This window comes from Spodoptera frugiperda, chromosome 19, assembly GCF_023101765.2.
Source record: "Spodoptera frugiperda isolate SF20-4 chromosome 19, AGI-APGP_CSIRO_Sfru_2.0, whole genome shotgun sequence".
Lineage (NCBI taxonomy): Eukaryota > Metazoa > Arthropoda > Insecta > Lepidoptera > Noctuidae > Spodoptera > Spodoptera frugiperda.
In genome coordinates this window covers 4,501,567-5,014,033 of record NC_064230.1, presented here as the reverse complement: position 1 = coordinate 5,014,033, position 512,467 = coordinate 4,501,567, and the positions used below count along the sequence as shown (strand labels likewise).

Below are 512,467 nucleotides of genomic sequence, written 5' to 3'. Positions count from 1 at the left end.
TTAAGAAACTCTTTAAATAATCTACATTGTAGGGTTACTTGTATTTTCCCTCATTTCATGATTGAAATATTGTAAAAGAGTTGTATCGAAGACAACTATCAAGAAACTTCATTGTATTGTTATAGGTTAAAGGTAATTCAATAGCTCCATTGTGTGACCATCGTAATGTTTACGTAAACACACGTTATAATGAGGTTGAATAGAAATGATATGAATGAACATACAAACTAACAATGTATTGCTACTTCAGTATAGTATATTGTAAGTTCAATATATTTGTTAATATTCCAAGTCTCAGCAACATTTTTGAACTCCCTCCTTGTTATCGAGACGGAATGTTGAATATTCCATGTGCCACCAGGCCGCGCCTGTTGTAGTGTGCGATGACAGTTAAAACTATTTCCTAACAATCGTCCGCGCATGTTGTAATTGTGTGCGTCGATATTTGTGTTGTGGATTATATTGTTTTGTTCCATGTTCTATGCATGTAGAAAGTTTTGGTTCTGTTGTAACAGACATCTCGTCGTGGTTCAAATGTTTTAAAGGTTTTCTTAAATACCTGCGACATAATGATCAAACTAATTGAGTGGTTTAAAGTATTTTAATAATATGAAACTTCACAAGTTGTATCGAATACAACCGTCAAGAAACGTTTTGTATTGCCATTATATACGTGCAGCAACATTTTTCCAAGATTATGTAAATATTTTCAGATAATGAAATATACAAGTTCCACGGATGTTTCAGACTGACATAACCTAGTCAGTACCTGCAATAATTTGCAGTCTCAGTTTCCTACGTATTAAAATAATACGAAACTTTACAAGTTGTATCAAAGACAACCGTCAAGAAACTAGTTCTCGTCAACTGGAGTACCTAAATATCCTAAATTTTGTTGGCTGCTGGGGTCATGAATTATATTATGATTTATTAAATGATTCTTCTCTATGTGCTCTTTATTCATACAAAAGAGATGGAACACTAATATTTATGATCATTTCCAAAATTTGTGCAGTTCATGTAATGAAACTGTTATGCTCAGTGAGTCTGTAAGTTTGTATCGAAGACAACCGTCAAGAAACTCGTTCATTCTACTAAAGTGTGTCTCTATAATTGTATTGGTATCCCCCCAGCATTTAAACGTCTACGGTCTACACTGTTCAGGGTATCGTCTGATGGATACCCTGAACTAATATTTATTAGTAACGGTATTAGAAAAGTAAGAACGATGGTATTAATTATTAAAATAAATCTAATCATAATTTAAGGATACATGCCCATTAAAGTCTTTCTAAGAACGCCTTGACGTCATATGAACAAGAATTTCCCCACTTACAACTATTTGTAGTTCTATGTGACATATATATATATTACATTATTGTATTGTTCAAACAACTTCCCTTTAATATTTCCCACTTATGTTTAAAACATAAGAATTGTATCGAAGACAACCATTAAGAAACTCTTTAAATAATCTACATTGTAGGGTTACTTGTATTTTCCCTCATTTTATGATTGATATATTGTAAAAGAGTTGTATCGAAGACAACTACCAAGAAACTTCATTGTATTGTTATGTAAATCATCGCTAGAGACTGAAGGTAATGCTACATCTCTATTAAAAAAAGACAACAATAATATAAATTTTTCTATCCTTGTCATTTCGGGTTTGACGTCATTGACATGTCAATTGTTTTTTATTTGTATTGGAATGAAGAACTGTGTAATGTTGATGTATCTTTTAAATAAAATATATTTCATACCGACAAAATGCCTTGTAATGGCGAATACATAAATGTATTCTAGAATTATTATTTACAAGATACAACAACTGAATGTTGTTTTATTTATATTTGTAGTAGTGGTAGTGTTAAGCCTTTGGGTGTGGGATCATACACGCCCATTAACTCGGCCCTGGGGGGAGTAGAGTCACCTTCTCTACTCTTCACTTGGGCAATTCCTGTCTGGCGCGTCCATGTCGCGGGGGTGGGCATCTTACACTTCAGTAGGCCGGAGTGTGTAGATGGCGAAGTTCAGCAGGGACCCAGTCCTGCGGGGTATAACGCGGAACCCGTGCCCAGGGTTACGGGCGAAGACTTCAACAAGTGGAGGCACATCGCGAGAGCTACGATATCCAGGGAAATGCATCATTGTCAACCACGAGCATTCTGTCAAAAATGAACGACTGAGGAGGAGGATGCTGCTCTACGGTCGATCTACACAAGATGTCCTTTTCAGTATTTCATGTGAATATGTATTAAGATAAAATATATGTTATATCGAAGAACAACCGCCAAGAAACTCGTTGCATATCAGATATGAAGTAAAATTAAAATGTCTATTTTATTGTACTTGTAAAGAAACTTATAATATTTGAAATTGTTCAAAATGTACTACGCCATGGTTACTCTCCATTAGAACCTGTGCATTGTTCCATGTCTCAGAGACAATATTACTGACTGCTACTATGGCAAATGTTCACTATATACGGACTTGTGTGTGCGTCGATATATGTCGTAAGAATTATATTGTCTATATTGTTTCATGATCGATGTTCATATCTTGGGTTCCAAAGCCCGTCCTGATATATTATAACGTTCGACATACGAGATACATCGGTCATCATTTCTAGGAACGTCTTGATGCGATATAGGTACAACGACAATTTCCCCACTTAGAACGATACTAAAGTGGTCGTTATACACATAATATCTGTGTTCCAACTCTCAATATTTCATGTGTGTAATATGAAAAAGGGGTCTATCTTTATTAGTAGAATTTTTTTGGTCATAATTTTATTTTGCATATCAACGCATGGCAGAAACTTTATTTCGCAGAAAATCATTTGGTATACCATCATTTGCAATACATTAAAAACGCATAATTTTGTAAGTCAGAATCATCTTTAGGCATAAATTGATACGCATAATAATTGTATGGTAGAACCATCATATTGCAGAATGTTTACTGTCAGAATCGTCTTTTGGCATAAATTTCATAACCATAATAATTAAAAAGAACCATCACATCTCAGAATGTTCACAGCGTGCAATCAAACATGCAGCGTGCAAGCAAGCAACATGCAAGCATGCAGCATGCAAGCAAGCATGCAAACAAGCAAGCAAGCAGCATGCAAGCAAGCAAGCAGCATGCAAGCAAGCATGCAGCATGCAAGCAAGCATGCAGCATGCAAGCAAGCATGCAGCATGCAAGCAAGCATGCAGCAAGCAATCAGCATGCAAGCAAGCACGGTTTCTGTCACGGCTCCGGCGCTGCGGGGCTCCGGCGGTCCCACGCGCGCTAATCGTCGCAGACGGCTTTCGCTCACCACCTTCGGCTTGTTGGCCGGCTTCGCCGGCCAGCCTCAGCTGCGGCGGTTCGCTCATAGCCGCCTGCTCATCAGCCCGCGGGCCGCCTCGCCCCTCCGCGCCTACGCGATTTTAAATTGCACTCTAGGGGTAGGGCAGACAAGACTACGTGCAGTCGGTTTTGCAGCGATTCGGTTCTGACACTTCACTAACTTTTATTCTACCATCTTCTTAATATGCCAAGTAAAATTATGCCAAACAATCGTCGCTCTAAATAAACGTTATGTGAAACAAAATTATGCAAAATTAAGCTTTGCCAAAAGTAATAATGCCAAATAAAATTCTACCATCTTAAAAGTATGCCTTTGTAAAGTCGGACATATAAACATTCGACAAAACAATAATTATATTAAATGATTTTTATGCCATATGTATATTCGTTTAAAGAAGATTCTGCCGAGTGTGTTATGCCAAACAAATTTCGGAGCATTAAAATTCTGCCAGATAGAGGGAACCCATGAAAAAGGTCTCTGTCAAAGACAACCGTCAAGAAACGTTTTGTATTGCCATTATATACGTACAGCAACATTATTTCGAACAGGATTATAGTTATGAAGCATTCTCCGCATTATCTTTGTCGTTATTACGTGCGACATAAATATATTGTATTTATTAAAGTTGTAGCGAAGACAACCAGTAAGAAACGTTGAGTAGTGTAGCGACAGACTAGTTTGTTCTAGTTGTGTGCGTCGATGTTTGTCGCGTGAATTATATTGTTTTATCTATGTAATCATCTTGTTATCTTGTTTGGTTATCTTGTTTTATAAATCGGCCCAGTTCGTCATATTGATATTCATATTCAATCAATAAATGCCAATATTAATATATTGTGAACAAGCAACTGTTTCCCCAAACGTTGGAACTCCAATGAATTTGTTCAACGAGGCCCATATCACATATGGTGCCCGATGAGGTTGACTCAATCAGTATTTTCAAGTAATATTCTCCCCTTGTTTCGTAATTGATATATTATTCAAACGTTGTATCGAAGACAACCGTCAAGAAACTACAAATACATTCGCGACATCTTTATATAATTATATATAACATCTTTATATAATTATATATAAAGATGTCACGAATATTCAGACTACAAGAATATTTGTAACTTCCCACTTATTCAAAGTTATTTAACAATGTACCGTCCGCCGTGCTTGTTCTAACTGTGTGCGTCGATATTTGTCTAATGAGCTATATTGTCTTCATCTATGTTATCAGAAGTAATGGCTGAATGTTGAATGATCGCTACATATTTCATGGTCAAAGTATTGTGTTAGAATTGTATCGAAGACAACTATCAAGAAACTTATAATATATGCTCATCGTTATACAGTTTGGCGATTTTTGATGTAAAAGTTAATACACGTATAATATTCTAGTAAACAAATTATACAAAAAAAAAAACTCAATTGTATTTAATACATTTGTTCAAACTAAAGTGTCAGCCAAGTTGACAAGCGCAGTGAATTAAAACTAAAACATTATAGTATTAGTACCTATGTTGTATTGGACAAGGGTATATTGAGGTAAATGTCTTCTATTGTGAATTCTGTGAACACTTTAACGTCGTATAAAACCACAATCTTTTAACCAATATTTCAACAATAAATTTTGCAACCAATATTTTATGTGATAGATCCATGTAATAATTGAATATTGTGAGTTCCGCGGCATTATTAAATGTACTATGTACAACTTTCAATGTCGCATTCTGGTGCAATCGAACTTAATGCATAAAGTATGTATCTAAGTTATTTCGAAGACAACCGTCAAGAAACTCATTCGATAGTTTATGTCATCAAAAAGTTTAGCTCATTACTAGAGCGGTTTCTCAACATTTCATGTCTCAGAAGGCGGCACTAAATGACGGGATATTTAAAACCAGTTTCCGCGATGTAATTATTTCTTGTTCTATGTGGTAAGTTCATATTTAATTACTCAGTATTTCCAAGTAGTAGTCTCACAAACAACTACTCTTTAATATTTTCCACTTATGTTTAAAACATAAGAATTATGTCGAAGACAACCATTAAGAAACTCTTTAAATAATCTACATTGTAAAATAATTGTATCAAAGAACATAAGACCTATTTAGAAAGAGACAACAATGATATAAATGTTTCTGCCCTTGTCATTTCGGGTCTGTCGTCATTGACACGTCAATTGTTTTTTATTTGTATTATAATGAAAAAAGTTCAGTAAATGGATTTAGAAAGAGAATGCAATGTTTCTGTCCTTGTCATATTGCGCATGACGTCACTGACATGTCATTTGTTTTTTTGTTAAACGTACATAATGGAAATTAGTCTTGTCTCTGTGTGACATGCGTCAAAATGTATGGGAAAGTAAGTTTTCTTCATAAAAATATTTATCATGATTTATTAATAAAGTGTTTGTGTCGATCTTTTTGCAAAACGTAAAGTACTAATGTACTCTAGTAGTTTTAAGACAAACTTACTTTGTACTATGTAAAATATGTCCGAGTGAGGAGAGAACTGTGCAATGTTGATGTATTTTTCAAATAAAATATATTTCATACAAACAAAATGCCCTGTAATGGCGAGTACATAAATGTATTCTAGAATTAGTATTTACAAGATACAACAACTGAATGTTGTTTTATTTATATTTGTAGTAGTGGTAGTGTTAAGCCTTTGGGTGTGGGATCATACACGCCCATTAACTCGGCCCTGGGGGAGTAGAGTCACCTTCTCTACTCTTCACTTGGGCAATTCCTGTCTGGCGCGTCCATGTCGCGGGGGTGGGCATCTTACACTTCAGTAGGCCGGAGTGTGTAGATGGCGAAGTTCAGCAGGGACCCAGTCCTGCGGGGTATAACGCGGAACCCGTGCCCAGGGTTACGGGTGAAGACTTCAACAAGTGGAGGCGCATCGCGATGGCTACGATATCCAGGGAAATGCGTCATTGTCAACCACGAGCATTCTGTCAATAATGTACGACTGAGGAGGAGGATGCTGTTCTACGGTCGTTCTACACAAGATATCCTTTTCAGAATTTCATGTGATATGAAATATGTATTAAAGAACATCAAAAAACAATCGTCAAGAAACTCATTTATGCATAAACTTTAAATTTTCTGACTATGTATTATTTTATTATATTTTGAATTGATCATAACTAAAATTAGATTTGAAGTTTCACAATTTCAAGAATCAACAATTAACGAATCAAAAATAACTAAGTGGGAACACTTAGTACCATTTGTCGTGCCACGTGATTATTCTTATCAATATTTAAACTGATAATGAAACATACATTACATTTTGAAAGTTTCACGTCAGACTGACCCTAATAATAGTTTGTCTCAAATGTATTTAAATAATACGAAATTTTTCAAGTTGTGTCGAAGACAACCGTCAAGAAACTAGTTCTCGTCAAGTGGAGTACCTTAATATTAATATTTTCATGGTTGAGCCATGTCCTTTGAAAGTTCCACGTCAGACTGACCCTAATAATAGTTTGCAGTCTCAAATGTATTTAAATAATACGAAACTTTACAAGTTGTATCGAAGACAACCGTCAAGAAACTAGTTCCGTCGTCGACATGTTTACATAATCAGCCTGTAATTGTCCCAGTGCTGAGAAAAGGCCTCTTCTCATACAGAGAAGGAATGAGAAATAATCCTACGCTTGTTCGAGGCGGATTAGTGATTCCAAACTGGTAATTTATAAATTATGTTTCACTGGAACTTACTTCTCGTAATTATTATTTGGAAAATGTTGTCCTCCGTCAGTTATACGAGTATTAACATCAAATGAGCTGTATGCTTGTTCTAGTTGTGTGCGTCGATATTTGACGCTTGAAATTATATTTAAAATATCAAAAATTTGGATGCTGCGATACCGTCGATGTCCGCTGTCTCGTTTGTAGACAAATTATATTATTAGGTACTTGAATTTGTTCCTCTTTGAAAATGACGTGATAATTAAAAATCTATTTCCCCACAATGGAACTATTTGTCGTTCTATGTGGTAATTCCATATTATATAACTCAGTATTTCCAAGTAGTTTGTAGTCTCACAAACAACTACTTTTTAATACTTCCCACTTATGTTTAAAACATAAGAATTGTGTTGAAGACAACCATTAAGAAACTCTTTAAATAATCTATATTGTAAAAGAATTGTATCGTCGAACAGAGAATTGTGTAATGTTGATGTATCTTTTAAATAAAATATATTTCATACCGACAACATGCCCTGTAATGGCGAGTACATAAATGTATTCTAGAATTAGTATTTACAAGATACAACAACTGAATGTTGTTTAATTTATATTTGTAGTAGTCGTAGTGTTAAGCCTTTGGGTGCGGGATCATACACGCCCATTAACTCGGCCCTGGGGGGAGTAGAGTCACCTTCTCTACTCTTCACTTGGGCAATTCCTGTCTGGCGCGTCCATGTCGCGGGGGTGGGCATCTTACACTTCAGTAGGCCGGAGTGTGTAGATGGCGAAGTTCAGCAGGGACCCAGTCCTGCGGGGTATAACGCGGAACCCGTGCCCAGGGTTACGGGCGAAGACTTCAACAAGTGGTGGCACATCGCGAGAGCTACGATGTCCAGGGAAAATGCATCATTGTCAACCACGAGCATTCTGTCAAGAATGTACGACTGAGGAGGAGGATGCTGCTCTACGGTCGTTCTACACAAGATATCCTTTTCAGTATTTCATGTGATGTGAAATATATATTACATCAAAGAACAACCATCAAGAAACTCATTGAATAATGTATAATCTTACTTTTGTAATTTCCAAAATATTGAGTTTATAACATGAGAAGGTGTTTGAAATGACTGTCACCTCTCGATTATATTCGATCAACTTTGTATCGAAGTACGACTGTCAAAAAACTCGTTAATTGACGCCTCATACAACTACAATTTCAAAATGTGTTATGTACTTTGTAATTAATGTTATGCAGTATCCGTCATAGCAACAGCAATATTAATATCGATCTTGTTTCGAAGACAACCGTCAAGAAACGTTTTGTATTGCCGTTATATACGTACAGCAACATTATTCCAAATAGGAGTATAGTTATGAAGCATTCTCCGTTTTGTCTTTGTCTGTGTTGTAAGTGGACAGTAAATTTTGGAAATTCAATGAATTTTCCCGATAAGGTACTCAATCAGTACCTACTTCCAAGTGTGTTTTCCTCTCATTTGAAATATTGTAAGAGAGTTGTATCGTATTGAACACAACCGTCAAGAAACTTATGTATCTGCGTATGTTCATGTAAGAACTAAATAGTCTATATCGATATTACAATCATTTCCAAAAATGTTTTCTATTACTGTATGTGTCTATATCTAGAAAAATATTTTGCGCGTGCTTTCGCATGATCAGCTGTTAGCGGCTAAAGTTCCAAAATACTGCAGTCGGTAGTATTTCTCCATAAAGGAGTATAAATACAAACACAATGTATGGATGTGTGAAATATTTCTTGTCTCAGAAGTCGTGCCCGCATTCGGGCGCATTGAGACTTACCTAGTCAGTATGTGCAAGTGGTTACGTAAATATACAAAGTTGTGTCGAAGACAGTCAAGCAATGTGCTAGTGACAACCGCGCTTGTTCTAATGTGTGCGTCGATATATGTCGCGTGAATTATATATAGTCTTTATATATGTCTTAGTCGTCATATTATGTAAGTGGGTTATCCATGTGTAATATCTCAACATTTCATGTTATACAGTAATATGTATAGAAAGACAACTATCAAGAAACTTATTGAGTGATTGTGAGTGTACTTAAGTTTCCCCTCTTGTTTTGTTACCATCCGACTACACACAGATCATTTATTTCTATATAATAAAAAAATGTCGTTTCGCGAGGTCATTCCTATCAATATTTAAACTGATAATGAAATATACAAGTTCCACGGATGTTTCAGACTGACATGACCTAGTCAGTACCTGCAATTAGTTTGCAGTCTCAAATGTTTCCTACGTATTTAAATAATACGAAACTTTACAAGTTGTATCGAAGACAACCATCAAGAAACTAGTTACTCCAGAAGGATTCTCAATTATAATATCTTCTGTCGTGAATTTTTCTACGAATATTTAAATACTATTTCTCCACTTGGCACGCCATTAAAGTACTACTTCCAGGTGTCTAGTATAACCAAGTATTGTGTAATCTGTAAACATTTAATGTAATACAGAACATATTTCTGTACTATTTGTATTCCATGTCTCACGGTCCGCTACAAATAAATATTTCCTACACATTTCATGACTGAAATGTCGTAAAAGAGTTCTGTGAAGGACAACCGTCAAGAAACTTCTTCGTACTCTATCAAATGTAAGCAGAGTTAAAATATTTTCCTGTATTTCAACTGCGATTCCTCTACTTGTATCCAAATCCACGTCTCATGAAGAGGTTGTTCTATGTGGACAATATTTGAGGGACACGCGAAAGTGTCCGCTTTTGTCAATTTTAATATTGATATAAAACTATATATTATGAAATTCATATTCCAATTTAAAGAATAATAATTGTTATATTCCATGTCGTCAATACATTCAAGCATACAATTGTATCGAAGACAACTGTCAATCGAATGAGCTTCACGCTTGTTCTAATTGTGTGCGTCGATATATGAATGTACATTGTCTGCTGAACGTTGTAATATTTTTAAGTATTCCATGACGGGTCCGCAGTCTTAATTGAAATATTTGTCATCTGTGTGTGATATAGTTGCACAATGCACCGACAGATGTTCATTATGCTTGTCTCCTGCAGTTGTGCGTCAACATTACGTATTGTATGTCCGTATTGTGCGAGTGCTGGTTAGGTTTAGTGCACGGGCTGTGTGCTCGTTTCATATTATCCAAAGAACGAATAATTCGTGTCGTCCAAACTTCACAAAGCTGAATGTTGTCTTCTGTCTGTGTCTTGTGTCTTATAGCCATCGAATGAGCTTCACGCTTGTTCTAATTGTGTGCGTCGATATATGACTCAATAATTTTTTATCTAATTATAGCTTTTTCAATCACAATTGATTGCACGTCCATTTGTATTTCGATACAATTCTCTATAAGTCAGCTAATGTCACTTATGGAGTGGACAGTCCACGATATCATGTCACTGTTTGCGATTCTGATTATAATTCTACAGATTTGGGAAATTGTATCCCATGTGTTATATTAACAGGTTTAATGTGGCATGTTGATAATTATGTTCCTATATCCGAATAGTTGGTAGTCTAATAAAGGACTACTAACAAATGTTTCCTTCGTATTTACATAATGTGAATAATTTCTAATGTTGTATAGAAGACAACCGTCAAGAAACTCGTTGAGCAGTCTATGAATTTAAAAATCATGTTGGGGTTTTTCGTTTTGAGGATAAAATTTGCGTCAAAAGGATTAAACACAAAAAAGATATAGATATAAAACGAATAGAAGTATAATGTTGTATATAACAATACGCCTGGATGCGTACATCTCAGGAACTCCCTCCTTGTTATCGAGACGGAATGTTGAATATTCCATGTCCGATCATCTGTGTTTGTTTTAATTGTGTGCGTCGATATTTGTCGCGTGAATTATATTATTGTGGTTTATTCAATAACTCATTTCGGTTGTATTTTTGGTAATATACCGGAATAGTATTTAGAATAATTGTATGTGGGGATATAGGATGACAGTCAAAATGGTCATTGTACCTGGAGCATTCATATTGAAATGTTTAATATTTAATGGAATGTATAAATATATGTTCCTATGTGTAAACGGTCTTGTAAACGGCTACTGACTAACGTGTCCGTCGCATTAATTAACATTATGTCGAGCAACTTGTGCAGTTCATGTAATGAAACTGTTACGCTCAGTGAGTCTGTAAGTTTGTATCGAAGACAACCGTCAAGAAACTCGTTCATTCTACTAAAAAGTGCCTCAATAATTTATTGCTTTACTTGCTTTCCAGCATGGGAACATCTCCAGTCTACACTGTTCAGGGTATCGTCTGGTGGATACCCTGAACTAATATTTATTAGTAACGGTATTAGAAATGTTACAACGATGGTATTAATTATTAAAATAATACTAATCATAATTTAGGGATACATGCCCATTAAAGTCTTTCTAAGAACGCCTTGACGAAATATGAACAAGATTTTCCCCACTTACAACTATTTGTAGTTCTGTGTGACATTTATATATTACATTATTGTATTGATCATATTTAATACTAGCTGATGCCATGGAAGTGGTTTTTATACGTGGTTTTTATTTATCTCTCGAGGCACATTCGGGCGTCCGCTGAGACTTACTCAGTATTTCCAAATAGCTGGTAGTGTCATGTACAGCTACGTAAATAATATTTCCTATAATATTATTACGTTCTATCGAAGAACAACCGTCAAGAAACTCGTGTCTGGAAACTTCTTATGCAATTTTTTAATTCAATTGTTCTTCTACATGACTTTTCTATTTTGTATTATAAAAAGGACCATGCCCATATTAGTATGGAGCTAAAAGTCAGCACTGTCATGCGATGCCCAAATTGCAGCCCTATGTCATATGATAGCCTTTTAATAGTATTTTTATAATATCTAGATTTTATGTCATTTAAAGCTCCGATTCACAAGTAATTCTATATTAAACATGATAACTTACTACTGATATTTTATATGCATTGTATCGTTTACGGACAGCAATGCTATTAGTTTTTTATTAGGAACTTCATGATCATCACTTATATTTAAGTATAAAAGGACACTGATCTGGCCTACGTCTACCTACTAGTCTTGTTTCCATAGTATAGTGTCAATATAAATGTGAAAACGATTAGGTTCGATGCAAAACTTGTACTCGAGTAAACAGAACTCAATATGGAAAGAGACTAATGACTCACAACAAATGGGTATTTTTGATGAGATTATAAAAGCATATTGTGATAAAATAGAACGGGTTGTATTAAACTATATTTTTATATTTGACATCAATTAACTGCTTGACTTAAAGGCAAATAAAAATACCAACATTTGTATTAGGTAGGTAATGTCTGATCTGTAAGCATTTACAATAATTATTTTATTAACAGATCTAATACTTAGGTTGTTTCAATTAAATGGGGTAAAATAATGTTCTCTGACTGATAAAATACTGATCTATTGCTGCATTCAAGGTTTGTGGCGATTGAGTACAAGTTTCGAATAAAATAAAAAAGCAGTATACGTGTTAAATGTTTTATTCTTCAATTACAAGTAATATATTGTCTAAGAATTATGCTGGCGGCGATATATTATCTTAGTGTCTAGCCCAACCCAAATACCATATTATGGCCATAACGTGGCAACAGCATCCCACTGTTCTGTTACCCACGAGACAGTTGCAACAGTAACCTAATATTGCATCTAAGCAATTACTACTCGAGGGCTGAGTGTCAATTAAAATATACGTAAAATATTTACGCCGACCAACATGGCGCGACTGGATTCGACCCCTTAATAAATAAGGTCTATTTCCTCCAACGGCCGCAACCATTTCTTCAGAGTGTTCCAGCTCAGGACATATTTCAATTTCATACAAGCCATTTTGTCGAACATGTTCGCCATAATATGATCGTGCTTGTTTTACCTGATATGGGCCCAATGCGAAAATAATCAATTCTGAGTAACTAAATACGGGAAATATATTTAATTGAGGAAACCTGCCGTCTATGCGTCTAAACATAACCGATCGCCTGTTTAAATTATAATTTGTTACAAATTCTGCTAAGTAATTAGGAGTATGTTGATACCTCAAGGCTCTTTCTATAATAAGAGAAGCATCTGGTCGATCTTGAAGCGTGGGGTGAAATCTGTTAATTAATGAAGCTGCAATTTTAAAATCACTCATTAAATGTGCATGAGCTCTATTAAAAAATCCTGGCGAAATAATTTAAAGTCCCTTTTAAATCGTCCGTTGACTACTTCCACTACCCATCGACATAATGTCACTAATCGACTTTTGTTTGCCTGAATAGTTGTTAGTTGTCGTTCTCCCTCATTTAATGACTCAGGCTTCTGCACATTATAATTACAGGCCTCCAACAGTGGGATCGCATCTCTGAATCCTCGGTCGAGTATAAATACATCTCCCTCTCTGTAAAATGATCGCATGGGTCCAGATTCATCAGTAAATAAATCTTTCATTATTTCTGCATCGGTTTGAGTGGCAGCATAAGGGCCGATCACATCAATAATGTGCCCGTCTGTACACACACAAAGAAATGGTTTAACGAGGTTCACATATTTGTGTAAACTATAAGTTTCCTTTTGATAGAAATAATTGGAACTCTTTTCAATATATATGTAAGTGCCATCACATATTGTGATTGCAGGTCTGGTTTGATCAGAGCCATTTGGATTGCCAAACAAAGCATTTGGAATACTCAGATTTCTTCTTATGACATCTTCTCTATTAAGATGCTGCAATCCAATATGTAATGGTACAAAATGTTCCATAAAACATAAGCGTACAATGTTCATGTGCCTCTCCATAGTTGATCGAGGTATATTAAATAATGAAGACAATCTCTTGTTACTGTCCCCTGTCCTCATTTTAATTAAAAAGATAGCCAAAGCAGATTTTGGTAATGGTACCTGATTAGCTAAAGGTAACTCATTAAATAAAATAATGAATTCAGACACTTCCAGTCCAGTCCAATAATGGCATATGTGGTTGGGCATTTCTTCAACACATTCAAAATTAAATGTGACAGTTTTTTGTTTTGCCATATTAACTAAATCTTCTATTTGATTTATACTAAAACTTGATATTGAAGATAATTCATGCCAAGTATTAGAATACAAATGGTGATGGCAAACACGTGAATACCGGGGCACATAATAGTTATAATCTACAATTAACATATTTTTAATAAATGTTGGTATTAAATGCATAGGTACATAACCGCAGTCGGAATAAATGCAGTGTCTTGATGTACTAGCAGCTCTCTTGTAATGAGGTAAATTGACCATTCCAACTGATCTCTGGCCCAGCTGAGAGGCAGAAGCAGGTGCAGGTGCCGGGACAGGGGCAGGTGCCGGAGCAGGGGCAGGTGCTGGAGCAGGAGCAGGTACAGGTGGCAATTGTGGTATAGCCATTTCTCGTTGAGAATCTTGTTCAAATTGTCGGCTAGCTCGCCGCCAACAATTATGACAAACAGCATAGCTATCTCTTCCATTCTGAAAATATTTATGATTGTTAAAAATAAAGCAGTGTTAAAAAATATAAAATACACAATCTCTTGATTTACTAAGTTGAATAAACAATATAATGCAAATTAAGAGAGCTCTGACATTTATCATACTTGAATATATTAAAAAAATGCATAAAATGATTGTCATTGTAAAAACTATTACCACTGATATAGTTAAAAGGATTATTTTCCAAATTGTTATAATTATGTGTCATTACCATTAATCATATTCAATGTAAGTAGTACTTAATAGGTGTTTAAGGATTTAGATAAATACCTGTACTGATCTAATCCATGGAAAAAAATCATATAATGGTCCATTTTCTTCGAGAGAATGAAGTCTAGCTTCATTCAAAGAACAGCCACAGCCAGCACAGATATTAGTATGACCTAATATTCTAGGTGTGTTTACATCAGCATTTTGTAAGAATACATAACATGCATGACATATTACATCTTCCATAGGGAGCTGAAAACAAAACAGTCGGTGTTAGTAGGTCTCACATACCATAAGAAATGATTAACTAAGAAAACAAAAAAAATATTTTACACGTCCACGATAAGAGTTGAAGTTCGACTGTATTAAGTAATATATTTTTCTCGCAGTCACGTTTCAAGTTATCGTGCATGCATACCCTATACAAGGTATAGTTTTGAAGTTGCACGATATTTCAGAAGGTAATTATGTTAGTTATTCTGAAAATCAGTTAAAATTAGAAAAATAAAATAACAAGTATTATAAAGTATTATTGATTTTTGACGAAGTATCGTATTTTTACATAATTATTTATGAGTTTTATTACAATCTTCTGATATATTGTAGTTTCAAAACTACACCGTGTATAACCGTCCTGCAGATTCTGAATGTATATAATAATGATACTTACATATTCAATTCTCAGCCAAATAGACAAGATAATTAGCAACTCTTGAGGCAAAGTTGTAACAACATGCCTCTGTATGCGTTGAACGCGTAACCCACAGTTCAAGCAACGCAACATTTTGTGTCACAAACGAAAAGTCCAAATCACAAAACACAACGAAGTCCGTATAAGAAAAGCCGAAGTCACTGAATAAAACGACACTATCAATATTCATAAAACGTAGCCGAAGTAGATTTTAAATTGAACGGAAAAGCACAATCGGAGTAAACGTAAACACAGCAGCAGACGCAGAGTGAATGAATGAATCAGTGTTGCCAGTCTTAAAAGATGTTAAAAAAAATAACGTTTCATATTTTTTACTAGTAAGATAATTTACATGCGGTTACTTATTATGAAGTTAATCTTACCGATAGTATCATTAATATACAAATAAAACAGCAACACTATAATACTAGTTTATCATTATTCAAAATAATTTGTAAAAACACAACGAGTGAATAAACCGGCCAAAAGACATGATTCCAGACCGTGATAAATGCAAAAACCATGAATGAAACATTATTCTGTCAAAAGCCCCGATCGGTGGTCAACAAAAAGTCGTATTTTTTTTATTTTTTATCCAGTGCTTCTTAGGACTTAAAATTAACAATTTAATTCAAATTTTTATTTATTACCTCAATCTTATAATTTACTTTATCTGGGCGTTTCTGGGGCAAAAATGGGCATGGTTCTTTGAACATAGAAAGAAACTCTTTACATAGTCTATACAACAGACTGTCCAAAGAATGAATAGTTCGGCTCAATCAGACTCCATGAACTATGTCCTCTGTCTGTGTCTTGTGTCTTATAGCCATCGAATGAGCTTCACGCTTGTTCTAATTGTGTGCGTCGATATTTCTCGTATCAATTACAATATTGTATTTTATGTATGCTGAATATCCCGCTGGTATACGTAAGTATTATAACAAACTTCGTATTCGTAAGTTAAATAATAAAGAGGTTATATCAGTCACATAATGTTAAAGCATCTTAAATCTTGTATCGAAGACAACCGTCAAGAAACTCATTAGTTCGTGAAGCTAGCAGACAAGTTTACTTCTTCATTAGTAAAGCAATATATTTGACTTTAATCGGGATTAATCCCGACAAATTACACAACAAAATGTTACTTTCGTGTTCATATAATAGGAATATTGTCTAAAGTTGTATCGAATACAACCATCAAGAAACACAATTGTCCTTAATGTTTTGATGAAGGTGATATCTAAATCTCGATATTAAAATATCTGCTAAAGATGTAACAAACGTTGATCTCGTTTAAAATATTTATATCTCCCTCTGTCAATCTGTGTTAACATACTGTCTCAGTAATTTAAAGTAATTTGACAATTAACTGTCTACCGCTAGTTCTAGCTGACGTCGATTTTAATTTTGTCGATGTCTTCGACTAAGATACAAGTATAGTCAGCTTGTAAGGATTTATCACTCGATTGTGATATCAACATCATATTTTATAAACATGTGAATTAATGTTGAAAACGTAACAATATTTAATTACTCAGTATTTCCAAGTAGTTTCTAGTCTCACAAACAACTACTCTTTAATATTTCCCACTTACGTTTAAAACATAAGAATTGTGTTGAAGACAACCATTAAGAAACTCTTTAAATAATCTACATTGTAGGGTTGCTTGTATTTTCCCTCATTTCATGACAAGATAAAAGTAAAAAAGACTGTTGTGTGGCTTGTGTTGAGTACAACCGTCAAGAAACTCGTTGTGCAGTCTATGAATTATATAAAAATAGTTTTGGTTTGTTTATGTTAAATGTCCCGATGTTTGGCCGCTATCTCGCCTTCATCAAGAGGATCCTAAAAATATAAAAGTATAAAACGAATAGAAGTATAATGTTGTATATAACAATACGCCTGGATGCGTACATCTCAGGAACTCCCTCCTTGTTATCGAGACGGAATGTTGAATATTCTATGTGCCACCAGGCCGCGCCTGTTGTAGTGTGCGATGAGAGTTCAAACTATTTCCTAAATATTAAAGTCGTCGGTATTTGCAGCACGAATTATTGTCTTTATCTATGTCGTCTCACTCATGTCCATGTTTTGTGTCCGACAGCTCATTAATCTTTGTATTCCTATAATCAAATGTTTCATGCGAAATATTTGTTCACAAGTAAAGTGGAACATTGCAGTTCCCACAATGAAGTCCTCACACTCTTGTAAGAGTTACATCAAAGACAACCGTCAAGAAACTCGTTGTTCTAGAAGCCGGCAATCTTATTCTGGTACAAATTTTTCGTATTAAAAATATTTCCCCACTTAGAAAGTCATTGAAGTGGTCGCTCCGTGTGTACTGCGGAATGTACATGATTTAACTTCTTCATACTTAATGTCATTGAGAGACAATGTATTGTATTAAACATTGAAAGTTCCATGGATTTGTCCATTTGTCTCGACATACATTTGTCAATAAATATTTCCTACACATGTCGCGACTGAAATGTCGTAAAACAGTTCTGTGAAGGACAACCGTCAAGAAACTTCTCGTCTGTCGTCGTATTTATATTTAGGTAACTGTTTATTGCAAATGTGATGTATGACAAGTCTCCATAACTATCTCTCATGTACAACAGGGGTTTATAAAACTACAATTTACCCTAATTGTAACCATTGATTGTAAACGTGGTATTTATTTACCTAATTCATTATCTGCTCATGTAGAAAGCTGTACTATATTAAAAATCTAATGGATTTTGTATTTTCAAAACGTTCCATGTCACATGTTCATATATATCCTATACAAAGTAGACAGTAGTAGTGATAGTATGACCAAAGTATTGTATAATGTTGTGTCGAAGGACAATCTGTTAAAAAACATACAAATGTTGTTTTAGTATTCTTTCGTAATTGAAATGGTCAAAGATTTCAAAGACAACCGTCAAGAAACTGTTTGTAAATTATACTTCGCGTCACGAAGACTAAAATATTTCGACACCAGCAATTTATACTACGCTAACTCGAAATTTGGAAAAAACTTTTTTTATGCCAAGTTGCTTAAAATGTGTGTTTACATACGTCATAAAAAAATTGAGAAGAAATATGCAAAAATAAGAAAGTTACAAATCTTATAAAACGCTAAGTAAAGGTACTTTTTGAAATCACTCGATTTATATTACGCCAACTATTATTAGCGGAGTGTGCGCGGGGATCACTTTGGTCAAAGTCCGTGCAACACTGCACTAACTCATAGTTAGCGTAGTTTAGTGCGTTCGTGTGTAAACTTGTTCGTTTGTAAAATGAACGACTTAGCGACTTTTACATAGTAAATACTTATGTGTTAACGTATAAATTAGTTTATTAATGGTACGTTGACTATTATTTTTGTGAGTAAGTACATGTTCTTTATAAAATATTGAAATATGCATCAGATGATTGATCATGCACTACGACGTCCCGTACTACACTACGCTAACATAAGTTAGACGTGTATAAGATGTAAAATTTTTTTGATGAATTACGTTTATATACGGCTAACTTGCGTTAAATCAAAAAATAGAAATAATTAAGAAAATATAAATATGAGATATTACAATGAATAAATTAAATATTAAGCATACCAAATTTCAAAAAAGTATCTTAATTAATGTAAAAGTTATCACGTTTTTCCCTTTAAACGCCTCTACTGTAAAGTACGCTTTTTGAGTTAGCGTAGTATAAATTGCTGGTGTCGATTTGTCATAATTTTTATTAAAGTGTTTGTGTTGATCTTTTCGCAAAATGTACAGTACTAATGTACTCTAGTAGTTTTAACACAAACTTACTTTGTACTATGTAAAATATGTCCGAGTGAGGAGAGAACTGTGTAATGTTGATGTATCTTTTAAATAAAATATTTTTCATACCGACAAAATGCCCTGTAATGGCGAGTACATAAATGTATTCTAGAATTAGTATTTACAAGATACTACAACTGAATGTTGTTTTATTTATATTTGTAGTAGTGGTAGTGTTAGGCCTTTGGGTGTGGGATCATACACGCCCATTAACTCGGCCCTGGGGGGAGTAGAGTCACCTTCTCTACTCTTCAATTGGGCAATTCCTGTCTGGCGCGTCCATGTCGCGGGGGTGGGCATCTTACACTTCAGTAGGCCGGAGTGTGTAGATGGCGAAGTTCAGCAGGGACCCAGTCCTGCGGGGTATAACGCGGAACCCGTGCCCAGGGTTACGGGTGAAGACTTCAACAAGTGGAGGCACATCGCGATGGCTACGATATCCAGGGAAAATGCATCATTGTCAACCACGAGCATTCTGTCAAGAATGTACGACTGAGGAGGAAGATGCTGCTCTATGGTCGTTCTACACAAAATATACTTTTCAGTATTTCATGTGATATGAAATATATATTTAGATAACATATATGTTACATCAAAGAACAACCCCCAAGAAACTCATTGAATAATGTATAATCTTACTTTTGTAATTTCCAAAATATGAGTTTATAACATCAGAAGGTGTTTGAATTAACTGTCACCTCTCCATTATATTCGATCAACGTTGTATCGAAGACAACCGTCAAGAAACTAGTTAGTTCTCGTCTTGTCTTCTGGTTTACATTTCCATAGCTTTGAGTAGTTCTGCATTTCTTAAATGTATTAAATGATGTTGTCTGTCAGAGACAGCATCGCCCGGTGCCGTTATAATCATAATAACGTATAACAAACTAAACTAAACAGCGACTAATGGTCTAAACAGTATAGTCTACGAACTTATGGTCTACACATCAATTTGTATAACATTTTGCCCTATCGTAAATTGGGAAAGCAAGAATGCTGTTTACAATTTCTACTGAAACAAAACCTATCTATGGGTTTATAATAAATATTGTTTCACTATCACAAAGTGATACTTACCAAGTCATTAATTCCAAGTTGTTTGTAGATTTATGAACAGCTGCTTTTAAATATTTCTCACATCATGTTTAAAACATAACAATTGTATTGAAGACAACCGTCAAGAAACTCCGTGCAAACAATATTATTCAATATTTAATGAAGAAGTCCCTGGATATGGATATTTTCCTATCGTATAGTTGTCGACAAAGTCTCACACAAAATGTGGTGTTTATAAATCAGTATGTCCAAGTAGCTTGTAATCTCATAAACAGCTACTTACAGGGTTTTGTGTTTGTTCTGATTGTGTGCGTCGATATTTGTTACGTGAATGTTGTGACTTCAGTCTGACTTTTTTGCACATGTAGTTAAAATCTATAACAATTACATAATGTGTCAGTATTTCTAAACAGTTGGTAGTTAACTGCCACTTACAAAATAATATGTTACTTTCGTGTTCATAGTGTTCATATAATACGAATATTGTCTAAAGTTGTATCGAATACAACCATCAAGAAACTGTATTGAGCCTAATGTTGTCTACGAATGTAGTTTTCGTGTGTACTAATCTTTAGGTAACTAATTGACACAATTTTTCAATATGTTTTATTCGAAACCGAGTTAAGACTCTCTCTCTCTCTCTGCGAACATCGCAGCTCGATATAAATCAACTACTGCCGACGAAGTCGCGGGCAACAGCTAGTATACGCTAAAGTAATGTCCTCACGTAGCTATACATGTGTGCGCTACATAATATTTCGGGAATAAATACTTCGTCTAATGTCCTTTGTGGAGTCTAATGTGATATAAAACAATAATATCTACACTTAGAACTGTGTCGCTCTAAGTGGTACGTTCGTGTTTAATGTGGTGACTGGAAGGAATGTCCCACAGACATCATGTTCCTCAGTTAACCGTCAAGAAACTTTCTTGTCTTTTCAAAATGTAATAATTATAACTATCTTTTCTTTTAGTACTGGTCTTGTGGAAAACTAATATTTCTCTCTGTGATCATCGCAGCACGATATGAATCAACTATTTCCCCACTTAGTGGTACTTTCATTGAAGTGATCTTTCCCCACTTATTACGTGTGGTCGCTGTAAGTGGGTAGTTCACATTATAATGTTGAATGTTTATTATAATACAACAATCTGCTACTTACTAATATTTCCTGTAAGATATTTCATGATCAAAGTATTGTATTAGAGTTGTATCGAAGACAGCCGTCAAGAAACTCAATTGTAGGATTTGATTCATTGTTTAAACTATTGTGTCAGCCAAGTTAACATATTTCCCGGCTATAATAACTATTATTCCCACACTGCGAGACTGTTTGTGTAATTCCATATTTAATTACTCAGTATTTCCAAATAGTTTGTAGTCTCACAAACTACTACTCTTTAATATTTCCTACTTATGTTTAAAACATAAGAATTGTGTCGAAGACAACCATTAAGAAACTCTTTAAATAATCTACATTGTAGGGTTACTTGTATTTTCCCTCATTTCATGATTGAAATATTGTAAAAGAGTTGTATCGAAGACAACTATCAAGAAACTTCATTGTATTGTTATGTAAATCATCGCTAGAGACTAAAGGTAATTCTACGTGTTCATTAAAAAGAGACAACAATAACATATTTTTTTCTGTCCTTGTCATTTCAGCTCTGACGTCATTGACATGTCAATTGTTTTATATTTGTATTGGAATGATGAACTGTGTAATGTTGATGTATCTTTTAAATAAAATATATTTCATACCGACAAAATGCCCTGTAATGGCGAGTACATAAATGTATACTAGAAGTAGTATTAAATATTCCCTAGTAAAGTAAAGAAGTGAAGTTCTCTAATGAACCTTCTTTCTCAGTGATGTCTTTTCCGGAATATCCATGTGTAATATCTCAACATTTCATGTAATACAGTAATATGTATCGAAAGACAACTATCAAGAAACTTATTGAGTGATTATGAGTGTACTAAGTTTCCCCTCTTGTTACCATCCGACTACACACAGTTCATTTCTATATACTAGTGGTCGCCTAGTGGTCGATATTCGACCATATACGATTTAATTTACAATACCACTTAACATACGTTCAAGGATAATTTTTATTTAACTCAAACTCAAACAAACTCTTTTATAAAACTCTTTTCATATGAGACGTGAGAATATCATCGCAATGTCTATCGATTTTGACGTTTTGTCAAGTACGATCAGATACTATGCATGTGTGTGTAATGTTTTATTTATTGATTTAATGTACTTTATAAGCATTATTTTTGAAAAATATTAGCCTTCTGTACTTCTCCTACACATAAACTATAAGTGTACCAAATTTTATACTCCTACGTCCGCGCAATTTTCGTAAAAAGCTGTCTAAAGTTTTTGCATCACGTATTAATATATAGATTACACAATCAGTATATAAAGGATCTGCCGAAGAGTAACCGAATATTAAGTCTTTGTCACTTGTGTCATCCAGACTTCAAATACCTACATGTTGTAGTGTTTCCTAGTCAGTATTTCCAAGTAGTCGGTGGCTCCAGCTACTTACTACTCTTTCCTACATGTTGCATGATTACAACATGAGTGTTGTATCGAAGACAACCGTCAAGAAACTACAAATACATTCGTGTGACTTTTATATAATCATTCTTCGGAATTATTTTTTTGTGCTGGGTGTCGATATTTGTCTAATGAGCTATATTGTCTTCATCTATGTTATCAGAAGTAATGGCTGAATGTTGAACGGTCAATGAACTCTTTAAATATTGTCCTCAGAGACATTCAAGCTCCTGATGAAGTTTCTCTAATCAGTATGTCCACTACTTACATGATATAATACAATTTCCCCACTTACAACTATTCGCCGTGCTAAGTGGTAATTTTATATTTCAACGGGTAGCGGGTTCGATTCCCGCACGGAGCAACTCTTTGTATGATCCACAAATTGTTGTTTCGGGTCTAGGTGTCATGTGTATGTGAACTTGTATGTTTGTAAACGCACCCACGACACAAGAGAAAATCCTAATGTGGGGTAATGTTTAAAAAAAATGCAGACATTTCTAACACATTTAAAGAATAAAGTATTGTATAAAGTTCTATCAAAGAACAACCGTCAAGAAACTTGACAACTAATGAAAAGCAAAAACGCTTATGGGTAGTTCTTCGAAATTTGATTCTTCGACTGATTCATATGGCCAAAATTTAATTCCACTTTAAGATCTGTAACACGTGTTCATATGAAAATAGTTAAACCAAATAACGTATATTCGAATGAGGGACTCGTTTTAAAAAAATAGTTTTCGAGATATCGACGTTTGAATATTTTCTGCCCAGATGAATCAGAAATTGTTACAGATGAATCTGTTGAACAATTTAAAATTGTATGTAAATGAGCTCTGTATTTATTTTAATTGTTAGCATACCATTTTCGAGTACTTTCACACAGAGAAGTCACGAGCATTCATCATCACGCTTGCTCAGGGCAGATTAGCAATTTCAGACTCATATTAATACATTCCTCAAAAAAAAGTTTTAAATTGTAGCTATAACATTTATAGCTAAGTTAATTTGAAAATAAAAAAATGGACAACGCAACAAGAGCATTATTTTATGATTCATATGCGGTTTTGACCATACAAATCAGGCACAGATGAATCAGGATTTTGCTTACAATCATGCATAACTCATCGTATATACAGACTTCAATCTTATAATTTTTCTACACGAATGTATAACCAAAAAACTTCACACGAAATATAGATTGAAGTTTTAAAACTGTAAAGTAAATTTTATAAAATAGGCATTGTAATCAGGATGCCATGTAAACCAAACACAGATGAATCAGATATTTACCTTAGTAACACCTGGATCTAAGCCAACCAGCCGCACGTCCGCCTCCTAGCTTGTCCGTTGCACGCCTGGTTTCCCTCCGCACAGGAAGCCAGACTCTCATTATTAATACCCGACCAAGTATGGTCATCCGTAGCTTACGCCATATTAATCAGTATTTTACGCCGGACACTTCTTATTTATTTATTTATAATCATACTAACATAGTTATAACGAATGCATAATTTTTTTTGAAGAGGACAACTCATCTCCTATCGATGTAATTATAATTTATATTGAAGTATCAAAGGGAAAATGCGAAATTGACTACTTTGTTCCGGAAAATGGCAAACGGACACACCATATGAATCAGAAGAACAAGCTTTAAAAAAAATATTTTGTACCTAGACTGCAATTATTTAAAAAATATTATTTGTCCTAGTAACTGATATAGCTAAACTATACTAAAAAAAATATTACATGCCGTTTTGTTAGTTGGTTTCAAAGATATTCCCAAAGACATCGAAAATTTTGTCTCTGAAGAACTACCCTTATCCCAATCATCTCTACTGTCCAGATCCAGGTTTAAACACATTTTAATGATTTAAAGTGATCATTCACATTGAATATTTCTCAGATGTTTACAAGGCGAGGGGCCATTCTTCATTTTGTCGTCTTGTTGTTTGCTACGTCTTATACCCGATAAATGAGGTTCCTACGTTTGTTCTAATTGTGTGTGTCATTCTCATTTAGCTGTAAGGTAGACTCTTCCTGTTCTCAAGTACCTTTTATCTACTTGTATACTATATACAGCTACATATAGATGCTAGTGTATTGTATGGACATACGTATGGTGTAATGTTCTTACGTAGAACAACGAACAAGAAACTTTATTACCTTTGTAATACAGTGTTATTTCGAAGGTTTGTGATGGTACCATAAAGCTACACAATGTGTTGTGTCTGACGTCACTATGTGCGCTACCACTGCAGTCGGTAGTATTTCTCAAACAAGAGACAATTATTTCAGGGCGGAATTCACTTATTCTTCGAATATTAAAGTATTCTATATTTAATAGCTCAGTATTTCCAAGTAGTTTGTAGTCTCACAAACAACTACTCTTTAATATTTCCCACTTATGTTTAAAACATAAGAATTATGTCGAAGACAACCATTAAGAAACTCTTTGTAGGGTTACTTGTATTTTCCCTCATTTCATGATTGAAATATTGTAAAAGAGTTGTATCGAAGACAACTATCAAGAAACTTCATTGTATTGTTATGTAAATCATCAAGATAAGAGAAAAGGTAGTATCTACAACTCCATTAAAAAGAGACAAGAATAAAATAAATGCGTCCGTCTTTGTCATTTCTTGTGTGACGTTATTGACATGTCATTTGTTTTTTGTTAAACGTACATATAATAATGGAAATTAGTCTTGTCTCTGTGTAAGAAAGAAAGTAAGTTTTCGTGACAAAAATATTTGTCATTTCGCAAAATGTAAAGTACTAATGTACTCTAGTAGTTTGAACACAAAATTACTTTGTACTATGTAAAATATATGTCCGAGTGAGGAGAGAACTGTGTAATGTTGATATATCTTTTAAATAAAATATACTTCATACCGACAAAATGCCCTGTAATAACGAGTACATAAATGTATTCTAGAATTAGTATTTACAAGATACAACAACTGAATGTTGTTTTATTTATATTTGTAGTAGTGGTAGTGTTAAGCCTTTGGGTGTGGGAACATACACGCCCATTAACCCGGCCCTGGGGGGAGTAGAGTCACCTTCTCTACTCTTCACTTGGGCAATTCCTGTCTGGCGCGTCCATGTCGCGGGGGTGGGCATCTTACACTTCAGTAGGCCGGAGTGTGTAGATGGCGAAGTTCAGCAGGGACCCAGTTCTGCGGGGTATAACGCGGAACCCGTGCCCAGGGTTACGGGTGAAGACTTCAACAAGTAGAGGCGCATCGCGAGAGCTACGATATCCGGGGAAATGCATCATTGTCAACCACGAGCATTCTGTCAAGAATGTACGACTGAGGAGGAGGATGCTGCTCTACGGTCGTTCTATACAAGATATCCTTTTCAGTATTTCATGTGAAATGAAATGTGTATTAAATAGAATATATTATGTCACATCGAAGAACAACCGTCAAGAAACTCATTGAATAATATATAGTCTTACTTTTGCAATTTACAAAATATTGAGTTTATAACATGAGAAAGTGTTTGAAATATTCTACGTCTCACTTTGAATATATTATTTAATACAAAATATTTGTCAAAGTTGTATCGAAGACAACCGTCAAGAAACTTAATATAATCTTTGAAATATTCAAAGTGTACGAAGTGAGGGAATCACAGCAATCCTGTTGTATTTTTTGTGTATTGTTATGGTCTGATGTTCCAAGACCATGAGCTTAGGAACATTTGTTTAGTACATAATTGTACTGATACAATTTCAAAATATTGAGTTTATAACATGAGACGGTGTTTGAAATGTTCTACGTTTCACTTTGAATGAGACAACCGACAACAAACTTAACATAATCTTTGAAATGTAAAAACTGAATTACTCTGTGGTTACTCTCCATTAGAACCTGTGCATTGTTCCATGTCTCAGAGACAATATTACTGACTGCTACTGTGGCAAATGTTCACTATATACGGACTTGTGTGTGCGTCGATATATGTCGTATGAATTATATTGTCTGTATTGTTGTAATTGTTGCCATTGTTGCTATAGTTGGTATTGTATTGTAATAATTACTAACGTGTTATGTAATACATATACAAATATACATTTAAATATTGATAGTATCATCGATGTATGGTTTACATACTCTTTCAGAGTCTCAACAGATATGAGACCTCCTCATTAATGTTTCTAGTAGTTTGTATAGTGGTTTGTGCTCCGGTTCACTATACACTCGAAAACAAACTCTAATATTTCCGCACTAAGGACGACATTAAAGTGCTCGCTCGTGGAGTGTCCGTATCTAACATGTGCCACGCTTGTATCAAAGACAAACATCAAGAAACTCGTAACGTACTCATTGTAAATGTAATTTTCTTTTGCAGCTACTCGATGCGACATCGAACACCGTTTTAATGTTCTTTACTCAGTATCTCCAGGTAATGCTGATGTATCTATTTAGTATGTACAAATACTTTGCAGTTACATAAACTGCTGATTACAATTAGTATATGCCCTGTGTAATTACGTGCGACATAAATATATTGTATTTATTAAAGTTGTAGCGAAGACAACCAGTAAGAAACGTTGAGTAGTGTAGCGACAGACTAGTTTGTTCTAGTTGTGTGCGTCGATGTTTGTCGCGTGAATTATATTGTCTTATCTATGTAATTATCCATCTTTTTAATATTTTGTCCAGTTCGTCACATTGATATTCATATTCGATGAATAAATGCCAATATTAATATATTGTGAACAAACAACTGTTTCCCAAAACGTTGGAACTCCAATGAATTTGTTCAACGAGGCCCATATCACATATGGTGCCCGATGAGGTTGACTCAATCAGTATTTTCAAGTAATATTCTCCCCTTGTTTTGTAATTGGTATATTAAACAAGAGTTGTATCGAAGACAACCGTCAAGAAACTAATTCTCGTCAACTGGAGTACCTACATATATTATTGTCTCACATGTTTCCGTTTTCTTCTACGACAGCCTCAACTATACTTGTCTATTTATTATGGTTGTAATGACTCGTTTGTAGTTTTATATTCAGCAGCTAATCTCTAACAAGTTGCTTTTAAAATGTCAACATTATCCTATAATACTTTCATAACACTATATTTTGTACATTTATACCTAAAATGAATAAAGACCAATGTTCTAATTGTGTGCGTCGATATTTGTCTTACCAGTATTGTATATGAGTTCTGTCGAGGAACAACCGTCAAGAAACTTGTGTCTGGAAACTTCTATTGCAATGTTTGTCGACTGCTATTTGTTTGATGATTGATAAGGCATTTATAAAACAACATTTTCCCTATTTAGAACTAACTGTTCTACGTGCAGAAGTTGTTCTACATGACATTTCTACTTTATATTATAAACATGTAAATTAATAAAAAGTCAATAATTATACAAAGTTGTGTCGAAGACAGTCAAGCAATCTGCTAGCGACACCGCGCTTGTTCTAATGTGTGCGTCGATATTTGTCGCGTGAATTATATTGTCTTATCGATGTAATTAACTTTGTTTCTGTGTTATGTCCAGTTCGTCATATTGATATTCATATTCAATTAACAAATGGAAATATTAATATATTATACAAGCGTTGTATCGAAGACAACCGTCAAGAAACTAGTTCTCGTCTCGTCTTCTGGTTTACATTTCCGAAAGAATTAGTCGTTCTGCATTTCATAAATGTATTAAAGGATGTTGTCTGTCAGACACAGCATCGCCCGGTGCCGTTATAATCATAATAACGTATAACAAACTAAACTAAATAGCGACTAATGGTCTAAACAGTATAGTCTACGAACTTATGGTCTACACATCAATTTGTATAACATTTTGCCCTATTACAAATTGGGAAAGCAAGAATGCTGTTCACAATTCCTACTGAAACAAAACCTATCTATGGGTTGATAATTAATATTTATAATAATTGATAATTAATATTGTTTCACTATCACAAAGTGATACTTACCAAGTAATTAATTCCAAGTTGTTTGTAGATTTATGAACAGCTGCCTTTAAATATTTCTCACATCATGTTTAAAACATAAAGTCAAAGTCAAAGCATTTATTTCAATTAATCCTAAATTAGGCACTTTTGAAACGTCAAATTAAATTGTCCGTCAGTCTGTCTGTCAGTGAAGCTAGGCGCTCGTTCCAAAGTGTTGTTTCGAATGGAGAAGAACGAGCAAGAAACTCCATCGTTACTCTTTTCAAAAAATGTTTTTTACAATATCTCTGATACATTATTTGATCATTTACCTATTGTATATATATGTAGGAACAATGTAACTACAATACGACGTCAAAACTATGGGACAATCAAACCAATTTGTAAAGAATATAAATTAAAAAAGCGGGTTGTTTCAAACATAGTGCCCACATATGTACACTTACAATTTTGAAATAATGCTTCTATACAAATAAAAAATAATCTTTAATTTAATTTTTCAAATAAAAAAAAAATGAATAACTGCTTGATGCCACAGGATCCCTAGACTACATTGGAATAAATTAGTACTTTAATTTAACGTGTAACTAGTGATCGTATTAGAGCATTGTCTAGTGTGAGCGAGTGTCCAGTGGAGCCGGACCAACATGCTGCCACACATTTTTATCTTCAATATAATCTGACAGTTTATAATATGCCTGTTTACACAGTTCACGCTTTATACAAGATTTAAATTTTTTCTCGTTCAGATTCAGTATGGTGGTTGGTAGTTTATTGTAACACTTAACACAAAATCCCATGAAGGATTTCTGCACTTTGGACAATCGGAATTGCGGTATAGCTAACTTATTTTTACCTCTCGTATTAAAATTGTGTCTGTCGCTTCTTTTTTCAAACAATTGTTGATTTTTTCTCACGTACATAATATTTTCGTAAATGAATTGAGAAGGCACTGTAAGAATGTTTATAGTTTTAAATAGTTCTCTCAAAGATTCGCGACGGGGCAAGTTATATATTGCTCGAATAGCTCGCTTTTGCAAAATAAAAATTGATTCTACATCCGCAGCTCGCCCCCACAGCAAAATGCCGTAAGACATTATGCTGTGAAAATAACTAAAATAAACAAGCCTTGCCGTACTTACGTCCGTTAGCTGTCTAATCTGTCTAACTGCATAAGCAGCTGAGCTTAGTCTCCCCGAAAGTGCTTTTATATGGGGCCCCCATTGTAATCTGTCATCTAATGTGATACCCAAAAATACAGTCTCCTTAACAAATTCCAACTTTTGTCCGTTCAAAGCAACATAACATTCGTTATTTTGTACGTTTGGCAAGCAAAATTTAATACATTTGGTTTTTTTCTCATTAAGCGCCAAGTTATTAATAGTAAACCACTCATAGACTCGAAGAATGGAGCTGTCCACGTCGTCAAAATTATTCGTACGTCGACCTATTTTAAAAATCAGTGATGTATCATCTGCAAACAGAACCATTTTTGGTTCATTTTCGAATATGAGTGGCAAATCGTTTATGTACACTAAAAAGAGGAAAGGACCCAATATTGAACCTTGAGGAACGCCCATTTTTATCTCAGACCCTTGTGAATTAACACCGTTAATATGAACTTTTAGCTGCCTATCTCCTAGATATGATTTCAATAGACGGAGCGCAGTGTTTCTAATCCCGTAATGATTTAATTTCAGCAAAAGTGTCTCGTGGTCAACGCAATCAAATGCTTTTGAGAGGTCACAAAAAACACCTATGGCATCCTGTGCTTCCTCCCAGGCACCAAATATTTCTTTCATTAAAGTAACACCGGCGTCAGTTGTACAACGACCTTTAGTGAAACCATACTGCTGATGGTGGAAGATGGAGTTTTTATTAAAATGATGAAGCATCTGAGACAGTATCAACTTTTCAAACACTTTGCTAAGGACCGGCAAAATAGATACAGGCCTATAATTATTAGGTTCTGTGGTTTCGCCGCTTTTAAATAGTGGGATAACCTTGCTATATTTCATAAGGTCAGGAAAAACACCGTCATCTATACTTTTATTAAAAATCATAGCCAGATAGGGCGCTATAGTTTGAATAATTGTTTTGCAGACTTTCACTGATAGTCCCCAAAGATCTTCAGTTGATTTTATTTTAATTTCTTTAAAGACCTTTACGATCTCTAGAGGATTCGTATATTGAAAAATAAAGTCATGTTGACATGATTTTACATTTTTTTTAAGCAAACTAGCTGAGAGTGTAGCTGAAGAATTTAAATCTCTAGTTATTTTAATAGGAATATTAGTAAAAAAATTTTCAAACTCCTGTGCTACATCACATTTTGAAGAAATTTGTCCAATTTCAGATCTTAATTTAATTTCTGAATTATGTATTTTTTTCCTACCAGTCTCATTTTGTATAATTTTCCAAGTTGTCTTTATTTTGTCATCAGCTGATTTTATTTTATTGCTGATATAAAGACGTTTTGCGGCTTTGCACACTAATCTAAAAGTCTTTGAGTACGATGTTACATATTGTTGAAAATGGGGGTCGTTATTATATGGTTTCATGCCATAAAGATCAAAAAGTTTATTTCTACTCTTTCGAATACCTACAGTAGCCCAATCGCTAAATACAAATTTGGTATGAATATCTTTATTTTTGAGTGGCAAAATATTGTTAAATTCCTTGTTTAATAATTCAAAGAAATCGTTGTACAACTTATTCACATTACTAATATCAAATGTCTTTATACTTAATTTACTAGCTAAAGAATTGTTTAATTTCTCCAAATTTCTAAATGTAGTTTGTCTAAATCTTATTTGAGTTTTCAGCAAAGGTAAATAAGAGCTATACGCAACCATCAGTCCACAGTGGTCGGATGGCAAGCTATTTATAATATGTTTTTCTTTGTAATCACAATTACAAAAAACATTATCAATGCAGGTGGCGGTCGAGGATGTTATTCTAGTTGGTTCTAAAAAAACATTTTTTAAATTAAATGATCCAAACAAATTTAACAATTCCATACTGCTTGTACTATTTTCTAATAAATTAATATTGAAATCGCCACAAACAATTATTGACTTGTGACTAGTAGAAACCTTTCTTAAAACATCCTCCATGACAGAATCAAATAAAGGAAGATTCTGATAATTAGGTGGTCTGTAAACACAAACTACAACATGTCTATCCAGCTCAACACAGGACAACTCAATGGTGTGTTCAACTGACAGTGCTACAATGTCTTTCCTTTCTTTAGATTTAATACTATTTTTAACTAATATTAGGGACCCACCATTACATGGTTATTTGTTTTCTACTGAAATTACTAATTACATTGTAGTTTTCTAGATTTAAAGATGTTAGTTGGTCCTCCTTTAACCAATGCTCTGATAGACAAATTAAATCAAACTTAGTTTTTTCTAAAAACAGCTCTAATTCTAAGATTTTTGAGGAACAGCCTTGAATGTTAATATAAAATAATTTAAGGTTGTGCTGCTCCTGTGTATAATTATTTTGAAATAGTTTTATACTGCCAGAATTTACCTTATCATTCATATGATTTATAAAGGTACCTTCTGTTGTCTTATAATCTAGTTTAAACCTAGTGTCTCTGTGCTGTTAGACACTCTAGACAGCACAGATTTGTCACTACAACTACTATCTGTTATATTAGTTATAACAGTGTTAATATTATTTGCTATAAGTATAGCAATTTTCTGTCTACATTTTTTTGAAAGGTGTATACCTTTCTTGTTAAATATAAGATTACTAATAAATTTATTAGTATCAAAAAATAAAAGTCTGTCATTTTGACATGTCATTTTGTGTAGTATGTTATTGAGTACACCTATGTACTTATTCTTTGAAGAAGAAAGTGTATTTGAATATGGGAAAGCACACACAATTATTTTCCCACTATTTGATTTTAATAAGGTGTCCACACCATTCACAACATCCCCCCTTGTTAAACCTAAACAATTGTATTGAAGACAACCGTCAAGAAACTCCGTGCAAACAATATTATTCAATATTTAATGAAGAAGTCCCTGGATATGGATATTTTCCTATCGTATAGTTGTCGACAAAGTCTCACACAAAATGTGGTGTTTATAAATCAGTATGTCCAAGTAGCTTGTAATCTCATAAACAGCTACTTACAGGGCTTTGTGTTTGTTCTGATTGTGTGCGTCGATATTTGTTACGTGAATGTTGTGACTTCAGTCTGACTGAGTCTGACTCATTTTCTTGTACATTTTCACGGTTTGATGTTCCAAGGCCATCTTTGGAATATATTTTGGTACATAATTGTACGTATACACTATTCTCAAAATACTGAAGTTAAGAAGGTGTTTGAAATAACTGTCACCTCTTAGTACCATTAAGTTCGATTAACCTTGTATCGAAGACAACCGTCAAGAAACTCATTAGTTCGTGAAGCTAGCAGACAAGTTTACTTCTTTATTAGTAAAGCAATAATCGGGATTTATCCTGACAAATATTAAAATAATAATCAGAATTAATAGCAGTATTAACTGTAATTGCAATGAATATTCTAAATAATGTTTCATGTCTCAGAAGAAAGCACTACATTCAGGCACCAGAGGTGTTAGTTAAGAATAAATGATATAAAATGAATTTACTACTATTTCTACACATATTAATGAAATCTATAACAATAACATAATGTGTCAGTATTTCTAAACAGTTGGTAGTTAACTGCCACTTACAAAATAATATGTTACTTTCGTGTTCATATAATACGAATATTGTCTAAAGTTGTATCGAATACAACCATTAAGAAACAATTGCCCTTAATGTTGTGATGAAGGCAGTCATTGATAGCAAAGAATTCCATATGGTTTTCTACGTGTTTACGTAGTACGAAAAGTATTACAAAACTGTATCAAAGACAACCGTCAAGAAACGACTAGTGATGAACTGTGTTTGTTGTAAGCGATCGACGTGTAGTGTACTCGACACCGGCTGCACTAATTATTGTCTTTATCTATGTCGTCTCACTCATGTCCATGTCTTGTGACCGACAGCTCATTAATCTTTGTATTCCTATAATCAACTGTTTCATGCCAAATATTTGTTCACAAGTAAAGTGGAACATTGCAGTTCCCACAATGAAGTCCTCACACTCTTGTAAGAGTTACATCAAAGACAACCGTCAAGAAACTCGTTGTTCTAGAAGCCGGCAATCTTACATGGATCTCATTTTTCGTCGGAAATATTTCCCCACTTAGAAAGTCATTGAAGTGGTCGCTCCGTGTGTACTGTAGATTTAACTTCTTCATACTTAATGCCATTGAGAGACAATGTATTGTATTAAACATTGAAAGTTCCATGGATTTGTCCATTTGTCTCGACATACATTTGTCAATAAACATTTCCTACACATGTCGTGACTGAAATGTCGTAAAAGAGTTCTGTGAAGGACAACCGTCAAGAAACTTCTCGTCCGTCGTCGTATTTATATTTAGGTAGTTGTAACTGTTTATGGCAAATGTGATGTATGACAAGTCTCCATAACTATCTCTCATGAGCAACAGGGGTTTATAAAACTACAATTTACCCTAATTGTAACCATTCATAGTAAACGTGGTATTTATTTACCTAATTCATTATCTGATAAAGAAATCTATACTGAATATTGTGAAAGAATTGAATATACAAATTAATAAAGTATTATGTTAAATACAATAGTTCGGGTTTTCTGTGTCAACTTGGATTATATGGAACTATTTGTCGTTCTACTAGTACGTGGTCATTCCTATCAATATTTAAACTGATAATGAAATATACAAGTTCCACGGATGTTTCAGACTGACATGACCTAGTCAGTACCTGCAATTAGTTTGCAGTCTCAAATGTTTCCTACGTATTTAAATAATACGAAACTTTACTAGTTTCGAAGACAACCGTCAAGAAACTTGTTCTCGTCAAATGGAGTACCCAAATATGAATTTTCGTTCGCTTGACGGCTGACGCATGCTGATACTGACTACATCTACGTCATTTCAATGTTCATGCCGTGTGTTACAAAGCTCATTCAGCTACAATTGTCAATAATGAGATATTGGTCCTACACAGTTTATAAAATAACTGTTTCCCCACTTAGTGGTATTTTCATTGAAGTGATATTTCCCCACTTATTGCGTGTGGTCGCTGTAAGTGGGTAGTTCACATTATAATGTTGAATGTTTATTATAATACAATAATCTGCTACTTACTAATATTTCCTTTAAGATATTTCTGATGAGATGTACCTTGTCAGCGTATATACAAACGTATATAAAAGGTTGCTAGGTATTTGCGTACTAAATAATATACAAAGTTGTATTGAAGACAACCGTCAAGAAACGACAAGGGATGAACAGTTTGCGTCGATATTTGTCTCAAGAATTAATGTTACTTTGCCTAACCAAGTTCATGGTCTTGTGTCCCAAAGCTCATTCAGCTACAATTGTCCACGAAGCAGCTAATGTACTAACGTGGTTTACAAAACAATCGTTTCCCCACTGAGGACGACATTACAGTGTTAGTTCTACGTGGAGTATCCATTACAGTTTCATTACTTGTTGCTGTTGTACCACTGTGCAACAAGTCAGTTTAGTACACGGGGAGTCTGCTAGTTCTAGCTGTGTGTGTCGATGTTTATACATGCTGAATAAGTGGTTACGTCATATTTACATTAATAGTTTTTTTGAGATTTGGGAGTCGGTCTGCGAAATGAATACTTGCCAGACTGACAGTATTTCCAATATGGACGATTGGTAATTAGTACTTAAACGTAGAATCGATCTATTAAGTCTCAAAAATGTCTTCATTCGTATTAACACGGAAGTATATCAGAGTTGTTTTGAAGACAACCGTCAAAAACTCTTTGTATAGTCTATACAACAGACTGGCCAAGGAATGAACAGTTCGTGTCTTCCAGACTTCAAATACCTACATGTTGTCCTCTGTCTGTGTCTCATAACCACCAATGTTCTAATTGTATGCGTCGTCCGTATATTTGATCAGTTCGTTTTTTACTAAGCGGCAAACGCCATGAGACTTACCTAGTCAGTATTCTACAGTTGTGTGTAGTCACATACACAGCTAGGTACTATATGTTCTGTCAACGTTGTATCGAAGACAACCGCCAAGAAACTCATTAGTCCGTGAAGCTAGCAGACAAGTTTACTTCTTCATTAGTAAAACAATATATTTCACTTTAATCGGGCATAATCCCGACAAACATTCAGTTGAATGTGATGCAATGATTGCAGTATTAACTGAAAAACCCAAGAATTTTCTAAAATTAAATAATGTTTCATGTCTTAGAAGGAAGCACTACATTCGGGCACCAGAGGTGTTAGTTAAGAATAAATGAAATAAAATGAAATGAAATCTATAACAATTACATAATGTGTCAGTATTTCTAAACAGTTGGTAGTTAACTGCCACTTACAAATATTTTCTATTTTCATGTTTGATATAATGATATTGTAAAAGCGTTGTATCGCGCTAATAATTCTGATGGTAAAGCCTGTTTTAAGTCATGTGTTATATTAACAGGTTTAATGTGGCATGTTGGTAATTATGTTCCTATATCCGAATAGTTGGTAGTCTAATAAAGGACTACTAACAAATGTTTCCTTCGTATTCATGTAATACGAACATTTTCTAATGTTGTATCGAATACAGCCAGCAAGAAACTCCACTAATCAAAATATACTCAAAATGACTCTTAGAACATTATGGTGCATTCACTGCACTGTCTTTCTAATCTGTGCTCAATGTTTTAATGAGTGTGTTAACACATTCACATTATTTACTTAAAATATATGAATTTGCTAAATAATGTTTCACGTATTTAACTAATACGTGACTTAAAGTTGTATCGAAGACAACCGTCAAGAAACACTTTGCAGAATGAATTTGAATAATAGTTATTATGGTCTGCAAATTTATTGCCATAGTTCCTATTTAAATTATGTAAAATATCTACAGAGTATTGCAAATATTGTAAAGTTGTATTAAAGACGGGCGTCAAGTTAGAATCGCCTTCATTGTGATGCCACGTTGTAGCGCTCATTGCATTATATTGCTAGTTCTCTAATTGTTATTTGACGCTTGAAATTATATTAAAAATAACTCAAACTCTTCGGATGAATTCGAGTCGATGTCCACTGTGTCGTGTGTTGACAAATTATTAGGTACTTGACTGTATATTTCGTCTTTGTAAATTACGTGGTATTTAAAAACAATTTGTCGTTCTATGTGGTAATTCCATATTATATAACTAAGTATTTCCAAGTAGTTTGTAGTCTCACAAACAACTACTCTTTAATATTTCCCACTTATGTTTAAAACATAAGAATTGTGTCGAAGACAACCATTAAGAAACTCTTTAAATAATCTACATTGTAGGGTTACTTGTATTTTTCGTTTTTTCGTGATTGAAATATTGTAAAAGAGTTGTATCGAAGACAACTATCAAGAAACTTCATTGTATTGTTATGTAAATCATCATTAAAAGAAAAAAAGTTGTATCTTTATCTCCATTAAAAAGAGACAAGAATAAAATGAATGCGTCTGTCTTTGTCATTTCGGGTCTGATGTCATTGACATGTCAATTGTTTTTTATTTGTATTAGAATGAAGAAATGGATTTAGAAAGAGAAGACGATGTTTCTGTCCTTGTCATTTTGTGCATGACGTCACTGACATGTCAATTGTTTTTTGTCTCACTTACTCAATGGAAATTACACCCGTATTCACAAACGATACTTTCCTCAGTGAAGTAGCAACGCTCTGCGAAGAAAGGCATTTCTCACTGCGTAACATCTGGCAAGCCTTTCAATTCATAAACGATACTTAAGCGACCCTTGTCTAAGAAAACCCGTAGCGTTGAATAGAGCTCTGTGATTGGTTCTCGTATGTTGCGTATTTCACGTCGCTGCTTGACGTTCATATCAGTTGTCATACAAAACGTCAAAACATAAACAGTTACCGGTAACCAAGAACAATTTTGAGTTGTCATACAACAACGTCAAAATATAAATAGTTACCGGTATCCAAGAACAATTTTGAGTTGTCATACAACAACGTCAAAACATAAACAGTTACCGGTATCCAAGAACAATTTTGTTAATATTTGTGTTGGTTTTATATTCACAAATATGGATACAATAACAAAATCGGGATCCCTAAACACAACTGTCTGTCTATCGGAAAAATACTTATATTTCTCTAACAAGAAATAAACCTTGTGACATCTATTGCCATTGACAATGGCTATGCGTTGCTTAAAACAGCTGGCAGGCTACTTTAGCTGTGTGTTCATAAATATATTGTATTTATTAAAGTTGTAGCGAAGGCAACCAGTAAGAAACGTTGAGTAGTGTAGCGACAGACTAGTTTGTTCTAGTTGTGTGCGTCGATGTTTGTCGCGTGAACTATATTGTCTTATCTATGTATTTGTATGTATGTATTTGTATCTTTACATTTAGCCCAGTTCGTCACATTGATATTCATATTCAATTAATAAATGCCAATATTAATATATTGTGAACAAACAACTGTTTCCACAAAACGTTGGAACTCCAATGAATTTGTTCAACGAGGCCCATATCACATATGGTGCCCGATGAGGTTGACTCAATCAGTATTTCCAAGTATGTAGTTTGTCACCTCATAGACTGCTACTTACTAATACTTTCTACTTCTTACAAGATTGTAATATTGTAAGTGTTGTATCGAAGGACAGCCGTCAAGAAACTAACTTGTCTTGGAATGAAATGAAATCGTTAATCGTCCTTACAATGGTAAGAATTCTTCCAAAATGATCACTTGTTATTAGTTGACCGAGGAGACAACCTTAGTCAATATTAAAAAACTGAAACTTATTGTCGATATTTGTCGTGTGTCTATGTCATGTGTTAAGGGTTTGCCCCTCTCCTGTTTTGCAGAATGAGTATTTCCAAGTAGCTTGTAATCTGATAAATGGCTACTTATAAAATGTTTCCTATACAATAACTTTTTTCTATGAATTCCTTCAAAAGAAGGTAAGAAACTCGTATCTAGACGTAAATTTAATACATTCGTTCGAATATGTTCGATCAACATTGTATCGAAGGCAACCGTCAAGAAAGATTTTTTGAAGGGCAAAACTAGTAAGAGACGATGTCTAGAAACTTATTAGTTTGTCCAAAGACATGTGTGTGTCGTATGTGTAGTGCTAATGTTAGTACAACGTGTTGTAGCAATGTTCTACCAGACGAGGTCAGTGCGCGGCGTGTGCCATGGTTGCTCGAAGATAACCGTTAAGAAACTTCTACGTACATTCGAGAAAGCTTTAAATGTTTCATCGCTTTGGCGTATAGGACAGGTTGAAGGTTACTCATTCAAAGTTATTCACCAATATACCGTCCACCGCGCTTGTTCTAATTGTGTGCGTCGATATTTGTCGCGTGGATTACTACACTGTAGTGGCATAAACTGCTACTTTCAATGTTTCCTTCATTTTATGATTGAAATGTTGTCAAAGAGTTGTATCTAAGACAATTATCAAGAAACTTCGTAATTCTTTCTTCTCGTATTGTTATGCAAATCATAATCAAGGGTAAAAGGTAATATTATCTACATCTACATTAAATAGAGACAGCGATAATATAAATGTTTCTGTCCTTGTCATTTCGGGTCCGATGTCATTGATATGTCAATTGTTTTTTATTTGTATCGAAATGAAGAAAGTTCAGTAAATGGATTTAGAAAGAGAATACGTTGGCCGAGTGGTTGCAAGTGCGACTGCCGGGCAAGGGGTCTCGGGTTCGATTCCCGGGTCGGGCGAAGTATTACTGAGCTTTTTTAGGGTTTTAGAAAAATTGTCAGTGGTAGCACGGAGTTTGGAAATGTGCCCGGTATATGGCAATAGGCTCACCACCTATTACGTGGGACTTACAACATTTAAATAGTGAAAAGTGGGTATACATTGTATAGCAGCATTACGTGACATAATGTGCACCACTGCCTACCCTTTCGGGGATTAAAGGCGTGACGAGATGTATGAATGTGTAAAGAGAATACGATATTTCTGTCCTTGTCATTTTGTGCATGACGTCACTGACATGTCATTTGTTTTTTGTTGAACGTACATAATGGAAATTAGTCTTGTCTCTGTGTCTGTGAGATGCGTCAAAATGTATGGGAAAGTATGTTTTCTTCATAAAAATATTTGTCATGATTTTTTAATAAAGTGTTTGTGTCGATCTTTTCGCAAAGTGTAAAGTACTAATGTACTCTAGTATTTTTAAGACAAACTTACTTTGCACTATGTAAAATATGTCCGAGTGAGGAGAGAACTGTGTAATGTGGATGTATCTTTTAAATAAAATATATTTCATACTGACAAAATGCCCTGTAATGGCTAGTACATAAATGTATTTTAGAATTAGTGTTTACAAGATACAACAACTGAATGTTGTTTTATTTATATGTGTAGTAGTGGTAGTGTTAAGCCTTTGGGTGTGGGATCATACACGCCCATTAACTCGGCCCTGGGGGGAGTAGAGTCACCTTCTCTACTCTTCACTTGGGCAATTCCTGTCTGGCGCGTCCATGTCGCGGGGGTGGGCATCTTACACTTCAGTAGGCCGGAGTGTGTAGATGGCGAAGTTCAGCAGGGACCCAGTCCTGCGGGGTATAACGCGGAACCCGTGCCCAGGGTTACGGGTGAAGACTTCAACAAGTGGAGGCACATCGCGAGAACTGCGATATCCAGGGGAAATACATCATTGTCAACCACGAGCATTCTGTCAAGAATGTGTACGACTGAGGAGGAGGATGCTGCTCTACGGTCGTTCTACACAAGATATCCTTTTCAGTATTTCATGTGATATGAAATATGTATAAAGATAAAATATATGTAATATCAAAGAACAACCGTCAAGAAACTCATTGAATAATGTTTAATCTTACTTTTGTAATTTCCAAAATATTGAGTTTATAACATGAGAAGGTGTTTGAAATGTCTCACTTTGAATGTGACAACCGTCAAGAAACTTATAATCTTTGAAATGTACAAAATGGATTACTCCGTGGTTCCTTTCCATTCGAGCCAGTGCATTGTTCCATGTCTCAGAGACAATATTACTGACTGCTACTGTGGCAAATGTTCACTATATACGTACTTGTGTGTGCGTCGATATATGTCGTATGAATTATATTGTCTGTATTGTTTCATCATCGATGTTCATATCTTGGGTTCCAAAGCCCGTCCTGATAAAACGTTTGACATACGAGATACATCGGTCATCATTTCTAGGAACGTCTTGATGCGATATAGGTACAACGACAATTTCCCCACTTAGAACGATACTAAAGTGGTCGTTATACACAGAATATCTATATTCCAACTATCAATATTTCATGTGTGTATTATGAAAAAGGTCTCTGTCAAAGACAACCGTCAAGAAACGTTTTGTATTGCCATTATATACGTACAGCAACATTATTCCAAATAGGAGTATAGTTATGAAGCATTCTCCGTTTTGTCTTTGTCTGTGTTGTAAATGGACAGTTAATTTTGAAAATTTAATGAATTTTCCCGATAAGGTACTCAATCAGTACCTACTTCCAACTGTGTAGTCTGTCACCTTGTAGACTTACAAATATTTTCCTCTCATTTTAAATATTGTAAGAGAGTTGTATCGTATTGAACACAACCGTCAAGAAACTTATGTATCTGCGTATGTCCATGTAACAAGTATAGTCTATATCGATATTACAATCATTTACAAAAATGATTTCTATTACTGTATGTGTCTATATCTAGAAAAATATTTTGCGCGTGCTTTCGCATGATCAGCTGTTAGCAGCTAAAGTTCCAAAATACTGCAGTCGGTAGTATTTCTCCATAAAGGAGTATAAATACAAACACAATGTATGGATGTGTGAAATGTTTCTTGTCTCAGAAGTCGTGCCCGCATTCGGGCGCATTGAGACTTACCTAGTCGGTATGTGCAAGTGGTTACGTAAATATACAAAGTTGTGTCGAAGACAGTCAAGCAATGTGCTAGTGACAACCGCGCTTGTTCTAATGTGTGCGTCGATATATGTCGCGTGAATTATATTGTCTTTATATATTTCTTAGTCATGGAACATGTTACTGTGAAAATAAACATCACTGTCTCTGGTTATGACGTCATTAAACGTTCCACGTCTCACTTCCAATGCCACATGCAGGTGTGATGAGACTTATTGTACGAGTGGAGTCACTCGTGTGCTCTGTTTACTACGACAAGTGCTAACGTTAGTACAACGTCTAGTACAATGTTCTACCAGCAAGTTCAGTGCACGGGGTGTGTGCTTGTTCTAGCTGTGTGTGTCTACTTGTATTTAGTTTTAGTCCAGATGCGTGACATGACGTCACCTCTGTACAGCTGATTGTTCGGAATCTTACACAATTGCATTATGAGATAAATATGTAGTATTTTGTACGTGGTCGTCCTTTATGGAACATAATAATATTAACTTTTTCTACATATTTTGATATTCTTAAAGTTAAACGATAATGTTTCAACAGATGTTGCCTACATTTGTGTAGACATGAGACTTACCTAGTCAGTATTCCACAGTGGTGTGTAGCCACATACACAGCTAGGTACTATATGTTCTGTCAACGTTGTATCGAAGACAACCGTCAAGAAACGTACTGGGTGGACTGTGACGTCATAAAGTATAATATTTTGGGTGTGTTGTGTCCCTGCTAGTATAAACTTAGTACATACATATATCTCTCTTGTCTCTTGAACTACATTCTTGTTTGTATGTGTCGTGTTGAAGTGGTGTTTCTACGTGAAATATGTAAATATTTTCCTACGTATGTATGTACATTGTGCAGCTACTGACTGATATATCTCACGTAATGTATTCTATGATTAAAGTATTGTATAATACGTAATACGTAATTTATTATACGTTAAAGTATTGTATAAGAGTTCTATCGAAGAACAAACATCAAGAAACTAACTTGTCTTGGAATGGAATGATGTCGTTATTCTTCTACTAATTTCAGTGGATACATTGTAATTAGATGACCGAGGAGACATCCTTAGTCAATATAAAAAAACTGAAACTTATTGTCGATATTTGTCGTGTGTCTATGTCATGTGTTAAGGGTTTGCCCCTCTCCTGTTTTGCAGAATGAGTATTTCCAAGTAGCTTGTAATCTGATAAACGGCTACTTATAAAATGTTTCCTATACAATAACTTTTTTATAAGAATTCCTTCAAAAGAAGGTAAGAAACTCGTATCTAGACGTAAATTTAATACGTTTGGAAGATATAGGTAGACCATCAAATAATTATGTTCGATCCACCTTGTATCGAAGACAACCGACAAGAAACTCATTAGTTCGTGAAGCTAGCACTAGCAGATATGTTAAACTCTTCAGTCATCATCATGCTACCGGTATTAACTGTAAAGCAAATGGTAATGGCAACGAAGTCTGGAATTGTGCCCACTATATGGCAATAGGCTCACCCCCTATTATATGGGACTTATAACACAAATGGTGAAGAGTGGGTGTATTTTGTATAAGGGCATTACATGACGTAATGTGCATATCTGCTTACTCTGATTGAAGCCGTGATGTTGCGTATTATTACGTTCAATCAAAGAACAACCGTCAAGAAACTCGTGTCTGGAAACTTCTATTGCAATTTTTATTCCGCAAGTTTTGTTGCTTAGAACTAACTGTTCTACATGTAGAAGTGTTTCTCAGTGACTTCTATTTTATATTATAAACATGTGAATTAATGTTGAAAACGTAACAATATTTAATTACTCAGTATTTCCAAGTAGTTTGTAGTCTCACAAACAACTACTCTTTAATATTTCCCACTTATGTTTAAAACATAAGAATTCTGTCGAAGACAACCATTAAGAAACTCTTTAAAATAATCTACATTGTAGGGTTACTTGTATTTTCCGTCATTTCATGATTGAAATATTGTAAAAGAGTTGTATCGAAGACAACCGTCAAGAAACTTCATTGTATTGTTATGTAAATCATCGCTAGAGACTAAAGGTAATTCTACACCTCCATTAAAAAGAGACAACAATAACATAAATGTTTCTGTCCTTGTCATTTCGGGTCTGACGTCTTTAACATGTCAATTGTTTTTGTTAAGTATATTCATGATTTTTAATTAAAGTGTTTGTGTCTTTTCGCAAAATGTAAAGTACAATGTACAGTACTCTAGTAGTTTTAAGACAAACTTACTTTGTACTATGTAAAATATGTCCGAGTGAGGAGAGAACTGTGTAATGTTGATGTATCTTTTAAATAAAATATATTTCATACACACAAAATGCCCTGTAATGGCGAGTACATAAATGTATTCTAGAATTAGTATTTACAAGATACAACAACTGAATGTTGTTTTATTTATATTTGTAGTAGTGGTAGTGTTAAGCCTTTGGGTGTGGGATCATACACGCCCATTAACTCGGCCCTGGGGGAGTAGAGTCACCTTCTCTACTCTTCACTTGGGCAATTCCTGTCTGGCGCGTCCACGTCGCGGGGGTGGGCATCTTACACTTCAGTAGGCCGGAGTGTGTAGATGGCGAAGTTCAGCAGGGACCCAGTCCTGCGGGGTATAACGCGGAACCCGTGCCCAGGGTTACGGGTGAAGACTTCAACAAGTAGAGGCACATCGCGAGAGCTACGATATCCAGGGAAATGCATCATTGTCAACCACGAGCATTCTGTCAAGAATGTACGACTGAGGAGGAGGATGCTGCTCTACGGTCGTTCTACACAAGATATCCTTTTCAGTATTTCATGTGATATGAAATATGTAATAAGATAAAATATATGTTACATCAAAGAACAATCGTCAAGAAACTCATCAAATATCACATATGAAGTAAAATTAAATCGTCTATCGTATTGGTGTATCCATATTTGACTCAACAATTCAATGATACGTCTGCAGAATGAAATCCCAACAGCAATATGTAGTACCTTGTATTTTCTTGTGTATTGCCATGGTCTGATGTTCCATGGCCATGAGCTTTGCAACATATGTTTAGTACATAATTGTACTGGTACAATTTCCAAAATATTGAGTTTAAAACATGAGAAGGTGTTTGAAATGTTCTACGTCTTACTTTGAATGTGACAACCGACAACAAACTTAACATAATCATTGAAATGTAAAAACTGAATTACTCCGTAGTTACTCTCCATTAGAACCTGTGCATTGTTCCATGTCTCAGAGACAATATTACTGACTGCTACTGTGGCAAATGTTCACTATATACGGACTTGTGTGTGTGTCGATATATGTCGTATGAATTATATTGTCTGTATTGTTGCCATTGTTGCAATTGTTGGTATTGTAATTACTAATGTGTTATGTAATACATATACAAATATACATTTAAATATTGATAGTATCATCGATGTATGGTTTACATACTCTTTCAGAGTCTCAACAGATATGAGACCTCCTCATTAATGTTTCTAGTAGTTTGTATAGTGGTTTGTGCTCCGGTTCACTTTACACTCGAAAACAAACTCTAATATTTCCCCACTAAGGACGACATTAAAGTGCTCGCTCGTGGAGTGTCCGTATCTAACATGTGCCACGCTTGTATCAAAGACAAACATCAAGAAACATTGGTTCTTAAAAGAGTGTTTTACTCAGTGTTGCTAAATTACGAACACTCTTGGCCCTATAATGCTGATGATGTATGCCCAAGCTGACGTATCTATTTACTATTTACAAATACTTTGCAGTTACATAAACTGCTGATTACAATTAGTATATGCCCTGTGTAATTACGTGCGACATAAATATATTGCATTTATTAAAGTTGTAGCGAAGACAACCAGTAAGAAACGTTGAGTAGTGTAGCGACAGACTAGTTTGTTCTAGTTGTGTGCGTCGATATTTGATGATGATATACAATAGTTTGGGTTTTCTGTGTCAACTTAAACGTGATATCAACCAACAAGTTCTACACTTAGAACTTAGATAGAAGACAACCGTCAAGAAACTCCTCGATGAAATACGAGTTACTGAAATGATTAAAACAGTAATGTCCCGCTAAAGTCAGCCTCCACTTCCAGTCGCTAGATGTGATGTAATGATTTCTTCATATTTGCGTAGGACGAATAATCCCAAAGTTGTATCGAAGATAGGAGACGAAGAACGGACAACTGTGTTTGTTCTAATTGTGTGCGTCGATATTTGTCGCGTGAATTATATTGCGGTTTAATCAATAGTTTTACTAGATATTTATTATGGATATAGGATGACAGTCAAAGTGGTCATTGTAACTGGAGCATTCATATTGAAATGTTTAATATTTAATGGAATGTATAAATATACGTTCCTATGTGTAAACGGTCTTGTAAACGGCTACTGACTAACGTGTCCGTCGCATTAATTAACATTATGTCGAGCAACTTGTGCAGTTCATGTAATGAAACTGTTACGCTCAGTGAGTCTGTAAGTTTGTATCGAAGACAACCGTCAAGAAACTCTTTGGTCAGTCTACTAAAGTGTTTCTATAATTGTATTGGTATCCCCCCAGCATTGAAACGTCTACGGTCTACACTGTTCAGGGTATCGTCTGATGGATACCCTGAACTAATATTTATTAGTAACGGTATTAGAAATGTTAGAACGATGGTATTAATTATTAAAATAATACTAATCATAATTTAGGGATACATGCCCATTAAAGTCTTTCTAAGAACGCCTTGACGTAATATGAACAAGAATTTCCCCACTTACAACTATTTGTAGTTCTATGTGACATTTATATATTACATTATTGTATTGTTCATATTTAATACTAGCTGATGCCATGGAAGTGGTTTGTCTACGTGGAATTTGTATAAGTTTATCTATCTCTCGAGGCACATTCGGGCGTCCGCTGAGACTTACTCAGTATTTCCAAATAGCTGGTAGTGTCATGTACAGCTACGTAAATAATATTTCCTATAATATTATTACGTTCTATCGAAGAACAACCGTCAAGAAACTCGTGTCTGGAAACTTCTATTGCAATTTTTTCGCGTGTAATGTGTTTTGTTGGTAGACGTTGTTCTACGTGACTTTTCTATTTTATATTATAAACATGTGAATTAATATTGAAAACGTAACAATATTTAATTACTCAGTATTTCCAAGTAGTTTGTAGTCTCACAAACAACTTCTCTTTAATATTTCCCACTTATGTTTAAAACATAAGATTTGTGTCGAAGACAACCATTAAGAAACTCTTTAAATAATCTACATTGTAGGGTTACTTGTATTTTCCCTCATTTCATGATTGAAATATTGTAAAAGAGTTGTATCGAAGACAACTATCAAGAAACTTCATTGTATTGTTATGTAAATCATCGCTAGAGACTAAAGGTAATGCTACATCTTCATTAAAAAGAGACAACAATAACATAAATGTTTCTGTCCTTGTCATTTCGGGTTTGACGTCATTGACGTGTCAATTGTTTTTTGTTAAACGTACATAATGGAAATTAGTCTTGTCTCTGTGTGACATGCGTCAAAATGTATGGGAAACTAACTTTTCTTCATGAAAATATATGCCATGATTTTTTAATAAAGTGTTTGTGTCGATCTTTTCGCAAAATGTAAAGTACTAATGTACTCTAGTAGTTTAAAGACAAACTTACTTTGTACTATGTAAAATATGCCCGAGTGAAGAGAGAACTGTGTAATGTTGATGTATCTTTTAAATAAAATATATTTCATACCGACAAAATGGTACCCTGTAATGGCGAGTACATAAATGTATTCTAGAATTAGTATTTACAAGATACAACAACTGAATGTTGTTTTATTTATATTTGTAGTAGTGGTAGTGTTAAGCCTTTGGGTGTGGGATCATACACGCCCATTAACTCGGCCCTGGGGGAGTAGAGTCACCTTCTCTACTCTTCACTTGGGCAATTCCTGTCTGGCGCGTCCATGTCGCGGGGGTGGGCATCTTACACTTCAGTAGGCCGGAGTGTGTAGATGGCGAAGTTCAGCAGGGACCCAGTCCTGCGGGGTATAACGCGGAACCCGTGCCCAGGGTTACGGGTGAAGACTTCAACAAGTGGAGGCACATCGCGAGAGCTACGATATCCAGGGAAAATGCATCATTGTCAACCACGAGCATTCTGTCAAGAATGTACGACTGAGGAGGAGGATGCTGCTCTACGGTCGTTCTACACAAGATATCCTTTTCAATATTTAAATATACATAGAGATCTGTACTAAATAATGAAAGTTTTATGTATTTGAAAGGTTTAGCATCGTGTCTATATTGAGTTCTATCGAGGAAAAACTGTCAAGAAACTTATTAGTTCGTGAAGCTAGCAGACAAGTTTGTATGTTGTACGCAATTATCCCCCTGAATATTAAAAATGATTGCAGTATTAACTGTAAATTCAATGATTTTTCTAAATAATGTTTCATGTCTTAGAAGGAAGCACTACATTCAGGCACCAGAGGTGTTAGTTAAGAATAAATGATATAAAATGAAATGAAATCTATAACAATTACATAATGTGTCAGTATTTCTAAACAGTTGGTAGTTAACTGCCACTTACAAAATAATATGTTACTTTCGTGTTCATATAATACGAATATTGTCTAAAGTTGTATCGAATACAACCATCAAGAAACACAATTGTCCTTAATGTAATATAGTGTATGTTTCACTTTCACTGTCCACGGCTGGACATGGACATACATTTTGTCCTCACATTGAATCGTTTGTATTCCAATATGAATGTATTAACATTTGACTCCACACAGGAGGCGATGTGTACTGTCACCGCACTTTAAATGTTATTAAAGTGTCGTCCTATGTGGAACTACAATCTGATTATCTATTGGATAAAGAATTTAGGATTAAATATTGAAACATTCCTTGTCTATGGAGGGATCTGTATCTGTACATTTAGGCGCTCGATAATATTCACATCGATTGTTCTAAATCAATATTGAAATTGTAAATGTCTCCAAATGCCTTAAGGTAAGGCACACATGCATTCTGTGTTTACATAATAAGAAGTATTTATCAGTCTTGTATCGAAGACAACCTTCAAGAAACTCATTGTTGAAACCAGTTTCCAAGTTAGATCTAGATGCTCTTTAAACGCGTTGTGTTAATCGCAATATTTATTTATTTAGTACTATTACTGAAGTATTGTATAAAGTTTTATCGAAACTTTAATGTGGACATCTCTACATGTTATTGGGGGCTATACTTGTTCTAATTGTGTGCGTCGATATTTGTCGTGTGAATTATATTGTCTTCATCTATCTCCGTTGATTTCATCTGGTGCGTACCAAAGTAAAACAGTTAACTTATGTAATGATCGCTACATATTTCATGATTAAAATGTTTATATTATATGTTTATCGGAGAACAACCGCCAAGAAACTAGTTGAGAAAGCATTTTTCTAAGTCTAAATATATATGTATGTTGTGTGTATTCACAATTTCAAGAATCAACAATTAACGAATCAAAAATAACTAAGTGGGAACACTTAGTACCATTTGTCGTTCCACGTGATTATTCTTATCAATATTTAAACTGATAATGAAACATACATTACATTTTGAAAGTTCCACGTCAGACTGACCCTAATAATAGTTTGCAGTCTCAAATGTTTCCTACGTATTTAAATAATACGAAACTTTACAAGTTGTATCGAAGACAACCGTCAAGAAACTAGTTCTCGTCTCGTCTACTGGGTAGAACAGTTTAGATTACTGTAATTGGTGGTTGTAAATGACTTCATTTACCTCGTAATTTGGCAACACACGAGTGCAACAAAGTTGTTGCACTATCTAAATGACGTGGTATTAAAAAAACTATTTCCCCACTATGGAACTATGTATCGTTCTATGTGGTAACTCCATATTATATAACCCAGTATTTCCAAGTAGTTTGTAGTCTCACAAACAACTACTCTTTATTATTTCCCACTTATGTTTAAAACATAAGAATTGTGTTGAAGACAACCATTAAGAAACTCTTTAAATAATCTACATTGGAGGGTTACTTGTATTTTCTCTCATTTCATGATTGAAATATTATAAAAGAGTTGTATCGAAGACAACTATCAAGAAACTTCATTGTATTGTTATGTAAATCATCGCTAGAGACTAAAGGTAATTTTACATCTCCATTAAAAAGAGACAACAATAACATAAATGTGTCTGTCCTTGTCATTTTGTGCATGACGTCACTGACATGTCATTTGTTTTTTGTTAAATATACATAATGGAAATCTGGGGGCACGGTAGTGCCCCCGCCAAGACGAGCCAAGCGAAGCGCAAGCGCAAGGGCACTACCTACCTTTTCTCGAAGCGCTTCGTCGTATTTTTGAACCTTCATAACTTGAGTTTGGGTTATACCAGATAAACAAAATTTTCAGGATATAATGTCAGTGGTAGACTTAATAAACCTCTGAAGTTTCAATTGCATAGCTCTTATACTTTAGATTTTAATGATATCTAAAATACCCCTATTTCGTCACTCACTCACTCACTCACTCACTCACTGATGATCAACAAAATTCTTAAGGTACTTCCTGAAGTCCTAGAAAACTGAAATTTGGTATGTAAGCTAGTATTAGTACCCAAACAACAAAAAAATCCTAAAACTTGGAACTTTTACCCCCCAACCCCTTAAACTAGGGGGTGAAAGTTTGTTCGAGACTTCCGCAACTTTTGACGCTAGAGGTCTGAATGCGGCCGCGGAGGGGTAAAAATCTGAAATAGGGAAACTTAATTCCCTATTTCCTGCTTGAGATCTGAAAATTATACACAAGTACATAGAACACAAACTTTTCATCAAATCAAAACATTATCCTACCCATAAGTACTTAGATATGAATAATATTACTACACTTCACTTCGGTAAGTGTTTATTAATCAACCTATACTTTTGAACATAAGCATCGTAAGTATAGTATGCGCCAACGCCCGCCGCCTGCCCCCTCGTCCCCGCGCAGTAGCTAAAAATAATCGGCCCGTCAGCGAGCGCGGCACCCGAACGCGGGCAGACGCGCGAGGGCAGACGTCGTTGACGGTTGTCTCGTTGAATGAAAAGTTTTCGGAATATTTCGGTGATTTAAAAGTTTGCTATCGCGGAGAAAAAAACCATTTGCCTAATATTTAATTGTTAGTAGTTTAGTAGGTAAAGGTTTAGATACTAGTGTTTTAATTTTCATTGATAAAAAGTATTAGGATTACGTTTGCAATTTTCTTATAAATTTAGTAGTTTAGTAGGTGAATTTGTCGCTCATTTTATCTTTCTATCATAAGCAACCTACAAAAAGAAATGAAATCCCACAAAAACATTTCATGTTAAATGTTGCCAAGACGAGACCATATAGCTCGCACTGTCAAAAAGTAATCAGATCCCGTGTAGAGCCAAGTTTCTAACCCTATACTTTTGAACTGGCGAGTTGGCCGCACGGAAAGAGTTTAGAAGATTGAATAGATTTTTAAGCTCAAGCCCATATGACGAATAGCAAAAAGTCCGTGCGGCCGACTCGCCAGTTCAAAAGTATAGGGTTAGAAACTTGGCTCTACACGGGATCTGATTACTTTTTGACAGTGCGAGCTATATGGTCTCGTCTTGGCAACATTTAACATGAAATGTTTTTGTGGGATTAGTCTTGTCTCTGTGTGACATGCGTCAAAATGTATGGGAAAGTAAGTTTTTTTGAGAAAACTGTTTGTTTAGATTTTTTCGCAAAATGTAAAGTACTAATGTACTCTAGTAGTTTTAAGACAAACTTACTTTGTACTATGTAAAATATGTCCGAGTGAGGAGAGAACTGTGTAATGTTGATGTATCTTTTAAATAAAATATATTTCATACCGACAAAATGCCCTGTAATGGCGAGTACATAAATGTATTCTAGAATTAGTGTTTACAAGATACAACAAATGAATGTTGTTTTATTTATATTTGTAGTAGTGGTAGTGTTAAGCCTTTGGGTGTGGGATCATACACGCCCATTAACTCGGCCCTGGGGGGAGTAGAGTCACCTTCTCTACACTTCACTTGGGCAATTCCTGTCTGGCGCGTCCATGTCGCGGGGGTGGGCATCTTACACTTCAGTAGGCCGGAGTGTGTAGATGGCGAAGTTCAGCAGGGACCCAGTCCTGCGGGGTATAACGCGGAACCCGTGCCCAGGGTTACGGGTGAAGACTTCAACAAATGGAGGCACATCGCGAGAGCTACGATATCCAGGGAAATGCATCATTGTCAACCACGAGCATTCTGTCAAGAATGTACGACTGAGGAGGAGGATGCTGCTCTACGGTCGTTCTACACAAGATATCCTTTTCAGTATTTCATGTGATATGAAACATGTATTAAGATAAAATATATGAAGATAAATATAAATTATATCAAAAAACAACCGTTAAGAAACTCATTAAATAATATATAAACTTAAATTTTATGATGATTTCTTATTTCGGTAAATGAACGAAGTCTTTAAATGTCATTGTACATTGACGTTACATTACAAGGAATCAAAGTTGTATGTTTTATAACAACTATAAGTGTAGCCATCACCTACCCTTGTAACATGTCGAAATGATGTAAACTGATATTTCCCCACTTAGTGCGACATACAGTGCTCGTACTACGTGCTTCTACTAAATCAACATGTAAGTGTGTAACATCAACATGCAACTAGTTGTGTGCTACTTAGATATACCTACTTTGTCTCGGCCGGGTCTACAGCGGTACAAATACATTCCATGTCGTAAAGACATTCAAGCATACATTTGTATTGAAGACAACCGTCAAGAAACACATTAGTTCGTGAAGCTAGTAGACAAGTTTACTTCTTCATTAGTAAAACAATATATTTGACTTTAATCGGGATTAATCCCGACAAATATTCTATTGAATATGAGCTTGTTGACAAACAGCTGTTTCTCTGTTAAGAACATTCCAAAGTTGTATCGAAGACAACCGTCAAGCAATGTGCTAGTGACAGTTATGTTTGTTCTAATTGTGTGCGTCGATATATGTCGTATGAATTATAATGTCTTTATCTATGAATAAGCGTCGAAGTCGTATCGAGGTCCACATAACACAATTGAAAGTGTTCCAGAATATATACGTTAATCTTTGATTGAGTCTACGGTACAATATTACTGACACTACTATGTACAATGTTCCCTCGCGAGGACTTTGTCAAACTCAATCCTTGTCCTCTGTCTGTGTCAAACGAGTGCAGAACAAAGACAGCCGTCAACAAACTCGTTACCATAGCAACCGAGTCAATTATTACTATCAACTGGTCATCTTGTATCGAAAACAACCGTTAAGAAACTTAAAATTTCGAAAAACAAAACAAAAGCTTGGGACAAAATCCTCCTCGGGCCATCCCTACATTAAAAAACATTTCAAATGTTCTATAGTGATGGTACACTTCGATGATTGTATAATTCCTCTAGTTATATAGTTTCTATTGAACAACTGCTATCTACAAAGTCTCACTCAAGTGGAGTTTATTACTCAGTATGTCCAAGTACTTAGCTCGAAATCTCAGAAAAAGCTACTTACACATGTTTCCTACGTATTTACATGATACAACATATTTACCAAACTTGTATTGAACACAACCGTCAAGAAACTTATGTATCTGCGTATGTCCATGTAACAAATATAATCTATGTCAATGTTGCAAACATTTACAAAAATGTTTTCTTATTAAAATTTACGATAGCTCGTTGTAAGTGGACAGTAAACTTTATAAATACAATGAATTTTCCCGATAATTTACTCAATCAGTACCTACTTGCTGCTACTATGGCAAATGTTCACTATATACGGACTTGTGTGTGTGTCGATATATGTCGTATGAATTATATTGTCTGTATTGTTTCGTCGTCTATGTTCATATCTTGGGTTCCAAAGCCCGTCCTGATAAAACGTTTGACATACGAGATCCGTCGGTCATCATTTCTAGGAACGTCTTGATGCGATATAGGTACAACGACAATTTCCCCACTTAGAACGATACTAAAGTGGTCGTTATACACAGAATATCTATGTTCCAACTCTCAATATTTCATGTGTGTAATATGAAAAAGGTCTCTGTCAAAGACAACCGTCAAGAAACGTTTTGTATTGCCATTATATACGTACAGCAACATTATCCCAAACAGGATTATAGTTATGAAGCATTCCCCGTCTTGTCTTGGTCGTTATTACGTGCGACATAAATATATTGTATTTATTAAAGTTGTAGCGAAGACAACCAGTAAGAAACGTTGAGTAGTGTAGCGACAGACTAGTTTGTTCTAGTTGTGTGCGTCGATGTTTGTCGCGTGAATTATATTGTCTTATCTAAGTAATTATCCATCTTTTTAGTATTTTGTCCAGTTCGTCACATTGATATTCATATTCGATGAATAAATGCCAATATGAATATATTGTGAACAATCAACTGTTTCCCCAAACGTTGGAACTTCAATGATTTTTTTCAACGAGGCCCATTGATCAACTCTAACAATGCTTCACTGTTATTCGCGTGGATGCGTCTTTGCAAATGATGTGGTATTTGAAAAACAGTTTCCCCACTGTGGAACTATTTGTCTTTCTATGTGGTAATTTCATATTTAATTACTCAGTATTTCCAAGTAGTTTGTAGTCTCACAAACAACTACTCTTTAATATTTCCCACTTATGTTTAAAACATAAGAATTGTGTCGAAGACAACCATTAAGAAACTCTTTAAATAATCTACAGTGTAGTGTTAGTTAATAGATAATAGTGCAGTTTTTTTTTTGTGGGGGCAAAACAATCCAATGACTTCTCCCGCCGGAGATCGTCGTGCGATCCCCGACGCCCGGAGTGTCTCTCGCGACGGCTGGGGCGTGAGGAGGGGCGTTCGTTCCCTCACGCGCCCCGCCTCCTCCTTAGCTAGCATAATAGTGTAGATGGGGCGGAGTTTACGCACACATTTTGAAATATATTTAAATACAATAGTCCCCTCTATTGGACACTGTGCCCGCTTCGGGCGCACTTCCCCTACGGTTGTTAATGTTCTATGAGTGTTGCATGTTAGCTTGTGTCGAAGACAACCGTCAAGAAACTTATTGGATAGACTATGAGATACATTAAGTGTATACTTCATTTGTATGGTGTTTTCTGCTAGTATTAACTTAGTACATACATATTTCATAGTCAAAGTATTGTATTAGAAAATTAATTTAGAAATTAGAATATTTTCCAAATGTTTAACAACTATCGAAGACAGCCGTCAAGAAACTCATTGGTCAGTCTCAAAGTTAAATCAATTCTATTATTTAGCACCGTCGCTTTAATTGCAACGGTTGGCAATGGTAGAACCATCATCCCCCCATTTAGAATTATATATTTGTAATTCTATGCCGTATAAATAAGTACTTACTTACTTTTTTACAAGAATTCCTTCAAAAGAAGGTAAGAAACTTGTATCTAGACGTATATTTAATACGTTTGGAAGATATAGATAGACAATGAAATAATTATTTTAGATCAACCTTGTATCGAAGCACAACCGTCAAGAAACTGCTGATTATGCCTAAATATCTGCCAAAGCTGGAATTTTACTGGCGCTTGATCATGTCACGCTTGCATTAGTGATACAGCGGGTACCTACGTGCCGACATATAGAGTAATATTTCTTCATATAATTATTATTCCACAATATCTACATTTTACGACTACTTGTAGTTCCAATGTTCAGTTTTCATTATACCTTTTAGTTTATAGTCTTATAAATAGTACTTACTAGTATTGGAACGAAATGTAAGGATTGTATCGAACACAACCGTCAAGAAACTCATTGTTGAAACCAATTTTTAACTTTTGTAGCTACATAGTATTGAGGCTTTAAACAAACGTTCCCCACTTAGGACGCCAGTGGCGAAAGCTAAAGTGCTAAATATAGATAAACCATCAACCGTACTTGTTCTAATTGTGTGCGTCGATATTTGTCGCGTGAATTATATTGTGGTTAATTCAATAGTTCATTCAAAATTATGTTTGGGTAATATACCAGTATAGTGTTTAACATCATTGAATGTGTGGATATAGGCTTTAGGCGATCAAATAATTATGTTCGATCAACCTTGTATCGAAGACAACCGTCAAGAAACTCATTAGTTCGTGAAGCCAGCAGACAAGTTTACTTCTTCATTAGTAAAACAATATACTTGACAAATATTCCATTGAATGTGAATACTTATAATGATTGCAGTATTAACTGTAAAACCAATGAATTTTCTAAACAATGTTTCATGTATTAGAAGGAAGTACTACATTCAGGCACCAGAGGTGTTAGTTAAGAATAAATGATATAAAATGAAATGAAATCTATAAAAATTACATAATGTGTCAGTATTTCTAAACAGTTGGGAGTTAACTGCCACTTACAAAATAATATGTTACTTTCGTGTTCATATAATACGAATATTGTCTAAAGTTGTATCGAATACAACCATCAAGAAACACAATTGTCCTTAATGTTTTGATGAAGGTGGTATATTTTGAACAAATGGTATCCATTAAAGATGTATCAAACGTTGATCTCGTTTAAAATATTTATATCTCCCTCTGTCAATCTGTGTTAACATACTGTCTCAGTAATTTAAAGTAATTTGACAATTAACTGTCTACCGCTAGTTCTGGCTGACGTCGATTTTAATTTTGTCGATGTCTTCGACTAAGATACAAGTATAGTCAGCTTGTAAGGATTTATCACTCGATTGTGATATCAACATCATGTTTTATAAACATGTGAATTAATGTTGAAAACGTAACAATATTAAATTACTCAGTATTTCCAAGTAGTTTGTAGTCTCACAAACAACTACTCTTTAATATTTCCCACTTATGTTTAAAACACAAGAATTGTGTCGAAGACAACCATTAAAAAACTCTTTAAATAATCTACATTGTAGGGTTACTTGAATATTTTCCCTCATTTCATGATTGAAATATTGTAAAACAGTTGTATCGAAGACAACTATCAAGAAACTTTATTGTATTGTTATGTAAATCATCGCTAGAGACTAAAGGTAATTCTACATCTCCATTAAAAAGAGACAACAATAATAATATAAATGTTTCTGTCCTTGTCATTTTGTGCATGACGTCTTTAACATGTCATTTGTTTTTTGTTAAATGTACGTAATGAAAATAAATTAGTCTTATCTCTGTGTGACATGCGTCAAAATGTAAGTAAGTTTTCTCCATAAAAATATTTGTCATGATTTTTTAATAAAGTGTTTGTGTCGATCTTTTCACAATATGTAAAGTACTAATGTACTCTAGTAGTTTTAAGACAAACATACTTTGTACTATATAAAATATGTCCGAGTGAGGAGAGAACTGTGTAATGTTGATGTATCTTTTAAATAAAATATATTTCATACCGACAAAATGTCCTGTAATGGTGAATACATAAATGTATTCTAGAATTAGTATTTACAAGATACAACAACTGAATGTTGTTTTTTTTATATTTGTAGTAGTGGTAGTGTTAAGCCTTTGGGTGTGGGATCATATACGCCCATTAACTCGGCCCTGGGGGGAGTAGAGTCACCTTCTCTACTCTTCACTTGGGCAATTCCTGTCTGGCGCGTCCATGTCGCGGGGGTGGGCATCTTACACTTCAGTAGGCCGGAGTGTGTAGATGGCGAAGTTCAGCAGGGACCCAGTCCTGCGGGGTATAACGCGGAACCCGTGCCCAGGGTTACGGGTGAAGACGTCAAGTGGGGTTGCATTGCGAGAGCTACAATATCCAGGGAAAATGCATCATTGTCAACCACGAGCATTCTGTCAAGAATGTACGACTGAGGAGGAGGATGCTGCTCTACGGTCGTTCTACACAAGATATCCTTTTCAGTATTTCATGTGATATGAAATATATATTAAGATAAAATATATGTTACCTGGAAGAACAACCGTCAAGAAAACCGTCATTAAATATCACATATGAAGTAAAATTAAGTCGACCGTCTTATACGCATCGGTATTTGACTCAACAATTCAATGATACGTCTGCAGAATGAATTCCCAACAGGAATATGTAGTACCTTGTGTATTGCCATGGTCTGATGTTCCAAGGCTCTGGAAAATCCTATTACAATTTCCAAAATATTGAGATTAAAATTTGAAATAACTGATAACTGTGACCTCTTAGTACCGTTATAAATGATAAATGATATTTATTTCTGTAAATAGGTCATAAAATAACACTTTTACACGTCAATATTTCAAATAGCTAGATGAGGCCGGCATTTCCTATCCGACTACTCTGAGAAGAAATGCCGAAACAAACTCAGAAGTCATAGTCTCTTTTAAAGTCCAGACAATGAAATAGAGGATAATGTGAGAGAACCGTGCAAATTGGTTCTGTAGTATAATTAGAACTTATGACGGGATATTTACCATGTTTATTGAATTTGGTTCAGCGCTATGATCAGCGCCGTGATCATGGCGCTTGCAACAGTGCCGAAATATCGGAAACTCACCAAATTCAATAAACATGGTAAATATCCCGTCATAAGTTCTAATTATAGTGTTAGTGACCATGTCAGTTTAAAAACTTATGGTTCTGTAGTGGTCTTTAGAGGAAAGAACCACATCAGTATGAGCGGACCTGTTCAGATGGTTATGTTCGATCAACCTTGTATCGAAGATAACCGTCAAGAAACTCGTGTCTGGAAACTTCTATTGCAATTTTTGTCACAATTATTGAAATGGTATTTATAAAACAACATTTTCCCTATTTAGAACTAACTGTTTTACGTGCAGAAGCTTTTGTATGTGACTTTTCTATTTTATATTATAAACATGTAATGTTTCATAAATGTTTCCTACGTATTTACATAATACGTAATTGTTCCAAGTTGTGTTAAAGACAACCGTCAAGTAACGTTACATCAGTGTTTGTTCTAATTGTGTGCATCGATATTTAAGACTTTGCTTAAAAAAATGTTGCCTTACGTTCATATTTAGTCCGGCTTCGTGGGTGCGTTTACAGACATACAATTTCACATACACATGACACCCAGATCCGAAACAACAACTTGGGGATCACACAAAGTTGCTTTATGTTGCTGCGTGCGGAAATCGAATTCGCTACACGTTGCGTGGCAGCCAGTTGCCCAGCCACCGCGCCAACTGTGCATTCAAATTAAACTGAAAGGCATTAAAGTGATAATTCTACGTGGAATATACAAATAATTATATTATGGAAGTTGTCGAACACAACCATCAAGAAACTAAAATAAGGAAATGTTGTAAAGCAAAAATTCCTTGTTATCAAATAGAGACAGATTGAAGAAAGATTTGGACATATAGGTATAAATGTTCTGGAATGATTGTAGTACTACACGTAGTATGGAACTCTTGTGCAATACTTTGATAACAAAATATTAAACAATACGTTGTTTCTCGACGTTTATCAAAGTTGTGTCGAAGACAACCAGCAAGAAACTATGTGATGTAAGAATAGGAACAGATGAGAGATATGTCCTGTTACTGAAGTTATCAAAAGTTATCAAATGTAATGGTTTATTAAACGTTACCTTAAAGGTGTCAGATGAGATGTACGTAATCAGTATTTCCATGTATAGAGCTTGTATTGCTATAGACAGCTACTTACATGTTTCCTTCGTATTTACATAATGTGAATATTTTCAAAAGTTGTATAGAAGACAACCGTCAAGAAACTGTTTGGAAAAGACACGCAATTTGTATTTCGTAAATGCCATTTACGTCAATATTGTTGCATTATGTGCGCAAATAATATGTTTCTCAAGAATATCAATACTTAACTACAAACTGTCAGTAGTGTCTCGTGTAGGTGAGGTATTGTAAGTCCCACAAGACGACTGACCTAGTCGGTATCTTCAAGTATATTGAATATACAAATTAATAAGGTATTATGGTAAATACAATAGTTCGGGTTTTCTGTGTCAACTTGGACGTGATATCAATCAACAAGTTCTACACTTAGAACTTAGATAGAAGACAACCGTCAAGAAACTCCTCGATGAAATACGTGTTAGTGAAATGATTAATGATTCTATCGAAGGACAACCGTCAAGAAACACATTAGATCGTTCATGAAGTTACTTCAATAATAGATGTTACTGGAAGTGTAGATACTCCAATCTTTATAAAAGTAATCGTAATGTTTTTGAAACTGGTTTGTGACAGTTTTGTAAAATAAATGTAAAGTTGTATATAAAGACAACCGCCAAGAAACTAATCGAGCAGTGAACTGATATAAACTGTTTATGTATAGAGTTACATCGTTTGTGTTGTGGAGCATTCACATTAACAGGTTTAACTGATCCTCTCACATTAATGTGACGTACCGATGTTTATATTTCCAAATAGTTGGTAGTCCAATAAACGGCTGCTAGCAAAATAAATATTTCCTTCATATTTATACAATATGAACATTTTCCAAATGTTTACCGACTATCGAATACAACCATCAAGAAACTTTACAAATTCATATGTACAGGAAGTTAAGTAATCTGAAAGCTTCGTGTGCTAAACAATACTTCTTTTTGTATTGAAATGAATATGTCGGAGATAGGAGATCTCTCACTTTCGATATGTCGGTGAAAGGAAAATCTCACTACTCATGTCAGGAATACTTGTGGGCGTTATGACGAAGGTAGCAGTAAAATAATAAAGTCTTCGATATGGAACTATTGTTTAATTCTGTACATTGCACTGTTACTTTACTTAAGCTACTGATGGGGCCGGCATTTCCTACCGACTACTCTGAGAAGAAATGCCGAAACAAACTCAGAGGTCTCAGTCACTCTCAAAGTGCAAACATGGTTACAAAGTACATGAAAGATAATTAACTGTTACAATATCAAACTAACAGGTTACAGACTAGGTATACAGTTGAAACACACGACGGTTCAATATTCGACCGCACTGGTCGGCTGCTGCACGAGAAGTGATCGACACGCCGCTCAGCCGATGAATCCTTGACTCCGTCGAGCGCCGAGGGTGGACGCCTGTGTTTCAATTCTACCCTCGATCCCGACACGGCCATCCTGCTTGCACACGTCCTCGTGTGACAGCTCATCTGTGACAGAAAATTACACGCAAAGTATCATATAGCTCGGTCATTCCTGACCACATTCCACACACAATTACAAAAGCATCAAACTGTTAGGTTCACGCATCACAGCCTATTTCCTATAAAAATTACAAACTACTCAGTACAACTCTAGAAACTCCCGAGTAAGACATCTAGTGCGCCCCGGCTCTCTAGCCGACCAGCAATCACATTGCTGACTTCCATCACATGGCCCCTAGCATGCCCTTACTCGAGTCCACGAGCAAGTCACCTAGTGCCCCGGCTCTCAAGCCGACCAGCAATCACATTGCTGACATCCATCACATGGATCTCCCGTGCGTCACCACCTGGTAACCACGCAACTACCAACAATGGCCCCTGGCATGCCCCTACTCGAGTCCACGAGCAATGCACCCAGTGCCCCGGCTCCGGCCCCGGCCGGCGAACACAAAACGAACACATACAACCGCCGACCCCCGTCAGAGCCAAACTCGTATCGCGCACCGAACGGACTCTCGAGGCGACACTCGGAGATTCCGTTTGCGACCGGGTTGCGAGTACGTGACCGCTACTGAGGTGATCGAACACAAACATACCGAACACAGACAGCCGCCGACCCCCGTCAGAGCCAAACTCGTACCGCGCACCGAACGGACTCTCGAGGCGACACTCGGAGATTCCGTTTGTGACCGGGTTGCGAATACGCGACCGCTACTGAGGTGATCGGACACAAACATACAACAAACGAATAGAGACAGCACAAACACATAATGGCTTCTAGAGTCCCCTTACCCGAGTTTCTACCGAGCTTCATTAACTTCATCAAAACCAATCTCGGCTGATGCGTGACCTTCTAAAACTTGAACCATCATCCTCATAAAAATGTTACTTAACTCGTTACTATGTATCGAAACAAATCAATATCAAAACCAGTGAAACTGACATTTCACAAACATAGTTACTCGCAAAATAATGATTCTACCAAGTAACTCAAAGCATTCAAGCTTTACAAGTGATCACGGCTACGCACAGTTCTCGTACCATACAGTTATTCTGTCTCACGTGAACCCCACATAGGAACACCGAGTCTCTGCTAGACTCCTTGGTTTGCACTGAAACCCTCATTAACAAACATCTTTTAAACTATGATCACCTTGCAAACTCAAACACAGGTTCTACTACCTTCAACTACTCTAATAATCTACCCTCTAAGGTATCTGCTATTTGAACTACTTTATCTGAATTATGACAGTTTAACTTTAATTCGTCGGCATATTTTTCTAAGTACCTACGTGTATGTGAGTGTGTGTACATGATGTAAGTGTGAGTATGTGCTTGTGAGTAAAGACCCAACAGCCATGTTTTTCACGGGTGCGGTCTCAATGCGAGTTTGTGCAGACCCATCACCACATGGTCCTCATGTGTGCGGTCCGAATGTGAGTGCGTGCATAGACCCATCACCACATTGTTCTTATGCGGTGCGGTCCACAGTGTCGAGTGTTTAAGGCATGAGTGTGAATGATGAGTGTTGAGTACAAATGTATTGTCACGATGTGTACACGAAATTCTACCACTTACGTTTCACAAAATTCTCGAGGAACCTAGTGATCAGATATCCTCCTCATCCTTATTCGTCAGAATATCGTATACCTACTGTATCTCAATTTAGATTTCTCGACATTTTACCTAACTTAAACTATTCAATTTAGATGCACTATCAAAATAAAATGCCGAACTACCGCTTAACAACTACAATACTCATAATGATAAAAAGTTGAAATGTAAGTGTCACCTTTTAGTGAATTATTAAAATAATTCTCATTGTACCTACATCTTGCATAATCATGTTCTTACTATGAAATAAATTCTTAAAACATGAAATGTCTAATATCATTGTACCGTCACTATAAAATATAGACGTACTATGAAATTGAAATACTGAGTCGTCTCGTAACTCCGTGGTTTTCTTTACAAGGCAAAACCCGACCTGATCGACTACATCTTGAATAACCATCCAACATTCAATCGACGCATTAAAATGTACAGAAACATGTCTCATGTCTAGGTACCTTCAATCAAAATTAAATTAAATGAATAGCCAACATCGAATGTTTCGAGGTTACCACATGATAGTCACTCGCAAGGACTCCCAAGCCACTACAAGTCAGCTACGACTTGTGTTATGGACTCGAGCCCCCGTCGCAGTAACGACTGTGATAAACCCTCACGGTACAGTACAATAAATCAGAATGTTTCGATCTCTAGAATTACTACATTAGGCTCTAAGTACACCGGTCCTGATGATTAGATAACTGTCATGAATTTTGTTTAGAACTATCTATTCTTGCTTAACACATTACAAATCTCAACCTAACAATATACAACACAGAATAACATTACCCAACAGACGTCATTCTAATGACTCTTCAACTGATCTCGGTTCTAAAACATCACGACTAAGTTTTTATTATGACTACCCGACAAAAGTAAAATAATACTTCTGATCGCAAAATCAACAATCCTAAACTGGAAACGCTGACTCATTTTCATCCTATAAAGTATTTGGTATCAGAATCATAATAAAAGGAACAAGGTCACCTGAATATTCCCGATGATGCAGTGTCCAACTGCAGACATCAATACGCTTCTCACCATACGCCGCGCTTATGCTGCGTCACCTGGCCCGCTGTCGCTGCCGCCGCGCGCCCTGGTCCGCTGCCGCTGTCGCCGCGTCCCCAGGTCTGCTGCCGCTGTCGCGTCCCCTGGTCCGCTGCCGTCGCCGCGTTCCCTGGTCCGCTGCCGTCGCCGCGTCCCCTGGTGCGCTGCCGTTGCTCGTGTACCAGATGACGATGTGCTGTGCTGGGGTTGGATTTGAATGCACCCCAAGCTGAGCCTTGCATCGCAGTCTTCTTTGTTGGGGTCGAATGCAAGTAGTTCTCGATGAATCAGCTCCGATGATTTCAACATCTTCAATCGTCCGGGTCCATCTCACTTCTGATGTCGGAGATAGGAGATCTCTCACTTTCGATATGTCGGTGAAAGGAGAATCTCACTACTCATGTCAGGAATACTTGTGGGCGTTATGACGAAGGTAGCAGTAAAATAATAAAGTCTTCGATATGGAACTATTGTTTAATTCTGTACATTGCACTGTTACTTTACTTAAGCTACTGATGGGGCCGGCATTTCCTACCGACTACTCTGAGAAGAAATGCCGAAACAAACTCAGAGGTCTCAGTCACTCTCAAAGTGCAAACATGGTTACAAAGTACATGAAAGATAATTAACTGTTACAATATCAAACTAACAGGTTACAGACTAGGTATACAGTTGAAACACACGACGGTTCAATATTCGACCGCACTGGTCGGCTGCTGCACGAGAAGTGATCAACACGCCGCTCAGCCGATGAATCCTTGACTCCGTCGAGCGCCGAGGGTGGACGCCTGTGTTTCAATTCTACCCTCGATCCCGACATATTTATTAAAGTTGTAGCGAAGACAACCAGTAAGAAACGTTGAGTAGTGTAGCGACAGACTAGTTTGTTCTAGTTGTGTGCGTCGATGTTTGTCGCGTGAATTATATTGTTTTATCTATGTAATAGTTTACATTTCACATCCAGTTCGTCATATTGATATTTATATTCAATTAATAAATGCCAATATTAATATATTGTGAACAAACAACTGTTTCCCCAAACGTTGGAACTCCAATGAATTTGTTCAACGAGGCCCATATCACATATGGTGCCCGATGAGGTTGACTCAATCAGTATTTCCAAGTATGTAGTTTGTCACCTCATACACTGCTACTTACTAATACTTTCTACTTATTTTAAGTTTTTAATATTGTAAGAGTTCTATCGAAGAACAAACATCAAGAAACTAACTTGTCTTGGAATGGAATGATTTCGTTATTCTTCCACTAATTTCAGTGGATACATTGTTATTAGATGACCGAGGAGACATCCTTAGTCAATATAAAAAAACTGAAACTTATTGTCGATATTTGTCGTGTGTCTATGTCATGTCTTAAGGGTTTGCCCCTCTCCTGTTTTGCAGAATGAGTATTTCCAAGTAGCTTGTAATGTGATAAATGGCTACTTATAAAATGTTTCCTATACAATAACTTTTTTTATAGGAATTCCTTCAAAAGAAGGTAAGAAACTCGTATCTAGACGTAAATTTAACACGTTTGGAAGATATAGGTAGACGATCAAATAATTATGTTCGATCAACCTTGTATCGAAGACAACCGTCAAGAAACTCATTAGTTCGTGAAGCTAGCAGACAAGTTTACTTCTTCATTAGTAAAGCAATATATTTGACTTTAATCGGGATTAATCCCGACATATATTCAGGTGAATGTGAATAATTATAATGATTGCAGTATTAGCTGCAAAACCGAAGAATTTTATAAAATTAAATAATGTTTTACGTCTTAGAAGGAAGCACTACATTCAGGCACCAGAGGTGTTAGTTAAGAATAAATGATATAAAATGAAATGAAATCTATAACAATTACATAATGTGTCAGTATTTCTAAACAGTTGGTAGTTAACTGCCACTTACAAAATAATATGTTACTTTCGTGTTCATATAATACGAATATTGTCTAAAATTGTATCGAGTACAACCATCTAGAAACACAATTGTCCCTTATGTTGTATTATAGGTAGTGGGTATCTCCTCATCTTCAAAACTTGCCTGTTCTCGTCCACTGCTGGACGTGGGCCTCTCCAATGGTACGCCACTGAGCTCGATCTTCAGCTCTACGCATCCAACGTCTACCAGCCATCGGTGCGGATATCGTCACTCCACCTAGCTGGAGGGCGCCCTACACTACGCTTGCCTACACGCGGTCTCCACTCTAGAACACGTTTACCCCAACGGTCATCGGTTCCTCGACAAATGTGACCGGCCCACTGCCACTCCGGCTTGCTAAATGTAACTCCGGGTGTGGTTATGTTACTTTATGTCGCTGTGTGAGCGTCTTACACTCCATGTTGCCAAGAGGTCATTAACCTTACAATTGTCAATATAAAATGTTGTCTAGAAATGTGTAAACTCGATGGATTGTTTATATTCCTTGTGTCCAGACACATTCCGTAAAAAAAAATTCCTTATGTTTAAAACAACCATTAAGAAACTCTTTAAATAGTGTATGGCGTGAACAATTCATGTTAACGTGACGATTCTATTCGAATTATATTGTCTTATCTATGTAATTATCTTAATTTTTACGTTTTGTCCAGTTTGTCATATTGATCTTCATATTCAATTAATAAATGGCAATATTAATATATTGTGAACAAACAACTGTTTCCCCAAACGTTGGAACTCCAATGAATTTGTTCAACGAGGCCCATATCACATATGGTGCCCGATGAGGTTGACTCAATCAGTATTTCCAAGTAATATTCTCCCCTTTTTCGTAGACAACCGTCAAGAAACCGTTGTATCGAAGACAACCGTCAAGAAACTATTAGTATTGCCTCAATACACCAGTGCCAATTGCTCACTGCAGCTGCGGCAAAAGATGTCTCCCACTTATTCTGGTTGAAAGAACCACAATAGAACTATACTTATCTATTTATTATGGTTGTAATTACCGACTCGTCGGTATTGACTTAATGTTCAGCAGTTCTTACAATGTAGTGTTCCCGTTTACTGACAGCTCCGATATAGCTGATGGCGATTGCTTCTGCCTCGAGTGTATAGAGTACAGTTTCATTACTTGTTGCTGTTGTACCACTGTGCAACAAGTCAGTTTAGTACACGGGGAGTCTGCTAGTTCTAGCTGTGTGTGTCGATGTTTATACATGCTCAATAAGTGGTTACGTCATATTTACGTTGATATTTTTTTTTGAGATTCGGGAGTCGGTTTGCTAAATGAATACTTGCCAGACTGACAGTATTTCCAATATGGACGATTGGTAATTAGTACTTAAACGTAGAATCGATACATTAAGGAGTTATATGTAGTAACTCCGGGTGTGGTGATGTTACTTTATGTCGTTGTGTGAGCGTCTTACAGTCAGTATGTACACAGTTTATAAAATAACTGTTTCCTCACTTATGACGTCACTATAGTGGTCGTTCTACGTGGAGTATCCATGTTACAATCATTACAATAATTGTTTTATATTCTGCCTTCAAAAGGCAATAATGCTCTTACTTGTGTAGACATGAGACCTACCTAGTCAGTATTCCACAGTGGTGTGTAGCCACATACACAGCTAGGTACTATATATTCTGTCAACGTTGTATCGAAGACAACCGTCAAGAAACTCGTTACCATAGCAACCGAGTCAATTATTACTATCAACTGGTCATCTTGTGGAAGACCATTTTTCCCATTCAGAATTATGTATTTGTAATTCTATGTGGTAAATCATATTACAATAAATATATTATTATAATGCCTCCACTTCCAGTCGCTAGATGTGATGTAATGATTTCTTCATATTTGCGTAGGACGAATACTTCCAAAGTTGTATCGAAGACAACCGACAAGCAATGTGCTAGTGACAGTTGTGTTTGTTCTTATTGTGTGCGTCGATATATGTCGTATGAATTATTATGTCTTTTTCAATGTTTCGTGCGGATGAAATCTGTACAGCTATCGTTTACTATTCTTTATCTATTATCAAATTACATTATTGAATGTTGTCAATGAATTTACTAAAAGATGGATGAGGTGTACGCCATCAGTATTTCCAAGTGTGTAGTTTGTTACCTCACTGCAACTACATAATATGTTTCTACTTAATTCATGATTGAAATATTGTAAAAGCGTTGTATCGAAGACAACCGTCAAGAAACTCATTAAGTTCATGAAGCTAGCAGACAAGTTTACTTCTTCATTAGTAAAGCAATATATTTGACTTTAATCGGGATTAATCCCGACAAATATTCAGTTGAATATTAATAATGATTGCAGTACCTATTAACTGTAAATCTATGAATACTAAATAACATTTCATGTCTCAGAAGGCGGCACTACATTCAGGCGCTCGATGTGACGCTGTGCGCGTCGATATTTGGTACAACAATATTACTGACTGCTACTATATCTAATGTTCTATGAGTGTTGCATGTTAGCTTGTGTCGAAGACAACCGTCAAGAAACTTTACATACATCCTTGTTTTATACATATGTTTAACATGTGTTTCACATTCCTCAGGCGAAGACGACAACCCCTTATCTTCATAAAATATCCATTCGTATTGAATTTAAATGTTTGTCATACAGGAGCTAACATAACTATTTCCCCACTTATGACGTCACTAAAGTGGTTCTCATTCATCATCATTAAATGTATTGTCTAGTAATTTGCATTGTACGAAATGTTTGGTAAAGTTGTATCGAAGACAACCGTCAAGCAATGTGCTAGTGACAGTTGTGTTTGTTCTAATTGTTTGCGTCGATATATGTCGTATGATTAATTTATAATTAAGCATCAAAGTCGTAGCGTGGTCTTCCCGTTTCAATTTAACACATTTAAAAGTGTTCTTAATGCATTTTGTGTGAATATATGAACACGATATAATTCAAGTATTTCCCATCGTAAGATGCCAGTAGAGCAGTAGTTACAGTGTAGAGGTAACAGCAACTCGTCATCTTTTCTAAACTTGTCGCGATATAAAACAACAGTTTCCCCACTTACAACTATTTGTCGTTCTACGTGGTAAAGTCGTATTATCTACATTTTAAATGTTGAATATGGAACATATACAAGAGTATACTGAATGTTCTTCAATTGTTGTATGTTAAGTTGTATCGAAGACAACCAAGAAACTTATTAGTTCGTTTCATTCATATTTCTGTACTGTTTCTACAAATCCAAGGAACAGTATTGTATAAAGTTCTATCGAAGGACAACCGTCAAGAAACTCATTGAGCAGCGTGTGTATGGAGTTTCATTGTTTAAAGGTAACTTGTACGTCACGGGAATCATAATAATTACTTCTTCTTGGGTGTCCTCCATCCATGTTCTGATGTGTGCGTCGATATATGTCGCGTGAATTATATTGTCTTATCGATGTATGCAACTTTATTTCCGGAGTATGTCCAGTTCGTCATATTGATATTCATATTAAATGAATATATGGCAACTATTATATGTATAATATACCCCAGTAATAGTTTGCAGTCTCAAATGTATTTAAATAATACGAAACTTTATAAGTTGTATCGAAGACAACCGTCAAGAAACTAGTTCTCGTCCACTGGAGTACCTAAATATTATCATTTTTTGTTTTCTTTGACACTATTTAAAACAGCCTCAACTATACTTGTCTATGTGCGACGCATGCACTATACTGATACTGACTACATCTACGTCATTTCAATGTTCATGCCGCGTGTTACAAAGCTCATTCAGCTACAATTGTCAAAAATGAGATATTGCTCCTACACAGTTTATAAAATAACTGTTTCCCCACTTATGACGTCATTATAGTGGTCGTTCTACGTGGAGTATCCATGTTACAATTATTACAATAATTGTTTTATATTCTGCCTTTCAAAAGGCAATAATACTCTTACTTGTGTAGACATGAGACTTACCTAGTCAGTATTCCACAGTGGTGTGTAGCCACATACACAGCTAGGTACTATATGTTCTGTCAACGTTGTATCGAAGACAACCGTCAAGAAACGTACTGGGTGGACTGTAACGTCATAAAGGATAGTATTTGGGGTGTGTTGTATCCCTGCTTGTATAAACTTAGTACATACATATATCTCTCTTGTCTCTTGAACTACATTCTTGTTTGTATGTGTCGTGTTGAAGTGGTGTTTTTACGTGGAATATGTAAATATTTTCCTACGTATGTATGTACATTGTGCAGCTACTGACTGATGTATCTCACGTAATGTATTCTATGATTAAAGTATTGTATAATACGTGAAACGTAATTTATTATACGTTAAAGTATTGTATAAGAGTTCTATCGAAGAACAAACATCAAGAAACTAGTTCTCGTCAACTGGAGTACCTAATTATTGTCATTTTCTTGGGTGCTGGTCGCATGAATTATATTCTGATTTATTAAATGATTCTTCTCTATGGGCTCTTTATTAAAAAAAAGAGATGGAACATTAATATTTATGATATAAAATTTGTGCAGTTCATGTAATGAAACTGTTATGCTCAGTGAGTCTGTAAGTTTGTATCGAAGACAACCATTAAGAAACTCTTTAAATAATCTACATTGTAGGGTTAATTGTATTTTCCCTCATTTCATGATTGAAATACATATTGTAAAAGAGTTGTATCAAAGACAACTATCAAGAAACTTAATTAACATTAATGTTTCTGGATTTGTCATTTTGTGCATGACGTCACTGAGATGACATTTGGTTTTTCTTTTCTTCATAAAAATATTTGTCATGATTTTTTAATAAAGTATTTGTGTCGATCGTTTCGCAAAATAAATAACTAATGTACTCTTGTAGTTTTAAAACAAACTTACTTTGTACTATGTAAAATATGTCCGAGTGAGGAGAGAACTGTGTAATGTTGATGTATCTTTTAAATAAAATATATTTCATACACACAAAATGCCCTGTAATGGCGAGTACATAAATGTATTCTAGAATCAGTATTTACAAGATACAACAACTGAATGTTGTTTTATTTATATTTGTAGTAGTGGTAGTGTTAAGCCTTTGGGTGTGGGATCATACACGCCCATTCACTCGGCCCTGGGGGGAGTAGAGTCACCTTCTCTACTCTTCACTTGGGCAATTCCTGTCTGGCGCGTCCATGTCGCGGGGGTGGGCATCTTACACTTCAGTAGGGCGGAGTGTGTAGATGGCGAAGTTCAGCAGGGACCCAGTCCTGCGGGGTATAACGCGGAACCCGTGCCCAGGGTTACGGGTGAAGACCGCAACAAGTGGAGGCGCATCGCGAGAGCTCCGATATACAGGGAAAATGCATCATTGTCAACCACGAGCATTCTGTCAAGAATGTACGACTGAGGAGGAGGATGCTGCTCTACGGTCGTTTTACACAAGATATCATTTTCAGTATTTCATGTGATATGAAATATGTATTAAGATAAAATATATGTTATATCGAAGAACAACCGTCAAGAAACTTTTTTGTGTTAACTGATTATATACAGCATAATACTTCATTGCACTGTTATCAGATATATATAAAGTTTATATTTTAGCAAATATATAAAGTTAATATATTTGGGAATCGTGGTCGAGCTATATGTATGTGTCATTGTCTTGTAGCTTTTGTCAATGTGCGGAATCCCGCGCCTTCAAATATATGGCGCTAACAGAGTCGTGTGTATGGAGAGTAGCACGAGCAGGTCTCCTTGTCTCGGCCGTGTCTACAGCGGCACATGTGTACACTTTAGTTGGAGCCGTCTCCACTGCGCCAGTCGGTTCTGTGTGATCATAATATGTACTGTAAAACATATCTCAACAAGTCTCAAGTGAGATATTCATGTTTCTATAATATACAATAATATGGGATAATTGTCGAATTTGTCTGAATTTGTCAATGTGTGCCAAAATATTGCATGATTTAAAACTGCAATTCGGTACAACATGAATGTTATATCGAAGACAACCGTCAAGAAACTACAAATACGTTCGTGACATCTTTATATAAAAATGTTACGTAACTATACATGTAAGCAGCGAATGTATACAAAATAATACGAATATTCAGACTACAAGAATATTTGTAACTTCCCACTTATTCAAAGTTATTTAACAATGTACCGTCCGCCGTGCTTGTTCTAACTGTGTGCGTCGATATTTGTCTTACCAGTATTGTATATGAGTTCTGTCGAGGAACAACCGTCAAGAAACTCGTGTCTGGAAACTTCTATTGCAATATTTAACAAATAACATAACTAGTGGCATGTATAAAACAACATTTTCCCTATTAAGAACTGTTCTACGTGCAGAAGTTGTTCTACGTGACTTTTCTATTTTATATTATAAACATGTGAACATAGAAAGAAACTCTTTACATAGTCTATACAACAGACTGTCCAAAGAATGAATAGTTCGGCTCAATCAGACTCCATGAACTATGTCCTCTGTCTGTGTCTTGTATCTTATAGCCATCGAATGAGCTTCACGCTTGTTCTAATTGTGTGCGTCGATATTTAAATGTACATTGTCTGCTGAACGTTGTAATGTTTTTAAATACTCCATGATTGGCCCAAAGTCCTAATTGAAATATTTGTCATCTGTGTGTGATATTGTTCCACAATGCACCGTCAGATGTTCATTATGCTTGTCTCCTGCAATTGTGTGCGTCAACATTACGTATTGTATGTCCGTATTGTGCGAGTGTTGGTTGGGTTTAGTGCACGGGCTGTGTGCTCGTTTAATATTATCCAAAGAACGAATAATTCGTGTCGTCCAAACTTCACAAAGCTAAATGTTGTCCACTGTCTGTATCTTGTGTCTTATAGCCATCGAATGAGCTTCACGCTTGTTCTAATTGTGTGCGTCGTTATATGTCTCAATAATTCTTTATCTAATTATTACTTTTTCAATCGCAGTTGATTGTACGTCCATTTGTATTTCGATACAATTCTCTATAAGTCAGCTAATGTCACTTATGGAGTGGACAGTCCACGATATCATGTCACTGTTTGCGATTCTGATTATAATTCTACAGATTTGGGAAATTGTATCCCATGTGTTATATTAACAGGTTTAATGTGGCATGTTGATAATTATGTTCCTATATCCGAATAGTTGGTAGTCTAATAAAGGACTACTAACAAATGTTTCCTTCGTATTTACATAATGTGAATAATTTCTAATGTTGTATAGAAGACAACCGTCAAGAAACTCGTTGAGCAGTCTATGAATTTAAAAATCATGTTGGGGTTTTTCGTTTTGAGGATAAAATTTGCGTCAAAAGGATTAAACACAAAAAAGATATAGATATAAAACGAATAGAAGTATAATGTTGTATATAACAATACGCCTGGATGCGTACATCTCAGGAACTCCCTCCTTGTTATCGAGACGGAATGTTGAATATTCCATGTCCGATCATCTGTGTTTGTTCTAATTGTATGCGTCGATATTTGTCGCGTGAATTACATTGTGGTTTAATCAATAACTCATTTCGGTTGTATTTTTGGTAATATACCGGAATAGTATTTAGAATAATTGTATGTGGGGATATAGGATGACAGTCAAAATGGTCATTGTACCTGGAGCATTCATATTGAAATGTTTAATATTTAATGGAATATATAAATATACGTTCCTATGTGTAAACGGTCTTGTAAACGGCTACTGACTAACGTGTCCGTCGCATTAATTAACATTATGTCGAGCAACTTGTGCAGTTCATGTAATGAAACTGTTACGCTCAGTGAGTCTGTAAGTTTGTATCGAAGACAACCGTCAAGAAACTCGTTCATTCTACTAAAGTGTGTCTCTATAATTTATTGCTTTACTTTCCTTCCAACATGGAAACATCTCCAGTCTACACTGTTCAGGGTGTCTGATGGATACCCTGAACTAATATTTATTAGTAACGGTATTAGAAATGTTAGAACGATGGTATTAATTATTAAAATAATACTCATCATAATTTAGGGATACATGCCCATTAAAATCTTTCTAAGAACGCCGTGACGAAAAATGAACAAGAATTTTTTAGACATTTATATATTACATTATTGTATTGTTCATATTTAATACTAGCTGATGCCATGGAAGTGGTTTTTCTACGTGGAATTTGTATAACTTTATTTATCTCTCGAGGCACATTCGGGCGTCCGCTGAGACTTACTCAGTATTTCCAAATAGCTGGTAGTGTCATGTACAGCTACGTAAATAATATTTCCTATAATATTATTACGTTCTATCGAAGAACAACCGTCAAGAAACTCGTGTCTGGAAACTTCTATTGCAATTTTCGTGTAATGCGTTTTGTTTATGGTCGTTAATATTGAAAACGTAACAATATTTAATTACTCAGTATTTCCAAACAGTTTGTAGTCTCACAAATAACTATTCTTTAATATTTCCCACTTATGTTTAAAACATAAGAATTGTGTTGAAGACAACCATTAAGAAACTCTTTAAATAATCTACATTGTAGGGTTACTTGTATTTTCCCTCATTTCATGATTGAAATATTGTAAAAGAGTTGTTTCGAAGACAACTATCAAGAAACTTCATTGTATTGTTATGTAAATCATCGCTAGAGACTAAAGGTAATGCTACATCTCCATTAAAAAAAGACAACAATAATATAATTTTTTCTATCCTTGTCATTTTGTGCATGACGTCACTGACATGTCAAATGTTTTTTGTTAAACGTACTAATGGAAATTAGTCTTGTCTCTGTGTGACATTTTTTTTTTCGCAAAATGGAAAGAATTTATGTACTCTAGTAGTTTTAACACAAACTTACTTTGTACTATGTAAAATATGTCCAAGTGAAGAGAGAACTGTGTAATGTTGATGTATCTTTTAAATAAAATATATTTCATACCGACAAAATACCCTGTAATGGCGAGTACATAAATGTATTCTAGAATTAGTATTTACAAGATACAACAACTGAATGTTGTTTTATTTATATTTGTAGTAGTGGTAGTGTTAAGCCTTTGGGTGTGGGATCATACACGCCCATTAACTCGGCCCTGGGGGAGTAGAGTCACCTTCTCTACTCTTCACTTGGGCAATTCCTGTCTGGCGGGTCCATGTCGCGGGGGTGGGCATCTTACACTTCAGTAGGCCGGAGTGTGTAGATGGCGAAGTTCAGCAGGGACCCAGTCCTGCGGGGTATAACGCGGAACCCGTGCCCAGGGTTACGGGTGAAGACTTCAACAAGTGGAGACGTATCGCGAGAGCTACGATATCCAGGGAAAATGCATCATTGTCAACCACGAGCATTCTGTCAAGAATGTACGACTGAGGAGGAGGATAATATATAATCTTACTTTTGTAATTCCCAAAATATTGAGTTTATAACATGAGGTGTTTGAAATACTGTCACCTCTTAGTACTATTATGTTCGATCAACCTTGTATCGAATACAACCGTCAAGAAACTCTTTAATCTAATATATCCGCAGCATTCCGAGGACGCAGCAATTTGGTCACCTCAATATATGGTTTATATTTCTAGATTGGAAGGTCCCAATAAAAGATTAATAAAATGTTTAAACTTCAAAGGAAACAAGCGCCATGCTTCGTATGTCACAGATTGTAGTCACTGTCACTTGCTTCCACTCGTTGGTAGAAGAGATGGTGGATATGCTTCTGCTGTTTGATATTCTACGTGGTAAGATTGACAGCGGTGAACTTTTGTCGTGCATAGAATGTTGCATACAAACACAATGTATGGATGTGTGAAATGTTTCTTGTCTCAGAAGTCGTGCCCGCATTCGGGCGGACAACATTGTACTGAATGTTAGTGTTCTTCAATTGTTGTATGTCAACTTGTATCGAAGACAACCGACAAGAAACTCTTTGGTCAGTCTATAAGTTCAATCAGATTGTTGCGTTTTTTCTCCACGTAACGTATTATTTTTTTCTACATTTGATATTCTTAAAGTTAAACAATAATGTTTCAACAGATGTTGCCTACATTTGTGTAGACATGAGACTTACCTAGTCAGTATTCCACAGTGGTGTGTAGCCACATACACAGCTAGGTACTATATGTTCTGTCAACGTTGTATCGAAGACAACCGTCAAGAAACTTGAAGTATACAATATTATTGACTGCTACTGTATCCAATATTTATCGCGCCTACGGGAGTTTTACATACGTCGATATATGTCGTATGAATTATATTGTCTGTATTGTTTCGTCGTCTATGTCATATCTTGGGTTCCAAAGCCCGTCCTGATAAAACGTTTGACATACGAGATACATCGGTCATCATTTCTAGAAACGTCTTGATGCGATATAGGTACAACGACAATTTCCCCACTTAGAACGATACTAAAGTGGTCGTTATACACAGAATATCTATGTTCCAACTCTCAATATTTCATGCGTGTAATATGAAACAGGTCTCTGTCAAAGACAACCGTCAAGAAACGTTTTGTATTGCCATTATATACGTACAGCAACATTATTCCTAACAGGATTATAGTTACATTGCATTCCCCGCTTTGTCTTTGTCGTTATTACGTGCGACATAAATATATTGTATTTATTAAAGTTGTAGCGAAGACAACCAGTAAGAAACGTTGAGTAGTGTAGCGACAGACTAGTTTGTTCTAGTTGTGTGCGTCGATGTTTGTCGCGTGAATTATATTGCCTTATCTATGTAATTATTTTGATTTTTACATTTTGTCCAGTTCGTCCAATTTATATTCATATTCAATCAATAAATGCCAATATGAATATATTGTGAACAATCAACTGTTTCCCCAAACGTTGGAACTCCAATGAATTTGTTCAACGAGGCCCATATCACATATGGTGCCCGATGAGGTTGACTCAATCAGTATTTTCAAGTAATATTCTCCCCTTGTTTCGTAATTGATATATTATACAAGCGTTGTATCGAAGACAACCGTCAAGAAACTAGTTCTCGTCAACTGGAGTACCTACATATTGTCTCCAATATTTCCGTTTTCTTCTACGACAGCCTCAATGATGCTTGTCTATTTATTATGGTTGTAATTAATAACTTGTTTGTAGTTTAATATTCAACAACTAATCTTTAATTTGTTGCTTTTGAAATGTCAACATGATCCTATAATGCTTTCGTAACACTATATTTTGTACATTTATACCTAAAATGAATAACCGCCAATGTTCTAATTGTGTGCGTCGATATTTTGTTTCGATGTATCGCGCATTATAGCGGGATCCCATAGCTTTGTTAATGTGCGGAATCCCGCGCCTTCAAATATATGGCGCTAACAGAGTCGTGTGTATGGAGAGTAGCACGAGCAGGTCTCCTTGTCTCGGCCGTGTCTACAGCGGTGCAGATGGTTAAAACAATTGTGTTGAAGACAACCATTAAGAAACTCTTTAAATGATCTACATTGTAGGGTTACTTGTATTTACCCGTGCGTACGGCGCGTCGCGTTCCGCGCGCGCCTCAAAGAGCCAGACCACCACAGATGGGGCCCAGTAGGTCTGATGCCTGATCCGGAGCTGCGGACAACGTAAAAGGTTCCGGCTCAAAGCAGGAGAAGGAACGGGGTGGTTTTTAGTCAGTAAGAGTCTGACACTCCCTCCCGCCTCACCCAAGGCGGGAGAAGTCATTGGATGATTTTCCCCCCTCAAAAAAAAAAAAAAAAAAAGGGTTACTTGTATTTTCCCTAATTTTATGATTGAAATATTGTAAAAGAGCTGTATCGAAGACAACTATCAAGAAACTCCATTTAATTATATATAGGTAAACTTTAATTTTCTGCACTATTTTCAGTACTTTCGAATAATCGTAATTTGTAGCAAGAATATATTATCATAGATTCTAATTTCTCAAATTGTCTTAAAAGACAATCCCATATTCATTCTCAGTGAGACTTGTTATACAAAATATTGTTCAAGTTGTATCGAAGGACAACCGTCAAGAAACTTCATTATATTGTTATGTAAATCATCACTGTGGAAAAAAGTAATATCTACACCTGCATTAAAAAGAGACAGCAATAACATAAATATTTCTGTCCTTGTCATTTTGTGCATGACGTCACTGACATGTCATTTGTTTTTTGTTAAACGTACATAATGGAAATTAGTCTTGTCTCTGTGTGACATGCGTCAAAATGTATGGGAAAGTAAGTTTTCTTCATAAAAATATTTGTCATGATTTTTTAATAAAGTATTTGTGTCGATCTTTTCGCAAAATGTAAAGTACTAATGTACTCTAGTAGTTTTAACACAAACTTACTTTGTACTATGTAAAATATGTTCGAGTGAGGAGAGAACTGTGTAATGTTGATGTATCTTTTAAATAAAATATATTTCATACAGACAAAATGCAAAAAGCAAAATGTAATGGCGAGTACATAAATGTATTCTAGAACTAGCTTTTGCCCGCGACTTCGTTCGCGTGGAATAGTGACTTCCGGCAAATTTTTGGTTTTAACCACATAGTTCCCATAGCTATAGGCTGATGATGATGATGATGATGAGTTCCCGATCTCGCGGGATCTTTTCAAAAATGAGATGTGGAAGATATTCCAGGGAACTCTTCAAAAATCAACATAATGAGCTCTGCGTTTGATTTTAATAGATGTATACTCACTTAGGGCATTGAAAAAATAGTTTAAAAACGGACTTTAACTAAAGAAATATTATAATCTTTCCGAACTTAAGATGAAAACTAACTTAAAACTAAAGAAAGCTACGAATTACGAATTTATAACAATTAAAAAAGAAATTATATTAGAACCTATCCTTTATGCTATAATAACCAAGCTTAAACTAAATAATTTAAAAGAAACGACTTAAATCTAATCTAATTAATTTATAAATTAGACTTACAATTTTATTAAAAAAACTAACTACAGTAACTACTAATAATCGATATCAAACTAAACCTACGTTAAAAAGTTTAACCAGAAAACCAGGAAAACCCAACAAATAAACTTATTAATTGACAAATACAACGAAACCAATTTAGAATATACGAAACAGCAGGACCACTACAGACAAATAATCATACGACTGATAATACACATTTTCTACAATAGTACCGAAGCGCTTGGCCGATACCCAACCAAATAATTGTAACAAAACCATAGCGCAATCTATTTCGATCCCAACGCCATCTATCGAGGATAAAGACAACTTGGATTATTTATTTATACTCCGTTCGGGCATTTTCTTTGTACTAAAAGTTTAATTATATTGATATAATTTTTTTCATACCTTTTTACTATTTGTTAACTTTTTTTCGATGAACAATAACATGAACCGAAGTCGTGTAACGATCGACATAGAATTATCTATACTCCGTTAGAGCGTTTTCTTTGTACTAAAAGTTGTATTATGTTATATTTTTCATTGCTTTTTACTATTTTGTAAAAACAAATTTCCAATGAATTAAAACAATAACATGAACTGAACAATTGTAATTACACCATTGCGCGATCAACGCCATCTATCTACGGAGTATAGGAACAGCCCGACATTGTTCAATTCCGTACTATAAATACGAAATTGAACAATAGATGGCGCTGTATGTCCGGAATAAATTTATTTTTTATTTTATTTTTATTTTTATTTTATTTTTATTTTATTTTTATTTTATTTTTATTTTATTTTTATTTTATTTTTATTTTATTTTATTTTTATTTTATTTTTATTTTATTTTTATTTTACTTTTATTTTATTTTTATTTTATTTTTATTTTATTTTATTTTTATTTTATTTTTATTTTATTTTTATTTTTATTTTATTTTTATTTTATTTTTATTTTATTTTTATTTTTATTTTTATTTTTATTTTTATTTTATTTTTATTTTATTTTTATTTTTATTTTATTTTTATTTTATTTTTATTTTATTTTTATTTTATTTTTATTTTTATTTTACTTTTATTTTATTTTTATTTTATTTTTATTTTACTTTTATTTTATTTTTATTTTATTTTATTTTTATTTTATTTTTATTTTATTTTTATTTTATTTTTATTTTATTTTTATTTTTATTTTATTTTTATTTTATTTTTATTTTATTTTTATTTTATTTTTATTTTTATTTTTATTTTTATTTTTATTTTTATTTTTATTTTTATTTTTATTTTTATTTTTATTTTTATTTTTATTTTTATTTTATTTTTATTTTATTTTTATTTTTATTTTTATTTTATTTTTATGTTATTTTTATTATTTTTTATTTTTATTTTTATTTTTATTTTTATTTTTATTTTTATTTTTATTTTTATTTTTATTTTATTTTTATTTTATTTTTTGATTTTTGAAATAAAAATATATCTATGTCCTTTCTAAGGTTCTAAACTATATCTGTACCAAATTTAAACCAAATCCGTCAAATAGTTGCGGAGATTAATGGTATAAGCATAGAATGTTCGACGTGATTCTTTAATTTGACATAACTTTTTTATTTATGAACCGATTGACATGAAACAAACACTAAATGTAAATTTAAGCATCCCACAATATATTCGTGAAAACCGCATCCAACTCGGATCAGCCGTTTCTGAGATTAGCGCGCACAGACGAACAGACAAACAGACAAACAGACAAACAGACAAACAGACAAACAGACAAAAAAAAAGTTAATTACATTTTTGGGTTCGACATCGACATAACAATAACCCCTGCTATTTTTTTTATTTTTATTTTCAATGTACAGACAGCACTTTTCTACGATTTTATTATATGTATAGATTAGTATTTACAAGATACAACAACTGAATGTTGTTTTATTTATATTTGTAGTAGTGGTAGTGTTAAGCCTTTGGGTGTGGGATCATACACGCCCATTAACTCGGCCCTGGGGGGAGTAGAGTCACCTTCTCTACTCTTCACTTGGGCAATTCCTGTCTGGCGCGTCCATGTCGCGGGGGTGGGCATCTTACACTTCAGTAGGCCGGAGTGTGTAGATGGCGAAGTTCAGCAGGGACCCAGTCCTGCGGGGTATAACGCGGAACCCGTGCCCAGGGTTACGGGTGAAGACCGCAACAAGTGGAGGCACATCGCGAGAGCTACGATATCCAGGGAAAATGCACCATTGTCAACCACGAGCATTCTGTCAAGAATGTAAGGCTGTTCTACACAAGATATCCTTTTCAGTATATTATCACGTATTAGAATATATATATCTGAAAATGATAGGCGTGTTGCTTTCAAGCACACTATCGAATATATTTTTATGTTTCGTCAACGTTGTATCGAAGACAACCGCCAAGAAACTTATTATAACCTTTGAAATGTACAAAATGTACTACGCCATGGTTTCTCTCCATCAGAACCTGTGCATTGTTCCATGTCTCAGAGACAATATTACTGACTGCTACTATGGCAAATGTTCACTATATACGGACTTGTGTGTGTGTGTCGATATATGTCGTATGAATTATATTGTCTGTATTGTTTTTGTCTATATGTTGTTACTATACGAGATACATCGGTCATCATTTCTAGGAACGTCTTGATGCGATATAGGTACAACGACAATTTCCCCACTTAGAACGATACTAAAGTGGTCGTTATACACAGAATATCTATGTTCCAACTCTCAATATTTCATGTGTGTAATATGAAAATTAGGTCTCTGTCAAAGACAACCGTCAAGAAACGTTTTGTATTGCCATTATATACGTACAGCAAAATTATTCCGAAAAGGATTATAGTTACGAAGCATTCCTCGCTTTGTCTTTGTCGTTATTACGTGCGACATAAATATATTGTATTTATTAAAGTTGTAGCGAAGACAACCAGTAAGAAACGTTGAGTAGTGTAGCGACAGACTAGTTTGTTCTAGTTGTGTGCGTCGATATATGTCGCGTGAATGTTGTGACTTCAGTCTAACTCTGTATCAGAACTTGATGGTCGGTACTAACGTATGTAAGTAAAGTATGACTTAGTATATTGTGTGGGAATATATTTTGGTACATAATTGTATATACAATATTGTAAAAGCGTTGTATTGAAGACAACAGTTTTCAATGTCTTGTGACGGATGGTTTAAGCTACGCCATTAAAGTCCTCATTCCGGAATATCCATGTGTAATATCTCAACATTTCATGTAATACAGTAATATGTATCGAAAGACAACTATCAAGAAACTTATTAAGTGATTATGAGTGTACTTAAGTTTCCCCTCTTGTTTTGTTACCATTCGACTACACACAGATCATTTATTTCTATACAATAAAAAAATGTCGTTTCACGTGGTCATTCCTATCAATATTTAAACTGACAATGAAATATACAAGTTCCACGGATGTTTCAGACTGACATGACCTAGTCAGTACCTGCAATTAGTTTGCAGTCTCAAATGTTTCCTACGTATTTAAATAATACGAAACTTTACAAGTTGTATCGAAGACAACCGTCAAGAAACTAGTTCTCGTCAACTGGAGTACCTAAATATTATATCCCACTAACATTGGTTGAAGTAACCTCAAGTGTACTTGTCTATTTGCTATACATTAAGACAACCGCCAAGGAACTCGTTAGTCGCCATTAATAATTCGTGGATCGTTGTAGTTGTTATTGTTTGTGTCAATATTACTCCATACTCGTCACATTCTCCACGTCTCCAGTCACTATTGTCTAGTGATTAGCGTTGTACTAAACTCTAGTTGGAGTTGTATCGAAGACAACCGTCAAGAAACTTGTTGCAATAATGTCATCCAATAGGTAATCCTCCAGTATGTTATCGTGTAATTGGTCATCTATTGATTACATTATATTTGTAGAGCATTCATGTACAAACTGCAGTATCATGTTGTATTCTACAAATGTGTGAGCACTGTGGGATAACTATGTATTTCCACATTCAGAACGTTACTAAAGTATTCATGTTTCAATTGCCATTGTAAAGTGTCACAAGATACACACAAGGTGTCCGATGAGGTTTACTCAATCAGTATTTCCAAGTATGTAGTTTGTCACCTCATACACTGCTATTATACATACAAATATTTTCTACTTCTTTCATGTTTGATATAAAAATAATGTAAAAGCGTTGTATCAAAGACAACCGTCAAGAAACTCATTAGTTCGTGAAGCTAGCAGACAAGTTTACTTCTTCATTAGTAAGGCAATATATTTGACTTTAATCGGGATGATTCCCAATAAATATTCAGTTGAATATTAATAATGATTGCAGAATTAACTGCAAAACCAATGAATTTTCTAAAGAATGCTTCATTCGATCGTCGTCGATATTTGCAGCACGAATTATTGTCTTTATCTCGATGTTTGATGTTTATTTTAGTCGATGTCTTCGACTAAGATACAAGTATAGTCAGTTTGTAAGGATTTATCACTTGATTGTGATATCAACATTATATATTTTTAGAATTAAAACAACTATTGTTCCACTTAGAACGTGGAGGTTACAATGTACAATACTGTTTATTGAAAATTCTCTTCAAACGTTTTCTACGTGTTTACGTAGTACGAAAAGTACAATACAAAACTGTACCAAAGACAACCGTCAAGAAACTTATTAAATAGTCTATGAAGTTAAATGATGAATAATAACTCTTGGTTAAGTCTTTATATAGAAATGTTAATTGATGAAAATGTATTTAATGTAGAAATTATGTCATTGAGCCCCAGGATCTATGTATATAGATTATATTTTAAAAGATTATATTTTGAACACATAGTGTGTGCTAGTTCTAGCTATATGTGTCAGTGTTTCGATGTATCCCGCATTATCGCGGGATCCTATAGCTTTGTCAATGTGCGGAATCCCGCGCCTTCAAATATATGGCGCTAACAGAGTCGTGTGTATGGAGAGTAGCACGAGCAGGTCTCCTTGTCTCGGCCGTGTCTACAGCGGTGCAGATGGTTATTTGTTATATTCCACGTCGTAAACACATTCAAGCATACATTTGTATCGAAGACAACCGTCAAGAAACTCCATTGTGGTATACTGATTGTCAGTACCTCGTAAGAGATACTTCCTTGTTTTTTTCCGCGCTTAGAACTATTTCTCGTTCTACGAGCTAATTCTATATTTCATTGTCAATGTATAGGCAATGCGATGTTACTGAAAATGTTTTAATATTGAAATGTGTGGCTACAGTACACCGTCAGCCACACGGTGGTACCTATGTATGTCCAAGTATACAGTTTGTAGTGTATATAGTTACCGATACTTCCTACGTATAATTATAGCGTGAGGATAGCATCGAAGACAACCGTCAAGAAACTTCTTCGTACTTCTATTTTCTTTAAGATTCGTCGCCATATTTCTTGTAATCCCACTCAGATGGGAGTAACAAAAGTTTTGAGAGAAATAATAATAAATAATCTTTATTGTACACCTTTACAATTGAAAACATAGATAGATACATATAAAATTGAGGAATGGTAGGGTACAAAGGCGGCCTTATCGCTTACAGCGATCTCTTCCAGGCAACCTTTGTGTAACGAACAGTTTGTGTCATGCAGATTTAAAACCTAATTATCCTCTCACATTGTCATCATCCAACGTGGATAGTCCATGTGACAATTTAACATAATATTTGCATCAATACAGAAACATGTATTAATGTTGAATTCACTAAATGATCCATGTCTCACAATGTGTCTGATGAGGTTAACCGTTAAGAAACTCCCTTGTCCTCTATTATTTAACTATTCATTGAAAAATGTTTCTGGATTTTAAAGTAATCATTGCGTGTGATATATCCATGTTTGATTTCTCAATACTTCATGGATTTGTTAAACGTTCCATGTATCACAAGACACCTTACCTAGTCGGTATTTCCAAGTATGTAGTTTGTGTCTTTATAAATGTCCATACTATATGTCAAAATATGATGTTTCTATTGAAGAACTGCCGTCAACAAAGTCTCACACAAAATGTGGTGTTTATAAATCAGTATGTCCAAGTAGCTTGTAATCTCATAAACAGCTACTTACAGGGCTTTGTGTTTGTTCTGATTGTGTGCGTCGATATTTGTTACGTGAATGTTGTGACTTCAGTCTAACTCTGTATCAGAACTTGATGGTCGGTACTAACGTATGTAAGTAAAGTATGACTCAGTATATTGTGTGGGAATATATTTTGGTACATAATTGTACGTATACACAATTCTCAAAATACTGAAGTTAAGAAGGTGTTTGAAATAACTGTCACCTCTTAGTACCATTATGTTTGATCAACTTTGTATCGAAGACAACCGTCAAGAAACTCATGAGTAAAACAATATATATATTAAACTTCCCATCTAGCTGTATCTTGTAATTGCGCCGTCGATCTGTACGGCAGCACTTCCATCCCCACCATATAGATGGTTAGCAGACCACAACTGTGCGCTTCTTACGAAACTTTCTGCCTCGCACAGCACAACTGTGAAATGAGCTGTCAATAATCATGTGTTATATTCCATTTCGTAAGGACATTCAAGCATATATTTGTATTGAAGACAACCGACAAGAAAGTTGTTGTCCAGTCTAGCAGTTAAATCAGTTTGAAAACATCGTCTTGCTAAGATATTTGCATCAAGCGCATTTCGAACTTTATACATCAGTCAAACGTGACAATATTGTGTTCATTGATGTGATATAAACAGTGTTCCATAACAATACTGGTATCGTCTTACTCTGGGACCTCAAGAGGAGATGTAAAACAATAATTTCTCCACTTACAACTGTTTCGCGTTCTACGTGGTCATTTTATATTTCTCACGAATTAAACATAATTTCCAATATAGGTAATGTAAATAACTTACCAATACAATATACCAATGTTCTACCAGCAAGTTCAGTGCACGGGGTGTGTGCTTGTTCTAGCTGTGTGTGTCGATGTTTAGTGCAATGATTTAGAACAATACATAACATTGCTTTTAAGTATAATATTCGAATACTACATAACTCCTTGCATACATTGCGTACACACACATACACACAATGTTGATGTTTCCTAATTGTTAATTCATGATTACTACTTGGGGAGTGTGTGCTTGTTCTAGCTGTGTGTGTCGATGTTTTGATACAAACATTAATGTGTTCGACAATATCTCAACGAGTGATATTTAAGCCTGAGAACCCTTCCTAGATCAATGATTAATTAAAGTATCTTTGATTCCCATAATAAAGAAGTAAATGTCTTCTATCGTGATTTCTGTGAACGTTTTAACGCGATATAAAACAACAATGTCCCCACTTACAAGTATTTGTAGTTATACGTGGTGTTCCAACATTACGTATCCAGTATTTTATGCGATAGACACATGTAATAATTGAATATTGAGAGTTCCGCGGCATTATTAAATGTAGTATGTACAACTTTCAATGTTACATTCTGGTGCAATGGAACTTAATGCATAAGGTATGTATCTAAGTTATTTCGAAGACAACCGTCAAGAAACTCATTCGATAGTTTATGTCATCGAAATTTTAGCTCATTACCAGTGCGGTTTCTTAACATTTCATGTCTCAGAAGGCGGCACTACATTCAGGCGCTCGATGTGACGCTGTGCGCGTCGATATTTGGTACAACAATATTACTGACTGCAACTATATCTAATGTTCTATGAGTGTTGCATGTTAGCTTGTGTCGAAGACAACCGTCAAGAAACTTTACATACATCCTTGTTTTATCAGGTCGTATGCTCGTTTGCCTATTCCAAAAAAAAAAAAAAATACATATGTTTAATATTCCTCAACGGAAAGCGACAACGCCTTATCTTCATAAAATATTCATTCGTATTGAATTTAAATGTTTGAATTCCAACATTAATGTTTTACAAACACTCCTCCATACAGGAGCTAACATAACTATTTCCCCACTTATGACGTCACTAAAGTGGTTCTCAATTCTCAATATTAAATGTATTGTCTAGTAATTTGCATTGTACGAAATGTTCGGTAAAGTTGTGTCGAAGACAACCGTCAAGAAACTCATTAGTTCGTGCAGCTAGCAGACAAGTTTACTTCTTCATTAGTAAAACAATATATTTTACTGCAATCGGGATTATTCCCGACAAATTACAAAACAAGATGTTACTTTCGTGTTCATATAATACGAATATTGTCTAAAGTTGTATCGAATACAACCATCAAGAAACACAATTGTCCCTAATGTTGTGATGAAGGCGGTGGAGTTCAATATTAAAATATCTACTAAAGATGTAACAGATGTTGATCGCGTTTAAAATATTTATATCTCCCTCTGTCAATCTGTGTTAACATACTGTCTCAGTAATTTAAAGTAATTTGACAATTAACTGTCTACCGCTAGTTCTAGCTGACGTCGATTTTAATTTTGTCGATGTCTTCGACTAAGATACAAGTATAGTCAGCTTGTAAGGATTTATCACTCGATTGTGATATCAACATCATATTTTACAATTAAAACAACTATTGTTCCACTTAGAACGTGGAAGTTACAATGTACAATACTGTTTATTGAAAATTCTCTTAAAAAGTTTTCTACGTGTTTACGTAGTACGAAAAGTATTACAAAACTGTATCAAAGACAACCGTCAAGAAACATATTGAGTAGTCTATGAAGTTAAATGATTAATTATAAATGTGGGTTAAGTCTTCATATAGAAATGTTAATTGATGAAAATGTATTTAATGTAGAAATTATGTCATTGAGCCCCAGGATCTATGTGGGGTCATAAAGATTATATTTTGAACACATAGTGTGTGCTAGTTCTAGCTATATGTGTCAGTGTTTCGATGTATCCCGCATTATCGCGGGATCCTATAGCTTTGTCAATGTGCGGAATCACAACTTTAAATATTCTCAAACTCTTCAGATGCGTCCGAGTCGATGTCCACTGTCTCGTGTGTTGACATATTATTAGGTACTTGACTGTATATTTCGTATTGGAAATGACGGGATATTTACAAAAGACTATGTCCTCACTATGGAACTATTTGTCGTTCTATGTGGTAATTCCATATTTAATTACTCAGTGTACAAGTAGTTTGTATTCTCACAAACAACTACTCTTTAATATTTCCCACTTATGTTTAAAACATAAGAATTGTGTCGAAGACAACCATTAAGAAACTCTTTAAATAATATACATTGTAAAAGAATTGTATCGACGAACATGATGAACAGAGAACTGTAATGTTGATGTATCTTTTAAATAAAATAAATTTCATACACACAAAATGTACTGTAATGGCGAGTACATAAATGTATTCTAGAATTAGTATTTACAAGATACAACAACTGAATGTTGTTTTATTTATATTTGTAGTAGTGGTAGTGTTAAGCCTTTGGGTGTGGGATCATACACGCCCATTAACTCGGCCCTGGGGGAGTAGAGTCACCTTCTCTACTCTTCACTTGGGCAATTCCTGTCTGGCGCGTCCATGTCGCGGGGGTGGGCATCTTACACTTCAGTAGGCCGGAGTGTGTAGATGGCGAAGTTCAGCAGGGACCCAGTCCTGCGGGGTATAACGCGGAACCCGTGCCCAGGGTTACGGGTGAAGACTTCAACAAGTGGAGGCGCATCGCGAGAGTTACGATATCCAGGGAAAATGCATCATTGTCAACCACGAGCATTCTGTCAAGAATGTACGACTGAGGAGGAGGATGCTGCTCTACGGTCGTTCTACACAAGATATCCTTTTCAGTATTTCATGTGATATGAAATATGTATTAAGATAAAATATAATAATATGTTACATCAAGAAGAATAACCGTCAAGAAACTCATCAAATAATATCTAATCTTACTTTAATTAGTAGGGGGCAATGAGCACCGTTTTTCCTGCGGGTCGCGGGACGCGATGCTCATTTTCACCGGGTCAAACCCGAGAAGGAGAGACCTAATCTTACTTTTGCAATTTTCAAAATATTGAATTTATAACATGAGAAGGTGTTTGAAGTAACTGTCAGCTCTCCATTATGTTCGATCAACCTTGTATCGAAGACAACCGTCAAGAAACTCTTTAATTCATGATCAACTCTTGCAATGCTTAACAGAAGTTGAGTATTTGTTGCTCTCACCAAATAAACATGAAGCCTAATTTGCGATTGAATTTCGACATTTGAATAAGTATTCTGTCATTGTGTCTGTATCGAAGACAGCCGCCAAGAGAGGGGCTGGTGACGATATACCGTCGTCCGCGCATGTTGTAATTGTGTGCGTCGATATTTGTGTTGTGGATTATATTGTTTTGTTCCATGTTCTATACATGTAGAAAGTTTTGGTTCTGTTGTAACAGACATCTCGTCGTGGTTCAAATGTTTTAAAGGTTTTCTTAAATACCTGCGACATAATGATCAAACTAATTGAGTGGTTTGAAGTATTTTAATAATATGAAACTTCACAAGTTGTATCGAAGACAACCGTCAAGAAACGTTTTGTATTGCCATTATATACGTGCAGCAACATTATTTCAAAAATATAAATAATATATTATCATATACGTTTCGGTACTATTGCAAGCGCCATGATCACAGTTTATCCGTGACGTACTAGTAAAAAAGTCTAATTCAAGAAAATGTTTTTCAGATTTGCAAACAGTGTCTTCATGGAATTCTTTGGTCGAACATGATTGTGTTGTCAACTTGGTGATACAAACAGTATTTAATAAGACAACCGTCAAGAAACTATTTCAATATAAAGCCTTTTAATGTAATCGGTTCGCTACGCCATTAAAGTCCTCATTCCGGAATATCCATGAGTAATATCTCAACATTTCATGTAATACAGTAATATGTATCGAAAGACAACTATCAAGAAACTTATTGAGTGATTATGAGTGTACTTAAGTTTCCCCTCTTGTTTTGTTACCATTCGACTACACACAGATCATTTATTTCTATATAATAAAAAATGTCGTTTCACGTGGTCATTCCTATCAATATTTAAACTGATAATGAAATATACAAGTTCCACGGATGTTTCAGACTGACATGACCTAGTCAGTACCTGCAATTAGTTTGCAGTCTCAAATGTTTCCTTCGTATTTAAATAATACGAAACTTTACAAGTTGTATCGAAGACAACCGTCAAGAAACTAATTCTCGTCGACTGGAGTACCTAAATTATTGTCTCCCACTTCCTTTGGTTAAAAGAACCACAATAGAACTACACTTGTCTATTTATTATGGCTGTAATTACTGACTCGTCGGTATTGACTGTTCAGCAATTCTTACAATGTAGTGTTCCCGTTTACTGACAGCTCCGATATAGCTGATGGCGATTGCTTCTGCCTCGAGTGTATAGAGTACAGTTTCATTACTTGTTGCTGTTGTACCACTGTGCAACAAGTCAGTTTAGTACACGGGGAGTCTGCTAGTTCTAGCTGTGTGTGTCGATGTTTATACATGTTCAATAAGTGGTTACTTCATATTTACCTTTTGGTCTTACATTCGGGAGTCGGTCTGCTAAATGAATACTTGCCAGACTGACAGTATTTCCAATATGGACGATTGGTAATTAGTACTTAAACGTTGCATCGATACATTAAGTCTCAAAAATGTCTTCATTCGTATTAACACGAAAGTATATCAGTGTTGCATTGAAGAGAATCGTCAAAAAACTCTTTGTATAGTCTATACAACAGACTGGTCAAGGAATGAACAGTCCGTGTCACCCTACATGACACCTACTACATATACATACTTGTTACATATACATACATATACATACTATACATGTTGTCCTCTGTCTGTGTCTCAAAACCACCAATGTTCTAATTGTGTGCGTCGATATATGAAGCATAATATATATCATTCAATTTGATCATATCGCTTTGAGGTACGAAACTAAAACTCCTAGAACAATTTTGTCTCACGTATTGTCAGCGTAAACTTGATGTATACATCAACGAACGTATACATCAAAGATGGTCAAATATGGATTTAATTACTCAGTATTTCCAAGTAGTTTGTAGTCTCACAAACAACTACTCTTTAATATTTCCCACTTATGTTTAAAACATAAGAATTGTGTTGAAGACAACCATTAAGAAACTCTTTAAATAATCTACATTGTAAAATAATTGTATCGACGAACATGATGAACAGAGAACTGTAATGTTGATGTATCTTTTAAATAAAATATATTTCAAATAGACAAAATGCCCTGTAATGGCGAGTACATAAATGTATTTTAGAATTAGTATTTACAAGATACAACAACTGAATGTTGTTTTATATATATTTGTAGTAGTGGTAGTGTTAAGCCTTTGGGTGTGGGATCATACACGCCCATTAACTCGGCCCTGGGGGGAGTAGAGTCACCTTCTCTACTCTTCACTTGGGCAATTCCTGTCTGGCGCGTCCATGTCGCGGGGGTGGGCATCTTACACTTCAGTAGGCCGGAGTGTGTAGATGGCGAAGTTCAGCAGGGACCCAGTCCTGCGGGGTATAACGCGGAACCCGTGCCCAGGGTTACGGGTGAAGACCTCAACAAGTGGAGGCACATCGCGAGAGCTACGATATCCAGGGAAAATGCATCATTGTCAACCACGAGCATTCTGTCAAAAATGTACGACTGAGGAGGAGGATGCTGCTCTACGGTCATTCTACACAAGATATCCTTTTCAGTATTTCATGTGATATGAAATATGTATTAAGATAAAATATATGTTACATCGAAGAACAACCGTCAAGAAACTCATTAATTCATGATCAACTCTTGCAATGCTATGATACACCTGAATAAAAGTTGTCCACAACGTCTGAGGCGAGAAACGGGCATGACTCCGCGTAAGGCCACGGGTCCGCTTTACCCAGTCTTCTTTGTCTCTTTTAACACGTTTTAAACACAGTGTCTCTCGAGAATATTTCTCAATACTTAATGTCATATAGAATTGTGAACATGCGTAATACACATTTCATCAAACTTAGGTTGTTCATGCTTCCTGGAGTTGTTCCATTGTATCAAAGTCCCACCGAGGGTGCTCCGTCTCGCGTTGGACTGTACCTGGTGACACCTAGTCAGTATATCTGCGTGGGTTGTAGTCTAACTAATGTTTCCTACGTATTTACATAATACGTAATTGTTCCAAGTTGTGTTAAAGACAACCGTCAAGTAACGTGACATCAGAGTTTGTTCTAATTGTGTGCGTCGATATTTAGAACTTTGCTTAAAAACTACTTTACCTCACATTAGAATTTTTTTAAGTGTCGTAGGTGCCTTTTTAAACATACAACGTCACATGCACATGACACCCAGACCCAGAAGAAAAATTGGTGGATCACACTAAAAGTTGCTCCGTGCGGAAATCGAATCCGCTACACATTGCACGGCTGCCAGTTGTCCAGCCACCGCGCCAACCGTAGCATTAGACTTCAGTCTACTTATATTAAAGCATATAGATCATATGCTAGGTAATGGAAGGTCCCAAGTATTTGAAACTGACACGTGTGTGCTTTAACTACAAACTGTCAGTAGTGTCTCGTGTAGGTGAGATATTGTAAGTCCCACAAGACGAATGACCTAGTCGGTATTTTCAAGTATATTGAATATACAAATTAATAAAGTATTGTGGTAAATACAATAGTTCGGGTTTTCTGTGTCAACTTGGACGTGATATCAATCAACAAGTTCTACACTTAGAACTTAGACAGAAGACAACCGTCAAGAAACTCCTCGATGAAATACGTGTTACTGAAATGATTAAAACAGTATTTCTAAACAGTTGGTAGTTAACTGCCACTTACAAATATTTTCTACTTCTTTCATGTTTGATATAATAATATTGTAAAAGCGTTGTATCGAAGACAACCGTCAAGAAACTATACATACATCCTCTTTTTATACAAGTAGTCCTTTTTTCTTTGACGTGTGTAATACCTTATCTTGGTAAAACACATTCGTAATAAATTTAAATTGATTTTAAAAATGAATGATATTAAAAAAATGAATGATATTTAAAAATTAATGATAATTAAAAATGAATTTATATAATCGTCAAGAAACTATAAATTACACTTTTTACACATTTTTGTACGTAGCTATGTACAATGTTCCTTCACGAGGTTGGACTGAATCCTTGTCCTCTGTCTGTGACACAGGTTACATAACATGTTATAAGTCAGAACACAGCGTGTAGCTGTCTGTGTCTCACAACCACCAATGTTGTAATTGTGTGCGTCGATATTTGAAACATTCATTCATTACTCTGAATACAATTCTATAGGCCAGTTTTGACTCTTCGGTCACTCTTCATAAAAGTATGATTGAACTCAGATTTGACCAATTTTTTTAAAATGTCTTTCATTTAATGTAATTTGACAATTAACTGTCTACCGCTAGTTCTAGCAAACGTCGATTTTAATTTTGTCGATGTCTTCGACTAAGATACAAGTATAGTCAGCTTGTAAGGATTTATCACTCGATTGTGATATCAACATCATATTTTAGAATTAAAACAACTATTGTTCTACTTAGAACGTGGAGGTTACAATGTACAATACTGTTTATTGAAAATTCTCTTCAAACGTTTTCTACGTGTTTACGTAGTACGAAAAGTTGTACAAAACTGTATCAAAGACAACCGTCAAGAAACTTATTGAGTAATCTATAAAGCTAAAAATTCATTTTTTTGATCTTTTCTTGGTTTTGCGGACAAAACTTGCGTCAAATGGAGTAAACACAAAACAGATATAGATATAAAACTAACAGAAGTATAATGTTGTATATAACAATACGCCTGGATGCGTACATCTCAGGAACTCCCTCCTTGTTATCGAGACGGAATTTTGAATATTCCATGTGCCACCAGGCCGCGCCTGTTGTAGTGTGCGATGAGAGTTAAAACTATTTCCTAACAATCGTCCGCGCATGTTGTAATTGTGTGCGTCGATATTTGTGTTGTGGATTATATTGTTTTGTTCCATGTTCTATACATGTAGAAAGTTTTGGTTCTGTTGTAACAGACATCTCGTCGTGGTTCAAATGTTTTAAAGGTTTTCTTAAATACCTGCGACATAATGATCAAACTAATTAAGTGGTGTAAAGTATTTAAATAATATGAAACTTCACAAGTTGTATCGAAGACAACCGTCAAGAAACGTTTTGTATTGCCATTATATACGTGCAGCAACATTATTCCCCAATAAAGGTATATTTATGAAGCATCCTCGCTTTGTCTTTGTCGTTATTACGTGCGACATAAATATATTGTATTTATTAAAGTTGTAGCGAAGACAACCAGTAAGAAACGTTGAGTAGTGTAGCGACAGACTAGTTTGTTCTAGTTGTGTGCGTCGATGTTTGTCGCGTGAATTATATTGTCTTATCTATGTAATAGTTTGCATTTTACGTCCAGTTTGTCAAATTGATATTCATATTGAATTAATAAATGCCAATATTAATATATTGTGAACAACTGTTTCCCCAAACGTTGGAACTCCAATAAATTTGTTCAACGAAGCCCATATCACATATGGTGCCCGATGAGGTTGACTCAATCAGTATTTCCAAGTATGTAGTTTGTCACCTCATACACTGCTACTTACTAATACTTTCTACTTATTTCAAGTTTTTAATATTGTAAGTGTTGTATCGAAGGACAACCGTCAAGAAACTAACTTGTCTTGGAATGGAATGATTTCGTTATTCTTCCTTACAGTGATAATGTAGGCTTCCATAATGATTCCTTGTTAATAGATGACCGAGGAGACTACCGTAGTCAATATTAAAAAACTGAAACTTATTGTCGATATTATTTTGTCGTGTGTCAATTACGTGTGGTCGCTGTAAGTGGGTAGTTCACATTATAATGTTGAATGTTTATTATAATACAACAATCTGCTACTTACTAACATTTCCTGTAAGATATTTCATGGTCAAAGTATTTTATTAGAGTTGTATCAAAGACAACCGTCAAGAAACACAATTGTCCTTAATGTTGTCAATAAAAATATCCTCCCCATTAATGTATATAGTAGGTAGTTACTTTCATGACAGACAATGAAAGTTCATTGAACTTGGTTTTGATAAAAGTACTGTGTCGTTTGTTGTATGGTCTATTGAATTTTACTCGAACTTGACATCCGTGTATACTTGGTACTTACTAAGTACTAGGGAATGTTCCTTGCAACGTTTAAGTACAAGTAAACATTGAACATCAAAAACATTCTGTAAACAAGACCAAGCCTCGCACCTCAGTTTTGTATCGAAGACAACCAGCAAGAAACTATGTGATGTAAGAATAAGAATAGATGAGAGACATGTCCTGTTACTGAAGTTATCAAAAGTTATCAAATGTAATGGTTTATTAAACGTTACCTTAAAGGTGTCAGATGAGATGTACGTAATCAGTATTTCCATGTATAGTGCTTGTATTGCTATAGACAGCTACTTACATGTTTCCTTCGTATTTACATAATGTGGATATTTTCTAAAGTTGTATAAAAGACAACCGTCAAGAAACTGTTCACTACAAAAAAGGCACGCAATCTGTATTTCATAAAATGACATTGACGTGTTGTCAGTATTGTTGCGTTGTGTGCGCAAATAATATGTTTATCAAGAACATTTCTCAATACTTAACTACAAACTGTCAGTAGTGTCTCGTGTAGGTGAGATATTATAAGTCCCACAAGACGACTGACCTAGTCGGTATCTTCAAGTATATTGAATATACAAATTAATAAAGTATTATGGTAAATACAATAGTTCGGGTTTTCTGTGTCAACTTGGATGTGATATCAATCAGCAAGTTCTACACTTAGAACTTAGATAGAAGACAACCGTCAAGAAACTCCTCGATGAAATACGTGTTACTGAAATGATTAAAACAGTAATGTCCCGCTAAAGTCAGCCTCCACTTCCAGTCGCTAGATGTGATGTAATGATTTCTTCATATTTGCGCAGGACGAATACTTCCAAAGTTGTATCGAAGACAATCGTCAAGCAATGAGCTAAGTTGTGTTTGTTCTAATTGTGTACGTCGATATATGTCGTATGAATTATATTGTCTTTTTCTATGATTCCGCAACGAAGAGCTGTTGTCTATGTTTCAATTTAACAAAAGTGTTCTTAATGCATTTTTGTGTGAATATATGAACACGATTCATATTAGCACGCCATTAAAGTACTACTTCCAGGTGTCCAGTATAACCATGTATTGTGTAATTTGTAAACATTTAATGTAATACAGAACTTATTTCTATACTATTTGTATTCCATGTCTCACGGTCCGCTACAAATAAATATTTCAACATTTAAAATTATATAAACTAAGATTTCCTCACTTAAGGCGACAGTTGTCGTTCTATGTGGTATTTCAATATTTCAAGTGTATATTTATTATAATTGGATGTTGCTAGTTTATCAAAACCTAAATATTCCATGTCTTACAAGGCGGGGCACCTTTCTTAATTTTGGCGTCCGCTGAGACTTTCAGTATTTCCAAGTAGTTGTACAAGTTTTATCGAAGACAACCGTCAAGAAACTAGTTCTCGTCAACTGGAGTACCTACATATTGTCTCCAATATTTCCGTTTTCTTCTACGACAGCCTCAATGACACTTGTCTATTTATTATGGTTGTAATTACTGACTCGTTTGTAGTTTAATATTCAGCAGTTAATCTTTAATTAGGTGCTTTTCAAATGTCAAAACGGAATTGTCAGTCAGTCTGTCTGTCAGTGAAGCTAGGTGCTCGTTCCTAAGTGCAGTTTCGAATGGAACACGAACACATGAACATATGTATAATGAAGTTGTATCGAAGACAACCATTAAGAAACTCTCTGTGTCATTTCTAATTATTGTACCAACCGTGCAGCTACAATGGTCGTTATACACAGAATATCTATGTTCCAACTCTCAATATTTCATGTGTGTAAAATGAAAAAGGTCTCTGTCAAAGACAACCGTCAAGAAACGTTTTGTATTGCCATTATATATTATTATAATGCCTCCACTTCCAGTCGCTAGATGTGATGTAATGATTTCTTCATATTTACGCAGGACGAATATTACCAAAGTTGTATCGAAGACAACCGTCAAGTAATGAGCTAAGTTGTGTTTGGATGGAGCTTCCAAGAAGTATCTGGTGTATAATAAGTTTTCGTCTACACTCACCGTCCGGTGAGACGCTGTGCGCGTCGATATTTGGTACAACATTCGTAAAGACATAAGATTTGTGTTGAAGACAACCATTAAGAAACTCTTTAAATAATCTACATTGTAGGGTTACTTGTATTTAGGCGGGGCGCGTGAGAAGGCGGGGCGCGTGAGGAGGCGGGGCGCGTGAGAGAACGAACCTCCTCACGCCCCAGCCGTCGCGAGAGACACTCCGGGCGTCGGGGATCGCGCGACGATCTCCGGCCACCGTAAGTGCGGGCCTGCGGACGGCGAGCAAGGGTAGCTCGCCGCCCGACCAGAACCGGACCCGTGCGTGCGGCGCGTCGCGTTCCGCGCGCGCCTCAAAGAGCCATCAGACCACCACAGATGGGGCCCAGTAGGGCTGATGCCTAATCCGGAGCTGCGGACAACCTAGCGGGTTTACCGGGGCTCCGGCTCGAAAGGCAGGAGAAGGAACGGGGTGGTGTTTAGTCAGTAAGAGTCTGACACTCCCTCTCGCCTTGCCCAAGGCGAGAAAAGTCATTGGATGATTTTCCCCCCTCAAAAAAAAAAAAAAAAAAAGGGTTACTTGTATTTTCCCTCATTTCATGATTGAAATATTGTAAAAGAGTTGTATCGAAGACAACTATCAAGAAACTTCATTGAATTATGTATAAACTTAAATTTTCTGCTGCATTACTTTGGTTACTATGGAATGATCGTCATTTGTAGCGCGTGGATATAGGACAAAAGAATATATTGTTTTAAAGATTCTAATTTCTCAAATTGTGTTAGAAGACAATCCCATATTCATTCCCAGTGAGATTTGTTATACAAAATATTGTTCAAGTTGTATCGAAGACAACTATCAAGAAACTTCATTGTATTGTTATGTTAATCACCGCTAGAAACTAAAGATAATTCTACATCTCCATTAAAAAGAGACAACAACAATATAAATGTTACTATCCTTGTCATTTCGGGTCTGACGTCATTGATATGTCAATTGTTTTTTATTTGTATTGGACCTAAGAAAGTTCAGTAAATGGATTTAGAAAGAGAATGCGATGTTTCTGTCCTTGTCATTTTGTGCATGACGTCAATGACATGTCATTTGTTTTTTGTCTCACTTACTCAATGGAAATTAGTCTTGTCTCTGTGTGACATGCGTCAAAATGTATGGGAAAGTAAGTTTTCTTCATAAAAATATTTGTCATGATTTCTGCAAAAAGTATTTGTGTCGATCTTTTCGCAAAATGTATGTAAAGTACTAATTTACTCTAGTAGTTTTAACACAAACTTACTTTGTACTATGTAAAATATGTCCGAGTGAGGAGAGAACTGTGTAATGTTGATGTATCTTTTAAATAAAACATATTTCATACAAACAAAATGCCCTGTAATGGCGAGTACATAAATGTATTCTAGAATTAGTATTTACAAGATACAACAACTGAATGTTGTTTTATTTATATTTGTAGTAGTGGTAGTGTTAAGCCTTTGGGTGTGGGATCATACACGCCCATTAACTCGGCCCTGGGGGGAGTAGAGTCACCTTCTCTACTCTTCACTTGGGCAATTCCTGTCTGGCGCGTCCATGTCGCGGGGGTGGGCATCTTACACTTCAGTAGGCCGGAGTGTGTAGATGGCGAAGTTCAGCAGGGACCCAGTCCTGCGGGGTATAACGCGGAACCCGTGCCCAGGGTTACGGGTGAAGACTTCAACAAGTGGAGGCACATCGCGAGAGCTACGATATCCAGGGAAAATGCATCATTGTCAACCACGAGCATTCTGTCAAGAATGTACGACTGAGGAGGAGGATGCTGCTCTACTGTCGTTCTAAGCATGATATCCTTTTCAGTATTTCATGTGATATGAAATATGTATTAAGATAAAATATACGAGTATGTTACATCAAAGAGCAACCGTCAAAAATTGAATAATGTTTAATCTTACTTTTGCAATTTCCAAAATATTGAGTTTATAACATGAGAAGGTGTTTGAATTAACTGTCACCTCTCCATTATATTCGATCAACCTTGTATCGAAGACAACCGTCAAGAAACTCATTAGTTCATGATCAACTCTTGCAATGCTCGCACTTAAAAAAAGTTGTGTGTATGTGTGTTGATTATGTATCAATATTTAATGCTTCGACATAATATGACTGTGACACAATATTAGTAAATACATATTGTGGAGTTCAAAACATTTCAAATATTATCTTACTGACGCTTGTTTGCGTGTGATATATCCATGTTTGATTTCTCAATACTCCATGGATTTGTTAAACGTTCCATGTATCACAAGACACCTTACCTAGTCGGTATTTCCAAGTATGTAGTTTGTGTCTTTATAAATGTCCATACTATATGTCAAAATATGATGTTTCTATTGAAGAACTGCCGTCAACAAAGTCTCACACAAAATGTGGTGTTTATAAATCAGTATGTCCAAGTAGCTTGTAATCTCATAAACAGCTACTTACAGGGCTTTGTGTTTGTTCTGATTGTGTGCGTTGATATTTGTTACGTGAATGTTGTGACTTCAGTCTGACTCTGTATCAGAACTTCAGCGTTAGTACTAACATACATAAGTAAAGTATGACTCAGTATATTGTGTGGGAATATATTTTGGTACATAATTGTATGTAAACACAATTCTCAAAATATTAAAGTTAAGAAGGTGTTTGAAATAACTGTCGCCTCTTAGTACCATTATGTTCGATCAACCTTGTATCGAAGACAACCGTCAAGAAACTCATTAGTAAAACAATATATGTATTAAACTTCCCGTGTAGCTGAATCTTGTAATTTCGCCGTCGATCTGTACGGCAGTACTTCCATCCCCATCATATAGATGGTTGGCAGGCCACCACTGTGCGCTTCTTACGAAACTTTCTGCCTCGCACTCCGCAAAACTGTGGAATGAGCTGTCAATAATCATGTGTTATATTCCATGTCATAGAGACATTCAAGCATATATTTGTATTGAAGACAACCGACAAGAAACTTGTTGTCCAGTCTAGCAGTTAAATCAGTTTCAAAACATCATCCTGTGAAGATATTTGCATCAAGCGTATTTGTAACTTTATACATCAGTCAAACGTGACAATATTGTGTTCATGAATGTGATACAAACAGTGTTCCACAAGAATACTGGTATCGTCTTACTCTAGGACCTCAAGAGGAGATGTAAAACAATAATTTCTCCACTTACAACTGTTTCTCGTTCTACGTGGTCATTGTATATTTCTCACGAATTAAACATAATTTCCAATATAGTTAGTGTAAATAATTTACCGATACAATATACCAATGTTCTACCAGCAAGTTTAGTGCACTCGGTGTGTGCTTGTTCTAGCTGTGTGTGTCTATTTAGTTTTCGCCCATAAACGTGACATGACGTCACCTCTGTACAACTCAATGTACGGAATCTTACACAATTGCATTAATTATGTAATCTTATACATATATAAAATAAATATGGAGTATTTTGTACGTGGTCGTCCTTTATGGAACATAATAATACTTATGAACTTTTTCTACATTTGATATTCTTAAAGTTAAACAATAATGTTTCTACAAATGTTGCCTATGTTTGTGTAGACATGAGACTTACCTAGTCAGTATTCCACAGTGGTGTGTAGCCACATATACAGCTAGGTACTATATGTTCTGTCAACGTTGTATCGAAGACAACCGTCAAGAAACTTAATATAATATTTGAAATGTACAAAATGGATTACTCCGTGGTTCCTTTCCATTAGAACCTGTGCATTGTTCCATGTCTCAGAGACAATATTACTGACTGCTACTGTGGCAAATGTTCACTATATACGGACTTGTGTGTGCGTCGATATATTTTAACGTGATATACAAAATAGGATATTGAAAGTTCCATGTAATCATTAAATGTTCCACGTCTCACTTTCAATGCCACATTCAGGCGCAATGAGACTTATTCTACAAAATATCTGTCAAACTTGTATCGAAGACAACCGTCAAGAAATTCGTCAGATAGTGTATGGAAGTTAAATAATAATTTTCTTTGATTGGCCGTGGTGTTCAATGTGTCCACTAGCAGTACGTGTCGGTACTTGGTGCATGAGTACGTAGTTATGGACACAGGAGGCGTGTTCAAACAATGTCATCTACTCGTAACGATGTAATAATAAAGGAGTTTGGATGAGACCCACCTAGTCAGTATTTCCAAGTAGTCGGTGGCTCCAGCTACTTACTACTCTTTCCTACATGTTGCATGATTACAACATGAGTGTTGTATCGAAGACAACCGACAAGAAACTCTTTGTATAGACTGTGGAGAAAGTGTTTTCCAATAATTTTCTCTGGACGTTCCTCACTTAGGACACCAATGGCGAAAGTTAAAGTACTAAATATAGATAAACCATCAACCGTACTTGTTCTAATTGTGTGCGTCGATATTTGTCGCGTGAATTATATTGTCTTCATCTATCGTCATTTATCTCTTCTGGTGCGAACTAAAGTAAAACAGTTAAACATTCAGTTTCTCGTATTCTACGTGGACAGTCCATGTTTCAATTGTCAACATTTAAAATTATATAAACTACGATTTCCTCACTTAAGGCGACAGTTGTCGTTCTATGTGGATAATGTTTAATTACGTGTTAAACATTAAATTATTATGTAGGAATGTATAAACCTATGTCAAGAAACTAGTTACTCCAGAAGGATTCTCAATTATTAAAATATCTTCGTATTCTTTCTTCACTTGGATGGGACGCCATTAAAGTACTACTTCCAGGTGTCCAGTATAACCATGTATTGTGTAATTTGTAAACATTTAATGTAATACAGAACATATTTCTGTACTATTTGTATTCCATGTCTCACGGTCCGCTACAAATAATATTTCCTACACGTTTCATGACTGAAATGTCGTAAAAGAGTTCTGTGAAGGACAACCGTCAAGAAACTTCTTCGCACTTTTAGCAAATGTATACCCAGATAACACTGAGTGTAGCCCACTAAACGTCAAAACGTAAACATAAACGTAAAACAGTTAAACATTCAGTTTCTCGTATTCTACGTGGACAGTCCATGTTTCAATAGTCAACATTTAAAATTATATAAACTACGATTTCCTCACTTAAGGCGACAGTTGTCGTTCTATGTGGTATTTCAATATTTCAAGTGTATATTTATTATAATTGGATGTTGCTAGTTTATCCAACCTAAATATTCCATGTCTCACAAGGCGGGGCGCCTTTCTTCATTTTGTCGTCCGCTGAGACTTACTCAGTATTTCCAAGTAGTTTGTAGTGTCATGTACAGCTACTTATGTAATGATCGCTACATATTTTATGATTAAAATGTTTATATTACATGTTTATCGAAGAACAACTGCCAAGAAACTAGTGGAGAGAGCATTTTTTCCAAGTCTGATATATATTTCTCTTTTGAAATGTCATTCTTTAATTCTGAGTGTATAGCAGAATATGAGAAGAACAACGATTTCCCCACTTATGAAGGTACTCGTCTGAAGTGGAGTATACATAATGTTGCTATTTGTTACATTTAATGTTACAGATGGCAATCGTCTTTTCTGTGTTAACTTTAACGCGATATATGTAAATCAACAATTTCCCCACTTAGTACCATTTGTCGTTCCACGTGATTATTCTTATCAATATTTAAACTGATAATGAAACATACATTACATTTTGAAAGTTCCACGTCAGACTAACCTTAATAATAGTTTGCAGTCTCAAACGTATTTAAATAATACGAAACTTTACAAGTTGTATCGAAGACAACCGTCAAGAAACTAGTTCTCGTCAACTGGAGTACCTAAATATGCCAAACTTTGTTGGCTGCTATTGTCATGAATTATATTCTGATTTATTAAATGATTCTTCTCTATGGGCTCTTTATTAAAAAAAAGAGATGGAACACTAATATTTATGATATAAAATTTGTGCAGTTCATATAATGAAACTGTTATGCTCAGTGAGTCTGTAAGTTTGTATCGAAGACAACCATTAAGAAACTCTTTAAATAATCTACATTGTAGGGTTAATTGTATTTTCCCTCATTTCATGATTGAAATATTGTAAAAGAGTTGTATCGAAGACAACTATCAAGAAACTTCATTGTATTGTTATGTAAATCATCATTAAAAGAAAAAAAGTTGTATCTTTATTTCCATTCAAAACAGACAAATATGAAATGAATGCGTCTGTCTTTGTCATTTCGGGTCTGACGTCACTGACATGTCAATTGTTTTTTGTACATAATGGAAATTAGTCTTGTCTCTGTGTGACATGCGCCAAAATGTATGGGAAAGTAAGTTTTCTTCATAAAAATATTTATCATGTTTTTTTAGTAAAGTGGTTCTGTCGATTTTTTCACAAAATATAAAGTACTAATGTACACAACGTTACTTTGTACTATGTAAAATATGTCCGAGTGAGTAGAGAACTGTGTAATGTTGATGTATCTTTTAAATATAATATATTTCATACAAACAAAATGCCCTGTAATGGCGAGTACATAAATTTATTCTAGAACTAGTATTTACAAGATACAAAAACTGAATGTTGGTTTATTTATATTTGTAGTAGGGGTAGTGTTAAGCCTTTGGGTGTGGGATCATACACGCCCATTAACTCGGCCCTGGGGGGAGTAGAGTCACCTTCTCTACTCATCACTTGGGCGATTCCTGTCTGGCGCGTCCATGTCGCGGGGGTGGGCATCTTACACTTCAGTAGGCCGGAGTGTGTAGATGGCGAAGTTCAGCAGGGACCCAGTCCTGCGGGGTATAACGCGGAACCCGTGCCCAGGGTTACGGGTGAAGACCGCAACAAGTGGAGGTGCATCGCGAGAGCTACGATATCCAGGGAAAATGCATCATTGTCAACCACGAGCATTCTGTCAAGAATGTACGACTGAGGAGGAGGATGCTGCTCTACGGTCGTTCTACACAAGATATCCTTTTCAGTATTTCATGTGATATGAAATATGTATTAAGATAAAATATGTGTTACATCGAAGAACAACCGTCAAGAAACTCATTGAATAATATATAATCTTACTTTTGTAATTTCCAAAATATTGAGTTTATAACATGAGAAGGTGTTTAAATTAACTGTCACCTCTCCATTATGTTCGATCAACCTTGTATCGAAGACAACCGTCAAGAAACTCATTAGTCTAATATGTCCGCAGCATTCTGATGATACCGCAATTTGGTCACCTCAATATATGGTTTATATTTCTAGATGTTAAGGTCTCCAAAAAAGATTTATAAAATGTTTAAACTTCAAATGAAACAAGTGTCATGCTTCGTATGTCACAGATTGTAGTCACCATCACTTGCTTCCACTCGTTGGTAGAAGAGATGGTGGATATGCTTCTGCTGTTTGATATTCTACGTGGTAAGATTGACAGCGGTGAACTTTTGTCGTGCATAGAATTTTGCATACAAACACAATGTATGGATGTGTGAAATGTTTTTTGTCTCAGAAGTCGTGCCCGCATTCGGGCGAACAACATTGTACTGAATGTTAGTGTTCTTCAATTGTTGTATGTCAACTTGTATCGAAGACAACCGTCAAGAAACTCTTTGGTCAGTCTATAAGTTCAATCAGATTGTTGCGTTTTTTCTCCACGTAGCGTATTACTTTTCTACATTTGATATTCTTAAAGTTAAACGATAATGTTTCAACAGATGTTGCCTACATTTGTGTAGACATGAGACGTACCTAGTCAGTATTCCACAGTGGTGTGTAGCCACATACACAGCTAGGTACTATATGTTCTGTCAACGTTGTATCGAAGACAACCGTCAAGAAACTTGAAGTATACAATATTATTGACTGCTACTGTATCCAATATTTATCGCGCCTACGGGAGTTTTACATACGTCGATATATGTCGTATGAATTATATTGTCTGTATTGTTTCGTCGTCTTTGTCATATCTTGGGTTCCAAAGCCTGAGCCGTCCTGATAAAACGTTTGACATACAAGATACATCGGTCATCATTTCTAGGAACGTCTTGATGCGATATAGGTACAATGACAATTTCCCCACTTAGAACGATACTAAAATGGTCCTTATACACAGAATATCTATGTTCCAACTCTCAATATTTCATGTGTGTAATATGAAAAAGGTATCTGTCAAAGACAACCGTCAAGAAACGTTTTGTATTGCCATTATATACGTACAGCAACATTATTCCGAACAGGATTATAGTTATGAAGCATTCCCCGCTTTGTCTTTGTCGTTATTACGTGCGACATAAATATATTGTATTTACTAAAGTTGTAGCGAAGACAACCAGTAAGAAACGTTGAGTAGTGTAGCGACAGACTAGTTTGTTCTAGTTGTGTGCCTCGATGTTTGGCGCGTGAATTATATTGTCTTATCTATGTAATAGTTTGCATTTTACATCCAGTTCGTCAAATTGATATTTATATTCAATTAATAAATGCCAATATTAATATATTGTGAACAATCAACTGTTTCCCCAAACGTTGGAACTCCAATGAATTTGTTCAACGAGGCCCATATCACATATGGTGCCCGATGAGGTTGACTCAATCAGTATTTCCAAGTATGTAGTTTGTCACCTCATACACTGCTATTTACTAATACTTTCTACTTATTTCAAGTTTTTAATATTGTAAGTGTTGTATCGAAGGACAACCGTCAAGAAACTAACTTGTCTTGGAATGAAATGATTTCGTTATTCTTCCTTACAGTGATAATGTAGGCTTCCATAATGATTCCTTGTTAATAGATGACCGAGGAGACTACCGTAGTCAATATTAACAAACTGAAACTTATTGTCGATATTATTTTGTCGTGTGTCAATGTCATGTGTTAAGGTTTTAAATATTTTAAAAGGTTCTTGTCTTTTCGAAATGTAATAATTATAACTATCTTTTCTTTTAGTACTGGTCTTGTGGAAAACTAATATTTCTCTCTGCGACCATCGCAGCACGATATGAATCAACTATTTCCCCACTTAGTGGTACTTTCATTGAAGTGATCTTTCCCCACTTATTACGTGTGGTCGCTGTAAGTGGCTAGTTCACATTATAATGTTGAATGTTTATTATAATACAACAATCTGCTACTTACTAATATTTACTTCATGGTCAAAGTATTGTAATAGAGTTGTATCGAAGACGACCGTCAAGAAACTCGATTGTATTTGATTCATTGTTTATACAATGGTATCGGCCAAGTTAACATATTTCCCCTCTATAATAACTATAATTTATTATCCACAGTTGTATCGAAGACAACTGACGAGCGATTGACTTGTCTTCCACTGATGTATGTGATTATATAATTATAATTATGTCCGAGTAGCTTGTACTCTCACATACAGCTACTTATGTATACATACACTCGCGAGCAACCAAATCGACTCAACCTACATATGCGCATTCGTAGCTGTTTTGTTAAAAAAATACTGAATTGTTTTTAAAAACCGATATACCATTAGAAAGCTTACAACTTCAGCTTTATATTGGTACCATTATTATAAAAATTGTATTAGCACTTTTTAAAATATTTAACTTAATTCAGCGGACAAGAGTATTTGCTCACTACGACACCAACAAGTTATAACACAAACTACCCCTATAAAACATCCACATTAAGGTTAACTTTATCTGTAGCTTATCGAAAGTTGATCGTACACATCTCCGCAAAAATGCTTCATTTAATTTCCAAAAATTATGGATAGGACACCAGAAGAAGCCGCTCAACTCGTTGCTCTACTGGAACAAGGACTTACTCAACGAAGAGTTACTGCTTCGCTGAGTTTGAGCCAATCTGCAGTATTAAGAGTGTACAGAAGGTATCAAGATATTGGTGCCTTCAATCGAAGACCAAGAATAAGCCGCCACCGGTCCACCTCGGAGAGAGACAACCGTTTTATTATTTCAACTTCACTACGAAATCGTCACTTGACCGGTGTCGATGTTCAACAGAAACTCAGAAAAGTTCGAGGAGAGGCTGTTAGCGAGTGGACAGTACGAAGACGGTTGAAGGAAGCCAACCTCACTCCTAAACGGCCTGCCACAGGCCCTAAATTGACGACCCACCATCGGCAAGCGCGCCTTCAATTTTCCCGAGAACAACTCTATGTAACAATGAACTTGCCAGCGGAATACGAACAATGGATTGGCCAGCACTTAGCCCAGACATGATTCCAATTGAACACTTGTGGGACGACTACCGTGCAGACACATTCTGCATTCGTCAGTAAATAAGACTGGGCTCCATTGGTCCATGCTCGAATCGAGTTGTTCTTGGGCAAATTGAAGGCGCTCTTGCCGACGGCGGGTCGTCAATTTCGGGCCTGTGGTAGGCCGTTTAGGGGTGAGGTTGGCTTCCTTCAACCGTCTTCGTACTGTCCACTCGCTAACAGCCACTCCTCGTACTCTTCTGAGTTTCTGTTGAACATCGACACCGGTCAAGTGACGATTTCGTAGTGAAGTTGAAATAATAAAACGGTTGTCTCTCTCCGAGGTGGACCGGTGGCGGCTTATTCTTGGTCTTCGATTGAAGGCACCAGTATCTTGATACCTTCTGTACACTATTGATACTGCAGATTGGCTCAAACTCAACGGAGCAGCAACTCTTCGCTGACTAAGTCCTTGTTCCAGTAGAGCAACGAGTTGAGCGGCTTCTTCTGGTGTCCTATCCATAATTTTTGGAAATAAAATGAAGCGTTTTTGCGGAGATATGTACGATCAACTTTCGATAAGCTACAGATAAAGTTAACCTTAATGTGGATGTTTTATAGGGGTAGTTTGTGTTATAACTTGTTGGTGTCGTAGTGAGCAAATACTCTTGTCCGCTGAATTAAGTTAAATATTTTAAAAAGTGCTAATACAATTTTTATAATAATGGTACCAATATAAAGCTGAAGTTGTAAGCTTTCTAATGGTATATCGGTTTTTAAAAACAATTCAGTATTTTTTTAAGAAAACATCTACGAGTGCGCATATGTAGGTTGAGTCGATTTGGTTGCTCGCGAGTGTATTTACTTCGTACTAACGGTGCGATGTTTGTAAAGTTGTGTCAAATACAACCGTCAAGAAACTTATTCTATGAAAGAAAAGAGTTTTAGGTTTTAGTTTCTCATCCAGGAATATATTTCCTTGCCACATATTATGGATCAGTATGTTCATAAACAAGCGTTTTCTAACTTAGGACGCCATTGAAGTGATCGTTGTACGTGCAGTATTCGTATATACAAAGTAATATACATTGGATATTATTATATACTATGTAACATGTCTCTACAGGCAGCCCCATATATACGCGCATTGTGCGCTATCGAGTCAGTATGTCCAAGTAGTATGTGGTGACATACACTGCTCGAACATGTATCGAAGTACAACCGTCAAGAAACTGCTGATTACGCCTAAATATCTGCCAAAGCTGGAATTTTACTGGCGCTTGATCATGTCACGCTTGCATTAGTGATACAGCGGGTACCTACGTGCCGACATATATAATAATATTTCTTATTATAATTAGTATTCCACGATATCCACATTTTACGACTACTTGTAGTTCCAATGTTCAGTTTTCATTGTGACTACACAGTCACAATGAAAGTTGTATCGAAGACAACCGGCAAGAAACTTAGAATTATCTAGGAAATGTTTAAAATGTCACTCTCCATTCCCATGGTCACTCTCCATCAGAACCTGTGCATTGTTCCATGTCTCAGAGACAATATTACTGACTGCTACTATGGCAAATGTTCACTATATACGGACTTGTGTGTGCGTCGATATATGTCGTATGAATTATATTGTCTGTATTGTTTCGTCCATATTCATATCTTGGGTTCCAAAGCCCGTCCTGATAAAACGTTTGACATACGAGATACATCTGTCATCATTTCTAGGAACGTCTTGATGCGATATAGGTACAACGACAATTTCCCCACTTAGAACGATACTAAAGTGGTCGTTATACACAGAATATCTAAGTTCCAACTCTCAATATTTCATGTGTGTAATATGAAAAAGGTCTCTGTCAAAGACAACCGTCAAGAAACGTTTTGTATTGCCATTATATACGTACAGCAAAATTATTCCGAAAAGGATTATAGTTACGAAGCATTCCTCGCTTTGTCTTTGTCGTTATTACGTGCGACATAAATATATTGTATTTATTAATGTTGTAGCGAAGACAACCAGTAAGAAACGTTGAGTAGTGTAGCGACAGACTAGTTTGTTCTAGTTGTGTGCGTCGATGTTTGTCGCGTGAATGTTGTGACTTCAGTCTAACTCTGTATCAGAAGTTGATGGTCGGTACTAACGTATAGAAGTAAAGTATGACTCAGTATATTGTGTGGGAAATATATTTTGGTACATATATAATTGTGCGTATACACAATTCGCAAAATACTGAAATTAAGAAAGTGTTTGAAATAACTGTCATCTCTTAGTACCATTATGTTCGATCATCCTTGTATCGAAGACAACCATCAAGAAACTCATTAGTTCGTGAAGCTAGCAGACAAGTTTACTTCTTCATTAGTAAAGCAATATATTTGACTTTAATCGGGATTAATCCCGACAAATATTCAGGTGAATGTGAATATAATGATTGCAGTATTAGCTGCAAAACCAAAGAATTTTCTAAAATTAAATAATGTTTTGTGTCTTAGAAGGAAGCACTACATTCAGGCACCAGAGGTGTTAGTTAAGAATAAATGATATAAAATGAAATGAAATCTATAACAATTACATAATGTGTCAGTATTTCTAAACAGTTGGTAGTTAACTTCCACTTACAAAATAATATGTTACTTTAACTTTAACTTTATAATACGAATATTGTCTAAAGTTGTATCGAATACAACCATCAAGAAACACAATTGTCCTTAATGTTTTGATGAAGGTGATTGAAAAGTCACTCCTCCATACAGAAGCTAACATAACTATTTCTCCACTTGAAGACAACCGTCAAGAAACTTATTGGATAAATTATGAGATACATAAAGTATATGATGATTCCTGCTAGTATAAACTTAGTACATACATATATCTCTCTTGTCTCTTGAACTACATTCTTGTTTGTATGTGTCGTGTTACAAAGTTCATTCAACTACAATTGTCCACAATATTTTGTGGCACATTTCCTTACCAAGGTGTCCGCTGAGACTTACTCAGTATTTCCAAGTAGTTTGTAGTGTCATGTACAGCTACTTATGTGATGGTCGCTACATATTTCATGGTCAAAGTATTGTATTAGAGTTGTATCGAAGACAACCGTCAAGAAACTAGTTGAGAAAACATTTTTTCTAAGCATATATTATGATGGTTATTAGATAATAAAACAAAACTTTATCACTCGATTGTGATATCAACTTCATATTTTACATAGAATTAAAACAACTATTGTTCCACTTAGAACGTGGAGGTTACAATGTACAATACTGTTTATTGAAAATTCTCTCTAACGTTTTCTACGTGTTTACGTAGTACGAAAAGTATTACAAAACTGTATCACAGACAACCGGCAAGAAACTCCGTGCGAATAATATTATTAATATTATGTTGTTTAATATTTAACGTCATATACCATAAAGCCAACCGCCAAGAAACCTGTTGAATAGTCTATGGAGTTAAATCATTCCCCTCTTTGATATATCTTGGGCGCTGGTTGTGTGCAAATATATTCCATGTCGTAAATACATTCAAGCATACATTTGTATCGAAGACAACCGTCAAGAAACTCATTAGTTCGTGAAGCTAGCAGACAAGTTTACTTCTTCATTAGTGAAGCAATATATTTTACTTTAATCGGGATTAATCCCGACAAATATTCTATTGAATATGAGCTTGTTGACAAACAGCTGTTTCCCTGTTAAGAACGTTCCAAAGTTGTATCGAAGACAACCGCCAAGCAATGTGCTAGTGACAGTTGTGTTCTAATTGTGTGCGTCGATATATGTTGTATGAAATATAATGTATTTATCTATGATTAAGCATCCAAATCATATCGAGGTCCATATAGCACAATTGAAAGTGTTCCAGAATATATACGTTAATCTTTGATTGAGTCTACGGTACAATATTACTGACACTACTATGTACAATGTTCCCTCGCGAGGACTTTGTCAAACTCAATCCTTGTCCTCTGTCTGTGTCAAACGAGTGCAGAACGTATAATTGTAGTTCTAATTTTATACTTATCATCAATTAAACATAATAAGAATAATAAAATGGATTTCGCGTTTAACTTACCACTACAATATACCAATGTTCTACCAGCAAGTTCAGTGCACGGGGTGTGTGCTTGTTCTAGCTGTGTGTGTCTATTTATATTTAGTTTTAGCCCATATGCGTGACATGACATCACCTCTGTACAGCTGATTGTACGGAATCTTACACAATTGCATTAATCATGTAATCCTATACACATATAAGATAAATATGGAGTATTTTGTACGTGGTCGTCCTTTATAGAACATAATAATATGAACATTTCTACATTTGATATTCTTAAAGTTAAACAATAATGGTTCAACAGATGTTGCCTACATTTGTGTAGACAACATCTGATGATTTGTACTACTGTTTTGCATTACAGGGGCACCATATATTGCTATTACAATTTTGTAAGGCGCACTATTTTTTAGAGCTTTAAGCCGTCTGTCAAATCATCAAATCATCATAGTTTTACCAGATAATTTACACGAACGTGATTACCATCGTGAATGTTACAAATGTGCTACTGCTTTGCCGAAAAGATATTTCTCTCCAACCTCACATATATTGCTATTACAATTTTGTAAGGCGCACTATTTTTTAGAGCTTTATAGCGTCTGATAAAAGTTTTGGTCCATGGAAAATGTCTGATTTTTTTAATATGATTTTAGAGTAATATTCTACAAAACATATATAAAAATCAGACATAAAAATTTAAGTTAAGTGAGTCTAATTTTTAGTTACCTTTCTCACCTGGTACCTGCGCTGGTGTCACTCGGCAAGCTTTACAAACATTAAGGCATTAAAAAGTACATACAAGACTACTGTAAGCCGAAGGTTAAATGCTTGTAAAAATAAGATATGTCTGACAGCTCTGGGATCTCGCTCTATATATGTTCTGTCAACGTTGTATCGAAGACAACTGTCAACACGGGTGACTACAGACAGTCGTATTTGTTCTAACTGTGTGCGTCGATATTTGTCGCGTGAGTTATATTACCTTCCTCCATGTACTCTCGTCCATGTTCATGTCTTGTGTCCCAAAGCTCATTCAGCTACAATTCGAGTTGTATCGAAGACAACCGTCAAGAAACTCGTATCGTTAGAACAAAATCAACTATACGTATCATTTATAACACAAATTGCACTTTCAGAAAAATGTTGATAATTATGTTCCTATATCCGAATATTTGGTAGTCTAATAAAGAACTACTAACAAATGTTTTATTCGTATTCATGTAATACGAACATTTTCTAATGTTATATCGAATACAGCCAGCAAGAAACTCCACTAATCAAAATATACTCAAAATTAACCTATGTTCATTACATACTTTTCTTTAGGGTGCATTCACTGCACTGTCTTTCTAATCTGTAATCTGTGAAGATATAGGGAGACGATCAAATAATTATGTTCGATCAACCTTGTATCGAAGACAACCGCCAAGAAACTCATTAGTTCGTGAAGCTAGCAGACAAGTTTACTTCTTCATTAGTAAAGCAATATATTTGACTTTAATCGGGGATCTTTGGTCGTATTTCCCACTTATGTTTAAAACATAAGAATTGTGTCGAAGACAACCATTAAGAAACTCTTTAAATAATCTACATTGTAGGGTTACTTGTATTTTCCCTCATTTCATGATTGAAATATTGTAAAAGAGTTGTATCGTAGACAACTATCAAGAAACTTCTCAAAATTAACTTATGCTCCTACATTGGCTGTTATCGTTGTAATCTGTGAATTGGGGTGTTATCGTTGCAATCTGTGAATTGAAACGATATGTCTGTGGGTCTGTGTGATCATAATATGTACTGTAAAACATATCTCAACAAGTCTCAAGTGAGATATTCATGTTTCTATAATAAACTATAATATGGGATAATTGTCGAATTTGTCTTAATTCGTCCTCTGTCTGTGTCTTGTGTCTTATAGCCATCGAATGAGCTTCACGCTTGTTCTAATTGTGTGCGTCGATATTTGTCTGTGTGTATTTTATGTATGCTGAATATCCCGCTGGTATACGTAAGTATTATAACAAACTTCGTATTCGTAAGTTAAATTATAAAGAGGTTATATCAGTCACGTAATGTTAAAGCATCTTAAATCTTTTATCGAAGACAACCGTCAAGAAACTCATTAGTTCGTGAAGCTAGCAGACAAGTTTACTTCTTCATTAGTAAAGCAATATATTAATTGACTTTAATCGGGATTAATCCCGACAAATTACTAAACAAAATGTTACGTTCGTGTTCATATAATACGAATATTGTCTAAAGTTGTATCGAATACAACCATCAAGAAACACAATTGTCCTTAATGTTTTAATGAAGGTGATATATACAACTCGATCTTGAAGTATCTACTAAAGATTTAACAAACGTTGATCTCGTTTAAAATATTTATATCTCCCTCTGTCAATCTGTGTTAACATACTGTCTCAGTAATTTAAAGTAATTTGACAATTAACTGTCTACCGCTAGTTTTAGCTGACGTCGATTTTAATTTTGTCGATGCCTTCGACTAAGATACACGTATAGTCAGCTTGTAAGGATTTATCACTCGATTGTGATATCAACATCATATTTTAGAATTAAAACAACTATTGTTCCACTTAGAACGTGGAGGTTACAATGTACAATAATGTTTATTGAAAATTCTCTTCAAACGTTTTCTACGTGTTTACGTAGTACGAAAAGTATTACAAAACTGTATCAAAGACAACCGTCAAGAAACTTATTGAGTAGTCTATGAAGTTAAATGATATGTGGTACATCAGCGTCTTTCATATAGAAATGTGAATGTATTTAATGTAGAAGTTATGTCATTGAACCCCAGGATCTATGTGGGACCATAAAGATTATATTTTGAACACATAGTGTGTGCTAGTTCTAGCTATATGTGTCAGTGTTTCGATGTATCCCGCATTATCGTGGGATCCCATAGCTTTGTCAATGTGCGGAATCCCGCGCCTTCAAATATATGGCGCTAACAGAGTCGTGTGTATGGAGAGTAGCACGAGCAGGTCTCCTTGTCTCGGCCGTGTCTACAGCGGTGCAGATGGTTATATCAATTGTATTGAAGACAACCATTAAGAAACTCTTTAAATAATCTACATTGTAGGGTTACTTGTATTTTCCCTCATTTCATGATTGAAATACTGTAAAAGAGCTGTATCGAAGACAACTATCAAGAAACTCCATTTAATTATATATAAACTTAAATTTTCTGCACTATTTTCGGTACTGTCGAATAATCGTCATTTGTAGCAAGAATATATTATCATAGATTCTAATTTCTCAAATTGTCTTAAAAGACAATCCCGTATTCATTCCCAGTGAGACTTGTTATACAAAATGTTGTTCAAGTTGTATCGAAGGACAACCGTCAAGAAACTTCATTGTATTGTTAGGTAAATCATTATTAGTGGAAAAAAGTAAAATCTACACCTCCGTTAAAAAGAGACAGCAATAACATAAATGTTTCTGTCCTTGTCATTTTATGCATGATGACACTGACATGTCATTTGTTTTTTTGTTAAACGTACATAATGGAAATTAGTCTTGTCTCCGTGTGACATGCGTCAAAATGTATGGGAAAGTAAGTTTTCTTCATAAAAATATTTGTTATGATTTTTTAATAAAGTGTTGTGTCGATCTTTTCGCAAAATGTAAAGTACTAATGTACTCTAGTAGTTTTACCACAAACTTACTTTGTACTATGTAAAATATGTCCGAGTGAGGAGAGAACTGTGTAATGTTGATGTATCTTTAAAATAAAATATATTTCATAAGGACAAAATGCCTTGTAATGGCGAGTACAGAAATGTAATCTAGAATTAGTATTTACAAGATACAACAACTGAATGTTGTTTTATTAATATTTGTAGTAGTGGTAGTGTTAAGCCTTTGGGTGTGGGATCATACACGCCCATTAACTCGGTCCTGGGGGGAGTAGAGTCACCTTCTCTACTCTTCACTTGGGCAATTCCTGTCTGGCACGTCCATGTCGCGGGGGTGGGCATCTTACACTTCAGTAGGCCGGAGTGTGTAGATGGCGAAGTTCAGCAGGGACCCAGTCCTGCGGGGTATAACGCGGAACCCGTGCCCAGGGTTACGGGCGAAAACTTCAACAAGTGGAGGCGCATCGCGAGAGCTACGATATCCAGGGAAATGCATCATTGTCAACCACGAGCATTCTGTCAAGAATGTACGACTGAGGAGGAGGATGCTGCTCTACGGTCGTTCTACACAAGATATCCTTTTCAGTATTTCATGTGATATGAAATATGTATTAAGATAAAATATATGTTACATCAAAGAACAACCGTCAAGAAACTCATTGAATAATGTATAATCTTACTTTTGTAATTTCCAAAATATTGAGTTTATAACATTCTCATGTTAGAAATGGTATTTAAAATAACTGTCACCGAGAGGTGACAGTTAATGGAGACATTATGTTCGATCAACCTTGTATCGAAGACAACCGTCAAGAAACTCATTAATCTAATATATCCGCAGCATTCTGAGGATGCAGCAATTTGGTCACCTCAATATAAGGATTGTATTTCTAGATTGGAATGTCTCCAAAAAACATTTATAAAATGTTTAAACTTCAAAGGAAACAAGCGTCATGCTTCGTATGTCACAGATTGTAGTCACTATCACTTGCTTCCACTCGTCGGTAGAAGAGATGGTGGATATGCTTCTTCTGTTTGATATTCTACGTGGTAACATTGACAGCGGTGAACTTTTGTCGTGCATAGAATGTTGCATACAAACACAATGTATGGATGTGTGAAATGTTTCTTGTCTCAGAAGTCGTGCCCGCATTCGGGCGGACAACATTGTACTGAATGTTAGTGTTCTTCAATTGTTGTATGTCAACGTTGTATCGAAGACAACCGTCAAGAAACTCTTTGGTCAGTCTATAAGTTCAATCAGATTGTTGCGTTTTTTCTCCACGTAGCGTATTACTTTTCTACATTTGATATTCTTAAAGTTAAACGATAATGTTTCAACAGATGTTGCCTACATTTGTGTAGACATGAGACTTACCTAGTCAGTATTCCACAGTGGTGTGTAGCCACATACACAGCTAGGTACTATATGTTCTGTCAACGTTGTATCGAAGATAACCGTCAAGAAACTTGAAGTATACAATATTATTGACTGCTACTGTATCCAATATTTATCGCGCCTACGGGAGTTTTACATACGTCGATATATGTCGTATGAATTATATTGTCTGTATTGTTTCGTCGTCTATGTTCATATCTTGGGTTCCAAAGCCCGTCCTGATAAAACGTTTGACATACGAGATACATCGGTCATCATTTCTAGGAACGTCTTGATGCGATATAGGTACAACGACAATTTCCCCACTTAGAACGATACTAAAGTGGTCCCTATACACAGAATATCTATGTTCCAACTCTCAATATTTCATGCGTATAATATGAAAAAGGTCTCTGTCAAAGACAACCGTCAAGAAACGTTTTGTATTGCCATTATATACGTACAGCAACATTATTCCAAATAGGAGTATAGTTATGAAGCATTCTCCGCATTGTCTTTGTCTGTGTTGTAAGTGGACAGTAAATTTTGAAAATTCAATGAATTTTCCCGATAAGGTACTCAATCAGTACCTACTTCCAAGTGTGTAGTCTGTCACCTTGTAGACTACTACTTACAAATATTTTCCTCTCATTTGAAATATTGTAAGAGAGTTGTATCGTATTGAACACAACCGTCAAGAAACTTATGTATCTGCGTATGTCCATGTAACAAATAGTCGATGTCTATATTACAGTTGTTTTCAAAAATGTTTTCTATTACGAACAAAAATACGCGTGTAATAATTACTAATGTGTTATGTAATACATATACAAATATACATTTAAATATTGATAGTATCATCGATGTATGGTTTACATACTCTTTCAGAGTCTCAACAGATATGAGACCTCCTCATTAATGTTTCTAGTAGTTTGTATAGTGGTTTGTGCTCCGGTTCACTATACACTCGAAAACAAACTCTAATATTTCCCCACTAAGGACGACATTAAAGTGCTCGCTCGTGGAGTGTCCGTATCTAACATGTGCCACGCTTGTATCAAAGACAAACATCAAGAAACTCGTAACGTACTTATTGTAAATGTAATTTCTCCCCGGAACTCAGCTATTGGTCGTCGAACACCGTTTGATTCTTAAAAGAGTTTTTTACTCAGTATTACCAGATGACGAATGCTGATGTACCAGATGACGTTTCTATTTAGTATGTACAAATACTTTGCAGTTACATAAACTGCTGATTACAATTAGTATATGCCCTGTGTAATTACGTGCGACATAAATATATTGTATTTATTAAAGTTGTAGCGAAGACAACCAGTAAGAAACGTTGAGTAGTGTAGCGACAGACTAGTTTGTTCTAGTTGTGTGCGTCGATGTTTGTCGCGTGAATTATATTGTCTTATCTAAGTAATTATCCAGCTTTTAAGTATTTTGTCCAGTTCGTCACATTTATATTCATATCCGATGAATAAATGCCAATATTAATATATTGTGAACTATCAACTGTCTCTTCAAAACGTTGGAACTCCAATGAATTTGTTCAACGAGGCCCATATCACATATGGTGCCCGATGAGGTTGACTCAATCAGTATTTCCAAGTAATATTCTCCCCTTGTTTCGTAATTGGTATGTGAAACAAGAGTTGTATCGAAGACAACCGTCAAGAAACTTATTGTTAAATCTATGAGATGAAAGATTTTGCTGATGTTGAAGATTTTATTGCAGTTCAAGTAAAACGGTGGCATGGTCATATATTATGGATCAGTGTGTTCATAAACAAGCGTTTCCCTTCTTGGAACGCCATTAAAGAGATCGTGATCGTATAACATTAATTTATTATTCAGAACTAAACTTGTGTCGAAGACAACCGTCAAGAAACTCGTTACCATAGCAACCGAGTCAATTATTACTATCAACTGGTCATTTTGTGGAAGATCATTTTTCCCATTCAGAATTATGTATTTGTAATTCTATGTTGTACATCACATCCCTGAAGTGCATTAAATTTGACAATGTATACAAATACGAATATTCAGACTACAAGAATATTTGTAACTTCCCACTTATTCAAAGTTATTTAACAATGTACCGTCCGCCGTGCTTGTTCTAACTGTGTGCGTCGATATTTGTCTTACCAGTATTGTATATGAATTCTGTCGAGGAACAACCGTCAAGAAACTCGTGTCTGGAAACTCCTGTCGTAATCTTAAATCATTGATCGGATATACATTTCAAAATAAAGAACAATGGTTCTAAAAACTTAATTAAAATAATACTCTTCATAATTTAGGGATACATGCCCATTAAAGTCTTTCTAAGAACGCCTTGACGTAATATGAACAAGAATTTCCCCACTGTGGAACTGTTTGTCGTTCTATGTGGTAATTCCACATTATATAACTCAGTATTTCCAAGTAGTTTGTAGTCTCACAAACAACTACTCTTTAATATTTCCCACTTATGTTTAAAACATAAGAATTGTGTTGAAGACAACCATTAAGAAACTCTTTAAATAATCTACATTGTAGGGTTACTTCTATTTTCCCTCATTTCATGATTGAAATGTTGTAAAAGAGTTGTATCGAAGACAACTATCAAGAAACTTCATTGTATTGTTATGTAAATCATCGCTAGAGACTAAAGGTAATTTTACATCTCCATTAAAAAATGACAACAATAACATAAATATTTCTGTCACTGATATGTTATTTGGTTTTTCTTTTCTTCATAAAAATATTTGTCACGATTTTTTAATAAAGTGTTTGTATCGATCTTTTCGCAAAATGTAAAGTACTAATGTACCGTAAAACATGGCAACTTTACCATATTTTGGAACAAAAATCGAAATATATTTTTAACCATAAGACGCATAGAAACCAAAACTATATATTTAGAATTGTAGTCTATCTGGCTCACTTTACCGTAATCGTCATTATATACAAACGCTTACTTTAGCCGTAGTAAAGAAAAAACAACATGGGTAAAGATACCAAATTTTTGGCAACTTTACCTACGCGCCGTATTCATCGTGTATTGCATATTAAAGAGTTGTTGAGGTACAGAGGGCTTCATCTAGGACCTCTTCGTATTATAATGCAAACAATATGAAGAAATCTATAAAGATAACGGCTACACAGACAGTAGGGAAAGTTGCCACGGGTTTCATCGTAATTTACATACAAATAATTTGTTACGCTCGGGGTTGTCAAAAAATGAGAATTATTTTTATGACATGTATATTTAAAAAAAAATTATAAACCTTAAACCTAAAGTAAAAAAAAGCATAAATATCTGACATAAATATTGTTCCCTTTTAAACTAAATTAAGTTCTAAAATTTTAAGTATTTAAGTTTAAAATTGTAAAAAAAGGCTACAAAATAATGTTTAATCTTTTGACTTTTTAATTTTTTGACTTCACTATCTCCATAGCTAATTTTAACATTACTTTCGTATACTTTTTATATTGTCTAACTCCGAGTTATCTGCGGTTTTGTTTCATGTGAGCCATTTTGGCTCTAAAACAAAAGGTATTATTAAATACATTATAACTTATCATCCAGGATATTCACTATTATGCTGGGAAATTTAGGTATTCGAAAATGGTTACATACACACAAACAAGAAAAAAACATTTATTGCCAACCCTAACCGTAGGTAAAGTTGCCACAAAGCAGGCCGTGGCAACTTTACCTAACCTGTGACAACATTACCGAAGCGATTATTTATCAATAAATTAAAGAAAAAGCAATTGCTGGCATTACAACAGTAATCCCAACTATAATTATACATTCAAGATCAAAATTTCACTCACCTGTGACATATAATTATGGCTCGGTGAGCACAATTTAGGAACTACTAACTTCTAGCACATTTTCACGCACTACACTGTGACGGCCATTACTGGCATAATAGCAGTCTTGCGTCTACGCAAAATATAGTAAATATTTCCTTTTAATGTCTAAAAAATACTACTATTACAAAACAGAATCCCACAAAAACATTTCATGTTAAATGTTGCCAAGACGAGACCATATAGCTCGCACTGTCAAAAAGTAATCAGATCCCGTGTAGAGCCAAGTTTCTAACCCTACATGCCCAGACCTAAATCGATAAGCCCTAATTTCACACTCAAGTTACGGGGAAATTCTACAGCCATAGCTAGTACTGCGTAGTTCGTAGCGCGTAGCAGAGTTTTTACGCTATAATCTCGTAGGCGTGCAAACCTTGGACGTAACTGGCGAGTTGGCCGCACGGAAAGAGTTTAGAAGATTAAATAGATTTTTAAGCTCAAGCCCATATGACGAATAGCAAAAAGTCCGTGCGGCCGACTCGCCAGTTACGTCCAAGGTTTGCACGCCTACGAGATTATAGCGTAAAAACTCTGCTACGCGCTACGAACTACGCAGTACGAGCTATGGCTGTAGAATTTCCCCGTAACTTGAGTGTGAAATTAGGGCTTATCGATTTAGGTCTGGGCATGTAGGGTTAGAAACTTGGCTCTACACGGGATCTGATTACTTTTTGACAGTGCGAGCTATATGGTCTCGTCTTGGCAACATTTAACATGAAATGTTTTTGTGGGATTTCATTTCTTTTTGTAGGTTGCTTATGATAGAAAGATAAAATGAGCGACAAATACAAGTTTTTTTTTGTCGCTCATTTTTTCTTTCTTTTTTTGGGGTATACTTTTTATCAATGAAAATTAAAACACTAGTACCTAACTAAACCTTCACCTACTAAACTACTAAATTTATAAGAAAATTGCAAACGTAATCCTAATACTTTTTATCAATGAAAATTAAAACACTAGTATCTAAACCTTTACCTACTAAACTACTAACAATTAAATATTAGGCAAATGGTTTTTTTCTCCGCGATAGCAAACTTTTAAATCACCGAAATATTCCGAAAATTTTTCATTCAACGAGACAACCGTCAACGACGTCTGCCCTCGCGCGTCTGCCCGCGTTCGGGTGCCGCGCTCGCTGACGGGCCGATTATTTTTAGCTACTGCGCGGGGACGAGGGGGCAGGCGGCGGGTGTTGGCGCATACTATACTTACGATGCTTATGTTCAAAAGTATAGGTTGATTAATAAACACTTACCGAAGTGAAGTGTAGTAATATTATTCATATCTAAGTACTTATGGGTAGGATAATGTTTTGATTTGATGAAAAGTTTGTGTTCTATGTACTTGTGTATAATTTTCAGATCTCAAGCAGGAAATAGGGAATTAAGTTTCCCTATTTCAGATTTTTACCCCTCCGCGGCCGCATTCAGACCTCTAGCGTCAAAAGTTGCGGAAGTCTCGAACAAACTTTCACCCCCTAGTTTAAGGGGTTGGGGGGTAAAAATTCCAAGTTTTAGGATTTTTTTGTTGTTTGGGTACTAATACTAGCTTACATACCAAATTTCAGTTTTCTAGGACTTCAGGAAGTACCTTAAGAATTTTGTTGATCATCAGTGAGTGAGTGAGTGAGTGAGTGAGTGAGTGACGAAATCGGGGTATTTTAGATATCAATAAAATCTAAAGTATAAGAGCTATGCAATTGAAACTTTAGAGGTTTATTAAGTCTACCACTGACATTATATCCTGAAAATTTTGTTTATCTGGTATAACCCAAACTCAAGTTATGAAGGTTCAAAAATACGACGAAGCGCTTCGAGAAAAGGTAGGTAGTGCCCTTGCGCTTGCGCTTCGCTTGGCTCGTCTTGGCGGGGGCACTACCGTGCCCCCAGATTCTAGTGGGTAGATTTTTAGATAAATGAGTTTATACTGAATACCTATAGTATGGTAAAGTTGCCAAGGGTCCGGTAAAGTTGCCATACTTTACCGGTACTCTAGTAGTTTTAAGACAAACTTACTTTGTACTATGTAAAATATGTCCGAGTGAGGAGAGAACTGTGTAATGTTGATGTATCTTTTAAATAAAATATATTTCATACATACAAAATGCCCTGTAATGGCGAGTACATAAATGAATTCTAGAATTAGTGTTTACAAGATACAACAACTGAATGTTGTTTTATTTATATTTGTAGTAGTGGTAGTGTTAAGCCTTTGGGTGTGGGATCATACACGCCCATTAACTCGGCCCTGGGGGGAGTAGAGTCACCTTCTCTACTCTTCACTTGGGCAATTCCTGTCTGGCGCGTCCATGTCGCGGGGGTGGGCATCTTACACTTCAGTAGGCCGGAGTGTGTAGATGGCGAAGTTCAGCAGGGACCCAGTCCTGCGGGGTATAATGCGGAACCCGTGCCCAGGGTTACGGGTGAAGACTTCAACAAGTGGAGACGCATCGCGAGAGCTACGATATCCAGGGAAAATGCATAATTGTCAACCACGAGCATTCTGTCAAGAATGTACGACTGAGGAGGAGGATGCTGCTCTACGGTCGTTCTACACAAGATATCCTTTTCAGTATTTCATGTGATATGAAATATGTATCAAAATTAAATATATGTTGCATTGAAGACAACCGTCAAGAAACTCCATTGACTTGGAAATGGCATAAATATATCTCTATCTGATGCTATTCTATGTCCGCAAGAATGACTGCGGTTGTGAAAATATGATGTGCTACAATCAAGTAATTTCAACAGAGAATTAAAAAGAATATGTTTAACAATGACAATGTAAATGGTATTTACCGACATGTCTCTGAACGTCTTCACAAGATTTATGAAACAATTCCTCCACTTAGACCGCCATTGACGTGGTTTTGTACGTGGAACTTGATGTATCAACAGTATGGATATAGAGGTCCTACGTATGTGCAATATCATTATATTCATTTACTTATATTATCTGAGACTTAATAGTCTTGTCAGTGTTTCCAAGTAGAGTATAGTCTCACAAGTGACTACTTGAGAATATTTCCAAGTGTTTATATAACACGATAATATATAAAAGTAGTATCGAGTACAACCGGCGCGAGATGTAGGATGCCTCCAGTTAGTCAGTATGACTGCGCGTCTTGTAGCTGTAGCTTCATGTACATCTACATAGTTACAAATATTTCTGTACTGTTTCTACAAATCCAAAGAACAGTATTGTATAAAGTTCTATCGAAGGACAACCGTCAAGAAACTCATTAGATCGTTTATGAAGTTACTTCAATAATCGAAGAGGGTCCTGGGTGAGTATACTCCAATCTTTATAAAACTAATCTTATCAAATATTCTCAAACTCGTCGGATGCGCCGAGTCGATGTCCACTGTCTCGTGTGTTGACAAATTATTTGGTACTTGACTGTATATTTCGTCTTTGTAAATGACGTATTTCCAAGCAGTTTGTAGTCTCACAAACAACTACTCTTTAATATTTCACACCTATGTTTAAAACATAAGAATTGTGTCGAAGACAACCATTAAGAAACTCTTTAAATAATCTACATTGTAGGGTTACTTGTATTTTCCCTCATTTCATGATTGAAATATTGTAAAAGAGTTATATCGAAGACAACTATCAAGAAACTTCATTGAGTTATGTATAAACTTAAATTTTAAGCTGTATTATTCCTTTGGTTATCACGGAATAATCGAAAGTATATATTATTTTATAGATTCTAATTTCTCATAGTGTCTTAGAAGACAATCCCATATTCATTCCCAGTGAGACTTGTTATACAAAATATTGTTCAAGTTGTATCGAAGGACAACTATCAAGAAACTTCATTGTATTGTTATGTAAATCATCGCTAGAGACTAAAGGTAATTCTATATCTCCTTTAAAAAAAGACAACAATAACATACATGTTTCTGTCCTTGTCATTTTTTGCATGACGTCACTGATATGTCATTTGGTTTTTGTTAAACGTACATAATGGAAATTAGTCTTGTCTCTGTGTGACATGCGTCAAAATGTATGGGAAAGTAAGTTTTCTTCATAAAAATATTTGTCATGATTTATTAATAAAGTGTTTGTGTCGATCTTTTCGCAAAATGTAAAGTACTAATGTACTCTAGTAGTTTTAACACAAACTTACTTTGTACTATGTAAAATATGTCCGAGTGAGGAGAGAACTGCGTAATGTTGATGTATCTTTTAAATAAAATATATTTCATACAGACAAAATGTCCTGTAATGGCGAGTACATAAATGTATTCTAGAATTAGTATTTACAAGATACAACAACTGAATGTTGTTTTATATTTGTAGTAGTGGTAGTGTTAAGCCTTTGGGTGTGGGATCATACACGCCCATTAACTCGGCCCTGGGGGGAGTAGAGTCACCTTCTCTACTCTTCACTTGGGCAATTCCTGTCTGGCGCGTCCAAGTCGCGGGGGTGGGCATCTTACACTTCAGTAGGCCGGAGTGTGTAGATGGCGAAGTTCAGCAGGGACCCAGTCCTGCGGGGTATAACGCGGAACCCGTGCCCAGGGTTACGGGCGAAGACTTCAACAAGTGGAGGCACATCGCGAGAGCTACGATATCCAGGGAAAATGCATCGTTGTCAACCACGAGCATTCTGTCAAGAATGTACGACTGAGGAGGAGGATGCTACTCTACGGTCGTTCTACACAAGATATCCTTTGATTTTATTGTAACTTTCGTGAGACATACTAAATTAATTATTATGTTATCCCACCATCATCCCTCCCACCTTGCCTCTGTTCCCCGTACTTTAATCAACCGGGCACTGAACCTGTGTGATCCCCAGTACATTGACGCGGAACTTGATCACCTTAAACAGGTACTGGAAACAAATGGGTACAACTGGCGCCAATGTACTCGACTGGCGAGTTCATCATGTAAAAAACGACCGGCAGTTGCGGAGCGGACTCCAGCATTCTTACCCTATGTGAAAGGAGTAACCGACACCATCGGACACCTGTTACGCCGAAGATACAGCATCAGGACGATCTTCCGCCCACCCGGTCAATTACGGAACTTATTACGCTCGCCTAAGGATAAGGATCCACTGGCAGTTCCCGGGGTATACATGATACCGTGCGACTGTGGCTCGAGTTACATCGGGGAAACTCGCCGCAACATCGCAACCAGACTCAAGGAACACATACGCAGTGTGAAGAACAGGGACACTCATACATCGGCAGTAGCGGAGCATGCTTGTAGCGCGGGCACGACTCACTTCCTCCGTTTCGACAAGGTCTCCGTACTAGCGAGGGAGAAATACTTCGTACCGCGGAAAGTACGTGAGGCTATCGAAATAAGTCGTCGTCCCAACTTCAACAGAGACGGTGGCTGGGCATTACCTCCTGCCTGGAAGCCAAGTCTGCAATCTGCGTCAGCCTACAATGTTGCGGGTCTGGAGTGTGACACAGTGAGCGCGGTATGTGACACCGTTTTTGCGTCGACCCGAGAATCGAACCCAACACCTGCGCAGCCGCCGGCGAGCGAGTCTAACGAGCCAACATCGTCGCGCGCGCCGGATAGTACGCGCGATTCCAGGCAGAGGGCGCGATGGGCGCGTAGCTCGAATCGCCAGTAGCAGTGCGACAATCGCCGCGTCGTGTGTTGCGTAATGCTGCTCATGAATATGAGCCTCTAGCATGGCTTGAAACTAGTCGAGTTCCTCGTCAAAACGTTACGTGAGTAAGCCGATAACATAATAATTAAGATATCCTTTTCAGTATTTCATGTGATATGAAATATGTATTCAGATAAAATTTATGTCACACCAAAGAACAACTTAATATAATCTTTGAAATGTACAAAATGGATTACTCCGTTGTTCTTTTCCATTAGAACCTGTGCATTGTTCCATGTCTCATAGACAATATTACTGACTGCTACTGTGGCAAATGTTCACTATATACGGACTTGTGTGTGCGTCGATATACGTCGTATGAATTATATTGTCTGTAAGTTTTCTTCCATATTCATATCTTGGGTTTCAAAGCCTGTCCTGATAAAACGTTTGACATACGAGATACATCGGTCATCATTTCTAGGAACGTCTTGATGCGATATAGGTACAACGACAATTTCCCCACTTAGAACGATACTAAAGTGGTCGTTATACACAGAATATCTATGTTCCAACTCTCAATATTTCATGTGTGTCATATGAAAAAGGTCTCTGTCAAAGACAACCGTCAAGAAACGTTTTGTATTGCCATTATATACGTACAGCAACATTATTCTAAACAGGATTATTGTTACGAAGCATTCTCCGTTTTGTCTTTGTCGTTATTACGTGCGACATAAATATATTGTATTTATTAAAGTTGTAGCGAAGACAACCAGTAAGAAACGTTGAGTAGTGTAGCGACAGACTAGTTTGTTCTAGTTGTGTGCGTCGATGTTTGTCGCGTAAATGATATTATCTTTGTCTTCGGATTTTTCTCTTCCAGGTCATACCAAAGTAAAACAGTTTTTTTATTAAAAAAAAAACGTTGGATTTCTCCTATGTCGTGGGTGCGTTTTCAAACATCAAAGTTCACATGCACATGACACCCAGACCCGGAAGAATAATTGGTGGATCTCACTAAAAATTGCTCCATGCGGGAATCGAACCCGCTACATATTGCACGGCAGCCAGTTGCCCAGCCACCGCGCAAACCGTGCAGTCTACTTATATTAAAGTGCAGTTATATCAAATTGATCTATATGCTAGGTAATGGGATGTCCCAAGTATTTGGAACTGACACGTGTGTGCTTTAACCAAAAACTGTCAGTAGTGTCTCGTGTAGGTGAGATATTGTAAGTCCCACAAGACGACTGACCTAGTCGGTATTGTCAAGTATATTGAATATACAAATTAATAAAGTATTGTGGTAAATACAATAGTTCGGGTTTTCTGTGTCAACTTGGACGTGATATCAATCAACAAGTTCTACACTTAGAACTTAGATAGAAGACAACCGTCAAGAAACTCCTCGATGAAATACGTGTTACTGAAATGATTAATGATTGTATCGAAGGACAACCGTCAAGAAACTCATTAGATCGTTCATGAAGTTACTTCAATAATCGATGTTATTGGAAGTGTAGATACTCCAATCTTTATAAAACTAATCGTAATGTTTTTGAAACTGGTTTGTGACAGTTTTGTAAAATAAATGTAAAGTTGTATATAAAGACAACCGCCAAGAAACTAATCGAGCAGTGAACTGATACGAATTGTTTGTGTATAGAGTTACATCGTTTGTGTTGTGGAGCATTCACATTCACAGGTTTAACTGATCCTCTCACATTAATGTGACGTATCGATGTTTATATTTCCAAATAGTTGGTAGTCTAATAAACGGCTGCTAGCAAAATAAATATTTCCTTCGTATTTATACAATATGAACATTTTCCAAATGTTTACCGACTATCGAATACAACCATCAAGAAATTCTACAAATTCATATGTACAGGAAGTTAAGTAATCTGAAAGCTTCGTGTGCTAAACAATACTTCTTTTTGTATTGAAATGAATACAATACATTATTAGTATAAACTGTAAAACCAATGAATTTTCCAAGTAATGTTTCATGTCTTAGAAGGAAGCACTACATTATGAAATAAAATCTATAACAATTACATAATGTGTCAGTATTTCTAAACAGTTGGTAGTTAACTACCACTTACAAAATAATATGTTACTTTCTTGTTCATATAATACGATTATTGTCTAAAGTTGTATCGAATACAACCATCAAGAAACATAACTGTCCTTAATGTATTTTTTCACATTGAACCGTTTGTTTTCCAATATGAATGTATTAACATTTAATGTATATTTAACATTTGATTCCACACAGGAGGCGATGTGTACTGTCACCGCACTTTAAATGTTATTAAAGTGTCGTCCTATGTGGAACTACAATCTGATTATCTATTGGATAAAGAATTTAGGATTAAATATTGAAACATTCCTTGTCTATGGAGGGATCTGTATCTGTACATTCAGGCACTCGATAAGATTCACATCGATTGTTCTAAATCAATATTGAAATTGTAAATGTCTCCAAATGCCTTAAGGTAAGGCACACATGCATTCTGTGTTTACATAATACGAAGTATTTATCAGTCTTGTATCGAAGACGACCGTCAAGAAACTATATTGTACTCTGTAAACATCCAAGAATTTATTAGTTCTATTGTGTTTCGAATGCGGTTTCTCAACCAGACAACAATGTCTCTACTTGATGTACTATGTATCGTTCTACGCGACAGTATAACGCAGCTATTGGTCCGCTATATACAATGTACATGTTGCATGGCATTAGACCACACTATGGAGTATTTCCCGACTGCTGCTTACACAATGTTTCCTTCGTATTTACATTAAACGATTCGTGGATGTTGTATTGAAGACAACCGTCAAGAAACTTTATTGGTTAGCATCTCATCAATGGGTTAAATAAAAAAGAAGCTTGTAAATGTCTATATCTAGAAAAATATTTTGCGCGTGTTTTCGCGTGATCAGCTGTTAGCAGCTAAAGTTCCAAAATACTGCAGTCGGTAGTAATTCTCCATAAAGGAGTATAAATACAAAAATAATGTATGGATGTGTGAAATGTGTCTTGTCTCAGAAGTCGTGCCCGCATTCGGGCGCATTGAGATTTACCTAGTCAGTATGTGCAAGTGGTTACGTAAATATACAAAGTTGTGTCGAAGACAGTCAAGCAATGTGCAAGTGGCAACCGCGCTTGTTCTAATGTGTGCGTCGATATATGTCGCGTGAATTATATTGTCTTTATATATGGTTTGTTTGTAGTGCCGTGTACAGCTACTTATGTAATGATCGCTACATATTTTAAACTATTGTATTAGAGTTGTATCGAAGGACAACCGTCAAGAAACACAAAATTTGTATTTGTATACATTCTTTGTACGAGTAAACGGATTTGCACCGCTTGTCTAATAAGACAAGCACAATAAATTAAAACAAAAACATTATATAGTATGTTGTATTGTACAAGGGTATATTGAGGTAAATGTCTTTAATCGTCTTTTCTATAGACCTACCCAAGGTTTAAGAAATAATTTCCCCACTTATGCCGCCATTGAAGTGGTGTTTCTACGTGAAATATGTAAATATTTTCCTACGTATGTATGTACATTGTGCAGCTACTGACTGATGTATCTCACGTAATGTATTCTGTGATTAAAGTATTGTATAATACGTAAAAAGTAATTTATTAAACGTTAAAGTATTGTATAAGAGTTCTATCGAAGAACAAACATCAAGAAACTAACTTGTCTTGGAATAGAATGATTTCGTTTTATTTCATAATCTATGTCTCTTATTGATTATTCCAGTCACACCATGTCTTAAGGGTTTGCCCCTCTCCTGTTTTGCAGATTGAGTATTTCCAAGTAGCTTGTAATCTGATAAATGGCTACTTATAAAATGTTTCCTATACAATAACCTTTTTATAATTCCTTCAAAAGAAGGTAAGAAACTCGTATCTAGACGTAAATTTAATACATTTGGAAGATATAGGTAGACGATCAAAAAATTTTGTTCGATCAACGTTGTATCGAAGACAACCGTCAAGAAACACATTAGTTCGTGAAGCTAGCAGACAAGTTTACTTCTTCATTAGTGAAGCAATATATTTGACTTTAATCGGGATTAATCCCGACAAATTACACAACAAAATGTTACTTTCGTGTTCATATAATACGAATATTGTCTAAAGTTGTATCGAATACAACCATCAAGAAACACAATTGTCCTTAATGTTTTGATGAAGGTGATATATAAAGTTCAATATTGAAATATCTACTAAAGATGTAACAAACGTAGATCTCGTTTAAAATACTTATATCTCCCTCTGTCAATCTGTGTTAACATACTGTCTCAGTAATTTAAAGTAATTTGACAATTAACTGTCTACCGCTAGTTCTAGCTGACGTCGATTTTAATTTTGTCGATGTCTTCGACTAAGATACAAGTATAGTCAGCTTGTAAGGATTTATCACTCGATTGTGATATCAACATCATATTTTATAAACATGTGAATTAATGTTGAAAACGTAACAATATTTAATTACTCAGTATTTCCAAGTAGTTTGTAGTCTCACAAAAAACTACTCTTTTATATTTCCCACTTATGTTTTAAACATAAGAATTGTGTCGAAGACAACCATTAAAAAACTCTTTAAATAATCTACTTTGTAGGGTTACTTGTATTTTCCCTCATTTCATGATTAAAATATTGTAAAAGTGTTGTATCAAAGACAACTATCAAGAAACTTCATTATATTGTTATGTAAATCATCGCTAGAGACTAAAGGTAATTCTATATCTCCATTAAAAAAACGACAACAATAATATAAATGTTTCTGTCCTTGTCATTTTGTGCATGACGTCATTAACATGTCATTTGTTTTTCGTTAAACGTACATAATGGAAATTAGTCTTGTCTCTGTGTGACATGCGTCAAAATGTATGGGAAAGTAAGTTTTCTTCATAAAAATATTTGTCAGGATTTTTTAATAAAGTGTTTGTGTCGATCTTTTCGCAAAATGTAAAGTACTAATGTACTCTAGTAGTTTTAACACATACTTACTTTGTACTGTGGAAAATATGTCCGAGTGAGGAGAGAACTGTGTAATGTTGATGTATCTTTTAAATAAAATATATTTCTTACGGACAAAATGCCCTGTAATGGCGAGTACATAAATGTATTCTAGAATTAGTATTTACAAGATACAACAACTGAATGTTGTTTTATTTATATTTGTAGTAGTGGTAGTGTTAAGCCTTTGGGTGTGGGATCATACACGCCCATTAACTCGGCCCTGGGGGAGTAGAGTCACCTTCTCTACTCTTCACTTGGGCAATTCCTGTCTGGCGCGTCCATGTCGCGGGGGTGGGCATCTTACACTTCAGTAGGCCGGAGTGTGTAGATGGCGAAGTTCAGCAGGGACCCAGTCCTGCGGGGTATAACGCGGAACCCGTGCCCAGGGTTACGGGTGAAGACTTCAACAAGTGGAGGCACATCGCGATGGCTACGATATCCAGGGAAAATGCATCATTGTCAACCACGAGCATTCTGTCAAGAATGTACGACTGAGGAGGAGGATGCTGCTCTACGGTCGTTCTACACAAGATATCCTTTTCAGTATTTCGTCTGATATGAAATATGTATTAAGATAAAATCTGGGGGCACGGTAGTGCCCCCGCCAAGACGAGCCAAGCGAAGCGCAAGCGCAAGGGCACTACCTACCTTTTCTCGAAGCGCTTCGTCGTATTTTTGAACCTTCATAACTTGAGTTTGGGTTATACCAGATAAACAAAATTTTCAGGATATAATGTCAGTGGTAGACTTAATAAACCTCTAAAGTTTCAATTGCATAGCTCTTATACTTTAGATTTTATTGATATCTAAAATACCCCGATTTCGTCACTCACTCACTCACTCACTCACTCACTCACTCACTGATGATCAACAAAATTCTTAAGGTACTTCCTGAAGTCCTAGAAAACTGAAATTTGGTATGTAAGCTAGTATTAGTACCCAAACAACAAAAAAATCCTAAAACTTGGAACTTTTACCCCCAACCCCTTAAACTAGGGGGTGAAAGTTTGTTCGAGACTTCCGCAACTTTTGACGCTAGAGGTCTGAATGCGGCCGCGGAGGGGTAAAAATCTGAAATAGGGAAACTTAATTCCCTATTTCCTGCTTGAGATCTGAAAATTATACACAAGTACATAGAACACAAACTTTTCATCAAATCAAAACATTATTCTACCCATAAGTACTTAGATATGAATAATATTACTACACTTCACTTCGGTAAGTGTTTATTAATCAACCTATACTTTTGAACATAAGCATCGTAAGTATAGTATGCGCCAACGCCCGCCGCCTGCCCCCTCGTCCCCGCGCAGTAGCTAAAAATAATCGGCCCGTCAGCGAGCGTGGCACCCGAACGCGGGCAGACGCGCGAGGGCAGACGTCGTTGACGGTTGTCTCGTTGAATGAAAAGTTTTCGGAATATTTCGGTGATTTAAAAGTTTGCTATCGCGGAGAAAAAAACCATTTGCCTAATATTTAATTGTTAGTAGTTTAGTAGGTAAAGGTTTAGATACTAGTGTTTTAATTTTCATTGATAAAAAGTATTAGGATTACGTTTGCAATTTTCTTATAAATTTAGTAGTTTAGTAGGTGAATTTGTCGCTCATTTTATCTTTCTATCATAAGCAACCTACAAAAAGAAATGAAATCCCACAAAAACATTTCATGTTAAATGTTGCCAAGACGAGACCATATAGCTCGCACTGTCAAAAAGTAATCAGATCCCGTGTAGAGCCAAGTTTCTAACCCTATACTTTTGAACTGGCGAGTTGGCCGCACGGAAAGAGTTTAGAAGATTGAATAGATTTTTAAGCTCAAGCCCATATGACGAATAGCAAAAAGTCCGTGCGGCCGACTCGCCAGTTCAAAAGTATAGGGTTAGAAACTTGGCTCTACACGGGATCTGATTACTTTTTGACAGTGCGAGCTATATGGTCTCGTCTTGGCAACATTTAACATGAAATGTTTTTGTGGGATATATGTTACATCAAAGAACAACCGTCAAGAAACTCCATTGACTTGGAAATGTCACAAATGTACTTTTACTTGACTGACTTCTTTATCCGCAAGAATGACTGCGGTTGAACGTATCTGAACGTCTTCACAAGATTTGTGAAACAATTCCTCCACTTAGACCGCCATTGACGTGGTTGTATACAAATACGAATATTCAGACTACAAGAATATTTGTAACTTCCCACTTATTCAAAGTTATTTAACAATGTACCGTCCGCCGCGCTTGTTCTAACTGTGTGCGTCGATATTTCTCTAATGAGCTATATTGTCTTCATTTATGTTATCAGAAGGAATGACATAAGAATCGTGTTAAAGACAACCATTAAAAAACTCTTTAAATAATCTTTGTAGGGTTATATAGGAGGACACAATTAATGATGCACTCGAGTGCAACCGAGTCATGTGCTGTATGACGATATACCAATACTTAATGCTGTAACAATATTTCGACAATTGTGAAATGTATCTCGAAATATTTTAATTCAATAACGAACGAAGTAAGCAATAATGTATGTTCACAAGTAAAGTGGGACATTGTAGTTCCGACACTCTTGTAAGAGTTACATCAAAGACAACCGTCAAGAAACTAAATGCATAGTTTGTGAAATATAAAGTTGAAAATCAAGTCTTATTTGATTCTTATAGACGAAGCCACGGCTTCGTGTATCTTACTGCGACATATCCATTTCTGGTTACGATATTATAATCACTATAATTCATAGTGTCAGTCATTGCAGCGGTCATCCAACGTGGATAGTCCATGTGACAATGTAACATAATATTTGCATCAATACAGAAACATGTATTAATATTGAATTCACTAAATGTTCCATGTCTCACAATGTGTCTGATGAGGTTAACCGTCAAGAAACTCCCTTGTCCTCCATTATGTAACTATTAATAATATGTATAATAAGTTTGAGTTTTAAAGCGGTCACTTCGTGTGATATATCCATGTTCGATTTCTCAATACTCCATGGATTTGTTAAACGTTCCATGTATCACAAGACACCTTATCTAGTCGGTATTTCCAAGTATGTAGTTTGTGTCTTTATAAATGTTCATAGTATATGTCAAAATATGATGTTTCTATTGAAGAACTGCCGTCAACAAAGTCTCACACAAAATGTGGTGTTTATAAATCAGTATGTCCAAGTAGCTTGTAATCTCATAAACAGCTACTTACAGGGCTTTGTGGTTGCTCTGATTGTGTGCGTCGATATTTGTTACGTGAATGTTGTGACTTCAGTCTAACTTTTTTAAACATGTAGTTAAAACAATTACATAATGTGTCAGTATTTCTAAACATTTGGTAGTTAACTGCCACTTACAAAATAATATGTTACTTTCGTGTTCATATAATAAGAATATTGTCTAAAGTTGTATCGAATACAACCATCAAGAAACACAATTGTCCTTAATGTTTTAATGAAGGTGATATATATAATTCTATCTTGAAGTATCTACTAAAGATGTAACAAAAGTTGATCTCGTTTAAAATATTTATATCTCCCTCTGTCAATCTGTGTTAACATACTGTCTCAGTAATTTAAAGTAATTTAACAATTAACTGTCTACCGCTAGTTCCAGCTGACGTCGATTTTAATTTTGTCGATGTCTTCGACTAAGATACAAGTATAGTCAGCTTGTAAGGATTTATCACTCGATTGTGATATCAACATCATATTTTAGAATTAAAACAACTATTGTTCCACTTAGAACGTGGAGGTTACAATGTACAATACTGTTTATTGAAAATTCTCTTCAAACGTTTTCTACGTGTTTACGTAATACGAAAAGTATTACAAAACTGTATCAAAGACAACCGTCAAGAAACTTATTGAGTAGTCTATGAAGTTAAATGATTAAAGATAATGTGCTGTGCTGTTTAGTAGTCTCACAAACAACTACTCTTTAATATTTCCCACTTATGTTTAAAACATAAGAATTATGTCGAAGACAACCATTAAGAAACTCTTTAAATAATCTACATTGTAGGGTTAATTGTATTTTTTCTCCTTTCATGATTGAAATATTGTAAAAGAGTTGTATCGAAGACAACTATCAAGAAACTTCATTGTATTGTTATGTAAATCATCATTAAAAGAAAAAAAGTTGTATCTAAGTATATCTCCATTAAAAAGAGACAAGAATAAAATGAATGCGTCTGTCTTTGTCATTTCGGGTCTGATGTCATTGACATGTCAATTGTTTTTTATTTGTATTAGAATGAAGAAATGGATTTAGAAAGAGAATACGATGTTTCTGTCCTTGTCATTTTGTGCATGACGTCACTGATATGTCATTTGTTTTTTTGTTTAAGGTACATAATGGAAATTAGTCTTGTCTCTGTGTGACATGCGTCAAAATGTATGGGAAAGTAAGTTTTCTTCATAAAAATATTTGTCATGATTTTTTAATAAAGTGTTTGTGTCGATCATTTCACAAAATGTAAAATACTAATGTACTCTAGTAGTTTTAACACATACTTACTTTGTACTGTGGAAAATATGTCCGAGTGAGGAGAGAACTGTGTAATGTTGATGCATCTTTTAAATAAAATATATTTCATACACACAAAATGCCCTGTAATGGCGAGTACATAAATGTATTCTAGAATAAGTATTTACAAGATACAACAACTGAATGTTGTTTTATTTATATTTGTAGTAGTGGTAGTGTTAAGCCTTTGGGTGTGGGATCATACACGCCCATTAACTCGGCCCTGGGGGGAGTAGAGTCACCTTCTCTACTCTTCACTTGGGCAATTCCTGTCTGGCGCGTCCATGTCGCGGGGGTGGGCATCTTACACTTCAGTAGGCCGGAGTGTGTAGATGGCGAAGTTCAGCAGGGACCCAGTCCTGCGGGGTATAACGCGGAACCCGTGCCCAGGGTTACGGGCGAAGACTTCAACAAGTGGAGGCACATCGCGAGAGCTACGATATCCAGGGAAAATGCATCATTGTCAACCACGAGCATTCTGTCAAGAATGTACGACTGAGGAGGAGGATGCTACTCTACGGTCGTTCTACACAAGATATCCTTTTCAGTATTTCATGTCATATGAAATATGTATTTAGTATGTATTATTTCAATATATGTTACATCGATGTACAACAGTCAAGAAACGTTTTGTATTGCCATTATATACGTACAGCAACATTAATCCAAACAGGAGTATAGTTACGAAGCATTCTCCGCATTGTCTTTGTCTGTGTTGTAAGTGGACAGTAAATTTTTGAAATTCAATGAATTTTCCCGATAAGTTACTCAATCAGTACCTACTTCCAAGTGTGTAGTCTGTCGCCTTGAAATATTGTAAGAGAGTTGTATCGAAGACAACATATACAAAGTTGTGTCGAAGACAGTCAAGCAATGTGCTAGTGACAACCGCGCTTGTTCTAATTGTGTGCGTCGATATTTGTCGCGTGAATTATATTGTATTTAATGTTTCCATATTCATGTCCTGAATCCAAAGGCCTTACGTTTGTTAAATACTCAATGTGATATATCACTATGTTTTAAATATTGAACATTGCATAGATTGTTTCCATTACGTCACGTAAGGTGTCCGATGAGGTTTACTCAATCAGTGTTTGTGACTATGTAGCTTGTAGATACGATATATTTTTCCAAGTATTGTCTAAGACAATTGTCAAGAAAATATACATATTTCTCTACTGTTTCTACAAATCCAAGAAACAGTATTGTATAAAGTTCTATCGAAGGACAACCGTCAAGAAACTCATTAGATAGTTTATTTCATCCAAATTTCATTTCTTGAGCCGGTTCAGAAGGTTAATATGTCCGTCTACTTGCCACGAAGTGGTGTTTCTACGTGGAATATGTAAACATTTTCCTACGTATGTATGTACATTGTGCAGCTACTGACTGATGTATCTCTCGTAATGTATTCTATGATTAAACTATTGTATAACACGTATAACGTAATTTATTATACGTTAAAGTATTGTATAAGAGTTCTATCGAAGAACAAACATCAAGAAACTAACTTGTCTTGGAATGGAAAGATTTCGTTATTCATTTTTTTCAGTGATTGTTTGAATAAGCTTCCAAAATGATCACTTGTTATTAGATGACTGGGGAGACAACCTTAGTCACTATAAAAAAACTGAAACTTATTGTCGATATTTGTCGTGTGTCTATGTCATGTCTTAAGGGTTTGCCCCTCTCCTGTTTTGCAGAATGAGTATTTCCAAGTAGCTTGTAATCTGATAAATGGCTACTCATAAAATGTTTCCTATACAATAACTTTTTTATAAGAATTCCTTCCATAGAAGGTAAGAAACTCGTATCTAGACGTAAATTTAATATGTTTGGAAAATATAGGTAAACGATCAAATAATTATGTTCGATCAACCTTGTATCGAAGACAACCGTCAAGAAACTTTATTGGTTAGCATCTCATAAATGGGTTAAATAATAGAAAAGTAGTTTGTAAATGTCTATGTCTAGAAAAATATTTTGCGCGTGTTTTCGCATGATCAGCTGTTAGCAGCTAAAGTTCCAAAATACTGCAGTCAGTAGTATTTCTCCATAAAGGTGTATAAATACAAACACAATGTATGGATGTGTGAAACGTTTCTTGTCTCAGAAGTCGTGCCCGCATTCGGGCGCATTGAGACTTACCTAGTCAGTATGTGCAAGTGGTTACGTAAATATACAAAGTTGTGTCGAAGACAGTCAATCAATGTGCTAGTGACAACCGCGCTTGTTCTAATGTGTGCGTCGATATATGTCGCGTGAATTATATTGTCTTTATATATTTCTTCTAAGACAAGGAACATGTCAATGTGAAAATAAACACGTTTCCCTGGTTATGACGTCATTAAACGTTCCACGTCTCACTTCCAATGCCACATGCAGGTGTGATGAGACTTATTGTACGAGTGGAGTCACTCGTGTGCTCTGTTTACTACGACAAGTGCTAACGTTAGTACAACGTCTAGTACAATGTTCTACCAGCAAGTTCAGTGCACGGGGTGTGTGCTTGTTCTAGCTGTGTGTGTCGATGTTTAGTGCAATGATTTGATAGACACATTAATAGATTCTACAGCGGTACAATCCCTCATCCAAGTCTAAGGAGCCTTCCTTAATCAATGTTGTATAAAAGTGTGTTTTATTCCTATAACAAAGAGGAAAATGTAATAATTGAATATTGAGAGTTCCGCGGCATTATTAAATATACTATGTACAACTTTCAATGTCGCATTCTGGTGCAATTGAACTGAATGCATAAAGTGCGTATCTAAGTTATTTCGAAGACAACCGTCAAGAAACTTTACATAAATATTCTTCTTTCTACAAATATCATTCTCCGGAGTTCTGTTTGAGTTTATTCTTAGTTGAGGAAGAAAATACCTTAACTTAGTAAAATGTATTCTCGTATTGAATTTAAATGTTTGAATTTCAACATTAATGTTTTACAAACACTCCTCCATACAGGAGCTAACATAACTATTTCCCCACTTATGACGTCACTAAAGTGGTTCTCAATTCTCAATATTAAATGTATTGTCTAGTAATTTGTATTGTACGAAAAGTTTGGTAAACTTGTGTCGAAGACAACCGTCAAGAAACTCGTTACCATAGCAACCGAGTCAATTATTACTATCAACTGGTCATTTTGTGGAAGACCATTTTTCCCATTCAGAATTATGCATTTGTAATCTATGTAGTTTATCATACCATACCTAAAGTGCATTAAATTTGGCAATGTATATAAATACGAATATTCAGACTACAAGAATATTTGTAACTTCCCACTTATTCAAAGTTATTTAACAATGTACCGTCCGCCGTGCTTGTTCTAACTGTTTGCGTCGATATTTGTCTAATGAGCTATATTGTCTTAATCTATGTTATCAGAAGTAATGACATAAGAATTGTGTCGAAGACAACCATTAAGAAACTCTTTAAATCATCTACATTGTTGCGTAACTAGTATTTTTTGTTTCTGTTGTCGGACAACTGTGAAGAAAGTCATTGAATGTCTATATAAAATATAAAATACAAAGTTCTCCGTGATTCTTCTTGTGGGTGTGTATTTCCAAGCAGACTATAGTGTACCAGACTGCGACTTAGGAGGACACAATTACTCCACTGAGGACTGCAGTGGTCGTTCGGTTTAGTTAATTCCTTGTTAATGATGCACTCGAGTGCAACCGAGTCATGTGCTGTATGACGATATACCAATACTTAATGCTGTAACAATATTTCGACAATTGTGAAATGTATCTCGAAATATTTTAATTCAATAACGAACGAAGTAAGCAATAATGTATGTTCACAAGTAAAGTGGAACATTGTAGTTCCGACACTCTTGTAAGAGTTACATCAAAGACAACCGTCAAGAAACTCGTTATCCTAGAACAAGAGTCAATTATTTATTCAGGTGACTGTAATCAGTTGCACAATATTAAAGTATTCTATATTATATAACTCAGTATTTCCAAGTAGTTTGCAGTCTCACAAACAACTACTCTTTAATATTTCCCACTTATGTTTAAAACATAAGAATTGTGTTGAAGACAACCATTAAGAAACTCTTTAAATAATCTACATTGTAGGGTTACTTGTATTTTCCCTCATTTAATGATTGAAATATTGTAAAAGAGTTGTATCGAAGACAACTATCAAGAAACTACATTGTATTGTTATTTAAATCATCGCTAGAGACTAAAAAATTAAAAAGAGACAACAATAACCTACATATTTCTGTCCTTGTCATTTCGGGTCTAACGTCATTGACATAACATCAATTGTTTTATATTTGTATTGAAATGATGAACTGTGTAATGTTGATGTATCTTTTAAATAAAATATATTTCATACAGACAAAATGCCCTGTAATGGCGAGTACATAAATGTATTCTAGAATTAGTATTTACAAGATACAACAACTGAATGTTGTTTTATTTATATTTGTAGTAGTGGTAGTGTTAAGCCTTTGGGTGTGGGATCATACACGCCCATTAACTCGGCCCTGGGGGGAGTAGAGTCACCTTCTTTATTCTTCACTTGGGCAATTCCTGTCTGGCGCGTCCATGTCGCGGGGGTGGGCATCTTACACTTCAGTAGGCCGGAGTGTGTAGATGGCGAAGTTCAGCAGGGACCCAGTCCTGCAGGGTATAACGCGGAACCCGTGCCCAGGGTTACAGGTGAAGACTTCAACAAGTGGAGGCACATCGCGAGAGCTACGATATCCAGGGAAATGCATCATTGTCAACCACGAGCATTCTGTCAAGAATGTACGACTGAGGAGGAGGATGCTGCTCTACGGTCGTTCTACACAAGATATCCTTTTCAATATTTAAAAATACATGGAGATATGTACTAAATAATGAAAGTTTATATTTAAAAAGTTTAAAGGCGATTTTATATTGAGTTCCATCGAAGACCAAACTTCAAGAAACTAACTTGTCAACGTGGAATGGAATGATTTCGTTATTCTTACTACTTGTAGTTTTTTTACAAGCTTCCATAATGATCCCTTGTAATTAGATGACCGAGGAGACAACCTCAGTCAATATTAAAAAACTGAAACTTATTGTCGATATTTGTCGTGTGTCTATGTCACGTCTTAAGGGTTTGCCCCTCTCCTGCTTTGCAGAATGAGTATTTCTAAGTAGCTTGTAATCTGATAAACGGCTACTTATAAAATGTTTCCTATACAATAACTTTTTTATAAGAATTCCTTCAAAAGAAGGTAAGAAACTCGTATCTAGACGTAAATTTAATACGTTTGGAAGATATAGGTAGACAATCAAATAATTATGTTCGAACCTTGTATCGAAGACAACCGTCAAGAAACTCATTAGTTCGTGAAGCTAGCAGACAAGTTTACTTCTTCATTAGTAAAGCAATATATTTGATTTTTATCGGGATTAATCCCGACGAATATTCCATTGAAATATAAATGTTAAATTGTACTGAATGTTTCCTGTGAACATATTAGTTCTATTGTATGAAACATTTGTCGTACTTGTATCGAGGACAACCGGCAAGAAACCCATTGATATAGGTACCAATACTTAATGCTGTAACAATATTTCGACAGTTGTGAAATGTCTCTCGAAATATTTTAATTCAATAACGAACGAAGTAAGCAGTAATGTATGTTCACAAGTAAAGTGGAACATTGTAGTTCCGACACTCTTGTAAGAGTTACATCAAAGACAACCATTTTAAGAGACAATTTATTTCTTCGCGCGCTTCGCTAAGTACGCAACATTAAAGTATGCCATATTTAATAACTTAGTATTTCCAAGTAGTTTGTAGTCTCACAAACAACTACTCTTTAATATTTCCCACTTATGTTTAAAACATAAGAATTGTGTCGAAGACAAACATTAAGAAACTCTTTAAATAATCTACATTGTAGGGTTACATATTACCTATTACCTAGTCAGTATTCCACAGTGGTGTGTAGCCACATACACAGCTAGGTACTATATGTTCTGTCAACGTTGTATCGAAGATAACCGTCAAGAAACTTATTGTAAAGTCTATGAGATGAAAGATTTTGGTAATGTTGAAGATTTTATACCTGTTCAAGTAAAACAGTGGCATGGTCATATATTATGGATCAGTGTGTTCATAAACAAGCGTTTCCCTACTTGGAACGCCATTAAAGAGATCGTGATCGTATAACATTAATTTATTATTCAGAACTAAACTTGTGTCGAAGACAACCGTCAAGAAACTCGTTACCATAGCAACCGAGTCAATTATTATTGCCATGTTGTCGTTATTTGCAAGACCAATATCCCCATTCAGAATTATGTATTTGTAATTCTATGTGGTAAATCATATCCCTAAAGTGCATTAAATTTGGCAATGTATACAAATACGAATATTCAGACTACAAGAATATTTGTAACTTCCCACTTATTCAAAGTTATTTAACAGTGTACCGTCCGCCGTGCTTGTTCTAACTGTGTGCGTCGAAATTTGTCTTACCAGTATTGTATATGAGTTCTGTCGAGGAACAACCGTCAAGAAACTCGTGTCTAGAAACTTCTATTGCAATATTTAACAAATAACATTATTAATAGCATTTATAAAACAACATTTTCCCTATTTAGAACTAACTGTTCTACGTGCAGAAGTTGTTCTTCGTGACTTTTCTATTTTATATTATAAACACGTGAACATAGAAAGAAACTCTTTACATAGTCTATACAACAGACTGTCCAAAGAATGAATAGTTCGGCTCAATCAGACTCCATGAACTATGTCCTCTGTCTGTGTCTTGTGTCTTATAGCCATCGAATGAGTTTCACGCTTGTTCTAATTGTGTGCGTCGATATTTGTCGTATCAATTACAATATGTATCTACAGTATTTATGATTACCGTCAAGAAACTATATTGTACTCTGTATACATCCAATCGTTCCAGATCCAGATCGTTCTGTAAGCGATTTCTCAACCAGACAACAATGTCTCTACTTGATGTACTATGTATCGTTCTACGCGACAGTATAACGCAGCTATTGGTCCGCTATATACAATGTACATGTTGCATGGCATTAGACCACACTATGGAGTATTTCCCGACTGCTGCTTACAAAATGTTTCCTTCGTGTTTACATTAAACGATTCGTGGGTGTTGTATTGAAGACAACCGTCAAGAAACTTTATTGGTTAGCATCTCATCAACGGGTTAAATAAAAGAGAAGCTTGTAAATGTCTATATCTAGAAAAATATTTTGCGCGTGCTTTCGCATGATCAGCTGTTAGCAGCTAAAGTTCCAAAATACTGCAGTCGGTAGTATTTCTCCATAAAGGAGTATAAATACAAACACAATGTATGGATGTGTGAAATGTTTCATGTCTCAGAAGTCGTGCCCGCATTTGGGCGCATTGAGACTTACCTAGTCAGTATGTGCAAATGGTTACGTAAATATACAAAGCTGTGTCGAAGACAGTCAAGCATGTGCTAGTGACAACCGCGCTTGTTCTAATGTGTGCGTCGATATATGTCGCGTGAATTATATTGTCTTTATATAAGTACTAGCTGACCCGGCAAACGTTGTTTTGCCATATAAACAATTTCTATGTACTTTCTAGTGCCGACAGAAAATAACTAACCTATTTTAAAGTGTGTAAGGATGTGGTATATGCACGAAATAGGTGTGTAATGCTGTGAACGATAAGGGAATATAGAAATAACAAACGCCAAGCACTATATTTATTAATAATTCATCATAATTTATTTCTGTAATATATATATACGTATCATTATTCGATAAGAACGGTAACACTATCAAAAAATATCAGTCTCTTAATGCTACAGCGTGAACAATATTTTTTGTTAGCCCATCTTTAGCTAACACAAACAAACTTGATGGTTTACCCACTCGTGAGCATGCTACGTATAATTGTCCGTGTGAAAAACATGGCGTGCTTAAATCTAAACCACAAACCGACATCGTTTGGCCTTGGGATTTATTGATGGTCATGGCAAATGCCAATCGAACTGGAAGCTGAACACGTTTTAATTGAATTGGCACATCCGTAGGTATTATAGGAATCCGTGGTATTAATATGTTTTCACCTCGGAACTTTCCACTTAAAATGCTAGCTTCGATGACGTTCTTCATTAATTTTCGAATGACCAATCGCGTACCGTTGCACAGCCGTGGCGGGTTCAAATTGCGAAGCAAGATAATCGGAGATCCAACCTTTAATTGTAAATTATGCGGTGGCACACCTGGCAAATCCAGTGAGTTCAAAAACTCTGTCGGAAAATTTACAGATTCGCTCGCATCGCAAACTGTGTCAATAGATTTATATGATTCCAAGTTCCCTGGCAATAACTGTTGTAACTTCAGATTCAAATTGTCAACGTCTACATTTTTTGCCGCTAAAATTGCTCTTTCTGCAAGCCACTCATGATTTAAGTACTGTATGTGTACATCGGGAAATATTTTATTAATGAGAGTGTCTTGTGAGTCAACGATTGTGCAAAAATCTGTCGGTAATTTTACGCATCCAGTCTCATCTATAGTTACTTTTCCATCACCGATATCTAGAAGTTGTTTTGAGAATGTTTCAGCGGATGGATCTTGAAGCATTTGAACGCGCATATTTACTTTCAGCTGTACTTTTTCAACATTACGCCACAGTGTAGATGATTTTAAGCAAGCATTAATCTCATCAGCGTATGTTGAACGTGGAATGACAGGAAGTGTTTGCCTGAAATCACCTGAAAGGACTAACAGAGTGCCGCCAAATAGTTTGTCGTTGTTTTTGATATCTTTTAACGTCCTGTTCAACGCCTCAAGTGAATGTTTGTGCGCCATAGTACATTCATCCCAGATGATAATTTTACATTGTTTCAGCACGGTGGCCATGGACGATTTTTTATGTTGCACACTCCGTCAGGGTTATTTTGAATATTTAATGGCAGTTTAAATATTGAATGAGCTGTTCTGCCTCCATCCAATAAAGTTGCAGCAATGCCTGACGATGCAACGGCCAATGCGATGCTTCAACGGATTTCTTCTTCAGATCTTTCGGATCTTAAATTTCTCTTGCTTCTGGTTTTACTTGTATTACGGCTCAAATCAGCGCCTTTGCGTTTTCGTGGCATTGTTCGCTGTACAAAATACACATAATTAGAACTAACAAAATTACTTAAGAATGAAAAACATCGTAATTATATTGTTATTAACAACAATTTGAGTATAAAAATAAATATACTTACAACAACACAAAAGTCGTTGTTGGTAGGGACCCCTGACACGTGTTGAATATTTTTAGGTTATAATTAATAATAACAGATATTATTAATTAATTAATTGTATAATTAATTTAAGAGAGTTATTATTAGTATTATTTATAATTAATAATGAGAGATACACTGACAGTAAACGTCACTACTAAGTTTGATGCATAAACACACATAAACATTAATGATGGCCGACAACTGTGGAGGGAGTGAGAGAAACAGGAGACCGGCTTCGGTCTCATCCCCACTCCGCGTTGTTCACTGGGTAGTTACACCGATATAGTCTGGCCAATGAGTATCCAGAGTAAAATTATTTATTATTAGTATTATTATTTAGTTTTGGTTTATTTTATTTTTTAAGTTTATACTGCATTTATCGCATTAGGTGTGCCTGTAATGATAAATGTAATGTTAGGATAAATAAATAAATAAATAAATAAATAAATAAATAAAAGCGCGGAAAATTTTAAAAATTAATTAAATTATAGGGGTTGGTGATAGAAGGGCAAAAACTTAGGGTTGTATGTATTTTTGAATATCGTATCATAAAAAAATAAATAAAAAAAATTTTGTCGAAAAAATGAAAAAAAAAATTTGAGGGGTGGACCACCCTTATTATTTAGGGGTGTGAAAAATAGATGTTAGCCGATTCTCAGACCTACTCAATATGCTTACCAAATTTCAGAGGAATCGGTCGAGCCGTTTCGGAGGAGTTTGGAGACTAACTTTGTGACACGAGAATTTTATATATAAGAATATATTTTAATCCTCATACATGTCTGTTTGAAAATAAACATGAGTTTCTCTGGTTATGACGTCATTAAACGTTCCACGTCTCACTTCCAATGCCACATGCAGGTGTGATGAGACTTATTGTACGAGTGGAGTCACTCGTGTGCTCTGTTTACTACGACAAGTGCTAACGTTAGTACAACGTCTAGTACAATGTTCTACCAGCAAGTTCAGTGCACGGGGTGTGTGCTTGTTCTAGCTGTGTGTGTCGATGTTTAGTGCAATGATTTGATAGCAACATTAATAGATTCTACATCTGTACAGTCTCTCATCCAAGTGTAAGGAGCCTTCCTTAATCAATGTTGTATAAAAGTGTGTTTTATTCCCATAACAAAGAGGTAAATGTTATAATTAAATATTGAGAGTTCCGCGGCATTATTAAATGTATTATGTACAACTTTCAATGTCGCATTCTGGTGCAAATTAACTTAATGCATAAAGTATGTATCTAAGTTATTTCGAAGACAACCGTCAAGAAACTCATTCGATAGTTTATGTCATTCAAAATTTCAGCTCATTACTAGAGCGGTTTCTCAACATTTAATGTCTCAGAAGGCGGCACTACATTCAGGCGCTCGATGTGACGCTGTGCGCGTCGATATTTGGTACAACAATATTACTGACTGCAACTATATCTAATGTTCTATGAGTGTTGCATGTTAGCTTGTGTCGAAGACAACCGTCAAGAAACTACAAATACATTCGTGACATCTTTATATAAATATGTTACGTACAACATGCCATTATATACGTACAGCAACATTATTCGAAATAGGAGTATAGTTATAAAGCATTCCTCGCTTTGTCTTTGTCGTTATTACATGCGACATAAATATATTGTATTTATTAAAGTTGTAGCGAAGACAGCCAGTAAGAAACGTTGAGTAGTGTAGCGACAGACTAGTTTGTTCTAGTTGTGTGCGTCGATGTTTGTCGCGTGAATTATATTGTCTTATCTAGGTAATAATTTTATCTCTCAGTTTTGCCGTTCGTCAAATTGATATTCATATTTAATTAATAAATGCCAATAAACTTTATAAATTATGATCGATCAACCTTGTATCGAAGACAACCGTCAAGAAACTCATTAATTCATGATCAACTCTTGCAATGCTATGATACACCTGAATAAAAGTTGTCCACAACGTCTGAGGCGAGAAACGGACATGACTCCGCGTAAGGCCACGGGTCCGCTTTACCCAGTCTTCTTTGTCTCTTTCAACACGTTTTAAACACAGTCTCTCGAGAATATTTCTCAATAATTAATGTCATATAGAATTGTGAACATACGTAATACACATTTCATCAAACTTAGGTTGTCCATGCTTCCTGGAGTTGTTCCATTGTATCAAAGTCCCACCGAGGGTGCTCCGTCTCGCGTTGGACTGTACCTGGTGACACCTAGTCAGTATATCTGCGTGGGTTGTAGTCTAACTAATGTTTCCTACGTATTTACATAATACGTAATTGTTCCAAGTTGTGTTAAAGACAACCGTCAAGTAACGTGACATCAGTGTTTGTTCTAATTGTGTGCGTCGATATTTAGAACTGAGAAATGTAAGTGAACTGAGGAAATGATGTATAGGCTATGTATATATCGTTAATAGTGTTCCGTGTAGGTGAGATATTGTAAGTCCCACAAGACGACTGACCTAGTCGGTAACTTCAAGTATATTGAATATACAAATTAATAAAGTATTATGGTAAATACAATAGTTCGGGTTTTCTGTGTCAACTTGGACGTGATATCAATCAACAAGTTCTACACTTACAACTATTTGTCGTTCTACTCGGACGTGGTCATTCCTATCAATATTTAAACTGATAATGAAATATACAAGTTCCACGGATGTTTCAGACTGACATGACCTAGTCAGTACCTGCAATTAGTTTGCAGTCTCAAATGTTTCCTACGTATTTAAATAATACGAAACTTTACAAGTTGTATCGAAGACAACCGTCAAGAAACTAGTTCTCGTCAACTGGAGTACCTAAATATTGTCTCCCACTTCCTTTGGTTGAAAGAACCACAATAGAACTATACTTGTCTATTTATTATGGTTGTAATTACTGACTCGTCGGTATTTACTTAATGTTCAGCAGTTCTTACAATGTAGTGTTCCCGTTTACTGACAGCTCCGATATAGCTGATGGCGATTGCTTCTGCCTCGAGTGTATAGAGTACAGTTTCATTACTTGTTGCTGTTGTACCACTGTGCAACAAGTCAGTTTAGTACACGGGGAGTCTGCTAGTTCTAGCTGTGTGTGTCGATGTTTGAAAGTATTGACTGGGTATATTTTTTCTATAACTAGTTTTTGTGGAGTCGTCTCAGTATAAGAAGAGGTTAGGCACATATCGATATATAAATAAGTACTTTGCCTCAGAGGCTTCAAGATATTTGTAATTCCCTCTCAGTATCATTGCTCGGAGTTGTTTAACAATTACTCGTACAATGAGTATTGTGTGCGCTCTGTGGGGTGTGCGTCGATATTTTGTCAATAGTTCGGTAGGTACTCGTACAACGATGTTGCAAGTTCGATTCATGTCGTGCCAAATGTTCTTGGAAGTAAATTCAACCAATTCTAAGTAAAGAAGACAACCGCCAAGGAACTCATTAGTCGCCATTAATAATTCGTGGATCGTTGTAGTTGTTATTGTTTGTGTCAATATTACTCCATACTCGTCACATTCTCCACGTCTCCAGTCACTATTGTCTAGTGATTAGCGTTGTACTAAACTCTAGTTGGAGTTGTATCGAAGACAACCGTCAAGAAACTTGTAGCAATAATGTCATCCAATAGGTAATCGTCGAGTAAGTTATCGTGTAATTGGTCATCTATTGGTTGAACTGTACTTGTAGTACTATCATGTACAAACTGCAGTATCATGTTGTATTCTACAAATGTGTGAGCACTGTGGGATAACTATGTATTTCCACATTCAGAACGTTACTAAAGTATTCATGTTTCAATTGTTATTCAATGAATTTTCCCGATAAGGTACTCAATCGGTACCTACTTCCAAGTGTGTTTCCCTCTCATTTGAAATATTGTAAGAGAGTTGTATCGTATTGAACACAACCGTCAAGAAACTTATGTATCTGCGTATGTCCATGTAACAACTAAATAGTCTATATCGATGTTACAGTCATTTTCAAAAATGATTTCTATTACGAACTAAAATACGCGTGTAAACAACTGCGTTTTAATATTTCCCACTTATGTTCAAAACATAAGAATTGTGTCGAAGACAACCATTAAGAAACTCTTTAAATAATCTACATTGTAGGGTTACTTGTATATTCCCTCATTTCATGATTGAAATATTGTAAAAGAGTTGTATCGAAGACAACTATCAAGAAACTTCATTTAGTTATGTATAAACTTAAATTTTAAGCTGGCCTTTGGTTATCATGGAATAATCGAAAGTATATATTATTTTATAGATTCTAATTTCTCAAATTGTCTTAGAAGACAATCCCATATTCATTCCCAGTGAGACTTGTTATACAAAATATTGTTCAAGTTGTATCGAAGACAACTATCAAGAAACTTCATTGTATTGTAATGTAAATCACCGCTAGAAACTAAAGATAATTCTACATCTCCATTAAAAAGAGACAACTATAACATTAATGTTTCTGTCCTTGTCATTTTGGGTCTGACGTCATTGATATGTCAATTGTTTTTTATTTGTATTGGACCAAAGAAAATTCAGTAAATGGATTTAGAAAGAGAATGCGATGTTTTTGTCCTTGTCATTTTGTGCATGACGTCACTGAAATGTCATTAGTTTTTTTTTTTTTTTGTTAAACGTACATAATGGAATTTAGTCTTGTTTCTGTGTGACATGCGTCAAAATGTATGGGAAAGTAAGTTTTCTTTATAAAAATATTTGTCACGATTTTTAATAAAGTGTTTCTGTCGATCTTTTCGCAAAATGTAAAGTACTAATGTATTCAAGTAGTTTTAACACAAACTTACTTTGTACTATGTAAAATTTGTTAGAGTGAGGAGAGAACTGTGTAATGTTGATGTATCTTTTAAATAAAATATATTTCATACAAACAAAATGCCCTGTAATGGCGAGTACATAAATGCATTCTAGAATTAGTATTTACAAGATACAACAACTGAATGTTGTTTTATTTATATTTGTAGTAGTGGTAGTGTTAAGCCTTTGGGTGTGGGATCATACACGCCCATTAACTCGGCCTTGGGGGAGTAGAGTCACCTTCTCTACTCTTCACTTGGGCAATTCCTGTCTGACGCGTCCATGTCGCGGGGGTGGGCATCTTACACTTCAGTAGGCCGGAGTGTGTAGATGGCGAAGTTCAGCAGGGACCCAGTCCTGCGGGGTATAACGCGGAACCCGTGCCCAGGGTTACGGGTGAAGACCTCAACAAGTGGAGGCGCATCGCGAGAGCTACGATATCCAGGGAAATGCATCATTGTCAACCACGAGCATTCTGTCAAGAATGTACGACTGAGGAGGAGGATGCTGCTCTACGGTCGTTCTACACAAGATATCCTTTTCAGTATTTCATGTGATATGAAATATGTATTATGATAAAATAAATGTTACAACCGTCAAGAAACTCATTGAATAATATTATTATATAAATTTTATTTTACTTCAAAGTATACCTTACGGTTCCACCAAATTAAGAATGGTGAATGTCGAGTCCAATATAAGAGTCGGGGAGATGTTCCCCTTTATTGTGTTTGCTATAAACGGTTTGACGTGACGTAAACTACAATTGCTGTATTTGGAACTACTTGTAGTCCCACGCGGTGTTCTCAATGGTCCGTAGCTTTGGACCAGTTCAGTCTTTGTCCCGAACGTAAGTAACTAGACGACGGTTTCATGTATACCGATATATCCATTTCTGGTTACGATATTATAATGACTATTGTATGTTATTTGAAACAATGCTGCCCTCGCCTCGTGCGCACAGTTTAATCGTTGCAACACATTGATTGATATACACACAGACTAACGTATTTTGTACCGAAGAACAACCGTCAAGAAACTTTCTTGTCTTTTCGAAATGTAATAATTATAACTATCTTTTCTTTTAGTACTGGTCGTGAGGAAAACAAATATTTCTTTTGATCCTCCGAGCCACCACGACACATAAAATAAGTACTTACTAGTATTTGAATGAAATGTAAGGATTGTATCGAAGACAACCGTCAAGAAACTAAATGCATAGTTTGTGAAATATAAAGTTAAAAATCTACAGTCTTGTATGCGTCTTATAGACGAAGCCACGGTTTCATGTATCTTACTGCGACATATCCATTTCTGGTTACGATATTATAATCACTATAATTCATAGTGTCAGTCATTGCAGCGGTCATCCAACGTGGATAGTCCATGTGACAATTTAACATAATATTTGCATCAATACAGAAACATGTATTAATATTGAATTCACTAAATGTTCCATGTCTCACAATGTTCCTAATGAAATATACAAGTTCCACGGATGTTTCAGACTGACATGACCCTAGTCAGTACCTGCAATTAGTTTGTAGTATAAAATGTTTCCTACGTAATTAAATAATACGAAACTTTACAAGTTGTATCGAAGACAACCGTCAAGAAACTCGTTACCATAGCAACCGAGTCAATTATTACTATCAACTGGTCATCTTGGGGAAGACCATTTTCCCATTCAGAATTATGTATTTGTAATTCTATGTGGTATTTTAATATTGTACGGTATTTAATTAGTGTACGTAATTAACTGTAAATCTATGAATATACTAAATAACATTTCATGTCTCAGAAGGCGGCACTACATTCAGGCGCTCGATGTGACGCTGTGCGCGTCGATATTTGGTACAACAATATTACTGACTGCAACTATATCTAATGTTCTATGAGTGTTGCATGTTAGCTTGTGTCGAAGACAACCGTCAAGAAACTTTACATACATCCTTGTTTTATACATATGTTTCACATTCCTAAGGAAAAGGTGACAGCCCCTTATCTTCATAAAATATCCATTCGTATTGAATTTAAATGTTTGAATGCCAACATTAATGTTTTACAAACACTCCTCCATACAGGAGCTAACATAACTATTTCCCCACTTATGACGTCACTAAAGTGGTTCTCAATTCTCAATATTAAATGTATTATCTAGTAATTTGCATTGTACGAAATATTTGTTAAAGTTGTATCGAAGACAACCGTCAAGCAATGTGCATGTGACAGTTGTGTTTGTTCTAATTGTGTGCGTCGATATATGTCGTATGAATTATAATGTCTGTATCTATGATTACGGATTGGAGGCGTGTAAACACAGTTAAAAGTGTTCTTAATGCATTTTTGTGTGAATATATTAACACGATATAATTCAAGTATTTCCCATCGTAAGATTCCAGTAGAGCAGTAGTTACAGTGTAGAGGTAACAGCAACTCGACATCTTTTCTAAACTTGTCGCGATATAAAACAACAGTTTCCCCACTTACAACTATTTGTAGTTCTACGTGGTAATGTCGTATTATCTACATTTTAAATGTTGAATATGGAACATATACAAGAGTATACTGAATGTTCTTCAATTGTTGTATGTTACGTTGTATCGAAGACAACCTTCAAGAAACTCATTGTTGAAACCAGTTTACAAGTTAAGTCTAAGCAGTTGTTAAGGTGGGTAATTAGTACTATTACTGAAGTATTGTATAAAATTTTATCGAAAGTTCAATGTGGACATCTCTACGTGTTCTAATTGTGTGCGTCGATATTTGTCGCGTGAATTATATTGTCTTCATCTATCGTCACTTATTTCCTCCGGGTAGTACTAAAGTAAAACAGTTAAACATTCAGTTTCTCGTATTCTACGTGGACAGTCCATGTTTCAATTGTCAACATTTAAAATTATATAAACTACGATTTTCTACACATGTCGTGACTGAAATGTCGTAAAAGAGTTCTGTGAAGGACAACCGTCAAGAAACTCATTATGCTATAACAAGAGTCAATTATTTTTCAGATAATTGTGATGAGAGTGTAATATCAAAGTATTCCATATTATATAACTCAGTATTTCCAAGTAGTTTGTAGTCTCACAAACTACTCTTTAATATTTCCCACTTATGTTTAAAACATAAGAATTGTGTCGAAGACAACCATTAAGAAACTCTTTAAATAATCTACATTGTAGGGTTACTTGTATTTTCCCTCATTTCATGATTGAAATATTGTAAAAGAATTGTATCAAAGACAACTATCAAGAAACTTCATTGTATTGTTATGTAAATCATCGCTAGAGACTAAAGGTAATTCTACATCTCCATTAAAATGACACGACAATAACATAAATATTTCTGGATTTGTCATTTTGTGCATGACGTCACTGATATGTCATTTGGTTTATCTTTTCTTCATAAAAATATTTGTCATGATTTTTTAATAAAGTGTTTGTGTCGATCGTTTCGCAAAATGTAAAGGACTAATGTACTCTAGTAGTTTTAACACAAACTTACTTTGTACTATGTAAAATATGTCCGAGTGAAGAGAGATCTGTGTAATGTTAATGTATCTTTTAAATAAAATATATTTCATACGGACAAAATGCTCTGTAATGGCGAGTACATAAATGTATTCTAGAATTAGTATTTACAAGATACAACAACTGAATGTTGTTTTATTTATATTTGTAGTAGTGTTAAGCCTTTGGGTGTGGGATCATACACGCCCATTAACTCGGCCCTGGGGGGAGTAGAGTCACCTTCTCTACTCTTCACTTGGGCAATTCCTGTCTGGCGCGTCCATGTCGCGGGGGTGGGCATCTTACACTTCAGTAGGCCGGAGTGTGTAGATGGCGAAGTTCAGCAGGGACCCAGTCCTGCGGGGTATAACGCGGAACCCGTGCCCAGGGTTACGGGCTAGAAGGCCGCAACAAGTGGAGGCACATCGCGAGAGCTACGATATCCAGGGAAATGCATCATTGTCAACCACGAGCATTCTGTCTACACAAGATATCCTTTTCAGTATTTCATGTGATATGAAATATGTATTAAGATAAAATATATGTTACATCAAAGAACAACCGTCAAGAAACTCATTAAATAATGTATAAACCTAAATTTAACACGAATTCTCTATTGTTTGAGATTACAGAATGTCTTTAAATGTCATTATACATTGACGTTACATTACAAGAAATCAAAGTTGTATGTTTTATAACAACTATAAGTGTAGCCATCACTTACCCTTGTAACATGTCGAAATGATGTAAACTGATATTTCCCCACTTAGTGCGACATACAGTGGTCGTACTACGTGCTTCTACTAAATCAACATGTAAGTGTTTAATATTTAACGTCATATACCATAAAGTCTATATACCTTACATCATATACCATTTGTTCTGAAGTTGGCTACAAAACGTGTTTGTATCGAAGACAACCGTCAAGAAACTCGTCAGATAGTGTAAGGAAGTTAAATAATCATTTTCTTTGATTGGCCGTGGTGTTCAATGTGTCTACTAGCAGTACGTGTCGGTACTTGGTGCATGAGTACGTAGTTATGGACACAGGAGGCGTGTTCAAACAATGTCATCTACTCGTAACGATGTAATAATTACCCACCTAGTCAGTATTTCCAAGTAGTCGGTGGCTCCAGCTACTTACTACTCTTTCCCACATGTTGCATGATTACAACATGAGTGTTGTATCGAAGACAACCGTCAAGAAACTCTTTGTATAGACTGTGGAGAAAGTGTTTTCCAATAATTTTCTCTGGACGTTCCTCACTTAGGACGCCAATGGCGAAAGTTAAAGTGCTAAATATAGATAAACCATCAACTGTTCTAATTGTGTGCGTCGATATTTGTCGCGTGAATTATATTGTCTTCATCTATCCCCATTATTCTCTGGTGGTGCATACTAAAGTAAAATAGTTAAACATTCAGTTTCTCGTATTCTACCTGGACAGTCCATGTTTCAATTGTCAACATTTAAAATTATATAAACTACGATTTCCTCACTTATTTCATGACTGAAATGTCGTAAAAGAGTTCTGTGAAGGACAACCGTCAAGAAACTCATTATTCTATAACAAGAGTCAATTATTTTTCAATCAGTTGTGATGATGGTGTAATATTAAAGTATTCCATATTATGTAACTCAGTATTTCCAAGTAGTTTGTAATCTCACAAACAACTACTCTTTAATATTTCCCACTTATGTTTAAAACATAAGAATTGTGTCGAAGACAACCATTAAGAAACTCTTTAAATAATCTACATTGTAGGGTTACTTGTATGAAATATTGTAAAAGAGTTGTATCGAAGGACAACCGTCAAGAAACTTCATTAAATTATGTATTCAATAAAATGTTCATTGCATCTGGTTCTTCTGAATGTTCTTCTACTTAATCGTAATAGACATGGTGACGGGGTATGAACATTTAAAATCTATTTTGTCCGTCAGTTAGGAAATGGAAAAATATAAAACATGTATTCTGATACTTTGTCGTATAAGATAAGAAGATAAAACGAATTAAAGTTTAGGAGTGGGAGCAATTTGAAATAGAATACGTAATTTCTACGTCTAAAATGTACCTAGAAGTAACGACACGCGATATTTCAAATCAATATATCTTGGAAAGTATTTGTTTCCATAAGAAAATATACGTGTCTAATGTTTTAAAATGATCCACAAGACCGATATTAAAATAAAAATTAATAATCTACACTATTATTGTAGCGCGTGGAAATTGGACGAAAGAATATAATTATTATCTTAAAGAATATATTTTCTCAAACTGAAAAGACAATAATTACCGGATTCATGTCCATTATGAATTACAATACAAAATATTGTTCAAATTGTATCGAAAGACAAAAGAGAAATTTAGAAAGAGACAACGATAATATAAATGTTTCTGTCCTTGTCATTTCGTGTCTGACGTCATTGACATGTCAATTGTTTTTTATTTGTATTGGACCTAAGAAAGTTCAGTAAATGGATTTAGAAAGAGAATGCGATGTTTCTGTCCTTGTCATTTTGTGCATGACGTCACTGACATGTCATTTGTTTTTTGTTAAACGTACATAATGGAAATTAGTCTTGTTTCTGTGTGACATGCGTCAAAATGTATGGGAAAGTAAGTTTTCTTCAGAAAAATATTTGTCATGATTTTTTAATAAACTGTTTTTGTCGATTCGCAAAATGTAAAGTACTAATGTACTCTAGTAGTTTTAACACAAACTTACTTTGTACTATGTAAAATATGTCCGAGTGAGGAGAGAACTGTGTAATGTTGATGTATCTTTTAAATAAAATATATTTCATACGGACAAAATGCCCTGTAATGGCGAGTACATAAATGTATTCTAGAATTAGTATTTACAAGATACAACAACTGAATGTTGTTTTATTTATATTTGTAGTAGTGGTAGTGTTAAGCCTTTGGATGTGGGATCATACACGCCCATTAACTCGGCCCTGGGGGAGTAGAGTCACCTTCTCTACTCTTCACTTGGGCAATTCCTGTCTGGCGCGTCCATGTCGCGGGGGTGGGCATCTTACACTTCAGTAGGCCGGAGTGTGTAGATGGCGAAGTTCAGCAGGGACCTAGTCCTGCGGGGTATAACGCGGAACCCATGCCCAGGGTTACGGGTGAAGACCTCAACAAGTGGAGACGCATCGCGAGAGCTACGATATCCAGGGAAAATGCATCATTGTCAACCACGAGCATTCTGTCAAGAATGTACGACTGAGGAGGAGGATGCTGCTCTACGGTCGTTCTACACAAGATATCCTTTTCAGTATTTCATGTGATATGAAATATGTATTGAGATAAAATATATGTTACATCGAAGAACAACCGTCAAGAAACTCATTGAATAATAAATAATTTCCAAAATATTGAGTTTATTTATTTTATTCAGATATTTGTCTTACCAGTATTGTATATGAGTTCTGTCGACGAATAACCGTCAAGAAACTCGTGTCTGTTATCTCCTCTCGTGATGTAAATATTGTAGACCATGAATGGGATTAAAATATCAATATAAAGAACGATGGTATCACAAAATTTAATTAAAATAATACTCATCATAATTTGGAGATTTTGCAGAATGAGTATTTCAAAGTAGCTTGTAATCTGATAAACGGCTACTTATAAAATGTTTCCTATACAATAACTTTTTGATAAGAATTCCTTCAAAAGAAGGTAAGAAACTCGTATCTAGATGTAAATTTAATACGTTTGGAAGATATAGGTAAACGATCAAATAATTGTGTTCGATCAACCTTGTATCGAAGACAACCGTCAAGAAACTAATACATTTACCCGGTTAAAATATTCATCGTGTTTAGGCCCGGTAGTGAAATATTTACGTTGTAACTACGAGGTAGTGTTTACTTCAATAAGCAGTACGTAATTATCCACAGTTGTATCGAAGACAACTGACGAGCGATTGACTTGTCTTCCACTGATGTGTGTGATTATATAATTATAATTATGTCCGAGTAGCTTGTACTCTCACACACAGCTACTTATGTATACATATTTACTTCGTACTAACGGTGCGATATTTGTAAAGTTGTATCAAATACAACCGTCAAGAAACTTATTCTATGAAAGGAAAGGGTTTTAGGTTCTCGTCTAGGAAAATATTTCCGTGCCACATATTATGGATCAGTATGTTCATAAACAAGCGTTAGTTCGTGAAGCTAGCAGACAAGTTTACTTCTTCATTAGTAAAGCAATATATTTTACTTTAATCGGGATTGATCCCGACACATATTCCGTTGAATATTAATAATAACTAGTGGTCGCCTATTGGTCGAAATTCGACCATATACAATTTAATTTACAATACCACTTTCCATACGTTCAAGGATAATTTTAATTTAACAAATTGCTATTAGTTTTGTGAAATTCAAATTAATATATTCCGGCGGATCATGAATAACCAAACCTCCTTCAATGAGAAACCTCTTTTCATATGAGACGTGAGAATATCATCGCAATGTCTATCAACTGTGACGTTTTGTCAAATACGATACTATGCATGGTAGTGTGTGTAATGTTTTATTTATTGATTTAATGTACTTTATAAACATTATTTTTGAAAAATATTAGCATTTTTCACTTCTCCTACACATAAACTATAAGTGTACCAAATTTTATGCTCCTACGTCGGCGCAATTTTCGTAAAAAGGTTCCGAAAGTTTTTGCATCACGTATTAATATATAGATTGCAGTATTAACTGTAAAACCAATGAATTTTCTAAATAATGCTTCAAGTCTTAGAAGGAAGCACTACATTCAGGCACCAGAGGTGTTAGTTAACAATAAATGATATAAAATGAAATGAAATCTATAACAATTACATAATGTGTCAGTATGTCTAAACAGTTGGTAGTTAACTGCCACTTACAAAATAATATGTTACTTTCGTGTTTATAAAATACGAATATTGTCTAAAGTTGTATCGAATACAACCAGCAAGAAACACAATTTGTCCGTAATGTAATATTGTAGTTGTATTGTGTCTTTTTCACTTGACATGGGCATACATTTTGTCCTCACATTGAATCGTTTGTATTCCAATATAGTACTCTGTATACATCCAAGAATAGATCTGGATGATTCTTTAAGTGATTTTTCAATGTATCGTTCTACGCGACAGTATAACGCAGCTATTGGTCCGCTATACACAATGTACATGTTGCATGGCATTAGACCACACTATGGAGTATTTCCCGACTGCTGCTTACACAATGTTTCCTTCGTATTTACATTAAACGATTCGGGGGTGTTGTATTGAAGACAACCGTCAAGAAACTTTATTGGTAAGCATCTCATCAATGGGTTAAATAATAGAAAAGAAGTTTGTAAATGTCTAGAAAAATATTTTGCGCGTGTTTTCGTGTGATCAGCTGTTAGCAGCTAAAGTTCCAAATGCTGCAGTCGGTAGTATTTCTCCATAAAGGAGTATAAATACAAACACAATGTATGGATGTGTGAAATGTTTCTTGTATCAGAAGTCGTGCCCGCATTCGGGCGCATTGAGACTTACCTAGTCAGTATGTGCAAGTGGTTACGTAAATATACAAAGTTGTGTCGAAGACAGTCAAGCAATGTGCTAGTGACAACCGCGCTTGTTCTAATGTGTGCGTCGATATATGTCGCGTGAATTATATTGTATTATCGATGTATGCAACTTTATTTCCGTGTTATATGCACTTCATCTTATTGATATTCATATTCAATTAATATGTGGCAACTATTATATAATATACCCCAGTAATAGTTTGCAATCTCAAATGTATTTAAATAATACGAAACTTTATCAAGTTGTATCGAAGACAACCGTCAACCTAAAAATCGATTGTGTCTTTTGTCTATACAACAGCCTCAATTGTACTTGTCTACGTGTGACGATGGCTGACGCATGAACTATACTGATACTGACTACATCTACGTCATTTCAATGTTCATGTCGTGTGTTACAAAGCTCATTCAGCTACAATTGTCAAAAATGAGATATATTACAGTTGTGTCGAAGTCAACCGTCAAGAAACTTGTTGCAATAATGTCATCTATTGAGTCTGTGTATATGAAAAACATTTGCGTATATTTGTGGTACATACCACTTATTGCATTAACTTGTGCAGTTTACTTCCCCCACTAATGTCGCCATTGAAGTGGTGTTTCTACGTGGAATATGATATTTCTTCTGTCTTGTGTGTGCATTGTAATGTTTACGTAAACACACGTTATAAAGAGGTTGCATAGAAATGATATGAATGAACATACAAACTAACAATGTATTGCTACTTCAGTATTGTATATTGTAAGTTCAATATATTTGTTAATATTCCGAGTCTCACGATCCGATACAAGTTCATTAAATAACTTCCATGTATTGGATTGTTCATGACTGTTGTGTGGCTTGTGTTGAGTACAACCGTCAAGAAACTCGTTGAGCAGTCTATGAATTATAACCTGGTACCTTACAATTAGAGCTTGCGCCTAAAGGATTAAACACAAAAAAATATATAGATATAAAACTAACAGAAGTATAATGTAGTATATAACAATACGCCTGGATGCTTACATCTCAGGAACTCCCTCCTTGTTATCGAGACGGAATGTTGAATATTCCATGTGCCACCAGGCCGCGCCTGTTGTAGTGTGCGATGAGAGTTACAACTATTTCCTAAATATTAAAGGCGTCGATCTTTGCAGCACGAATTATTGTCTTTATTTATGGCGTCTCACTCATGTCCATGTCTTGTGTCCGACAGCTCATTAATCTTTGTATTCCTATAATCAAATGTTTCATGGGAAATATTTTTTCACAAGTAAAGTAGAACATTGCAGTTCCCACAATGAAGTCCTCACTCTCTTGTAAGAGTTACATCAAAGACAACCGTCAAGAAACTCGTTGTTCTAGAACTCGGAAATCTTATATGTATTTCGTTTTGTTTTTGCATTAAAAATATTTCCCCACTTAGAAAGTCAATGAAGTGGTCGCTCCGTGTGTACTGTGCAATGTACATGATTTAACTTCTTCATACTTAATGTCATTGAGAGACAATATATTGTATTAAACATTGAAAGTTCCATGGATTTGTCCATTTGTCTCGACATACATTTGTCAATAAATATTTCCTACACATGTCGCGACTGAAATGTCGTAAAAGAGTTCTGTGAAGGACAACCGTCAAGAAACTTCTTCGTACTTCTATGAAAAGTAAAACTAAGTCAAGATACTCGAGGTGGTCGAGCACCTCCTGATGCTATTTACTCATTCAGTATTTCCAAGTAGCTTGTAGCTCCATGTACAGTATGACTGCGCGTCTTGTAGCTGTAGCTTCATGTACATCTACATAGTTACAAATATTTCTGTACTGTTTCTACAAATCCAAGGAACAGTATTGTATAAAGTTCTATCGAAGGACAACCGTCAAGAAACTCATTAGATCGTTTATGAAGTTACTTCAATAATCGAAGAGGGTCCTGGGTGAGTATACTCCAATCTTTATAAAACTAATCTTATCAAATATTCTCAAACTCGTCGGATGCGTCCGAGTCGATGTCCATTGTCTCGTGTGTTGACAAATTATTAGGTACTTGACTGTATATTTCGTCTTTGTAAATGACGTATTTCCAAGTAGTTCGTAGTCTCACAAACAACTACGGTACTCTAATATTTCCCACTTATGTTTAAAACATAAGAATTGTGTTGAAGACAACCATTAAGAAACTCTTTAAATAATCAACATTGTAGGGTTACTTGTATTTTCCCTCATTTCATGATTGAAATATTATAAAAGAGTTGTATCGACGACAACTATTAAGAAACTTCATTGTATTGTTATGTAAATCATGGCTAGAGACTAAAGGTAATTCTACATCTCCATTAAAAAGAGACAACGATAACATAAATGTTTCTGTCACTGATATGTTATTTGGTTTTCCTTTATTCATAAAAATATTTGTCATGATTTTTAATAAAGTATTTATGTCGATCTTTTCGCAAAATGTAAAGTTCTAATGTACTCCAGTAGTTTTAAGACAAACTTACTTTGTACTATGTAAAATATGTCCGAGTGAGGAGAGAACTGTGTAATGTTGATGTATCTTTTAAATAAAATATATTTCATACCTACAAAATGCCTTGTAATGGCGAGTACATAAATGTATTCTAGAATTAGTATTCACAAGATACAACAACTGAATATTGTTTTATTTATATTTGTAGTAGTGGTAGTGTTAAGCCTTTGGGTGTGGGATCATACACGCCCATTAACTCGGCCCTGGGGGGAGTAGAGTCACCTTCTCTACTCTTCACTTGGGCAATTCCTGTCTGGCGCGTCCATGTCGCGGGGGTGGGCATCTTACACTTCAGTAGGCCGGAGTGTGTAGATGGCGAAGTTCAGCAGGGACCCAATCCTGCGGGGTATAACGCGGAACCCGTGCCCAGGGTTACGGGTGAAGACTTCAACAAGTGGAGGCGCATCGCGAGAGCTACGATATCCAGGGAAAATGCATCATTGTCAACCACGAGCATTCTGTCAAGAATGTACGACTGAGGAGGAGGATGCAGCTCTACGGTCGTTCTACACAAGATATCCTTTTTAATATTTCATGTGATATGAAATTTGTATGAAGATAAAATATATGTTAAGTACATTAAAGAACAACCGTCAAGAAACTCATTGAGTAATGTATAAACTATAATTTTATATCGGCTTTATAAGATTGTCACAGAATGTCTTTAAATGTCATTATACATTGACGTTACATTACAAGAAATCAAAGTTGTATGTTTTATAACAACTAAACGAGTAACTGTAAAATATATTTGTTGCTTGCAAGCACACAATCGAACATATAGAGTTCCATAGAAGGACAACTGTCAACAAACTGTATTGTGCTATGAATAATATTGTGATGTAATTGTTCCACGCGGAGACAGACAGAGTCTGCTTCCAGTCGCTACTTGATGAGATGTAAGGATTCATTCGCATCCGCACAATACGAATATCTTCATAGTTGTGTCAAACACAAGACAACTGTCAAGAGGCTGGTGACGATGTGTCGTCAACCGCGCTTGTTCTAATTGTGTGCGTCGATATATGTCGCGTTAATTATATTGCCTTTATATCTAAATTTTGCACTCGTCTCAGTGTTGTATAAATCGGTGTGTAAATAAACATCAGTGTCTCTGGTTATGACGTCATTAAACGTTCCACGTCTCACTTCCAATGCCACATGCAGGTGTAACGAGACTTATTGTACGAGTGGAGTCACTCGTGTGCTCTGTTTACTACGACAAGTGCTAACGTTAGTACAACGTCTAGTACAATGTTCTACCAGCAAGTTCAGTGCACGGGGTGTGTGCTTGTTCTAGCTGTGTGTGTCGATGTTTGCAATGTTTGCGCATAATGCATAACGCATAATAAATCTTTTAATTTTCTATAAGTCAGCTAATGTCGTTCTACCCCTACGTGGTCATTCCTATCAATATTTAAACTGATAATGAAATATACAAGTTCCACGGATGTTTCAGACTGACATGACCTAGTCAGTACCTGCAATTAGTTTGCAGTCTCAAATGTCTCCTACGTATTTAAATAATAAGAAACTTTACAAGTTGTATCGAAGACAACCGTCAAGAAACTAGTTCTTGTCAACTGGAGTACCTAAATATTATGACCCAATAACTTTGGTTGAAGCAGCCTCAATTGTACTTGTCTATTTACTATACATTAAGACGACCGTCAAGAAACTTGTTGCAATAATGTCATCCAATAATCCGAGTAAATTATCGTCTAATTGTATCGTTGTCATCTATTGATTGAACTGTACTTGTAGTACTATCATGTACAGACTGCAGTATCATGTTGTATTCTACAAATGTGTGAGCACTGTGGGATAACTATGTATTTCCACATTCAGAACGTTACTAAAGTATTCATGTTCCAATTGCCATTGTAAAGTGTCACAAGATACACACAAGGTGTCCGATGAGGTTTACTCAATCAGTATTTCCAAGTATGTAGTTTGTCACCTCATACACTGCTATTATACATACAAATATTTTCTACTTCTTTCATGTTTTATATAATAATATTGTAAAAGCGTTGTATCGGAGACAACCGTCAAGAAACTACAAATACATTCGTGACATCTTTATATAAACATGTAACATAGCTATACATGTAAGCAGCAAATGTATACAAATACGAATATTCAGACTACAAGAATATTAGTAACTTCCCACTTATTCAAAGTTATTTAACAATGTACCGTCCGCCGTGCTTGTTCTAACTGTGTGCGTCGATATTTGTCAAATGAGCTATATTGTCTTCATCTATGTTATCAGAAGTAATGGGCGAATGTTGAATGGTCGCTACATATTTCGTGGTCAAAGTATTGTATTAGAGTTGTATCGAAGACAACCGTCAAGAAACACAGAGAGTAGTGTATAAAGTTAACGTTTGACTTCCCCTTCCATATCTCCGAGTTATTTAAATATTTGTCATCTGTGTGTGATATAGTTTCACAATGCACCGTCAGATGTTCATTATGCTTGTCTCTTGCATGAACCTATATCCGAATGATTGGTAGTCCAATAAATAGCTACTAATCAATGTTCCTTCGTATTTACATTTTACAAAATGTTCGATTTTGTATCGACTACAACCAGCAAGAAACAATACAATGTAAAATACTGTTTATTGAAAATTCTCTTCAAACGTTTTCTACGTGTTTACGTAGTACGAAAAGTATTACAAAACTGTATCAAACACAACCGTCAAGAAACGACTAGTGATGAATCTAGTGATAATGATAAACTTGTCTCCTCGTAGTTTACAAACATCTATCCACGATATTAATGGGCATTGTTCAAAAAAAATTACCTTGTGTTTTTATTTAATTTTTCGATAATATAGACCATTTAAAGAAACTAATTTGAATATTTTGTTAAAAGGATCAGAAACCACGTCAAAAATATTTTTTGAAGATTTTCAAATTTTTGATATGGGTGACGTCATCATAAGGCTCAGAACGATAGTATCTGTGCCATAGTGTGGTTGCATTAAAAAAGTACAACTGTCAATAATAGCTGTCTGAATAGAACTGTCAATAATAGCTGTCTGAATAGAACTGTCAATAATAATAACCTTAATATAAGCTGTAAACAATAAAACATGTGATAAAACGTAATTTAACATATGATATGGACAATAATGGGACTGATAATATCATAGGAGACTATTACTTCTGTGGTACTTACATTAAAGGGTGATTCTTCAAAAAAAGTCACAAAAAGTTAACGGCGTCATTATCCTCACCCAAAAGTTAACAATTCTGGCGATTGAAACACAAAATTTGGTTTCAATAAATTAAGGTGTGACACTGCTCTCAACCAATCAAATATAAATAAGGATGACAATAAGCTACCATGATGCTTAATAACGCGGGAAAATAATGATTTGTTAAATAAAAGTTAAAGTTTTTTGAAGAATCACCCTAAAATGATCTTCGCGACAATACATATTATAAACTTTGTAATATTCCGCACCAGCTTCTCGACACCACTTCTCTTGTAAGTCTTCCCTATTGCGAACGAAGATTTTGTTTGGACAATTTTTACAATTACTGCTGCAACTTGGAACAAAGCACTTTCTGTATTCCATTTTCACTTTATGCAGAAGAAACTTAGAATTTGAATCTTTGTATTTTTTGTAAACAAAACCGAAACAAACTGACATGACATTTATATTTGACAGTTGTAGGCTTGATTTAAAACTTTTTAATTTTTGAAACATGAGGCAACGATACTAATGTATACGTCCTATTATGACGTCATTTGAAGGACAAGCAAGGTCAACCGTATTTTAACGAAATATCAATAAATAATAAATATTTTAAATTATTAATTAGTCCATAATGATTAGTAAGTCTATTCCTCGAAATGGTTTTTCAATTACGATATTTTATAAATTATGAACAATGCCCATTGTCAAAAATGTGATATATTACAGTTGTGTCGAAGACAACCGTCAAGAAACTTGTTGCAATAATGTCATCTATTTATTTGGTGGTACTTGTAAACTATCCATGTACGTGTATTTGTGGTACATACCACTTATTGCATTAATGTGCAGTTTACTTCCCCCACTAATGCCGCCATTTAAGTGGTGTTTCTACGTGGAATATGATATTTCTTCTGTCTCGTGTGCGCATTGTAATGTTTACGTAGACACACGTTATAAAGAGGTTGAATAGAAATGATATGAATGAACATACAAACTAACAATGTATTGCTACTTCAGTATTGTATATTGTAAGTTCAATATATTTGTTAATATTCCGAGTCTCACGATCCGATACAAGTTCATTAAATAACTTCCATGTATTGGATTGTTCATGACTGTTGTGTGGCTTGTGTTGAGTACAACCGTCAAGAAACTCGTTGAGCAGTCTATGAATTGTAAAAAAAAAACTTCGTCGTTTGATTCAGATAGAATGCGGTTGTTCCTCGATGTTTATCAAAGTTGTGTCGAAGACAACCAGCAAGAAACTATGTGATGTAAGAATAGGAATAGATGAGAGATATGTCCTGTTACTGAAGTTATCAAAAGTTATCAAATGTAATGGTTTATTAAACGTTACCTTAAAGGTGTCAGATGAGATGTACGTAATCAGTATTTCCATGTATAGAGCTTGTATTGCTATAGACAGCTACTTACATGTTTCCTTCGTATTTACATAATGTGAATATTTTCTAAAGTTGTATAAAAGACAACCGTCAAGAAACTGTTCGCTACACAAAGACACGCAATTTTGTATTTCATAAAATGACATTTACGTCAATAGTGTTGCGTTGTGTGATGTAATGATTTCTTCATATTTGCGTAGGACGAATACTTCCAAAGTTGTGTCGAAGACAGTCAAGCAATGTGCTAGTGACAACCGCGCTTGTTCTAATTGTGTGCGTCGATATTTGTCGCGTGAATTATATTGTCTTTGTAAATGTTAACTTTTCTGTGTCTATATATACACTTTAGCACTAAATTAAAATCTTTGTATCCCGATACTAATGTACTCGATAGTATTTCTCCATACAGTTGCTTGTTCAGAACAAGCAACTGTTTCCCTATTTATGACGTCATCACAGTGGCGGTCTACATGGTGTGTCCATGTTTCAAGTAACTTAATGTTGTTAATGAATTTATTAAAAGATGGATGAAGTAGGAATGTGGCATAATGTGCCCGATGAGGTGTACCCAATCAGTATTTCCAAGTTATGTTGTTTGTCACCTCACTGCAACTACTAAATATGGTTCTTCTTAATTCAAGATTGAAATATTGTAAAAGCGTTGTATCGAAGACAATCGTCAAGAAACTCATTAGTTCGTGAAGCTAGCAGACAAGTTTACTTCTTCATTAGTAAAGCAATAAATTTGACTTTGATCGGGATTAATCCCGACAAATATTTAAATCAATGTTTATTAAGTGTATCAAGAAACTGAACCAGTTGCTGGATTTAAAAAATTGAATATAACAATAAAATTATTGTCTTTGAGAAAAAATCTTATACTTACTTCAGGATTTTTTTTTCGTGAAGAATATTTCATACCGTTCAAAAACTCAATAGTTTGTGAATGTCAATAAACTCTCTAAATAATTATACGGTAGTTTTATATCTATAAAGATATTTAAATACATGAGTTGGTCTATTTCCAAGTAGCTTGTTCTTGCTAGTTAAAAATTCTTGCATATTTTAGTATCAAAGTATATTATAAAGTATATCAACATAAGTGTTGTATCGAAGACAACCGTCAAGAAACTTGTAGAGATACATACCAAGCATGATTGGGTTGTGTTGCAATTATTACATGATGACGGTTAGGGGAAATTTGAAACATTTGAAGGAAAATAATATGTTTCTATCATTGTCATTTCGTGTCTGACGACATTTAGATGTCAATAAAATTGTTTTGGTATTTGTATTGTAAGTGAATAAAGTTCAGTAAATGGATTTAGAAAGAGAATACGTTGTATGTGTCCTTGTCATTTTGTGCATGACGTCACTAACATATTATCATTTGTTTTTTTCGTTTAAACGTACATGGAATTAGTCTTGTCTCTGTGTGACATGCGTCAAAATGTATGGGAAAGTAAGTTTTCTTCATAAAAAAAATTGTCATGATTTTTTTAATAAAGTGCTTGTGTCGATCTTCTCGCAAAATGTAAAGTACTAATGTACTCTAGTAATTTTAGAACGAACTTACTTTGTACTATGTAAAATATGTCCGAGTGAGGAGAGAACTGTGTAATGTTGATGTATCTTTTAAATAAAATATATTTCATACAGACAAAACGTCTTGTAATGGCGAGTACATAAATGTATTCTAGTATTTACAAGATACAACAACTGAATGTTGTTTTATTTATATTTGTAGTAGTGGTAGTGTTAAGCCTTTGGGTGTGGGATCATACACGCCCATTAACTCGGCCCTGGGGGGAGTAGAGTCACCTTCTCTACTCTTCACTTGGGCAATTCCTGTCTGGCGCGTCCATGTCGCGGGGGTGGGCATCTTACACTTCAGTAGGCCGGAGTGTGTAGATGGCGAAGTTCAGCAGGGACCCAGTCCTGCGGGGTATAACGCGGAACCCGTGCCCAGGGTTACGGGTGAAGACTTCAACAAGTGGAGGCGCATCGCGAGAGCTACGATATCCAGGGAAATGCATCATTGTCAACCACGAGCATTCTGTCAAGAATGTACGACTGAGGAGGAGGATGCTGCTCTACGGTCGTTCTACACAAGATATCCTTTTCAGTATTTCATGTGATATGAAATATGTATTAAGATAAAATATATGTTACATCGAAAAACAACCGTCAAGAAACTCATTAAATATCACATACGAAGTAAAATTAAGTCGACTGACTTGTTAGCTATTTGACTGAAATGAAATTCCAACAGGAATATGTAGTACCTTGTGTATTGTCATGTTCCAAGGCTTTGGAACATACTTTTACAATTTCCAAAATATTGAAATAACTGTCACGTCTTAGTACCATTATGTTCGATCAACCTTGTATCGAAGACAACCGTCAAGAAACTAGTTCTCGTCAACTGGAGTACCTAAATATTCTCGCCCGTTTTCTTGTCGATTAAACAGCCTCAATTGTACTTGTCTACGTGTGACGATGGCTGACGCATGAACTATACTGATACTGACTACATCTACGTCATTTCAATGTTCATGCCGTGTGTTACAAAGCCCATTCAGCTACAATTGTCAAAAATGTGATATATTACAGTTGTGTCGAAGACAACCGTCAAGAAACTTGTTGCAATAATGTCATCTATTGAGTCTGTGTATATGAAAAACATTTGCGTATATTTGTGGTACATACCACTTATTGCATTAACTTGTGCAGTTTACTTCCCCCACTAATGTCGCCATTGAAGTGGTGTTTCTACGTGGAATATGATATTTCTTCTGTCTTGTGTGTGCATTGTAATGTTTACGTAAACACACGTTATAAAGAGGTTGAATAGAAATGATATGAATGAACATACAAACTAACAATGTATTGCTACTTCAGTATTGTATATTGTAAGTTCAATATATTTGTTAATATTCCGAGTCTCACGATCCGATACAAGTTCATTAAATAACTTCCATGTATTGGATTGTTCATGACTGTTGTGTGGCTTGTGTTGAGTACAACCGTCAAGAAACTCGTTGCGCAGTCTATGAATTATAATCTAGTACTTGACAATTAGGGCTTGCGCTTAAAGGAGTAAACACAAAAAAGATATCGATATAAAACTAACAGAAGTATAATGTAGTATATAACAATACGCCTGGATGCGTACATCTCAGGAACTCCCTCCTTGTTATCGAGACGGAATGTTGAATATTCCATGTGCCACCAGGCCGCGCCTGTTGTAGTGTGCGATGACAGTTAAACTATTTCCTAACAATCGTCCGCGCATGTTGTAATTGTGTGCGTCGATATTTGTGTTGTGGATTATATTGTTTTGTTCCATGTTCTATACATGTAGAAAGTTTTGGTTCTGTTGTAACAGACATCTCGTCGTGGTTCAAAGTGAACATTAAAGAACTTCGCAAGTTGTATTAAAGACAACCGTTAAGAAACGTTTTAAATTGCTATTATATAGTTACAGCATTATATAGTTATTCCAAATAGGATTATAGTTATGAAGCATTCTCCGCATTGGCTTTGTCGTTATTACGTGCGACCAAGGCTCGGAACCGGTTTAAAAAATACCGGTTAATACCGGTTTATATCGGTTTTCCTCCGAACTTTTCTTAAGAACGTGAACATTAAAGAACTTTATTTTAACCTAAATTAACCGGTTTATTCGACGAGGGGCATGTTGGTACACGCGTTGAAATATTATTATTGAAATAAGCTGAACAGCGCGCGGCGTTTCTTTGATGTGCGTCGTATTAACCGGTTTTAATTGTAGCCACATACACAGCTAGGTACTATATGTTCTGTCAACGTTGTATCGAAGACAACCGTCAAGAAACTTAATATAATCTTTGAAATGTTCAAAATGTACTACCACATTTGATTTCATTTACTCTCCATTAGAACCTGTGCATTGTTCCATGTCTCAGAGACAATATTACTGACTGCTACTGTGGCAAATGTTCACTATATACGGACTTGTGTGTGCGTCGATACATTTTAACATGATAATATTCAAAATACGTATAAAATATTGATATTGAGAGTTCCATGTAATCATTAAATGTTCCACGTCTCACTTTCAATGCCACATTCAGGCGCAATGAGACTTATTCTACAAAATTATCTGTCAAATTTGTATCGAAGACAACCGTCAAGTAACTCGTCAGATAGTGTATGGATGCTAAATAATCATTTTCTTTGATTGGCCGTGGTGTTCAATGTGTCTACTAGCAGTACGTGTCGGTACTTGGTGCATGAGTACGTAGTTATGGACACAGGAGGCGTGTTCAAACAATGTCATCTACTCGTAACGATGTAATATGCCGTTCTAAACGTACAGCAACATTATTCCAAACAGGATTATAGTTATGAAGCATTCTCCGCATTGTCTTTGTCTGTGTTGTAAGTGGACAGTAATTTTTGAAAATTAGATGAATTTATTAGGTACTCAATCAGTACCTATTTCCAAGTGTGTTTTCCTCTCATTTGAAATATTGTAAGAGAGTTGTATCGTATTGAACACAACCGCCAAGGAACTTATGAATGTGCGTAAGTCCATGTAACAAATATAGTCTATATCGATATTACAGTCATTTCCAAAAATATTTTCTAAATATTTATCTTTTATATTTCAAAACATTTATATTCAAAATATTTATCTAGAAAAATATTTTGCGCGTGCTTTCGCATGATCAGCTGTTAGCAGCTAAAGTTCCAAAATACTGCAGTCGGTAGTATTTCTCCATAAAGGAGTATAAATACAAACACAATGTATGGATGTGTGAAATGTTTCTTGTCTCAGAAGTCGTGCCCGCATTCGGGCGGACAACATTGTACTGAATGTTAGTGTTCTTCAATTGTTGTATGTCAACTTGTATCGAAGACAACCGACAAGAAACTCTTTGGCCAGTCTATAAGTTCAATCATATTGTTTAGTTTAATCTCCACACATCGCCTCTTTAATTACAATGGCTTGTTGTGATAAATATATCATCTTTCCATGAAATGTGCATGAAGCGTATTTGTAACTTTATACATCAGTCAAACGTGACAATATTGTGTTCATGAATGTGATACAAACAGTGTTCCATAAGAATACTGGTATCGTCTTATTCTGGGACCTCAAGAGGAGATGTAAAACAATAATTTCTCCACTTACAACTGTTTCTCGTTCTACGTGGTCATTGTATATTTCTCAAGAATTAAACATAATTTCCAATATAGTTAGTGTAAATAAGTTACCAATACAATATACCAATGTTCTACCAGCAAGTTCAGTGCACGGGGTGTGTGCTTGTTCTAGCTGTGTGTGTCTATTTAGTTTTCGCCCATAAACGTGACATGACGTCACCTCTGTACAACTCAATGTACGGAATCTTACACAATTGCATTAATTATGTAATCTTATACATATATAAGATAAACATGGAGTATTTTGTACGTGGTCGTCCTTTATGGAACATAATAATATGAACTTTTTCTACATTTGATATTCTTAAAGTTAAACAATAATGTTTCTACAAATGTTGCCTATATTTGTGTAGACATGAGACTTACCTAGTCAGTATTCCACAGTGGTGTGTAGCCACATACACAGCTAGGTACTATATGTTCTGTCAACGTTGTATCGAAGACAACCGTCAAGAAACTTAATATAATCTTTGAAATGTTCAAAATATACTACCACATTTGATTTCATTTACTCTCCATTAGAACCTGTGCATTGTTCCATGTCTCAGAGACAATATTACTGACTGCTACTGTGGCAAATGTTCACTATATACGGAGTTGTGTGTGCGTCGATATATTTTAACATGATAATATTCAAAATACGTATAGAATATTGATATTGAGAGTTCCATGTAATCATTAAATGTTCCACGTCTCACTTTCAATGCCACATTCAGGTGCAATGAGACTTATTCTACAAAATTATCTGTCAAACTTGTATCGAAGACAACCGTCAAGTAACTCGTCAGATAGTGTATGGATGTTAAATAATCATTTTCTTTGATTGGCCGTGGTGTTCAATGTGTCTACTAGCAGTACGTGTCGGTACTTGGTGCATGAGTACGTAGTTATGGACACAGGAGGCGTGTTCAAACAATGTCATCTACTCGTAACGATGTAATAATAAAGGAGTTTGGATGAGACCCACCTAGTCAGTATTTCCAAGTAGTCGGTGGCTCCAGCTACTTACTACTCTTTCCTACATGTTGCATGATTACAACATGAGTGTTGTATCGAAGACATCCGTCAAGAAACTATTTGTATAGACTGTGGAGAAAGTGTTTTCTGGAAGTTATGATTTTCTCTCGACGTCTCTACATGTTATTGGGGCTATAGACAAACAAACGTTCCCCACTTAGGACGCCAGTGGCGAAAGTTAAAGTGCTAAATATAGATAAACCATCAACCGTACTTGTTCTAATTGTGTGCGTCGATATTTGTCGCGTGAATTATATTGTCTTCATCTATCCCCGTTTATCTCTTCTGGTGCGTACTAAAGTAAAACAGTTAAACATTCAGTTTCTCGTATTCTACGTGGACAGTCCATGTTTCAATTGTCAACATTTAAAATTATATAAACTACGATTTCCTCACTTAAGGCGACAGTTGTCGTTCTATGTGGTATTTCAATATTTCAAGTGTATATTTATTAAAATTGGATGTTGCTAGTTTATCCAACCTAAATATTCCATGTCTCACAAGGCGGGGCGCCTTTCTTCATTTTGTCGTCCGCTGAGACTTACTCAGTATTTCCAAGTAGTTTGTAGTGTCATGTACAGCTACTTATGTAATGATCGCTACATATTTCATGATTAAAATGTTTATATTACATGTTTATCGGAGAACAACCGCCAAGAAACTAGTTGAGAAAGCATTTTTTCTAAGTCTGCATTATAACTAAAATTAGTATTGAAGTTTCACAATTTCAAGAATCAACAATTAACGAATCAAAAATAACTAAGTGGGAACACTTAGTACCATTTGTCGTTCCACGTGATTATTCTTATCAATATTTAAACTGATAATGAAACATACATTACATTTTGAAAGTTCCACGTCAGACTGACCCTAATAATAGTTTACAGTCTCAAATGTATTTAAATAATACGAAACTTTACAAGTTGTATCGAAGACAGATCAGCCTGTAATTGTCCCACTGCTGAGAAAAGGCCTCTTCTCATATAGAGAAGGAATGAGAAATAATCCTACGCTTGCTCAAGGCGGATTAGTGATTCCAAACTGGTAATTTATAAATTATGTTTCACTGGAACTTACTTCTCGTAATTATTATTTGGAAAATGTTGTCCTCAGTCAGTTATACGAGTATTAACATCAAATGAGCTGTATGCTTGTTCTAGTTGTGTGCGTCGATATTTGACGCTTGAAATTATATTTAAAATATCAAAAATTCGGATGCTGCGATACCGTCGATGTCCATTGTCTCGTGTGTAGACAAATTATATTATTAGGTACTTGACTTTGTTCCTCTTTGTAAATGACGTGATATTTAAAAATCTATTTCCTCACTATGGAACTGTTTGTCGTTCTATGTGGTAATTCCATATTATATAAGTCAGTATTTCCAAGTAGTTTGTAGTCTCACAAACAACTACTCTTTAATATTATATCCCACTTATGTTTAAAACATAAGAATTGTGTTGAAGACAACCATTAAGAAACTCTCTTGTTAAACGTACATAATGGAAATTAGTCTTGTCTCTGTGTGGCATGCGTCAAAATGTATGGGAAAGTAAGTTTTCTTCATAAAAATATTTGTCATGATTTTTTAATAAAGTGTTTGTGTCGATCTTTTCGCAAAATCTAAAGTACTAATGTACTCTAGTAGTTTTAACACAAACTTACTTTGTACTATGTAAAATATGTCCGAGTGAGGAGAGAACTGTGAAATGTTGATGTATCTTTTAAATAAAATATATTTCATACCGACAACATGCCCTGTAATGGCGAGTACATAAATGTGTTCTAGAATTAGTATTTACAAGATACAACAACTGAATGTTGTTTTATTTATACTTGTAGTAGTGATAGTGTTAAGCCTTTGGGTGTGGGATCATACACGCCCATTAACTCGGCCCTGGGGGGAGTAGAGTCACCTTCTCTACTCTTCACTTGGGCAATTCCTGTCTGGCGCGTCCATGTCGCGGGGGTGGGCATCTTACACTTCAGTAGGCCGGAGTGTGTAGATGGCGAAGTTCAGCAGGGACCCAGTCCTGCGGGGTATAACGCGGAACCCGTGCCCAGGGTTACGGGTGAAGACCGCAACAAGTGGAGGCACATCGCGATGGCTACGATATCCAGGGAAAATGCATCATTGTCAACCACGAGCATTCTGTCAAGAATGTACGACTGAGGAGGAGGATGCTGCACTACGGTCGTTCTACACAAGATATACTTTTCAGTATTTCATGTGATATGAAATATGTATTAAGATAAAATATATTTTACATCAAAGAAAAATCGTCAAGAAACTCATTGAATATCACATATGAAGTAAAATTAAGTCGACCGTTTTATACGCATCGGTATTTGACTCAATAATTTATGAAATCCCAACAGGAATAAGTATATTTTGTGTATTTTCATGTTCTGATGTTCCAAGGCTTTGGAACATACGTTTACAATTTCCAAAATATTGAGTTTAGAACATGAGAAGGTGTTTTAAATGACTGTCACCTCTCGATTATATTCGATCAACTTTGTATCGAAGTACAACTGTCAAAAAAACTCGTTAATGATGCCTCATACAACTACAATTTCAAAATGTTTAAGAAGTGCGTAAGAAAAACAACCATCAAGAAACTTAATAAAATTGTACTTTGTAATTAATGTTATGCAGTATCCGTCATAGCAACAGAAATATTAATATCAGTCTTGTATCGAAGACAACCGTCAAGAAACGTTTTGTATTGCCATTATATACGTACAGCAACATTATTCCGAATAGGAGTATAGTTACGAAGAATTCTCCGTTTTGTCTTTGTCTGTGGTGTGAGTGGACAGTAAATTTTGAAAATTCAATGAATTTTTCCGATAAGGTACTCAATCAGTACCAACTTCCAAGTGTGTTTTCCTCTCATTTGAAATATTATAAGAGAGTTGTATCGTATTAAACACAACCGTCAAGAAACTTATGTATCTGCGTAAGTCCATGTAACAAGTATAAATAGTCTATATCGATATTACAATCATTTACGAAAATGTTTTCTATTACTGTATGTGTCTATATCTAGAAAAATATTTTGCGCGTGCTTTCGCATGATCAGCTGTTAGCCGCTAAAGTTTCAAAATACTGCAGTCGGTAGTATTTCTCCATAAAGGAGTATAAATACAAACACAATGTATGGATGTGTGAAATGTTTCTTGTCTCAGAAGTCGTGCCCGCATTCGGGCGCATTGAGACTCACCTAGTCAGTATGTGCAAGTGGTTACGTAAATATACAAAGTTGTGTCGAAGACAGTCAAGCAATGTGCTAGTGACAACCGCGCTTGTTCTAATGTGTGCGTCGATATATGTCGCGTGAATTATATTGTCTTTATATATGTCTTAATCATGGAACATGATAGTATGAAAATAAACATCAGTGTCTCTGGTTGTGACGTCATTAAACGTTCCACGTCTCACTTCCAATGCCACATGCAGGTGTGATGAGACTTATTGTACGAGTGGAGTCACTCGTGTGCTCTGTTTACTACGACAAGTGCTAACGTTAGTACAACGTCTAGTACAATGTTCTACCAACAAGTTCAGTGCACGGGGTGTATGCTTGTTCTAGCTGTGTGTGTCGATGTTTAGTGCAATGGTTTGATAGACACATTTATGTCTTCTGCATCGGTACAGTCTCTCATCCAAGTGTAAGGATCCTTCCTTAATCAATGTTTGTATAAAAGTGTGTTTTATTCCCATAACAAAGAGGTAAATGTAATAATTAAATATTGAAAGTTCCGCGGCATTACTAAATGTACTATGTACTACTTTCAATGTCGCATTCTGGTGCAATTGAACTTAATGCATGAAGTATGTATCTAAGTTATTTCGAAGACAACCGTCAAGAAACTTTACATACATATCCTTCTTTCTACAAATATCACTCTCTGGGATTGACTCTGAGCTTATTCTTAGTTGAGGAAGAAAATACCTTAACTTAGTAAAATGTATTCTCGTATTGAATTTAATTGTTTGAATTTCAACATTAATGTTTTACAAACACTCCTCCATACAGGAGCTAACATAACTATTTCCCCACTTATGACGTCACTAAAGTGGTTCTCAATTCTCAATATTAAATGTATTGTCTAGTAATTTGCATTGTACGAAATGTTTGGTAAAGTTGTATCGAAGACAACCGTCAAGAAACTTAAATGTCTTCGAGAAAAGTTACTGTCTCTACGGTTACACATTTTTATTGTTAGCTTTGTACAATGTTCCTTCACGAGGTTGGACCGAATCCTTGTCCTCTGTCTGTGACACACGTTAACATAACATGTTATAAGTCAGAACACAGCGTGTAGCTGTCTGTGTCTCACAACCACCAATGTTCTAATTGTGTGCGTCGATATTTGAAACATTCATTAATTACTCTGAATCCAATTCTATAGACCAGTTTTGACTCTTCGGTCACTCTTCATAAAAGTCGGATTGAACTCAGATTTGACCAATTTTTTTAAAATGTCTTTCATTTAATGTAATTTGACAATTAACTGTGCACCGCTAGTTCTAGCTGACGTCGATTTTAATTTTGTCGAGTTCTTCGACTAAGATACAAGTATAGTCAGCTTGTAAGGATTTATCACTCGATTGTGATATCAACATCATATTTTTACAACGTGTTTACGTAGTACGAAAAGTATTACAAAACTGTATCAAAGACAACCGTCAAGAAACTTACTGAGTAGTCTATGAAGTTAAATGATGAATTATAACTATAAGTTAAGTCTTTATATAGAAATGTTAATTGATGAAAATGTATTTAATATAGAAATTATGTCATTGAGCCCCAGGATCTATGTATATAGATTATATTTTAAAAGATTATATTTTGAACACATAGTGTGTGCTAGTTCTAGCTATATGTGTCAGTGTTTCGATGTATCCCGCATTATCGCGGGATCCCATAGCTTTGTCAATGTGCGGAATCCCGCGCCTTCAAATATATGGCGCTAACAGAGTCGTGTGTATGGAGAGTAGCACGAGCAGGTCTCCTTGTCTCGGCCGTGTCTACAGCGGTGCAGATGGTTATTTGTTATATTCCACGTCGTAAACACATTCAAGCATACATTTGTATTGAAGACAACCGTCAAGAAACTCCCTTGTCCTCGATTATTTAACTGTGACGATAAGTAATCTTTTGAGTCCCAATTCTCAAAATATTGAAGTTAAGAAGGTGTTTGAAATAACTGTCACCTCTTAGTACCATTATGTTCGATCAGTCTTGTATCGAAGACAACCGTCAAGAAACTCATTAGTTCGTGAAGCTAGCAGACAAGTTTACTTCTTCATTAGTAAAGCAATAATCGGGATTGATTCCGAAAAATATTTATTTATTTGTAATGACGTCTAAATAATATTTCATGTCTTAGAAGGAAGCACTACATTCAGGCACCAGAGGTGTTAGTTAAGAATAAATGATAGACAATGAATTTACTACTATTTCTACATATATTAATGAAATACATAACAATTACATAATGTGTCAGTATTTCTAAACAGTTGGTAGTTAACTGCCACTTACAAAATAATATGTTACTTTCGTGTTCATGTAATACGAATATTGTCTAAAGTTGTATCGAATACAACCAACACGAAACAAAATTGTCCTTAATGTTTTATTGTAGGTGTATAGTGTATTTTTCACATTGTTTGAATTGTTTGTATTCTAATATGAATGTATTAACATTTTACTCCACACAGGTCAAAGTCAAAGTCAAAGTCAATGAGTATGTTATTAAAGTGTCGTCCTATGTGGAACTACAATCTGATTATCTATTGGATAAAGAATTTAGGATTAAATATTGAAACATTCCTTGTCTATGGAGGGATCTGTATCTGTACATTCAGGCGCTCGATAATATTCACATCGATTGATCTAAATCAATATTGAAATTGTAAATGTCTCTAAATGCCTTAAGGTAAGGCACACGTGCATTCTGTGTTTACATAATAATAAGTATTTATCAGTCTTGTATCGAAGCCAACCGTCAAGAAACTCTATATTGTACTCTGTATACATCCAAGGATTGTAAAGCCTGCTAATCTCTTGTTCCAAAACTACAACGTATATGTTGTTCTTTACGGTAGTCGTATATGATTCAATATTGTAGTTTATTTTACTAGACACAAAGTGTAGTTCCGTTCGGGAACTGAACTGACAATATTGTGGAGTTGTCTTTTTACTCACACTTTCCAAATTATAGTCTTCGTCTCTTACAAGTCAGGTCAATGATCCAATGGTTTATAGGAATTATATATGTATGGAGATAAACTTAATCGTCCAATTACCGATTGTACGCGTATGCAAGCCAAATAACGCTTGCGTTGTGATTCGTTGTGGGAGTGAGGTTACTGGAGGCCCAATAGTTCTCCGTCTCAATCTTCCTAATCTCCGATTCCCCAACAACTCTGAAATTCATTATCCCCAAAAGGCCGGCAACACACTTGTAACGCCTCTGGTGTTTCGGGTGTCCATGGCGGAGGCGATTGCTTACTATCAGGTAATCCGTGTATAAAAATAAGTGAAGTGGAACATTGTAGTTTACCACGAGTTATATCAAAGATCATCATTAATAAAGGAATTTCGTAAGAGTCGTCTTGTTTGATTTGAAAAACCCATTTAATAGCCACTCGGGTGTGCAGCGTGATGTATGACACGTTCTATAACGTCAGTACAACGTCTAGTACAATGTTCTACCAGCAAGTTCAGTGCACGGGGTGTGTGCTTGTTCTAGCTGTGTGTGTCGATGTTTAGTGCAATGATTTAGAACAATACATAACATATATACAGCTTTTAAGTATAGAATCCGAATATACTATACAATACTACATAACTCCTTGCATACATTGCGTATACACACATACACACAATGTTGATGTTTCCTTATTGTTAATTCATGATTACTACTGAACCACTTTATGGCAAAACGCAATGAAATGAAACGCACAGCATTAATAGTTTGTTCATAATAGAATTATTATTATACATCTGTGATGGCAACTGATGTGCTTCGAATCTTCGACACGTAATAAAACCATTGTTATTGCAAATTCCTATAAGTAGAAATACAATACTTGATGTTTCTCAAATCAATATTTTAATGATACGCTCGTCTACTCAAAGTAACTCAAATGTATTTAAATAATACGAAACTTTACAAGTTGTATCGAAGACAACCGTCAAGAAACTAGTTCTCGTCAACTGGACTATTTAAATATTGGCTCGCATTTTTCTTTGGTGCTGGTCGCATGAATTATTTTCTGATTTATTAAATGATTCTTCTCTATGGGCTCTTTATTCATACAAAAAAGATGAAATAATACTTACTCAGAACTACCGAGTAGTTTGTAGTCTTATAAATAGGTACTTACTAGTATTGGAACGAAACGTAAGGATTGTATCGAAGACAACCGTCAAGAAACTAAATGCATAGTTTGTGAAATATAAAGGTTAACATCTGGTATTTTGTATGCATTGTATAGACGAAGCCACGGTTTCATGTATCTTACTGCGACATATCCATTTCTGGTTACGATATTATAATCACTATAATTCATAGTGTCAGTCATTGCAGCGGTCATCCAACGTGGATAGTCCATGTGACAATTTAACATAATATTTGCATCAATACAGAAACATGTATTAATATTGAATTCACTAAATGTTCCATGTCTCACAATGTGTCTGATGAGGTTAACCGTTAAGAAACTCCCTTGTTCTCTATTATTTAACTATTCATTGAAAAATGTTTCTGGATTCTAAAGTAGCCATTGCGTGTGATATATCCATGTTTGATTTCTCAATACTCCATGGATTTGTTAAACGTTCCATATATCACAAGACACCTTACCTAGTCGGTATTTCCAAGTATGTAGTTTGTGTCTTTATAAATGTCCATACTATAGGTCAAAATATGATGTTTCTATTGAAGAACTGCCGTCAACAAAGTCTCACACAAAATGTGGTGTTTATAAATCAGTATGTCCAAGTAGCTTGTAATCTCATAAACAGCTACTTACAGGGCTTTGTGTTTGTTCTGATTGTGTGCGTCGATATTTGTTACGTGAATGTTGTGACTTCAGTCTGACTTTTTTGCACATGTAGTTAAAATCTATAACAATTACATAATGTGTCAGTATTTCTAAACAGTTGGTAGTTAACTGCCACTTATAAAATGAATATGGAATAAACATGAAGGGGTCTGTATCAAAGACAACCGTCAAGAAACTTTTAGTATTGCCATAATACGTACATCAACATTTTTTGCATCACCAATGCTAGTTGCTAACTGCAGCAAAATATGTCTCACTTAATCTGGTTGAATGAACCACAATAGAACTATACTTGTCTATTTATTATGTTTGTAATTACCGACTTACTTAATGTTCAGCAGTTCTTACAATGTAGTGTTCCCGTTTACTGACAGCTCCGATATAGCTGATGGCGATTGCTTCTGCCTCGAGTGTATAGAGTACAGTTTCATTACTTGTTGCTGTTGTACCACTGTGCAACAAGTCAGTTTAGTACACGGGGAGTCTGCTAGTTCTAGCTGTGTGTGTCGATGTTTGAAAGTATTGACTGGGTATATTTTTTCTATAACTAGTTTTTGTGGAGTCGTCTCAGTATAAGAAGAGGTTAGGCACATATCGATATATAAATAAGTACTTTGCCTCAGAGGCTTCAAGATATTTGTATTTCCCTCTCAGTATCATTGCTCGGAGTTATTTAACAATTACTCGTACAATGAGTATTGTGTGCGCTTTGAGTATTTTCTAAGATTAAATAATGTTTCATGTCTTAGAAGGAAGCACTACATTCAGGCACCAGAGGTGTTAGTTAAGAATAAATGATATAAAATGAAATGAAATCTATAACAATGACATAATGTGTCAGTATTTCTAAACAGTTGGTAGTTAACTGCCACTTACAAAATAATATGTTACTTTCGTGTTCACATAATACGAATATTGTCTAAAGTTGTATCGAATACAACTATATTGTCCTTAATGTTTTACTGTAGGTAGTAGTGATGATTCTTCATCTTCCTCATCGGCCTGTTCTCGTCCACTGCTGGACGTAGGCCTCTCCAATGGTACGCCACTGAGCTCGATCTTCAGCTCTACGCATCCAATCATTACCAGCCACCTTAGACCTTACACTACGCTTGCCTACACGCGGTCTCCACTCTAGAACACGTTTACCCCAACGGTCATTGCCCCTTCAGCCTACTAATCCTTTGAGATACGTCGGTAACTCTTTCGAAACTCCTTGTCAAGGATTTGATCCTTCAGAGAGACTCCGAGCAGCTCTTTCCATAGCCCGCTGCGCAACCTTAAATTGGTGGACCAGTCGCACTGTGAGTGTCCACGTGTCGGCTCCGTATGTCATTACTGGGGCCTTAGTCTGCTATTACAATTGTGTCAGAATGGTCGATCATTGAGCAGTGCAAGAGAAACGGAGCTATGTAGGTTGTATGGCTCCGTCCCTCTTGCACTAAGCAGACTAAGGCCCCTGGTAGGACGCACTCGTTGGACACTTTTGTCTTCAGGCTTTTGTCGGTACATGTGACTAAAAGACTCGACTGAGGTCGCTATATGTTGCCTAGACAAGCTGCATCTTTCTATGAGCCTCCCTCTCGAAGTTATTTCTACCAAACCGTAGGGTTTGTCCTAGGTAGACATACTCCTGAACAACCTCGAGAGGAGACCCATTGAGTGTAATCAGCTCCGGAAGAACATGTTCATTGAACATAACCTTCGGTTTGTCTAGGTCCATCCGGAGTCCAATGCGAGCAGTACAGGCAGTCAGGCTGTCCAGTATATATTGTAGGTGTTGCACGGTCTCAGCCACGATGGCGAGGTCAACGCTTGTTCTAATTGTGTGCGTCGATATTTGTGTTGTGGATTATATTGTTTTGTTCCATGTTCTATACATGTAGAAAGTTTTGGTTCTGTTGTAACAGACATCTCGTCGTGGTTCAAATGTTTTAAAGGTTTTCTTAAATACCTGCGACATAATGATCAAACTAATTGAGTGGTTTGAAGTATTTTAATAATATGAAACTTCACAAGTTGTATCGAAGACAACCGTCAAGAAACGTTTTGTATTGCCATTATATACGTGCAGCAACATTATTTCAAAAAAATATATAATATATTATCATATACGTTTCGGTACTATTGCAAGCGCCACGATCACAGTTTATACGTGACGTACTAGTAAAAAGTCTAATTCAAGAAAATGTTTTTCAGATTTGTAAACAGTGTCTTCATGGAATTCATTGGTCGAACATGATTGTGTTGTCATCTTGGTGATACAAACAGTATTTAATAAGACAACCGCCAGAAACTCTTTCAATATAAAGCCGTTTAATGTAATGTGTTCGTGGGTAATGCAGCTTGTTTCCCTCACTTCATGATTGAAATATTGTAAAAGCGTTGTATTGAAGACAACAGTTTTCAATGTCTTGTGACGGATGGTGTAAGCTACGCCATTAAAGTCCTCATTCCGGAATATCCATGTTTAATATCTCAACATTACATGTAATACAGTAATATGTATCGAAAGACAACTATCAAGAAACTTTTTGAGTGATTAGGAGTGTACTTAAGTTTCCCCTCTTGTTTTGTTACCATTCGACTACACACAGATCATTTATAAATATTCCACGATTACAACACGAGAGTTGTACCGAAGAGTAACCGAATATAAAGTATTAATATTCTCACGACTCAATATAAAACATCAATTTCCCCACTTAGAACAATTGTGGTTCTACGTGGTATTTCAATATTTCAAGTGTATATTTATTATAATTGGATGTTGCTAGTTTATCCAACCTAAATATTCCATGTCTCATAAGGCGGGGCGCATTTCTTCATTTTGTCGTCCGCTGAGACTTACTCAGTATTTCCAAGTAGTTTGTAGTGTCATGTACAGCTACTTATGTAATGATCGCTACATATTTCATGATTAAAATGTTTATGTTACATGTTTATCGGAGAACAACCACCAAGAAACTAGTTGAGAATGCATTTTCTTTCAAGTCAAGTGTCTATGGACGTCTCTACATGTTATTGGGGGCTATAGACAAACAAACGTTCCCCACTTAGGACGCCAGTGGCGAAAGTTAAAGTGCTAAATATAGATAAACCATCAACCGTACTTGTTCTAATTGTGTGCGTCGATATTTGTCGCGTGAATTATATTGTCTTCGTCTATCTTTGTTAATTTTCTTAATTTTATCGTCCGCTAAGACTTACTCAGTATTTCCACGTAGTTTGTAGTGTCATGTACAGCTACTTATGTAATGATCGCTACATATTTCATGATTAAAATGTTTATGTTACATGTTTATCGGAGAACAACCGCCAAGAAACTAGTTGAGAAAGCATTTTTTCTAAGTCTAAATATATGTGTATGTTGTGTGCATTCACAATTTCAAGAATCAACAATTAACGAATCAAAAATAATTAAGTGGGAACACTTAGTACCATATGTCGTTCCACGTGATTATTCTTAGCAATATTTAAACTGATAATGAAATATACATTACATTTTGAAAGTTCCACGTCAGACTGACTCTAATAATAGTTTGCAGTCTCAAATGTATTTAAATAATACGAAACTTTACAAGTTGTATCGAAGACAACCGTCAAGAAACTAGTTCTCGTCAACTGGAGTACCTACATATTGTCTCCAATATTTCCATTCTCTTCTACGACAGCCTTAACTATACTTGTCTATTTATTATGATTGTAATTACTGACTCGTTTGTTGTTTAATATTCAGCAGTTAATCTTTAATTAGGTGATTTTGAAATGTCAAAACGGAATTGTCCGTCAGTCTGTCTGTCAGTGAAGCTAGATGCTCAAGGAAAGAAAAGGTCTCTGTCAAAGACAACCGTCAAGAAACGTTTTGTATTGCCATTATATATTTATTATAATGCCTCCACTTCCAGTCGCTAGATGTGATGTAATGATTTCTTCATATTTGCGTAGGACGAATACTTCCAAAGTTGTATCGAAGACAACCGTCAAGCAATGTGCATGTGACAGTTGTGTTTTTTCTAATTGTGTGCGTCGATATATGTCGTATGAATTATAATGTCTTTTTCAATGTTTAGTGCGTATAAAATCTGTACAGCGATCGTTTACTATTCTTTATCTATTATCAAATTACAATATTTAATGTTGTCAATGAATTTACTAAAAGATGGATGAGGTGTACGCCATCAGTATTTCCAAGTGTGTAGTTTGTCACCTCACTGCAACTACTAAATATGTTTCTACTTAATTCATGATTGAAATATTGTAAAAGCGTTGTATCGAAGACAACCGTCAAGAAACTCATTAGTTCGTGAAGCTAGCAGACAAGTTTACTTCTTCATTAGTAAAGCAATATATTTGACTTTAATCGGGATTAATCCCGACAAATATTCCATTGAAATATATATTAAATTGTACTGAATGTTTCCTGTGAACATATTAGTTCTATTGTATGAAACATTTGTCATACTTGTATCGAGGACAACCGGCAAGAAACCAATTGATATAGGTACCAATACTTAATGCTGTAACAATATTTTGACAATTGTGAAATGTCTCTCGAAATATTTTAATTCAATAACGGACGAAGTAAGCAATAATGTATGTTCACAAGTAAAGTGGAACATTGTAGTTCCGACACTCTTGTAAGAGTTACATCAAAGACAACCGTCAAGAAACTCGTTATCCTAGAACAAGAGACAATTATTTGTTCAGGTGACTGTAATTAGTTGCACAATATTAAAGTATTCCATATTATATAACTCAGTATTTCCAAGTACTTTGTAGTCTTACATAACTCAGTATTTCCAAGTACTTTGTAGTCTTACAAACAACTACTCTTTAATATTTCCCACTTATGTTTAAAACATAAGAATTGTGTTGAAGACAACCATTAAGAAACTCTTTAAATAATCTACATTGTACAAGAATTGTATCGACGAGCAAAAGACAAATTTAGAAAGAAACAACTATGGTATAAATGTTTCTGTCCTAGTCATTTTGTGCATGACGTCACTGACATGTCATTTGTTTTACGTTAAACGTACATAATGGAAATTAGTCTTGTCTCTGTGTGACATGCGTCAAAATGTATGGGAAAGTAAGTTTTCTTCATAAAAATATTTGCCACGATTTTTTAATAAAGTGTTTGTGTCGATCTTTTCACAAAATGTAAAGTACTAATGTACTCTAGTAGTTTTTACACAAACTTACTTTGTACTGTGTAAAATATCCCATCCAAAACATAAATGTGAAAGGCTGCCAAGTTCGATAATATTAGAATGCTTCGCCTATAAAAGAAGTGAGATCTAAATAAGTACCAAGTTCCATACACAGACCTCAGTTAAAAATGATATAACAAGTTGGCAAGTTTTCACACACTTTGTTATAAACCTACTAAACCCAATGAGTCAAGTATATAATTTTATGTTAAAACTTGCCAAGTTATATCATTTTTAACTGAGGTCTGTGTATGGAACTTGGTACTTATTTAGATCTCACTTCTTTTATAGGCGAAGCATTCTAATATTATCGAACTTGGCAGCCTTTCACATTTATGTTTTGGATGGGATTTCATTTATTTTTGTTAGGTTTATTTTCTTTTTTTCTTATTTTACTTTACTTTGTCTAAATACAAACCTTCGTAACGAATTTTAGGTCGGTACGACCATTGGAAGATATAGATAATTTTTTTGTTTTAGTTCCTTAGGGGTATGAATTTACACCTTCATTATTTTTAAAACCGACTCACACTTGGCCATTTTCAGATTTTTTCCTTTACCTTGACCTAAAGACCTACCTCCATGCCAAATTTCAAGTCAATACGACCATTGGAAGTGGTCTAGGTTTTTGATGAGTGAGTGAGTCAGTCAGTCAGTGAGTGTATAGTAAAAATAGCGATTTTCTGACGTCTATATCTCAAGACCTACAATAGGTACATTCATGAAATTTTGTATTTTAGATAAGTAAGTAGATCTCGACAGATACTAGAAATTTCATATGCGTAGATAAAATAGATTTTGAGTTATAGGTGGGTCGAACTTGGCCCGAAATGGTTCGTGTAATATAACCCACGGCCGGTGTGTCGGTTTTTTGCTCGAACTTGGCGGACACACTGCCGTGTGTCTAGATGTCCGAGTGAGGAGAAAACTGTGTAATGTTGATGTATCTTTTAAATAAAATATAGTATTTCATGCGGACAAAATGCCCTGTAATGGCGAGTACATAAATGTATTCTAGAATTAGTATTTACAAGATACAACAACTGAATGTTGTTTTATTTATATTTGTAGTAGTGGTAGTGTTAAGCCTTTGGGTGTGGGATCATACACGCCCATTAACTCGGCCCTGGGGGGAGTAGAGTCACCTTCTCTACTCTTCACTTGGGCAATTCCTGTCTGGCGCGTCCATGTCGCGGGGGTCATCTAATAGCTTGTAGCTCCATGTACAGCTACTTACATTATAAATTTTATTACTTCATTAATGTGAGTTTACATTAATGACGATGTAATAATAAAGGAGTTTGGATGAGACCCACCTAGTCAGTATTTCCAAGTAGTCGGTGGCTCCAGCTACTTACTACTCTTTCCTACATGTTGCATGATTACAACATGAGTGTTGTATCGAAGACAACCGTCAAGAAACTATAAATACATTCGTGGTACGTTATCTATGTCTACATCAGAGTCATAGTTTAAAACGGTCAATTCAGTACTATCATTAAACGTCTCACTTTAAATGCCGTACTCAGGTGCGATGGGACTTATTTTACGAAATTATTTGACAAACTTGTACCTAGTCAGTATTCCACAGTGGTGTGTAGCCACATACACAGCTAGGTACTATATGTTCTGTCAACGTCGTGTCGACGACAACCGTCAAGAAACTCGTTACCATAGCAACCGAGTCAATTATTACTATACCCTTTGCGCTATAACAAGGTGCGGCTGACAGATGCCAGTATGACGTTGACGTCTCTCTTTAGGGATGGACATTAGAAAAATCTTTTTTTATCGCTATCGATACTCACAGCATACATTTAATTCTCTTTAATTTTTTTATTAAATGTGTGTGTTATTTAGTTGTGCAGTGTAACTACGTGTATATACTTGTCAAAATAAATATTTTATGACCGAGCCCTGAGGTGTTTCAGAGTTTCAGTTTTACAGAACCGTGAAGAATATAAGTGTATATTAGTTTGTATATGTTACTAAAGCAACCACACGATCTTTCGGATTAAGTACCACCACGCATTATCAAAGGCGCCGGAAATTTCTACTATATATTTGTGCTCTGATAAAGTCACTGTGGTTCGGGCAGAGAGAGCCGCGTCTACAGTAGATTTACCCACATAATTAAAGGTTTTTTAAGAGTGATAATTGAACGACGCATAATTTTCGTTTTATATTCTAAAAAAACATCGACTACCTATCCATCGTAGCAGTACATCCCATCACTAAACACGACTATGGATTTACGTTATACGCATAACACTTTACTTTATTTTTGATTTCATTAGATTTTATTTAAAGACTAGAACATTCCGGTTGGATTTAATTTAATTAACTACACTTCCGAATGATATAACATAATACGAATGTGATACAGTTAAAATACTAAGGCATAATTTTTAAATCGCAGCAACTTTCAAGAGTGATACGAAACGTTACTGAATCTGTCAGCCGCACCTTGTTACGGCGCATAGGGTATATCAACTGGTCATTTTGTGGAAGACTGTATAGATTCTTCTTAAATGTTTGAATAACTTTTTGCCATAGTGGCATAAACTGCTACTTACAATATTTCCCGTACGAAATGTTTGGTAAAGTTGTATCGAAGACAACCGTCAAGAAACTTATCGGATAGACTATGAGATACATGAAGTGTATACATCATATGTATCGTGATTCCTGCTTGTATAAACTTAGTACATATACAGAGTAAAATACTGGAAATCCAATGCATTTCTTAAATATTCCCTAGTAAAGTAAAGAAGTGAAGTTCTCTAATGAACCTTATTTCTCAGTGATGTCTTTCCGGAATATCCATGTGTAATATCTCAACATTTCATGTAATACAGTAATATGTATTGAAAAACAACTATCAAGAAACTTATTGAGTGATTATGAGTGTACTTAAGTTTCCCCTCTTGTTTTGTTACCATCCGACTACACACAGATCTTTATTTCTATATAATAAAAATATGTCGTTTCACGTGGTCATTCCTATCAATATTTAAACTGATAATGAAATATACAAGTTCCAAGGATGTTTCAGACTGACATGACCTAGTCAGTACCTGCAATTAGTTTGCAGTCTCAAATGTTTCCTACGTATTTAAATAATACGAAACTTTACAAGTTGTATCGAAGACAACCGTCAAGAAACTAGTTACTACAAAAGGATTCTCAATGATAATGTCTTCTGCGGTGAATTTTTCTACGAATATTTAAATACTATTTCTTCACTTGGGTGGGACGCCATTAAAGTTCTACTTCCAGGTGTCTAGTAAAACCATGTATTGTGTAATTTGTAAACATTTAATGTAACACAGAACATATTTCTGTACTATTTGTATTCCATGTCTCACGGTCCGCTACAAATAAATATTTCCTACACATTTCCTGACTGAAATGTCGTAAAACAGTTCTGTGAAGGACAACCGTCAGAAATTCATTATTCTATAACAAGAGTCAATTATTTTTCTATCAGATGCGATGATGGTGTAATATTAAAGTATTCCATATTATAAAACTCAGTATTTCCAAGTAGTTTGTAGTCTCACAAACAACCAATCTTTAATATTTCCCACTTATGTTTAAAACATAAGAATTGTATTGAAGACAACCATTAAGAAACTCTTTAAATAATCTAAATTGTAGGGTTACTTGTATTTTCCCTCATTTCATGGTTGAAATATTGTAAACGAGTTGTATCGAAGACAACTATCAAGAAACTTCATTGTATTGTTATGTAAATCATCGCTGTTTTTTTTTTTTTTTTTTTTTTGAGGGGGGAAAATCATCCAATGACTTTTCTCGCCTTGGGCGAGGCGAGAGGGAGTGTCAGACTCTTACTGACTAAAAACCACCCCGTTCCTTCTCCTGCTTTTCGAGCCGGAGCCCCGGTAAACCCGCTAGGTAGTCCCCAGCTCCGGATCAGGCATCAGCCCTGCTGGGCCCCATCTGTGGTGGTCTGATGGCTCTTTGAGGCGCGCGCGGAACGCGACGCGCCGCACGCACGGGTCTGGTTCTGTTCGGGCGGTGAGCTACCCTTGCTCGCCGTCCGCAGGCCCGCACTTACGGTGGCCGGAGATCGTCTCGGGATCCCCTACGCCCGGAGTGTCTTTCGCGACGGCTGGGGCGTGAGGAGGTTTGTTCTCTCACGCGCCCCGCCTCCTCCTTAGCTAGCATGACTGCTTCGCAGAAGGAGGAGACGGCATCCCAGTCCCTCTCGCTCCGCACCATGGCCTGAACCAGTGCCGGGCGCGAGAGGTAGCCGTCGCCGACCACATCCCTGAGGACTTGGCGGTGCTCAGCCCACGCAGGGCACACCGCCACCGTATGTTCTACCGTGTCCTTCGGGCGGTCCTCACAGTGATGACACCCGGGCGTTTCCTCCCGCCCAATAAGGAACAGGAACCTACCGAAACTCCCATGTCCGGTAAGCACCTGCGTTAGGCGGTAGGTGAGGACGCCGTGGCGCCTCTCTAGCCACTCCTCAAAGAGGGGACTTACCGCTGCGATGACAGCGAGCCCAGCCCTCGGTTGCGACAGTCGTTGCTGCCATTCCGCCATGAATGTAAATCATCGCTAGAGTCTAAAGATAAAGAGACAACAATATATAATTGTTTCTATCCTTGTCATTTCGGATCTGACGTCATTGACGTGTCTATTGTTTTTTATTTGTATTAGTATGAAGAAAGTTCAGTAAATAGATTTAGAAAGAGAATACGATGTTTCTGTCCTTGTCATTTTGTGCATGACGTCACAGACATGTCAATTGTTTTTTGTTAAACGTACATAATGGAAATTAGTCTTGTCTCTGTGTGACATGCGTCAAAATGTATGGGAAAGTAAGATTTCTTCATAAAAAAATATTTGTCATGATTTTTTAAAAAAGTGTTTGTGTCGATCTTTTCGCAAAATGTGAAGTACTAATGTACTCTAGTAGTTTTAAGACAAACTTACTTTGTACTATGTAAAATGAGGCCGTCAGCGCATAAGGGGCCTAAGCTTAACATAGTTAGTATGGAGATAATGAGGTTTGAAATGTTTTATGAATTTAAATTGAATATATAAGAATTATTATACTTGAATTTAGTTTACAGTTGTGTATTATTTATGTATTATGGTACATTCTTTGTGATGAAGTAGATTATTTTGAAAAACAATCACAAATAAATTTTTTTTTGTGGCATAGGCCATTTATGCATTTAGAGTAACTGTATATTTTCTCCTAAATCCAGAAGGTTAGGCCAAAAATAAAACGCAAATGTAACTGAAATCACATTTTTATTTCAAATTAACATTACTTAACACTTTTAATTAAACAGAGTATTACATGGAATTTATATTAGTCATCAATAGGTTCATCATTGAAAATAATATCAACTGCAGTATTTGATGTTTTTAACTCATTGTAAAAACAATGATTTACAGGTGGTATAAAATTTAGTAACTCCATTAAATCTTTCTTTTTTTTATCACTTATGACATGACCATCAGGATATAAAATTTCTAGGTTCTGGATAACATGTGAATTGCGTTTCTTCAGATCAACCTCATCAAAAAGTACATCATTGTTATTAGAGTACTTAAAAAAAAACTTGAATGGATGCATTTTGTGAAACTTAAGCCATTGAATTTTCAGCCATTCGACTTTTCCTTTGCTGACAGAAACTTTTCTGTTTGTTATGTTTCTTTCAAGTGACTGAGTGAAAAGTGGGACTTTTTCTTTATTCTTCCTTTTTCTCATGTCCGTCAGCATAGGGTCAGATATTAACAGGAGCCTGTTTAAAACATCTGCGTGGCAATATATGTGGAATGCATCCGAATTTACTTTTTAACCACAGCACAGTGTGTCCAAAATGACTTTCAATCTGTAAATTGAATTCATGTCTATACCTGTGATTTCCGCCGATATCGCAAAGTTCTCGAAAAAGCGTCTACTCGTATTTCCGTCATTGCTATTTCCGAAGTTAGCTTTTGGTATATCCACCAACAGACCAAGCTGCTCTCGGAACTTGTCTTGGATTTCTTTTTTTCTAGATTCGACTATTTGTTTCTCCTCCGCAGTAAGACGAACATTCCATTTTTTACGGGCAATCTATAAGCCACGTGCAAAATGCTCTCAAAAAATCAAAAAATATAAGCTGGTTAGGCCACTTTTACACTGTAACGTAGGCAAAAACAATGCATGCAAAAATAATGTTAACGACGCCATCTTCTAACTAAGGGTGAAACTAGAGATAGGCCGGTTTAACATTAAAATTTATCAAGTTTCGAATGAATTGCAATAGATAAGTACGATTATGAAAAATTGTGGGTTAGGCCACTTTTGAGCTGACGGCCTCAAATATGTCCGAGTGAGGAGAGAACTGTGTAATGTTGATGTATCTTTTAAATATAATAAATTTTATACGGACAAAATGCCCTGTAATGGCGAGTACATAAATGTATTCTAGAATTAGTATTTACAAGATACAACAACTGAATGTTGTTTTATTTATATTTGTTGTAGTGGTAGTGTTAAGCCTTTGGGTGTGGGATCATACACGCCCATTAACTCGGCCCTGGGGGGAGTAGAGTCACCTTCTCTACTCTTCACTTGGGCAATTCCTGTCTGGCGCGTCCATGTCGCGGGGGTGGGCATCTTACACTTCAGTAGGCCGGAGTGTGTAGATGGCGAAGTTCAGCAGGGACCCAGTCCTGCGGGGTATAACGCGGAACCCGAGCCCAGGGTTACGGGTGAAGACTTCAACAAGTGGAGGCACATCGCGAGAGCTACGATATCCAAGGAAATGCATCATTGTCAACCACGAGCATTCTGTCAAGAATGTACGACTGAGGAGGATGATGCTGCTCTACGGTCGTTCTACACAAGATATCCTTTTCAATATTTCATGTGATATGAAACATGGATTAAGATAAATATATCATGTTACATCGAAGAATAACCGTCAAGAAACTCGTTGCATATCACATATGAAGTAAAATTAAGTCTACCGTTTTATACGCATCCATATTTGACTTAACAATTCAATGATACGTCTACAGAATGAAATTCTAACAGGAATATATATTTCTTGTGTATTGTCATGGTCTGATGTTCCAAGGCCATGAGCTTTGGAACATATGTTTAGTACATAATTGTGCTGATACAATTTCCAAAATATTGAGTTTATAACATGAGAAGGTGTTTGAAATGTCCTACGTCTCACTTTGAATGTGACAACCGTCAAGAAACTTATAATCTTTGAAATGTACAAAATGGATTACTCCGTGGTTCCTTTCCATGAGAACCTGTGCATTGTTCCATGTCTCAGAGACAATATTACTGACTGCTACCATAGCAAATGTTCACTATATACGGACTTGTGTGTGCGTCGATATATGTCGTATGAATTATATTGTCTGTATTGTTTCGTAAATGTTCATATTTTGTTTCGTAAATGACATACGAAATACATCGGTCATCATTTCTAGGAACGTCTTGATACGATATAGGTACAACGACAATTTCCCCACTTAGAACGATACTAAAGTGGTCGTTATACACAGAATATATATCTATGTTCCAACTCTCAATATTTCATGTGTGTAATATGAAAAAGGTCTCTGTCAAAGACAACCGTCAAGAAACGTTTTGTATTGCCATTATATACGTACAGCAACGTTATTCCAAATAGGAGTATAGTTACGAAGCATTCTCCGCATTGTCTTTGTCTGTGTTGTAAGTGGACAGTTAATTTTGAAAATTAAATGAATTTTCCCGATAAGGTACTCAATCAGTACCTACTTTCAAGTGTGTAGTCTGTCACTTTGTAGACTACTACTTACAAATATTTTCCTCTCATTTGAAATATTGTAAGAGAGTTGTATCGAAGACTACACATACAAAATTGTGTCGAAGACAGTCAAGCAATGTGCTAGTGTGAGTCGATATATGTCGCGTGAATTATATTGTCTTAAATCTAAGGATGCCTGAACTAATATGGCTTGTGTCCAAAGGCCTCACGTTTGTTAAATACTCAATGTGATATATATTGATATGTTGCATAGATTGTTTCCATTACGTCACGTAAGGTGTCCGATGAGGTTTACTCAATCAGTGTTTGTGACTATGTAGCTTGTAGATACGATATATTTGTCCAAATATTGTCAAAGACAATTTATTAAGAGTTTTACATCTCACTTTCAATGTCGCATTCAGCCACAATGAGGCTTATTGTACAAAATATGTGTTAGCGTTGTATCGAAGACAACCGTCAAGAAACTTATTGGATAGATATGAGCTACATAAAGTATATGATGATTCCTGCTAGTATAAACTTAGTACATATATATATATCTCTTGTCTCTTGAACTACATTCGGATTATTCTCCAAAATATCTTTGTTCCAACTTACAATATTTCATGTGTAATGAATTCAATTGCAACAAATGTCAAAAAAAATCTTTTTCATATTCATTTATTAAAAAGGTCTCTGTCAAAGACAACCGTCACGAAACGTTTTGTATTGCCATTATATATGTACAGAAACATTATTCCAAATAGGGGTATAGTTATGAAGCATTCCTCGCTTTGTCTTTGTCGTAATTACGTGCGACATAAATATATTGTATTTATTAAAGTTGTAGCGAAGACAACCAGTAAGAAACGTTGAGTAGTGTAGCGACAGACTAGTTTGTTCTAGTTGTGTGCGTCGATGTTTGTCGCGTGAATTATATTGTCTTATCTATGTAATTATTTTTATATTTACGTTTTGTCCAGTTCGTCATATTGATATTCATATTCAATTAATAAATGCCAATATTAATATATTGTGAACAAACAACTGTTTCCCCAAACGTTGGAACTCCAATGAATTTGTTCAACGAGGCCTATATATGGTGCCCGATGAGGTTGACTCAATCAGTATTTCCAAGTATGTAGTTTGTCACCTCATTGACTGCTACTTACTAATACTTTCTACTTCTAACAAGATTGTAATATTGTAAGAGTTCTATCGAAGAACAAACATCAAGAAACTAACTTGTCTTGGAATGGAATGATTTCGTTATTCATCGTCTTTACAATGGTAGTGTAGACTTCCAAAATGATCACTTGTTATTAGTTGACTGGGGAGACATCCTTAGTCAATATTAAAAAACTGAAACTTATTGTCGATATTTGTCGTGTGTCTCTGTCTATGTCATGTCTTAAGAGTTTGCCCCTCTCCTGTTTTGCAGAATATGTATTTCCAGTATTTCCAAGTAGCTTTTTTTTTTTTTTTTTTTTTCAGGGTGGAAAATCATCCAATGACTTCTCCCGCCTTGGGCGAGGCGAGAGGGAGTGTCAGACTCTTACTGACTAAAAACCACCCCGTTCCTACTCCTGCCCGTCGAGCCGGAGCCCCGGTAAACCCGCTAGGTAGTTCGCAGCTCCGGATTAGGCATCAGCCCTACTGGGCCCCATCTGTGGTGGTCTGATGGCTCTTTGAGGCGCGCGCAGAACGCGACGCGCCGCACGCACGGGTCTGGTTCTGGTCGGGCGGCGAGCTACCCTTGCTCGCCGTCCGCAGACCCGCACTTACGGTGGCCGGAGATCGTCGCGCGATCCCCGACGCCCGGAGTGTCTCTCGCGACGGCTGGGGCGTGAACAGGTTCGTTCTCTCACGCGCCCCGCCTCCTCTTTAGCTAGCATGACTGCTTCGCAGAAGGAGGAGACGGCATCCCAGTCCCCCTCGCTCCGCACCATGGCTTGTATCAGTGCCGTACGCGAGAGGGCGCCGTCGCCGACCACATCCCTGAGGACACGGCGGTGCTCAGCCCACGTAGGGCAGACCGCAAGCGTATGTTCCACCGTGTCCTCCGGGCGGTCTTCGCAGTGATGACACCCGGGCGTTTCCTCCCGCCCAATCAGAAACAGGAACCTACCGAAGCTTCCATGTCCGGAAGCACCTGCGTCAGGCGGTAGGTGAGGACGCCGTGGCGCCTCTCTAGCCACTCCTCAAAGAGGGGACTTACCGCTGCAATGACAGCGAGCCCAGCCCTCGGTTGCGACAGTCGCTGTTGCCATTCCGCCATGAGATCGCGCCGGAGCTCATCCCGCCACCCACTAATCTGGCGCGGCAGTGGAGTTTCGCCCCGGCGACGCGCGTCGGCGCGCAAACTAAAGACGCGCGCGAGCACTTCGCCTCCAAATCCCACGGCGGGAGTCCGGCAAGGAGGTTAGCCGCCTCTCCGGAGATCGTGCGATATCCGTGGATCACCCGGATGGCCATGACCCTCTGAGACGTGAGCAGCGCCCGAGCTGGTCGCCGCATCAGGGTCGGCGGTCTCAGGCATTTGGCCCCCCGAGGTTGGGCAGGAGCCGCTTAAGTGCAGCCCCCGTCCGTTCCAACTTAGGAGCCAAACGTCGGAAATGCTCCACGAAGTTCCATCGACTGTCGAGGACGAGTCCTAGGTACTTCATCGTCGTCTCGACGCCGATGGTAACCCCTCCTGCCGTTATTTGGGCCCCATCCGGAGGTGGTGCGTTCCCGCGGCCATGAAAACACATGGCCTCGGATTTGTGGAGCGCCACCTCGAGTCCCAATTGCCGGATCCTTGCAACGACCGTCGCAACCGCTCTCGCCATTAAATTGGCCGCCGCCTGGTGCGACCTCCCGTGCGCTAGCACCAGTGTACTACTTGTAGTCACCAGTGTACAGTCTTACTACTTGTAGATTTTTGAGGAAGCTTCTATAATGATTCCTTGTTATTAGATGACCGAGGAGACAACCTTAGTCAATATAACAAACTGAAACTTATTGTCGATATTTATCGTGTGTCTATGTCATGTCTTAAGGGTTTGCCCCTCTCCTGTTTTGCAGAATGAGTATTTCCAAGAAGCTTGTAATGATAAATGGCTACTTATAAAATGTTTCCTATACAATAACTTTTTTATGACAATTCTTTCAAAAGAAGGTAAGAAACTCGTATCTAGACGTAAATTTAATACGTTTGGAAGATATAGGTAGACGATCAAATAATTATGTTCGAAAAACCGTCAAGAAACTCATTAGTTCGTGAAGCTAGCACTAGCAGATATGTTTAACTCTTCAGTCATCATCATGCTACCGGTATTTACTGTAAAACAAATGGTTTTTTTTTAATATGATGACTGCCTCGTTGGTAGAGTAGTTGTAGTCGTTGCTGGAGAAGGGGTCTCGATTCCCGGGTCGGGCAAAGAAAAACTGAGCTTTTTTCGGTTTTTCGAAAATTTCCCAGTAGTTGCACGGAGTCTCAAATTGTGCCCACTATATGGCAATAGGCTCACCCCCTATTATATGGGACTTATAACACAAATGGTGAAGAGTGGGTGTATTTTGTATAAGGGCATTACATGATGTAATGTGCATCTCTGCTTACTCTGATTAAAGCCGTGATGTTGCGTATTATTACGTTCAATCAAAGAACAACCGTCAAGAAACTCGTGTCTGGAAACTTCTATTGCAATTTTTATTCCGCAAGTTTTGTTGCTTAGAACTAACTGTTCTACATGTAGAAGTGTTTCTCAGTGACTTCTATTTTATATTATAAACATGTGAATTAATGTTGAAAACGTAACAATATTTAATTACTCAGTATTTCCAAGTAGTTTGTAGTCTCACAAACAACTACTCTTTAATATTTCCCACTTATGTTTAAATCATAAGAATTGTGTTGAAGACAACCATTAAGAAACTCTTTAAATAATCTACATTGTAGGGTTACTTGTATTTTCCCTCATTTCATGATTGAAATATTGTAAAAGAGTTGTATCGAAGACAACTATCAAGAAACTAATGCAATTGATGTGTTTACAAATTTGAATATAATCATGGAATTTGTCTTGTACTTGAGGAATTGATTCATGAAGAGTATTTCATACCGTTCAAACACTCGATGGTTTTATTTGTGAATGTCAATAAACTACCTAAATGTATACGGTAGTTTATGTCTATAAAGACATTCAAGTAGATGACTTGGTCTATATCCAAGTAGCTTGTACTGGCTACTTAAAGATTGCTGCATATTTTAGTATCAAAGTATATTATAAAGTATATCAACATAAGTGTTGTATTGAAGACAACTAGCAAGAAACTCTTTAAATAATCTACATTGTAGGGTTACCTCATTTCACGATTGAAATATTGTAACAGAGTTGTATCGAAGATAACTATCAAGAAACTTCATTGTATTGTTATGTAAATCATCGCTAGGGACCAAAAGTTAATTCTACATCTCCATTAAAAAGAGACAACAATAACATAAATGTTTCTGTCCTTGTCATTTCAGGTCGACGTCATTGTCATGTCAATTGTTTTTATTTATATTGGAATGAAGAAAGTTCATTAAATGGATTTAGAAAGAGAATACGATGTTTCTGTCCTTGTCATTTTGTGCATGACGTCACTGACATGTCATTTGTTTTTTGTTAAACGTACATAATGGAAATTAGTCTTGTCTCTGTGTGACATGCGTCAAAATGTATGGGAAAGTAAGTTTTCGTCATTAAAATATTTGTCATGATTTTTTTAATAAAGTACTAATGTACTCTAGTAGTTTTAAGACAAACCTACTTTGTACTATGTAAAATATGTCCGAGTGAGGAGAGAACTGTGTAATGTTGATGTATCTTTTAAATAAAATATATTTCATACCGACAAAATGCCATGTAATGGCGAGTACATAAATGTATTCTAGAATCAGTATTTACAAGATACAACAGCTGAATGTTGTTTTATTTATATTTGTAGTAGTGGTAGTGTTAAGCCTTTGGGTGTGGGATCATACACGCCCATTAACTCGGCCCTGGGGGGAGTAGAGTCACCTTCTCTACTCTTCACTTGGGCAATTCCTGTCTGGCGCGTCCATGTCGCGGGGGTGGGCATCTTACACTTCAGTAGGCCGGAGTGTGTAGATGGCGAAGTTCAGCAGGGACCCAGTCCTGCGGGGTATAACGCGGAACCCGTGCCCAGGGTTACGGGTGAAGACTTCAACAAGTGGAGGCACATCGCGAGAGCTACGATATCCAGGGAAAATGCATCATTGTCAACTACGAGCATTCTGTCAAGAATGTACGACTGAGGAGGAGGATGCTGCTCTATGGTCGTTCTACACAAGATATCCTTTTCAATATGTTTAATGTACTACGGGAATATGTATTCTAGTTCTATCAAAAACTGCAGTCAAGAAACGAATTGAATAGTAATACATATTGTACAATGGACTTGTTTGTTCTAATTGTGTATCGATATTTAATGCTTGCGACATAATATGACTGTGACACAATATTGTATACAAAATAAAAACCGATGCGTTTAAAACATTTCAAATATTATCTAACTGACGCTTATTTGCGTGTGATATATCCATGTTTGATTTCTCAATACTCCATGGATTTGTTAAACGTTTCATGTATTACAAGACACCTTACCTAGTCGGTATTTCCAAGTATGTAGTTTGTGTCTTTATAAATGTCCATACTATATGTCAAAATATGATATTTATATTGAAGAACTGCCGTCAACAAAGTCTCACACAAAATGTGGTGTTTATAAATCAGTATGTCCAAGTAGCTTGTAATCTCATAAACAGCTACTTACAGGGCTTTGTGTTTGTTCTGATTGTGTGCGTCGATATTTGTTACGTGAATGTTGTGACTTCAGTCTGACTTTTTTGCACATGTAGTTGAAATCTATAACAATTACATAATGTGTCAGTATTTCTAAACAGTTGGTAGTTAACTGCCACTTAATAAATAATGTGTTACTTTCGTGTTCATATAATACGAATATTGTCTAAAGTTGTATCGAATACAACCATCAAGAAACACAATTGTCCTTAATGTTGTGATGAAGGTGGTCAGATATGACGTCTCTAGGAGAGTAATTGAAATTGTATGTGGACAGTAAATTTTGGAAATTTAATGAACTTTCCCGATACGATACTCAATCACTACCTACTTCCAAGTGTGTTTTCCTCTCATTTGAAATATTAGAAAATAGTTGTATCGTATTGAACATAACCGTCAAGAAACTTATGTAGCAAGCAATGTGCTAGTGCCAACCGCACTTGTTCTAATGTGTGCGTCGATATATGTCGTATGAATTATATTGTCTTTATATAAGTATAACTTTTAAGCACCGTACACATCGATTCGAAAATAAACACCAGTTTCCCTGGTTATGACGTCATTAAACGCCCCACGTCTCACTTCCAATGCCACATGCAGGTGTGATGAGACTTATTGTACGAGTGGAGTCACTCGTGTGCTCTGTTTACTACGACAAGTGCTAACGTTAGTACAACGTCTAGTACAATGTTCTACCAGCAAGTTCAGTGCATGCGGTGTGTGCTTGTTCTAGCTGTGTGTGTCGATGTTTATTGCAATGAATTGATAGCAACATTAATGGATTCTGCAACTATATAAACTCATCCAAGTGTAAAGAGCCTTCCTTAATCAATGTTGTATAAAAGTGTGTTTTATTCCCATAATAAAGAGGTAAATGTAATAATTAAATATTGAGAGTTCCGCGGCATTACTAAATGTACTATGTACAACTTTCAATGTCGCATTCTGGTGCAATTGAACTTAATGCATAAAGTATGTATCTAAGCTATTTCGAAGACAACCGTCAAGAAACTTTACATACATATCCTTCTTTCTACAAATATAACTCTCTGGGATTGACTATGCGCTTATTCTTAGTTGAGGACGAAAATACCTTAACTTAGTAAAATGTATTCTCGTATTGAATTTAAATGTTTGAATTTCAACATTAATGTTTTACAAACACTCCTCCATACAGGAGCTAACATAAGTATTTCCCCACTTATGACGTCACTAAAGTGGTTCTCAATTCTCAATATTCAATGTATTGTCTAGTAATTTGCATTGTACGAAATGTTTGTTAAAGTTGTGTCGAAGACAACCACAAGAAATTCAATTGTATTTGAATGATTCCTTCTAGGAGAAGACAACCGCAGTGAAATAAAACTAAAACATTAAAGTATTAGTATGTCGTATTGGAGAAGGGTATATTGAGGTAAATGTCTTCACTTACTAGTATTGGAACGAAATGTAAGGATTGTATCGAAGACAACCGTCAAGAAACTAAATACATAGTTTGTGAAATATAAAGTTCAACATGAATGTTGTATGTTCACGCGTCTTATACATACATAGGTATGTCTGGTTCTAGTATATTATGTACTGTAATGTCATACAAATATTTTGTCCAATGACCAACAACCGTCCAATGAGCGTTATGCTTGTTGTAAGTGTGTGCGGCGATCGATACGTGTATTTGTGGTACATACCACTTATTGCATTAACTTGTGCAGTTTACTTCCCCCACTAATGTCGCCATTGAAGTGGTGTTTCTACGTGGAATATGATATTTCTTCTGTCTTGTGTGTGCATTGTAATGTTTACGTAAACACACGTTATAAAGAGGTTGAATAGAAATGATATGAATGAACATACAAACTAACAATGTATTGCTACTTCAGTATTGTATATTGTAAGTTCAATATATTTGTTAATATTCCGAGTCTCACGATCCGATACAAGTTCATTAAATAACTTCCATGTATTGGATTGTTCATGACTGTTGTGTGGCTTGTGTTGAGTACAACCGTCAAGAAACTCGTTGAGCAGTCTATGAATTATACAAAAATACCTTCTGTTTCATCAAGAGGTGCCTAAAAATATAAAAGTATAAAACTAATAGAAGTATAATGTTGTATATAACAATACGCCTGGATGCGTACATCTCAGGAACTCCCTCCTTGTTATCGAGACGGAATGTTGAATATTCCAAGTGCCACCAGGCCGCGCCTGTTGTAGTGTGCGATGAGAGTTAAAACTATTTCCTAAATATTAAAGTCGTCGATCTTTGCAGCACGAATTACTGTCTTTATCTATGTCGTCTCACTCACGTCCATGTCTTGTGTCCGACAGCTCATTAATCTTTGTATTCCTATAATCAACTGTTTCATGCGAAATATTTGTTCACAAGTAAAGTGGAACATTGCAGTTCCCACAATGAAGTCCTCACACTCTTGTAAGAGTTACATCAAAGACAACCGTCAAGAAACTCGTTATCCTAGAACAAGAGACAATTATTTGTTCAGGTGACTGTAATTTGTCGCACAATATTATAGTATTCCATAATATATAACTCAGTATTTCCAAGTAGTTTGTAGTCTCACAAACAACTACTCTTTAATATTTCCCACTTATGTTTAAAACATAAGAATTCTGTCGAAGACAACCATTAAGAAACTTTTTAAATAATTTACATTGTATGATGACTTGTATTTTACCTCATTTTGAAAATAAATTATTGTAAAAGAGTTGTATCGAAGACAACCGTTAGCAAGTCTAGTTGTGTAGACTATGAAGTTGTAAGATGTAAACATCCCACAAATACCTGCAGTATTTACTGTCTGTTCGGAATAATCGTCATTTGTAGCGCGTGGATATTGGACGAAAGAATATATTATCTTAAAGATTCTAATTTCTCAAATTGTCTTAAAAGACAATCCCATATTCATTCCCAGTGAGACTTGTTATACAAAATATTGTTCAAGTTGTATCGAAGACAACTATCAAGAAACTTCATTGTATTGTTATGTTAATCATTACTTGCTTAGATGCTGCACACACATTATATTTCTATGTTATATTATATAACTATATCATTATTAAACAAGCTTCGCGCTTGTTCTAACTGTGTGCGTCGATATTTGTCGCGTGAGTTATATTACCTTCCTCCATGTACTCTCGTCCATGTTCATGTCTTGTGTCCCAAAGAAAATTACAAGAAAAAAAAGTAATTATGTTCCTATACCCGAATAGTTGGTAGTCTAATAAAGGACTACTAACAAATGTTTCCTTCGTATTCATGTAATATGAACATTTTCTAATGTTGTATCGAATACAGCCAGCAAGAAACTCCACTAATCAAAATATACTCAAAATTATCTTATGCTCGTAAATTGGCGGGTCATTTCGTTGGGGTGCATTCACTGCACTGTCTTTCTAATCTGTAATCTGTGAATTTAAACGATACGTCTGTGGGTCTGTGTGATCATAATATGTACTGTAAAACATATCTCAACAAGTCTCAAGTGAGATATTCATGTTTCTATAATATACAATAATATGGGATAATTGTCGAATTTGTCTTAATTCGTCCTCTGTCTGTGTCTTGTGTCTTATAGCCATCGAATGAGCTTCACGCTTGTTCTAATTGTGTGCGTCGATATTTGAGTGTACATTGTCTGGTAAACGTTGTAATGTTTATAATGGTAATATTAATGTATTAATTCTTATTTACCGAAGTACAACCGTAAAGAAACTTTCTTGTCTTTTCGAAATGTAATAATTATAACTATCTTTTCTTTTAGTACTGGTCTTGTGGAAAACTAATATTTCTCTCTGCGACCATCGCATATATGAATCAACTATTTCCCCACTTAGTGGTACTTTCATTGAAGTGATCTTTCCCCACTTATTACGTGTGGTCGCTGTAAGTGGGTAGTTCACATTATAATGTTGAATGTTTATTATAATACAACAATCTGCTACTTACTAATATTTCCTGTAAGATATTTCATGGACAAAGTATTGTATTAGAGTTGTATCGAAGACAGCCGTCAAGAAACTCAATTGTATTTGATTCATTGTTTATACGATTGTGTCGGCCAAGTTAACATATTTCCCCACTGTGGAACTGTTTGTCTTTCTATGTGGCAATTCCATATTATATAACTCAGTATTTCCAAGTAGTTTGTAGTCTCACAAACAGCTACTCTTTAATAATTATATCCCCCTTATGTTTAAAACCTAAGAATTGTGTTAAAGACAACCATTAAGAAACTCTTTAAATAATCTACATTGTAAAATAATTATATAGACGAACATGATGAACAGAGAACTGTGTAATGTTGATGTATCTTTTAAATATAATTTACGTCATACAGACAAAATGCCCTGTAATGGCGAGTACATAAATGTATTCTAGAATTAGTATTTACAAGATACAACAACTGAATGTTGTTTTATGTATATTTGTAGTAGTGGTAGCGTTTAGCCTTTGGGTGTGGGATCATACACGCCCATTAACTCGGCCCTGGGGGGAGTAGAGTCACCTTCTCCACTCTTCACTTGGGCAATTCCTGTCTGGCGCGTCCATGTCGCGGGGGTGGGCATCTTACACTTCAGTAGGCCGGAGTGTGTAGATGGCGAAGTTCAGCAGGGACCCAGTCCTGCGGGGTATAACGCGGAACTCGTGCCCAGGGTTACGGGTGAAGACTTCAACAAGTGGAGGCACATCGCGAGAGCTACGATATCCAGGGAAAATGCATCATTGTCAACCACGAGCATTCTGTCAAGAATGTACGACTGAGGAGGAGGATGCTGCTCTACGGTCGTTCTACACATGATATCCTTTTCAGTATTTCATGTGATGTGAAATATGTATTAAGATTAAATATATGTTACATTGAAGAACAACCGCCAAGAAACTCATTGAATAATGTATAATCTTACTTTTGCAATTTCCAAAATATTGAGTTTATAACATGAGAAGGTGTTTGAAATAACTGTCACTTCTCCATTATGTTCGATCAACCTTGTATCGAAGACAACCGTCAAGAAACTCATTAATTCATGATCAACTCTTGCAATGCTCTGATACACCTGAATAAAAGTTGTCCACAACGTCTGAGGCGAGAAACGGGCATGACTCCGCGTAAGGCCACGGGTCCGCTTTACCCAGTCTTCTTTGCCTCTTTCAACACGTTTTAAACACAGTGTCTCTCACGAATATTTCTCAATACTTAATGTCATATAGAATTGTGAACATGCATAATACACATTTCATCAAACTTAGGTTGTTCATGCTTCCTGGAGTTGTTCCATTGTATCAAAGTCCCACCGAGGGTGCTCCGTCTCGCGTTGGACTGTACCTGGTGACACCTAGTCAGTATATCTGCGTGGGTTGTAGTCTAACTAATGTTTCCTACGTATTTACATAATACGTAATTGTTCCAAGTTGTGTTAAAGACAACCGTCAAGTAACATTACATCAGTGTTTGTTCTAATTGTGTGGGTCGATATTTAGAACTTTGCTAAAAAACGATTTTACCTCAGATTAGAATTTTTTTAAGTATCGTAGGTGCCTTTTTAAACATACAACTTCACATGACACCCAGACCCGGAAGAATAATTGGTGGATCTCACTAAAAATTGCTCCGTGCGGGAATCGAACCCGCTACACATTGCACGGCAGCCAGTTGCCCAGCCACCGCGCAAACCGTACAGTCTACTTATATTAAAGTGCAGTTATATCAAAAGGATCTATATGCTATGTAATGGGATGTCCCAAGTATTTGGAACCGACACGTGTGTGCTTTAACCAAAAACTGTCAGTAGTGTCTCGTGTAGGTGAGATATTGTAAGTCCCACAAGACGACTGACCTAGTCGGTATCTTCAAGTATATTGAATTTACAAATTAATAAAGTATTATGGTAAATACAATAGTTCGGGTTTTCTGTATCAACTTGGACGTGATATCAATCAACAAGTTCTACACTTAGAACTTAGATAGAAGACAACCGTCAAGAAACTCCTCGATGAAATACGTGTTACTGAAATGATTAATGATTCTATCGAAGGACAACCGTCAAGAAACACATTAGATCGTTCATGAAGTTACTTAAATAATCGATGTTATTGGAAGTGTAGATACTCCAATCTTTATAAAGCTAATCGTAATGTTTTTGAAACTGGTTTGTGACAGTTTTGTAAAATAAATGTAAAGTTGTATATAAAGACAACCGCCAAGAAACTAATCGAGCAGTGAACTGATACGAAGTGTTTGTGTATAGAGTTACATCGTTTGTGTTGTGGAGCATTCACATTAACAGGTTTAACTGATCCCTTCACATTAATGTGACGTATCGATGTTTATATTTCCAAATAGTTGGTAGTCCAATAAACGGCTGCTAGCAAAATAAATATTTCCTTCGTATTTATACAATATGAACATTTTCCAAATGTTTACCGACTATCGAATACAACCATAAAGAAACTTTACGAATCAATATGTAAGTATACAAAGTTATTTGTTGTTGACTTAATCTTGTCGCAATGAAATGAATGTATTAATACATATCATTAGTATGAATTGTAAAACCAATGAATTTTCTAAATAATGTTTCATGTCTTAGAAGGAAGCACTACATTCAGGCACCAGATAGTTAAGAATAAATGATATAAAATAAAATGAAATCTATAACAATTACATAATGTGTCAGTATTTCTAAACAGTTGGTAGTTAACTGCCACTTACAAAATAATATGTTACTTTCGTGTTCATATAATACGAATATTATCTAAAGTTGTGTCGCATACAACCATCAAGAAACACAATTGTCCTTAATGTTTTGATGAAGGTAGTAGGTATATAATCTTGGTCTTTCATCAGCCTGTTCTGATAGAAATGTCTACGGAGTATTGCAAATATTGTAAAGTAAATCCAATGAATTTGCTATATAATGGTTCACGTATTTAACTAATACGTGAATTAAAGTTGTATCGAAGACAACCGTCAAGAAACACTTTGCAGAATGAGTGTGAATACTATTTAATGTAGATTGCAAATTTATTGCTATAGTTCCTATTTAAATTATGTAATATGTCTACAGAGTATTGCAAATATTGTAAAGTTGTATTAAAGACGGGCGTCAAGTTAGAATCGTCTTCATTGTGATGCCACGTTGTAGCGCTCATTGCATTATATTGCTAGTTCTCTAGTTGTGTGCGTTGCTATTTACTGAATGTTGAGTCAGTCCCGTGTCCTGTGCGGTAGTAAGGTAGATACTGGTGTTGGTGTCAGTACAACGTCTAGTACAATGTTCTACCAGCAAGTTCAGTGCACGGGGTGTGTGCTTGTTCTAGCTGTGTGTGTGGATGTTTACAATGTAATCAACATATTCAATGTATGTCCAGGTAAGATAATGTTTTGCGCATACCTTCTTGTAATTCTCTATAAATCAGCTAGTGTCGTTCTACTCGTACGTAGTCATTTCTAGCAATATTTAAACTGATAATGAAATATACGAGTTCCACGGATGTTTCAGACTGACATGACCTAGTCAGTACCTGCAATTAGTTTGCAGTCTCAAATGTTCCCTTCGTATTTAAATAATACGAAACTTTACAAGTTGTATCGAAAACAACCGTCAAGAAACTAGTTCTCGTCAACTGGAACCCAAATATGAAATTTGTTATCAAGAATTTATTGGTATTTACTTAATGTTCAGCAGTTCTTACAATGTAGTGTTCCCGTTTACTGACAGCTCCGATATAGCTGATGGCGATTGCTTCTGCCTCGAGTGTATAGAGTACAGTTTCATTACTTGTTGCTGTTGTACCACTGTGCAACAAGTCAGTTTAGTACACGGGGAGTCTGCTAGTTCTAGCTGTGTGTGTCGATGTTTATACATGCTGAATAAGTGGTTACGTCATATTTACATTAATAGTTTTTTTGAGATTTGGGAGCCGTTCTGCTAAATGAATACTTGCCAGACTGACAGTATTTCCAATATGGACGATTGATAATTAGTACTTAAACGTAGAATCGATACATTAAGGAGTTATATGTAGTAACTCCGGGTGTGGTTATGTTACTTTATGTCGTTGTGTGAGCGTCTTACAGTCAGTATGTAAACAGTTTATAAAAAAAAACTGTTTCCCCACTTATGACGTCATTATAGTGGTCGTTCTACGTGGAGTATCCATGTTACAATTATTACAATAATTGTTTTATATTCTGCCTTTCAATGGCAATAATACTCTTACTTGTGTAGACATGAGACTTACCTAGTCAGTATTCCACAGTGGTGTGTAGCCACATACACAGCTAGGTACTATATGTTCTGTCAACGTTGTATCGAAGACAACCGTCAAGAAACTTAATAATAATCTTTGAAATGTTCAAAATGTACTACCACATTTGATTTCATTTACTCTCCATCAGAACCTGTGCATTGTTCCATGTCTCAGAGACAATATTACTGACTACTACACACACACACAACGTCACGCCTTTTATCCCCGAAGGGGTAGGCAGAGGTGCACATTACGGCACGTAATGCCGCTATACAATGTACACCCACTTTTCACTATTTTGTGTTAAAGTCCCATGTAATAGGGGGTGAGCCTATTGCCATATCCTGGACACAATTCCAGACTCCGTGCTACCACTGAGAAATTTTTCGAAAATCCGAAAAAAGCTCAGTAATACTTTGCCCGACCCGGGAATCGAACCCGAGACCCCTTGTTCGGCAGTCGCACTTGCGACCACTCGACCAACGAGGCAGACTGACTACTACTATGGCAAATGTTCACTATATATGGACTTGTGTGTGCGTCGATATATTTTAACATGATAATATTAGAGTTCCTTGTAATCATTAAATGTTCCACGTCTCACTTTCAATGCCACATTCAGGCGCAATGAGACTTATTCTACAAAATATCTGTCAAACTTGTATCGAAGACAACCGTCAAGTAACTCGTCAGATAGTGTATGGAAGTTAAATAATCATTTTCTTTGATTGGCCGTGGTGTTCAATGTGTCTACTAGCAGTACGTGTCGGTACTTGGTGCATGAGTACGTAGTTATGGACACAGGAGGCGTGTTCAAACAATGTCATCTACTCGTAACGATGTAATAATAAAGGAGTTTGGATGAGACCCACCTAGTCAGTATTTCCAAGTAGTCGGTGGCTCCAGCTACTTACTACTCTTTCCTACATGTTGCGTGATTACAACATGAGTGTTGTATCGAAGACAACCGTCAAGAAACTCTTTGTATAGACTGTGGAGAAAGTGTTTTCTGGAAGTTATGATTATCTCTCGACGTCTCTACATGTTATTGGGGGCTATAGACAAACAAACGTTCCCCACTTAGGACGCCAGTGGCGAAAGTTAAAGTGCTAAATATAGATAAACCATCAACCGTACTTGTTCTAATTGTGTGCGTCGATATTTGTCGCGTGAATTATATTGTCTTCATCTATCGTCACTTATTTCCTCCGGGTAGTACTAAAGTAAAACAGTTAAACATTCAGTTTCTCGTATTCTACGTAGACAGTCCATGTTTCAATTGTCAACATTTAAAATTATATAAACTACGATTGCCTCACTTAAGGCGACAGTTGTCGTTCTATGTGGATAATGTTTAATTACGTGTTAAACATTAAATTATTATGTAGGAATGTATAAACCGCGCCTCGCTGCGATGGACGACTGCCAAGGAACTAGTTACTCCAGAAGGATTCTCAATTATTAAAATATCTTCGTATTCTTTCTTCACTTGGGTAGGACGCCATTAAAGTACTACTTCCAGGTGTCCAGTATAACCATGTATTGTGTAATTTGTAAACATTTAATGTAATACGGAACATATTTCTGTACTATATGTATTCCATGTCTCGCGGTCCGCTACAAATAAATATTTCCTACACATTTCATGACTGAAATGTCGTAAAAGAGTTCTGTGAAGGACAACCGTCAAGAAACTTCTTTGTACTTCTATGAAATGTAAAACTAAGTCAAGATACTCGAGGTGGTCGAGCACCTCCTGATGCTATTTACTCATTCAGTATTTCCAAGTAGCTTGTAGCTCCATGTACAGCTACTTACATATATATTTCTCACACATTTCATGTTCAACGTTTTGTCTGAGAGTTGTATCAAAGAACAACCGTCAAGAAACACTTCGATGACTTTAATGTTAAACATAAATAATTTTGTTTGCGGTCCCGTCGATTGGTGATTGTGATTTTGGTAACTCCATTAATTGTTGATTGCTAATTATTAAACAACTGATGTACAATCAGTATTTCCAAGTATGTAGTTTGTCACCTCATAGACTGCTACTTACTAATATTTTCTACTTCTTACAAGATTGTATTATTGTAAAAGCGTTGTATAGAGAACAACTATCAAGAAACTAGTTGCGTGGTCTATGAAGTTGTAAAATTCTAGTACAAAAATAAATATATCAAAATACCTGCAGTATTTACTATCTGTTCGAAATAATCGTCATTTGTAGCGCGTGGATATTGGACGAAAGAATATATTATCTTAAAGATTCTAATTTCTCAAATTGTCTTAAAAGACAATCCCAAATTCGTTGCCATGAGACTTGTTATATAAAATATTGTTCAAGTTGTATCGAAGGACAACCGTCAAGAAACTTCATTGTTAATTGTTATGTAAATCATTATTTGCTTATATATACTGCATACGTATTATATCTCTATATTATATTATATAACTATATCATTATTAAACAAGCTTCGCGCTTGTTCTAACTGTGTGCGTCGATATTTGTCGCGTGAGTTATATTACCTTCCTCCATGTACTCTCGTCCATGTTCATGTCTTGTGTCCCAAAGCTCATTCAGCTACAATTCGAGTTGTATCGAACACAACCGTCAAGAAACTCTTTAAATAGTGTATGGCGTGAAAAAAATCGAACACAACCGTTAAGAAACTCGTATCGTTGGACCAAAATCAACTATATGTGTCTTCAATGACACAAATTGCACTTTCGGATTCCTATATCCGAATAGTTGGTAGTCTAATAAAGGACTAATAACAAATGTTTCCTTCGTATTCATGTAATACGAACATTTTCTAATGTTGTATCGAATACAGCCAGCAAGAAACTCCACTAATCAAAATATACTCAAAATGACTCTTAGAACATTACGGTGCATTCACTGCACTGTCTTTCTAATCTGTGCTCAATGTTTTAATGAGTTAACACACTCACATTATTGACTTAAAATATATGAATTTGCTAAATAATGTTTCACGTATTTAACTAATACGTGAATTAAAGTTGTATCGAAGACAACCGTCAAGAAACACTTTGCAGAATGAATTTGAATAATAGTTATTATGGTCTGCAAATTTATTGCCATAGTTCCTATTTAAATTATGTAAAATATCTACAGAGTATTGCAAATATTGTAAAGTTGTATTAAAGACGGGCGTCAAGTTAGAATCGCCTTCATTGTGATGCCACGTTGTAGCGCTCATTGCATTATATTGCTAGTTCTCTAATTGTTATTTGACGCTTGAAATTATATTAAAAATAACTCAAACTCTTCGGATGCGTCCGAATCGATGTCCACTGTCTCGTGTGTTGACAAATTATTAGGTACTTGACTGTATATTTCGTCTTTGTAAACGACGCGATATTTAAAAACAATTTGTCGTTCTATGTGGTAATTCCATATTATATAACTCAGTATTTCCAAGTAGTTTGTAGTCTCACAAACAACCAATCTTTAATATTTCCCACTTATGTTTAAAACATAAGAAATGTGTTGAAGACAACTATTAAGAAACTCTTTAAATAATCTACATTGTAAAATAATTGTATCGACGAACAAAAGAGGAATTTAGAAAGAGACAACTATGGTTTAAATGATTCTGTCCTTGTCATTTCGGGTCTGAAGTCTTTGAAATGTCAATTATTTTTCGTTAATTTTACATAATGGAAATTAGTCTTGTCTCTGTGTGACATGCGTCAAAATGTATGGGAAAGTAAGTTTTCTTCATAAAAATATTTGTCATGATTTTTTAATAAAGTGTTTATGTCGATATTTTCGCAAAATGTAAAATACTAATGTACTCTAGTAGTTTTAACACATACTTACTTTGTACTGTGGAAAATATGTCCGAGTGAGGAGAGAGCTGTGTAATGTTGATGCATCTTTTAAATAAAATATATTTCATACAGACAACATGCCCTGTAATGGCGAGTACATAAATGTATTCTAGAATTAGTATTTACAAGATACAACAACTGAATGTTGTTTTATTTATATATGTAGTAGTGGTAGTGTTAAGCCTTTGGGTGTGGGATCATACACGCCCATTAACTCGGCCCTGGGGGGAGTAGAGTGACCTTCTCTACTCTTCACTTGGGCAATTCCTGTCTGGCGCGTCCATGTCGCGGGGGTGGGCATCTTACACTTCAGTAGGCCGGAGTGTGTAGATGGCGAAGTTCAGCAGGGACCCAGTCCTGCGGGGTATAACGCGGAACCCGTGCCCAGGGTTACGGGTGAAGACCGCTACAAATGGAGGCACATCGCGAGAGCTACGATATCCAGTTAAAATGCATCATTGTCAACCACGAGCATTCTGTCAAGAATGTACGACTGAGGAGGAGGATGCTGCTCTACGGTCGTTCTACACAAGATATCCTTTTCAGTATTTCATGTGATATGAAGTATGTATTAAGATACAATACATGTTACATCAAAGAACAACCGTCAAGAAACTCGTTAAATATCACATACGAAGTAAAATTAAAATTACAAGATCTGGTGTTCCAAGGCCATGAGCTTTGGAATATATGTTTAGTACATAATTGTGCTGACACAATTTCCAAAATATTGAGTTTATAACATGAGAAGGTGTTTGAAATGTTCTATGTCTCACTTTGAATATATTATTTAATACAAAATATTTGTCAAAGTTGTATCGAAGACAACCGTCAAGAAACTTAATATAATCTTTGAAATGTACAAAATGTACCACTCCGTGATTCCTCTCCATTAGAACCAGTGCATTGTTCCATGTCTCAGAGACAATATTACTGACTGCTACTATGGCAAATGTTCACTATATACGGACTTGTGTGTGCGTCGATATATGTCGTATGAATTATATTGTCTGTATTTTTTCTTCCATATTCATATCTTGGGTTCCAAAGCCCGTCCTGATTGAACGTTTGACATACGAGATACATCGGTCATCATTTCTAGGAACGTCTTGATGCGATATAGGTACAACGACAATTTCCCCACTTAGAACGATACTAAAGTGGTCGTTATACACAGAATATCTATGTTCCAACTCTCAATATTTCATGTGTGTAATATGAAAAAGGTCTGTGTCAAAGACAACCGTCAAGAAACGTATTGTATTGCCATTATATACGTGCAGCAACATTAATCCAAACAGGATTATAGTTATGAAGCATTCCCCGCTTTGTCTTTGTCGTTATTACGTGCGACATAAATATATTGTATTTATTAAAGTTGTAGCGAAGACAACCAGTAAGAAACGTTGAGTAGTGTAGCGACAGACTAGTTTGTTCTAGTTGTGTGCGTCGATGTTTGTCGCGTGAATTATATTGTCTTATCTAAGTAATTATCCAGCTTTTTAGGATTTTATCCAGTTCGTCACATTTATATTCATATTCGATGAATAAATGCCAATATTAATATATTGTGAACTATCAACTGTTTCCCCAAACGTTAGAACTCCAATGAATTTGTTCAATGAGGCCCATATCACATAAATGGTGCCCGATGAGGTTGACTCAATCAGTATTTTCAAGTAATATTCTCCCCTTGTTTCGTAATTGATATATTAAACAAGCGTTGTATCGAAGACAACCATCAAGAAACTAGTTCTCGTCAACTGGAGTACCTACATATTGTCTCACATGTTTCCGTTTTCTTCGACGACAGCCTTAACTATACTTGTCTATTTATTATCGTTGTAATTACTAACTCGTTTGTAGTTTAATGTTCAGCAACTATTCTTTAATTAGTTGCTTTTAAAATGTCAACATTATCATACTTTCATAACACTATATTTTGTACATTTATAACTAAAAATGAATAACCACCAATGTTCTAATTGTGTGCGTCGATATTTGGCGCTCTAAATATATCATTGAATTTGATCATTTCGTTCTGTAGTTTAATGGCAACAAACGCTATGACATCTACCCAGTCAGTATTCCACAGTGGTGTGTAGCCACATACACAGCTAGGTACTATATGTTCTGTCAACGTTGTATCGAAGACAACCGTCAAGAAACGTACTGGGTGGACTGTGACGTCATAAAGGATAGTATTTGGGGTGTGTTGTATCCCTGCTAGTATATACTTAGTACATACATATATCTCTCTTGTCTCTTGAACTACATTCTTGTTTGTATGTGTCGTGTTGAAGTGGTGTTTCTACGTGGAATATGTAAATATTTTCCTACGTATGTATGTACATTGTGCAGCTACTGACTGATGTATCTCACGTAATGTATTCTATGATTAAAGTATTGTATAATACGTAAAACGTAGTTTATTACCTATACGTTAAAGTATTGTATAAGAGTTCTATCGAAGAACAAACATCAAGAAACTAACTTGTCTTGGAATGGAATGATCTCGTTTTATTTCATAATCTATGTCTCTTATTGATTATTCCAGTCACACCATGTCTTAAGGGTTTGCCCCTCTCCTGTTTTGCAGAATGAGTATTTCCAAGTAGCTTGTAATCTGATAAATGGCTACTTATAAAATGTTTCCTATACAATAACTTTTTTATAAGAATTCCTTCAAAAGAAGGTAAGAAACTCGTATGTAGACGTAAATTTAATACGTTTGGAAGATATAGGTAGACGATCAAATAATTATGTTCGATCAACCTTGTATCGAAGACAACCGTCAAGAAACTCATTAGTTCGTGAAGCTAGCAGACAAGTTTACTTCTTCATTAGTAAAGCAATATATTTGACTGTGATCGGGATTAATCCCGACAAGAATTCCATTCAATATTAATAAAGATTGCAGTATGAACTGTAAAGTTGATGTTTTTTTTTTAAATAATGCTTTATATTTTAGAAGGCGGCACTACATTCAGGCGCTCCATGTGACGCTGTGCGCGTCGATATTTGGTACAACAATATTACTGACTGCAACTATATCTAATGTTCTATGAGTGTTGCATGTTAGCTTGTGTCGAAGACAACCGTCAAGAAACTTTACATACATCCTTGTTTTATACACAAACATATGACTCGGGAGACGGTGACAAGCCCTTATCTTCCTAAAATTACAATCGTATTGAATTTAAATGTTTGAATTCCAACATTAATGTTTTACAAACACTCCTCCATACAGGAGCTAACATAACTATTTCCCCACTTATGACGTCACTAAAGTGGTTCTCAATTCTCAATATTAAATGTATTGTCTAGTAATTTGCATTGTACGAAATGTTACTACTGGACTACTCTTTAATATTTCCCACTTACCACTTACTTAGAGTTTCTTAATGGTTGTATCGAATACAACCATTAAGAAACTCTATAAATAATCTACATTGTAGGGTTACTTGTGTTTTCCCTCATTTCATGATTGTAATATTGTAAAAGAGTTGTATCGAAGACAACTATCAAGAAACTTCATTGTATTGTTATGTAACTCATCATGATAAGAGAAAAGGTAGTGTCTCTAACTCCATTAAAAAGAGACAAGAATAAAATGAATGTTTCTGTCCTTGTCATTTCGGGTCTGACGTTATTGACATGTCAATTGCTTTTTATTTGTATAAAAATGAAGAAATGGATTTAGAAAGAGAATGCGATGTTTCTGTCCTTGTCATTTTGTGCATGACGTCACTGACATGTCATTTGTTTTTTGTTATATGTATATAATGGAAATTAGTCTTGTCTCTGTGTGACATGCGTCAAAATGAATGGGAAAGTAAGTTTTCTTCATAAAATTATTTGTCATGATTTTTTAATAAAGTGTTTGTGTCGATGTTTTCACAAAATTTAAAGTACTAATGTACTCTAGTAGTTTTAAGACAAACTTACTTTGTACTATGTAAAATATGTCCGAGTGAGGAGAGAACTGTGTAATGTTGATGTATCTTTTAAATAAAATATATTTCGTACGAAAAAAATACCCTGTAATGGCGAGTACATAAATGTATTCTAGAATTAGTATTTACAAGATACAACAACTGAATGTTGTTTTATTTATATTTGTAGTAGTGGTAGTGTTAAGCCTTTGGGTGTGGGATCATACACGCCCATTAACTCGGCCCTGGGGGGAGTAGATTCACCTTCTCTACTCTTCACTTGGGCAATTCCTGTCTGGCGCGTCTATGTCGCGGGGGTGGGCATCTTACACTTCAGTAGGCCGGAGTGTGTAGATGGCGAAGTTCAGCAGGGACCCAGTCCTGCGGGGTATAACGCAGAACCCGTGCCCAGGGTTACGGGCGAAGACCGCAACAAGTGGAGGCACATCGCGAGAGCTACGATATCCAGGGAAAATGCATCATTGTCAACCACGAGCATTCTGTCAAGAATGTACGACTGAGGAGGAGGATGCTGCTCTACGGTCATTCTACACAACATATCCTTTTCAGCATTTCATGTGATATGAAATATGTATATTAAATAAAATATATGTTACATCGAAGACAACCGTCAAGAAACTCCATTGACTTGGAAATGACACAAATATACGTTCTATATGATTCACTTCTTTGTCCGCAAGAATGACTGCGGTTGTGAAAATATGATGTGCTACAATCAAGTAATTTCAACAGAGAATTAAAAAGAATATGTTTAACTATGACAATGTAAATGGTATTTACCGACGTGTCTCTGAACGTCTTCACAAGATTTATGAAACAATTTCTCCACATAGACCGCCATTGACGTGGTTTTGTACGTGGAACTTGATGTATCAACAGTATGGATATAGAGGTCCTACGTATGTGCAATATCATTATATTCATTTACTTATATTATCTGAGACTTAATAGTCTTGTCAGTGTTTCCAAGTAGAGTATAGTCTCACAAGTGACTACTTGAGAATATTTCCAAGTGTTTATATAACACGATAATATATAAAAGTAGTATCGAGTACAACCGGCGCGAGATGTAGGATGCCTCCAGTTAGTCAGTATGACTGCGCGTCTTGTAGCTGTAGCTTCATGTACATCTACATAGTTACAAATATTTCTGTACTCTTTCTACAAATCCAAGGAACAGTATTGTATAAAGTTCTATCGAAGGACAACCGTCAAGAAACTCATTAGATAGTCAATGTACTAAACAATTCCCATATAACTCTGATGATTTCCAAGATCTCAGTATGCGCTTTGTGTTTCAAATTTGTCTGTTAAAGTAAATGTTGTCCTAAAGACACAGTACTTTATGTCCAGTTATGCTTCGAGTGTTCCACGTCTCACGAGCGCCTTACCTAGCCACTATACCTGGTATGTAGCTTGTCGCCTCATACAACTACGGTTTCAAAATGTTTATGAAGTGCGTAAGAAAAACAACCATCAAGAAACTAAATAAAATTGTACTTTGAAATTAATGTTATTATTCCAACTTTCGTCGAAACAACATATTTTCGTATAATTTATATAATTGTTATATATTCTAACCTATAAGGCTCCCAAAATAATAGTCTTACTTGTGTAGACATGAGACTTACCCAGTCAGTATTCCACAGTGGTGTGTAGCCACATACACAGCTAGGTACTATATGTTCTGTCAACGTTGTATCGAAGACAACCGTCAAGAAACTCATTAGTTCTTGAAGCTAGCAGACAAGTTTACTTCTTCATTAGTAAAACAATATATTTGACTTTAATCGGGATTAATCCCGACCAATTACAAAACAAAATGTTACTTTCGTGTTCATATAATACGAATATTGTCTAAAGTTGTATCGAATACAACCATCAAGAAACACAATTGTCCTTAATGTTTTGATGAAGGTGATATGTAAATCTCGATATTAAAATATCTACTAAAGATGTAACAAACGTTGATCTCGTTTAAAATATTTATATCTCCCTCTGTCAATCTGTGTTAACATACTGTCTCAGTAATTTAAAGTAATTTGACAATTAACTGTCTACCGCTAGTTCTAGCTGACGTCGATTTTAATTTTGTCGATGTCTTCGACTAAGATACAAGTATAGTCAGCTTGTAAGGATTTATCACACGATTGTGATATCAACATCATATTTTATAAACATGTGAATTATTATTAATGTTAAAAACGTAACAATATTTAATTACTCAGTATTTCCAAGTAGTTTGTAGTCTTACAAACAACTACTCTTTAATATTTCCCACTTATGTTTACAACATAAGAATTGTGTTGAAGACAACCATTAAGAAACTCTTTAAATAATCTACATTGTAGGGTTACTTGTATTTTCCCTCATTTCATGATTGAAATATTGTAAAAGAGTTGTATCGAACACAACTATCAAGAAACTTCATTGTATTGTTATGTAAATCATCGCTAGAGGCTAAAGGTAATTCTACATATCTATTAAAAAGAGACAACAATAACATAAATGTTTCTGCCCTTGTCATTTCGGGTCTGACGTCATTGACATGTCATTTGTTTCTTGTTAAACGTACATAATGGAAATTAGTCTTGTCTCTGTGTGACATGCGTCAAAATGTATTGGAAAGTAAGTTTGCTTCATAAAAATCTTTGTCATGATTTTTTAATAAAGTGTTTGTGTCAATCTTTTCGCAAAATGTAAAGTACTAATGTACTCTAGTAGTTTTAACACAAACTTACTTTTTACTGTGTAAAATATGTTCGAGTGAGAAGAGAACTGTGTAATGTTGATGTATCTTTTAAATAAAATATATTTCATACAGACAAAATGCCCTGTAATGGCAAGTACATAAATGTATTCCAGAATTAGTAAATACTAATTCTGGAATACATTTCAACATTCAGTTGTTGCATCTTGTAAATACAAGATGCAACAACTGAATGTTGTTATATTTATATTTGTAGTAGTGGTAGTGTTAAGCCTTTGGGTGTGGGATCATACACGCCCATTAACTCAGCCTTGGGGGGAGTAGAGTCACCTTCTCTACTCTTCACTTGGGCAATTCCTGTCTGGCGCGTCCATGTCGCGGGGGTGGGCATCTTACACTTCAGTAGGCCGGAGTGTGTAGATGGCGAAGTTCAGCAGGGACCCAGTCCTGCGGGGTATAACGCGGAACCCGTGCCCAGGGTTACGGGTGAAGACTTCAACAAGTGGAGGCACATCGCGAGAGCTACGATATCCAGGGAAAATGCATCATTGTCAACCACGAGCATTCTGTCAAGAATGTACGTCTGAAGAGGAGGATGCTGCTCTACGGTCGTTCTACACAAGATATCCTTTTCAGTATGTTTAATGTACTACGGGAATATGTATTCTAGTTCTATCAAAAACTACAGTCAAGAAACGAATTGAATAGTAATACATATTGTACAATGGACTTGTTAAAATTCAGCTATTGGTCGTCGAACACCGTTTTAATGTTCTTTAAAGAGTTCTTCACTCAGTATCTCCAGGTGTTGCTGACGTATTTATTTAGTACTAGCTTTTGCCCGCGACTTCGTTCGCGTGGAATAGTGACTTCCGGCAAATTTTTGGTTTTAACCACATAGTTCCCGATCTCCAGAAGGAAGGAAGATATTCCAGGGAACTCTTCAAAAATCAACATAATGAGCTCTGCGTTTGAATTTAATAGATGTATACTCACTTAGGGCATTGAAAAAATAGTTTAAAAACGGACTTAAACTAACTTAAAACTAAAGAAAGCTACGAATTACGAATTTATAACAATTAAAAAAGAAACTATATTACAACCTATCCTCTATGCTATAATAACCAAGCTTAAACTAAATAATTTAAAAGAAACGACTTAAATCTAATCTAATTAATTTATAAATTAGACTTACAATTTTATTAAAAAAACTAACTACAGTAACTACTAATAATCGATATCAAACTAAACCTACGTTAAATAGTTTAACCAAAAAACCAGGAAAACCCAACAAATAAACTTATTAATTGACAAATACAACGAAACCAATTTAGAATATACGAAACAGCAGGACCACTACAGACAAATAATCATACGACTGATAATACACTTTTTCTACGATAGTACCGAAGCACTCGGCCGATACCCAACCAAATGAATGTAACGAAACCATAGCGCGATCTATTTCGATCCTAACGCCATCTATCGAGGATAAAGACAACTTGGATTATTTATTTATACTCCGTTCGGGCATTTTCTTTGTACTAAAAGTTTAATTATATTGATATTATTTTTTTCATATTTTTTTACTATTTATTTACTTTTTTTCGATGAATTAAAACAATAACATGAACCGAAGTCGTGTAACGATCGACATAGAATTATTTATACTCCGTTAGAGCATTTTCTTTGTACTAAATGTTTTATTATATTGATATTATTTTTTTCATACCTTTTTACTATTTATTTACTTTTTTTCGATGAATTAAAACAATAACATGAACCGAAGTCGTGTAACGATCGACATAGAATTATTTATAAATAATTTATTTCTTATTTTTATTTTTTGATTTTTGAAATAAAAATATATCTATGTCCTTTCTAAGGTTCTAAACTATATTTGTACCAAATTTCAACCAAATCCGTCAAATAGTTGCGGAGATTAATGGTATAAGCATAGAATGTTCGACGTGATTCTTTAATTTGACATAACTTTTTTATTTATGAACCGATTGACATGAAACAAACACTAAATGTAAATTTAAGCATCCCACAATATATTCGTGAAAACCGCATCCAACTCGGATCAGCCGTTTCTGAGATTAGCGCGCACAGACGAACAGACAAACAGACAAACAGACAAACAGACAAACAGACAAACAGACAAACAGACAAACAGACAAACAGACAAAAAAAAAGTTAATTACATTTTTGGGTTCGACATCGACATAACAATAACCCCTGCTATTTTTTTTATTTTTATTTTCAATGTACAGACAGCACTTTTCTACGATTTTATTATATGTATAGATGTACAAACACTTTGCAGTTACATAAACTGCTGATTACAATAGTATATGTCCTGTGTAATTACGTGCGACATAAATATATTGTTAGGGATTACCAGTACCCCACCATAGGCTTACTATAAAAGCGTGAGCAAACCCGCGCTCACCCCTTTTTTCCAACATCACTCGGAGCGGCAACATCGTTCAAGTTCTGTGAGACCTATGTTTTTCATGTTATTTAATTAATTGTTGATTGCTACTTTTACATTCTTGTGTGTGCTAAGTGATCGTTGTTTTGTTCCTATTAAAATTAATACTAGTAAGTAGATAAGTGTTGATTGTAATCATAATTCAATTGAGAATAAACGAACATTAGAGGTAACTACCTCCTAATTTGTTTTTTTTAATAAACACCACTTCTGATCGCTAAAATCAGAAGTGGGATAAAGAACTACACTGCTCACGTTTTCGTTATAAATCAAGGAACAAAATAACGGTCACTTTTAATTACTATTTGTCTATTATTGACGTGTGGTTATTTGTTCTGTGTTTTCATTGTGTGCGTTAAGTGAGTGCTAACTATGCCCAAGCGGTCTCGTCATCGTCGATCGCGAAGTAGGTCACGTAGACGTTCGAACGATTCGCGAAACGGGTCCGTGAGTGATGAATCTGCGCATACCCCGCCTAAGGAGGCCCACAAGCCGCGTCGTAATCCCCGTCGCGAACGTAGCGATTCAAGAGACGTTTCATTCTACCCCCATCATGATAATCGCGACCGTTACCGTTCCCGATCTAAATCGTCACGCCTGCGTTTACGTGATAGTCCCCCGCGCTCTAGGCATCCTTCGCGTGACAATGGTAACGCATTACAAAGTACCCTCAGTGACATCATGACGAAACTTAGTGCCATAGAACGTGCAAATATTTTCAATAACCCGTTGCAAAACGCTAATCAAAGTTCAACTACCATGAACCCTGTGCATGAGGTCACTCCGCGTCTTAGTAGTCCGACAGACTTGACCGCTGTTCCGCAACAAACTCGCGTGGACAACTCCGAGGATTTTTCAACAACCATTCGTACTCCCGATCCAACTGTTCGCGGTTCAGATGCCCCATCAGCCATAACTATGCTCGCGGACGCTATAAAATCGTTACAACCCGCCAAGTCCCGAAACTACTACGTTTCTAACTTTGACCCAAGCATACATGACATCGACGTATGGTGTGAGGAAGTGGATAGGGCGGTATCGGCGAATGGTTGGAGCGATTACGAATGCCTGTCGAGAGTAGCTTCTTGTCTCAAAGGTGATGCCAAAGTGTGGCTAAATGAATGGGTCACTAATGACCGCACTTGGTCAAATTTTAAATTAGAGTTCAAACCCCTTTGCCCTCGGAAGTTGGACTACGCTAACATTCTTTTTGATACGATGAATATGACGTCGGATAAGTACCCGACGTATGCTGAATATGCCCGGCGTACCTTGTTGCGTTTGCGTATAGTCAAAGGCTTAACCGATGAATTGCGCACCCTTATAGTTATACGTGGCATAGACAACCCCAAGTTAGGGCAGCGGCAGCAAATGCTAATTTGACGGTGGAAGACTTGGTTTCGTTTCTTTCCATATACACAAAAGCAAACCGCGCTAAAGTTGACTCTCGCGATAGCTTGTCAAAAAAACGTATCCTTCAAAATTTCCCCGCTAACGACATAAAGTGCTACGTTTGCGGTAAACGTGGTCACTCAGGTCGTAAATGCAACAAGAAGCCTCGCATAGAACATCCTTCGGATTCTTCTGCTAAGCCCGAAACACAGACTTTCAGCGCCAAGCACGCAACGCAAACTTCCAACGCTAAGGCTGGAATTCAATGTTCATTTTGTAAAAAGAGGGGCCACACCGAGGAAACTTGCTTTGCAAAGGATCGTTCAGAATACAGGAATCAACGAAACGTTAACTTGTGTACAGATCAGGTTAGTGACAAAAGAGATGTAGTTACGGCGGTAGTTCAAGGTATCCCTATGGATGTACTTATTGATAGCGGGGCCCAGAACGTATCGTTGATTTCCTCCGACGTTTTAAAATACCTCTCCTGCGATCTAAAGCCCATTCACTGCATTCTAAAGGGCATAAGTGAACGAGAAATTATCGCCACCTCTTTCATAACAGTAACCATTGAATTAAGTGATATTTCATTAGAAGCTGATTTAGTCGTAGTCCCCCAGTCATGCATGAACACTTCGATTATAATCGGGACTGATGTCCTTAACCGCGACGGCGTTGTGTACATACGCACAAAGGACAAGCAGTATATAACACGTACTGATACTCATACTTGCGCCAATGTAACCCAAGTTGTTGACTCAACACTAGTCAACACTCCGTTAAAAGGCACTCCACGTGATTTTCTGATGACCGTTATTCAAGCCTTTTCGGAACATTTTATTTCCGGTACTGCTACAAGTACAGTCACCACTGGCGAGATGGTTATTAGACTCACCAGTACTACTCCAATAGTATACCGCCCGTATAAACTTTCTTTCGACGAAAAACTTAAAGTACGCGAGATAGTAAAGGATTTGTTGGAAAAACGAATCATCAGAGAATCACGGTCGGAATATGCCAGTCCCATAATCCTAGTAAAAAAGAAAGACGGGACCGACCGAATATGTGTCGACTACCGAGCCCTCAACCGCATCACCGAAAAAGAGAGGTACCCCTTCCCCTTATAGACGACCATATTGACAGGCTAGGACATTACACTTATTTTAGTAGCCTGGATATGGCAACCGGGTTCCATCAAATACGAATAAGTGAGGACTCGGTGCACGTGACGGGATTCGTTACGCCGGAGGGCCACTATGAATACCTCAAAATGCCATATGGTCTAACGAATTCCCCGATCGTGTACCAGCGCATCATAAACCAAACCCTTCGCGAGTTTATTGAAGCGGGGAATGTACTAGTATACATAGATGACGTGCTCCTACTCAGTAATTCAATTGAAGAAGGCATTCTCTTGCTTAGGAGAGTGTTAGAGACACTAACGAAAGCGGGTTTCTCGATTAATTTAAAAAAATGCTCGTTTTTGACGTCCGAAGTAGAATATTTAGGTAGGGTGATCAGCTTTGGTCAGGTACGGCCAAGCCCGCGTAAAATTGAGGCTCTGAAAAACTCACCCGTGCCCGGTAATGTCAGACAGGTCAGACAACTATTAGGCCTAGCCGGATATTTCCGGAAATATATTAAGGGGTACGCTACCAAGACAGCATGCATCGCCCATCTAACCAGGAAAGGGGTTGAATTTCGATGGGGTCCGGAGCAGGAACGGGTCCGCCAGGACCTGATACAATGCCTAACGAATGAGCCCGTCCTCGCAATTTTTAAACCCGAACTCCCTACCGAGGTTCACACTGATGCAAGCTCTGTCGGATACGGAGCAGTACTCCTGCAAATTCACGCTGATGGTGCGAGGCATGTTGTAGCATATTTTAGTAAGGTCACACAGGGCGCTGAGAGTAAATACCACAGTTACGAGTTGGAGACATTAGCAGTCGTAAAGGCCTTGCAACACTTTCGCCACTATTTGATAGGTCTGAACTTCAAGGTCGTTACTGACTGCAATGCTCTCAAATCGACCGAACGTAAGAAGGATTTGCTCCCTCGCGTTGCCCGTTGGTGGATCTATTTACAGGATTTTAACTTTTCCATCGAATATAGAAAGGGTGTAATGCTACCTCATGCTGACTACCTCAGTCGAAATCCTATCGTCCCTGTCAACCAAATTACGAGACCCCGTAATTGGGCCCAGATAGCACAAGCCGCGGATAACGAGACGAGGGACTTAATTCAAAAAGTCTCAGAGGGACAACTTGACTCTTCCCGATATACCGTCAGAGGTGATCTCCTGTACTATAAGTACACTCCTGTTGGTGAGGAATCGCGATTACTTTGTTTTATACCAAAGGGTCATCGCTTAAGCCTGCTTAGGATATTCCACGACGAACACGAGCACATCGATCGCGATAAAACCGTGGACCTCATATTAAAACACTTCTGGTTTCCTGGGCTACGCCAATTTGTTTCCAAATATATTTCTCACTGTCTAGTGTGTGTCTCTAAAAAGCGTGTCCCTCGAGCCCCGTTACAGAACATATCGTCATGGCCCAAACCTGATACCCCATTCAGCACCGTACATGTTGACGCCTTGGGACCATTACCCGAATCGGAAGGTTATAAATTCGTATTAGTAGTAGTGGACGCTTTTACAAAATTCTGCCTCCTTTATTCAATCTATCGCCAAGACACCAGCGAATTAAAACGCGTAATGACCTCTGCTATTTCCTTGTTTGGCGTCCCTAAGATGCTAGTCACTGATAGAGGTAGGATGTTTGAATCCGTTGATTTTGTTCAATGGATAACTGAACTTGGCTCCGAATTACATTACATCACGCCCGAGATGCACGGTTCAAACGGTCAAGTGGAGCGCTACATAAGAACGGTACTCAATATGCTCCGCATCGAAGTAGGGCACAAAAACGCATCATGGTCCAGCACTCTCTGGAAGCTGCAGTTAGTGCTGAACATCACTAAGCAGAAAACTACTCAGGCTTCAGCCATTAAGCTAATGATCGGCACCGACGCTACTACACCCATCATACGTTCCCTGGTTCGAGACCTGGCGGTGAACACGCCGGAGACCAACAGAGAAGCTCTGCGGGAGGTTAGCAGGAACCGCGCCAGCGAGCTTCTGAAGAAGAACCAAGATCAGCAGGATCAAACCGTCAATAGGTCCAGACGTCCGCCTCGTGAATATAAGGTCGACGACCTGGCCTTTGTTGTAAAATACTCGCAGTCGACAGGAAAACTGGATCCGGGAATGCGAGGGCCGTACAGGGTCACCAAGGTTCTGCCCAATGGCCGATACGAGCTTAAGTTGCTTGGCGGGAGCTGCGGGAAGACTACGCAGGCAGCCTCCCAACACATGGTACCGTGGAAGGGAGAATGGTGCCCCGAGACCTGTGCTTCGTTCTTCGAGGGTAAGTCACCCCGTAACCTACCCTTATGCTCTGTTCTAGATACGTGCGTGAAGCTCGATAGCTCCGGGTATCGCTGGCGGAGGCGAGTCATTCAGCAATGGCTTGTGCCGCACAGCAATGGCGTTTGTCGCCCAACTTTAATGCGTTAGTCGCACATCAATGGCGTTTGTCGCCCAACTTTAATGCGTTAGTCGCACATCAATGGCGTTTGTCGCCCAACTTTAATGCGTTAGTCGCACATCAATGGCGTTTGTCGCCCAACTTTAATGCGTTAGTCGCACATCAAAGGCGTTAGTCGCCCAACTTTAATGCGTTAGTCGCACATCAATGGCGTTAGTCGCCCAACTTTAATGCGTTAGTCGCACAACAGCGGTATGGTTGAAATCAAGCTGTGGTTAAGTATGCAGCAGGAATGTAGGACTGTGGGGACGCCCATTGTCCTATACTTGTGCTTTTAATCATCTAGTTTCGTTCAATTTATTCACAATGTCTCAACACGAGATTAATAACATTCGTAACTTTTCAGATGATGAAACCAATGACTCAGACGATAATTCAGGTCAGCCTGGCAGCAGCAACCCGGTTGGGCTATCCATGCCGGAGCTGGACGAGGTAGCGCCAGCGGTGCCACCTCAGGACAACCCCATCGAAGACGAGCCCTGAACCGATCGAGTCAAGGGGAGTCGAGGGCGACTCGGCGTCAGGAGAGGCCGTGTTAGGGATTACCAGTACCCCACCATAGGCTTACTATAAAAGCGTGAGCAAACCCGCGCTCACCCCTTTTTTCCAACATCACTCGGAGCGGCAACATCGTTCAAGTTCTGTGAGACCTATGTTTTTCATGTTATTTAATTAATTGTTGATTGCTACTTTTACATTCTTGTGTGTGCTAAGTGATCGTTGTTTTGTTCCTATTAAAATTAATACTAGTAAGTAGATAAGTGTTGATTGTAATCATAATTCAATTGAGAATAAACGAACATTAGAGGTAACTACCTCCTAATTTGTTTTTTTTAATAAACACCACTTCTGATCGCTAAAAATATTGTATTTATTTATTAAAGTTGTAGCGAAGACAACCAGTAAGAAACGTTGAGTAGTGTAGTGACAGACTAGTTTATTCTAGTTGTGTGCGTCGATGTTTGTCGCGTGAATTATATTGTCTTATCTAAGTAATTATCCATCTTTTTAGTATTTTGTTCAGTTCGTCACATTGATATTCATATTCGATGAATAAATGCCAATATTATATTGTGAACTATCAACTGTTTCCCCAAACGTTGGAACTCCAATGAATTTGTTCAACGAGGCCCATATCACATATGGTGCCCGATGAGGTTGACTCAATCAGTATTTTCAAGTAATATTCTCCCCTTGTTTCGTAATTGGTATATTATACAAGAGTTGTATCGAAGACAACCGTCAAGAAACTAGTTCTCGTCAACTGGAGTACCTACATATTGTCTCCAATATTTCCGTTTTCTTCTACGACAGCCTCAATGATGCTTGTCTATTTATTATGGTTGTATGTAATTACTAACTCGTTTGTAATTTAATATTCAACAGCTAATCTTTAATAAGTTGCTTTTGAAATCATCATCATCATCATCAGCCGAGAGACGTCCACTGCTGAACAAAGGCCTCCCCCTTGGTCCTCCACGTAGAACGACAAGTCGCCACCTGCATCCACTGGCTCCCGGCCACTCTGACGCCATGCTTTTGAAATGTCAACATTATTCTATAACACTTTCATAACACTATATTTTGTACATTGATCACTAAAAATAAATAACCACCAATGTTCTAATTGTGTACGTCGATTGATATTTTCTAATTGAATTTGATAATTTCGTTTTGAACTAAGCGGCAAACGCCATGAGACTTACCCAGTCAGTATTCCACAGTGGTGTGTAGTCACATACACAGCTAGGTACTATATGTCCTGTCAACGTTGTGTCGCAGACAACCGTCAAGAAACTTGAAGTATACAATATTATTGACTGCTACTGTATCCAATATTTATAATACGTCAGTGAGTTGTATGTCCGTCGATGTGTGTCGTATGAATTATATCGTCTGTAGTTTCTGTGTTCCAAAGCCCGTCCAGATGTTACTCTCCATATACGAGATACATCGGTCGTCGTTTCTATGGACGCCTTAATGTGATGGTTATAAAGATGTCGTTGCACGTGGATAGTCCAAGGTTCAATTCTCAGTATTAAATATGTGTAGAATAATTCGCATATAATGATAAAGGTCAAAGACAACCGTCAAGAAACTTTTAGTATTGCCATAATACGTACAGCAACATTATTTGCATTACCAATGCTAGTTGTTCACTGCAGCAAAAAATGTCTCCCACTTATTCTGGTTGAATGAACCACAATAGAACTATTCTTGTCTATTTATTATGGTTGTAATTACTGACACGTCGGTATTTACTTAATGTTCAGTAGTTCTTACAATGTAGTGTTCCCGTTTACTGACAGCTCCGATATAGCTGATGGCGATTGCTTCTGCCTCGAGTGTATAGAGTACAGTTTCATTACTTGTTGCTGTTGTACCACTGTGCAACAAGTCAGTTTAGTACACGGGGAGTCTGCTAGTTCTAGCTGTGTGTGTCGATGTTTATACATGCTCAATAAGTGGTTACGTCATATTTACGTCGATATTTTTTTAGATTCGGGAGCCGGTCTGCTATATGAATACTTGCCAGACTGACAGTATTTCCAATATGGACGATTGGTAATTAGTACTTAAACGTTGCATCGATATATTAAGGAGTTGTATGTAGTAACTCTGGGTGTTACTCTATGTCGCTGCGTGAGCAACTTACACTCCATATTTCCAAAAGGTCAGTGACCTTACAATTGTCAATATTAAATGTTGTCTAGAAATGTGTAAATTCGATGAATTGTTTATATTCCTTGTCTCCAGAGACATCAAAGACAACCGTCAAGAAACTCCGTGCGAATAATATTATTAATATTACGTTGTTTAATAATTGACGTCATATACCATAAAGTCAACCGTCAAGAAACCTGTTGAATAGTCTATGGAGTTAAATATGAGCGCGAGATGTAGGATGCCTCCAGTTAGTCAGTATGACTGCGCGTCTTGTAGCTGTAGCTTCATGTACATCTACACAGTTACAAATATTTCTGTACTGTTTCTACAAATCCAAGGAATAGTATTCTATAAAGTTCTATCGAAGGACAACCGTCAAGAAACTCATTGAGCAACGTATTTATGGAGTTACATTATTTAATGTTATTTTTTTGTAATATTTTCGTCACGGGAATCATAATAATTACTTCTTCTTGGGTGTCCGCCACCCATGTTCTAATGTGTGCGTCGATATATGTCGCGTGAATTATATTGGATTATCGATGTATGCAACTTTATTTCCGTGTTATGCGCAGTTCATCATATTGATATTCATATTCAATTAATAAATGGCAATATTAATATATTATACAAGCGTTGTATCGAAGACAACCGTCAAGAAACTAGTTCTCGTCTCGTCTTCTGGTTTACATTTCCGAAGTTGTTTGTAGTTCGACATTTCTTAAATGTATTAATGGATGTTGTCTGTCAGAGACAGCATCGCCCGGTGCCGCTATAATCATAATAACGTATAACAAACTAAACTCAATAGCGACTAATGGTCTAAACAGTGTAGTCTACGAACTTATGGTCTACACATCAATTTGTATAACATTTTGCCCTATCATAAATTGGGAAAGCAAGAATGTTGTTCACAATTCCTACTGAAACAAAACCTATCTATGGGTTGATAATAAATATTGTTTCACTATCACAAAGTGATACTTACCAAGTCATTAATTCCAAGTTGTTTGTAGATTTATGAACTGCTGCTTTTAAATATTTCTCACATCATGTTTAAAATATAACAATTGTATTGAAGACAACCGTCAAGAAACTCCGTGCAAACAATATTATTCAATATTTAATGAAGAAGTCCCTGGATAAGGATATTTTCCTATCGTATAGTTGTCGACAAAGTCTCACACAAAATGTGGTGTTTATAAATCAGTATGTCCAAGTAGCTTGTAATCTCATAAACAGCTACTTACAGGGCTTTGTGTTTGTTCTGATTGTGTGCGTCGATATTTGCTACTTGAATGTTGTGACTTCTGTCTGACTGAGTCACTTATTTTCTTATGCATTTTCATGGTTTGATGTTCCAAGGTCATGAGCTTTGGAATATATTTTGGTACATAATTGTACGTATACACAATTCCCAAAATACCGAAGTTAAGAAGGTGTTTGAAGTAACTGTCACCTCTTAGTACCATTATGTTCGATCAACCTTGTATCGAAGACAACCGTCAAGAAACTCATTAGTTCGTGATCAACTCTTGCAATGCTATCAGTAATTTGCGTCGTGGCGTGTTTGTAAATGATGTGATAATTGAAAAACAGTATCCCACCATGGAACTGCTTGTCGTTCTATGTGGTAATTCCATATTATATAACTCAATATTTCCAGGTAGTTTGTAGTCTCACAAACAACTACTCTTTAATATTTCCCACTTATGTTTAAAACATAAGAATTGTGTCGAAGACAACCATTAAGAAACTCTTTAAATAATCTACATTGTAGTGTTAGTTAGTAGATAATAGTGTAGATTTTTTTTTGTGGGAGCAAAACAATCCAATGACTTCTCCCGCCGGAGATCGTCGCGCGATCCCCGACGCCCGGAGTGTCTCTCGCGACGGCTGGGGCGTGAGGAGGGGCGTTCGTTCCCTCACGCGATCAACATGATTTTGTTGTCATCATGGTGATACAATAGTATTTAATAAGACAACCGTCAAGAAACTCTTTCAATATAAAGCCTTTTAATGTAATGTGTTCGTGGGTTATGCAGCTTGTTTCCCTCACTTCATGACTGAAATATTGTAAAAGCGTTGTATTGAAGACAACAGTTTTCAATGTCTTGTGACGGATGGTGTAAGCTACGCCATTTAAGTCCTCATTCCGGAATATCCATGTGTAATATCTCAACATTTCATATAATACAGTAATATGTATCGAAAGACAACTATCAAGAAACTTATTGAGTGATTATGAGTGTACTTAAGTTTCCCCTCTTGTTTTGTTACCATCCGACTACACACAAATCATTTATTTCTATATAATAACAATATGTCGTTTCACGTGGTCATTCCTATCAATATTTAAAGTGATAATGAAATATACAAGTTCCACGGATGTTTCAGACTGACATGACCTAGTCAGTACCTGCAATTGTACCTAAATATCGTTTCCCACTTTTTTTGGTTAAAAGAACCACAATAGAACAATACTTGTCTATTTATTATGGTTGTAATTACTGACACGTCGGTATTTACTTAATGTTCAGCAGTTCTTACAATGTAGTGTTCCCGTTTACTGACAGCTCCGATATAGCTGACGGCGATTGCTTCTGCCTCGAGTGTATAGAGTACAGTTTCATTACTTGTTGCTGTTGTACCACTGTGCAACAAGTCAGTTTAGTACACGGGGAGTCTGCTAGTTCTACCTGTGTGTGTCGATGTTTAAAGTATTGACTGGGTGTAATTTTAATTTCTATACCTTTTAGTGGGTCGTCTCAGTATAAGAAGAGGTTAGGCACATATCGAGATATAAATAAGTACTTTGCTTCAGAGGCTTCAAGATATTTGTAATTCCCTCTCAGTATCATTGCTCGGAGTTGTTTAACAATTACTCGTACAATGAGTATTGGGTGAGCTTTGAGTATTTTCTAAAATTAAATAATGTTTCATGTCTAAGAAGGAAGTACTACACATTCAGGCACCAGAGGTATTTGTTTTTTTTTTTTTTTTTTTGAGGGGGGAAAATCATCCAATGACTTTTCTCGCCTTGGGCGAGGCGAGAGGGAGTGTCAGACTCTTACTGACTAAAAATCACCCCGTTCCTTTTCCTGCCTTTCGAGCCGGAGCCCCGGTAAACCCGCTAGGTAGTCCGCAGCTCCGGATCAGGCATCAGCCCTACTGGGCCCCATCTGTGGTGGTCTGATGGCTCTTTGAGGCGCGCGCGGAACGCGACGCGCTGCACGCACGGGTCTGGTTCTGTTCGGGCGGTGAGCTACCCTTGCTCGCCGTCCGCAGGCCCGCACTTACGGTGGCCGGAGATCGTCGCGCGATCCCCGACGCCCGGAGTGTCTCTCGCGACGGCTGGGGCGTGAGGAGGTTCGTTCTCTCACGCGCCCCACCTCCTCCTTAGCTAGCATCATTGCTTCGCAGAAGGAGGAGACGGCATCCCAGTCCCCCTCGCTCCGCACCATGGCTTGTACCAATGCCGGACGCGAGAGGTCGCCGTCGCCGACTACATCCCTGAGGACACGGCGGTGCTCAGCCCATGCAGGGCACAGCGCCATCGTATGTTCCACTGTGTCCTCCGGACGGTCCTCGCAGTGATGACACCCGGGCGTTTCCTCCCGCCCAATCAGAAACAGGAACCTACCGAAACTTCCATGTCCGGTAAGCACCTGCGTCAGGCGGTAGGTGAGGACGCCGTGGCGTCTCTCAAGCCACTCCTCAAAGAGGGGACTTATCGCTGCAATGACAGCGAGCCCAAGAGGTATTAGTTAAGAATAAATGATATAAAATGAAATGAAATCTATAACAATTACATAATGTGTCAGTATTTCTAAACAGTTGGTAGTTAACTGCCACTTACAAAATAATATGTTACTTTCGTGTTCATATAATACGAATATTGTCTAAAGTTGTATCGAATACAACCATCAAGAAACACAATTGTCCTTAATGTTGTATTGTAGGTAGTGGGTGTCTGTCCACTGCTGGACGTGGGCCTCTCCAATGGCACGCCACTGAGCTCGATCTTCAGCTCTACGCATCCAACCTCTACCAGCCATCGGTGCGGATATCGTCACTCCACCTAGCTGGAGGGCGCCCTACACTACGCTTGCCTACACGCGGTCTCCACTCTAGAACACGTTTACCCCAACGGTCATCGGTTCTTGGACAAATGTGACCGGCCCACTGCCACTCCAGCTTGCTAAATGTAACTCCGGGTGTGGTGATGTTACTTTATGTCGCTGTGTGAGCGACTTACAGCACATTTTTCCAAGAGGTCGTTGACCTTACAATTGTTAATATTAAATGTTGTCTAGAAATGTGTAAATTCGATGGATTGTTTATATTCCTTGTCTCCTACACACCCAGCACCTAATGACACTCACCCAGTCGTTGTCTGTATGTGGTCTGTGGTCACACAATTATATATTATGTCAATGTTTTCTCCGTATTTACTTACTATGTATTCCAAAGTTATATCGAATATAACCGATGGTGACTGCCGATGATTCAACATCTGTGTTTGTTCTAATTGTGTGCGTCGATATTTGTCGCGTGAATTATATTGTGGTTTATTCAATAATTCAAACTGATTGTTGGGTGGGAAATATACCAGTATACCTAGTATTTAGAATAATTGTATGTGGGATATAGGATGACAGTCAAAGTGGTCATTGTACCTGGAGCATTCATATTGAAATGTTTAATATTTAATGGAATGTATAAATATACGTTCCTATGTGTAAACGGTCTTGTAAACGGCTACTGACTAACGTGTCCGTCGCATTAATTAACATTATGTCGAGCAACTTGTGCAGTTCATGTAATGAAACTGTTACGCTCAGTGAGTCTGTAAGTTTGTATCGAAGACAACCGTCAAGAAACTCGTTCATTCTACTAAAGTATGTCTCAATAATCTATTTGTGTCCCCCCAGCAATGTAACATCTCCAGTCTACACTGTTCAGGGTATCGTCTGATGGATACCCTGAACTAATATTTATTAGTAACGGTATTAGAAATGTTAGAACGATGGTATTAATTATTTAAATAGTACTATACTATTATTAAATATGGTGAACGATGGTATTAATTTTAAGTGTGGGAGAGCCATGCTTCGGCACGAATGGGCCGGCTCGACCGGAGTGATACCACGGCCTCACAGAAAACCGACGTGAAACAACGCTTGCGTTGTGTTTCGTTGTGTGAGTGAGGTTACCGGAGGCCCAATTCCCCCCTTCCCAATCTTCCCCATCCCCGATTCCCGAACATAAATTCCTAACTCCCAAAAAGCCGGCAACGCACTTGTAACGCCTTTGGTGTTTCAAGTGTCCATGGGCGGCGGCGATTGCTTACCATCAGGTAATACGTCTGCTCGATTGCCGGCTTGTTCCATAAAAAAAAAAACTAATCATAATTTAGGGATACATGCCCATTAAAGTCTTTCTAAGAACGCCTTGACGAAAAATGAACAAGAATTTTTAAGACATTTATATATTACATTATTGTATTGTTCATATTTAATACTAGCTGATGCCATGGAAGTGGTTTTTCTACGTGGAATTTGTATAACTTTATTTATCTCTCGAGGCACATTCGGGCGTCCACTGAGACTTACTCAGTATTTCCAAATAGCTGGTAGTGTCATGTACAGCTACGTAAATAATATTTCCTATAATATTATTACGTTCTATCGAAGAACAACCGTCAAGAAACTCGTGTCTGGAAACTTCTTATGCAATTTTTTAATTCAATTGTTCTTCGACATGACTTTTCTATTTTGTATTATAAAAATGTGAATTAATATTGAAAACGTAACAATATTAAATTACTCAGTATTTCCAAGCAGTTTGTAGTCTCACAAACAACTACTCTTTAATATTTCCCACTTATGTTTAAAACATAAGAATTGTATCGAAGACAACTATTAAGAAACTCTTTAAATAATCTACATTGTAGGGTTACTTGTATTTTCCCTCATTTCATGATTGAAATATTGTAAAAGAGTTGTATCGAAGACAACTATCAAGAAACTTCATTGTATTGTTATGTAAATCATCGCTAGAAACTAAAGATAATTCTACATCTCCATTAAAAAGAGACAACAATAACATTAATGTTTCTGCCCTTGTCATTTCGGATCTGACGTCATTGATATGTCAATTGTTTTTTATTTGTATTGGAATGAAGAAAGTTCAGTAAATGGATTTAGAAAGAGAATGCGATGTTTCTGTCCTTGTCATTTTGTGCATGACGTCACTGACATGTCATTTGTTTTTTGTCTCACTCAATGGAAATTAGTCTTGTCTCTGTGTGACATGCGTCAAAATGTATGGGAAAGTAAATTTTCTTAATAAAAATATTTTTTATGATTTTTAATAAAGTGTTCGTGTAGATCTTTTCGCAAAATGTAAAGTACTAATGTACTCTAGTAGTTTTATCACAAACTTAATTTGTACTATGAAAAATATGTCCGAGTGAGGAGAGAACTGTGTAATGTTGATGTATCTTTTAAATAAAATATATTTCATACAGACAAAATGCCCTGTAATGGCGAGTACATAAATGTATTCTAGAATTAGTATTTACAAGATGCAACAACTGAATGTTGTTTTATTTATATTTGTAGTAGTGGTAGTGTTAAGCCTTTGGGTGTGGGATCATACACGCCCATTAACTCGGCCCTGGGGGAGTAGAGTCACCTTCTCTACTCTTCACTTGGGCAATTCCTGTCTGGCGCGTCCATGTCGCGGGGGTGGGCATCTTACACTTCAGTAGGCCGGAGTGTGTAGATGGCGAAGTTCAGCAGGGACCCAGTCCTGCGGGGTATAACGCGGAACCCGTGCCCAGGGTTACGGGTGAAGACCGCAACAAGTGGAGGCACATCGCGATGGCTACGATATCCAGAGAAAATGCATCATTGTCAACCACGAGCATTCTGTCAAGAATGTACGACTGAGGAGGAGGATGCTGCTCTACGGTCGTTCTACACAAGATATCCTTTTCAGTATTTCATGTGATATGAAATATGTATTACGATTAAATATATGTTACATGGAAGAACAACCGTCAAGAAATTCATTGAATAATGTGTAATCTTACTTTTGCATGAGAAGGTGTTTGAAATATCTGTCACCTCACTATTATGTTCGATCAATCTTGTATCAAAGACAACCGTCAAGAAACTTAAAAATATAATTTGACTATAATCAGGATCAACATTGTCGAGTCATTATCTACTCGGTATTATTTGTGTCAATATTGTATAAAACGGTCTATTGACATTGATTGTCTACCATTAAACGTTTTCTACTTTGTATAAACATCTGTACATGATGTGAAATAAACATTTTACCACTTTTTACGATAGCTCGTTGTAAGTGGACAGTAAACTTTAAACATACAATGACTTTTCCCGATAGTTTACTCAGTCAGTACCTGCTTGCTGCTACTATGGCAAATGTTCACTATATACGGACTTGTGTGTGCGTCGATATATATCGTATGAATTATATTGTCTGTATTTTTTCAATCCATTTTTGTAAATTGGACTTAAAAGCCCGTCCTGATTTAACGTTTGACATACGAGATACATCGGTAATCATTTCTAGGAACGTCTTGATACAATATATGTACAACGACAATTTCCCCACTTAGAACGATACTAAAGTGGTCGTTATACACAGAATATCTATGTTCCAACTCTCAATATTTCATGTGTGTGATATGAAAAAGGTTTCTGTCAAAGACAACCGTCAAGAAACGTTTTGTATTGCCATTATATACGTACAGCAACATTATCCCAAACAGGATTATAGTTACGAAGCATTCCCTATTTTGTCTTTGTCGTAATTACGTGCGACATAAATATATTGTATTTATTAAAGTTGTAGCGAAGACAACCAGTAAGAAACGTTGAGTAGTGTAGCGACAGACTAGTTTGTTCTAGTTGTGTGCGTCGATATTTGTTACGTGAATGTTGTGACTTCAGTCTAACTCTGTATCAGAACTTGATGGTCGGTACTAACGTATGTAAGTAAAGTATGACTCAGTATATTGTGTGGGAAATATATTTTGGTACATATATAATTGTGCGTATACACAATTCTCAAAATACTGAAATTAAGAAGGTGTTTGAAATAACTGCCACCTGTTAGTACCATTATGTTCGATCAACCTTGTATCGAAGACAACCGTCAAGAAACTCATTAGTTCGTGAAACAGTTTTCAATGTCTTGTGGCGGATGGTGTAAGCTACGCCATTAAAGTCCACATTCCGGAATATCCATGTGTAATATCTCAACATTCCATGTAATACAGTAATATGTATCGAAAGACAACTATCAAGAAACTTATTGAGTGATTATGAGTGTACTTAAGTTTCCCCTCTTGTTTTGTTACCATCCGACTACACACAGATCATTTATTTTTATATAACAAAAATATGTCGTTTCGCGCGGTCATTCCTATCAATATTTAAACTGATAATGAAATATACAAGTTCCACGGATGTTTCAGACTGACATGACCTAGTCAGTACCTGCAATTGAATAAATGATATAAAATAAATTTACTACTATTTCTGCACATATTAATGAAATCTATAACAATTACATAATGTGTCAGTATGTCTAAACAGTTGGTAGTTAACTGCCACTTACAAAATAATATGTTACTTTCGTGTTCATATAATACGAATATTGTCTAAAGTTGTATCGAATACAACCATCAAGAAACACAATTGTCCTTAATGTTGTGATGAAGGTGGTCAGATATGACGTCTCTAGGAGAGTAATTGAAATTGTATGATGTTTGAAATATTCCACGTCTCAACTCCGCATTCAGGCGCTCGATGAGACTGACTTTGTATGTCCAAGTAGTTTATAGTACTACAGTGGCATAAACTGCTACTTACAATGTTTCCTACATTTCATGATTGAAATATTGTAAAAGCGTTGTATTGAGGACAACAGTTTTCAATGTCTTGTGACGGATGGTGTAAGCTACGCCATTAAAGTCCTCATTCCGGAATATCCATGTGTAATATCTCAACATTTCATGTAATACAGTAATATGTATCGAAAGACAACTATCAAGAAACTTATTGAGTGTTTATGAGTGTACTTAAGATATATTTCGTTAATTATAATAGAAGGTGGTTACAACACGAGAGTTGTACCGAAGAGTAACCCAATATAAAGTATTAATATTCTTTAATATTCTCACGACTCAATATACTCGTAAAAAATCAATTTCCCCACTTAAAACAATTATTGTGGTTCTACGTGGTATTTCAATATTTGAAGTGTATATTTATTATAATTGGATGTTGCTAGTTTATCCAACCTAAATATTCCATGTCTCACAAGGCGGGGCGCCTTTCTTCATTTTGTCGTCCGCTGAGACTTACTCAGTATTTCCAAGTAGTTTGTAGTGTCATAGTGTCATAGTGTCAAGATTGCTACATATTTCATGATTAAAATGTTTATATTACATTTTTATCGAAGAACAACCGCCAAGAAACTAGTTGAGAAAGCATTTTTTCTAAGTCTGCATTATTTTTGAAGTTTCACAATTTCAAGAATCAACAATTAACAAATCAAAAATAACTAAGTGGGAAAACTTAGTACCATTTATCGTTCCACGTGATTATACTTTTCAATATTTAAACTGATAATGAAACATACATTACATTTTGAAAGTTCCACGTCAGACTGACCCTAATAATAGTTTGCAGTCTCAAATGTATTTAAATAATACGAAACTTTACAAGTTGTATCGAAGACAACCGTCAAGAAACTAGTTCCGTCGTCGACATGTTTACACCATCAGCCTGTAATTGTCCCACTGCTGAGAAAAGGCCTCTTCTCATACAGAGAAGGAATGAGAAATAATCCTACGCTTGCTCAAAGCGGATTAGTGATTTCAAACTGGTAATTTATAAACAATGTTTCAGTGGAACTTACTTCTCGTAATTATTATTTGGAAAATGTTGTCCTCCGTCAGTTATACGAGTATTAACATCAAATGAGCTGTATGCTTGTTCTAGTTGTGTGCGTCGATATTTGACGCTTGAAATTATATTTAAAATATGTCAACCTCTGGTGATACGTTCAAGTCGATGTTCACTGTCTCGTAGGTTGACAAATTATTAGGTACTTGACTGTATATTTCATCTTTGTAAATGACATGATATTTAAAAAAGACTATGTAATTCCATATTTAATTACTCAGTATTTCCAATTTCCAAGTAGTTTGTAGTCTCACAAACAACTACTCTTTAATATTTCCCACTTATGTTTAAAACATAAGAATTGTGTTGAAGACAACCATTAAGAAACTCTTTAAATAATCTACATTGTAAAAGGATTGTATCGACGAACAAAAGACGAATTTAGAAAGAGACAACTGTGGTATAAATGTTTCTGTCCTTGTCATTTTGTGCATGACGTCACTGACATGTCATTTGTTTTTTGTTAAACGTACATAATGGAAATTAGTCTTGTCTCTGTGTGACATGCGTCAAAATGTATGGGAAAGTAAGTTTTCTTCATAAAAATATTTGTCATGATTTTTTAATAAAGTGTTTGTGTCGATCTTTTCGCAAAATGTAAAGTACTAATGTACTCTAGTAGTTTTAAAACAAACTTACTTTGTACTATGTAAAATATGTCCGAGTGAGGAGAGAACTGTGTAATGTTGATGTATCTTTTAAATAAAATATATTTCATACGGACAAAATGCCCTGTAATGGCGATTACATAAATGAATTCTAGAATTAGTGTTTACAAGATACAACAACTGAATGTTGTTTTATTTATATTTGTAGTAGTGGTAGTGTTAAGCCTTTGGGTGTGGGATCATACACGCCCATTAACTCGGCCCTGGGGGGAGTAGAGTCACCTTCTCTACTCTTCACTTGGGCAATTCCTGTCTGGCGCGTCCATGTCGCGGGGGTGGGCATCTTACACTTCAGTAGGCCGGAGTGTGTAGTTGGCGAAGTTCAGCAGGGACCCAGTCCTGCGGGGTATAACGCGGAACCCGTGCCCAGGGTTACGGGTGAAGACCTCAACAAGTGGAGGCACATCGCGAGAGCTACGATATCCAGGAAACTGCATCATTGTCAACCACGAGCATTCTGTCAAGAATGTACGACTGAGGAGGAGGATGCTGCTCTACGGTCGTTCTACACAAGATATCCTTTTCAGTATTTCATGTGAACATGTAAGAATAACCGCCAAGAAACTCGTTGAATATCAGTCGTTCTTCACAAGATATCCTTTTCAATGTTTGAAAATACATGGAGTTATTATGTAGTAAATGTTTAATGTATTTGAAACGTTTAGCATCGTGTATATATTGAGTTCTATCGAGGAACAACTGTCAAGAATCTCTATTGTCTTAGAAATGTGGTGTTGTAATGTTCTCCAAGGGTTAATGAGAATGAATTACTCCGTGGTTCCTTTCCATTAGAACCTGTGCATTGTTCCATGTCTCAGAGACAATATTACTGACTGCTACTATGGCAAATGTTCACTATATACGGACTTGTGTGTGCGTCGATATATGTCGTACGAATTATATTGTCGGTATTTTTTCTTCCATGTTCATATCTTGGGTTCCAAAGCACATCCTGATAAAACGTTTGACATACGAGATACATCGGTCATCATTTCTAGGAACGTCTTGATGCGATATAGGTGCAACGACAATTTCCCCACTTAGAACGATACTAAAGTGGTCGTTATACACAGAATGTCTATGTTCCAACTCTCAATATTTCATGTGTGTAATATGAAAATTAGGTCTCTGTCAAAGACAACCGTCAAGAAACGTTTTGTATTGCCATTATATACGTACAGCAACATTATCCCAAATAGGATTACAGTTACGAAGCATTCTCCGCTTTGTCTTTGTCGTTATTACGTGCGACATAAAAATATTGTATTTATTAAAGTTGTAGCGAAGACAACCAGTAAGAAACGTTGAGTAGTGTAGCGACAGACTAGTTTGTTCTAGTTGTGTGCGTCGATGTTTGTCGCGTGAATTAGAAAATTAATTTTAACATTGAATCTAGCTCATCTAATTAATATTTATATTCAATTAATAAATGCCAATATGAATATATTGTAAACAATCAACTGTTTCCCTAAACGTTGGAACTCCAAAAAAAATGTCGTTTCACGTGGTCATTCCTATCAATATTTAAACTGATAATGAAATATACAAGTCCCACGGATGTTTCAGACTGACATGACCTAGTCAGTACCTGCAATTAGTTTGCAGTCTCAAATGTTTCCTACGTATTTAAATAATACGAAACTTTACAAGTTGTATCGAAGACAACCGTCAAGAAACTAGTTCTCGTCAACTGGAGTACCTAAATATTGTCATTTTCTTGGGTGCTGGTCGCATGAATTATATTCTGATTCATTAAATGATTCTTCTCTATGGGCTCTTTATTCATACAAAAGAGATGGAACACTAATATTTATGATCATTTCCAAAATTTGTGCAGTTCGTGTAATGAAACTGTTACGCTCAGTGAGTCTGTAAGTTTGTATCGAAGACAACCGTCAAGAAACTCGTTCATTCTACTAAAGTGTGCCTCAATAGTCGTCTTCCCTCCAGCTTACGGTCTACACAGTTCAGGGTATCGTCTGATGAGTAACCTATTCTTATGGGCTACGGAACTATTAGTCGTTCTATGTGGCAATTCCATATTGTATAACTCAGTATTTCCAAGTAGTTTGTAGTCTCACAAACAACTACTCTTCAATATTTCCCACTTATGTTTAAAACATAAGAATTGTGTCAAAGACAACCATCAAGAAACTCTTTAAATAATCTACGCTGTAAATTTCTTACTGAAGTTTGAGAATTCGTGGAATGTGGCATGTTGATAATTATGTTCCTATATCCGAATAGTTGGTAGTATAATAAAGGACTACTAACAAATGTTTCCTTCGTATTCATGTAATACGAACATTTTCTAATGTTGTATCGAATACAACCACCAAGAAACTCCACTAATCAAAATATACTCAAAATGACTCTTAGAACATTATGGTGCATTCACTGCACTGTTTTTCTAATCTGTGCTCAATGTTTTAATGAGTGTGTTAACACATTCACATTATTGACTTAAAATAATATATGAATTTGCTAAATAATGTTTCACGTATTTAACTAATACGAGAATTAAAGTTGTATCGAAGACAACCGTCAAGAAACACTTTGTAGAATGGATTTGAATAATGTTTGAAATAGAAGGTAAATTTATAAAGTTGTATTAAAGACGGGCGTCAAGTTAGAATCGCCTTCATTGTGATGCCACGTTGTAGCGCTCATTGCATTATATTGCTAGTTCTCTAGTTGTTATTTGACGCTTGAAATTATATTAAAAATAACTCAAACTCTTCGGATGCGTCCGAGTCAATGTCCACTGTGTCGTGTGTTGACAAATTATTAGGTACTTGACTGTATATTTCGTCTTTGTAAACGACGTGATATTTAAAAACAATTTGTCGTTCTATGTGGTACTTCCACATTATATAACTCAGTATTTCCAAGTAGTTTGTAGTCTCACAAACAACTACTCTTTAATACATATTTCCCACTTATGTTTAAAACATAAGAATTGTGTTGAAGACAACCATTAAGAAACTCTTTAAATAATCTACATTATAAAATAATTATTGTACCGACGAACATAAGAGGAATTTAGAAAGAGACAACAATAATATAAATGTTTCTGTCCTTGTCATTGTATGCATGACATCATTAACATGTCATTTGTTTTTAGTTAAACGTACATAATGGAAATTAGTCTTGTCTCTGTGTGACATGCGTCAAAATGTATGGAAAAGTAAGTTTTCTTCATAAAAATATTTGTCAGGATTTTTTAATAAAGTGTTTGTGTCGATCTTTTCGCAAAATGTAAAGTACTAATGTACTCTAGTAGTTTTAACACAAACTTACTTTGTACTATGTAAAATATGTCCGAGTGAGGAGAGAACTGTGTAATGTTGATGTATCTTTTAAATAAAATTTGTTTCATACAGACAAAATGCCCTGTAATGGCGAGTACATAAATGTATTCTAGAATTAGTATTTACAAGATACAACAACTGAATGTTGTTTTATTTATATTTGTAGTAGTGGTAGTGTTAAGCCTTTGGGTGTGGGATCATACACGCCCATTAACTCGGCCCTGGGGGAGTAGAGTCACCTTCTCTACTCTTCACTTGGGCAATTCCTGTCTGGCGCGTCCATGTCGCGGGGGTGGGCATCTTACACTTCAGTAGGCCGGAGTGTGTAGATGGCGAAGTTCAGCAGGGACCCAGTCCTGCGGGGTATAACGCGGAACCCGTGCCCAGGGTTACGGGTGAAGACTTCAACAAGTGGAGGCACATCGCGAGAGCTACGATATTCAGGGAAATGCATCATTGTCAACCACGAGAATTCTGTCAAGAATGTACGACTGAGGAGGAGGATGCTGCTCTACGGTCGTTCTACACAAGATATCCTTTTCAACATTTAAATATGCATAGATATGTACTAAATATTGAAAGTTTAATGTATTTGAAGCGTTTAGAAGCGAGTCTACATTGAGTTCTATCGAGGAACAACTGTCAAGAAACTCTATTGTCTTAGAAATGTGGTGTTGTAATGTTCTCCAAGGGTTAATAAGAAGGCCACACATGTATTTCTAACATATTTAATGATCAAAATATTGTCTAAAAGTTGTATTGAAGAACAATTATGAAGAAACTACAACCGATGATTCGTGCTTGTTCTAATTGTGTACATCGATATTACTATATTATAAATATTTCCTACACATGTCGTGACTGAAATGTCGTAAAAGAGTTCTGTGAAGGACAACCGTCAAGAAACTCATTAGATAGTCATGTACTAAACAATTCACATATAATTCTGATGATTTCCAAGATCTCAGTATGCGCTTTGTATTTCTTTGTCTGTTAAAGTAAATGTTGTCCTAAAGACACAGTACTTTATGTCCAGTTATGCTTCGAGTGTTCCACGTCTCACGAGGCGCCTTACCTAGCCACTATACCTGGTATGTAGCTTGTCGCCTCATACAACTACGATTTCAAAATGTTTATGAAGTGCGTAAGAAAGACAACCATCAAGAAACTAAATTAAATTGTATATTGTAATTAATGTTATGCAGTATCCGACATAGCATGTGCAACGTACATTCGTATGTTTGTACCGAGTCAGTATATCTGAGTGGTTTGTAGTACCGCGCGTGTTCTAATTGTGTGCGTCGATATTTGTCGTGTGATCGTTCATATAACTTAGTGCCAAATATAATTTAATACTAGTGTAACTTTTTGACTTCCAATATTAATATACTTAAAAGTATTTCTCCATACAGGAGCTGTCCACAAGCTCCTGCATACTGTTGTTTCGCTTCCAAGAACGTTATAGCGATCGTTTCACGTAGATACTCCATGGTACTAATCAATGTTTCTTCGTATTTACATAATGCGAAAGTTTTTCGAAGTTGTATCGACTACAACCAGCAAGAAACCCCATTATAATTGTACGGGCTGTATGCTCTCGTACATATGATGCTGTATGTAGTTGGTATGTGATGTCGGTAGGATCCCGATGTGTGTTCAGGGAACAGTCAAATGTAAAGACCACCGACACAAGTGAGTGATTTATTAACACTAAGATTAGATAAAATCATGTTATGTATAAAAGTCTTCATAAGTGTGCCACATAAGTACATCACACTGTCAGCAATACCTGCGGCGTGGCACAGTTAATTACAATAATAAGTTATTTCGTATTTATTAGCACTAAAATTAGATAAAATCAGGTTATGTACAAAAGTCGTCATAAGTGTGTCACATAAGTACATCACACTGTCAGCAATACCTGCGGCGTGACACAGTTAAATTACAATAATAAGTTATTGCGTAAGAATGTACGATGACTCGTACATATTTCCCACTAAACAGAGAAAGTACAATTAAAATGTATATAAATCGAAAGTAGATAAATAAATGAAGGTACAAGTTATAGTAAAGTGACATAAGTAACATAATTTAAAGTTATTAATTTGACAAGTTGCTAGTACTAGCGCTTAGGTTAAATTTGATGGCTCTAGGAAGTCCAGGAGATGTCGCGATGTCCACGTTTGATTGAGTGCGTCGTCCTAAGTTAGTCCTCTTTGTTGGATAACGGGTCATCTCTTTCGTCTTCTGTACTGGTATCAGGATTGTCCTTCTTCGTGTGTACAGGTAACGGGATCAACTTGATGATTGGTCGCTTAGTTTCACCACTCTTAGTCTTCAAAGTAGCGACTCGTACGTGACCATCCAGTCCAGGATGTACCTCTTTCACGCGACCCAATGCCCATTTGGTTGGTGGCATATTATCCTCTCGTATCAGAACGACGTCATCAATTTTCAAGTTTTCCTTCGAATGATGCCATTTAGCTCTCGTTTGTAGATGCTGAAGGTAATCGGCAGACCATTTTCGCCAGAAATCCCGATGCATTTTCTCTGTAAGTTGCCATCGAGTTCTAATGCATCTCGGATCAAGATCCGTCATTGGAGGAGACAACAGAGGTCCTCCTGTCAGAAAATGTCCCGGCGTTAAGTAATGATCTTCTGCATCCTCTGTCAGTGCACAAAGTGGTCGAGAATTCAGGCACGCTTCTATTTGAGCAAGGAGTGTAGTAAACTCTTCGAAAGTTAGTTTTTGCTCGCCTAGAACCCGTTTCAAGTGGTGTTTTGTGCTTTTGACCGCAGCTTCCCAAAGGCCTCCAGCGCTGGGCCACGCAGGCGCGTTAAGATGCCATGTAACGCCCATTTCCGCAACATAGGATAACCAGTCTTGGTTTATCACCTCTAATACTTCTTTATATTCTTTTCTGAGGAGACGTGAGGCTCCTACGAAATTAGTGCCATTATCGCTATACATGTGTTTAGGTGTTCCTCTTCTAGCGCACATTCGCTTAAAGGCTGCTAAAAACGCCGGTGTACTCAAGTCGGACACAAGTTCGAGGTGAATCGCTTTTGTAGCAAAACATACGAATACCGCGATATATCCTCGGGTCGTTTTTATCCCACGTCCTTTGTTTGCCTTCAGCTCCACTTGACCTGTGAAGTCCACGCCAGTGTGAGTAAATGGCCTAGACGGTGTCACTCGTGGCTCCGGTAACTCGGCCATCTTCTGATGATGATTGTGGCGATTGAACCGTACACATCTCACACAATTTCTTAGGTATTTCTTAATGGTCCGAATCCCACCGAGTATCCAGTATCGTTGTCTTAGATATGCCAAGGTAAGACTCGGTCCACCGTGTAGAGTTTGGAGATGTGCGTGCTGGATGATTAGTCCTGTAAAATGTGTATCTTTCGGAATAATCATCGGATGCTTTGAGTGTTCTTTTAGTTTTGAGTGTTGAAGTCTTCCACCTACTCTCAGAATATTCTTATTATCCAAATATGGATCCAGTGGCAGTAGATTACTCTTTGAAGTCAATGTACTTCCTTGTCTGAGTCGTAGAATTTCAACTTGAAATTCTGTAGCCTGAACTGCTTTGATAATCACTTCATAAGCTTTTTCAATGTCAATGGCAGTTAAATACGGCGCACGATCAGGTGCATCGTAAGCAATTCCCAGCGTATTATGTTTCATACTTGACGACGACGAGTGTGTCACCACGCGGTGATGTACGTTTGTTATGAAACGTAACACGCGCGCTATAACTCGCACGACATAGGTTATTGAACTGTGTTTGTTCAATATATCTTCAATGATCGAGTCTGATCTTTGAGCTGTATGTGTGTGTACATTCCTTTTCACCTCCATTTGAGGGAGGTCAAATTTCATGACTTCACTAGGGATGTCATCTTTGATCCACGCAGGGCCTTCCCACCATAGTGTATGTTGTAACAACTGTGATATTGTGAGACCTCTAGTTGCGCAATCAGCTGCGTTATCACTTGAGCTTACATGTCGCCAGCACGATGACGGTACAATGTCAAGGATCTCCTTCGTCCGATTCGCTACGAAAGCCTTCCAGCGAGCGGGATTTCCTTGGAGCCATCCTAGTACAACTAAGGAATCGGTCCAGCAGTATATTTGAACGTCAGTCTGTTTCAAAGCTTTTATCACCTTTTCTAACAATTTAGATAGTAGCCGTGCACCACACAGCTCTAATCGTGGCAACGTCATTGTATTTTTGCGTGGTGCGAGTTTTGTCTTGGATGCCATCATTCTTACGATGGAGTGTCCTTTAGCGTTGACTGACTTGAGGTATATAACTGCAGCAAACGCTCTTTCAGACGCATCACAGAATCCGTGTAGTTCTAGCGTTGAGTGTAGATTTCCGGTCCATCGTGGGATGGTAATCTTGTCGATGTTCTTTAAATCACCTAACAATTTGGTCCATTCTTCACGAATGTCCTCCGGGACCATGTCATCCCACTCCATATCCACCATCCAGATTTTTTGGAACAGTAATTTGGCTCTTATCGTAAGTGGGGAAAGCCAACCTAGCGGGTCAAATATTTTGGAAATATTTGATAGCATAATTCGTTTCGTGCAGTTTTTGTTGGATTCTTCAAATCGATGAAATGTAAACATATCCGTAGCCGGGTTCCACTGTAATCCGAGCGCGTTTGTCGAGTTAGCATTTTTGAAGTCAATTGTAGACGGATTAATGTGCTCATTCGACAACGATGATAATAATTCACAGCTGTTACTACACCATTTTCTTAGGTTAATTTTTGCGCCTTTCAGCATCTCGATCAGCTGGTGTTGGATTTCTCGTGCTTGTTCGATGGTATGACTTCCACTAAGTAGGTCGTCGACGTAGAAGTCATTTTTAAGCACTTCAGCTGCCAAGGGGTATTTATGTTGGTCGTCACTTGCAAGTTGTTGCATTGTGCGCATAGCTAAGAAGGGTGCGGCTTTCATGCCGTAGGTAACAGTGCAAAGTTTGTATTCTTTCAAAAAATGTTGCGGGTTATCTCGCCATACGATCTTCTGAAGCTGTTGTTGATCCGATTGGAGAAGAATACACCGATACATCTTCTCACAATCAGCTGTGTACACGAATTCATAAGTGCGCCATCTGAGTAGTAGTTCTTGAATATCCTGTTGTAATTTAGGACCGCATTCCATCAAATCGTTCAAACTACTTCCCGTAGATGTTTTAGAAGATGCGTTAAACACCACACGTAACTTTGTAGTTGTAGAAGATTCTTTGATTACGCCATGATGTGGTAAATAACACGCAGGCTCTTTGCGTTCGTAGCATTCTTTCATGTGTCCCAGTTTTTCGTACTCGTGTATAAATTCTTGATAATTATGACTCAGCTTGTCATTCATGAGTAGGCGATTTTCCAATTGTTTAAACTGGGCCACTGCTCGTGCTTTAGAATGTCCTAGATGTTTTTCGAAACCCTCTTTCATCGGCAAGCGTACTTCGTATCTCCCGTCTGGTAATCTCCTAGTTGTTTGTGCATACAGTTCCTCACAGAATTGTTCCTGTTTCGTCATCGTATTTGAGTCCGTTGAGATTTCTTCCATCTCCCAATAATTCGCAATGTCTTCAATCCCATTGAGTACTACATTGCAGTGGAATGTTTGCACTCGTCCGGATAAAATCCAACCTAATTTTGTTTGTTGGGCGATGGGTTCTGTCTCCGATCCTTTGATCAAACCGCTCATGATAATTTCCGAGTAAACTTTGGCATCCAGTAGAATGTCAATTTGTTTTGAAATGTAATAATCAGGATCAGCGAGTTGAATGTGTTGAATGTGAGGATATTGTTTCCTTTCAAGTGTATTGTGTGGCAAGCTGTTCAGTAGTTTTGGTAGAACCAAAGCTTCAGCCGAGAACGCGTAGTCACCGTGAATTGACGTGCAGTCGAGTTTGACTATGCCCTTGCTTCTCTTCATCGAGGCGCCCACGCCCGTTACTGAAGCGTTCAACTGGCGGCGGGGTAATCCTAGGCGTTGCGCGACGTTTTCAGTGATGAGGGTTACTTGTGAACCCTGATCTAACAGTGCTCTAAACGTCATGTATGTGTCGTCAATAGCTCGTACGCGTATCTGTACTGTTGTCAAGAGAATCTCGTCGTCATCGCTGGTTATGTTATTCGAGCTATTTTGACGCGATGATTTAACTGTTGTATGACCTCCTGTTGCGTCGGGTTCATGATACGAGTCGTGCAATAACGAATGATGTTTCTTATTGCATATTCTACAAGTTTTCATAGAATTGCAACCGCGTTTGTCATGAACATACAAACAATTACTGCAGAGTCGATGTTTCGTAACTATTTTCAATTTTTGCTCTGGTGACATAGTTACAAAGTTCCTGCAGTGGTATAATGCGTGATTTGCACTATTGCAGATGCAACAATTCATTGTTGTTGACGCAGCGTGTACGAACTTTGTCTTATTTCCAGCACTGAAAGACGAATTTCCTTTGTTGTTTGTTGATGACCAATCTTTCTCCCTTTTGCCAACGGGTTCAAGTGCTGTAAACTTTCCCTCAAGGAACGCCATAAGTTCCTCAAACTCTGGAAGTTCCCGTGGTGTCTTCCGTGATTCCATGTAGTCCGTTCTTGTTTCTGGGTCCAGTTTCTTCACCAACAAATGCACGAGGATAGGGTCCCAAGTAGTCGTATCTACTCCCAAATTGTGTATCGCGTGAATACTTTCCATCGTTGTATCATAGATTCGCTTGATCTCATTAGAAGTTTGCTTCTCAATAGTGCGCTGATTGAGAAATAATTCAATGTGCTTAGTGAATAACACTTGTAGGTTATTATAGCGATGAAATAACAGATTCCAAGCGGTCTCGTAGTTGTCCGACGACACGTTCAGATGTTGAATAAGACGATGAGCTTCACCCTTTAACTTCCCTTTCAAATGTTGCATTTTTTGTGCGTTAGTTAACGTGGGGTTATCATGGATGCTACTCTTGTACAGATCCAAGAATGTTGGCCACTGAACGTAGTCACCATGAAACGTAGGTACGTCCATCTTAGGGGTCGCCTCGTACTGATGTGCAGTTGAAGATATCTTTCGATTTAAGACTCTTCTCGTATCTTTGTATTTTTTCTCGTACACAGAAAATTCTTGTTCGTAAGTTTCATCCTCACCTTGCGAGATGTTGTCAATCTTAAGGTGAAGGTTGTCAATGTCACGCCATCTCGATTGTAGGCGCTTTAATTCATCCTCCAGCTCCCACTTCTCCACAATTTTTGTAATATCAATGCTATTGATGAGCCTTTGCAAGGCTCGAAAGTTTGTCTTTTGCTCACTCATCAAATCGCTAAGAGCAGGTCTTGCTTGAGTTGGAGGGTTGAGTTCCTCTTCCACTGAAGGGTTGAAATTTTGAATCAAGCCTTTGATTCTCTCGTAGAGCCTTTGAGTATCCTTGAAGACATCCTTCTTAAAGTACTCCTGCCCTGAGTAATCATCACCAGACTGCAGCAGCTGTGTGTGGTTTATGTCGAACTCTGCCCATAGGGAGTCAAGACTACTTATCCGTTTCTTGATGTAAGAATCAGTCCTCCTGCTGGCCGAGTCCTTGTTGAAATTGCTGTGAATCTTGTGGATGTTGTCAATGATTTCCTTTTGCCTTGCGATAAGTTCTTGCATCTTGATGGTTGTAAATCACCAAAGTGCGATGTCAACGGCAGAAATCACTGAAGTTAGTTCGTCACTTGTACGGATCTTCCGAAGTGGAGTTGTTTTTCCAAACACGGTCGTGGTTCAGTGTCACTTCCCGGAGAATGTATTTTCTTCCTTGTCAGTGATAGTTTTCTAATGGGTTTGCACTTCATATACTTTTACGTATAAGCAAAACACCACTGCGGTTACCTCGAAGGACCAAAATGTACGGGCTGTTTGCTCTCGTACATATGATGCTGTATGTATTTGGTATGTGATGTCGGTAGGTTCCCGATGTGTGTTCAGGGAACAGTCAAATGTAAAGACCACCGACACAAGTGAGTGATTTATTAACACTAAGATTAGATAAAATCATGTTATGTACAAAAGTCTTCATAAGTGTGCCACATAAGTACATCACACTGTCAGCAATACCTGCGGCGTGGCACAGTTAATTACAATAATAAGCTATTTCGTATTTATTAGCACTAAAATTAGATAAAATCAGGTTATGTACAAAAGTCGTCATAAGTGTGTCACATAAGTACATCACACTGTCAGCAATACCTGCGGCGTGACACAGTTAAATTACAATAATAAGTTATTGCGTAAGAATGTACGATGACTCGTACATATTTCCCACTAAACAGAGAAAGTACAATTAAAATGTATATAAATCGAAAGTAGATAAATAAATGAAGGTACAAGTTATAGTAAAGTGACATAAGTAACATAATGTAAAGTTATTAATTTGACAAGTTGCTAGTACTAGCGCTTAGGTTAAATTTGTTTTACGTATAAGCAAAACACCACTGCGATTACCTCGAAGGACCAAAATGTACGGGCTGTATGCTCTCGTACATATGATGCTGTATGTAGTTGGTATGTGATGTCGGTAGGATCCCGATGTGTGTTCAGGGAACAGTCAAATGTAAAGACCACCGACACAAGTGAGTGATTTATTAACACTAAAATTAGATAAAATCATGTTATGTACAAAAGTCGTCATAAGTGTGTCACATAAGTACATCACACTGTCAGCAATACCTGCGGCGTGGCACAGTTAATTACAATAATAAGTTATTTCGTATTTATTAGCACTAAAATTAGATAAAATCAGGTTATGTACAAAAGTCGTCATAAGTGTGTCACATAAGTACATCACACTGTCAGCAATACCTGCGGCGTGACACAGTTAAATTACAATAATAAGTTATTGCGTAAGAATGTACGATGACTCGTACACGAACATTTTCTAATGTTGTATCGAATACAGCCACCAAGATACTCCACTAATTAAAATATATTCAAATTATCTTGTCTTTGTACATTTCGTTGTGGTATATTCACTGCACTGTCTTTCTAATCTGTAATCTGTGAATTTAAACGATACGTCTGTGGGTCTGTGTGATCATAATATGTACTGTAAAACATATCTCAACAAGTCTCAAGTGAGATATTCATGTTTCTATAATATACAATAATATGGGATAATTGTCGAATTTATCTTAATTCGTCCTCTGTCTGTGTCTTGTGACTTATAGCCATCGAATGAGCTTCACGCTACGTAAATAATATTTCCTACAATATTATTACGTTCTATCGAAGAACAACCGTCAAGAAACTCGTGTCTGGAAACTTCTTATGCAATTTTGTAATTAAATTGTTCTTCTATATGACTTTTCTATTTTGTATTATAAAAATGTGAACATAGAAAGAAACTCTTTACATAGTCTATACAACAGACTGTCCAAAGAATGAATAGTTTGGCTCAATCAGACTCCATGAACTATGTCCTCTGTCTGTGTCTTGTGTCTTATAGCCATCGAATGAGCTTCACGCTTGTTCTGATTGTGTGCGTCGATATTTGTCGTATCAATTACAATATTGTATTTTATGTATGCTGAATATCCCGCTGGTATACGTAAGTATTATAACAAACTTCGTATTCGTAAATTAAATAATAAAGAGGTTATATCAGTCACATAATGTTAAAGCATCTTAAATCTTTTATCGAAGACAACCGTCAAGAAACTCATTAGTTCGTGAAGCTAGCAGACAAGTTTACTTCTTCATTAGTAAAGCAATATATTAATTGACTTTAATCGGGATTATTCCCGACAAATTACAAAACAAAATGTTACTTTCGTGTTCATAGAATACGAATATTGTCTAAAGTTGTATCGAATACAAAATTGTATCAAAGACAACCATCAAGAAACTTATTGAGTAGTCTATGAAGTTAAATGATGATTGTGATGTGCTTTCTAGTAGTTTCACAAACAAGTACTCTTTAATATTTCCCACTTATGTTTAAACATAAGAGTTTTGTCGAAGACAACCATTAAGAAACTCTTTAAATAATCTACATTGTAGGGTTAATTGTATTTTCCCTCATTTCATGATTGAAATATTGTAAAAGTGTTGTATCGAAGACAACTATCAAGAAACTTCATTGTATTGTTATGTAAATCATCGCTAGAGATTAAAGGTAATCCACATCTCCTTTAAAAAGAGACAACAATAATAATATAAATGTATCTGTCCTTCACGACGTCACTGACATGTCATTTGTTTTTTGTTAAACGTACATAATGGAAATTAGTCTTGTCTCTGTGTGACATGCGTCAAAATGTATGCGAAAGTAAGTTTTCTTCATAAAAATATTTGTCATGATTTTGTAATAAAATGTTTGTGTCGATCTTTTCGCAAAATGTAAAGTACTAAACTCTTACTTACTCTAGTAGTTTTAACACAAACTTACTTTGTACTATGTAAAATATGTCCGAGTAAGGAGAGAACTGTGTAATGTTGATGTATCTTTTAAATAAAATATATTTCATAGAGATAAAATGCCCTGCAATGGCGAGTACATAAATGTATTCTAGAATTAGTATTTACAAGATACAACAACTGAATGTTGTTTTATTTATATTTGTAGTAGTGGTAGTGTTAAGCCTTTGGGTGTGGGATCATACACGCCCATTAACTCGGCCCTGGGGGAGTAGAGTCACCTTCTCTACTCTTCACTTGGGCAATTCCTGTCTGGCGCGTCCATGTCGCGGGGGTGGGCATCTTACACTTCAGTAGGCCGGAGTGTGTAGATGGCGAAGTTCAGCAGGGACCCAGTCCTGCGGGGTATAACGCGGAACCCGTGCCCAGGGTTACGGGTGAAGACCGCAACAAGTGGAGGCACATCGCGAGAGCTACGATATCCAGGGAAAATGCATCATTGTCAACCACGAGCATTCTGTCAAGAATGTACGACTGAGGAGGAGGATGCTGCTCTACGGTCGTTCTACACAAGATATCCTTTTCAGTATTTCATGTGATATGAAATATGTATTGAGATAAAATATATGTTACATTGAAGAACAACCATCAAGAAACTCATTGAATAATATATAATCTTACTTTTGTAATTTCCAAAATATTGACTTTATAACATGAGAAGGTGTTTGAAATAACTCCTCTTCATTATATTCGATCAACCTTGTATCGAAGACAACCGTCAAGAAACTCATTAATTCACTATCAACTCTTGCAATGCTCAGCAGAACTTGAGTAATTGTTGCTCTCACCAAATAAACATGAAGCTTAACTTGCGATTGAATTTCGCCATTTGAATAAGTATTCTGTCATTGTGTCTGTATCGAAGACAGCCGCCAAGAGAGGGGCTGGTGACGATATACCGTCGTCCGCGCATGTTGTAATTGTGTGCGTCGATATTTGTGTTGCGGATTATATTGTTTTGTTCCATGTTCTATACATGTAGAAAGTTTTGGTTCTGTTGTAACAGACATCTCGTCGTGGTTCAAATGTTTTAAAGGTTTACTTAAATACCTGCGACATAATGATCAAACTAATTCAGTGGTTTGAAGTATTTTAATAATACGAAACTTCACAAGTTGTATCGAAGACAACCGTCAAGAAACGTTTTGTATTGCCATTATATACGTGCAGCAACATTATTCCAAAAAAATATATAATATATTATCATATACGTTTCGGTACTATTGCAAGCGCCACGATCACAGTTTAGACGTGACGTACTAGTAAAAAAGTTTAATTCAAGAAAATGTTTTCCAGATTTGCAAACAGTGTCTTCATGGAATTCTTTGGTCGAACATGATATTGTTGTCATCTTGGTGATACAATAGTATTTAATAAGACAACCGCCAAGAAACTCTTTCAATATAAAGCCTTTTAATGTAATGTGTTCGTGGGTTATGCAGCTTGTTTCCTTCATTTCATGATTGAAATATTGTAAAAGCGTTGTATTGAAGACAACAGTTTTCAATGTCTTGTGACGGATGGTGTAAGCTACGCCATTAAAGTCCTCATTCCGGAATATCCATGTGTAATATCTCAACATTTCATGTAATACAGTAGTATGTATCGAAAAACAACTATCAAGAAACTTATTGAGTGATTATGAGTGTACTTAAGATATATCTCGTTTTTAATTATTCCGACTACACACAGATCATTTCTAAATATTCATGATTACAACACAAGGGTTCTTCCGAAGAGTAACCGAATATAAAGAATTAATATTCTTTAATATTCTCAAGACTCAATATAAAACATCAATTTCCCCACTTAGAACATTATTGTGGTTCTACGTGGTATTTCGATATTTCAAGTGTATATTTATATTACCTAAATATTCCATGTCTCACAAGGCGGGGCGCTGTGTGAGTGAGTGTAGTACTTACAACACTATTGTAATGTCGGCTGTGTATTATGATATTACAATTTGCCAGCTGCTTACAAACATTGCCTATATGATCAAAGTATTGTATTAAGAGTTGTATCGAAGAACAACCGTCAAGAAACTCCGTTGTGGTATACTGATTGTCAGTACCTCGTAAGAGATACTTCCTTGTTTTTTCTTCAGCCATTATATCGACGGTCCTTACGTATATAAAGACATGTCTAAAATGACAATTTTTTTTTAATTGCTTATAGGCTTTAGATTTTCCATGTGCATATACCTATCTAAGTTTTTTTTTAAATATAATATACTAAACCTAATTTACAAACCGTATAAAAGAACAAGTATTATACTTACAACGAAAAAATGTCGTAGATGCGGATATGTATACATATCGTCTTGTACGATGATTGAAAATACGCGCCACTCGACGCGTACGCGATCTAGTGAGACTTGACGTCATTTACGGTAGTTCCCCTATGAAAACGAGTCGATGCGTGTTCGCGTGGTGAAATAAATTTTGTTTTGATAGAATTTAGATTTAGTGGTGTGTTTTTTAGTTATTAATATTCATAATATACCTGCAATAGTATTGAAAAACATGAACAACAGTAGATCAAAGCTATTGGTGGATATTGCTAACTCCAGAAGTAATGTTTTATGCGTTTCTGAAGCACAAGATTTAATTAATTATATCGATGAAGTCAATGAAGGTACGTAGTCACTCAAATAAGTATACATCAACTGCTTATTAATATACAAAACTGCTAGTAATGTTTATATAATTTTTCTAACCTAGCGCAATACGATATCAGTGTAAAAGCGGTCATATCAGACATGTCCGCTTATACTATGATGTAGCCAATAAGACATCTTTAGTTCATTAATAATTAGAATAAGTTACATGCTTCTTTAAAATAAATGATTTCCTAGTAATTATTAGGACAAAATAGTTTTTATTGTTATCGAAGTAGGTACATGAAGTCATGTCCTACATGTTTGTTTATACGTGTAACTTTTTAATTTATTTATGGATTTGTTGTCATTTACTTTTACTATTGCTTATTAAGCATTAATTCTTTTTCTTTTTAGAAACACGAGTATGTACCGAAAAAGATATTTCAATGGATTTAGAGGATCGGCCATTAGAAATTACCAGCGGTCGGCCTTTCGAAGTTTGTACGCACGAAAAACAAGCTGCCGAAACTCATAGTGATGGAGCACAGGACCATACATCAGCTAATTTACTATCGCAAAGTGATTTAAATTATATTATTGATACGGTAGGTGACATTTCGAATGATGGAATTGAAAATTTCTATCTTAGTACACCCACATTTAGTGAAAATGACACACCACAACCAATACCTGAATACCTTTAATTTGACAAAGGAATATATTCATATTCCTAGGAAATGTAAAGTATTACTTGCTAGATTGCTAGCAAATAATATTAATTTAGTTTTAGATAATTTAAATGACAAATCTATATTATATAGACAATCTAATAATATAGAGATAAGTAGTATATATAATAGTACGAAGGAGACTCATCATTTGATGGCAAATGTGGGTGGCACTCCTGATAATATTTTAAACTAAATTCTAAGACAACAGAAGATATCAAATTAAATTCTATGAATGTTACATGCATTAGAAAGGTATCTTCTGGCAGTTTAATTAAATCTAAATCTAAGAAAATAGTACATAAGAAGAATACACAAGATAATTTGTTACAATTGTTTTATCAAAATATGCAGGGCTTTTCATCAAAAACTCTAGAAATTGAATTGTTTTTAGAAAAATTTAAGTATGATATTGTTTGTATAACTGAACATTGGCTGAAAAGTTATCAAGTAGAATCTATTAATTTTAAAAACTATTGTGTTGGCAACTTTTTTTGCCGTCAATCAATGATACATGGTGGTAGCTTGATCTTAGTGAAAGAGTCAGTGAAATATAAAGAAAGACAAGATATTACATTACTATCAGTAGAGCACACAATAGAGTTGTCCTGTGTTGAGCTGGATAGGCATATTGTAGTGTGTGTTTATAGGCCTCCTATTTTGCAGAATCTTAATATTTTCAATTCAGTAATGGAAGATGTACTACAGAAAACATGTTCCAGTAGTAAACATGTTATAGTATGTGGCGATTTTAATGTTGATCTCCTGGAAAAGAACAATAATTGTACTGATTTGTTGAGTCTCTTTAAATCATTTGATTTGTCTAATATTTTCCTTGAGCCCACCCGAGTAACATCCACCTCGGCGACATGTATAGATAATATTTTTTGCAACTGTGATTATTTACATAAGGACATTGTAAATAGATTACCATCTGATCACAGTGGGCTGACAGTCAACTTTAACACTGTCACGACTGTACAAAATAGGGAAATTATGTTCAGACAATTCACAAATAAAAAAATTGAGTTATTAAATCACAACTTAAAAAATGAATTAGGCAACCAAATACATGCTAGTGAATACCCGAGTGAGATTTATGACAACTTATTATCCATTATTAAAACACAGTATGATAAATTGTTCCCTTTAAAACGTAAACACATTCAATGTAAGTTTGTTTTTTGTGACTGGGCTACACCAGGTATTCGTATAAGTAGGGAAAAGTTGTTTGAACTTTACGGCATGAAACCATTTAATAGTAGTGAGGCTTTCCACAGTCATGTCTCCAGGTACTCAAAAATATTTAAATCAGTTTGTAAGCATGCTAAAGCACTTCATATTAGCAGTAAAATTAAGACCGCGGAAAACAAAATAAAAACTACCTGGAATATAATTAATAACGAGACAGGTAGAAATAAACCACGTAATGTTGAATTTAATTTAAATACTGAAAACGGACGCATCAGTACAAATTTAAAAGTTGCTCAGGAATTCGAAAGTTTCTTTAAGAATATTCCGCTAAAAACTACGGAAGCATTGAAATCGTCTCCATCTCTTTCTATCGAGCTTCTTAAAAGTAATGTTAAAGAATGCACTTCTGATTTCCGATTTCAATACACAAACCCACAAGCAGTCATCAAAGCATTTAAAGATATTAAAGTTAAGTCGACTGAAGATCTCTGGGGAATGTCGGTTAGGATATGTAGGTCTTTTATAGAGACTATAGCGCCTCATCTAGCTTTAATTTTTAACAAAAGTGTAGATCAAGGAGTTTTTCCAAATTTAATGAAACATAGTAAAGTAGTTCCATTATTTAAATCCGGTGATAGTGCAGAACCCAATAACTATAGGCCGGTCTCTATTTTACCAGTACTCAGTAAAGTATTTGAAAAACTGATACTTACTCAGATGCTGCGTCACTTTAACATGAATTCTATCTTTCATGATCAACAATACGGGTTTACCAAAGGACGCTCTACTACTGACGCGGGGGTAGCTCTGATTAAACGGATTTTCGCCTCGTGGGAAGAAGCTCAGGACGCTATCGGAATATTTTGTGACCTTTCGAAGGCATTTGACTGTGTTGAGCATGGGACTTTGTTGCTGAAGCTGGAACACTACGGCATTCGAGGGGTATCGCTAAATCTATTGAAGTCATACCTTCAGGATAGGCAACTTAAAGTTCAAATAAACAAAGTAAACTCACATGGGGCTAGCGTATCTATGGGTGTACCTCAGGGATCAATACTAGGTCCATTCCTATTTTTGGCATATATAAATGACTTGCCCCATTTATTCAAAAATGAACCTCAAATGGTATTATTTGCTGATGACACATCACTAGTTTTTAAAATAAACAGACGAACAAATAATTATGACGACGTAAATGATGCTCTAATGAAGGTTCAGAATTGGTTTACAGTCAATAACTTAGTCTTAAACGATAAAAAGACAAAATGTATTAGATTTGTTTTGCCAAATGTTAAAAGTAATAAATGTGACATATTATTGAATCGTGAAAAATTAGAATTTGTAAAAGAGACTACTTTCCTGGGAATCACCGTAGACGACAAATTGCAATGGGGTCCTCACATTACATCTCTAGCGGGACGATTAAGCTCTGCAGCTTATGCTGTCTGGAAAATCCGACAGTTAACCGACATAGACACGGCAAGACTAGTGTACTTCAGTTACTTCCATAGCATCATGTCGTACGGCATTTTACTGTGGGGACAGGCTGCTGACATTGAGTCTATTTTTATTTTACAAAAGCGCGCCGTCAGAGCTATCTACAATCTTGGTCGTCGCGAATCTCTCAGGGAAAAGTTTAAGGAGATCAATATTATGACCGTTCCATGTCAATTTATCTATGAAAACATTATGTATGTTAGGAAAAATCTAAACTTGTTTGACAAAGTGTCTGACAGACACAATTATGAAACTAGACATAAGGATAGATTGAGCCAGCCATTCTTTAGATTGTCAAAAATAAGTAAGTCGTTCATGGGATTCGGTGTTAAATGTTATAACAAAATTCCAGAGGAAATAAAACACCTAAATGAAAGACAATTTAAATTATGTATTAAAAAAACGATGTGTAGATTAGCATACTACAAATTGAATGATTATATAGAGGATAAAAATGCTTGGAGGCAGGCTGGTCCAGCTCCACAGGGTAACGAAAAAATAAAGTAATTCCAATAATGTAATAATAAAACCATGTTATTTCAATTTGTTCTGTTAAATTAGATACAATCATTGTAAATGTGAGAGCCCTGTAATTAGCTAAAACTGTATTAGACTAGTAGAATGCACTTGTGTCAGCTTGGAGTTGTCATGCTCACTCAAAGGTCTCATTGGCGGTGGCACGGGCATTGGATCGCTCGATTCCCTGCAACATGGTTGAGTTGGGCGGTGCTGGTGTACGTGTCATGTTCGTGAACGGGCGCTGTCAACTGGGACTGGTCAGCTCCAGACTGCATTAAGATTGTTGTCCTCAGGGTTATTTTCTTTTTCTATTACTTTGACTAAATATTAGTTTTACATTGTTCTCACATAGTTGAAGCAATCGAAACAATGTAACCATGAATTGTATTGTGAATCTGATTGGAAAAGAGTAACCTATGGAGTTTCTTGCTCGTTCTTCTCCATAGGAATCTACACTTTGGAACGAGCAAATAGCTTCACTAGAGGACTGACCGACAGACTGACGTTATTAATATTATTATATTTGCTTTGACGTTCAAAAGTGCCTTCCTGGTCTAATTGAAATAAATAATTTTGACTTTGACTTTGACTTTGACTTTGACTGAAAATAATATTAATGAAGAATTTTTGGTTTCAACTCCAATACCAAGTCCATGCAACATAACCTTTGGGGACACTATAAATGAATGTAACAATTTAATAGAAAGTAATGTTATCCTCTCTGATGCAACCTTAAGATCAAGTCCGTTAGGGTCAAGCGAAATGTCTGGTTCATCAACCCCGCATCAACGAAAGAAAAAGCGTCAGTTTGTGAAAAAAGCTATAACAAAGAACAGAATTACTAACAAATTGAACTGGCTAGATGAAAAAAGGAAGGTTCTTGTCAATTCAGGCAAAGCTCATACATCTCGATCCGGGAAACATCAAATGGCTAAACAAATAAAGGGTCCAGCTTACTGTCGATTAAAATGTTTTGAAAAGTTTGATATGGTAGCTCGCCAAAATATTTTCAAAACCTTTTGGAATCTAGGTGACCATTCTCAGCAGTGGTCTTTTATTGCGTCACATGTGAAAGAAATACGAAAAAAACAATGGACACAGGATTCCAAGAGGTTAAATGTTTATAAGCTTTTTTTGCCGCTTTCTTCTGATGTTGGCCACAAACAGAAGATTATGGTATGCAAAACCATGTTTAAAAATACGTTTTCTATAAGTAACACTTTTATACAATCTGCCATCGACAAACATGATAAAAATACGGGTATTTGTACCAAAGACATGAGAGGCTTTCATTCAAATCATCCAATTATTTTAAATACTGCAATGAAAGAAAATGTAATTAAACATGTTCAAAGTTTTGCTCCTATAGAAAGTCATTACACGCGCAAAGACTCAAATAAACAGTATTTAGATAGTGAATTGACTTTTAAAAAAATGTACAAGTTGTATACTGAATGGTGTAAAGAGCAGAATATAACTGAAAATATAGCTTCTTCTGTAAGACAATACAAAGATATAATAAATAAAGAACTAAATATAGCATTCCACGTTCCTAAAAAAGACCAGTGTGATCTGTGTCATGCAATGAAAAACAGCACCTCACCTACCAATGATGACAAACTGAAGCATAAGTCACACTTGGATAACAAAAAACTTGCCAGGGAACTGAAAAACATTGATAAAATTGAAGCTCAATCGAATACTTCTGATATTTGCACAGCGATGTTTGACTTTCAAAAAATTAATAATACTCCACATGGCGAAATCAGTGTGCTGTATTATAAAAGAAAATTATCAGTATATAATTTTACAGTTTTTGATGCTGGGTTAAAGGAAGCCACGTGTTATATGTGGGATGAAACTGTTGCGAAACGTGGCGCCAATGAAGTGGCTAGCTGTTTATTTTCTTTCATTAACAACAAGGTTAATGCTGGTGTCAAAGATTTTAGATTCTGGTCAGACAACTGTGCTGGTCAGAATCGCAATCGCATTGTTTTTTTTATGTACTTGTATGTAAGCAATAAATTTAAGGTAGATGTGTGCCATCGATTCTTGGAAAAGGGCCATACTCAAAATGAGGCCGACAGCGTTCACGCATTAATTGAACGAACATCAAAAAATAAACTTATTTACATACCAGATGAATGGTACACACTGGTTCGCTGGGCGAAACAGAATAGTCCATCTTATACAGTCGTGGAAGTGAATCAAGACTTAGTTTTGGATTTCAAAGCATGGCTACATACTAAAAACTGGATAAAAGATACAAATACAGAGAAAATTTCTTGGAATAAGATAAGAGAAGTAAAAGTCTTAGGGGATAATCCAGACATTATAGAATTTAAGTATGATTTTTTTGAAGATAATTATAGAAAACTGAACTGTAGTAATAATTTGAAATTGACTAGAGGGAGGAAAAAGAAGGAGCAGGAAGTAATACTAGAGAAAGTTTACAATAATCCTATACCTATTCCTGAATTAAAATACAAAGACTTGATTAGTTTATGCGATACAATGATTATCCCAAAAAAATATCATGACTTCTATGAAAAGATTAAGCATAGTAAGGATGAACAGGGTAATGACGAAGAAGACTGATTAATGATTAATATTTTTTCTATAATAATGTTATTTTTATAATTTAAGTCAGAGAACGTTTATAATAATTATTAGGTATAGTAAAACGATGAATCAGTCTGAATAAAGCTGTGATTTTAGAGAGAGGGTTAATTATCAATCTTAGACAACTGTGATTTTTGATGTTTAGTTCCTACTTTAATGAGACTACAAGTACCTATTGTTTAGATCCTTAGAAGGTTGTTACTTAACAATAAATAATTTTCGATTATAATGTTTGTTTAATTATTAAAACACAATCCTGGTAATTTTATATAAGGACATGACTTTGTTTACATTACAAGAAGTATAATCTTACCCTGAATAAATAAAACCGCGTATAAAGCGATATGTCTTCAGTTATGTACTTTTTTTGTTCAAGGGTGGCGAATTTAGCATGTTTAACAAATCCGTTACAATTTAATAACATAATTCTACGTTTTCAGAAATATTTTTATTTAAATTTAATTTTACACACTATTTTTTTCTTTCCTGCGTATAAAAAGGTATCTTAGACATGTCTGACATACTTTTATTCTAATATCAGCGTAGTAACGGTCATCTATCAGTTTTTCTAAGAAAATATAAAAGAAGAAAATATTTATATATACCATAATAAAGTTCCTAAAGCTAATAAAACATAACATAATTTGTTTTTTCATAATTATAAATGGAATTATTTGTAGAGCGATTTGAAGATAGATTACGCTCTCCTGAAAACCTCGGTTTTCGACATGTCTTTATTTACGTAGGGACCGTCGATATTGCTGTCTCCCTCTATTTTCCTCGCTCAGAACTATTTCTAGTTCTGCGAGCTAATTCTATATTCCATTGTCAATGTTCAGGCAATGTGATGTTATTGAAAATGTTTTAATATTGAAATGTATGGCTATAGTACATCGTCAGCCACACGGTGGTACCTATGTATGTCCAAGTATACAGTTTGTAGTGTATATAGTTACCGATACTTCCTACGTATAATTATAGCGTGAGGATAGCATCGAAGACAACCGTCAAGAAACTTCATCGTACTTCTACCAAAGGTAAAACCTAGTCAAGATATTCGAGGGAGTCAAGCACCTCCTGATGCTATTTACTCATTCAGTATTTCCAAGTAGCTTGTAGCTCCATGTACAGTATGACTGCGCGTCTTGTAGCTGTAGCTTCATGTACATCTACATAGTTACAAATATTTCTGTACTGTTTCTACAAATCCAAGGAACAGTATTGTATAAAGTTCTATCGAAGGACAACCGTCAAGAAACGTTTTGTATCGCCATTATATACGTGGAGCAACAATATGTTTAATATATTCCTTTATACAGTTATAAAGCAATCCTCGCTTTGCCTTTGTCTGTGTTGTAAGTGGACAGTAAATTTTGGAAATTCAATGAATTTTCCCGATAAGGTACTCAATCAGTACCTACTTCCAAGTGTGTAGTCTGTCACCTTGTAGACTACTACTTACAAATATTTTCCTCTCATTTGAAATATTGTAAGAGAGTTGTATCGAAGACAACATATACAAAGTTGTGTCGAAGACAGTCAAGCAATGTGCTAGTGACAACCGCGCTTGTTCTAATGTGTGCGTCGATATTTGTCGCGTGAATTATATTGTCTTAAATCTAATGATAATGATGATGATGATGTTTTTACTATAAGGGCTTGTGTCCAAAGGCCTCACGTTTGTTAAATACTCAATGTGATATATCAATACGTATTAAATATTGAACATTGCATAGATTGTTTCCATTACGTCACGTAAGGTGTGCGATGAGGTTTAATCAATCAGTGTTTGTGACTATGTAGCTTGTAGATACGATATATTTGTCCAAGTATTGTCAAAGACAATAAAATTGTCAAGAAAATATACATATTTCTGTACTGTTTCTACAAATCCAAGGAACAGTATTGTATAGTTCTGTCGAAGGACAACCGTCAAGAAACTCATTAGATAGTTTATTTAATCCTTTGGTAACTAAAGTCGTTCGAGTCGGTCAACATGTTCGTCTACTTTCCACGAAGTGGTGTTTCTACGTGGAATATGTAAATATTTTCCTACGTATGTATGTACATTGTGCAGCTACTGACTGATGTATCTCACGTAATGTATTCTATGATTAAAGTATTGTATAATACGTAAAACGTAATTTATTATACGTTAAAGTATTGTATAAGAGTTCTATCGAAGAACAAACATCAAGAAACTAACTTGTCTTGGAATGGAATGATCTCGTTTTATTTCATAATCTATGTCTCTTATTGATTATTCCAGTCACACCATGTCTTAAGGGTTTGCCCCTCTCCTGTTTTGCAGAATGAGTATTTCCAAGTAGCTTGTAATCTGATATATGGCTACTTATAAAATGTTTCCTACACAATAACATTTTTATAAGAATTCCTTCAAACGAAGGTAAGAAACTCGTATCTAGACGTAAATTTAATACGTTTGGAAGATATAGGGAGACGATCAAATAATTATGTTCGATCAACCTTGTATCGAAGACAACCGTCAAGAAACTCATTAGTTCGTGAAGCTAGCAGACAAGTTTACTTCTTCATTAGTAAAGCAATATATTTGACTTTAATCGGGATTAATCCCAACAAATATTCCATTGAAATATTTTTTAAATTGTGCTGAATGTTTCCTGTGAACATATTAGTTCTATTGTATGAAACATTTGTCATACTTGTATCGAGGACAACCGGCAAGAAACCAATTGATATAGGTACCAATACTTAATTAGTGTTTACGTAGTACGAAAAGTATTACAAAACTGTATCAAAGACAACCGTCAAGAAACTTATTGAATAGTCTATGAAGTTAAATGATTAAAGATAGTGGTGTGCTGTCTAGTAGTCTCACAAACAACTACTTTTTAATATTTCCCACTTATGTTTAAAACTTAAGAATTGTGTTAATGACAACTATTAAGAAACTCTTTAAATAATCTACATTGTAGGGTTACTTGTATTTTCCCTCATTTCATGATTGAAATATTGTAAAAGAGTTGTATCGAATACAACCATCAAGAAACTCTATTGTATTGTTATGTAAATCATAATTAAAAAGAGACAAGAATAAAATTAATGCGTCTGTCTTTGTCATTTCGGGTCTGATGTCATTGACATGTCAATTGTTTTTTATTTGTATTAGAATGAAGAAATGGATTTAGAAAGAGAATACGATGTTTCTGTCCTTGTCATTTTGTGCATGACATCACTGACATGTCATTTGTTTTTTGTTAATTGTACATAATGGAAATTAGTCTTGTCTCTGTGTGACATGCGTCAAAATGTATGGGAAAGTAAGTTTTCTTTGTAAAAATATTTGTCATGATTTTTTAATAAAGTTTTTGTGTCGATCTTTTTCGCAAAATGTAAAGTACTAATGTACTCTAGTAGTTTTAAGAAAAACTTACTTTGTACTATGGAAAATATGTCCGAGTGAGGAGAGAACTGTGTAATGTTGATGTATCTTTTAAAGAAAATATATTCCATACCGACAAAATGTAAATGTAATGGCGAGTACATAAATATATTCTAGAATTAGTATTTACAAGATACAACAACTGAATGTTGTTTTATTTATATTTGTAGTAGTGGTAGTGTTAAGCCTTTGGGTGTGGGATCATACACGCCCATTAACTCGGCCCTGGGGGAGTAGAGTCACCTTCTCTACTCTTCACTAGGGCAATTCCTGTCTGGCGCGTCCATGTCGCGGGGGTGGGCATCTTACACTTCAGTAGGCCGGAGTGTGTAGATGGCGAAGTTCAGCAGGGACCCAGTCCTGCGGGGTATAACGCGGAACCCGTGCCCAGGGTTACGGGTGAAGACCGCAACAAGTGGAGGCACATCGCGAGAGCTACGATATCCAGGGAAAATGCATCATTGTCAACCACGAGCATTCTGTCAAGAATGTACGACTGAGGAGGAGTATGCTGCTCTACGGTCGTTCTACACAAGATATCCTTTTCAGTATTTCATGTGATATGAAATATGTATTAAGATAAAATATATGTTACATCGAAGAACAACCGTCAAAAAAATCATTAAATATCAAATATGAAGTAAAATTAAGTCTACCGTTTTATACGCATTGGTATTTGACTCAACAATTCAATGATACGGATTTTTCAGAATGAAATCCCAACAGGAATATGTATTTCTTGTGTATTGTCATGGTCTGATGTTCCAATGATCATACTTTTACAATTTCTAAAATATTGAGATTATAATAATTTGAAATACCTGTCTTCTCTTAGTACCATTATGTTCGATCAACCTTGTATCGAAGACAACCGTCAAGAAACTAGTTCTCGTCAACTGGAGTACCTAAATTTTAATTTTTTCGTGTTCTTTGTCTATACGTTGACGCATGCACTATACTGATACTGACTACATCTACGTCATTTCAATGTTCATGCCGTGTGTTACAAAGCTCATTCAGCTACAATTGTCAAAAATGAGATATTGCTCCTACACAGTTTATAAAATAACTGTTTCCCCACTTATGACGTCATTATAGTGGTCGTTCTACGTGGAGTATCCATGTTACAATGAAGTGTATAGGTTTATGAATAATATTGTGTCACTTTCACAAAGTGATGTTGAATACTTACTCAGAACTACCGAGTAGTATGTAGTCTTATAAATAGCTACTTACTAGTATTGGAACGAAATGTAAGGATTGTATCGAAGACAATCGTCAATAAACTAAATGCATAGTTTGTGAAATATAAAGTTTAAAATCTGGAATTTTATATGCGTCTTATAGACGAAGCCAGGGTTTCATGTATCTTACTGCGACATATCCATGTCTGGTTACGATATTATAATCACTATAATTCATAGTGTCAGTCATTACAGCGGTCATCCAGCGCGGATAGTCCATGTGACAATGTAACATAATATTTGCATCAATACAGAAACATGTATTAATATTGAATTTACTAAATGTTCCATGTCTCACAATGTGTCTGATGAGGTTAACCGTTAAGAAACTCCCTTGTCCTCTATTATTTAACTATTAATAATATAATAAGTGGTCGTTATACACAGAATATATATGTTCCAACTCTCAATATTTCATGTGTGTAATATGAAAAAGGTCTCTGTCAAAGACAATTGTCAAGAAACGTTTTGTATTGCCATTATATACGTACAGCAATATTATTCCAAATAGGATTATAGTTATGAAGCATTTCTCGCTTTGTCTTTGTCGTTATTACGTGCGACATAAATATATTGTATTTATTAAAGTTGTAGCGAAGACAACCAGTAAGAAACGTTGAGTAGTGTAGCGACAGACTAGTTTGTTCTAGTTGTGTGTGTCGATGTTTGTCGCGTGAATTAGAAAATTAATTTTAACATTGAATCTAGCTCATCTAATTAATATTTATATTCAATTAATAAATGCCAATATGAGTTTATTGTGAACTATCAACTGTTTCCCCAAACGTTGGAACTCCAATGAATTTGTTCAACGAGGCCCATATCACATATGGTGCCCGATGAGGTTGACTCAATCAGTATTTTCAAGTAATATTCTCCCCTTGTTCGTAATTGGTATATTAAACAAGCGATGTATCGAAGACAACCGTCAAGAAACTAGTTCTCGTCAACTGGAGTACCTAAATACTGTCCCAATAGTCGCGTTAGTAGATTGAATCAGCCTCAACTATACTTGTCTATTTATTATGGTTGTAATTACTGACTCGTTTGTAGTTTAATATTCAGCAGCTAATCTTTAATTAGTTGCTTTTGAAATGTCAACATTATTCTATAATACTTTCGTAACACTATATTTTGTACATTTATCACTAAAAATGAATAACCGCCAATGTTCTAATTGTGTGCGTCGATTGATATTTTCTAATTGAATTTGATAATTTCGTTTTGTACTAAGCGGCATACGCAATGAGACTTACCCAGTCAGTTTTCCACAGTGGTGTGTAGCCACATACACGGCTAGGTATACTATATGTTATGTCAACGTTGTATCGAAGACAACCGTCAAGAAACTTGAAGTATACAATATAATTGACTGCTACTGTATCCAATATTTATATATTGGAGTTTTATGTCCGTCGATGTTTGTCGTATGAATTATATCGTCTGTAGTTTCTGTTCCAAAGCCCGTCCAGATGTTACTCTCCATATACGAGATACATCGGTCGTCGTTTCTATGGACGCCTTAATGCGATGGTTATAAAGATGTCGGTGTACGTGGATAGTCCAAGTTTCGATACTGAATGTGATTAATGCAATGAATATATTAATTAACTAGTTGCCCCGGCAAACTTCGTACTGCCTATAACATTTTTTTCTCGCCTTTTAAACCTTCCCTGGACTTCCACAAATAATTCAAGACCAAAATTAGCCAAATCGGTTTAGCCGTTCTCGAGTTTTAACGAGACTAATGAACAGCAATTGATTTTTATATATATAGATAACCTGTGCATTGTTCCATGTCTCAAAGACAATTTTACTGACTGCTACTATGGCAAATGTTCACTATATACGGACTTGTGTGTGTGTCGATATATGTCGTACAATACAGACGATATATTATATTGTCTGTATTGTTTCTTCCGTCAAATCATCATCATCAAATCAAATCACAATCATCCTCCATCCAATAAATTTATGGCAATATTAATATATTATACAAGCGTTGTATCGAAGACAACCATTAAGAAACTCTCTGTGTCATTTCTAATTATTGTACCAACCGTGCAGCTACAGTGGTCGTTATACACAGAATATATATGTTCCAACTCTCAATATTTCATGTGTGTAATATGAAAAAGGTCTCTGTCAAAGACAACCGTCAAGAAACGTTTTGTATTGCCATTATATATTATTATAATGCCTCCACTTCCAGTCGCTAGATGTGATGTAATGATTTCTTCATATTTGCGCAGGACGAATACTTCCAAAGTTGTATCGAAGACAACCGCCAAGCAATGTGCTAGTGACAGTTGTGTTTGTTCTTATTGTGTGCGTCGATATATGTCGTATGAATTATCATGTCTTTTTCAATGTTTCGTGCGGATAAAATCTGTACAGCTTTAGTTTACTATTATCTATTATCAAAGTATTGAATGTTGTCAATGAATTTACTAAAAGATGGATGAGGTGTACGCCATCAGTATTTCCAAGTGTGTTGTTTGTAACCTCACTGCAACTACTAAATATGTTTCTACTTAATTCATGATTGAAATATTGTAAACGCGTTGTATCGAAGACAAGTCAAGTCAAGAAACTCATTAGTTGGTGAAGCTAGCAGACAAGTTTACTTCTTCATTAGTAAAGCAATATACTTGACTTTAATCGGGATTAATCCCGACAAATATTCCATTGAAATATATATTAAATTGTACTAAATGTTTCCTGTGAACATATTAGTTCTATTGTATGAAACATTTGTCATACTTGTATCGAGGACAACCGGCAAGAAACCAATTGATATAGGTACCAATACTTAATGCTGATGATAATTGTAGTCTCACAAACAACTACTCTACTTATGTTTAAAACATAATTATGTATAAACTTAAATTTGAAGCTGTATTCCTTTGGTTCCTATGGAATAATCGAAAGAATATATTATTTTAAAGATTCTAATTTCTCAAATTGTCCGTCTCCGAATTTCCATCAGAACCTGTGCATTGTTCCATGTCTCAGAGACAATATTACTGACTGCTACAATGGCAAATGTTTACTATATACGGTCTTGTGTGTGCGTCGGTAAATGTGACAACATGGAACTTCCAAAGCACGTCCTGATAAAACGTTTGACATACGAGATACATCGGTCATCATTTCTAGGAACGTCTTGATGCGATATAGATACAACGACAATTTAGAACGATACTAAAGTGGTCGTTATACACAGAATATCTATGTTCCAACTCTCAATATTTCATGTGTGTAATATGAAAAAGGTCTCTGTCAAAGACAACCGTCAAGAAACGTTTTGTATTGCCATTATATACGTGCAGCAACATTAATCCAAACAGGAGTATAGTTACGAAGCATTCTCCGTTTTGTCTTTGTCGTAATTACGTGCGACATAAATATTATTGTATTTATTAAATTGGAGCGAAGACAACCAGTAAGAAACGTTGAGTAGTGTAGCTACAGACTAGTTTGTTCTAGTTGTGTGCGTCGATGTTTGTCGCGTGAATTATATTGTCTTATCTATGTACTTATCCATCTTTTAAGTATTTTATCCAGTTCGTCACATTGATATTCATATTCGATGAATAAATGTCAATATTAATATATTGTGAACAATCAACTATTTCCCCAAACGTTGGAACTCCAATGAATTTGTTCAACGAGGCCCATATCACATATGGTGCCCGATGAGGTTGACTCAATCAGTATTTCCAAGTATGTAGTTTGTCACCTCATAGACTGCTACTTACTCATACTTTCTACTTCTTACAAGATTGTAATATTGTAAGTGTTGTATCGAAGGACAACCGTCAAGAAACTAACTTGTCTTGGAATGGAATGATTTCGTTATTCCTCCTTACAGTGATAATGTAAGCTTCCATAATGATTCCTTGTTATTAGATGACCGAGGAGACAACCTTAGTCAATATTAAAAAAAAAAAACTGAAACTTATTGTCGATATTTGTCGTGTGGCTATGTCATGTCTTAAGGGTTTGCCCCTCTCCGGTTTTGCAGAATGAGTTTTTTCAAGTAGCTTGTAATCTGATAAATGGCTACTTATAAAATGTTTCCTATATAATGTTGTAATGTAAATCATTTTTAATGAAATTCCTTCAAAAGAAGGTAAGAAACTCGTATCTAGACGTAAATTTAACACGTTTGGAAGATATAGGGAGACGATCAAATAATTATGTTCGATCAACATTGTATCGAAGACAACCGTCAAGAAACTCATTTGTTCGTGAAGCTAGCAGACAAGTTTACGTCTTCATTAGTAAAGCAATATATTTGACTTTAATCGGGATTAATCCCGAAAAATATTCAGGTGAATGTGAATATAATGATTGCAGTATTAACTGCAAAAACAAAGAATTTTCTAAAATTAAATGTTTCATGTCTTAGAAGGAAGCACTACATTCAGGCACCAGAGGTGTTAGTTAAGAATAAATGATATAAAATGAATTTACTACTATTTCTACACATATAAATGAAATCTATAACAATTACATAATTTACTGCCACTTACTAATATTTTCTACCTCTTTCATGTTTGATATAATGATATTGTAAAAGCGTTGTATCGAAGACAACCGTTAAGAAACATAGAAAGTAGTGTATAATGTTAACGTTACTACACCTTCCATATCTTTGAGTGATTTAAATATTTAATAAGAATTTTCTAAAATTAAACAATGTTTCATGTCTCAGAAGGCGGCACTACATTCAGGCACTCGATGTGACGCTGTGCGCGTCGATATTTGGTACAACAATATTACTGACTGCAACTATATCTAATGTTCTATGAGTGTTGCATGTTAGCTTGTGTCGAAGACAACCGTCAAGAAACTTTAAATCGAAATAAATCAAATCAAATTGTTGTTGAACAATTAATAGAAATATTCCTACATATCCTTCTTTCAACACATAGTTCTACATTTGGAGGGGGAAATACCTTATCTTACTAAAATATCCAATTATAATGAATTTAAATGTTTGGATTCCAACATTAATGTTTTACAAACACTCCTCCATACAGGAGCTAACATAACTGTTTCCCCACTTATGACGTCACTAAAGTGGTTCTCAATTCTCAATATTAATAAATGTATTGTCTAGTAATTTGCATTGTACGAAAATGTTTGTTAAAGTTGTATCGAAGACAACCGTCAAGAAACTGTGAATTCATTCGTAATGACATAAGAATTGTGTCGAAGACAACCATTAAGAAACTCTTTAAATAATCTACTTTGTAGGGTTACGTATCCTCGTTTTTTCGTGTCGGACAACTGTCAAGAAAGTCATTGAATGTCTATATAAAATATAAAATACAAAGTTCTCTGTGATTCTTCTTGTGGGTGTGTATTTCCAAGCAGACTATAGTGTACCAGACTGCGACTTAGGAGGACACAATTACTCCACTGAGGACTGCAGTGGTCGTTCGGTTTAGTTAATTCCTTGTTAATGATGCACTCGAGTGCAACCGAGTCATGTGGTGTATGACGATATACCAATACTTAATGCTGTAACAATATTTCGACAATTGTGAAATGTCTCTCGAAATATTTTAATTCAATAACGAACGAAGTAAGCTATAATGTATGTTCACAAATAAAATGGAACATTGTAGTTCCGACACTCTTGTAAGAGTTACATCAAAGACAACCGTCAAGAAACTCGTTGTTCTAGAACAAGAGTCAATTATTTGTTCAGGTGACTGTAATTAGTCGCACAATATTGAAGTATTCCATATTATATAACTCAGTATTTCAAAGTAGTTTGTAGTCTCACAAACAACTACTCTTTAATATTTCCCACTTATGTTTAAAACATAAGAATTGTGTCGAAGACAACCATTAAGAAACTCTTTAAATAATCTACATTGTAGGGTTACTTGTATTTTCCCTAAAAGAGTTGCATCGAAGACAACTGTCAAGAAACTTCATTGTATTGTTATGTAAATCATTGCAATATGTAAAGTACTAATGTACTCTCGTAGTTTTAAGACAAACTTACTTTGTACTATGTAAAATATGTCCGAGTGAGGAGAGAACTGTGTAATGTTGATGTATCTTTTAAATAAAATATATTCCATACCGACAAAATTCCCTGTAATGGCGAGTACATAAATGTATTCTAGAATTAGTATTTACAAGATACAACAACTGAATGTTGTGTTATTTATATTTGTAGTAGTGGTAGTGTTAAGCCTTTGGGTGTGGGATCATACACGCCCATTAACTCGGCCCTGGGGGGAGTAGAGTCACCTTCTCTACTCTTCACTTGGGCAATTCCTGTCTGGCGCGTCCATGTCGCGGGGGTGGGCATCTTACACTTCAGTAGGCCGGAGTGTGTAGATGGCGAAGTTCAGCAGGGACCCAGTCCTGCGGGGTATAACGCGGAACCCGTGCCCAGGGTTACGGGTGAAGACCACAACAAGTGGAGGCACATCGCGAGAGCTACAATATCCAGGGAAATGCATCATTGTCAACCACGAGCATTCTGTCAAGAATGTACGACTGAGGAGGAGGATGCTGCTCTACGGTCGTTATACACAAGATGTCCTTTTCAATACTTAATGTAGTATAAAAAAGCTACCGTCAAGAAACTCATTGAATAATATTGTTATATATATTTATTTTTTACATTTAATGCAGGCTTTACGTTTCACTAAATTAATTATAGTGAACCTTCTACTGTGAGTACTAGAGACTCGTTACTGTTACACAAGATATCCTTAGCAGTATTTCATGTGATCATCCAAAGAACAACTTAATATAATCTTTGAAATGTACAAAATGGATTACAAAATAACTGCGTTCCATTAGAACCTGTGCATTGTTCCATGTCTCAGAGACAATATTACTGACTGCTACTGTGGCAAATGTTCACTATATACGGACTTGTGTGTGCGTCGATATATGTCGTATGAATTATATTGTCTGTATTTTTTCTTCCATATTCATATCTTGGGTTCCAAAGCCCGTCCTGATAAAACGTTTGACATACGAGATATATCGGTCATCATTTCTAGGAACGTTTTGATGCGATATAGGTACAACGACAATTTCCCCACTTAGAACGATACTAATGTGGTCGTTATACACAAAATATCTATGTTCCAACTCTCAATATTTCATGTGTGTAATATGAAAAAGGTCTCTGTCAAAGACAACCGTCAAGAAACGTTTTGTATTGCCATTATATACGTGCAGCAACATTAATCCAAACAGGAGTATAGTTACGAAACATTCTCCGTTTTGTCTTTGTCGTAATTACGTGCGACATAAATATTATTGTATTTATTAAAGTTGTAGCGAAGACAACCAGTAAGAAACGTTGAGTAGTGTAGCGACAGACTAGTTTGTTCTAGTTGTGTGCGTCGATGTTTGTCGCGTGAATTATATTGTCTTTATATAAATAATAGAAACTCATAAAGTATGTTCTTCCTTTCCCTAACTCTTGAACAATGTATGGTTGATTATGTCTATCATTGTCCAAATCAACTTTTATGTCAGAAAGGTAAACACACGCGTGTGTGTGTGTTTCCAAGTAGCTGACAGCTACATGTTGGTACGAGTACTTGCATATTTCCAACACAAATGTTAATATATTGTAAAAGATTGTTTGAAGGACAAAACTAGTAAGAGACGATGTGTAGAAACTTATTTGTTTGTCCGTAGACATGTGTGTGTCGTATGTGTAGTGCTAATGTTAGTACAACGTGTTGTAGCAATGTTCTACCAGACGAGGTCAGTGCGCGGCGTGTGCCATGGTTGCTCGAAGATAACCGTCAAGAAACTTCTACGTACATTCGTGAAACCTTTACATGTAAATATAATACACGAAATTAGGATTAGGCTGTGGATACAATTAGTTACTGGAAATACCCTCATTCTGGGCTATATAATATATACTGCTATATACTATATACTGCTATATACTAGTTCATACTTGGGCTTTGTGTTTGTTCTAATTGTGTGCGGCGATATTTGTCGCGTGATTTATATTGTCTTAGCGATGTATGCAACTTTAATTTTACAGTCTCTAATGAGCCCTCAACTGTTTCCCCAAACGTTGGAACTCCAATGAATTTGTTCTTGTGAAGGTTGACTCAATCAGTATTTTCAAGTAATATTCTCCCCTTGTTTCGTAACTGATATACTATACAAGCGTTGTATCGAAGACAACCGTCAAGAAACACAGAGAGTATAAAGTGAACGTATGATTACCGTTTCATTTCTAGTTATAGCGGTAACTCAGTATGTGAAGTACTACGGCGTAGCTCTACCGCGTAGCAGACAGAGCTACGAGATGTGGGCGGGGCGTGCCTGCGTAGCAGACGTGTCTCGTAGTAGAGGCATGCGTTTAAAGCAAGCGTCGAGCGCAGAGTAAAATACTGGAAATCCAATGCATTTCTTAAATATTCCCTAGTAAAGTAAAGAAGTGAAGTTCTCTAATGAACCTTATTTCTCAGTGATGTCTTTTCCAGAATATCCAAGTGTAATATCTCAATATGTGACGTGGCGATGCCCCGGGTTCGGCCAGGTCAGCGCAAGCGCCAGGTGTACTGGTGGTCGCAAGAGCTGGCTGCTCTGCGCAGTGCGTGCGTAACTGCGCGACGCCAGTACACCAGGCACCGCAGGCTCCGTATCCGCCCTCCAGACGCGGAGATTAGAGAGGCGGAGTTGTACGAGGGGTACAAGGTGGCGAAGGCCGCCCTCAAGGCGGAGATTTGGCGGGCTAAGGAGGAAGCCCGCCGGCAGATGCTGGAGACTCTGAACAGAGATCCATGGTGGCGCCCCTATCGGATGGTGCGTGATAAGCTCCGCACGTGGGCTCCCCCACTGACTCAGAGTCTCCGGCCAGAGGTCGTAGAGGAAGTAGTCGGCACCTTGTTCCCCCGACTACGGAGGGGTTTTACCCCTCCATCTATGACTCCGCCCCCTGCGGTGCCCAATGCGGGCCACAGCGACGACGACGACGACATCGTTCCGGAGGTGACCGAGGCAGAATTGAGAGCGGCGGTGCGCCGGATGGGCGCCAAGAACACCGCCCCAGGACCCGATGGCCTGCATGGCAAGGCGTGGGTCCTGGCCTCAGAGGCTCTCAGGCCTCGATTAATCGGTCTCTACAGCGCATGCATGGAGAGGGGCCAGTTCCCACTTCAGTGGAAGACGGGAAAACTGGTCCTCGTGAAGAAGCCGGGGCGCCCTGCGGACTCTCCGTCCGCGTACCGGCCCATTGTGCTGCTCGACGAGGTGGGAAAAGTCTTCGAAAGGATAATTTCGAACCGCCTCGTCGCGCACTTGTCCGGAATTGGGCCGGACCTCGCGGATGGCCAGTTCGGCTTCCGCAGAGGGCGCTCCACGGTGGACGCCATCATGCGCGTAAGGGACCTCACGACGGGGACTGCAGTGTCCAGGGGTAAGGTCGTAGTGGCGGTGTCTCTGGACATCGCCAACGCCTTCAACTCCCTACCCTGGAGCTGCATACTGGAGGCACTCCGGTATCACCGGGTGCCTACCTACCTCCGTCGTATAATCGAGGCTTACCTGACAGACAGATATGTTATATACCCCGGTCACCAGGGCGAATGGAAACGGCGAGAGATGTCGCGCGGTGTTCCACAGGGTTCGGTTTTGGGACCGCTCCTGTGGAATATCGGTTACGACTGGGTGCTGCGCACCGACCTCCCGAACGGCGTCGACGTAATTTGCTACGCCGACGATACGCTAGTGCTAGCGCACGGGAGGTCGCACCAGGCGGCGGCCAACCTAATGGCGAGAGCGGTTGCGACAGTAGTTGAAAGGATCCGGCAATTGGGACTCGAGGTGGCGCTCCACAAGTCCGAGGCCATGTGCTTTCATGGCCGCGGGAACGCGCCACCTCCGGGTGGGTCCCAAATAACGGCGGGAGGAGTTTCCATCGGCGTCGAGACGACGATGAAGTACCTAGGACTCGTCCTCGACAGTCGATGGTACTTCGTGGAACACTTTCGACGTTTGGCTCCTAAGTTGGAACGGACGGGGGCTGCGCTTAAGCGGCTCCTGCCAAACCTCGGGGGCCAAATGCCTCCTGCCGGAGGTTGTACGCGGGGATCGTGCGATCCATGGCCCTCTACGGCGCCCCTGTGTGGGCGCCGAACCTGATGCGGCGGCCAGCTCGGGCGCTGCTCACATCTCAGAGGGTCATGGCCATCCGGGTGATCCGTGGATATCGCACGATCTCCGGGGAGGCGGCGAACCTCCTTGCCGGATTACCGCCGTGGGATTTGGAGGCGAAGGTGCTCGCGCACGTGTTCAGTTTGCGCGCCGACGCGTGCCGCCGGGGCGAAACTCCACTGCCGCGCCAGATCAGTGCGTGGCGGGACGAGCTCCGGCGCGATCTCATGGCGGAATGGCAGCAACGACTGTCGCAACCGAGGGCTGGGCTCGCTGTCATCGCAGCGGTAACTCCCCTCTTTGAGGAGTGGCTAGAGAGGCGCCACGGCGTCCTCACCTACCGCCTGACGCAGGTGCTTACCGGACATGGGAGTTTCGGTAGGTTCCTGTTCCTTATTGGGCGGGAGGAAACGCCCGGGTGTCATCACTGCGAGGACCGCCCGGAGGACACGGTAGAACATACGGTGGCGGTGTGCCCTGCGTGGGCTGAATACCGCCAAGTCCTCAGGGATGTGGTCGGCGACGGCGACCTCTCGCGCCCGGCACTGGTTCAGGCCATGGTGCGGAGCGAGAGGGACTGGGATGCCGTCTCCTCTTTCTGCGAAGCAGTCATGCTAGCTAAGGAGGAGGCGGGGCGCGTGAGAGAACAAACCTCCTCACGCCCCAGCCGTCGCGAGAGACACTCCGGGCGTCGGGGATCGCGGGACGATCTCCGGCCACCGTAAGTGCGGGCCTGCGGGCGGCGAGTAAGGGTAGCTCACCGCCCGAACAGAGCCAGACCCGTGCGTACGGCGCGTAGCGTTCCGCGCGCGCCTCAAAGAGCCATCAGACCACCACAGATGGGGCCCAGTAGGGCTGATGCCTGATCCGGAGCTGCGGACTACCTAGCGGGTTTACCGGGGCTCCGGCTCGAAAAGCAGGAGAAGGAACGGGGTGGTTTTTAGTCAGTAAGAGTCTGACACTCCCTCTCGCCTCGCCCAAGGTGGGAGAAGTCATTGGATGATTTTCCCCCCTGAAAAAAAAAAAAAAAAAAAGTGTAATATCTCAACATTTCATGCAATACAGTAATATGTATCGAAAGACAACTATCAAGAAACTTATTGAGTGATTATGAGTGTACTTAAGTTTCCCCTCTTGTTTTGTTACCATTCGACTACACACAGATCATTTATTTCTATAAAATAAAAAATGTCGTTTCACGTAGTCATTCCTATCAATATTTAAACTGATAATGAAATATACAAGTTCCATGGATGTTTCAGACTGACATGACCTAGTCAGTTTGTACCTGCAATTAGTTTGCAGTCTCAAATGTTTCCTACGTATTTAAATAATACGAAACTTTACAAGTTGTGTCGAAGACAACCGTCAAGAAACTAGTTCTCGTCAACTGGAGTACCTAAATATTATGACCCAATAACATTGGTTGTAGTAGCCTCAGTTGTACTTGTCTATTTACTATACATTAAGACAACCGCCAAGGAACTCATTAGTCGCCATTAATAATTCGTGGATCGTTGTAGTTGTTATTGTTTATGTCAATATTACTCCATACTCGTCACATTCTCCACGTCTCCAGTCACTATTGTCTAGTGATTAGCGTTGTACTAAACTCTAGTTGAAGTTGTATCGAAGACAACCGTCAAGAAACTTGTTGCAATAATGTCATCCAATAGGTAATCCATTTTTAGATTACCTATTGGACTGGTTTTTTCTGAGAGTTGTATCAAAGAACAACCGTCAAGAAACACTTCAATGAGGCTGAGTTTAATAATTTACCTTTACATATATTTTGTTGGCGTCAATTGGTAATTGTGATGTTAGTAACTCCATTAATTGTTACTTGCTAATTATTAAACAACTGATTTACAATCAGGATTTCCAAGTATGTAGTTTGTCACCTCATACACTGCTACTCACTAATATTTTCTACTTCTTACAAGATTGTAATGTTGTAAAAGCGTTGTATAGAAGACAACTGACAAGAAACATTGGAACCATTCCATGTCGATGTAATTGTTTGCTTGCACGCGGCGTGGCTTGCACACAAGTTGCAGTCACATGTGATGTGTTCTCGTTCTAGTCGTGCGTTGTGTATCGTGTATTCTGTGAACATATTGACGCGATATAAAACTACTATTTCCCCACTTACAACTATTTGTAGTTCTTCATGACTTTCACAATATTCATTTGTTTTGAATATTGAATTATTCTCCACGGTACTCCGTGGCATTATCAAGAGTTTTACATCTCACTTTCAATGTCGCATTCAGCCACAATGAGGCTTATTGTACAAAATATGTGTTAGCGTTGTATCGAAGACAACCGTCAAGAAACTTATTGGATAGAAGAGGTTTATAAAGTTATGAGAGTATTATCATATGTATGGTGATTCCTGCCAGTATAAACTTATTAAAAAAAAATTAGAGTAGAACTCCATATGGGGTAAACTTGTGATTTATATAAAAACATCAAACAAGCTTCTAGCTTGTTCTCGCGGTGTTCGTATATTGAGATTTATACCATTACGTGTTAAATATTTCAACTGCGATTCCTCTACTTGTATCGACTGCCGCTGTCGGTTCTATGTGTATTTGGTACAATATAACAATATACAATTATGTTGGAAACTAGTTGTATTGAAGACAACCGTCAAGAAACGTTTTGTATTGCCATTATATACGTACAGCAACATTATTCCAAATAGGAGTATAGTTATGAAGCATTCTCCGCATTGTCTTTGTCTGTGTTGTAAGTGGACAGTAAATTTTGGAAATTCAATTAATTTTCCCGATAAGGTACTCAATCAGTACCTACTTCCAAGTGTGTAGTCTGTCACTTTGTAGACTACTACTTACAAATATTTTCCTCTCATTTGTAATATTATAAGAGAGTTGTGTCGAAGACAACATAATATACAAAGTTGTGTCGAAGACAGTCAAGCAATGTGCTAGTGACAACCGCGCTTGTTCTAATTGTTTGCGTCGATATTTGTCGCGTGAATTATATTGTCTTTAACTTTACGGTTCGTTCATATTCATGTCTGGAATCCAAAGGCTTTACGTTTGTTCAATACTCAATGTGATATATCAATATGTATTAAATATTGAACATTGCATAGATTGTTTCCATTACGTCACGTAAGGTGTCCGATGAGGTTTACTCAATCAGTGTTTCTGACTGTGTAGCTTGTAGATACGACATATTTGTCCAAAATATTGTCAAAGAATATTTACTAAAAGCTTTACATCTCACTTTCAATGTCGCATTCAGCCACAATGAGGTTTATTGTACAAAATATTTGTTAACGTTGTATCGAAGACAACCGTCAAGAAACTTATTGGATAGACTATGAGATACATAAAGTATATGATGATTCCTGCTAGTATAAACTTAGTACATACATATATCTCTCTTGTCTCTTGAACTACATTCGGATTATTCTCCAAAATATCTTTGTTCCAACTTACAATATTTCATAAGTATTGAATTATATTGTATTAAATGAATATGAAAAAGGTCTCTGTCAAAGACAACCATCAAGAAACGTTTAGTATTGCCATTATATACGTACAGCAACATTATATCGAATCTGATCGTCGTCACCATACATTCTCCGTTTTGTCGCATGCGCAGCGCAACAAGTCCCTCATTCTGGAACTACCTACCCGATTGGGACGCGTTCTGACAGGTTAAACCAAATTATATTGTTAAGCTTAAAATTTTATATAACTTGTATCATAGTCAACCATCAAGAAACTGACGTGATTAATATAATTTGACTTTAGGATCAATAATTATCGTGACTCTGTGTGTCTACGCGATATTATTTGTGTCAATCCCAACTAATCCCAACTTCCCAACTAATATTATAAATGCGAAAGTAACTCTGTCTGTCTGTCTGTCTGTTACGCTTTCCCGCTTAACCCTCGCAACCAATTTGGTACAGACAATCTTTAGACCCTGAGACAGAACATAGGCTACTTTTTATTTCGAAAAAAAGGGATGAAGGGGTTGAAATAGAGGTTGAAAGTTTGTATGGGATTTCTTAATTTTAAAAGATAAAACCATGAAACTTTATATTTAAGCACTTGATAAGAAATCATTAAACATTTGTTCTAGCATTTTTGAAATTTCGACCAGCTAAGGGGTGAAATAAGGGTTGAAAGTTAGTATGCAAGTTCGTCAAATATCACGTCATAAGAAACAAAAAATCGTTTGTTCTAGCATTTTGAAATTTTTACCAGTTCGGGGGTGAAATAGGGGTTGAATTGAAGATAAGACCATGAATCTTGGTACGTAGGTCTCAAAGGATGTGCAGAATTTTTCTACAAACGGAATTCCCGAAATTCGAACGGAACGGATTCGGAACTGGAACTACAAAGCCAAACTTTTTGTATACGAAATCTTAATCACTGAACCTAGGAACATGTAATTTAGAAGTTTTGGGTGTATCAAGTTACAAAAAAGTTCGTTTTTGAAGTTTAAATTCCTTTTAACGAATACTCTGCATCGCCGCCGCTGCCGTCTGTCGTCGTCGCGCACATTCGCCGAAGTGTGGCGGCATCTGCGGCAGGCAACGGCGCGGCGCTGTCGTGTGGTGGGGGAGCGCACGAATCTAACTATGCCTACCCGAACGGGCAGACACGTGAGGGCAGACGTCGTTGTCGGACGCATGCGATTAGAGAAATTTGCGCTATAGAGAATTACATTTTTCGATCCAGTAAAATTATTTTTTTTGTTTCGTATAACTTTTTAAGTGTTTTTTATTAATTAGGTCCTGTAAATTAATTTTGTACATACTTGATATTTCTTTTAGTTCATAGTTAAAAGTAGGTAAGATAGTTTCCGTTACTTTAAAAAAATCCGATTTGCTTTTATTTCCTTTTTTTAATTAATTTAAGAGGTCGTAGTAGGTGTAAAACTAACCTAAGCTACTAACCTCCTACTTTTTTATGCATTGGTTGTAAATAAATATTGATAATTTAATTTCTTAGTTACTTTTTTTCCATTTAAACGTGACGGACGATGTGTTTAATTGACATCGCCGTGGGATGAGCGCATCATGATGTCGAATATTTGTCAGTAGATATTGTCATGGACAGTGAACAGGTGACGTCTTATCCTACCGAGTTTCTAAACTCTTTAGAGCTGTCAGGAGTGCCGTCTCATAAGCTGAGACTGAAAGTTGGGGTTCCAGTTTTATTAATGAGAAATCTCGAAGCGCCGAGACTATGCAACGGGACTCGATTGCAAATTACGCAGCTAGGACGCAATATTATTGGAGCAATTATAATGACAGGTATAGCTAAAGATGAAGAAGTTTTGATTCCACGCATACCCATGATCCCTACAGATTTACCGTTTCAGTTTAAAAGAATCCAGTTTCCCCTCAAACCAGCCTTCGCAATGACCATTAACAAAGCGCAAGGGCAAACACTTAAAGTAGCAGGTGTCCATTTAGAGAAAAACTGTTTTTCGCATGGCCAACTGTACGTGGCCTGCTCGCGAGTGTCGAGTCCAAACAATCTCCACATTTTAACAAATGATAACAAAACAGCAAACGTTGTGTACAAAAATGTTTTAAATTAGGTCATTTAAAAATATTTTTGTACACAACGTGAGGCTGGCCCCTGTAAGAGTCTCTTAGACATAAAGGACCAGGATTGACAAAAACTAATTTCACGCGGGCGAAGCCGCGGGCGGAAGCTAGTTTGAAATATTATAAGAGAGTTGTATCGTATTGAACACAACCGTCAAGAAACTTATGTATCTGCGTATGTCCATGTAACAACTAGGTAGTCAATATCGATGTTGCAGTCATTTCCAGATCATGTCTTTATCTTGAAACATATTTAGCGCGTGCTTTCACATGATCAGTTGTTAGCAGCTAAAGATCCAAAATACTGCAGTCGGTAGTATTTCTCCATAAAGGAGTATAAATACAAACACAATGTATGGATGTGTGAAATGTTTCTTGTCTCAGAAGTCGTGCCCGCATTCGGGCGCATTGAGACTTACCTAGTCAGTATGTGCAAGTGGTTACGTAAATATACAAAGTTGTGTCGAAGACAGTCAAGCAATGTGCTAGTGACAACCGCGCTTGTTCTAATATGTGCATCGATATATGTCGCGTGAATTATATTGTCTTTATATATGTCTTAGTCATGGAACATGTTGATGTTACAATAAACATAAGTTTCTCTGGTTATGACGTCATTAAACGTCCCACATCTCACTTCCAATGCCACATGCAGGTGTGATGAGACTTATTGTACGAGTGGAGTCACTCGTGTGCTCTGTTTACTACGACAAGTGCTAACGTTAGTACAACGTCTAGTACAATGTTCTACCAGCAAGTTCAGTGCACGGGGTGTGTGCTTGTTCTAGCTGTGTGTGTTTACTTTGTTTTCGCGCAGATACGTGACATGACGTCATCTCTGTACAACTGATTGTACGGAATCTTACACAATTGCATTAATCATGTAATGTTATACATATATGAGATAAATATTGAGTATTTTGTACGTGGTCCTCCTTTATGGAACATAATAATATGAACTTTTTCTACATTTAATATTCTTGAAGTTAAACGATAATGTTGCAACAGATGATGCCTACATTTGTGTAGACATAAGACTTACCTAGTCAGTATTCCACAGTGGTGTGTAGCCACATACACAGCTAGGTACTATATGTTCTGTCAACGTTGTATCGAAGACAACCGCCAAGAAACTAAGTAATATATATCTTATAAATAAACTTAAGTTTTAGGTTGGAATTTTATGCTTTTTTCGAAAATAATGATACCTTTATAGGGTTGAATAATGAGTGGGTGTACTATACCCACCACAACAGATGTGTGGCGGGATAGTTGTAGTTACAGTGTTGTTGGACGTCTCCACGTGGTGTAAAGCCAACATTTCCCCACTTATTGTGTCGCTGTGTGAGTGAGTGTTGTACTTACAACACTATTGTAATGTCGGCTGTGTATTATTTTTTTTTATTTATTTATTTATTAATTTATATCAGGCAACGAAGGCCCATATCAATACAATAATACTATACTAAAACATAAAATACTATAAATACATAATTCTTATATTAATTATTGAGGTCACACGATGTGACGATGCGTGGCGTCGTATTACGCTGCTCGGTATCACGTAGCCTGCCTCGAAAACGTCGGTATATGACACCCTTCGGCCAAAATTCTGCCTTGAGGAACTTCTCGAGATGTTGAGTTGGAACTCGCACCACAAACGACTTGAAGTTGGTATTTTGACGCGGTTCCAACCTTACGACCCTCAAGGTCCAGTTGGTCTTCACCTTCACATACTCCACGATGTCCTCAACCTTCGTGGTGTGGTGTAGTCGGGACACATACAGCAGCGTCGTAGGCACAGCTGGACGCAGCAGCATGTTTGGTCCGGTCAGTCCAGTACCGCACTGATTGCGAGAAGTAGGCTTCTTCTTCTTCTTTTGAACTTTGATGAAGCCATCCTCATCACACTCAGGCTTTCCTGGACAGCGCTGTACCGGAATCCTTGATACGGATTCACAGCGCCGGTTCTGCTTACCCCTTTTCAGCTGCTTAGGTAGTGTAGCAGCTGTTTTGTTTGCGGCAGCAATTGCGGCGTAAGCTACTTTGGGGGTCGACGTAGCTTCGCGTGACGTGTTCCCTGCACGTGGAGAGACACGAGGAGCGGCGGGGCACGGTGCATCGACCTCATTATTTGCACTAGGCGATGAGTTCAGTTTCGCCGATGCAAAACTGCTGACTGAAACGTTTTGCGCCCCGCGACGTGTGTTCACGTTGGCTTCGTCTTGAGACCTATTTTCCGAAACAGCATTGCGTAACAACACTATCTCGGCACGCAGTTCCTGGATGGTAGCATCAGACGACTCCAACTTGCACTGCATCTGGGCCAGGCTCGACTTCAATGATGTGATATCCTTCAGCAGCCTGGTGACATCTACGTGGTCGAAAGTGACGGGCGGCAACTTATGTAGCTCCTTCGCTACAAAGGTCGGAACGTCGTCAGGGTCGGTCGCCTTCATAAAGGTGATGATGTCTTGGACGCTCTTATCCGTGCCATCTCTCCTCCTCGATGGCATTTGGTCCAGCTTCCCGGTCGTTTGGTAGAGTAGCATCTTGCCTTTGCTGATCTCGTCTTCTTTGAAGTTCGACTTGCAAATCTGCATGATGCTGACCTCGTCCATGGAATCGATGGCATTTTGTATGAATGCCAACAGCTCGTTTGCGATAAGTTGTTGTGAACTCATTGCGAAATATCGGGCAGCGACTTACGCCGCGACCTTTGCGTACAACTGCAACACGTCCGTACTCGAGCGCGCATCGCACTGCACTGTCAATTTTGCGCGTGCTTTCGCATGATCAGCTGTTAGCAGCTAAAGTTCCAAAATACTGCAGTCGGTAGTATTTCTCCATAAAGGAGTATAAATACAAACACAATGTATGGATGTGTGAAATGTTTCTTGTCTCAGAAGTCGTGCCCGCATTCGGGCGGACAACATTGTACTGAATGTTAGTGTTCTTCAATTGTTGTATGTCAACTTGTATCGAAGACAACCGTCAAGAAACTCTTTGGCCAGTCTATAAGTTCAATCATATTGTTTAGTTTAATCTCCACACATCGCCTCTTTAATTACAATGGCTTGTTGTGATAAATATATCATCTTTCCATGAAATGTGCATAAAACGTATTTGTAACTTTATACATCAGTCAAACGTGACAATATTGTGTTCATGAATGTGATACAAACAGTGGTCCATAAGAATACTGGTGTCGTCTTATTCTGGGACCTCAAGAGGAGATGTAAAACAATAATTTCTCCACTTACAACTGTTTCTCGTTCTACGTGGTCATTGTATATTTCTCACTAATTAAACATAATTACCAATATAGTTAGTGTAAAGAACTTACCGATACAATATACCAATGTTCTGCCAACAAGTTCAGTGCACGGGGTGTGTGCTTGTTCTAGCTGTGTGTGTCGATGTTTAGTGCAATGATTTAGAACAATACGTAACATTGCTTTGGTATAATATTCGAGCTACAAAACTACTTGCATACATTGCGTACACACACATACACACAATGTTGATGTTTCCTTATTGTTAATTCATGATTACTACTTGACCACTTTATGGCAAAACGCAATGAAATGAATCGCACAGCGTTGTTCATAATAGAATTATTGTTATACATCTGTGATGGCAACTGATGAATCTTCGACACGTAATAAAAACATTGTTATTGCAAATTCCTATAAGTAGAAACACATTGCTTGATGTTTCTCAAATCAATATTTTAATGATACGCTCGTCTACTCAAAGTAACTCAAATGTATTTAAATAATACGAAACTTTACAAGTTGTATCGAAGACAACCGTCAAGAAACTAGTTCTCGTCAACTGGAGTACCTTAATATTAGCTTTTGTTTTCTTTGATATTAGTTAAAACAGCCTCAATTGTACTTGTCTACGTGCGACGATGGCTGACGCATGAACTATACTGATACTGACTACATCTACGTCATTTCAATGTTCATGCCGTGTGTTACAAAGCTCATTCAGCTACAATTTTCAAAAATGTGATAATATATTACAGTTGTATCGACGACAACCGTCAAGAAACTTGTTGCAATAATGTCATCTATTTATTTGGTGGTACTTGTAAACTATCCATGTACGTGTATTTGTGGTACATACCACTTATTGTATTAACTTGTGCAGTTTACTTCCCCCACTAATGTCGCCATTGAAGTGGTGTTTCTACGTGGAATATGATATTTCTTCTGTCTTGTGTGTGCATTGTAATGTTTACGTAAACACACGTTATAAAGAGGTTGAATAGAAATGTTACTGTCTGTCATTGCGTCAGAAGGCGGCCACAGTGTGTCCACATTTGGTACAACGACACAATGACTCCAACTACGTATATATGTTCCCCGACAGGAGCAGGTCCGAGCGAGTCGTTGTTCCCTGTGTGTGTCACGGTTGTAATGTCTAGTTGCTAGTTCTCTAGTTGTGTGCGTTGCTATTTACTGAATGTTGAGTCAGTCCCGTGTCCTGTGCGGTAGTAAGGTAGATACTGGTGTTGGTGTCAGTACAACGTCTAGTACAATGTTCTACCAGCAAGTTCAGTGCACGCGGTGTGTGCTAGTTCTAGCTGTGTGCAATCACTGTGTCTCCACTAATTAGTTTTATAATAAACTGGTATTGTTGTGTTTAATATTGTCGTCTCTGTGGACTCGTCACATTCTCCACGTCTCCAGTCACTATTGTCTAGTGATTAGCGTTGTACTAAACTCTAGTTGGAGTTGTATCGAAGACAACCGTCAAGAAACTACAAATACATTCGTGACATCTTTATATAAATGTTCTACGTAACTGTACATGTATGCCGCGAAAGTATACAAACACGAATATTCCCATTTATTCAAAGTTATTTTACAGAACGTTGGAACTCCAATGAATTTGTTCAACGAGGCCCATATCACATATGGTGCCCGATGAGGTTGACTCAATCAGTATTTTCAAGAAATATTCTCCCCATGTTTCGTAATTGATATATTATACAAGCGTTGTATCGAAGACAACCGTCAAGAAACACAGAGAGTAGTGTATAAAGTTAACGTTTGATGACTCTTCAGTCAATCTGGCTGCTTGATTTAAATATTTGTCATCTGTGTGTGATATAGTTTCACAATGCACCGTCAGATGTTCATTATGCTTGTCTCTTGCAGTTGATTAAATAAATATTGTTTCACTATCACAAAGTGATATTTACCAAGTCATTAATTCCAAGTTGTTTGTAGATTTATGAACAGCTGCTTTTAAATATTTCTCACATCATGTTTAAAACATAATAATTGTATTGAAGACAACCGTCAAGAAACTCCGCGCAAACAATATTATTCAATGTTAGGTTAAACAGACACGGGTTACGTACCGTAAGGGTATTTCCCTATCGTATAGTGTTATACGATCTGACCACGATATTCTGATGCTTTTGTCTCGGTTGACTTCGATCCTCCATCTCCGGAACTAACCGCCTATAGTGCGACTACGGAGACTTGTTTCCGCACTTACAACTATTTGTAGTGCTACGTGGTAATGTCATATTTTACTAATTTTTAATACGATATAGAAATATATCATGTGTTGAACATTGAAAGAATAGTGGATTTTTAAATATCCCATGTTTGTGACAAACTCACACGTGTTGACAAATTATTAAGTAGGTACTTGACTGTCTTTGTAAATGACGGGATATTTAAAAAAGACTATTTCCTCACTGTAGAACTGTTTGTCGTTCTATGTGGTGATTCCATATTATATAACTCAGTATTTCCAAGTAGTTTGTAGTCTCACAAACAACTACTCTTTAATATTTCCCACTTATGTTTAAAACATAAGAATTGTGTCGAAGACAACCATTAAGAAACTCTTTAAATAATCTACATTGTAGTGTTACTTGTATTTTCCATCATTTCATGATTGAAATATTGTAAAAGAGTTGTATCGAAGACAACTATCAAGAAATTTCATTGTATTGTTAAGTAAATCATTGCAAAATGTAAAGTACTAATGTACTCTAGTAGTTTTAACACAAACTTACTTTGCACTATGTAAAATATGTCCGAGTAAGGAGAGAACTGTGTAATGTTGATGTATCTTTTAAATATAATATAGGTATACGTACGTATACGGACAAAATGCCCTGTAATGGCGAGTACATAAATGTATTCTAGAATTAGTATTTACAAGATACAACAACTGAATGTTGTTTTATTTATATTTGTAGTAGTGGTAGTGTTAAGCCTTTGGGTGTGGGATCATACACGCCCATTAACTCAGCCCTGGGGGGAGTAGAGTCACCTTCTCTACTCTTCACTTGGGCAATTCCTGTCTGGCGCGTCCATGTCGCGGGGGTGGGTATCTTACACTTCAGTAGGCCGGAGTGTGTAGATGGCGAAGTTCAGCAGGGACCCAGTCCTGCGGGGTATAACGCGGAACCCGTGCCCAGGGTTACGGGTGAAGACTTCAACAAGTGGATGTGCATCGCGAGAGCTACGATATCCAGGGAAATGCATAATGATGATGACAGAATGCTCGTGGTTGACAATGGTCAACCACGAGCATTCTGTCAAGAATGTACGACTGAGGAGGAGGATGCTGCTCTATGGTCGTTCTACACAAGATATCCTTTTCAGTATTTCATGTGATATGAAACATGTATTAAGATAAAATATATGTTACATCGAAGAACAACCGTCAAGAAACTCATTGAATAATATATAGTCCTACTTTTGCAATTTCCAAAATATTGATATTATAACATGAGAAGGTGTTTGAAATATTCTGCGTCTCACTTTGAATATATTATTTAATACAAAATATTTGTCAAAGTTGTATCGAAGACAACCGTCAAGAAACTTAATATAATCTTTGAAATGTTCAAAGTGTACAAAGAAGTGCAAGAATCACAACAGGATGTATTTCTTGTGTATTGTCATGGTCTGATGTTCCAAGACCATGAGCATAGGAACAATTGTTTAGTACATAATTGTACTGATACAATTTCCAAAATATAGAGTTTATAACATGAGAAAGTGTTTGAATATACAGACTTGTGTGTGCGTCGATATATGTCGTATGAATTATATTGTCTGTATTGTTTCGTCCATGTTCATATCTTGGGTTCCAAAGCCCGTCCTGATAAAACGTTTGACATACGAGATACATCGGTCATCATTTCTAGGAACGTCTTGATGCGATATAGGTACAACGACAATTTCCCCACTTAGAACGATACTAAAGTGGTCGTTATACACAGAATATCTATGTTTCAACTCTCAATATTTCGTGTGTGTAATATGAAAAAGGTCTCTGTCAAAGACAACCGTCAAGAAACGTTTTGTATTGCCATTATATACGTACAGCAACATTATTCCAAATAGGAGTATAGTTATGAAGCATTCTCCGTTTTGTCTTTGTCTGTGTTGTAAGTGGACAATAAATTTTGGAAATTCAATTAATTTTCCCGATAAAGTACTCAATCAGTACCTACTTCCAAGTGTGTAGTCTGTCACCTTGTAGACTACTACTCACTAATATTTTCCTCTCATTTCCTCTCAATATTGTTAGAGAGTTGTATCGTATTGAGCACAATTGTCAAGAAACTTATGTATCTGCGTATGTCCATGTAAGAACTAAGTAGTCAATAGCGATATTGCAATCATTTCCAAAAATGTTTTCTATTACTGTATGTGTCTATATCTAGAAAAATATTTTGCGCGTGCTTTCGCATGATCAAAGTTCCAAAATACTGCAGTCGGTAGTATTTCTCCATACAGGAGTATAAATACTAACACATTTAAAATTATATAAACTACGATTTCCTCACTTAAGGCGACAGTTGTCGTTCTATGTGGTCTGAAGTTTCAAGGCTTTTACAATGTCCAAAATATTGGCATAATAATTTGAAATAACTGTCACCTCTTAGTACCATTATGTTCGGTCAACCTTGTATCGAAGACAACCGTCAAGAAACTCATTAGTTCGTGAGCTAGCAGACAAGTTTACTTCTTCATTAGTGAAGCAATATATTTTTACTCAAATCGGAATTAATCCCGACAAATATTCTATTGAATATGAACTTGTTGACAAACAGCTGTTTCCCTGTTAAGAACGTTCCAAAGTTGTATCGAAGACAACCGCCAAGCAATGTGCTAGTGACAGTTGTGTTTGTTCTAATTGTGTGCGTCGATATATGTCGTATGAATTATTATGTATTTATCTATGATTAGGCAATGAAGAAGTGTGTTGTCGTCCCGTTTCAATTTAACACAGTTAAAAGTGTTCTTAATAGCTTTTTGTGTGAATATATGAACACGATATATATTAGCACGCCATTAAAGTACTACTTCCAGGTGTCCAGTATAACCATGTATTGTGTAATTTGTAAACATTTAATGTAATACAGAACATATTTCTGTACTATTTGTATTCCATGTCTCACAGTCCACTACAAATAAATATTTCCTACACATTTCACGACTGAAATGTCGTAAAAGAGTTCTGTGAAGGACAACCGTCAAGAAACTTCTTCGTACTTCAATCAAATGTTAACCCAGACAAAACAAATCCTAATAAAACTCGTTTAACATAAACATCAAACAAGCTTCTAGCTTGTTCTCGCGGTGTTCGTATTTTGAGATTTAAGTATACCATTACGTGTTAAATATTTCAACTGCGATTCCTCTACTTGTATCGACTGCCGCTGTCGGTTCAGGGGGACACCGTCAAGAAACTCATTAAATAGTTTATATCATTTTAGATCTCAGTTTGGATGGAGTTTTCAAGAAGTATCTGGTGTATAATAAGTTTTCGTCTACACTCACCGTCCGGTGAGACGCTGTGCGCGTCGATATTTGCTACAACATTCGTAATGACATAAGAATTGTGTTGAAGACAACCATTAAGAAACTCATTAAATGATCTACATTGTAGGGTTACTTGTATTTTCCCTCATTTCATGATTGAAATATTGTGAAAGAGTTGTATCGAAGGACAACTATTAAGAAACTTCATTGTATTGCTATGTAAATCATCGCTAGAGACGAAAGGTAATTCTACATCTCCATTAAAAAGAGACAAAAATAACATCTATGTTTCTGTCCTTGTCATTTTGTGCATGACGTCACTGACATGTCATTTGTTTTTTGTATCACTAACTCAATGGAAATTAGTCTTGTCTCTGTGTGACATGCGTCAAAATGTATGGGAAAGTAAGTTTTCTTCTTAAAAATATTTGTCATGATTTTTTAATAAAGTGTTTGTGTCGATCTTTTCGCAAAATATAGTACTAATTGTAATCTAGTAGTTTTAACACAAACTTACTTTGTACTATGTAAAATATGTTCGAGTGAGGAGAGAACTGTGTAATGTTGATGTATCTTTTAAATAAAATATGTATATTTCTTACAGACAAAATGCCCTGTAATAGCGAGTACATAAATGTATTCTAGAATTAGTATTTACAAGATACAACAACTGAATGTTTTTTTTATTTATATTTGTAGTAGTGGTAATGTTAAGCCTTTGGGTGTGGGATCACACACGCCCATTAACTCGGCCCTGGGGGGAGTAGAGTCACCTTCTCTACTCTTCACTTGGGCAATTCCTGTCTGGCGCGTCCATGTCGCGGGGGTGGGCATCTTACACTTCAGTAGGCCGGAGTGTGTAGATGGATTCAGCAGGGACCCAGTCCTGCGAGGTATAACGCGGAACCCGTGCCCAGGGCTACGGGTGAAGACCGCAACAAGTGGAGGCACATCGCGAGAGCTACGATATCCAGGGAAAATGCATCATTGTCAACCACGAGCATTCTGTCAAGAATGTACGACTGAGGAGGAGGATGCTGCTCTACGGTCGTTCTAAGCATGATATCCTTTTCAGTATTTCATGTGATATGAAATATGTATTAAGATAAAATATACGAGTATGTTATATCAAAGAGCAACCGTCAAGAATTGAATAATGTTTAATCTTACTTTTGTAATTTCCAAAATATTGAGTTTGTAACATGAGAAGGTGTTTGAATTAACTGTCACTTCTCCATTATGTTCGATCAACCTTGTATCGAAGACAACCGTCAAGAAACTCAGTAATTCATGATCAACTCTTGCAATGCTCGCACTTATTAAAAGTTGTGTTATGATTATGTATGGATATTTAATGCTTGCGACATAATAAAACTGTGACACAATATTGTATGGTATATGAAAACAGTAGCGTTTAAAACATTTCAAATATTATCTAACTGACGCTTGTTTGCGTGTGATATATCCATGTTTGATTTCTCAATACTCCATGGATTTGTTAAACGTTCCATGTATCACAAGACACCTTACCTAGTCGGTATTTCCAAGTATGTAGTTTGTGTCTTTATAAATGTCCATACTATACGTCAAAATATGATGTTTCTATTGAAGAACTGCCGACAACAAAGTCTCACACAAAATGTGGTGTTTATAAATCAGTATGTCCAAGTAGCTTGTAATCTCATAAACAGCTACTTACAGGGCTTTGTGTTTGTTCTGATTGTGTGCGTCGATATTTGTTACGTGAATGTTGTGACTTCAGTCTGACTGAGTCACTTATTTTCTTATGCCATTTCATGGTGTTCCAAGGATGGTTACATGCTGGTTACTTCTTCGTTTGAAGAGCTAGACATGAGACTTACCCAGTCAGTATTCCACAGTGGTGTGTAGCCACATACACAGCTAGGTACTATATGTTCTGTCAACGTTGTATCGAAGACAACCGTCAAGAAACATCAAATTTCGAAAAACAAATAACAATAAACTTTCAACAAATTCCTCCTCAAGCCATGTATAGTGATGGTATACGTCGACGATTATATAATTCTAAAGTTATATAGTTTCTATTGAACAACTGCTATCGACAAAGTCTCACTCAAGTGGAGTTTATTACTCAGTATGTCCAAGTACTTAGCTCGTAATCTCATAAACAGCTACTTACACATGTTTCCTACGTATTTACATGATATAACATATTTACCAAACTTGTATTGAACACAACCGTCAAGAAACTTATGTATGTGTGTGTGTGTTCATGTTCTAAATAGTCGATGTCTATGTTACAGTCGTTTTCAAATATTTTTTCTATTACGAACAAAAATACGCGTGTAATAATTACTAATGTGTTATGTAATACATATACAAATATACATTTAAATATTGATAGTATCATCGATGTATGGTTTACATACTCTTTCAGAGTCTCAACAGATATGAGACCTCCTCATTAATGTTTCTAGTAGTTTGTATAGTGGTTTGTGCTCCGGTTCACTATACACTCGAAAACAAACTCTAATATTTCCCCACTAAGGACGACATTAAAGTGCTCGCTCGTGGAGTGTCCGTATCTAACATGTGGCACGCTTGTATCAAAGACAAACATCAAGAAACTCGTAACGTACTCATTGTAAATGTAATTTTTCCTTTAAGCTCAATTGGCGAGGCGTCACCGATTCATGGTGGATATCCCACCCACACGCACGAAGCGCTTCGCTTCAAGCTTCCTTGTGCGACATCGAACACCGTTTTAATGTTCTTTACTCAGTATCTCCAGGTAATGCTGATGTATCAATTTAGTATGTACAAATACTTTGCAGTTACATAAACTGCTGATTACAATTAGTATATGCCCTGTGTAATTACGTGCGACATAAATATATTGTATTTATTAAAGTTGTAGCGAAGACAACCAGTAAGAAACGTTGAGTAGTGTAGCGACAGACTAGTTTGTTCTAGTTGTGTGCGTCGATGTTTGTCGCGTGAATTATATTGTCTTATCTATGTAATAGTTTACATTTTACATCCAGTTCGTCATATTGATATTCATGTACTTGCTTCGGCAGTACATATACTAAAATTGGAACGATATTCATATTAAATTAATAAATGCCAATATTGATAGGTATATTGTAAACTTAATATTTTGTCCAGTTCGTCATATTGATATTCATAATCAATTAATAAATGCCAATATTAATATATTGTGAACAAACAACTGTTTCCCCAAACGTTGGAACTCCAATGAATTTGTTCAACGAGGCCCATATCACATATGGTGCCCGATGAGGTTGACTCAATCAGTATTTTCAAGTAATTTTCTCCTCTTGTTGCGTAATTGATATATAATAAAGCGTTGTATCGAAGACAACCATCAAGAAACTACAAATACATTCGTGACATCTTTATATAATTATCTCACTGAAGTGCATGAAACCTGGCAATGTATACAAATACGAATATTCAGACTACAAGAATATTTGTAACTTCCCACTTATTCAAAGTTATTTAACAATGTACCGTCAGCCGTGCTTGTTCTAACTGTGTGCGTCGATATTTGTCTAATGAGCTATATTGTCTTCATCTATGTTATCAGAAGTAATGACATAAGAATTGTGTTGTAGACAACCATTAAGAAACTCTTTAAATAATCTACAGTGTGGGGTTGCCGCTCTCCTCCTTTACATCATGTCTTGCCTAGTTGTGTAGACTATGAAGTTGTAAGATGTAGCAGGAACACATTTTGTTTGCATTGTTCAAATGTATCGACGGACTAAAGCGTAATTTAGAAAGAGACAACGATAATAAAAAATGTTTCTGTCCTTGTCATTTCGGGTTTGACGTCATTGACATGTCAATTGTTTTTTATTTGTATTGGAAAGAAGAATTTTCAGTAATATATAAATGGATTTAGAAAGAGAATACGATGTTTCTACATAAGATATCCTTTACAATGTTTGAAAATACATAGAGATATGTACTAAATATTGTAAGTTTAATGTATTTAAAGCGTTTAGCATCGTGTCTACATTGAGTTCTATCGTCGGTACAACTGTCAAGAAACTCCATTGTCTTAGAAATGTGGTGTTGTAATGTTCTCCAAGGGTTAATGAGAAGGCCACATATGTATTTCTAACATATTTAATAATCAAAATATCGTCTAAAAGTTGTATTAAAGAGCAATTATGAAGAAATTACAACCGATGATTCGTGCTTGTTCTAATTGTGTGCGTCGATATTTGTCGCGTGTTTTTTTTTTTTTTTTTAAAGATAACGTTGCCCCACATTAGGATTTCCTCCTGTGTCGCGGGTGCGTTTACAAACATACAAGTTCACATACACATGACACCCAGACCCGAAACAACAATTTGTGGATCACACAAAGAGTTGCTCCGTGCGGGAATCGAACCCGCTACCCGTTGCGCGGCAGCCAGTTGCCCAGCCACCGCACCAACCGTGCAGTCAAAGAAACTCTTTATATAATTATATTGTCTTTATCTATGTCTAAATCTACATATAGTTCAGTGTGTATAAACATCAGTTTAATGATGTCCACAGCAGGGAACTATCATTAAACGTCTCACTTTAAATGCCGCAATCAGGTGCGATGAGATTATTTTACGAAATTATTTGACAAACTTGTATCAAAGACAGCCGTCAAGAAACTTAATGTAATATTTGAAATGTACAAAATGGATTACTCCGTGGTTCTTTTCCATTAAAACCTGTGCATTGTTCCATGTCTCAAAGACAATATTACTGACTGCTACTATGGCAAATGTTCACTATATACGGACTTGTGTGTGTGTCGGTATATGTCGTATGAATTATATTGTCTGTATTGTTTCTTCCATATTCATGTCTTGGGTTCCAAAGCCCGTCCTGATAAAACGTTTGACATACGAGATACATCGGTCATCATTTCTAGGAACGTCTTGATACGATATAGGTACAACGAAAATTTCCCCACTTAGAACGATACTAAAGTGGTCGTTATACACTTAATATCTATGTTCCAACTCTCAATATTTCTTGTGTGTAATATGAAAAAGGATTCTGTCAAAGACAACCGTCAAGAAACGTTTTGTATTGCCATTATATACGTACAGCAACATTATATCGAATCTGATCGTCGTCAACATACATTCTCCGTTTTGTCGCATGCGCAGCGCAACAATTCTCTTATTTTGGAACTACCTCCCGATTGGGACGCGTTCTGACAGGTTAAACCAAATTATATTGGTAAGCTTAAAATTCTGTATAAGTTGTATCGAAGACAACCGTCAAGAAACTCATTAGTTCGTGAAGCTAGCAGACAAGTTTACTTCTTCATTAGTAAAGCAATATATTTGACTTTAATCGGGATTATTGCCGACAAAATACAAAACAAAATGTTACTTTCGTGTTCATATAATACGAATATTGTCTAAAGTTGTATCGAATACAACCATCAAGAAACACAATTGTCCTTAATGTTTTGATGAAGGTGATATATACAACTCGATCTTGAAGTATCTACTAAAGATTTAACAAACGTTGATCTCGTTTAAAATATTTATATCTCCCTCTGTCAATCTGTGTAAACATACTGTCTCAGTAATTTAAAGTAATGTGACAATTAACTGTCTACCGCTAGTTCTAGCTGACGTCGATTTTAATTTTGTCGATGTCTTCGACAAAGATACAAGTATAGTCAGCTTGTAAGGATTAATCACTCGATTGTGATATCAACATCATATTTTAGAATTAAAACAACTATTGTTCCACTTAGAACGTGGAGGTTACAATGTACAATACTGTTTATTGAAAATTCTCTTCAAACGTTTTCTACATGTTTACGTACTACGAAAAGTGTTACAAAACAGTATCAAAGACAACCGTCAAGAAACGACTAGTGATGAACTGTGCTTGTTGTAATCGATCTATACTTAGAGCAGGTTTCGGGAACAGTGAGTAAAGTTCCCTAAGAAAAAGAGGATCCTCCGACCAGGCGGGGTGATCATGCCTGGCGGGCTCTCAGCCCAACTGTTGTTCGTTGGGATTTTCTATCCGTGTTAATTCGCATGTAAACTTCACAGTCTTAAGTTTTCTATGAAGTTAAATGATTAAAGATAGTGGTGTGCTGTTTAGTAGTCTCACAAACAAGTACTCTTTAATATTTCTTACTTATGTTTAAAACGTAAGAATTGTGTCGAAGACAACCATTAAGAAACTCTTTAAATTATCTACTATTTATTATCCCTCATTTCATGATTGAAATAATGTAAAAAATTTGTATCGAAGACAACTATCAAGAAACTTCATTGTATTGTTATGTAAATCATCGCTAGAGACTAAAGGTAATTCTATATATCCATTAAAAAGAGACAACAATACTATCAATTTTTCTTTCCTTGTCATTTTGTGCATATTAATGAAATCTATAACAATTACATAATGTGTCAGTATTTCTAAACAGTTGGTAGTTAACTGCCACTTATAAATATTTTCTACTTCTTTCATGTTTGATATAATGATATTGTAAAAGCGTTGTATCGCGCTAATAATTCTGATGGTAAAGCCTGTTTTAAGTCATGTGTTATATTAACAGGTTTAATGTGGCATGTTGGTAATTATGTTCCTATATCCGAATAGTTGGTAGTCTAATAAAGGACTACTAACAAATGTTTCCTTCGTATTCATGTAATACGAACATTTTCTAATGTTGTATCGAATACAGCCAGCAAGAAACTCCACTAATCAAAATATACTCAAAATGACTCTTAGAACATTATGGTGCATTCACTGCACTGTCTTTCTAATCTGTGCTCAATGTTTTAATGAGTCTGTTAACACATTCACATTATTGACTTAAAATATATGAATTTGCTAAATAATGTTTCACGTATTTAACTAATGCGTGAATTAAAGTTGTATCAAAGACAACCGTCAAGAAACTTGCAGAATGAATTTGAATAATGTTAGATGTTGAAGAGAGTAAATTTATTGCTTTTGTTCCTATTTAAATTATGTAATATGTCTACAGAGTATTGCAAATATTGTAAAGTTGTATTAAAGACGGGCGTCAAGTTAGAATCGCCTTCATTGTGATGCCACGTTGTAGCGCTCATTGCATTATATTGCTAGTTCTCTAGTTGTGTGCGTTGCTATTGACTGAATGTTGAGTCAGTCCCGTGTCCTGTGCGGTAGTAAGGTAGATACTGGTGTTGGTGTCAGTACAACGTCTAGTACAATGTTCTACCAGCAAGTTCAGTGCACGCGGTGTGTGCTAGTTCTAGCTGTGTGTGTCGAATTTCGTTATTTGAATAATGTCTGCGTCATCATGAGACGATCAAAAGATGTTGCCTACATTTGTGTAGACATGAGACTTACCTAGTCAGTATTCCACAGTGGTGTGTAGCCACATACACAGCTAGGTACTATATGTTCTGTCAACGTTGTATCGAAGACAACCGTCAAGAAACTTATTGTAAAGTCTATGAAATGAAAGAGTTCGTATGCAATAATGTTTCGTTTCATACCAGTTCAAGTAAAACGGTGGCATGGTCATATATTATGGATCAGTGTGTTCATAAACAAGCGTTTCCCTACTTGGAACGCCATTAAAGAGATCGTGATCGTATAACATTAATTTATTATTCAGAACTAAACTTGTGTCGAAGACAACCGTCAAGAAACTCGTTACCATAGCAACCGAGAATTCTGTATTTGTAATTCTATGATATATATGACATCCTTGAAGTGCATTAGATTTGACAATGTATACAAATACGAATATTCAGACTACAAGAATATTTGTAATTTCCCGCTTATTCAAGTTATTTAACAACGTAACGTCCGCCGTGCTTGTTCTAACTGTGTGCGTCGATATTTGTCTTACCAGTATTGTATATGAGTTCTGTCGAGGAACAACCGTCAAGAAACTCGTGTCTGGAAACTATTGAGAACTAACTGTTCTAACATGTTGGGAGTATTCTTCGTGACATTTCTATTTTATATCACAAACATGATGTGAATTAATATTGAAAACGTTTGGGGCACATTTCCTCACTCAGTGGCCCGATGTGTCTTAGTATTCCCAAGTAGTTTGTGGAGTCATGTCCAGCTACTTGTAGATTCCTACATATTTCATGATCAAAGTGTTGTATAAGATGTGTATCGGAATACAACCGTCGAGTAAGTCTCTTGTCTTTAGTCGAGTTAGTCTGTACAACAGACTGACCAAGAAATACAACAAATAAAACAATCATTTTGTGCTCTATCTGATTAAACAAGCTTCGCATTTGTTCTAATTGTGTGCGTCGATATTTGTCGCGTGAATAATATTATCTCTGTCTAAGTTGGTGTCGCGAGTGATAGAGCAAAGTGGCGAACAATTGGGGAGGCCTATGTCCAGCAGTGGACTGCTATAGGCTGATGATGATGATGATGAAGTTGGTTATCGGTCTGGTTTCGTGGTTGCTCAGATATTGTGAAGCACGCCCTTACATTATCATTATACGTGTCCAATGAGATGTACGTAATCAGTATTTCCATGTATAGAGCTTGTATTGCTATAGACAGCTACTTACATGTTTCCTTCGTATTTACATAATGTGGATATTTTCTAAAGTTGTATAAAAGACAACCGTCAAGAAACTGTTTGGAAAATTAAACTTCGTGGCACGAAGACAAACTGACAACTATTTCTTCACAGTTTAAGAGTGCGGTTAGTATTGTTGCGTTGTGTGCGCAAATAATATGTTTCTCAGGAATATTTTATATTGAAATTTAAATAATCAATAATCACGAGTTATATTCCATGTCGTAAAGACATTCAAGCATATATTTGTATCGAAGACAACCGACAAGAAACTCGTTGTCCAGTCTAGCAGTTAAATCAGTTTGAAAACATCATCTTGCTAAGATATCTGCATGAAACGTATTTGTAACTTTATTATACATCAGTCAAACGCGACAATATTGTTTTCATGAATGTGATACAAACAGTGTTCCATAAGAATACTGGTATCGTCTTATTCTGGGACCTCAAGAGGAGATGTAAAACAATAATTTCTCTTCTTACAACTGTTTCTCGTTCTACGTGGCCATTTTATATTTCTCACGAATTAAACATAATTTCCAATATAGTTAATGTAAATAACTTACCAATACAATATACCAATGTTCTACCAGCAAGTTCAGTGCACGGGGTGTGTGCTTGTTCTAGTTGTGTGTGTCGATGTTTATTAGTTGGTCATGTTTGCGACATAGTCGTCATAGACATGAGACTTACCTAGTCAGTATTCCACAGTGGTGTGTAGCCACATACACAGCTAGGTACTATATGTTCTGTCAACGTTGTATCGAAGACAACCGTTACAAATATTTTCCTCTCATTTGAAATATTGTAAGAGAGTTGTATCGAAGACAACATATACAAAGTTGTGTCGAAGACAGTCAAGCAATGTGCTAGTGACAACCGCGCTTGTTCTAACTGTGTGCGTCGATATTTGTCGCGTGAATTATATTGTATCTTGGGATAAAGAGACTTGTTATACAGTAATGTCGAACACATCAAGTTCTGTCGAAGAACAACTGTCAAGAAACTATATTGACGTATAAATGTGATGTAGTATTGCTTTCATTCGTGCGAGGACATTGGCCATCTTTAGAATAATTATAATCGTTACATAGCATTTCAATTCCTTGACAGAAATGCAGTAGAAGAGTTCTATCAAAGACGACCAGCAAGATACTTGTTCTGCCAGAACTAGGCGCAGAAGGTTGCATTGTCATATACAATACAAACTGCAGTATAAATATTACAACTGTTTGTGTCAATATTACTCCATACTCGTCACATTCTCCACGTCTCCAGTCACTATTGTCTAGTGATTAGCGTTGTACTAAACTCTAGTTGGAGTTGTATCGAAGACAACCGTCAAGAAACTTGTTGCAATAATGTCATCCAATAGGTAATCGTCGATTAAGTTATCGTCTAATTGGTCATCTATTGATTGAACTGTACTTGTAGTACTATCATGTACAAACTGCAGTATCATGTTGTATTCTACAAATGTGTGAGCACTGTGGGATAACTATGTATTTCCACATTCAGAACGTTACTAAAGTATTCATGTTTCAATTGCCATTGTAAAGTGTCACAAGATACACACAAGGTGTCCGATGAGGTTTACTCAATCAGTATTTCCAAGTATGCAGTTTGTCACCTCATACACTGCTATTATACATACAAATATTTTCTATTTCTTTCATGTTTGGTATAATAATATTATAAAAGCGTTGCATCGAAGACAACCATCAAGAAACTCTTTGTATAGACGGTGGGCCAAAGTTCTTACTTGATTATGGTTTTCTACGGACGTCTCTACATGTTATTGGGGGCTATAGACAAACAAACGTTCCCCACTTAGGACGCCAGTGGCGAAAGTTAAAGTGTTAAATATAGATAAACCATCAACCGTACTTGTTCTAATTGTGTGCGTCGATATTTGTCGCGTGAAATATATTGTCTTCATCTATATCAATTTATTTCCTCATCATTCTGAAGTAAAACAGTTAAACATTCAGTTTCTCGTATTCTACGTGGACAGTCCATGTTTCAATTGTCAACATTTAAAATTATATAAACTACGATTTCCTCACTTAAGGCGACAGTTGTCGTTCTATGTGGATAATGTTTAATTATGTCGAGTGAGACTCACCTAGTCAGTATATCTAAGTGGTGTTTAGTCTCATAAGCGTGTTTCTACAAATGCTTGCTACGTATTTACATAATACGAATATTTCCAAAGTTGTATTAAAGACAACGGTCAAGAAACGTTTTGTATTGCCATTATATACGTACAGCAACATTAATCCAAATAGGAGTATAGTTATAAAGCATTCTCCGTTTTGTCTTTGTCTGTGTTGTAAGTGGACAGTAAATTTTGGAAATTCAATGAATTTTCCCGATAAGGTAGTAGTATAGTATAGTCTGTCACCTTGTAGACTACTACTTACAAATATTTTCCTCTCATTTGAAATATTGTAAGAGAGTTGTATCGAAGACAATATATACAAAGTTGTGTCGAAGACAGTCAAGCAATGTGCTAGTGACAACCGCGCTTGTTCTAATGTGTGCGTCGATATATGTCGCGTGAATTATATTGTCTTAAATCTAATGAGTCTTCATAAGATATCATGGCCTGTGTCCCAAGGCTTCGCGTTTGTTAAATACTCAATGTGATATATCAATATGTATTAAATATTGAACATTGCATAGATTGTTTCCATTACGTCACGTAAGGTGTCCGATGAGGTTTACTCAATCAGTGTTTGTGACTATGTAGCTTGTAGATACGATATATTTGTCCAAGTATTGTCAAAGACAATTGTCAAGAAACTACATTTGTTGAACCTTCGGTTTGTCGTTATCGCCGACCGTGTGTACCGAAGTAAAACCGTCAAGAAACTCGATTGTATTTGAAACATTGTTCAGACGATAGTATCAGCTAGTTTGACACAGCTTGTCCAATAAGACAACCGCAGTGAATTAAAACTAAAACATTATAGCGTTGACAGACAAGGGTAAATACATTCAAGCATACATTTGTATTGAACACAACCGTCAAGAAACTCCCTTGTCCTCGATTATTTAACTATTACGTTGGAAAGTCTTTATTGTGCCAATTCTCAAAATACTGAAGTTAAGAAGGTGTTTGAAATAACTGTCACCTCTTAGTACCATTATGTTCGATCAACCTTGTATCGAAGACAGCCGTCAAAAAGCTCATTAGTTCGTGAAGCTAGCAGACAAGTTTACTTCTTCATTAGTAAAACAATATTTGTTTAATCGGATCGGGATTATTCCCGACAAATATACTCTTTGTTATTTATTGTTGGATCAATCATAACTGTACAACCAATGAATTTTCTAAATAATGCATCGTGTCTTAGAAGGAAGCACTACATTGAGGCACCAGAGGTGTTAGTTAAGAATAAATGATATAAAATTAATAACAATTACATAATGTGTCAGTATTTCTAAACAGTTGGTAGTTAACTGCCACTCACAAAATAATACGTTACTTTCGTGTTCATATAATACGAATATTGTCTAAAGTTGTATCGAATACAACCATCAAGAAACACAATTGTCCTTAATGTTGTGATGAAGTATTGCAAGTTCTTAAAATATTCCATCGTGGCATAAACTGCTACTTACAATGTTTTCTTTATTTCATGATTGAAATATTGTAAAACCGTTGTATTGAAGACAACAGTTTTCAATGTCTTGTGACGGATGGTGTAAGCTACGCCATTAAAGTCCTCATTCCGGAATATCCATGTGTAATATCTCAACATTTCATGTAATACAGCAATGTGTATCGAAAGACAACTATCAATATATTTGTTAATATTCCGAGTCTCACGATCCGATACAAGTTCATTAAATAACTTCCATGTATTGGATTGTTCATGACTGTTGTGCGGCTTGTGTTGAGTACAACCGTCAAGAAACTCGTTGAGCAGTCTATGAATAGTAAAAAAACATACTTTTAATTGCCAGCTGGGATAAACATTACCCGTAATGACACAATACAAACAACAATTTCCTCACATTCTCCCCCCCTCCCCTTCACGCTCTACGTGCAAATTAAATATTTCTCACGAACTAAACACAATGTCCCCACTTATAGCGGTGTTTCTTCATAGAATATGTAAATCTGATTCCTCTTTAACTTACCAATACAATATACCAATGTTCTACCAACAAGTTCAGTGCACGCGGTGTGTGCTTGTTCTAGCTGTGTGTGTCGATGTTTAGTGCAATCGAATCAATATTTTAATGATACCCTCGGCTACTCAAAGTAACTCAAATGTATTTAAATAATACGAAACTTTACAAATTGTATCGAAGACAACCGTCAAGAAGCTAGTTCTCGTCAACTGGAGTACCTAAATATTGGCTCGCATTTTTCTTTGGTGCTGGTCGTATGAATTGTATTCTGATTTATTAAATGATTCTTCTCTATGGGCTCTTTATTCATACAAACAAGATGAAATAATACTTACTCAGAACTACCGAGTAGTTTGTAGTCTTATAAAGAGGTATTTACTAGTATTGGAACGAAACGTAAGAATTGTATCGAAGACAACCGTCAAGAAACTAAATGCATAGTTTGTGAAATATAAAGGTTAACATCTGGTATTTTGTACGCGTCTTATAAACGTAGCCACGGTTTCATGTATCTTATAATCACTATAATTCATAGTGTCAGTCATTGCAGCTACATGTATGAATTCACTAAATGTTCCATGTCTCACAATGTTCATAATGAAATATACAAGTTCCACGGATGTTTTAAACTGACATGACCTAGTCAGTACCTGCAATTAGTTTGCAGTCTCAAATGTTTCCTACGTATTTAAATAATACGAAACTTTACAAGTTGTATCGAAGACAACCGTCAAGAAACTCGTTACCATAGCAACCGAGTCAATTATTACTATCAACTGGTCATTTTGTGGAAGAATATGTTTTCCCATTTGGAATTATGTATTTGTAATTCTATGTAGTATTTTAATATCCAATTATTCAATGACATATAGAAACTTGTACCAATTATTGGAAAGTCAAATGACTATTATGGTTTTTCTAAGTCACAAAGTGATACTCAACACTGTTCTACCAAACAACGATCAAAAACTCTTTGTATAGTCTATACAACAGACTGGCCAAGGAATGAACAGTTCGTGTCATCCAGACTTCAAATACCTACATGTTGTAGTGTTTCCTAGTCAGTATTTCCAAGTAGTCGGTGGCTCCAGCTACTTACTACTCTTTCCTACATGTTGCATGATTACAACATGAGTGTTGTATCGAAGACAACCGGCAAGAAACTGATTGAGAAAGCATGTTTCCAAGTCTTTTATATAATGTTGATAATATATACGCGACAGTATAACACAGCTATTGGTCCGCTATATACAATGTACATGTTGCATGGCATTAGACCACACTATGGAGTATTTCCCGACTTGGAACGTTATTCAAGGGTCGCTCGACGAGGTGGCAATTAAATAAGATTTAATGTTGATTTTATAAAACAAAATGTAAGAACTTCCCGAGGGCGTCGTGAGAGCCGACGCTGGGACGCTGATGATGGTAAACTCGTTTCTAACATAATATTGCGCCGCGGATTTCTAACATAAACAACTAACTCGTATCGCGTGGATTTTCTCGTCTTTTCTATATTCTTCCATGGTATCCGAGTATGGATGTGCTTCATGTATTACATGGAAAATGAATACGTGGCAAATGTAGCGGGTATATAATTATGTCCTCAGCCGTTCTACCAACAAGTTCAGTGCACGCGGTGTGTGCTTGTTCTAGCTGTGTGTGTCGATGTTTGTTTTCGACCAAGTACGTGACATGACGTCATTTTTGTACCGTTGATTGTTCTCTGTCCTCGTACAAAAAACTCCATATTTATCTTACACAATTGCATTAATCATGTAATCTTATACATATATAAGATTGATTGAACTTTTTCTACATTTGATATTCTTAAAGTTAAACGATAATGTTTCAATGTTGTCTACATTTGTGTAGACATGAGACTAGTCAGTATTCCACAGTGGTGTGTAGCCACATACACAACTAGGTACTATATGTCCTGTCAACGTTGTATCGAAGACAACCGTCAAGAAACTCATTAGATCGTGAAGCTAGCAGACAAGTTTACTTCTTCATTAGTAAAGCAATATATTTGACTGTAATCGGGGTTAATCTCGACAAATATTCAATTTAATATTAATAATGATTGCAGTATTAACTGTAAATCCAATGAATTTTTTAAATAGCGCTCGATGTGACGCTGTGCGCGTCGATATTTGGTACAACAATATTACTGACTGCAACTATATCTAATGTTCTATGAGTGTTGCATGTTAGCTTGTGTCGAAGACAACCGTCAAGAAACTCTATTGTACCCTGTGTCTCTAATTGTCTTTAGGCATTGTTCTATTACTAGTTATTCTTTAATATTCTCACGACTCAATATAAAACATCAATTTCCCCACTTAGAAAAATTGTGATTCTACGTGGTATTTCAATATTTCAAGTGTATATCTATACTTAATATTATAAAGCTGAAGAGTTTGTTTGATTGTTTGATTGTTTGTTTGTTTGTTTGAACGCGCTAATCTCCGGAACTGCTGGTCCGATTTGAATAATTCTTTTTGTGTTGGATAGTCCATTTATCGAGGAAGGTTATAGGCTATAAAACATCACGCTATAACTATTAGGAGCGAAGAAATAAAGGAAAATGTGGACAAAACGGGGGAAATTATTAATTCTTGAGGGCTTCCGTTGCGTGCGCTGCGAAAATGGTTCAAGATACGAAAATTATATGTATGAAAGAATTATTCCTCTTAAAATGATCTAAAAAAAGTCCGCGACAGTATATGTCTATCTTTTAGGATTAACTTACTAGAATCGTTTTTATGGTAATCAAACTGGGTCGAAATTAATGCATTATTTGTTAAGAGTTGTATTAACGAAAAAATATTAATCTTTATCGAAATAAATGTGTTGTTCATTAAGAGTATTTAATTGTGAACAAAATTGTCTTTGACATCACTAAACTTCAATAAACATCTTAGAAGATATTACAATTTTAAAATAACTCCCATATAAAATTCACGCGCGCCGCATGAAGTGCGAAACACGACGCTGCCAGGAGGAGAGGCATTGTTTGCGAACGACGCAGAGCCTGGTGTAACTATACTCAAAAAAATTATAGTCTTACTAACGAAGTAAAACATTTTTTGATCATTGACCATCGAAAGCGTTTGTTTACAGCGTAGAATGGCAAAAAAGAGTTTAACACACGCCCAAATTTTATTGTGGCTGTCTAACAAAGTACAACCAGATTCTACGTATAGTGCAATAATATCGGCTGAAATATTTGACAAACAAAAGTAAAACAAGGGTATAAAAATATGATCCTTAAGGATTTCATAACCTTGCGTCACCATGTATGAAAGAAAACATTTGTTCTAGAAAGTACTCTTTCTTTTTTTTTTGAGGGGGGAAAATCATCCGTTGGCTACTCCTGCCTTGGGTGAAGCGAGAAGGAGTGTAAAAATCACCCCGTTGAGCCGGGGCCCCGGTAATCTTTTACGTTGTCTGTTAGACTATTGGGTCCCATCTGTAGTGGCCTGGCTCTTTGAGGCGCGCACAGAACGCGACGCACGGTACGCACGGGTCTGGTTTTGATCGGGCGACGAGCTACTCTTACTCGCCGTCCGCAGACCTGCGCTTACGGTGGCCGGGGATCGTCACGCGATTCTCGACGCCCGGAGTGTCTTCTGCGGCGGCTGGGTTGTGATGAGGATCGTTCCCTCACGCGCTACGCCTCCTCCTTAGCTAGGATGACTACTTCGCAGAAGGGGGAGACGGCGTCCCTTTCCCCCTCGCTCCGCACCTTGGCCTGAACTAGAGCCGGACGTGAGAGGTTACCGTCGCCATTCACATCCCTAAGGACATGGCGATGCTCAGCACATGCAATGCACACTGCCACTGTATGCTCCACCATATCTTCCGGGCGATCCTCGGCCGTTTGGCCGGGTGTTTCCTCCCGCCGAATTCGAAACAGGTACCAACCGAAACTTCCGTGTCCGGTAAGTACCTGCGTCAGGCGGTAGGTGAGGACGCCGTGACGCCTCTCAAGCCACTCTTCAAAGAGGGGACTTATCACTGCTATAACGCGTATGTAGCGAGCCCATCTAAAAAGTACCCTAGGAATTTTATTTCTGAAACACAAACCGGGGTGGTGGTTACCCAACCTATAGGCACAGGTTTCCGGAAAATAATGGAAACACATATAGTATAGAAATGAGTGTGGATTGTTCCTTATAATCATAATCCAGTGCTATCACGAATTTTCAATGCAAAAATTAACCATGGGTAACAGCTATAATTTATGAAGCTGAGAAAGTTGTTTGCAAAAATAAATATAATGCCTAAAATAACTATTCCACGCGGACGAAGTCGCGGGCACAGCTAGTGTATTATAATTGGATGTTGCTAGTTTATCCAACCTAAATATTCCATGTCTCACAAGGCGGGGCGCCTTTCTTCATTTTGTCGTCCGCTGAGACTTACTCAGTATTTCCAAGTAGTTTGTAGTGTCATGTACAGCTACTTATGTAATGATCGCTACATATTTCATGGTCAAAGTATTGTATTAGAGTTGCACCAAAGACAACCGTCAAGAAACGTTTTGTATTGCCATTATATACGTACAGCAAAATTATCCATCAACTTTGGCTTTGTTTGTGTTGTAAGTGGACAGTAAATTTTGAAAATTCAATGAATTTTCCCGATAAGGTACTCAATCAGTACCTACTTCCAAGTGTGTAGTCTGTCACCTTGTAGACTACTACTTACAAATATTTTCCTCTCATTTAACATATTGTAAGAGAGTTGTATCGTATTGAACACAACCGTCAAGAAACTTATGTATCTGTGTATGCCCATGTAACAACTAAATAGTCTATATCGATGTTGCAGTCATTTCCAAAAATGTTTTCTATTACGAACTAAAATACGCGTTAAAACAAGTACTCTTTAATATTTCCCACTTATGTTTAAAACATAAGAATTGTGTTGAAGACAACCATTAAGAAACTCTTTAAATAATCTACATTGTAGTTACTTGTATTTTCCCTCATTTCATGATTGAAATATTGTAAAAGAGTTGTATGGAAGACAACTATCAAGAAACTTCATTGTATTGTTATGTAAATAGTCGCTAGAGACTAAAGGTAATACATCTCCATTAAAAATTATATGTATTATATTAATTTTTACATTATGTCCAGCTCTTCCAATTGATATTCATATTCAAATTATAAATGCCAATATGAATATATTGTGAACAAACAATTGTTTCCCCAAACGTTGGAACTCCAATGAATTTGTTCAACGAGGCCCATATCACATATGGTGCCCGATGAGGTTGACTCAATCAGTATTTTCAAGTAATATTCTCCCCTTGTTAATTGGTATATTATACAAGCGTTGTATCGAAGTACAACCGTCAAGAAACTTTCTTGTCTTTTCGAAATGTAATAATTATAACTATCTTTTCTTTTAGTACTGGTCTTGTGGAAAACTAATATTTCTCTCTGCGACCATCGCAGCACGATATGAATCAACTATTTCCCCACTTAGTGGTACTTTCATTGAAGTGATCTTTCCCCACTTATTACGTGTGGTCGCTGTAAGTGGGTAGTTCACATTATAATGTTGAATGTTTATTATAATACAACAATCTGCTACTTACTAATATTTACTTCATGGTCAAAGTATTGTAATAGAGTTGTATCGAAGACGACCGTCAAGAAACTCAATTGTATTTGATTCATTGTTTACACTATTGTATCGGCCAAGTTAACATATTTCCCCACTATAATAACTATAATTTATTATATAACTCATTTATTATATAACTCAGTATTTCCAAGTAGTTTGTAGTCTCACAAACAACTACTCTTTAATATTTCCCACTTATGTTTAAAACATAAGAATTGTGTTGAAGACAACCATTAAGAAACTCTTTAAATAATCTACATTGTAAAATAATTATATAGACGAACATGACGAACAGAGAACTGTAATGTTGATGTATCTTTTAAATAAAATATTTATTTTTTTTCTTTTCTTTTAAAAAAACGTAGCCCCACATTAGGATTTTCTCCAGTGTCGTGTCGTGCGTTTACAAACATACAAGTTCACATACACATGACACCCAGACCCGAAACAACAATTTGTGGATCACACAAAGAGTTGCTCCGTGCGGGAATCGAACCCGCTACCCGTTGCGCGGCAGCCAGTTGCCCAGCCACCGCACCAACCGTGCAGTAAATATATTTCATACCGACAAAACGCCCTGTAATGGCGAGTACATAAATGTATTCTAGAATTAGTATTTACAAGATACAATAACTGAATGTTGTTTTATTTATATTTGTAATAGCTACCACTACTGGTTTGTTGGTTTTTTATAAAAGTTTTGTATCGTTTGTATTAAATTGTGTATCAAAATGTTGTACGTTTAATGTATACTTTATCAACATTTGGAATATTAAAATACAATTGTACTCACGAAGGTTTAAGACGCACTTACTTTGTAAGTTAAGTAGAATATATCCGAGTGAGGAGAGAACTGTGTAATATTAACACAACTTATAAATAAAATGTAACTCAACGAGACAATGCCCTGTGATGGCGGGTGCATAAAGTAATATCAAAAATGTAATTATATGAATGTATTATATAGTAGTAGTAATAGTGTTAAGCCTTTGGGTGTGGGATCATACACGCCCATTAACTCGGCCCTGGGGGGAGTAGAGTCACCTTCTCTACTCTTCGCTTGGGCAATTCCTGTCTGGCGCGTCCATGTCGCGGGGGTGGGCATCTTACACTTCAGTAGGCCGGAGTGTGTAGATGGCGAAGTTCAGCAGGGACCCAGTCCTGCGGGGTATAACGCGGAACCCGTGCCCAGGGTTACGGGTGAAGACTTCAACAAGTGGAGGCGCATCGCGAGAGCTACGATATCCAGGGAAATGCATAATTGTCAACCACGAGCATTCTGTCAAGAATGTACGACTGAGGAGGAGGATGCTGCTCTACTGTCGCTCTACACAAGATATCCTTTTCAGTATTTCATGTGATATGAAATATGTGTTAAGATAAAGCATATGTTAATCGAAGTACAACCGCCAAGAAACTCATTCAATAATATATAATCTTACTTTTGCAATTTCCAAAATATTGAGTTTATGACATGAGCGGGTGTTTGAAATAACTGTCACCTCTTAGTACCATTATTTGATCAAATTGTATCGAAGACAACCGTCAAGAAACTTGTCAAATTTCGAAAAACAAAACAACAAACTTTGCACAAACTCCTATGCGCTGCATCCCTACATTAAAAAACATTTCAAATGTTCTAAAGTGATGGTATACATCGATGATTATATAATTCCTCTAAAGTTATATAGTTTCTATTGAACAACTGCTATCTACAAAGTCTCACTCAAGTGGAGTTTATTACTCAGTATGTCCAAGTACTTAGCTCGTAATCTCAGAAACAGCTACTTACACATGTTTCCCACGTATTTACATGATACAACATATTTACCAAACTTGTATTGAACACAACCGTCAAGAAACTTATGTATGTGGGTGTGGAATCATGATCGTAAATATTCGATGTCTGTATTACAGTCGTTTTCAAATATGTTTTCTATCACAAACTTAAATAATTGTGTAAGTAGGTGTAGTTATACACTCCACGTGTCATGAAGAGGTTGTTCTATGTGGACAATATTTGAGGGACACGCGAAGGTGTCCGAGTTCCCCACTTACAACTATTTGTCGTCCAACGCGGCCATTGCTATCAATATTTGAACTGATAAACAAATGTACATTAAACATCTTCTTAGTATCTTAGTATCGTGTAACTTGTATCGAAGACAACCGACAAGAAACTCTTTGGTCAGTCTAGAAGTTCAATCAGATTGTTAAGTTTCTTTTTTGACCGATTTCTTTTAATTGCAATGGCTTGTAGTGTTAAATATATCATCTTTCCATGAAATGTGCATGAAGCGTATTTGTAACTTTATGCATCAGTCAAACGTGACAATATTGTGTTCATTGATGTGATACAAACATGTTACATAAGAATACTGGTATCGTCTTATTCTGGGACCTCAAGAGGAGATGTAAAACAATAATTTCTCCACTTACAACTGTTTCTCGTTCTACGTGGCCATTGTATATTTCTCACGAATTAAACATAATTTCCAATATAGTTAGTGTGAATAACTTACCAATACAATATACCAATGTTCTACCAGCAAGTTCAGTGCACGCGGTGTGTGCTTGTTCTAGCTGTGTGTGTCGATGTTTAGTGCAATGATTTAGAACAATACATAACATATAAAGAGCTTTAAGGTATAGAATCCGAATATACTATACAATACTACATAACTCCTTGCATACATTGCGTACACACACATACACACAATGTTGATGTTTCCTTATTGTTAATTCAATATTACTATTTGGGTAGTGTGAGCTTGTTCTAGCTGTATGTTTTGATGTTTTGATACAAACATTAATGTGTTCGACAATATCTTATCGCGTGTTGTTTGCATCTGAGAACCCTTCCTTAATCAATGATTAATTAAAGTATCTTTGATTCCCATAATAAAGAAGTAAATGTCTTCAATCGTGATTTCTGTGAACGCTATAACGCGATATAAAACAACAATGTCCCCACTTACAAGTATTTGTAGTTCTACGTGGTGTTTCAACATTATGTATCCAGTATTTTATGTGATAGTCACATGTAATAATTGAATATTGAGAGTTCCGCGGTATTATTAAATGTACTATGTACAACTTCCAATGTCGCATTCTGGTGCAATTGAACTTAATGCATAAAGTATGTACTTAAGTTATTTCGAAGACAACCGTCAAGAAACTCATTCGATAGTTTATGTCATCGAAAGTTCAGCTCATTACTAGAGCGGTTTCTCAACATTTGATGTCTCAGAAGGAGGCACTACATTCAGGCGCTCGATGTGACGCTGTGCGCGTCGATATTTGGTACAACAATATTACTGACTGCAACTATATCTAATGTTCTATGAGTGTTGCATGTTAGCTTGTGTCGAAGACAACCGTCAAGAAACTTTACATACATCCTTGTTTTATACATATGTTTCAATATGTGTTTCACGTTCTATAGGGAAAGGTGACAACGCCTTCTCTTCATAAAATATCAATTCGTATAGAATTTAAATGTTTGAATTTCAACATTAATGTTTTACAAACACTCCTCCATACAGGAGCTAACATAACTATTTCCTCACTTATGACGTCACTAAAGTGGTTCTCAATTCTCAATATTAAATGTATTGTCTAGTAATTTGCATTGTACGAAATGTTTGTTGAAGTTGTATCGAAGACAACCATCAAGAAACTACAAATACATTCGTGACATCTTTATATAAACATGTTACGTAGCTATACATGTATGCTGACAATGTATACAAATACGAATATTCAGACTACAAGAATATTTGTAACTTCCCACTTATTCAAAGTTATTTAACAATGTACCGTCCGCACTGTCTTGCACCGCACACCGTGCACTGTCTTTCTAATCTGTGCTCAATGTTTTAATGAGTGTGTTAACACATTCACATTATTGACTTAAGATATATAAAGGAGATGGCTAAATGACTGACCCAGGCATAATAACAAGAATACGAATTTCACGCTAACCCGTATCATTTATATATTGACTTAATTATGAATTATTTTGTGTTTAACTAATTCTTATAACTTGGTGAACAAAAATTAACAAAAAATAAGTTTCATAATTGATTTTTTTCTGTTGTGGTTTGACATGATAACACGGAAGTAGGTACTGCAAGCTATTATTAGGACATTAGTTTCCCCGAAAATCAAATCGAAATAATTAAACGAACATCAATTTTTAATAACGGTAATATAATGACTTTTTTCTGAAACCAAATAATTGTAAATGTTTTGATCGACACAAAATATATATTTTGTATAAGATTGCACAATCTTACTATATATTTTGTGTCTGTCCTTGGTTACTTTGTGTTCATTATCTAGTATAAGCAGAATTGTTTACCTATCTACCTCATATATAAATAACTTTCGGCTCAGGTTCATCAAAACGCCTTGGTAAAAGTTCACAGCAATGTTATATTTTGAAGTTTTTGTAACGTTGTTTGACGTAGGAGCGCTACTTTATTTTCAGGATTGCGCAGATATGCCAAGTTTCTGGACCTTCTTAACTAAAAAATATCAATTTTTAATTATGCGGCTTTATTTATTCCTAGGTACCATATTTATACAATATTTATTTGTACGGGTTACGACGTCCATACTTTGGTTTAGCCATGTCCTTTGCTAAATAATGTCTTACGTATTTAACTAATACGTAAATTAAAGTTGTATCGAAGACAACCGTCAAGAAACACTTTGCAGAATGTATTTGAATAATGTTTGTTGACGAGGGTAACTTTATTACTATTGTTCCTATTTAAATTATGTAATATGTCTACAGAGTATTAATGCAAATATTGTAAAGTTGTATTAAAGACGGGCGTCAAGTTAGAATCGCCTTCATTGTGATGCCTCGTTGTAGTACTCATTGCATTATATTGCTAGTGAAGTGTGATGTGAAGATGAATTCGAGTCGATGTCCAACGTGTCGTGTGTTGACAAATTATTAGGTACTTGACTGTATATTTCGTATTGGAAATGACCTGGTATTTAGAAAAGGCTATGTCCTCACTGTGGAATTGTTTGTCGTTCTATGTGGTAATTCCATATTATATAATTCAGTATTTCCAAGTAGTTTGTAGTCTCACAAACAACTACACTGTAATATTTCCCACATATGTTTAAAACATAAGAATTGTGTCGAAGACAACCATTAAGAAACTCTTTAAATAATCTACATTGTAGGGTTACTTGTATTTTCCCTCATTTCATGATTGAAATATTGTAAAAGAGTTGTATCGAAGACAACTATCAAGAAACTTTATTGTATTATTATGAAAATCATCGCTAGAGACTAAAGGTAATTCTACATCTCCATTAAAAAGAGATAACAATTTTTTTTTATCCTTGTCATTTTGTGCATGACGTCACTGACATGTCTATTGTTTTTTGTTAAACGTACATAATGGAAATTAGTCTTGTCTCTGTGTGACATGCGTCAAAATGTATGGGAAAGTAAGTTTTCTTCATAAAAATATTTGTCATGATATTTTAATAAAGTGTTTGTGTCTTTTCGCAAAATGTAAAGTACTAATGTACTCTAGTAGTTTAAACACAAACTTACTTTGTACTATGTAAAATATGTCCGAGTGAGGAGAGAACTGTGTAATGTTGATGTATCTTTTAAAAAAAATATATTTCATACAGACAAAATGCCCTGTAATGGCGAGTACATAAATGTATTCTAGAATTAGTATTTACAAGATACAACAACTGAATGTTGTTTTATTTATATTTGTAGTAGTGGTAGTGTTAAGCCTTTGGGTGTGGGATCATACACGCCCATTATCTCGGCCCTGGGGGGAGTAGAGTCACCTTCTCTACTCTTCACTTGGGCAATTCCTGTCTGGCGCGTCCATGTCGCGGGGGTGGGCATCTTACACTTCAGTAGGCCGGAGTGTGTAGATGGCGAAGTTCAGCAGGGACCCAGTCCTGCGGGGTATAACGCGGAACCCGTGCCCAGGGTTACGGGTGAAGACTTCAACAAGTGGAGGCACATCGCGAGAGCTACGATATCCAGGGAAAATGCATCATTGTCAACCACGAGCATTCTGTCAAGAATGTACGACTGAGGAGGAGGATGCTGCTCTACGGTCGTTCTACACAAGATATCCTTTTCAGTATTTCATGTGATATGAAATATGTATTATGATAAAATATATGTTATATTGAAGTACAACCGTCAAGAAACTCATTGAATAATGTATAATCTTACTTTTGCAATTTCCAAAATATTGAGTTTATAACATGAGAAGGTGTTTGAAATAACTGTCACCTCTTCCTTACGTTCGATCAATCTTGTATCGAAGACAACCGTCAAGAAACTTACGTAAAAATATAATTTGACTATAATCAGGATCAACATTGTCGAGTCATTCATCATCTACTCTGTATTATTTGTGTCAATATTGTATACAACGGTCTACTGACATTGATTGTCTTCCATTAAACGTTTTCTACTTTGTATAAACATCTGTACATGATGTGAAACAAACATTCTACCACTTATTTACGATAGCTCGTTGTAAGTGGACAGTAAACTTTAAAAATACATTGAATTTTTCCAATAATGTACTAAATCAGTACCTACTTGCTGCTACTATGGCAAATGTTCACTATATACGGACTTGTGTGTGCGTCGATATAATTATGTCGTATGAATTATATTGTCTGTATTGTTTCGTCCATGTTCATATCTTGGGTTCCAAAGCCCGTCCTGATAAAACGTTTGACATACGAGATACATCGGTCATCATTTCTAGGAACGTCTTGATGCGATATAGGTACAACGACAATTTCTCCACTTAGAACGATACTAAAGTGGTCGTTATACACAGAATATCTATGTTCCAACTCTCAATATTTCATGTGTGTAATATGAAAATTAGGTCTCTGTCAAAGACAACCGTCAAGAAACGTTTTGTATTGTCATTATATACGTGCAGCAACATTATTCCAAATAGGAGTATAGTTATAAAGCATTCTCCGTTTTGTTTTTGTCGTTATTACGTGCTACATAAATATATTGTATTTATTAAAATTGTAGCGAAGACAACCAGTAAGAAACGTTGAGTAGTGTAGCGACAGACTAGTTTGTTCTAGTTGTGTGCGTCGATATTTGTCGCGTGAATTATATTGTCTTATCTATGTAATAAATGACATTTCACATCAAGTTCGTCCTATTGATATTTATATTTAATTAATAATTGCCAATATTTATATATTGTGAACAATCAACTTTTCCCCAAACGTTGGAACTCCAATGAATTTGTTCAACGAGGCCCATATCACATATGGTGCCCGATGAGGTTGACTCAATCAGTATTTTCAAGTAATATTCTCCCCTTGTTTCGTAATTGATATATTATACAAGCGTTGTATCGAAGACAACCGCCAAGAAACTTGTTCTCGTCAATTGGAACCCAAATATGAAATTGGTTATTAAGAATTTATTGGTATTTACTTAATGTTCAGCAGTTCTTACAATGTAGTGTTCCCGTTTACTGACAGCTCCGATATAGCTGATGGCGATTGCTTCTGCCTCGAGTGTATAGAGTACAGTTTCATTACTTGTTGCTGTTGTACCACTGTGCAACAAGTCAGTTTAGTACACGGGGAGTCTGCTAGTTCTAGCTGTGTGTGTCGATGTTTATACATGCTCAATAAGTGGTTACGTCATATTTACGCGTTTTGTATCACATTTCGGAGCCGGTCTACTAAATTAATACTTGCCAGACTGACAGTATTTCCAAGTAGTCGGTGGCTCCAGCTACTTACTACTCTTTCCTACATGTTGCATGATTACAACATGAGTGTTGTATCGAAAACAACCGTCAAGAAACTATGTACGTAATATAAAAATCTAATAAATAAAGATAAATTGGAAAATTGTTGAATTGTTAAATTGACACAAAAATAATGATACCTTTATAGTGTTGAATAATGAGTGGGTGTACTATACCCACCACAACAGATGTGTGCCGGGATAGTTGTAGTTACAGTGTTGTTGGACGTCTCCACGTGGTGTAAAGCCAACATTTCCCCACTTATTGTGTCGCTGTGTGAGTGAGTGTTGTACTTACAACACTATTGTAATGTCGGCTGTGTATTATGATATTACAATTTGCCAGCTGCTTACAAACATTGCCTATATGATCAAAGTATTGTATTAAGAGTTGTATCGAAGACGACCGTCAAGAAACTTCTTCGTACTTCTATGAAATGTGAAACTAAGACACGATATTTTTCAAATATTTCCAAGTAGCTTGTAGCTCCATGTACAGTATGACTGCGCGTCTTGTAGCTGTAGCTTCATGTACATCTACATAGTTACAAATATTTCTCTACTGTTTCTACAAATCCAAGGAACAGTATTGTATAAAGTTCTATCGAAGGACAACCGTCAAGAAACGTTTTGTATCGCCATTATATACGTGGAGCAACAATATGTTTAATATATTCCTTTATACAGTTATAAAGCATTCCTCGCTTTGTCTTTGTCTGTGTTGTAAGTGGACAGTAAATTTTGGAAATTTAATAAATTTTCCCAATTACGTACTCAATCAGTACCTACTTCCTAGTGTGTTTTCCTCTCATTTGAAATATTGTAAGAGAGTTGTATCGTATTGAACACAACCGTCAAGAAACTTATGTATGTGTGTATGTCCATGTAACAAATAGTCGATGTCTATGTTACAGTCGTTATAAAATATGTTTTCTATTACGAACAAAAATCCGCGTGTAATAATTACTAATGTGTTATGTAATACATACACAAATATACATTTAAATATTGATAGTATCATCGATGTATGGTTTACATACTCTTTCAGAGTCTCAACAGATATAAGACCTCCTCATTAATGTTTCTAGTAGTTTGTATAGTGGTTTGTGCTCCGGTTCACTGTACACTCAAAAACAAACTCTAATATTTCCCCACTAAGGACGACATTAAAGTGCTCGCTCGTGGAGTGTCCGTATCTAACATGTGCCACGCTTGTATCAAAGACAAACATCAAGAAACTCGTAACGTACTCATTGTAAATGTAATTTTCCCCGAATTCAGCTATTGGTCGTCGAACACCGTTTGATTCTTAAAATAGTTTTTTACTCAGTATTACCAGATGACGAATGCTGATGTACCAGATGACGTTTCTATTTAGTATGTACAAATACTTTGCAGTTACATAAACTGCTGATTACAATTAGTATATGCCCTGTGTAATTACGTGCGACATAAATATATCGTATTTATTAAAGTTGTAGCGAAGACAACCAGTAAGAAACGTTGAGTAGTGTAGCGACAGACTAGTTTGTTCTAGTTGTGTGCGTCGATGTTTGTCGCGTGAATTATATTGTCTTATCTATGTAATTATCTAATTCATATGCAATTAATTAATGCCAATATAAATATATTGTGAACAAACAACTGTTTCCCCAAACGTTGGAACTCCAATGAATTTGTTCAACGAGGCCCATATCACATATGGTGCCCGATGAGTTTGACTCAATCAGTATTTTCAAGTAATATTCTCCCCTTGTTTCGTAATTGGTATGTGAAACAAGAGTTGTATCGAAGACAACCATCAAGAAATTAGTTCTCGTCAACTGGAGTACCTAAATATTGTCCCAATAGTCGCGTTAGTAGATTGAATCAGCCTCAACTATACTTGTCTATTTATTATGGTTGTAATTACTGACTCGTTTGTAGTTTAATATTCAGCAGCTAATCTTTAATTAGTTGCTTTTGAAATGTCAACATTATCCTATAATACTTTCATAACACTATATTTTGTACATTTATAACTAAAATGAATAACCACCAATGTTCTAATTGTGTGCGTCGATATTTGGCGCTCTAAATATATCATTCAATTTGATCATTTCGTTCTGTAGTTTAATGGCAACAAACGCTATGACATCTACCCAGTCAGTATTCCACAGTGGTGTGTAGCCACATACACAGCTAGGTACTATATGTTCTGTCAACGTTGTATCGAAGGCAACTATCAAGAAACTTCATTGTATTGTTATGTAAATCATCGCTAGAGACTAAAGGTAATTCTACATTAATCTTATCTCTGTGTGACTTCGGACTACAAGAATATTTGTAACTTCCTACTTATTCAAATTTATTTAACAATGTACCGTCCGCCGTGCTTGTTCTAACTGTATGCGTCGATATTTGTCTAATGAGCTATATTGTCTTCATCTATGTTATCAGAAGTAATGACATAAGAATTGTGTTGAAGACAACCATTAAGAAACTCTTTAAATAATCTACATTTTAGGGTTACTTATTTTTCCCTCATTTCATGATTGATATAATATTGTAAAAGAGTTGTATCAAAGACGACTATCAAGAAACTTCATTTAGTTATATATAAACTTAAAATTTAAGATGTATTATTCCTTTGGTTATCATGGAATAATCGAAAGTATATATTATTTTATAGATTCTAATTTCTCAAATTGTCTTTAAAGACAATCCCATATTCATTCCCAGTGAGACTTGTTATACAAAATATTGTTCGAGTTGTATCGAAGACAACCGTCAAGAAACTTCATTGTATTGTTATGTAAATCATCATTAAAAGAAAAAAAGTTGTATCTAAGTATATCTCCATTAAAAAGAGACAAGAATAAAATGAACGTTTCTGTCCTTGTCATTACGGGTCTGACGTTATTGACATGTCAATTGTTTTTTATTTGTATAAAAATGAAGAAATGGATTTAGAAAGAGAATGCAATGTTTCTGTCCTTGTCATTTTGTGCATGACGTCACTGACATGTCATTTGTTTTTTTTCTCACTTACTCTATGGAAATTAGTCTTGTCTCTGTGTGACATGCGTCAAAATGTATGGGAAAGTAAGTTTTCTTCATAAAAATATTTGTCATGATTTTTTAATAAAGTGTTTGTGTCGATCTTTTCGCAAAATGTAAAGTGCTAATGTACTCCAGCAGTTTTAACAAAAACTTACTTTATACGACTGAGGAGGAGGATGCTGCTCTACAGTCATTCTACACAAGATATCCTTTTCATGTTTGAAAATACTTGGAGTTATTATGTAGTAAATGTTTAATGTATTCGAAAAGTTTAGCATCGTGTCTATATTGAGTTCTATCGAGGAACAACTGTCAAGAAACTCTTTTGTCTTAGAAATGTGGTGTTGTAATGTTCTCCAAGGGTTAATGGGAAGGCCACATATGTATTTCTAACATATTTAACGATCAAAATATTGTCTAAAAGTTGTATTAAAGAACAATCATGAAGAAACTACAACCGATGACTCGTACTTGTTCTAATTGTGTGCGTCGATATTTGTCGCGTGAATTATATTGTCTTTATCTATGTCTAAATCTACATATAGTTCAGTGTGTATAAACATCAGTTTAATGATGTCCTCAGCAGGGAACTATCATTAAACGTCTCACTTTAAATGCCGCACTCAGGTGCGATGAGACTTATTTTACGAAATTATTTATCAAACTTGTATCAAAGACCGCCATCAAGAAACTTAATATAATCTTTGAAATGTAAAAATAGATTTTCATGGGGGTCCTTTCCATTAGCACCTGTGCATTGTTCCATGTCTTAGAGACAATATTACTGACTGCTACTGTGGCAAATGTTCACTATATACGGACTTGTGTGTGTGTGTGTGTCATATGTCATAATTTGGAACTTCCAAAGCCCGTCCTGATAAAACGTTTGACATACGAGATACATCGGTCATCATTTCTAGGAACGTCTTGATGCGATATAGGTACAACGACAATTTCCCCACTTAGAACGATACTGAAATGGTCGTTATACACAGAATATCTATTTTCCAACTCTCAATATTTCATGTGTGTAATACGAAAAAGGTCTCTGTCAAAGACAACCATCAAGAAACGTTTTGTATTGCCATTATATACGTACAGCAACATTATTCCGAACAGGATTATAGTTATGAAGCATTCTCCGCTTTGTCTTTGTCGTAATTACGTGCGACATAAATATATTGTATTTATTAAAGTTGTAGCGAAGACAATCAGTAAGAAACGTTGAGTAGTGTAGCGACAGACTAGTTTGTTCTGTACAACAGACTCACTAAGTAAATACAACAAATAAAACAATCATTTTGTGCTCTAGCTGATTAAACAAGCTTCGCGTTTGTTCTAACTGTGTGCGTCGATATTTGTCGCGTGAATTATATTTAATCGATCATTTTATTATCCTGTAGCAGCGCAAACCTACATAATTATTATGTTAAAGATTCTAAATTGTCAAATTGTCTTAAAAGACAATCCCATATTCATTCCCAGTGAGACTTGTTATACAAAATATTGTTCAAGTTGTATCGAAGGACAACCGTCATAAAAGTTGTTAATTGTCGCCTCATACAACTACAATTTCTAAATGTTTATGAAGTGCGTAAGAAAGACAACCATCAAGAAACTAAATAAAATTGTATTTTACAATTAATGTTATGTAGTATCCGTCATAGCAACAGAAATATTAATCTCAGTTTCGTATCGAAGACAACCGTCAAGAAACGTATGTATATAAACGTATGATAACGTATAAGGTGGTATTTCCATTATATTCGTACAGCAACATTATTCCAAATAGGAGTATAGTTATAAAGCATTCTTCTCATTGTCTTTGTCTGTGTTATAAATTGACAGTAAATTTTGGAAATTCAATGAATTTTCCCAATAAGGTACTCAATCAGTACCTACTTCCAAGTGTGTAGTCTGTCACCTTGTAGACTACTACTTACAAATATTTTTCGCTCATTTGAAATATTGTAAGAGAGTTGTATCGAAGACTACATATACAAAGTTGTGTCGAAGACAGTCAAGCAATGTGCTAGTGACCGCGCTTGTTCTAATGTGTGCGTCGATATTTGTCGCGTGAATTATATTGTATGTTGGGATAGAGCTTGATTCATGATTCAAACATTGATTTCAGTCTAAGAACAACTGTCAAGAAACTCAAAAGTCTTATAAAATAAATATTTCGAAATGGTGGTAGTACTACGCGTAGTATGGAACTCTTGTACAATACTTTGATAACAAAATATTAAACAATACGTTGTTTCTCGATGTTTACCAAAGTTGTGTCGAAGACAACCAGCAAGAAACTATGTGATGTAAGAATAGGAATAGATGAGAGATATGTCCCGTTACTGAAGTTATCAAAAGTTATCAAATGTAATGGTTTATTAAACGTTACCTTAAAGGTGTCAGATGAGATGTACGTAATCAGTATTTCCATGCATAGAGCTTGTATTGCTATAGACAGCTACTTACATATTTCCTTCGTATTTACATAATGTGGATATTTTCTAAAGTTGTATAAAAGACAACCGCTAAGAAACTGTTCGCTACACAAAGACACGCAATTTGTTTTTCATACAATGACATTTACGTCAGTATTGTTGCGTTGTGTGCGCAAATAATTTGTTTCTCAAGAATATTTCTCAATACTTGACTAAAAGCTCTCAGTAGTGTCTCGTGTAGGTGAGATATTGTAAGTCCCACAAGATGACTGATCTAGTCGGTATTTTCATGTATATTGAATATACAAATTAATAAAGTATTATGGTAAATACAATAGTTCGGGTTTTCTGTGTCAACTTGGACGTGATATCAATCCACAAGTTCTACACTTACAACTATTTGTCGTTCTACTCGTACGCGGCCATTCCTATCAATATTTAAACTGATAATGAAATATACAAGTTCCACGGATGTTTCAGACTGACATGACCTAGTCAGTACCTGCAATTAGTTTGCAGTCTCAAATGTTTCCTACGTATTTATATAATACGAAACTTTACAAGTTGTATCGAAGACAACCGTCAAGAAACTCGTTACCATAGCAACCTAGTCAATTATTACTATCAACTGGTCATTTTGTGGAAGACAATTTTTTCCCATTCAGAATTATGTATTTGTAATTCTATTTGGTATTTTAATATTGTACGGTATTTAATTAGTGTACGTAATTATCTGTAAATCTATGAATATAGTAAATAACATTTCATGTCTCAGAAGGCGGCACTACATTCAGGCGCTCGATGTGACGCTGTGCGCGTCAATATTTGGTACAACAATATTACTGACTGCTACTATATCTAATGTTCTATGAGTGTTGCATGTTAGCTTGTGTCGAAGACAACCGTCAAGAAACTTTAAATCGAATTAAATCAAATAAAATTTTTGTTGAACAATTAATAGAAATATTCCTACATATCCTTCTTTCTACACATAGTTCTACATTTGGAGGGGGAAATACCTTATCTTACTAAAATATCCAATTATAATGAATTTAAATGTTTGAATTTCAACATTAATGTTTTACAAACACTCCTCCATACAGGAGCTAACATAACTATTTCCCCACTTATGACGTCACTAAAGTGGTTCGCAATTCTCAATAATAAATGTATTGTCTAGTAATTTGCATTGTAAGAAATGTTTGGTAAAGTTGTATCGAAGACAACCGTCAAGAAACTTATTGGGTAGACTGTGAGAGCTGCTTTTAAATATTTCTCACATCATGTTTGTAATATACTCCGGATCACACTGATCACTACAAACTGCCACTGGCTCGACAACACACGATATGTGCAGGCGCGCGTCCGCTCTCGACCGTGTCTCAACGTGTATTATCCATATTGTATAGTCTATGGTATACTACCGTGCGCGCCCCACCATCCGTGTGCACGAGACAGCGTATGTGCATATATGTAACTATCTTTATAGTTACTATACTGACACAAACACTACAATGTTTAAAACATAACAATTGTATTGAAGACAACCGTCAAGAAACTTATTGGGTGGACTGTGAGAGCTGCTTTTAAATATTTCTCACATCATCATTAGTCCGCTCTCAGCTTGAGCCATTACGCCGTTCCCATCTGGAACCCGTACTATAAGAAATACATTGATTTAACGGAACGTATTTGTCGTATGACCAGCTACTAAGCAGATACAAACTCTTAACGCTTAGCTCCAGACGCAAACAACTAGAAGCAATGGCCCTATATAATATTGTTAATGGCAACTTTGACTGTATCGATCTAAATAATGTACTCTGTTATGCCGTCCCTAGGACTGTTCACAGAAGGCGAGGTGCGAGCGGGTACGCTATTTGCAATAGGTACCTGCCGATCTAATACTGGCCAACGTTCACCAACCCGGCGAATGGCAGCATCTTACAATAAAGAATTTGAACACTTGGACATATTTACGTGCTCCATGCATATGTTTCGAAGCCAATTGTATGAGACACTTTTACGGTCTTAGATATGTCATTTTATATTATTACTGTATTATTGTGATTTTTTCTATTTTACTTGTTATACTAACTGTCATACACGAATAGCTATTCCCTAGCATTTTAAAAATGTATTCAACAATGTTAATCTGTGAACAGCGCTGTGGGCTACATTATTATTTAAGTTAATATGTTATTATGTTGTAATATCACAATAAAATAAAAAATAAAAAAAAACATTTGGAATATTAAAATACAATTGTACTCACGAAGGTTTAAGACGCACTTACTTTGTAAGTTAAGTAGAATATATCCGAGTGAGGAGAGAACTGTGTAATATTAACACAACTTATAAATAAAATGTAACTCAACGAGACAATGCCCTGTGATGGCGGGTGCATAAAGTAATATCAAAAATGTAATTATATGAATGTATTATATAGTAGTAGTAATAGTGTTAAGCCTTTGGGTGTGGGATCATACACGCCCATTAACTCGGCCCTGGGGGGAGTAGAGTCACCTTCTCTACTCTTCACTTGGGCAATTCCTGTCTGGCGCGTCCATGTCGCGGGGGGTGGGCATCTTACACTTCAGTAGGCCGGAGTGTGTAGATGGCGAAGTTCAGCAGGGACCCAGCCCTGCGGGGTATAACGCGGAACCCGTGCCCAGGGTTACGGGTGAAGACCTCAACAAGTGGAGGCGCATCGCGAGAGCTACGATATCCAGGGAAAATGCATCATTGTCAACCACGAGTATTCTGTCAAGAATGTACGACTGAGGAGGAGGATGCTGCTCTACGGTCGTTCTACACAAGATATCCTTTTCAGTATTTCATGTGATATGAAATATGAATTAAGATAAAATATATGTTACAACGAAGAACAACCGTCAAGAAACTCAACTGAATAATGTATCAACTTTAACAATTTTTTATACGTGGTTAGTATTATTGTTACAGAATGTCTTTAAATGTCATTCAACATTGACGTTATATTTCAAGAAATCAAAGTTGTACGGTATGTTTTATAACAACTATAAGTGTAACTTTAAGTACATTATACGCTGGGAATGTATACAAATACGAATATTCAGACTACAAGAATATTTGTAACTTCCCACTTATTCAAAGTTATTTAACAATGTACCGTCCGCCGTGCTTGTTCTAACTGTGTGCGTCGATATTTGTCTTACCAGTATTGTATATGAGTTCTGTCGAGGAACAACCGTCAAGAAACTCGTGTCTGGAAACTTCTATTGCAATTTACATTGTAATAAAAGTAAAGTGGTATGTATAAAACAACATTTTCCCTATTTAGAACTAACTGTTCTACGTGCAGAAGTTGTTCTACGTGACTTTTCTATTTTATATTATAAACATATGAACATAGAAAGAAACTCTTTACATAGTCTATACAACAGACTGTCCAAAGAATGAATAGTTCGGCTCAATCAGACTCCATGAACTATGTCCTCTGTCTGTGTCTTGTGTCTTATAGCCATCGAATGAGCTTCACGCTTGTTCTAATTGTGTGCGTCGATATTTGTCGTATCAATTACAATATTGTATTTTATGTCTGCTGAATATCCCGCTGGTATACGGAAGTTTTATAACAAACTTCGTATTCGTATGTTAAATAATAAAGAGGTTATATCAGTCCTATAATGTTAAAGCATCTTAAATCTTGTATCGAAGACAACCGCCAAGAAACTCATTAGTTCGTGAAGCTAGCAGACAAGTTTACTTCTTCATTAGTAAAGCAATATATTAATTGACTTTAATCGGGATTATTCCCGACAAATTACAAAATAATATGTTACTTTCGTGTTCATATAATACGAATATTGTCTAAAGTTGTATCGAATACAACCATCAAGAAACACAATTGTCCTTAATGTTTTGATGAAGGTGGTACTACCTCGACAAATGGTATCCAGTAAAGATGTAACAAACGTTGATCTCGTTTAAAATCTAGACACACGGCAGTGTGTCCGCCAAGTTCGAGCAAAAAAACCGACACACTGGCCGTGGGTTATACACAGACCTCAGTTAAAAATGATATAACTTGGCAAGTTTTAATAGAAAATTATATACTTGACTCATTGCGTTATGTAGGTTTATAACAAAGTATGTGAAAACTTGCCAACTTGTTATATCATTTTTAACTGAGGTCTGTGTATGGAACTTGGTACTTATTTAGATCTCACTTCTTTTATAGGCGAAGCATTCCAATATTATCGAACTTGGCAGCCTTTCACATTTATGTTTTGGGTGGGATATTTATATCTCCCTCTATCAATCTGTGTTAACATACTGTCTAAGTAATTTAAAGTAATTTGACAATTAACTGTCTACCGCTAGTTCTAGCTGACGTCGATTTTAATTTTGTCTATGTCTTCGACTAAGATACAAGTATAGTCAGCTTGTAAGGATTTATCACTCGATTGTGATATCAACATCATATTTTATAAACATGTGAATTAATGTTGAAAACGTTACAATATTTAATTACTCAGTATTTCCAAGTAGTTTGTAGTCTCACAAACAACTACCCTTTAATATTTCCCACTTATGTTTAAAACATAAGAATTGTGTCGAAGACAACCATTAAGAAACTCTTTAAATAATCTACATTGTAGGGTTACTTGTATTTTCCCTCATTTCATGATTGAAATATTGTAAAAGTGTTGTATCGAAGACAACTATCAAGAAACTTCATTGTATTGTTATGTAAATCATCGCTAGAGACTGAAGGTAATTCCACATCTCCTTTAAAAAGATACAACAATAATAATATAAATGTTTCTGTCCTTGTCATTTTGTGCATGACGTCACTGACATGTCATTTGATTTTTGTTAATCGTACATAATGGAAATTAGTCTTGTCTCTGTGTAACATGCGTCAAAATGTATGGGAAAGTAAGTTTTACTTTGTACTATGTAAAATATGTCCGAGTGAGGAGAGATGTGTTGTGTAATGTTGATGTATCTTTTAAATAAAATATATTTCATATGGACCAAATGCCCTGTAATGGCGAGTACATAAATGTATTCTAGAATTAGTATTTACAAGATACAACAACTGAATGTTGTTTCATTTATATTTGTAATAGTGGTAGTGTTAAGCCTTTGGGTGTGGGATCATACACGCCCATTAACTCGGCCCTGGGGGGAGTAGAGTCACCTTCTCTACTCTTCACTTGGGCAATTCCTGTCTGGCGCGTCCATGTCGCGGGGGTGGGCATCTTACACTTCAGTAGGCCGGAGTGTGTAGATGGCGAAGTTCAGCAGGGACCCAGTCCTGCGGGGTATAACGCGGAACCCGTGCCCAGGGTTACGGGTGAAGACCTCAACAAGTGGAGGCACATCGCGAGAGCTACGATATCCAGGGAAAATGCATCATTGTCAACCACGAGTATTCTGTCAAGAATGTACGACTGAGGAGGAGGATGCTGCTCTACGGTCGTTCTACACAAGATATCCTTTTCAGTATTTCATGTGATATGAAATATGTATTAAGATAAAATATATGTTTCATCAAAGAACAACCGTCAAGAAACTCATTGAATAATGAATAAACTTAAATTTAATACAGTGTGATTGTATAATTGTTAGTCACAAAATGTCTTTAAATGCCTTTATACATTGACGTTATATTACAAGAAATCAAAGTTGTATGTTTTATAACAACTATAAGTGTAGCCATCACTTACCCTTGTAACATGTCGAAATGATGTAAACTGATATTTCTCCACTTAGTGCGACATACAGTGGTCGTACTATGTGCTTCTACTAAATCAACATGTAAGTGTTTAATATTTAACGTCATATACCATAAAGCCAACCGCCAAGAAACCTGTTGAATAGTCTATGGAGTTAAATCATTCCCCTCTTTGATATATCTTGTGCACTGGTTGTGTGCTACTTAGGAAGATAACTGGTGTTTATGGATGTCGGTGTTCTGTATAAGTATTCAAGTGAGACTCACCTAGTCAGTATATCTAAGTGGTGTTTAGTCTCATAAGCGTGTTTCTACTAATGCTTCCTACGTATTTACATAATACGAATATTTCCAAAGTTGTATCGAAGACAACCGTCAAGAAACGTTTTGTATTGCCATTATATACGTACAGCAACATTATTCCAAATAGGAGTATAGTTATGAAGCATTCTCCGCTTTGTCTTTGTCTGTGTTGTAAGTGGACAGTAAATTTTGGAAATTCAATGAATTTTTTAGGTGCTCAATCAGTACCAAGTGTGTTTTCCTCTCATTTGAAATATTATAAGAGAGTTGTATCGTATTGAACACAACCGTCAAGAAACGTATGTATCTGCGTATGTAACAAATAGTTAATACATAGATGAACTGCAATGAAAGATAAGATGAAAGTCATTTTCAAAAATATTATTACTGAATATGTCTGTATCTAGGAAAACATTTTGCGCATGCTTTCGCATGATCAGCTATTAGCAGCTAAAGTTCCAAAATACTGCAGTCGGTAGTATTTCTCCATAAAGGAGTATAAATACAAACACAATGTATGGATGTGTGAAATGTTTCTTGTCTCAGAAATCGTGCCCGCATTCGGGCGCATTGAGACTTACCTAGTCAGTATGTGCAAGTGGTTACGTAAATATACAAAGTTGTGTCGAAGACAGTCAAGCAATGTGCTAGTGACAACCACGCTTGTTCTAATGTGTGCGTCGATATATGTCGCGTGAATTATATTGTCTTTATTCTTACTGTTCGTTCATATTCATGTCCTGAATCCAAAGGCTTTACGTTTGTTAAATACTCAATGTGATATATCAATATGTATTAAATATTGAACATTGCATAGATTGATCCATTACGTCACGTAAGGTGTCCGATGAGGTTTACTCAATCAGTGTTTGTGACTATGTAGCTTGTAGATACGATATATTTGTCCAAGTATTGTCTAAGGCAATTGTCAAGAAAATATACATATTTCTCTACTGTTTCTACAAATCCAAGAAACAGTATTGTATAAAGTTCTATCGAAGGACAACCGTCAAGAAACTCATTAGATAGTTTATTTCATCCAAATTTAACTTTTTGAGACGATTCAGTAGGTCAATATATTCGTCTTCTTTTCCACGAAGTGCTGTTTCTACGTGGAATATGTAAATATTTTCCTACGTATGTATGTACATTGTGCAGCTACTGACTGATGTATCTCACGTAATGTATTCTATAATTAAAGTATTGTATAATACGTAAAACGTAATTTATAATACGTTAAAGTATTGTATAAGAGTTCTATCGAAGAACAAACATCAAGAAACTAACTTGTCTTGGAATGGAATGATTTCGTTTTTCATCGTCTTTACAATGGTAGTGTAGACTTCCAAAATGATCACTTGTTATTAGTTGACTGGGGAGACATCCTTAGTCAATATTAAAAAAAAAAAACTGAAACTTATTGTCGATATTTGTCGTGTGTCTATGTCATGTCTTAAGGGTTTGCCCCTCTCCTGTTTTGCAGAATGGGTATTTCCAAGTAGCTTGTAATCTGATAAATGGCTACTTATAAAATGTTTCCTATACAATTAATTTTTTATAAGAATTCCTTCAAAAGAAGGTAAGAAACTCGTATCTAGACGTAAATTTAAGACGTTTGGAAGATATAGGTAGACGATCAAATAATTATGTTCGAACAATCTTGTATCGAAGACAACCGTCAAGAAACTCATTAACCACGATTAATAATTCGTTGTAGTTGTTATTGTTCGTGTCAATATTACTCCATACTCGTCACATTCTCCACGTCTCCAGTCACTATTGTCTAGTGATTAGCGTTGTACTAAACTCTAGTTGAAGTTGTGTCGAAGACAACCGTCAAGAAACTTGTTGCAATAATGTCATCCAATGGATAGAAATTCTTTGGACGCGTCGTCTATTGATTGAACTGTACTTGTATTACTATCATGTACAAACTGCAGTATCATGTTGTATTCTACAAATGTGTGAGCACTGTGGGATAACTATGTATTTCCACATTCAGAACGTTACTAAAGTATTCATGTTTCAATTGCCATTGTAAAGTGTCACAAGATACACACAAGGTGTCCGATGAGGTTTACTCAATCAGTATTTCCAAGTATGTAGTTTGTCACCTCATACACTGCTACTTACTAATATTGTCCAATTATTAAAACATTATAAATGCGTCATACCGAAGACAACCGCCAAGTAACTCATTAGTTCGTGAAGTAAACAGGCAGGATGTCGGTATGTTTCCCTATAGTGTTCACGCATTCAATACAATTTCCTCACTTGTGACATCACTGAAGTGGTCGTTCTACGTGGATAGTCCATTTTAACATCCTGATGATAAACACGAAGTAGAAACGTAAGAGTTGTACGAGACAACTGTCAAGAAACTCTCTTATTTCAATTTGATATTCGTGAAGGAGTTCTACCTCCATGTGGTTGTGATATTCAGAGAATATTTTCTTTAAATATTAAAACACTATGGTAATATATATCTCTCCACTTGGCACGCCATTAAAGTACTACTTCCAGGTGTCCAGTATAACCATGTATTGTGTAATTTGTAAACATTTAATGTAATACAGAACATATTTCTGTACTATTTGTATTACATGTCTCACGGTCCGCTACAAATAAATATTTCCTACACATTTCGTGACTGAAATGTCGTAAAAGAGTTCTGTGAAGGACAACCGTCAAGAAACTTCTTCGTGCTTCTATGAAATGTCAACCATAGTTAAAATATTTTCCTGTATTTCAACTGCGATTCCTCTACTTGTATCGACTGCCGCTGTCGGTTCTATGTGTATTTGGTACAATATAACAATATACAATTATGTTGGGAACGATTCTTATGCATCCAATGAATTAGTTATACACTCCACGTGTCATGAAGAGGTTGTTCTATGTGGACAATATTTTCCTACGTATGTATGTACATTGTGCAGCTACTGACTGATGTATCTCACGTAATGTATTCTATGATTAAAGTATTGTATAATACGTAAAACGTAATTCATTATACGTTAAAGTATTGTATAAGAGTTCTATCGAAGAACAAACATCAAGAAACTAACGTGTCTTGGAATGGAATGATTTCGATTTCGATTCGTCTTTCATTTGGTTTTTGTAATTAGATGACCGAGGAGACAACCTTAGTCAATATTAAAATGGTAAACCATATACTATCAGTATATTGTATTGAACGAATGCAAGGTCAATGTCCTGTGTCGCCTTACCTCAATATGTAAGTACACGTTTCTATAGATTTAACTTAACTACTATGTTGTTACTGTGTATCATTTAGTAGTTGTTCGTGGCCAATCTTTAACTAATATTTCAATATATCACATGAGACTTACCTAGTCAGTATTCCACAGTGGTGTGTAGCCACATACACAGCTAGGTACTATATGTTCTGTCAACGTTGTATCGAAGACAACCGTCAACACGGGTGACTACAGACAGTCGTATTTGTTCTAATAGTGTGCGTCGATATTTGTCGCGTGAGTTATATTACCTTCCTCCATGTACTCTCGTCCATGTTCATGTCTTGTGTCCCAAAGAAAATTACAAGAAAAAAATATAATTATGTTCCTATACCCGAATAGTTGGTAGTCTAATAAAGGACTACTAACAAATGTTTCCTTCGTATTCATGTAATACGAACATTTTCTAATGTTGTATCGAATACAGCCAGCAAGAAACTCCACTAATCAAAATATACTCAAAATTGCCTTATTCTCAAATACTGTTTCCATTGCGGTGCATTCACTGCACTGTCTTTCTAATCTGTAATCTGTGAAATTAAACGATATGTCTGTGGGTCTGTGTGATCATAATATGTAAAACATATCTCAACAAGTCTCAAGTGAGATATTCATGTTTCTATAATATACAATAATATGGGATAATTGTCGGATTATATCAAAGACAACCGTCAAGAAACTACAAATACAGTCGTGAAATCTTTATGTAATAATCATTTCACTGCAGTTCAGACTACAAGAATATTTGTAACTTCCCACTTATTCAAGGTTATTTAACAATGTACCGTCCGCCGTGCTTGTTCTAACTGTGTGCGTCGATATTTGTCTTACCAGTATTGTATATGAGTTCTGTCGAGGAACAACCGTCAAGAAACTCCCTTGTCGTTTGTATATTTGTGTGTACGTAAACAATACAGTAATGATTCAAGCGACATGATGCAATCAACTGATTCAACTACGGTACTAAAATGATGTCTTACTATTATAATGGTAAATGATCTTTACCGACTTGTCTGTGAACACTTTCACAAGGTTTATGAAACCATTTCCCACTAAGGCGGCCATGGAAGTGGTTTTTCTACGTGGAGTTTGTATAACTTTATTTATCTCTCGAGGCACATTCGGGCGTCCGCTGAGACTTACTCAGTATTTCCAAATAGCTGGTAGTGTCATGTACAGCTACGTAAATAATATTTCCTATAATATTATTACGTTCTATCGAAGAACAACCGTCAAGAAACTCGTTCTGGAAACTTCTATTGCAATTTTCGTGTAGTTTGTTTTGTTTATGGTCGTTCTAAGTGACTTTTCTATTTTATATTATAAACATGTGAATTAATATTGAAAACGTAACAATATTTAGTTACTCAGTATTTCCAAGCAGTTTGTAGTCTCACAAACAACTACTCTTTAATATTTCCCACTTATGTTTAAAACATAAGAATTGTGTCGAAGACAACCATTAAGAAACTCTTTAAATAATCTACATTGTAGGGTTACTTGTATTTTCCCTCATTTCTTGATTGAAATATTGTAAAAGAGTTGTATCGAAGACAACCGCCAAGAAACTCGTATCGGTTACCTTCTGTCGTGATGTAAATTTTATTAATAAAAATGCTATAATGTCTATTAGAACGATGGTATAATTAATTAAAATAATACTAATCATAATTTAGGGAACATTCATGTCTTTCTAAGAACGCCTTAACGTAATATGAACAAGAATTTCCCCACTTAGAACCAGTTAAGGTTCTACGTTATAATTCCACAATTATGTCAATTTCAATGTTGATAAAAAATTAAATGATTAATTATATTCCATGTCGTAAATACATTGAAGCATACAATTGTATCGAAGAAAACCGTCAAGAAACTATTTGGTCAGTCTAGCAGTAAATTTGGCTTGTGTATCAGTTGTGACGTCTCTTTAATTGCAATAATATAAACATGATCTTTCTATGAAATAACCCGAAGCTTATTTGGAAGTTACCAAGACAACCGTCAAGAAACTACAAATACATTCGTGACATCTTTATATAAACATGTTACGTAGCTGTACATGTAAGCGGCGAATGTATACAAATATGAATATTCAGACTACAAGAATATTTGTAACTTTCCACTTATCCAAAGTTATTTAACAATATGTACCGTCCGCCGCGCTTGTTCTAACTGTGTGCGTCGATATTTGTCTTACCAGTATTGTATATGAGTTCTGTCGAGGAACAACCGTCAAGAAACTCGTGGCTGGAAACTTTTATTGCAATGTTTGACGATGACTCTAGGTAGTTTGTGGTTCAGTTAACCACCTCTTACAAAATAATATGTTACTTTCGTATTCATATAATACGAATATTGTCTAAAGTTGTCTCGAATACAACCATCAAGAAACACAATTGTCCTTAATGTTATTGTAGGTAGTGGGTGTATAGACTAGTGTTTCCGCGTCAGCCTGCTCTGGTCCACTGCTGGACATGGACATACATTTTGTCCACACATTGAATCGTTTGTATTCCAATATGAATGTATTAACATTTGACTCCACACAGGAGGCGATGTGTACTGTCACCGCACTTTAAATGTTATTAAAGTGTCGTCCTATGTGGAACTACAATCTGATTATCTATTGGATAAAGAATTTAGGATTAAATATTGAAACATTCCTTGTCTATGGAGGGATCTGTATCTGTACATTCAGGCGCTCGATAATATTCGCATCGATTGTTCTAAATCAATATTGAAATTGTAAATGCCTCCAAATGCCTTAAGGTAAGGCACACATGCATTCTGTGTTTACATAATACGAAGTATTTATGTCTTGTATCGAAGACAACCGTCAAGAAACTATATTGTACTCTGTATACATCCAATCGTTCCAGATTCTTGTATAAGCGGTTTCTAAACCAGACAACAATGTCTCTACTAGATGTACTATGTATCGTTCTACGCGACAATATAACGCAGCTATTGGTCCGACCACACTATGGAGTATTTCCGTGTGCATCGATATTACTCTTTGTATTCCATGTCTCACGGTCCGCTATATATATTTCCTACACATTTCATGATTGAAATGTCGTAAAAGAGTTCTGTGAAGGACAACCGTCAAGAAACTTTTTCGTACTTCTATGAAATGTAAAACCTAGTCAAGATTCTCGAGGTGGTCGAGCACCTCCTGATGCTATTTACTCATTCAGTATTTCCAAGTAGCTTGTAGCTCCATGTACAGCTACTTACAAATATTTCTCACACATTTCATGTTCAACGTTTTGTCTGAGAGTTGTATCAAAGAACAACCGTCAAGAAACTTTGTTGCTAAACCCGTCAATTGGGTGTTGTAATGTTAGTAACTCAATTATTAAACAACTGATTTACAATCAGTATTTCCAAGTATGTAGTTTGTCACCTCATACACTGCTACTTACTAATATTTTCTACTTCTTACAAGATTGTAATGTTGTAAAAGCGTTGTATAGAAGACAACTGACAAGAAACATTAAAACCATTCCATGTCGATGTAATTGTTTGCTTGCACGCGGCGTGGCTTGCACACAAGTTGCAGTCACATGTGATGTGTTCTCGTTCTAGTCGTGCGTTGTGTATCGTGTATTCTGTGAACATATTGACGCGATATAAAACTACTATTTCCCCACTTACAACTATTGGTAGTTGTTCATGACTTTCACAATATTCATTTGTTTTGAATATGAATTATTCTCCGTGGTACTCCGTGGCATTATCATATAAGTAGACTTATTGTACAAAATATGTGTTAGCGTTGTATCGAAGACAACCGTCAAGAAACTTATTGGATAGACTATGAGCTACATAAAGTATATGATGATTCCTGCTAGTATAAACTTAGTACATACATATATCTCTCTTGTCTCTTGAACTACATTCGGATTATTCTCCAAAATATCTTTTTGTTCCAACTTACAATATTTCATAAGTATTGAATTATATTGCATTTAATAAATGAATATGAAAAAGGTCTCTGTCAAAGACAACCGTCAAGAAACGTTTTGTATTGCCATTATATACGTACAGCAACATTATATCGAATCTGATCGTCGTCACCATACATTCTCCGTTTTGTCGCATGCGCAGCGCAACAATTCCCTCATTCTGGAACTACCTACCCGATTGGGACGCGTTCTGACAGGTTAAACCAAATTATATTGGTAAGCTTAACATTCTGTATAAAGTTGCATCGAAGACAACCGTTAAGAAACTCATTACTTCGTGAAGCTTGCAGACAAGTTTACTTCTTCATTAGTAAAGCAATATATTAATTGACTTTAATCGGGATTATTGCCGACAAATTACAAAACAAAATGTTACTTTCGTGTTCATATAATACGAATATTGTCTAAAGTTGTATCGAATACAACCATCAAGAAACACAATTGTCCTTAATGTTGTGATGAAGGTGGTCAGATATGACGTCTCTAGGAGAGTAATTGAAATTGTATGATGTTTGAAATATTCCACGTCTCAACTCCGCATTCAGGCGCTCGATGAGACTGACTTTGTATGTGCAAGTAGTTTATAGTACTATAGTGGCATAAACTGCTACTTACAATGTCTGCTTCATTGCATGATTGAAATATTGTAAAAGCGTTGTATTGAAGACAACAGTGTTCAATGTCTTGTGACGGATGGTGTAAGCTACGCCATTAAAGTCCTCATTCCGGAATATCCATGTGTAATATCGGCTTACTCACGTAACTGTTTGACGAGGAACTCGACTAGTTTCAAGCCATGCTAGAGCCTCATATTCATGAGCAGCATTCCGCGACATACGACGCGGCGATTGTCGCGCTGCTATTGGCGACTCGAGTTTCGCGCCAATCGCGCCCTCTGTCTGGAATCCTTCGCACTTTCTGGCGCGCACGACGATAATAATTAATTAAGTATGTCTTACAAAAGTTATAATAAAATTATAATACAGTATGTATCGTAAGTCAACTATCAAGAAACTTATTGAGTGATTATGTACTTAATTAAAGTTAGTTGTCAGTTTTTTTGTTTTTCAAATCATCCAATGGCTTCTCCCGCCATGGGCGAGGTGAGAGAGAGTTTTAGATTCTTACTGATTAAGAACCACCCCGTTCCTACTCCTGCTTTTATCACATCATGTTTAAAACATACCTATCAATTGTATTGAAGACAACCGTCAAGAAACTCCGTGCAAACAATATTATTCAATATTAAGTTAAAGAGACAAGGATTGCGTTTCTTAAGTGTACCGTAAGGGTATTTTACCATTATTTAATACGATATAGAAATATATCATGTGTTAAACATTGAAAGAATAGTGGATTTTTAAATATCCCATGTTTCAAATGTTAAGAAATTCGTTGCTTAGTCTAGTATGCAACGGACTTATTTGTTCTAATTGTGTGCGTCGATATTTGACGCTTGAAATTATATTTAAAATATCACAAACTCACACGTCTTGACAAATTATTAAGTACTTGACTGAGTTTTTGTCTGTGTAAATGACGTGATATTTAAAAACTATTTCCTCACTGTGGAACTGTTTGTCGTTATATGTGTTTGTAATTCTATAACAACTACTCTTTAATATTTCGCACTTATGTTTAAAACCACAAGAATTGTGTCGAAGACAACCATGAAGAAATTCTTTAAATAATCTACATTGTAGGGTTACTTGTATTTTCCCTTATTTCATGATTGAAATATTGTAAAAGAGTTGTATCGAAGACAACTATCAAGAAACTTCATTGTATTGTTATTTAAATCATTGTAAAATGTAAAGTACTAATGTACTCTAGTACTTTTAAGACAAACCTACTTTGTACTATGTAAAATAAGTCCGAGCGAGGAGAGAACTGTGTAATGTTGATGTATCTTTTAAATAAAATTTATTTCATAGGGACAAAATGCCCTGTAATGGCGAGTACATAAATGTATTCTAGAATTAGTATTTACAAGATACAACAACTGAATGTTGTGTTATTTATATTTGTAGTAGTGGTAGTGTTAAGCCTTTGGGTGTGGGATCATATACGCCCATTAACTCGGCTCTGGGGGGAGTAGAGTCACCTTCTCTACTCTTTACTTGGGCAATTACTGTCTGGCGCGTCCATGTCGCGGGGGTGGGCATCTTACACTTCAGTAGGCCGGAGTGTGTAGATGGCGAAGTTCAGCAGGGACCCAGTCCTGCGGGGTATAACGCGGAACCCGTGCCCAGGGTTACGGGTGAAGACTTCAACAAGTGGAGGCACATCGCGAGAGCTACGATATCCAGGGAAAATGCATCATTGTCAACCACGAGCATTCTGTCAAGAATGTACGACTGAGGAGGAGGATGCTGCTCTACGGTCGTTCTACACAAGATATCCTTTTCAGTATTTCATGTGATATGAAATATGTATTAAGATAAAATATATGTTACATCGAAGAACAACCGTCAAGAAACTCATTGAATAATGTATAAACTATAATTTTATATATCGGCTTTGAATGATTGTCACAGAATATCTTTAAATGTCATTATACATTGACGTTACATTACAAGAAATCAAAGTTGTATGTTTTATAACAACTATAGGTGGAACTATAAGTACATTATACGCAGGGAATGTATACAAATACGAATATTCAGACTACAAGAATATTTGTAACTTCCCACTTATTCAAAGTTATTTAACAATGTACCGTCCGCCGTGCTTGTTCTAACTGTGTGCGTCGATATTCTCCACGTCTCCTGTCACTATTGTCTAGTGATTAGCGTTGTACTAAACTCTAGTTGGAATTGTGTCGAAGACAACCGTCAAGAAACTACAAATACATTTGTGACATCTTTATATAAATGTGCTACGTAACTGTACATGTAAGCGGCGAATGTATACAAACACGAATATTCCCACTTATTCAAAGTTATTTAACCCTAGTACGAAAGAGCTCCAATGAATGAATGAATTAACGTACTCATTGTAAATGAAAGGGAAAAGTATTTCCCTTTCAATTCTGCAATTGGTCGTCGAACACCGTTTTAATGTTCTTTAAAGAGTTCTTCACTCAGTATCTCCAGGTAATGCGTATCTATTTAGTATGTACAAATACTTTGTAATTACATAAACTGCTGATTACAATTAGTGTATGCCCTGTGTAATTACGTTCGACATAAATATATTGTATTTATTAAAGTTGTAGCGAAGACAACCAGTAAGAAACGTTGAGTAGTGTAGCGACAGACTAGTTTGTTCTAGTTGTGTGCGTCGATGTTTGTCGCGTGAATTATATTGTCTTATCTATGTAATTACTTTGATCTTTACATGTTTCCCAGTTCGTCATATTGATATTCATATTCAATGAATAAATGTCAATATTCATATATTATGAACAAACAACTGTTTCCCCAAACGTTGGAACTCCAATGAATTTGTTCAACGAGGCCCATATCACATATGGTGCCCGATGAGGTTGACTCAATCAGTATTTCCAAGTATGTAGTTTGTCACCTCATAGACTGCTACTTACTAATACTTTCTACTTCTTACAAGTGTTTAGTATTGTAAGTGTTGTATCGAAGGACAACCGTCAAGAAACTAACTTGTCTTGGAATGGAATAATTTCGTAATTACTCGCAGTTCGATAAGGTGATCCATAATGATCCCTTGTTATTAGATGACCGAGGAGACAACCTTAGTCAATATAACAAACTGAAACTTATTGTCGATATTTGTCGTGTGTCTATGTCATGTCTTAAGGGTTTGCCCCTCTCCTGTTTTGCAGAATGAGTATTTCCAAGTAGCTTGTAATCTGATAAATGGCTACTTATAAAATGTATCCTATACAATAACTTTTTTATAAGAATTCCTTCAAAAGAAGGTAAGAAACTCGTCTAGACGTAAATTTAATACGTTTGGAAGATATAGCGAGAAGATCAAATAATTATGTTCGATCAACCTTGTATCGAAGACAACCGTCAAGAAACTCATTAGTTCGTGAAGCTAGCAAACAAGTTTATTTCTCCTACAAAAATTGGTTGCATATTAAAAGAAAGCACTACATTTAGGCACCAGAGGTGTTAGTTAAGAATAAATGATATAAAATGAATTTACTACTATTTCTACACATATTAATGAAATCTATAACAATTACATAATGTGTCAGTATTTCTAAACAGTTGGTAGTTAACTGCCACTTACAAATATTTTCTACTTCTTTCATGTTTGATATAATAATATTGTAAAAGCGTTGTATCGAAGACAACCGTCAAGAAACTCGTTATCCTAGAACAAGAGTCAAATATTACTGTGTGTTCTTTGGTTGTTACAATATTAAAGTATTCCATATTAAATTACTCAGTATTTTCAAGAAGTTTGTAGTCTCACAAACAACTACTCTTTAATATTTTCCACTTATGTTTGAAACATAAGAATTGTGTCGAAGACAACCATTAAGAAACTCTTTAAATAATCTACAATGTGGGGTTACTTGTATTTTCCCTCATTTCATGACTGAAATATTGTAAAAGAGTTGTATCGAAGACAACTATCAAGAAACTTCATTGTGTTGTTATGTAAATCATCGCTAGAGACTAAAGGTAATTCTAAATCTCCATTAAAAAGAGACAACAATAATATACTGTATCACTGACAAGCCAATTGTTTTTTTTAAACGTACATAATGGTAATTAGTCTTGTATCTGTGTGACATGCGTCAAAATGTAAGGGATAGTAAGTTTTTGCAAAATGTAAAGTACTAATGTACTCTAGTAGTTTTAAGACAAACTTACTTTGTACTTTGTAAAATATGTCCGAGTGAGGAGAGAACTGTGTAATGTTGATGTATCTTTTAAATAAAATATATTTCATACCGACAAAATGCCCTGTAATGGCGAGTACAGAATACATTTGTATTCTAGAATTAGTATTTACAAGATACAACAACTGAATGTTGTTTTATTTATATTTGTAGTAGTGGTAGTGTTAAGCCTTTGGGTGTGGGATCATACACGCCCATTAACTCGGCCCTGGGGGGAGTAGAGTCACCTTCTCTACTCTTCACTTGGGCAATTCCTGTCTGGCGCGTCCATGTCGCGGGGGTGGGCATCTTACACTTCAGTAGGCCGAAGTGTGTAGATGGCGAAGTTCAGCAGGGACCCAGTCCTGCGGGGTATAACGCGGAACCCGTGCCCAGGGTTACGGGTGAAGACCGCAACAAGTGGAGGCGCATCGCGAGAGCTACGATATCCAGGGAAAATGCATCATTGTCAACCACGAGCATTCTGTCAAGAATGTACGACTGAGGAGGAGGATGCTGCTCTACGGTCGTTCTACACAAGATGCTGTGAAGCTAGCAGACAAGTTTACTTCTTCATTAGTAAAACAATATATTTTTACTCAAATCGGGATTAATCCCAACAAATATTCGATTGAATATGAGATTGTGGACAAACAACTGTTTCCCTGTTAAGAACGTTCCAAAGTTGTATCGAAGACAACCGTCAAGCAATGTGCTAGTGACAGTTGTGTTTGTTCTAATTGTGTGCGTCGATATATGTCGTATGAATTATAATGTCTTTATGTATGATTAAGCGTCGACGTCGTATCGAGGTCCATATAACACAACTGAAAGTGTTCCAGGATATACAGGGTGACTTTGAATTCGACGTATTCCTCTCGGAAGGTGATAATACAACTAATTTCCTACAAAATTAGCCCTGAGGTCCTTGGGCGGAAAGTGGCTAGTTTCTGAGATATTCAACATTTTTGGTTTTGGTAAACAAATCCCGAATTGCTTACAAAACCATCAATAAATAAAAAAATACTGGTTGGATTTTAGTAATTTTAGTTTTAATCAGTTGCCAATACATCAGTTATCATTTATAAATACTAATAATGGCAGAAATATCATTCGTTTTAAAATAGCAAGTAATTTCTTATAAAATTTTTCTTTGTGTCACTAATTTGGTCGATAGAAACCGGGATTTATTTCGAAAAAAATATATGACACTAAGCGTACAAACTATTAGGAAAACTTCCTTGGTTTATTTGCTACCCAGAAACGTAAAATTATTTACAAAATTCTCAAAAACAAATGAATTAATTGACGATAAGTAGAGTGTAAAGAGAAAAGGGCAATTTCAACAACAGCTTTATTTGCAAAATTTTGTTCAAAGTGACCTCCCCTATGACGAATACATGCCCGAACACGCTTTCTTATCTCTATGACGGTCACTGTAGGACTGAATATGCGTCTTACTTCGTCATTATCTTCAAATATGTTTTGGGGAAGAATTTCGATACACGGCCAATTCCGTCTGTATAAACAAGTGACTTCATGTAAAAATCAACCGGCGTTAGGTTCTAGTCATTGTGCATGCCATGTAGTTGTACCGCTCTACTAATCCAATGCCTGAGAATCAATGTATCCGACCATTGCCGCACAGTAGTTCGATAATGCACTTAACAATCGCCGTGTGGAATAAATTTGTCAATCAAATTAATAAGTAGAATAAGTTAATTCATCTTGTCTCTAAATCCAAATTTAAAACAATGACCCTAGTTCATTCCTTAAAAATTCTTCATAGTTATCAGCATTTAAATTGTTGGATGAATAGTAGGGTCCAATCAAATAATTATTTATCATACCCATGCAAACATTTGAATTAAAACCCTATGCGCGAACCCGATGGTTTTGCTTTTTTCGGATTTCGTTGACTTTTTTGGGACTGATAATGGATATTGTGATAGTTTATCCAGCGCACTATCGAACTACTGTGGAGTAAAGGTTGGATACCTTAGATCCTAGGCGTTATATTGACACGGGGGTCCAACTACATGGCATGCACAATGACTAGAACCTTCAAAGTGACTTCATGTAAAAATCAACCGGCGTTACCGGTTGATTTTTACATGAAGTCACTTGTTTATACAGACGGAATTGGCCGTGTATCGAAATTCTTCCCCAAAACATATTTGAAGATAATGACGAAGTAAGACGCATATTCAGTCCTACAGTGACCGTCATAGAGATAAGAAAGCGTGTTCGGGCATGTATTCGTCATAGGGGAGGTCACTTTGAACAAAATTTTGCAAATAAAGCTGTTGTTGAAATTGCCCTTTTCTCTTTACACTCTACTTATCATCAATTAATTCATTTGTTTTTGAGAATTTTTTAAATAATTTTACATTTCTGGGTAGCTAATAAACCAAGGAAGTTTTCCTAATAGTTTGTACGCTTAGTGTCATATATTTTTTTCGAAATAAATCCAGGTTTCTATCGACCAAATTAGTGACACAAAACAAAATTTGATAAGAAATTGCTTGCTATTTTAAAACGAATGATATTTCTGCCATTATTAGTATTTATAAATGATAATTGATGTATTGGCAACTGATTAAAACTAAAATTACTAAAATCCAACCAGTATTTTTTTATTTATTGATGGTTTTGTAATCAATTCGGGATTTGTTTACCAAAACCAAAAATGTTGAATATCTCAGAAACTAGCCACTTTCCGCCCAAGGACCTCAGGGCTAATTTTGTAGGAAATTAGTTGTATTATCACCTCCCGAGAGGAATACGTCGAATTCAAAGTCACCCTGTATACGTCAATCTGTGATTGAGTCTACGGTACAATATTACTGACACTACTATGTACAATGTTCCCTTGCGAGGACTTTGTCAAACTCAATCCTTGTCCTCTGTCTGTGTCAAACGAGTGCAGAACAAAGACAGCCGTCAACAAACTCGTTACCATAGCAACCGAGTCAATTACTTGTATCGAACAACCGTCAAGAAACTTGTCAAATTTCGAAAAACAAAACAACAAACTTTGCACAAACTCCTATGCGCTGCATCCCTACATTTAAAAACATTTCAAATGTTGTATAGTGATGGTATACATCGATGATTATATAATTCTAAAGTTATATAGTTTCTATTGAACAACTGCTATCTACAAAGTCTCACTCAAGTGGAGTTTATTACTCAGTATGTCCAAGTACTTAGCTCGTAATCTCATAAACAGCTACTTACACATGTTTCCTACGTATTTACATGATACGACATATTTACCAAACTTGTATTGAACACAACCGTCGTTAATATTTCTAGTAGTTTGTATAGTGGTTTGTGCTCCGGTTCACTATACACTCGAAAACAAACTCTAATTTTTCCCCACTAAGGACGACATTAAAGTGCTCGCTCGTGGAGTGTCCGTATCTAACATGTGCCACGCTTGTATCAAAGACAAACATCAAAAAACTCGTAACGTACTCATTGTAAATGTAATTTTCCCCAAATTCAGCGATAGGTCGTCGAACACCGTTTGATTCTTAAAATAATTTTTTACTCAGTATTACCAGATGACGAATGCTGATATACCAGATGACGTTTCTATTTAGTATGTACATATACTTTGCAGTTACATAAACTGCTGATTACAATTAGTATACACCCTGTGTAATTACGTGCGACATAAATATATTGTATTCATTAAAGTTGTAGCGAAGACAACCAGTAAGAAACGTTGAGTAGTGTAGCGACAGACTAGTTTGTTCTAGTTGTGTGCGTCGAAGTTTGTCGCGTGAATTATAATAATTGTCTTACCTATGTAATTATCCTCAATTTTCAGTGTGTCTTATTGTTATTCATAATCAATTAATAAATGCCAATATTAATATATTGTGAACAATCAACTGTTTCCCCAAACGTTAGAACTCCAATGAATTTGTTCAATGAGGCCCATATTACATATGGTGCCCGATGAGGTTGACTCAATCAGTATTTTCAAGTAATATTCTCCCCTTGTTTCGTAATTGATATATTATACAAGCGTTGTATCGAAGACAACCGTCAAGAAACTAGTTCTCGTCAACTGGAGTACCTACATATTGTCTCACATGTTTCCGTTTTCTTCTACGACAGCCTCAATAACACTTGTCTATTTAATATGGTTGTAATTACTAACTCGTTTGTAGTTTAATGTTCAGCAACTATTCTTTAATTAGTTGCTTTTAAAATGTCAACATTATCATACTTTCATAACACTATATTTTGTACATTTATCACTAAAAATGAATAACCACCAATGTTCTAATTGTGTGGGTCGATATTTGGCGCTCTAAATATATCATTCAATTTAATCATATCGTTCTGTAGTTTAATGGCAACAAACGCTATGACATCTACCCAGTCAGTATTCCACAGTGGTGTGTAGCCACATACACAGCTAGGTACTATATGTTCTGTCAACGTTGTATCGAAGACAACCGTCAAGAAACTTATTGTAAAGTCTATGAGATGAAAGATTTTGGTAATGTTGAAGATTTCAGTAGCAGTTCAAGTAAAACGGTGGCATGATCATATATTATGGACCAGTGTGTTCATAAACAAGCGTTTCCCTACTTGGAACGCCATTAAAGAGATCGTGATCGTATAACATTAATTTATTATTCAGAACTAAACTTGTGTCGAAGACAACCGTCAAGAAACTCGTTACCATAGCAACCGAGTCAATTATTACTATCAACTGGTCATTTTGTGGAAGACCATTTTCCCCATTCAGAATTATGTATTTGTAATTCTATGTGGTATTTTTATATTCAATTATTCCTAATAAACATGCAACTAATGCAAAAATTTAAGTTGTATTAAAGAAAACCGTCAAGAAACTATTTGGAAATTAAACTTCGCGTCAGAGAGACACGCTGTTTTATTTTTCACAAAATGACACCGACGTCAGTATTGTTGCGTTGTGTGCGCACATAATATGTTTCTGAAGATTTAATTAATCTTTCAATACTTAATGTCATATAGAACTGTGAACATGTGTAATACACATTTCATCAATATTCTAATATTAAAAATATGAGAAATATATTGAAATCTCAATGAATTTAAAACACTAGTTGTATGTGTACCGAGGCGGGCGCCTTCCACCACTGCGGCGTCCGATGAGACTAACTGGTCGGCTGCCTGGTACCTGCGTGTACAGCTACTTACACACATATTGTACGTATTCGTAACTACACAAGTATATCGAAGACAACCGTCAAGAAACTCGTATCGTTGGAACAAAATCAACTATTACAATAACAAGTCCTTGTTTTTTTCACAAATTGCACTTTCAGGAAAATATTAATATATCATGTTCCTGTATCCGAATAGTTGGTAGTCTAATAAAGGACTACTAACAAATGTTTCCTTCGTATTCATGTAATACGAACATTTTCTAATGTTGTATCGAATACAGCCAGCAAGAAACTCCACTAATCAAAATATACTCAAAATGACTCTTAGAACATTATGGTGCATTCACTGCACTGTCTTTCTAATCTGCGCTCAATGTTTTAATGAGTGTGTTAACACATATACATTATTGACTTAAAATATATGAATTTGCTAAATAATGTTTCACGTATTTAAATGAAAATACGTGAATTAAAGTTGTATCGAAGACAACCGTCAAGAAACACTTTGGCTATTGTTCCTATTTCAATTATATAAAATGTCTACAGAGTATTGCAAATATTGTAAAGTTGTATTAAAGACGGGCGTCAAGTTAGAATCGCCTTCATTGTGATGCCACGTTGTAACGCTCATTGCATTATATTGCTAGTTCCCTAGTTGTTATTTGACGCTTGAAATTATATTAAAAATAAATCAAACTCTTCGGATGCGTCCGAGTCGATGTCCACTGTGTCGTGTGTTGACAAATTATTAGGTACTTGACTGTATATTTCGTCTTTGTAAATTACGTGATATTTAAAAACAATTTGTCGTTCTATGTGGTAATTCCATATTATATAACTCAGTATTTCCAAGTAGTTTGTAGTCTCACAAACAACTACACTTTAATATTTCCCACTTACGTTTAAAACATAAGAATTGTGTTGAAGACAACCGTCAAGAAACTCTTTAAATAATCTACATTGTGAGTTATATTGTAGTTTGAGAATTTGTGCTATTACTGTGGCATGTTGATAATTATGTTCCTATATCCGAATGGTTGGTAGTCTAATAAAGGACTACTAACAAATGTTTCTTTCGTATTCATGTAATACGAAAGATACTTATGTTTAAAACATAAGAATTGTATCGAAGACAACCATTAAGAAACTATTTAAATAATCTACATTGTAGGGTTACTTGTATTTCCCTCATTTCATGATTGAAATATTGTAAAAGAGTTGTATCGAAGACAACTATCAAGAAACTTCATTGTATTGTTATGTAAATCATAATTAAAAAAAGACAAGAATAAAATGAATGCGTCTGTCCTTGTCATTTCGGGTCTGACGTCATTGACATGTCAATTGATTTTTATTTGTATTGGAACAAAGAAAGTTCAGTAAATGGATTTAGAAAGAGAATACGATGTTTCTGTCCTTGTCATTTTGTGCATGACGTCACTGACATGTCATTTGTTTTGTTTTTAATAAAGTGTACTATGTAAAATATGTAGGTATAATATAATATGTTGGAGTGAGGAGAAAACTGTGTAATGTTGATGTATCTTTTAAATAAAATATGTATATTTCTTACAGACAAAATGCCCTGTAATAGCGAGTACATAAATGTATTCTAGAATTAGTATTTACAAGATAGAACAACTGAATGTTGTTTTATTTATATTTGTAGTAGTGGTAGTGTTAAGCCTTTGGGTGTGGGATCATACACGCCCATTAACTCGGCCCTGGGGGGAGTAGAGTCACCTTCTCTACTCTTCACTTGGGCAATTCCTGTCTGGCGCGTCCATGTCGCGGGGGTGGGCATCTTACACTTCAGTAGGCCGGAGTGTGTAGATGGCGAAGTTCAGCAGGGACCCAGTCCTGCGGGGTATAACGCGGAACCCGTGCCCAGGGTTACGGGTGAAGACTTCAACAAGTGGAGGCACATCGCGAGAGCTACGATATCCAGGGAAAATGCATCATTGTCAACCACGAGCATTCTGTCAAGAATGTACGACTGAGGAGGAGGATGCTGCTCTACAGTCGTTTTACACAAGATATCCTTTTCAGTATTTCATGTGATATGAAATATGTATTAAGATAAAATATGTAACATCAAAGAAAATCCGGCAAAAAACTCATTGAATAATGTACATATAATCTTACCTTTGCAATTTCCAAAATATTGAGTTTGTAACATAAGAAGGTGTTTGAATTAACTGTCACCTCTCCATTATGTTCGATCAACCTTGTATCGAAGACAACCGTCAAGAAACTCATTAATTCATGATCAACTCTTGCAATGCTCGCACTTATAAAAAGTTGTGTTATGGGTAGTTCTTCAGAGACAAAATTTTCGATGTCTATGGGAATATTTTTGAAACCAACTAACAAAACAGCATGTAATATTTTTTTTAGTATAGTTTAGCTATATCAGTTACTAGGACAAATAATATTTTTTAAATAATTGCAGTCTAGGTACAAAATATTTTTTTTAAAGCTTGTTCTTCTGATTCATATGGCGTGTCCGTTTGCCATTTTCCGGAACAAAGTAGTCGATTTCGCATTTTCCCTTTGATACTTCAATATAAATTATAATTACATCGAAAGGAGATGAGTTGTCCTCTTCAAAAAAAAATATGCATTCGTTATAACTATGTTAGTATGATTATAAATAAATAAATAAGAAGTGTCCGGCGTATAATACTGATTAATATGGCGTAAGCTGCGAATGACCATACTTGATCGGGTATTAATAATGAGAGTCTGGCTTCCTGTGCGGAGGGAAACCAGGCCTGCAACGGACAAGCTAGGAGGCAGACGTGCGGCTGGTTGGCTTAGATTCAGGTGTTACTAAGGTAAATATCTGATTCATCTGTGTTTGGTTTACATGGTATCCTGATTACAATGCCTATTATATAAAATTTACTTTACAGTTTTAAAACTTCAATCTATGTTTCGTGTGAAGCTTTTTGGTTATACATTCGTGTAGAAAAATGATAAGAATGAAGTTTGTATATACGGTGAGTTATGCATGATTGTAAGCAAAATCCTGAGTCATCTGTGCCTGATTCGTATGGTCAAAACCGCATATGAATCATAAAATAATGCTCTTGTTGCGTTGTCCATTTTTTTATTAGTCTTATTTTTTAATTAACTTAGCTATAAATATTATAGCTATAATTTAAAAACTTTTTTTTGAGGAATGTAATTAATATGAGTCTGAAATTGCTAATCTGCCCTGAGCAAGCGTGATGATGAATGCTCGTGTTTTTTCTGTGCGAAAGTACTCGAAAATGGTATGCTAACATGAAATTAAAAGAACGTGAAATTAAAATAAATACAGAGCTTATTTACATACAATTTTCTGATTCATCTGGGCAGAAAATATTCGAACGTCGATATCTCGAAAACTATTTTTTAAAAACGAGTCCCTTTTTCGAATATACGTTATTTGGCATATCTATTTTTATATGAACACGTGTTACAGATCTTAAAGTGGAATTAAATTTTGGCCATATGAATCAGTCGAAGAATCAAATTTCGAAGAACTACCCTTATGATTATGTATCGATATTTAATGCTTGCGACATAATATGACTGTGACACAATATTGTATGTAAGATAAAAACCGATGCGTTTAAAACATTTCAAATATTATCTAAGTGACGCTTGTTTGCGTGTGATATATCCATGTTTGATTTCTCAATACTCCATGGATTTGTTAAACGTTCCATGTATCACAAGACACCTTACCTAGTCGGTATTTCCAAGTATGTAGTTTGTGTCTTTATAAATGTCCATACAATATGTCAAAATATGATGTTTCTATTGAAGAACTGCCGTCGACAAAGTCTCACACAAAATGTGGTGTTTATAAATCAGTATGTCCAAGTAGCTTGTAATCTCATAAACAGCTACTTACAGGGCTTTGTGTTTGTTCTGATTGTGTGCGTCGATATTTGTTACGTGAATGTTGTGACTTCAGTCTGATTGAGTCTGACTCATTTTCATGGTCTGATGTTCCAAGGCTTGTAACATATTTTGGTACATAACTGTACGTATATACAATTCTCAAAATACTGAAGTTAAGAAGGTGTTTGAAATAACTGTCACCTCTTAGTACCATTATGTTCGATCAACCTTGTATCGAAGACAACCGTCAAGAAACTCATTAGTAAAACAATATATATATTAACCTTCCCGTCTAGCTGAATCTTGTAATTGCGCCGTCGATCTGTACGGCAGTACTTCCATCCCCATCATATAGATGGTTGGCAGGCCACAACTGTGCGCTTCTTACGAAACTTTCTGCCTCGCACAGCAAAACTGTGGAATGAGCTGTCAATAATCATGTGTTATATTCCATGTCGTAAGGACATTCAAGCATATATTTGTATCGAAGACAACCGACAAGAAACTCGTTGTCCAGTCTAGCAGTTAAATCAGTTTCAAAACATCATCCTGCGGAGATATTTGCATCAAGCGTATTTGTAACTTTATTATACATCAGTCAAACGTGACAATATTGTGTTCATTAATGTGATACAAACAGTGTTCCACAAGAATACTGGTATCGTCTTACTCTGGGACCTCAAGAGGAGATGTAAAACAATAATTTCTCCACTTACAACTGTTTCTCGTTCTACGTGGTCATTTTATATTTATCACGAATTAAACATTATTTCCAATATAGTTAGTGTAAATAACTTACCAATACAATATACCAATGTTCTACCAGCAAGTTCAGTGCACGGGGTGTGTGCTTGTTCTAGCTGTGTGTGTCGATGTTTATAATGTAACCAACATATTAAATGTACGGTCTCAAATAAGATTATTTTTTTCGGGCCTTCTTAAAACTCTCTATAAGCCAGCTAACGTCACTTATGGAGTGGACAGTCCACCATATCATGTCACTGTTTGCGATTCTGATTATAATTCTACAGATTTGGGAAATTGTATCCCATGCGTCATATTAACAGGTTTAATGTGGCATGTTGATAATTATGTTCCTATATCCGAATAGTTGGTAGTCTAATAAAGAACTACTAACAAATGTTTCCTTCGTATTCATGTAATACGAACATTTTCTAATGTTATATCGAATACAGCCAGCAAGAAACTCCACTAATCAAAATATACTCAAAATTATCTTATGCTCGTAAATTGGCGGGTCATTTCGTTGGGGTGCATTCACTGCACTGTCTTTCTAATCTGTAATTTGTGAATTGAAACGATATGTCTGTGGGTCTGTGTGATCATAATATGTACTGTAAAACATATCTCAACAAGTCTCAAGTGAGATATTCATGTTTCTATAATATACAATAATATGGGATCATTGTTGAATTTGTCTTAATTCGTCCTCTGTCTGTGTCTTGTGTCTTATAGCCATCGAATGAGCTTCACGCTTGTTCTAATTGTGTGCGTCGATATATGAATGTACATTGTCTGCTGAACGTTGTAATGTTTTTAAATATTCCTTGATTGATTGATCCAAAGTCTTAATTGAAATATTTGTCATCTGTGTGTGATATAGTTCCACAATGCACCGTCAGATGTTCATTATGCTTGTCTCTTGCATGAACCTATATCCGAATGATTGGTAGTCCAATAAATAGCTACTAATCAAGGTTTCTTCGTATTTACATTTTACAAAATGTTCGAAGTTGGATCGACTACAACCAGCAAGAAACAAAACAATGTACAATATTGTTTATTGAAAATCTACGTGTTTACGTAGTACGAAAAGTATTACAAAACTGTGTCAAAGACAACCGTCAAGAAACGACTAGTGATGAACTGTGCTTGTTGAAATGGATCTATTCTTTTTTATCGAGGGAAAATATTGTTTTTGTCTCGTATATTCATATCAATGTTATTAACGTCAATATTTCATGTGATATGAAATATATATTTAGGTAAAATATATGTTATTTCAAAGAATAATCGTCAAGAAACTCATTAAATATCACATACGAAGTAAAATTAAATCGTCTATTTTATTTGTGTATCCATATTTGACTCAACAATTCAATGATACGTCTGCAGAATGAAATTCCAACAGGAATATGTGTGGTGTGTAGCCACATACACAGCTAGGTACTATATGTTCTGTCAACGTTGTATCGAAGACAACCGTCAAGAAACTTGAAGTATACAATATTATTGACTGCTACTGTATCCAATATTTATAGCATATATTGGTGTTGTGTGCCCGTCAATGTTTGTCGTATGAATTATATTGTCTGTATAGTTTCATCCACGTTCATATCTTAGGTTCCAAAGCCCGCCCTGATAAAACGTTTGACATACGAGATACATTGGTCATCATTTCTAGGAACGTCTTGATGCGATATAGGTACAACGGCAATTTAACCACTTAGAACGATACTAAAGTGGTCATTATACACAGAATATCTATGTTCCAACTTTCAATATTTCATGTGTGTAATATGAAAAAGGTCTCTGTCAAAGACAACCGTCAAGAAACGTTTTGTATTGCCATTATATACGTACAGCAACATTATTCCGAACAGGATTATAATTACAAAGCATTCCCCGCTTTGTCTTTGTCGTAATTACGTGCGACATAAATATATTGTATTTATTAAAGTTGTAGCGAAGACAACCAGTAAGAAACATTGAGTAGTGTAGCGACAGACTAGTTTGTTCTAGTTGTGTGCGTCGATGTTTGTCGCGTGAATCATATTGTCTTATCTATGTAATTATCCACATGTTCTATATTCAGCCCAGTTCGTCATATTGATATTCATATTCGATGAATAAATGCCAATATTAATATATTGTGAACTATCAACTGTTTCCCCAAACGTTGGAACTCCAATGAATTTGTTCAACGAGGCCCATATCACATATCGACGCTGGAAAGGCAAAATGTATTAACCGCCATTAAGTGAATTGTTCAGTAGAGCGATTTGAAGTTTCAAATTTTGCAAAAAAAATCATAACTAATTAATTACTGGAGCTTTTTCTTTGAAACTCAAAATAGTTATTACGAATAACGTTTACTATGAAATGTAATAATAGAAAATAATCTAGGTATCTTGGTGTCCAAGATTTTGGAGTTAATACAATGCAGGCCATAATCTTGGTTAGGTAAAATTGACTTAAGTCAGTTAACCGTACTCACCGTGTCCAGGTAAAACATGTTTTAACGAACAAAAAGCTGCAAAAATTGAGCTAGAAAAATGTGTTATGTTCTGTACAGCATACTAACACGTCTAAGTAAAATGTTTTATCAAGCCCGGTCAAGTCAGACCATGAAAACTAAAATGTCTTATCTTGCATTAAGCTAAAGTTTTCGCTGGGCTTTAAGTATTATCTCACAATATTAATGAATAATGGAAGTTACGGGTAAAACTAAATAACGCAAAAATATTATTTAAAAGGACTTTTCATCGTAAAATAAAGAAAAATTATAAACCACATACTTCTGAGATCAATCAGTCTTAAAAAAACCGGCCAAGTACGAGTCAGACTCGGCCATGAGGGGTTCCGTAGCAGCAAGTAGATGGCATAATATAAAACTTATAAAATAACTTCGTTATACATAGTGTTTGTATGAACGAGAAAGTTATATTTGCGTTTTTTGAAAATGCACTTTTTTATTACGTTTGATGGGTCGACGTTTAGCCGCTATCTTGCCTGGTGGTAAGTGATGACGCGGCCTACGATGGAGCACGTCTGCCCATAACCAACCTATTCACTCGGGCCTTGAAAACATCCAGGTTATACCCATCAGGAAACACAGACTCCGGCAAAGAGTCCCACTCCCTAACAGTTCGCACATGGAAGTTTGGAGTGAAGCGCTTCGTGCGAGTGGGTGGGATATCTACCATGAAACGGTGACGCCTCGCCGATTGTCTTGTGGTTCGATAATGGAAAGGACTCGGGGGAATCAAGTTGTGCAATTCCCCGCACACTCTCCGAAATGTATCTGGTAAAAAACGGAAAGGCTTGCAACCTTGCGCCTGTGTTCAAGGCTTTGAAGCCGAGCCTCTTCAAGCGCATCATCATTGATGAGCTTCTTGGTACGCTTTTCGATGTTTTCTAGCGCATTGATCTGGCATTTAGCCGAGCCGTCCCAAAGGTGAGAACAGTACTCCATACATGACCGAACCTGCGCTTGGTACAGGCTCAGCAGTTGTTTCGGTGTGAAGTGCCGTGTCACCCACCAGAGGATACCCAACTTTCTACCAGCCAGATGCGCCTTCGACTCTATACAAGAGCCGAAGTTTAGTGTAAGCGATAAAGTTACGCCCAGAAGCTCAAGATGATCCGATATTGGAACGGATACATTTCGCACGCACGGGTCTGGTTCTGGTCGGACGGCGAGCTACCCTTGCTCGCCGTCCGCAGACCCGTACTTACGGTGGCCGGAGATCGTCCCGCGATCCCCGACGCCCAGAGTGTCTCTTGCGACGGCTGGGGCGTGAGGAGGTTTGTTCTCTCACGCGCCCCGCCTCCTCCTGAGCTAGCATGACTGCTTCGCAGAAAGAGGAGACGGCATCCCAGTCCCTCTCGCTCCGCACCATGGCCTGAACCAGTGCCGGGCGCGAGAGGTCGCCGTCGCCGACTACAACCCTGAGGACTTGGCGGTGCTCAGCCCATGCAGGACACACCGCCACCGTTCACGGACGAGTTCTATTAGTATTATTTCTGAAAAAGTAATAATGATATCTCGTTCAAACCAATTTTCTTTGAAAGTTTCAAATGAAATTTACAGCATATTTTTTTTTTAGTTTTGTCCCTCCCATATTTTAAATGTTAGAGGGGGGACACTCATTTTTCCACTTTGGAAACGTCTATCTTTCAAACGGGTCTACCTTTATTAGTAGAATTTTTTTGGTCATAATTTTATTTTGCATAACAACGCATGGCAGAAACTTCATTTCGCAGAAAATCATTTGGTATACCATCATTTGCAATACATTAAATACGCATAATTTTGTAAGTCAGAATTATCTTTAGGCATAAATTGATACGCATAATAATTGAAAGGTAGAACCATCATATTGCAGAATGTTCACTTTCAGAATCGTCTTTTGGCATAAATTTCATAACCATAATAATAAATAAGTAGAACCATCATATCTCAGAATGTTCACAGTTAGAATCGTCTTTTGGCATACTTTTAATATCCATCATAATCGAAAGACTCATCTATCACGCAAGCATGCAGCATGCAAGCAGGCTTGCAACAAGCATGCAGCGTACAAGCAAACAAGCATGCAGCGTGCAAGCAAGCAAGCAAGCAGCAAGCAAGCATGCAAGCAAGCATGCAGCATGCAAGCAAGCATGCAAGCAAGCATGCAGCATGCAAGCAAGCATGCAGCATGCAAGCAAGCGTGCAGCATGCAAGCAAGCATGCAGCATGCAAGCAAGCATGCAGCATGCAAGCAACCATGCCGCATGCAAGCAAGCATGCAGCAAGCAAACAGCATGCAAGCAAGCATGGTTTCCGTCACGGCTCCGGCGCTGCAGGGCTCCGGCGGCCCCACGCGCGCTAATCGTCGCAGACGGCTTTCGCTCACCACCGCAGCTTCGGCTTGTTGGCCGGCTTCGCCGGCCAGCCTCAGCCGCGGCGGCTCGCTCATAGCCGCCTGCTCCTCAGCCCGCGGGCCGCCTCGCCCCTCCGCGCCTACGCGATTTTAAATTGCACTCTAGGGGTAGGGCAGACAAGACTACGTGCAGTCGGTTTTGCAGCGATTCCGTTCTGTCACTTTTCTAACTTTTATCTACCATCTTCTTAATATGCCAACTGAAATTATGCCAAACAATCGTCGCTCTAAATAAACGTTATGTGAAACAAAATTATGCAAAATTAAGCTTTGCCAAACGTAATTATGCCAAATAAAATTCTACCATCTTAAAAGTATGCCTTTGTAAATTCGGACATATAAACATTCGGCAAAACAATAATTATATTAAACAGTTTTTATGCCATATGTATATTCGTTTAAAGAAGATTCTGCCAGGTGTGTTATGCCAAACAAATTTCGGAGCATTAAAATTCTGCCAGATAGAGGGAACCCCTTTCAAACAATTGATTTTGACGAAAAGTTGTTTAGGAACCTTAATGTCTTTTTTAAAGTCCTATCGATAGACACCCATCACGAATAGGTTAAAACTTTTTGAATCAGTTCCATGTATGGGGTGCCCCTTTTAATTTATTAATTGTTATTCGAAATCCAAATAGCGATTACCAGAATACATCAACCTACAAAGTTTCAACTATGTAGGCCCAACAGTTTTGGAAACAAATGGCTGTGACATACGGACGGACTATTGGATAGACAGTCATGAAGAATCCTATAAGGGTTTCGTTTTTTGCCATTTTGGTACGGAACATGGAAAGGCAATACTTTTAAGTATACCTAGTAGAGATCAGATATCACAAGTTAATAGGTACACTTGTACTTAGACTTATACTAATCAAATACAAAATGAAAAATAATCAGACTTAGATAACATAAAACTTCATCAACATCTTCTGTATCAGTATTCATCTTATAAGTGTAAAATATAATCTCACTTAATCTTATATTAAAATAATGACTGCCTCGTTGGCCGAGTGGTTGCAAGTGCGATTGCTGGGCAAGGGCAACTCCCGGGTTGGGCGAAGTATTGCTGGGCTTTTTTCGGTTTTTCGAAAATTTCTCAGTAATAGCATGGAATCTAGAAATGTGTCCGATGTATGGCAATAGGCTCACCTATTACATGGGACTTACAACATAAATTGTGAAAAGTGGATGTACATTATACAGTGGCGTTACGTGCAATAATGTGCACCTCTGCCAATCCCTTCGGGGATAAAGAGCGTGACGATATAATATTAAAAAATAATCACATTTTGGAAAATTAAAAATATCTATATTCAACATCTTCTATATCAATATCTGGTAAATTCTTTTTGGCATTACACGTTTGCAAACTAAGGTACTCCTCATATTTACGAACAGTGTATTGTGACAGCGAGCGTGAACTCCCTCGTCGACAGCGCATGGGTGACTGAAGCGCCCGCGCAACGCTCTCGGCCCTGATTAACAGCCGCGGTCTCGGTGAATGACAGTCTTGAACTACCGTCTAACCACCATAGTTTGGTATTTATCAATCTTTTTTGGGAGGGTTAACTCACAAATGCAATTAATTTTACATTAGGTAAATTAATTTAAGTGCTACAAACACATTAGAATAGCTTCAGGTAAAATTGTATTATCGACCATTTTAGTAATAAAATGTTTTCGATAAAATTGTTTTAACGTCCAAATAATTGTAACATGCAGAAAAGTAAAATGTTTTAAACGCAAAAAACATATATTTTATTTACAAGTAAATTGACTTATGTTTAGATTTTATAATAATTGCCAATCTGTAAAATGTTTTATTGCGTTATTTTTTAGAAAAATGGAAAGGTAAAGAGATTTAAAACCAATCTAGTTGTAAACTTAAGCAGGTATAAATGACTTATCAATAGTTTGTTACTATCATGTACGCTTTATGAGCCAAAGTAAAAAAATGAATGGATTTAAAACAAAAAAATATACGAAAAAGTCTAAAATCACCGGTGTATTAACCGCCATCAAAGTGCTCAAATTAAGGCGTGACATAGACCATTCGAAAGAGAAAAATCAGGCGATTCCAACGGTATATATAACTCATTTTCGACCAAAGTGGCGCTTAATACATTTTGCCTTTCCAGCGTCGATATGGTGCCCGATGAGGTTGACTCAATCAGTATTTTCAAGTAATATTCTCCCCTTGTTTCGTAATTGATATATTATACAAGCGTTGTATCGAAGACAACCGTCAAGAAACTACAAATACATTCATGACATCTTTATATAATTTTCTCTCGGTCGTGCATATATCTCAGAATGTATACAAATACGAATATTCAGACTACAAGAATATTTGTAACTTCCCACTTATTCAAAGTTATTTAATAATGTACCGTCCGCCGTGCTTGTTCTAACTGTGTGCGTCGATATTTGTCTAATGAGCTATATTGTCTTCATCTATGTTATCAGAAGTAATGGCTGAATGTATAATGGTCACTACATATTTCATGGTCAAAGTACTGTATTAGAGTTGTATCGAAGACAACCATCAAGAAACACAGAGAGTAGTGTATAAAGTTAATGTTTGACTTCCCCTTCCATATCTCCGAGTTATTTAAATATTTGTCATCTGTGTGTGATATAGTTTCACAATGCACCGTCAGATGTTCATTATGCTTGTCTCTTGCATGAACCTATATCCGAATGATTGGTAGTCCAATAAATAGCTACTAATCAATGTTTCCTTCGTATTTACATTTTACAAAATTTTCGAAGTTGTATCGACTACAACCAGCAAGAAACAATACAATGTACAATACTGTTTATTGAAAATTCTCTTCAAACATTTTCTACGTGTTTACGTAGTACGAAAAGTATTACAAAACTGTATCAAAGACAACCGTCAAGAAACAACTAGTGATGAATCTAGTGATAATGATAAAGCTTGCTTCCTCGTAATGAACAAACATCGATCCACGATATTTGTCGCGTGAATTATACTGTTTTTGTCTATGTCGCCACGTGTATATTCATGTCATGTATTTGCATATTCTGCCACGGAGGTGGAAAAATATTAAACAAATGTGGATTTGCCGCCACATGAGAGTCCATGATAGACGCCAGTAGTCAAGAAACGGTCGCCGTACCAGAAACCGGCGTTAAAGGATTGTAGTTGTTATTAACTTCGTGTCCCAAAGCTCATTCAGCTACAATTCTCTGTACAAGCTGTTTATGGTACATATTAAATTGTACTGAATGTTTCCTGCGAACATATTAGTTCTATTGTATGAAACATTTGTCATACTTGTATCGAGGACAACCGGCAAGAAACCAATTGATATAGGTACCAATACTTAATGCTGTAACAATATTTCGACAATTGTGAAATGTCTCTCGAAATATTTTAATTCAATAACGAACGAAGTAAGCAATAATGTATGTTCACAAGTAAAGTGGAACATTGTAGTTCCGACACTCTTGTAAGAGTTACATCAAAGACAACCGTCAAGAAACTCGTTATCCTAGAACAAGAGTCAATTGTTTGTTCAGATGACTGTAATTTGTTGAACAATATTAAAGTATTCCATATTATATAACTCAGTATTTCCAAGTAGTTTGTAGTCTCACAAACAACTACTCTTTAATATTTCCCACTAATGTTTTAAACATAAGAATTGTGTCGACGACAACCATTAAGAAACTCTTTAAATAATCTACATTGTAGGGTTACTTGTATTTTCCCTCATTTCATGATTGAAATATTGTAAAAGAGTTGTATCGAAGACAACTATCAAGAAACTTCATTGTATTGTTATGTAAATCATCGCTAGAGACTAAAGGTAATTCTACATGTCCATTAAAAAGAGACAACAATAACATTTTTTTTCGGTCCTTGTCATTTCGGCTCTGACGTCATTGACATGACATCAATTGTTTTATATTTGTATTGGAATGATGAACTGTGTAATGTTGATGTATCTTTTAAATAAAATAAATTTCATACTGACAAAATGCCCTGTAATGGCGAGTACATAAATGTATTCTAGAATTAGTATTTACAAGATACAACAACTGAATGTTGTTTTATTTATATTTGTAGTAGTGGTAGTATTAAGCCTTTGGATGTGGGATCATACACGCCCATTAACTCGGCCCTGGGGGGAGTAGAGTCACCTTCTCTACTCTTCACTTGGGCAATTCCTGTCTGGCGCGTCCATGTCGCGGGGGTGGGCATCTTACACTTCAGTAGGCCGGAGTGTGTAGATGGCGAAGTTCAGCAGGGACCCAGTCCTGCGGGGTATAACGCGGAACCCGTGCCCAGGGTTACGGGTGAAGACTTCAACAAGTGGAGGCACATCGCGAGAGCTACGATATCCAGGGAAATGCATCATTGTCAACCACGAGCATTCTGTCAAGAATGTACGACTGAGGAGGAGGATGCTGCTCTACGGTCGTTCTACACAAGATATCATATCAAGATAAGATATATGTTACATCCAAGAACAACCGTCAAGAAACTCATTGAATAATTTATAAACTCAAATTTGATGTGATGTGAATGGATTATTGTTACAGAATGTCTTTAAATGTCATTATACATTGACGTTACATTACACGAAATCAAAGTTGTATGTTTCATAACAACTATAAGTGTAGCCATCACTTACCCTTGTAACATGTCGAAATGATGTAAACTGATATTTCCCCACTTAGTGCGACATACAGTGCTCGTACTACGTGCTTCTACTAAATCAACATGTAAGTGTTTAATATTTAACGTCATATACCATAAAGCCAACCGCCAAGAAACCTGTTGAATAGTCTATGGAGTTAAATCATTCCCCTCTTTGATATATCTTGTGCGCTGGCTGTGTGCTACTTAGGAAGATAACTGGTGTTTATGGATGTCGGTGTTCTGTATAAGTATTCAAGTGAGACTCACCTAGTCAGTATATCTAAGTGGTGTTTAGTCTCATAAGCGTGTTTCTACAAATGCTTCCTACGAATTTACATAATACGAATATTTCCAAAGTTGTATCGAAGACAACCATCAAGAAACGTTTTGTATTGCCATTATATACGTACAGCAACATTATTCCGAATAGGATTATAGTTATGAAGCATTCTCCGCATTGTCTTTGTCGTTATTACGTGCGACATAAATATATTGTATTTATTAAAGTTGTAGCGAAGACAACCAGTAAGAAACGTTGAGTAGTGTAGCGACAGACTAGTTTGTTCTAGTTGTGTGCGTCGATGTTTGTCGCGTGAATTATATTGTCTTTATATAAATATTCTAGTACATCGTACACTTCCACGTTCCCTAACTCTTGAACAATGTATGGTTGATTATGTCTATCATTGTCCAAATCAATCAAAAAAAGGTAAACACACGCGTGTGTGTGTGTTTCCAAGTAGCTGACAGCTACATGTTGGTACGAGTACTTGCATATTTCCAACACAAACGTTAATATATTGTAAAAGATTGTTTGAAGGACAAAACTAGTAAGAGACGATGTGTAGAAACTTATTAGTTTGTCCAAAGACATGTGTGTGTCGTATGTGTAGTGCTAATGTCAGTACAACGTGTTGTAGCAATGTTCTACCAGACGAGGTCAGTGCGCGGCGTGTGCCATGGTTGCTCGAAGATAACCGTCAAGAAACTTCTACGTACATTCGTGAAACCTTTACATGTAAATATAATACACGAAATTAGGATTAGGCTGTGGATACAATTCATTACTGGAAATACCCTCATTCTGGGCTATATAATATATACTGCTATATACTAGTTCATACTTGGGCTTTGTGTTTGTTCTAATTGTGCGCGGCGATATTTGTCGCGTGATTTATATTGTCTTAGCGATGTATGCAACTTTAATTTTACAGTCTCTAATGAGCCCTCAACTGTTTCCCCAAACGTTGGAACTCCAATGAATTTGTTCAACGAGGCCCATATCACATATGGTACCCGATGAGGTTGACTCAATCAGTATTTTCAAGTAATATTCTCCCCTTGTTTCGTAATTGATATATTATTCAAGCGTTGTATCGAAGACAACCGTCAAGAAACACAGAGAGTATAAAGTGAACGTATGATTCTCCCATGAATTCAGGCGAAGATTAAATTTAAAAGTAAATAAATACTAGTAGCAACCAGTTATACCGGTGTAACTCAGTATGTGAAGTACTACGGCGTAGCTCTACCGCGTAGCGGACAGAGCTACGAGATGTGGGCGGGGCGTGCCTGCGTAGCAGACGTGTCTCGTAGTAGAGGCATGCGTTTAAAGCAAGCGTCGAGCGCAGAGTAAAATACTGGAAATCCAATGCATTTCTTAAATATTCCCTAGTAAAGTAAAGAAGTGAAGTTCTCTAATGAACCTTATTTCTCAGTGATATCTTTTCCGGTATATCCATGTGTAATATCTCAACATTTCATGTAATGCAGTAATATGTATCGAAAGGCAACTATCAAGAAACTTATTGAGTGATTATGAGTGTACTTTAGTTTCCCTCTTGTTTTGTTACCATCCGACTACACACAGATCATTTATTTCTATATAATAAAAAATGACATTCCTATCAATATTTAAACTGATAATGAAATATACAAGTTCCACGGATGTTTCAGACTCACATGACCTAGTCGGTACCTGCAATTAGTTTGCAGTCTCAAATGTTTCCAACGTATTTAAATAATACGAAACTTTACAAGTTGTATCGAAGACAACCGTCAAGAAACTCGTTACCATAGCAACCGAGTCAATTATTACTATCAACTGGTCATTTTGCGGAAGACTGTACAGATTCTTCATAAATGTTTTAATAACTGTTTGCCATAGTGGCATAAACTGCTACTTATAATGTTTCCTTTATTTCATGACTGAAATATTGTAAAAGAGTTGTATCGAAGATAACTATCAAGAAACTTCATTGTATTGTTATGTAAATCATCGCTAGAAACTAAAGGTAATTCTACATCTCCATTAAAATGAGACAACAATAACATAAATATTTCTGTCCTTTTCATTTTGTGCATGACGTTATTAACATGTCATTTGTTTTTTGATAAACGTACATAATGGAAATTAGCATTAGCATCAATCCGCTTCATTTCTCTGCACTACCCTATGGTTGACTGTTAGAGAATGCCTTATAAGGCATTAAGTCCGCTATTCACTGTATTCGTGATGAAGAAATAAATAAATATCCTTTTCAGTATTTCATGTGAAATGAAATGTGTATTAAATAGAATATATTATGTCACATCGAAGAACAACCGTCAAGAAACTCATTGAATAATATATAGTCTTACTTTTGCAATTTACAAAATATTGAGTTTATAACATGAGAAAGTGTTTGAAATATTCTACGTCTCACTTTGAATATATTATTTAATACAAAATATTTGTCAAAGTTGTATCGAAGACAACCGTCAAGAAACTTAATATAATCTTTGAAATATTCAAAGTGTACGAAGTGAGGGAATCACAGCAATCCTGTTGTATTTCTTGTGTATTGTTATGGTCTGATGTTCCAAGACCATGAGCTTAGGAACATTTGTTTAGTACATAATTGTACTGATACAATTTCAAAATATTGAGTTTCACTTTGAATGAGACAACCGTCAACAAACTTAACATAATCTTTGAAATGTAAAAACTGAATTACTCTGTGGTTACTCTCCATTAGAACCTGTGCATTGTTCCATGTCTCAGAGACAATATTACTGACTGCTACTATGGCAAATGTTCACTATATACGGACTTGTGTGTGTGTCGATACATGTCGTATGAATTATATTGTCTGTATTGTTGTAATTATTTGCCATTGTTGTTATTGTTGGTATTGTATTGTAATAATTACTAATGTGTTATGTAATACATATACAAATATACATTTAAATATTGATAGTATCATCGATGTATGGTTTACATACTCTTTCAGAGTCTCAACAGATATGAGACCTCCTCATTAATGTTTCTAGTAGTTTGTATAGTGGTTTGTGCTCCGGTTCACTGTACACTCGAAAACAAACTCTAATATTCTTTCTTTTTTCTTTTTTTTCTTTTTTTTAAAAAAACGTTGCCCCACACTAGGATTTTCTCCTGTGTCGTGGGTGCGTTTACAAACATACAAGTTCACATACACATGACACCCAGACCCGAAACAACAATTTGTGGATCACACAAAGAGTTGCTCCGTGCGGGAATCGAACCCGCTACCCGTTGCGCGGCAGCCAGTTGCCCAGCCACCGCACCAACCGTGCAGTCAAATATTTCCCCACTAAGGACGACATTAAAGTGCTCGCTCGTGGAGTGTCCGTATCTAACATGTGCCACGCTTGTATCAAAGACAAACATCAAGAAACTCTATATTCTATTCTATATACATGCAAGGATTATTTCAATTTCTTTTTTGATTGCTCAACCAGACAACAATGTCTCTACTTGATGTACTATGTATCGTCTACGCGACAGTATAACGCAGCTATTGGTCCGCTATATACAATGTACATGTTGCATGGCATTAGACCACACTATGGAGTATTTCCCGACTGCTGCTTACACAATGTTTCCTTCGTATTTACATTAAACGATTCGTGGGTGTTGTATTGAAGACAACCGTCAAGAAACTTTATTGGTTAGCATCTCATCAATGGGTTAAATAAAAAAGAAGTTTGTAAATGTCTATATCTAGAAAAATATTTTGCGCGTGCTTTCACATGATCAGCTGTTAGCAGCTAAAGTTCCAAAATCCTGCAGTCGGTAGTATTTCTCCATAAAGGAGTATAAATACGAACACAATGTATGGATGTGTGAAATGTTTCTTGTCTCAGAAGTCGTGCCCGCATTCGGGCGCATTGAGACTTACCTAGTCAGTATGTGCAAGTGGTTACGTAAATATATGTACAAAGTTGTGTCGAAGACAGTCAAGCAATGTGCTAGTGACAACCGCGCTTGTTCTAATGTGTGCGTCGATATATGTCGCGTGAATTATATTGTATTATCGATGTATGCAACTTTATTTCCGTGTTATATGCACTTCATCTTATTGATATTCATATTCAATTAATATGTGGCAACTATTTTATAATATACCCCAGTAATAGTTTGCAATCTCAAATGTATTTAAATAATACGAAACTTTAACAAGTTGTATCGAAGACAACCGTCAACCTAAAAATCGATTGTGTCTTTTGTCTATACAACAGCCTCAATTGTACTTGTCTACGTGTGACGATGGCTAACGCATGAACTATACTGATACTGACTACATCTACGTCATTTCAATGTTCATGCCGTGTGTTACAAAGCTCATTCAGCTACAATTGTCAAAAATGAGATATATTACAGTTGTGTCGAAGACGACCGTCAAGAAACTTGTTGCAATAATGTCATCTATTGATTACGTTGTATTTATATAACATCTGTGTACATGTATTTGTGGTACATACCACTTATTGTATTAACTTGTGCAGTTTACTTCCCCCACTAATGTCGCCATTGAAGTGGTGTTTCTACGTGGAATATGATATTTCTTCTGTCTTGTGTGTGCATTGTAATGTTTACGTAAACACACGTTATAAAGAGGTTGAATAGAAATGATATTAATAAACATACAAACTAACAATGTATTGCTACTTCAGTATTGTATATTGTAAGTTCAATATAATATTAATATTCCGAGTCTCACGATCCGATACAAGTTCATTAAATAACTTCCATGTATTGGATTGTTCATGACTGTTGTGTGGCTTGTGTCGAGTACAACCGTCAAGAAACTTGTTGAGCAGTCTATGAATTGTAAAAAAAACTTTATCATTCGATTCGGAGAGAATACGGTTGTTTCTCGACGTTTATCAAAGTTGTGTCGAAGACAACCAGCAAGAAACTATGTGATGTAAGAATAGGAATAGATGAGAGATATGTCCTGTTACTGAAGTTATCAAAAGTTATCAAATGTAATGGTTTATTAAACGTTACCTTAAAGGTGTCAGATGAGATGTACGTAATCAGTATTTCCATGTACAGAGCTTGTATTGCTATAGACAGCTACTTACATGTTTCCTTCGTATTTACATAATGTCAATATTTTCTAAATTTGTATAAAAGACAACCGTCAAGAAACTGTTCGCTACACAAAGACTCGCAATATTCTACTTCATAAAATGTTATTGGCGTCAGTACTGTTGCGTTGTGTGCGCAAATAATATGTTTCTCAAAAACATTTCTCAATACTTAACTAAAAGCTCTCAGTAGTGTCTCGTGTAGGTGAGATATTGTAAGTCCCACAAGACGACTGACCTAGTCGGTATCTTCAAGTATATTGAATATACAAATTAATAAAGTATTATGGTAAATACAATAGTCCGGGTTTTCTGTGTCAACTTGGACGTGATATCAATCAACAAGTTCTACACTTACAACTATTTGTCGTTCTACTAGTACGTGGTCATTCCTATCAATATTTAAACTGATAATGAAATATACAAGTTCCACGGATGTTTCAGACTGACATGACCTAGTCAGTACCTGCAATTAGTTTGCAGTCTCAAATGTTTCCTACGTATTTAAATAATACGAAACTTTACAAGGTGTGTCGAAGACAACCGTCAAGAAACTAGTTCTCGTCAACTGGAGTACCTAAATATTACCCAATAACATTGGTTGAAGCAGCCTCAATTGTACTTGTCTATTTACTATATAATAAGATAACCGCCAAGGAACTCATTAGTCGCCATTAATAATTCGTGGATCGTTGTAGTTGTTATTGTTTGTGTCAATATTACTCCATACTCGTCACATTCTCCACGTCTCCAGTCACTATTGTCTAGTGATTAGCGTTGTACTAAACTCTAGTTGGAGTTGTATCGAAGACAACCGTCAAGAAACTTGTTGCAATAATGTCATCCAATAGGTAATCCTCCAGTAAGTTATCGTCTAAATGATCATCTATTGATTGAACTGTACTTGTAGTACTATCATGTACAAACTGCAGTATCATGTTGTATTCTACAAATGTGTGAGCACTGTGGGATATCTATGTATTTCCACATTCAGAACGTTACTAAAGTATTCATGTTTCAATTGCCATTGTAAAGTGTCACAAGATACACACAAGGTGTCCGATGAGGTTTACTCAATCAGTATTTCCAAGTATGTAGTTTGTCACCTCATACACTGCTATTATACATACAAATATTTTCTACTTCTTTCATGTTTGATATAATAATATTGTGAAAGCGTTGTATCGAAGACAACCGTCAAGAAACACAGAGAGTAGTGTATAAAGTACGTTTGACTCTTCAGTCAATCTGGCTGCTTGATTTAAATATGGCGATGGCTGGGGCGTGAGGAGGGGCGTTCGTTCCCTCACGCGCCCCGCCTCCTCCTTAGCTAGCATCTACATTAGATAGGGCGGAGTTTACGCACACAATTTGAAATATATTTAGATACAATAGTCCCCTCTATTGGACACTGTGCCCGCTTCAGGCGCACTTCCCCTACGGTTGTTAATGTTCTATGAGTGTTGCATGTTAGGTTGTGTCGAAGACAACCGTCAAGAAACTTATTGGATAGACTATGAGATACATAAAGTGTATACATCATATGGTGATTCCTGCTAGTATTAACTTAGTACTACATATTTCATGGTCAAAGTATTGTATTAGAAAATTAATTTAGAAATTAGAACATTTTCCAAATGTTTACCGACTATCGAATACAACCATCAAGAAACTCCTTGTTATTGTATTGAAATGCATGTATTAATTTAATGCATTCGTATAAATTGTAAAACCAATGAATTTTTTAAATAATGTTTCATGTCTTAGAAGGAAGCACTACATTCAGACACCAGAGGTGTTAGTTAAGAATAAATGATATAAAATAAAATGAAATCTATAACAATTACATAATGTGTCAGTATTTCTAAACAGTTGGTAGTTAACTGCCACTTACAAAATAATATGTTACTTTCGTGTTCGTACAATACGAATATTGTCTAAAGTTGTATCGAATACAACCATCAAGAAACACAATTGTCCTTAATGTTTTGATGTAGATAGTAGGTATTAACCGTCGTCTTGCACAACTAGCTGCTGAGCAGCCTGTTGTCGTCCACTGCTGGACATAGGCCTCTCCAATGGCACACCACTGAGCTGACCTTGCGGATATCGTCACAATTTTCTTCATTAGTAAAGCAATATATTTGACTTTAATTCCTATGTGTCTTGTAAACGGCTACTGACTAACGTGTCCGTCGCATTAATTAACATTATGTCGAGCAACTTGTGCAGTTCATGTAATGAAACTGTTACGCTCAGTGAGTCTGTAAGTTTGTATCGAAGACAACCGTCAAGAAACTCGTTCATTCTACTAAAGTTAGGTACAAATTATCCTCCTCCAGATCGTTTAGTAAACGAATGTATTAAAAAAAAAACTATTTCCCCACTATGGAACTATTTGTCGGTCTATGTGGTAATTCCATATTTATTTTCTCAGTACTTCTAAGTACATAGTTTGTAGTCTCACAAACAACTACTATTTAATATTTCCCACTTATGTTTAAAACATAAGAATTGTATTGAAGACAACCATTAAGAAACTCTTTAAATAATCTACATTGTAGGGTTACATGTATTTTGCCTCATTTCATGATTGAAATATTGTAAAAGAGTTGTATCGAAGACAACTATCAAGAAACTTCATTGTATTGTTATGTAAATCATCGCTAGAGACCAAAGGTAATTCTACATCTCCATTAAAAAGAGACAACAATAACATAAAAGTTTCTGTCTTTGTCATTTCAGGTCGACGTCATTGTCATGTCAATTGTTTTAATTTATATTGGAACGAAGAAAGTTCATTAAATGGATTTAGAAAGAGAATACGATGTTTCTGTCCTTGTCATTTTGTGCATGACGTCACTGACATGTCATTTGTTTTTTGTTAATCGTACATAATGGAAATTAGTCTTGTCTCTGTGTGACATGCGTCAAAATGTATGGGAAAGTAAGTTTTCGTCATTAAAATATTTGTCATGATTTTTTTAATAAAGTACTAATGTACTCTAGTAGTTTTAAGACAAACCTACTTTGTACTATGTAAAATATGTCCGAATGAGGAGAGAACTGTGTAATGTTGATGTATCTTTTAAATAAAATATATTTCATACAGACAAACTGCCCTGTAATGGCGAGTACATAAATGTATTCTAGAATTAGTATTTGCAATATACAACAACTGAATGTTGTTTTATTTATATTTGTAGTAGTGGTAGTGTTAAGCCTTTGGGTGTGGGATCATACACGCCCATTAACTCGGCCCTGGGGGGAGTAGAGTCACCTTCTCGACTCTTCACTTGGGCAATTCCTGTCTGGCGCGTCCATGTCGCGGGGGTGGGCATCTTACACTTCAGTAGGCCGGAGTGTGTAGATGGCGAAGTTCAGCAGGGACCCAGTCCTGCGGGGTATAACGCGGAACCCGTGCCCAGGGTTACGGGTGATGACCACAACAAGTGGAGACACATCGCGAGAGCTACGATATCCAGGGAAAATGCATCATTGTCAACCACGAGCATTCTGTCAAGAATGTACGACTGAGGAGGAGGATGCTGCACTACGGTCGTTCTACACAAGATATCCTTTTCAGTATTTCATGTGATATGAAATATGTATTAAGACAAAATATTAGTTATTCGATGTATCATTACATCGAATAACAACCGTCAAGAAACTCCTCGATGAAATACGTGTTACTGAAATGATTAAAACAGTAATGTCCCGCTAAAGTCAGCCTCCACTTCCAGTCGCTAGATGTGATGTAATGATTTCTTCATATTTGCGTAGGACGAATACTTCCAAAGTTGTATCGAAGACAACCGTTAAGCAATGAGCTAAGTTGTGTTTGTTCTAATTGTGTGCGTCGATATATGTCGTATGAATTATATTGTCTTTATCTATGATTACGAAGTGTGGGGTGTGTTGTCGTCCCGTTTCAATTTGACACAGTTAAAAGTGTTCTTAATAGCTTTTTGTGTGAATATATGACCACGATATATATTAGCACGCCATTAAAGTACTACTTCCAGGTGTCCAGTATAACCACGTATTGTGTAATTTGTAAACATTTAATGTAATACAGAACATATTTCTGTACTATTTGTATTCCATGTCTCACGGTCCGCTACAAATAAATATTTCCTACACATGTCGTGACTGAAATGTCGTAAAAGAGTTCTGTGAAGGACAACCGTCAAGAAACTTCTTCGTACTTCTATGAAATGTAAAACTAAGTCAAGATTCTCGAGGTGGTCGAGCACCTACTGATGCTATTTGCTCATTCTGTAAAGAACTACATTCAACAACAATAAATAATAAAAATTATTATAAGAAACTCAATTGTATTTGATTAATTCTTTACACTATAGTGTCAGCCAAGTTAACATGTCTTGTCTAAGAAGACAACCGCAGTGAATTAAAACTAAAACATTATAGTATTAGTATGTTGTATTGACACATATGGTGGACACATATGGTGCCCGATGAGGTTGACTCAATCAGTATTTTCAAGTAATATTCTCCCCTTGTTTCGTAATTGGTATATTACACAAGCGTTGTATCGAAGACAACCGTCAAGAAACACAGAGAGTATAAAGTGAACGTATGATTACCGTTTCATTTCTAGTTATAGCGGTAACTCAGTATGTGAAGTACTACGGCGTAGCTCTACCGCGTAGCAGACAGAGCTACGAGATGTGGGCGGGGCGTGCCTGCGTAGCAGACGTGTCTCGTAGTAGAGGCATGCGTTTAAAGCAAGCGTCGAGCGCAGAGTAAAATACTGGAAATCCAATGCATTTCTTAAATATTCCCTAGTAAAGTAAAGAAGTGAAGTTCTCTAATGAACCATATTTCTCAGTGATGTGTTTTCCGGAATATCCATGTGTAATATCTCAACATTTCATGTAATACAGTAATATATATCGAAAGACAACTATCAAGAAACTTTATTGAGTGATTATGAGTGTACTTAAGTTTCCCCTCTTGTTTTGTTACCATTCGACTACACACAGATCGTTTCTATATATTACACAATCAGTATATAAGGGATCTGCCGAAGAGTAACCAAATATTAAGTCTGTGTCACTTGTGTCATCCAGACTTCAAATACCTACATGTTGTAGTGTTTCCTAGTTAGTATTTCCAAGTAGTCGGTGGCTCCAGCTACTTACTACTCTTTCCTACATGTTGTATGATTACAACATGAGTGTTGTATCGAAGACAACCGTCAACAAACTACAAATACATTCGTGTGACCTTTATATAATCATTCTTCGGAATTATGATTATTCGTGAAACAACGCTTGCGTTGTGTTACGTTGTGTGAGTGGGGTTACCGAAAGCCCAATTCCCCCCTTCCCAATCTTCCCCATCCCCATTCCCGAACAACAAACCTTAAAGACGGGCGTCAAGTTAGAATCGCCTTCATTGTGATGCCACGTTGTAGCGCTCATTGCATTATATTGCTAGTTCTCTAGTTGTGTGCGTTGCTATTTACTGAATGTTGAGTCAGTCCCGAGTCCTGTGCGGTAGTAAGGTAGATACTGGTGTTGGTGTCAGTACAACGTCTAGTACAATGTTCTACCAGCAAGTTCAGTGCACGCGGTGTGTGCTAGTTCTGGCTGTGTGTGTCGAGACTGATTATCTCTCCTTTTCCAAGAAGTTCTTTGATGTGTTTCATTGTCTGAATCGTGGTCTTGGTTCCGCAATATTAAAGTATTCAATATTATATAACTCAGTATTTCCAAGTAGTTTGTAGTCTCACAAATAACTAATCTACTTAAGAATTGTGTCGAAGACAACCATTAAGAAACTCTTTAAATAATCTACATTGTAGGGTTACTTGTATGAAATATTGTAAAAGAGTTGTATCGAAGACAACCGTCAAGAAATTTCATTAAATTATGTATTCAATAAAATGTTCTGTTGTAGGTTCTTCTGAAGGTTTTTCTACTTAATCGTAATAGAGATGGTGACGGGGTATGAACATTTAAAATCTATTTTGTCCGTCAGTTAGGAAATGGAAAAATATAAGACATGTATTTTGATATTTTATCGTATAAGATAAGAAGATAAAACGAATTAAAGTTTACGTAATTTTTACGTCTAAAATGTACATTGAAGTGACGTCACGCGATAATTATTTCAAATCGATATATCGTTGAAAGTATTTGTTTCCATAAGTAAATAATTTAAAATGATCTACAAGACCGACATTAAAATAAAAATTAATAATCCACCCTATTATTGTAGAGCGTGGAAATTGGACGAAAGAACATATTGTCTTAAAGAATCTAATATTTTCTCAAACTGAAAAGACAATAATTACCGGATTCATGTCCATTATGAATTACAATACAAAATATTGTTGAAATTGTATCGAAAGACAAAAGAGAAATTTAGAAAGAGACAACGATGATATGAATGTTTCTATCCTTGTCATTTCGGGTTTGACGTCTTTGACATGTCAATTGTTTTTTATTTGTATTAGAAGGAAGAAAGTTCAGTAAATGGATTTAGAAAGAGAATGCGATGTTTCTGTCCTTGTCATTTTGTGCATGACGTCACTGACACGTCATTTGTTTTTTGTTAAACGTACATAATGGAAATTAGTCTTGTCTCTGTGTGACATGCGTCAAAATGTATGGAAAGTAACTTTTCTTCATAAAAATATTTGTCATGATTTTTTTTTTTTTCGCAAAATGTAAAGTATTTATGTACTCTAGTAGTTTTAACACAAACTTACTTTGTACTATGTAAAATGTGTCCGAGTGAGAAGAGAACTGTGTAATGTTGATGTATCTTTTAAATAAAATATATTTCATAACGACAAAATGCCCTGTAATGGGGAGTACATAAATGTATTCTAGAATTAGTATTTACAAGATACAACAACTGAATGTTGTTTTTTTTTATATTTGTAGTAGTGGTAGTGTTAAGCCTTTGGGTGTGGGATCATACACGCCCATTAACTCGGCCCTGGGGGGAGTAGAGTCACCTTCTCTACTCTTCACTTGGGCAATTCCTGTCTGGCGCGTCCATGTCGCGGGGGTGGGCATCTTACACTTCAGTAGGCCGGAGTGTGTAGATGGCGAAGTTCAGCAGGGACCCAGTCCTGCGGGGTATAACGCGGAACCCGTGCCCAGGGTTACGGGTGAAGACCGCAACAAGTGGAGGCACATCGCGAGAGCTACAATATCCAGGGAAAATGCATCATTGTCAACCACGAGCATTCTGTCAAGAATGTACGACTGAGGAGGAGGATGCTGCTCTACGGTCGTTCTACACAAGATATCCTTTTCAATATGTTTAATGTACTACGGGAATATGTATTCTAGTTGTATCAAAAACTGCAGTCAAGGAACGAATTGAATAGTAATACATATTTTACAATGGACTTGTTTGTTCTAATTGTGTATCGATATTTAATGCTTGCGACATAATATGACTGTGACACAATATTGTATACACAATAAAAACCGATGCGTTTAAAACATTTCAAATATTATCTAACTGACGCTTATTTGCGTGTGATATATCCATGTTTGATTTCTCAATACTCCATGGATTTGTTAAACGTTCCATGTATCACAAGACACCTTACCTAGTCGGTATTTCCAAGTATGTAGTTTGTGTCTTTATAAATGTCCATACTATATGTCAAATTATGATGTTTCTATTGAAGAACTGCCGTCAACAAAGTCTCACACACAATGTGGTGTTTATAAATCAGTATGTCCAAGTAGCTTGTAATCTCATAAACAGCTACTTACAGGGCTTTGTGTTTGTTCTGATTGTGTGCGTCGATATTTGTTACGTGAATGTTGTGACTTCAGTCTAACTTTTTTGCACATGTAGTTAAAATCTATAACAATTACATAATGTGTCAGTATTTCTAAACAGTTGGTAGTTAACTGCCACTTACAAAATAATGTGTTACTTTCGTGTTCATATAATACGAATATTGTCTAAAGTTGTATCGAATACAACCATCAAGAAACACAATTGACCTTAATGTTGTGATGAAGGTGGTCAGATATGACGTCTCTAGGAGAGTAATTGAAATTGTATGATGTTTGAAATATTCCACGTCTCAACTCCGCATTCAGGCGCTCGATGAGACTGACTTTGTATGTCCAAGTAGTTTATAGTACTATAGTGGCATAAACTGCTACTTACAATGTTTCCTTCATTTTATGTTTGAAATATTGTAAAAGCGTTGTATTGAAGACAACTGTTTTCAATGCCTTATGACGGATGGTGTAAGCTACGCCATTAAAGTCCTCATTCCGGAATATCCATGTGTAATATCTCAACATTTCATGTAATACAGTAATATGTATCGAAAGACAACTATCAAGAAACTTATTGAGTGATTATGAGTGTACTTAAGTTTCCCCTCTTATTTTGTTACCATCCGACTACAAACAGATCATTTATTTGTATATAATAAAAAATGTCGTTTCGCGTGGTCATTCCTATCAATATTTAAACTGATAATGAAATATACAAGTTCCACGGATGTTTCAGACTGACATGACCTAGTCAGTACCTGCAATTAGTTTGCAGTCTCAAATGTTTCCTACGTATTTAAATAATACGAAACTTTACAAGTTGTATCGAAGACAACCGTCAAGAAACTAATTCTCGTCGACTGGAGTACCTAAATATCGTTTCCCACTTTTTTTGGTTAAAAGAACCACAATAGAACAATACTTGTCTATTTATTATGGTTGTAATTACTGACTCGTCGGTATTTACTTAATGTTCAGCAGTTCTTACAATGTAGTGTTCCCGTTTACTGACAGCTCCGATATAACTGATGGCGATTGCTTCTGCCTCGAGTGTATAGAGTACAGTTTCATTACTTGTTGCTGTTGTACCACTGTGCAACAAGTCAGTTTAGTACACGGGGAGTCTGCTAGTTCTAGCTGTGTGTGTCGATGTTTATACATGCTGAATAAGTGGTTACGTCATATTTACGTTGATATTTTTTTTTCACATTCCGGAGCCGGTCTGCTAAATTAATTCTTGTCCGACTGACAGTATTTCCAATATGGATGATTGGTAATTCCCACGATATCAATCACTGATTAATATTTCCTACTAACTAATATTTCCTTCGTATTCATGTAATACGAACATTTTCTAATGTTGTATCGAATACAGCCAGCATGAAACTCCACTAATCAAAATATACTCAAAATGACTCTTAGAACATTATGGTGCATTCACTGCACTGTCTTTCTAATCTGTGCTCAATGTTTTAATGAGTGTATTAACACTTTCACATTATTGACTTAAAATATATGAATTTGCTAAATAATGTTTCACGTATTTAACTAATACGTGAATTAAAGTTGTATCGAAGACCACTGTCAAGAAACGTTTTGTATTGCCAATATACATAATAATATTATGGATTTGTGTTGTACCCCAAATAGGATTACAGTTATAAAGCATTCCTCGCTTTGTCTTTGTCTGTGTTGTAAGTGGACAGTAAATTTTGGAAATTCAATTAATTTTCCCGATAAGATACTCAATCAGTACCTACTTCCAAGTGTGTAGTCTGTCACCTTGTAGTCTACTACTTATAAATATTTTCATCTCGTTTGAACTACTGTAAGAGAGTTGTATCGAAGACAACATATACAAAGTTGTGTCGAAGACAGTCAAGCAATGTGCTAGTGCCAACCGCGCTTGTTCTAATTGTGTGTGTCGATATTTGTCGCGTGAATTATATTGTATTAAATCTAATGAAGTTTGTACGATAAGGGCTTGTGTCCAAAGGCCTCACGTTTGTTAAATACTCAATGTGATATATCAATATGTATTAAATATTGAACATTGCATAGATAGCATAGACTGCACGGTTGGTGCGGTGGCTGGGCAACTGGCTGCCGCGCAACGGGTAGCGGGTTCGATTCCCGCACGGAGCAACTCTTTGTGTGATCCACAAATTGTTGTTTCGGGTCTGGGTATCATGTGCATGTGAACTTGTATGTTTGTAAACGCACCCACGACACAGGAGATAATCCTAATGTGGGGCAACGTTTCTTTAAAAGAAAAAAAAAAAAAAAAAAAGATTGTTTCCATTACGTCACGTAAGGTGTCCGATGAGGTTTACTCAATCAGTGTTTGTGACTATGTAGCTTGTAGATACGATATATTTGTCCAAGTATTGTCAAAGACAATTGTCAAGAAACTACATTTGTTGAACCTTCGGTTTGTCGTTATCGCCGACCGTGTGTACCGAAGAAAAACCGTCAAGAAACTCGATTGTATTTGAAACATTGTTCAGACGATAGTATCAGCTAGGTTGACACAGCTTGTCCAATAAGACAACCGCAGTGAATTAAAACTAAAACATTATAGCACTGACAGACAAGGGTAAACACATTCAAGCATACATTTGTATTGAATACAACCGTCAAGAAACTCCCTTGTCCCCGATTATTTAACTATGATGTTGTTATTTTTTTGGGATTCTAATCCTCAAATTATCGAAATTAAGCAGATGTTTGAAATAACTGTCACCTCTTAGTACCATTATGTTCGATCAACCTTGTATCGAAGACAACCGTCAAGAAACTCATTAGTTCGTGAAGCTAGCAGACAAGTTTACTTCTTCATTAGTAAAACAATATTTGTTTAATCGGATCGGGATTATTCCCGACAAATATACTCTTTGTTCTTTATTGTTGGATCAAACATAACTGTAAAACCAATGAATTTTCTAAAATTTTCTAAATAATGCATCGTGTCTTAGAAGGAAGCACTACATTCGGGCACCAGAGGTGTTAGTTAAGAATAAATGATAGAAATTGAAATGAAATCTATAACAATTACATAATGTGTCAGTATTTCTAAACAGTTGGTAGTTAACTGCCACTTACAAAATAATATGTTACTTTCGTGTTCATATAATACGAATATTGTCTAAAGTTGTATCGAATACAACCATCAAGAAACACAATTGTCCTTAATGTTGTCAATTGTCCACTATTCACAAAGATTGTAGGTAGTTACTTTCATGACAGACAATGAAAGTTCATTGAACTTGGTTTTGATAAAGGATGAATTTTACTCGAACTTGACACCCTGTATACTTGGTACTTACTCAGTACTAGGGAATGTTCCTTGCAACGTTTAAGTACAAGTAAACATTATACATACATCAAAAACATTCTGTAAACAAGACCAAGCCTCGCACCTCAGTTTTGTATCGAAAACAACCAGCAAGAAACTATGTGATGTAAGAATAGGAATAGATGAGAGATATGTCCTGTTACTGAAGTTATCAAAAGTGATCAAATGTAATGGTTTATTAAACGTTACCTTAAAGGTGTCAGATGAGATGTACGTAATCAGTATTTCCATGTATAGAGCTTGTGTTGCTATAGACAGCTACTTACATGTTTCCTTCGTATTTACATAATGTTGATATTTTCTAAAGTTGTATAAAAGACAACCGTCAAGAAACTGTTTGGAAATTAAACTTCGCGACACGAAGACACGCAATTTTGTATTTCATGAAATGGCATTTACGTCAATATTGTTCCGTTGTGTGATGTAATGATTTCTTCATAATTGCGTAGGACGAATAATTCCAAAGTTGTATCGAAGACAACAGTCAAGCAATGTGCTAGTGACAACCGCGCTTGTTCTAATGTGTGCGTCGATATTATGTCGCGTGAATTATATTGTCTTTGTAAATGTTAACTTTTCTTCGTCAATTGTTTTGCCAAATACACTTTAGCAGTAAATTAATATCTTTGTATCCCGATACTAATGTATTCGATAGTATTTCTCCATACAGGAGCTTGTTCAGAACAAGCAACTGTTTCTCTATTTATGACGTCATCACATTGTCGGTCTACATGGTGTATCCATGTTTCAAATAACAATATTTAATGTTGTTAATGAATTTATTAAAAAATGTATGAAGTGGGAATGTGGCATAATGTGCCCGATGCGGTGTACCCCATCGGTATTTCCGAATTATGTAGCTTGTTACCTCACTGCAACTACAAAATATGTTTCTACTTAATTCGTGATTGAAATATTGTAAAAGCGTTGTATCGAAGACAACCGTCAAGAAACTCATTAGATCGTGAAGATAGCAGACAAGTTTACTTCTTCATTAGTAAAGCAATATATTTGACTTTAATCGGGATTAATCCCGACAAATATTCCATTGAAATATATATTAAATTGTACTGAATGTTTCCTGTGAACATATTAGTTCTATTGTATGAAACACGTGTCATACTTGTATCGAGGACAACCGGCAAGAAACCAGTTGATATAGGTACCAATACTTAATGCTGTAACAATATTTCGACAATTGTGAAATGTCTCTCGAAATATTTTATTTCAATAACGAACGAAGTAAGCAATAATGTATGTTCACAAGTAAAGTGGAACATTGTAGTTCCGACACTCTTGTAAGAGTTACATCAAAGACAACCGTCAAGAAACTCGTTATCCTAGAACAAGAGTCAATTATAATTATGCTTTCATTGGTTGTCCTGCAATATTAAAGTATTCCATATTATATAACTCGGTATTTCCAAGTAGTTTGTAGTCTCACAAACAACTACACTTTGATATATCCCACTTATGTTTAAAACATAAGAATTGTGTCGAAGACAACCATTAAGGAACTCTTTAAATAATCTACATTGTAGGGTTACTTGAATATTTTCCCTCATTTCATGATTGAAATATTGTAAAAGAGTTGTATCGAAGACAACTATCAAGAAACTTCATTGTACTGTTATGTAAATCATCGCTAGAGACTAAAGGTAATTCTACATCTCCATTAAAAAGAGACAACAATAACATACATGTTTCTGTCCTTGTCATTTCGGCTCTGACGTCATTGACATGACATCAATTGTTTTATATTTGTATTGGAATGATGAACTGTGTAATGTTGATGTATCTTTTAAATAAAATATATTTCATACAGACAAAATTCCCTGTAATGGCGAGTACATAAATGTATTCTAGAATTAATATTTACAAGATACAACAACTGAATGTTGTTTTATTTATATTTGTAGTAGTGGTAGTGTTAAGCCTTTGGGTGTGGGATAATACACGCCCATTAACTCGGCCCTGGGGGGAGTAGAGTCACCTTCTCTACTCTTCACTTGGGCAATTCCTGTCTGGCGCGTCCATGTCGCGGGGGTGGGCATCTTACACTTCAGTAGGCCGGAGTGTGTAGATGGCAAAGTTCAGCAGGGACCCAGTCCTGCGGGGTATAACGCGGAACCCGTGACCAGGGTTACGGGTGAAGACATTAACAAGTGGAGGTGCATCGCGAGAGCTACGATATCCAGGGAAAATGCATCATTGTCAACCACGAGCATTCTGTCAAGAATGTACGACTGAGGAGGAGGATGCTGCTCTACGGTCGTTCTACACAAGATATCCTTTTCAGTATTTCATGTGATATGAAATATGTATTAAGATAAAATATGTTACATCAAAGACAACCGTCAAGAAACGTTTTGTATTGCCATTATATATGTACGTACAGCAACATTATTCCAAATAGGAGTATAGTTATGAAGCATTCTCCGCATTGTCTTTGTCTGTGTTGTAAGTGGACAGTAAATTTTGAAAATTCAATGAATTTTCCCGATAAGGTACTCAATCAGTACCTACTTCCAAGTGTGTTTTCCTCTCATTTGAAATATTGTAAGAGAGTTGTATCGTATTGAACACAACCGTCAAGAAACTTATGTATCTGCGTATGTCCATGTAACAAATATAGTCTATATTGATATTACAGTCATTTCCAAAAATGTTTTCTATTACTGTATGTGTCTATATCTAGAAACATATTTTGCGCGTGCTTTCGCATGATCAGCGGCTAAAGTTCCAAAATACTGCAGTCGGTAGTATTTCTCCATAAAGGAGTATAAATACAAACACAATGTATGGATGTGTGAAATGTTTCTTGTCTCAGAAGTCGTGCCCGCATTCGGGCGCATTGAGACTTACCTAGTCAGTATGTGCAAGTGGTTACGTAAATATACAAAGTTGTGTCGAAGACAGTCAAGCAATGTGCTAGTGACAACCGCGCTTGTTCTAATGTGTGCGTCGATATATGTCGCGTGAATTATATTGTCTTTATATATTTCTTAGACAAGGAACATGTCAATGTGAAAATAAACACGAGTTTCCCTGGTTATGACGTCATTAAACGTTCCACGTCTCACTTCCAATGCCACATGCAGGTGTGATGAGACTTATTGTACGAGTGGAGTCACTCGTGTGCTCTGTTTACTACGACAAGTGCTAACGTTAGTACAACGTCTAGTACAATGTTCTACCAGCAAGTTCAGTGCACGGGGTGTGTGCTTGTTCTAGCTGTGTGTGTCGATGTTTACAATGTTTGCGCATGCCTTCTTTTAATTCTCTAAAAGTCAGCTAATGGTTCTACTAGTACGTGGTCATTCCTATCAATATTTAAACTGATAATGAAATATACAAGTTCTACGGATGTTTCAGACTGACATGACCTAGTCAGTACCTGCAATTAGTTTGCAGTCTCAAATGTTTCCTACGTATTTAAATAATACGAAACTTAAGACAATCGTCAAGAAACTAGTTCTCGTCAACTGGAGTACCTAAATATCGTTTCCCACTTTTTTTGGTTAAAAGAACCACAGTAGAACAATACTTGTCTATTTATTATGGCTGTAATTACTGACTCGTCGGTATTTACTTAATGTTCAGCAGTTCTTACAATGTAGTGTTCCCGTTTACTGACAGCTCCGATATAGCTGATGGCGATTGCTTCTGCCTCGAGTGTATAGAGTACAGTTTCATTACTTGTTGCTGTTGTACCACTGTGCAACAAGTCAGTTTAGTACACGGGGAGTCTGCTAGTTCTAGCTGTGTGTGTCGATGTTTATACATGCTCAATAAGTGGTTACGTCATATTCGCCTTTGTTTTTCTTATATGGGGGCCGGTCTGCTATATTAATACTTGCCAGACTGACAGTATTTCCAATATGAACGATTGGTAATTCCCACGATATCATGTCACTGTTTGCGATTCTGATTATAATTTGAAATTGAAATTGTATCCCATGTGTTATATTAACTGGTTTAATGTGGCATGTTGATAATTATGTTCCTATATCCGAATAGTTGGTGGTCTAATAAAGGACTACTAACTAATATTTCCTTCGTATTCATGTAATACGAACATTTTCTAATGTTGTATCGAATACAGCCAGCATGAAACTCCACTAATCAAAATATACTCAAAATGACTCTTAGAACATTATGGTGCATTCACTGCACTGTCTTTCTAATCTGTGCTCAATGTTTTAATGAGTGTGTTAGCACATTCACATTATTGACTTAAAATATATGAATTTGCTAAATAATGTTTCACGTATTTAACTAATACGTGAATTAAAGTTGTATCGAAGACCACTGTCAAGAAACGTTTTGTATTGCCAATATACATAATAATATTATGGATTTGTGTTGTACCCCAAATAGGATTACAGTTATAAAGCATTCCTCGCTTTGTCTTTGTCTGTGTTGTAAGTGGACAGTAAATTTTGGAAATTCAATGAATTTTCCCGATAAGGTACTCAATCAGTACCTACTTCCAAGTGTGTAGTCTGTCACCTTGTAGACTACTACTTACAAATATTTTCCTCTCATTTGAAATATTGTAAGAGAGTTGTAGCGAAGACAACATATATAAAGTTGTGTCGAAGACAGTCAACTAATGTGCTAGTGACAACCGCGCTTGTTCTAATTGTGTGCGTCGATATTTGTCGCGTGAATTATATTGTATTTAATGTTTCCATGTTCATGTCCTGAATCCAAAGGCCTCACGTTTGTTAAATACTCAATGTGATATATCAATATGTATTAAATATTGAACATTGTCTAGATTGTTTCCATTACGTCACGTAAGGTGTCCGATGAGGTTTACTCAATCAGTGTTTGTGACTATGTAGCTTGTTGATACGATATATTTGTCCAAGTATTGACAAAGACGATTGTCAAGAAACTACATTTGTTGAACCTTCGGTTTGTCGTTATCGCCGACCGTGTATACCGAAGAAAATCCGTCAAGAAACTCGATTGTATTTGAAACATTGTTCAGACGATAGTATCAGCTAGGTTGACACCGCTTGTCCAATAAGACAACCGCAGTGAATTAAAACTAAAACATTATAGCACTGACAGACAAGGGTAAACACATTCAAGCATACATTTGTATTGAATACAACCGTCAAGAAACTCCCTTGTCCTCGATTATTTAACTATGATGTAGTTATTTTTTTGGGATTCTAATCCTCAAATTATCGAAGTTAAGCAGATGTTTGAAATAACTGTCACCTCTTAGTACCATTATGTTCGAACAACCTTGTATCGAAGACAACCGTCAAAAAGCTCATTAGTTCGTGAAGCTAGCAGGCAAGTTTATTTCTTCATTAGTAAAACAATATTTGTTTAATCGGATCGGGATTATTCCCGACAAATATACTCTTTGTTCTTCATTGTTGGATCAATCATAACTGTACAACCAATGAATTTTCTAAATAATGTTTCATGTCTTAGAAGGAAGCACTACATTCAGGCACCAGAGGTGTTGGTTAAGAATAAATGATATATTATGAATTTACTACTATTTCTGCACATATTAATGAAATCTATAACAATTACATAATGTGTCAGTATATCTAAACAGTTGGTAGGTAACTACAACTTACAAAACAATAATTTGTTACTTTCGTGTTCATATTATAATACGAATATTGTCTAAAGTTGTATCGAATACAACCATCAAGAAACACAATTGTCCTTAATGTTGTCAATTGTCCACCATTCACAAAGATTGTAGGTAGTTACTTTCATGACAGACAATGAAAGTTCATTGAACTTGGTTTTGATAAAGGTACTGTGTCGTTTGTTGTATGGTCTCAAACATTGAATTTTACTCGAACTTGACAACCCTGTATACTTGACACTTACTAAGTACTAGGGAATATTCCTTGCAACGTTTAAGAACAAGTAAACATTATACATCAAAAACATTCTGTAAACAAGACCAAGCCTCGCACCTCAGTTTTGTATCGAAGACAACCAGCAAGAAACTATGTGATGTAAGAATAGGAATAGATGAGAGATATGTCCTGTTACTGAAGTTATCAAAAGTTAGCAAATGTAATGGTTTATTAAAGGTTACCTTAAAGGTGTCAGATGATGTCCGATGAGGTTTACTCAATCAGTATTTCCAAGTATGTAGTTTGTCACCTCATACACTGCTATTATACATACAAATATTTTCTACTTCTTTCATGTTTGATATAATAATATTGTAAAAGCGTTGTATAGAAGACAACCGTCAAGAAACTACAAATACATTCGTGACATCTTTATATAAACATGTTACATAGCTATACATATACGCAGAGAATGTATACAAATACGAATATTCAGACTACAAGAATATTTGTAACTTCCCACTTATTCAAAGTTATTTAACAATGTACCGTCCGCCGTGCTTGTTCTAACTGTGTGCGTCGATATTTGTCTTACCAGTATTGTATATGAGTTCTGTCGAGGAACAACCGTCAAGAAACTCGTGTCCGGAAACTATTAAGGACTAACTATTGTTACATTCAAAAACTATTCTACGTGACATTTCTATTTTATGTTATAAACATGTGAATTAATATTGAAAACGTTTGGGGCACATTTCCTCACTCAGTGGCCCGATGTGTCTTAGTATTCCCAAGTAGTTTGTGGAGTCATGTCCAGCTACTTGTAGATTCCTACATATTTCATGATCAAAGTGTTGTATAAGATGTGTATCGGAATACAACCGTCGAGTAAGTCTCTTGTCTTTAGTCGAGTTAGTCTGTGCAACATACTGAACAAGAAATACAACAAATAAAACAATCATTTTGTGCTCTATCTGATTAAACAAGCTTCGTGATTATTCTAATGTGTGCGTCGATATTTGTCGCGTGAATAATATTATCTCTGTCTAAGTTGGTGTCGCGAGTGATAGAGCAAAGTGGCGAACAATTGGGGAGGCCTATGTCCAGCAGTGGACTGCTATAGGCTGATGATGATGATGATGAAGTTAGTTATCGGTCTGGTTTCGTGGCTGTTCAGATATTGTGAAGCACGCCCTTACATTATCATTATACGTGTCCAATGAGATGTACGTAATCAGTATTTCCATGTATAGAGCTTGTATTGCTATAGACAGCTACTTACATGTTTCCTTCGTATTTACATAATGTGGATATTTTCTAAAGTTGTATAAAAGACAACCGTCAAGAAACTGTTTGGAAATTAAACTTCGCGACACAAAGACTTGCAATTGTCTCTTCACAGTTTAAGAGTGCGGTCAGTATTGTTGCATTGTGTGCGCAAATAATATGTTTCTCAGGAATATTTTATATTGAAATTTAAATAATCAATAATCATGTGTTATATTCCATGTCGTAAATACATTCAAGCATACAATTGTATCGAAGACAACCGTCAAGAAACTCTTTGGCCAGTCTAGCAGTTCAATCAGATTGTATCGTTTTTTCTCTACATAACGCCTCTTTAATTGCAATGCCTTGTTGTAATAAATATATCATCTTCCCATGAAATGTGCATGAAGCGTATTTGTAACTTTATACATCAGTCAAACGTGACAATATTGTGTTCATTAATGTGATACAAACAGTGTTCCATAAGAATACTGGTATCGTCTTATTCTGGGACCTCAAGAGGAGATGTAAAACAATAATTTCTTCACTTACAACTGTTTCTCGTTCTACGTGGTCATTGTATATTTCTCACGAATTAAACATAATTTCCAATATAGTTAATGTGTTTAACTTACCAATACAATATACCAATGTTCTACCAGCAAGTTCAGTGCACGGGGTGTGTGCTTGTTCTAGCTGTGTGTGTCGATGTTTAGTGCAATGATTTAGAACAATACATAACATATATATAGATATTGAGCCTTGAGGTATAGTACCTGAATAATACTACATAACTCCTTGCATACATTGCGTACACACACATACAAACAATATTGATGTTTCCATATTGTTAATTCATGATTACTACTTTACCACTTTATGGCAAAACGCAATGAAATGAAACGCACAGTGTGTTACAAAGCTCATTCAGCTACAATTGTCAATAATGAGATATTGCTCCTTTTTTTTTTTTTCAGGGGGGAAAATCATCCAATGACTTCTCTCGCCAGGGCAAAGCGAGAGGGAGTGTCAGACTCTTACTGACTAAAAACCACCCCGTTCCTACTCCTGCTTGTCGAGCCGGAGCCCCGGTAAACCCGCTAGGTTGTCCGCAGCTCCGGATTAAGCATCAGCCCTACTGGGCCCCATCTGTGGTGGTCTGATGGCTCTTTAAGGCGCGCGCGGAACGCAACGCGCCGCACGCACGGGTCTGGTTCTGGTCGGGCGGCGAGCTACCCTTGCTCGCCGTCCGCAGACCCGCACTTACGGTGGCCGGAGATCGTCACGCGATCCCCGACGCCCGGAGTGTCTTTCGCGTCGGCTGGGGCGTAAGGAAGTTCGTTCCCTCACGCGTCCCGCCTCCTCCTTAACTAGCATGACTGCTTCGCAGAAGGAGGAGACGGCATCCCAGTCCCCCTCGCTCCGCACCATGGCTTGAACCAAAGCCGGACGCGAGAGGTCGCCGTCGCCGATCACTTCCCTGAGGGCACGGCGGTGTTCAGCCCACGCAGGGCAGACCGCAACCGTGTGTTCCACCGTGTCCTCCGGGCGGTCTTCGCAGTGATGACACCCGGGCAGATATTGCTCCTACACAGTTTATAAAATAACTGTTTCCCCACTTATGACGTCATTATAGTGGTCGTTCTACGTGGAGTATCCATGTTACAATGAAGTGTATAGGTTTATGAATAATATTGTGTCACTTTCACAAAGTGATGTTGAATACCATTAGTTTTTGTCGAATAAAAAAAAAATACTCACTCAGAACTACCGAGTAGTATGTAATCTTATAAATAGGTACTAACTAGTATTGGAACGAAATGTAAGGATTGTATCGAAGACAACCGTCAAGAAACTAAATGCATAGTTTGTGAAATATAACGTTAAAAATCCACAGTCTTGTATGCGTCTTATAGACGAAGCCACGGTTTCATGTATCTTACTGCGACATATCCATTTCTGGTTACGATATTATAATCACTATAATTCATAGTGTCAGTCATTGCAGCGGTCATCCAACGTGGATAGTCCATGTGACAATGTAACATAATATTTGCATCGATACAGAAACATGTATTAATATTGAATTCACTAAATGTTCCATGTCTCACAATGTGTCTGATGAGGTTCACTCACTCAGTATGTCCAAGTAGCTTGTAATCTCATAAACAGCTACTTACAGGGCTTTGTGTTTGTTCTGATTGTGTGCGTCGATATTTGTTACGTGAATGTTGTGACTTCAGTCTGACTTACGCCCGAATACTGAAACGGTACTCAAATTTAAGTTGTACTTAAATCTCTTTCATTTACAAAGAATTTCTAAGGACAAAACTATATTTGAGAGTGTCGTAAAATTGAGTGACCTTTGAGTATTTGACTATGAGTCACTTATTTTCTTGAGCATTTTCATGGTTTGATGATCCAAGGCCATGAGCTTTGGTATATATTTTGTACATAGGTGTTTGAAATAACTGTCACTTCTTAGTACCATTATGTTCGATCAACCTTGTATCGAAGACGACCGTCAAGAAACTATATTATACTCTGTATACATCCAATCGTTCAAGATCAAGATTCTTGTATAAGCGGTTTCTAAACCAGACAACAATGTCTCTACTAGATGTACTATGTATCGTTCTACGCGACAGCATAACGCAGCTATTGGTCCGACCACACTATGGAGTATTTCCGTGTGCATCGATATTACTCCTTGTATTCCATGTATCACGGTTCGCTATATATATTTCCTACACATTTCATGATTGAAATGTCGTAAAAGAGTTCTGTGAAGGACAACCGTCAAGAAACTTCTTCGTACTTCTATGAAATGTAAAACCTAGTCAAGATACTCGAGGTGGTCGAGCACCTCCTGATGCTATTTACTCATTCAGTATTTCCAAGTAGCTTGTAGCTCCATGTACAGCTACTTACATATATTTCTCACACATTTCATGTTCAACGTTTTGTCTGAGAGTTGTATCAAAGAACAACCGTCAAGAAACTTTGTTGCTAAACCCGTCAATTGGGTGTTGTAATGTTTGTAACTCAATTATTAAACAACTGATTTACAATCAGTATTTCCAAGTATGTAGTTTGTCACCTCATAGACTGCTACTTACTAATATTTTCTACTTCTTACAAGACTGTAATGTTGTAATAGCGTTGTATAGAAGACAACTGACAAGAAACATTGAAACCATTCCATGTCGATGTAATTGTTTGCTTGCACGCGGCGTGGCTTGCACACAAGTTGCAGTCACATGTGATGTGTTCTCGTTCTAGTCGTGCGTTGTGTATCGTGTATTCTGTGAACATATTGACGCGATATAAAACTACTATTTCCCCACTTACAACTATTTGTAGTTGTTCATGACTTTCACAATATTCATTTGTTTTGAATATTGAATTATTCTCCACGGTACTCCGTGGCATTATCAAGAGTTTTACATCTCACTTTCAATGTCGCATTCAGCCACAATGAGGCTTATTGTACAAAATATTGTTAGCGTTGTATCGAAGACAACCATCAAGAAACTTGTTGGATAGACTATGGGATATATGAGGTTCGTATCTTAATTTGTTTATTAGGCTTCAATACTGTATTTTATGTAACATAGTTTATTCCATCATTGCGCTGACGTACGCAAGCATTGTAGCAAATGTGGCATTCGTAGTGTGCATTGTAAAGAGGTCGTATCATTAGCATTTGTCAGTTTTGTTATCATACAAAACTAATTTTGTCCACACATTGAATCGTTTGTATTCCAATATGAATGTATTAACATTAGACTCCACACAGGAGGCGATGTGTACTGTCACCGCACTTTAAATGTTATTAAAGTGTCGTCCTATGTGGAACTACAATCTGATTATCTATTGGATAAAGAACTTAGGATTAAATATTGAAACATTCCTTGTCTATGGAGGGATCTGTATCTGTACATTCAGGCGCTCGATAATATTCACATCGATTGTTCTAAATCAATATTGAAATTGTAAATGTCTCCAAATGCCTTAAGGTAAGGCACACATGCATTCTGTGTTTACATAATACGAAGTATTTATCAGTCTTGTATCGAAGACAACCGTCAAGAAACTCATTGATGAAACCAGTTTACAAGTTTAGTTAAATCTAGACGCTCTTCAAATGCGTTGTGTAAATCGCAATATTTATTTATTTAGTACTATTCCTGAAGTATTGTATAAAGTTTTATCGAAACTTTAATGTGGACCTCTCTACATGTTATTGGGGGCTATAGACAAACAAACGTTCCCCACTTAGGACGCCAGTGGCGAAAGTTAAAGTGCTAAATATAGATAAACCATCAACCGTACTTGTTCTAATTGTGTGCGTCGATATTTGTCGCGTGAATTATATTGTCTTCATCTATCTTTGTTGATTATCTTCATTCTCTCGTCCGCTGAGACTTACTCAGTATTTCCAAGTAGTTTGTAGTGGCATGTACAGCTACTTATGTAATGATCGCTACATAGTTCATGATTAAAATGTTTATATTACTTGTTTATCGAATAACAACCGCCAAGAAACTGGTTGAGAAACCATTTTTTCTAAGTCTAATACTAAGGCAAATAAATGGTCATTTTCGTAGTCGTTCTACGTGGAGTATCCATGTTACAATGATTACAATAATTGTTTTATATTCTGCCTTTGAAAAGGCAATAATACTCTTACTTGTGTAGACATGAGACTTACCTAGTCAGTATTCCACAGCGGTGTGTAGCCACATACACAGCTAGGTACTATATGTTCTGTCAACGTTGTATCGAAGACAACCGTCAAGAAACTTAATATAATCTTTGAAATGTTCAAAATGTACTACCACATCTAATTTCATTTACTCTCCATCAGAACCAGTGCATTGTTCCATGTCTCAGAGACAATATTACTGCCTGCTACTATGGCAAATGTTCACTATATACGAACTTGTGTGTGCGTCGATATATGTCGTATGAATTATATTGTCTGTATTGTTTCTGTCTATATGTTGTTACTATACGAGATACATCGGTCATCATTTCTAGGAAAGTCTTGATGCGATATAGGTACAACGACAATTTCCCCACTTAGAACGATACTAAAGTGGCCGTTATACACAGAATATCTATGTTCCAACTCTCAATATTTCATGTGTGTAATATGAAAAAGGTCTTTGTCAAAGACAACCGTCAAGAAACGTTTTGTATTGCCATTATATACGTACAGCAACATTATTCCGAAAAGGATTATAGTTACAAAGATTCCCCGCTTTGTCTTTGTCGTAATTACGTGCGACATAAATATATTGTATTTATTAAAGTTGTAGCGAAGACAACCAGTAAGAAACGTTGAGTAGTGTAGCGACAGACTAGTTTGTTCTAGTTGTGTGCGTCGATGTTTGTCGCGTGAATTATATTGTCTTATCTAAGTAATTATTTTGATCTTTACATTTTGTCCAGTTCGCCATATTGATATTAATATTCAATTAATAAATGCCAATATTAATATATTGTGAACAAACAACTGTTTCCCCAAACGTTGGAACTCCAATGAATTTGTTCAACGAGGCCCATATCACATATGGTGCCCGATGAGGTTGACTCAATCAGTATTTTCAAGTAATATTCTCCCCTTGTTTCGTAATTGGTATATTAAACAAGAGTTGTATCGAAGACAACCGTCAAGAAACTTATTGTCAAATCTATGAGATGAAAGATTTTGGTAATGTTGAAGATTTTATAGCAGTTCAAGTAAAACGGTGGCATGGTCATATATTATGGATCAGTGTGTTCATAAACTAGCATTTTCTTAGGACGCCATTGAAGTGATCGTTGTATGTGCAGTATTCGTATATACAAAGTAATATACATTGGATATTATTATATACTATGTAACATGTTTCTACAGGCAGCCCCATATATACGCGCATTGTGCGCTATCTAGTCAGTTTGTCCAAGTAGTATGTGGTGACATACACTGCTCGAACATGTATCGAAGCACAACCGTCAAGAAACTGCTGATTATGCCTAAATATCTGCCAAAGCTGGAATTTTACTGGCGCTTGATCATGTCACGCTTGCATTAGTGATACAGCGGGTACCTACGTGCCGACATATAGAATAATGTTTCTTCATATAATTATCATTCCACGATATCCACATTTTACGACTACTTGTAGTTCCAATGTTCAGTTTTCATTGTGACTGTGTAGTGTTTATGAATAATATTGTGTCACTTTCACCAAGTGATGTTGAATACTTACTCAGAACTACCGAGTAGTTTATAGTCTTATAAATAGGTACTTACTAGTATTGGAACGAAATGTAAGGATTGCATCGAAGACAACCGTCAAGAAACTCATTGTTGAAACCAGTTCATAACTTTGGTATCCACATAGTATTGAGGCTTTAAACAAACAAACGTTCCCCACTTGAGACGCCAGTGGCGAAAGTTAAAGTGCTAAATATAGATAAACCATCAACCGTACTTGTTCTAATTGTGTGCGTCGATATTTGTCGCGTGAATTATATTGTCTTCATCTATGTTTTTCCGTTCGCTTTTGGTGAGAGTAAAACTGTTGAACATTCAGTTTTTCGTATTCTACGTGGACAGTCCATGTTTCAATTGTCAACATTTCAAATTATATAAACTACGATTTCCTCACTTAAGGCGGCAGTTGTCGTTCTATGTTGTATTTCAATATTTCAAGTGTATATTTATTATAATTGGATGTTGCTAGTTTATCCAACTAAATAAATGTTCCATGTCTCACAAGGCGGGGCGCCTTTCTTTATTTTGTCGTCCGCTGAGACTTACTCAGTATTTCCAAGTAGTTTGTAGTGCCATGTACAGCTACTTATGTAATGGTCGCTACATATTTCATGATTAAAATATTTATGTTACATGTTTATCGGAGAACAACCGCCAAGAAACTAGTTGAGAAAGCATTTTCTTTCAAGTCAAGTGTTGAGCTCGTCTCTAAGTCTGACAAATATATACAGACGAATGTTTTGTGTCCTCACAATTTCAGGAATCAACAATTAACGAATCAAAAATAACTAAGTGGGAACACTTAGTACCATTTGTCGTTCCACGTGATTATTCTTATCAACATTTAAACTGATAATGAAATATACAAGTTCCACGGATGTTTCAGACTGACATGGCCTAGTCAGTACCTGCAATTAGTTTGCAGTCTCAAATGTTTCCTCCGTATTTAAATAATACGAAACTTTACAAGTTGTATCGAAGACAACCGTCAAGAAACTTGTTCTCGTTGACTGGAACCCAAATATTAAGTTAGTTATTAAGAATTTATTGGTATTTACTTAATGTTCAGCAGTTCTTACAATGTAGTGTTCCCGTTTACTGACAGCTCCGATATAGCTGATGGCGATTGCTTCTGCCTCGAGTGTATAGAGTACAGTTTCATTACTTGTTGCTGTTGTACCACTGTGCAACAAGTCAGTTTAGTACACGGGGAGTCTGCTAGTTCTAGCTGTGTGTGTCGATGTTTATACATGCTCAATAAGTGGTTACGTCATATTTACGTCGATATTTTTTTAGATTCAGGAGCCGGTCTGCTATATGAATACTTGCCAGACTGACAATATTTCCAATATGGACGATTGGTAATTAGTACTTAAACATTGAATCGATATATTAAGTCTCAAAAATGTCTTCATTCGTATTAACACGGAAGTATATCAGAGTTGTTTTGAAGACAACCGTCAAACACTCTTTGTATAGTGTATACAACAGACTGGCCAAGGAATGAACAGTCCGTGTCACCCTACATGACACCTACTACATATACATACATGTTACATATACATACTATACATGTTGTCCTCTGTCTGTGTCTCAAAACCACAAATGTTCTAATTGTGTGCGTCGATATATGAAGCATTAAATATATCATTCAATTTGATCATATCGCTTTGAGGTACGAAACTAGAACTCATAGAACAAGAGTCAATTTTGTCTCACGTATTGTCAGCGTAAACTTGATGTATACATAAACGATGGTCAAATATGGATTTAATTACTCAGTATTTCCAAGTAGTTTGTAGTCTCACAAACAACTACTCTTTAATATTTCCCACTTATGTTTAAAACATAAGAATTGTGTCGAAGACAACCATTAAGAAACTCTTTAAATAATCTACATTGTAGTGTTAGTTAAAGTCCCCTTCCCTCCGGACCTCTGAGCAGTTTAGACGCATTTTTAGTAATTTACACCTTATTTTTATTTGTAAAAACATAAATTCATTCACTTAAATTCAGTGCAAATATTAGGAGCGCATATTTACAAGAAGCTTACTTAACTGACTACGTGTGACACGATTCGGCTTCGTTTGTGTGCTGCAACGGATAAAACACAAGCAAGTTGTGAGTGAAGGATCCCCTTATATTTTTTTACCGGAGGTCAACTTATATCAGACGGAAAGCAGTTTTGTTCAATTCTGTCGATTGCCACCAGAATAAGCTGACCCCTGCCGCATTAAGTTGCACTTTGCCTCTTCAATCTACTGGCAGCCTAGTACTTTTTTTTCGAACATGCCGATCAACCGTTCTCCGCCGCCTCAGTCGACAACGTCTAAGACGTCTGCTGCAACATTGCCTGTCTCAAACGAGCAGGCGCTAGCTACACCACTTAGTTCATCTGAACCTAACTTAAGCAGTGATACTCATTCACCAGAATCCTTGCCAAATATTACTTTTAGAAATACCAACTTAACCCATTTTATGTCTGAGATGCGGAAAATGTTTCACGAATTTAAGCAACAACAGGACGAGAAATATGATAAATTGTTTTCCGTTGTAAATGACATACGTGATTCCTTGGAATTCCTATCTAAACAACATGAGGATCTGAAATTAGAAGTAAAGGTTCTAGAAACGGAACGTGAAGGAAATTTGAAATATATAAATGAACTTGAAAGAAAGCTTGACAGTATGGAGCAAAGCGCACGATCTACTTGTGTTGAGATACGTAATATTCCATGTTGTAAATCTGAAACGAAGTCCTTACTGTTGAATACTATCATAGAAACTGGTAAATTACTGAACCTTACAATTCAGCCGAGAGACGTCAAAGATGTATTTCGGATAAAAGCAAAGGACCCAGCAGTCAAGCCAATTATAGTAGATTTTACCTCAGTGTTGCTTAAGGAAGATTTTCTGCAAAAATTTCGTAACCATATTAAAAATAACTTCAAACTGACAACTGAACACCTTAAAATAAGTGGCCCTGCAAATCGTATCTATATATCAGAAAATTTGTCAGCCAAGAATAAAAGACTCTTCTTCCTAGCTAGGGATGCAGCTAAAACCAACCAGTTTGAATTCTGCTGGGTCTCACATGGGAGGATTTTTGTTCGCGAAAGACCTGGTAGTCCCCACTTACAGGTGAAGAACGAGTCAGACTTAGCAAGGATTACGAAAACAGCGTGACTAGTCATTATGATAGCAAAAGACGTCGCTGAATATCTAGCTCTTATATCATTTTTTCTATATTTCTTGCATGATTACCCTAGATTTTTTATTCATTGTAAAAATTCATTCAAATTATTCTTTGTTGCCACTCAAACTACACACTTCACACTCTACAGCCATTTCACACATCATCCACTTTATCCTACTCATACAATCCACTACCTTTATGTTACAAATACTCAGTCAGTTAAGTTGTTCGCGTATTCTAACACACTTTATAAGCGATATTTCATAAAAGACACTAGAAAGCCGTTTATTGCTTTCGTAAATAATGTAACTTATGTCCCATTTTTCTTTCCCCTGTTGTTTTTTAATATTCTGTGGAATGGATGACTTAACTTCTATAACAAGCGAAGTCGAAAATGTTTCTGTATCTAACTGCTACATGTGCTCACCGGAAATAAGTGAAAGATTTTTTAATAGTGCATTGCATGATTTTAAAGTTTTTCATACTAATATACGTAGTCTAAATTGTAATTTCAATAACCTATTAGTATACTTGAGTAGACTAACACACTTGCCTGATATTCTAGTTTTAAGTGAATGCTGGTTAAGTAAATGTCAAATAATTCCCTCTATAAAAGGCTACACCTCTTACTCTTCATCATTTAAAAGTCAAAATGATGGTGTGGTTGTCTACATAAGCGACTGTTTAAATGTTATTGTTGACCAACCCATACTTAACGATGCTAACTGTTTAGTACTCAAGCTAAATGGTCACTCGGCCTTTGTCGCCGTATATCGGTCCCCGTCTAAAAGAGATTTGACACAGTTTTTAAATGGGCTCGATCTTTTGTTATCAAGCCTGTCACAATACAAAACAGTAGCCGTAATTGGCGATCTTAATATAAATATTATACCCAATTGCACTGATTCCTATGCTGATGAATACCTGACACTTTTGGCTTCTCATGCAATGCTCCCTGCTCATATCTTTCCAACGAGACTTTCAAACTGCCTGGATCATGTGATCCTTCGCTCCCATACCACTGCCACCACTCTTGTGCTTGACTCACTCATTACGGACCATTCACCAATTGTTATTTACTGTAACCTAAATATTAAGACGAATGCTCATAAACAGACTATTAATAAGATAGATTTCCCCGCGGTTGTCGAATGTATTAAAAAAACAAATTTTGCGTCAATTTTAGAATCTCAAGATCCGGACTCAGCTGCGAAATACTTCGTGTCAACTATGTCCTCTGTCATAAAATCTCACTCCCATGTCTCAATCATACCTAGTAAAAAACGTATTATTAAGCCGTGGATTACTCCTGGCCTTCTGAGATGTATACGACACCGTGACAAATTGTATCGTGCGTTTAAAAAAAACCCGGATAACGAATCATATAAGTTGGTTTTCCACCGTTATCGCAACTTTTGTAACAACCTTTTAAAAAAAGTTAGACGGGAATATGAACGCGCTGAGTTTCAGAGGGTTAGGAGTGATCCTAAAGATACGTGGCGGCTTATAAAACAAATCGCAAACCTTAATCAGAGCAGCACAACGGCTTCGGAACTATTAAATTGCTGTGAAAATCCCTCTAAATCGGTGGATAGCGCGAATAACTATTTTTCCAACATAGGCAGACTATTAGCGGATAAAATTCAACAAACAGACTTCTACAAGAACCTTGCCTCAAATAAGCATCCCATTTCTTCCCACTCTCCACCTCTGCATTCAATGACGTTGCTGGAAGTTGACAATACTGAGCTAGAAAACATTATTCTGGGTCTCAAAGAGAAAAGTTCTGCTGGTCTTGATGGTATTACTTCTGCTATTGTGAAAGCTACGAGACATACAATTATACCAATCCTTGTCCATATTTTTAACTTATGCCTGTCTACAGGCACCTTTCCTATTGTTTTTAAAACTGCGGTTGTTCATCCTATCTACAAAGCTGGAGACAGAGACAGTGTCTCAAACTATAGACCAATCTCAATACTCTCCACACTTTCAAAAATTTTTGAAAAATTAATTAATATTAGACTTACTAAATACCTCGACAAATTTCAGATCTTAGCACCAAATCAGTTCGGCTTTAGACGTGGTAAATCTACAGATGATGCTGTCTTGGAACTTACCGACACAATTGTAGACAATTTCGAAAAGAAACATAAAACTATTGGTATATTTTTAGATCTCTCTAAGGCTTTTGACACTGTCTCTGTCCCCATGCTTCTTTCAAAGCTAAATAACATAGGCATTCGCGGTACTGCATATGATTTGTTTTGTAGCTACCTGACGGGCCGCAAACAGTCCCTTAAGATAGGAAACTTCATAAGTGGCGAAGAATCTCTTACTTTTGGAGTACCACAGGGCAGTGTACTGGGCCCAACCCTATTCCTCATATATGTGAATGAGCTGTGTCAGTTAAACATACCGAACTGCAAAATTATTACTTATGCAGATGACACAGCTCTAATAATTCACGGTGTTGATTGGAGTGGGGTTCAAACAAACTCAGAACTGGCCCTAAATTCTGTAACGAAATGGTTAACCAAAAATCTCTTAACCCTAAATACTAGTAAAACAAAATTCATTGTATTTTCTCCAAATAGCTCTAGTCAGCCAGCAACTCCTTTTGTGATCCGCGCCCACACTTGTTCTACCTCTACGTCAAACACAAGCTGTGACTGTCCTAAACTTGATAGTACTCAGACTGTTAAATACTTGGGTATTTTAGTGGATAGTCATCTTAAATGGAAACAGCAAATTGATGCCACAGTTACACGACTGAGGAAGCTTATTTATATTTTTAAGAAACTTAGATCCGTAGTTGATTTTGACAGCTTAATTAAAATATACTTCTCGCTGGCTCAGTCGGTGTTAGGTTATTGCCTTGTTGTATGGGGAGGAACTCATAAAACGACCATGCTACGAGTTGAACGCGGACAGCGTGCTATACTTAAGGTTCTGGCGAAGAAACCGATACGATACCCAACAAAGGCTCTGTATTCTCTATGTCAGGTTCTCACTGTAAGACAATTATTTGTACTTCAAGCCATACTTCGTAAACATTGCCAGCTTGCCTATGATCCTAGTATCTTCAGTACAAAACGCCGGTCTGATAGGGTATGTGGCATAGCAGTTCGCAGAACTGAAGCGGCACGCCGACACTTTAAACACATTAGCTGCAAAATATATAATAGAATAAATAAGGAAATAAATATCTATTCATTAACTAGAAATAAACTCAAAATCAAATTAAATATGTGGCTAAAACAATTAAATTATAACGAAACAGAAGAACTAGTGGAATTGTAACTCACACACATCCTTACACATACACTAACATACACATAATACACACACACACAAACACATTCAGATGAATGTGTTACATACACAAATTATACAAGTACACATACACACAACCACTCATCTAATCACACAAAGACTTAATATACTTACATTAGATTCTTTTTAAATTGTTAATTAGACTAAAAAAATTCCGCATCTATGGTTTTTGTTACTGGTGCAATTTATTTTCTTACCTGGAAAGGGGCGCTGATAACTGCGACACAGTTTAATACTATTGCTGTTATCATCGTTTCAACTTGTTTGTTTTTGTATGTTTTTCTTGTCTCAAATAAAGAATTTTTAATTTTTATTTTTTTTTTTTTTTAATAGATAATAGTGCAGATTTTTTTTTTGTGGGGGCATAACAATCCAATGACTTCTCCCGCCGGAGATCGTCCCGCGATCCCCGACGCCCGGAGTGTCTCTCGCGATGGCTGGGGTGTGAGGAGAGGCGTTCGTTCCCTCACGCGCCCCGCCTCCTCCTTAGATAGCGTAATAGTTTAGATGGGGCGGAGTTTACGCACACATTTTGAAATATATTTAAATACAATAGTCCCCTCTATTGGACACTGTGCCCGCTTCAGGCGCACTTCCCCTACGGTTGTTAATGTTCTATGAATGTTGCATGTTAGGTTGTGTCGAAGACAACCGTCAAGAAACTTATTGGGTGTACTGTGAGATACATAAAGTGTATACTTCATATGTATGGTGATTCCTGCTAGTATTAACTGAGTACTACATGTTTCATGGTCAAAGTATTGCATTAGTAAATTAATTTAGATATTAAAACATTTTCCAAATGTTTAACGACTATCGAATGCAACCATCAAGAAACTCCTTGTTATTGTATTGAAATGCATGTATTTATTTATAGCATTAGTGTAAATTGGAAAACCAATTAATTTTCTTAATAATGTTTAATATCTTAGAAGAAAGCACTAAATTCAGGCACCAGAAGTGTTAGTTAAGAATAAATGATATAAAATGAAATGAAATGAAATCTATAACAATTTCATAATGTGTCAGTATTTTCTAAACAGTTGGTGGTTAACTGCCACTTACAAAACAATATGTTACTTTCGTGTTCATATAATACGAATATTGTCTAAAGTTGTATCGAATACAACCATCAAGAAACACAATTGTCCTTAATGTTTTCATGAAGGTGGTATAACTCGATGTTATAGTAACGACTAAAGTTGTAACAAACGTTGATCTCGTTTAAAATATTTATATCTCCCTCTGTCAATCTGTGTTAACATACTGTGTCGTAATTTAAAGTAATTTGACAATTAACTGTCTACCGCTAGTTCTAGCTGACGTCGATTTTAATTTTGTCGATGTCTTCGACTAAGATACAAGTATAGTCAGCTTGTAAGGATTTGTCACTCGATTGTGATATCAACATCATATTTTCGAATTAATACAACTATTGTTATTGTTCCACTTAGAACGTGGAGGTTACAATGTACAATACTGTTTATTGAAAATTCTCTTCAAAGTAAACGTTTTCTACGTGTTTACGTAATACGAAAAGTATTACAAAATTGTATTAAAGACAACCGTCAAGAAACTTATTGAATAGTCTATGAAGTTAAATGATTGTAGACAGTGGTGTGCTTTCTAGTAGTCTCACAAAAAACTACTCTTTAGTATTTCCCACTTATGTTTAAAACGTAAGAATTGTGTTGAAGACAACCATTAAGAAACTCTTTAAATATTCTACATTGTAGGGTTACTTATTTTTCCCTCATTTCATGATTGAAATATTGTAAAAGAGTTGTATCAAAGACAACTATCAAGAAACTTCATTTAGTTATGTGTAAACTTAAATTTTACGATGTATTTATTACTTTGGTTCTCATGGAATAATTGAAAAAATATATTATTTTAAAGATTCTAATTTCTCAAATTGTCTTAAAAGACAATCCCATATTCGTTCCCAGTGAGACTTGTTATACAAAATATTGTTCAAGTTGTATCGAAGGACAACCGTCAAGAAACTTCATTGTATTGTTATGTAAATCATCACTGTGGAAGAAAGTAATATCTACACCTCCGTTAAAAAGAGACAGCAATAACATAAATATTTCTGTCCTTGTCATTTTGTGCATGACGTCACTGACATGTCATTTGTTTTTTTTAAACGTACATAATTCAAATTAGTCTTGTCTCTGTGTGACATGCGTCAAAATGTATGGGAAAGTAAGTTTTCTTCATAAAAATATTTGTCATGATTTCTGCAAAAAGTATTTGTGTCGATCTTTTCGCAAAATGTAAAGTACTAATTTACTCTAGTAGTTTTAAGACAAACTTACTTTGTACTATGTAAAATATGTCCGAGTGAGGAGAAAACTGTGTAATGTTGATGTATCTTTTAAATAAAATATTCTTCATACCGACAAAATGCCCTGTAATGGCGAGTACATAAATGTATTCAAGAATTAGTATTTACAAGATGCAACAACTGAATGTTGTTTTATTTATATTTGTAGTAGTGGTAGTGTTAAGCCTTTGGGTGTGGGATCATACACGCCCATTAACTCGGCCCTGGGGGGAGTAGAGTCACCTTCTCTACTCTTCACTTGGGCAATTCCTGTCTGGCGCGTCCATGTCGCGGGGGTGGGCATCTTACACTTCAGTAGGCCGGAGTGTGTAGATGGCGAAGTTCAGCAGGGACCCAGTCCTGCGGGGTATAACGCGGAACCCGTGCCCAGGGTTACGGGCGAAGACTTCAACAAGTGGAGGCACATCGCGAGAGCTACGATATCCAGGGAAATTCATCATTGTCAACCACGAGCATTCTGTCAAGAATGTACGACTGAGGAGGAGGATGCTGCTCTACGGTCGTTCTACACAAGATATCCTTTTCAGTATTTCATATGATATGAAACATATATTAAGATAAAATACATTATACATCAAAGAACAACCGTCAAGAAATTTAATACATTTATAATTAAATATCACATACGAAGTAAAATTAAGTCCACTGTCTTGTAAGCGTCCACATTTGACTCAACAATTCAATGATACGTCTGCAGAATGACATCCCAACGGGAATATGTATTTCTTGTATATTGTCATGGTCTGAAGTTCCGAGGCTTTTACAATGTCCAAAGTATTGGCATAATTATTTGAAATAACTGTCACCTCTTAGTACCATTATGTTCGATCAACCTTGTATCGAAGACAACCGCCAAGAAACTCATTAGTTCGCGAAGCTGGCAGACAAGTTTACTTCTTCATTAGTAAAGCAATATATTTTTACTTTAATCGGGATTAATCCCGACAAATATTCCATTGAATATGAGCTTGTTGACAAACAACTGATTTCCTGTTAAGAACGTTCAAAGTTGTATCGAAGACAATACAACTTTGAACGTTCTATACTAGTGACAGTTGTGTATGTTCTAATTGTGTGCGTCGATATATGTCGTATGATTAATTTATAATTAAGCATCGAAATCGTATCGTGGTCCCGTTTCAATTTAACACAATTGTTCTTAATAGCTTTTTGTGTGAATATATTAACACGATATAATTCAAGTATTTCCCATCGTAAGATGCCAGTAGAGCAGTAGTTACAGTGTAGAGGTAACAGCAACTCGTCATCTTTTCTAAACTTGTCGCGATATAAAACAACAGTTTCCCCACTTACAACTATTTGTAGTTCTACGTGGTAATGTCGTATTATCTACATTTTAAATGTTGAATATGGAACATATACAAAAGTATACTGAATGATCTTCAATAGTTGTATGTTACGTTGTATTGAAGACAACCGTCAAGAAACTGATTAGATAGTGTATGTCATCCAAAAGTATTGTAGATGTAGGTGGTGGATATAGTTTTCGTCTACACTCACCGTCCGGTGAGACGCTGTGCGCGTCGATATTTAATTTTGGTACAACAATATTACTGACTGCAACTATATCTAATGTTCTATGAGTGTTGCATGTTAGCTTGTATCGAAGACAACCGTCAAGAAACTCGTTACCATAGCAACCGAGTCAATTATTACTATCAACTGGTCATCTTGTGGAAGACCATTTTTCCCATTCAGAATTATGTATTTGTAGTAATCTATATAGTAAATCATATCTTTAAAGTGCACTAAATTTGACAATGTGTACAAATACGAATATTCAGACTACAAGAATATTTGTAACTTCCCACTTATTCAAAGTTATTTAACAATGTACCGTCCGCCGTGCTTGTTCTAACTGTGTGCGTCGATATTTGTCTAATGAGCTATATTGTCTTCATCTATGTTATCAGAAGTAATGACATAAGATTTGTGTTGAAGACAAACATTAAGAAACTCTTCAAATAAACTACATTGTAGGGTTACTTGTATTTTCCCTCATTTCATGATTGAAATATTGTAAAAGAGTTGTATCGAAGACAACTATCAAGAAACTTCATTGTATTGCTATGTAAATCATGATTAAAAAAAAGTTATATCTTTATCTCCATTAAAAAGAGACAAGAATAAAATGAATGCGTCTGTCTTTGTCATTTCGGTTCTGACGTCATTGACATGTCAATTGTTTTTTATTTGTATTGGAATGAAGAAATGGATTTAGAAAGAGAATACGATGTTTCTGTCCTTGTCATTTTGTGCATGACGTCACTGACATTTGTTTTTTGTTAAACGTACAAAATGTATATTAGTCTTGTCTCTGTGTGACATGCGTCAAAATGTATGGGAAAGAAAGGTTTCTTCATAAAAAAAACTGGTTGCCTGTAAAGTAAAGCGTATGTGTAACTTTATACATCAGTCAAACGTGACAATATTGTGTTCATGACTGTGAGACAAACGATTGTATTGTATTGCCATTATATACGTGCAGCAACATTATTCCAAATAGGAGTGTAGTTATAAATTATATATAATATGTCTGTGTTGTAAATGAACAGTAAACTTTGGAAATTCAATGAATTTCCCCAAAGTTTTGTACATGTAATCATTAAATGTTCCACGTCTCACTTTCAATGCCACATTCAGGCGCAATGAGACTTATTCAACAAAATATCTGTCAAACTTGTATCAAAGACAACCGTCAAGAAACTCGTCAGATAGTGTATGGATGTTAAATAATCATTTTCTTTGATTGGCCGTGGTGTTCAATGTATCTACTAGCATTACGCGTCGGTACTTGGTGCATGAGTACGTAGTTATGGACACAGGAGGCGTGTTCAAACAATGTCATCTACTCGTAACGATGTAATAATAAAGGAGTTTGGATGAGACCAAACTAGTCAGTATTTCCAAGTAGTCGGTGGCTCCAGCTACTTACTACTCTTTCCTACATGTTGCATGATTACAACATGAGTGTTGTATCGAAGACAACCGTCAAGAAACTACAAATACATTCGTGGTACGTTATCTACGTCTATGTTGGAATCATAGTTCAGGGTGTATAAACATCAGTTTAATGATGTCCTCAGCAGGGAACTATCATTAAACGTCTCACTTTAAATGCCGTACTCAGGTGCGATGAGACTTATTTTACGAAATTATTTGACAAACTTGTACCCAGTCAGTATTCCACAGTGGTGTGTAGCCACATACACAGCTAGGTACTATATGTTCTGTCAACGTTGTATCGAAGACAACCGTCAAGAAACTCGTTACCATAGCAACCGAGTCAATTATTACTATCAACTGGTCATCTTGTGGAAGACTGTACAGATTCTTCTTAAATGTTTGAATAACTTTTTGCCATAGTGGCATAAACTGCTACTTACAATGTTTCCCGTACGAAATGTTTGGTAAAGTTGTATCGAAGATAACCGTCAAGAAACTTATTGGATAGACTATAAGATACATGAAGTGTATACATCATATGTATCGTGATTCCTGCTTGTATTAACCTAGTACATATATAGAGTAAAATACTGGAAATCCAATGCATTTCTTAAATATTCCCTAGTAAAGTAAAGAAGTGAAGTTCTCTAATGAACCTTATTTCTCAGTGATGTCTTTTCCGGAATATCCATGTGTAATATCTTAACATTTCATGTAACACAGTAATATGTATCGAAAGACTACTATCAAGAAACTTATTGAGTGATTATGAGTGTACTTAAGTTTCCCCTCTTGTTTTGTTACCATCCGACTACACACAGATCATTTATTTCTATATAATAAAAAAAGTCGTTTCACGTGATCATTCCTATCAATATTTAAACAGAAAATGAAATATGCAAGTTCCACGGATGTTTCAGACTGACATGACCTAATACACGGGGAGTCTGCTAGTTCTAGCTGTGTGTGTCGATGTTTGAAAGTATTGACTGGGTGTAATTTTTTACGTAACATGTTATATGGAGTGTCAGTATAAGAAGAGGTTAGGCACATATCGAGATATAAATAAGTACTTTGCCTCAGAGGCTTCAAGATATTTGTAATTCCCTCTCAGTATCATTGCTCGGAGTTGTTTAACAATTACTCGTACAATGAGTATTGTGTGCGCTTTGAGTATTTTCTAAGATTAAATAATGTTTCATGTCTTAGAAGGAAGCACTACATTCAGGCACCAGAGGTGTTAGTTAAGAATAAATGATATAAAATGAAATGAAATCTGTAACAATTACATAATGTGTCAGTATTTCTAAACAGTTGGTAGTTAACTGCCACTTACAAAATAATATGTTACTTTCGTGTTCATATAATACGAATATTGTCTAAAGTTGTATCGAATACAAACATCAAGAAACACAATTGTCCTTAATGTTGTGATGAAGGTGGTTGAGAATATTTCATCTTCCTCTTCAGCCTGTTCTCGTCCACTGCTGGACGTGGGCCTCTCCAATGGCACGCCACTGAGCTCGATCTTCAGCTCTACGCATCCAATCATTACCAGCCACCTTAAACCTTACACTACGCTTGCTTACACGCGGTCTCCACTCTAGAACACGTTTACCCCAACGGTCATTGCCCTTTCAGCTTACTAATCCTTTGAGACACGTCGATAACTCTTTCGAAACACCTTGTCAAGGATTCGATCCTTCAGAGAGACTCCGAGCAGCTCTTTCCATAGCTTGCTTCACAACCTTAAATTGGTGGACCAGTCGCACTGTGAGTGTCCACGTGTCGGCTCCGTATGTCATTACTGGGGCCTTAGTCTGCTATTACAATTGTGTCAGAATGGTCGATCATTGAGCAGTGCAAGAAGGACGGAGCTATGTAGGTTGTATAGCTCCGTCCCTCTTGCACTAAGCAGATTAAGGCCCCTGGTAGGACGCACTCGTTGGACACTTTTATCTTCAGGCTTTGCGGTACATGTGACTAAAAAGACTCGACTGAGGTCGCTATATGTTGCCCAGCCAAGCTGTATCTTTCTATGAGCCTCCCTCTCGAAGTTGTTTCTACCAAACCGTAGGGTTTGTCCTAGGTAGACATACTCCTGAACCTCGAGAGGAGACCCATTGAGTGTGATCAGCTCCGGAAGAACATGTTCATTGAACATAACCTTCGGTTTGTCTAGGTCCATCCGGAGTCCGATGCGAGCAGTACAGGCAGTCAGGCTGTCCAGTATATATTGTAGGTGTTGCACGGTCTCAGCCACGATGGCGAGGTCATCGCTTGTTCTAATTGTGTGCGTCGATATTTGTGTTGTGGATTATATTGTTTTGTTCCATGTTCTATACATGTAGAAAGTTTTGGTTCTGTTGTAACAGACATCTCGTCGTGGTTCAAATGTTTTAAAGGTTTTCTTAAATACCTGCGACATAATGATCAAACTAATTGAGTGGTTTGAAGTATTTTAATAATATGAAACTTCACAAGTTGTATCGAAGACAACCGTCAAGAAACGTCCTGTATTACCATTATATACGTACAACAACATTATTCCAAATAGGAGTATAGTTACGAAGCATTCCTCGCTTTGTCTTTGTCGTTATTACGTGCGACATAAATATTATATTGTATTTATTAAAGTTGTAGCGAAGACAACCAGTAAGAAACGTTGAGTAGTGTAGCGACAGACTAGTTTGTTCTAGTTGTGTGCGTCGATGTTTGTCGCGTGAATTATATTGTCTTATCTATGTAATTAATTTTATCTTTACGTTTTGCACAGTTCGTCATATTGATATTCATATTCATTTAATAAATTCCAATATTAATATATTGTGAACAATCTGTTTCCCCAAATGTTGGAACTCCAATGAATTTGTTCAACAAGGCCCATATCACATATGGTGCCCGATGAGGTTGACTCAATCAGTATTTCCAAGTATGTAGTCTGTCACCTGAGTTTAATGTTAATCGTGACATATATTTGGTTAGCGGTCCCGTCGATTGGTAATTAATATTTTAGTAACTCCATAAATTGTTACTTGCTAATTAATTAAACAACTGATGTACAATCAGTATTTCCAAGTATGTAGTTTGTCACCTCATAGACTGCTACTTACTAATATTTTCTACTTCTAACAAGATTATAATATTGTAAAAGTGTTGTATCGAAGGCAAGTATCAAGAAACTTATCTAGTTACTTATCAAGTTAAGCATTAATTGTTCGATTGAACTCTCTGTTTAATTCACATAGACATTGTTATACAAATATTTCCTGCGTTTCCTGATTGCAATATAATGAATATTGTATCGAAGAATAAAATTGTCGAGAAGTTTTACTGTATCGAGTTCATCTATCTGATACCTTTTGTAAGTTCACGTAAACCGTATATAAGTGTGCGTGTGATTGTGTCGTTGTATACACAAGTCCGCCATGATGTTTCTACATCGGTGTGTTATGGTACGTGTCTCAGGCGGTGCTCCTGCATGCATGCACGCTGTATCGAAAGACAACTATCAAGAAACTTATTGAGTGATTATGAGTGTACTTAAGTTTCCCCTCTTGTTTTGTTACCATCCGACTACACACAGATCATTTCTATATATTCCATGATTACAACACGAGAGTTGTACCAAAGATTAACCAAATATAAGTATTAATATTCTTTAATATTCTTATGACTCGTTGCATTTAATAATATAATATGAAATGGGGTGTGTCAAAGACAACCGTCAAGAAACGTTTTGTATTGCCATTATATACGTACAGCAACATTATTCCAAATAGGAATATAGTTATGAAGCATTCTCCGTTTTGTCTTTGTCTGTGTTGTAAGTGGACTGACGATGAATAAATTTTGGAAATTCAATGAATTTTCCCGATAAGGTACTCAATCAGTACCTACTTCCAAGTGTGTTTTCCTCTCAATTAAAATATTATAAGAGAGTTGTATCGTATTGAACACAACCGTCAAGAAACTAATATATCTGCGTATGTCCATGTAACAAGTAGTCGATGTCTATGTTTTATGTAATACATATACAAATATACGTTCCCTTCTTGACAGACTCCGTCGTTGGTCGAGTGGTTGCAAATGCGACTGCCAGGCAAGTTGTGTCGGGTTCGATTCCCGTATCGGACAAAGTATTACTGGGTTTTTCCAAATTTTTTTTTAGTACTAGCACGGATTTTGGAATTGTGCCTGGAATGTGGCACGTGTGGAATGTGGAATGTGTCTCACCCCATATTACATGGGACTTATAACACAAATGGTGAAAAGTGGGTGTACATTGTATAGCGGCATTACGTGCCGGAATGTGCACCTCTGCCTACCCCTTCGAGAATAAAATAATAATTGACCTTAAAATATGAGACCTCCTCATTAATGTTTCTAGTAGTTTGTATAGTATTTTGTGCTCCGGTTCACTATACACTCGAAAACAAACTCTAATATTTCCCCACTAAGGACGACATTAAAGTGCTCGCTCGTGGAGTGTCCGTATCTAACATGTGCCACGCTTGTATCAAAGACAAACATCAAGAAACTCGTAACGTACTCATTGTAAATGTAATTTTCCCCGAATTCAGCTATTGGTCGTCGAACACCGTTTGATTCTTAAAAGAGTTGTTTACTCAGTATTACCAGATGACGAATGCTGATGTACCAGATGACGTTTCTATTTAGTATGTACAAATACTTTGCAGTTACATAAACTGCTGATTACAATTAGTATATGCCCTGTGTAATTACTTGCGACATAAATATATTGTATTTATTAAAGTTGTAGCGAAGACAACCAGTAAGAAACGTTGAGTAGTGTAGCGACAGACTAGTTTGTTCTAGTTGTGTGCGTCGATGTTTGTCGCGTGAATTATATTGTCTTATCTATGTAATAACTTGCATTTTACATCCAGTTGGTCATATTGCTATTCATATTCAATTAATAAATGCCAATATGAATATATTGTGAACAAACAACTGTTTCCCCAAACGTTGGAACTCCAATGAATTTGTTCAACGAGGCCCATATCACATATGGTGCCCGATGATGTTGGCTCAATCAGTATTTTCAAGTAATATTCTCCCCTTGTTCGTAATTGATATATTATACAAGCGTTGTATCGAAGACAACCGTCAAGAAACTAGTTCTCGACAACTGGAGTACATATTGTCTCACATGTTTCCATTTTCTTGGACGACAGCCTCAACTATACTTGTCTATTTATTATGGTTGTAATTACTGACTCGTTTGTAGTTTAATATTCAACAGCTAATCTTTAATTAGTTGCTTTTAAAATGTCAACATTATCCTATAATACTTTCATATCACTATATTTTGTACATTTATCACTAAAAATGAATAACCACCAATGTTGTAATTGTGTGCGTCGATTGATATTTTCTAATTGAATTTGATAATTTCGTTTTGAACTAAGCGGCATACGCAATGAGACTTACCTAGTCAGTATTCCACAGTGGTGTGTAGCCACATACACAGCTAGGTACTATATGTTCTGTCAACGTTGTATCGAAGACAACCGTCAAGAAACTTGAAGTATACAATATTATTGACTGCTACTGTATCCAATATTTATATATTGGAGGTTTATGTCCGTCGATGTTTGTCGTATGAATTATATCGTCTGTAGTTTCTGTTCCAAAGCCCGTCCAGATGTTACTCTCCATATACGAGATACATCGGTCGTCGTTTCTATGGACGCCTTAATGCGATGGTTATAAAGATGTCGTTGTACGTGGATAGTCCATCGTTCAATACTTAATGTGATTAATGCAATAAATATATTAATTAATAACCTGTGCATTGTTCCATGTCTCAGAGACAATATTACTGACTGCTACTATGGCAAATGTTTACTATATACGGACTTAAGTGTGTGTCGATATATGTCGTATGAATTATATTGTCTGTATTGTTTCTTCCATATTCATATCTTGGGTTCCAAAGCCCGTCCTGATAAAACATTTGACATACGAGATATATCGATCATCATTTATAGGAACGTCTTGATGCGATATAGGTACAACGAATATTTCCCCACTTAGAACGATACTAAAGTTGTCGTTATACACAGAATATCTATGTTCCAACTCTAAATGTTTCATGTGTGTAATATGAAATAGGTCTCTGTCAAAGACAACCGTCAAGAAACGTTTTGTATTGCCATTATATACGTACAGCAACATTATTCCGAACAGGATTATAATTACGAAGCATTCCCCGTCTTGTCTTTGTCGTTATTACGTGCGACATAAGTATATTGTATTTATTAAAGTTGTAGCGAAGACAACCAGTAAAAAACGTTGAGTAGTGTAGCGACAGACTAGTTTGTTCTAGTTGTGTGTGTCGATGTTTGTCGCGTGAATGTTGTGACTTCAGTCTAACTCTGTATCAGAACTGTATGGTCGGTACTAACGTATGTAAGTAAAGTATGACTCAGTATATTGTGTGGGAATATATTTTGGTACATAATTGTACGTATACACAATTCTCAAAATACTGAAGTTAAGAAGGTGTTTGAAATAACTGTCACCTCTTAGTACCATTATGTTCGATCAACCTTGTATCGAAGACAACCGTCAAGAAACTCATTAGTTCGTGAAGCTAGCAGACAAGTTTACTTCTTCATTAGTAAAGCAATATATTTGACTTTAGTCGGGATTAATCCCGACAAATATTCCATTGAATTTTAATAATAATTGCAGTATTAACTGAAAAACCAATGAATTTTCTAAATAATGCTTCATTCGATCGCCGTCGATATTTGCAGCACGAATTATTGAGGGGGAGGTTACAATGTACAATACTGTTTATTGAAAATTCTCTTCAAACGTATTCTACGTGTTTACGTAGTACGAAAAGTATTACAAAACTGTATCAAAGACAACCGTCAAGAAACGACTAGTGATGAACTGTGCTTGTTGTAATAAATAATTGTGATTAGTTCGGAGGTATTATATTATTTTTGTCTGTGTCGCCTCGTCTATATTCATGTCATGTATATGAATATTCTGCCACAGAGGTGGAAAAATATTAAACAAATGTGGATTTGCCGCCACATGAGAGTCCATGATAGACGCCAGTAGTCAAGAAACGGTCGCCGTATCAGAAACCGGCGTTAAAGGATTGTAGTTGTTGTTATTAACTTCGTGTCCCAAAGCTCATTCAGCTACAATTGTCCACGAAGCAGCTAATGTACTAACATGGTTTACAAAACAATCGTTTCCCCACTGAGGACGAAATTACAGTGTTAGTTCTACGTGGAGTATCCATTACAGTTTCATTACTTGTTGCTGTTGTACATACAGCCGGCGCGAGATGTAAGATGTATGTATGTCTTGTAGCTGTTGCTTCATGCTTCAAATATTTCTGTACTATTTCTACAAATGCAAGGAACAGTATTGTATAAAGTTCTGTCGAAGGACAACCGTCAAGAAACTCATTAAATAGTTTATGTCATCCAAAAGTTCCTTGTAGCAATTGCGTGTATAAATTTTACACTCACCGTTCGGTGAGACGCTGTGTGCGTCGATATTTGGTACAACAATATTACTGACTGCAACTATATCTAATGTTCTATGTGTTGCATGTTAGCTTGTGTCGAAAACAACCGTCAAGAAACTTTGCATACATCCTTGTTTTATACACAAACATGTTTCTGCGAGGCTGGTAACCCCTTATCTTCATAAAATATCCATTCGTATTGAATTTAAATGTTTGAATTCCAACATTAATGTTTTACAAACACTCCTCCATACAGGAGCTAACATAACTATTTCCCTACTTATGACGTCACTAAAGTGGTTCTCAATTCTCAATATTAAATGTATTGTCTAGTAATTTGCATTGTACGAAATGTTTGGTAAAGTTGTATCGAAGACAACCGTCAAGAAACTTATTGGATAGACTATGAGATACATAAAGTATATGATGATTCCTGCTAGTATAAACTTAGTACATACATATATCTCTCTTGTCTCTTGGACTACATTCTTGTTTGTATGTGTCGTGTTACAAAGTTCATTCAACTACAATTGTCCACAATATTTTGTGGCACATTTCCTTACCAAGGTGTCCGCTGAGACTTACTCAAACTCCGTGCGAATAATATTATTAATATTACATATATCATATACCATAAAGCCAACTGCCAAGAAACCTGTTGCACAGTCTATGGAGTTAAATCATTCCCCTCTTTGATATATGTTGTGCGCTGGTTGTATGCTACTTAGATATACCTTGTCTCGGCCGTATCTACAGCGGTGCAAATATAGTCCACGTCATAAATACATTGAAGCATACATTTCTATTGAAAAGAACCGTCAAGAAACTCATTAGTTCGTGAAGCTAGCAGACAAGTTTACTTCTTCATTAGTAAAGCAATATATTTTACTTTAATCGGGATTAATCCCGACAAATATTCCATTGAATATGAGCTTGTTGACAAACAGCTGTTTCCCTGTTAAGAGCGTTCCAAAGTTGTATGGAAGACAACCGTCAAGCAATGTGCTAGTGACAGTTGTGTTTGTTCTAATTGTGTGCGTCGATATATGTCGTATGAATAATAATGTCTTTATCTATGATTAAGCGTCGACGTCGTATCGAGGTCCATATAACATAACTGAAAGTGTTCCAGAATATATACGTTAATCTTTGATTGAGTCTACAGTACAATATTACTGACACTACTATGTACAATGTTCCCTCGCGAGGACTTTGTCAAACTTAATCCTTGTCCTCTGTCTGTGTCTAACGAATGCAGAACAAAGACAGCCGTCAACAAACTCGTTACCATAGCAACCGAGTCAATTATTGCTATCAACTGGTCATTTTGTGGAAGACCATGTATCGAAGACAACCGACAAGAAACAATATTGTACTCTGTATACATTTAAGAACGATGAAATGTAGCGGGTATATAATTATGTACTCAGCCGTTCTACAGCAAGTTCAGTGCACGGGGTGTGTGCTTGTTCTAGCTGTGTGTGTCGATGTCATGTCGAGGTCTTGTCTGCGTCATCATGAGACGATCAACAGATGTTGCCTACATTTGTGTAGACATGAGACTTACCTAGTCAGTATTCCACAGTGGTGTGTAGCCACATACTATATGTTCTGTCAACGTTGTATCGAAGACAACCGTCAAGAAACATCAAATTTCGAAAAACAAAACAAAAGCTCGGTACAAAATCCTACTCGGCCCATCCCTACATTAAAAAACATTTCAAATGTTATACAGTGATGGTATACATCGATGATTATATAATTCCTCTAAAGTTATATATGTAGTTTCTATTGAACAACTGCTATCGACAAAGTCTCACTCAAGTGGAGTTTATTACTCAGTATGTCCAAGTACTTAGCTCGTAATCTCACAAACAGCTACTTACACGTGTTTCCTACGTATTTACATGATACAACATATTTACCAAACTTGTATTGAACACAACCGTCAAGAAACTTATGTATGTGTGTGTGTGTTCATGTTCCAAGTAATCGATGTCTATATTGCAGTCGTTTTCAAATATTTTCTATCACGAAGTTAAATACGCGTGTAAGTAGGTGTAGTTTTAGGGTGGAGTGAAACATACCAAAAAAAAATTTTTTTCTCTTTTCTTTTGTCCTGTATTATTAATTGGTGACCATACGTATAAGCTTTGTTTATGCAAAAAATCAAAGCTCTACGACATTATCTTCAGGTGGCGCATCGAGGAAATAGTTTCTAAAAAAATCAAATTTTTACTTATAAGACCACCCACAAAAAAGAGTTGTGCTTATATGCTATGCTTACAAATTTACTGTTTTTAACTTCAACTAAGTGTTATCTCGTATGCAAATACAGTATTATCTTATAAAACTTTAATATATAGTTGTAAAATAGTGCCAAAGTTAAGTCAATTTTATTAAAAAATGCCTAAAACGGGCAAATACTTGCGATGTCCTTTACTTGGCGATCCAATCAAATTAAATGATAATTTATGTTACCTACACATTGTGATGTGATAAAACACTACTTATAGATAAAAAACAATATGTTAGAATTGAATGATGGAAAGGATCCTTAGAAGAAATATGTGAAATGATTGCTTTTAACCAAGTATTGTATTGAGAACCTGACTGTAAAAGACCTATGGAGTTTCTTGCTCGTTCTTCTCCATACGAATCTACACTTTGGATCGAGCAAATAGAGCAACTAGAGGACTGACCGACAGACAGACATTTTGTTTTCTTTACATTGTTATATTTGCTTTGGCGTTCAAAAGTGCCTTCCCGGTCTATTTGTAATAAATAATTTTGACTTTGAATTTCTATAGTAAAGCGATATAGAATAACGCATCTATCTCTACAATTATCCATCAACAAGTCGTGTCTAGGTTGTCTATTTTGTACTTTCAAAAGTACAAATATGTAAAATGTTACGCAATGACGCCAAAAAGCAGATATTTTACATTTTTTTTTTATATCGCGCCACGTAAATATTTATCCCAAGAAGTATGCAAATGTGTGACTAGAGCACCTGCTGCTGAGGAAACCTTCTTAAAAGGTCAACGAAATGAGCGCAAAATGTACATTGGTTCTGTAGATAAGATGACCACTCAATCTATGCGATGTCATGAAATTAAGAAGCGATAATATGATGAGTTTGCTGCAAAATATAATGGGTCCACAAACAGATGCCGAAGCCTCTGCTATACGTTTGACACATCTTTTTACTGCTTGAGTGTGGCAAGGATACTTCTCAATTTCAAACAATTTACCTTCAGGTGCAATCATTGTACTGATTTCCGAGTCGCTGTATTTCATTGTTAGAGGAGGTTTTGTTATCTTTTTGTCGCCAATTCTATCAAATCATAATAACACTGGTAAACAGTATTTTTGTTAAACAAAATCGAGTCGGTTTTTTAAACACTACTACCCGCATATAAACCTCATACTTAGTTTTGTTCGATCACCCTCAGTTTCCGTTAAATATAAACTAAATTGATTACGCGAATTTTGCTTACCGACGTATGTTCCCGATAAATTAATATTGAATTATTGAAATTAAAACGGTTTTTTTTGTGATTGCCGTTTCTGTACATCGTAATAAGATGCCTAGAGTGTGTGTAAACCATCCTGATAACTTTTGTTACATTTGCGGTCAACTTACTATTAAAAGTCAACGTCGTAATTTGACACCATTAGTCAAAAACTGTTATTTTAATTATTTTGGCTTTCCTGTGCGAAATTTGGACAAAACCTGGACTCCTAGTGTTTGTGGTGCACAATGTGTTAGTTTATTAACATCATGGGCTAAAGGATCTCGTCATATGCCATTTGCAGTTCCAATGATATGGTCTGAACAGAAAGACCATGTATCAGATTGTTATTTCTGCCAAACTTCTATCAAAGGTATTAATCACAAATCTAGACACATCGTGAACTATCCGAATTTACAATCTGCTCAAAGACCTATCCCACACAGTGATGATCTGCCTGTTCCTCAGCCTTCAGTAAACATCCGTGTTTGACGTGGATGACGTGATTGATGAAGAAAATGTATCTGAGAATTATGATTCCTTCAACCTCTTATCAGCTTACAAAAATATGGGATGCAATATGTCGCTCAAGATACACTTCTTACACTCTCATTTGGATTTTTTCCTCGAAATTTGGGAGCCATTAGTGATGAACACGGCGAGCGATTCCATCAGGATATATCCAACATGAAAAAACGGTACCAAGGCAAGTGGAGTCCGAACATGTTGGCTGATTACTGTTGGATACTCAAAAGAGATGTACTTGACGCTAAATATTCCCGAAAATCCTGAATAAAAGTCAAATGTTAGTTGTTTTGCTTGATTAAATTCAATTTTCAACCATATTTACTTAAAAAAAGTGTATTGCAGTTGCAAGAAAACTGAGGGTGACTGAAACTTTTCAAAAATGCAGATTATTAACAGGCTAATTGTAGATACAAAATATCCCATTCAAATTAATTTAACTTTTATTGAGGTCATTTTTGTCACACAGTGATTAGTCGAGTCTACTCAAGCAGTAGAAAGGTGTGTCAAACATATAAGGGAGGCTTCGGCATCTGTTTGTGAACCCGATGATAGAAATGGTTTCATCCGTACTAAAATAAAATCCAGGCAAGAAATACCTATTTTTTCACAAAATCTCAGTATTTTTGCCAAAATGAAGACACTGGAATCTCTGATACTGGACATAAAAAAAATATTTTTATGGTAATTTCATATAGTATTTTATTATTCTAGTGGTTTAAAGTTTAAATTCATTTAAATGTATGGTAATATAGTTAGAAATAAATATTTGCTTGTAACTCTACTTTTGTTATTTTTTTCAAACTTCATACCTAATGCGCCACCTCAAGATGTTGAGTTAGAAAGCTGTAATTTTGCATGAACATTTCTATTACTATGGGTCAATGTTTGAAAATACAGGAAACTTCAAATTAAGAAAAAGATTTTTTCACTCCACCCTAATGTATATTTCTTACAGACAAAATGCCCTGTAATAGCGAGTACATAAATGTATTCTAGAATTAGTATTTACAAGATACAACAACTGAATGTTGTTTTATTTATATTTGTAGTAGTGGTAGTGTTAAGCCTTTGGGTGTGGGATCATACACGCCCATTAACTCGGCCCTGGGGGAGTAGAGTCACCTTCTCTACTCTTCACTTGGGCAATTCCTGTCTGGCGCGTCCATGTCGCGGGGGTGGGCATCTTACACTTCAGTAGGCCGGAGTGTGTAGATGGCGAAGTTCAGCAGGGACCCAGTCCTGCGGGGTATAACGCGGAACCCGTGCCCAGGGTTACGGGTGAAGACTTCAACAAGTGGAGGCACATCGCGAGAGCTACGATATCCAGGGAAAATGCATCATTGTCAACCACGAGCATTCTGTCAAGAATGTACGACTGAGGAGGAGGATGCTGCTCTACGGTCGTTCTACACAAGATATCCTTTTCAATGTGTTTAATGTACTACGGGAATATGTATTGTAGTTCTATCAAAAACTGCAGTCAAGAAACGAATTCAATAGTAATACATATTGCACAATGGACTTGTTTGTTCTAATTGTGTATCGATATTTAACGTTCGAGTACTAGTACATAAGAGTTCAACGATCAGAGTGTATAGAATACAGCTACTTACTACTATTTCCTATATATTTCATGATTACAACATGTTCTTGCGGCAGCGGCTTGTTGTGATAAATATATATTTTCATGAAATATGCATTAAGCGTATTTGTAACTTTACACATCAGTCAAACGTGACAATATTGTGTACATTAATGTGATAGGTGTTTAGTTTGTATTACCATTATATACGTGCAGCAACATTATTCCATATAGTTATAAATTATATATAATATGTCTGTGTTGTAAATGGATAGTAAATTTTGGAAATTCAATGAATTCCCCGAAGTATTGTACATGTAATCATTAAATGTTCCACGTCTCACTTTCAATGCCACATTCAGGCGCAATGAGACTTATTCTACAAAATATCTGTCAAACTTGTATCGAAGACAACCGTCAAGTAACTCGTCAGATAGTGTATGGATGTTAAATGATCATTTTCTTTGATTGGCCGTGGTGTTCAATGTGTCTACTAGCAGTACGTGTCGGTACTTGGTGCATGAGTACGTAGTTATGGACACAGGAGGCGTGTTCAAACAATGTCATCTACTCGTAACGATGTAATAATAAAGGAGTTTGGATGAGACCCACCTAGTCAGTATTTCCAAGTAGTCGGTGGCTCCAGCTACTTACTACTCTTTCCTACATGTTGCATGATTACAACATGAGTGTTGTATCGAAGACAACCGTCAAGAAACTACAAATACATTCGTGTAACCTTTATATAATCATTCTTCATTAACATCAACAGCCTGTAATTGTCCCACTGCTGAGAAAAGGCCTCTTCTCATACAGAGAAGGAATGAGAAATAATCCTTGCTCAAGGCGGATTAGTGATTCCAAACTGGTAATTTATAAATTATGATTCACTGGAACTTACTTCTCGTAATTATTATTTGGAAAATGTTGTCCTCCGTCAGTTATACGAGTATTAACATCAAATGAGCTGTATGCTTGTTCTAGTTGTGTGCGTCGATATTTGACGCTTGAAATTATATTTAAAATATCACAAACTCGGCTGATGCGTTTAAGCCGATGTCCACTGTCTCGTGTGTAGACAAATTATATTATGCGGTACTTGATTTTGTTCCTCTTTGTAAATGACGTGATATTTCAAAGACTATTTCCCCACTGTGGAACTATTTGTCGTCCTATGTGGTAATTCCATATTATATAACTCAGGATTTCCAAGTAGTTTGTAGTCTCACAAACAACTACTCTTTAATACTTCCCACTTATGATTAAAACATAAGAATTGTGTTGAAGACAACCATTAAGAAACTCTCTTGTTAAACGTACATAATGGAAATTAGTCTTGTCTCTGTGTGGCATGCGTCAAAATGTATGGGAAAGTAAGTTTTCTTCATAAAAATATTTGTCATGATTTTTTAATAAAGTGTTTGTGACGATCTTTTCGCAAAATGTAAATAACGAATGTACTCTAGTAGTTTTAACACAAACTTACTTTTTACTGTGTAAAATATGTCCGAGTGAGGAGAGAACTGTGTAATGTTGATGTATCTTTTAAATAAAATATATTTCATACGGACAAAATGCCCTGTAATGGCGAGTACATAAATGTATTCTAGAATTTGTATTTACAAGATACAACAACTGAATATTGTTTTATTTATATTTGTAGTAGTGGTAGTGTTAAGCCTTTGGGTGGGGATCATACACGCCCATTAACTCGGCCCTGGGGGGAGTAGAGTCACCTTCTCTACTCTTTACTTGGGCAATTCCTGTCTGGCGCGTCCATGTCGCGGGGGTGGGCATCTTATACTTCAGTAGGCCGGAGTGTGTAGATGGCGAAGTTCAGCAGGGACCCAGTCCTGCGGGGTATAACGCGGAACCCGTGCCCAGGGTTACGGGTGAAGGCTTCAACAAGTGGAGGTGCATCGCGAGAGCTACGATATCCAGGGTAAATGCATCATTGTCAACCACGAGCATTCTGTCAAGAATGTACGACTGAGGAGGAGGATGCTGCTCTACGGTCGTTCTACACAAGATATCCTTTTCAATATTTAAAAATACATGGAAATATGTACTAAATGTTTAATATATTTGAAAAGTTTAGAAGCAAGTCTATATTGAGTTGTATCGAGGAACAACTGTCAAGAAACTCTATTGTCTTAGAAATGTGGTGTTGTAATGTTCTCCTAAAAATAATGGGACGGCCTCATATGTATTTCTAACATATTTAATGATCAAAATATTATCTAAAAGTTGTAATGAAGAACAATTATGAAGAAACTACAAACGATGATTCGTGTTTGTTCTGATTGTGTGCGTCGATATTTGTTACGTGAATGTTGTGACTTCAGTCTAACCTTTTTGCACATGTAGTTAAAACAATTACATAATGTGTCAGTATATCTAAACAGTTGGTAGTTAACTGCCACTTACAAAATAATATGTTACTTTCGTGTTCATATAATACGAATATTGTCTAAAGTTGTATCGAATACAACCATCAAGAAACACAATTGTCCTTAATGTTGGGATGAAGTATTGCAGGTTCTTCAAATACTCCATAGTGGCATAAACTGCTACTTACAATGCTTCTTCATTTCTTGATTGAAATATTGTAAAAGCGTTGTATTGTAGACAACAGTTTTCATTTCGTGACATACGACGCGGCGATTGTCACGCTACTACTGGCGACTTGAGTTACGCGCCCATCGCGCCCTCTGCCTTGGAATCACGCGCACTTTCTGGCGCGCGCGACGATAATAATTAATTAAGTAAAAATTATAATACAGTAATATGTATCGTAAGTCAACTATCAAGAAACTTATTGAGTGATTACTGTATGTACTTAGTTGAAGTTAGTTGTCAGTTCTTTTTTTTTTAAATCATCCAACGGCTTCTCCCGCCTTGGCGAGGCGAGAGGGAGTATCAGACTCTTACTGACTAAGAAACACCCCGTATTTACTCTTGCTTTTCTCACATCATGTTTAAAACATAGCAATTGTATTGAAGACAACCGTCAAGAAACTCCGTGCAAACAATATTATTCAATACTAGCTTTTGCCCGCGACTTCGTTCGCGTGGAATAGTGACTTCCGGCAAATTTTTGGTTTTAACCACATAGTTCCCATAGCTATAGGCTGATGATGATGATGATGATGATGAGTTCCCGATCTCGCGGGATCTCTTCAAAAATGAGATGTGGAAGTTATTCCAGGGAACTCTTCAAAAATCAACATAATGAGCTCTGCGTTTGATTTTAATAGATGTATACTCACTTAGGGCATTGAAAAAATAGTTTAAAAATAACTAAAGAAATATTATAATCTTTCCGAACTTAAGATGAAAACTAACTTAAAACTAAAGAAAGCTACGAATTACGAATTTATAACAATTAAAAAAGAAATTATATTACAACCTATCCTCTATGCTATAATAACCAAGCTTAAACTAAATAATTTAAAAGAAACGACTTAAATCTAATCTAATTAATTTATAAATTAGACTTACAATTTTATTAAAAAAACTAACTACAGTAACTACTAATAATCGATATCAAACTAAACCTACGTTAAAAAGTTTAACCAGAAAACCAGGAAAACCCAATAAATAAACTTATTAATTGACAAATACAACGAAACCAATTTAGAATATACGAAACAGCAGGACCACTACAGACAAATAATCATACGACTGATAATACACATTTTCTACAATAGTACCGAAGCGCTCGGCCGATACCCAACCAAATAATTATAACAAAACCATAGCGCAATCTATTTCGATCCCAACGCCATCTATCGAGGATAAAGACAACTTGGATTATTTATTTATACTCCGTTCGGGCATTTTCTTTGTACTAAAAGTTTAATTATATTGATATAATTTTTTTCATACCTTTTTACTATTTGTTAACTTTTTTCGATGAATTAAAACAATAACATGAACCGAAGTCGTGTAACGATCGACATAGAATTATCTATACTCCGTTAGAGCGTTTTCTTTGTACTAAAAGTTGTATTATGTTATATTTTTCATTGCTTTTTACTATTTTGTAAAAACAAATTTCCAATGAATTAAAACAATAACATGAACTGAACAATTGTAATTACACCATTGCGCGATCAACGCCATCTATCTACGGAGTATAGGAACAGCCCGACATTGTTCAATTCCGTACTATAAGTACGAAATTGAACAATAGATGGCGCTGTATGTCCGGAATAAATTTATTTTTTATTTTATTTTTTTTTTATTTTTATTTTAATTTTATTTTTATTTTTATTTTATTTTAATTTTATTTTTATTTTTATTTTATTTTAATTTTATTTTAATTTTATTTTAATTTTTATTTTATTTTTATTTTTATTTTATTTTTATTTTATTTTTATTTTATTTTTATTTTATTTTTATTTTATTTTTATTTTATTTTTATTTTTATTTTTATTTTTATTTTTATTTTTATTTTTATTTTTATTTTTATTTTTATTTTTATTTTTATTTTTATTTTTATTTTTATTTTTATTTTTATTTTTATTTTTATTTTTATTTTTATTTTTGTTTTTATTTTTATTTTTATTTTTATTTTTATTTTTATTTTTATTTTATTTTTATTTTATTTTTATTTTATTTTTTGATTTTTGAAATAAAAATATATCTATGTCCTTTCTAAGGTTCTAAACTATATCTGTACCAAATTTCAACCAAATCCGTCAAATAGTTGCGGAGATTAATGGTATAAGCATAGAATGTTCGACGTGATTCTTTAATTTGACATAACTTTTTTATTTATGAACCGATTGACATGAAACAAACACTAAATGTAAATTTAAGCATCCCACAATATATTCGTGAAAACCGCATCCAACTCGGATCAGCCGTTTCTGAGATTAGCGCGCACAGACGAACAGACAAACAGACAAACAGACAAACAGACAAACAGACAAACAGACAAAAAAAAAGTTAATTACATTTTTGGGTTCGACATCGACATAACAATAACCCCTGCTATTTTTTTTATTTTTATTTTCAATGTACAGACAGCACTTTTCTACGATTTTATTATATGTATAGATTAGGTTGTAGAGACAAGGATTCCGTTTCTTAAGTGTACCGTAAGGGTATTTTACCATTATTTAATACGATATAGAAATATATCATGTGTTAAACATTGAAAGAATAATGGATTTTTAAATATCCCATGTTTCAAATGTCAAGAAATTCGTTGCTTAGTCTAGTAGTCTAGTAGTTTTTTTTTTGCTGTGGCAACACTGGGGTAAACAGCTGATTTGTTACTGTCCGTATTATTTTTTCTTTAATTTATGTTTTTTAGTGTATTAATCTCTGAAACAATCTCAACACTGAGGAAATACATAATATATAGTGTATACTAAGAAGATTTCGTATTTTTAAAGTGATTTTGTGAAATTGATGAAGTTGGAAAATTTACGGTTACCGGCGTAAGGAATTTGTTAAACTGTCATCTCAATATCAGGTAAAATATTGTATAATTTGAACGAAATAGGCTATTTTGCATTATAATAATCGTATTTACAACAATATCACTAAATAAAATTCAAGTATAAGGCCTGATAAATTAAAAATATTAGTAAACATAACCTCTTTGCGGTTGTTGACACAACTCCTTTGTTTGAAACTACTTAACTTTTCTAGCAGTTTTCTTAACTAAATCAACTTTAAATTTTTCATATTATTAACATAACTTCCATCTTACTGTCTCCTTCTCTAACTTTCAATATGATTCTAACTCGCAAAGCCCATGCTCGCCAAGAGGAGTCAAAACTCAACCTGGCTTTGAGCGAACTAAAGGCTTCAAAAGAGTTGTGTGATCAACTGCTGAAGGAAAGAGATGACAATGAGAAGGAATTTTTAGACGTTTTAAATAATAATAAGAAACTGAAATGTGAAATGGCTCAGTTAGTAATTCTGTGTACATTACCGGCTCTGTAATAGATATTGTAGCACCCGTATTAGCTCTAATCTTTAATAACTGTGTCGATCGTGGTGTGTTTCCTGATCTCATGAAGAATAGTAAAATAACTCCGTTATTTAAATCGGGTAGTACTTCTGACCCCACTAACTTTAGACCTATTTCAGTACTACCTACATTCAGTAAAATTTTTGAAAAAATTATTCTATATCAGTTGCAAAGATTCTTTAATAGAAATAAATTATTACATGGAAACCAGTTTGGTTTTACAAGGGGTCGTTCAACAACTGATGCCGGTGTTGAACTTCTTAATAATATTTATAATGCATGGGAGGACTCGGCCGACGCATTGGGTATTTTTTGTGACTTATCCAAGGCGTTCGATTGTGTCTCTCATGAAACACTGATCAGGAAGCTATCCCATTATGGAATACGGGGCAGCTCTCTGGATCTTCTTATTTCATACTTGAGTGATAGGATTCAGAGAGTCGACATTAACGGAAAAGTTTCCTCCGGGTCTATTGTTAGGATGGGTGTTCCGCAGGGGTCAATTCTCGGCCCGTTTCTCTTTCTTATTTATATTAATGATTTACCTTATCTTGTGAAGGATAACCATGGGATAGTACTGTTTGCTGATGATACATCTTTATTGTTTAAACTCAAACGTGGACAATTAGTCAGTGATCATGTAAATAGTGCTCTCTCAAAAATAGTACGCTGGTTTAGTGCCAATAATTTATTACTTAATGAATCAAAAACTAAATGCATTAAATTCACAACACCAAATGTTAGACATGTGAAAACCAGCGTGCTAATCAAGGGCGAGGAGTTGGACCCTGTAGATTCAACTGTCTTTTTAGGTATAACTCTGGACGCTAAGCTACAGTGGGCTCCACACGTAGATAAGTTGTCGAAAAGACTCAGCTCTGCAGCATATGCCGTTAAAAAAATTAGAAATTTGACCGATGTAAATACAGCGCGATTAGTATACTTTAGTTATTTTCATAGTATCATGTCATATGGTATCCCCCTGTGGGGAAATGCTGCTGACATTCAGTCTGTCTTTGTGCTGCAGAAAAGAGCCATTCGATCAATTTATAATCTTAGTCCGAGGCACTCTCTTAGGGAACTATTTAAAGAAATTAATATATTGACTGTTCCTTCTCAATACATTTATGAAAATGTGGTGTATGCTCACAAAAACATTAATTTATTCAAAAAGTATTGTGATATACATAATATAAACACTAGAAGTAAAAACAAATATATTGTTCCCACTACTAGACTTAAGAAAATAAGTGGTTCGTTCAGATGTCAATGCATACGCTTTTACAATAAAATTCCCAGCGATATTCAAAGTTTGAGCCTGAATAAATTTAAAAATGTTATTAAAGAAAAACTGTATAGTAAAGCTTTTTATAAAATTAAAGACTACTTAGATGATAGTCAGGCTTGGGAGTGAGCCGCTATAATGTCCACACAGGTCATGTTGACATGTTTGTAACACAAGTTACATTTTTATACAATTTGACATGATATACATTAATATCATTCGATATTTTTTTGTTTTCACATATTATTTTTAAAATTGTTAGTTTGAGGACCGTGCGAGAGTTTGCCTAGTCATTTCACTTTTAGTTAATTATATTCTGACAGTGTGAGCATTTGTGTGGCCTACCCAAATGTTCTTTTGGTAGGTATTGTTCGTCGGATCATTCAGCAACAGCCGTCAGCTGAGCTCATTGTAAACTGACACATGCGTGCTGCCATCTGAACAGGTCCGCTCAAACTGCTGTGGTTCTTTCCTCAAAAGACCACTACAGAATAAACTTGCACGGTTCTCCGACATCTTTAATTGATTTGTCTGGACTTTAAAAGAGACTATGACCTCTGAGTTTGTTTCGGCATTTCTTCTCAGAGTAGTCGGATAGGAAATGCCGGCCTCATCTAGCTATTTGAAATATTGACGTGTAAAAGTGTTATCTTATAATCTATTTACAGAAATAAATATCATTTATCATTTATCATCCAGTATGCAACGGACTTGTTTGTTCTAATTGTGTGCGTCGATATTTGACGCTTGAAATTATATTAAAAATATCTCATACTCACACGTCTTGACAAATTATTAAGTACTTGACTTAGTTCCTCTTTGTAAATGACGTGATATTTAAAAATCTATTTCTTCACTAAGGAACTATTTGTCGTTCTATGTGGTAATTCCATATTATATAACTCAGTATTTCCAAGTAGTTTGTAGTCTCACAAACATGTACTCTTTAATATTTCCCACTTATGTTTAAAACATAAGAATTGTGTCGAAGACAACCATTAAGAAACTCTTTAAATAATCTACATTGTAGGGTTACTTGTATTTTCCCTCATTTCATGATTGAAATATTGTATAAAAGTTGAATCGAAGACAACTATTAAGAAACTTCATTGTATTGTTATGTAAATCATTGCAAAATGTAAAGTACTAATGTAGTGTAGTAGTTTTAACACAATCTTACTAATTTATATTATGCATGTAAAATATGTCCGAATGAGGAGAGAACTGTGTAATGTTGATGTATCTTTTAAATAAAATATATTTCATACCGACAAAATGCCCTGTAATGGCGAGTACATAAATGTATTCTAGAATTAGTATTTACAAGATACAACAACCGAATGTTGTTTTATTTATATTTGTAGTAGTGGTAGTATTAAGCCTTTGGGTGTGGGATCATACACGCCCATTAACTCGGCCCTGGGGGAGTAGAGTCACCTTCTCTACTCTTCACTTGGGCAATTCCTGTCTGGCGCGTCCATGTCGCGGGGGTGGGCATCTTACACTTCAGTAGGCCGGAGTGTGTAGATGGCGAAGTTCAGCAGGGACCCAGTCCTGCGGGGTATAACGCGGAACCCGTGCCCAGGGTTACGGGTGAAGACTTCAACAAGTGGAGGCACATCGCGAGAGCTACTATATCTAGGGAAAATGCATCATTGTCAACCACGAGCATTCTGTCAAGAATGTACGACTGAGGAGGAGGATGCTGCTCTACGGTCGTTCTACACAAGATATCTTTTTCAGTATTTCATGTGATATGAAATATGTATTAAGATAAAATATATGTTACATCGAAGAACAACCATCAAGAAACTCATTGAATAATATATAATCTTATTTTGTCTGCATTTTTTCTTCCATATTCATATCTTGGGTTCCAAAGCCCGTCCTGATAAAACGTTTGACATACGAGATACATCGGTCATCATTTCTAGGAACGTCTTGATGCGATATAGGTACAACGACAATTTCCCCACTTAGAACGATACTAAAGTGGTCGTTATACACAGAATATCTATGTTCCAACTCTCAATATTTCATGTGTTTGTGTGTAATATGAAAAAGGTCTCTGTCAAAGACAACCGTCAAGAAACGTTTGGTATTGCCATTATATACGTACAGCAACATTATTCCAAACAGGAGTATAGTTACGAAGCATTCTCCGCATTGTCTTTGTCGTTATTACGTGCGACATAAATATTATTGTATTTATTAAAGTTGTAGCGAAGACAACCAGTAAGAAACGTTGAGTAGTGTAGCGACAGACTAGTTTGTTCTAGTTGTGTGTGTCGATGTTTGTCGCGTGAATTATATTGTCTTATCTATGTAATATTTTGATCTGAACATTTTGTCTGCAGTTCGTCATATTGATATTCATATTCAATTAATAAATGTCAATATGAATATATTGTGAACAATCAACTGTTTCCCCAAACGTTGGAACTCCAATGAATTTGTTCAACGAGGCCCATATCACATATGGTGCCCGATGAGGTTGACTCAATCAGTATTTTCAAGTAATATTCTCCCCTTGTTTCGTAATTGGTATATTATACAAGCGTTGTATCGAAGACAACCAAGTCAAGAAACTAGTTCTCGTCAACTGGAGTACCTACATATTGTCTCGTATGTTTCCGTTTTCTTCTACGACAGCCTCAATGACAGTTGTCTATTTATTATGGTTGTAATTACTAACTCGTTTGTAGTTTAATATTCAACAGCTAATCTTTAATAAGTTGCTTTTGAAATGTCAACATTATCCTATAATACTTTCGTAACACTATATTTTGTACATTTATACCTAAAATGAATAACCGCCAATGTTCTAATTGTGTGCGTCGATTGATTACCCAGTCAGTATTCCACAGTGGTGTGTAGCCACATACACAGCTAGGTACTATATGTTCTGTCAACGTTGTATCGAAGACAACCGTCAAGAAACTTGAAGTATACAATATTATTGACTGCTACTGTATCCAATATTTATATATTGGAGTTTTATGTACGCCGATGTTTGTCGTATGAATTATATCGTCTGTAGTTTCTGTTCCAAAGCCCGTCCAGATGTTACTCTCCATATACGAGATACATCGGTCGTCGTTTCTATGGACGCCTTAATGCGATGGTTATAAAGATGTCGTTGTACGTGGATCGTCCTAGGTTCAATACCTAATGTGATTACATTGTTCCATGTCTCAGAGACAGTATAACTGACTGCTACTGTGGCAAATGTTCACTATATACGGACTTGTGTGTGCGTCGATATATGTCGTATGAATTATATTGTCTGTATTTTTTCTTCCATATTCATATCTTGGGTTCCAAAGCCCGTCCTGATAAAACGTTTGACATACGAGATACATCGGTCATCATTTCTAGGAACGTCTTGATGTGATATAGGTACAACGACAATTTCTCCACTTAGAACGATACTAAAGTGGTCGTTATACACAGAATATCTATGTTCCAACTTTCAATATTTCATGTGTGTAATATGAAAAAGGTCTCTGTCAAAGACAACCGTCAAGAAACGTTTTGTATTGCCATTATATACGTACAGCAACATTATCCCAAACAGGATTATAGTTACGAAGAATTCCCCGCTTTGTCTTTGTCGTTATTACGTGCGACATAAATATATTGTATTTATTAAAGTTGTAGCGAAGACAACCAGTAAGAAACGTTGAGTAGTGTAGCGACAGACTAGTTTGTTCTAGTTGTGTGCGTCGATGATTGTCGCGTGAATGTTGTGACTTCAGTCTAACTCTGTATCAGAACTGGATGGTCGGTACTAACGTATGTAAGTAAAGTATGACTCAGTATATTGTGTGGGAATATACTTTGGTACATAATTGTACGTATACACTATTCTCAAAATACTGAAGTTAAGAAGGTGTTTGAAATAACTGTCACCTCTTAGTACCAATATGTTTGATCAACCTTGTATCAAAGACAACCGTCAAGAAACTCATTAGTTTGTGAAGCTAGCAGACAAGTTTACTTCTTCATTAGTGAAGCAATATATTTGACTTTAGTCGGGATTAATGCCGACAAATATTCAATTGAATGTGAATATAATGATTGCAGTATTAATCCAATGAATTTTCTAAATAATGCATCGTGTCTTAGAAGGAAGCACTACATTGAGGCACCAGAGGTGTTAGTTAAGAATAAATGATATAAAATTAATAACAATTACATAATGTGTCAGTATTTCTAAACAGTTGGTAGTTAACTGCCACTCACAAAATAATATGTTACTTTCGTGTTCATATAATACGAATATTGTCTAAAGTTGTATCGAATTCAACCATCAAGAAACACAATTGTCCTTAATGTTGTGATGAAATATTGCAAGTTCTGGAAATATTCCATTGCGGCATAAACTGCTACTTACAATGTTTCCTTCATTTCATGATTGAAATATTGTAAAAGCGTTGTATTGAAGACAACAGTTTTCAATGTCTTGTGACGGATGGTGTAAGCTACGCCATTAAAGTCCTCATTCCGGAATATCCATGTGTAATAATCTCAACATTTTTGATGTGATTTGATTATGAGTGTACTTAAGTTTCCACTCTTGTGTTGTTACCATTCGACTACACACAGATCATTTATTTCTATATAATTAAAAAATGTCGTTTTACGTGGTCATTCCTATCAGTATTTAAACTGATAATGAAATATACAAGTTCCACGGATGTTTCAGACTGACATGACCTAGTCAGTACCTGCAATTAGTTTGCAGTCTCAAATGTTTCCTCCGTATTTAAATAATACGAAACTTTACGAGTTGTATCAAAGACAACCGTCAAGAAACTTGTTGCAATAATGTCATCTATTGATTCAGTTGTACTTGTAAAACATCCGTGTACGTGTATTTGTGGTACATACCACTTATTGTATTAACTTGTGCAGTTTACTTCCCCACTAATGTCGCCATTGAAGTGGTGTTTCTACGTGGAATATGATATTTCTTCTGTCTTGTGTGTGCATTGTAATGTTTACGTAAACACACGTTATAAAGAGGTTGAATAGAAATGATATGAATGAACATACAAACTAACAATGTATTGCTACTTCAGTATTGTATATTGTAAGTTCAATATATTTGTTAATATTCCGAGTCTCACGATCCGATACAAGTTCATTAAATAACTTCCATGTATTGGATTGTTCATGACTGTTGTGTGGCTTGTGTCGAGTACAACCGTCAAGAAACTCGTTGAGCAGTGTATGAAATGTAAAAAAAAACTTTATCATATGATTTTGATAGTCAACGTTTAAAGTTTGCGCCAAAATAATTAAAAAGAGTTAAAACTATTTCCTAAATATTAGTCGTCGGTCTTTGCTGCATGAAGTACTATCTTTATCTATGTCGTCTCACTCATGTCCATGTCTTGTGCCCGACAGCTCATTAATCTTTGTATTCCTATAATCAACTGTTTCATACGAAATATTTGTTCACAAGTAAAGTGGAACATTACAGTTCCCACAATGAAGTCCTCACACTCTTGTAAGAGTTACATCAAAGACAACCGTCAAGAAACTCGTTGTTCTAGGAGCCGGCAATCTTATTCTGGTAGTTATAAATTTTTCGCATTAAAAATATTTCCCCACTTAGAAAGTCATTGAAGTGGTCGCTCCGTGTGTACTGCGGAATGTACATGATTTAACTTCTTCATACTTAATGTCATTGAGAGACAACTTACCGATACTTTCTACGTATAATTATAGCGTGAGGATAGCATCGAAGACAACCGACAAGAAACTCGTTGTTCTAGAACAAGAATAAAGTTTGATCGTGTTATTCGTTTTTGTTGTGGTTTTGGCTCCGCAATACTAAAGTATTTCATATTTAATTACTGAGTAGTTATTTTCAAGTAGTTTGTAGTTTCAAACACAACTACCTACTCTACTTATGTTTAAAACATAAGAATTGTGTCGAAGACAACAATTAAGAAACTCTTTAAACAATCTACATTGTAAAAGAATTGTATCGAAGAAGATAACACCAATTAAGAAAGAGACAACAGAATTTTTTTTTTTTTGAATATATTTTATTTATCCAGTTTTTAAACTAACACATTATTTACAACTTAAAAATACCAAATAAAAAAAGGAATAAAAACTAACTTATAACTAAAATAAAGGCGTTAGGCGTGGTTAGGCGTCGAAGTACTCGTCCGTATCGCTGTCATTGGGGAACGTTCCCAGAAGACTGGCCGCATTGCCACGTTGTATGGCAATGCTATAATATAAAGAGACAACAATAATATATATAGAGACAACAATAATATAAATGTTTCTACCCTTGTCATTTCGGGTCTGACGTCATTGACATATTAATTGTTTTTTCTTTGTATCGGAATGAAGAAAGTGTAGTAAATGAATTTGCATATGAGTGTTGCATGTTAGTTTGTGTCGAAGACAACCGTCAAGAAACTTTACATATATCCTTGTTTTATACATATGTTTAATATGTGTTTTACGTTCTTAAGGGGAAAGTGACAACGCCTTATCTTCATAAAATATCCACTCGTATAGAATTTAAATGTTTAAATTTTCAACATTAATGTTTTACAAACATTCCTCCATACAGAAGCTAACATAACTATTTCCCCACTTCTGACGTCACTAAAGTGGCTCTCAATTCTCAATATTAAATGTATTGTCTAGTAATTTGCATTGTACGAAATGTTTGTTAAAGTTGTATTGAAGAATCAATGAAGAAACCATCAAGAAACTACAAATACATTCGTAACATCTTTATATAATTATTTCCCGAAAGTGCATAAAACTCGGAATGTACACAAATACGAATATTCAGACTACAAGAATATTTGTAACTTCCCACTTATTCAAAGTTATTTAACAATGTACCGTCCGCCGTGCTTGTTCTAACTGTGTGCGTCGATATTTGTCTAATGAGCTATATTGTCTTCATCTATGTTATCAGAAGTAATGACATAAGAATTGTGCTGAAGACAACCATTAAGAAACTCTTTTAATAATGTACATTGTAGGGTTCTTGTATTTTCTTCTTTTTCCTGTCAGACAACTGTCAAGAAAGTCATTGAATGTCTATATAAAATATAAAATACAAAGTTCTGTGATTCTTCTTGTGGGTGTGTATTTCCAAGCAGACTATAGTGTACCAGACTGCGACTTAGGAGGACACAATTACTCCACTGAGGACTGCAGTGGTCGTTCGGTTTAGTAAATTCCTTGTTAATGATGCACTCGAGTGCAACCGAGTCATGTGCTGTATGACGATATACCAATACTTAATGCTGTAACAATATTTCGACTCTCGTAAGAGTTACATCAAAGACAACCGTCATGAAGAAATGCATAGTTTGTGAAATATAAAGTTACAAATCTAGTCTTATTTGCGTCTTATAGACGAAGCCGCGGTTTCATGTATGTTACTGCGACATATCCATTTCTGGTTACGATATTATAATCGCTATAATTCATAGTGTCAGTCATTGCAGCGGTCATCCAACGTGGATAGTCCATGTGACAATTTAACATAATATTTGCATCAATACAGAAGCATGTATTAATATTGAATTCACTAAATGTTCCATGTCTCACAATGTGTCTGATGAGGTTAACCGTTAAGAAACTCCCTTGTCCTCTATTATTTATCTATCAGTTAAAAAGTTCGGCGCTACAGTCAAAGTCAAAGCATTTATTTCAATTGATCCTAAATAAGTGCAGTGCGATGCGCGCTCGAGTACGGACGTGTTGCAGTTGTACGCAAAGGTCGCGGCATAAGTCGCTGCCCGATATTTCGCAATGAGTTCACAACAACTTATCGCAAACGAGCTGTTGGCATTTACACAAAATGCTATCGACACCATGGACGAGATCAGCATCATGCAGATTTGCAAGTCGAGCTTCAAAGAAGACGAGATCAGCAAAGGCAAGATGCTACTCTTCCAATCGACTGGGAAGCTGGACCAAATGCCATCGAGGAGGAGAGATGGTACGGATAAGAGCGTCCAAGATATCATCACCTTTATGAAGGCGACCGACCCTGACGACGTTCCGACTTTTGTGGCGAAGGAGCTACATAAGTTGCCGCCCGTCACTTTCGACCACGTAAATGTCACCAGGCTGCTGAAGGATATCACATCATTGAAGTCGAGGCTGGCCCAGATGCAGTGCGTTATTGACGTGTAAAAGTGTTATTTTATAATCTATTTACAGAAATAAATATCATTTATCATTTATCATTTATCAATATTTCATGTGTGTGATATGAAAAAGGTTTCTGTCAAAGACAACCGTCAAGAAACGGCAATACAAATTGCCATTATATACGTAAAGCAACATTATCCCAAACAGGATTATAGTTACGAAGCATTCCCCATTTTGTCTTTGTCGTAATTACGTGCGACATAAATATATTATATTTATTAAAGTGAAATTCGCGTGTAGGTGTTGCAAGTGGACACACATCCCTTGTGTTGATAAAAATTTATTTGATAATTTAATAATATTTAATAATATTAAATATAATAAGTTTTGCTTACCTGTTGAAATTAGATTAATTATTAAGTAGCTATAGTGCACTAAACTGCTTAAATAAAACAAATTGGGCACACCACCTGCCAGCACATCAATCACTTTATTAACTAAAATCATCACTAAGTTAGTCATCATCATCACAATGTCACTGGAAAGCAAATCCATAGTGTCCATACTGGATTCCTGGGAGGAGCGCATCGGCAGGAAGTTCCAAGAGGTTCAGGTGCAAATCCAAACGGCGGGCACATCCAAGGACACAATTGCGAGGGTAGCGGAGGACTTCCGGACGTTTCGGGAACTTGTCTTCGAAATGTTGAAGATGTTGCGGCTCCAGGTCAGTGAGCACTCTCGGGAGCTCGATGAAATAAATACTAGGAGCCGACGCAAAGCCCTAATCATCCAGGGTGTACCCGAAGTGGCTAGCGAGGACTGTACTGCTGTCACTCTTGGCATATGCAATGCAAAACTTGGCCTCAACCTCACTGCATCTTCCATCAAGGTCAGTCACAGGCTGGGGCAGGCCAGCGCAGACCACCACCGGCCGGTTTTGGTTAGATTTGCTAGCACAGCTGATAAGATGAAGGTTTGGAAGGCAAAGGCTGGCTTGAAGGGCTCCAGCGTAGTCATCAAGGAGTTCCTAACAAGGACTAGGCAGAGCGTGTTTGAGAGGGCGCGGCAACACTTCAGCATGAGGGCTTGTTGGACCAACAATGGTGTCATCCACATCAGGGCTCCAGATGGCAGCAGGCATAAGGTGACATCCATGGACGGGTTGGATCCTCTGTTGTCCAAGTACCCGAGGACTCAGGGCAAGTCTCCTTCAGTTGGCAAGCGGCCTGCAGAGTCAGCAGGGGGAAATCTGAAAGGTACAAGAAAATAGGTGAGAACTCTAATTATCTGGTACATCTTAGCTTATCTTCTTTTGTATTATCTTGTAAATTACTTACTTCTGTGTCATTTCCTCAGTCTAATTCTCAAAATAATTTTCTCTAAAATTCTTCTTCTTGTGTCTTATTAATCCTAATTTTGTAACAGTTTTCTTTGTTCTTGTACTATTAGACAATTACCCTCTTGTTGCCGGTTGATTATTAGTATAACCAAAGACGGTGGTCATATAATTCTATTGAATCAACTTTTATCGTGTTACCTCCTACTGTTTTCTTCTCACAAAATTATTTAAAATTCAAATCCTTTAAGTTTTTAATTACTTATTAATCATACAATTGGTTTATTTCATTTATTATTTCATTTTAATAGCAAATTATATATTCTAATCTCACTTTTTTATTTATTGTACGCATTTTATTGTTATTTTTAGGAGATATGACACGAACTTTTGTTTATCTTATAATGTCAATGTCATGTCATTTGATTAATGCGTTTTGTTACACCGCTCAATGGAATACTAAAACTTTTTTTTTTTTACTTATTACTGTTTTGTTGTTTTTGTGTTTTGTGATTTTGTTTGTTTCTTTTTTTCTAAATTGAGTCATTGATGTTAGCTGGCGGGTGGTGCAGTGTTACAATTGGTGAGTATTAAGTGTGTGCATTATTTAATTTTATTCTATCTATCAATATTTAAATATTTTATTAATTGTATTCTGGTATTAGTTTTATTGTTTATTATAGTTTATATATATTTTATAAATGATAGAAGACGATTCTTTTGTATCAGCTGATGAATCCTCTAATGATGACAGCTTCCACTCTCTGGGCGACACTCTGGTTGACTTTGTGAGTAATCAATTTGCCCACAGCCAGAACCGGCTGTTGAATGTTTGCCATTTAAATGCGCAAAGCATTCCCAGCCATTACAATGAGCTCTACGACGTGTTCGGCAATAGTAGCGTCCATGCTATCCTGATATCGGAAACTTGGCTCAAACCACAATTACTTTCTACTACCTACCCCCTTCCTGGTTATATTCTTATACGGAATGACCGTACTGTGAGGAGAGGGGGTGGTGTTGCCATATACCTCCGCAGCGATTTGTCCTACAAAGTGCTCTTCACTTCTCCTCCCAATTGTCCTGCGGAGTATCTTTTTCTTGAGGTTTGTAGCCAAGGGGGGAAAACCGTACTGGGTGTCGTTTACTGTCCCCCTACTGTTGATTATTTCACTGAATTCGAATCAGTTTTAGAATCCCTGGGGTCCGAGTACATGCATCACATAATCATGGGTGACTTTAATACCAATCTTCTCTCCCATGAATCCCCTCGTTCCCGCAAACTCCTTCAAATTGTGGAGTCGTCAAGCCTTCATGTGTTACCACTTAATCCCACCCATCACAACACTGCTGGTGATGACTCCTGGCTTGACCTTATCCTCACCTCCAATCCGTCCTTTGTATCCTGTCATGGTCAACATGACGCTCCTGGTTTTTCTCACCACGACATGATATTCCTATCCTACATCCTTAAGCCACCCAAGGTGAGGCCTAGGGTCCTGTATAGGCGTTGTTTTGCGCGGGTGGACGGAGCAAGATTGCAGGAGGACGCGTCGCTGATTGACTGGGAGCCCCTGTTGGAAGCCACGACAGTTGATGACAAGTTGGCGATTTTTAATTCCAGTGTAATTAGTCTTTATGATCGCCACGCTCCCATTAGGAAGATACGAGTTAAGCGCCCACCTGCGCCTTGGATGACGCGTGGAATAAGAATGGCTATGCGTCGCAGGGACCGGGCGTTCCGTAAACATAGGAGGGATCGCACTGACGAAAACTGGGCGGCATTCAAACTTGCAAGAAATAGGTGTAATCAGATGGTGCGCAACGCCAAACGCCGCCACGTTCTTGAAAATATATCCTCTTCTTCTTCCGCCGATATCTGGAAATTCCTCGGAACTCTAGGTATCGGCAAAACGCAACATTCAGACCTTCCCTGTTCAATTTGCTTAGACGATCTCAATGACCACTTCGCTACAGTACCCATTATGGATCGTCTAGTAAAACAAAACACTTTAACATATATTGAAGGTCTGACGCGTCCTAACATCAGAAACCCCTTCTGCTTCGTTCCAGTTGACTTGTCGGAGGTTGGAAGGATTATCCTTTCAATAAAATCCAAAGCGGTAGGTTGTGACAACATTTCTCGTCACATGATTGTTACTGTATTAGATCACCTCCTACCTGCTTTAACCCATGTCATAAATTTTTCCCTTTTTTCCGGAACTTTCCCATCCCTTTGGCGTAGAGCCTTTGTCCGTCCGCTCCCTAAAGTCTCTAGTCCCACTCTTCCGTCCCAATTCCGTCCAATATCTATACTTCCCTTCCTGTCCAAGGTGCTCGAAGCCTGCGTACACAAACAACTTTCGAGTTTCGTATACAGAAATGGACTAATTAGTCCATTACAATCTGGCTTCAGACCAGGCCACAGCACTACTTCAGCCCTCCTTAAAGTGACTGGCGATATTAGAACCGGCTTCGAGAATACCAGAGCCACAGTCCTGGTTTTGGTTGACTTCTCGAATGCCTTCAATATGGTCAGTCACGACATCCTTTTAGCTATCCTATCCCACCTTACAGTCTCTGGCAAGTCACTGGAATGGTTCTCTTCTTATCTTCAGGAGCGTCAGCAGTCGGTCAAATGTGGTGACTCAACATCAAATTGGCGCGAATTAAAAGCTGGCGTTCCTCAAGGCGGTATACTTTCACCTCTCTTATTTTCTATCTTTATTAATCTAATCACCTCTGAACTTCAGTGTTCGTACCATCTGTATGCCGACGACTTGCAACTTTGCTGTCAGGCCGGCTTTGATGACTTACCGAGCGCCATCTGTAAAATCAATGATGACTTGTCTGCTATCAGCAGCTGGTCGGCGAGGTTTGGTATTTCGGTGAACCCCAACAAATGCCAGGCGATCATCATTGGAAGCTCTAGGTCTCTGAATAAGGTTGACAATGCATCCCTACCGCCTGTTGTCTTCGACGGTGCGATCGTGCCGTTCAGTAGTGATGTCAAAGATCTCGGCTTACTCATTGACAGTAATTTGAACTGGCAGGCACAAGTCACAAATGTGTGCAAAACGGTCACCGGATCACTGCGGTCTCTTTATCGCGTTAAGAACTTGCTTCCGTCTACCACCAAGTCAATGCTAGTGCAGGCCTTATTGTTCCCTATTATTGATTATGCGGATGTTTGTTATTATGACCTGAATGCAGATCTCCTCAATAAACTGGACCGACTTCTGAATAACTGCATTCGATTCGTTTTCAACCTGCGTAAATATGATCACGTTTCTGCACATCGGTTGCAATTACAGTGGCTGCCCATACGCCAGCGCAGGGAGCAAAGGGCGCTTACCACACTTTTCTCCTTCCTCGATTCACCTTCTTCGCCTAGCTATCTTTCCTCTCTCTTTCAATACACTTGCGCCAACCACAGCAAATATCTACGCTCTTCTAATAACCGTCTCCTTCAGTGTCCTACACATCACACAAAATTTCTTCATTCTTCTTTTTTTATCCAATCTATCTTGCTGTGGAACGAGCTCCCCACCGATGTCAGGTTGCTGTCTGGTCGTTTGACGTTCAAGCGGAGAGTTCGGGAGCTTCTTCTGAAGAGGTTGTCAGAGTCTTCATCGTGATCTTCACTATAAGTAGTATGTATGTATTATATGTAGATAGTATATGTAATGTTATTATGTAGGTATATTATGTTTCCATATTATTTAATATATATTGGTATATATTTGTGTAAGTATATTGTATTTCTTTTTTTCCTCTTGAGCTTTCTTGATTTGCTTGCTCCGTGCACCTACCACTGGTTTCTCATTGCATCACCTGAAGGTTTGGCTGGTAGAAAATGCCTAAGGCATTAAGCCCACCTAATGTACAAATGTTATTCATGTGCATAAAGAATTAATAAATAAATAAATAAATAAAATATGTCCGAGTGAGGAGAGAACTGTGTAATGTTGATGTATCTTTTAAATAAAATATATTTCATACAAAAAAAAATGACCTGTAATGGCGAGTACATAAATGTATTCTAGAATTTGTATTTACAAGATACAACAACTGAATGTTGTTTTATTTATATTTGTAGTAGTGGTAGTGTTAAGCCTTTGGGTGTGGGATCATACACGCCCATTAACTCGGCCCTGGGGGGAGTAGAGTCACCTTCTCTACTCTTCACTTGGGCAATTCCTGTCTGGCGCGTCCATGTCGCGGGGGTGGGCATCTTACACTTCAGTAGGCCGGAGTGTGTAGATGGCGAAGTTCAGCAGGGACCCAGTCCTGCGGGGTATAACGCGGAACCCGTGCCCAGGGTTACGGGTGAAGACTTCAACAAGTGGAGGCGCATCGCGAGAGCTACGATATCCAGGGAAAATGCATCATTGTCAACCACGAGCATTCTGTCAAGAATGTACGACTGAGGAGGAGGATGCTGCTCTACGGTCGTTCTACACAAGATATCCTTTTCAGTATTTCATGTGATATGAAATATGTATTAAGATAAAATATATGTTACATCAAAGAACAACCGTCAAGAAACTCATTGAATAATTTATAAACAATAATTTACAGCATAAAGTCATTGTTGTTGGATATTACAAAATGTCTTTAAATGTTATTATACATTGACGTTATATTACAAGAAATCAAAGTTGTATGTTTTATAACAACTATAAGTGTAGCCATCACTTACCCTTGTAACATGTCGAAATGATGTAAACTGATATTTCCCCACTTAGTGCGACATACAGTGGTCGTACTACTTAATATGTACATAATACGAAAACTTCCAAAGTTGTATCAAAGACGACCGTCAAGAAACTCATTAAATATCACATATGGAGTAAAATTAAGTCGACCACACGCAGCGGTTTTACACTCAACAATTCAATGCTACGTCTGAATTAAATTCCATCAAGAATATGTCTTGTGTATTGTGATGTGTTTAAGGCCATGAGCTTTGGAACATATTTTTAGAACATAATTGTACTGATACAATTTCCAAAATATTGAGTTTATAACATGAGAAGGTGTTTGAAATGTTCTACGTCTCACATTGAATATATTTTTCAATACAAAATATTTGTAGAGTTGTATCGAAGACAACCGTCAAGAAACTCCATTGGCTTGGAAATGGCACAAATATAAATGTTTCTTTAGATGGTTTAAGTTCCTTGTCCGCAAGAATGACTGCGGTTGTGAAAATATGATGTGCTACAATCAAGTAATTTCAACAGAGAATTAAAAAGAATATGTTTAACAATGACAATGTAAATGGTGTTTACCGACATGTCTCTGAACGTCTTCACAAGATTTATGAAACAATTCCTCCACTTAGACCGCCATTGACGTGGTTTTGTACGTGGAACTTGATGTATCAACAGTATGGATATAGAGGTCCTACGTATGTGCAATATCATTATATTCATTTACTTATATTATCTGAGACTTAATAGTCTTGTCAGAGTTTCCAAGTAGAGTATAGTCTCACAAGTGACTACTTGAGAATATTTCCAAGTGTTTGTATAACACGATAATATATAAAAGTAGTATCGAGTACAACCGGCGCGAGATGTAGGATGCTTCCAGTTAGTCAGTATGACTGCGCGTCTTGTAGCTGTAGCTTCATGTACATCTACATAGTTACAAATATTTCTGTACTGTTTCTACAAATCCAAGGAACAGTATTGTATAAAGTTCTATCGAAGGACAACCGTCAAGAAACTCATTAGATAGTTTATTTCATCCAAATTTTGGTTCAAACAACTCTTCTTGTCGAAATCTATATTTTAGGTCATTTGAGTCGGTTAAGAAGGTTAACATGTTCGTCTACTTTCCACGAAGTGGTGTTTCTACGTATGTATGTACATTGTGCAGCTACTGACTGATGTATCTGACGTAATGTATTCTATGATTAAAGTATTGTATAATACGTAAGACGTAATTTATTATACGTTAAAGTATTGTATAAGAGTTCTATCGAAGAACAAACATCAAAAAACTAACTTGTCTTGGAATGGAATGATTTCGTTATTCTTGTGCACATTGATATTACAGGCTTCCATAATGATTCCTTGTAATTAGATGACCAAGGAGACATCCTTAGTCAATATTAAAAAAAAACTGAAACTGTATGTCGATATTTGTCGTGTGTCTATGTCATGTGTTAAGGGTTTGCCCCTCTCCTGTTTTGCAGAATGAGTATTTCCAAGTAGCTTGTAATCTGATTAATGGCTACTTATAAAATGTTTCCTATACAATAACTTTTTTTATAAGAATTCCTTCAAAAGAAGGTAAGAAACTCGTATCTAGACGTAAATTTAATTCGTTTGGAAGATATAGGTAGACGATCAAATAATTATGTTCGACCAACATTGTATCGAAGACAACCGTCAAGAAACTCATTAGTTCGTGAAGCTAGCAGACAAGTTTACTTCTTCATTAGTAAAACAATATATTTGACTGTGATCGGGATTAATCCCGACAAGAATTCCATTCAATATTAATAAAGATTGCAGTATGAACTGTAAAGTTGATGTTTTTTTTTTAAATAATGCTTTATATTTTAGAAGGCGGCACTACATTCAGGCGCTCGATGTGACGCTGTGCGCGTCGATATTTGGTACAACAATATTACTGACTGCAACTATATCTAATGTTCTATGAGTGTTGCATGTTAGCTTGTGTCGAAGACAACCGTCAAGAAACTTTACATACATCCTTGTTTTATATACAAACATGTTTCTGCGAGGCTGATAACCGCTTATCTTCATAAAATATCCATTCGTATTGAATTTAAATGTTTGAATTTCAACATTAATGTTTTACAAACACTCCTCCATACAGGAGCTAACATAACTATTTCCCCACTTGTGACGTCACTAAAGTGGTTCTCAATTCTCAATATTAAATGTATTGTCTAGTAATTTGCATTGTACGAAATGTTTGGTAAACTTGTGTCGAAGACAACCGTCAAGAAACTCGTTACCATAGCAACCGAGTCAATTATTACTATCAACTGGTCATTTTGTGGAAGACCATTTTTCCCATTCAGAATTATGTATTTGTAATTCTATCTAGATTCAAAGTGCATTAAATTTGACAATGTATACAAATACGAATATTCAGACTACAAGAATATTTGTAACTTCCCACTTATTCAAAGTTATTTAACAATGTACCGTCCGCCGTGCTTGTTCTAACTGTGTGCGTCGATATTTGTCTAATGAGCTATACATATTGTCTTCATCTATGTTATCAGAAGTAATGGCTGAATGTTGAATGGTCGCTACATATTTCATGGTCAAAGTACTGTATTAGAGTTGTATCGAAGACAACCGTCAAGAAACACACAGAGTAGTGTATAAAGTTAACGTTTGACTTCGCCTTCCATATCTCCGAGTTATTTAAATATTTGTCATCTGTGTGTGATATAGTTTCACAATGCACCGTCAGATGTTCATTATGCTTGTCTCTTGCATGAACCTATATCCGAATGATTGGTAGTCCAATAAATAGCTACTAATCAATGTTCCTTCGTATTTACATTTTACAAAATGTTCGAAGTTGTATCGACTACAACCAACAAGAAACTCCATTGAATTATGTATAAACTTAAATTTTCTGTGGCATTACTTTGGTTTCTATGGAATAATCGTCATTTGTAGCGCGAGGATATTGGACGAAAGAATATATTATCTTAAAGATTCTAATTTCTCAAATTGTCTTGGAAGACAATCCCATATTCATTCCCAGTTAGACTTGTTATACAAAAACTCGATTGTTAATATTCAGCAACTAATCTTTAATTAGACGCTTTTGTACTGTCAAAACGGAATTGTCCGTCAGTCTGTCTGTCAGTGAAGCTAGGTGCTCGTTCCTATGTGCAGTTTCGAATGGAACACGAACACATGAACATAAATATTAATGAAATCTATAATAATCTATATCTAAAGTTGTATGGAATACAACCATCAAGAAACACAATTGTCCTTAATGTTTTGATGAAGGTAGTAGTACTTCGACAAATGGTATCCAGTAAAGATGTAACAAACGTTGATCTCGTTTAAAATTTATTTATATCTCCCTCTATCAATCTGTGTTAACATACTGTCTCAGTAATTTAAAGTAATTTGACAATTAACTGTCTACCGCTAGTTCTAGCTGACGTCGATTTTAATTTTGTCGATGTCTTCGACTAAGATACAAGTATAGTCAGCTTGTAAGGATTTATCACTCGATTGTGATATCAACATCATATTTTAGAATTAAAACAACTATTGTTCCACTTAGAACGTGGAGGTTACAATGTACAATACTGTTTATTGAAAATTCTCTTCAAACGTTTTCTACGTGTTTACGTAGTACGAAAAGTATTACAAAACTGTATCAAAGACAACCGTCAAGAAACTTATTGAGTAGTCTATGAAGTTAAATGATTAATTATAAATGTGGGTTAAGTCTTTATATAGAAATGTTAATTGATGAAAATGTATTTAATATAGAAATTATGTCATTGAGCCCCAGGATCTATGTATACTTTAAAAGATTATATTTTGAACACATAGTGTGTGCTAGTTCTAGCTATATGTGTCAGTGTTTCGATATATCCCGCATTATCGCGGGATCCCATAGCTTTGTTAATGTGCGGAATACCGCGCCTTCAAATATATGGCGCTAACAGAGTCGTGTGTATGGAGAGTAGCACGAGCAGGTCTCCTTGTCTCGGCCGTGTCTACAGCGGTGCAGATGGTTATTTGTTATATTCCACGTCGTAAACACATTCAAGCATACATTTGTATTGAAGACAACCGTCAAGAAACTCCCTTGTCCTCAATTATTTAAAAATTAATAATTTGCATCCAAAAGTGGACCAATGTCTACACGCTATCGTGTAATATATCCGTGTTTGGTTTCTCAATACTCCATGGATTTGTTAAACGTTCCATGTATCACAAGACACCTTACCTAGTCGGTATTTCCAAGTATGTAGTTTGTGTCTTTATAAATGTCCATACTATATGTCAAAATATGATGTTTCTATTGAAGAACTGCCGTCAACAAAGTCTCACAGAAAATGTGGTGTTTATAAATCAGTATGTCCAAGTAGCTTGTAATCTCATAAACAGCTACTTACAGGGCTTTGTGTTTGTTCTGATTGTGTGCGTCGATATTTGTTACGTGAATGTTGTGACTTCAGTCTGACTGAGTCACTTATTTTCTTGTGCAATTTCACAGTGTTCCAAGGATATGACATGCTTGTTACTTCTTCGTTTGAAGAGCTAGACATGAGACTTACCCAGTCAGTATTCCACAGTGGTGTGTAGCCACATACACAGCTAGGTACTATATGTTCTGTCAACGTTGTATCGAAGACAACCGTCAAGAAACTTGTATAATTTCGAAAAACAAATTATAATAAATTTTCAACAAATTCGTCCTCATGCCATCTATAGTAATGGTATAATAATTAATAAGTAATAATTTATAATTATATAATCGATGATTATATAATTCCTCTAAAGTTATATAGTTTCTATTGAACAACTGCTATCTACAAAGTGTCACTCAAGTGGAGTTTATTACTCAGTATGTCCAAGTACTTAGCTCGTAATCTCACAAACAGCTACTTACACATGTTTCCTACGTATTTACATGCTACAACATATTTACCAAACTTGTATTGAACACAACCGTCAAGAAACTTATGTGTCTGCGTATGTCAATGTAACAAATATAATCAATGTCAATGTTGCAATCATTTTCAAAAATGTTTTCTTATTTACGATAGCTCGTTGTTAGCGAACAGTAAACTTTAAAAATACAATGAATTTTCCCGATAATTTACTCAGTCAGTACCTACTTGCTGCTACTATGGCAAATGTTCACTATATACGGACTTGTGTGTGTGTCGATATATGTCGTATGAATTATATTGTCTGTATTGTTTCGTATATGTTCATATCTTGGGTTCCAAAGCCCGTCCTGATAAAACGTTTGACATACGAGATACATCGGTCATCATTTCTAGGAACGTCTTGATGCGATATAGGTACAACGACAATTTCCCCACTTAGAACGATACTAAAGTGGTCGTTATACACAGAATATCTATGTTCCAACTCTCAATATTTCATGTGTGTAATATGAAAAAGGTCTCTGTCAAAGACAACCGTCAAGAAACGTTTTGTATTGCCATTATATACGTGCAGCAACATTAATCCGAACAGGAGTATAGTTACGAAGCATTCTCCGTTTTGTCTTTGTCGTAATTACGTGCGACATAAATATATTGTATTTATTAAAGTTGTAGCGAAGGCAACCAGTAAGAAACGTTGAGTAGTGTAGCGACAGACTAGTTTGTTCTAGTTGTGTGCGTCGATGTTTGTCGCGTGAATTATATTGTCTTATCTATGTAATTACTTTGATCTTTACATGTTTCCCAGTTCGTCATATTGATATTCATATTCAATGAATAAATGTCAATATTCATATATTGTGAAGAAACAACTGTTTCCCCAAACGTTGGAACTTCAATGAATTTGTTCAACGAGGCCCATATCACATATGGTGCCCGATGAGGTTGACTCAATCAGTATTTTCAAGTATGTAGTTTGTCACCTCATTGACTGCTACTTACTAATACTTTCTTCTTATTTAAAGTTTTTAATATTGTAAGTGTTGTATCGAAGGACAACCGTCAAGAAACTAACTTGTCTTGGAATGGAATGATTTCGTAATTCTTACAACTTTCAGTTCTATTAGGTGGTCCATAATGATCCCTTGTAATTAGATGACCGAGGAGACAACCTTAGTCAATATAAAAAAACTGAAACTTATTGTCGATATTTGTTGTGTGTCTATGTCATTTCATAAGGGTTTGCCCCTCTCCTGTTTTGCAGAATGAGTATTTCCAAGTAGCTTGTAATCTGATAAATGGTTACTTATAAAATGTTTCCTATACAATAAGTTTTTTTATAAGAATTCCTTCAAAAGAAGGTAAGAAACTCGTATCTAGACGTAAATTTAATACGTTTGGAAGATATAGGTAGACGATCAAATAATTATGTTCGATCAACCTTGTATCGAAGACAACCGACAAGAAACTTATTAGTTCGTAAAGCTAGCAGACAAGTTTACTTCTTCATTAGTAAAACAATATATTTGACTTTAATCGGGATTAATCCCGACAAATATTCCATTGAAATATATATTAAATTGTACTGAATGTTTCCTGTGAACATATTAGTTCTATTGTATGAAACATTTGTCATACTTGTATCGACAACCGGCAAGAAACCAATTGATATAGGTACCAATACTTAATGCTGAAACAATATTTCGACAATTGTGAAATGTCTCTCGAAATATTTTAATTCAATAACGAACGAAGTAAGCAATAATGTATGTTCACAAGTAAAGTGGAACATTGTAGTTCCGACACTCTTGTAAGAGTTACATCAAAGACAACCGTTAAGAAACTCGTTATCCTAGAACAAGAGACAATTGTTTGTTCAGATGACTGTAATTAGTTGCACAATATTAAAGTAATATTATATTATATAACTCAGTATTTTCAAGTAGTTTGTAGTCTCACAAACAACTACTCTTTAATATTTCCCACTTATGTTTAAAACATAAGAATTGTGTCGAAGACAACCATTAAGAAACTTCATTGTATTGTTATAGGTTAAAGGTAATTCAATAGCTCCATTGTGTGACCATCGTAATGTTTACGTAAACACACGTTATAAAGAGGTTGAATAGAAATGATATGAATGCACATACAAACTAACAATGTATTGCTACTTCAGTATTGAATATTGTAAGTTCAATATATTTGTTAATATTCCGAGTCTCACGATCCGATACAAGTTCATTAAATAACTTCCATGTATTGGATTGTTCATGACTGTTGTGTGGCTTGTGTTGAGTACAACCATCAAGAAACTCGTTGAGCAGTCTATGAATTATACAAAAATACCTTCTGTCTCATCAAGAGGTGCCTAAAAATATAAAAGTATAAAACGAATAGAAGTATAATGTTGTATATAACAGTACGCCTGGATGCGTACATCTCAGGAACTCCCTCCTTGTTATCGAGACGGAATGTTGAATATTCCATGTGCCACCAGGCCGCGCCTGTTGTAGTGTGCGATGACAGTTAAAACTATTTCCTAAATATTAAAGTCGTTGGTCTTTGCAGCACGAATTATTGTCTTTATCTATGTCGTCTCACTCATGTCCATGTCTTGTGTCCGACAGCTCATTAATCTTTGTATTCCTATAATCAACTGTTTCATGCGAAATATTTGTTCACAAGTAAAGTGGAACATTGCAGTTCCCACAATGAAGTCCTCACACTCTTGTAAGAGTTACATCAAAGACAACCGTCAAGAAACTCGTTGTTCTAGAAACTAGCAATCTTCTTTTGGTATTAATCTTTGGTAATAAAAATATTTCCCCACTTAGAAAGTCATTGAAGTGGTCGCTCCGTGTGTACTGCGGAATGTACATGATTTAACTTCTTCATACTTAATGTCATTGAGAGACAACTTACCGATACTTCCTACGTATAATTATAGCGTGAGGATAGCATTAAAGACAACCGTCAAGAAACTCCGTGCAAACAATATTATTCAATATTTAATGAAAAAGTCCCTGGATATGGATATTTTCCTATCGTATAGTGATATACGATCTGACCACGATATTCTGATGTCTCGGTTGACTTCGATCCTTTAAAGTGATGATTCACATTGAATATTTTTCACACTCTTACAGGGCGTTTGTCGTCCGCCCAGTATTTCCAAGTAGTTTGTAGTGTCATGTACAGCTACTTATGTAATGATCGCTACATATTTCATGATTAAAATGTTTATATTACATGTTTATCGAAGAACAACCGCCAAGAAACTAGTTGAGAAGAATATTTTCTAAGTCTTCTACAAAAACTTGCTGTGGTAAATCCTCCATCTCCGGAACTAACCGCCTATAGTGCGACTACGGAGACTTGTTTCCGCACTTACAACTATTTGTAGTGCTACGTGGTAATGTCATATTTTACCATTATTTAATACGATATAGAAATATATCATGTGTTGAACATTGAAAGAATAGTGGATTTTTAAATATCCCATGTTTCAAATGTCGAGATATTCGTTGCTTAGTCTAGCATGCAACGGATTTGTTTGTTCTAATTGTGTGCGTCGATATTTGACGCTTGAAATTATATTTAAAATATCTCAAACTCTTCGGATGCGTCCGAATCGATGTCCCATGTCGTCTGTCTCGTGTGTTGACAAATTTTAGGTACTTGACTGTATATTTCGTCTTTGTAAATGACGTGATATTTAAAAAAAGAGTATTTCCAAGTAGTTTGTAGCCTCACAAACAACTACTCTTTAATATTTCCCACTTATGCAAAACATAAGAATTGTGTTGAAGACAACCATTAAGAAACTCTTTAAATAATCTACTTGTAGGGTTACTTGTAATTTCCCTCATTTCATGATTGAAATATTATAATAGAGTTGTATCATTAAATTTTATCCAGGGATTGTTGGATAATCTAACTATTCGTCATTTGTTGCGCGTAAATGTATTCTACATCTCCATTAAAAAGAGACAGCAATAATATAAATATTTCTATCCTTGTCAAAACGTTTGACATACGAGATACATCGGTCATCATTTCTAGGAACGTCTTGATGCGATATAGGTACAACGACAATTTCCCCACTTAGAACGATACTAAAGTGGTCGTTATACACAGAATATCTATGTAACTACAACTTTCAATATTTCACGTGTGTAATATGAAAAAGGTCTCTGTCAAAGACAACCGTCAAGAAATGTTTTGTATTGCCATTATATACGTACAGCAACATTATTCCAAACAGGATTATAGTTATGAAGCATTCTCCGTTTTTTCTTTGTCGTAATTACGTGCGATATAAATATATTGTATTTATTAAAGTTGTAGCGAAGACAACCAGTAAGAAACGTTGAGTAGTGTAGCGACAGACTAGTTTGTTCTAGTTGTGTGCGTCGATGTTTGTCGCGTGAATTATATTGTCTTATCTATGTAATAAGTTTTTGTTTTAATTTAGCCCAGTTCGTCCAATTGATATTCATATTCAATTAAAAAATACCAAAATTAATATATTGTAAACAATCAACTGTTTCCCCAAACGTTGGAACTCCAATGAATTTGTTCAACGAGGCCCATATCACATATGGTGCCCGATGAGGTTGACTCAATCAGTATTTTCAAGTAATATTCTCCTCTTGTTTCGTAATTGATATATTATACAAGCGTTGTATCGAAGACAACCGTCAAGAAACACAGAGAGTATAAAGTGAACGTATGATTACCGTTTCATTTCTAGTTATAGCGCTAACTCAGTATGTGAAGTACTACGGCGTAGCTCTACCGCGTAGCAGACAGAGCTACGAGATGTGGGCGGGGCGTGCCTGCGTAGCAGACGTGTCTCGTAGTAGAGGCATGCGTTTAAAGCAAGCGTCGAGCGCAAAGTAAAATACTGGAAATCCAATGCATTTCTTAAATATTCCCTAGTAAAGTAAAGAAGTGAAGTTCTCTAATGAACCTTATTTCTCAGTGATGTCTTTTCCGGAATATCCATGTGTAATATCTCAACATTTCATGTAATACAGTAATATGTATCGAAATACAACTATCAAGAAACTTATTGAGTGATTATGAGTGTACTTAAGTTTACCCTCTTGTTTTGTTACCATTCGACTACATGCAGTCTTATAGTCATCGAATGAGCTTCACGCTTGTTCTAATTGTGTGCGTCGATATTTGTCGTATCAATTACAACATCCCGCCGATACACGTAAGTATCAAACAAATATCGCATTCGTACGCTAAATAACAAAAAGGTTATGTCATTCCCACGATGTTATCATACAAAACTAATTTAGTCCTCACATTGAATCGTTTGTATTCCAATATGAATGTATTAACATTTGACTCCACACAGGAGGCGATGTGTACTGTCACCGCACTTTAAATGTTATTAAAGTGTCGTCCTATGTGGAACTACAATCTGATTATCTATTGGATAAAGAATTTAGGATTAAATATTGAAACATTCCTTGTCTATGGAGGGATCTGTATCTGTACATTCAGGCGCTCGATAATATTCACATCGATTGTTCTAAATCAATATTGAAATTGTAAATGTCTCCAAATGCCTTAAGGTAAGGCACATATGCATTCTGTGTTTACATAATACGAAGTATTTATCAGTCTTGTATCGAAGACGACCGTCAAGAAACTATATTGTACTCTGTATCTAATCGTTCGAAATCGAGATTCTTGTATAAGCGATTTCTCAACCAGACAACAACGTCTCTACTTGATGTACTATGTATCGTTCTACGCGACAGTATAACGCAGCTATTGGTCCGCTATATACAATGTACATGTTGCATGGCATTAGACCACACTATGGAGTATTTCCCGACTGCTGCTTACACAATGTTTCCTTCGTATTTACATTAAACGATTCGTGGGTGTTGTATTGAAGACAACCGTCAAGAAACTTTATTGGTTAGCATCTCATAAATGGGTTAAATAATAAAAAAGAAGTTTGTAAATGTCTATGTCTAGAAAAATATTTTGCGCGTGCTTTCGCATGATCAGCTGTTAGCAGCTAAAGTTCCAAAATACTGCAGTCGGTAGTATTTCTCCATAAAGGAGTATAAATACAAACACAATGTATGGATGTGTGAAATGTTTCTTGTCTCAGAAGTCGTGCCCGCATTCGGGCGCATTGAGACTTACCTAGTTAGTATGTGCAAGTGGTTACGTAAATATACAAAGTGGTGTCGAAGACAGTCAAGCAATGTGCTAGAGACAACCGCGCTTGTTCTAATGTGTGCGTCGATATATGTCGCGTAAATTATACTGTCTTTATATAAGTATATATTTTAATCCTCATACAAGTCTGTTTGATAATAAACATCAGTGTCTCTGGTTATGACGTCATTAAACGTTCCACGTCTCACTTCCAATGCCACATGCAGGTGTGATGAGACTTATTGTACGAGTGGAGTCACTCGTGTGCTCTGTTTACTACGACAAGTGCTAACGTTAGTACAACGTCTAGTACAATGTTCTACCAGCAAGTTCAATGCACGGGGTGTGTGCTTGTTCTAGCTGTGTGTGTCTATTTAGTTTTAGCCCAGATGCGTGACATGACGTCACCTCTGTACAACTGATTGTACGGAATCTTACACAATTGCATTAATCGTGTAATTTCATACATATATAAGATAAATATGGAGTATTTTGTACGTGGTCGTCCTTTACCGAACATAATAATATGAACTTTTTCTACATTTGGTATTCCTAAAGTTAAACAATAATGTTTCAACAGATGTTGCCTACATTTGTGTAGACATGAGACTTACCTAGTCAGTATTCCACAGTGGTGTGTAGCCACATACACAGCTAGGTACTATATGTTCTGTCAACGTTGTATCGAAGACAACCGCCAAGAAACTAAGTAATATATAAACTTAAGTTTTAGGTTGGAATTTTATGCTTTTTTCGAAAATAATGATACCTTTATAGGGTTGAATAATGAGTGGGTGTACTATACCCACCACAACAGATGTGTGGCGGGATAGTTGTAGTTACAGTGTTGTTGGACGTCTCCACGTGGTGTAAAGCCAACATTTCCCCACTTATTGTGTCGCTGTGTGAGTGAGTGTTGTACTTACAACACTATTGTAATGTCGGCTGTGTATTATGATATTACAATTTGCCAGCTGCTTACAAACATTGCCTATATGATCAAAGTATTGTATTAAGAGTTGTATCGAAGACAACCGTCAAGAAACTACAAATACATTCGTGATATCTTAATACTTCATACTTATACGTCAATTCCGAGTTATTCAAAGTTATTTGTCTTCTTCTTCTTCGACGACTTCTTCTCATAAAAAATATTATTTACTTCGTGCGACAAATTTGTCGCGTTGTATTGGAGAACGGCTGACTAGAAACTTGACAACTAACGAAAAGCAAAAACGCTTATCCCAATCATCTCTACTGTCCAGATCCAGGTTTAAACACATTTTAATGATTTAAAGTGATGATCACATTGAATATTTCTCAGATGTTTACAAGGCGGGCGCCTTTCTTCATTTTGTCGTCCGCTGAGACTTACTCAGTATTTCCAAGTAGCTTGTTATATGATGTACAGCTACTTACATATGTAATGGTCAGCTAAGTATTTTATGATTAAAATGTTTATATTACATGTTTATCGAAGCACAACCGCCAAGAAACTAGTTGAGAAAGCATTTTTTCCAAGTCTTATATATTCTTCTCTTATGAATTGTCATTCTTTGATTCTGTGTGTATATCAGAATATGAGATGTACAACGATTTCCCCACTTATGAAGGCATGTATGTACTCGTCTGAAGTGGAGTATACATAATGTTGCTATTTGGTACATTTAATGTTACAGATGGCAATCGTCTTTTCTGTGTTAACTTTAACGCGATATATGTAAATCAACAATTTCCCCACTTAGTACCATTTGTCGTTCCACGTGATTATTCTTATCAATATTTAAACTGATAATGAAACATACATTACATTTTGAAAGTTCCACGTCAGACTGACAATAATAATAGTTTGCAGTCTCAAATATATTTAAATAATACGTAACTTTACAAGTTGTATCGAAGACAACCGTCAAGAAACTAGTTCTCGTCAACTGCGGTACCTAAATATTCTCATTTTCTTTGCTGGTGGCCGAATGAATTATATTCTGATTCATTAAATGTTTCTTCTCTATGTGCTCTTTATTCACACAAAAGAGATGAACCACTAATATTTATGATCATTTCCAAAATTTGTGCAGTTCATGTAATGAAACTGTTACGCTCAGTGAGTCTGTAAGTTTGTATCGAAGACAACCGTCAAGAAACTCGTTCATTCTACTAAAGCTAGATATAAATTATCCTCTGCATCATCATTCGGTGGGTTCTTTGTAAATGACGTGGTATTATAAAAAAATCAATTTCCCCACTGTGGAACTATTTGTCGTTCTATGTGGTAATTCCATATTATATAACTCAGTATTTCCAAGTAGTTTGTAGTCTCAAACAACTACTCTTTAATATTTCCCACTTATGTTTAAAACATAAGAATTGTGTTGAAAACAACCATTAAAAAACTCTTTAAATAATCTACATTGTGAAAGAATTGTATCGACGAGCAAAAGACAAATTTAGAAAGAGACAACTATGGTATAAATGTTTCTGTCCTTGTCATTTTGCGCATGACGTCACTGACATGTCATTTGTTTTACGTAAAACGTACATAATGGAAATTAGTCTTGTCTCTGTGTGACATGCGTCAAAATGTATGGGAAAGTAAGTTTTCTTCATAAAAATATTTGTCAGGATTTTTTAATAAAGTGTTTGTGTCGATCTTTTCGCAAAATGTAAAGTACTAATGTACTCTAGTAGTTTTAAGACAAACTTACTTTGTACTATGTAAAATATGTCCGAGTGAGGAGAGAACTGTGTAATGTTGATGCATCTTTTAAATAAAATATATTTCATACGGACAAAATGCCCTGTAATGGCGAGTACATAAATGTATTCTAGATTTATTATTTACAAGATACAACAACTGAATGTTGTTTTATTTATATTTGTAGTAGTGTTAAGCCTTTGGGTGTGGGATCATACACGCCCATTAACTCGGCCCTGGGGGGAGTAGAGTCACCTTCTCTACTCTTCACTTGGGCAATTCCTGTCTGGCGCGTCCATGTCGCGGGGGTGGGCATCTTACACTTCAGTAGGCCGGAGTGTGTAGATGGCGAAGTTCAGCAGGGACCCAGTCCTGCGGGGTATAACGCGGAACCCGTGCCCAGGGTTACGGGTGAAGACCTCAACAAGTGGAGGCACATCGCGAGAGCTACGATATCCAGGGAAAATGCATCATTGTCAACTACGAGCATTCTGTCAAGAATGTACGACTGAGGAGGAGGATGCTGCTCTACGGTCGTTCTACACAAGATATCCTTTTCACTATTTCATGTGATATGAAATATGTATTAAGATAAAATATATGTTACATTGAAGAACAACCGTCAAGAAACTCCATTGACTTGGAAATGACACAGATATATTTTAACTTGATTGAGTTCTTTATCCGCAAGAATGACTGCGGTTGTGAAAATATGTCAATATTAAAAAACTGAAACTTATTGTCGATATTTGTCGTGTGTCTATGTCATGTGTTAAGGGTTTGCCCCTCTCCTGTTTTGCAGAATGAGTATTTCCAAGTAGCTTGTAATTTGATAAACGGCTACTTATAAAATGTTTCCTATACAATAACTTTTTTATAATAATTCCTTCAAAAGAAGGTAAGAAACTCGTATCTAGACGTAAATTTAATACGTTTGGAAGATATAGGGAGACGATCAAATAATTATTTCAGATTAACCTTGTATCGAAACACAATCGTCAAGAAACGAATAACTTTACTCGGATAAAATATTCATCATGTTTTGGCCCGGTAGTGAAATATTTACGTTGCAACTAGGTACTTACCTTGTACGAGCATCGCCATAGTATTTTACTTGTTATGTATTTCAACCTATTAAGCAAAATTATTACGCGCTGAGTAGGTCATCGAACCTTTCTTGTGTGATCTACTTTGTATTAATTTTAGTGTTAACAATAAATTCACTCCGGTAGCACGGACACAATACAGCGGTTTTATTCCCTGGTTACATCCCGTCTACCACAACTAACCACTTCACCACAATATACTACAACTCTACTGTACGGGCTAGCGGCTCGTACATTTTGGTCCTTCGAGCCGGATCATCGCAACTGGAACTACAGCCCTGCACTCCATCTCAGGTACGAAGTATTTCTATTTACGATAGCGAATCGGTTTGGCTGGTCTTCCACAAGCGGATCGCCCCAGTCAGATTGAGAAGGCGCACATATCGTATTAGAGATACCTTCTGATCCTGCGATCACAACAGGCAACATCAACAGAGGGTGATCCGGAAGCTATTGAAGTTAACAGGAGTTAGTGTCCCACAACTACAATGGACACTAAACAACAAGAACTTTTCAAGCGTCAGGAGATCATCGCTGAAGGCATCAGAAAAATCGGTGTCAACTTCGGCAAGGATGGCCCCGACCGTAAAACCGCTACGTACATTAAGGAGAGACTTGACAAGCTCCAGGCGCAGTGGAACGAGTTTGAAATAAACCATAGTGTGCTGTTGAGCTATGAAGTCCAGACCGCCGATTACTACAATACAAAGGCGTACGAACGGGTCAAGCTTGAATATTTGCACATCTTACAGAAGCTGCAAGCCTGGCCCACTCACTCTGCTGCTGGTGACAAGGTCTCTGAACGCGTAGACCCCCAAGGTAAGAACATTGGCGTTCTATCTAAGGCAGATGAGCTCAAGGTTCAACAAGCCACTAACTTTAGAGCCTTCTCTCGCTTCATTCGTAACTTGAACACTTCTGAAATAACCGAGAAATGGGATATCGAAGACAAGCTGAAGACACTGGAGTCCCGTTGGAAGGTGATCGATGAAGTGCACTGGAAACTCGACAACATCTTCGTTGGCAGTGACGTGACCTATGAACTTGAGTTCTCTCAAAACGAAGATACCTACGAGGCAACGAAGCGTGAACTCAACCGCAAATTGAACTTGGCTGTACAACAACGCGACAGTGCTCCGAAGATTGAAATACCCACTTTCTCTGGAAGCTACCACCAATGGCCGACGTTTATGGACCTTTACTCGGCTGCCATTCATAACAACCCAATTTTCTCCAAAGGTCAAAAAATGCAACATCTAAAAGGGAAGCTGAAGGGGGAAGCTGAGCGCTTAGTACAACATTTACCTGTTTCGGAACACAATTACGATTCCTGTTGGGAAATTCTCAACCACAGGTACAACAATCTGCAACTACTCTTTACAAAGCTAATGCAGACCTTGATGAGCCAACCAACAACTCTACAACAAAACTCATACGATCTAAAACGGCTCCACGACACAAGCCTCGAAACTGTGCACGCCATCCGCAACCTGGGCATCGACATTACGACGTGGGACCCGATTCTTGTGCACATTCTAGTGGGAAAGCTTGATTCGCAGACCATTACCGACTACATGGAAGCAAGAAAAAATCCCAGAGACTTGCCCGTTTTCGACGAATTTATCAGCTTTATCGAAAGCAAGTTCACTGCACTAGAAGCCATCGTGAAGAAAAGGAGTAATTTGACCCACAACAGCAAACCGAATCACGTGTCGCCCTCGACTTCAAACAAGGAGCACGCAGCGCCAACATTCCAAAGGGATACGTACAACAAACACAGACGTTACCCTAAGGTCAACCACACAAACTCAGATAGGAATTGCCCCATCTGTAAAACAAACCACATCTTACTAAACTGTAAAACGTTCCAGGAAATGTCTCCGGAGCGTAAACTAAAAACCATCGAACAATTCCATATTTGCACGAATTGCATGTATTCGCACAACGGCAATAAATGCAACTCTCACAAAAGATGTCGAGTGTGCAACTCCGCACATCACACTGCCCTACACGACGTGACACGTGACGCCCAGTTACTAACGTCATCGCCCGGTCAGCGACCCTACAACGCGGGTGACACACAACCCAATATGCCGGGCAAAACTAATCACGTGGCGGGTAATTACAATGAAGTTTTGCTGGCCACACTGCAATTACGAGTGAGAGCTGCAGATGGAACCTACATAACGCTGAGATGTCTTCTAGATCAAGGCTCTCAACTTAATCTTATAACGGAGTCAGCTGCACAACGATTGGGCTTGCCTAGGCACAACCAGAACTCCACCGTGTGCGGTATTGGACCATCGGTCAGTCAGAGCAACGGAACAGTTGAGTTGGTTTGTGAATCGCTGTACGGTGACTACACTTTCACAACACAAGCACTCGTTATGGCTAAACTATTGAATAACTTGCCCAATTACTCTTTCGAGAAACAAGATTGGCCTCACATTCAGAACATAAACTTAGCCGATCCGCAGTACAACTTATCCCGACCAATCGACATTTTGCTTGATGCTGGAGTCTACGCGGACATTGTCATGAGCAACATTCTTCGAGGAGATTTCAACGCGCCAATTGCACAACAAACGAAGTTCGGATGGGTGTTGCTTGGAAACACAAACACTTTCAACTGTCACGTAGTAGTCAACAACGAAGATATTTCACGGTTTTGGGAAATTGAAGAGCTGACGTCATCACCGCATAACGACGCCCTCACAACTGAAGAAGAGTACTGCGAATCTCTATATGTTAACACCACGAAAAGGCTTGACGATGGAAGGTACGCGGTTCGGATTCCCATGAAACCCGATTTCTTCAAACACTTAGGACAATCAAAACCTCAAGCAGTGGCACAATTCAAACAATTGGAAAGGCGTTTAGCTCGTGATGAAACCCTATCTTCAAGCTATAAGGCCTTCATCGAAGAGTACCTAACTCTACAACATATGAAATTTTGCACTAAGTCGACAACACTAAGCTGTTTCCTACCTCATCATGGAGTAATAAAACCTGACTCAACAACAACCAAACTACGTGTAGTCTTCAATGCCTCTGCGATTACTAGTTCTGGCTCTAGTTTGAATCAACTGATGTGCTGCGGGCCAAACCTACAACAAGACTTGCAATCTATGATTTTACGATGGAGGACTTTCAAATACGTGTACACTGCAGATATTGAGAAGTTTTATCGACAAATACGTATTCAAGATATAGACCAACATCTGCAAAAAGTTGTTTGGCGAAATTCCATGACTGAACCGATACAAGAATTTCAGCTCACTACGGTAACATACGGAACCAAATCCGCTCCATTTTTAGCTATGCGGACCATACAACAATTGATTGAGGACGACGGCGCGCGCTACCCGTTAGCTGCGGATATCCTATCCAATCAACTATACGTCGACGATTTTTTGGGAGGAAGTAACGATCTGTCAACAGCACAGAAGGTTCAAAATGAAGTTATGACCATGCTAAGAGGCGGTGGATTTAATCTACGCAAATGGGCCAGCAATAATACAAGCCTGCTTGAAAACTTACCCAATGAATCAATAAGTCAAGGAATGTTTAACTTCAAAGACGCTGACACAAATAAAACACTCGGCATCACGTGGAATCCATGCGCGGATCAGTTTACATATAAACAAATTACACTCATCGCAAAACGTGACGTCAACACCAAGCGTACACTGCTATCCGACATTTCGAAACTTTATGACCCACTTGGCTGGTTATCACCCGTCACATTGAAAGCCAAGTTGATTTTTCAAACAGCCTGGATAACGACAACCGGTTGGGATGATTGCTTGCCGTCACACATACTAGAAGAATGGGAACTGTTCCGACAACAGATGTCACACATCCACGACATTACTATACCACGATGGATCGGCAACACAACAAAACCCTTCGAATTACATGGCTTTTGCGATGCATCTGAGAAGGCCTATGGATGCGTCGTCTACTGCAAGTCCTACGATGAAGGTGGTCAACATGTGATCCGACTGGTAGCAGCAAAAACCAAACTAGCACCGTTGAAGAAACCTATCTCTTTACCCAGATTAGAGTTGTGTGGTGCAGTCTTACTAGCTCGACTTATCAATAAGATCAAAGAATCAACGAATATGCAACCGAGCGCCGTACTTTGTTGGACAGATTCGATGGTAGTGCTTGGGTGGTTACAAGGCGATGTGAACCGCTGGAAAAGTTTCGTAGCCAATAGAGTCACTCAGATAACACAGATCGTCGCCTCAACCTGTTGGAGACATGTCAAGACTACTGAAAATCCCGCAGATTGTGCGAGCCGCGGAATTCTTCCAAGAGATTTAATGGGTCATACACTGTGGTGGAACGCTCCAACCTGGATTCAGACTAACGACGTTCCCGACCAGATCATTGTTACAACCAATGAAGAGCAGAAGAAAAACGTTCATGTTTGCGCCACTCAGCCTACCTACGCTCAATTTATTGACATTATACTGCAAAAATGCAGTTCAATAACTCTTGCAATTCGAGTCGTCAGCTGGGTACTACGATTCATCAACAATTCACGTAATGCTACAAAAGCCAAGCGAATTTCATACTTAACTACAAAGGATTTAGAGTTGGCTGAGACTTTGATCGTCAAAACAGTACAATACAACAGTTTTTGGGATGATATATCTTACATCCAAAAACACAAGCGAGTGCGGCCTACAAGCAAACTTTTGAGTTTGAGCCCCATCATAGATGCCAACGGTATCCTACGAGTACAGGGTAGACTGGAACATGCTCATATAGCCCACAACCAGAAGCATCCAGTAATTTTGCCGAACAACCATAAATTATCACAGCTTCTGATTGACCAAGCTCACAAGAATACTCTGCACGGAGGCGCGAGACTTACCCTGGGATACATTCGACACAAATATTGGATACTGGGTGGCATGAAAACAATCAAAAAACAACTAATTAAATGTGTCACATGTCACCGTCACAAAACGCAACGCAGCAGTCAGCTGATGGCTGACCTACCTACGCCTCGAGTTACACCGTCGCGGCCGTTCACACACACCGGTGTAGACTTCACTGGACATGTTGAAATAAAGGCTAATAAAGGCCGAGGTATAAAGACAGTAAAGGCATACATCGCCATTTTTATTTGTCTTTCCACCAAGGCTGTTCATCTTGAGCTAGTTTCAGACCTCAGCACAATCACATTTTTGGCAGCAATGAAGCGGCTTTGCGCTCGACGGGGAACACCCAAGCATATCTACAGCGATAATGGGACGAACTTTGTCGGCGCAGCGAAAACCCTAAAAAGGGAACACCGGGAGGCTCTGAAACTTTTCGTCAACGATGAACTACTCAGCAACGTCGCGACTCAAGGCATTGAATGGCATTTCAATGCTCCCGCTTGGCCGACGGCCGGAGGACTATGGGAAGCTGCGGTCAAGAGCATGAAACATCACCTCAAACGTGTCCTTGGTGATCAAAGGCTGACATACGAAGAATTCACGACGTTACTTGTACAAATTGAGGCCTGCCTTAATTCAAGGCCACTCGTTGCTCTAACCAATGACACTGATGACATTGACTACTTGACACCGGGTCACTTCTTAGTTGGCGGTCCTGTCTTAGCACCACCCATCGCGTCTGCAGCTGAAATTACGAACTTAACAGTGCGCTGGCGGCTTACAGAAAACATGTACAGAGAATTTTGGAGAAAGTGGTCTAAAGATTATCTTCAAACACTGCAGCTGCGAGGGAAGTGGACGAACCCAACAGAAAACATTAAAGTGGGTGATATAGTACTTATAAAAGAAGACCACGTACCACCAGCCCAATGGTTACTGGGTCGAGTTACAGAAACACATCCTGGATCCGATAACCTGGTACGAGTCGTTACACTGAAAACAAAATCAAACACAGTGAAAAGGCCGATCACAAAACTGTCCCGATTGCCCATAGACAACATGGACAATTATGTTACGGACAGCACACTACAAGATGATGCTGATGGTGTGTCAGTAGCCAATGTACGAGCCGCTAGCCCGTACAGGAGAAATGTAATATGTGTGAACAGACAGTTTATTGTTATGAACAAACAGATTAGAGAGTCGGTACTACAGTTGAAGACCGAGCAAGACCAAATAACTTTTATCACCGCCACAGCACTCGCCGCAAACATGATGATTGGAAACCTGCGAAGAATACAAGATACATTGATGGACTTAATTACAGACCTCCGCAACGGTAGAGTGGACATTCATTTACTGAAGCCCAATGCCTTTGAGAAGCAATTACACACTATCTCGGCACAAGTACCCAAAGGATTGTCACTGCCCTGCACAAATAACCTCAAATGCATCCGAGAAATGTATAAACTATCCACAGTGCACGGAAAACTTATCGAAGACTTTTTAATATTTGAAGTAAAGATTCCTCTCGTAACAGACGAACAATACGAGCTAACGGAAGTACTACCGATTCGGAACATGCAGAGAGATTCCATGATTTATGTGATACCTACAGCCAAATACATGGCGGTGAACTTAAAAAAGGACATGATAATACCAATGGATGAACAACATCTATCATCGTGCATAGAAGTCAATACATTTCAAATGTTATGTAACGTCGATTTACCTTTCTACGAGATTAAAACGACAACACACATGTGCGAAGCTAACATAATAAACAATAGAGAGGTGTCCAGTTGCCGCACTGAAGTATCAAGTTGCCGTAATGAATGGAAAAAGATACACAGCAAGGACGCGTGGTTGTTTGGGTGTTGCGAGGAATGCACCATGCGCATTTTCTGTCCAGCTGGCGTTACGTCACAGACCTTGCGTGGCACTGGAATAATTACGTTGGCAAAAGGATGTATGATGCGAGGCGACAATCACCTCATTCACTCGCATTATAGTTTACATAGCAAAATGGAATTGGGACCTGAGGAAGATGAGATCTACGTACCAGATGCAAACATAAACGAGTTATTATTATCAAACAATAACAGAATTTCGAATTGGTCCAACATCACATTAGAAACACACGAAGAACAATTGATTAATTTGAAGAAGAAAATACGACTGGTTAAGGAACAGCAGGAACAACATGCGACGAAATTAGCCGCGGCAGAACCACATCATTACATCATGTACGGGTTTATGGCATTATGTGGAACTATGTTTGGCATTTGGATATACATCACGGTCAGAGGACGTCGTCTCTGTTTACCTGGAGCCAGCCGTCTAGCAGAACCCAAGGACGACATGGAACTGGTTTTAACTCATCTTCCACGAGACCAAACCAGCAATGGAATTGAGGCAGACAACCGGCTGACGAGAGAGATCATCGAACCTCAACACTTCGCGTCTGCCAGCGTCAGAAAGATGGACATCGGAACGTCGCCGGACCCGGCGCAGCACTGACCATTACCGGACAAGCTATTATGGACGGCGAATTGTGACTTTAGATTAATATTGTGTTACTTTATTTCTTTTCTCTTATTGGTTGGCAGGATGTACGAGCATCGCCATAGTATTTTACTTGTTATGTATTTCAACCTATTAAGCAAAATTATTACGCGCTGAGTAGGTCATCGAACCTTTCTTGTGTGATCTACTTTGTATTAATTTTAGTGTTAACAATAAATTCACTCCGGTAGCACGGACACAATACAGCGGTTTTATTCCCTGGTTACATCCCGTCTACCACAACTAACCACTTCACCACAATATACTACAACTCTACTGTACGGGCTAGCGGCTCGTACATACCTACTGAAGTAGTGCTTACTTCAATAAGCAGTACGTAATTATTCACAGTTGTATCGAAGACAACTGACGAGCGATTGACTTATCTTCCACTGATGTGTGTGATTATATAATTATAATTATGTCCGAGTAGCTTGTACTCTCACACACAGCTACTTATGTATAAACATTTACTTCGTACTAACGGTGCGATGTTTATAAAGTTGTATCAAATACAACCGTCAAGAAACTTATTCTGTGAAAGGAAAGTGTTTTAGGTTTTAGTTTTTAATCCAGACAGAGTCTTATTCTCATCCAGGAATATATTTCCTTGCCACATATTATGGATCAGTATGTTCATAAACAAGCGTTTTCTAACTTAGGACGCCATTGAAGTGATCGTTGTACGTGCAGTATTCGTATTTACAATTACTAGTGGTCGCCTAGTGGCCGAAATTCGACCATATATGATTTAATTTACAATACCACTTAACGTACGTTCAAGGATAATTTTTATTTAACTCAAACTCTTTTATAAAACTCTTTTCATATGAGACGTGAGAATATCATCGTAATGTCTATCGATTTTGACGTTTTGTCAAATACGATCAGATACTATGCATGTGTGTGTAATGTTTTATTTATTGATTTAATGTACTTTATAAGCATTATTTTTGAAAAATATTAGCGCTATGCACTTCTACTACACATAAACTATAAGTGTACCAAATTTTATGCTACTACGTCCGCGCAATTTTCGTAAAAAGAATTACAAAGTTTTTGCTTCACGTATTAATATATAGATTATATACTATGTTACATGTCTCTACAGGCAGCCCCATATATACGCGCATTGTGCGCTATCGAGTCAGTATGTCCAAGTAGTATGTGGTGACATACACTGCTCGAACTTGTATCGAAGTACAACCGTCAAGAAACTGCTGATTACGCCTAAATATCTGCCAAAGCTGGAATTTTACTGGCGCTTGATCATGTCACGCTTGCATTAGTGATACAGCGGGTACCTACGTGCCGACATATAGAATAATATTTCTTCATATAATCATTATTCCGCGATATCCACATTTTACAACTACTTGTAGTTCCAATGTTCAGTTTTCATTGTGACTACACAGTCACAATGAAAGTTGTATCGAAGACAACCGGCAAGAAACTTAAAATTATCTTGGAAAAGTTCAAAATGTCACTCTCCATGCCCATGGCCACTCTCCATTAGAACCTGTGCATTGTTCTATGTCTCAGAGACAATATTACTGTCTGCTACTATGGCAACGACAATTTCCCCACTTAGAACGATAATAAAGTGGTCGTTATATACAGAATATCTATGTTCCAACTCTTAATATTTCATGCGTGTGATATTATGTAAAAGGTCTCTGTCAAAGACAACCGTCAACAAACGTTTTGTATTGCCATTATATACGTACAGCAACATTATTCCAAATAGGAGTATAGTTACGAAGCATTCTCCGTTTTGTCTTTGTCTGTATTTTAAGTGTCATTTGAAATACTGTAAGAGAGTTGTATCGTATTGAACACAACCGTCAAGAAACTTATGTATCTGAGTATGTCTATGTAACAAGTAGTCGATGTCTATATTACAATCGTTTTCAAAAATGTTTTCTATTGCGAACAAAAATACGCGTGTAATAATTACTAATGTGTTATGTAATACATATACAAATATACATTTAAATATTGATAGTATCATCGATGTATGGTTTACATACTCTTTCAGAGTCTCAACAGATATGAGACCTCCTCAATGTTCTAGTAGTTTGTGTGTGTGTCAGTTCTACGTCTCACTTTCAATATATTCTTCAATACAAAATATTTAACAAACTTGTATCGAAGACAACCGTCAAGAAACTCGTCAGATAGTGTATGGAAGTTAAATAATCATTTTCTTTGATTGGCCGTGGTGTTCAATGTGTCTACTAGCAGTACGTGTCGGTACTTGGTGCATGAGTACGTAGTTATGGACACAGGAGGCGTGTTCAAACAATGTCATCTACTCGTAGCGATGTAATAATAAAGGAGTTTGGATGAGACCCACCTAGTCAGTATTTCCAAGTAGTCGGTGGCTCCAGCTACTTACTACTCTTTCCTACATGTTGCATGATTACAACATGAGTGTTGTATCGAAGACAACCGTCAAGAAACTCTTTGTATAGACTGTGGAGAAAGTGTTTTCTAATAATTTTCTCTGGACGTTCCCCACTTAGGACGTCAGTGGCGAAAGTTAAAGTGCTAAATATAGATAAACCATCAACCGTACTTGTTCTAATTGTGTGCGTCGATGTTTGTCGCGTGAATTATAATTGTCTTCAATTATCACCATTTATCTCTTCTGGTGCATATTAAAGTAAAACAGTTAAACATTCAGTTTCTCGTATTCTACGTGGACAGTCCATGTTTCAATTGTCAACATTTAAAATTATATAAACTACGATTTCCTCACTTATTTCATGACTGAAATGTCGTAAAAGAGTTCTGTGAAGGACAACCGTCAAGAAACTCATTATTCTATAACAAGAGTCAATTATTTTTCAATTAGTTGGGATGATGGTGTAATATTAAAGTATTCCATATTATATAACTCAGTATTTCCAAGTAGTTTGTATTCTCACAAACAACTACTCTTCAATATTTCCCATTTATGTTTAAAACATAAGAATTGTGTCAAAGACAACCATCAAGAAACTCTTTAAATAATCTACATTGTGAGTTATATTGTAGGTTGAGAATTTGTGCTATTGCTGTGGCATGTTGATAATTATGTTCCTATATCCGAATAGTTGGTAGTCTAATAAAGGACTACTAAGAAATGTTTCTTTCGTATTCATGTAATACGAACATTTTCTAATGTTGTATCGAATACAGCCAGCAAGAAACTCCACTAATCAAAATATACTCAAAATGACTCTTAGAACATTATGGTGCATTCACTGCACTGTCTTTCTAATCTGTGCTCAATGTTTTAATGAGTGTGTTAACACATTCACATTATTGACTTAAAATATATAAATTTGCAAAATAATGTCTCACGTATTTAACTAATACGTAAATTAGAGTTGTATCGAAGACAACCGTCAAGAAACTTTTTGCAGAATGAATTTGAATAATGTTAGATGTTGAAGAGTGTAAAGGACATGGCTAAACCAAAGTATGGACGTCGTAACCCGTACAAATAAATATTGTATAAATATGGTACCTAGCAATAAATAAAGCCGCATAATTAAAAATTGATATTTTGTAATTAAGAAGGTCCAGAAACTTGGCATATCTGCGCAATCCTGAAAATAAAGTAGCGTTCCTACGTCAAACAACGTTACAAAAACTTCAAACCACAACATTGCTGTGAACTTTTATCAAGGCGTTTTGATGTACCTGAGCCGAAAGTTATTTATATATGAGGTAGATAGGTAAACAATTCTGCTTATACTAGATAATGAACACAAAGTAACCAAGGACAGACACAAAATATATAGTAAGATTGTGCAATCTTATACAAAATATATATTTTGTGTCGATCAAAACATTTACAATTATTTGGTTTCAGAAAAAAGTCATTATATTACCGTTATTAAAAATTGATGTTCGTTTAATTATTTCGATTTGATTTTCGGGGAAACTAATGTCCTAATAATAGCTTGCAGTACCTACTTCCGTGTTGTCATGTCAAACCACAACAGAAAAAAATCAATTATGAAACTTATTTTTGTTAATTTTTGTTCACCAAGTTATAAGAATTAGTTAAACACAAAATAATTCATAAGTGAATATTTAAATGATACCGGTTAGCGTGAAATTCGTATTCTTGTTATTATGCCTGGGTCAGTCATTTAGCCATCTCCTTTATTGCTATTGTTTCTATTTGAATCTTGTAACATGTCTACAGAGTATTGCAAACATTGTAAAGTTGTATTAATGACGGGCGTCAAGTTAGAATCGCCTTCATTGTGATGCCACGTTGTAGCGCTCATTGCATTATATTGCTAGTTCTCTAATTGTTATTTGACGCTTGAAATTATATTAAAAATAACTCAAACACTTCGGATGCGTCCGGGTCGATGTCCACTGTGTCGTGTGTTGACAAATTATTAGGTACTTTACTGTATATTCCGTCTTTATAAATGACGGGATATTTAAAAAAGACTATGTCCCCACTGTGGAACTGTTTGTCGTTCTATGTGGTAATTCCATATTATATAACTCAGTATTTCCAAGTAGTTTGTAGTCTCACAAACAACTACTCTTTAATATATCCCACTTATGTTTAAAACATAAGAATTGTGTCGAAGACAACCATTAAGAAACTCTTTAAATATCGCGAGAGCTACGATGTCCAAGGAAATGCAACCATGAGCATTCTGTCAAGAATGTACGACTGAGGAGGAGGATGCTGCTCTACGGTCGTTCTACACAAGATATCCTTTTCAATACTTCATGTAATATGAAATATGTATTAAGATAAGATTATATGTTACATCGAAGAACAGCCGTCAAGAAACCCATTGAATATTGTAAGTCATTGTTGTTGGATATTACAGAATGTCTTTAAATGTCATTATACATTGACGTTACATTACAAGAAATCAAAATTGTATGTTCTATAAAAACTATAAGAGTAACTGTAAAATATATTTGATGCTTGCAAGCACACAATCGAACATATAGAGTTCCATAGAAGGACAACTGTCAACAAACTGTATTGTGCTATGAATAATATTGTGATGTAATTGTTCCACGCGGAGACAGACAGAGTCTGCTTCCAGTCGCTACTTGATGAGATGTAAGAATTCATTCGCATTCGCACAATACGAATATCTTCATAGTTGTGTCAAACACAAGACAACTGTCAAGAGGCTGGTGACGATGTGCCGTCAACCGCGCTTGTTCTAATGTGTGCGTCGATATATGTCGCGTGAATTATATTGTCTTTTTATCTAAGTTTTGCACTCGACTCAGTGTTGTATAAATCGGTGCGGAAATAAACATCAGTGTCTCTGGTTATGACGTCATTAAACGTTCCACGTCTCACTTCCAATGCCACATGCAAGTGTGATGAGACTTATTGTACGAGTGGAGTCACTCGTGTGCTCTGTTTACTACGACAAGTGCTAACGTTAGTACAACGTCTAGTACAATGTTCTACCAGCAAGTTCAGTGCACGGGGTATGTGCTTGTTCTAGCTGTGTGTGTCGATGTTTATAATGTAACCTATATATTAAATGTACGGTCTCAAATATAATGGTATTTTTCGGGCATTCTTGTAATTCTCTATAAGTCAGCTAATGTCACTTATGGAGTGGACAGTCCACGATATCATGTCACTGTTTGCGATTCTGATTATAATTCTACAGATTTGGGAAATTGTATCCCATGTGTTGTATTAACAGGTTTAAGGTCTCAGCACACATATGGGATCGGAAAGGGATCGTAACCGTAACGCCTTTTGCCTCGCTGTCAACCAGGCGTCAACCTACCGTATGCACGTAACGAAAGCGTATCAGCAGCGCCTGTACGTCAACTCGGCTACGGCTAGGCGACACCGACTAGACTAACACGATAGTTAGTCGGTACGGAGAGACGTAAGCGCGGGGACGGAGAAACGTAAGCGTGGGGACGATGAGCCGTAAGCGCGGGAATTTAAGTTCGGAGCCTGTTCCGAGGCGATACGGTGACGATCCCTTTCCGATCCCATATGTGTGCTGAGACCCTTAATGTGGCATGTTGATAATTATGTTCCTATATCCAAATAGTTGGTAGTCTAATAAAGGACTACTAACAAATGTTTCCTTCGTATTTACATAATGTCAATATTTTATAATGTTGTGTAGAAGACAACCGTCAAGAAACTTGTTGAGCAGTCTATGAATTTAAAAAATCTTGATTCTTTTTCTTCTCAGACGCAAGTTTTGTCCGCAAAACACAAAAAAGATATCGATATAAAACGAATAGAAGTATAATGTTGTATATAACAATACGCCTGGATGCGTACATCTCAGGAACTCCCTCCTTGTTATCGAGACGGAATGTTGAATATTCCATGTGCCACCAGGCCGCGCCTGTTGTAGTGTGCGATGACAGTTAAAACTATTTCCTAACTATTAAAATCGTTGATCTTTGCATGACGAATTATTGTCTTTATTATCTATGTCGACTCACTCATGTCCATGTCTTGTGTCCGACAGCTCATTAATCTTTGTATTCCTATAATCAACTGTTTCATGCGAAATATTTGTTTACAAGTAAAGTGGAACATTGCAGTTCCCACAATGAAGTCCTCACACTCTTGTAAGAGTTACATCAAAGACAACCGTCAAGAAACTCGCTGTTCTAGAAGCCGGCAATCTTCTTCTGGTACAAATTTTTCGTACTAATCGTATTAAAAATATTTTCCCACTTAGAAAGTCATTGAAGTGGTCGCTCTGTGTGTTCTGCGGAATGTACATGACTTAACTTCTTCATACTTAATGTCATTGAGAGGCAATGTATTGTATTAAACATTGAAAGTTCCATGGATTTGTCCATTTGTCTCGACATACATTTGTCAATAAATATTTCCTACACATGTCGTGACTGAAATGTCGTAAAAGAGTTCTGTGAAGGACAACCGTCAAGAAACTCAAAAGTCTTATTAAAGAAATATTCTGAAGTGGTGGTAATACCATGCATAGTATGGGACTCTTGTACAATACTTTGATAACAAAATATTAAACAATACGTTGTTTCTCGATGTTTATCAAAGTTGTGTCGAAGACAACCAGCAAGAAACTATGTGATGTAAGAATAGGAATAGATGAGAGATATGTCCTGTTACTGAAGTTATCAAAAGTTATCAAATGTAATGGTTTATTAAACGTTACCTTAAAGGTGTCAGATGAGATGTACGTAATCAGTATTTCCATGTATAGAGCTTGTGTTGCTATAGACAGCTACTTACATGTTTCCTTCGTATTTACATGATGTGAATATTTTGTAAAGTTGTATAAAAGACAACCGTCAAGAAACTAGTTCTCGTCAACTGGAGTACCTTAATATTAGCTTTTGTTTTCTTTGATATTAGTTAAAACAGCCTCAATTATACTTGTCTTCGTGCGACGATGGCTGACGCATGCACTATACTGATACTGACTACATCTACGTCATTTCAATGTTCATGCCGTGTGTTACAAAGCTCATTCAGCTACAATTGTCAACAATGAGATATATTACAGTTGTGTCGAAGACAACCGTCAAGATACTTGTTGCAATAATGTCATCTATTTATTTGCTGGTACTTGTAAACTATCCATGTACGTGTATTTGTGGTACATACCACTTATTGCATTAACTTGTGCAGTGTACTTCCCCCACTAATGTCGCCATTGAAGTGGTGTTTCTACGTGGAATATGATATTTCTTCTGTCTTGTGTGTGCATTGTAATGTTTACGTAAACACACGTTATAAAGAGGTTGAATAGAAATGTTACTGCCTGTCATTGTGTCAGAAGGCAGCCACAGTGTGTCCACATTTGGTACAACGACACAATGACTCCAACTACGTATGTATGTTCCCCGACAGAAGCAGGTCCGAGCGAGTCCTTGTTCCCTGTGTGTGTCACGGTTGTAATGTCTAGTTGCTAGTTCTCTAGTTGTGTGCGTTGCTATTTACTGAATGTTGAGTCAGTCCCGTGTCCTGTGCGGTAGTAAGGTAGATACTGGTGTTGGTGTCAGTACAACGTCTAGTACAATGTTCTACCAGCAAGTTCAGTGCACGCGGTGTGTGCTAGTTCTAGCTGTGTGCAATCCCTGTGTCTCCACTAATTAGTTTTATAATAAAAAAAGTAATTTAAAAAACTAAAAAACCCGACTGCGTTTGTTTAAAATATTAAAATGAAAAAACCCTAAAACAAGAAAGTCTTCGTAAAATGTAAGCAGTCGGGACCCATTCTTAATATAAAGATTTTGTGAGGGCACATACGGCTGGCTTTCCAGTGTACATTGTACACAATGTACATTGTGCAGCTACTGACTGATGTATCTCTCGTAATGTATTCTATGATTAAAGTATTGTATAATACGTAAAACGTTATTTATTATACGTTAAAGTATTGTATAAGAGTTCTATCGAAGAACAAACATCAAGAAACTAACTTGTCTTGGAATGGAATGATTTCGTTATTCTTACTACTTGTAGTTTTTTGAGGAAGCTTCCATAATGATCCCTTGTAATCAGATGACCGAGGAGACAACCTTAGTCAATATAAAAAAACTGAAACTTATTGTCGATATTTGTCGTGTGTCTATGTCATGTATTAAGGGTTTGCCCCTCTCCTGTTTTGCAGAATTAGTATTTCCAAGTAGCTTGTAATCTGATAAATGGCTACTTATAAAATGTTTCCTATACAATAACTTTTTATAAGAATTCCTTCAAAAGAAGGTAAGAAACTCGTATCTAGACGTAAATTTAATACGTTTGGAAGATATAGGTAGACGATCAAATAATTATGTTCGAACAACCTTGTATCGAAGCACAACCGTCAAGAAACTGCTGATTACGTCTAAATATCTGCCAAAGCTGGAATTTTACTGGCGCTTGATCATGTCACGCTTGCATTAGTGATACAGCGGGTACCTACGTGCCGACATATAGAATAATATATCGAAGACAACCGGCAAGAAACTTAGAATTATTTAGGAAATGTTTAAAATGTAACTCTCCATTCCCATGGTCACTCTCCATCAGAACCTGTGCATTGTTCCATATCTCAGAGACAATATTGCTGACTGCTACTGTGGCAAATGTTCACTATATACGGACTTTTGTGTGCGTCGATATATGTCGTATGAATTATATTGTGTGTATTGTTTCGTCCATCTTCATATCTTGGGTTCCAAAGCCCGCCCTGATAAAACGTTTGACATACGAGATACATCGGTCATCATTTCTAGGAACGTCTTGATGCGATATAGGTATAATTTCCCCACTTAGAACGATACTAAAGTGATCGTTATACACAGAATATCTATGTTCCAACTCTCAATATTTCATGTGTGTAATATGAAAAAGGTCTCTGTCAAAGACAACCGTCAAGAAACGTTTTGTATTGCCTTTATATATTATTATAATGCCTCCACTTCCAGTCGCTAGATGTGATGTAATGATTTCTTCATATTTGCGCAGGATGAATACTTCCAAAGTTGTATCGAAGACAACCGTCAAGAAACTCGTTACCATAGCAACCGAGTCAATTATTACTATCAACTGGTTATCTTGTGGAAGACCATTTTTCCCATTCAGAATTATATATTTTTGTAATCTATGTGGTAAATCATATTACACTTATTCAAAGTTATTTAACAACTAGCTTTTGCCCGCGACTTCGTTCGCGTGGAATAGTGACTTCTGGCAAATTTTTGTTTTAACCACATAGTTCCCGATCTCGCAGGATCTCTTCAAAAATGAGATGTGGAAGATATTCCAGGGAACTCTTCAAAAATCAAAATAATGAGCTCTGCGTTTGAATTTAATAGATGTATACTCGCTTAGGGCATTGAAAAAATAGTTTAAAAACGGACTTAAACTAACTTAAAACTAAAGAAAGCTACGAATTACGAATTTATAACAATTAAAAAAGAAACTATATTACAACCTATCCTCTATGCTATAATAACCAAGCTTAAACTAAATAATTTAAAAGAAACGACTTAAATCTAATCTAATTAATTTATAAATTAGACTTACAATTTTATTAAAAAAACTAACTACAGTAACTACTAATAATCGATATCAAACTAAACCTACGTTAAATAGTTTAACCAGAAAACCAGGAAAACCCAACAAATAAACTTATTAATTGACAAATACAACGAAACCAATTTAGAATATACGAAACAGCAGAACCACTACAGACAAATAATCATACGACTGATAATACACTTTTTCTACGATAGTACCGAAGCGATCGGCCGATACCCAACCAAATGAATGTAACGAAACCATAGCGCGATCTATTTCGATCTATCGAGGATAAAGACAACTTGGATTATTTATTTATACTCCGTTCGGGCATTTTCTTTGTACTAAAAGTTTAATTATATTGATATTATTTTTTTCATGCCTTTTTACTATTTATTTACTTTTTTCGATGAATTAAAACAATAACATGAACCGAAGTCGTGTAACGATCGACATAGAATTATCTATACTCCGTTAGAGCATTTTCTTTGTACTAAAAGTTGTATTATATTATATTTTACATTGCTTTTTACTATTTTGTAAAAAACAAATTTCCAATGAATTAAAACAATAACATGAACCGAAGTCGTGTAACGATCGACATAGAATTATTTATAAATAATTTATTTCTTATTTTTATTTTTTGATTTTTGAAATAAAAATATATCTATGTCCTTTCTAAGGTTCTAAACTATATCTGTACCAAATTTCAACCAAATCCGTCAAATAGTTGCGGAGATTAATGGTATAAGCATAGAATGTTCGACGTGATTCTTTAATTTGACATAACTTTTTTATTTATGAACCGATTGACATGAAACAAACATTAAATGTAAATTTAAGCATCCCACAATATATTCGTGAAAACCGCATCTAACTCGGATCAGCCGTTTCTGAGATTAGCGCGCACAGACGAACAGACAAACAGACAAACAGACAAAAAAAAAGTTAATTACATTTTTGGGTTCGACATCGACATAACAATAACCCCTGCTATTTTTTTTATTTTTATTTTCAATGTACAGACAGCACTTTTCTACGATTTTATTATATGTATAGATGTACCGTCCGCCGTGCTTGTTCTAACTGTGTGCGTCGATATTTGTCTAATGAGCTATATTGTCTTCATCTATGTTATCAGAAGTAGTGGCTGAATGTTGAATGGTCGCTACATATTTCACGGTCAAACTATTGTATTAGAGTTGTATCGAAGGACAACCGTCAAGAAACACAAAAATTGTATTTGTATACATTCTTCGCACGAGGAAACGGATTTGCAGCGCTTGTCTGAGAAGACAAGCACAATAAATTAAAACTAAAACATTATAGTATTAGTATGTTGTATTGGACAAGGGTATATTGAGGTAAATGTCTTTAATCGTCTTTTCTATAGACCTACCCAAGGTTTAAGAAATAATTTCCCCACTTATTGAAGTTTCTTCACTTTCCATTGAAGTGGTGTTTCTACGTGGAATATGTAAATATTTTCCTACGTATGTATGTACATTGTGCAGCTACTGACTGATGTATCTCACGTAATATATTCTATGATTAAAGTATTGTATAATACAAAGAATTTTATAAAATTAAATGTTTCATGTCTTAGAAGGAAGCACTACATTCAGGCACCAGAGGTGTTAGTTGAAATGAATGATATAAAATGAATTTACTACTATTTCTACACATATTAATGAAATCTATAACAATTACATAATGTGTCAGTATTTCTAAACAGTTGGTAGTGAACTGCCACTTACAAATATTTTCTACTTCTTTCATGTTTCATATAATTATATTGTAAAAGCGTTGTATCGAAGACAACCGTCAAGAAACACAGAGAGTAGTGTATAAAGTTAACGTTACTTCACCTTCCATATCTCCGAGTGATTTAAATATTTGATATGAATATACTAAATAACATTTCATGTCTCAGAAGGCGGCACTACATTCAGGCGCTCGATGTGACGCTGTGCGCGTCGATATTTGGTACAACAATATTACTGACTGCAACTATATCTAATGTTCTATGAGTGTTGCATGTTAGCTTGTGTCGAAGACAACCGTCAAGAAACTTTAAATCGAATTAAATCAAATCAATGTTGTTGCACAATTTATAGAAATATTCCTACACTAGCTTTTGCCCGCGACTTCGTTCGCGTGGAATAGTGACTTCTGGCAAATTTTTGTTTTAACCACATAGTTCCCGATCTCGCAGGATCTCTTCAAAAATGAGATGTGGAAGATATTCCAGGGAACTCTTCAAAAATCAAAATAATGAGCTCTGCGTTTGAATTTAATAGATGTATACTCGCTTAGGGCATTGAAAAAATAGTTTAAAAACGGACTTAAACTAACTTAAAACTAAAGAAAGCTACGAATTACGAATTTATAACAATTAAAAAAGAAACTATATTACAACCTATCCTCTATGCTATAATAACCAAGCTTAAACTAAATAATTTAAAAGAAACGACTTAAATCTAATCTAATTAATTTATAAATTAGACTTACAATTTTATTAAAAAAACTAACTACAGTAACTACTAATAATCGATATCAAACTAAACCTACGTTAAATAGTTTAACCAGAAAACCAGGAAAACCCAACAAATAAACTTATTAATTGACAAATACAACGAAACCAATTTAGAATATACGAAACAGCAGAACCACTACAGACAAATAATCATACGACTGATAATACACTTTTTCTACGATAGTACCGAAGCGATCGGCCGATACCCAACCAAATGAATGTAACGAAACCATAGCGCGATCTATTTCGATCTATCGAGGATAAAGACAACTTGGATTATTTATTTATACTCCGTTCGGGCATTTTCTTTGTACTAAAAGTTTAATTATATTGATATTATTTTTTTCATGCCTTTTTACTATTTATTTACTTTTTTTCGATGAATTAAAACAATAACATGAACCGAAGTCGTGTAACGATCGACATAGAATTATCTATACTCCGTTAGAGCATTTTCTTTGTACTAAAAGTTGTATTATATTATATTTTACATTGCTTTTTACTATTTTGTAAAAAACAAATTTCCAATGAATTAAAACAATAACATGAACCGAAGTCGTGTAACGATCGACATAGAATTATTTATAAATAATTTATTTCTTATTTTTATTTTTTGATTTTTGAAATAAAAATATATCTATGTCCTTTCTAAGGTTCTAAACTATATCTGTACCAAATTTCAACCAAATCCGTCAAATAGTTGCGGAGATTAATGGTATAAGCATAGAATGTTCGACGTGATTCTTTAATTTGACATAACTTTTTTATTTATGAACCGATTGACATGAAACAAACACTAAATGTAAATTTAAGCATCCCACAATATATTCGTGAAAACCGCATCTAACTCGGATCAGCCGTTTCTGAGATTAGCGCGCACAGACGAACAGACAAACAGACAAACAGACAAACAGACAAACAGACAAAAAAAGTTAATTACATTTTTGGGTTCGACATCGACATAACAATAACCCCTGCTATTTTTTTTATTTTTATTTTCAATGTACAGACAGCACTTTTCTACGATTTTATTATATGTACTAGCTTTTGCCCGCGACTTCGTTCGCGTGGAATAGTGACTTCTGGCAAATTTTTGTTTTAACCACATAGTTCCCGATCTCGCAGGATCTCTTCAAAAATGAGATGTGGAAGATATTCCAGGGAACTCTTCAAAAATCAAAATAATGAGCTCTGCGTTTGAATTTAATAGATGTATACTCGCTTAGGGCATTGAAAAAATAGTTTAAAAACGGACTTAAACTAACTTAAAACTAAAGAAAGCTACGAATTACGAATTTATAACAATTAAAAAAGAAACTATATTACAACCTATCCTCTATGCTATAATAACCAAGCTTAAACTAAATAATTTAAAAGAAACGACTTAAATCTAATCTAATTAATTTATAAATTAGACTTACAATTTTATTAAAAAAACTAACTACAGTAACTACTAATAATCGATATCAAACTAAACCTACGTTAAATAGTTTAACCAGAAAACCAGGAAAACCCAACAAATAAACTTATTAATTGACAAATACAACGAAACCAATTTAGAATATACGAAACAGCAGAACCACTACAGACAAATAATCATACGACTGATAATACACTTTTTCTACGATAGTACCGAAGCGATCGGCCGATACCCAACCAAATGAATGTAACGAAACCATAGCGCGATCTATTTCGATCTATCGAGGATAAAGACAACTTGGATTATTTATTTATACTCCGTTCGGGCATTTTCTTTGTACTAAAAGTTTAATTATATTGATATTATTTTTTTCATACCTTTTTACTATTTATTTAATTTTTTGTATAATTAAAACAATAACATGAACCGAAGTCGTGTAACGATCGACATAGAATTATCTATACTCCGTTAGAGCATTTTCTTTGTACTAAAAGTTGTATTATATTATATTTTACATTGCTTTTTACTATTTTGTAAAAAACAAATTTCCAATGAATTAAAACAATAACATGAACCGAAGTCGTGTAACGATCGACATAGAATTATTTATAAATAATTTATTTCTTATTTTTATTTTTTGATTTTTGAAATAAAAATATATCTATGTCCTTTCTAAGGTTCTAAACTATATCTGTACCAAATTTCAACCAAATCCGTCAAATAGTTGCGGAGATTAATGGTATAAGCATAGAATGTTCGACGTGATTCTTTAATTTGACATAACTTTTTTATTTATGAACCGATTGACATGAAACAAACATTAAATGTAAATTTAAGCATCCCACAATATATTCGTGAAAACCGCATCTAACTCGGATCAGCCGTTTCTGAGATTAGCGCGCACAGACGAACAGACAAACAGACAAACAGACAAAAAAAAAGTTAATTACATTTTTGGGTTCGACATCGACATAACAATAACCCCTGCTATTTTTTTTATTTTTATTTTCAATGTACAGACAGCACTTTTCTACGATTTTATTATATGTATAGATAGATAGATATCCTTCTTTCTACACATGTTCTACATTTGGAGGGGGAAATACCTTATCTTACTAAAATATCCAATTATATTGAATTTAAATGTTTGAATTTCAACATTAATGTTTTACAAACACTCCTCCATACAGGAGCTAACATAACTATTTCCCCACTTATGACGTCACTAAAGTGGTTCTCAATTCTCAATATTAAATGTTTTGTCTAGTAATTAGCATTGTGCGAAATGTTTGGTAAAGTTGTATCGAAGACAACCGCCAAGAAACTCAATTGTATTTGAAACATTGTGCAGACTCAGAGGTCCAGAAGAATATGTACATTCAGGGTACTGTTTGATGCTATAGTCAGGAGTCACCTTGAGCATAGTGCGGTCATTGTGGCCCACAAACATGTAACGAAGTACAGTGTCATGTTAGAGCGAGTCCAGAACAAGTTCACCAGGCGCTTGTACAACAATCTGTACGTTTACCCCGTGTAGTACAACGAGCTATGAGTACGCAGGGAGTTCTCTCTGGCTGCATACGTGGTGAAGTAGTTGCGGGGTGTGGCACACAACGCGGGAGTGCTGCGCCACCGCCAGCCAGATTTGTATCGAAGACAACCATCAAGAAACTCCCTTGTCCTCGACTATTTAACTATTACTTTGGAAAGTCTTTAGGGTCCCAATTTTCAAAAAACTGAAGTTAAGAAGGTGTTTGAAATAACTGTCACCTCTTAGTACCATTATGTTCGATCAACCTTGTATCGAAGACAACCGTCAAGAAACTCATTAGTTCGTGAAGCTAGCAGACAAGTTTACTTCTTCATTAGTAAAACAATATATTTGACTGTAATCGGGATTAATCCGGACAAATGTTCATTGAATATTAATAATGATTGCAGTATTAACTGTAAATCCAATGAATTTTCTAAATAATGTTTCATGTCTTAGAAGGAAGCACTACATTCAGGCACCAGAGGTGTTAAAGTTGTATCGAATACAACCATCAAGAAACACAATTGTCCTTAATGTTGTGATGAAGTATTGCAGGTTCTTGAAATACTCCATCGTGGCATTAACTGCTACTTACAATGTTTCCTTTATTTCATGATTGAAATATTGTATAAGCGTTGTATTGAAGACAACAGTTTTCAATGTCTTGTGACGGATGGTGTAAGCTACGCCATTAAAGTCCTCATTCCGGAATATCCATGTGTAATAATCTCAACATTTTTGATGTGATTTGATTATGAGTGTACTTAAGTTTCCACTCTTGTGTTGTTACCATTCGACTACACACAGATCATTTATTTCTATATAATTAAAAAATCTCGTTTCACGTGGTCATTCCTATCAGTATTTAAACTGATAATGAAATATACAAGTTCCACGGATGTTTCAGACTGACATGACCTAGTCAGTACCTGCAATTAGTTTGCAGTCTCAAATGTTTCCTCCGTATTTAAATAATACGAAACTTTACAAGTTGTATCAAAGACAACCGTCAAGAAACTTGTTGCAATAATGTCATCTATTGATTCAGTTGTACTTGTAAAACATCCGTGTACGTGTATTTGTGGTACATACCACTTATTGTATTAACTTGTGCAGTTTACTTCCCCCACTAATGCCGCCATTGAAGTGGTGTTTCTACGTGGAATATGATATTTCTTCTGTCTTGTGTGTGCATTGTAATGTTTACGTAAACACACGTTATAAAGAGGTTGAATAGAAATGATATGAATGAACATACAAACTAACAATGTATTGCTACTTCAGTATTGTATATTGTAAGTTCAATATATTTGTTAATATTCCGAGTCTCACGATCCGATACAAGTTCATTAAATAACTTCCATGTATTGGATTGTTCATGACTGTTGTGTGGCTTGTGTTGAGTACAACCGTCAAGAAACTCGTTGAGCAGTCTATGTATTGTAAAAAAAAACTTTACCATATGATTTTGATAGTCAACGTTTAAAGTTTGCACCAAAAAAATTAAACAGAGTTAAAACTATTTCCTAAATATTAGTCGTGGGACTTTGTTGCATGAATTATTGTCTTTATCTATGTCGACTCACTCATGTCCATGTCTTGTGTCCGACAGCTCATTAATCTTTGTATTTCTATAATCAACTGTTTCATGCGAAATATTTGTTCACAAGTAAAGTGGAACATTGCAGTTCCCACAATGAAGTCCTCACACTCTTGTAAGAGTTACATCAAAGACAACCGTCAAGAAACTCGTTGTTCTAGAAGACGGCAATATTCTTTTTGTTCTCGTTGTGTTGGAAATATTTCCCCACTTAGAAAGTCATTGAAGTGGTCGCTCCGTGTGTACTGCGGAATGTACATGATTTAACTTCTTCATACTTAATGTCATTGAGAGACAATGTATTGTATTAAACATTGAAAGTTCCAAGGATTTGTCCATTTGTCTCGACATACATTTGTCAATAAATATTTCCTACACATGTCGTGACTGAAATGTCGTAAAAGAGTTCTGTGAAGAACAACCGTCAAGAAACTTCTTCGTACTTCTATGAAATGTAAAACTAAGTCAAGATACTCGAGGTGGTCGAGCACCTCCTGATGCTATTTACTCATTCAGTATTTCCAAATAGCTTGTAGCTCCATGTACAGCTACTTACATATATTTCTCGCACATTTCATGTTCAACGTTTTTTCTGAGAGTTGTATCAAAGAACAACCGTCAAGAAACACTTCGATGAGTTTAATGTTAAACATATAAGAGTTTTTTCGTAAATTGGAAATTGTAATGTTAGTAACTCCATTAATTGTTACTTGCTAATTATTAAACAACTGATGTACAATCAGTATTTCCAAGTATGTAGTTTGTCACCTCATAGACTGCTACTTACTAATATTTTCTACTTCTTACAAGATTGTAATATTGTAAAAGCGTTGTATAGAAGACAACTGACAAGAAACATTGAAACCATTCCATGTCGATGTAATTGTTTGCTTGCACGCGGCGTGGCTTGCACACAAGTTGCAGTCACATGTGATGTGTTCTCGTTCTAGCCGTGCGTTGTGTATCGTGTATTCTGTGAACATATTGACGCGATATAAAACTACTATTTCCCCACTTACAACTATTTGTAGTTGTTCATGACTCTCACAATATTCATTTGTTTTGAATATTGAATTATTCTCCGTGGTACTCCGTGGCATTATTGAGAGTTTTACATCTCACTTTCAATGTCGCATTCAGCCACAATGAGACTTATTGTACAAAATATTTGTTAGCTTTGTATCGAAGACAACCGTCAAGAAACTTATTGGATAGAAGAGGTTTATAAAGTTATGAGAGTATTATCATATGTATGGTGATTCCTGCTAGTATAAACTTATTAAAAAAAAATTGAGTAGTACTCCATATGGAACGAACTTGTGATTTACACAAATACGAATATTCAGACTACAAGAATATTTGTAACTTCCCACTTATTCAAAGTTATTTAACAATGTACCGTCCGCCGTGCTTGTTCTAACTGTGTGCGTCGATATTTGTCTAATGAGCTATATTGTCTTCATCTATGTTATCAGAAGTAATGACATAAGAGTTGTGTTGAAGACAACCATTAAGAAACTCTTTAAATAATCTACTTTGTAGGGTTACTTGTATTTTCCCTCATTTCATGATTGAAATATTGTAAAAGTGTTATATCGAAGACAACTATCAAGAAACTTCATTGTATTCTTATGGAAATCATCGCTAGAGTCTAAAGGTATAATACATCTCCATTAAAAAGAGACAACAATAACAAACATGTTTCTGCCCTTGTCATTTCGGGTCTGACGTCATTGACATGTCAATTGTTTTTTATTTGTGTTGGACCAAAGAAAGTTCAATAAATGAATTTAGAAAGAGAATACGATGTTTCTGTCCTTGTCATTTTGTGCATGACGTCACTGACATGTCAATTGTTTTTTATTTGTGTTGGACCAAAGAAAGTTCAATAAATGAATTTAGAAAGAGAATACGATGTTTCTGTCCTTGTCATTTTGTGCATGACGTCACTGACATGTCATTTGTTTTTTTGTTAAACGTACATAATGGAAATTAGTCTTGTCTCTGTGTGACATGCGTCAAAATGTAAGGGAAAGTAAGTTTTCTTCATAAAAATATTTGTCATGATTTTTTAATAAAGTGTTTGTGTTGATCTTTTCGCAAAATGTAAAGTACTAATGTACTCTAGTAGTTTTAAGACAAACTTACTTTGTACTATGTAAAATATGTCCGAGTGAGGAGAGAACTGTGTAATGTTGATGTATCTTTTAAATAAAATATATTTCATATTGACAAAATGCCTTGTAATGGCGAGTACAAAACTGCATTCTAGAATAAGTATTTACAAGATACAACAACTGAATGTTGTTTTATTTATATTTGTAGTAGTGGTAGTGTTAAGCCTTTGGGTGTGGGATCATACACGCCCATTAACTCGGCCCTGGGGGGAGTAGAGTCACCTTCTCTACTCTTCACTTGGGCAATTCCTGTCTGGCGCGTCCATGTCGCGGGGGTGGGCGACATCTTACACTTCAGTAGGCCGGAGTGTGCAGATGGCGAAGTTCAGCAGGGACCCAGTCCTGCGGGGTATAACGCGGAACCCGTGCCCAGGGTTACGGGCGAAGACCGCAACAAGTGGAGACGCATCGCGAGAGCTACGATATCCAGGGAAATGCATCATTGTCAACCACGAGCATTCTGTCAAGAATGTACGACTGAGGAGGAGGATGCTGCTCTACGGTCGTTGTACACAAGATATCCTTTTCAGTATTTCATGTAATATGAAATATGTATTAAAATTAACTGTATGTTACATCGAAGAACAACCGTCAAGAAACTCGTTGAATAATGTATCAACTATAATTATTATTTTTTGTATTTTTTCAGTATGATGGTTAAAGAATGTCTTTAAATGTCATTATACACTGACGTTATAATTACAAAAAATAAAAGTTGTATGTTTTATAACAACTATAAGTGTAACTGTAGAATATATTTGTTGCTTGCAAGCACACAATCGAACATATAGAGTTCCATAGAAGGACAACTGTCAACAAACTGTATTGTGCTATGAATAATATTGTGATGTAATTGTTCCACGCGGAGACAGACAGAGTCTGCTTCCAGTCGCTACTTGATGAGATGTAAGGATTCATTCGCATTCGCACAATACGAATATCTTCATAGTTGTGTCAAACACAAGACAACTGTCAAGAGGCTGGTGACGATGTGCCGTCAACCGCTTGTTCTAATTGTGTGCGTCCTTGTTGTGTTTATGAACAGTTAGGATATATAGTGTCCTATGTACGCATGTACAATATCATTCTATTCGTTTAACCTTTCAATAGTCGCATGGGGTTAGGAACACTTGAAAGTGTAAAACATGTAGATTGCAGTGTCTCAGACTGTCCATGTTCATGTCTTGGGTTCCAAAGCCCGTCCTGATAAAACGTTTGACATACGAGATACATCGGTCATCATTTCTAGGAACGTCTTGATGCGATATAGGTACAACGACAATTTCCTCTTTGTCGTTATTACGTGCGACATAAATATATTGTATTTACTAAAGTTGTAGCGAAGACAACCAGTAAGAAACGTTGAGTAGTGTAGCGACAGACTAGTTTGTTCTAGTTGTGTGCGTCGATGTTTGTCGCGTGAATTATATTGTCTATACATAAGCAACATTGTCAACCACGAGCATTCTGTCAAGAATGTACGACTGAGGAGGAGGATGCTCTATAGTCGTTCTACACAAGATATCCTTTTTAATACGCCATGTCATATAGAAGAACTACCGTCAAGAAACTCATTGAATATTATTATTATATATTTGATTTTTAAATTTAACGCAGTCTTTAGGGTTCCGCCAAATCAATTATGGTGAACGTTTTACTGTGAGTACTAGAGGCTAGTTACTGTTAGACAAGATATCCTTTTCAGTATTTCATGTGATATGAAATATGTATTAAGATAAAATATTTGTCACACCAAAAAACAACTTAATATAATCTGTGAAATGTTCAAAATGGATTACTCCGTGGTACCTTTCCATTAGAACCTGTGCATTGTTCCATGTCTCAGAGACAATATTACTGACTGCTACTGTGGCAAGTGTTCACTATATACGGACTTGTGTGTGTCGATATATGTCGTATGAATTATATTGTCTGTATTTTTTCTTCCATATTCATATCTTGGGTTCCAAAGCCCGTCCTGATAAAACGTTTGACATACAAGATACATCGGTCATCATTTCTAGGAACGTCTTGATGCGATTTAGGTACAACGACAATTTCCCCACTTAGAATGATACTAAAGTGGTCGTTATACATAGAATATCTATGTTCTAACTCTAAATGTTTCATGTGTGTAATATGAAATAGGTCTCTGTCAAAGACAACCGTCAAGAAACGTTTTGTATTGCCATTATATACGTACATCAACATTATTCCGAACAGGATTATAATTATGAAGCATTCCTCGCTTTGTCTTTGTCGTTATTACGTGCGACATAAATATATTGTATTTATTAAAGTTGTAGCGAAGACAACCAGTAAGAAACGTTGAGTAGTGTAGCGACAGACTAGTTTGTTCTAGTTGTGTGCGTCGATGTTTGTCGCGTGAATTATATATCTATTTAATTATCCAACTTTCTTCATCAAAGTTAAAGTCAAAGACAAAGCATTTATTTCAATTAATCCTAAATTACGCACTTTTGAAACGTCAAATAGAATTGTCCGTCAGTACGTCCGTCAGTGAAGCTAGGCGCTCGTTCCAAAGTCTATTTTACCTAGTTCGTCATATTGATGTTCATATTCAATTAATAAATGCCAATATGAATATATTGTGAACAAACAACTGTTTCCCCAAACGTTGGAACTCCAATGAATTTGTTCAACGAGGCCCATATCACATATGGTGCCCGATGAGGTTGACTCAATCAGTATTTTCAAGTAATGTTCTCCCCTTGTTTCGTAATTGATATATTATACTAGCGTTGTATCGAAGACGACCGTCAAGAAACACAGAGAGTATAAAGTGAACGTATGACTCTCCCATAATTTCGGGCAATTGATTAAATTTAAAAGTAAATAAATACTAGTTTAGTACACGGGGAGTCTGCTAGTTCTAGCTGTGTGTGTCGATGTTTGAAAGTATTGACTGGGTCTATTTCTTCCTTGTTCTGTAAGAGTGCGGTTCAGTATAAGAAGAGGTTAGGCACATATCGAGATATAAATAAGTATTTTGCCTCAGAGGCTTCAAGATATTTGTAATTCCCTCTCAGTATCATTGCTCGGAGGCAGCGCCTAGCTTCACTGACAGACAGACTGACGGACAATTTAATTTGACGTTTCAAAAGTGCCTAATTTAGGATTAATTGAAATAAATGCTTTGACTTGACTTGACTTGACTTGAGTTGTTTAACGATTACTCGTACAATGAGTATTGTGTGCGCTCTGTGGGGTGTGCGTCGATATTTTGTCAATAGTTCGGTAGGTCCTCGTACAACGATGTTGCAAGTTCGATTCATGTCGTGCCAAATGTTCTTGGAAGTAAATTCAACCAATTCTAAGTAAAGAAGACAACCGCCAAGGAACTCATTAGTCGCCATTAATAATTCGTGGATCGTTGTAGTTGTTATTGTTTGTGTCAATATTACTCCATACTCGTCACATTCTCCACGTCTCCAGTCACTATTGTCTAGTGATTAGCGTTGTACTAAACTCTAGTTGGAGTTGTACCGAATACAACCGTCAAGAAACTTGTTGCAATAATGTTATCCAATAGGTAATCGTCGAGTAAATTATCGTCTAATTGTATCGTTGTCATCTATTGATTGAACTGTACTTGTAGTACTATCATGTACAAACTGCAGTATCATGTGAGCACTGCGGGATAACTATGTATTTCCACATTCAGAACGTTACTAAAGTATTCATGTTTCAATTGTTATTCAATGAATTTTCCCGATAAGGTACTCAATCGGTACCTACTTCCAAGTGTGTTTCCCTCTCATTTGAAATATTGTTAAATAGTTGTATCGTATTGAACACAACCGTCAAGAAACTTATGTATCTGTGTATGTTCATGTAACAACTAGGTAGTCTATATCGATGTTACAGTCATTTTCAAAAATGATTTCTATTACGAACTAAAATACGCGTGTAAACAACTGCGTTTTAATATTTCCCACTTATGTTCAAAACATAAGAATTGTGTCGAAGACAACCATTAAGAAACTCTTTAAATAATCTACATTGTAGGGTTCCTTGTATTTTCCCTCATTTCATGATTGATATATTGTAAAAGAGTTGTATCGAAGACAACTATCAAGAAACTTCATTTAGTTATGTATAAACTTAAATTTTAAGCTGTATTATTACTTTGGTTCTCATGGAATAATCGAAAGTATATATTATTTTATAGATTCTAATTTCTCATATTGTCTTAGAAGACAATCCCATATTCATTCCCAGTGAGACTTGTTATACAAAATATTGTTCAAGTTGTATCGAAGGACAACTATCAAGAAACTTCATTGTATTGTTATGTAAATCATCGCTAGAGACTAAAGGTAATGCTACATCTCCATTAAAAAGAGACAACAATAATATAAATGTTTCTGTCCTTGTCATTTTGTGCATGACGTCATTAACATGTCTTTTGTTTTTTGTTAAACGTACATAATGGAAATTAGTCTTGTCTCTGTGTGACATGCGTCAAAATGTATGGGAAAGTAAGTTTTCTTCATAAAAATATTTGTCATGATTTTTTAATAAAGTACTAATGTACTCTAGTAGTTTTAAGACAAACTTACTTTGTACTATGTAAAATATGTCCGAGTGAGGAGAGAACTGTGTAATGTTGATGTATCTTTTAAATAAAATATATTTCATACGGACAAAGTGCCCTGTAATGGCGAGTACATAAATGTATTCTAGAATTAATATTTACAAGATACAACAACTGAATGTTGTGTTATTTATATTTGTAGTAGTGGTAGTGTTAAGCCTTTGGGTGTGGGATCATACACGCCCATTAACTCGGCCCTGGGGGGAGTAGAGTCACCTTCTCTACTCTTCACTTGGGCAATTCCTGTCTGGCGCGTCCATGTCGCGGGGGTGGGCATCTTACACTTCGGTAGGCCGGAGTGTGTAGATGGCGAAGTTCAGCAGGGACCCAGTCCTGCGGGGTATAACGCGGAACCCGTGCCCAGGGTTACGGGTGAAGACCGCAACAAGTGGAGGCGCATCGCGAGAGCTACGATATCCAGGGAAATGCATCATTGTCAACCACGAGCATTCTGTCAAGAATGTACGACTGAGGAGGAGGATGCTGCTCTACGGTCGTTCTACACATGATATCCTTTTCAGTAGAAGAGTTCTATCAAAGACGACCAGCAAGATACTTGTTCTGCCAGAACTAGGCACAGAAGGTTGCATTGTCATATACAATACAAACTGCAGTATAAATATTACAACTGTTTGTGTCAATATTACTCCATACTCGTCACATTCTCCACGTCTCCAGTCACTATTGTCTAGTGATTAGCGTTGTACTAAACTCTAGTTGGAGTTGTAGCGAAGACAACCGTCAAGAAACTTGTTGCAATAATGTCATCCAATAGGTAATCGTCGAGTAAGTTATCGTCTAATTGGTCATCTATTGATTGAACTGTACTTGTAGTACTATCATGTACAGACTGCAGTATCATGTTGTATTCTACAAATGTGTGAGCACTGTGGGATAACTATGTATTCCCACATTCAGAACGTTACTAAAGTATTCATGTTTCAATTGCCATTGTAAAGTGTCACAAGATACACACAAGGTGTCCGATGAGGTTTACTCAATCAGTATTTCCAAGTATGTAGTTTGTCACCTCATACACTGCTATTATACATACAAATATTTTTTACTTCTTTCATGTTTCATATAATAATATTGTAAAAGCGTTGTATCGAAGACAACCGTCAAGAAACTCGTTGAACAGTCTATGAATTTAAGAAATCTTTTGCCTTTTTCTTCGGCTATAGCGGTCAAAATTTGCGTCAAAACGATTATATAAGTAGATATAAAACGAACAGAAGTATAATGTTGTATATAACAATACGCCTGGATGCGTACATCTCAGGAACTCCCTCCTTGTTATCGAGACGGAATGTTGAATATTCCATGTGCCACCAGGCCGCGCCTGTTGTAGTGTGCGATGACAGTTAAAACTATTTCCTAACAATCGTCCGCGCATGTTGTAATTGTGTGCGTCGATATTTGTGTTGTGGATTATATTGTTTTGTTCCATGTTCTATACATGTAGAAAGTTTTGGTTCTGTTGTAACAGACATCTCGTCGTGGTTCAAATGTTTTAAAGGTTTTCTTAAATACCTGCGAAATAATGATCAAACTAATTGAGTGGTTTAAAGTATTTTAATAATATGAAACTTCACAAGTTGTATCGAAGACAACTGTCGAGAGACGTTTTGTATTGCCATTATATACGTGCAGCAACATTATTCCAAGATTATGTAAATGTTTTCAAATAATGAAATATACAAGTTCCACGGATGTTTCATACTGACATGACCTAGTAGTTACGTATTTAAATAATACGAAACTTTACAAGTTGTGTCGAAGACAACCGTCAAGAAACTAGTTCTCGTCAACTGGAGTACCTAAATATATCATAAATTTTGCTGGTCGCATGAATTATATTCTGATTCATTAAATGATTCTTCTCTATGGGCACTTTATTCATATAAAAGAGATGGAACACTAATATTTATGATCATTTCCGAAATTTGTGCAGTTCATGTAATGAAACTGTTATGCTCAGTGAGTCTGTAAGTTTGTATCGAAGACAACCGTCAAGAAACTCGTTCATTCTACTTGAGTTAGGTATAAATTATTTTCTTCATCCATGTAAATGACGTGGTATTATAAAAAAAACTATTTTCCCACTATGAATTATTTGTCGTTCTATGTGGTAATTCCATATTAAATTTCTCAGTATTTCCAAGTAATTGGTAGTCTCACAAACAACTACTCTTTTATATTTCCCACTTATGTTTAAACATAAGAATTGTGTCGAAGACAACCATTAAGAAACTGTATTGTCTCTGTCAAATAATCTACATTGTAGGGTTACTTGTATTTTCCATTTCATTTCATGATTGAAATATTGTAAAAGAATTGTATCGACGAACAAAAGACAAATTTAGAATGAGACAACTATGGTATAAATGTTTCTGTCCTTGTCATTTTGTGCATGACGTCACTGACGTGTCATTTGTTTTTTGTTAAACATACATAATGGATATTAGTCTTGTCTCTGTGTGACATGCGTCAAAATGTATAGGAAAGTAAGTTTTCTTCATAAAATTATTTGTCATGATTTTTTAATAAAGTGTCTTGAAGGAGGATGCTGCTCTACGGTCGTTCTACACAAGATATCCTTTTCAGTATTTCATGTGATATGAGATATGTGTTAAGATAAAATATATTATGTTACATCAAACAACAACCGTTAAGAAACTCCATTGACTTGGAAATGACACAAATATGCGTTTTATTTGATTCACTTCCTTGTCCGCAAGAATGACTGCGGTTATGAAAATATGATGTGCTACAATCAAGTAATTTCAACAGAGAATTAAAAAGAATATGTTTAACAATGACAATGTAAATGGTATTTACCGACATGTCTCTGAACGTCTTCACAAGATTTATGAAACAATTCCTCCACTTAGACCGCCATTGACGTGGTTTTGTACGTGGAACTTGATGTATCAACAGTATGGATATAGAGGTCCTACGTATGTGCAATATCATTATATTAATTTACAAATATTTCTGTACTGTTTCTACAAATCCAAGGAACAGTGTTGTATAAAGTTCTATCGAAGACAACCGTCAAGAAACGTTTTGTATTGCCATTATATACGTACAGCAACATTATTCCAAATAGGATTATAGTTATGAAGTATTCTCCGTCTTGTCTTTGTCGTTATTACGTGCGACATAAATATATTGTATTTAATAAAGTTGTAGCGAAGACAACCAGTAAGAAACGTTGAGTAGTGTAGCGACAGACTAGTTTGTTCTAGTTGTGTGCGTCGATGTTTGTCGCGTGAATTATATTGTCTTATCTATGTAATAGTTTGCATTTTACATCCAGTTCGTCAAATTGATATTCATATTCAATTAATAAATGCCAATATGGATATATTGTGAACAATCAACTGTTTCCCCAAACGTTGGAACTCCAATGAATTTGTTCAACGAGGCCCATATCACATATGGTGCCCGATGAGGTTGACTCAATCAGTATTTTCAAGTATGTAGTTTGTCACCTCATAGACTGCTACTTACTAATACTTTCTACTTCTTACAAGATTGTAATATTGTAAGTGTTATATCGAAAGACAACCGTCAAGAAACTAACTTGTCTTGGAATGGAATGATTTCGTTATTCTTCCTTACAGTGATAATGAAGGCTTCCATAATGATTCCTTGTTATTAGATGACCGAGGAGACAACCTTAGTCAATATTAAAAAACTGAAACTTATTGTCGATATTTGTCGTGTGTCTATGTCATGTCTTAAGGGTTTGCCCCTCTCCGGTTTTGCAGAATGAGTTTTTTCAAGTAGCTTGTAATCTGATAAATGGCTACTTATAAAATGTTTCCTATATAATGTTGTAATGTAAATCTTTTTTAATGAAATTCCTTCAAAAGAAGGTAAGAAACTCGTCTCGAAAAATCTAGACGTAAATTTAATACGTATGGAAGATATAGGTAGACGATCAAATAATTATGTTCGATCAACGTTGTATCGAAGACAACCGTCAAGAAACTCATTAGTTCGTGAAGCTAGCAGACAAGTTTACTTCTTCATTAGTAAAACAATATATTTGACATTAATCGGGCATAATCCCGACAAATATTCAGTTGAATGAGATGCAATGATTGCAGTATTAACTGAAAAACCAAAGAATTTTCTAAAATTTAATAATGTTTCATGTCTTAGAAGGAAGCACTACATTCAGGCACCAGAGGTGTTAGATAAGAATAAATGATATAAAATGAAATGAAATCTATAACAATTACATAATGTGTCAGTATTTCTAAACAGTTGGTAGTTAACTGCCACTTACAAAATAATGTTACTTTCGTGTTCATATAATACGAATATTGTCTAAAGTTGTATCGAATACAACCATCAAGAAACACAATTGTTCTTAATGTTGTATTTTAGGTAGTGGATATCCATCCACTGCTGGACGTAGAATCTGCTCGCGTGAATTATATTGTCTTCATCTATGTTTTTCCGTTTGCTTTTGGTGAGAGTCATACTAAAGTAAAACAGTTAAACATTCAGTTTCTCGTATTCTACGTGGACAGCCCATGTTTCAATAGTCAACATTTAAAATTATATAAACCACGATTTCCTCACTTAGGGCGACAGTTGTCGTTGTATGTGGATAATGTTTAATTACGCGTTAAACATTAAATTATTATGTAGAAATGTATAAACCGGGCCTCGCTGCGATGGACGACTGTCAAGAAACTAGTTACTCCAGAAGGATTCTCATTTATGAAAATATCTTCGTATTCTTTCTTCACTTGGGTGGGATGCCATTAAAGTACTACTTCCAGGTGTCCAGTATAACCACGTATTGTGTAATTTGTAAACATTTAATGTAATACAGAACATATTTCTGTACTATTTGTATTCCATGTCTCACGGTCCGCCACACACAAATATTTCCTACACATTTCATGACTGAAATGTCGTAAAAGAGTTCTGTGAAGGACAACCGTCAAGAAACTTCTTCGTACTTCTATCAAATGTAAAACTAAGTCAAGATACTCGAGGTGGTCGAGCACCTCCTGATGCTATTTACTCATTCAGTATTTCCAAGTAGCTTGTAGCTCCATGTACAGCTACTTACATATATTTCTCACACATTTCATGTTCAACGTTTTTTCTGAGAGTTGTATCAAAGAACAACCGTCAAGAAACACTTCGATGAGGCTGAGTTTAATTTAACTTTACATATAATTTGTTAGCGGTCCCGTCGATTGGTAATTGTGATGTTTGTAACTCCATTAATTGTTGATTGCTAATTATTAAACAACTGATTTACAATCAGTATTTCCAAGAATGTAGTTTGTCACCTCGTAGACTGCTACTTACTAATATTTTCTACTTCTTACAAGATTGTAATATTGTAAAAGCGTTGTATAGAAGATATCATTCCGGTCGAGCCAGCCCATTCGAGTCGAAGCATGGCTCTCCCATACTTAAATTAATCTTTCCAAGTAGTTTGTAGTCTCACAAACAACTACTCTTTAATATTTCCCACTTATGTTCAAAACATAAGAATTGTATCGAAGACAACCATTAAGAAACTCTTTAAATAATCTACATTGTAGGGTTACTTGTATTGTCCCCCATTTCATGATTGAAATATTGTAAAAGAGTTATATCGAAAGACAACTATCAAGAAACTAATGCAGTTGATAGGTTTAAAAATTTTAATGTAATCATGGAATTTGTCTTATACTTGAGGAATTGTTTCATGAAGAGTATTTCATACTGTTCAAAAACTCGATGGTTTTATTTGTGAATGTCAATAAACTCTCTAAATGTATACGGTAGTTTATGTCTATAAAGATATTCAAGTAGATGACTTGGTCTACATGCAAGTAGCTTGTACTGGCTACTTAAAGATTGTTGCACGTTTTAGTATCAAAGTATATTATAAAGTATATCAGCATAAGTGTTGTATCGAAGACAACCGTCAAGAAACTTGTAGAGTTCCATACCAAGTATCTATGATTGGATTGTGTTCCAATTATTACATGACCACTGTTAGGGGGAATTTGTTACATTTGAAGGAAAAGAATATGTTTCTATCCTTGTCATTTCGTGTCTGACGACATTTAGATGTCAATTGTTTTTTATTTGTATTATAAGTGAATAAAGTTCAGTAAATGGATTTAGAAAGAGAATACGATGTTTCTGTCCTTGTCATTTTGTGCGTGACGTCACTGACATGTCATTTGTTTTTTGTTAAACGAAAATAATGGAAATTAGTCTTGTCTCTGTGTGACATGCGTTAAAATGTATGGGAAAGTTAGGCAGTTGTCCCACCGGCAACGATGAACGAGTAACGAGTAGAGCTAGAACTAGCAACGAGTTAGCGAGACGCGTGTTGCGAGTGCATAGTTCCGATATTTGTGTAGCTCAGGTATAAGCGAGTGTGCGAGTGAGGCGGGCGATTACTCGCACTACGATACGCACTGTAGAGAAATGTCCACTGGTTGCTCGCTCGGCGTTTGTTTTAATCGCTTGGCGATTGTCGCCGAGCGAGTGTTATCTTTCATAGCTCTTGTCGCTCAGCGACAAACTAGTGAAGCGAGCACTCGCCGGCAGTGTGAACAGTCAGCGATCAACTATTTGTATATGCATCTCTTTTGTTTACACGGAAAGTATATCTATTGTACGTTTCTTGAGCGAGAAAATAGCCGATAGTTAGTCGTTCACTCGCCGTTGGTGGGACAACTGCCTTTAGGTAATTCTACATCTCCATTTAAAAGAGACAACAATAATATAAATGTTTCTGCCTTTGTCATTTCGGGTCTGACGTCATTGACGTGTCAATTGTTTTTTATTCGTATTAGAATGAAGAAAGTTCAGTAAATGGATTTAGAAAGAGAATACGATGTTTCTGTCCTTGTCATTTTGTGCATGACGTCACTGACATGTCATGACATGTTATTTTCGTTGAAATATTGGAATTTCGTGATTGGTTTTGTATGGCATGCTACAAAATGTACGGGAAACTGCATTTTCTTCATCACAATAATATTTATGTTGGTTTTTATAAAAGTCTTGTATCGTTTGTATTGAATTGTGTATCAAAATGTTGTACGTTCAATGTATACTTTATCAACATTTGGAATATTAAAATACAATTGTACTCACGAAGGTTTAAGACGCACTTACTTTGTAAGTTAAGTAGAATATATCCGAGTGAGGAGAGAACTGTGTAATATTAACACAACTTATAAATAAAATGTAACTCAACGAGACAATGCCCTGTGATGGCGGGTGCATAAAGTAATATCAAAAATGTAATTATATGAATGTATTATATAGTAGTAGTAATAGTGTTAAGCCTTTGGGTGTGGGATCATACACGCCCATTAACTCGGCCCTGGGGGAGTAGAGTCACCTTCTCTACTCTTCACTTGGGCAATTCCTGTCTGGCGCGTCCATGTCGCGGGGGTGGGCATCTTACACTTCAGTAGGCCGGAGTGTGTAGATGGCGAAGTTCAGCAGGGACCCAGTCCTGCGGGGTATAACGCGGAACCCGTGCCCAGGGTTACGGGTGAAGACCTCAACAAGTGGAGGCACATCGCGAGAGCTACGATATCCAGGGAAAATGCATCATTGTCAACCACGAGCATTCTGTCAAGAATGTACGACTGAGGAGGAGGATGCTGCTCTACGGTCGTTCTACACAAGATATCCTTTTCAGTATTTCATGTGATATGAAATATGTATAAAGATAAAATATATGTAATATCAAAGAACAACCGTCAAGAAACTCATTGAATAATGTTTAATCTTACTTTTGTAATTTCCAAAATATTGAGTTTTTAACATGAGGTGTTTGAAATGTCTCACTTTGAATGTGACAACCGTCAAGACACTTATAATCTTTGAAATGTACAAAATGGATTACTCCGTGGTTCCTTTCCATTCGAACCTGTGCATTGTTCCATGTCTCAGAGGCAATATTATGATTGATACTATGGCAAATGTTCACTATACTTGTGTGTGCGTCGATATATGTCGTATGAATTATAGTATCTGTATTTTTTCTTCCATATTCATATCTTGGGTTCCAAAGCCCGTCCTGATAAAACGTTTGACATACGAGATACATCGGTCATCATTTCTAGGAACGTCTTGATGCGATATAGGTACTACGACAATTTCCTCACTTAGAACGATACTAAAGTGGTCGTTATACACAGAATATCTATGTTGCAACTCTCAATATTTCATGTGTGTAATATGAGAAAGGTCTCTGTCAAAGACAACCGTCAAGAAACGTTTTGTATTGCCATTATATACGTACAGCAACATTATTCCAAATAGGAGTATAGTTATGATGAATTCTCCGCATTATCTTTGTCTGTGTTGTAAGTGGACAGTAAATTTTGGAAATTCAACGAATTTTCCCGATAAGGTACTCAATCAGTACCTACTTCCAAGTGTGTAGTCGGTCACCATGTAGACTACTGCTTACAAATATTTTCCTCTCATTTGAAATATTGTATGAGAGTTGTATCGAAGACAACATATACAAAGTTGTGTCGAAGACAGTCAAGCAATGTGCTAGTGACAACCGCGCTTGTTCTAATGTGTGCGTCGATATTTAGAACTGAGGAAATGATGTATAGGCTATGTATAGATGGGTAATCGTGTTCCATGTAGGTGAGATATTGTAAGTCCCACAAGACGACTGACCCAGTCGGTGTTTTCAAGTATATATTGAATATACAAATTAATAAAGTATTATGGTAAATACAATAGTTCGGGTTTTCTGTGTCAACTAGGACGTGATATCAAACAACAAGTTCTACACTTAGAACTTAGATAGAAGACAACCGTCAAGAAACTCCTCGATGAAATACGTGTTACTGAAATGATTAAAACAGTAATGTCCCGCTAAAGTCAGCCTCCACTTCCAGTCGCTAGATGTGATGTAATGATTTCTTCATATTTGCGTAGGACGAATACTTCCAAAGTTGTATCGAAGACAACCGCCAAGCAATGTGCTAGTGACAGTTGTGTTTGTTCTAATTGTGTGCGTCGATATATGTCGTATGAATTATATTGTCTTCATCTATCTCCATTTATTTCTTCGGGTGGATACTAAAGTAAAACAGTTAAACATTCAGTTTCTCGTATTCTACGTGGACAGTCCATGTTACAATCGTCAACATTTAAAATTATATAAACTACGATTTCCTCACTTAAGGCGACAGTTGTCGTTCTACGTGGTATTTCAAGTGTATGTTTATTATAATTGGATGTTGCTAGTTTATCCAACCTAAATATTCCATGTCTCACAAGGCGGGGCGCCTTTCTTCATTTTGTCGTCCGCTGAGACTTACTCAGTATTTCCAAGTAGTTTGTAGTGTCATGTACAGCTACTTATGTAATGATCGCTACATATTTCATGATTAAAATGTTTATATTACATGTTTATCGAAGAACAATCGCCAAGAAACTAGTTGAGAAAGCAATTTCTTTCAAGTCAAGTGTTGAGCTCGTCTCTAAGTCTGACAAATATATACAGACGAATGTTTTGTGGCCTCACAATTTCAAGAATCAACAATTAACGAATCAAAAATAACTAAGTGGGAACACTTAGTACCATTTGTCGTTCCACGTGATTATTCTTATCAATATTTAAACTGATAATGAAATATACATTACATTTTGAAAGTTCCACGTCAGACTGACCCTAATAATAGTTTGCAGTCTCAAATGTATTTAAATAATACGATTCTTTACAAGTTGTATCGAAGACAACCGTCAAGAAACTATTTTAAATAATCTACTTTTTTTTTAAATATTTGTCATGAGTTTTTAATAAAGTGTTTGTGTCGATCTTTTCTCAAAATGTAACGTACTAATGTACTCTAGTAGTTTTAACACAAACTTACTTTGTACTATGTAAAATATGTCCGAGTGAGGAGAGAACTGTGTAATGTTGTTGTATCTTTTAAATAAAATATATTTCATACAAACAAAATGTCCTGTAATGGCGGGTACATAAATGTATTCTAGAATTAGTATTTACAAGATACAACAACTGAATGTTGTTTTATTTATATTTGTAGTAGTGGTAGTGTTAAGCCTTTGGGTGTGGGATCATACACGCCTATTAACTCGGCCCTGGGGGAGTAGAGTCACCTTCTCTACTCTTCACTTGGGCAATTCCTGTCTGGCGCGTCCATGTCGCGGGGGTGGGCATCTTACACTTCAGTAGGCCGGAGTGTGTAGATGGCGAAGTTCAGCAGGGACCCAGTCCTGCGGGGTATAACGCGGAACCCGTGCCCAGGGTTACGGGCGAAGACTCCAATAAGTGGAGGCACATCGCGAGAGCTACGATATCCAGGGAAAAAGCATCATTGTCAACCACGAGCATTTTGTCAAGAATGTACGACTGAGGAGGAGGATGCTGCTCTACGGTCGTTCTACACAAGATATCCTTTTCAGTATTTCATGTGATATGAAGTATGTATTAAGATACAATACATGTTACATCAAAGAACAACCGTCAAGAAACTCGTTAAATATCACATACGAAGTAAAATTATAATTATATGGTCTGATGTTCCAAGACCATGAGCTTTGGAATATATGTTTAGTACATAATTGTGCTGATACAATTTCCAAAATATTGAGTTTATAACATGAGAAGGTGTTTGAAATGTTCTATGTCTCACTTTGAATATATTATTTAATACAAAATATTTGTCAAAGTTGTATCGAAGACAACCGTCAAGAAACTTAATACAATCTTTGAAATGTTCAAAATGTACCACTCCGTGATTCCTTTCCATTAGAACCTGTGCATTGTTCCATGTCTCAGAGGCAATATTACTGACTGCTACTGTGGCAAATGTTCACTATATACGGACTTGTGTGTGCGTCGATATATGTCGTATGAATTATATTGTCTGTATTGTTGTAATTGTTGCTATAGTTGGTATTGTATTGTAATAATTACTAGTGTGTTATGTAATACATATACAAATATACATTTAAATATTGATAGTATCATCGATGTATGGTTTACATACTCTTTCAGAGTCTCAACAGATATGAGACCTCCTCATTAATGTTTCTAGTAGTTTGTATAGTGGTTTGTGCTCCGGTTCACTATACACTCGAAAACAAACTCTAATATTTCCTCACTAAGGACGACATTAAAGTGCTCGCTCGTGGAGTGTCCGTATCTAACATGTGCCACGCTTGTATCAAAGACAAACATCAAGAAACTCGTAACGTACTCATTGTAAATGTAATTTTCCAGAAAATTCAGCTATTGGTCGTCGAACACCGTTTGATTCTTAAAATAGTTTTTTACTCAGTACTAGCTTCCGCCCGCGACTCCGTCCGCGCGGATGTCGGTCTTCGCGTGGAAGTTTTATTTCTCCATTTTGAGTAACTCTGACAATGACATCTTATATTTAAATATCTATTGGACCCAAATACGGCGAGGCCCATAATAATTAAGGAGATCCCTCTATTGGTCGTTCTGTAGAATAAAACTGAAAAATAAAGATATTATTTCTACGTATTTTTCCAGGATAAAAAGTATCCTTATACCCAGGATAATAAGGTATAATTATACCAAGTTTCATCAAAATCGAACCGTTAGTTTTCACGTGATGCATGAACATACAGACAGACAAAAATTAATCACATATTTGGGTTTGGTAACAATCCAGTGCCATTTATTCTTTCAATATTTTCAATGTACAGAATTGACCCTTCTACAGATTTATTATAATATTTTTGGTTTTAACCACATAGTTCCCGATCTCGCGGGATCTCTTCAAAAATGAGATGTGGAAGATATTCCAGGGAACTCTTCAAAAATCAACATAATGAGCTCTGCGTTTGAATTTAATAGATGTATACTCACTTAGGGCATTGAAAAAATTGTTTAAAAACGGACTTAAACTAACTTAAAACTAAAGAAAGCTACGAATTACGAATTTATAACAATTAAAAAAGAAACTATATTACAACCTATCCTCTATGCTATAATAACCAAGCTTAAACTAAATAATTTAAAAGAAACGACTTAAATCTAATCTAATTAAAAAAAAAATTAGACTTACAATTTTATTAAAAAAACTAACTACAGTAACTACTAATAATCGATATCAAACTAAACCTACGTTAAATAGTTTAACCAAAAAACCAGGAAAACCCAACAAATAAACTTATTACTCCGTTAGAGCATTTTCTTTGTACTAAATGTTTTATTATATTGATATTATTTTTTTCATACCTTTTTACTATTTATTTACTTTTTTCGATAAATTAAAACAATAACATGAACCGAAGTCGTGTAACGATCGACATAGAATTATTTATAAATAATTTATTTCTTATTTTTATTTTTTGATTTTTGAAATAAAAATATATCTATGTCCTTTCTAAGGTTCTAAACTATATCTGTACCAAATTTCAACCAAATCCGTCAAATAGTTGCGGAGATTAATGGTATAAGCATAGAATGTTCGACGTGATTCTTTAATTTGACATAACTTTTTTATTTATGAACCGATTGACATGAAACAAACACTAAATGTAAATTTAAGCATCCCACAATATATTCGTGAAAACCGCATCCAACTCGGATCAGCCGTTTCTGAGATTAGCGCGCACAGACGAACAGACAAACAGACAAACAGACAAACAGACAAAAAAAAAGTTAATTACATTTTTGGGTTCGACATCGACATAACAATAACCCCTGCTATATTTTTTATTTTTATTTTCAATGTACAGACAGCACTTTTCTACGATTTTATTATATGTATAGATATAGATTACCAGATGACGAATGCTGATGTACCAGATGACGTTTCTATTTAGTATGTACAAATACTTTGCAGTTACATAAACTGCTGATTACAATTAGTATATGCCCTGTGTAATTACGTGCGACATAAATATATTGTATTTATTAAAGTTGTAGCGAAGACAACCAGTAAGAAACGTTGAGTAGTGTAGCGACAGACTAGTTTGTTCTAGTTGTGTGCGTCGATGTTTGTCGCGTGAATTATATTGTCTTATCTATGTAATTATCTAATTCATATGCAATTAATTAATGCCAATATAAATATATTGTGAACAAACAACTGTTTCCCCAAACGTTGGAACTCCAATGAATTTGTTCAACGAGGCCCATATCACATATGGTGCCCGATGAGGTTGACTCAATCAGTATTTTCAAGTAATATTCTCCCCTTGTTTCGTAATTGATATATTATACAAGCGTTGTATCGAAAACAACCGTCAAGAAACTAGTTCTCGTCCACTGGAGTACCTAAATACTGTCCCAACAGTCGTGTTAATAAATTGAATCAGCCTCAACTATACTTGTCTATTTATTATCGTTGTAATTACTGACTCGTTTGTAGTTTAATATTCAACAGCTAATCTTTAATTAGGCGCTTTTAAATTGTCGACATTATTGTATAATACTTTCATAACACTATATTTTGTACATTTATACCTAAAAATGAATAAACACCAATGTTCTAATTGTGTGCGTCGATATCTGTAGTGTTTGTATCTGTGTCTGTAGTTTAATGGCAACAAACGCTAAGACATCTACCCAGTCAGTATTCCACAGTGGTGTGTAGCCACATACACAGCTAGGTACTATATGTTCTGTCAACGTTGTATCGAAGACAACCGTCAAGAAACGTACTGGGTGGACTGTGACGTCATAAAGGATAGTATTTGGGGTGTGTTGTATCCCTGCTAGTATAAACTTAGTACATATATATATATATGTCTCTTGTCTCTTGAACTACATTCTTGTTTGTATGTGTCGTGTTGAAGTGGTGTTTCTACGTGGAATATGTAAATATTTTCCTACGTATGTATGTACATTGTGCAGCTACTGACTGATGTATCTCACGTAATGTATTCTATGATTAAAGTATTGTATAATACGTAAAACGTAATTTATTATACGTTAAAGTAATGTATAAGAGTTCTATCGAAGAACAAACATCAAGAAACTAACTTGTCTTGGAATGGAATGATTTCGTTTTATTTCATAATCTATGTCTCTTATTGATTATTCCAGTACACCATGTCTTAAGGGTTTGCCCCTCTCCTGTTTTGCAGAATGAGTATTTCCAAGTAGCTTGTGATCTAATAAATGGCTACTTATAAAATGTTTACTTTACAATAACTTTTTTATAAGAATTCCTTCAAATGAAGGTAAGAAACTCGTATCTATCAAATAACGATCAAATAATTATGTTCGAACAACCTTGTATCGAAGACAACCGTCAAGAAACTAATACCTTTACCCGGTTAAAATATTCATCATGTTTCGGCCCGGTAGTGAAATATTTACGTTGTAACTAGGTACTTACCTACTGAAGTAGTGCTTACTTCAATAAGCAGTACGTAATTATTCACAGTTGTATCGAAGACAACTGACGAGCGATTGACTTGTCTTCCACTGACGTATGTGATTATAATTATAATTATCTATATATTAATACGTGATGCAAAAACTTTGGACCGCCTTTTACGAAAATTGCGCGGACGTAGAAGCATAAAAGGGGTTTGAGTAACTTTGTATGGACTTGTGGCGTCATTTTTTTTTTCAGCGGCCACCAATAATTTTCATGTTACTTTGTTCTGCTGTGTTCATTATACATATATGTTCAATTATTTTTATCCTAAGTTATATCAAAGCTGAGATATTTGAGTTTGAAGAATTTAAAAATGTAGTTTCTATAAATACTTCAATTACTGTCCTGTGTGAAAAAAAATCTTAGTTATTGTATATTATTAGAAGATTGATATTAGTTATTGGCTTTACTGTTTCTCGACCTCTCGTCTATCAATGTGACGTTAGTATTGGGCCCTAGGAAATAATAAAAACACAGTATTATACCTTATTGCATTTATAACATGATTTTTAAAAACACATTTACATATTAACTTTCTTCGTCCATTTCGTTCTCAATGTCATGTCGAATAATGGTATCTAAAATTGTGCCGGCGGAGTCAGATTATTTTGATATCTGCCCCATCCCATGTACCATATAATGGACATTATATGCGAACAGTAGCCTAAGGTCCGTGTTCCGATTATACATGAGCAATAGTGGCCCAATATTGCATCTAGCCCTTGTGCATCTTGCCCTTCCAGTGTTTCTACCAGAAAGTCGACCCATGAAATGTGTGACCAAAAAAAAATAATTTATGTAATATTTTAAATAGATTCATAGGTAGTCATACAGACCTTTGCCAAACAGGGAATGTACTATGCTAACTAGACACATAACGCTCTGTAATGTCTAGGTACGCATTTTTCGGGGGGGTTTGAACCCCCAACCCCCCTGGCTACGCCTATGGTCGTTATAATTATCCACAAGTCCACGAGAGATTAGAAGCGCGCCACACCATCGGCCCATAGATAAAGAGTGCAATAACATTTAATAACTTCTTCGATTTCAATGACCAATATAAAACCAAATATCTCCGTTCCGATATGGTTTAGAGAAATATGACCATAATAGCTTTTGATCGCTGTATTCTGTTCTTTCATAATATTTAAGTTTCATTACTGGCCGCTCAACTTCAAAACGACGCCAACTTTACCCAAACCCCTTTGGTACACTTATAGTTTATGTGTAGGAGAAGTGCAGGACGCTAATATTTTTCAAAAATAATGCTTATTAAGTACATTAAATTAATAAATAAAACATTACACACACATGCATAGTATCTGATCGTATTTGACAAAACGTCAAAATCGATAGACATTGCGATGATATTGACGTCTCATATGAATAGAGTTTTATAAAAGAGTTTGTTTGAGTTTGAGTTAAATAAAAATTATCCTTGAACGTATGTTAAGTGGTATTGTAAATTAAATCGTATATGGTTGAATTTCAACCACTAGGCGACCACTAGTAATTATAATTATGTCCGAGTAGCTTGTACTCTCACACACAGCTACTTATGTATACATATTTACTTCGTACTAACGGTGCGATGTTTGTAAAGTTGTATCAAATACAACCGTCAAGAAACTTATTCAACGAAAGGAAAGAGTTTTAGGTTTTAGGAATATATTTCCGTGGCCACATAGGTATTGTGGATCAGTATGTTCATAAACAAGCGTTTTCTAACTTAGGACGCCAGTGAAGTGATCGTTGTACGTGCAGTATTCGTATGTACAAAGTACTATACATTGGATGTTATTATATACTATGTAACATGTCTCTACAGGCAGCCCCATATATACGCGCATTGTGCGCTATCGAGTCAGAATGTCCAAGTAGTATGTGGTGACATACACTGCTCGAACATGTATCGAAGTACAACCGTCAAGAAACTGCTGATTACGTCTAAATATCTGGCAATTTGTTACTGTACCGTGAAGGTATAGGTAGACGATCAAATAATTATGTTCGAACAACCTTGTATCGAAGAAAACTGTCAAGAAACTCATTAGTTCGTGAAGCAAGCAGACAAGTTTGTATGTTGTACGCAATTATCCCCCTGAATATTAAAAATGATTGCAGTATTAACTGTAAATTCAATGATTTTTCTAAATAATGTTTCATGTCTTAGAAGGAAGCACTACATTCAGGCACCAGAGGTGTTAGTTAAGAATAAATGATATAAAATGAAATGAAATCTATAACAATTACATAATGTGTCAGTATTTCTAAACAGTTGGTAGTTAACTGCCACTTACAAAATAATATGTTACTTTCGTGTTCATATAATACGAATATTGTCTAAAGTTGTATCGAATACAACCATCAAGGAACACAATTGTCCTTAATGTTTTATTGTAGGTCTATAGTGTATTTTTCACTTGACATGGACATACATTTAGTCCTCACATTGAATCGTTTGTATTCCAATATGAATGTATTAACATTTGACTCCACACAGGAGGCGATGTGTACTGTCACCGCACTTTAAATGTTATTAAAGTGTCGTCCTATGTGGAACTACAATCTGATTATCTATTGGATAAGAATTTAGGATTAAATATTGAAACATTCCTTGTCTATGGAGGGATCTGTATCTGTACATTCAGGCGCTCGATAATATTCACATCGATTGTTCTAAATCCCACCCAAAACATAAATGTGAAAGGCTGCCAAGTTCGATAATATTGGAATGCTTCGCCTATAAAAGAAGTGAGATCTAAATAAGTACCAAGTTCCATACACAGACCTCAGTTAAAAATGATATAACTTGGCAAGTTTTAATAGAAAATTATATACTTGACTCATTGCGTTTAGTAGGTTTATAACAAAGTGTGTGAAAACTTGCCAACTTGTTATATCATTTTTAACTGAGGTCTGTGTATGGAACTTGGTACTTATTTAGATCTCACTTCTTTTATAGGCGAAGCATTCCAATATTATCGAACTTGGCAGCCTTTCACATTTATGTTTTGGGTGGGTTTCATTTATTTTTGTAAGGTTTATTTTCTTTTTTTCTTATTTTACTTTACTTTGACTTAATACAAACCTTCGTAATGAATTTTAGGTCGGTACGACCATTGGAAGATATAGATAATTTTTTTGTTTTAGTTCTTTAGGGGTATGAATTTACACCTTCATTATTTTTAAAACCGACTCACACTTGGCCATTTTCAGATTTTTTCCTTTACTTTGACCTAAAGACCTACCTCCATGCCAAATTTCAAGTCAATACGACCATTGGAAGTGGTCTAGGTTTTTGATGAGTGAGTGAGTCAGTCAGTGAGTGTATAGTAAAAATAGCGATTTTCTGACGTCAATATCTCAAGACCTACAATAGGTACATTAATGAAATTTTGTATTTTAGATAAGTAAGTAGATCTCGACAGATACTAGAAATTTCATATGCGTAGATAAAATAGATTTTGAGTTATGGGTGGGTCGAACTTGGCCCGAAATGGTTCGTGTAATATAACCCACGGCCGGTGTGTCGGTTTTTTTGCTCGAACTTGGCGGACACACTGCCGTGTGTCTAGATCAATATTGAAATTGTAAAAGTCTTCATAAATGTATAATAATAAATGTCATTTCATTGTTTATAATGAACATGAGAAGGTCTGTATCAAAGACAACCGTCAAGAAACTTTTAGTATTGCCATAATATGTACAGCAACATTATCTGCATTACTAATGCTAGTTGTTAACTGCAGCAAATGATGTCTCCCACTTATTCTGGTTGAATGAACCACAATAAAAATATATTTATCTATTTATTATGGTTGTAATTACCTTGGGAGTTGGGAAGTTTGGGAAGTGGGGGGGGGGTATAATTGAACCTCCGGTAACCTCCACAACGCAAGCGTTGTTTCACGTTGGTTTTCTGTGAAGGCGTGGTATCACTCCTGTCGAGCCGGCCCATTCTTGCCGAAGCATAACTCTCCCAGACTTAAAACCCACTCTTAGTACCATTATGTTCGATCAACCTTGTATCGAAGACAACCGTCAAGAAACTCATTATTTCGTGAAACTAGCAAACAAATTTACTTCTTCATTAGTGAAACAATATATTTGACTTTAATCGGGATTAATCCCGACAAATATTCCATTGAAATATATATTAAATTGTACTGAATGTTTCCTGTGAATACATTAGTTCTATTGTATGAAACATTTGTCATACTTGTATCGAGGACAACCGGCAAGAAACCAATTGATATAGGTACCAATACTTAATGCTGTAACAATATTTCGACATTTGTGAAATGTCTCTCGAAATATATTACGTCAAAAACGAACGAAGTAAGCAATAATGTATGTTCACAAGTAAAGTGGAACATTGTAGTTCCGACACTCTTGTAAGAGTTATATCAAAGACAACCGTCAAGAAACTCGTTATCCTAGAACAAGAGACGATTATTTGTTCATGTGATTGTAATTCTCGCTCAATTTTAAATTATTTCATATTATATAACTCAGTATTTCCAAGTAGTTTGTAATCTCACAAACAACTACTCTTTGATATTTCCCACTTATGTTTAAAACATAAGAATTGTGTCGAAGACAACCATTAAGAAACTCTTTAAATAATCTACATTGTAGGGTTACTTGTATTGTCCCTCATTTCATGATTGAAATATTGTAAAAGTGTTGTATCGAAGACAACTATCATGCAACTTCATTGTATTGTTATGTAAATCATCGCTAGAGACTAAAGGTAATTCCACATCTCCTTTAAAAAGAGACAACAATAATAATATAAAATGTTTCTGTCCTTGTCATTTTGTGCATGACGTCACTGACATGTCATTTGTTTTTTTGTTAAACGTACATAATGGAAATTAGTCTTGTCTCTGTGTGACATGCGTCAAAATGTATGGGAAAGTAAGTTTTCTTCATAAAATATTTGTTATGATTTTTGAATAAAGTGTTTGTGTCGATCTTTTCGCAAAATGTAAAGTACTAATGTACTCTAGTAGTTTTAAGACAAACTTACTTTGTACTAAGCAAAATATGTCCGAGTGAGGAGAGAACTGTGTAATGTTGATGTATCTTTTAAATAAAATATATTTCATACAGACAAAATGCCCTGTAATGGCGAGTACATAAATGTATTCTAGAATTAGTATTTACAAGATACAACAACTGAATGTTGTTTTATTTATATTTGTAGTAGTGGTAGTGTTAAGCCTTTGGGTGTGGGATCATACACGCCCATTAACTCGGCCCTGGGGGAGTAGAGTCACCTTCTCTACTCATCACTTGGGCGATTCCTGTCTGGCGCGTCCATGTCGCGGGGGTGGGCATCTTACACTTCAGTAGGCCGGAGTGTGTAGATGGCGAAGTTCAGCAGGGACCCAGTCCTGCGGAGTATAACGCGGAACCCGTGCCCAGGGTTACGGGTGAAGACCGCAACAAGTGGAGGTGCATCGCGAGAGCTACGATATCCAGGGAAAATGCATCATTGTCAACCACGAGCATTCTGTCAAGAATGTACGACTGAGGAGGAGGATGCTGCTCTACGGTCGTTCTACACAAGATATCCTTTTCAGTATTTCATGTGATATGAAATATGTATTAAGATAAAATATGTGTTACATCGAAGAACAACCGTCAAGAAACTCATTGAATAATATATAATCTTACTTTTGTAATTTCCAAAATATTGAGTTTATAACATGAGAAGGTGTTTGAATTAACTGTCACCTCTCCATTATGTTCGATCAACCTTGTATCGAAGACAACCGTCAAGAAACTCATTAGCCTAATATGTCCGCAGCATTCTGATGATGCCGCAATTTGGTCACCTCAATATATGGTTTATATTTCTAGATTTTAAGGTCTCCAAAAAAGATTTATAAAATGTTTAAACTTCAAATGAAACAAGTGCCATGCTTCGTATGTCACAGATTGTAGTCACCATCACTTGCTTCCACTCGTCGGTAGAAGAGATGGTGGATATGCTTCTGCTGTTTGATATTCTACGTGGTAAGATTGACAGCGGTGAACTTTTGTCGTGCATAGAATTTTGCATACAAACACAATGTATGGATGTGTGAAATGTTTCTTGTCTCAGAAGTCGTGCCCGCATTCGGGCGAACAACATTGTACTGAATGTTAGTGTTCTTCAATTGTTGTATGTCAACTTGTATCGAAGACAACCGTCAAGAAACTCTTTGGTCAGTCTATAAGTTCAATCAGATTGTTGCGTTTTTTCTCCACGTAGCGTATTACTTTTCTACATTTGATATTCTTAAAGTTAAACGATAATGTTTCAACAGATGTTGCCTACATTTGTGTAGACATGAGACGTACCTAGTCAGTATTCCACAGTGGTGTGTAGCCACATACACAGCTAGGTACTATATGTTCTGTCAACGTTGTATCGAAGACAACCGTCAAGAAACTTGAAGTATACAATATTATTGACTGCTACTGTATCCAATATTTATCGCGCCTACGGGAGTTTTACATACGTCGATATATGTCGTATGAATTATATTGTCTGTATTGTTTCGTCCATGTTCATATCTTGGGTTCCAAAGCCCGTCCTGATAAAACGTTTGACATACAAGATACATCGGTCATCATTTCTAGGAACGTCTTGATGCGATATAGGTACAATGACAATTTCCCCACTTAGAACGATACTAAAATGGTCCTTATACACAGAATATCTATGTTCCAACTCTCAATATTTCATGTGTGTAATATGAAAAAGGTATCTGTCAAAGACAACCGTCAAGAAACGTTTTGTATTGCCATTATATACGTACAGCAACATTATTCCGAACAGGATTATAGTTATGAAGCATTCCCCGCTTTGTCTTTGTCGTTATTACGTGCGGCATAAATATATTGTATTTACTAAAGTTGTAGCGAAGACAACCAGTAAGAAACGTTGAGTAGTGTAGCGACAGACTAGATTTTTCTAGTTGTGTGCGTCGATGTTTGGCGCGTGAATTATATTGTCTTATCTATGTAATAGTTTGCATTTTACATCCAGTTCGTCAAATTGATATTTATATTCAATTAATAAATGCCAATATTAATATATTGTGAACAATCAACTGTTTCCCCAAACGTTGGAACTCCAATGAATTTGTTCAACGAGGCCCATATCACATATGGTGCCCGATGAGGTTGACTCAATCAGTATTTCCAAGTATGTAGTTTGTCACCTCATAGACTGCTACTTACTAATACTTTCTACTTATTTCAAGTTTTTAATATTGTAAGTGTTGTATCGAAGGACAACCGTCAAGAAACTAACTTGTCTTGGAATGGAATGATTTCGTTATTCCTCCTTACAGTGATAATGTAAGCTTCCATAATGATTCCTTGTAATTAGATGACCGAGGAGACTACCTTAGTCAATATTTACAAACTGAAACTTATTGTCGATATTTGTCGCGTGTATATGTCATGTGTTAAGGTTTTAAATATTTTAAAAGGTTTTAAACTTTCTTGTCTTTTCGAAATGTAATAATTATAACTATCTTTTCTTTTAGTACTGGTCTTGAGAAAAACTAATATTTTGTCTTACCAGTATTGTATATGAGTTCTGTCGAGGAACAACCGTCAAGAAACTCGTGTCTGGAAACTATTGAGAACTAACTGTTCTACATCCAGAAGTGTTTCTCCATGACTTCTATTTTATATTGTAAACACGTGAATTAATATTGAAAACGTTTGGGGCACATTTCCTCACTCAGTGGCCCGATGTGTCTTAGCTTAGTATTCCCAAGTAGTTTGTGGAGTCATGTCCAGCTACTTGTAGATTCTATCGAAGAACAACCATCAAGAAACTCCCTTGTGATTATATCTCGTAGCAACTGTATGTACCAATATCAGTTCGATCGATTTAACTTAACTACTATGTTTTCAAACATATTCTAACATAAGTACAAACTACCGATGTACCAAAGTTGTATCGAGGACAACTAGAAAGAAACTCTTTACATGGTCTATACAACAGACTGTCCAAAGAATGAATAGTTCGACTCAATCAGACTCCATGAACTATGTCCTCTGTCTGTGTCTTGTGTCTTATAGCCATCGAATGAGCTTCACCCTTGTTCTAATTGTGTGCGTCGATATTTGAATGTACATTGTCTGCTGAACGTTGTAATGTTTTAGATATTCCATTACTGGTCCGCAGTCTTAATTGAAATATTTATCATCTGTGTGTGATATAGTTCCACAATGCACCGTCAGATGTTCATTATGCTTGTCTCCTGCAGTTGTGTGCGTCAACATTACGTATTGTATGTCCGTATTGTGCGAGTGCTGGTTAGGTTCAGTGCACGGGCTGTGTGCTCGTTTCATATTATCCAAAGAACGAATAATTCGTGTCATCCAAACTTCACAAAGCTGAATGTTGTCCTCTGTCTGTGTCTTGTGTCTTATAGCCATTGAATGAGCTTCACGCTTGTTCTAATTGTTTGCGTCGTTATATGTCTCAATAATTCTTTATCTAATTATTACTTCTTCAATCACAGTTGATTGTACGTCCATTTGTATTTCGATACAATTCTCTATAAGTCAGCTAATGTCACTTATGGAGTGGACAGTCCACGATATCATGTCACTGTTTGCGATTCTGATTATAATTCTACAGATTTGGGAAATTGTATCTCATGGTATATTAACAGGTTTAATGTGGCATGTTGATAATTATGTTCCTATATGCGAATAGTTGGTAGTCTAATAAAGGACTACTTACAAATGTTTCCTTCGTATTTACATAATGTGAATATTTTATAATATAAGTTGTAGAAGACAACCGTCAAGAAACTTGTTGAGCAGTTCATGAATTTAAAAATTTTTTGGTTTCTTTTTCTTTTCAGACACAAATTTTGTCCGCAAAACACAAAACAGACATCGATATAAAACGAATAGAAGTATAATGTTGTATATAACAATACGCCTGAATGCGTACATCTCAGAACTCCCTCCTTGTTATCGAGATGGAATGTTGAATATTCCATGTCCGATCATCTGTGTTTGTTCTAATTGTGTGCGTCGATGTTTGTCGCGTGAATTATATCGTGGTTTAATCAATAACTCATTTCGGTTGTATTTTTGGTGATATACTAGTATAATACTTAAAATAATTTGTATCTGGAATATAGAATGACAGTCAAAGTGGTCATTGTACCTGGAGCATTCATATTGAAATGTTTATTATTTAATGGAATGTATAAATATACGTTCCTATGTGTAAACGGTCTTGTAAACGGCTACTGACTAACGTGTCCGTCGCATTAATTAACATTATGTCGAGCAACTTGTGCAGTTCATGTAATGAAACTGTTACGCTCAGTGAGTCTGTAAGTTTGTATCGAAGACAACCGTCAAGAAACTCGTTCATTCTACTAAAGTTAGGTACAAATTATCCTCCTCTTGGTCTTTGTGTTCTTTGTAAATGAATGTATTAAAAAAAATAACTATTTCCCCACTATGGAACTATTCGTCGTTGTATGTGGTAATTCCATATTTAATTTCTCAGTATTTCCAAGTAGTTTGTAGTCTCACAAACAACTACTCTTTAATATTTCCCACTTATGTTTAAAACATAAGAATTGTATCAAAGACAACCATCAAGAAACTCTTTAAATAATCTACGTTGTAATGTTTCTCACTGAAGTTTGAGAATTCGTGGAATGTGGCATGTTGATAATTATGTTCCTATATCCGAATAGTTGGTAGTCTAATAAAGGACTACTAACAAATGTTTCCTTCGTATTCATGTAATACGAACATTTTCTAATGTTGTATCGAATACAGCCAGCAAGAAACTCCACTAATCAAAATATACTCAAAATTAATTTATGCTTCTACATTGGCGGGTCATCTCATTTGGGTGCATTCACTGCACTGTCTTTCTAATCTGTAATCTGTGAATTTAAACGATATGTCTGTGGGTCTGTGTGATCATAATATGTACTGTAAAACATATCTCAACAAGTCTCAAGTGAGATATTCATGTTTCTATTATACACAATAATATGGGATAATTGTCGAATTTGTCAATGTGAGTAAAAATATAGCATGATTTAAAACTGCAATTCGGTACAACATGAATGTTATATCGAAGACAACCGTCAAGAAACTACAAATACGTTCGTGACATCTTTATATAAACTTGTTACGTAGCTGTACATGTAAGCGGCGAATGTATACAAATACGAATATTCAGACTACAAGAATATTTGTAACTTATTCAAAGTTATTTAACAATGTACCGTCCGCCGTGCTTGTTCTAACTGTGTGTGTCGATAGTTGTCTTACCAGTATTGTTAATTGGATGTTGCTAGTTTATCCAACCTAAATATTCCATGTCTCACAAGGCGAGGCGCCTTTCTTCATTTTGTCGTCCGCTGAGACTTACTCAGTATTTCCAAGTAGTTTGTAGTGTCATGTACAGCTACTTATGTAATGATCGTTACATATTTCATGATTAAAATATTTATATACCATGTTTATCGGAGAACAACCGCCAAGAAACTAGTTGAGAAAGCATTTTCTTTCACGTCAAGTGTTGAGCTCGTCTCTAAGTCAGATAAATATATACAGACGAATGTTTTGTGGCCTCACAATTTCAAGAATCAACAATTATCGAATCAAAAATAACTAAGTGGGAACACTTAGTACCATTTGTCGTTCCACGTGATTATTCTTATCAATATTTAAACTGATAATGAAACACACATTACATTTTGAAAGTTCCACGTCAGACTGACCCTAATAATAGTTTGCAGTCTCAAATGTATTTAAATAATACGAAATTTTTCAAGTTGTGTCGAAGACAACCGTCAAGAAACTAGTTCTCGTCAAGTGGAGTACCTTAATATTAATATTTTCATGGTTTAGCCATGTCCTTTGAAAGTTCCACGTCAGACTGACCCTAATAATAGTTTGCAGTCTCAAATGTATTTAAATAATACGAAACTTTACAAGTTGTATCGAAGACAACCGTCAAGAAACTAGTTCCGTCGTCGACATGTCAACATCATCAGCCTGTAATTGTCCCACTGCTGAGAAAAGGCCTCTTCTCATACAGAGAAGGAATGAGAAATAATCGTTGCTCAAGGCGGATTAGTGATTCCAAACTGGTAATTTATAAAAATTATGTTTCGCTGGAACTTACTTCTCGTAATTATTATTTGGAAAATGTTGTCCTCCGTCAGTTATACGAGTATTAACATCAAATGAGCTGTATGCTTGTTCTAGTTGTGTGCGTCGATATTTGACGCTTGAAATTATATTAAAAATATCACAAACTCGGCCGATGCGTTTAAGCCGATGTCCACTGTCTCGTGTGTAGACAAATTATATTATTAGGTACTTGATTTTGTTCCTCTTTGTAAATGACGTGATATTTCAAAGACTATTTCCCCACTGTGGAACTATTTGTCGTCCTATGTGGTCATTCCATATTATATAACTCAGGATTTCCAATTAGTTTGTAGTCTCACAAACAACTACTCTTTAATATTTCCCACTTATGTTTAGAACATAAGAATTGTGTTGAAGACAACCATTAAGAAACTCTCTTGTTAAACGTACATAATGGAAATTAATCTTGTCTCTGTGTGGCATGCGTCAAAATGTATGGGAAAGTAAGTTTTATTCATAAAAATATTTGTCATTATTTTTTAATAAAGTGATTGTGTCGATCTTTTCGCAAAATGTAAACTACTAATGTACTCTAGTAGTTTTAACACAAACTTACTTTGTACTGTGGAAAATTTGTCCGAGTGAGGAGAGAACTGTGTAATGTTGATGTATCTTTTAAATAAAATATATTTCATACAGACAACATGCCCTGTAATGGCGAGTACATAAATGTATTCTACAATTAGTATTTACAAGATACAACAACTGAATGTTGTTTAATTTATATTTGTAGTAGTGGTAGTGTTAAGCCTTTGGGTGTGGGATCATACACGCCCATTAACTCGGCCCTGGGGGGAGTAGAGTCACCTTCTCTACTCTTCACTTGGGCAATTCCTGTCTGGCGCGTCCATGTCGCGGGGGTGGGCATTTTACACTTCAGTAGGCCGGAGTGTGTAGATGGCGAAGTTCAGCAGGGACCCAGTCCTGCGGGGTATAACGCGGAACCCGTGCCCAGGGTTACGGGCGAAGACCTCAACAAGAGGAGGCACATCGCGAGAGCTACGATATCCAGGGAAAATACATCATTGTCAACCACGAGCATTCTGTCAAGAATGTACGACTGAGGAGGAGGATGCTGCTCTACGGTCGTTCTACACAAGATATCCTTTTCAGTATTGCATGTGATATGAAATACATATTTAGATTAAATATATGTTACATCGAAGAACAACCGTCAAGAAACTCATTAAATATCACATACGAAGTAAAATTATAAGACAGTGGTTGATGAAGTGTTCATATTTGACTCAACAATTCAATGATACGTCTGCAGAATGTAATCCCATAAGGAATATATAGTACCTTGTATATTGCCATGGTCTGATGTTCCAAGGCCATGATCTTTGGAATATATGTTTAGAACATGATTGTATTGATACAATTTCCAAAATATTGAGTTTATAACATGATAAGGTGTTTGAAATGTTCTACGTCTCGCGTTGAATGTATTTTTCACTACAAAATATTTGTCAAAGTTGTATCAAAGACAACCGTCAAGAAACTTAATATAATATTTGAAATGTTCAAAATGTACTCCCCCATCTTTACTTCCCATTCGGACCTGTGCATTGTTCCATGTCTCAGAGACAATATTACTGACTGCTACTATGGCAAATGTTCACTATATACGGACTTGTGTGTGTGTCGATATATGTCGCAATTTGGAATTTCCAAAGCCCGTCCTGATAAAACGTTTGACATACGAGATACATCGGTCATCATTTCTAGGAACGTCTTGATGCGATATAGGTACAACGACAATTTCCCCACTTAGAACGATACTAAAGTGGTCGTTATACACAGAATATCTATGTTCCAACTCTGAATATTTCATGTGTGTAATATGAAAAAGGTCTCTGTCAAAGACAACCGTCAAGAAACGTTTTGTATTGCCATTATATACGTACAGCAACATTATTCCTAATAGGAGTATAGTTATGAAGCATTCCTCGCTTTGTCTTTGTCTGTGTTATAAGTGGACAGTAAATTTTGGAAATTCAATTAATTTTTCCGATAAGGTACTCAATCAGTACCTACTTCCAAGTGTGTAGTCTGTCACCTTGTAGACTACTACTTACAAATATTTTCCTCTCATTTAAAATATATTGTAAGAGAGTTGTATCGAAGACAACATATACAAAGTTAATTATTATGTTATCGGCTTACTCACGTAACGTTTTGACGATTAACTCGACTAGTTTCAAGCCATGCAAGAGGCTCATATTCATGAGGAGCATTTCGCGACACACGACGCGGCGATTGTCACGCTGCTACTGACGACTCGAGTTTCGCGCCCATCGCGCCCTCTGCCTGGAATCGCGCGTACTATACGGCGCGTGCGACGTTGTTGGCTCGTTAGACTCGTTCGCCGGCGGCTGCGTAGGTGTTGGGTTCGATTCTCGGGTCGACGCAAAGACGGTGCTGCATACCGCGCTCACTGTGTCACACTCCAGACCCGCAACATTGTAGGCTGACGCAGATTGTAGACTTGGCTTCCAGGCAGGAGGTAATGCCCAGCCACCGTCTCTGTTGAAGTTGGGACGACGACTTATTTCGATGGCCTCACGTACTTTCCGCGGTACGAAGTATTTCTCCCTCGCTAGTACGGAGACCTTGTCGAAACGGAGGAAGTGAGTCGTGCCCGCGCTACAAGCATGCTCGGCTACTGCAGATGTATGGGTGTCCATGTTCTTCACACTGCGTATGTGTTCCTTTAGTCTGGTTGTGATGTTGCGGCGAGTTTCCCCGATGTAACTCGAGCCACAGTCGCACGGTATCATGTATACCCCGGGAACTGCCAGTGGATCCTTGTCCTTAGGCGAGCGTAATAAGTTTCGTAATTGACCGGGTGGGCGGAAGATCGTCCTGATGCTGTATCTTCGGCGTAACAGGTGTCCGATGGTGTCGGTTACTCCTTTCACATAGGGTAAAAATGCTGGAGTCCGCTCCGCAACTGCCGGTCGTCTTTTACATGATGAGCTCGCCAGTCGAGTACATTGGCGCCAGTTGTACCCATTGGTTTCCAGTACCCGTCTAAGGTGATCAAGTTCCGCGTCAATGTACTGGGGATCACACAGGTTCAGTGCCCGGTTGATTAAAGTACGGGAAACAGAGGCAAGGTGGGAGGGATGATGGTGTGAGTCGGCTCGTAGGTACCGGTCTGTGTGTGTCGGTTTACGGTAAACCGTGTGTGACAGGCGGCCGTCTGTTTCACGCCTCACGAGCACGTCTAAGAACGGCAGCATTCCTTCCTTCTCCTCCTCAGTAGTGAACTGAATGCTACCGTGCACCGAGTTTAGGTGTCCCACGAATTATCCCCGAAAAATTTAATACGTTTGGAAGATATAAATATACAATGAAATAATTTTTTTTTTTTTTTTTTTTTCTAAAAAAACGTAGCCCCACACTAGGATTTTCTCCTGTGTCGTGGGTGCGTTTACAAACATACAAGTTCACATACACATGACAACCAGACCCGAAACAACAATTTGTGGATCACACAAAGAGTTGCTCCGTGCGGGAATCGAACCCGCTACCCGTTGCGTGGCAACCAGTTGCCCAGCCACCGCACCAACCGTGCAGTCTTATTATTTTAGATTAACCTTGTATCGAAGCACAACCGTCAAGAAACTGCTGATTATGCCTAAATATCTGCCAAAGCTGGAATTTTACTGGCGCTTGATCATGTCACGCTTGCATTAGTGATACAGCGGGTACCTACGTGCCGACATTATTGAACAATAATTCTTCATATCGTCATTCCACGATATCCACATTTTACAACTATTTGTAGTTCCAATGTTCAGTTTTCATTATACCTGTGTAGTGTTCATGAATAATATTGTGTAACTTTCACAAAGTGATGTTGAATACTTACTCAGAACTACCGAGTAGTTTGTAGTCTTATAAATTATTAGTATTGGAACGAAATGTAAGGATTGTATAGAAGACAACCGTCAAGAAACTCATTGTTGAAACCATTTCTTAATATTTAAATCCGCATAGAATTGAGGCTTTAAACAAACAAACGTTCCCCACTTAGGACGCCAGTGGCGAAAGTTAAAGTGCTAAATATAGATAAACCATCAACCGTACTTGTTCTAATTGTGTGCGTCGATATTTGTCGCGTGAATTATGTTGTGGTTTATTCAATAGTTCATTCAAAATGATGTTTGGGTAATATACCAGTAATACCAGTATATAGTATTTAGAATAATTGTATAGGATATATTAGATGATCAAATACTTATGTTCGATCATCCTTGTATCGAAGACAACCGTCAAGAAACTCATTAGTTCGTGAAGCTAGCAGACAAGTTTACTTCTTCATTAGTAAAACAATATATTTTAGTCCAATCGGGATTAATCCCGCCAAATACGTAATATTAATTATGATATATCGTGTGGAGGTTTCTGTCTCGGCAGTCCTAACAACCGGTAGCCTGGACCATGCTCCCGCTTGGTCGGCTCCTATTAACTGTAAAACCAATGAATTTTCTAAATAATGTTTCATGTCTTAGAAGGAAGCACTACATTCAGGCACCAGAGGTGTTAGTTAAGAATAAATGATATAAAATGAATTTACTACTATTTCTACACATATTAATGAAATCTATAACAATTACATAATGTGTCAGTATTTCTAAACAGTTGGTAGTTAACTGCCACTTACAAATATTTTTACTTATATCAAGTTGATATAATAATATTCTAAAATCGTTGTATCGA

At 36.1% G+C, this 512,467-nt stretch overlaps 7 protein-coding genes and 1 long non-coding RNA gene across 11 annotated transcripts; 2 read left to right on the top strand and 6 right to left on the bottom strand.

The window, feature by feature from the left end:
- Positions 1–7,702: 7,702 nt before the first annotated feature.
- Positions 7,703–148,860, bottom strand: LOC126911897 (uncharacterized). Its single transcript, XR_007706405.1, has 3 exons — positions 146,110–148,860; positions 98,700–98,721; positions 7,703–8,190 (listed from the first exon to the last, which is right to left on the bottom strand). It is a non-coding gene; the product is annotated as an uncharacterized LOC126911897 (long non-coding RNA).
- Positions 12,571–15,615, bottom strand: LOC118282250 (uncharacterized). The gene is made up of 3 exons (XM_050701043.1): positions 15,469–15,615; positions 14,859–15,050; positions 12,571–14,567 (listed from the first exon to the last, which is right to left on the bottom strand). Exons 1-3 carry the CDS (start codon positions 15,580–15,582, stop codon positions 13,236–13,238), a joined length of 1,638 nt encoding a protein of 545 aa, XP_050557000.1. The 5' UTR covers positions 15,583–15,615; the 3' UTR covers positions 12,571–13,235.
- On the bottom strand, positions 48,654–144,488 carry LOC126911891 (ATP-dependent DNA helicase PIF1-like). 2 transcript variants are annotated; one of them, XM_050701045.1, is made up of 3 exons: positions 144,238–144,488; positions 141,883–144,129; positions 48,654–48,996 (listed from the first exon to the last, which is right to left on the bottom strand). In XM_050701045.1, exon 2 carries the CDS (start codon positions 143,882–143,884, stop codon positions 142,805–142,807), a length of 1,080 nt encoding a protein of 359 aa, XP_050557002.1. In that variant the 5' UTR covers positions 143,885–144,129; positions 144,238–144,488; the 3' UTR covers positions 48,654–48,996; positions 141,883–142,804. The 2 variants fall into 2 exon arrangements, with proteins under 2 accessions (XP_050557002.1, XP_050557001.1); XM_050701044.1 differs by having other exon boundaries at positions 141,883–144,488.
- A 90,781-nt stretch (positions 148,861–239,641) lies between the features above and the next one.
- LOC118269109 (uncharacterized) lies at positions 239,642–252,912 on the bottom strand. Of its 2 annotated transcripts, none has more exons than XM_050701006.1 (2): positions 249,901–252,912; positions 239,642–249,311 (listed from the first exon to the last, which is right to left on the bottom strand). In XM_050701006.1, exon 2 carries the CDS (start codon positions 249,064–249,066, stop codon positions 243,598–243,600), a length of 5,469 nt encoding a protein of 1,822 aa, XP_050556963.1. In that variant the 5' UTR covers positions 249,067–249,311; positions 249,901–252,912; the 3' UTR covers positions 239,642–243,597. The 2 variants fall into 2 exon arrangements, with proteins under 2 accessions (XP_050556963.1, XP_050556962.1); XM_050701005.1 differs by having other exon boundaries at positions 241,327–249,288.
- Positions 252,913–259,145: 6,233 nt separating this feature from the next.
- Positions 259,146–381,223, top strand: LOC126911890 (uncharacterized). The gene is made up of 3 exons (XM_050701042.1): positions 259,146–262,793; positions 374,924–375,132; positions 380,980–381,223. The coding sequence occupies exon 1, from the start codon at positions 259,174–259,176 to the stop codon at positions 261,007–261,009; it is 1,836 nt and encodes a 611-aa protein (XP_050556999.1). The 5' UTR covers positions 259,146–259,173; the 3' UTR covers positions 261,010–262,793; positions 374,924–375,132; positions 380,980–381,223.
- Positions 279,891–287,572, bottom strand: LOC118280694 (uncharacterized). The gene has a single exon (XM_035601000.2). The coding sequence runs from the start codon at positions 284,158–284,160 to the stop codon at positions 282,979–282,981; it is 1,182 nt and encodes a 393-aa protein (XP_035456893.2). The 5' UTR covers positions 284,161–287,572; the 3' UTR covers positions 279,891–282,978.
- On the bottom strand, positions 378,362–511,067 carry LOC126911892 (uncharacterized). 2 transcript variants are annotated; one of them, XM_050701047.1, is made up of 2 exons: positions 509,773–511,067; positions 378,362–378,485 (listed from the first exon to the last, which is right to left on the bottom strand). In XM_050701047.1, exon 1 carries the CDS (start codon positions 510,982–510,984, stop codon positions 510,010–510,012), a length of 975 nt encoding a protein of 324 aa, XP_050557004.1. In that variant the 5' UTR covers positions 510,985–511,067; the 3' UTR covers positions 378,362–378,485; positions 509,773–510,009. The 2 variants fall into 2 exon arrangements, with proteins under 2 accessions (XP_050557004.1, XP_050557003.1); XM_050701046.1 differs by lacking the exon at positions 378,362–378,485 and adding an exon at positions 404,540–405,088.
- On the top strand, positions 436,976–458,489 carry LOC126911889 (uncharacterized). Its single transcript, XM_050701001.1, has 2 exons — positions 436,976–437,396; positions 450,526–458,489. Exon 2 carries the CDS (start codon positions 451,222–451,224, stop codon positions 458,146–458,148), a length of 6,927 nt encoding a protein of 2,308 aa, XP_050556958.1. The 5' UTR covers positions 436,976–437,396; positions 450,526–451,221; the 3' UTR covers positions 458,149–458,489.
- Positions 511,068–512,467: the final 1,400 nt, after the last annotated feature.

Bases quoted from the DNA above. Each gene is read 5' to 3' on its own strand.
- LOC118282250 (XM_050701043.1), bottom strand. From the start codon at position 15,582: ATGTTGCGTTGCTTGAACTGTGGGTTACGCGTTCAACGCATACAGAGG. The intron at 15,051-15,468 runs GTAAGTATCATT...TTTTGTTTTCAG, and splicing joins TTTGGCTGAGAATTGAATAT to CTCCCTATGGAAGATGTAAT. The intron at 14,568-14,858 runs GTATTTATCTAA...AAATATTTTCAG, and splicing joins CATGGATTAGATCAGTACAG to AATGGAAGAGATAGCTATGC.
- LOC126911891 (XM_050701044.1), bottom strand. From the start codon at position 143,884: ATGGCCACCGTGCTGAAACAATGTAAAATTATCATCTGGGATGAATGT.
- LOC118269109 (XM_050701006.1), bottom strand. From the start codon at position 249,066: ATGCAAGAACTTATCGCAAGGCAAAAGGAAATCATTGACAACATCCAC.
- LOC126911890 (XM_050701042.1), top strand. From the start codon at position 259,174: ATGTCTGGTTCATCAACCCCGCATCAACGAAAGAAAAAGCGTCAGTTT.
- LOC118280694 (XM_035601000.2), bottom strand. From the start codon at position 284,160: ATGAGTTCACAACAACTTATCGCAAACGAGCTGTTGGCATTCATACAA.
- LOC126911889 (XM_050701001.1), top strand. From the start codon at position 451,222: ATGGACACTAAACAACAAGAACTTTTCAAGCGTCAGGAGATCATCGCT.
- LOC126911892 (XM_050701047.1), bottom strand. From the start codon at position 510,984: ATGCTGCCGTTCTTAGACGTGCTCGTGAGGCGTGAAACAGACGGCCGC.